Source organism: Salvelinus alpinus, chromosome 7 (genome assembly GCF_045679555.1).
Source record: "Salvelinus alpinus chromosome 7, SLU_Salpinus.1, whole genome shotgun sequence".
In the NCBI taxonomy this organism is placed as follows: Eukaryota; Metazoa; Chordata; class Actinopteri; order Salmoniformes; family Salmonidae; genus Salvelinus; species Salvelinus alpinus.
Genome location: NC_092092.1, coordinates 17,817,569 through 18,394,284, shown reverse-complemented (window position 1 = coordinate 18,394,284; position 576,716 = coordinate 17,817,569). Strand labels below are relative to the sequence as shown.

General features: G+C 44.7%; 3 protein-coding genes across 7 annotated transcripts; 2 read left to right on the top strand and 1 right to left on the bottom strand.

Moving 5' to 3' along the window:
- The first annotated feature begins 151,352 nt into the window (after positions 1 to 151,352).
- On the top strand, positions 151,353 to 161,473 carry LOC139580537 (endoplasmic reticulum lectin 1-like). Of its 2 annotated transcripts, none has more exons than XM_071409313.1 (13): positions 151,353 to 151,679; positions 152,012 to 152,116; positions 152,413 to 152,493; positions 154,077 to 154,154; positions 154,278 to 154,406; positions 154,617 to 154,840; positions 155,378 to 155,528; positions 155,698 to 155,862; positions 156,133 to 156,192; positions 157,931 to 158,055; positions 158,351 to 158,428; positions 160,261 to 160,336; positions 160,466 to 161,473. In XM_071409313.1, exons 1-13 carry the CDS (start codon positions 151,536 to 151,538, stop codon positions 160,535 to 160,537), a joined length of 1,488 nt encoding a protein of 495 aa, XP_071265414.1. In that variant the 5' UTR covers positions 151,353 to 151,535; the 3' UTR covers positions 160,538 to 161,473. The 2 variants fall into 2 exon arrangements, with proteins under 2 accessions (XP_071265414.1, XP_071265413.1); XM_071409312.1 differs by having other exon boundaries at positions 151,377 to 151,679; positions 154,275 to 154,406.
- Positions 161,474 to 172,914: 11,441 nt separating this feature from the next.
- Positions 172,915 to 257,275, bottom strand: LOC139580538 (proteasome activator complex subunit 4B-like). 4 transcript variants are annotated; one of them, XM_071409314.1, is made up of 45 exons: positions 256,321 to 257,275; positions 241,998 to 242,138; positions 241,380 to 241,496; positions 240,330 to 240,395; positions 240,174 to 240,230; positions 237,251 to 237,295; positions 228,529 to 228,678; positions 228,092 to 228,155; positions 226,096 to 226,170; positions 222,938 to 223,060; positions 219,420 to 219,512; positions 216,456 to 216,721; positions 215,853 to 216,039; positions 215,563 to 215,717; positions 211,118 to 211,268; positions 210,845 to 211,013; positions 210,556 to 210,623; positions 210,096 to 210,311; positions 200,408 to 200,565; positions 199,894 to 199,989; positions 199,716 to 199,771; positions 199,543 to 199,599; positions 198,871 to 199,025; positions 198,586 to 198,648; positions 198,357 to 198,452; positions 198,001 to 198,132; positions 197,521 to 197,730; positions 196,969 to 197,105; positions 196,683 to 196,736; positions 196,265 to 196,394; positions 195,895 to 195,976; positions 193,978 to 194,201; positions 193,525 to 193,650; positions 193,105 to 193,257; positions 191,914 to 192,018; positions 191,546 to 191,637; positions 191,084 to 191,215; positions 188,325 to 188,533; positions 187,870 to 187,955; positions 187,640 to 187,768; positions 184,862 to 185,017; positions 176,422 to 176,584; positions 175,775 to 175,908; positions 175,459 to 175,600; positions 172,915 to 174,792 (listed from the first exon to the last, which is right to left on the bottom strand). In XM_071409314.1, the coding sequence occupies exons 1-44, from the start codon at positions 256,515 to 256,517 to the stop codon at positions 175,466 to 175,468; spliced, it is 5,610 nt and encodes a 1,869-aa protein (XP_071265415.1). In that variant the 5' UTR covers positions 256,518 to 257,275; the 3' UTR covers positions 172,915 to 174,792; positions 175,459 to 175,465. The 4 variants fall into 4 exon arrangements, with proteins under 4 accessions (XP_071265415.1, XP_071265419.1, XP_071265416.1 ...); XM_071409318.1 differs by lacking the exon at positions 256,321 to 257,275 and adding an exon at positions 248,004 to 249,589; XM_071409315.1 differs by lacking the exon at positions 240,330 to 240,395.
- A 10,405-nt stretch (positions 257,276 to 267,680) lies between these two features.
- Positions 267,681 to 542,634, top strand: wdr27 (WD repeat domain 27). Its single transcript, XM_071409311.1, has 25 exons — positions 267,681 to 267,780; positions 268,137 to 268,338; positions 271,426 to 271,567; positions 271,742 to 271,866; positions 272,288 to 272,401; positions 272,657 to 272,708; positions 272,799 to 272,869; positions 273,025 to 273,151; positions 273,935 to 274,025; positions 281,241 to 281,323; positions 281,827 to 281,891; positions 287,817 to 287,938; positions 289,032 to 289,105; positions 311,389 to 311,464; positions 312,175 to 312,246; positions 312,474 to 312,583; positions 312,719 to 312,808; positions 396,606 to 396,727; positions 401,444 to 401,580; positions 427,474 to 427,571; positions 428,836 to 428,957; positions 442,838 to 442,935; positions 469,023 to 469,125; positions 483,268 to 483,366; positions 541,219 to 542,634. Exons 2-25 carry the CDS (start codon positions 268,165 to 268,167, stop codon positions 541,294 to 541,296), a joined length of 2,445 nt encoding a protein of 814 aa, XP_071265412.1. The 5' UTR covers positions 267,681 to 267,780; positions 268,137 to 268,164; the 3' UTR covers positions 541,297 to 542,634.
- The last annotated feature ends 34,082 nt before the right edge of the window (positions 542,635 to 576,716 follow it).

The window sequence follows — 576,716 nt, the reverse complement described above, 5'->3', positions numbered from 1 at the left end:
AGTATGTGGATTTCTGTCCCCAGTAGTCATTACCGGGAGTGTAAAAACAAACACAGTATGTGGATTTCTGTCCCCAGTAGTCATTACCGGGAGTGTAAAAACAAACACAGTATGTGGATTTGTGTCCCCAGTAGTCATTACCGGGAGTGTAAAAACAAACACAGTATGTGGATTTGTGTCCCCAGTAGTCATTACCGGGAGTGTAAAAACAAACACAGTATGTGGATTTCTGTCCCCAGTAGTCATTACCGGGAGTGTAAAAACAAACACAGTATGTGGATTTGTGTCCCCAGTAGTCATTACCGGGAGTGTAAAAACAAACACAGTATGTGGATTTGTGTCCCCAGTAGTCATTACCGGGAGTGTAAAAACAAACACAGTATGTGGATTTCTGTCCCCAGTAGTCATTACCGGGAGTGTAAAAACAAACACAGTATGTGGATTTGTGTCCCCAGTAGTCATTACCGGGAGTGTAAAAACAAACACAGTATGTGGATTTGTGTCCCCAGTAGTCATTACCGGGAGTGTAAAAACAAACACAGTATGTGGATTTGTGTCCCCAGTAGTCATTACCGGGAGTGTAAAAACAAACACAGTATGTGGATTTCTGTCCCCAGTAGTCATTACCGGGAGTGTAAAAACAAACACAGTATGTGGATTTGTGTCCCCAGTAGTCATTACCGGGAGTGTAAAAACAAACACAGTATGTGGATTTGTGTCCCCAGTAGTCATTACCGGGAGTGTAAAAACAAACACAGTATGTGGATTTCTGTCCCCAGTAGTCATTACCGGGAGTGTATAAACAAACACAGTATGTGGATTTGTGTCCCCAGTAGTCATTACCGGGAGTGTAAAAACAAACACAGTATGTGGATTTGTGTCCCCAGTAGTCATTACCGGGAGTGTAAAAACAAACACAGTATGTGGATTTGTGTCCCCAGTAGTCATTACCGGGAGTGTAAAAACAAACACAGTATGTGGATTTGTGTCCCCAGTAGTCATTACCGGGAGTGTAAAAACAAACACAGTATGTGGATTTGTGTCCCCAGTAGTCATTACCGGGAGTGTAAAAACAAACACAGTATGTGGATTTGTGTCCCCAGTAGTCATTACCGGGAGTGTAAAAACAAACACAGTATGTGGATTTGTGTCCCCAGTAGTCATTACCGGGAGTGTAAAAACAAACACAGTATGTGGATTTGTGTCCCCAGTAGTCATTACCGGGAGTGTAAAAACAAACACAGTATGTGGATTTGTGTCCCCAGTAGTCATTACCGGGAGTGTAAAAACAAACACAGTATGTGGATTTGTGTCCCCAGTAGTCATTACCGGGAGTGTAAAAACAAACACAGTATGTGGATTTGTGTCCCCAGTAGTCATTACCGGGAGTGTAAAAACAAACACAGTATGTGGATTTGTGTCCCCAGTAGTCATTACCGGGAGTGTAAAAACAAACACAGTATGTGGATTTGTGTCCCCAGTAGTCATTACCGGGAGTGTAAAAACAAACACAGTATGTGGATTTGTGTCCCCAGTAGTCATTACCGGGAGTGTAAAAACAAACACAGTATGTGGATTTGTGTCCCCAGTAGTCATTACCGGGAGTGTAAAAACAAACACAGTATGTGGATTTGTGTCCCCAGTAGTCATTACCGGGAGTGTAAAAACAAACACAGTATGTGGATTTGTGTCCCCAGTAGTCATTACCGGGAGTGTAAAAACAAACACACTATGTGGATTTGTGTCCCCAGTAGTCATTACCGGGAGCGTAAAAACAAACACACTATGTGGATTTGTGTCCCCAGTAGTCATTACCGGGAGCGTAAAAACAAACACACTATGTGGATTTGTGTCCCCAGTAGTCATTACCGGGAGCGTAAAAACAAACACACTATGTGGATTTGTGTCCCCAGTAGTCATTACCGGGAGCGTAAAAACAAACACACTATGTGGATTTGTGTCCCCAGTAGTCATTACCGGGAGCGTAAAAACAAACACACTATGTGGATTTGTGTCCCCAGTAGTCATTACCGGGAGCGTAAAAACAAACACACTATGTGGATTTGTGTCCCCAGTAGTCATTACCGGGAGCGTAAAAACAAACACACTATGTGGATTTGTGTCCCCAGTAGTCATTACCGGGAGCGTAAAAACAAACACAGTATGTGGATTTGTGTCCCCAGTAGTCATTACCGGGAGCGTAAAAACAAACACAGTATGTGGATTTGTGTCCCCAGTAGTCATTACCGGGAGCGTAAAAACAAACACAGTATGTGGATTTGTGTCCCCAGTAGTCATTACCGGGAGCGTAAAAACAAACACAGTATGTGGATTTGTGTCCCCAGTAGTCATTACCGGGAGCGTAAAAACAAACACAGTATGTGGATTTGTGTCCCCAGTAGTCATTACCGGGAGCGTAAAAACAAACACAGTATGTGGATTTGTGTCCCCAGTAGTCATTACCGGGAGCGTAAAAACAAACACAGTATGTGGATTTGTGTCCCCAGTAGTCATTACCGGGAGCGTAAAAACAAACACAGTATGTGGATTTGTGTCCCCAGTAGTCATTACCGGGAGCGTAAAAACAAACACAGTATGTGGATTTGTGTCCCCAGTAGTCATTACCGGGAGCGTAAAAACAAACACAGTATGTGGATTTGTGTCCCCAGTAGTCATTACCGGGAGCGTAAAAACAAACACAGTATGTGGATTTGTGTCCCCAGTAGTCATTACCGGGAGCGTAAAAACAAACACAGTATGTGGATTTGTGTCCCCAGTAGTCATTACCGGGAGCGTAAAAACAAACACAGTATGTGGATTTGTGTCCCCAGTAGTCATTACCGGGAGCGTAAAAACAAACACAGTATGTGGATTTGTGTCCCCAGTAGTCATTACCGGGAGCGTAAAAACAAACACAGTATGTGGATTTGTGTCCCCAGTAGTCATTACCGGGAGCGTAAAAACAAACACAGTATGTGGATTTGTGTCCCCAGTAGTCATTACCGGGAGCGTAAAAACAAACACAGTATGTGGATTTGTGTCCCCAGTAGTCATTACCGGGAGCGTAAAAACAAACACAGTATGTGGATTTGTGTCCCCAGTAGTCATTACCGGGAGCGTAAAAACAAACACAGTATGTGGATTTGTGTCCCCAGTAGTCATTACCGGGAGCGTAAAAACAAACACAGTATGTGGATTTGTGTCCCCAGTAGTCATTACCGGGAGCGTAAAAACAAACACAGTATGTGGATTTGTGTCCCCAGTAGTCATTACCGGGAGCGTAAAAACAAACACAGTATGTGGATTTGTGTCCCCAGTAGTCATTACCGGGAGCGTAAAAACAAACACAGTATGTGGATTTGTGTCCCCAGTAGTCATTACCGGGAGCGTAAAAACAAACACAGTATGTGGATTTGTGTCCCCAGTAGTCATTACCGGGAGCGTAAAAACAAACACAGTATGTGGATTTGTGTCCCCAGTAGTCATTACCGGGAGCGTAAAAACAAACACAGTATGTGGATTTGTGTCCCCAGTAGTCATTACCGGGAGCGTAAAAACAAACACAGTATGTGGATTTGTGTCCCCAGTAGTCATTACCGGGAGCGTAAAAACAAACACAGTATGTGGATTTGTGTCCCCAGTAGTCATTACCGGGAGCGTAAAAACAAACACAGTATGTGGATTTGTGTCCCCAGTAGTCATTACCGGGAGCGTAAAAACAAACACAGTATGTGGATTTGTGTCCCCAGTAGTCATTACCGGGAGCGTAAAAACAAACACAGTATGTGGATTTGTGTCCCCAGTAGTCATTACCGGGAGCGTAAAAACAAACACAGTATGTGGATTTGTGTCCCCAGTAGTCATTACCGGGAGCGTAAAAACAAACACAGTATGTGGATTTGTGTCCCCAGTAGTCATTACCGGGAGCGTAAAAACAAACACAGTATGTGGATTTGTGTCCCCAGTAGTCATTACCGGGAGCGTAAAAACAAACACAGTATGTGGATTTGTGTCCCCAGTAGTCATTACCGGGAGCGTAAAAACAAACACAGTATGTGGATTTGTGTCCCCAGTAGTCATTACCGGGAGCGTAAAAACAAACACAGTATGTGGATTTGTGTCCCCAGTAGTCATTACCGGGAGCGTAAAAACAAACACAGTATGTGGATTTGTGTCCCCAGTAGTCATTACCGGGAGCGTAAAAACAAACACAGTATGTGGATTTGTGTCCCCAGTAGTCATTACCGGGAGCGTAAAAACAAACACAGTATGTGGATTTGTGTCCCCAGTAGTCATTACCGGGAGCGTAAAAACAAACACAGTATGTGGATTTGTGTCCCCAGTAGTCATTACCGGGAGCGTAAAAACAAACACAGTATGTGGATTTGTGTCCCCAGTAGTCATTACCGGGAGCGTAAAAACAAACACAGTATGTGGATTTGTGTCCCCAGTAGTCATTACCGGGAGCGTAAAAACAAACACAGTATGTGGATTTGTGTCCCCAGTAGTCATTACCGGGAGCGTAAAAACAAACACAGTATGTGGATTTGTGTCCCCAGTAGTCATTACCGGGAGCGTAAAAACAAACACAGTATGTGGATTTGTGTCCCCAGTAGTCATTACCGGGAGCGTAAAAACAAACACAGTATGTGGATTTGTGTCCCCAGTAGTCATTACCGGGAGCGTAAAAACAAACACAGTATGTGGATTTGTGTCCCCAGTAGTCATTACCGGGAGCGTAAAAACAAACACAGTATGTGGATTTGTGTCCCCAGTAGTCATTACCGGGAGCGTAAAAACAAACACAGTATGTGGATTTGTGTCCCCAGTAGTCATTACCGGGAGCGTAAAAACAAACACAGTATGTGGATTTGTGTCCCCAGTAGTCATTACCGGGAGCGTAAAAACAAACACAGTATGTGGATTTGTGTCCCCAGTAGTCATTACCGGGAGCGTAAAAACAAACACAGTATGTGGATTTGTGTCCCCAGTAGTCATTACCGGGAGCGTAAAAACAAACACAGTATGTGGATTTGTGTCCCCAGTAGTCATTACCGGGAGCGTAAAAACAAACACAGTATGTGGATTTGTGTCCCCAGTAGTCATTACCGGGAGCGTAAAAACAAACACAGTATGTGGATTTGTGTCCCCAGTAGTCATTACCGGGAGCGTAAAAACAAACACAGTATGTGGATTTGTGTCCCCAGTAGTCATTACCGGGAGCGTAAAAACAAACACAGTATGTGGATTTGTGTCCCCAGTAGTCATTACCGGGAGCGTAAAAACAAACACAGTATGTGGATTTGTGTCCCCAGTAGTCATTACCGGGAGCGTAAAAACAAACACAGTATGTGGATTTGTGTCCCCAGTAGTCATTACCGGGAGCGTAAAAACAAACACAGTATGTGGATTTGTGTCCCCAGTAGTCATTACCGGGAGCGTAAAAACAAACACAGTATGTGGATTTGTGTCCCCAGTAGTCATTACCGGGAGCGTAAAAACAAACACAGTATGTGGATTTGTGTCCCCAGTAGTCATTACCGGGAGCGTAAAAACAAACACAGTATGTGGATTTGTGTCCCCAGTAGTCATTACCGGGAGCGTAAAAACAAACACAGTATGTGGATTTGTGTCCCCAGTAGTCATTACCGGGAGCGTAAAAACAAACACAGTATGTGGATTTGTGTCCCCAGTAGTCATTACCGGGAGCGTAAAAACAAACACAGTATGTGGATTTGTGTCCCCAGTAGTCATTACCGGGAGCGTAAAAACAAACACAGTATGTGGATTTGTGTCCCCAGTAGTCATTACCGGGAGCGTAAAAACAAACACAGTATGTGGATTTGTGTCCCCAGTAGTCATTACCGGGAGCGTAAAAACAAACACAGTATGTGGATTTGTGTCCCCAGTAGTCATTACCGGGAGCGTAAAAACAAACACAGTATGTGGATTTGTGTCCCCAGTAGTCATTACCGGGAGCGTAAAAACAAACACAGTATGTGGATTTGTGTCCCCAGTAGTCATTACCGGGAGCGTAAAAACAAACACAGTATGTGGATTTGTGTCCCCAGTAGTCATTACCGGGAGCGTAAAAACAAACACAGTATGTGGATTTGTGTCCCCAGTAGTCATTACCGGGAGCGTATAAACAAACACAGTATGTGGATTTGTGTCCCCAGTAGTCATTACCGGGAGCGTAAAAACAAACACAGTATGTGGATTTGTGTCCCCAGTAGTCATTACCGGGAGCGTATAAACAAACACAGTATGTGGATTTGTGTCCCCAGTAGTCATTACCGGGAGCGTAAAAACAAACACAGTATGTGGATTTGTGTCCCCAGTAGTCATTACCGGGAGCGTAAAAACAAACACAGTATGTGGATTTGTGTCCCCAGTAGTCATTACCGGGAGCGTAAAAACAAACACAGTATGTGGATTTGTGTCCCCAGTAGTCATTACCGGGAGCGTAAAAACAAACACAGTATGTGGATTTGTGTCCCCAGTAGTCATTACCGGGAGCGTAAAAACAAACACAGTATGTGGATTTGTGTCCCCAGTAGTCATTACCGGGAGCGTAAAAACAAACACAGTATGTGGATTTGTGTCCCCAGTAGTCATTACCGGGAGCGTAAAAACAAACACAGTATGTGGATTTGTGTCCCCAGTAGTCATTACCGGGAGCGTAAAAACAAACACAGTATGTGGATTTGTGTCCCCAGTAGTCATTACCGGGAGCGTAAAAACAAACACAGTATGTGGATTTGTGTCCCCAGTAGTCATTACCGGGAGCGTAAAAACAAACACAGTATGTGGATTTGTGTCCCCAGTAGTCATTACCGGGAGCGTAAAAACAAACACAGTATGTGGATTTGTGTCCCCAGTAGTCATTACCGGGAGCGTAAAAACAAACACAGTATGTGGATTTGTGTCCCCAGTAGTCATTAGCGGGAGCGTAAAAACAAACACAGTATGTGGATTTGTGTCCCCAGTAGTCATTAGCGGGAGCGTAAAAACAAACACAGTATGTGGATTTGTGTCCCCAGTAGTCATTAGCGGGAGCGTAAAAACAAACACAGTATGTGGATTTGTGTCCCCAGTAGTCATTACCGGGAGTGTAAAAACAAACACAGTATGTGGATTTGTGTCCCCAGTAGTCATTACCGGGAGCGTAAAAACAAACACACTATGTGGATTTGTGTCCCCAGTAGTCATTACCGGGAGCGTAAAAACAAACACACTATGTGGATTTGTGTCCCCAGTAGTCATTACCGGGAGCGTAAAAACAAACACACTATGTGGATTTGTGTCCCCAGTAGTCATTACCGGGAGCGTAAAAACAAACACACTATGTGGATTTGTGTCCCCAGTAGTCATTACCGGGAGCGTAAAAACAAACACAGTATGTGGATTTGTGTCCCCAGTAGTCATTACCGGGAGCGTAAAAACAAACACAGTATGTGGATTTGTGTCCCCAGTTGTCATTACCGGGAGCGTAAAAACAAACACAGTATGTGGATTTGTGTCCCCAGTAGTCATTACCGGGAGCGTAAAAACAAACACAGTATGTGGATTTGTGTCCCCAGTAGTCATTACCGGGAGCGTAAAAACAAACACAGTATGTGGATTTGTGTCCCCAGTAGTCATTACCGGGAGCGTAAAAACAAACACAGTATGTGGATTTGTGTCCCCAGTAGTCATTACCGGGAGCGTAAAAACAAACACAGTATGTGGATTTGTGTCCCCAGTAGTCATTACCGGGAGCGTAAAAACAAACACAGTATGTGGATTTGTGTCCCCAGTAGTCATTACCGGGAGCGTAAAAACAAACACAGTATGTGGATTTGTGTCCCCAGTAGTCATTACCGGGAGCGTAAAAACAAACACAGTATGTGGATTTGTGTCCCCAGTAGTCATTACCGGGAGCGTAAAAACAAACACAGTATGTGGATTTGTGTCCCCAGTAGTCATTACCGGGAGCGTAAAAACAAACACAGTATGTGGATTTGTGTCCCCAGTAGTCATTACCGGGAGCGTAAAAACAAACACAGTATGTGGATTTGTGTCCCCAGTAGTCATTACCGGGAGCGTAAAAACAAACACAGTATGTGGATTTGTGTCCCCAGTAGTCATTACCGGGAGCGTAAAAACAAACACAGTATGTGGATTTGTGTCCCCAGTAGTCATTACCGGGAGCGTAAAAACAAACACAGTATGTGGATTTGTGTCCCCAGTAGTCATTACCGGGAGCGTAAAAACAAACACAGTATGTGGATTTGTGTCCCCAGTAGTCATTACCGGGAGCGTAAAAACAAACACAGTATGTGGATTTGTGTCCCCAGTAGTCATTACCGGGAGCGTAAAAACAAACACAGTATGTGGATTTGTGTCCCCAGTAGTCATTACCGGGAGCGTAAAAACAAACACAGTATGTGGATTTGTGTCCCCAGTAGTCATTACCGGGAGCGTAAAAACAAACACAGTATGTGGATTTGTGTCCCCAGTAGTCATTACCGGGAGCGTAAAAACAAACACAGTATGTGGATTTGTGTCCCCAGTAGTCATTACCGGGAGCGTAAAAACAAACACAGTATGTGGATTTGTGTCCCCAGTAGTCATTACCGGGAGCGTAAAAACAAACACAGTATGTGGATTTGTGTCCCCAGTAGTCATTACCGGGAGCGTAAAAACAAACACAGTATGTGGATTTGTGTCCCCAGTAGTCATTACCGGGAGCGTAAAAACAAACACAGTATGTGGATTTGTGTCCCCAGTAGTCATTACCGGGAGCGTAAAAACAAACACAGTATGTGGATTTGTGTCCCCAGTAGTCATTACCGGGAGCGTAAAAACAAACACAGTATGTGGATTTGTGTCCCCAGTAGTCATTACCGGGAGCGTAAAAACAAACACAGTATGTGGATTTGTGTCCCCAGTAGTCATTACCGGGAGCGTAAAAACAAACACAGTATGTGGATTTGTGTCCCCAGTAGTCATTACCGGGAGCGTAAAAACAAACACAGTATGTGGATTTGTGTCCCCAGTAGTCATTACCGGGAGCGTAAAAACAAACACAGTATGTGGATTTGTGTCCCCAGTAGTCATTACCGGGAGCGTAAAAACAAACACAGTATGTGGATTTGTGTCCCCAGTAGTCATTACCGGGAGCGTAAAAACAAACACAGTATGTGGATTTGTGTCCCCAGTAGTCATTACCGGGAGCGTAAAAACAAACACAGTATGTGGATTTGTGTCCCCAGTAGTCATTACCGGGAGCGTAAAAACAAACACAGTATGTGGATTTGTGTCCCCAGTAGTCATTACCGGGAGCGTAAAAACAAACACAGTATGTGGATTTGTGTCCCCAGTAGTCATTACCGGGAGCGTAAAAACAAACACAGTATGTGGATTTGTGTCCCCAGTAGTCATTACCGGGAGCGTAAAAACAAACACAGTATGTGGATTTGTGTCCCCAGTAGTCATTACCGGGAGCGTAAAAACAAACACAGTATGTGGATTTGTGTCCCCAGTAGTCATTACCGGGAGCGTAAAAACAAACACAGTATGTGGATTTGTGTCCCCAGTAGTCATTACCGGGAGCGTAAAAACAAACACAGTATGTGGATTTGTGTCCCCAGTAGTCATTACCGGGAGCGTAAAAACAAACACAGTATGTGGATTTGTGTCCCCAGTAGTCATTACCGGGAGCGTAAAAACAAACACAGTATGTGGATTTGTGTCCCCAGTAGTCATTACCGGGAGCGTAAAAACAAACACAGTATGTGGATTTGTGTCCCCAGTAGTCATTACCGGGAGCGTAAAAACAAACACAGTATGTGGATTTGTGTCCCCAGTAGTCATTACCGGGAGCGTAAAAACAAACACAGTATGTGGATTTGTGTCCCCAGTAGTCATTACCGGGAGCGTAAAAACAAACACAGTATGTGGATTTGTGTCCCCAGTAGTCATTACCGGGAGCGTAAAAACAAACACAGTATGTGGATTTGTGTCCCCAGTAGTCATTACCGGGAGCGTAAAAACAAACACAGTATGTGGATTTGTGTCCCCAGTAGTCATTACCGGGAGCGTAAAAACAAACACAGTATGTGGATTTGTGTCCCCAGTAGTCATTACCGGGAGCGTAAAAACAAACACAGTATGTGGATTTGTGTCCCCAGTAGTCATTACCGGGAGTGTAAAAACAAACACAGTATGTGGATTTGTGTCCCCAGTAGTCATTACCGGGAGTGTAAAAACAAACACAGTATGTGGATTTGTGTCCCCAGTAGTCATTACCGGGAGTGTAAAAACAAACACAGTATGTGGATTTGTGTCCCCAGTAGTCATTACCGGGAGTGTAAAAACAAACACAGTATGTGGATTTGTGTCCCCAGTAGTCATTACCGGGAGTGTAAAAACAAACACAGTATGTGGATTTGTGTCCCCAGTAGTCATTACCGGGAGTGTAAAAACAAACACAGTATGTGGATTTGTGTCCCCAGTAGTCATTACCGGGAGCGTAAAAACAAACACAGTATGTGGATTTGTGTCCCCAGTAGTCATTACCGGGAGCGTAAAAACAAACACAGTATGTGGATTTGTGTCCCCAGTAGTCATTACCGGGAGCGTAAAAACAAACACAGTATGTGGATTTGTGTCCCCAGTAGTCATTACCGGGAGCGTAAAAACAAACACAGTATGTGGATTTGTGTCCCCAGTAGTCATTACCGGGAGCGTAAAAACAAACACAGTATGTGGATTTGTGTCCCCAGTAGTCATTACCGGGAGCGTAAAAACAAACACAGTATGTGGATTTGTGTCCCCAGTAGTCATTACCGGGAGCGTAAAAACAAACACAGTATGTGGATTTGTGTCCCCAGTAGTCATTACCGGGAGTGTAAAAACAAACACAGTATGTGGATTTGTGTCCCCAGTAGTCATTACCGGGAGCGTAAAAACAAACACAGTATGTGGATTTGTGTCCCCAGTAGTCATTACCGGGAGCGTAAAAACAAACACAGTATGTGGATTTGTGTCCCCAGTAGTCATTACCGGGAGCGTAAAAACAAACACAGTATGTGGATTTGTGTCCCCAGTAGTCATTACCGGGAGCGTAAAAACAAACACAGTATGTGGATTTGTGTCCCCAGTAGTCATTACCGGGAGCGTAAAAACAAACACAGTATGTGGATTTGTGTCCCCAGTAGTCATTACCGGGAGCGTAAAAACAAACACAGTATGTGGATTTGTGTCCCCAGTAGTCATTACCGGGAGCGTAAAAACAAACACAGTATGTGGATTTGTGTCCCCAGTAGTCATTACCGGGAGCGTAAAAACAAACACAGTATGTGGATTTGTGTCCCCAGTAGTCATTACCGGGAGCGTAAAAACAAACACAGTATGTGGATTTGTGTCCCCAGTAGTCATTACCGGGAGCGTAAAAACAAACACAGTATGTGGATTTGTGTCCCCAGTAGTCATTACCGGGAGCGTAAAAACAAACACAGTATGTGGATTTGTGTCCCCAGTAGTCATTACCGGGAGCGTAAAAACAAACACAGTATGTGGATTTGTGTCCCCAGTAGTCATTACCGGGAGCGTAAAAACAAACACAGTATGTGGATTTGTGTCCCCAGTAGTCATTACCGGGAGCGTAAAAACAAACACAGTATGTGGATTTGTGTCCCCAGTAGTCATTACCGGGAGCGTAAAAACAAACACAGTATGTGGATTTGTGTCCCCAGTAGTCATTACCGGGAGCGTAAAAACAAACACAGTATGTGGATTTGTGTCCCCAGTAGTCATTACCGGGAGCGTAAAAACAAACACAGTATGTGGATTTGTGTCCCCAGTAGTCATTACCGGGAGCGTAAAAACAAACACAGTATGTGGATTTGTGTCCCCAGTAGTCATTACCGGGAGCGTAAAAACAAACACAGTATGTGGATTTGTGTCCCCAGTAGTCATTACCGGGAGCGTAAAAACAAACACAGTATGTGGATTTGTGTCCCCAGTAGTCATTACCGGGAGCGTAAAAACAAACACAGTATGTGGATTTGTGTCCCCAGTAGTCATTACCGGGAGCGTAAAAACAAACACAGTATGTGGATTTGTGTCCCCAGTAGTCATTACCGGGAGCGTAAAAACAAACACAGTATGTGGATTTGTGTCCCCAGTAGTCATTACCGGGAGCGTAAAAACAAACACAGTATGTGGATTTGTGTCCCCAGTAGTCATTACCGGGAGCGTAAAAACAAACACAGTATGTGGATTTGTGTCCCCAGTAGTCATTACCGGGAGCGTAAAAACAAACACAGTATGTGGATTTGTGTCCCCAGTAGTCATTACCGGGAGCGTAAAAACAAACACAGTATGTGGATTTGTGTCCCCAGTAGTCATTACCGGGAGCGTAAAAACAAACACAGTATGTGGATTTGTGTCCCCAGTAGTCATTACCGGGAGCGTAAAAACAAACACAGTATGTGGATTTGTGTCCCCAGTAGTCATTACCGGGAGCGTAAAAACAAACACAGTATGTGGATTTGTGTCCCCAGTAGTCATTACCGGGAGCGTAAAAACAAACACAGTATGTGGATTTGTGTCCCCAGTAGTCATTACCGGGAGCGTAAAAACAAACACAGTATGTGGATTTGTGTCCCCAGTAGTCATTACCGGGAGCGTAAAAACAAACACAGTATGTGGATTTGTGTCCCCAGTAGTCATTACCGGGAGCGTAAAAACAAACACAGTATGTGGATTTGTGTCCCCAGTAGTCATTACCGGGAGCGTAAAAACAAACACAGTATGTGGATTTGTGTCCCCAGTAGTCATTACCGGGAGCGTAAAAACAAACACAGTATGTGGATTTGTGTCCCCAGTAGTCATTACCGGGAGCGTAAAAACAAACACAGTATGTGGATTTGTGTCCCCAGTAGTCATTACCGGGAGCGTAAAAACAAACACAGTATGTGGATTTGTGTCCCCAGTAGTCATTACCGGGAGCGTAAAAACAAACACAGTATGTGGATTTGTGTCCCCAGTAGTCATTACCGGGAGCGTAAAAACAAACACAGTATGTGGATTTGTGTCCCCAGTAGTCATTACCGGGAGCGTAAAAACAAACACAGTATGTGGATTTGTGTCCCCAGTAGTCATTACCGGGAGCGTAAAAACAAACACAGTATGTGGATTTGTGTCCCCAGTAGTCATTACCGGGAGCGTAAAAACAAACACAGTATGTGGATTTGTGTCCCCAGTAGTCATTACCGGGAGCGTAAAAACAAACACAGTATGTGGATTTGTGTCCCCAGTAGTCATTACCGGGAGCGTAAAAACAAACACAGTATGTGGATTTGTGTCCCCAGTAGTCATTACCGGGAGCGTAAAAACAAACACAGTATGTGGATTTGTGTCCCCAGTAGTCATTACCGGGAGCGTAAAAACAAACACAGTATGTGGATTTGTGTCCCCAGTAGTCATTACCGGGAGCGTAAAAACAAACACAGTATGTGGATTTGTGTCCCCAGTAGTCATTACCGGGAGCGTAAAAACAAACACAGTATGTGGATTTGTGTCCCCAGTAGTCATTACCGGGAGCGTAAAAACAAACACAGTATGTGGATTTGTGTCCCCAGTAGTCATTACCGGGAGCGTAAAAACAAACACAGTATGTGGATTTGTGTCCCCAGTAGTCATTACCGGGAGCGTAAAAACAAACACAGTATGTGGATTTGTGTCCCCAGTAGTCATTACCGGGAGCGTAAAAACAAACACAGTATGTGGATTTGTGTCCCCAGTAGTCATTACCGGGAGCGTAAAAACAAACACAGTATGTGGATTTGTGTCCCCAGTAGTCATTACCGGGAGCGTAAAAACAAACACAGTATGTGGATTTGTGTCCCCAGTAGTCATTACCGGGAGCGTAAAAACAAACACAGTATGTGGATTTGTGTCCCCAGTAGTCATTACCGGGAGCGTAAAAACAAACACAGTATGTGGATTTGTGTCCCCAGTAGTCATTACCGGGAGCGTAAAAACAAACACAGTATGTGGATTTGTGTCCCCAGTAGTCATTACCGGGAGCGTAAAAACAAACACAGTATGTGGATTTGTGTCCCCAGTAGTCATTACCGGGAGCGTAAAAACAAACACAGTATGTGGATTTGTGTCCCCAGTAGTCATTACCGGGAGCGTAAAAACAAACACAGTATGTGGATTTGTGTCCCCAGTAGTCATTACCGGGAGCGTAAAAACAAACACAGTATGTGGATTTGTGTCCCCAGTAGTCATTACCGGGAGCGTAAAAACAAACACAGTATGTGGATTTGTGTCCCCAGTAGTCATTACCGGGAGCGTAAAAACAAACACAGTATGTGGATTTGTGTCCCCAGTAGTCATTACCGGGAGCGTAAAAACAAACACAGTATGTGGATTTGTGTCCCCAGTAGTCATTACCGGGAGCGTAAAAACAAACACAGTATGTGGATTTGTGTCCCCAGTAGTCATTACCGGGAGCGTAAAAACAAACACAGTATGTGGATTTGTGTCCCCAGTAGTCATTACCGGGAGCGTAAAAACAAACACAGTATGTGGATTTGTGTCCCCAGTAGTCATTACCGGGAGCGTAAAAACAAACACAGTATGTGGATTTGTGTCCCCAGTAGTCATTACCGGGAGCGTAAAAACAAACACAGTATGTGGATTTGTGTCCCCAGTAGTCATTACCGGGAGCGTAAAAACAAACACAGTATGTGGATTTGTGTCCCCAGTAGTCATTACCGGGAGCGTAAAAACAAACACAGTATGTGGATTTGTGTCCCCAGTAGTCATTACCGGGAGCGTAAAAACAAACACAGTATGTGGATTTGTGTCCCCAGTAGTCATTACCGGGAGCGTAAAAACAAACACAGTATGTGGATTTGTGTCCCCAGTAGTCATTACCGGGAGCGTAAAAACAAACACAGTATGTGGATTTGTGTCCCCAGTAGTCATTACCGGGAGCGTAAAAACAAACACAGTATGTGGATTTGTGTCCCCAGTAGTCATTACCGGGAGCGTAAAAACAAACACAGTATGTGGATTTGTGTCCCCAGTAGTCATTACCGGGAGCGTAAAAACAAACACAGTATGTGGATTTGTGTCCCCAGTAGTCATTACCGGGAGCGTAAAAACAAACACAGTATGTGGATTTGTGTCCCCAGTAGTCATTACCGGGAGCGTAAAAACAAACACAGTATGTGGATTTGTGTCCCCAGTAGTCATTACCGGGAGCGTAAAAACAAACACAGTATGTGGATTTGTGTCCCCAGTAGTCATTACCGGGAGCGTAAAAACAAACACAGTATGTGGATTTGTGTCCCCAGTAGTCATTACCGGGAGCGTAAAAACAAACACAGTATGTGGATTTGTGTCCCCAGTAGTCATTACCGGGAGCGTAAAAACAAACACAGTATGTGGATTTGTGTCCCCAGTAGTCATTACCGGGAGCGTAAAAACAAACACAGTATGTGGATTTGTGTCCCCAGTAGTCATTACCGGGAGCGTAAAAACAAACACAGTATGTGGATTTGTGTCCCCAGTAGTCATTACCGGGAGCGTAAAAACAAACACAGTATGTGGATTTGTGTCCCCAGTAGTCATTACCGGGAGCGTAAAAACAAACACAGTATGTGGATTTGTGTCCCCAGTAGTCATTACCGGGAGCGTAAAAACAAACACAGTATGTGGATTTGTGTCCCCAGTAGTCATTACCGGGAGCGTAAAAACAAACACAGTATGTGGATTTGTGTCCCCAGTAGTCATTACCGGGAGCGTAAAAACAAACACAGTATGTGGATTTGTGTCCCCAGTAGTCATTACCGGGAGCGTAAAAACAAACACAGTATGTGGATTTGTGTCCCCAGTAGTCATTACCGGGAGCGTAAAAACAAACACAGTATGTGGATTTGTGTCCCCAGTAGTCATTACCGGGAGCGTAAAAACAAACACAGTATGTGGATTTGTGTCCCCAGTAGTCATTACCGGGAGCGTAAAAACAAACACAGTATGTGGATTTGTGTCCCCAGTAGTCATTACCGGGAGCGTAAAAACAAACACAGTATGTGGATTTGTGTCCCCAGTAGTCATTACCGGGAGCGTAAAAACAAACACAGTATGTGGATTTGTGTCCCCAGTAGTCATTACCGGGAGCGTAAAAACAAACACAGTATGTGGATTTGTGTCCCCAGTAGTCATTACCGGGAGCGTAAAAACAAACACAGTATGTGGATTTGTGTCCCCAGTAGTCATTACCGGGAGCGTAAAAACAAACACAGTATGTGGATTTGTGTCCCCAGTAGTCATTACCGGGAGCGTAAAAACAAACACAGTATGTGGATTTGTGTCCCCAGTAGTCATTACCGGGAGCGTAAAAACAAACACAGTATGTGGATTTGTGTCCCCAGTAGTCATTACCGGGAGCGTAAAAACAAACACAGTATGTGGATTTGTGTCCCCAGTAGTCATTACCGGGAGCGTAAAAACAAACACAGTATGTGGATTTGTGTCCCCAGTAGTCATTACCGGGAGCGTAAAAACAAACACAGTATGTGGATTTGTGTCCCCAGTAGTCATTACCGGGAGCGTAAAAACAAACACAGTATGTGGATTTGTGTCCCCAGTAGTCATTACCGGGAGCGTAAAAACAAACACAGTATGTGGATTTGTGTCCCCAGTAGTCATTACCGGGAGCGTAAAAACAAACACAGTATGTGGATTTGTGTCCCCAGTAGTCATTACCGGGAGCGTAAAAACAAACACAGTATGTGGATTTGTGTCCCCAGTAGTCATTACCGGGAGCGTAAAAACAAACACAGTATGTGGATTTGTGTCCCCAGTAGTCATTACCGGGAGCGTAAAAACAAACACAGTATGTGGATTTGTGTCCCCAGTAGTCATTACCGGGAGCGTAAAAACAAACACAGTATGTGGATTTGTGTCCCCAGTAGTCATTACCGGGAGCGTAAAAACAAACACAGTATGTGGATTTGTGTCCCCAGTAGTCATTACCGGGAGCGTAAAAACAAACACAGTATGTGGATTTGTGTCCCCAGTAGTCATTACCGGGAGCGTAAAAACAAACACAGTATGTGGATTTGTGTCCCCAGTAGTCATTACCGGGAGCGTAAAAACAAACACAGTATGTGGATTTGTGTCCCCAGTAGTCATTACCGGGAGCGTAAAAACAAACACAGTATGTGGATTTGTGTCCCCAGTAGTCATTACCGGGAGCGTAAAAACAAACACAGTATGTGGATTTGTGTCCCCAGTAGTCATTACCGGGAGCGTAAAAACAAACACAGTATGTGGATTTGTGTCCCCAGTAGTCATTACCGGGAGCGTAAAAACAAACACAGTATGTGGATTTGTGTCCCCAGTAGTCATTACCGGGAGCGTAAAAACAAACACAGTATGTGGATTTGTGTCCCCAGTAGTCATTACCGGGAGCGTAAAAACAAACACAGTATGTGGATTTGTGTCCCCAGTAGTCATTACCGGGAGCGTAAAAACAAACACAGTATGTGGATTTGTGTCCCCAGTAGTCATTACCGGGAGCGTAAAAACAAACACAGTATGTGGATTTGTGTCCCCAGTAGTCATTACCGGGAGCGTAAAAACAAACACAGTATGTGGATTTGTGTCCCCAGTAGTCATTACCGGGAGCGTAAAAACAAACACAGTATGTGGATTTGTGTCCCCAGTAGTCATTACCGGGAGCGTAAAAACAAACACAGTATGTGGATTTGTGTCCCCAGTAGTCATTACCGGGAGCGTAAAAACAAACACAGTATGTGGATTTGTGTCCCCAGTAGTCATTACCGGGAGCGTAAAAACAAACACAGTATGTGGATTTGTGTCCCCAGTAGTCATTACCGGGAGCGTAAAAACAAACACAGTATGTGGATTTGTGTCCCCAGTAGTCATTACCGGGAGCGTAAAAACAAACACAGTATGTGGATTTGTGTCCCCAGTAGTCATTACCGGGAGCGTAAAAACAAACACAGTATGTGGATTTGTGTCCCCAGTAGTCATTACCGGGAGCGTAAAAACAAACACAGTATGTGGATTTGTGTCCCCAGTAGTCATTACCGGGAGCGTAAAAACAAACACAGTATGTGGATTTGTGTCCCCAGTAGTCATTACCGGGAGCGTAAAAACAAACACAGTATGTGGATTTGTGTCCCCAGTAGTCATTACCGGGAGCGTAAAAACAAACACAGTATGTGGATTTGTGTCCCCAGTAGTCATTACCGGGAGCGTAAAAACAAACACAGTATGTGGATTTGTGTCCCCAGTAGTCATTACCGGGAGCGTAAAAACAAACACAGTATGTGGATTTGTGTCCCCAGTAGTCATTACCGGGAGCGTAAAAACAAACACAGTATGTGGATTTGTGTCCCCAGTAGTCATTACCGGGAGCGTAAAAACAAACACAGTATGTGGATTTGTGTCCCCAGTAGTCATTACCGGGAGCGTAAAAACAAACACAGTATGTGGATTTGTGTCCCCAGTAGTCATTACCGGGAGCGTAAAAACAAACACAGTATGTGGATTTGTGTCCCCAGTAGTCATTACCGGGAGTGTAAAAACAAACACAGTATGTGGATTTGTGTCCCCAGTAGTCATTACCGGGAGTGTAAAAACAAACACAGTATGTGGATTTGTGTCCCCAGTAGTCATTACCGGGAGTGTAAAAACAAACACAGTATGTGGATTTGTGTCCCCAGTAGTCATTACCGGGAGTGTAAAAACAAACACAGTATGTGGATTTGTGTCCCCAGTAGTCATTACCGGGAGTGTAAAAACAAACACAGTATGTGGATTTGTGTCCCCAGTAGTCATTACCGGGAGTGTAAAAACAAACACAGTATGTGGATTTGTGTCCCCAGTAGTCATTACCGGGAGTGTAAAAACAAACACAGTATGTGGATTTGTGTCCCCAGTAGTCATTACCGGGAGTGTAAAAACAAACACAGTATGTGGATTTGTGTCCCCAGTAGTCATTACCGGGAGTGTAAAAACAAACACAGTATGTGGATTTGTGTCCCCAGTAGTCATTACCGGGAGTGTAAAAACAAACACAGTATGTGGATTTGTGTCCCCAGTAGTCATTACCGGGAGCGTAAAAACAAACACAGTATGTGGATTTGTGTCCCCAGTAGTCATTACCGGGAGCGTAAAAACAAACACAGTATGTGGATTTGTGTCCCCAGTAGTCATTCCCGGGAGCGTAAAAACAAACACAGTATGTGGATTTGTGTCCCCAGTAGTCATTCCCGGGAGCGTAAAAACAAACACAGTATGTGGATTTGTGTCCCCAGTAGTCATTACCGGGAGCGTAAAAACAAACACAGTATGTGGATTTGTGTCCCCAGTAGTCATTACCGGGAGTGTAAAAACAAACACAGTATGTGGATTTGTGTCCCCAGTAGTCATTACTGGGAGTGTAAAAACATCTCAATTATAGCTGCTACCGCATCGTGCTGTTTGGTGAGAATTAAATATCTCTCACTCCCTCTCTCTCGCTTTCTCTCTCTCTCTCATTGCTTCAAAGCCATGTGGATACTCCATCCCTTTTCATACCTCTTCCAGTCAACAGGCTCCTCCATTTAGGGGGATCAGATGAGATTTCTGCTGGAGTAATCGGTTCCTGAGGGGTAGTGATGTCACTCTTGGTCATTCGTTGCATCCCAAATGGCATCTTATTCCCTACATAGTGCACTTCTTTTGACCATAGCCCTATGGGCCCTAGTCAAAAGTAGTGCAGTAAATAGGGAAAAGGGTGCCATTTGGAACTAATCCATTGACTCACTAAGACCATCTGGAGGCTGAGTGATTAGTGCCTAGTAACCTCAGCAATCCTTCCCATTAGGATCTGTCCAGTTTGGCCTAGTAGGCCCTCATGGGACGTGTTTAAGTCATATGATAAGCTGAGTGCCAGCTGAGACATGTAGGCTGTCAGCAATAACTTACCCACAGGAAGTCAAGTGGGTAATGTCTTTAGAAAAAGACAGTGCTCTTAACACCCTCACTCCCTTCCTTCAAGGCAGTCACCACCCACAGCCCCTTCCTTCAAGGCAGTCACCACCCACAGCCCCTTCCTTCAAGGCAGTCACCACCCACAGCCCCTTCCTTCAACGCAGTCACCACCCACAACCCCGTCCTTCAAGACAGTCACCACCTACAGCCCCTTCCTTCAAGGCAGTCACCACCCACATCCCCTTCCTTCAAGGCAGTCACCACCCACAGCCCCTTCCTTCAAGGCAGTCACCACCCACATCCCCTTCCTTCAAGGCAGTCACCACCCACAGCCCCTTCCTTCAACACAGTCACCACCCACAGCCCCTTCCTTCAAGGCAGTCACCACCCACAGCTCCTTCCTTCAAGGCAGTCACCACCCACATCCCCTTCCTTCAAGGCAGTCACCACCCACAGCCCCTTCCTTCAAGGCAGTCACCACCCACAGCCCCGTCCTTCAAGACAGTCACCACCCACATCCCCTTCCTTCAAGGCAGCCACCACCCACAGCCCCTTCCTACAAGGCAGTCACCACCCACAACCCCTTCCTTCAAGGCAGTCACCACCCACAACAACTTCTTCAAGGCAGCCACCACCCTCACCCCCTTCTCAAGACAGTCACCACCCTCACCCCCTGATCAAGACAGTCACCAACCTCACCCCCTTTTAAGACAGTCCCCACACTCACCCCCTTCTCAAGACAGTGACAACCATCACCACCTTCTCAAGACAGTCACCAAGAAACAAGTGTAAGTTTAAGATGGTTGGAATGTTGCTGATAACCAAAACAGATGGCATAAAACAAGAACAATGTTAAAATGCAATTCAGAAGACTATGAGATCAGACTGTATAATGTATAATAGGACAATCAGTACAAAAGCCTTCAACAAACACAAACATAATCTATAATTATATCTATTTTACAGAGGAATCTCAAAACTTTCTGCACTTTGAATCTGATTTTAATTCTAAGTTAAGTAAACTAATTGTTGACTTCAACAGTGTGCACAAATTGAGAGAATTAGCTGTGTTAGCTACACGTGAACTCTGCAGCAAATATTACAGCTTCAACTTTCTGATGTCAGTTACTGATGTGAACCTACTAGTCAGCTGCAACTAAAACCTGTGTTATTAACTTCAGACCATCGCTGTAGTTGCAAAGCAAATTTGAACGGTGAAACTCCTGTCTTATCAGATCATATATGTGTGATTTTGATGGTTTAGTTATGAATTTTCACAGACACCTAAAATGCCTGCAGAGGGTAATTAAAGCAACAAATTGGTTGGAACGGCCTGCAGTCCATTCCACAGTCAGAATAAATACACCATCATCCTCCTACTATCTGGCCCAGCAATTACATCTCAAATGTCAGCCTTGTAAAACATGGGAATATGTAAATAAACACCGCTATCTGGACGAACTGGGGCCCTTCTTAGCTGAGAATGTTATATGTTACAGCTATCAATGAAGCCAGAAACACATGTTCAGCCAATGTGATATGTGGTGGCACTCAACATAACAGATAACCACAAGAGGAAAAATAATATCTTGCACATACACTAGCATGTCTTCTCTGGAAAACATCCCGTTGCTTGAACATGGGAAGTTAATCATTGCTACATTATCCAAGAGTGACCCAGCAAGTCTGCCCTCTCTCTCTGCTGCTCAGACCATGAGGGAGCCTCTCCTCGCTATCTTCCAGGTGTCAAGTTCTGGTCCATTTCACCCTGCCATTATTCTCTGGTGGTGAACCATTCACTCACTTACGTATGTCCCGTGTACTGTACCAGTCAAAAGTTTTTGACACACCTACTCATTCAAGGGTTTTTCTGTATTTTTACTATTTTCTACATTGTAGAATAATAGTGAAGACATCAAAACTATATAATAACACATATGGAATCATGTAGTATCCAAAAAAGTGTTAAACAAATCAAAATACATTTTATATTTGAGATTCTTCAAAGTAGCATCCACATCGACTGGACAGCAGTGGAGGAGGTGGAAAGTTTTAGGTTCCTTGGCATACACAACACGGACAAACTGAAATGGTCCACCCACACAGACAGTGTGGTGAAAAAGGTGCAACAGTAGGCTGAAGTAGGCAGAAGAAATTTGGCTTGTCACCAAAAACCCTCACAAACTTTTACAGATGCACAATTGAGAGCATCCTGTCGGGCTGCATCACCGCCTGATACGGTAACTGCACCACCCACAACCGCAAGGCTCTCCAGAGGGTGGTGGGGTTTACAAACTACCTGCCCTCCAGGTCACCTACAGCACCCGATGTCACAGGAAGGCCAAAAAGATCATCAAGGACAAAAAACACCCGAGCCACTGCCTGTTCACCCCGCTACCATCCAGAAGGCGAGGTCAGTACAGGTGCATCAAAGCTGGGACCAAGAGACTGAAAAACAGCGTCTATCTCAAGGCCATCAGACTGTTAATTAGGTATAGGGTCTAGTTTCCTGAATTTCTGCCTGACTGACGTGCCCAAAGTAAACTGCCTGTTACTCAGGCCCAGAAGCCAGGATATGCATATAATTGGTAGCATTGGATAGAAAACACTTAGAAGTTTCTGAAACTGTTACAATAATTTCTGAAACTATAACAGAATTTATATGGCAGGTGAAAATCAGAAGAAAATCCCACCCAATTATTTTTTTTAGGTCCCAGGCTCTTATAATGCAAACCTATTGTTCCTATGAAATTCCGTCTCCCAGATTGCAATTCCTTTGGCTTCCACTAGATGTCAACAGTCTTTGTTCAAGGTTTCAGGCTTGTTTTTTGAAAAACAAGCAAGAATTTGGAGTTTTGATTAGGAGAGCACCGGAACAACATCAGTCTTTCGGCGCGTGCGCTTACTAATTTTGCTTTCCTATTGAACATACTACTTTCCGTATGAAATATTATAGTTTATTTACATTCAGGAGTACCTGAGAATTGAATAGAAACATTGTTTGCCTTGTTTGGATGAAGTTTAGCGGCAGCTTTTTGGACTCCTTTGTCTGCATGTTGAACGAGTGGATTACTGAAATCTATGGCGCCAACTAAACAGACTTTTTGGGATATAAAGAAGGATTTAATCTAACAAAACTACACTACATGTTGTAGCTGGGACCCTTGGGATTGCAAACAGAGGAAGATTTTCAAAAGTAAATGATTTATTGAATCGCTATTTGTGATTTTATGAACCCTGTGCTGGTTGAAAAATATGTTGATGTGGGGTGCCGTCCTCAGACAATCGCATGGTATGCTTTCGCGGTAAAGCCTGTTGTAAATCGGACAATGCAATTAGATTAACAAGAATGTAATCTTTTAAATGATATAAGACACTTGTATGTTCATGGATGTTTAATATTACGATTCTATATTTGAATTGCGCGCCCTCCAATTTCACCGGATGTAGTCGGCTGGTGTCCCGCTAGCTGGACGCCTATCCCTAACACAGAGAGGCTGCTGCCTACATAGACTTGAAATCATTGGCCACTTTATTAAATGGATCACTAGTCACTTTAATAATGTTTACATGCCTTGCATTACTCATCTCATATGTATATAATGTATTTTATACCATTTATTGCATCTTGCCTATGCCACTCTTTCATTGCTCATGCATATATTTATTTAACCTTTATTTAACTAGGCAAGTCAGTTAAGAACAAATTCTTATTTACAATGACAGCCTAGGAACAGTCAGTTAACTGCCTTGTTCAGGGGGAGAACAACAGATTTTTACCATGTCAGCTTGGGGATTTGATCTAGCAACCTTTCGGTTACTGGCCCAGCACTCTAACCACTTGGCTACCTGCCACCCAAGCCTACCTGCTGCTGCTATATGTATATATTATATGTTTATATTCTTAATCCATTCCTTTACTTAGATTTGTGTGTATTAGGTTATTGTTGTGGAATTGTTAGATTATATGTTGTAAGGACCGACGCTGGAGATGAGAAGCAGGTACGGGGAGTCAAACATTTAATGAGGAACAGACATGGAACAAGACAGGAACAGCATCAGCACACGGGTAACACAACGAAATACTACAATTGATGTGGAAGCTGGGAACAGAGATGGGGGACAGACAGATATATTGAAGAAAATAACACAGGTGATTGAGTCCAGGTGAGTCCAAATGATCGCTGATGCGTGTGACGAGGGAAGCAGGTGTGCGTAATGATGGTGGCAGGAGTGCGTAATGCTGGGGAGCCTGGTGCCTTTGAGCGCCAGGGAGGGGGAGCGGGAGCAGTCATGAAAGATATTATAGATATTGCTGCACTGTCGGAACTAGAAGCACAAGCATTCCGCTACACTCGCAATAGCATCTGCTAACCATGTATATGTGACCAATAAAATATTATTGGATTTGATTCAGCGCGTACCAAGACTCAAACTCAGGACCTCTGTCTCATAAACACACATGGCCCATCGTACCACTAAAGCTCAAGGGGTGACACTTCAGGCCGAGGAATGAGTTTCACAGCTTCACATCTGCTACATTGTCATTGCTGTATGACATGTCCGTATTTAGTCAATTTCAAAGACACTATAACAGAACAGGGATATTTAGTATTCTAAAATACACATTGTGATTTGAAAGTGTGTTAAGATGTGAATATGCTAGTCCTGTTGTGGTTACTTCTCCCGATGACACAGAGACAGAGAACTAACTGCTCTTAGCTCTGGTGCAAAGCTTAGTACACAACGATTTGTCTTTCCTCACCACACTACTTCCTAACTTATTCTCTTGTTGATTGCATTTGTGTTGTGCCGGACAGCAGCAGCCGGCGGTGTGGATTACCTCAACGCATGACTCATCTATCTGCAGTCCATAATTGCTCTTTATTGATGCTTTTTGTTCTCATTCCCTATTTGTTAAACCTCCAGTTTCTAGTACAGACAGAATGTGGAGGAGGTTGTGAGCCATGGTGTTTATATGAGTGTATGGATGCAGTTCTTGTGAGCAGGGCCTGCCATCTGTGCTAGTGGTAGTGAGAGTGTGTTCCAGGCGGCAGCACAGTGTCTGGGGACGTGATCCAGAGGTCTTTGATGTGGCTCTCACTACATCTACACTTTCATCTCAACTATTGATGAAAAAACAGGAAAAAAAGAAAGGAAGAAAAGCATTTTGCTCTTGATTAAAAACCCCAGGGAGCTAACGTATTAGTCACAAAAACAAAATGTACATATTGTAAATAATATATGATGCAAAGTTTCCATGATTAGTTTTAATGAGGAATTAACAGGAAAGTGGAAGCATTACAATGTGAGTTTAACTAGCTGTTTTCAGCTTTTGCAGTTAGCAAAGGTTCTGGACTATATAACATATCATCTACACACACATACCATCCTGAGCTACAAAAATAATACAATTGTTTTAAGCTAGATATTCCTTATAAATGGATAAGGGCACAGTTGAGACAATATATGGTAACATATGAGCTCCAAAAGTACTGGGACAGGGATACATTTTTTGGTGTTTTGGCTCTGTACTCCAGCACTTTGTATTTGAAATGAGGTTAAAGCACAGACTGTCAGCTTTAATTTGAGGGTATTTTCATCCATATCAGGTAAACCATTTAGATATTACATCACTTTTTTTTTACTTTGCCCCCCCCATTTTAGGGGACCTAAAGTATTGGGACCAATTCACGCATACAGTGCATTCAAAGTATTCACACCCTTTCCATTTTTCTACATTTTGTTACTTTACAGATTTATTCCAAAAAATTGATGAATTTTCTTTCCCCCCTCATCAATCTACACACAATACCCATAATGACATTTTTGCAAATGTATAAAAAATTAAAACAGAATAATGACATTTACTTAAGTATTCAGACCCTTTGCTCAGTACTTTGTTGAAGCACCTTTTGCAGCATTTACAGCTTTGAGTCTTCTTGGGTATGACGCTACAAGCTTGGCACACCTGTATTTGGGGAGTTTCTCCCATTCTTCTCTGCAGAAACTCTCATGCTCGATCAGGTTGGATGGGGAGTTTTGCTGCGTAGCTATTTTAGGTCTCTCCAGAGATGCTCGATCGGGTTCAAGTTCGGACTCTGGCTGGGCCACTCAAAGACATTCAGAGACTTGTAGTGAAGCCACTCCTACGTTGTCTTGGCTGTGTGCTTTGGGTCATTGTCCTGTTGGAAGATGAACCTTCATCTTTGCCTCGATCCGGTCTAGTCTCCCAGTCCGTGCAGTTGAAAACCATCCCCAAAGCATGATGCTGCCACCACAATGATTCACCGTAGAGATTGTGCCAGATTTCCTCCAGACATGACGCTTGGCATTCAGGCCAAAGAGTTAATTCTGGGTTTCATCATACCAGAGAGTCTTGTTTCTCATGGTCTGAGTCCTTCAGGTGCCTTTTGGCAAGCTCCGAGCGCGCTGTCATGTGCCTTTACTGAGGAATGACTTCCGTCAGTCCAATCTACCTTAAAGGCTTGATTGGTGGAGTGCTGCAGAGATTGTTGTCCTTCTGGAAGGTTCTTCCATCTCCACAGAGGAACTCTGGAGCTCTGTCAGAGTGACCATCGGGTTCTTCGTCACCTCCCTTACCAAGTCCCTTCTCCCCCGATTGCTCAGTTTTGACAGGCGGCCAGCTCTAGGAAGAGTCTTGGTGGTTCGAAACTTCTTCCATTTAAGAATGATGGAGGCCACTGTGTTCTTGGGGACCTTCAATGCTGCAGAAATATGTTGGTACCCTTCCCCAGATCTGTGGCTTGACACAATCGTGTCTCGGAGCTCTATGGACAATTCCTTCGACCACATGGCTTGGTATTTGCTCTGACATGCACTGTCAACTGTGGGACCTTATATAGACAGGTGTGTACCTTTCCAAATCATGTCTAATCAATTAAATTTACCACAGGTGGACTCCAATCAAGTTGTAGAAATATCTCAATATCTTTGTAGATTAAATAAATGTTTTTCCTCATCAATCAATTTTAGAATAAGGCTGTAACATAACAAAATGTGGAAAAAGTCAAGGGTTTTGAAAACTTTACAAATGCACTGTATGTGCATTAAAGTAGTGAAAGATTAAGTATTTGGTCCCATATTTATAGCACACAATGACTACATCAAGCTTGTGACTCTACAAATTTGTTGAAAGCATTTGCTGTTCGTTTTGGTTGTGTTTCAAATTATTTAGTGCCCAATAGAAATGAATTGTAAATAATAGAGTATGTCATTTTGGAGTCACTTTTATTGTAAATTGTAAATAAGAATAGAATATGTTTCCAAACACTTCTACATTAATGTGGATGCTACCATGATTACCGGTAACCCTGAATTAATTGGGAATAATGATGCATACTGTAAATATCATACCCCCCCCCCAAAAAAATGCTATCCTCCGCTGTTATTATAATGGTGAGAGGTTAGCATGTCTTGGGCGTATAATATTTGTGCGTCTAACTTTCTCACTCATCGTTATTCACGATTCTTCATATCAGACCTTGTTGCTTTTCATTTGCATAATGATGTTGTTGCTTTAATTAATATAACATTTGTGCAACCCAACCACCCCACTAATTCTGTCTGGCAATCCTCGTGCTAATGATGGATGTTAGGGCTAATGACACTTGTAATTTATATCGCAATCACCCATTGTCAAGTCCTTTCTAATTCTGCCTGACGACAGAAGCCGGTGTCTTTCACAACAGATTAGTAATGTGCAGAGTAATGGGCATGCATCCCAAATGGCACCCTATTCCCTATGTAGTGTACTACTTTTAAACAGAGCCCTATGGGCCTTGGTCAAAAGTAGAGCACTAAGTAAGGAATAGGGTGCCATTTGGCATGCAGCCATGGACAAGGTCATGATGTAAAATGTTTAATGGCGCTATTTTCTGTTTGGGAAAAGACGAAGGGCTTAGGGCTAAGCCTTTGAGGGCATGCAGTAGGGATCTTCAAAGTCTACTGAGATACAGAGTGGAAATTACAATTCAAACCGTGCATTATCAAAATGTGCATCATGTGGGTGATTGAATTGCAGTGGATCACCTCCCTTCAGAAGCCTTTGGAAAGTAATGCCTCCCCAATTCAAACAGCAACTGTGAGTCATTGTCTGTCATTATACCTGATACCTAACCCTAACCCCTAACCCCTAACCCCTAACCCCTAACCCTAACCCTAACCCTAACCCAAACCCTAACCCAAACCCTAACCCTAACCCTAACCCAAACCCTAACCCAAACCCTAATCAAACTTGTTTCAAGGCATTTTAGCCAAGTTTACTGGCCCAAATTCATCCTAAACTAGTGATACTTTTCACTCTTATTTTTTATTTATTTTCATTCGGATGTAGTTGTAATATTTACTCTTCCTTTTATTCTTATTTTTTTATTTAAAAAACATTTCCACACCAAATACTAACATACTGTACACATACGAACAACAACTTACAGATTCACACAAACAACGACTATATCTCATCTGCCCAGACCTGCATGCTCACACCCCCATCCCTAGTGCCTGCATTATTGTTTGCACACGGCCTTAAATTGTACCAATTAGTTTGTTTTTTTCGGCGCCCATGCTATTTCAATATTTCAATAATAAATCATTTTATTTTTCTATTGTGTTAATGATGGTAGATTGATTTCCAAGTTTTTAGTTTACATTTTTTCAAGATGAGTGATGAGAAGAGAATCGTCCAGCCCATTGGGTCCTTCACTACACCCCCATATGCCATGTCTTGAAATATTGACCGTTCCTTTTATTCTGATGTAGTTGAACTTTTTTGTATTTACTTGACATTCACCATTATTCACCAAAATGAACTGAATTTTTTTTTTGTAACTATAAATTAAATTGTTCTTAGTGCTACCAAACAGGTGTAGGTGGAATCTAATGTTAAAGTGTAACCAACAAAATGTATATCTGTTTTAGTACATTCACCGTACATTCACAGTGTGACATGGTGCCAGACTTATGGGACTTCTCTTTCAGCACTCACACTGTACTGTAGCACAGCTATGGTCTTTGTAGAACTGTGGAGAGTGTCTGTGGGACTATTTGAGAAGTTATGGAACATTGGCCTAAGAACTGTCTGCAATGCATCCCAGCCATCCTCTGAGATGCTCTCCTTTTCCCCCTGAGATATATCATGCACTTCTAAAATCTGAAGTTGATGCGTCCATTTTACTAAAAACAGCCAGCTCCATGGCTACTATAGTAGGCTAACTTGTATCTTTGTTTACAGCTAATATAAGCAGCCTTTTGAGTCTCTCTCTTTTGCCGGTAAAGTGCTAACATCAAATATACTGTATGTCAATTTTACTCAAAACAGCTCGGTGTATACTATGTAAACCTTTGTTTACAACCGATATACTGTAGAAAGGCCTTTGAATCTCTTTCTCTTTCACCCCTTCCTTGGTATAATGCCAGTACATGTTTCGAGGTTCTGCACGTGCAAAATAAGTTTATTGATACAGACCAAAACATAGAAAACATACCCGTGTTATTATTCATTGAAAGTGGGGACATTTTCATGTAGCACGTGAATCTATAATCAAGGTCTATTTTAATTCCCGTGCCAAGTCAGTCCAAGCTTGAATAGTCCCAAAATGAATAATCTCAAAATGAATAGTCCCAAAAAGACTAGTCCCAAAATGAATAACCTCAAAATGAATAGTCCCAGAAAGAATAGTCCCAAAAAGAATAGTCCCAAAATGAATCATCTAAAAATGAATAATCTCAAAAAGAATAGTCCCAAAATGAATAATCTCAAAATGAATACTCTCAAAATGAATCATCTCCTTCCCTATGCCTTAGTTGAAACTCAAGCTACTATATTTGCAGATGATACTACAATTTATGCAGCAAGTCAATCGGTTCAATCGGTACAGCAAGCTTTACAAGGAGATTTGGAGAATATCACGGAGTGGGTTTGCCAAAACAAACTTGTTTTAAACAACAAGAAAACCAAAGTTATGTTGGTCTGTTCAGCATGGGATACAATTAAGTATGGGAGGAGTACAAATTGAAGAAGTGGTAGAAACCAAACTATTGGGAGTGCAGCTAGACAACTGCTTATCATGGTCGTCTCAAATAACTAATCTATGTAAAAAATAAAATAAAAACAGCATGCATAATCAGAAGGGTAGCTAAATATTTACGAAGAAAAATTATTCAGCAAATAACACAAGCATTAATTGAGAGTCAGGTGAACTACTGTTCTGTGGTCTGGGGAAATGCATCATCAAGTGAAGTTAGGAGGCTGCAGAATGCACAGAATAAAGCAGCAAGGATTGTTTTAAGGTGGAGATATGGTTCTTCTGTTGTAGTCATGCGCAATGTTCTTGGTTGGTCATCAATCGACAAGATAATTGAAAAAAACATGCTTATTTTATTTCATAATACACACCATTTAAAACGGCCAAGTACTATTCACAACGGTATTCAGTTGGTAAGAGACAGACATTCCGTAAATACTAGGAATAGATTGTCCACCATCTATGCGTTATCCAGACAGAAAAGAGAAATTAGGTAAAAGAACATTTCGATTTAGAGCAATAAAGAAATGGAATAAATTAACTGAGCAAACTAGAAACCTTTCAATATATACATTTAAACATTAATTTAAAACAATTTAAATATAATACATAGAAATGTTTTGGGACTATAGTAGATGAAGAATCAATATTTTTTAGATTGAGTATTTATTGGGTCATTATGTTAGTATATTATGTATGTTTGTAATAGTGTGTTATATGTGAAAATGTATTTGTATTATAAATTGTATTTTAATGTTTAAGGACTCTTGGAAGATTAGTCCAAATGGGGACTAAAAGAGATACAAATCAAAATCAAATCAAATCAAAATGAATAATCTCAAAATAAATAGTCCCAAATCGAACCCTACTCATATTTCTCCAGTGCTAGCTTCTCGACACTGGCTTTCTGTTAAGGCTAGGGATCATTAAGGTTTTACAGTTAACCTACAAAGCATTACACAGACTTGTTACTACTTATCTGTCCGACTTGGTCCTGCCGTACATATTGTACCTTCACGTACACTACGGTAACAAAACGCAGGCCTCCTTATTGTTACTAGAATTTCTAAGATAACAGCTGGAGGCAGGGTTTTCTCCTATAGAGATATATTTTCATGGAATGGTCTGCCTATCCATGTGAGAGACGCAGACTTGGTCTCAACCTTTAAGTCATAAGACTCATCTCTTATATAGGTCCTATGATTGAGTGTAGTCTGGCCCAGGGGTGTGAAGGTGAACGGCAAGGCACTGGAGTGAAAAACCACCCTTGCAGTCTCTGCCTGACCGGCTCCCATCTCTCCACTGGGATTCTCGCCTCTGACCCTGTTACAGGGGCTGAGTAACTGGCCTGCGCATGCTCTCCCATGCCATCCCTAGGAGGGTGCCTCACGTCATGCCCGACTTGAGTGGGTTGAGTCAATGATGTGATCTTCCTGTCCGATTGTGTGCCTCTCGAGCTCTTGCGGTGGGGGAGATGTTTATGGGATATACTGCCTAGTCTCAGGGTAGTAAGTTAATGGTCTGTTGACATCCCTTTGGTGGTGCGGGGACTGTGCTTTGGCAAAGTGTGTGTGGTTATATTCTGCCTGGTCGCTGTCTGAGGGTAACTTTAGACAGGGCCAGAATTTCCCTCAACCCCCCCCCCCCCTCCGTTTCAGTCCCCAGAATCTATGCTGCAATAGTTTATGTGCAAGAGGGCTAGGGTCAGTGTCTCTCTTTCTCTCTAGCCCTCTCTGTCTTCCCTCCCGGAGGACCTGAGCCCTAGGACCATGCCTCAGGACCAGCTGGCCTAACGACTCCTGGCTGTCCCCGTCCCCAGTCCACCTGGCCGTGCTGCTGATCCAGTTTCTGAAGTTCTGCCTGCGACTATGGAACCCTGACCTGTTCACCAGACGTGCTACCTTGCCCTGGACCTTCTGTTTTGACACCCTCTCTCTCTCCCCCTTGGCTATATTTCTCTCTCACCTGCTATCTCATCTTCTGAACACTCAGCTATGAAAAGTCAACTGACATTAACTCCTGAGGTGCTGACCTGTTGCACTCTCTATAACCACTGTGACTATTATTTGACATTGCTAATCATCTATGACATTTTGAACATCTTGAGGAATGATCTGGCCTTAATGGCAATGTACTCTATAATCTCCACCCATCACAGCCAGAAATGGACTGGCCACCCCTCAGAGCCTGGTTCCTCTTTAGGTTTCTTCTTACAGTATGTTCCTGCTTTTCTACTGACTTTTTCCTAGCCACTGTGCTTCTACATCTGCATTGCTTGCTCTTTGGTGTTTTAAGCTGGGTATCTGTATAAGCACTTTGTGACAACTGCTGAAGGTAAAAGGGTTGATTGATTGACTACTTTGACAAGGTTTGAATGGGAATCATAAGGCTCTGGTCAAAAGAAGTGCACGGGAAAGGGAATAGGGTGCCATTTGGGACGAAGCCACGATTCATCAAGACTTCATTGCTATTCAGTAGAGTGTTCTGCAGTGAAGTGACAAGGCATAACAATGAGCACAATTAAGTAGTCCATGTTTTCTCTAATCAAAGTGAATGCTTGCTGAGAGTACAGACGTCCTCACTTGAATGTAGAGGACCTGTTGACTCCGTACACTGTTTTAGCCAGATCTCTTTGTTTAATCATATTATATTATAGCCTGTGAGGTAAAACGTTCAAAAGGCATAGATTTATCTTTTTAAAGTATTCATCATGATTTATTTTCAATAAGCCTGTAAAAAAGTTGGCACGTTAGAGCCTTTTGTTTTTGCAGGTTCAGATACTGGGATATTCCAACACAACATCGGGCCTAACACCGGGTATAACAAATAACTATATTTCAATATTTATTTTCACAAGAATCAAGTATTCAAGTGGCCTGCATCATGGTGATATAAACAAAACAAATATGCAGTACATAATTACATGTCAAATCATGTAGTATAATGAGTAGTCACAATAATTTCTCTTCTTCTAGGTCCCATGTGCAAATATACATATGCACCCATACATACGGACCCATAACAAACATATTCCTGAGATTAATATATATTATATTTATACCCTCTCAAAGACTACTAATTTATACACCCTATAAAAGTTTGTCTACAGTCAAGGTAAAAAATGCATTTATCTATTTCTCTGGAGCAGTGGTTCCCAAACTTTTACAGTCCCGTACCCCTTCAAACATTCAACCTCCAGCTGTGTACCCCCTCTAGCACCAGGGTCAGCGTACTCTCAAATGTTGTTTTTTGCCATCTTTGTAAGCCTGCCACACACACAGGACTATACGATGCATTTACTAAACATAAGAATGAGTGTACGTTTTTGTCACAACCCGGCTCATGGGGAGTGACAAAGAGGTCTTATAGGACCAAGCCACAAATAATAATATTATAATAATCAATAATTTTGCTCTTTATTTAGCCATCTTACATATAAAACTGTAGTTGTTCATCAAAATTGTGACTAGCACACAACAGGTTAATGAGAAGGGTGTGCTTGAAAGGATGCACATAACTCTGCAATGTTGGGTTGTATTGGAGAGAGACTCAGTCTTGAATCATTTTCCACACACAGTCTGTGCCTGTATTTAGATTTCATGCTAGTGAGGGCTGAGAATCCACTCTCGTATAGATACGTGGTTGCAAAGGCATCAGTGTCTTAACAGCGCGATTCGCCAAGGCAGGATACTCTGAGCGCAGCCCAATCCAGAAATCTGGCAGTGGCTTCTGATTAAATTCAATTTTCACAGAACCGCTTGTTGCAAATTCGATGAGGCTCTCTCGTTCAGATATCGGTAAGTGGACTGGAGGCAGGGCATGAAAGGGATAACGAATCCAGTTGTTTGTGTCATCCATTTCGGGAAATTACCTGCGTAATTGCACACCTAACTCACTCAGGTGCTTCGCTATATCACATTTGACATTGTCTGTAAGCTTGAGTTCATTTGCATACAAAAAAACATACAATGATGGAAAGACCTGTGTGTTGTCCTTGTTAATGGAGACAGAGAAGAGCTCCAACTTCTTAATCATAGCCTCAATTTTGTACTGCACATTGAATATAGGTGTGGAGAGTCCCTGTAATCCTAGATTCAGATCATTCAGGCAAGAAAAATAATCTTTGATCTGAAGCCATTCTTGTGATTGTTGTGTTTGTTGTGACTTTGCCATTGTGGTTGTTTGTAGGCTTGTGTGGTCTTTAGTGAGTCTATGATCGTATGCTATCCATTTGTATTTATTGTATGTTGCTCTTTCTATGCCATTTTAATATGAGAAATTAACCAATGATATTAGGCCACTCTTGGCCATGATTACAGACACCTGTGTGTCTTGACACTATATATAAACGAGTCATCCCGCAGTGTCTGTGATTGTACCCTGATGAAGACAGCTTGCCTGTCGAAACGTTGGTAAATTAAATATTTTTGCATCTGAGCTCCTAGAGTGTGCGGCTCTCTTTTATTTTCAAGTTTTCTACTCCGCTAGCCAGCACCTCGCCTAAATAGGTGTGCGTTTATTTTTCTTCAAGAAAAATAATCACCCAGATAGGGCAGTCGTGTGAGAAACGCGTCATCATGCAAGCGGTCAGACAAGTGAAAATTATGGTCAGTAAACATACCCTCGTAGTAGCAGTACTACCAGTAGAGCTGGTATGTGTCTTTATGGACCCGGGCCTTACTTTTTTTAACGATTTATCAATTTTTGAACAAACGGAATAAGCAGGAGCTACATTTGTCTACATACGGACCGTTAGTGGAATTCCCGCGAGAGGGTAACGGTTAATGTGATTGGATGTGAATTATTTGACTAAGCTACCTGTATTTGACATTGTGTTGTTATTTCGCTGAATACTAAATGGTTTAATTTTATTTTTGGCAGTGAAACGAGGCTACTCAGGTGAGAAAAAAACCTCACCCAAATGTATATCCCGTTGGAAAATATAAATGGACTATTTTAAAATGTGAAGAATTTTTTATTATTAAATAAATAAATAAACAAACATTTATATCATCACATTTTTATTTGGCGTACACCCGACGACATTGATCTTACCCCATGGGGTTACCCCAGTTTGGGAATACATGCTCTAGAGCGTAGGGAAATGGCCTAGAATTAAGAATGTTACAGTTGTGGGTGGTTAATATCACAAAGAACAAGCTTTCTACGTTGAGGAAAATTGTCCATTTATTTTCTGTTGTGGGACTTTTAATACCTTTTTAAATATAAATTTAGGTGATTAATTTAACCATGCTAATGTTATATGGTAGCTAATGTGAAGTATTTATGATCATTACTCCCCATTGATTTAACATTATTCATAGTAATGGTATGCGTGTGGAAAATAAGTCTAAAGTGAATTAAGTAAATGAATGTTCTTTACAGGTTAAGTTGAAATATTGTCAATGAAATATCACATCTATTAATTGCATAGTTTTCCAGGGAATGAAGTGATGAAAAATAAAGATATTATAATGTAACATGCATTATTAATTTCAAGCTGAATTCGTTATTTGTTGATTTGAAAGATAAACTAGCCTGGCACACCACCAGCTACCACTCTTTCTTGGGTTGTAAATGACAAATCTGGGTTCAAATACAATTTTACATCTTTCAAATACTTTCAGAATTTGCTCTAGCCTGCCTAGAATGAAAGATGGAGTTAAGTGTTAAGTGTTGGGACTATTCTGTTGGTTCCATAAAGCCAGGCAAGCTCTGTCAAGCACAGCTAAAGTATTAAGGATTTTAAATCGTTTTGGTTGTATGTGCAGCAGCAAACTGCATCCCTACTAGACTAGACCAGTCAGAGAGGCCAGGCCAAGCAGAGCACAAAGAACTCTGTGCTGTGTGTCCCAAATGACACCCTATTTCCCTATATAGTGCACTACTTTTGACCAGAGCTCTATGAGCCCTTGTCAAAAGTAGTGCACTATATACAGTATAGGGTGTCATTTGGGACGGGCCAAGGGAAATAAATGCCAGAGCTGGCAGAGCCTCTAGCTGAAGGTCACCAATCCATCATCCGCTCGTTAAATAACCAAAATGGAAATCAAAGAACAATAAAACAGGGAATCAATAGAGGCTGCAGCCGAGGGATCAGATCCAAAGCTTTTACAGGGATTAGAGCAGCCCAGCTCATTGGCTTTTAAATGGCAAGCCAGCTACCGCACCATAGCCAGCACAACATCTCTCTGTCTGGTTCTCCTTTTTGTGCTCTCTCTCGCTCTCTCTTTCTGTCAGCTAGCAGCTAGCAGGCCTGAGTTCAAATAATAAAATAATTTTAAATACTGTTTCTGTGCTTGATTGAGTTTGCCCGACTCAATGTAACCAATGGAATAGTAGCAAATATGACATACTGGCTATCTGGCACTCCAGGGCAGACAGGCTAGAGAAAACGCAAGTTATCTGAACAATTTAAAATACTAACTGAACCGAGGTCTGCTAGCAGCTGGCACACAAAAACAGCTGCTCTCTGCTTTTTCTCTCACTTCTCTTTTCTTCCTATTTCAAGAAGCATTGACCTTCACAGTGATATTTCTTCCTGTCACGCTAATAATGGAACAGGCTGACATATTTGTATTGTTGTGGTGTCTTGTGTTTTAAATCAAGGGTTACATAACGGTGTGAGTGATTGAGGGTGTGTGTGTGCATGCCTGTGTGTGTGTTCATGAAAATGAATGTGTCTGAAATTTTTCAACCCTTCCCCTCGATTTGCATTAAATACAGTATAATGGTCTCCTTCCAGGCCGACTACATTGTAGACGTTGCATTGCATTAACCAATGGTTGTGTGCCACTTCTTGCACAGTCCGGCATCAGATTGCTATATGATGCAGTTAGCTGATATGTTAAACACATATCCAAGTGTTGTGAGATAAATAAGAATGTGTTCTCACTTGCCTAGTTAAATAAAGTGTAAAAAAAAATTTTATATACATGTGATGTGTCTGTAATGTAGTCAATGCAACCAAGGTCTAAACAGCTCCCAATTGCCCTAATGTGTTCTCAGTAAATAAGTCAATTTGAGTCAGAAAAAGATAGGCACCCTCATAGATATCATCCTGACCAACCTGCCCTCTAAAAACAGCTCTGCTTTCTTCAACCAGGATCTCAGCGATCACTGCCTCATTGACTGTGTCTGTAATGGGTCCGCAGTCAAACGATCACCCCTCATCACAGTCAAACGCTCCCTAAAACACTTCAGCGAGCAGGCCTTTTCTAATCGACCAGGCTAGGATATCCTGGAAAGATATTGACCTCATTCCGTCAGTAGAGGATGCCTGGTTATTCTTTAAAAGTGCTTTCCTCACCATCTTAAATAAGCATGCCCCATTCAAAAAGTTTAGAACCAGGAACAGATATAGCCCTTGGTTCACTCCAGACCTGACTGCCCTTGACCAGCACAAAAACATCCTGGGGCGTATTGCATTAGCATCGAATAGCCCCTGTGATATGTAACTTTTCAGGGAAGTTAGGAACCAATATACACAGGCATTTAGGAAAGCCAAGGCTAGCATTTTCAAACAGAAATGTGCATCCTGTAGCAAAAACTCCAAGAAGTTCTGGGACACTGTAAAGTCCATGGAGAATAAGAGCACCTCCTCCCAGCTGACCACTGCACTGAGGCTAGGAAACAATTTCATCACCGATAAATCTACGATAATCGAGAATTTCAACAAGCATTTTTCTAAGGCTGGCCATGCTTTCCACCTGGCTACCCCTACCCCGGTCAACAGCTCTGCACCCCCCCACAGCAACTTGCCCAAGCCACCCCATTTCTCCTTCACCCAAATCCAGATAGCTGATGGTCTGAAAGAGCTGCAAAATCTGGACCCCTACAAATCAGCTGGGCTAGACAATCTGGACCCTCTCTTTCTAAAATTATCCGCAGCAATTGTTGCAACCCCTATTACTAGCCTGTTCAACCTCTCTTTCGTATCGTCTGAGATTCCCAAAGATTGGAAAGCTGCCACGGTCATCCCCCTCTTCAAAGGGGGAGACCCTCTAGACCCAAACTGTTACAGACCTATATCTATCCTACCCTGCCTTTCTAAGGTCTTCGAAAGCCAAGTTAACAAACAGATCACCTACCATTTCGAATCCCACAATACCTTCTCCGCTATGCAATCTGGTTTCAGAGCTGGTCATGGGTGCACCTCAGCCACGCTCAAGGCCACAGGGTTCAATTCTCGGGCCGACTCTTTTCTCTGTATACATCAAGGATGTCGCTCTTGCGGCTGGTGATTCTCTGATCCACCTCTACGCAGACGACACCATTCTGTATACTTCTGGACCTTCTTTGGACACTGTGTTAACTAACCTCCAGACGAGCTTCAATTCCATACAACTCTCCTTCCGTGGCCTCCAACTGCTCTTAAATGCAAGTAAAACTAAATGCATGCTCTTCAACCGATCGCTGCCCGAACCTGCCCACCCGCCTAGCATCACTACTCAGGACGGTTCTGACTTCGAATATGTGGACAACTACAAATACCTAGGTGTCTGGTTAGACTGTAAACTCTCCTTCCAGACTCATATTAAGCATCTCCAATCCAAAATTAAATCTAGAATCGGCATCCTATTTCGCAACAATTCATCCTTCACTCATGCTGCCAAACATACCCTCGTAAAACTGACTATCCTACTGATCCTTGACTTCGGGGATGTCATTTACAAAATAGCCTCCAACACTCTACTCAACAAACCGGATGCAGTCTATCATAGTGCCATCCGTTTCGTCACCAAAGCCCCGTATACTACCCACCACTGCGACCTGTATGCTCTCGTTGGCTGGCCCTCGCTTCATATTCGTCCCCAAACCCACCATCTATAAATCTTTGCTAGGTACAGCCCCGCCTTATCTCAGCTCGCTGGTCACCATAGCAGCACCCGCTCCAGCATAGTAGCACGCGCTCCAGCAGGTATATTTCACTGGTCACCCCTAATGCCAATTCCTTCTTCTGCCGCCTTTCCTTCCAGTTCTGTTTTTTTATTATTTTTATTTAACCTTTATTTAACCAGGAAGGGCTCATTGAGATTTCAAATCTCTTTTTCAAGAGTGTCCTGGCCAAGATAGGCAGCACCAAGTCATTACAAAAATTACAGACAAACAACATGAAAAACTACAAGTAATCTAGTAAAAACCATAGAATTCACAAGAGTATAACAAAATCAAAGCCCAGGCCTACCTGGTTAAATAAAGGTGAAATAAATAAAAATATATAACACCTTACAGAAAGCCTATCCACCTGACAATCTCTTATAAACTATTGTAACCAAAACTTTAAAATAACTGATATTGCCACAAAACGGAAGGAGTGTTGGAACAAAGCTAACAAAATTACAGTTAAAGAAAATGTATGCTTAATCCAGTATAAACTAATGTATAGAATGTATTATACAAGAGACAACAATCACAAATTCTGCAGCACAACGGCAATGTCATGTCTTAAGTGTAAAACGAACAATGACTGAATAATTCATGCCTTCTGGGAGTGCTATAAAGTCCACATTTTTGGGCAGATTTAGAAAGCTGGCTGTCAGAAGTTTTACAATGTAAGTTTACTTTTCATACATCTGCAGTATCGATATATTTCAACACGTGGCATGTGGTGGTCCAGTGAGATACCCAATGGGTTGGACAATATCATTTTTGTCACTTATATTGAAGAAGACGTAAATTAAATACTAGTGGTAAATTGATTCTCCAGTGTTAAGAGAATGGAAGAATCAAATGCTTAATTATAACTTTTTTAATTTGACTAAAAATCTGACAGACAGACACAATTTAAAATCATATGGGGTATGAGAAACAACATTGGGTGTAAATACAGCAGGAACACGTGGGTCTGAGCAAGTGTAATGTCATTAATGTTTGTGGAAATGTATTTACAATACCAGTTACCAGTTTTAGATTCTTCAAAGTAGCCACCCTTTGACTTGATGACAGCTTTGCACACTTGGCATTCTCTCAACCAGCTTCATGAGGTAGTCACCTGAAATGCATTTCTATTAATCAGCTTCTTGATATGCCACACCTGTCAGATGGAGGGATTATTTTGGTAAAGAGAAATTATCACCAACAAGGATGTAAAGGTATTTGTGCACCACATTTTTTGAGAAATACGTTTTTTGTGTGTATTTCAGCTCATGAAACACATTTTTGTTCAGTATGATGATATATTATATTTTTATTCTTAAAGGGCAATATTGAGAAGCATATAAGTACAAGGTACTTACTATGTAAATCCCTAGTCACCAGTGGAGGCATCTGAGGGGACGATGGCTCATAATAATGGCCGGAACGGAGTAAATGGAATGGCATCAAACACATTACCACAAGCCTGTCGTCCTCAATTAAGGTGCCACCAACCTCCTGTGTTAGTCACAATAGATGTTCATTTATTTACTACCACGTAGTAACCATATAAATAAATCAGCTGGGACCAAGAGACTGAAAAACAGCTTCTATCTCAAGGCCATCAGTCTGCTAAACAGCAATCATTAACTCAGAGAGGCTGCTGCCTACATTGGGACCCAATCACTGGCCACTTTAATAAATGGATCACTAGTCACTTTAAACAATGCAACTTTAAATAATATCACTTTAATAATGTTTACATATCTTACATTACTCATATCATATGTATATACTGTATTTTATACCATCTATTGCACCTTGCCTATGCTGCTCAGCCATCGCTCATGCATACATTTCACCCCTTTAGATTTGTGTGTATTAGGTAGTTGTTGTGGAATTGTTAGAGTACTTGTTAGATATTACTGCACTGTCGGAACTAGAAGCACAAGCATTTCGCTACACTCGCATTAACATCTGCTAACCATGTGTATGTGACCAATGAAATTTGATTTGATTTGAAAACATAGTCGGTTGTGAAATAACACCACATTGGATGACTCTGTCCAATAAAGACGACAGCAAATTTGGCTGTAATGTTACGTTGTTGTTTCATGGTACCACCTTCATACTTACAGGGTAGGTACAAGGTAAAAGGGCTGTAAAATTAAGCCGTTGCTAATACCATGTAAATATGAGATACTTGCAGATCAACTGACGCTCTTTATGATTTTGTCTAATTATTGTGTAGACATAATGTACCAAGTCATTTTTCTGTAGTTAACTAGGCATGTATGTTGTAACAAGGCTGTAAAATGAAGTGGTGTCTATTTCCAGGTAGATTCCAGGTAGATCCCATGAAGAGGACAGAAATCTGTTCTAGATCTTACACACAACCATGTGTTTCAATACTCCAGCAAAGATACGGTTTTGTCTCCTTTAAGGTGGTGGCAGCTCAGCAGTTTTAGTGTTACATAACACTTTGTTTTAAAGAATTTGATTCCATGAAGAGGACAGCAAATCTGTCCTTGATCTTACCCTGATGTTTCATGATACCAACTTCACACTTATAGGGTAGGTATGGGGTAAGAGAGCTGTAAAATTTAGCCATTGCTAGTACCATGTAAACACCAAATACTTTCAAGTTTACTGCAGTAATATAACAAAGTGATCCACTTGTCGAAGTGGAAACAAATCACAATTAAGACAAGTACACAACTCAGAGTGATTTATAAAAAAATTGATATATAAACCTGAGGTAAATAGAAGTATATTGTATTATTAGACTAGCATAACAACATTCATGAATTGACCCTTCGCTAAGCCCCGCCCAAAAATGTTGGGCTACCAATCGCAGCGCTCTAGTGGATAGCAACTGTCATCGAATCCTACGCCTCGGACAAGCTCACATTTCAAACACATGAAAGCCAGTGAGGGCAGTGGAAAAAACACTTCAAAAAGTGTATTATAAATAGCTAAATAATTTAACAGTGCACAAGGAGTACTTGTGCACTGTTATGCAGTGCTGTTATGATTCCTGAAATGCTGAGCCTGTTGGAGAATGTTTCAAATCTGAAATGTTACTTTTGTTTCATTGTTTGCTGGCTCAGCTGGTTAGCTAGACACCTCTGGCTCACTGATCACCAAACATTACTAACGCTAGCTAGCTAACCACTTAATATAACTTGTTTTCTGTCAATGTATGTTAGCTAGATAAGTTACCCATGTTATGAATATAACTCTCATCTGCTGTCGACATCAGGATACGATTTCAGAGCACTGATTAGCTCCACAAGTGGTTAGTAGCGTTGACTGCATGTTGTCACTGAATTCAGAGCCATTCAGTTGCTAGAAACACTACAATCTTCATTTTACCAAGTTCACGTGAAGCGACATACCCGAGAGTCTCCTGTTCAGGGTAGTCTGTGTTTAATTTCATTGTGTATTAAAAACACAATTTGAGATCATTGTGAGGGGATTTCACCAGTGCTTCCCGGGAAAATTGTGTCAGAGGTTGCAACAGTAACCATTGGGGGTGGGGCTTAGTGTAGTGTCAATTGCATACATTTCTGTGTGAAAAGTTTTTCACAAAATGTGTTCTTGTACATGAATATGAAGCATACAAAGAAGACTAGCATAGGCCTACATTCCAATCATGAGCTAGCATAGAAGATTGCTAGCCTTGTCTCACTTGACAACAACAAAAAATTCCACAAGCATACATGTCAAAAATGTAATTCTGACATAAATCACTGCTTCTACTAACGAAAGCATGTTGTTAACACTTGCTCCCCTCCCCTCTTATCTTGCCCTTCCTCTTCACTTTGTACCTCCAAACTGCCGGATAGTGTTAGAAACTGTTGCTGTCCTCAAACTTCCTTTTCTGCCTACTCTCTGCCTCTATAGACCTCTTGCTCCCCTTCAAACCCTTGCTTCCTTTCTCTCCTGCTTTCTTTTTCTCTTTCTTACTCCCTCCTTTATTTTTACTACTATGCTTCACTTTATTCTCCATCACTATGGAGGTAGTCTAGTGGTTAGAGTGCTGGGCAGTAACTGGAAGGTTGCTTGATCAAATCCCAGAGCTGATAAGGTAAACATCTGTTGTTCAGGCCCCTGAGCAAGGCAGCACCCACTGTACTTGCACCTCTCTGATTCAGAGTGGTTGGGTTGAATGTGGAAGACACATTCCAGTTGGACTAGATATCCACCATCTCTGGCACAGCTGTGCCAAACTGCCATCACACCAAGTAAAGTTTGATTGTTTGTTTATCGATGATTGATCGCTAGCCACAGCTTTCAGCCTCTCCCTCACTTCTCTCTGAGCTCAGGGTCAGCCATGGGAGGTGCCTGCAAACTTACCTGTTCTTTTACTTGACCATAGAGTTTACTAGAGGGCACACCTGCCACAAATGCCTTCTCTCCACCTCCTTGCCTCAGACTGGGGGAATTCTGAACAGTACAGCAGCACAATGTTGTAAGTTTACATTTTGTCTTTTGATTTGAAGGTATAAAAAAATAAAGGTGGAATTTCACAAAATCACTTTCCCCCTAATTAGGCCCTATTCAGTCTTGAGATAAGTTGATTTAACATGGACTTTAAAAAATGTAATTGAGCCCATGTTAAGTCTACATATCTCAAATCGAAATGGCCCATGTGCCCAGCGTATCAAGGGTGGTTCAGCACAACAGTTTAGTCCTGAAGACTAGCTGTGTGGACTAAGGCAGTGTTTTGACACACAGGAGACCTTGAGACCCAGGTTCAAATCCATCTTCTCACGTGAATTTTATTTTTATTTTTTATTTTATTTATCCGTTATTTTACCAGGTAAGTTGACTGAGAACACGTTCTCATTTGCAGCAACGACCTGGGGAATAGTTACAGGGGAGAGGAGGGGGATGAATGAGCCAATTGTAAACTGGGGATTATTAGGTGACCGTGATGGTTGAGGGCCAGATTGGGAATTTAGCCAGGACACCGGGGTTAACACCCCTACTCTTACGATAAGTGCCATGGGATCTTTAATGACCTCAGAGAGTCAGGACACCTGTTTAACGTCCCATCCGAAAGACGGCACCCTACACAGAGCAGTGTCCCCAATCACTGCCCTGGGGTATTGGGATCTTTGTTTAGACCAGAAGAAAGAGTGCCTCCTACTGGCCCTCCAACACCACTTCCAGCAGCATCTGGTCTCCCATCCAGGGCCTGACCAGGACCAACCCTGCTTAGCTTCAGAAGCAAGCCATCAGTGGTATGCAGGGTGGTATGCTGCTGGATAATACCAGTGATGAATGCCCACTTTATACATGTTACCTCTGCTATAACTTACATAGCCCTAAACATTTTGATTGTAACATTATTTATAATTTCACAAAGTTGCCAGACAACTGTAACCTTTAATTAGGACCAAAGTTAATTTCCCAATGTCTTCTTTAACATGTTAATGCAGAACATACAGAACATTCCATCAACATTTATAATCAATCAATATTTATACTATAAATCATTTGCAATTAAAAACCATTTGATTATATGAGAGACACAGTTTGCCAAAACATTATGTGTGTGTTTTGTTGCTGCCTTTTATATGCACTGAAACAGCAGAAAGTGTTTTCACAACACTCTGTTAATAAAAACACAATTATTTAGGCCCACAATTACTCAAACACTTTGGGTGTTTGAGTACTTCCATTCTGTTTTGAAACCAATTCAGTGTATCATAACACTTACATTCGGTTTACATTCAAACACCCTCCAAACACTAGATCTCCATTCAGGTACACTACTTTTCATTGTTTTACTACACAATGATGGTGTTTTGAGACATTCTATTTTAAAAATGCAGTGAAGAAATCTACCTGGAATGTACGTGGAAACAGACAACACTTAATTGTACAGCACTGTTACAGCATACATACCTAGTAACTGTAAGAAAATTACTTTGTACATTATGTCTTCACAATAATTAGACTAAATCATAAACAGGGTCAGTCGATCTGCACCTATCTCGTATTTACAGTTGAAGTCGGAAGTTTACATACACCTTAGCCAAATACATTTAAACTCAGTTTTTCAATTTCCTGACATTTAATCCTAGTAAAAATGCCCTGTTTTAGGTCAGTTAGGATCACCACTTAATTTTAAGAATGTGAAATGTCAGAATAATAGTAGAGAGAATTATGCACTCAATTAGTATTTGGTAGCATCACCTTTAAATTGTTTAACCTTTCTCGCCCAGGGGTTCCGCTAGCGGAACACCCACAACATTCCGCTGAAAAGGCAGCACGCGAAATTCAAAAATATTTTTTAGAAATATTTAACTTTCACACATTAACAAGTCCAATACAGCAAATGAAAGATAAACATCTTGTGAATCCAGCCAACGTGTCCGATTATTAAAATGTATTACAGCGAAAACACAACATATATTTATGTTAGCTCCACCAAATCCAAAAAAGCACAGACATTTTTTCACAGCAAATATAGCTTTCACAAAACCCACAAATAGAGATAAAATTAATCACTAACCTTTGAACATCTTCATCAGATGAGTCATATGACATCATGTTACACAATACATTTATGTTTTGTTCGATAATGTGCATATATATATATATATATATATAAAAAATCTCAGTTTACATTGGCGCGTTACGTGCAGTAATGTTTTGATTCCAAAACATCCGGTGATTTTGCAGAAATACTCATAATAAACATTGATAAAAGATGCAAGTGTTATTCACAAAATTTTAAGAGAAACTTATCCTCTATGCAACCGCTGTGTCAGATTTCAAAATAAACTTTACGGAAAAAGAATAATCTGAGAACGGCGCTCAGAGCACAATCCGGCCAAAGAAATAGTCGCCATTTTGGCGTCAACAGAAGCTACAAAAACACTATAAATATGCACTTACCTTCGAATAACTTCATCAGAAGGCACTCCCAGGATTCCCAGTTCGACAATAAATGACTGAAAAGTTCCATAAAGCCCATCATTTAGCCACTTGTTGTTAGTATGTTCAGCCCACGAATCCATTTTCATGACGCACGAGCAATCCCTCCAGACAAAAACTCAAAAAGTTCCGTTACAGGTCGTAGAAACAAGTCAAATGATGTATTCATCCATATTTAGGATGTGTTTAACATTAATCATCAATAAGGATCCAACCGGAGAATTTCATTGTCTGAAGAAAGAGCATTGGAATGAGAGCACTCTCTCTCGCTTGCGCGCAAAATGAGACTGAGATTTCTGAAGACCACTCAGTAAAATAGCTCCTATGAGCCCCTCCTTCATAGTAGAATCATATAACAAAAATCTAAAGACGGTGACATCTAGTGGAAGCCCTAGGAAGTGTTTGCTTATCCATAACTATATGGGGTATCATTTGGCACTGTTTTGAAAATCGAGTTCTCACTTCCTGTTTAGAAGTCTTCTCAGGTTTTTGTGTGCCAAATGAGTTCTGTTATACTTACAGACATAATTCAAACAGTTTTAGAAACTTGTTTTCTATACAATAGTAATAATAATATGCATGTATTACCTTCTGGGGGAGAGTAGGAGGAAATTCCGTTTGGGTACGCAATTCGTTCAAAGTGGAAACACTGCCCCCTGTCCATAACAGGTTTAACTTGGGTCAAACATTTCGGGTAGCCTTCCACAAGCTTCCCACAATAAGTTGGATGATCTTTGGCCCATTCCTCCTGACAGAGCTGGTGTAACTGAGTCAGGTTTGTAGGCCTCCTTGCTCGCACACGCTTTTCCAATTCTGCCCACAAATTTGTGGATTGAGGTCAGGGCTTTATGATGGCCACTCCAATACCTTCACTTTGGTGTCCTTAAGCCATTTTGCCACAACTTTGGAAGTATGCTTGGGGTCATTGTCCATTTGGAAGACCCATTTGCGACCAAGCTTTAACTTCCTGACTGATGTCTTGAGATGTTGCTTCAATATATCTGCATAATTTTCCATCCTCATGATGCCATCTATTTTGTGTACTGCACCAATCCCTCCTGCAGCAAAGCACCCCCACAACATGATGCTGCCACCCCATGCTTCACGGTTGGGATGGTGTTCTTCGGCTTGCAAGCATCCCCATTTTTCCTCCAAACATAACAATGGCTATTATGGCCAAACAGTTCTGTTTTTGTTTCATCAGACCAGAGGACATTTCTCCAAAAAGTACGATCTTTGTCCCCATGTGCAGTTGCAAACCGTAGTCTGGCTTTTTTATGGTGGTTTTGGAGCAGTGACTTCTTCCTTGCTGAGTGGCCTTTCAGTTTATGTCGATATAGGACTCGCTTTACTGTGGATATAGATACTTTTGTACCTGTTTCCTCCAGCATCTTCACAAGGTCCTTTGCTGTTGTTCTGGGATTGATTTGCACTTTTCACACCAAAGTACATTCATCTCCAGGAGACAGAATGCATCTGATTCCTGCGCGGTATGACGGCTGCGCGTCCCATGGTATTTATACTTGTGTACTATTGTTTGTACAGATGAACGTGGTACCTTCAGGCATTTAGAAATTGCTCCCAAGGATGAACCAGACTTGTGGAGGTCTACAATTTATTTTCTGAGGTCTTGGCTGATTTATTTTAGATTTTCCCATGATGTCAAGCAAAGAGGCGTTGAGTTTGAAGGTAGGCCTTGAAATACATCCACAGGTACACCTCCAATTGACTCAAATGTTGTCATTTAGCCTATCAGAAGCTTCTAAAGCCATGACATCATTTTATGGTATTTCTCCAAGCTGTTTAAATGCACAGTCAACTTAGTGTATGTAAACTTCTGACCCACTGGAATTGTGATACAGTGAATTATAAGTGAAATAATCTGTCTGTAAACAATTGTTGGAAAAATGACTTGTGTCATGTACAAAGTAGATGTCCTAACCGACTTGACAAAACTATAGTTTGTTAACAATACATTTGTGGAGTGGTTGAAAAAGGAGTTTTAATGACTCCATTCTAAGTGTATGTAAACTTCCGACTTCAACTGTATATGGTATTAACAACGGCTTTTTACAGCCCTCTTACCTTGTACCTACCCTGTAATTGTGAAGGTGGTAAGATCTGTGGTGGTTAATTTCTTTAGTTTCAAATGAGGAGAGTTAAATGTATCACATAAGTCAGAGTTATACTTGAACTACATTTTTTTTCACTCATTAATAAGGGAGCAGGTCAATACAACACACGTATATAAAGTGAATCGATTGAGTGCTCTACAATAATGATGGCTGGTTGACGAATCACCCTCAGATGATTCATTGAGAGCCCCGAGACAAAGATACAAAGGTATTTTATAACCAAGATACAACCCCTTCAGGCTATAAGACAAACAACAGATGTATGGAATGGGTCACAAGGTTAAGATTTGTATGAAAGATACTTATAATTCACAGCAGACAGTCTCTGCTGTAAAAACTGTTCTCATTGTGTAAAAACCATGGTCTGGCCTTGGGGTCATCTCTCCCTGGTACCATATAGAACAGAAACATTAACTCATGCTCTGGAATGTGGTCTCTTTAGGTTGTATCACCCAAAATACATCGTAAATCTCCTGTCAGTGTTAAATCTCCTAGAGGCCCACTTTCAGTTCACACAGACACATTAGAGTTATAAGAACACTCTATTCTGTTGCATAAAACAACCATTTGATGTAATAAAAGTATTATAACATAATCTTGCAATTTTGCTCTCACAGATCACAGGCAGATTTGCTGTCTTCTTTATGGGACAGTTATCTAATATAGTGGTATTTCACAATTAACTACGTTGTATCTACCTGGAAACAGACACCACTTAATTTTACAACCCTTTAATTACAAACATACTGTACATGGTAACTAAATACATACTGTAGAAACAACGTGAGAGAATAATAAAGTCAGGAGGATTGACTTACACGTATTTCTATGGTTACTACATGGTAATAAATAAATAATATCACATATATATTGTGATTAGGGATTTACATAGTAAGTACCTTGTACTTATAAGGTTCTCAATACTAACTTTGGGACAAAAAATATACTATATAATTACATTTTGTTACTTTGTAGTTGCTAAGATAGTATGTAGTACTTACTTGCTCTGTTGCTAGTAAATATGTTTGAGACTAAATAGTACCATGTATTTTTGTTACTAGGTATTTACCTAGGTATTACCTAGTAGTTACCCGGCTGTAAAATGAAGGGTTACCAGCTGGCCTATACTTTGCATTTCCTCTTTCTGACATTTTTCTCAAAACCAAGCATTACAACCTCCTTCTCAAAAAATGTCAACTCTCAAATCTCCTGAACTAAAACAAATTCCTTTTAACAATATTAATAATATACTGCCTGTGTCTCTGACTGTGTCTCAGTAAATCATGACAGAGAGCGGTGAAAAATGACTAGAGAACGCAGACATGAAAGGTTTAATAAAACAAAAGGTGATTACAGCAATTTTACGCTAGCAGCCTCCCGTTGGAGTGAGTACCCGGGGATCAAGGCCTAATCCATTAGATTGTGGGGGCATGATGGAGAAGATTAGGGCTGAGTCCCACATGGCACTCTATTCCCTTTATAGTGCACGACTTTTGACCAGTGCCTATTGAGCTCTGGTTAAAAGTTGTCTACTACATTATAGGGTGCAGGCAGACATTTGTGACACATGGTTTTGTCATTCCCATGTTTGATATTCCTTTCCTTTTAAATTTGAGATATCTTGCCTTGCAGAGTCAGCTAAATTGTTTAAGTTTTAGTTTAGCGGAGGAGGATGAGGGGGAGGAGACAAAGAAAAAGAAGAAAAAGAAGAACAAGATGTGAACAATTGTCAGATATTGTCAACCTTTAGATGGTTATAATGAAATGGGAATTTCCTGTCTTGTCTTGGCTTCATTTTTCTCTTACTGTAGTGGGCTAAGGACTTATAGTCAAAACGGTAGGCCTGTTATAGATCTCTCTAATTCTGTTTCATGTTTGTGCTGGTGTTGTCCTGCTAGATCTGTGCTTGATATTCACTTCGGAAATAACAAGTGTTATAGATGAGTTGTGGTATCATATGTTGCATACCAAATGAAACCCTATTGGGAATAGGGTGCAATTTGGGATGCAACTATACTGTCAGCCAAAATTACAAGGCTGAGGGATGGGAGACAGATCAGGGAAACAGGGAGTATCAATCATAAAGTAAACATGAAGGACTATCATTATATAAATTTAACAGAATCTTTATATACAATCACAACCTAAATTATTGTCACCTTTGATAAAGATGAGCAAAACATATTGTATAAAGTAAATAATACACATGCTTAGCTATATTGTATGCTCAAATAAATGGGACAATTATATCCTTTATACTAATAGTACTGGTCAAAGAAAAATATTTTATTTTTAAAAAATCTCAAAAAGATGTAGCTCAAAATGATTGGCACACCTGTTTTCAATACTCCGGCACCCTTCCTTTGCGAGGATAAGAACACTTAGCCTTTTTCTAACATGTTTTTATGAGATTGGAGAACACATTGGGTGGAATCTTAGACCATTCCTGATATTCTTGTCTGCGCTTACGGATTTTGTGGTCAATTAACCTTTTTTTGTGGACTTTGATGTGTGCTTGGGGTTATTCTCTTGCTGGAAGATCCACTACCGGCCAAGTTTCAGCCTCCTGGCTGAGGCTGACAGATTTTCTTGCTATAATATCCTTTTAATGGGTAAAGTTCACGATGCCGTTGACCTTAACAAGGCCCCAGGACCAGTGGAAGCAAAATAGCCACATATATCAACGATCCACCACCATATTTTACAGTAGGTATGGGGTTATTTTCTGTACATACATTGTTCTTTCGACGCCAAACCCCCCACTGGTGTGCGTGGCCAAAGAGCTCTATTTTCATGTCATCCAACAAATGTAAACGCATGGAGTTTGCTAAATGGCATTGACACTTGGATTAGAACTAATGCTATTGTCAGATGACATGAAAATATAGCTCTTTGGCCAATCACACAAGTGATTGGTTTGGCGTTGAAAGAACGGTGCATACAGTATGCAGAAAATAACCCCACACCTACTGTAAAATATGGTGGAGGATCTTTGATGTTATGAACATTGCTACTCATTCCATCATCCTCTAGTCTAGTATGTTCCATTGTTGAATCTGTCTTATTGAATTTCCTTTGATGAGACCTGGCAGCTCGAGGGGGGTGAGTGTCTGTGTCAATCTCAGGTATTTAGGGTCTGTGTGATGACTGTGCCTCGAAGCTCAAATGCTCTGTGCCTCAAAGGCTGTCTTTCATGTGTTTGGTTTTCAAAGGTGTCTCCTTCTCCTCCCTGCCAAAACTATCCCACATGGAGCCATGAGCTGGTAATGTCACATGTTTTAAACATAGACCTTTCAAATTACAAAGTCAAACCAGGTAAAGTGAGATATCGACCAGAATCAGAAAGCCTTTGGTCCTTGTGTAAAAGTGCATAGCTGGTCCCCATATCATGAAGTAGAGCAGCAATACAGGGCGGAATATCCGGATGGCCTTGAACTAAATATTGCTAACTATGGCTAATTGTGACAGCCTTGTGTCATGTCTTTTTCAGTCTTTCAAAATCTTTCCTTGTTGTGTGGCTGGATCCCTTTTTTTGTGGTCACAAATAATGTATTAATTGCCAGAAGCGACCACAAAGTGTCTGGATCCAATATGAGATTCTAGTGGAACTCCATTAGAAATCCAGGTTGTGCACTGATGGCTGATAGGACAAAGAGATTCACACCCTGAGTAAAGGTCTTTCTAAATAATAATAATACACTTAGCGGAGATGAATATGCAACTTTCTTTTTCATTCATAAGGACAAGGGGATTACAAATAAAGGTGCATGAACTATGACCTATTTATATGATTAATATATAAATATTTAGGCAAATAGCATCAAATCAGCTGATGCAATCAAATTCTATTCATCATCTTCTAAGAATTAGACAAACATTTGAATTTGCACCCTATCTTCAACCCTGTACTGTCAAATCCCTATGTTCCAGAATCCACCTCTCTGCCTCCCTTTAAGGGCATCACTGGAAATGTGCCCTGTTGCGTTTCATTACCGCATAAAAGGGAAAAAGAGACAACATAATAACCTTACCAGTAACAGATGATTGAGATGTTCAAAGGGACGTTCTGCCTCGCTGCGTTGCCTGCATGTCTGACCTGCAAAGGGAAGCTGGTCTGATCAAAGATATCTGAAACAGGATGGTGCTGGTGCAGCTCAGGTCTCATTGCCCACAGGTCAGAAAATAATATCCACATTGCTACACAAAGGTGCCACTAGCTAACTGACAGGTGGCACATCTAAAGGGGGATGCCCTTCACTCGCCCGTGATGGGACGTTGGTTGCCTACTGATCACAAATAAGCATCTGGCACTATGGGCTTGATTATGGGGCTTATTTTTTTAGGACGGGTTGTTCGGTGCACCCGCAATGTACTCACAATGCTTGAATCTGATGTACCATTGAATTGAATGACTCATCCGTCTGTCTGTTGTGTGCAAATCTCTGATGTAACAGTTGAACATATAAAGCTGTATTACACTTGGCCATGGCAGGAACACAATGCCTTGTTGTCCCAAAAGTGCAGACAGGGTCATTGTCACGTTCATCAATCCAATCCATGAGTGAAAGGATAAATATTTTGACAATACAGTTCATTTTTACTGTAATTTGATGCTAAGGGTATGTGATGGATGGACCTTTAAAGTATTCATGTGCTGCTTATTAACAATTTTGAAGTCTGAAATTACCACTTTGTAACCATAACAACAACTTATCTGTCAAACAAGGCTGTCCTTAATAGAACTCTGACATATGAAGACAAACTAATTTCAATGGTGGAGTCTTGAGTTCAAGTTCTTTCAAGTGATTTAATCATTTCCCTGATTTTTTTTTCTTAGATTAAAGCTAATCTTATTCACATCATAGACGTAGAGAATGACATCAAAGGTTGTTTTTTACTATGAACTCATCTGTCTGTCATTTACAGTGCCTTCAGAAAGTATTCATACCTGTTGACAACATTTTGTTGTGTTACATCCTGAATTAAAAATGGATTGAATAGATTTTTTCTTTCACCCGTTTACACACAATACCCCATAATGACAAAGTGAAAACATTTTTGTCGAATTTTTTTGCAAATGTATTGAAAATTAAATACAGAAATATCGAATTTACGTAAGTATTCACACACCTGAGTCAATACTTTGTAGAAGCACCTTTGTCAGCAATTACAGCTGTCAATCTTTCTGGGGAAGTTTCTAAGAGCTTTCCACACCTGGATTGTGCAACATTTGCCAATCTTTCATAGACAAACATTTTGAGGTCTTGCCATAGATTTTCAAGTAGATTTAAGTCAAAACTGTAACTAGCTCCATTCCGCCTCTTTTTTTTATCCTGAAATATATCACAGACAGTGTCACCAGTAAAGTACCCCCATACCATCACACCTCCTCCACCATGCTTCATGGACCATGATATTGTCCATTCACCTACTCCGCTTCTCACAAAGACACAGCGGTTGGAACCAAAAACCATTGCTTGTGTTTCTTGGCCCAAGCAAGTCTATTCTTCTTATTGGTGTCCTTTGCAGCAATTCGACCATGAAGGCCTGATTCACGCAGTCTCCTTTGAAAAGTTGATGTTGAGATGTGTCTGTTATTTGAACTGTGAAGCATTTATTTGCAATTTCTGAGGCTGGTAACTCTAATGAACTTATTCTCTGCAGCAGAGGTAACGCTGGGTCTTCCTTTTCTGTGGCGGGCCTCGTGAGAGCCAATTTCATCATAGCGCTTGATGGTTTTTGCGACTGCACTTTAAGAAACTTTCAAAGTTCTTTAAAAGTTCTGTATTGACTGACCTTCACATCTTAAAGAAATTATGGACTGTCGTTTCTCTTTGCTTATTTGAGCTGTTCTTGCCATAATATGGACTTGGAATTTTACCAAATAGGGCTATCTGTATACCACCCCTACCTTGTCACAACACAACTGATTGGCTCAAAGAGAAAGGGAAAGAAATTCCACAAATTAACTTTTAACAAGGTACACCTGATAATTGAAATGCATTCCAGGTGACTACCTCATGAAGCTGATTGAGAGAATTCCAAGAGTGTGCAGAGCTGTCATCAATGCAAAGGGTGGCTACTTTGAAGGATCTCAAATGTAAAATGTATTTTGATTTGTTTAACACTTTTTTGGTTGCTACATGATTCCATATGTTCATAGTTTTGATGTGTTCACTATTATTCTACAATGTAGAAAATAGTAAAAAATAAAGAAAAACCTTTGGTGTTTCCAAACTTTTAACTGGTACTATAATTCTACTTTGACGTTATGGGGGATTGTGGGTAGGCCAGTGAAACAAAACATCAATTTAATCGATTTTAAAGTAAGGCTGTAACTGTCACGCCCTGACCTTAGAGATCCTTTTAATGTCTCTATTTTGGTTTGGTCAGGGCGTGAGTTGGGGTGGGCATTCTATGTTTTGTGTTTCTATGATTTTCTATTTCTATGTTTTGGCCGGGTATGGTTCTCAATCAGGGACAGCTGTCTATCGTTGTCTCTGATTGGGAACCATACTTAGGTAGCTTTTTTCCCCACCGTTCTTGGTGGGAAGTTGACTTTGTTTAGGGCACATAGCCTTTGAGCTTCACGGTTTGCACTTCTGTTTATTTTGGTACTATTGTGCCAGACAAGATCAATGAAGCACAGCTTACGTTTTTTTAAATGATTTGAACCCAGGTCTCACAGCGGCTGGCTTTGAACATAAGACAACACAGTGGTAACAGTGACATAGCTGCCTCAGGGTTCCTACGTTGCTCCTCTTGTGTTACGTGTATTAATTCATGTGTGTGCATGTGCGTTTGTGTGTGCTTGTGTGCGTGTGTGAGTGTGTGTGTAACATGTGTTTAAAAATACATTCTATTGATTAGTGTGTGGAAGGAAGCCTCACTTGGGGTCCAAGGGTCTATGTTTTAGATGCAATAGATATAAATTCTTGAATGATATGTGTCATACCACAAATGCAGCAAGACATTGAAGTCCACTGAAAACATGGGTGTTTACTATATGTAACATCTGACACTATGTTCTTGGGGGAAATGGAGAACATTATATTGTATCTTATATTTCCATGATGTTCCAAACAAATGTAGATACAGAACATCAATCGATTCTTCACACAGTTTACCACCTCTGAAGAAACACGTTTGAGTCCATTGTAAATGTGGGCATTTATGTCACAACTGATAACATTTCCTTGGGGGGAGAAGGATAATCCTGTTAATGTAATGCAGCCTACAGGTACATTATGTTTGCATAATGTTCTGACTAACGTAGAAGCATGCAGCACTTCAAACAACTTGAAGTGTTCGATCATGATTTACTCTAGACTTGTTGTCCTCTCCATGGTGATTCTAACCATAAACAGTCTTCTCATCTCAACAAAATGTACAAGGGTCACTCATATAATTGACTCATATGCAACCTAAATGAGTTTTTGGGGTTGTTGACTTTTAATTACTTCAAAGAAGTTGGAGGTTGGTAGGGGGTATTGGTTTAAAAGTTCTTTGATCTTGAAATGAGAGAAGACCATCAGGAATCTGGTTTCCAATTGATTCCGCTCAAACACATATTTAATGATAACTAATGTATTTATAAATGAATAAATAACCATTAATAACCCTCTACAGGATCAGTGCCCCCCCGCGGGACGGTTGAGCTAACGTAGGCTAATGTGATTAGCATGAGGTTGTAAATAACAAGAACATTTCCCAGGACATAGGCATGTCTGATATGGGCAGAAAGCTTAAATTATTGTTAACCTAACTGCACTGCCTTATTTACAGTAGCTATTACACTGAAATAATACCATGCTATTGTTTGAAGAGAGTGCACAGTTACAGTGGCAAGAAAAAGTATGTGAACCCTTTTGGAATTACCTGGATTTCTGCATAAATTGGTCATCAAATTTGATCTGATCTTCATCTAAGTCACAACAATAGACAAACATGCTTGAACTAATAACACACAAATTATTGTATTTTTCTTGTCTTTATTGAATACATCATTTAAACATTCACAGTGTAGGTTGGAAAAATATGTGAACCCCTAGGCTAATGACCTCCAAAAGCTAATTGGAGTCAGGAGTCAGCTAACCTGGAGTCCAATCAATGAGACGAGATTGGAGATGTTGGTTAGAGCTGCCTTGCCTAATTCAAAACACTCACAAAATTTGAGTTTGCTATTCACAAGAAGCATTGCCTGATGTGAACCATGCCTCGAACAAAAGACATCTCAGAAGACCTAAGATTAAAAATAGCTGACTTGCATAAAGCTGGAAAGGGTTACAAAAGTATCTCTAAAAGCCTTGATGTTCATCAGTCCATGGTAAGTCAAATTGTCTATAAATGGAGAAAGTTCAGCACTGTTGCTACTCTCCCTAGGAGAGGCCGTCCTGCAAAGATGACTGCAAGAGCACAGCGCAGAATGCTGAATGAGGTTAAAAAGAATCCTAGAGTGTCAGCTAAAGACTTACAGAAATCTCAGGAACATGCTAACATCTCTGTTGAAGAGTTTACGATACGTAAAACACTAAACAAGAATGGTGTTCATGGGAGGACACCACGGAAGAAGCCACTGCTGTCCAAAAAAAACATTGCTGCACGTCTGAAGTTCGCAAAAGTGCACATGGATGTTCCACAGCTTCCTAGTAAAATATTATGTGGACAGATAAAACTACAGTTGAGTTGTTTGGAAGGAACACACAACACTATGTGTGGAGAAAAAAAGGCACAACACAGCAACATCAAACCTCATCCCAACTGTAAAGTACGGTGGAGGGAGCATCATGGTTTGGGCAGCTTTGCTGCCTCAGGGCCTGGACAGCTTGCTATCATCGACGGAAAAATGAATTCTCGAGTTTATCAAGACATTTTGCAGGAGAATGTTAGGTTATCTGTCCACCAATTGAAGCTCAACAGAAGTTTGATCTCAAGAGAGCAGTTCACACCAGACATCCCAAGAATATTGCTGAACTTAAACAGTTTTGTAAAGATGAATGATCCAAAATTCCTCCTGACCGTTGTGCAGGTCTGATCCAGAAAATGAACTACAGAAAATGTTTCGTTGAGGTTATGGCTGCCAAAGGAGGGTCAACCAGTTATTAAATCCAAGGGTTCACATACTTTTTCCACCCTGCACTGTGAATGTTTACACAATGTGTTAAATAAAAACATGAAAACATACAAGTTTTGTGTGTTATTAGTTTAAGCAGACTGTGTTTGTCTATTGTTGTGACCTAGATGAAGCTCAGATCAAATTTGATGACCAATTTATGCAGAAATGCAGGTATTTCCAAAGGGTTCTTGCCACTCTATGAACTTGAAAATGTATTAATAAACCAATTAGGAACATTGGGGCAGTCTGGATACCACATTTTGAACAAAAATGCATAGGTTCATTGGATCAGTCTAAAACTTTGCACATACACTGCTGCCATCTAGTGGCCAAAATCTAAATTGCGCTTGGGCTGGAATAATACATTATGGCCTTTCTCTTGCATTTCAAAGATGATGGTTCCATGTACAAAACGCATGTCTTTTACCAGATCTAATGTGTTATATTCTCCTACATTAATTTCACATTTCTTCAAACTTCAAAGTGTTTCCTTTTGAAATGGTATCAAGAATATGCATATCCTTGATTCAGGTCCTGAGCTACAGGCAGTTAGATTTGGGTATGTCGTTTTAGGCAAAAATAAATAAAAAAGGGTCCGACCTAATTATAAATGTGTTAAATATCCTTTATAAAGGTTTTGTATCATTTCAGTATTTTTGAAAGTAGTGCTGACGAGCCAAAACGGGTCACCGAAAATTGTGCAGAATTGTGTACAACTTCATCCATTTAGAATCATATGTTAATCCTGCAACAAAAAACAAAAATAATATCTGCAATTCATATGATATGTTACAAATTCTAATTCATACAATATATTACGAATTTGTAAGTGCTTAAGATCCTGATCAATCTCTTTAATAACCTAATTATGAACGGTAACGTTATTGTAAAGTGTTACATATTCTGTACATATGCTGCAAATTGGCCCATTTCTGGAGCTTGTATGCACCGCACTACGGTAGGTAGCATGTGTTTGTTTCTCATACACAGTGAATAATTAAGATTTTATTGTGCAAGACTGTGTGTGTGTACTGTGCTGTGCACACCCTTAATTTGATTCTGCATAACGGTATCAACTGCATCCCAAATGGTACCCTATTCCCAATAGTGCACTACTTTTCACAAGAGCCCTATGTGCCTTGTTCAAAAGCAGTGCAATATAAAGGGAATAGGGTGCCATTTGGGATGCACAGAGAAATATGCAGGCAGGACCTTTTCTTTCCCTTTTGTCTGTTTGTTGTGGAGCAGCGGTCGGCGTTAGTGTCAGACTCTGATGTTAACAACGAACCTTTAATGTCTCTGGCATGTCATTATTCCATGTGACGTCACAGCCTCCCTGCTCTCTCTTTCCTCCTCTCTCTCATCCTTTTTCTCGCTTTCTCTCTCTCCATTCTCTCTCTCTCTCTCTCTCCATTCTCTCTCTTTCTCTCTCCCTCTACATTATCACTCTCTCTCGCTCTCTCTCAATTCTCTCTCTTTCCCTCCATTCTCTCTCTCAATTCAATTCAAGGGTTTTTATTGGCATGGGAAACGTATGTTTACATTGCCAAAGCAAGTGAAATAGATAATAAACAAAAGTTAAATAAACAACAAAAAAAGGAACAGTAAACATAACACTCACAAAAGTTCCAAAAGAATAAAGACATTTCAAGTGTTATATTATGTGCAAATAGTACAAAAGGGAAAATAAATAAACATAAATATGGGTTGTATTTACAATGGTGTTTGTTCTTCACTGGTTGCCCTTTTCATGTTGCAATAGGTCACAAATCTTGCTGCTGTGATGGCACACTGTGATATTTCACACAATAGATATGGGAGTTTATCAAAATGTGATTTGTTTTTTAATTCTTTGTCGGTCTGTGTAATCTGTGGGAAATGTGTCTCTAATATGGTCATACATTTGGCAGGAGTTTAGGAAGTGCAGCACAGTTTCCACCGCATTTTGTGGCCAGTGTGCACATAGCCTGTCTTCTCTTGAGAGCCAGGTCTGCCTACAGCGGCCTTTCTCAATAGCAAGGCTATGGTCACTGAATCTGTACATAGTCAAAGCTTTCCCTAATTTTGGGTCAGTCACAGTGGTCAGGTATTCTGCCCCTGTCTACTCTCTGTTTAGGGCCAAATAGCATTATAGTTTGCTCTGTTTTTTTGTTAATTCTTTACACAATGTGTCAAGTAGTTATGTATTTGTTTTCTCCTGATATGGTTGTGTCTAATTGTGTTGCTGTCCTGGGTCTCTGTGGGGTCTGTTTGTGTTTGTGAACAGAGCCCCAGGACCAGCTTGCTTAGAGGACTCTCCTCCAGGTTAATCTCTCTGTAGTTGATGGCTTTGTTATGGAATGTTTGGGAATCGCTGCCTTTTAGGTGGTTGTAGAATTTAACGGCTCTTTTCTAGATTTTGATAATTAATGGGTATTGGCCTAATTCTGCTCTGCATGCATTATTTGACATTTTACATTGTACACAGAGGACATTTTTGCTGAATTTTGCATGCTGAGTCTCAATTTGGCGTTTGTCCCATTTTGTGAATTCTTGGTTGGTGAGTGGACCCCAGACCTCACAACCATGAAGGGAAATGGGTTCTATAACTGATTCAAGTATTTTTTGCCAGATCCTAATTGGTATGATGAATTTGATGTTCCTTTTGATGGCATAGAAGGCTCTTCTTGCCTTGTCTCTCAGATCATTCACAGCTTTGTGGAAGTTACCTGTAGTGCTGATGTTTAGGCCGAGGTATGTATAGTGTGTGTGCTATAGGACAACGGTGTCTAGATGGAATTTGTATTTGTGGTCCTGACAACTGGACCTTTTTTGGAACACCATTATTTTGGTCTTACTGAGATTTACTGTCAGGGCCCAGGTCTGACAGAATCTGTGCAGATGATCTAGGTGCTGCTGTAGGCCCTCCTTGATTGGTGACAGAAGAACCAGATCATCACCAAACAGTAGACATTTTACTTCAGATTCTAGTAGGGTGAGGCCGCGTGCTGCAGACTGTTCTAGTGCCCTCGCCAATTCTTTGATATGTATGTTGAAAAGGGTGGGGCTTAAGCTGCATCCCTGTCTCACCCCACGGCCTTGTGGAAAGAAATGTGTGTTTTTAGCCAATTTTAACTCCCCGTTACTGTTTGTGTACATGAATATCATAATTTTCCCCCGACACCACTTTCCATCAATTTGTATATCAAATGTAATGTATTTATATAGCCCTACTTACATCAGCTGATATCTCTAAGTGTTGTACAGAAACCCAGCCTAAAACCTCAAACAGCAAGCAATGCAGGTGTAGAAGCACGGTGGCTAGAAAAAACTCCCTAGAAAGGCCAAAAACCTAGGAAGAAACCTAGAGAGGAACCAGGCTATGAGGGGTGGCCAGTCCTCTTCTGGCTGTGCCGGGTGGAGATTATAACAGAACATGGCCAAGATGTTCAAATGTTCATAAATGACCAGTATGGACAAATAATAGTAATCACAGTGGTTGTCGAGGGTGCAATAGGTCAGCACGGCCAGGTGGACTGGGGACAGCAAGGAGTCATTATGCCAGGTAGTCCTGAGAAAGAGAGAATTAGAGAGAGCATACTTAAATTCACACAGGACACCGGATAAGACAAGAGAAATACTCCAGATATAACAGACTAACCCTAGCCCCCCGACACAAACTACTGCAGCATAAATACTGGAGGCTGAGACAGGAGGGGTCAGGAGACACTGTGGCCCCATCCGATGATATCCCCGGACAGGGCCAAACAGGCAGGATATAACCCCACCCACTTTGCCAAAGCACAGCCCCCACACCACTAGAGGGATATCTTCAACCACCAACTTACCATCCTGAGACAAGGCCGAGTATAGCCCACAAAGATCTCCACCACGGCAAAACCCAAGGGGGGCGCCAACCCAGACAGGGAGACCACGTCAGTGACTCAACCCACTCAAGTGACGCACCCCTCCTAGGGACGGCATGGAAGAGCACCAGTAGGCCAGTGACTCAGCCCCTGTAATACGGTCTCCCAGTGGAGAGAGGGAACCGGCCAGGCAGAGACAGCAAGGGTGGTTCGTTGCTCCAGTGCCTTTCCGTTCACCTTCACACTCCTGGGCCTGACTACACTCAATCATAGGACCTACTGAAGAGATGAGTCTTCAATAAAGACTTACGGGTTGAGACCGAGTCTGCTTCTCTCACATGGGTAGGCAGACCATTCCATAAAAATGGAGCTCTATAGGAGAAAGCCCTGCCTCCAGCTGTTTGCCTAGAATTTCTAGGGACAATTAGGAGACCTGCGTCGTGTGACCATAGCGTACGTGTAGGTATGTACGGCAGGACCAAATCGAAAAGATTGGTAGGAACAAGCCCATGTAATGCTTTGTAGGTTAGCAGTAAAACCTTGAAATCAGCCCTTGCCTTAAAAACCTGTTTGGGATATGCGTGCCGCTAGCGGGACACCTCAACAACATCCGGTGAAATTGCAGAGCGCCAAATTCAAATTCAATTACTATAAATATTTAACTTTCATAAAATCACAAGTGTAATACATCTAAATAAAGCTTAACTTTTTGTTAATCCAGCCGCCGTGTCAGATTTCAAAAAGGTTTACGACGAAAGCAAACCATGCAATTATCTGAGGACAGCGCCCTGCATACCAACACATGAAAAACATATTTCAACCAGGCAGGTGCGACACGAAAGTCAGAAATAGCGATATAAAAAATGCCTTACCTTTGATGATCTTCTTCTGTTGTAACTGGGACCTTTTGGAGTGCCATCACAAATGGTCCTTTTGTTCGATAATGTCCTTTATATCCATAAAAACTCAGTTTAGCTGGCACGCTTCAGTCAATAATCCATCCAGTTTCCCTCCATCAAACTGCATACAAAATTAATCCCAAACGTTACTAACATTACTAATAAACTTTTCCACACAAATCAAACAACGTTTATAATCAAACCTTAGGTATCCTAATACGCAAATAAACAATACAATTTATGATGGAGATTAGTATGTTCATTACCGGAGATAAATAAGAAAAAACGCACTTTCCTCCACGCACTTGGAAACACTAAAGCCAAAAAAGCATGCCCAAATTAAACTGCCTGCTTTTCGGGCCCAAACGATATGATATGCATATAACTGGTAGATTTGGATAGAAAACACTCTAAACTTTCCAAAACTGTTAAAATAGTGTCTGTGAGTATAACAGAACTGATTTGGCAGGCGAAAACCTGAGAAAAATCAAGTCGGGAAGTAGTTTTATTTTTGGTTTTGTAGTTTTCTATTCAATGCCATTACAGTATCCATTGACTTAGTACTCAAATTGCAGTTCCTATGCCTTCCACTAGATGTCAGCAGTCTTTAGAAATTGTTTCAGGCTTGTATTCTGAAAAAGGAGGAAGTAAGAGCAGTCTGAATGAGTGGACCCTAAAGTGTCACAGAGCTTTTTCATGTGCACGACCGAGAGAGTGCCTTTCTTGTTTACCTTTTATATTGACGACGTTATTGTCCGGTTGAAATATTATCGATTATTTAGGCTAAAAACAACCTGATGATTGAATATAAACATCGTTTGACATGTTTCTATGAACTTTACGGATACAATTTGGATTTTTAGCCGCGCAAACAAAACTGAGGTATTTGGATATAAAGAGATTTTATCGAACAAACGGAACATTTATTGAGTAAATGAATGTCTGCTGAGTGCAACCATATGAAGATAATCAAAGGTAAGGGATTCATTTTATCTCTATTTCTGACTTGTGTAACTCTTCTACTTGGCTGGTTACTGTTTGTAATGATTTGTCTGCTGGGCTATGTTCTCAAATAATCGTAAGGTATGCTTTCGCCGTAAAAGTGGTTGGATTCACAAGAAGTTAATCTTTAAACCTATGTAAAATATGTTTTCTGAATTTTTATAATGAGTATTTCTGTATTTGAATTTGGCGCCCAGCAGTTTCACTGGCTGTTGAAGAGGTGGGACGCTAACGTCTCACGTACACGAGAGAGGTTAAGATAGATAGGTTGGACTACCACATATCATCGTCACGGAGGCGCTCCGCACTGCTAAAGCTAACTCTCTCTCCTCTGCTCTCATCCTTCTAGACCTATCGGCTGCCTTTGATACTGTGAACCATCAGATCCTCCTCTCCACCCTCTCCGAGCTGGGCATCTCCGGCGCAGCCCTCGCTTGGATTGCGTCCTACCTGACAGGTCGCTCCTACCAGGTGGCGTGGCGAGAATCTGTCTCCGCACCACGCGCTCTCACCACTGGTGTCCCCCAGGGCTCTGTTCTAGGCCCTCTCCTATTCTCGCTATACACCAAGTCACTTGGCTCTGTCATATCCTCACATGGTCTCTCCTATCATTGCTATGCAGACGACACACAATTAATCTTCTCCTTTCCCCCCTCTGATAACCAGGTGGCGAATCGCATCTCTGCATGTCTGGCAGACATATCAGTGTGGATGACGGATCACCACCTCAAGCTGAACCTCGGCAAGACGGAGCTGCTCTTCCTCCCGGGGAAGGACTGCCCGTTCCATGATCTCGCCATCACGGTTGACAACTCCATTGTGTCCTCCTCCCAGAGTGCTAAGAACCTTGGCGTGATCCTGGACAACACCCTGTCGTTCTCAACTCACATCAAGGCGGTGACCCGTTCCTGTAGGTTCATGCTCTACAACATTCGCAGAGTATGACCCTGCCTCACACAGGAAGCGGCGCAGGTCCTAATCCAGGCACTTGTCATCTCCCGTCTGGATTACTGCAACTCGCTGTTGGCTGGGCTCCCTGCCTGTGCTATTAAACCCCTACAACTCATCCAGAACGCCGCAGCCCGTCTGGTGTTCAACCTTCCCAAGTTCTCTCACGTCACCCCGCTCCTCCGCTCTCTCCACTGGCTTCCAGTTGAAGCTCGCATCCGCTACAAGACCATGGTGCTTGCCTACGGAGCTGTGAGGGGAACGGCACCTCCGTACCTTCAGGCTCTGATCAGGCCCTACACCCAAACAAGGGCACTGCGTTCATCCACCTCTGGCCTGCTCGCCTCCCTACCTCTGAGGAAGTACAGTTCCCGCTCAGCCCAGTCAAAACTGTTCGCTGCTCTGGCACCCCAATGGTGGAACAAACTCCCTCACGACGCCAGGTCAGCGGAGTCAATCACCACCTTCCGGAGACACCTGAAACCCCACCTCTTTAAGGAATACCTAGGATAGGATAAAGTAATCCTTCTAACCCCCCCCTCCCCCTTAAAAGAGTTAGATGCACTATTGTAAAGTGGTTGTTCCACTGGATATCATAAGGTGAATGCACCAATTTGTAAGTCGCTCTGGATAAGAGCGTCTGCTAAATGACTTAAATGTAAATGTAAATGTAAATGTCATAGTAAGTACATTTTACCACAATAATGTAGCTATCAACAGAGTCATACCTAGTAAATGGAAAAAAGTCAAGTGTGATCGTTAGTTGACGAACCATCCACCATTGGATTGCCAGGACAGTGAAGAGCTTGGACTGTGCTGAACGAGAATTGCCCTCCCATAGGAGTGGGAAGGCCAAGAGACCTGAGGTGGTCTTATAGTGGATGTGAGCTTCGATGTGAACCTCGTGGAGTGTGCAGAAGAGCGGGGTGACATAGACTGCAGCATTCTGGATAAGTTGCAGGGGTTTGATGACACAGGCGGGGAACCCAGCCAACAGCGAGTTCCCACGGATGTTGTAGAGCATGAATCTGCAGAAGCAAGTCAATGCTTTGATGTTTGAAAAGAACAGGGTGATGTCTAGGGTCACGCCAAGATTCTTTGCACTCTGGAAGGAGGACACGTGGAGTTGTCAATCGTGATGAGGTCTTGGAGTGGGTAGGCCTTCCCCGGGAGGAAGAGCAGCTCCATCTTTGAGGTTGAGCTTGAGTGGGTGGAATGACATCCAAACAGATATCTGCCAGGCATGCATAGATGTGTGTTGCCACCTGAATGTCAGAAGGGCAGAAGGAGAAAAGTAGTAAAGTGTAATCTGCATAGCAATGATAGGCGAGACCATGTGAGGATATGACGGAGCCAAGTGACTTGGTGTATAGAGAGAAGAGGAGAGGGCCTAGAACCGAGCCCTGGGGGACACCAGTAGTGAGAGTATGTGGTGCAGACACAGATCCTCTCCACATCAGCTGGTAGGAGAGGCCTGCCAGGTAGGATGCAATCCAAGAGTGTGCAGAGCCTGAGATTCCCAGCCCTGAGAGGGTGGAAAGGAGGATCTGATAGATAATGGTGTCGAAGGCAGCGGATAGATCAAGGAGGATGAATGCAGAGGACAGAGAGTCAGCTTTGGCAGTGCGGAGAGCTTCTTGACACAGAGAAGAGCATTCTAGGTTGAGTGACCCATCTTGAAGCTTGACTGGTTAGGGTCGAGAAGATGGTTCTGAGAGAGATATCAAAAGAATTGGTCAGAGACAGCATGCTCAAGTGTTTCGGAAAGAAAAGGAGGGTCTGTAGTTTTTGACGTCAGGGGAGTCGAGAGTTGGTTTCTTGAGGAGGGGAGCAACCTGGGCCAATTTGAAGTCAGATGGGACACAGCCAGTAGTCAGGGATGAGTTCATGAGAGAAGTGAGAAATGGAAGAAGGTCTCTAAAGATGGTCTGGAGAATGGGGATGGGGTTGAACGGGTAGGTTGTCGGGTGGCCGACCTCACTAGTTGCAGTATTTCATCCTGAGAGAGAGTGAAGAAAGAGGTCAAGGCGTAGGGTAGTTCTGTGTGAGTGAGATTAGTGGACTCAATAGGCTGAGTGAATGAGGAGCGGATGTCGTCAACCTTCTTTTCAAAGTGGCTGACAAAGCCATCTGCAGAGAGGGAGGAGGGAGGGGTGGTGGTTTAAGGATGGAGGAGAAGGTGGAAAATAGTTTCCTAGGTGAAAATTAGAGTAATAGAAAGTGGTTTTAGCAGTGGATACAGAGAAAGATAAAGTAGAGGAGAGAGTTTAAGGATGATAGGTCCTACGAAAGTTAAGTATTCATCCGTTTTCGCTCAGCTGCCCATAGCCCTGTTCACTCAGCCACGGAGCAGGAGGGGAGGGTGGAGTCGAAGAGGCAGAATCGCGAGAGAGAGAGAGAGAGAGAGAGAGAGAGAGAGAGAGAGAGAGAGAGAGAGAGAGAGAGAGAGAGAGAGAGAGAGAGAGAGAGAGAGAGAGAGAGAGAGAGAGAGAGAGAGAGAGAGAGAGAGAGAGAGAGAGAGAGACAGAGAGACAGAGAGACAGAGAGACAGAAAAGGAAACAAAGTAGTGATCAGAGACCTGGAGGAGGGCTGCAGTGAGATTAGTAGGCGAACAGCCTCTAGTAAAGATGAGGTCAAGCGTATTACCTGCCTTGTGAGTGGGAGGGGGCTGGGAAAGGGTGAGGTCAAAAGAAGCAAGGAGGGGAAAGAAAAAGTTGTCAAGATATCGAAGGCAGACGTTGGGAGGTTGTAGTCACCAAGTAAGAAGAGCAGTGAGCCATCGTCAGGAAATTAGCTTATCATGGTGTCAAGCTCATGGAGGAACTCTAAGGAAACCTGGTGGGCAATAGATGACAACAATGTTAAGCCTGAGAGGACAAGTGACAGTAACAGCATGGAATTCAAATGAGGAGATGGACAGGTGAGTGAGAAAAAATAAAATCTCCACTACAGAAATGAGTAGCCCAGTGCCACCACCGCGATGACCAGATGCTCTCGGACTATGAGAGAATACGTAGTCAGAGGAGGAGAGAGCAGCTGGAGTAGCAGTGTTCTCTGGGGTGATCCATGTCTCCATCAGAACTCTGAGTTCTTGACTTCAGAGTGGCAGTTCCAAACACTGCCAGAGACCAGGAATTCCACATGGGTTGTGTGCGCAGGGTACACTAATTTAGAAAGGTTGCAGCCAAGGGGTGGGGTGTGTCTGTAAAGCCTACAGGGAGAGGAGAAAACAGTTATAGAAAAAACACATACAGTAGCTGCCAAAGCTACAAAAGAGCAAAATTAGATTATTTGAAAATAACTAGGTAAGATACTCACATGAGAGAGTGGTGTCGAGCCTTCCTCTCATAACACCACAGAACAACTCGGCAGAAGCGTCTTAGTTTTGTGACGAGAACATCGCTGACACGACCGCCACTGACACAGCCACCGCTGAAAAAACAGGGGAGACTGAAGTACTAACACTAATTGCTAATTGCCTTGTAGAGGTGAAGAGCACACCTCCCAGTACTAATAGCTGATTTCCTAGGAGAGGAGAAACCACTCCTCCTCCAATACAGCTCCTGATTACCAAAAACAACAACAGTCACAAATTGCTCTGCTCCTTAATCCTGGTTGATGTGTCAACAAACATCTGCAAGTTATGAGCAGTCAGCAGTTCACACACCAAGTAGGCTACTGGGAAGACAGCACTTAAAGTAGATGCCCAAGCTAGCAAAAAGACAGCACTAGACAACAACAGTTTAAGACAAAATGTATACTGGAGATATCAGGAGTCCTCTAGTTCAATGGTTACCAACCAGGAGTACTTGGCCTATCCATAGGGGGTACTTGAGAAGACTCATGAAACCATAGCCTTACTGGTAAAATGCAAATGAGGGGGTACTTCATTATTGCAATTCTTAATTGTAATAATGAAGCTGGTCAACGACCACACATCCGTATTTAACCTTTATTTAACTAGGCAAGCCAGTGAAGAACAAATTCCTATTTACAATGACGGCCTACACCGGCCAAACCCAGACGATCCTGGGCCAATTGTACACCGCCCTATGGGACTCCCAATCACGGCCGGTTGTGATACAGCCAGAATTCAAACCAGGGTGTCTGTAGTGATGCCTCTAGCACTGAGATGCAGTGCCTTAGACCACTGCGCCACTCGGGAGTCCATCGTTGAGAGCCCAACGAGCAGATTTGGGTTACAGCTCTTTATAGCCAAGTACATCCTCCTGAATGTTCATGACAAACAACAGACGTCTGGAATGGGTCAAAATGTTAGGATGTGTATGTGAGAAAGGAGTATCCCTCAGCCAGATAGCATTTGCTGTGTAGACTGTTCCAATTGTATAGAAACCAGGGTTTGGCCCCTAAGACAAGGCTCCTCCCATCAGCCGTTCACACCAGAGACATCTTCTCCCTGGTACCTCATAATGCACAACACCAACTCATTGTATGGAATGCCAGCTATAGGTTCTATCACCAAGCCATCATGAATCAATTGCCAGCGCCAAGCCCCAGAGGCCCAACTCAGTCCCACAAACACAGATGAGAGAGTACTTAGAAACCGTATTCGATGCATAAACAGTATTATAACATCATCTTGTAATTTTTCTACCATATGATACAGTAGCTGAAAAAGGTAGGAAATACTGCTCTAGCTTATTTCTACAACTAAGTCTTCTAATTCAGCATTTATTGCACAACGTTAAACTTGGTCATATTAATGTCTAATACAAAATGATTTGCATACATTTATCATCTTTCTCCCCACATACTGTACAAATGGGATCCCATTCATGGGGAACTGGATATACAGCCTCCCTGCTGATAGTGGGGAAGCCAGAGTTATGGAGTTATTTTCAACACACACACACACACACAAGAACAAGCACACGCATGCACATGCATGCGCTCCAGAGGTAGTGTGGATAGAAAGTAATTACATTGGCCCTCCCGAGAAGCTACTTCCACAATCTTCCAGGAAAGCACAAATAAAAAAATGTGAGATTCCATTTTGTTGGAATTTAATCAAATCTAATTGCTCTGTAAAATCTAAAAGACAGCCCCATACTAAAAAGGTCAGCCAGAGCAATACAAAGGTTACAGTTGTGTTAAAGTTTGCCTATGGTTTTATATTAATTGGCTTCACATCGAACTTGTCAATCAAAAATTGGCCAAGCACTAAAATTACTATGCGCAAAATCTGAACATGAGAAGCATATATGAAACATCCCACATATATTGATGTCAATGGTGAGATTGACAAGAAAAATTAAAGGTTAGAATAACTAATTGATTTACCATAGCACTTACGAAACAGACTAAACAGTTGTCCAACCAAAGCCCTTATCATGATTAATCTAGTTGGCTGCGTCTCAATCTACTTATGTGGCCCTTCTGCATCTGCGGTGGAAGGTGGCAGAGCTACAGCACTGCTTGTCAGACCAGGAGACATCCCGAAAGCGTTCTTCTCACGAAAGTGTCTGCAGTGTCTGAAAAGTTTGGGCTACAAACGAATAAAACCACTCTCACGAACTACGTTTTGCTCTACGACCCCCACAAATGTCATGGGACTCGTCTGAAGGTAACCCGGTACTGGTTTAAAAAATGAATAAATGAATAAAGGTATGGAAGTAGTTTTGTGTCAACAGAAAAAAGGATCAAATGTGTCAAATGTAAATATTTCCTGAGCTTTCCTCTATCTCCTATAAATAGGACAGACCCTTTTTTTGGACTGTCTGTTTTGCCATTAATTTGAATGTTATTCAATGCGTTTCTATGGGCTATAGCAGTAAAGGCCAAATTCAGTATTATAACAAATCATTTTTAAATAGACACAGCCTCCCTGCAGATAGTTCCTACATGGGTCCTAAAATTCTAAATCAAATAGCAAATTGATCCATGGTATGACCATTTTAAAACAATCCCTACCAAAGTCTTAGAATTAACTACCAGAGAATGCTGGCCTTGCCTTGATATTTGTTTTCAAAATGCTCTGAAACCCTGAGTCAGGCGTGCATTGAAATAGCTCCTTCAGAAAAAGACATTCTGTGGAGACTGAGACAGAATGCACCCCGGTCTGATTCTCAGACCTTTAAAGCCACCAACCTTCTCTCTCTCTTTCTGTATTTCTTTCTCTCTTTCTCTCTCTATCTCTCTCTCCCTCTCTATCTCTCTCTCTCCACTTCTCTCTACCCCCCCCCCCCCCCCCACACACACACACTCACACACATATAAGCACACACACAGAGAGAGAAAAAGAGACAGAGAGAGAGTGACATACACAGATGCCTCTCTCCTCTCTCCCAGTGCCTGTGTCCTCGCTTGGGATTTTATGACACAAATAACAAAACACAGGAACAGATTGGGGCCCTCTGAGTGCTGCACACACTCTGAGCACTGGAGCTATGGTAATTGGACAAACCCAGCTCTCCCTTCATTCACAATCGCTTTGTTTCAGATGCATGCGTTGTCTCTCTGTTGTTTCAGCTTTGTATGTGGTCTTCTTTTTTTTAAAGCTGTTTAATGTTCAGTATTTAGTGTTGTGGTTGTGTGTTATAGGTGAAGAATGTGTAGGTAGAGTGTGTGTGGGGGGGGTTGTGTGTGTGTGTGTGTGTGTGTGTGTGTGTGTATGTGTGTGTGTGTGTGTGTGTGTGTGTGTGTGTGTGTGTGTGTGTGTGTGTGTGTGTGTGTGTGTGTGTGCGTGCGTGCGTGCGTGCGTGCGTGCGTGCGTGCGTGCGTGCGTGCGTGCGTGCGTGTGTGTGTGATCAGTATGACATAAGGTTGCTTCATTTCTGCTCTGTTCCTCGATGTATTTACATGTCGTTTACATATGCACTCATATTAAGAGTAAAAATAAAATAGTGCTTGAGCACCACTGTAAAATTCAAGGCTACTCCCCCTGACACCCAGAAATAGAGGGTTTAGTTGGGTTCTGGGCTTGACACAGACATAATATGATACAACTGCCACTCTCCCTCTAATAATGACTAACATCTTGTCTGCTGTGGGATTCACTGCTGTGTTAGTTTGATGACTTTGCAGGAAACAACTGAAATAAAATGAGCAGAGAGATTGGCAGTAGTTGGTAGTTCTGTACCCTGACTTTCAGCCAACGAGGAGAATATAAATAAGATTGGTTCACTAATGAATCAGTTTAACCGCTGATGTTCCCTTGAGCAAGGAACTTAACCCCCTAAACTGCTCATTGGGCACTACAATGCAGCTACCCTCTGCTCCAACCTCTCCAACCTAATGGGTGTTGCTGTGTGTGTATGTCTGTGCATAATAGATGTTCATGAGCAGTTATTAGCTCTGTTAGCTCTATTAGCTCTATTAACTCTATAAACTCTGTTAGCTCTATTAACTCTATAAACTCTGTTAGCTCTATTAGCTCTATAAACTATATTAGCTCTACTAACTCTATAAACTCGGTTAGCTCTATTAGCTATATTAGCTATGTTAGCTATATTAGCTATATTAGCTATATTGGCTCTATAAGCTCTATTAGCTCTATTCGTTATATTAGCTCTATTAGCTCTATTAGCTATATTAGTTATATTAGCTATATTGGCTATGTTACCTCTATTAGCTCTATTAGCTCTATTAGTTATATTAGCTCTATTAGCTCTATTAGCTATATTAGTTATATTAGCTATATTAGCTCTTAGCTCTATTAGCTATATTAGTTATATTAGCTCTATTAGCTCTATTAAGCTATGTTAGCTCTATTAGTTATATTAGCTCTATTAGCTCTATTAGCTATATGAGTTAAATTAGCTCTATTAGCTCTACTAGCTCTTATGTTGTTTGGACCTGGATTTGGTCTGGAGAAGTCTGCATGCCAGTGCTAGACTATGTGGGCATTGCGTAAGATAAGGTGCATGGTCTGATACAGCACTGTGTCTCATTAGACTCCAGTGGGGAGAGATGTCTGCTGACAGGACAGGAGTCCTGAGGGGGGTGTGTGTGTGTGTGTGTGTGTGTGTGTGTGTGTGTGTGTGTGTGTGTGTGTGTGTGTGTGTGTGTGTGTGTGTGTGTGTGTGTGTGTGTGTGTGTGTGTGTGTGTGTGTGCGTGCGTGCGTGCGTGCGTGCGTGCGTGCGTGCGTGCGTGCGTGCGTGCGTGCGTGCGTGCGTGCGTGTGTGCGCGTGTGTGTGTGCGTGTGCATGCGTGGAAAAACTTGAGTAAAAGTAAGATACCTTAATCGAAAATAACTCAATTGAAAGTCACCCAGTAAAATACTACTTGAGTAACAGTCTAAAAGTATTTGGTTTTAAATATACTTAAGTATCATAAGTAAAAATGTAAATCATTTATGATTCCTAATATTAAGCAAACCAGACGGCTTCATTTTCTTATATATTTTTATTTATTTATGGATAGCCAGGGGCACACTGCAACACCCAGACATAATTTACAAACGAAGCATGTTTGCTTAGTGAGTCTGCCAGATCAGAGGCAATAGAGATGACCAGGGTTGTTCTCTTGATGAGAGTGTGAATTGGACCATTTTCCTATTCAAAATGTAAGGAGTACTTTTGGGTGTCAGGGAAAATGTATGGAGTCAAAGTAAAAGTTGTCTAAAATATAAATAGTAAAGTACAGATACCCCAAAAAACTACTTAAGTAGTACTTTAAAGTGTTTTTACTTAAGTACTTTACACCACTGTGAGTGTTGTCTCCGTTATGTATGTGGCCAGTGTAGCTGAGGCCTACCGTCCTAAATGCTCTCCTGCAGCCCCTTTCTCTGTGCATTAAGATCAACCTCACAAACCACCTCTGGGCTGGCGATGCAGAGGTTTGCCAGGTCTGTGTGTCTACTCTAGAGCACGAGAGAGTGGAGGGGGGGAAATAATGAGAGGAAGAAGAGAGAGGTTAAAGGAGGAGAGAAAACATGGGTTTTGTTTTTATCTATGTAAATAGCCTAATGCATGTCATTATCTAACAGCCCATCATTAATTGTACATTCTTCATCCCTTCCCTCCTCTTTCCTCACTTCCTCCTCTCCCTCAGTTCCCTACTCACCTCCCTCCCTTCCCTCCTTTTTCCTCTCTCCTCCTCTTCCTCTCTTCCAAACCATTTGATTCACAATAGTTCTCCTGGTGACCTGCTGATCAGGTTGAGAAAGGCCATAGCAGAAAGGTCCATATACATGCGGCTGCGTGTGGTGAGCAACAAACATTGCTGATTTTCGTCCTGATTGCCAATCAGATGTCCTTTGTGTCCTTTGGTTAAGACAGAATCTCAGTTCAGAGGTGCTTGGTTCTGCTAACCTCCCCCTGTTTTCATAGACTGTTCAGCAGTCCACAGGGGATGTATGTAATCCACTGAAAAACAATATATATATATACAGTATGTTTTTTTAATTTTATTAGTCCACTCTACAGTCACAAAAATGTTTGCATTATGATGTGGCATGCTACACTTTGCTTCTTGAAAGTGCTATATCTTTAAAACCTGGACATTTGGACTGTATCAACAGTGGACTAATTACATTTTTGGGGGGGATTATTCCTTTAAACAAAAGGAAACTTCAGCTGCTGTTAAGCAGCCCTTTGTATTCGATCATAAGGGCTTCAAGTACTTTATTTTACCATATGCTAGTGTCTCTGGTTGTCTTCCCTTTTATTGAGACACTGGGACAAGAAAAAAACTTTGACTAGGAATACTCTGTGACTGTGTGAATACAGGCCCTGGTTTTTGACTAGGTACAGGACAGGAATACTCTGTGACTGTGTGAATACAGGCCCTGGTCTTTGACTAGGTACAGGACAGGAATACTCTGTGACTGTGTGAATACAGGCCCTGGTCTTTGACTAGGTACAGGACAGGAATACTCTGTGACTGTGCGAATACAGGCCCTGGTCTTTGACTAGGTACAGGACAGGAATACTCTGTGACTGTCTGAATACAGGCCCTGGTCTTTGACTAGGTACAGGACAGGAATACTCTGTGACTGTGTGAATACAGGCCCTGGTCTTTGACTAGGTACAGGACAGGAATACTCCGTGACTGTGTGAATACAGGCCCTGGTCTTTGACTAGGTACAGGACAGGAATACTCTGTGACTGTGTGAATACAGGCCCTGGTCTTTGACTAGGTACAGGACAGGAATACTCCGTGACTGTGTGAATACAGGCCCTGGTCTTTGACTAGGTACAGGACAGGAATACTCCGTGACTGTGTGAATACAGGCCCTGGTGTAAGAGGCTGAGCAGATGCTCCATGTTGGAGTTGGGTTCACACCATTGACTCTGTTAATGTTAATGTACTCACTGTAATGTAAGTCTCTTTGGATAAAAAAATATGAACTATTTTACTAGTATTAACATAGTATTATAATAACAGTAAGGGGTGGCAGGTAGCCTAGTGGTTAAGAGTGTTGGGCCAGTAACTGGAAGGTTGCTGGTTTGAATCCCCAAGATGACTAGGTGAAGAACCTGTTGATGTCCCCTTGAGCAAGGCACTGGATCAGAGCATCTGCTAAATGACTCAAATGTAGAAGAAGCTAACACCTGTAGAGTGTGTTGTAGTAATAGGGTGCTGTCTATTAACGATGAGTGTCCAGGATCAATCAAACAGGTAGAGGTGGCCACTGGTATTCTAGGCTACATCTTCAAATAGACACTCTGAGACTCTTGGTTATTATCACTGAAGCAGGTGCATTATATTTACCATCACAGTTTATAGAATAACTGTAAGAGTTACAAACATAATCTGAACTACTGAAGTGAATAAAAAGTAGAAGCCTAATTTACTGTATTTAAAAAAAATTACAATATATATTTCCTCAAACCATCCCTCTCTGATCACGACACACGTACAAGACACCATGAAGTCAAATCAGCATGTTCTTAGTGGCCTCCTGTGCATTGAGGCCTCCTCCTGTGTGTTGAGGACTCCTCCTGTGCGTTGAGGCCTCCTCCTGTGCGTTGAGGACTCCTCCTGTGCATTGAGGCCTCCTCCTGTGCGTTGAGGCCTCCTCCTGTGCGTTGAGGCCTCCTCCTGTGCGTTGAGGACTCCTCCTGTGCGTTGAGGCCTCCTCCTGTGCGTTGAGGCCTCCTCCTGTGTGTTGAGGACTCCTCCTGTGCGTTGAGGACTCCTCCTGTGCGTTGAGGACTACTCCTGTGCGTTGAGGACTCCTCCTGTGCGTTGAGGCCTCCTCCTGTGCGTTGAGGCCTCCTCCTGTGCGTTGAGGACTCCTCCTGTGCGTTGAGGCCTCCTCCTGTGCGTTGAGGCCTCCTCCTGTGTGTTGAGGACTCCTCCTGTGCGTTGAGGACTACTCCTGTGCGTTGAGGCCTCCTCCTGTGCGTTGAGGCCTCCTCCTGTGCGTTGAGGCCTCCTCCTGTGCGTTGAGGACTCCTCCTGTGCGTTGCCCTAGGCACCAAGGCTGGATTTGACAGGGAGGTCCTGAGTTTATGCAGCGTGGCATTGGGGTTGGCACACACCATTACACACAGGCCCCGAGTCCCTGCACGCAGGAGCATCACACACACACACATAGACACACACGGACACATACACACAGAGAAACACAAACACACGTATGAAGAGGCGCATAAAAACACACACATACTGATAGCTTCCTGCATGGCCAGTGCAGCCAATGAGTTAGCTGGTTGTCCCCCTTTCCTTTCCGAACCTCATTGAGTCCGGAGGTTGGAGGCTCTCCATCAATTAAATATCTATGGGAATAGTTCAGACCTCACTGGGTCCAATCTCTGAAAGCAAAACAGCAACAGATGGTGGAAGTTCCCCTGAATGCTCTCTCTCTAGCGCTCTCTCTCTCTCTCTCTCTCTCTCTCTCTCTCTCTCTCTCTCTCTCTCTCTCTCTCTCTCTCTCTCTCTCTCTCTCTCTCTCTCTCTCTCTCTCTCTCTCTCTCTCTCTCTCTCTCTCTCTGTCTCTTTTCTCTTTCTCTTCTCTCTCTGTCTTTTCCTGCTGTAGCAAACTGTCTCAAATTAAGATCCTACATCTGTAGTAAAGAGATATGGAAGCAAGATACATTTTCTGTTTTCAATGCAGTATTTCCTGCCAATATGACACACTCATGAGTCCTATGCAGTGGCGGCCGCTGATTGGCTGAATACCCGTGGTGCGGGTGGTGGTGGTGTCACAAAGCATTATCTAACTGGCGATAGCTAACATAATGTCACAAAGCATTATCTAACTGGTGATAGCTAACATAATGTCACAAAGCATTATCCAACTGGCGATAGGTAACATAATGTCACAAAGCATTATCTAACTGGCGATAGCTAACAGCATTATCTAACTGGGGATAGCTAACATAATGTCACAAAGCCTGGTCATTCTAAGATAACGTATTATTTCCCAGTAAGTCAGATATTAGTTTAGATAGACTTGAAATTGCCATGGGAGATAACTAGTTAGCAAGCTACCAGCTAGCTACCAGCTAGCTATATCTAGCTGCTTATCAAAGGTGAAGGTCAAAGATAGCTGGTTAATTTAACCAAAAAATTTACCAAACTATTTCTCAATGTTTCTCAAAATTACTGTAACTAATTAATTTGATAATGTTTTGTGATACACGCGGTTTTATGCTGTTTTAGTCAACACAACATGTTGTCCTGTCACCTACAGTAGAACCTGATTAACACCATGGGGGGAAGCAATACAATTGGCCAGCCACAGCATTTTTGTCCGACCAGATCTACCATGACAAGGTTCTAGCTAGTGTATCCCTCTGTCCTTTGACTCTTGTTGGATGTAGATGTTTATCAGGTCCTAGGCTGCAATGACTGTTATGATTATTTAACATTTCCATTTTGCTTTAGCGCCATCTGTACCTGATAGAGCAGATCTAGTCTCACTTGTGGAAGTAAGCCGTCTGGCGCGAGAGACTCATTGGGAGAGAGACTAGAACAGACCCAGAAGCTCTGACTGAACACACCTTTGGGCACCCCAGGACAGTCCAATTATAATCTATGCTATGAAGTCTTGGGGTTCATTGGGGTAATTCACCCTCATAGCAAATAGCAGGCAAAACAATCCAAGCAATGTTCGCAAGGCCTATGCCCCCGTGGAGGAGGAGCTGCTGCTGCTGGCAGAGTAGTAAGTAACTGAACTGCTTGTTTTGAACAATATATTTTTGAAACAGGAACATGTACACATTTACCACACTTTACATAGTCCATGAATGAATGGTCCAATATTCCTATGGATCCTTTTTCAAACCTTATTGTAAACACTTTTATACATTTTTCAAACCTTATTGTAAACACTTTTATACCTTTTTCAAACCTTATTGTAAACACCTGTATACCTTTTTCAAACCTTATTGTAAACACTTTTATACATTTTTCAAACCTTATTGTAAACACTTTTATACCTTTTTCAAACCTTATTGTAAACACTTTTATACCTTTTTCAACCTTATTGTAAACACTTTTATACCTTTTTCAAACCTTATTGTAAACACTTTTATACATTTTTCTAACCTTACTGTATACACCTTTATTCCTTTTCCAAACCTTATTGTAAACACTTTTATACCTTTTTCAAACCTTATTGTAAACACTTTTATACATTTTTCAAACCTTATTGTAAACACTTTTATACATCTTTCAAACCTTATTGTAAACACTTTTATACATTTTTCAAACCTTACTGTATACACCTTTATTCCTTTTTCAAACCTTATTGTAAACCCTTTTATACATTTTTCAAATCTTACTTTATACACTTTTATACGTTTTATACATGTATATATATTGTTGTACCTTTTTCATAATTATTTTATACCTCTTTTATTCCTTTTTATACTGCTATCTACTGCAGTGATACAGGTTGTTTAAAACGGACGAACGCTGTACATACTATTGTTCAGTCTGGTTTAACCAGGCTAGCTCTGATGCAGTGCTGTAAATCATCAACCGTTGTTTTCCATCACGATAAACACTCAACACTGACATCAGCAATGTTTAGATGGTGTTAATTGCTTGACTACAAGATATAATTTAGAAAATTGAGAGGGTACCGCAATTTAGTCATTAGCGTTCCATCACACTAATTATCATGTTAGTCGTATAATCAAGATATTGACCCTGTTCTCTCAATTCAACAGTGGCTTGACAGCAGCTATGGTTTAACAACATAACCTAGCTGCTGTTGTTATCCAACCCAAAATACTGTATGTAGTTTCCCTTTATATTTCTGTTACTTTGGCTTGCTATTACTCTTTTATTACTGTGTTATTACCATATAGAACCTATTAGTGTATTATAATTCCAAATTATATGGTTATTACATTGTAATAATGATAGCTGGCTTATCAAGTCAACCTGATAACACACAGACGTAAAACGTTCTATTCCACAACATATGTCCATGTTTCCTAAGTTAAATGTCCAATGCAACTGTTTTGTCTCAATAACAAATCATTTCTGGGTAACAATTAAGTACCTTACTGTGATTGTTTTCAATCAAAATGGACAAAAATAAACAAAAATAGATTCTTAGCAAAAAGCAATGTCTCAAGCAAGAATTTTGCTAGGCCTGTATAGTGGTCTGAGTGGGGAGGGGAAAACTGAAAACTAACTGTTATTGGCAAAGAGGTTTGGAACTCTCTTTCTTATTAGTCGATGAACTAATTTACATCCTGGTGATGTCAACAGGCAGGTCAAAACCCCATCCCACCAAAACAGGCTGAAATTTCAGCCCGTCTTTTCAAAAAAGCTCTTAAACTAAAAGGGCATTATCATAATTTTCACTATTTCACAGTATTATTCCAACCTTATAGTGTGGAAATATATATAAGTCACAAGCAAATCACGCTTTTGACTGCACTGGGCCTTTAAGTCCTTGGTTGGCACCAGAAAAATGCTGATACTCTTTCTATTTGGCATAGGCATTCTCCCCACAACTAAGTGCGGATAAGTACAAAGATACAACACGACCATCAGAAAGACAGAGGAGTTGTGCCCCATTTAGCATAATAGGTAATATAAAGATGATTGCACAACATATATATACTTCCTCTCACATGATATTCTCACATGCTATTCTCACATGCTACTCTACCATAAGTACTCTTTGTTTGCATGAGTGTGTCCTACCATACAGTGTGATCTACAGTACATGGTATACAGTAACAGTCCTACCATACCGTATGATCTACAGTACATGGTATACAGTAACAGTCCTACCATACCGTATGATCTACAGTACATGGTATACAGTAACAGTCCTACCATACCGTATGATCTACAGTACATGGTATACAGTAACAGTCCTACCATACCGTATGATCTACAGTACATGGTATACAGTAACAGTCCTACCATACCGTATGATCTACAGTACATGGTATACAGTAACAGTCCTACCATACCGTGTGATCTACAGTACATGGTATACAGTAACAGTCCTACCATACCGTGAGATCTACAGTACATGGAATACAGTAACAGTCCTACCATACCGTATGATCTACAGTACATGGTATACAGTAACAGTCCTACCATACCATGTGATCTACAGTACATGGTATACAGTAACAGTCCTACCATACCGTATGATCTACAGTACATGGTATACAGTAACAGTCCTACCATACCATGTGATCTACAGTACATGGTAAACAGTAACACTCCTACCATACCGTATGATCTACAGTACATGGTATACAGTGAAAGCTGGAGCTCCATTCACTGATTCCACTGATACAGTAAAAATACACATGTATACAGAGTGATGGATTATTCATGTAACACACACACGTCTGCTCTGGGGCAATCTGTTGGAGAAAATGTCATGTTGAATTGCAGAGAGATGACACATGCATTCCCTTGGCAGATGGAGACTGCAACAGGCAATCTGGCCAAGACAGTATATTCACATATTGTAGAGCAGGTATTCCCAAACTGGGGTACGCGTACCGTCTGGGGTATGCTCGGGTACGCGTATCGCCAGGGGTACGCGCAATACCATCGGGTGTACGCCAACTAAAAATGTGATTCACATGTTAAAAAATATATATTTTTACGATTAAATATTTTTACATTTACACATTTTCAAACAGTCCATTTATATTTTCCAATGGGGCTATACATTTGGGTGAGGTTTTTTTCTCGCCTGAGTAGCCTTGAGTCACTGCCAAAAATAAAATGTATCCATCTAGTGTTCAGCGAAAGAACAACACAATGTCAAATACAGGTAGTCAAGTAATTAACATCCAATCACATTAACCGTTAAGGCCTGCGTCCATAGAGACACATACCAGCTCTACTGGTAGTACTGCTACTACCAGCAGTACTACACCTGCACCTGTCGACGACACAAGTTGTTCTGCTTCCATGAGCACATCCAATGCTAGCATCAGTAATTCTACATTTGTTGTTAGCCCAGCTAGCATGGACACTGACAGTTGTCAATCTGATGCAGCCGAAGAGCTACTGCCTCAAAGAACAGACAGGGATGTTGGACCATCGAAAAGGTGCAAATATGATGAGAACTACATTGATTTGGGGTTCTCTTACAGTGCCTTGCAAAAGCATTCACCCCCCTTGGCATTTTTTCTATTTTATTGCATTACAACCTGTAATTTAAATAGATTTTTATTTGGATTTCATGTAATGGACATACACAAAATAGTCCAAATTGGTGAAATGAAATTAAAAAAGGGAACGTGGTGTGTGCATATGTATTTACCCCCTTTACTGTGAAGCCCCTAAAGAAGATCTGGTGCTACCAATTACCTTCAGATGTCACATAATTTGTTAAATAAAGTCCACCTGTGTGCAATCTAAGTGTCACATGACCTGTCACATGATCTCAGTATATATACACCTGTTCTGAAAGGCCCAGAGTCTGCAACACCACTAAGCAAGGGGCACCATGAAGACCAAGGAGCTCTCCAAACAGGTCAGGGAAAAAGTTGTGGAGAAGTACAGATCAGGGTTGGGTTATAAAAAAATATCAGAAACATCCCACGGAGCACCATTAAATACATTATTTTCAAAAAAGAAAGAATATGGCATCACAGCAAACCTGCCAAGAGAGGGCCGCCCACCAAAACTCACGGAACAGGCTAGGAGGCCATTAATCAGAAAGGCAACAAAGAGACCAAAGATAACCCTGAAGGAGCTGCAAAGCTCCACAGCGGAGATAGGAGTATCTGTCCATAGGACCACTTTAAGCAATACACTCCACATAGCTGAGCTTTACGGAAGAGTGGACAGAAAATAAGCCATTGCTTAAAGAAAAAATTAAGCAAATACATTTGGTGTTCGCCAAAATGCATGTGGGTGACTCCCCAAACATATGGAACATACTCTGGTTTGATGAGACAAAAATGTAGCTTTCTGGCCATCAAGGCGCAAACCCAACACCTCTCATCATCCCGAGAAAACCATCCCCATGTTTTTCATCGGTAAGGACTGGGAAACTGGTCAGAATTGAAGGAATGATGGATGGCGCTAAATACAGGGAAATTCTTGAGGGAAACCTGTTTCAATCTTCAAGAGATTTGAGACTGGGACGGAGGTTCTCCTTCCAGCAGGACAATGACCCTAAGCATACTGCTAAAGCAACACTTGAGTGGTTTAAGGGGAAACATTTAAATGTTTTGGAATGGCCTAGTCAAAGCCCAGACCTCAATCCAATTGAGAATCTGTGGTATGACTTAAAGATTGCTGTAAACCAGTGGACCCCATCCAACTTGAAGGAGCTGGAGCAGTTCTGCCTTGAAGAATGGTCAACAATCCTAGTGGCTAGATGTGCCAAACTTATAGAGGCATACTCCAAGAGCCTTGTCGCTGTAATTGCTGAAAAAAGTGTTCTGTTTTTTTGTCTCATTTTTTGTTTGTTTCACAATAAAAAAATATTTTGCATCTTCAAAGTGGAAGGCATGTTGTGTAAATCAAATGATACAAACCCCCAACAAATCCATTTTAATTCCAGGTTGTAAGGCAACAAAATAGGAAAAATGCCAAGGGGGGTGAATACTTTTGCAAGCCACTCTTTACTGGGAGTATTGCCTTTCCTCGGCCACAGTGTGTTATATGTGCAAAAGTACTATCTCACAACTCGATGAAACATTCACTCTTGCACAGACATTTAGAAACAAAACATGCCAATTTGAAAAATAAGCCACGGGAGGTTTTGAGCGAGAATTAAAACAACTTTTGAGTAGTAAGACATGAATAAAAACAAAAGATACCATTCATAAGAAGAGGCTAGAAGCGTCTTATATGGTGAGATACCGAGTGGCTAGGACAGGCAAGCCCCATGCTATTATGGAGGACTTAATTCTTCCTGCTGCCGTGAATATAGCTGGGACAATACTATGGGAAAAGGCCCCAAAAACTATACAGAAAATGCCTTCATCAAACAACACTGTTTCACGACGCATCAGTGACATGGCAGGAGAAGTTTTGAAACAATTACTGCTTCGCATACAAGCCAGTGAATTCTTTGCTTTACAGCTGGATGAGTCAACAGACGTGGGGGGCCTGGCACAGCTCCTGTCCGTTATGTTTATGGGGGGTCAAAGACATCCTCTTCTGCAAACCACTGGAAACCAGGACAACAGGAGAGGATATTTTTAAAGCACTGGACAGCTTTGTGACATAAAATGGATTTTGGTGTTCAAGATGTGTTGGTATCTGTACTGATGGCGCAAAAGCCATGACAGGGAGACATAGTGGAGTGGTAACACACGTGCAAGCAGTTACTCCTCAGGCTACTTGGGTACACCGCAGCATCCACCGAGAGGCTCTTGCTGCCAAAGAAATGCCTGACAGCTTGAAAGACGTTTTGGACACTGCAGTGAACATGGTTAACTTTGTTAAAGCAAGGCCCCTGAACTCTCGTGTATTTTCTGCACTATGCAATGATATGGAAAGCAACCATGTAATGCTTTTATGTAATGTAATGTTTTTTTGATTAAGAAGTTGGAGCTGTTCTCTGTCTGCATTAACAAGGACAACACACAGGTCTTTCCATCATTGTATGATTTGTTTGTGTGCAAATGAACTCAAGCTTACGGACAATGTCAAATGTGATATAGCAAAGCACCTGAGTGAGTTGGGTGCACAATTACGCAGGTACTTTCCTGAAACGGATGACACAAACAACTAGATTCATTATCCCTTTCATGCCCTGCCTCCAGTCCACTTACCGATATCTGAACAAGAGAGCCTCATCGAAATTGCAGCAAGCGGTTCTGTGAAAATTGAATTTAATCAGAAGCCACTGCCAGATTTCCTGCCTTAGCAAATCGCACTGTTAATAAGACACTGATGCCCTTTGCAACCACGTACCTATGTGAGAGTGGATTCTCAGCCCTCACTAGCATGGAAACTAAATACAGACACAGACTGTTTGTGGAAAATTCTCCAATTCTCCAATCTCCAATACATCCCAACATTGCAGAGTTATGTCCACCCTTTCAAGCACACCCTTCACATTAACCTGTGGTGAGTTATTCACAATGAACAAGTAAAGTTGTATATGTAAGATGGCTAAATAAAGAGCACAATTATTTCTTATTATAATATTATTATTTTTGCCCTGGTCCAATAAGACCTCTTTGTCACTTCCCACGAGCTGGGTTGTGACAAAAACTTACACTCATTCTTATGTTTAGTAAATGTATCGTATAGTGTATGTGTGTGTGTGTGTGTGTGTGTGTGTAGCAGGCTTACAATGATGGCAAAAAACAACATTTGAGAGTGCGCTGACCCTGGTGCTAGAGTGGGTACGCAGCTGGAGGTTGAATGTTCGAAGGGGTACGGGACTGTAAACAGTTTGGGAACCACTGGTGTAGAGTATTCACACACAGGAACTTTTGCTCCTCTAGAAGCTGAAAGGAATAAGTCCAGTAAGTCTTATTCCTGTCATTGACGTTGCCTCGTCTTGGAGCTCCAGAATGAGAATGGAGAGTAGAGGTGTTGATAGGAGGAAGTCCCGTAGGTACCGAAGATGACTCAAGACAGTGCCATTCAGTTTATTCCAAATCTCAGAGCTCCAAACTGAGCGAAGAAGGGGTGTCGCTGGCTAGGTAGCAAGAGGACTGGTCCCCAACACAACACAAATGACTATAATTACTACAACGCCCAATGCCCCGCACACCGCAGCAATTTCACTGCAGCCTCATGGGTACCCTCAATATGGCCACCAGCCGGCCGGACCGTCACAGAACATTGACTTGAATAGGGATACTCCGGTCTAGTGATTCTATTTCTATGACCAAACATGAATCTTGATAGGAGGTTAATCTGTGGGATAACCCTGCTGCTGCCAGTCTGTCTTCTAGCTGTAGAATGCATATCAACCAGCACGACCGGATGGTTCACACACACATCACAGGAGGTTGCTGAGGGGAGGACGGCTCATAATAATGGCTGGAACTGAGCGAATGGAATGACATCAAACACATGGAAACTATGTGTTTGATGTATTTGCAACAAGCTCTCACAGTCTCACACTGCAGAATTAGACGTTCATCTACATTTTCCAAACATTGAATTTCAAAATGTTTTTATAACCCTTAACTTTATTGCAAAGTTAAGGGTTAAGTTTAGTCATTCATTCTGAATGGGTTAAGGTTTGGGATAGGGTTTAAACATTAAGTTCAGGCACTCATTCTGAATGGTTAAGGTAAGGGTTAAGGTTTGGGATAGGGTTTAAACATTAAGTTCAGGCACCCATTCTGAATGGTTATGGTAAGGGTTAAGGTTTGGGATAGGGTTTAAACATTACGTTTAGGCACTCATTCTGAATGGTTATGGTAAGGGTTAAGGTTTGGGATAGGGTTAAACATTACGTTTAGGCACTCATTCTGAATGGTTAAAGTAACGGTTAAGGTTTGGGATAGGGTTAAACATTACGTTTAGGCACTCATTCTGAATGGTTAAAGTAACGGTTAAGGTTTGGGATAGGGTTAAACATTACGTTTAGGCACTCATTCTGAATGGTTAGGGTAACAATAAAAAAACGACTGGGATTGAACCTTCTCATCCAGAGTTATGGAACTACATCCATCCACCACCCCGTCCCAAAAAACCTACCAAAACCAAAGCCTACTTAATGGTATAGTGCTCACTGTTGCCCCTAGTGGCCCGAATTCTGAAGGCATTTCCCCACGTCTTCAGGAAATGGATAGTTGTCCAATTTCGAGGTCAATCTTGAATGATCTCCCTGGTAATGGATACCATTCCTCAGATTCCGCTCCAGCCAATACCACAAGCCCATCCTCCTGACTTAAGGTACCACCAACCTCCTGTGATGCAGGGGCTCCCAAGTGGCACAGCGGTCTATGGCACTGCATCTCAGGGCTAGAGGTGTCACTACAGACCCTGGTTTGACTCCAGTCTGTTTCACAACTGGCTGTGATTGGGAGTCCCATAGGCTGGCGCACAATTGGCCCAGTGTGGTCCGGGTTAGGGTTTGGCTGGTGTACGCCGTCATTGTAAATAAGATTTTTTTCTTAACTGGTTTGACTACTTAAATAAATGTTAATGAAAGTACACTCTTGATTGAATCCCTGAGCTGACAAGGTAAAAATCTGATTTGGAGGGGTTGGGTTAAATGCAGAAGAGACATTTAAGTTAAACTAGGTATATCCCTTTCCCCAAGGTGTATTGGAGAAGAGAGAAGGCAACTTGACGGATCAAGGAGTGATTGATTGGGGGTTAATGTTGAATGGGGGTTAATGCTGGTGAAGACCAGAGGGCCCTAAAGACCAGACCCCTGCAGGCACAGAAAACTGCACCCCTTGTTCCCATGCAGAGACAAACTGCCTGTGGTTTAAAGATTTTGCTCTTATGAAGTTGACCACTTTAGTGACTGTATCCACAACATGGCTCATTTTCAGAACACATTTACAGAGCACCTCCTGATGAATAATGCAGTGCAGGAAAATCATTTTCTGATCTGGGTTCAGCTCAGCTACTTGATCTTGTATTATTTCCTACTTGATCTTGTATTTTTTACTGTCAAGTTTGGACACCCGTTAGTGGTCACACTGGATAACTTTTCAAAACTCAGTCCCAGCTTTGCCACACACGTACTTATTAACCTCCACCAATAAATCTTTCCCTGTGGTTGTGCTCTTCATTGACTGCACAGAAGCAAGCTCCTCTGTAATTTCAACGTCTGGGGTTATGCCTCGTAAGAATATCAACAACTGTGCAGTGTCACGTGCATCACCGCTCTCATCCAGGACCAAGGATAAATAGGTGAAATCCTTCACCTTGTCTTTCAACTGTTGTTCCATATTCTCTGCGATTTCCTCAACACGCCGTGTCACTGTTCGTCTTGAGAGGGAAACATTTTCAAACAGCTCTTTCTTGTCGGGGCAAAGTATTGCTGCAGAGTCAATGAAACATTCTTTAAAGAATTCGCTCTCAGTGAATGGCTTACTATGTTTAGCAATTTTGTGGGACAGTACATAGCTAGCTCTCGCAATTCTGTTGTTTTCTGAATGCAGTTTTGAGAAAGTTCCTTGCTGCTTTTGCAACTGAAAAAGCAACTCTTTCGATGTACTTTCCCTCTGCTCAGAAGACATATTCCTATATTTCTCTGCATGCTTTGTCTGGAAGTATTGGGACAAGTTGTAGTCTTTCAAGACAGCGATGCTCTCTTTACACCCTAAGCACACAGCTTTCCCTGACACCTCAGTAAAGATATATGTTGATGTCCACTCTTGCTGGAACACCCTACATTCATTGTCTACCTTCCTTTTCTTTGAAATCTTTGAAAAACACATTTTTGCACAATTTCTAGCTAGCTACTATTTGTAACTGTGACGTGTGTGTCACTGTCTGTCCTCGTGAAGTTATTTATGCGTGCCTTCAAAATAAATGTCCCACAAGCAGTGGGAGTTAAATCATTACACAAAGGCGAGTATTCATTGGGCTTTTAATTTGAATAACAAATATGTTTTTCAAAACTTTACTATCACAAATTCTTTATGTGATCTGAGCATGATTCCGCGAGCCGTATTGATTCAGGTCGCGGGCTGCATTGGGCCCGCTGGCCGGCCTTTTCCCAGGCCTGGTGTAGACTAAGGTAACTAGTTGACAAAGTCAGTTTTGATGTGACCAATGGTATGACCTGCCAAGTCTCCTACAGCATATTCACACAGAAGCCATATACTTTCTCTTCTATCTTAGTGTGTCCGTGGAGAACAGTCTTTGGTCCTGGGAGTATAAAGGAGGAAGAGGGAACAGCATGAGAAAGGATGGAACATTACCTCCTCTCCTCACCCTTGGATGGGCTAGGGAGTGGTGACAGACAGAGGGAGGTGCCCTGCCCAGAGCTCCTGCCACAGAATGGCAGGGCTGTAGCAACCCAACAGATATTTCTCCATAAGGATCAGTATCTGGCAGTGTGGCAGGGCTGTAGCATACGTACACCCTCACTGATATACGTATCTCAGTATCTGGCAGTGAGACCTTGGCCATGGCTTACCCACATGCCATATGTGTCTGGGCAGGCATGGATTCACCAGGTAGTCCCATCCAAAATATCACACGGTGTGAGTAAGATCCATATGTGCTATCAGTGTTACAGTATGTCGGTGTGGACAGACTACACCAGGGATGATTCAAAAAAATTATAAAAATGTGATTCTATGTATTTCATGGCTCTCTCTTCGCCTACAAACCCCCTCACCACTAACCCACTCCTCCTCCTCCTCCTCCTCCTCCTCCTCCTCCTCCTCCTCCTCCTCCTCCTCCTCCTCCTCCTCCTCCTGCTCCCCCTCCCCCTCTACCTCTCTCTTTCCCTCTCTCTCGACCTCTCCCTCTCTCCTTCTCCCACCCGCTCCTCTACAAAGTTCAGTCACTTCGTGTTCCATTAGCCAGTCAGACAAGACCCAGCCCTGATTGGTTCAGACAGCTTGGTGTTGGTGAAGAGGCAACCCAGCAGCATGTCTTCTACACAATCACCAGACAACACTGCCAGGGTGTGTGTGTGTGTGTGTGTGTGTGTGTGTGTGTGTGTGTGTGTGTGTGTGTGTGTGTGTGTGTGTGTGTGTGTGTGTGTGTGTGTGTGTGTGTGTGTGTGTGTGTGTGTGTGTGTGTGTGTGTGTGTGTGTGTGTGTGTGTGTGTGTGTGTGTGTGTGTGTGTGTGTGTGTGTGTGTGTGTGTGTGTGTGTGTGTGTGGTGGTAAAGAGGCAGCATGTCTTTTACACAATCACAAGACAACACTGCCAGCGTCTCCATCCCTCTCTCTCCTTTTCACTCTCATATGCTTCTTTCTCTCTGTTTGCCCTGCCTCTCTCTCTCTCAATCACCAGTAAACACTGCCAGGGTGAGAGTTCAGGGGTCTTAACTCTCTTTCTCGCTTCCTCTCCCTGCCTCTGTGTCTCTCTTGTCTGTCTCTCTCTTGTCTCTCTCTCTGTCTCTCTCGCCTCTTTGTCTCTCTCTGTCTCTCTCTTGTCTCTGTCTTGTCTCTCTCTTGTCTCTCATCTCTCTCTGTCTCTCTCGTCTCTCTCTGTCTCTCTCTTGTCTCTCTGTCTCTCTCTTGTCTCAGTCTCTCTCTTGTCTCTCTCTGTCCCTCTCTCGTCTCTCTCTGTTTCTCTCTGTTTCTCTCTTGTCTCTATCTGTCTCTCTCTCTCTGTGTGTCTGTCTCTGATCCACTCTCTTTGTCTCTGACCCTCTCTCTCTCTCTGTCTCTCTCTCTCTCTGACCATCTCTCGCTCTCTCTCTCACTCACTAACTCTCAATTCAATTTCAATTTAAGGGCTTTATTGGCATGGGAAACATGTTAACATTGCTAAAGCAAGTGAAGTAGATAATAAACAAAAGTGAAATAAACAATAACATTTAACAGTAAACATTACACTCACAAAATTTCCAAAAGAATAAAGACATTTCAAATGTCATATTATGTGCAAATAGTTCAAGTTCAAAAGGGAAAATAAATAAACAAAGATATGGGTTGTATTTACAATGGTGTTTGTTCTTCATTGGTTGCTGTGATGGCACACTGTGGTATTTCACCCAATAGATATGGGAGTTTATCAAAATTGGGTTTGTTTTCAAATTCTTTGTGGATCTGTGTAATCTGAGGGAAAAATGTGTCTCTAATATGGTCACACGTTTGGTAGGAGGTTAGGAAGTGCAGCTCAGCTTCCACCTCATTTTGTGGGCAGTGTGCGGCCTTTCTCAATAGCAAGGCTATGCTCATTGAGTCTGTACACAGACAAAGCTTTCCACTCTCTCTCCTTCTCTCCCTCCCTCTCTCCGTTTCACTCCCTCCCTCATCTCTCTTTCCCCCTCTATATTCTGGAGAGTTTATACCAGCTCTGAGCTATTGTTGTGTTTTATTTAACGTGTCCTGTTCTTACCCAGGCTCTCACTCACTCAAAGACATTGTGCTCTCATTCCAATTTAAAAAAATATCTTTATCTCTGTTTTTTTGTCTTGTTGCAGTGTATTTATTTGGCACTCTGTTCCTCTCGGAGACCTATCTAGTATGGACCCTCATCACTTGGCAGAGAAAGACTGCATCTCAAATGGCATCCTATTCCTTTTATAGTGAACTACCTTTTAGCAAGGCCAATAGGGCTCTGGTCAAAAGTAGTACACTTTTAGGGAATAGGGTGTCATTTGGGACTTAGGTAAAAAAAAAAAGAAGCCTTCGTTTTCATTTCATTCTGTTGCTTTGCTTTGAATGAACTATTTTGACCCAGTTGCTGTCTTAGGGCTGTCCTTGTTTGGTTGCTGTCTTAGGGCTGTCCGTGTTTGGTTGCTGTCTTAGGGCTGTCCTTGTTTGGTTGCTGTCTTAGGGCTGTCCTTGTTTGGTTGCTGTCTTAGGGCTGTCCTTGTTTGGTTGCTGTCTTAGGGCTGTCCTTGTTTGGTTGCTGTCTTAGGGTTGTCCTTGTTTGGTTGCTGTCTTAGCGCTGTCCTTGTTTGGTTGCTGTCTTAGGGCTGTCCTGGTTTGGTTGCTGTCTTAGGGCTGTCCTGGTTTGGTTGCTGTCTTAGGGCTGTCCTGGTTTGGTTGCTGTCTTAGGGCTGTCCTTGTTTGGTTGCTGTCTTAGGGCTGTCCTGGTTTGGTTGCTGTCTTAGGGCTGTCCTGGTTTGGTTGCTGTCTTAGGGCTGTCCTTGTTTGGTTGCTGTCTTAGGGCTGTCCTGGTTTGGTTGCTGTCTTAGGGCTGTCCTGGTTTGGTTGCTGTCTTAGCGCTGTCCTTGTTTGGTTGCTGTCTTAGGGCTGTCCTGGTTTGGTTGCTGTCTTAGGGCTGTCCTGGTTTGGTTGCTGTCTTAGGGCTGTCCTGGTTTTGTTGCTGTCTTAGGGCTGTCCTTGTTTGGTTGCTGTCTTAGCGCTGTCCTTGTTTGGTTGCTGTCTTAGGGCTGTCCTTGTTTGGTTGCTGTCTTAGGGCTGTCCTTGTTTGGTTGCTGTCTTAGGGCTGTCCTTGTTTGGTTGCTGTCTTAGCGCTGTCCTTGTTTGGTTGCTGTCTTAGGGCTGTCCTTGTTTGGTTGCTGTCTTAGGGCTGTCCTGGTTTGGTTGCTGTCTTAGGGCTGTCCTTGTTTGGTTGCTGTCTTAGGGCTGTCCTTGTTTGGTTGCTGTCTTAGGGCTGTCCTGGTTTGGTTGCTGTCTTAGGGCTGTCCTTGTTTGGTTGCTGTCTTAGGGCTGTCCTTGTTTGGTTGCTGTCTTAGGGCTGTCCTGGTTTGGTTGCTGTCTTAGGGCTGTCCTGGTTTGGTTGCTGTCTTAGGGCTGTCCTGGTTTGGTTGCTGTCTTAGGGCTGTCCTGGTTTGGTTGCTGTCTTAGGGCTGTCCTGGTTTGGTTGCTGTCTTAGGGCTGTCCTGGTTTTGTTGCTGGGTGACATGACAGTACTGCTCAACTAGGAGAGAATTCCTCTGGTAAAAAGAGGTTGGGGAATAGTGTTCATTGTACATTTTTGTAATTATTTTTTGGCTTGTTTGTTTGCTCTCAATCCACCTAATCGAACATGTCACCTTCTATGAGCAGAGGGAACACTAAAATGGTCCCTTGTGAGAAGGAACTTTACACCCACACACACACTTTTCCTACTGAAAGAGGATGCATTAGGTTACGCATCCTCCCTGGTTGTTGATAAGAATAGGATAGCGCTCTTACATTCCCTGATAGAGATGAAATGGTGAATAGATATGTGACAGGGCAGAGGCAGCCTCTCATCCTCTGTGGCACCTCGCACATCAAGAAATAGGTGACAAAGCATTTATGATAAACTTACAAGGTCTCAAAATCTCCATTGTGGATACTGGGCTATAGATGAATCTACTTTTTTCCCCCACTGCAAACACAGACACCACTTCACGTTAATAGTTTTACAACTTTATTCAGTCACCCTCAGACTTGTATAGCAGACTGAAAGTTTAACCCCCTAAATCAGTTAGAGACCCTGTTTATCCCAAATGGCACCCTATTGCGTAAATAGTGCACCACTTTTGATCAGGGCCCTATTTGGGATACGCAATAGAGACACAGGAGAGAAATGTATTTGTATGGAGAACGCAAAATGATTTACAACATCACAAACTCTCCCATGTGAATATATGGAGAGAGGAGAACAATGAGACAATGGAGATAAGACTCGCTGAGAGCAGTTTATAATAAATTGATCGCCACCCCAGGAAAGAAGAGGCAAAGTCTCAATCAGATATACAGCCATGATGCTTTCTTCACGGCCGGCTACGAGTATAAGGGATCAGGGCCAGACCCAGATGCAGACACGGGAGGCAGATGGTTTGAAATGTAATAGTTCCAAAAGGGGTAGGCAAGAAAATGGTTGTGGACATGCAAAAGGTCAAAACCAGATCAGAGTCCAGGAGGTCAGGGCAGGCAGACTGGTCAGGCAGGCAGGTACAGAATCCAGAAAACAGGCAAGGGTCAAAACTGGGAGGACTAGTAAAAGAGAGAATAGCAAAAGCATGCGCACGGTGAAAAACACACTGGTTGACTTGAAACAGACAAGACGAACTGGCACAGAGAGACAGGAAACACAGGGATAAATACACTGGGGGAAATAAGCAACACCTGGAGGGTGTTGCAAGGACAGGTGAAACAGATCAGGGCGTGACAACGAGCTTGCAGCTTGCATCAACCCAGGCACTGCTAAGGGAGGTACACCTCTACCATTATCTATTTGATCATTATACAGTATTAGCCTTGGAGTATAAGAAGTTAGGGTAGTAACAGATGTGGATTGAGAATGGGCATGATAAAAGCTAGGTAAATGAGGTTGGATTTGATATTCATCGTCATTGCAGGCAGGGAAAAATACATACTCTACTGTAGTATCTCTATGCATTTCAGATTGCAGTACAAGGGAATAACAATAATCCAAAAAACCCTCTCTCTGATTTTGATATGTTTGTTCCACCCACCTAATGCTGAGAGCGCTTTCTATACGTTTTTGAAGTGGATCGACATATTCCTTCTTTGTCTTGTAAAATAAATGTCTAAAGAAAATAATTCAAAAGAGAGCTGGGTCATTGCTGCCCCCCTAAACTCAAAGGTCACCATTTTAAAATGGAAGGCTCCAGGGTAGGCTCAATGTGCCGTTTCTCTAGTCGGCCACAGTTCTGGATGCCCCGGGCAGCTAGCTGTCATCGGCCCGACACACACACACACACACACACACACACACACACACACACACACACACACACACACACACACACACACACACACACACACACACACACACACACACACACACACACACACACACACACACACACACACCACACACACACACATCCTCTCTCTTTCTCTGCCTCTCTCTGTGTCTCGCTTCCTCTCTCACACACTCTGTGTCTCTCTCCTTCTCTAAAACTATCTCTCTCTCTATCCCCTCTTCTCGGCTTTACCTTTGTTCTTCTGTAAGGTGAATGTTACCTTGGAGGATATGAAACGGACCATATGTAAAAAGGGGCCACGCTTTTAACAATGTCTGACTCTCCGGGTGAAACTTGGGTGAACTTTGTTCATGGTGTTAATAATTTATGCTTACAGCATGTTGGTATGCAATCCAATCACACGACAAGTCTAGCACTCAACAGAATTATGTCAGAACTCTGAATAACGAATACATTTTCGGAATCCCACCTAAAAACAAAGTTAAGCAAATGAATATGGGTTTTGAGTCAAATGTGATTTTTGGCACAAAACTCCAACTTCTACTTCATGCCCGATAAGAATGTATTCACCTTCTGACTAGAGGTAGCTAAAGACCTGAGGGAACCCTGAGGGAGTGTTCCAGAATGTTGCTGATTGTTACATAACTTCAGCAGTCACTAGTCTAGGAAATGACTTGTGATAGTTGTACAGTAGAAATGTTTGGTGCCAGGATATAAACTCAGCAATAAAAGAAACGCCCCTTTTTCAGGATCCTGTCTTTCAAAGACAATTCGTAGAAATCCAAATAACTTCACAGATCTTCATTGTAAAGGGTTTAAACACTGTTTCCCAACCATAAACAATCAATGAACATGCACCTGTGGAACGGTCGTTAAGACACTAACAGCTTACAGACAGTAGGCAATAAAGGTCACAGTTATGAAAACTTAGGTCACTAAAGAGGCCTTTCTACTGACTCTGAAAAACACCAAAAGAAAGATGCCCAGGGTCCCTGCTCATTTGCGTGAACGTTCCTTAGGCATGCTGCAAGGAGGCATGAGGACTGCAGACGTGGCCAGGGCAATAAATTGCCATGTCCGTACTGTGAGATGCCTAAGACAGCGCTACAGGGAGACAGGACGGACAGCTGATCGTCCTCGCAGTGGCAGACCACGTGTAACAACACCTGCACAGGATCGGTACATCTGAACATCACACCTGCGGGACAGGTACAGGATGGCAACAACAACTGCCCGAGTTACACCAGGAATGCACAATCCCTCCATCAGTGCTCAGACTGTCCGCAATAGGCTGAGAGAGGCTGGACTGAGGGCTTGTAGGCCTGTTGTAAGGCAGGTCCTCACCAGACATCACCGGCAACAATGTTGCCTATGGGCACAAACCCACCGTTGCTGGACCAGACAGGACTGGCAAAAATTGCTCTTCACTGATGAGTCACGGTTTTGTCTCACCAGGAGTGATGGTCAGATTTGCGTTTATCGTCGAAGGAATGAGCGTTACACCGAGGCCTGTACTCTGGAGCGGGATCGATTTTGAGGTGGAGGGTCCGTCATGGTCTGGGGCGGTGTGTCACAGCATCATCGGACTGAGCTTGTTGTCATTGCAGGCAATCTCAACGCTGTGCATTACAGGGAAGACGTCCTCCTCCCTCATATGGTACCCTTCCTGCAGTCTCATCCTGACATGACCCTCCAGCATGACAATGCCACCAGCCATACTGCTCGTTCTGTGCTTGATTTCCTGCAAGACAGGAATGTCAGTGTTCTGCCATGGCCAGCGAAGAGCCCGGATCTCAATCCCATTGAGCACGTCTTGGACCTGTTGGATCGGAGGGTGAGGGCTAGGGTTATTACCCCCAGAAGTGTCAGGGAACTTGCAGGTGCCTTGGTGGAAGAGTGGGGTAACATCTCACAGCAAGAACTGGCAAATCTGGTGCAGTCCATGAGAAGGAGATGCACTGCAGTGCTTAATGCAGCTGGTGGCCACACCAGATACTGACTGTTACTTTTGATTTTGACCCCCCCCTTCCCTTTTGTTCAGGGACACATTATTCCATTTCTGCTAGTCACATGTCTGTGGAATTTGTTCAGTTTATGTCTCAGTTGTTGAATCTTGTTATGTTCATACAAATATTTACACGTTAAGTTTGCTGAAAATAAACGCATTTGACAGTGAAAGGACGTTTCTTTTTTTGCTGAGTTTATTTGGATTTAGTTTACTGGTTTGTATCAACAGGGCCCTTCCCTCCCCTTCTCCTCTCCCCTCCTCTCCCCCATCCCTTATCCCTCCATCCTTTCCTCCGTCCCCCAGCCTAGTGGGCTGGCATCCGGGCATTTGACATTTACTCTGCTACCACTTCCTAGCTTGCTGCCTTGCCCCTTCCTCCTCCATCCCTCCTCCATCCCTCCCTCCCTCCCCTCCTCCCTCCTTCACTTTTTCTCATTGAGAAGATAAATCACATATTTGGTACAGACTACTGAGTGAGCACAGACGGAGCCATTTTCAAGTAAAATAAGAGAAGTGAAGGAAAGATATTTAGGCCTAGATAGTACTAATGCAGGGTGCATAGGGAGGCAGGCAGTCCCATGCATTCTTTCCTGGAGCCTTTATACCTCTTATTTGACCTTTAATAACAGTGTTTTTTGTGTAACGGATGTGATCTTTACTCTCTCTTAAGTTGTGTAATAAAGAAAAAAAGGCCAGCCAATGGTCCCAGTTGATCTGTAGCTTATTCTGGGACAATAGACAAAGGGCAGCACATCAGATGTGCATTGCTCGATGATGTTGATGGCTGTAGATTCTAACATGGAATCAACTTTAAGCTAATGCGACCATTACAATTCGAACTTGCTCATACAGCAATAAAATACATACAAAAGCACATCACTGGAAGCCCCCAATATCTAACGGGTACCGTACACATATACACTGAGTATACAAAAAATGCTCTTTCCATGACATAGACTGACCAGGTGATTCCAGGTCAAAGCTATGATCCCCTATTGATGTCCCTTTTTAAATCCACTTCAATCAGTGTAGATGAAGGGGAGGAGACAGGCTAAAGAAGGATTTTTAAGCCTTGGGACAATTGAGACACGGATTGTATAAGACAAAAGATTTGAGTGCCTTTGAACGAGTTATGGTAGTGGGTGCCAGGCCCACCGGTTTGTGTCAAGAACTGCAACGCTCCTCCTCTTTCCCGTGTGTATTAAGAATGGTCCATCACCCAAAGAACATCGAGCCAACTTGACACAACTGCGGGAAGCATTGGAGTCAACATGGGCCAGCATCAATGTTCCCTCAAATTTTTGGGCCACTGAGCAAATTTCAGGTCTGCTGAGTGCAAACTTTCAACATGATGAAAATCCTGTGCAACTTCCAGCGCACGTTTACTGTGAATACTGAAGCTGTAATCGCTTTAAGTTACAGTTTCAGACAGTAGTCAAGTAGGCTATTGTGGCAATTTGATCATATTGTAGGTCTACCAGAGTGGCCTACCATCAAAAACAATGGAGAAATGCATCCCATAATATTTTAACATGGGACTAGCTTTACTATCATTCAGAATACAGTAGCAGCCCATGTGTGGTGTTCAACGTAGGCCTACATTCCAGAGACTTTTGGGAAAAAAACATGCAGGGCTGTTAACCTGTTTAACCACATGTTGTTCAGACAAGGAGGTGACTGAACATTTTGTTGTGTTTTTTGACACAAGAAACCACTTTACAAAATGAAATGCATTATTATTCCCATACCATTATTACAGAGAATCAGACAAATAATGCTACGCTCTGTCTATTAGCTACTTAGCTTATTCAAGCCTGTCTCAAAATACAACACTGCCCCTTTAAGACAAACAAAACTCTTTACCCAACTTACTTTTTCTAGAAATGTACACGTTTTGTGCACTTATAGAAAGAAATCACTCCCCCATTGCAGACCAAAAACTCACTAACTAGCAAAGGATATGAACGAATGTGCACATGGCTGCATGCAGCTCTCGCTTTGATCTCAAAACAAGCGCATCTACTTACTACCGTTCATGCTGTAAACACAGTCCAGTTCAAAGTAAATGGCACAGAATCATATATGGCAATGGTCTATTTGCATATAGTCCTACTGCAGTTCTGATTGGTTATGCCACACCAGTCTGTGTAGAGTACGGGCTGCGATGTGCAGGTCAATGCAACAGAATCCTACTCCGATGCGTTCTGCCTACAAAATCTTGCATAGTTTGTTTTGTTTTGGTATGTTGCATTGAAAGTGGCTAATATTGCGTTGATTTGATCACAATTCCCACAGTAAAGGGAAACATTGATTGTGTTAACTCTAGAAATTAAATCTTGTGCTTCTCTACGTGGGATGATATTTCTTCTGCAAGGCAGTCCCGGGGGAGCTGCATACCCACATTGGCCAGCATCCCTGTGGAATGGTTTTGACAGCTTGTAGAGTCCATACCCTGACAAATTGAGGCTGTTCTGAGGGAAAAGGGGGTGGGGGTGCAACTCAATATTAGGAAGGTGTTCCTAATGTTTGGTATACCCAATCTATATACACATCAGGAAATGTACATAGTGAACTCGTACACAAATACTTCATTATAACCTGGGTGGTTCGAGCCCTAAATGCTGATTGGCTGACAGCCGTGGTATATCAGACCGTATACCACAGGTATGGCGAAAGTTATTTTTACTGCTCTAATTACATTGGTAACCAGTTTATAATAGCAATAAGGCACCTCGGGGGGGTTTGGTATATGGCCAATATACCACGGCTAAGGGCTGTGTCCAGGCAGTCTGCGTTGTGTCGTGCGTAAGAACAGACCTTAGCCGTGGTATACTGGCCATATACCACACCTCCTCGGCCCTTATTTCTTAAATAGAACACATGATTTAACCTTTTACTGCAGTGGGCTAAATTATGGTCATTTACTTTGAAACAAAAGTATACACCTCACACACGGTTAAGGGCTTACATAAAAGAAGACACCTGTACCATGTCAGTTGTAGAGTTGCAATGTATTAAATTTGCATCCCAATATTACACATTATATACATCACAGAAGACTGAAATATAACAAACCTGTTTGACATAGAAACACCAAATACTAATAACATTCCACCCATGAGGCAACTAGGTCATTTGACTGCAGGAAAGGGCTACAAACGTGACCTACCGCTTGAATGTCAATATCAGACAGGGCAGAATTTACGTTTGCGATCTCCAAACGTAGCGAATTACATTACACCTTATTGACATCTGACTTGAACCAACCAATTAAAATACATAAACATTAAATACCCATTTATGCAGTGGCAAGTGGAAACATAACTAATCACGTTGCATTTGCAATACATGTGTTTGGTATTGCAGAGCTGCTATTGATGCTTGTGTCTTGGTTTCTTATTGTAAATACAGTCAAGACAGCACAGCACAGGGAGAAAGGTTTGCATACGTTCTGTTCTTGTCAAAATAATTGGCATATAATATGTAGACAACAAGAAAACAAAAGTTTCAGAATACACTTATGTGTTCCTGGCTTCTGCACATACATTTTCAAGCTGTAGAATGTGTAAACCATAGAGTTAAATATAAACTATGGAAGTTCAGTTTCTAATTAGGTTTGGCTGAGAGGCACCCCCAGAGGCAAAAGTCTGATAAGCAGTCTGATGAATATACTGTAAGGAAAAATCATTGCATCACTATAGGGCAGGTTTCCCCAACTGGCCAATTTTTTAAAACTGTATTTTTATTGTTGGACATAAAAGACTGAAAAAACACCCGGAACTCAGCTCCAAGTGACTTTAATTTTGGAAATCTGTTCCCATGTATTCCCGCGCATAATAGAGAGATGTGATCATATACAAATGTAAGCAAGGTTTGGAATTATTATGTTCTAGTTAAATGTATCTGTTTGGGCATCTTTCGGTCAATTTGCAGTCTATAAATGATTTATAATTCTGTTTCTGGCCCCCAGACCATCAGTTAAAGGAAAATTGATCAGCTGAATCTAGCTGATCATCCCTGCTATAGGGTGAATCTAGCTGATGATCCCTGCTATAGGGTGAATCTAGCTGATGATCCCTGCTATAGGGTGAATCTAGCTGATGATCCCTGCTATAGGGTGAATCTAGCTGATGATCCCTGCTATAGGGTGAATCTAGCTGATGATCCCTGCTATAGGGTGAATCTGTTGATTAACCCTGCTATAGGGTGAATCTAGCTGATGATCCCTGCTATAGGGTGAATCTAGTTGATGAACCCTGCTATAGGGTGAATCTAGTTGATGATCCCTGCTATAGGGTGAATCTAGTTGATGATCCCTGCTATAGGGTGAATCTAGTTGATGATCCCTGCTATAGGGTGAATCTAGCTGATGATCCCTGCTATAGGGTGAATCTAGCTGATGATCCCTGCTATAGGGTGAATCTAGTTGATGATCCCTGCTATAGGGTGAATCTAGTTGATGATCCCTGCTATAGGGTGAATCTAGCTGATGATCCCTGCTATAGGGTGAATCTAGCTGATGATCCCTGCTATAGGGTGAATCTAGTTGATGATCCCTGCTATAGGGTGAATCTAGTTGATGATCCCTGCTATAGACTGAATCTCCTCTGGCAGAGAGCCACACACACACACACACACACATACACACACACACACACACAGGATGCTAAATAACAGTGGCTCAAGGTGTATATTTGAGATGCCTTCACTTGGATAGCGGAGTTGTTGGATATAGGAGTTGTCAAGACAAAGGAGATGATTGTGGACTACAGGAAAAAAGAGGACCGAGCACGCCCCGATTCTCATCGACGAGTGGAGCAGGTTGAGAACTTCAAGTTCCTTGGTGTCCAACATCACCAACAAACTAACATGGTCCAAGCACACCATGACAGTCATGAAGAGGGCACGTCAAAACCTATTCCCCCTCAGGACACTGAAAAGATTTGGCATGGGTCTTCAGATCATCAAAATGTTCTACAGCTGCACCATCGAGAGCATCTTGACTGGTTGCATCACTGCCTGGTATGACAACTGCTCGGCATCCGACCGTAAGGCACTACAGAGGGTAGTGCGAACGGCCCAGTACATCACTGGGGCCAAGCTTCCTGCCATCCAGGACCCCTATACCAGGCAGCGTCAGAGGAAGGCCCTAAAAATTGTCAAAGACTCCAGCCATCCTAGTCATAGACTGTTCTCTCTGCTACCACACGGCAAACGGTACTGGAGTGCCAAGTCTAGGTCTAAGAGGGTTCTAAACAGCTTCTACCCCCAAGCCATAATCCTCCTGGTCATCTAGTCAAATGGCTACCCAGACTATTTGCATTGCCCCCCCCCCCCCCCCCTCCCCTCCACTGCCACTCTCTGTTGTTATCTATGCATAGTCACTTTAGTAACTCTACCTACATGTACATACTACCTCAACTAACCGGTGCCCCTGCACATTGACTCTGTACCGGCACCCCCCTGTATATATTGTTATTTTTTACTGCTGCTCTTTAATTACTTGTATCTCTTATTCTTAGCCGTATTTTTTGAAACTGCACTGTTGGTTAGGGGCTCGTAAGTAAGCATTTCACTGTAAGGTCTGTTGTATTCTGCGCATGTAACTAATAAAATTTGATTTGATTTGTTATTGATCTTAGCTGGACTTTGATCAATTGACTGTATTTCAGGAGAATACACACACTGTGGATTGTAGCGTAAAATATATGGTGGCTAGCCAGGTAATTCGGGTGGCTGTGATTTTAGAAGCGAAAACTATACATTTAAGGCAGCAATCTTTTCTGAGTGCCTTGCAGACTGGGTGGTGTGGTGTTGTGGAATGGAATTTAATAATGTCACATTTGGTTTTTCAAACACAAATCAGCCCAGTCAGCATTTGTGTTGAAAGTTGTTAAAAAACTGCATTTTGTTTAAATAAGGTCGTTATGTGAAAAACCAAACAAAGCGACCGCTACAGAATTAGACCATTCGCTCTAGATAGTTGGCTTTGTTTGAAGGTTTAAACATTTCCAACCTCTCACCCAGAGTTTTCAGCTAGGTGGCCCTTTTCCTTTAGATTGTCAAGTGGAGTCTGCATGTAGGTAAATTCCCCGTGGTGGTAGAGACACAACCAACTCAGCCTACTGAGGTAAATGCCACAGACAAGACCGGTTGGCATGGAAACCAAGGTGTGTGTGTGTGTGTGTGTGTGTGTGTGTGTGTGTGTGTGTGTGTGTGTGTGTGTGTGTGTGTGTGTGTGTGTGTGTGTGTGTGTGTGTGTGTGTGTGTGTGTGTGTGTGTGTGTGTGTGTGTGTGTGTGTGTGTGTGTGTGTGTGTGTGTGTGTGTGTGTGTGTCTGTGTGTGTGCCTCGTGTATCTCAGGACTGTATGATATTTTAACACCTAGTAAGGTGTGCCTTGTGTTGCCATGACCCCCTATACTTGTTATGTTAAAGGTCAAATGCAAAATTTAGAGCTTCACATTCACTTCATAAAGAGATGCTTCAATTAGATTTAACATACAGTATAGTGTAACTTCTTATGAAGATAGATCTGAAGTGCATAATCTCAAAAGCCCAAAATGTTTTTCTCCTATTAAGAGAATATGTTTTTTATAGCAACACAAGTATTTAGGTGTATGTGTGTGTATAACATGCCAGTACTGGACTTAGAGTTTGCATTATTTTATCCAGTATTTATGTTGTTTGTGTTTCTCTATATTTCAAAGCAACTGCGTGACAAATCTCTGAGTTGCATACTTCTGTCTTGACTTCAGAGTCAGTCTGCAGTTAGCGAGTGAGGTCAGAGTCTGCCTTGGGTAGCTCAGTGCCCTTGGAGACATTGGAACAGAATACAGCCAAGTGGAAACACCTTTTCTGCTAAACAACAAAAGCTCTGGAGCCAGTTTATAGTGCAATGTCATACAACTCCAGCAGAAAAGGAACATTACACAGTCAATGTCCCATATGGCACCCTATTCCTTATATACTGTAGTGCACTCTGATCAAAAGTAGTACACTACATAGGGAATAGGGTGCCATTTGGGACAAAGCCACAGATTGCACCTTGGATAACAAACATCAGGCTGCCAGTTGGCCAATCCACCGGCTATGGCGGCAAGTCTGGCAGGGCTAAATTGGACCAAGACAGATGCTGTCACTGAGCCCTGGCTGGCTGCATCCCCAACTCGCAATGTAATGGGGGCGTTCCAGGTCATCTTTTTTGCAGTCGTGCTGTGCAAGCAGAGTGGGATGTGCAGCTGAAGCGACTGTAAACGACACAACCTGGGTTGAGTTACTCTGATATGTGTGTAAGGATTCTCCTCATATCATATAGAACATGATTTATTGAAGGGATTCTCATTTCAGGAAAAAGAAGACCAGAAGAAGACCATGCAATAACTAGTTCTCACAATCTCACGTCAGAATGAGACGTTTATCCATGTTTCTCAAATGTCAAATTTCATTGTTTTTTTAAATATCACATTTTGACGTGTTTAAAGGTACGTTTAGGCATTAAATCCGATATCGTAAGGTTATGCATTCACTCTGAATTGTTACGGTAAGGGTTAAGGTTTGGGATAGGCTTAAAACAAAAATCTCAAAACTTTCTATTGCTGTATTCAAACTTTTAACCTTTGGAATCAGAGAAAGACGCTTACGGCCATCCACCATCCCCGTCCACAACACCCTAGCAAAACCAGAACCTACTTGAAGGTAACAGCACTCACTGTTGTCCCTAGTGGCCGGTTTCCACGTCATATAAGTTTAAGTTTAAGTTTAAGTCATTTAGCAGACGCTCTTATCCAGAGCGACTTACAAATTGGAAAGTTCATACATATTCATCCTGGCCCCCCCGTGGGGAATGAACCCACAACCCTGGCGTTGCAAGCGCCATGCTCTACCAACTGAGCCATCCCGATGGATGGATGGATGGATGGACGTCGAATACTGACTTGTAACACAGATGACCTGGCTGGATCACTTCCAAACCATAGAAAATCCCACCCAGTTGATCACCTCAAAATGGTGAAAGCTCTCCATGACACTGCCCCTACAATCACAGTATTTTGTGACAAGTACACCCTCTATTCATCTCTATGGATTCTCCTCACACGGGGTGCCATCTCTCCACTCATGCATTATGGATGGAACCAGAGCACAATCACCTCCTCTGGATCAAGTTGAAACGTTCCACTTGGTATCAGCAGCAGTGTCAGTGAGGATGCCACTGTTGGTCAAGTGATATTAAAGACATGCTCATGAACTCTGGCGACTACTAAGTACTTTTTTAAACCTCCCGCTTTGGGCTGGATGTGTCAATGTGTAGTTCATACATGCATAATCTATGATCACAATTACTGTTTTACCACAGTTAGCCACAAAATTCCTAGTTTGAAAGTGACTGTTTTTCTGGAAGCTGTGCTGCGTTATATTCCCAAAATGTTCCCTCACTTGGGCCAGGCCCCTAGCAATTCGAGTTTTAGCCAACAAGTTTCAGCCCCTCGCCATTTGAGTGACAGCTAGCAAAATGCACACACAGCAGAGCGAGACAGAGAGCAATGACGTGGTGCACATACCTGCACATATGTGAAGTAGTATGCAATTTCCGGGGACCACTTTTGGCTAGTAAGCGCGACTTTTAGAACTACTCGCTAAAAAGTATACAAAAGTACCAGAGAATCTCTTTAATACCGAGGTAGGCTTTACACTGAGACTCAGTATAAAGGCTAGCACATTTCCTCCGGCTCTATCCGAAATTGGCATCCTATTCCCTATATAGTGAATTACTTTTGACCAGAGCAGTGCATTATATAGGGAATAAGTTCCAATTTGGGACGCACACGTCTTTGCTTAGAACTATCGGAGGACAAGGTTTGGTCTCAGGGGGTCTGTCGAACTCTGTAGATATAAAATATTTAGGAACTCTGCAAATGACTGTGGCACAGAACAAATATAAATTTTGAGTGGGTTTTAAATAATACAGATCCTTGCTTCTTGGTTGATTTAAAATGTTAGATTTTATAACAAACACACACACACATACACACACACACACACATACACACACACACACATACACACACACACACACACACACACACACACACACACACACACACACACACACACACACACACACACACACACACACACACACACACACACACACACACACACACACATACACACACATACACACACACACACACACACACACACACACACACACACACACACACACACACACACACACACACACACACACACACACACACACACACATACACACACACCAGTGGAGGTCGGTGCCATTTAAGATGAAGAATCACAATTTTTTCATGAGCATGGCCTTATTTCTATTACAGCAGGGATCATCAACCAGATTCAACCGCGGGACGAGTTTTTCATGAGCATGGCCTTATTTCTATTACAGCAGGGATCATCAACTAGATTCAACCGCGGGACGAGTTTTTCATGAGCATGGCCTTATTTCTATTACAGCAGGGATCATCAACTAGATTCAACCGCGGGACGAGTTTTTCATGAGCATGGCCTTATTTCTATTACAGCAGGGATCATCAACTAGATTCAACCGCGGGACGAGTTTTTCATGAGCATGGCCTTATTTCTATTACAGCAGGGATCATCAACTAGATTCAACCGCCGGACGAGTTTTTCATGAGCGGATGGTCAGAACATAATTATTAAGCAATAAGGGCCAAGGCGGTGTGGTTTGTAGCCAATATACCACGGCTAAAGGCTGCTCTTATGGATACAGCCCTTAGCCATGGTATGTTGGTCATATACCACAAACCCATGAGGTGCCTTATTGCTTTTTCTAAACTGGTTACCAATGTAGTTAGAGCAGTAAAAAGAAAGGTTTTGTCATACCTGTGGTAAACGGTCTGATATACCATGGCTGTCAGCCAATCAGCATTCAGGGCTCGAACCACCTAGTTTATAATTACAAATAATTTGTAGACTGCAAATTGACTGTAAGAAGCCCAAACAGATGTAATGTTTGACTAAAACATAATAATTTCAAACCTTGCTTACATTTGTATCTCTATTATCCATGGGAATACATGGGAACACATTTCTTCAATTAAATCACTTGGAGCTGATTTCCTGATGTTTTTACAGTCTTTTATGTCCAACAATGAAAATAATAAATTTAAAATAATAATAATATGTTTTTGCTCAGAAAACTTGGGGTGGCTGCCAGTTGAGGAACCCTGTATTACAGCATATTGGATGACTGTCATTCATATTCCATTCACCAGTTCAATGTAACAGCGATAGGTTTAGGCTGCTACATGATACTCTAATTTTCCATAGACCCATCATGAGGTTGCTACAACCTAGCCCATGAATGAAAGTTTACAATGTAGGTGCACACAGGTCGAGAGAAAAATGCAAGGATGACAGATAGTGAGACATTCAATACCACCTTGCACACTCTTTCCTGCGCCGAGCTGATCTATGGTGTAATCATTAGTCCAACAGTTGTTCCTATTGGATAAATTCAGGAATGTTTATCCCCGTTTCGTTCTGTTTGCTTCCGTTCAAGAAATGGTTTTCAACAGAATCCGCAGAATGAATACACTCTTGATCACGCGTAAACACAGTTCACTTTCATAGCAGCCACATTGTATTCCTTCTTGCATCTATGCGCTCTCCTCCTCTCACCTTTTCCCTTCGCTTGTGGACTTCAATGCACAACACATCAGCTGTATGTGACAAGGTGAAAAAATCTTTCCAAGCCAAACCACTACACACAGCCTACATCGTTGTGACCATATTAGCTAAAGTATTGTCATAGTCAACATAGGTAATAAAACTAACGCGTTAGTAAACCTGCTACAATCATGCAGTAACGTTACAAGCAGTTTAGAACTTACACCGGAGGGCCCCGGTGGCAATACATTAGTAAAATTAAACGCTTACCTTGACTTGGAAGAGTTCCAGTGTTGTGTTGGATAGTCATAGCCAGCTAGCTAACTTAGTATCCCTTTCTATTTGAATAGGGTGTTTGAGTAGACTAAACTAGCTAACTGGATTTGCTAGCTAAGTAAGTGAAACTGAAAGTGAAGAAAAATTACGAAATTTCTCTCTGTCTAGCTCTCTCTTGCTTCTTCTTCATTTTGGAAGAAAAATGTGTTCGTTTAAAACTGTTCAACTATTGTATTTCTTTATTTTTGAGTCAACTACTCACCACATGTTATGCACTGCAGAGCTAGCTAGCTGTAGCTTAAGCTTTTAGTACTAGATTAATTATCTGATCCTTTGATTGGATGGACAACATTTCAGTTCATGCTGCAAGAGCTCTGATAGGTTGGAGGACGTCCTCCGGAAGTTGTCAAAATTACTGTGTAAGTCTATGTAAGGTGGTGAGAACCATGAGCCTCCTAGGTTTTGTATTGAAGTCAATGTAGCCAGAGGAGAACGAAAGCTAGCTGTCCTCCAACTACACCATGTTGCTACCCAACAGAGTGCTGCTGAGGCTATTGTAGACCTTCATTGCAAAACAGTGTGTATTTGGTGACGTGAATATAGTTTGTATAGTTTTATCTGAAAAGGATAACTTTTTTAATGTTTTACAATGTGTATTTTTATTAAATTCACTCAGGAGGATGGTCCTCCCCTTCCTCCACTGATGAGCCTCCACTGACACACACACACACACACACACACACACACACACACACACACACACACACACACACACACACACACACACACACACACACACACACACACACACACACACACACACACACACACACACACACACACACACACACACTGCACCACTCATTGAATCAAATGTACTATTAAATGGGACTATCAAGATAATTGTGTGGTAAGTTATTATTTTTCTCAAGGACCCAATTAATAAACCATCAGCCGTCCATCCACTCCGGGATGAGAGAGTGAGACATTTTGCACCACTCTCCGGCTGATGACTGGCTATTTCTGCAAGCAGTTGTTTTCAAGAGAGGCGACAAGGAGGTAGGTTACATCCCAAATGGCAGCCTATTCCCTATGTAGTGCACTACTTTTGACCAGCGTTCTATGGTTCCTGGTCAAAAGTAATGCACTACATAGGAAATAGGGTGCCATTTGGGATGTAGCCGTAGAGATGTGGGGATGAATACAAAACAATATGGGCTGGAGGACAACAGGACAGTGAACGGCCAAATCGTCTCACAGATTGCAGGGCATTGAGACATGAATGGACAAAGAGGAGGAAATAGTGAAGAATGAAATTGCACTTGACAAAAAAATCTGCAGTATACACTACAGAGCACTGCAACATGAGCTGCTATGTTTTCACCATGGATGGATGTTGTCGGCATGATACCATAGAGATATACCATTTTAATATCAGTATGAATATGGTGGCAAATGTGAAAAAGGGGTTACAGAAGGTTTATACTTCCAGGTTATATAGTATACCTAACTATGGATATATGCATTTATTGTTTACCCAAAATGGGTAATAGTCATTGTCTCATTGACTGATATTGTGTGATCTATCATCATTTTGATGCTTTGACAGATGTGTCCGCTGGCACACTCCTTCAATTAACGTTGTCTACTTCTTCATCTATCCATCACAGACTGCTTACAGGGAGCTTCCCAGAACATTTCCACTATTCTGCCACCACGTATAACTGATACCAGGCTGGCCATCACCTACAAACACTGCCTCCACAGCATTTACTTTAACATTTTTGTAATTTAGCACAGTGGCTCTCAAACCCTGGTCCTGGGGACCCAAAGGGATTCACACTTCTGTTGTTGCCCTAGCACTACATAGCTGATTCCAATGATCAACTCATCATCAAGCATTGATGATTTGAATCAGGTGTGTAGTGCTAGGGCAAAAAGAGAAGTGTGCACCCCTTTGGGTCCCCAGGACCAGGATCGACAACCACTGATTTAGCAGACGCTCTTATCCAGAGCGACTTACAATTACTGCATTCATCTTAGGATAGCTAAGTGAGACAACCACATATCACAGTCATAGCAAGTACATTTTCCGCTACATTTTCCCTCAATAAGTAGTTATCAGCAATGTCAGTGCTAGTAAGTAAAGGTAAATATATAAAGTTGCTGCATCATTGCGATGTACGACGACCATGCTTTCTTTTTATTTGCTATTTCTGTATTGAAATGGTGACAAGTTCAAAACACTAACGGGTAAAACCCTAAAGTATTTTTATCAGAGTGAACAGGAAGAGGGAAGAAAAAAGCTAAGCGTTGTATTTTTACCAGTGCTCTGACAGTATGATTAAACTCAAAGGGACTTCCATACCTCAGGCTAGTATTTAGTGAGATCCCTTCCCTCCACCACCACCTTGCTTTTGGAGGTATTAAATGGTGAATGCTAACAGAGACATTTGTCACAAAGTGATGATGGCTTTTCTTAGGGCCTCAGGGCACTGGCAGATGTTGACTGGTGTGTCTGCCATGGCAGGTACAAGAGAGGAGGAGATGAAAGAGACACACACACACAGGAACGCATGTACATATACACACTGGTGGTTCTGTAGAAGACATGCTGCCTTTTTACCATACACACACACAAACACACACACCACTGCTGTCTCATACCATGAAATTATAATGATAATACAACAACGAAGCATGCCATACTGAGAACCCGCAAATTGCAAGTGGAGTAATGAATTGTGGGTTTAAAAAAAACATTTGATCTCTCTCTGCCGCATTGTTTGTGGAAGCCTATAGATAAAGGCCTTAAATGCCAATTTCCCCTTCCTTCCTTCCTCTCTCCCTTCTCTCTCTCTCTGTCTCTCTGTCTCCCTCTCTCTTTCGTCTCTCTCTCTCTCCTTCTCTCTCTTCCTTCCCCTCTATCTCTCTCGCCCCCCCTTCTCTTTCTCTCCTCATCAGACCCTCCTGCAAATTTCACCATCACCAGGAGAAGTGTGATGAGTTCCCCCTTAAAAATATTCTGGTTTGAAGGGCACCTGAGATGATATAGTATATATGGAGAAAGTCTACTGAGAAAACAAGATAATTTATATGGAGAAAGTCTACTGAGGAAACAAGATAATAGATATGGAGAACATCTACTGAGGAAACAAGATAATATATATGGAGAAAGTCTACTGAGCAAACAAGGACATATGGAGTCTCAAGGCATAAAATTAGAGAGAATTCCTTAGAGCTTCCTGAGAGACAGAGAGAGAGAGAGAGAGATAAGGGGAAGGGTGGAGGAGAGGGAGAGTGTGGAAGAGGGGGGAGAGGGAAGGAGAGAGAGAGGGGTGGAAAAGAAGGAGAGTGGTTGGATGGGGGTGGGGGGAAGAGAGGAAGAAAGAGAAAGGGAGGGAGGAGATGGAAGAGAAGGAGTGCTCTAGGCCTGTCTGTGAAATTTACATTACAGCACAAAGAGTATTTATTATTTATCCATCTTTTAATGTCAGAGCCCAGGTTCAGTATAAAGAGGGAGGGCATTCTTGACCACTACGACCGCGTGCGGTCTCTTTGGTATCCCTTATTTATGAACGTTCCCCTGTGTTAGTCTTGGGCAAAGAGAAGAGGGAGAGTGGGAAAGGATCAGTGGGAAAGAAGGAAAGTCTTGAGAAAGAATCTAGAGAATTACCTGGGTAAGCACACCACTTCTGATTCAGCCATTGCTTTACTTTATCCCATGAAAATGAGCTATTTTGTTAACTCCGCCATATTTAAATTGGTGTTGATTAATTTGCACTGTCCCTGTCAATCTTACTTGTACAGTCTTACTCTAAGTAGGGTGATATTGTTCATATGGCAGGTATGACACACACACACACACACACACACACACACACACACACACACTGGAAAAGGTTCAACATAATCCAGGTGCGACATGAATGAATAACTGAATTCCAAGAATCGCAGTAGAGGTTGGAGAGATGGTTGCCAAGGGGGCTACAGTTTCTGTGCTTGTCTAGTCTAATAGGTGAAGAGGTTGGAGAGATGGTTGCCAAGGGGGCTACAGTTTCTGTGCTTGTCTAGTCTAATAGGTGAAGAGGTTGGAGAGATGGTTGCCAAGGGGGCTACAGTTTCTGTGCTTGTCTAGTCTAATAGGTGAAGAGGTTGACGTTGCAGCAACATGTTGAAATCTTTTATCACACACATACAGTATATTAATTGAGGAATCATTTGATGGCGCTTGCAGAGCATGGCGCTTGCAACGCTAGGATTGTGCAATCAATTCCCGGGGCCACCCATACGAAAACTGCATGCACAAATGACTGTACATTGCTTTGAATAAAAGTGTCTGCTAATTGTCATATATTATAAAACTGGAGCAGTATCCTCCAGTGATTTTTGTGTAATTAAAATGACAAATATTATAACAATTCAGGTAAGGATTTTATGTGTCTTTCATGTAGCTTTGAAATGCTGTTTCACTTGTAGTTTTTTAGTGCTTGAGAATAGTTCAAATATATTTGATTGACAATAGTTGGAATATGGCAACCTTCACTATCCCATGAAATATGTTCCCTGTTACCAAGAGGTGATGCCAGCATTGTGATAACTGTATCAGACAGACACATCTCATTCAATAGATGGTATTTCCATTGAATCTAGCTCTCAGTCACGGATGGAGGTTCTAGCCTTGACTGAATAAAGCAGACCTTTTTTCTACCACTTCTTTCAGTGTGTCCCAAATGGCACCCTATTCCCTAGTGTACTATCTTTGACCAGGACCCATAGGGCTGGTCAAAACTAGTACACTAGTAGTGTACTATATAGGGAATAGGGTTCCATTTGGGATGCAGGCTTTCTTTGAAGAACTGTAAAAATAGCTTTGTTGTGTAGTGAGGGAGTGTATAGACTTTATCAGTGACTTTCAAAATGGAGGGTACAAAAACACTCTCAAAGCTCGATATGCAGAGATATGTTTCTGACAGGCTACTGCATATCCATCAAAGGGTGACCTTTCCCTGCTTCTAATAAATTGCCTTGTCCCCTTTCCTCATCTTTGTGTTGGGGGAGCTTTCGGTCAGAGTGGATAGTGCGGTGTTTTCTTTCTTTTGGTCACCTCTAAGAAAAGTTACGGTGTTTTCGGTGGGTAACGTTAGTATATAAATATTCTAATGTGCAGGCTACCTTAGATTTCTGTGCTGTTCTCTGTCTCTTCATGACAAGTTTCAGATGGTGTTTTCTGTTTTTTTGGTCACTTTTTTCCCCCGTGTGAAGATAAGATTTCTGTTTCTTTCTGGCCCTTTGGTCACGTCTAAGGAAAGTTACGTTTTTTGGGGGTAGTAGATAAAGATTCTAGTGTGCCTCCCTGATATTTGTGCTGCTGTTTTCTGTCCCTTATCTCTTCATGACAAGTTTAGTAAATTTCCTCTGCGTCTCCTTGGTACATGAGGCTATTACACAGAGATTAGAGTGTCGGGTCACTGCAGTAAGCTGCTTTAGAGGGCAGAAAATGCTAAAATGTAGCCAACATACATTAGGTATAGAGAGTTTAAATGATTATTTGCCTACATAAGGGCTTCATAATGCATTTATAAGCCTGGCATAATGCATTTATAAGAAATTAGAGTGTCAATCACTGCAGTCAACCTTTGTAGAGGGTAGATAACTCTCTTTATCTCCTGTTTGGCTGCAGTAAAAAACATCCTCTGATTATATTTGATCAAATCAAATTTTATTTGTCACATGCACAGAATACAACAGGTGTAGACCTTACAGCGAAATGCTTACTTACAAGCCCTTAACCAACAATACAGCACAGAGTCAATGTGCGGGGGCACCGGTTAGTCGAGGTAATTTAGGTAATATGTACATGTAGGTAGAGGTAGTAAAGCGACTATGCATAGATAATAACAAAGAGTAGCAGCAGCATTCGGTGGGGGGCGGGGGGGGGCAATGCGAATAGTCTGGGTAGCCATTTGATTAGCTGTTCAGGAGTCTTATGGCTTGGAGGTAGAAGCTATTTAGGAGCCTTTTGGACCTAGACTTGGCTCTCCGGTACCTGCTTGCCGTGCGGTAGCAGAGAGAACCGTCTATGACTAGGGTGGCAGGAGTATTTGACAATTTTATGGGCCTTCCTCTGACACCGCCTGGTATAGAGATCCTGGATGGCAGGAAGCTTGGCCCGTACACACTACCCCCTGCAGTGCCTTCTGGTCGGAGGCCGAGCAGTTGCCATACCAGGCAGTGATGCAACCCGTCAGGATGCACTCGATGGTGCAGCTGTAAAACCTTTTGAAGATCTGAGGACCCATGCCAAATATTTTCAGTCTCCTGAGGGGGAATAGGTTTTGTCGTGCCCTCTTCACAACTGTCCTTGTGTGCTTGGACCATGTTTGTTTGTTGGTGATGTGGACGCCAAGGAACTCTCAACCTGCTCCACTACAGATGACAATGGGGGCATGTTCAGTTCTCCTTTTCCTGTAGTCTACAATCATCTCTTTTATCTTGATCACATTGAGGAAGAGATTGTTGTCCTAGCACCACATGGTCAGGTCTCTGACCTCCTCCCTATAGGCTGTCTCATCGTTGTTGGTGATCAGGCCTACGACTGTTGTGTCATTAGGAACAACAAGAAAATTATCTTGTTGGAGTCGTGTCTGGCCGTGCAGTCATGAGTGAACAGGAAGTACAGGAGGGGACTGAGCACGCACCCCTGTGCGGCCCCCATGTTGAGGATCAGCGTGGCGGATGTGTTGTTACCTACCCTTACCACCTGAGGGCAGCCCGTCAGGAAGTCCAGGATCCAGTTCCAGAGGGAGTTGTTTGGTCCCAGGGTCCTTAGCTTAGTGATGAGCTTTGAGGGCACTATGGTGTTGAACGTTGAGCTGTAGTTAATGAATAGCATTCTCACCTAGGTGTTCCTTTTGTCCAGATGTGAAAGGGCAGTGTGGAGTGCAATAGAGATTGCATCTGCTGTGGATCTGTTGGTGCGGTATGCAAATTGGAGTGGGTCTAGGGTTTCTGGAATAATGATGTTGATGTGAGCCATAACCAGCCTTTCAAAGCATTTCATGGCTACAGACGTGAGTGCTACGGGTCGGTAGTCATTTGGGTAGGTTACCTTAGTGTTCTTGGGTACAGTGACTATGGTGGTCTGCATCACATCGGCTGCGGAGAACATGATCACACAGTCATCCGGAACAGCTGATGCTCTGATACATGTTTCAATGTTACTTGCCTCGAAGCGAGCATAGAAGTTATTTAGCTCATCTGGTAGGCTTGTGTCACTGATCAGCTCTCGGCCGTACTTCCCTTTGTAGTCTGTAATAGTTTGCAGGCCCTGCCACATCCGACGAGCGTCGGAGCCAGTGTAGTATGATTAGATCTTAGTCCTGTATTGACACTTTGCCTGTTTGATGGTTCGTCAGAGGGCATAGCAGGATTTATTATAAACTTCCGAATTAGAGTCCCACTCCTTGAAAGCAGCAGCTCTACGCTTTAGCTCAGTGAGAATGGTTCCTATAATCCATGGCTTCTATTTGGGGTATGTACATACAGTCACTGTGGGGACGACGTCCTCGATGCAGTTATTGATAAAGCCAGTGACTGATGTGGTGTACTCAATGCCATCAGAAAAATCCCGGAACATATTCCAGTCTGTGCTAGCAAAACAGTCCTGTAGTTTAACATCTGCTTCATCTGACCACCTTTTTATAGACCGAGTCACTGGTGCTTCCTGCTTTCATTTTAGCTTGTAAGCAGGAATCGGGAGGATAGAATTCTGGTCAGATTTGCGAAGTGGAGGGCGAGGGAGAGCTTTGTACACATCTCTGTGTGTGGAGTAAAGGTGGTCTAGAATTTTTTTCCCTCTGCACATTTAACATGCTGATAGATGCTGACTCTCTAGGTAGATAATGTGATCTACAGCTTTTCATGAGATACTCTACCTCAGGCGATCAAAACCTTGAGACTTTCTTAGATATCGTGCACCAGCTGTTTATTACAAAAATGCACAGGCCCCCACCCCGTGTTTTACCTGAGGCTGCTGTTCTATCCTGCCAATAGAGTGTATAACCCGCCAGCTATACTGGCGGGTTATACACCCGCCAGTATAGTATACACCCGCTATAGTATAGCTGTAGATCACTCATCGCCTGATCCTCACAAGGCACCCTGATCTCTTTCCGCGAAATCTTGTGTTTCCTTCTCCAGCGAATAACGGGGTTCTGGGCCTGGTCGGGTGTCTGTATTATATCCCTCCCGTCCGACTCGTTGAAGAAGAACTCTTCGTCCAGTTTGAGGTGAGCAATCGCAGTTCTGATGCCCAGAAGCTCAGAACTTCGGTCATAATAGACGGTAGCAGCAACATTATGTACAGAACAAGTTACGAACAATAAAAAATATATATAATAATAGCATGGTTGGTTAAGACCCGATAAGGCATACCCTCCGGCGCCATGATGGGTACCTACTTAAGAGCTTCATAACACATTCGTAAGCCCAACTAAACCCATTCATAAGGGATTAAAGTATTGAGTCACTGCAGTGAGCTCCTTTGGACGACAGGGAGTCTTTATCAGCCATTAGGCTGCATTTCAGGGTGCAATAATGTAGTTAACATAGAGAAGGGTGCCTACATAAGGACTTCATAACACATTCAAAGGCCTGACTCTAAGCATTCAAAATCACTTCTCTTTGTCAGCTGTTTGGTGGTACATTAGGCTCCCACAAAGGATATGTCAACACACATTAGGTGGCTTAGATGATTAATCATCATTATTTAGATATTGTGGTGAAGCAAACGCTGATGCAAACATTGAGTTAATACCTTCCCCTGGGGCAACATGTTCACCTTCTGTATGTATGATCTAAACATAGACATATTCATGAATAATGGAGTACAATGGTTGTTGTTGTTGTTGTTGTTGTGCAGGAGGAAAAGCTCAATGGTATGCCTTGTCATTCAGATGGAACATATTTTATTCAGTGTCAACAAATTGTAATGTTTACAGTATTTTAGCACGCACAGCTTGAAATCTCTCTTAGAGAATCTCTCTGTGTTTGTATTCAACTCTCTGTCTCTCTGGTATTGTTCTATGGTCATTTAATTAAGCGTATTCTTTGGAGTCAGAAAACTTTGAGGTTCTTATCAACAGTCCTCTTGCAAAACGTCTCCAAAATTTAAATGAAAAATGTGTCACCTCAACAACAACAAAAAACACACCTTGAAAAACAGTTTTCATTGAGGTAGTAGAAAACTGAAATCAACAAGCCACAATGGCGTACCACAGGGGTAATTTGTAATGTCCCAATCAATCCAGTCTAGTGTAGACGCACAGAGACATAACAACTGTCAATCAATCACGCTAGCGACGGTAATAAACAACACAGTTGTCTTTCTCCTCTCTCTGTCACACACACACACAATCACACACACACACCAGTCAGTCTGTCACCTGTCTATTCCTCTGGATTGGATCTGAGTGGAGTATGGATGATCTGTCAGCCTCCGTTGATTGAAAATCTATATCATTTGCTGTTTTCCTAAACAAATCAGCCACGTCAATCAAGGGTTTTGTGCTGAAATGGGTCCTATAGTGTACTAACACAAGTTAGCTAATAGAAAACTCTGGCACTTAAGTTTGTTTTTCCTTTCACCCTTCCATAGCTATTACAAATTGTAACCCTAAAAATACATGGTACCACAAAAAGTCTTACACTGTGGACATGAGAAACACAATGTCACAGACTGACTGGTCTATGAACTTATTCATATTTTCCTCCAAACACCTCCAGGCTTCAACCACATAGCTGCTCCAACAGAATATATTTGAGGGGTGGATCGAAGAGAATAATGCCACATCACATTTTACAGCTTCAAGGAAATCTCTCTGTACAACATCATCACTTGAAGAGGGAATTTCTTTGGTTGTGCGGCCCTTATGATGCTGTCCTCCTCCTTCTTCTTGTTCTCCCCCTCCTTAAACTCAGATGCAGAACCTCTGCACACAGTGTGTTCGTCCCAAATGGCACCCTATTCATTACTTTTGACCAGCCCCCATAGGGCTCTGGTCGAAATTAGTGCACTATGCAGGGGACACAGTGACATTTGAGACTTAGACAGTTTTACATGTTAGTCATTTAGAAGACGCTCTTATCCAGAGCGACTTACAAGAGCAATTAGGGTTAAGTGCCTTGCTCAAAGGGACATCGACAGATTTGTCCCCTAGTCAGCTTGAAACCAGTGACATTTCAGTTATTGTCCCAATGCTCCTAACCAGCTAGGGTACCTGCTGACAATATTTCATCAACATTTTTCTGGTCCCTTAATTCAGTCACTGACTGTCAGTTATAACTGTGGTGTTATCTCTTAGCCTGCGTCAATACACTTTCTAAACCGACTTAAGTCATGTTTGCTTACAGCTAAGGAGCACGTCCCAAATGTTACACTATTCCCTATATAGTGCACTACTTTTGGCAAGGGCCTGTAGAGCACTATGTAGGAAATAGGGTGCCATTTGGGATAAAACATGGGCCTTTCAGACGGCATTCTGCACACACTCCCTTTAATGCAACTGAGTGGTCTAATTTTGGCTGCACTTTAGGTTGACAGGTACTCTGCAAACGCCTGACACCATGTTTTGGATGGTGATGGCACTTGACTAAGGAGGGGTTTGAACCAGGAGACTGCTAAACCGTGTACCAAATGGTACCCTATTCCCTGTATAGTGCACTACATTACCAAAATGTAGTGCACTATATAGAGAAGAGGGTGCCATTTGGAATGAAGACCATGACTGCAGCCACCTTTGGAAAATATAGGTTCTGCTTTCATAGAAGATGGAGGTCAAGTAGTGTTATTGTTGGCACTCTCTCCCGCCATCTATAATGCCTTCAGAAAGTATTCATACCCTTTGACTTATTCCACATTTTGTTATCTTACAGCCCAAATTCAAAATTGATTAAAAAAAAATAATTCTCTCACCCATCTACACACAACACCCGTAATGACAAAGCGAAAACCGTTTCTTTAAAAAAAAAAAAGCACAATAATTGAAAATTAAATACATGAATATCTCAATTGCAGAATTGAGCTAAAGTGCCTCCAATTTTCTCTGATCATCCAGGAGATGTCGCTACAACACTGCAATGGCGCCGGAGAAGATGGCTGCCATTTTATTGGCTCTTAATTAAGCATATCACTGTAAGCATTTCGCAAACCCTCCAGGTTTGGCCGAGGTAGGCCGTCATTGTAAATAAGAATTTGTTCTTAACTGACTTTCCTAGTTAAATAAAGGTTAAATAACTACAAATAAAACAAAAGCAAGGTCTACACCTGTTGTATTCGGCGCATGTGACAAATAAAATTTGATTTGATTTGAGTTCACCTGTGGCTAGGGCTGTTATGGTGACCGTATTCCCGCCACTCCAGCAGTCACAAGTCATGATGGCAGTCGAATTCCGCGTGACTGTTTAGTCATGGTAATTAGGCTTCTCCAAGCTCTGATGCTGCTGATGGTCATTAGTAGCCTACCAAACTTGCTAACTGCCTGGTACTCAGCACTCTATTGTCCCTTTAATAACTCTGAAATCAATGGAAATGTATTCAAATCTAATCAAACACTTCATGAGTGCCCATGGGCTCATGTTGCGCAGCATTTCTATAGGCTTTGCAATTTCATGAGAAAACAGAGTGATGGCTTCTATTAAAAAGAGGAGGATCCCATCAGCTTTCTATAGGCTAGGCCTACTACAGTATATTTATTTCTCAACTTTCCTAATATTAAGCACATTGCTTATCTTTACAACAGGAGTAAAGCCTACCTGTCTGGGATGAAAATAAACCACAGGGAAAAAAGCGTCCTCCATTTGCTATTTAAGCGCATAGATGACATTTTTTCCCCTTCCGCTGTTTCGAGACAGGCGCATGATAATGGTCCATTCTAAATCAAAACAAATTTCACACATATATTATTTAGTATATGTAAAGACAAGATTAAATCAAGAATAGTGTGATGGGTGACAATATTAGCCTATCACTTGAATGATGTGAATGATACCCACCCTAAGGCTTTTCTTTTGTGCGACTTTTTCAAATTATAGTGCACACCTCATGTAGACTAGCCCATAGGTTTGTATCACAACTAAAGTGTCCAAATAACTTAAAATTAAGCACATTAAATGACTTTACAGCGGGTGTAGAGCCTAACTGGCATACATATGCAGCGCGTGAGTTTCCAGTTTGGGGAAGACAGTTTTCACCATAAAAATGCACCTTTATAATAAATGCATTGCATGCATATTCACATTTGTTGTCACTTTTGAGAATGGTGTTTCCTGCTAAAGGAACATAGCGCTTATAGCCTACTGCCATGTGCGCATTGCTGCGCTTATAATGTGAAGAAATAGCCTAATAGTTTATTAACATTTTAACTAAACATTCTCATCTGTTGAGTCAGCTCATTGCTTAAAACAGGTTTTTTGATGCTAGTGGTTGTATTAATTTGGGATCTATCGCATCCCACAAATGTTTGGACCATTCATTTCTTGCACAGAATAAAATAGATACACTTTTGTACTATGGGGGATAGTAGATTGACATAGGCTAGTGGTTTTGCTGTTCATTAGGCCTACTCATCTTGTTGGCTGATGAAAAGTAAATGTGGATAGTTCTTCCAATATCTTCAATATGCGCCTCGGAATTGGATAAGGACTTGCGCAATTGCGTCCCCAATGTATCCGTCTTCACTTGTAGCCTGTGAGAAAGACCCGATCACGTGACTGAGAGTCATGTGAGTGAGAGGTGCTTTGGCATGCAGCCGGGAGAAGGGAATTATAATTATTATATTCAGCCCAAGGGTTCAACGGCCACTGGCATGAATTTTCTTTAGGGGGCATTAAGGCCACACAAAGGGGATGCAGCCAGGAAATTTAATGCATTATCCTTGTGCTTGTCAAATTGTGAATGAGAGACTGATGAAGTGTGTACAGCCTGCGCAAAAACAAAAAGCAGAGCTCAAAACATATAACCCAACATTTGTATCACAACTAAAGTGACATAAAAACTCTAAGCACGTAGGAGTACCTGTTTCTTTGTTATAGCTGTATGTGCACACTCCGTCAAATCTTTTGGATAAAACATCCATTCTATTTTATTCAGCTATGTTCAATTGTATTCTTCATACTATAAAATAATGTAAAATAATGCCACGGAATTCTAAGCAAATCTTGTCTGCTAAATGAACTAGTGTAGCCCACAGCCATATGGCATATTCAGATCAGAGCCTAACATAAGGACAACTCAGAGTATGCCATTCTTTTCTTCTGAAATAGACTACATTTTCTTCATATGCTTACAATATTTAGACCTGTTTAAAATAATTAATGTATTTATTGTGATGGTGTAGGCTATATTATACTTTTTTGAAATGTAGATGTTCCAAAGGTCTGCATCAGTGGCTTGTAGGCTGTGTGTGGAAGCCAGGAGATGATAAATGTGTTTATGTTAATTAACGGTCAATTACCATGAGACTGGCAGTTATTTACAGCCCTACCTGTGGCCAATTCAATTGTTTGTACATGATTTAGAAGGGAACACACCTGTCCATATACAGTGAGGGAAAAAAGTATTTGATCCCCTGCTGATTTTGTACGTTTGCCCACTGACAAAGAAATTATCAGTCTATAATTTTAATGGTAGGTTTATTTGAACAGTGAGAGACAGAATATCAACAAAAAAATCCAGAAAAACGCATGTCAAAAATGTTATGAATTGATTTGCATTTTAATGAGGGAAATAAGTATTTGACCCCTTCTCAATCAAAAAGATTTCTGGCTCCCAGGTGTCTTTCATACAGGTAACGAACGGAGATTAGGAGCACACTCTTAAAAGGAGTGCTCCTAATCTCAGTTTCTTACCTGTATAAAAGATACCTGTCCACAGAAGCAATCAATCAATCAGATTCCAAACTCTCCACCATGGCCAAGACCAAAGAGCTCTCCAAGGATGTCAGGGACAAGATTGTAGACCTACACAAGGCTGGAATGGGCTACAAGACCATCGCCAAGCAGCTTGGTGAGAAGGTGACAACAGTTTCTGTGATTATTCGCAAATGGAAGAAACACAAAAGAACTGTCAATCTCCCTCAGCCTGGGGCTCCATGCAAGATCTCACCTCGTGGAGTTGCAATGATCATGAGAACGGTGAGGAATCAGCCCAGAACTACACAGGAGGATCTTGTCAATGATCTCAAGGCAGCTGGGACCATAGTCATCAAGAAAACAATTGGTAACACACTATGCCGTGAAGGACTGAAATCCTGCAGCGCCCGCAAGGTCCCCCTGCTCAAGAAAGCACATATACATGCCCGTCTGAAGTTTGCCAATGAACATCTGAATGATTCAGAGGACAACTGGGTGAACGTGTTGTGGTCAGATGAGACCAACATGGAGTTCTTTGGCATCAACCCAACTTGCCGTGTTTGGAGGAGGAGGAATGCTGCCTATGACCCCAAGAAACCATCCCCACCGTCAAACATGGAGGTGGAAACATTATGCTTTGGGGGTGTTTTTCTGCTAAAGGGACAGGACAACTTCACCGCATCAAAGGGACGATGGACGGGGCCATGTACCGTCAAATGTACCGTCAAACCCTCAGCCAGGGTATTGAAAATGGGTCGTGGATGGGTATTCCAGCATGACAATGACCCAAAACACACGGCCAAGGCAACAAAGGAGTGGCTCAAGAAGAAGCACATTAAGGTCCTGGAGTGGCCTAGCCAGTCTCCAGACCTTAATCCCATAGAAAATCTGTGGAGGGAGCTGAAGGTTCGAGTTGCCAAACGTCAGCCTAGAAACCTTAATGACTTGAAGAAGATCTGCAAAGAGGAGTGGGACAAAATCCCTCCTGAGATGTGTGCAAACCTGGTGGCCAACTACAAGAAACGTCTGACCTCTGTGATTGCCAACAAGGGTTTTGCCACCAAGTACTAAGTCATGTTTTGCAGAGGGGTCAAATACTTATTTCCCTCATTAAAATGCAAATCAATTTATAACATTTTTGACATGCATTTTTCTGGATATTTTTGTTGTTATTCTGTCTCTCACTGTTCAAATAAACCTACCATTAAAATTATAGACTGATCATTTCTTTGTCAGTGGGCAAACGTACAAAATCAGCAGGGGATCAAATACTTTTTTCCCTCACTGTAAGATCCCACAGTTGACAGTGCATGTCAGAGCAGAAACTATACCATAAAGTCCAAGGAACTGTCCGTAGATCTCCTAGATAGATTTGGGATGAGGCATATTTCTGGCGAAGGTTATAAAACATATATCTGGGGAAGAGAGTGTTGAAAGTTTCCAAGACACCAGTGGTCCCCATCATTGGGAAATGAAAAAAATATGGAACTACTCAGACTCTGCCTAGAGCTGGCTGTCCGACCAAACTGAGAAACCAGGCAAGAAGGACCTTGGTCTGAGAGGTGACCAAGAACCCAATGACCACTCTCACAGAACTACAGCCAGGTGGAGATACAATATATATACAAAATCATTCGCAAGGAGATTCCTTCAAAAATATTATTTGAAGATTTGAAGATTAACCTGCTAGTAGGAACGGTCTCTACAGTACTTCACCAATCTGGGCTTTATGGGATAGTGGCCAGACCGAAGCCACTTCTGAGAAAAAGGGTGTGAATACTTGTGTAAATTAGATAATTCCATATATCAATTTCAATACATTTGATGAAGGCACTGTATGGGATCCTTTATCTAGATATTATCAATGTACCTTCTCTCCACCTCACCGGAGCCCTACAGGAGCTGGCAGACACAGCAACACTATCTGGAAGACAGGCATCAATGTTGTGATTCCACATATCAATCACAAATGAAGGAGTTTTGGTAACCATTGGCTCACCTCTCACGATAGTGCAGTATGTTGCCAGATTTCATGACAGTTGAAAATTGTCATACACAAAGCATTGTGTAAAGCTATTCTCCACTACAATGAAAAGGTAATCTAAAGTTGATCATTTATGAGGTCGGTCAAAACGTTCAATATCATTTCAAGTGAAAATGTTCATTTTAAAAGAAAAGGGTAAGGATAGCACTTTAGAGTTTGGTTAGTAGGTTCTGTAGTCTTGCCAACTCCTATGGTCATTGTAACATCAAACACAAGGCTGTACAGCAAAAACCGATCTGGGACCAGGCTAGGGTAATAGATGACAGGGGGTGGGGTTAAAGGTCAGTTCTAAAAGTATCCAGTCAGCAGGTCTTCTGTCAGGAGACAGCCAATCAGAACAGAGCCAGCTGGCGTGGTTTGGGATGCCAGAGGAACCGACAGGCAGGTTACAGGATGGTCCTCCCTCCCCCTGTGTCCGTGAGTGTGTGCATGCTTATATCAGCATATCCCACGTGTGTGTGTATGTGTTTGTGTGGATTCCCATATAGGACAATCTGGTTTATTTTGCAGTCATATCTTAAAGGAATTTTCTCCTTCTTGCTAGAGAAATTAGAAATTACAATTAGAACTAGAAGTCACTGTTAAACACCACACCTTCAAGGAACCAATGATTAAACTCTCAAAGTTGGCCTTTCTTTACATTTTCCAACTGTAGATCCACCATGCATCCATCCCCTGAATCATAACACTCTTATTCAGACTACACATTATTGTATTGTACCCTAACTTCAAAAAATTGTCACAGCATTCTAAATCTGATTGATGCTGTGTACTGGGGACTGGCAGGAGGTTTGTGTGTTTTGTTGAACTTTTTGTTTGGCCAGGCCACATTGGCCATATGGCTAATAAGGCTGAACTGGGCCAAAGGGATGGTCTCTGTGTGCATTTTGGTTGAATATGAGTTTCATAAAATGATTAACTGTGTTGAGACATTTCAGGAGGTATGGGGGCTCAGCGGGGCTGTCTGTACGTCTGGAGAGGATGAACAGTTGTAATGTGGGGCTGGAGGGTGCAGGTAGCCTAGCGGTTAGAGCAGGTAGCCTAGCGGTTAGAGCAGGTAGCCTAGCGGTTAGAGCGTTGGGCCAGTAACTGAAAGGTTGATGGTTCACATCCCTAATTGCTCCTATAAGTTGCTCTGGATAAGAGTGTCTGCTAAATGTATTGTAATGTGATTTTGTGGAGGTTGTAGTGGCATGCTATGCGTTTTGATGGGGGTGGTGGTTTTAGTGTAATGAAGATGTCTGATTAAAGTAAGACAAGAAGTCAAGTCTCTCTCTCCCTTTCTCTATGTTGTGGAGGTGAGAGTTCAGGTTGGCAACAAGCCTCCTTCTATCCCAGCTGCACTGAAATGAGGAGCCAAACGGCCCATCAGTTCAGCCACTGTGGGAGACAGAGTTAAAAACCGCGAATGCATCGTTAATTACTTGGGTTTGGTTTGTGGGTTAAAGACTTCAGAGCTCCCCTTTGTGTACCTTGTGTGTGACCTCCCTCTTCTCTCCTCCATCCTCTTTCCTCCCTGCTTCCTCCTCCATCCATCCCAACCCATCCCCATTGTGAAGAGTTCTGCAGCCAGGTGGAGGTGTGTGGGTATGGGGGAAGGAGAGAAGCATGGCTTCTGTCACTCAGACCAGACCGTGTGTGTGTGCGACCGTGTGTGTGGGTCCGGCAGGCCCCGCTAGGACCAAGTGACAGATGGCTGCTCCAGGATAATGAACCTGTGACATCTGAAGCGCCTTAGAGCCAACTTGCCAACGGCCCGACAGGCTAACAAACTCACCTGGATCCTCCGGGGAACCAGTCCACTCTTCTCCTCTCTTCTTCTCCCTCTCCTCTCTTTGCCTCCTCTCCACCTCCTCTCCTCCCCCTCCACCAGCTAAAATAACTTAAGAACTAGAAGCAGAAGTGAATTGATTCTCCTCCTCCACATGCAGGATAAGAAGTTAAAGGTCTGGAGGATAAAAGCATAGACAGAATTTAGGTGGGTGTTTTAGTGGAAGAATAGTGCTGTCTTGGATTGAATTTTCTGTCATTCACTGGAAGAGAGACAAATCAATTCTGGCGATGTCTTTATTTGTTAAGTGCTGCTGAATTGGATTAGGTTAGGTTTTTGTTTTGTGTTGGTTCATGCTATATTCGAAGTTCAGCTGCCTGCCGTAACCAATGGGCAGCATGTGAGGCAGATATAAACATATTCATGTTCATGTTTATAGCAAGTTATAAAACATGTTAACTGCAGGCTTTAAAGGGACATTCAGCAGTGGGCTACATCCACTTTTGGACTAAATTATTTATATGTACCCATTTGATTCTTGAAGAATAGACCTTGCCTCATGAGCTTAGTTTAAATGTCGTACCCCATCCGAACCCAATATATAAGTGTGTTTTACTCCAATGTTGTAAACAAAGTAAATGTAAACAAACACTGTATATCCTCAAAATATGGTCTTGCTTTAATGGCCATGTACTCTCTTAATCTCCACCCAGCACAGCCAGAAGAGGACTGGCCACCCTTCGGAGCCTGGTTCCTCTCTAGGTTTTCCCTAGGTTCCTACTGTTCTACAGAGTTTTTTCTAGCCACTGTGCTTCTATATCTACATTGCTTGCTCTTTGGCTGGATATCTGTAGAAGCACTTTGTGACAACTGCTGATGTAAGAAGGGCTTTATAAAATAAATGTGATTGATGGATTAAAGCCCCAATGCAGTCTTTGTAATGTTATTTTTAAATCATCATTGTATGGCTGATAGGATGGTTTAGAGCCCACCTCCTTACCCAGATGAACAGTCACTGGTCTATTATAATCAGATCACATTGTAAAAATAGTGATAATGCAATTTTTTCAAACAGCTCTTACACAAAAAGAGCATTATCATTATTTTCACAATTTCAGAGTGTAATTTCGACCTCATAGTGTGGAAATATCCTAAAAGAAAAAACTTTTTTTTTAGCCCTTTTTTTTGTGGTATCCAATTGGTAGTTACAGTCTTGTCTCATCGTTGCAACTCCCGTACAGACTCGGGAGAGGCGAAGGTCGAGAGCCGTGCGTCCTCCAAAACATAACCCAAACAAGCCGCACTGCTTCTTGTCACAATGCCCGCTTAACCCAAAAGCCAGCCACACCAATGTGTCGGGGGAAACACCGTACACCTGGCAACCATGTCAGCGTGTATGCGCCAGGCCCACCACAGAAGTCACTAGAGCGCGATGGGACAAAGACATCCCTGCCGGCCAAACACTCCCCTAACCCGGACGACGCTGGGCCAATTGTGCGCCGTCCCATGGCTCCCCCGGTCGCGGCCGGCTGCGACAGAGCCTGGACTCAAACCAGGATCTCTAGTGACACAGCTAGCACTGCGATCTATTTATTTATTTATTTCACCTTTATTTAACCAGGTAGGCAAATTGAGAACAAGTTCTCATTTACAATTGCGACCTGGCCAAGATAAAGCAAAGCAGTTCGACACATACAACAACACAGAGTTTCACATGGAATAAAACAAACATACAGTCAATAATACAGTAGAAAAATAAGTCTATATACAATGTGAGCAAATAAGGTGAGATAAGGGAGGTAAAGGCAAAAAAAGGCCATGGTGGCAAAGTAAATACAATATAGCAAGTAAAACACTGGAATGGTAGATTTGCAGTGGAAGAATATGCAAAGTAGAAATAGAATAATGGGGTGCAAAGGAGCAAAATAAATAAATAAATAAATACAGTAGGGGGAGAGGTAGTTGTTTGGGCTAAATTATAGACGGGCTATGTACAGGTGCAGTAATCTGTGAGCTGCTCTGACAGCTGGTGCTTAAAGCTAGTGAGGGAGTTAAGTGTTTCCAGTTTCAGAGATTTTTGTAGTTCGTTCCAGTCATTGGCAGCAGAGAACTGGAAGGAGAGGCGGCCAAAGGAAGAATTGGTTTTGGGGGTGACCAGACAGATATACCTGCTGGAGCGCGTGCTACAGGTGGGTGCTGCTATGGTGACCAGCGAGCTGAGATAAGGGGGGACTTTATCTAGCAGGGTCTTGTAGATGACCTGGAGCCAGTGGGTTTGGCAACGAGTATGAAGCGAGGTACAGCCAACGAGAGCATACCGGTCGCAGTGGTGGGTAGTATATGGGGCTTTGGTGACAAAACGGATGGCACTGTGATAGACTGCATCCAATTTATTAAGTATGGTATTGGAGGCTATTTTTTAAATCGCCGAAGTCGAGGATCGGTAGGATGGTTAGTTTTACGAGGGTATGTTTGGCAGCATGAGTGAAGGATGCTTTGTTGTGAAATAGGAAGCCAATTCTAGATTTAACTTTGGATTGGAGATGTTTGATGTGAATCTGGAAGGAGAGTTTACAGTCTAACCAGAAACCTAGGTATTTCTAGTTGTCTACATATTCTAAGTCAGAACCGTCCAGAGTAGTGATGCTGGATGGGCGGGCAGGTGCAGGCAGCGATCGGTTGAAGAGCATGCATTTAGTTTTACTTGTATTTAAGAGCAGTTGGAGGCCACGGAAGGAGAGTTGTATGGCATTGAAGCTCGTCTGGAGGGTTGTTAACACAGTGTCCAAAGAAGGGCCAGAAGTATACAGAATGGTGTCGTCTGCGTAGAGGTGGATCAGAGACTCACCAGCAGCAAGAGCGACATCATTGATGTATACAGAGAAGAGAGTCGGCCCAAGAATTGAACCCTGTGGCACCCCCATAGAGACTGCCAGAGGCCCGGACAACAGGCCCTCCGATTTGACACACTGAACTCTATCAGAGAAGTAGTTGGTGAACCAGGCGAGGCAATCATTTGAGAAACCAAGGCTATCGAGTCTGCCGATGAGGATGTGGTGATTGACAGAGTCGAAAGCCTTGGCCAGGTCAATGAATACGGCTGCACAGTATTGTTTCTTATCGATGGCGGTTAAGATATCGTTTAGGACCTTGGCTGAGGTGCACCCATGACCAGCTCTGAAACCAGATTGCATAGCGGAGAAGGTGCGGTGGGATTCGAAATGGTCGGTAATCTGTTTGTTGACTTGGCTTTCGAAGACCTGAGAAAGGCAGGGTAGGATAGATATAGGTCTGTAGCAGTTTGGGTCAAGAGTGTCTCCCCCTTTGAAGAGGGGGATGACCGCAGCTGCTTTCCAATCTTTGGGAATCTCAGACGACATGAAAGAGAGGTTGAACAGGCTAGTAATAGAGGTTGCAACAATTTCTGCAGATAGTTTTAGAAAGAAAGGGTCCAGATTGTCTAGCCCGGCTGATTTGTAGGGGTCCAGATTTTGCAGCTCTTTCAGAACATCAGCTGACTGGATTTGGGAGAAGGAGAAATGGGGAAGGCTTGGGCGAGTTGCTGTGGGGGGTGCAGTGCTGTTGACCGGGGTTGGGGTAGCCAGGTGGAAAGCATGGCCAGCCGTAGAAAAATGCTTATTGAAATTCTCAATTATAGTGGATTTATCGGTGGTGACAGAGTTTCCTATCCTCAGTGCAGTGGGCAGCTGGGAGGAGGTGTTCTTATTCTCCATGGACTTTACAGTGTCCCAGAACTTTTTTGAGTTTGTGTTACAGGAAGCAAATTTGTGCTTGAAAAAGCTAGCCTTGGCTTTTCTAACTGCCTGTGTATATTGGTTTTTAACTTCCCTGAAAAGTTACATATCACGGGGGCTGTTCGATGCTAATGCAGAATGCCATAGGATGTTTTTGTGTTGGTTAAGGGCAGTCAGGTCTGGAGAGAACCAAGGGCTATATCTGTTCCTGGTTCTACATTTCTTGAATGGGGCATGCTTATTTAAGATGGTGAGGAAGGCATTTAAAAAAATAACCAGGCATCCTCTACTTACGGGATGATGTCAATATCCTTTCAGGATACCCGGGCCAGGTGTTTCAGGGAGCGTTTGACAGTGAGTGGAGGTCGTTTGACCGCTGACCCATTACTGATGCAGGCAAAGGCAGTGATCGCTGAGATCTTGGTTGAAAACAGCAGAGGTGTATTTAGAGGGCAAGTTGGTTAGGATGATATCTATGAGGGAGCCCGTGTTTACGGCTTTGGGGTGGTACCTGGTTGGTTCATTGATAATTTGTGTGAGATTGAGGGCATCAAGCTTAGATTGTAGGACGCCTGGGGTGTTAAGCATGTCCCAGTTTAGGTCACCTAGCAGCACGAGCTCTGAAGATAGATGGGGGGCAATCAGTTCACATAGGGTGTCCAGAGCACAGCTGGTGGTAGACGGCATTCCCAGCCGCGTCCTCAGAGCATGCGCAGACCAGCTGGCTGGTGTGTTTATGGACATATTCAATCAATCCTTATCCCAGTCTGCTGTTCCCACATGCTTCAAGACGGCCACCATTGTTCCTGTTCCCAAGAAAGCTAAGGTAACTGAGCTAAACGACTACCGCCCCGTAGCACTCACTTCCGTCATCATGAAGTGCTTTGAGAGACTAGTCAAGGACCATATCACCTCCACCCTACCGGACACCCTAGACCCACTCCAATTTGCTTACCGACCCAATAGGTCCACAGACGACGCAATCGCAACCACACTGCACACTGCCCTGACCCATCTGGACAAGAGGAATACCTATGTGAGAATGCTGTTCATCGACTACAGCTCAGCATTTAACACCATAGTACCCTCCAAACTCGTCATCAAGCTCGAGACCCTGGGTCTCGACCCCGCCCTGTGCAACTGGGTCCTGGACTTCCTGACGGGCCGCCCCCAGGTGGTGAGGGTAGGTAACAACATCTCCACCCTGCTGATCCTCAACACTGGGGCCCCACAAGGGTGCGTTCTGAGCCCTCTCCTGTACTCCCTGTTCACCCACGACTGCGTGGCCATGCACGCCTCCAACTCAATCATCAAGTTTGCGGATGACACTACAGTGGTAGGCTTGATTACCACCAACACCCTCGGACTGTGGTGTCAGGAAAATAACCTCATACTCAACGTCAACAAAACAAAGGAGATGATTGTGGACTTCAGGAAACAGCAGAGGGAGCACCCCCCTATCCACATCGACGGGACAGTAGTGGAGAAGATGGAAAGTTTTAAGTTCCTCGGTGTACACATCACGGACAAACTGAATTGGTCCACCCACACAGACAGCGTTGTGAAGAAGGCGCAGCAGCGCCTCTTCAACCTCAGGAGGCTGAAGAAATTCGGCTTGTCACCAAAAGCACTCACAAACTTCTACAGATGCACAATCGAGAGCATCCTGTCGGGCTGTATCACCGCCTGGTACGGCAACTGCTCCGCCCACAACCGTAAGGCTCTCCAGAGGGTAGTGAGGTCTGCACAACGCATCACCGGGGGGCAAACTACCTGCCCTCCAGGACACCTACACCACCCGATGTCACAGGAAGGCCATAAAGATCATCAAGGATAACAACCACCCAAGCCACTGCCTGTTCACCCCGCTATCATCCAGAAGGCGAGGTCAGTACAGGTGCATCAAAGCAGGGACCAAGAGACTGAAAAACAGCTTCTATCTCAAGGCCATCAGACTGTTAAACAGCCACCACTAACATTTAGCGGCCGCTGCCAACATACTGACTCAACTCCAGCCACTTTAATAATGGGAATTGATGGAAATTATGTAAAAATGTACCACTAGCCACTTTAAACAATGCCACTTAATATAATGTTTACATACCCTACATTACTCATCTCATATGTATATGTATATACTGTACTCTATACCATCTACTGCATCTTGCCTATGCCGTTCTGTACCATCACTCATTCATATATCTTTATGTACATATTCTTTATCCCTTTACACTTGTGTGTATAAGGTAGTAGTTGTGGAATTGTTAGGTTAGATTACTTGTTGGTTATTACTGCATTGTCGGAACTAGAAGCACAAGCATTTCGCTACACTCGCATTAACATCTGCTAACCATGTGTATGTGACAAATAAAATTTGATTTGATTAGATTTTTTGATTTGATTTGAGGGTGGTCTATAGCAGGCGGCAACAGTGAGAGACTTGTTTTTAGAGAGGTGGATTTTTAAAAGTAGAAGTTCAAATTGTTTGGGTACAGACCTGGATAGTAGGACAGAACTCTGCAGGCTATATCTGCAGTAGATTGCAACACCGCCCCCTTTGGTCGTTCTATCTTGTCTGAAAATGTTGTAGTTAGGGATGGAGATTTCAGAGTTTTTGGTGGTCTTCCTAAGCCAGAATTCAGACACGGCTAGGACATCCGGGTTGGCAGAGTGTGCTAAAGCAGGGAATAAAACAAACTTAGGGAGGAGGCTTCTAATGTTAACATGCATGAAACCAAGGCTATTACGGTTACAGAAGTCATCAAAAGAGAGCGCCTGGGGAATAGGAGTGGAGCTAGGCACTGCAGGGCCTGGATTCACCTCTACATCACCAGAGGAACAGAGGAGGAGTAGGATAAGAGTACGGCTAAAAGCTATGAGAATTGGTCGTCTAGGACGTCTGGAACAGAGAGTAAAAGGAGCAGGTTTCTGGGGGCGATAAAATAGCTTCAAGGTATAATGTACAGACAAAGGTATGGTAGGATGTGAATACAGTGGAGGTAAACCTAGGCATTGAGTGATGATGAGAGAGATATTGTCTCTAGAAACATAATTGAAACCAGGTGATGGCATCGCATGTGTGGGTGGTGGAACTGAAATGTTGGATAAGGTATAATGAGCAGGGCTAGAGGCTCTACAGTGAAATAAGCCAATAAACACTAACCAGAACAGCAATGGACAAGGCATATTGACATTAAGGAGAGGCATGCTTAGTCGAGTGATCATAAGGGTCAGTGAGTAGTGAGGTTGGTTGGGGTCACGGCAATTCAGACAGCTAGCCGGGCCATGGGTAGCAAGCTGGCAGAGGATGGTCTGTTTTTAGCCACCTCGTGCGTTTCCATCGGTAGATTAGTGGGGTTCCGTGTGGTAGAGGGGACCAATCCAATTGGCAAAATAGATATAGTTATAGTGACCCAAGAAAATTGTCCGATAGACCTATTCAGATAGTAGCCGATAAGACAGCTAACGATTAGCGGGCCGCAGATGGGTGTTCAGGTTACGTCGCGACGGAGGGGCCAGTTGGATAACTCGCTCGGGCAGATAACGTCGGTAGTCCAGTCGTGAAGGCCCAGTGGGGCTCCGTATCGGCAGTAAAACGGGTCCGGATAGGTGATTGTAGCTCAGGAGTGGCTGATGGAACTCTTTCAGCTGGCTAGCTCCGGAATAATTGATGTTTGCTCCGGGACCGACGTGAGCCAATAGTCACTCGGATAGCAGCTAGCTAGCTGCAAGATCCAGGTGTAAATGTCCAGAGCTTGCGGTAGAAATCCGGGGATATGGAGAGAAAATAGGTCCGGTATGCTTTGGTCTGAGTCGCGTTGTACAAAACTGGCAACAGCTTTTCGAGCTAAAGGATAGCTGATGACCGCCAACCGTGGTTAGCTGAATACTAACGTTAGCCAGTGAACTGGCTAGCTTCTGGCTAGCTTCTGTTGTTGAATTCAGATTTGAGGTGAATAATACTTTTTTTTTATATTGGTGAGGCGGGTTGCAGGAGAGTGTTTTGAAGTTGAGTTTTTAGAAGAAAAAATATATAAATATAAAAAGATATGCGAAGAAAATATGTAAATATATATACAGTGGGGAGAACAAGTATTTGATACACTGCCGATTTTGCAGGTTTTCCTACTTACAAAGCATGTAGAGGTCTGTAATTTTTATCATAGGTACACTTCAACTATGAGAGACGGAATCTAAAACAAAAATCCAGAAAATCACATTGTATGATTTTTAAGTAATTAATTTGCATTTTATTGCATGACATAAGTATTTGATACATCAGAAAAGCAGAACTTAATATTTGGTACAGAAACCTTTGTTTGCAATTACAGAGATCATACGTTTCCTGTAGTTCTTGACTAGGTTTGCACACACTGCAGCAGGGATTTTGGCCCACTCCTCCCTACAGATCTTCTCCAGATCCTTCAGGTTTCGGGGCTGTCGCTGGGCAATACGGACTTTCAGCTCCCTCCAAAGATTTTCTATTGGGTTCAGGTCTGGAGACTGGGTAGGCCACTCCAGGACCTTGAGATGCTTCTTACGGAGCAACTCCTTAGTTGCCCTGGCTGTGTGTTTCGGGTCGTTGTCATGCTGGAAGACCCAGCCACGACCCATCTCAATGCTCTTACTGAGGGAAGGAGGTTGTTGGCCAAGATCTCGCGATACATGGCCCCATCCATCCTCCCCTCAATACAGTGCAGCCGCCCTGTGCCCTTTGCAGAAAAGCATCCCCAAAGAATGATGTTTCCACCTCCATGCCTCACGGTTGGGATGGTGTTCTTGGGGTTGTACTCATCCTTCTTCTTCCTCCAAACACGGCGAGTGGAGTTTAGACCAAAAAGCTCTATTTTTGTCACATCAAACCACATGACCTTCTCCCATTCCTCCTCTGGATCATCCAGATGGTCATTGGCAAACTTCAGATGAACCTGGACATGCGCTGGCTTGAGCAGGGGGACCTTGCGTGCGCTGCAGGATTTTAATCCATGGCGGCGTAGTGTGTTACTAATGGTTTTCTTTGAGACTGTGGTCCCAGCTCTCTTCAGGTCATTGACCAGGTCCTGCCGTGTAGTTCTGGGCTGATCCCTCACCTTCCTCATGATCATTGATTCCCCACGAGGTGAGATCTTGCATGGAGCCCCAGACCGAGGGTGATTGACCATCATCTTGAACTTCTTCCATTTTTTTATAATTGCACCAACAGCTGTTGCCTTCTCACCAAGCTGCTTGCCTATTATCCTGTAGCCCATCCCAGCCTTGTGCAGGTCTACAATTTCATCCCTGATGTCCTTACACAGCTCTCTGGTCTTGGCCATTGTGGAGAGGTTGGAGTCTGTTTGATTGAGTGTGTGGACAGGTGTCTTTTATACAGGTAACGAGTTCAAACATGTGCAGTTAATACAGGTAATGAGTGGAGAACAGGAGGGCTTCTTAAAGAAAAACTAACAGGTCTGTGAGAGCCGGAATTCTTACTGGTTGGTAGGTGATCAAATACTTATGTCATGCAATAAAATGCAAATTAATTACTTAAAAATCATACAATGTGATTTTCTGGATTTTTGTTTTAGATTCCGTCTCTCACAGTTGAAGTGTACCTATGATAAAAATGACAGACCTCTACATGCTTTGTAAGTAGGAAAACCTGCAAAATCGGCAGTGTATCAAATACTTGTTCTCCCCACTGTATACACAGGACACGACAAGACGAGGACAAAGGACGTCTGACTGCTATGCCATCTTGGAAAAGCAGTGCCTTAGACCACTGCGCCACTCGGGAGGCCAGAAATCACATTTTTAACTGCACTGCCCCTTTATCAAATCAAATGTTATTGGTCACATACACACGATTAGCAGATGATATTGTGAGTGTAGCAAAAACAGTATATCCATATGAGATGAAGAAATGCAAGATATGTAAGCATAATTATGTGAATGAGATACTGTAGAATAGTATAGAAAAGAGTATATACACATGAGATGAGTAATGCAAGATATGTAAACATTATTAAAATGACTAGTGTTCCATTCCTTAAAGTGGCCAGTGATTCCTTTAAGCCCCATCCCTCAGCTTTTGACCAAAACAGTGGCAGGAACAGAACTTTGGTATTGTTTCAACTGGTGATTGGCCCTTTAAGTAAAGCTTACCAAACTTCTTTTAGAGTTTATTTCGTGATTTATTAACCTTTATCATTGTTACAGCAACTCTGAATCATCCGAGCCATAAACTGACCCATTTTAACCAATTTTCTTATGATTTTGCTCACAGCTTGGCTTTCAATGTTGAGTTGTTTGAGAAGTGAGTGAGTTTTTAGAGGTTTTAACCTAGACTGCACTACATGGGATCTATTCCAAAAAGGGCATTCTCTGACAGCATAGGGATCATTGAAAGGGCAAACTCCCTGTCTGTGCCATTTGGAAGAGAGGCAGACCGATGCCAAACTGTCAATACCCAATCAGCTTTCCTCTTTTCAAGTTGAAACTCAATAACTCCTAAAATTATGTATGAATCTCATTTCATTTATTGAGTATTAAATTACAAAACTTTACTAGACTAGAAGAAAACAACCCTTTACGTTTCTCTCCTATCATACATTTAACATGGTGTTAAAACATTTAAACGTCAACTAACAGAGACCATAAAGACACAATCAAGGGTGCATGGTGGGATGTTTGTAGCCTAACAGACTGGAAGGGTGAGGGGAGAAGGTTCAATCATTCAATTTCCGTCAAGATGGCTTTGATTAATGTTCAATTTAAATTTGCCATGACAGGACTCCAAATTGACTGGCAAAGGTTAATTTCTATACTCACCAGTATGAAAAGATAATGAGGCAAGCCAGCTGTGAAGGAGCATCACTGTAATTTGTTTCAATGTATTTATATTGTGTTTATATATCTAGGATCCTAAAATGTCAATGTATTATCACATCCGGTTAATTTATATTTTCCAATCAGCTCAGTCTTTACCTGTTTGTTTCAATGTTAGATTGAGTGGAATGCCCCTTTAATTGTTAGAGGGCCACTTTCAAGCATTGCTAAATAGCTGATTGAACACAACTGTGGCCTTCTGCCTCAAGTGCTTCAGCTTGTTTAAAATGGAGGATGTTATTCAGTGTGTGAAGGTTACTGCTGGTATGTCATGCAAGTTTTAATAAAAATATTACCTATTTATTATGATATCACCGTCTCATCAATGTGAGATGGCATCGGCCAGCTATCTCACACCCGGCTAGCATACCGTCAGCACTGATTCTGTGGGAAGTCAGTGGAAGAGAAGACAGTCCAGAGATATAAGTTGAATGGACATTTTAATCTAGAGAGGTGGAAATCTGTTGTATTAAAACACTGAATTAGGTAAGGAGGCACTGCATCTTTTACCTAACTACTCATACCTACAGTGCATTTGGAAAGTATTCAGACCACTTGACTTTTTTCACATTTTGTTATGTTACAGCCTTATTCTAAAATGTATTAAATAGTTTTTGTCCCTCATCAATCTACACACAATACCCAATAATGACAAAGCAAAAATAGGTTTTTAGAAATTTTAGCAAATGTATCAAATAAAAAAAAATGAAATATCACATTTAAATACGTAATCAGACCCTTTACTCAGTACTTTGTTCAAGCACCTATGGCAGTAATTACAGCCTCGAGTCTTCTTGGGTATGACGCTACAAGCTTGGCACACCTGTATTTGGATAGTTTCACCCATTCTTCACTGTAGATCCTCTCAAGCTCTGTCAGGTTAGATGGGGAGCGTTGCTGCACAGCTATTTTCAGGTCTCTCCAGAGATGTTAGATCGGGTTCAAGTCCGGGCTCTGGATGGGCCACATTCAGAGACTTGTCCCGAAGCCACTCCTGCGTTGTCTTGGTTGTGTGCTTAGGGTCGTTGTCCTGTTGGAAGGTGAACCTTCACCCCAATGATCTCTCTGTACATTGCTCCGTTCATCTTTCCCGTGATCCTGACGAGTCTCCCAGTCCCTGTCACTGAAAAACATCCCCACAGCATGATGCTGCCACCACCATGCTTCACCATAGGCATGGTGCCAGGTTTCCTCCAGACGTGATGCTTGGCATTCAGGCAAAATAGTTAAATCTTGGTTTCATCAGATCAGAGAATCTTGTTTCTCATGGTCTGAGAGTCTTTAGGTGCCTTTTGGCAAACTCCAAGTGGGCAGTCATGTGCCTTTTATTGAGGAGTGGCTTCCGTCTGGCCACTCAACCATAAAGGCCTGATTGGTGGAGTGCTACAGAGATGGGAGAACCTTCCAGAAGGACAACCATCTCCACAGAGCAACTCTGGAGCTATGTCAGAGTGACCATCAGGTTCTTGATCACCTCCCTGACCAAGGCACTTCTCCCCCGATGGTTCAGTTTGGCCGGGTGGCCAGCTCTAGGAAGAGTCTTAGTGGTTCCAAACTTCATCCATTTAAGAATAATGGAGGCCACTGTGTTCTTGGGGACCTTCAATGCAGAATAAATGTTTTGATCCTGCCTCTGAGCTCTGCGGACATTTCCTTCGACCTCATGGCTTGGTTTTTGCTCTGACATGCACTGTCAACTGTGGGACCTTACATAGACAGGTGTGTGCCTTTCCAAATCATGTCCAATCAATTGAATTTGCCACAGGTGGACTCCAATCAAGTTGTAGAAACATCTCAAGAATTATCAATGGAAGTAGGTGCGGCAGGTAGCCTAGTGGTTAGCGAATTGGGCCAGTAACCGAAAGGTTGCTAGATCAAATCTCCGAGCTGACAAGGTAAACATCTGCCGTTCTACCCCTGAACAAGGCAGCTAACCCACTGTTCCTAGGCTATCATTGTAAATAAGAATTTGTTCTTAACTGACTTGCCTAGTTAAATAAATAAAAAAACAGGATGCACCTGAGCTCAATGTTGAGTCTAATAGCAAAAGGGTCTGTATACTTATGTAAGTAAGGTATTTCTGTTTTTGTTATATATATAAATTAGCAAAATGGTAAAAAAAATTTTTTCGCTTTGTCATTATGGGGTAGTGTGTAGATTAATGAGGGAAAAAAATATTTTATCAATTTTGAAATAAGGCTGTAATGTAATAAAATGTGGAAAAAGTGAAAGGTTCTGATTACTTTCCAAATGCACTGTAATTGAATATAGCCTCTGCAGTCTCATAATACTGTACGCTTTTAAATCATTTCCAAGATTACTGAGTGGCGTGAGGGATACTGTTAATGTAAATAGAAAAACTGACAACAAATCTAACCATATTGATAAGGCATTGCTGCTGATCAGTAGATAACCAGAGGCGGGCGGAGAAGAGGGGGACAACGTGGGACTACCTGGAGATGAACTGCACCTACCTGTGTAATATAAGTATTGTACATATACTTCAGTAAAGTTTCTTCTCTGCATTATACAGGCCTCTTCTTTTGTCTTCTTTGACCGCTGGAGACTTGGCTGGAGGAAAGGATCTTGGGTTGTGCCCTAGGGTGGGGGTTGAACGTGGGCATTGACCACAGGGAGAGGACAAGGCTGGAAAAAGTAGAAACATAAGCCTTGACTTAAGGCTATATGTAGGCTATATAGAAATAACGACACTTGAATTGAAATCATTAAACAAAATAATAAGGATTTATATCAGCCTAATCGAGGTGTAAATTACAACACACATTCCAACTTGTAACAATGCTGCATGGGATTATTACTAATGTGAGTCGGCGCATCCAATGGCCAGGTTCTTGATGGGTATAATGCTGGGAGACATTTACTGATTTCAAGGCTCTAACACCTCCGACGCTGTCTAAATAAAAACAATGGAACTGCTCTGCAGTTGCCGGTTATCCCCAAAGCCATTTGCTGATTTGACAGCTCTAACGCAGGTCAAATCAAACCAAATAAAATGTTATTTGTCACATGAGACGAATACAAGAGGTGTAGACTTTGTGGTGAAATGCTTACTTAGGAGCACTTTCCCAACGATGCAGAGTTAAAAAGTAATAAAAGATTAGCAAAAAAATTAATAAAATAGTAACAAGATAAAACAATAACAAGGCTATATACAAGGAGGACCGGAACCGAGTCAATGTGCAGTAGTATGAGGTAGTTGAGGTGATTGAGGTAATATGTAGATGGGGGTAACAGTCACTAGGCAATCAGGATTAACAGAGTGTGAAAGTGTGTGTGAATGTGTGTGTGACGTCAATGTGTGTGTGTGTGTGTGTGTTGGAATGTCAATGTAGTGTGTGTGAGAGTTTGGGTGAGTCCAGTGAAAGAATGTCAGTGCAAAAAAAAGGGGGGTCAATGCAAATAGCCATTTTAATGAGCTTCTGGTTATCATATATCATGTGTGTGTGTGTGTGTGTGTGTGTGTGTGTGTGTGTGTGTGTGTGTGTGTGTGTGTGTGTGTGTGTGTGTGTGTGTGTGTGTGTGTGTGTGTGTGTGTGTGTGTGTGTGTGTGTGTCAGGGCCCACTGAGATGGATACTCCCAGTCATGCCAACTAGGGCTATATGCCAATAAATAAGAGGTTTTTAGAAATATCTAATCGTTTGGGTGTTGAGTCAATTATTCTCTAATCGTACAGCAATACCAAACAGTTCTCTTCCACTATAATATCAAACTGTTCCATTAATGGTACAATCACTTTGATTCCATAGACACGTGGCTTAATTATAAAATAATTAGAAGAAAGAAATGTATATACACACAAAGGCATATAAAATAAATCTGAGATGTCATAAATGTATTGAATCTCCTTGATGCATGTACAGTATGTTTGGAGCATGTTCACATTTTCCAGATAGCACGTGTAACCCTATGGCCCCTGGTCAAATGTAGTACACTATAGTGAACAGGGTGCCATTTGAGACACAGTCGATAAGTCCACACACACACACACACACACACACACACACACACACACACACACACACACACACACACACACACACACACACACACACACACACACACACACACACACACACACACACACACACACACACACACACACACACACACACACACACACACACACACCAGTAGTTTTAATTAGGTGCAGCTTCTCAGTGAAGAAGTCATAAAGCTGTCTCGGCTTCAGTGGTGCAGAACAGACAGAACAAGAAAAAGATTCAGACTCCATTTCGACTCCCTTTTGTTCTCTGAAAACCCTTTTTTGTAGTGTTGTTACCTCGTCCACAGGTTAATTACTACCACATGTAAAGAGAGATGGTTGGTGGACAAGACTACATCTATATTCCCTAGTTAACTTATTCTCTCAGGTCCAATGTTTTACTATACTGAACAAAAATATAAAAAGCAACACGCTGTACAAGACTGTGTGTGAAGGCCCTCTGAGATGGATACTCCCAGCCACGCCAACTAGGCTTTTCTCTGAATACATTTGACTATGACCATCATGCTCTGTGTGGGTGTATGCATACAGTAAGAAGTGTTTAAAAATATCTTATTATGTGGGTGTTGTTGAGTCAATTACTCTCTATTTGTACAGCAATAACAAACCACTCGCTTCCCACTATAATATAAAACTGTTGCATTAATGATAAAATCATATTGTGATTCAAGTAAAACCATACACGTGGCTTAATTATAAAATAATTAAATAATTATACAAAAGTACAACTATACACAGGAGGCATTCTTAAGAAATCTGAGATGCAATCAAATTAATTGAATCACATTGATGTAGCCCATGAATGGATGATTCATATGTACGAAATGACACGTTTCACCCTACGCACGCACGCACAAACACACTTTTGTCTATATTTTTCTTGTCTAATTAAAAGGTATTAGTTATGCATGGTCAAAGGCAAGGAGCTCAAATCCACACACACACACACACAGCAGACTCCAGTAGTTTTAATTAGGTGCAGCTTCTCAGTGAAGAAGTCATAAAGCTGTCTCGGCTTCAGTGGTGCAGAACAGACAGAACAAGAAAAAGATTCAGACTCCATTTCGACTCCCTTTTGTTCTCTGAAAACCCTTTTTTGTAGTGTTGTTACCTCGTCCACAGGTTAATTACTACCACATGTAAAGAGAGATGGTTGGTGGACAAGACTACATCTATATTCCCTAGTTAACTTAGTTTCTCAGGTTCACTGTTTTACTATATTAATGTATCCATTTACTATATTAATGTATCCATTTACTGAACAAAAATATAAAACGCAACACGCAACAATTTCAAAGATTTTACTGAGTTACAGTTCACATCTATCAATTGAAATAACTTAATTGGGCCCTAATCTATGAATTTCACATGACTGGAAATACAGACATGCATCTGTTAGTTAATTACTACCACATATAAAGAGAGACTACATCTATATTCCCTAGATAACTTAGTTTCTCAGGTCCACTGTTTTACTATATTAATGTATCCATTTACTCTTTGTCTAGAGGTGTATTAGGTTTTTATCTTTCTCACTTTTTTATTTATTTATGTACACTTTATGGAACAAATTCACTCTACTAATGAATTGCATCCATATCATATTTATGAACGGCCGAGCCTGATGTCCTTTGCCTCACAAGTCCTCAACTGGCAGCTTCATTAAATAGTACCCGCAAAACACCAGTCTCAACGTCAACAGTGAAGAGGCGACCCCGGGATGCTGGCCTTCTGTTGTTTTTTCAGAACAAGAATAGACTGACGAGTTTCAGAAGAAAGTTATTTGTTTCTGGCCATTTTGAGCCTGTAATCGAATCCACAAATTCTGATGCTCCAGATACTCAACTAGTCTAAAGGAGGCCAGTTTTCAGCTGTGCTAACATAATTGCAAAAGGGTTTTCTAATGATCAATTAGCCTTTTAAAATTATGAAATTGCATTAGCGAACACAATGTGCCATTGGAACACAGGAGTGATGGTTGCTGATAACGGGCCTCTGTGCGCCTATGTAGATATTCCATTGTAAAAAATCAGCCGTTTCCAGCTACAATACTCATTTACAACATTAACAATGTCTACACTGTATTTCTGATCAATTTGATCTTATTTTAATGGACAAAAAATGTGCTTTTCTTTCAAAAACAAGGACATTTCTAAGTGGCCCCAAACTTTTGAACTGTAGTGTATAATGAATATAGATATTGGGGTCAATGGAGGGTGGATTAGGGGGAGCGCAGAAAGTTTACATTCTGTCAGAACATGTTATTGTTAAATCTCATGGCTCCTAATGAGAGAGGCAAAGGGCAACAGTTTGGTTTCAGTCACTGATAAGGTTGGATAGCCGTGGATTAGGCAGGAGTGAGGAATTTGGCTCGAGATCAGGTCAGATGAAGTGAGAAGGAACAGTCCTGTGACATACACACATAGGAGGCAGGGCCATGACAACACCAATGAGAGGAACCAATTAAGTTCCTGCCTAGCAACAGATATGTATTGGCTGTCTACTAGATGTGCAAGGAGGAAACTCCGCCTAGAAGGAGGGTATAGTATATGTGCTTGTGCAAACATGTCTTGTCCTCTCAGCTGTTTGACCCAGTGAATAAAGTTGTTTTGAGCTTTGACTAGTTCTCCCTTAGTTTTTCACTCTGTTTGTCAGAACCTAACATCATAAAACAAATAATCATCCTCCCTCATCATACACGGCACTGACCGCCACTGTTTTAGAAATAAGTCAAATCCCAAAGGCACTTGATGTGTCTGAGTTGAATTGAGGAGAAACCTCTCTAAAGAGAGAGAGAGTGACATTTCATTTTCCAGCATATTGGATGGTCATGGCTCTGGGTTTATAACAGCATTTAAAACTTTTTGTTCTACAATGACTTCCGCTCGCTGACATCACCACACCAATCCACACAGCACTTCTAACAATTCACTTTCTGCATTGGAAACACTGAACGACTTTCACTCTCTCTGAAAAGTCTCTCCATCCTCCCTAAGCTCTTCCAGCTTATGCACACTGCTTAGGCTGCATTTTCAAGGCGGTTAACCCACTTTCCATTCTAGTTTAAAGACAAAATGTACTTCTGGGGGTTTCAGCAATTTTTCACTCAAGTGCAGCTATTCAAGGAGTTTGTTCATAGTTCCCTGAAACAGCCTACATAGCCTCAGTGGAATGCAACATATAACCTACAACACTTATGTACCTAAATGGGCAACACATTCCAAGAGTGTGTTCTGTTCTTTATTTGAGTTCTAATTCTAACTAAATTTGTAAAACATAAGTCCTCTAGAAATGACCTGAAATGTTGAGCGTGTGAGAGCAAGATATTTATTGATGAGTGTTTTCTACCTAGTTCCGATTGTATTAAGTATCAAGGGAGGCAAGCCTGGAACCTCAGTAGTGCAGTCTGCCTAGAAAAAAAAATGAAATGCCTATAGGCCTAAAATGACCATAAGCTACTCAATTTAACATGAAATTGCAGACATAGCAACACTATATCCAAAGTGTGTGTGTCTTGATTTTCATCAAGGGTGGCCCAAATAGACTGGATGACAAAGGCAGAATTCTGGAGAAACACACACACTACTCCTCCCACTCATGTAATTATAAAGACCTTGGAGGTTTACATGGTGGGGTTGACAAGACTCAATGTCCTCACGTTGCATCATCTCCTCTGTGGGTGGTGTCTGAGTCAGTCTCAGCAGTATTGGTGTTCCCACACAGCTGACCCCCCCCTCTACTTTTTCTGGTAGGTTACTTAGGCTCTCTGTACAGAAGCAACCACTTAGCCCTGACTCACCTTCCCCTCTAGCCCCTTCCCTCCTAGCCCCTAATCCTTCCCTCCTAGCCCCTAATCCTTCCCTCCTAGCCCCTAGTCCTTCTTCCCTAGCACCTAGCCCTTCCCCCCTGGTGCCCTAGCACATAGCCCCCTATCCCTTCCTCCCTGGTGCCCTAGCACATAGCCCCCTATCCCTTCCCCCCTGGTGCCCTAGCACATAGCCCCCTATCCCTTCCTCCCTGGTGCCCTAGCACATAGCCCCCTATCCCTTCCTCCCTGGTGCCCTAGCACATAGCCCCCTATCCCTTCCTCCCTGGTGCCCTAGCACATAGCCCCCTATCCCTTCCTCCCTGGTGCCCTAGCACATAGCCCCCTATCCCTTCCTCCCTGGTGCCCTAGCACATAGCCCCCTATCCCTTCTCCCCTGGTGCCCTAGCACATAGCCCCCTAGCCCTTCCCCCCTGGTGCCCTAGCCCTTCTCCCCTGGTGCCCTAGCACATAGCCCCCTAGCCCTTCCCCCCTGGTGCCCTAGCACATAGCCCCCTATCCCTTCCTCCCTGGTGCCCTAGCCCTTCTCCCCTGGTGCCCTAGCCCTTCCTCCCTGGTGCCCTAGCCCTTCTCCCCTGGTGCCCTAGCACATAGCCCCCTAGCCCTCCCCCCTGGTGCCCTAGCACATAGCCCCCTATCCCTTCCTCCCTGGTGCCCTAGCACATAGCCCCCTATCCCTTCCTCCCTGGTGCCCTAGCACATAGCCCCCTATCCCTTCCTCCCTGGTGCCCTAGCACATAGCCCCCTATCCCTTCCTCCCTGGTGCCCTAGCCCTTCCCCCCTGGTGCCCTAGCACATAGCCCCCTATCCCTTCCTCCCTGGTGCCCTAGCCCTTCCCCCCTGGTGCCCTAGCACATAGCCCCCTAGCCCTTCCCCCCTGGTGCCCTAGCACATTACCCCCTATCCCTTCCCCTCTGGTGCCCTAGCACATAGCCCCCTATCCCTTCCCCTCTGGTGCCCTAGCACATAGCCCCCTAGCCCTTCCCCCCTGGTGCCCTATCCCTTCCTCCCTGGTGCCCTAGCACATAGCCCCCTATCCCTTCCTCCCTGGTGCCCTAGCACATAGCCCCCTATCCCTTCCCCTCTGGTGCCCTAGCACATAGCCCCCTAGCCCTTCCCCCCTGGTGCCCTAGCACATAGCCCCCTATCCCTTCCCCCCTGGTGCCCTAGCACATAGCCCCCTATCCCTTCCCCTCTGGTGCCCTAGCACATAGCCCCCTATCCCTTCCCCCCTGGTGCCCTAGCACATAGCCCCCTATCCCTTCCCCTCTGGTGCCCTAGCACATAGCCCCCTAGCCCTTCCCCTCTGGTGCCCTAGCACATAGCCCCCTAGCCCTTCCCCCCTGGTGCCCTAGCCCTTCCTCCCTGGTGCCCTAGCACATAGCCCCCTATCCCTTCCTCCCTGGTGCCCTAGCACATAGCCCCCTAGCCCTTCCCCCCTGGTGCCCTAGCACATAGCCCCCTATCCCTTCCCCTCTGGTGCCCTAGCACATAGCCCCCTATCCCTTCCCCCCTGGTGCCCTATCCCTTCCCCCCTGGTGCCCTATCCCTTCCCCCCTGGTGCCCTAGCACATAGCCCCCTATCCCTTCCCCCCTGGTGCCCTAGCACATAGCCCCCTATCCCTTCCCCCCTGGTGCCCTATCCCTTCCCCCCTGGTGCCCTATCCCTTCCCCCCTGGTGCCCTATCCCTTCCCCCCTGGTGCCCTAGCACATAGCCCCCTATCCCTTCCCCCCTGGTGCCCTATCCCTTCCCCCCTGGTGCCCTATCCCTTCCCCCCTGGTGCCCTAGCACATAGCCCCCTAGCCCTTCCCCCCTGGTGCCCTAGCACATAGCCCCCTATCCCTTCCCCCCTGGTGCCCTAGCACATAGCCCCCTAGCCCTTCCCCCCTGGTGCCCTAGCACATAGCCCCCTATCCCTTCCCCCCTGGTGCCCTAGCACATAGCCCCCTAGCCCTTCCCCCCTGGTGCCCTAGCACATAGCCCCCTAGCCCTTCCCCCCTGGTGCCCTATCCCTTCCCCCCTGGTGCCCTATCCCTTCCCCCCTGGTGCCCTAGCACATAGCCCCCTATCCCTTCCCCCCTGGTGCCCTATCCCTTCCCCCCTGGTGCCCTATCCCTTCCCCCCTGGTGCCATAGCACATAGCCCCCTATCCCTTCCCCCCTGGTGCCCTAGCACATAGCCCCCTATCCCTTCCCCCCTGGTGCCCTATCCCTTCCCCCCTGGTGCCCTATCCCTTCCCCCCTGGTGCCCTAGCACATAGCCCCCTAGCCCTTCCCCCCTGGTGCCCTAGCACATAGCCCCCTAGCCCTTCCCCCCTGGTGCCCTAGCACATAGCCCCCTAGCCCTTCCCCCCTGGTGCCCTAGCACATAGCCCCCTAGCCCTTCCCCCCTGGTGCCCTAGCACATAGCCCCCTATCCCTTCCTCCCTGGTGCCCTAGCACATAGCCCCCTATCCCTTCCCCCCTGGTGCCCTAGCACATAGCCCCCTAGCCCTTCCTCCCTGGTGCCCTAGCACATAGCCCCCTATCCCTTCCCCCCTGGTGCCCTAGCACATAGCCCCCTATCCCTTCCTCCCTGGTGCCCTAGCACATAGCCCCCTATCCCTTCCCCCCTGGTGCCCTAGCCCTTCCTCCCTGGTGCCCTAGCACATAGCCCCCTATCCCTTCCCCCCTGGTGCCCTAGCCCTTCCTCCCTGGTGCCCTAGCACATAGCCCCCTATCCCTTCCTCCCTGGTGCCCTAGCACATAGCCCCCTATCCCTTCCCCCCTGGTGCCCTAGCCCTTCCTCCCTGGTGCCCTAGCACATAGCCCCCTATCCCTTCCTCCCTGGTGCCCTAGCACATAGCCCCCTATCCCTTCCCCCCTGGTGCCCTAGCACATAGCCCCCTATCCCTTCCTCCCTGGTGCCCTAGCACATAGCCCCCTATCCCTTCCTCCCTGGTGCCCTAGCACATAGCCCCCTATCCCTTACCCCCTGGTGCCCTAGCCCTTCCTCCCTGGTGCCCTAGCACATAGCCCCCTATCCCTTCCCCCCTGGTGCCCTAGCCCTTCCTCCCTGGTGCCCTAGCACATAGCCCCCTATCCCTTCCTCCCTGGTGCCCTAGCACATAGCCCCCTATCCCTTCCCCCCTGGTGCCCTAGCACATAGCCCCCTATCCCTTCCTCCCTGGTGCCCTAGCACATAGCCCCCTATCCCTTCCTCCCTGGTGCCCTAGCACATAGCCCCCTATCCCTTCCCCCCTGGTGCCCTAGCCCTTCCTCCCTGGTGCCCTAGCACATAGCCCCCTATCCCTTCCTCCCTGGTGCCCTAGCACATAGCCCCCTAGCCCTTCCCCCCTGGTGCCCTAGCACATAGCCCCCTAGCCACGACTCTTAGATCAGTATATCAGAAAGGACAAGCGATATGCAAAATGTCTACCTTGCCTATCAGGTGACAATATCAAACTACTAGATTACTTATACCTAGGGGGAAGGGGCTAGAGATTGTTTCTGAGTCAGTTTCAGAAACAAAAGCTTTTCTCATTACTCTCTCAGTAGAGGTGTGTAAAGCCGCTACAGTACAGTATTACACACACGCACACACACACAGTAGCCTAGCTCTATCTCTGATCAGGCTGGCAAAGTTTCTCTCTGTTAAACCCTCCAGCTCTTATCGCTTTCATGTCCCACAGTTCCACTGATTGGTTTTGTTGCTTGACGTCTAATGTTGTTAAAGAATGAACTGGTTCCCTGACTTTATGTGGTTACAGACAGACTCATTTGCAATATGGTGGAGTGTGGTTAAACTAACAGGTGCTCGAGTTACGGTAACAAATGTGTAGTTTCATAGCTGTTGTTCAAGGTGCAGTGGTAAATTACACAATGAAGAAAGATTAAATTGCAATGCTGGGGATTCTCTTTCAGAATGTGGTGGTTAAGTGGAACAACAGGTGGTTGAGTTAAAGGTGTGGTTTCATAGCTTCATGACGAAAGGGTTTGTGAAAAGAGGATTTTGAGATACATGAATCGTGTAACATGACATGGTTTGTGCATCTCAGTATTCTAAGCTTGATGAAGCTTTGTAAGTGTATGCTACTGATTGCTTTGAATTAAGTGTATCTTTGTTGGCATGATGCAATTTTATATTAATTGGAAGCTAGTGGAGTGCCAGACAGCCATACAATTGATCTCAATGTTTAACTTCTAATTTATTTCCGTCTTGTGCAGGAGGGATTCAATCAGCCTATCTCTCTGAGGAACAGAAAAACATTATCCCTTTCCACCCACTTTAACTGCACACGCACACGCCTACACACACAGAGAGAGAGACACAGACACACATACACACACACACATAAACACACAGACACGCACAAATAGATACACAGAGACAGACACAGAAACACACACAGAGACATACACACTTTATCTACTCAAGAGAAAATGTGGGAACTGCCTGAGATTTCTAAACAAAATCTAATAAATGTCTGTGTTTTGAGCAGTGTGCTGGTTTCTCTTTTCTTTGAAGTAATCACATTCCCACGCACCGGAAACATGATTACTCAGATGTGCGTGTGCTTTAAAAAATTATAATTATAAACAAAATCAAGAAAATTAATTATGTGAATCTCATCACTCTGCGTGGTGGAATATGGGCACAGTTACTATGGAAACATGGAATAAGAAACATAATATAATTGCTTACTGTAAGTCTCCAAAATAAAGGAAGGTACTTGAGTATAAATAGAAGACACTAAAGCAATAAAGGTACGAAAAATAAATTATCCGGTTTCTGTTGATTGGAGTTGACGTGCTTGTGTGTGAGTGAGTGTGTGTGTGTTTGCTATACGGTTCACGACTTCAAGAAAAGAGGAAAAAGAACAGTGAACAATGTGAGTGAGACAGAAATAGAGAGGGAGCATCCAGGATGGGAGTAGGAGTGTGTGGGTGAGTAGCATGGAGACATGATACGTGTATGTGAGTATGTATGCAAGGGAGGTGTGAAAGAGGGAGGGAGGGAGGGAGGGAGGGAGGGAGGGAGGGAGAAGACTCTCTCCTGTGTTCCTCTCTCTATATGTATCCTACCCTGTTCCTCCGTATCACTTTCTCATCCTAAGCCTCTCACTCTTTGTCTCTAAATCTCTGCTGTAATCTCTCCTCCTGCCTCCTGTTCTCTCTCTTTTCCTCTTCCTCCCTTTCTCAGCCATGTCAACAGCTCCACCAAGAGGTAGAGAAAGCTTCCTCACATGCATCTCTCTCTCCATCATAACCCTCAATCTGCCCACTGACATCTCCCAACATAAAACACTGTTTCTCTAAGATACCTAATTGGGCTTTTCCCCCCATATAAATACATATACAGAATAAATCTTAAATGCATGCAAATACTATCCAATAAGTACTTTCTTCAGGTTTTAAATATATAAAATTGGTTAGCAATAGACAAACAAACAATTAAGACATACTGATGATCATGTAAGCTGTGGAAAAGTTTGTTCGACTTCCTCATCTTGTCTGTATTTACAGTATGTGTTCTGTCTTCCAGTCAATGCGTCCATTTATAGTAAATACTCCCTTTCCTGTGGTTTCGTCCCAAATGGCATCACATTCCCTACATAGTGCCCTCGTTTTGACCAGAGCACTACGGCCCTGGTCAAAAGTAGTGCACTATGTGGGGAATAGGGTGCCATTTGGGACACAATATCTGCCTCCTCCTTGGCTCATCTCTGACATTTATCTCTTGCTCTGGAAGGGCCGAGCCAGAAGATGCTGACCAAGCAGAATATGAACGACATGAATAGCTGCACAATTGAGAAAACAAGGACGGTAATAAATGCCTATAGAGACGTGAAATATGATATGATCTTACAGCAGCCATGCAGATAGTCTCTCTGTCGGTGCAGTTTTTGTGTGGCTGAGATGAGATCTTCTGTTTGTAATGATGTGTCCCAAATGGAACCCTATTCTCTATATAGTAGACTAATTTTGACCAGATCCCATACAGCTCTGGTCAAAAGTAGTGCACTAAATAGGAAATAAAGTGCCATTTGGGAAGTACTCTAAGTCGCTGCTCTGTCTGCACAATTGATATTGGCTGCAGCGCCACTCAACGCCTCAATCTGCTGTTCTAAAACATGTCCACTGGGGGCAGAGTTGAGGCATAGTCTGGCAAGGTATCGTGCCTGAAGGTGTGTCCATTCTCCACAAGACATAAATGATGCAGGACAGTCAAAAAACACCTCAAGCAGAAAGTGGACTGCACAGAATGTTTTATAAAAAAGGCAGAAGAGTAAGTATATATTTGTCTGACAAACATTCTTTCAGGGTTTTAGTAAGAAGGGTAGAATGGTATGTACAAAATATAATCTTGTCTGTAACACTGGTTTGCTGTATCTATTTTTAATAAGTTAAGTTCACTAAAAGTATTTATACTATAACTTAAGTTGAATATGATCTTATTCTTTTTTGGCCTACATTTTTTTGATAAAGCAATAGCGTAAGAGGCTGGATGGAAAATCACTAAAATAGGCCTATGTCCCACATATAGGTTATGCCTTTCCAACATCATTAAATACATCCAATGTCAAAGCAGACCAGACCAGAAAAAGTAGTTGAACAACAGCACGATTGAGGAAGTTCAGCCATTGAGAACAGCCATTTAAATGAGCCCTCACTTACCTCTACCTTCTCCTCTTCTCCCCTCTGCTCAGTCTTTATTCCAGCAGGATTTCTCAAATTACAGTAAGAGCTTGTGGAGGAGACCGACCCATTCCTCTGTGGCTGTCGTAACATGAATGTGTCCCGTCCCCTAGAGACACATACACACTCAGAGAGCGAAACACACACACTGTCCCCATCCCCCAGAGACAGGACCATCAGAGTACATCGTCTGTGTGTCTGTGGAACGGAGAACCTGCCTGCCTGCTGGGGGAAGAGGAATCCTAATGAGCACAGTGCACCTGCCTGGCTGGAGTCTCTCTCTCTCTCAGCATGAATGACAAAGCCACTGTTGCTAAAGGGAAGTGAGATAATGACTCTCTCTCTCTCTATCACTCTCTCTGTGTTTTAGAATGGAACTGACATTGCACAGATGGTTCCACCACCTTCAATTAAAATGTCTTTAATATAATGGCAGATTGTTTTTCACACATCTACACACACATATACAGTATACGTTCATGATGCTACACACACATATACAGTATACGTTCATGATGCTACACACACATATACAGTATACGTTCATGATGCTACACACACATATACAGTATACGTTCATGATGCTACACACACATATACAGTATACGTTCATGATGCTACACACACATATACAGTATACGTTCATGATGCTACACACACATATACAGTATACGTTCATGATGCTACACACACATATACAGTATACGTTCATGATGCTACACACACATATACAGTATACGTTCATGATGCTACACACACATATACAGTATACGTTCATGATGCTACACACACATATACAGTATACGTTCATGATGCTACACACACATATACAGTATACGTTCATGATGCTACACACACATATACAGTATACGTTCATGATGCTACACACACATATACAGTATACGTTCATGATGCTACACACACATATACAGTATACGTTCATGATGCTACACACACATATACAGTATACGTTCATGATGCTACACACACATATACAGTATACGTTCATGATGCTACACACACATCACAACTGCTGCTACCAGACTTGCAAAATACTGCACAATTTAAACACTTGCCCCCCAATGCCCCCTTCCCCACAACACGTGTAAATATTGGACAATAAATTGTACCTTCCTGTATTATACGTATGCTAAAAAATGTATTCTATTCTACTGAGCCATTTACTTTACGTTCGTATTTGTATATTTTATTATTTCTTATTGCTGTTGCATTTTCGAGAAGGAACCTGTAAGTAAGCATTTCATTGGACGGTGTACTGTGTGCCATGTATATCCTGTGCATATGACTAATAAAACTTGAAACAGTTTTCTGCACACCAAGTTCAAGTCAAATGCAGGTACAAAAGCATGTTATTTTTCATAAAATATTTTGGAGAAATTGTACAATTCATTACTTTTCTTCACAGTATCTAGCTTCCAAATATCAATATTTGTATTGACATTTTCCATTTTGTGAACATTAGAAAGGTTGCTAGAAAAAAGCCAGTTTAGAGAAAACCCTGAGTTTCCAAATGGTGTCACCAGGGGGCACTCTTCTGCTTGACATAGACTGACCAGGTGAATCGAGGTGAAACCTATGATCCCTTATTGATGTCACTTATTAAATCCTCTTCAATCAGTGTAGATGAAGGACAGGAGACAGGTTAAATAATGATTTTTAAGCATTGAGACATTTGGTACATGGATTGTGTATGTGTGCCATTCAGAGGTGAATTGGCAAGACAAAAGATTTAAGTGCCTTTGAACGGGGTATGGTAGTAGGTGCCAGGCGCACCGATGTGTGTCAAGAACCGCAACGCTGCTCAACAGTTTCCCGTGTGTATTAAGAATGGTCCACCACCCAAAGGACATCCAGACAATTTGACACAACTGTGGGACAATACACAACTATACATTTCTGTGTCACCAGAGGATTTTAGCTCCACAAATAAATGATTACTGTATTAGTGATTTAAATACCTGGATGGCTCACAACTTCCTCCCCCTAAATTAGGACAAGACCGAGGTACTTTATTGTTGGAGCCTAAGCACAGAGAATCTGTCCGCACATTTTAATTCAGTCAATAAAGATAAAACACCAGGTAAAAAACCTAGGTATTATTTTAGATTCTGAACTCTATTTCGAATCGCACATTAGGAATGTGACCAAAATAGCTTTTTACCACTTGAGGAACATTGCCAAGGTGCTGCTGTTTCGCTCTCAGGCTGATAAAGAGAGACTCATCCACGCTTTTATTACAAGCAGGCTTGACTGTAATGCTCTCCTGTCTGGTCGACCCAAGAAAGCCATTTGCCAACTGCAAAACATACAGAATGCTGAAGCATGCGTACTGACCAAGACCAGATGGAGAGCACACATTACACCGGTTTTAAGGTCTCTGCACTGGCTTCCTGTACGTTTAAGAATTGATTTTAAGGTTATTCTATTGGTTTTTAAATCAATCCACGAATGTGCACCCCAATACATGTCAGACATGCTTTTAACTATCCCAAAGCATAGGACCAAGAGGCATTGAGGCATCCTTTGGTTACTAGTCCCACGCTCTAACCACTAGGCTACCTCCCGCCCCAAAAATGAGATCATGGATAAAAACCAGAATATTTGTCAAACAGCAATCACCAGAATATGACCCTCGATGTTTATTGGAAAGGAGCATCACATTTATAGCGTGCGCTTTCAACACCCTGTGAAGTTAATTCATCATAATTTACTTAATATGTATCCTAAAGAACGGCATGGTTTCCCGAGTCATCGTGGGAGGAACACACACCATATTATTGCGTGACTCCAAGTTTGCTTCGATATGATTGTTATTATATCAGTATTTGCGCATAAAGGCGTTTCCACCGCCATTTATCGCATAATACATTTTACCCACATAATGTCGAATGAACAAATTATATGTCGCATGTTTTACAATTTACCGAAACTTCCTGTTTCCGTCACAACGGTCGTAACATGTTTGTATACGGTATGACTTTACACGCATGGAAACGTGGTTAGTGAAGCCGATATGTCAGATCTGCTTCAAACTGAACTATAACCAGACAACTGGGTAATATATTTTGACTTACTTTTCAGTTTCAGTAAATGCTAACACGGATGTACCGGAAATACACGTGGCAAGCGACGAGCTACTTCCTGGTTGCTGTGTTGACAAACGAAAGAGACACCCAGATGGATTCATAATTGTACAATTACCCGGAAACTAAACCAGTTTTAACTGTGGTTAGCTATCTTTGACAGGCACCATAGAAGGTAGTTAGCGAACCAGCCTTGCAGAGGCAATGGACCGGACTAGGCTGCTGTTCGTGTTGTTTGGGGGTTTGTTGGAGTTGTGTTGTCATGTGTCGGCTAACAGAGGGGGATCTCCTTCGTTTACTGATGAAATCCCATTCAAAATCAACTGGCCCGGGGACGAATTCACCTTGGTGAGTGTTGTGTGTGTGTGTGTGTGTGTGTGTGTGTGTGTGTGTTAAATCATGGCTTTTAAAAATAATATTATTTATTGACAAAGGTTTGTTGTTTTAAATGGTGATAAAGCATGTTAAGCCTACCTAGCTAGTTAGGTATTCCTTGTTATGGCTGTTGACATATGATTGTCAATGAAAAGCTGATAATACATAGTCTCTGTCATTGCCTGTTATGACTCCTGTAAAGGGTTGCACCTCCACAACATTTACAATCTGAGATGATGTAGCTAGTAAACATGCATGCTTTCAGTACAGTATTATTAACTGACCCAAAATATGTCCTTCCATAGCCAACCTCCGGTGCCCTCTACAAAGATGATGACTTTGTCATCATGACAACAACAGAGAAGGAGAAATACAAATGTCTCCTGCCTTCCTTGTCAAATGGAGACGACGTGAGTATAAAGATTAGACTAGCTAGATAAAGAATTATGTTTCGCTCCTTTTTTCAATTATTGCTTCTCACTTATCCTCCGTCTCTCACTCTCTCCCCCCTTCTCTCTCTCTCTCCCCCTTCTCTCTCTCTCCCCCCTTCTCTCTCTCTCTCTCTCTCTCTCTCTCTCTCTCTCTCTCTCTCTCTCTCGCCCTCTCTCTCTCTCTCTCTCGCCGTCTCTCCATCTCTCTCTTGCTGTCTCTCCATCTCTCTCTTTCTCCCCTCTGTCTCTCTTCTCCCTCTATTTCTATCTCTCAGGATGATGTCAAGGAGTATGCTGGTCCCACTCCAGGTGATCTACTGGACCCACTGTTCAAACAGAGCAGCTGCTCCTACAGAGTGAGAACCGTCCAGTTTCACTTCTACTTCTGTCTAAATATAGACTATCTTGAGTACCACTGCAATACTAGCAACACCAATGTCATGGGTTTAACCCCCTTAGGTAGTGTTGCACTGTACACCGGTACAATGGTAATATCACGGTACCAAAAGGTCATGATACTTATGATACCAACATTTTAGCGTACCGTTTCATATGATACTACCAAGTTTTTCGGCTGGCTCCTGTTATGAAGTGTTGTTCATAAATTCCGTTGAATTTAAGAAACAGCCATTAGTATGCACTGGTTCAATGATATCCACATCACTTTCATGTGCATATCACGCGTGGCAGCTGTAATCAACCAGCCTCATCCTCTACCAGCCCTCACTCACCTGCTTCTCTCAGCATCCTCTACCAGCCCTCACTCACCTGCTTCTCTCAATATCCCCTACCAGCCCTCACTCACCTGCTTCTCTCAACATCCCCTACCAGCCCTCACTCACCTGCTTCTCTCAACATCCCCTACCAGCCCTCACTCACCTGCTTCTCTCAACATCCCCTACCAGCCCTCACTCACCTGCTTCTCTTTGAGCAGAGCTTCACGACAGCCATGCTTGCAGCTTTACAGCAGAGAAAACGGCTTGTCTCTAGCCTAAACGGTTGAAAATACAGTATATGACCCATATTACCAATATACCTTTTTTCTTTCCATCGGGATTTGTGCTCATTTGATATAATTTCACAATCCATATCGCAGGCTGTTTTGAACTAATCCCTGGTCGCTTATTATTGGTTTGATAACAAACAACGTTGTTCAGTCATGTTACCTTGCTAGCTAACAACCCGGTAAATTGAGAGTAGGTTTAGGCAAATTCGATTGGCACAGGAAGAAAGAAAACGAGTCTGCTACTCATGAGATGTGCTTCAGAGATAGGATTCATGTAGGACTAATTGAAACCTAAACTATATCATAAATAAAATCTCTTTCTGGTGATCCTTGAATTCGGTTTGGTGCCTAACATTTTAAAAGTTGGTAGCAGTGTGTGTTTGTGGGAGAGAGAGAGGGAGTGAGAGAGAGAGAGGTGTGTGTGTGTTTGAGGGAGGGAGACAGTGTGTGTGAGGAAGGGAGGGAGGTATGTGTCTGTGTTAACTGAAGAGTAAAGGTTTCATGCAGTGTTTTCCCTTACTGCCACAATGACATGCAGATCATTATGCATGTATACTCCTTCCTCCCATTCCTCCAGCCAAATCACAGCTAGGCATTTGAAAATATGAGCAAATCGGCCCTTCTATTATACGCTGAACCGTGTGAAGTTAGTCAGTGTGTTGTATTGAGTAGAAGTGTGAATTTCAGTGACAGGTTTTTGCGTAGCACATGTGCAGAACATTTAGAAAATGGGGAAAAACGTCCGGGGTACGGGGCAAAAAGGACGCTAGGCCACTGAATTGTTTCCCCCTTGGTATCGTGATACTAGGCATCATATCGTTAGTAACGTTTTGGCATCGTGACAACACTACCCTTAATGTACTCACTGTGCTGTCAGTCACTTTGGATAGGCTAACCACTCTCTTCTGGCATGTGTTGTGGTGTTAATTGTAGATCGAGTCATACTGGACGTATGAGGTGTGTCATGGGAAGCATGTGAGACAATACCATGAAGAGAAGGAGACGGGACAGGTCAGTGGGAAATTGTTACTTTCACCATAATTAAATTGTCTACCATTTAAGTATGTTGCAACACATAGAAAAAAAGCAATCAATGTGAAAGGTGAAATAATTTATTGCTGTTTTATTTAGCAGATCAAACTTCAGGAGTACGTCTTGGGAAGCATGACCAAGAAGACTGAGTCTTCAACCACTTCAGGAACAGAGACTACAGAGGCAGAGAAAGTTGAGGAGACGAATCCTAAGTCAGAACCGGAGAAAGAGGTTTGTTGTTTGACATTGACCCAGCAGTTTGGCTCATATACATTTGAAAAAACACCTGATAAGACTTCTTTGAATCTTTTGTCTTATTTTCATTTAATTTCTCTTTCTAATCATTGGTCTCTACCTTACTTGCTGTGATCTGGTTAGTTTATCTACCTAGATTGAATACACCGATTATCTCTGTTAAAAGACACATATAAATGTCTGTAGGTTCCCACTAAGAACGTGGAGGGCCAGCTCGCTCCATACTACCCGGTGTTGATGGGCCACGGGACGGCCTGCGTCCTGAAACAGGACACGCCACGCTCCACCAACGTGCTGTATGTCTGCCACCCCGAAGCAAAGCATGAGATCCTCTCTATCGCTGAGGTCACTACCTGCGAGTACGAAGTAGTGGTGCTGACCCATCTGATCTGTGCACACCCCAAATACAGGTGTGTGTGTGTACAAGTATGAGGTGCACACCCCAAATACAGGTGTGTGTGTGTACAAGTATGAGGTGCACACCCCAAATACAGGTGTGTGTGTGTACAAGTATGAGGTGCACACCCCAAATGCAGGTAGCAGCAGATCTACCCAATCAGTTTCCCTTGTTTGATCTATTTCAGAACTAGCATAGCTGATTTAACTCATTTACAGAATGACATAGTGAATAGTCTCGTAGTTAGTATAAGTTAAGCAGTGGTATTCAAACTTTTGGGACCCCATGTTTTCCTCCAGAATTTCTGGGGAACCCATTTTTGTTTGCAATAATTTCTCAATACCCCAATATGACAACCTTAAAATCTGTATATTTATTTGCATCAACAAATAACCTAAAATTTAATGAATTTTCTTATCAAAAATGAAAATAAACCAATAAATAATTGTGCTCAATTTTTATTTTTACAATTATCTTTCTCAAAAACATTAGTATATTGTCCCGTGTTTGAGATCTATTGGAGTCATATCTTTATCCCATGGTGTGTTAGGTTCAAGTCGTCCCCAGTGAATGCCATCTTCTGCCAGGCCCTGTCTGGTTCTCCCCTGCAGCCTCACAGTCTCTCTCAGATGAACCAGGAGCAGGAACAGCTACTGAAACCTCCCTTCACTGCTCCTACTGCCCCGGAGATGGAGAGAGAGGTGAGAGGGAAGGAGAGGGAGAGATGAAACTGGTGGAAGATGGGAAGAGGCAGTGGTAGTGGAGGACTAGTAGGCCACACCATGGTAAAGCGTTTTGCATTCCTCCCTACTCTACTGAACAAGACTCAGGTTTAGAAGCCAACCACCTCCCCTCCCTTTTTTTCTCCAGGAGGAGAGTATGTCCCCGGTGAGAGAGGAGGCATTCTCCTCTACCCATAAGCCCCTGGTGGTGGGCGGGCAGACTCATATTACAGTTGGAACCACCCACATCTCCCGCCTGACGGACGAGCAGCTGATCAAAGAGTTCCTGAGTGGCTCCTACTGTCTCCATGGGGTTAGTATGAGGCATGCTGATTGGCTGGCTGTTGAAGAAGACATCCGATCATTGGCTACAGTCCCGTATTGGCTACTGCTCATTGGCTGCTGTTGTTTATTCAGTTCAATTGAATATAACATTATTGTTCCCTGATGTATTACATGTATACATACCAAAAGGGGAACTGACAGAGGAGGTTAGAAGAGGTGCTCAAGTAACACACCTCTTCCGTAGCTCATACTGTAGCATACTATAGCATCTGTCTGATGTCTGGAATCTGTGTTCCAGGGAGTGGGATGGTGGAAGTATGAGTTCTGCTATGGGAAGCATGTGCATCAGTACCATGAGGTAAGTGTTCTCTAATGTGTATCAAACTTATGGAAACAACGTGTTTGACTCCATTCCATTGATTCCATCCCAGCCCTTATAATGAGCCTGTCCTTCTATAGCCCCCCCAACAGCCTCCCCTGTTCGCTACTTAGTAGCTTGGTAATGTTAAAATGCTTAAAGCTAAATATTTCCTGTACTTTGGGTGCATCATGTATTTTTTGGTATGTTCAAAATATCTACACTGAACAAAAATAAACACAATATGCAACAATTTAAAAGATTTTACTAAGTTACAGTTCATATTAGGGCTCCCGAGTGGCACCTCAGTGCTAGAGGCGTAACTACAGACCCTGGTTCGATTCCAGGCTGTATCACAATTGACCCAGCGTCGTCCGGGTTAGGGTTTGGCCGGTGTAGGTCGTCATTGTAAATAAGAATTTGTTCTTAACTGGCTTGCCTAGTTAAATAAAGGTTAAATAAAAATAAGGAAATGGATCAGACAACCAGTCAGTATCTGGTGTGACCACCATTTGTCTAATGCATCTCCTTCACATGGAGTTGATTGTGGCCTGTGGAATGTTGTCCCACTCCTCTTCAATGGCTGTGCGATGTAGCTGGATATTGACGGGAGCTGGAACACTGTCATACACGTCGGTCCAGAGCATCCCAAACATGCTCAATGGGTGACATGTCTGGTGAGTATGCGGGCCATGGAAGAACTGGGACATTTTCAGCTTCCAGGAATTGTCTACAGATCCTTGCGACATGGGGCCGTGCATTATCATGCTGAAACATAAGGTGATGGCGGCAGATTAATGGCACGACAATGGGCATCAGGATCTCGTTACGGTATCTCTGTGCATTCAAATTGCCATCGATAAAATTCAATTGTGTTCGATGTCCATAGCTCATACCATAACCTCACAACCACCATGGGGCACTCTGTTCACAACGTTGACATCTGCAAACTGCTCGCCCACACGACGCCATCTGCCCGGTACAGTTGAAACCGGGATTCATCCATGAAGAGCACACTTCTCCAGCGTGCCAGTGGTCATCGAAGGTGAGCATTTGCCCACTGAAGTCAGTTATGACACCGAACTGCAGTCAGGTCAAGCCCCTGGTGAGGATGACGAGCATGCAGATGAGCTTCCCTGAGATGGTTTCTGACAGGTTGTGCAAACCGGGTGGCTGGTCTCAGATGATCCCGCAGGTGAAGAAGCTGGATGTTGAGGTCCTGGACTGGCGTGGTTACACGTGGTCTGTGAGGCCGGTTGGACGTAATGCCAAATTCTTTAAAAAAATTATGTTGGGGGTGGCTTATGGTAAAGAAATTAATGTTCAATTCTCTGGCAACAGCTCTGGTGGACATTCCTGCAATCAGCATGCCAACTGCACACTTCCTCAAAACTTGACACATTTGTGGCATTGTGTTGTGTGTGACAACTGCACATTTTAGTGTGGCCTTTTACTGTCCCCAGCATAAGGTGCACCTGTGTATTCATCATGCTATTTAATCAGCTTCTTGATATGCCACACCTGTCAGGTGGATGGATTATCTTGGCGAAGGAGAAATAATCACTAATAGAGATGTAAACAAATTTGTGCACATTTGAGAGAAATAAGCTTTTTGAGCTTATGGAACATTTCTGGGATCTTTTATTTCAGTTCATGAAACATGGGATTAACACTTGCATTTTATATTTTTGTTCAGTATAATATAGGACGGTTGATTGATGTATGTGTTCTCTCTCAGGATAAGGAGCAGGGGAAGAACATGGTGGTAGTGGGCAGTTGGAACACTGAGGAACACCTGGAGTGGGCCCAGAAGAACGTGGCCCGGTCCTACCAGCTCAAACACGATGGGGTGCAGAAAGTCAAGTATGTCAGCCAGCTCTACAATCAGTTTATTAAAAGATCACACTGTTCTACAGTATGTTGATAATGAATGTACCACTATTTTAGAAATAGGGCATTAGAGGCTGGTGTCCGGGACAAGGATTAAGCCTACCTCTGGACTAAAAAGCATGCTCGATGGAGAATATCCATTGAAAGGGCCTTTTAATTCAGTAATAGAATCCACCTGTTTCCAGGAAACCTAAACATGTTTAATGAGAACAACACATTTGTGATTGATAATGAGGATTTCATGGTTGTTGTACTTTCTTCTCCCCAGACTGGTGTCTCACTTCTACGGCCACGGGGATATGTGTGACATGACGGGGAAACCAAGACAGGTCATCGTCAAGCTCAAGTGGGTCATCATTAGTGTTTCCACTCTCTTCCTGAGAGAAGCGTGGTCTAGTATTGACACACTTAAAGCTGCAACATGTCATTTTTTGGGGCGACCCGACCAAATTCACATAGAAATCTAAGTTATAGATCTGTCATTCTCATTGAAAGTGGGATATTTATTCTATGTGCATATTTCTATGCTTTCCCGTCTAAAAGTGTTGTTATTGCGTCTTTTACTTTCAGCTTGGTACACCAGATTCAAACAGCTGAAAAGAAAAGATTTTTGGTTATGGAAAATATATTTCACAGCGGTTTAGATGGTACAATGATTCTCTACACTATACTTGCTTGTTTTGTCACGAACTGAAATTAGAATTTTAGCAACCAGGAAATGGCGAAGTGATTGCTGCATAGTGCATCTTCAATATACTCTACATGTATATTGTGGAGAACCTGCTCATCGAACATCTCATTCATAAGTCATGGGGATTAATATGGAGTTGGAACATTACTGCGGGGACTTGCTTCCATTCAGCCACGAGCATTAGTGAGGTCGGGCACTGATGTTGGGCAATTAGGCATGGCTCGAAGTTGGCGTTCCAATTAATCCCAAAGGTGTTCGATGGGGTTGAGATCAGGGCTCTGCAGGTCAGTCAAGTTCTTCCACACCGATCTCGGCAAACCATTTCTGTATAGACCTCGCTTTGTGCACGGGGCATTGTCATACTGAAACAGGAAAGGGCCTTCCCCAAACTGTTGCCACAACGTTGGAAGCACCGAATCGTCTAGAATATCATTGTATGCTGTAGCGTTAAGATTTCCTTTCACTGGAACTGAGGGGCCTAGCCCGAACCATGAAAAACAGGCCCAGACCATTATTCCCCCTCCACCAAACTTTAGAGTTGGCACTATGCTTTGGGCAGGTACCATTCTCCTGGCATCCACCAAACCCAGATTCGTCCGTCAGACTGCCAGATGGTGAAGTGTCATTTATCACTCCAGAGAACACGTTTCCACTGCTCCAGAGTCTAATGGCTGCGAGCTTTACACCACTCCAGCCGACGCTTGGCATTGCGATCTTAGGCTTGTGCGCGACTGCCATGGAAACCCATTTCATGAAGCTTCCAACAAACAGTTCTTGTGCTGACGTTGCTCGGTAGTGAGTGTTTTAACCGAGGACAGACTTTTGTTTTGCGTTTCAGCTGTCCCGTTCTATGAGCTAGTGTGTCCTACCACTTCTTGGCTGAGCTGTTGTTGCTCCTAGACGTTTTAATTTCATAATAACAGCACTTACAGTTGACCGGGGCAGTTCTATCAGGGTAGAAATTTGACAAACTGACTTGTTGGAAAGGTGGCATCCTATGACGATGCCACAGTGACTCACTGAGCTCTTCAGTAAGGCCATTCTACTGCCAATGTTTGTCTATGGAGATTGCATGGCTGCTTGCTCAATTTCATATCCCGGTTAGCAACGGGTGTGGCTGAAATAGCCAAATACACTAATTTGAAGGGGTGTCCATATACTTTTATATATGCCATTTAGCAGACGCTTTTATCCAAAGCAACTTAGTCATGCGTGCATGCATTTTACGTACGGTTGGTCGCGGGAATCAAACTCACTATCCTGACATTGCAAGCGCCATGCTCTACCAACTGAGCTACAGAGGACCACTTCTCCATTGGAGTGACATGCGGAGCTTATAAGCTCATCAGATAGAACTGTATGGTGTAGAACAGGGAATCTTGTCAGCTCTACTGATTCTATTTCTATCTGCAACGTTCAGAACGTTTCGCATCACTGAATACACCGCGAGTCTCTGATTCAAGTCTTTTTCCTTTCCTCTGCCTCAGGTGTAAGGAGTCTGAGTCTCCCCATGCCGTCACTGTGTACATGCTGGAGCCTCAGACCTGTCAGTACGTCCTTGGGGTAAGACTGCATACACACATCACTGTCGCATCGTCTTATGGTTCAACACTTGAACACATTGTTGCAGATTTCCAATGTATTCACTACAAATGGCAAATAAACTCAACCCTGTTATTTTTTCTCAATCAGGTTGAGTCTCCAGTCATATGTCAGATCCTGGACACAGCTGATGAGAAAGGCCTTCTATCTGTCTCCAGCTAACAGAACAGGAGGACGGAGAAGAGGAGGGATGAACAGAGGGGAATAAGAAGCGCAATAGAAAAGGACATGGATTAAGGCTGCATAAAATGGACAACTGAAGAATGGATGCACCAAGGCCCATGGCACTGCTCAGGAGGTTCAGACAGACATGGAGAAAGTGTTGATCCTGGAACGGCCCCTGGAAGCCAGGACCACAGTCCCTCGCTAATGCCCTGGCTTAGACCTCCTCTATGGACTGTACCAGACCCATTCTGCTTCAAAAGCCTTATGATAAAAGCATATGGAAATCCTATTCTAAATGGGACAGAGACTCACAGAATGTGACCCTGCTGACTCCATATCTTCCTTGTGTGCTTTATCTTCATCACATTAGTTCTAGTGTCTTCTGGCCATATGCCAGGACAGAGAACCGCCAATCATTCAGATAACCTCATCAGGAGAAGCAGCTTCCATGTTGTAGTTGGTTTTATTGTCAACATTCTAAATTATCTTCATTTATTTCAGTTTGATTTGATGCTTGTCCGTGACACTTTGGTTTTGTAGATAGTTCGTTTGAATTTTAAAATGTGCAGACAAACTAACTGTGGGGTTCTGGTGTCATGGTTGGGATCAATTCCATTTCGATTCAGGAAGTAAACTGAAATTCCAAGTGCTACAGTATTTCCTCATTCAAAAGCAATAAGTTAAATTGGGATTTGAATTTCAGTGTACTTCCTGAATTGACCCCAACCATGGTTGTTATGTTACAGGGTGAGTGAGAGTAACTTGATGTGCTGTGAATTCAAATCCCCCGATGTAATTGACGAGTTCTGATGAACATTTGTTATGTAATGCATCAGATGTTTCCTGTGGATTTCTAAATCTGGTGTGTTCTATGGTTAAAATGAGGGATACACTGAAATAAGAAATAATTCAATAAAAATATCACAAAAATGATTGATAATCATACTCTGTTGTCTGGGAGAGCTAGCCACAATATAATACAGCTCTTGTTTAACTAGCATTCAGTCTGAACCATTATACATTTAGTAAAAGGCCAACTGAACAGAAAATTCTGTTTGATACCACAGACTTAGTTAGACGACTCATCTTTGTATCTGTCCCATTATGGTCGTCTGAGAGCATGGGCAGCGCCATGAAGGCTCTCTATTTTGAAGTGGTCCAAAAACGGGTTATTTCCAAGTAGAGAGCTCTATGGATAGACACATGCACTGTGCATAACTGTCATATGACAAAAGCTTGAGATGCAGGTTGATTAGCTGACCACCAGAGGGCTCTGATATTTTCCTTCATAAAAGGTGCTGTTCACCTTTATGGATCTTCAGTTTGACCTGAAAATCAGAGGAGTAATTCCATAACTCCTGCTGCTAGTTGTCTAATCTTGAGGAATTTATATGATTATTTACGTTATACAATGTAATATAGCATCTGTACATAGAACACTATAAAATGAAGAATTTCTAATATACTGTATGTTCTTTGGCAGGAGCGCACTAGACACATTGCACTTGCAAAATATTTATTGATATCATAGAAAATGTATGAGACTCACAAATACTGTATTATTATGAAGAGAAAGACGGCATGTCAGTGTAAAAAAAAGATTCCAGTCAATTCAACAATGTCAATAACGCTTTGGGATCAGTACTGTTACGTATCTCTCTATTCTAAACGCTTTCCCCTCTGGACTAGGATACTTATCTTTATATTCCAGGGTATATTATTCTATACCTTAACTTTTTTTCCACCTCAAAAAAAACTGTTCAATACCACATGATATTCAGAAAATGAGCATCTGTTCACTCTCTGGTGTCTTGTAGTAACATTAATGGTGGTATAACAATATAGTGACCCCTTAGTATCACTGACCTATATGCCCAAACCCTCTCCAGGTTAGACTGAAGGTGCAGTAGCTGATCAATTAACCAATCAATTAATCTATACATCAAGGTGGTAAGTTAGTCTGAAGGTATGGGGATCTGATGCACTGAGGTGCTCTCAAAGTCTGGCAGAACCGCAAGAACCACTTCTAAGGGACTGTGACCAACTTTCTTTTTTTTTTAACATTAGGTTAAAAAAAAATCATTAATTTTTCAATATTAAATTATTAATCTAACATCATTAATAGAATATTTTATTTACAATGTACTAATAAAACTAACGATTTATTTTTCTTTCCTAGTTTTTGGTAAAAAGTAATCATCCAGAGAGTCTCTGTACTGAATTGGATAGAAACCACTCTGAACTTTCTAAAACTGTTTGAATGATGTCTGTGAGTATAACAGAACTCATATGCCAGGCAATAACCTGAGAAAAAATCCAACCAGGAAGTGGGAAATCTGAGGTTTGTAGTTTTTCAACTCATTCCCTATCGAATATACAGTGTCTATGGGGTCATATTGCACTTCCTAAGGCTTCCACTAGATGTCAACAGTCTTTAGAACCTTGTTTGAGGCTTCTACTGTGAAGTGGGGGCGAATGAGAGGGGATTGAGTAAGGTCTCTCCCAGAGTGCCATGAGCTGACGACGCGCGTTCAAGTGAGAGTTAGCTTGCGTTCCATTGCATTTCTAAAGACAAAGGAATTCTCCGGTTGGAACATTATTGAAGATTTATGTTTAAAAAATCCTAAAGATTGATTCTATACATCGTTTGACATGTTTCTACGGACTGTAACGGAACTTTTTGACTTTTCGTCTGCACCTAGTGATCGTGCCTCATGAATTCTGATGACTGGGCTAAACGCGCGTACAAAAGGAGGTATTTGCACATAACAATAAACAAACATTTATTGTGGAACTGGGATTCCTGGGAGTGCATTCTGATAAAGATCATCAAAGGTAAGTGAATATTTATAATGCTATTTCTGACTTCTGTTGACCACACAACATGGCGGATATCTGTATGGCTTGGTTTTGTGTCTGAGCTCTGTACTCAGATTATCGCATGGTGTGCTTTTTCCGTAAAGTTTATTTGAAATCTGACACAGCGGTTGCATTAAGGAGAAGTGGATCTAAAATTCCATGCATAACAGTTTTATCTTTTAGCAATGTTTATTATGAGTATTTCTGTAAATTGATGTGACTCTCTGCAAAATCACCGGATGTTTTGGAATTACTGAACATAACACGCCAATGTAAACTGAGATTTTTTAATATAAATATGAACTTTACCGAACAAAACAGACATGTATTGTGTAACATGAAGTCCTATGAGTGTCATCTGATGAAGATCATCAAAGGTTAGTGATTCATTTTATCTCTATTTCTGCTTTTTGTGACTCCTCTCTTTGGCTGGAAAAATGGCTGTGTTTTTCTGTGACTTGGCTCTGACCTAACATAATTGTTTGGTGTGTTTTCGTCGTAAAGCCTTTTTGAAATCGGACACTGTGGCTGGATTTAGAACAAGTGTATCTTTAAAATGGTGTAAAATACTTGTATGTTTGAGGAATTTTAATTATGCGATTTCTATTGTTTTGAATTTGGCGCCCTGCAGTTTCACTGGCTGTTGACGAGGTGGGACACTAGCGTCCCACATACCCTAGTGAGGTTAATATCTTCACAGAAAATTCAGAGTGTTTACATTTCGATCCTCTTTCAAACTTTTAGCAAGATATTCATACTAAATCAGTTGTCCCTACCCCTGCCTGGTGCCAGGCCCAACAGATGCCGCTTCAGGCTCAGCAGCCCCGTCTCCCCGTCTCCCCATCCCCATAACCCTGAACCAGCCCTTCTCCCAACTGAAGAAGGAGGTGAGCAGCATTGTGTTGAATGACATTTCAGTTGGCATAATTGCAGGTACTGCAATGCACTGAGGATAGGAAAAATCTCACTTGACACAGAGGCAACCAATATCAGAGCCTTAAAGGAAGAGATGCAGACTCTTAGAGATGGAAGTCTCTCCTGTCTGAGGCAACACTGATTGCTACACCAGCCGCCAGAGGAAAATGAAGAGATTCCATGATGAGACCTCTCAAGAGGAGACAGCTCAGGACAGTGCAGCAACGGGGTTTCGGAACACAGTGTTTTTTACTGCTATGGACAACATCATAAGTGACTTGGACACTAGGTTCCACACCACTGCAAACATTGTAGAATAATCTTCTGCTGTTCTGAAAGTTGGGCAGATTAGTGAGGATAAAGTCCCTTCTGTGTGCCAACCACTGATCATGAAGTATTCCAGAGATCTTACACCTGAGTTTCAAAATGAAGACACCTGAACACTGTATATGCTGCCACTTTCCCCCCTAACTTGTCCCCTCTTGGTCTCCAGAATGCAAATTGTAAGATGCAGCTGCAAAGCATTTTTGGAGAAGTGTGCTTTGCTTTAAGTATATTTTGCACACTGCCTGTGACTGTTGCTGGTGGCGAGAGAGCTTTCAGTAAGCTAAAACTATTTGAGGTCTGCTATGGACAGGCTTTGCAGTCTTGTCATGCTGTCCATTGAAAGTCAGTTAGCTAGAAAGCTGGACTTCAAAGACTTGATCAGTGACTTTGCTAGCAAGAAGGCTCGGCACTGGGCTCTTGGTGAGTAAGGCTGAGCAAGGGTCAGTGATAACTGTTAAATGGCAAGGCTATGGATATTGGATCACTACACACGATGCCCACAGGCTGAGAACAAGATGGAGAACAAGATATATCTCAAAGTAATGGTTGGATTGCCATAATATGTGTTGTGCACAATCAAGACCCCAAGTGGAAGAAACCTATTGATTTGGTGACCACTTGACCTTTCCTCTAGCGCCACCATCAGGCCTTTTCATTTCCATTTTGTTTTCCATTTTCCATGTCCACTTTTACAGCTGCTGATTTTCTACTTGGCATGTACAGTTGAAGTCGGAAGTTTACATACACTTAGGTTGGAGTCATTAAAACTCGTTTTTCAACCACTCCACAAATTTCTTGTTAAGAAACTATAGTTTTGGCAAGTCGGGTTAGGACATCTACTTTGTGCATAAAACAAGTAATTTTTCCAACAATTGTTTACAGACAGATTATTTCACTTGTAATTCACTGTATCACAATTCCAGTGGTTTAGAAGTTTACATACACTAAGTTCACTGTGCCTTTAAACAGCTTGGAAAATTTCAGAAAATGTAATGGCTTTAGAAGCTTCTGATAGGCTAATTGACATCATTTGAGTCAATTGTAGGTGTACCTGTGGGTGTATTTCAAGGCCTACCTTCAAACTCAGTGCCTCTTTGCTTGACATCATGGGAAAATCAAAAGAAATCAGCCAAGACCTCAGAAAACAATTGTAGACCTCCAGATGTCTGGTTCATCCTTGGGAACAATTTCCAAACGCCTGAAGGTACCACGTTCATCTGTACAAACAATAGTATGCAAGTATAAACACCATGGGACCATGCAGCAGGCTTACCTCTCAGGAAGGAGACTCGTTCTATCTCCTAGAGATGAACGTACTTTGGTGTGAGAAATGCAAATCAATCTCAGAACAACAGCAAATGACCTCGTGAAGATGCTGGAGGAAACAGGTACAAAAGTATCTATATCCACAGTAAAACGAGTCCTAACCTGAAAGGCCACTCAGCAAGGAAGAAGCCACTGCTCCAAAACCGCCATAAAAAAAGCCAGACTACGGTTTGCAACTGCACATGGGGACAAAGATCGTACTTTTTGGAGAAATGATGGTCTGATGAAACAAAAATAGAACTGTTTGGCCATAATGACCATCGTTATGTTTGGAGGAAAAAGGGGGAGGCTTGCAAGCCGAAGAACACCATCCCAACCGTGAAACACGGGGGTGGCAGCATCATGTTAATAAGTAACGTAAGTGAGTGAATTACACTCTAGTTTCATGCATAGGACTCTATGTCAGAATGCAAATGTACATTACGGCAGGCCTACTTGTAATTGCAAGGGCTTTATCATGTGAGCACTAATTTAAGCATCTTATTTATGGTAATGCTCTTTTTCTGACAGGTGAAAGGTGATGGAAATCCTTTGGAGATGTTGTTGATGATTGTCCCTATCCTATACCTGTCTTGTGAAAGTGTTTCTCCTCTATAATATCACTGAAAAAGCATGTTCAATCCTCACAGGATTTTCACAAATTCTCATGTTCTATAGTCGGTGGTATGATTCAGTGGTTAGAGCAGAAGATGCACAAAGTAAGAAGTACAAATCCTGTTGAGAATTGGAATGAGAGACTATCTGATGCATTGTTTGTTCAGCACTAGCTCACGCTGTCTTCAGGTGCCCTCAGACAGAGTATTAAAATGCATAGACAGACACCCAGCATGTTTTAAATGAAGGTGTTGTTTTAAAACAAGGGTGAAAGAAAGTTTTGTGCAGCCGTGTGGTGGACACACAGCATCACAGGGGCCCAGCTGCTATTTGAGGAATGACAATGGTGGTGAAGTATTGGGCACATATCATCCTGGTTGGTGGTCCCGTGTGGCTCAGTTGGTAGAGCATGGCGTTTGCAACGCCAGGGTTGTGGGTTCATTCCCCACGGGGGGACCAGGATGAATATGTATGAACTTTCCAATTTGTAAGTCGCTCTGGATAAGAGCGTCTGCTAAATGACTTAAATGTAAATGTAATGTTGTGAGGGTGCTTTGCTGCAGGAGGGAGTGGTGCACTTCACAAAATAGATGGCATCATGAGGATGGAAAATTATGTGGATATATTGAAGCACCATCCCAAGACATCAGTCAGGACGTTAAAGCTTGGTCACAAATGGGTCTTCCAAATGGACAATGACCCCAAGCATACTTCCAAAGTTGTGGCAAAATGGCTTAAGGACAACAAAGTCAAGGTATTGGAGTGGCCATCACAAAGCCCTGACCTCAATCTGTCAGGAGGAATGGGCCAAAATTCACCCAACTTATTGTGGGAAGCTTGTGGGAGGCTACCTGAAACGTTTGATCCAAGTTAAACAATTTAAAGGCAATGCTACCAAATACTAATTGAGTGTATGTAGACTTCTGACCCACTGGGAATGTGATGAAAGAAATAAAAGCTGAAATAAATCATTCTCTCAACTATTATTCTGACATTTCACATTCTTAAAATAAAGTGGTGATCCTAACTGACCTAAGACAGGGAATTTTTACTCTGATTAAATGTCAGGAATTGTGAAAAACTGAGTTTAAATGTAGTTGGCTAAGGTGTATGTAAACTTCTGACTTCAACTGTATACTTAGTTCAAACATCTGCTGCTGATTTTATTATTTTGTTTGTTATATCATTCTATAGATGATAATGTTCATTGATTTGAATGGAAGAGGTTAATGTTATTTTTATTTTCAGTTATTCATTAATGTTAAGATAATTTTCCATTCAAGAATTGTACCACTAAAATTACATTTAGACTGTAAAAGATGGCCTTTAGCACATTTCTTAGAGGGTATCTGTCTTGCATCAAATAATTAATTTCACTGTATGCAGAATGTTGCATGCATGTCTGCACAGTGTTATATTTTCACAGCTCACGTCAGTAAATATCGTACAGTAAATATTGGACTACAAGAGAGTTGCAAGCCTGCAAAGGTAGAGTTATTTAAAGCTTTGAATGGGTCGATTGGGTTCTGGAGGTGTGGTTACAGCAATTACGCAGGGTTGGTGTGGCCTGTGGTGGTGCGGCCCAATGTGATATCTTTTCATGGGGCCCAAAATCCCTGGCGGCACCCTGCCTACCGCATTTGCATGTATCAGTTTGTTCGTGTGAATGCTCTGTGACGTAAAAGCATTTCAATGTCAAGAGAGTAAATGGGTCATCATGGTCATTTAATTACGTATGATGAAAACCAATACAATAGCCTACTGAAGGTTTCCTCTCTCCATCCATGCCTCATCCCAGCTACAGGCATTACAAAGGAAAAAGTATTCCTTCACAGGTGATGATCAGAAGCAATAATAGACCATATAGCCTATCTATTCTGAATGCAACCTAATATTGCGGGTTACTTGAAAAAGCGCATCTAGAAAAATGATAGACATTGGCATATTGATGTGTAGGCTAGAGAAAACAATATGCGAAAATGTACATCGTCGATATATAACCCGTACATTTCCATATTTGGAATTGGAAACTTACCGTCCGCCTCCATAATAACCACACACATTTTAATTCACACTATATCATTAAAAAAATGTATGTTTCTTATCTTCTTGTTAATGTGATCCCCCAAAAATATCCTGGAGAAGACGGCGGCGCGCTGTACATCGACAAGAAGTGGGAGATGAGTGTGTGTAGTCATGGGAGATGTGCGGCACGTGAGGGTACCAGGTACCACCTCGGGATGTCCACCTCTCTAGCTTGAACGTCTCACTCTAATGCACAAATCAAAATTTACTGGGGGGAGGGTGGTGTCCTAAAAAACACCCTGTGTTTATGAACGTGAATATGGACTTAGCCAATTAGCATGCTTTTGTGGCACAGCTGATGCCAAGCAGGGCTATCTATGGGGGTTGGCTGACCACCACGAACAAGCCCACTCTCCCTGCTTGTTCCATTAGGCCTACACTATGATCATAGACAGCTGCAGACAATGATCAGCTAGGGGGGAAATCAGATTGAACATTTTGATGCTATATTTGTAAGTATATCAAATATATGCAACACATTTTCCACCAACAAGTTTCTGTGCCAATGCAACACACAACCAATAAACAAAGCATACCAACTTCAGGCACTTCAATATCATGGTTTGCGTTTTCAACACCACAATAAATAGACAATGTCAATCTCAACAAAAAGAAAATACACCCTCCCTACCTTGTAGGACTACCCAGTATGGAATCCTGGGCTTGACAATCTCCACATCATTAAACTTTTTGGTGTTTTGTAACAGATATCTTTATATCTATCAAATGTCAAATGGCCGCTGCAAAGTTTGCGATTGATTTTATTTGTCAGTTAAAAAAAATATACACACAGTACAAATATTTGTTTAAGTGACTGGGATTGGGATTGTACAATAAAGTCGAACAGACTATATATCCATTGTTGTCCCTACTTTTTACATAAATAAATATACAATTGCATAGATACAGACACATTACAGGGTTAATGTGAAATTAATATGGTTGATTTTTAAGGTTAGGGAGAAGTGCAGTGAATAGTGACACTTTTTAGGATGTCAATATAAATAAATGTATTTATGGTTGCTCGTAATTTTGTCTTGCCTTTTAATCATTATATGTGTTGTTATTATATGTTTGCAGTGGTGTGGAACCTAGTGTCCAAGTCACTTATGATGTTGTCCATAGCAGTAAAAAACACTGTGTTCCGAGACCACTTTGGAAACAAGCGTTTTAAAGAATACTTTCAAGTGATATCCTCTGGGTCCATATTTTACATTTTGTTGTATATGCCTGTTACCCAAAATAAATTCAATTCAATAGACAAAAATAGTTTTTACTGTTCACACACTAGCAATCTTTTGACATTCTTTTAAAAAGTGGTTATGGTTGCTATGGCTTTGAGTTGCTGTGGTAGTTTGTTCCACTCAACAGCACCGATATATACACATGTTCTTACCAGATAAGACTCATATTTCGAACAGTGAATATTAGAGTCTCTGGCATTATGCTGGTGGACATCTAACAAATGAAAAATATTTGGATAGATATCTGGGGGCTGAGTCTGTGATAATTCTGTGGACCAGACCTAAATTAATACTACTCTTTTTCCCCCACAGATAGCCATCCTACCTTAAAATGTTCTACCTCCAGATAAGTATGAAGGGTGAGTTTAAGTACACTTGTTACAAGCTTGTTCTGACTTACTCTTTATATGTTTGTGGCTGCTGGTGAACCATAATCTGCAGGCATAATCAAAGTAACACTGGACTAGGGCACTTGCCAGAGTCTTTAGGGTGTCTATAGCTAGGTTCCCATCCAACTGGTAAATATTTAAAAAAATCTGCATAGTGTTTCCATCAAATTGACTTGAGGATAAAAGTCTGTGATTAAATACGTAGTGCACGTCAACATAACTTTTGCGGTTAAATTCCCATGTACTGAATAAAAAATACAAGTTAAATGGGTTTCCATCACATTATCAAATCTAGGTCTACTGATGGTTCCGTCACTAGAAATGTTGATTAGGTATAGCCAATGTGCCCACTCTGGTATTGGCACATGCGCTCTAGCAAACAGCTCGCAGATACAGTGCAGGTATAGCCTATATGAGATTTTTATTTGTCAAACGGCAGCCAAGCATCGATCATCATGTCACCAGAATAAGACCCTCAATATTTATTGAAAGGAGCATCAAGTTCATCACTGTGCACTTTCACCACCCTATGAAGTTAAACATGTATTTAATCTAGCCTAATAAACTGCATTTTGTGACAATTCCATGTACAGATAAATATTTAAGCAGTTAGGTTAAACAACTCCACTGTAAGATCAATGTTTTAAAATGAAACATGTATGGAAACAGGTGAATTAACACTCAGTTAGCAGGCTCAAGCAAGCTAAAACCCACATGGTAGCAAAACCTAACTAGTAGAAATTGTTAACAAGTTAGACATGATTTAAACACTTTGCTGTAGGCTACTATTTACTAGTTAACAAAAAATAATGTGTCATATAAAATATATTCACCTCACCCAGTATTGTAATCAAAACTTACCAAAAAGCATGTAGTCCTTGGCTCAGACAGTGTAGTGGTGTGGGCTCAATAGCATCTGTGTGCAAGATCTTGAGAATCAGCTGTACATGTGATGGAAGAATGCACTGTGCATGCAGAGGGTTGCAATTCCATTGAATTGGGGATAGTTTAACCAAAATATGCCACAAGACCTTGAATTGCCTTGTGTATCCCACAAAAAGGTTCCCTTTTATAAGCTAACTTTTTTGATGAATTTAATCAAAATTCTCAGGCTTACTATTATGGAAAAATTCTGGAAATTTAGCGACCCTTTGCAACCCTAATGTCAGGCCATTTTGAGGATGCTGGAATTATATTTTGGACACACGGACGCATGCCTACAGGAGACCTTTGAAGTAGCCTAATCAGATTAAAACTATGTGACTGGTTGTGTTTATGCCACATATAAAAGTTACATTTTAAAAGTGAAATGACAAATATTTAGGCTATATTGAAGCACTAGGTTCTAGGTGCGTAAAGAATAGCTGCTCAGATTGGAGAAGAGGCAGTGCACATTAAGCTTTCCTGAATAACTGGGCCTGCCAGGAGCATGTGTGGCCACATTACTATAGGACGACTTGGGAGAATGATGATCTGCAACAGATTACGCATATCAGTTCTAGAAGTAAAAATACAGCCAGACTGGCCTGCTACTGTCCCTTTCTAAACCTTAAACTGTCGAGATGACCCACAACTGATTCAAATGGAGTGAAAAATTCAAATCAAAGGGTTTTTGCGCCATTATGTACATTAACTGCAGCTTAGAGTACAATTTTGTACTCACTTGAAAACAATACAATTGTTCATTGCATTGTGGTGTTAGTCTAGGTAGGATAATTGTATTGTCCCATAACAAGATCAATAGGGGAGCTTTTTGAGCTACGTGTCATGTCTTCACTGTTCCTTCATGAGCAATGATGAGCCTGGCCTCTCCGGTGCCTATCAGCTATTTGTATTTGTTCTTGTGGATTCAAATAGAAAATTGGTGTAGCTTTGAATGTTTGTATGTGTGGTATGATTGCTAGTTAGCCTATTGCAGATCTGACAAACGATCCACCTACCACTAATGTCACGATGAATGGTGGATAGAGGGCAGGATGGACAGACTATTTTGACCTGTGGTATTGTAAAAGTTTGCACGTGTAAAAGCGTAGTGCATAAGGGAAGTACCAAAACACCTTGATATAGAGGTGTATTCAAGCAAATTAAAACATTTGTCAAGGATGGAAGAAATTATATAGGAAAACATGCAAAATAGTGAATGTAAACCAGGGAAAAACGCACTACACTCCCCTGTACCCAATAATAACCTAACACTCCCCTATTTTGGACCCCCTCCCCCAAAGTAAATTTCCAACTGTCCCTAATGAAATCAAAAGAATAACAAACCCATTCTCATGGGAGAATAAGTCACACCATTTTAGTCGAGAAATGGGGTCCGACTCATTCTTGAATCCCCTCTGTAGGTTAGTGGCTTTGTTATATAGGCTACCACCTGTACATTGAGACCCAACTCCTAGACCTTGGTGTAAGATAAAAGGACCCTCTCGACATGGTACAGTTAAACCAGTCAAAGTGCTACTTTATATTGCACTGCATATCCAAGACGTTTCTACTTGATATGTATGGGCACTGTACCATATTTTCTAATGTCAATTGCTGCCCTATTCATGAGGATGCATATGGCCACAGCTGTGACTAACTTCAATATGAGTCATCTCAAAACCAACTGGCACAGACACACACTACAAATGTGTTACAAGCAACCCATTTATTTATTTATTTTATTTATTCTTCATTAAATATAAGCAAACAGTACATCTAAAATAAAAAAAAATCTATGCAGTTTTGGCACTACACTATACATGAGTGAAGTACTAAACTGAACCGGTGCTTCAATGAGACTAGCTTTTCAAGTCTTCATGGATGAACAAAAAATAACTCACTAGGTTTTTTTTTAAAAAAAGAATGGAGAATAATATTGTATTGTAGAGTAGAGGAAGGGGTGTGATGCTAAGGTGGTAGACAGGAGGTTTGGTTATTCCTTGGGCCTGTTTCCCGGACACAGATTTAGCCTAGTCCTGGACTTTGGCTTTTTTGTCCTGGAAAAGCCTTGTTTCAATGGAGACTCTCCAATTATCTGTGTCAAGGAATTACCAGTCCCTTGTGGTTCTGAGAGGTGTTTAGACAGATGCCATGACGATAAAACTGCACTCATCAGCTCAACACAGCACACACATAAAGCCTTGGGGAATGAACACACACAATCACTCCATCTACTGCATATATACCATTGCCAATGAGAGAGCAGGATGAAATCAAAAGCTCTGTCACTAAAAAGATGAACAACCTATTTACTCACAAACCAAAATCTTTCATTACCAGCAACTCTTAGAATAATAATATCAGCACTTCAAACCAATAAATAAATAAATACATGTTTGTGCATTTATGTTATATACATATGCTATATACACATTATAAAATATGCACATATCATATATAGATTAAACAATGTACACAAACGTCATGTACGTAAATGTGTTTGGAAGGTTCAAATCTATTCTAAGTCCCAAATGGCACCCTATTCCCTATATAGTGCACTACTTTTGACCAGAGCCCTGTGGGCCGTAGTCAAAAGTAGTGCACTAAACAAATAGGCTACCATTTGGGATACATTCTCAATCTAAATGCATACAGACTGTGGCTAAGAACACTTCACTATAGGAGAACTGGGACAGTACGGTTTCTACCCTCTACTGGGATAATACAGTTAGTTGGCTCAGAGTTGATAACATTGAGGGGATTTTGTGCTGAGAGCAATAGTACAGGGGGACAGGGACTAGCTCTGGTCCAGGGCGTAGCGTGCACTCCTCCACAAGTGGTGGTGAATTAGTGGAGGAAGGCACACTACACCTTGGACCAGAGGTAGGGTATCATCAAGCATTCCACATAAACACACGCAAGCAAATAAAGAAAATAAAAATTTAAGAAAAACTGTACAGTAGTATTACAAACCGCAGGACAATCATCCCTGCTATGGTTTATCCTTAAATATTAAGTGTAGTAAAAATGTAAATCAGCGCTAAATACACAACTTTTATTCCATCCATTCAACCATTACGCATTCGTGTTCCCCACGTCCCCCCTTTTCAGGGTCCTCAGGGTACATCATTAAAAAAAAGAGAGAAAAAAGGACCCCCCCCACAAAAAACAAGCGGTTCTTAATGGACAAGTCCCAGGTAGTTCCTCCCTGTTTTTCATTCTATTGTCTTCCGTTTGATGCCTAATGAATACGACCCAGATGTTGTCCGTTGGTCTGGCCAGAGTGCAGGGTCCTGGATGTGAGGGCTCGGTCTACCCTCATGCAGGCTGGTGTGTTCTGTTCTGGGCCTGTATTCACACAGTGTCTCAGAGTAGTGGTGCTGATCGAGAATCAGGCCACCCTGTCCATTTAATGGTATTCAATATGATCTGAAAGGCAAATCCTACTCTAAACCGCTTTTTGTTCAGTCTGAGGCCTTCCCAGTCTAATGCCAGAGTGAGGAATTGTCAAGTGGCTCAAAGAGGGCATCGAGGGTGACGTTCCTCCGTTAAGAAAACATAAAAATCTCCTGAAAGTTGCACCAGGGCCCTAAAGAGAGACAGAATGCATAGCAGAATTAATGCTTGGCCCTAAAAAGAGGCAGAATTAATGCTTGGCCCTAAAAAGAGACAGAATGCATAGTGGAATTAATGCTTGGCTCTAAAGAGACAGAATGAATAGTGGGATTAATGCTTGGCCCTAAAGAGAGACAGAATGGATAATGGGATTAATGCTTGGCCCTAAAGAGAGACAGAATGGATAATGGGATTAATGCTTGGCCCTAAAGAGAGACAGAATGGATAATGGGATTAATGCTTGGTGCCTTGTATTGTTTATAAGGTACTGTAATTTGTGTTGGGATTTTTCCACCCAAGCATACGTTTGAATTGTGTGTGTGCGTATGTACCAGGTATCTAGGTTTAGTATCAGGGAGAGACCAGCAGGTGTGTGGGTGTTACTGTTAGCTGCTGTGTGTGTACGTACCAGGGATCTAGGTTTAGTATCAGGGAGAGACCAGCAGGTGTGTGGGTGTTACTGTTAGCTGCTGTGTGTGTACGTACCAGGGATCTAGGTTTAGTATCAGGGAGAGACCAGCAGGTGTGTGGGTGTTACTGTTAGCTGCTGTGTGTGTACGTACCAGGTATCCAGGTTTAGTATCAGGGAGAGACCAGCAGGTGTGTGGGTGTTACTGTTAGCTGCTGTGTGTGTACGTACCAGGGATCTAGGCGTAATAGCAGGGAGAGACCAGCAGGTCGGTCAGAACCAGCAGCTGGTCGTCAGTGAACTGCTGTTTATGCTCCTGCCAGTTGTCATGATGAGTCCGCCTAAAGTTAGACAGGGTCTTCTTCACCGTCATCTGCAGGAGTAGACGCAAGACGCATTCAGGAACAAGATGACCGGGAATGGGGAGAGAGAGACGTGTGTTTGGGGTCCCCCTCATCTCTATAGGCTGTGTGTCGTTGAGGTGTGTGTGTTTGTGTGAGAGAGCAGTGTGTGTGTGTGTGTGTGTGTGTGTGAGAGTCCTGTTCACCTCAATGGGCTGTGTGTCATTGAGGTGGGCACTGAGGTTCATCAGTAGTTGGGGCATCCAGGTGGGAACATCGTAGGGGCTGGACAGGATACAGGCACTCAGACCTAACACTCCAGCATGACGCCGCACCAGATCTACACACACAGGGAGGAAAAGACTGAAAAGGAGCATTGAAAAGCTGAGGTATAACAGGTTTAGTAAGGTCAAGGAAACTACAATCTAGAAGACCATCTAACACAATCATGGTAACTGTGTTCCAGGTAAGGCAATGGACCGTTGCATGTTGACCAGGGTTTCCCAAACCCGGTCCTCAGGACCCCAAGGGGTGCACGTTCTGGCTTTTGCGCTAGCACTACACAGCTGATTCAAATAATCAACTATTCATCAAGCTTTGATCATTTGAATCAGATGTGTAGTGTTAAGGCAAAATCAAAGACATGTACCTCCTGGGGTCCCGAGGACCGAGTTTGGGAAACGCTGATGTAGACAGTGGTTGTTCCAATATCCACACTAGCAATAGCACTTAGAATGAAGCTATGCATTGGCCATTCTAGTGTGGATATTGGAACCGAGCCAGTATGCTTGTAGCGCTACCAGGAACAGTATGCATTCTAAGTAAAGCATTGGAAAGTTGTGTTAGTAGCTACCTCCGGAGGGGATGGTGTCCACCACGGAGCCCAGCTCCCTCTTCCTCTTCTTGGGCAGGCGGGTCTTGCAGAGGGCCTCGAAGTGGCTCTGCATGGGGCCCTCTATGGACAGGAAGTTACACTGGAGGAAACCGCTCAGCGTGGTGGCAGCCATCTCCCTCACCTGGGGGACAGAGGGAGAACAGAGGTAGAGAAGGAAAGGGGGAAAGAGTTCATTATTTACACAATGTGACAGTGTGTGTGTGTGTCCATATACAGTTGAAGTCAGAAGTTTACATACACCTTAGCCAAATACATTTAAACTCAGTTTTTCACAATTCCTGACATTTAGTAGAATGTGAAATGTCAGAATAATAGTAGAGAGAATGATTTATTTCAGCTTTTATTTCTTTCAGCACATTCAGGTCAGAAGTTTACATACACTCAATTAGTGTTTGGTAGCATTGCCTTTAAATTGTTTAACTTGGGTCAAGCATTTCAGGTAACTTCCCACAATAAGTTGGGTGAATTTTGGCCCATTCCTCCTGACAGAGCTGGTGTAACTGAGTCAGGTTAGTAGGCCTCCTTGCTCGCACACACCTTTTCAGTTCTGCACACACATTTTCTATAGGATTAAGGTCAGGGCTTTGTGATGGCCACTCCAATAACTTGACTTTGTTGTCCTTAAGCCATTTTGCCACAACTTTGAAAGTATGCTTGGGGTCATTGTCCATTTGGAAGACCCATTTGCGACCAATCTTTAACTTCCTGACTGATGTCTTGAGATGTTGCTTCCATCCTCATGATCTATTTTGTGAAGTGCACCAATCCCTCCTGCAGCAAAGCACCCGCACAACATGATGCTGCCACCCCAGTGCTTCAAGGTTGGGATGGTGTTCTTCGGCTTGCAAGCCTCCCCCTTTTTCCTCCAAACATAACGATGGTCATTATGGCCAAACAGTTCTATTTTTGTTTAATAAGACCAGAGGAGATTTCTCCAAAAAGTACGATCTTTGTGTCCATGTGCAGTTGCAAACCGTAGTCTGGCTTTTTTTATGGCGGTTTTGGAGCAGTGGCTTCTTCCTTGCTGAGCGGCCTTTCAGGTTATGTCGATATAGGACTTGTTTTACTGTGGATATAGATACTTTTGTACCCGTTTCCTCCAGCATCTTCACAGGGTCCTTTGCTGTTGTTCTGGGATTGCACTTTTCGCACGAAAGTACGTTCATCTCTAGGAGACAGAGTGCGTCTCCTTCCTGAGCGGTATGACGGCTGCGTGGTCCCATATACTTGCGTACTATTGTTTGTACAGATGAACGCGGTACCTTCAGGCATTTGGAAATTGCTCCCAAGGATGAACCAGACTTGTGGAGGTAAAAAAAATAATATTCTGAGGTCTTGGCTGATTTCTTTTGATTTTCCCATGATGTCAAGCAAAGAGGCACTGAGTTTGAAGGTAGGCCTTGAAATACATCCACAGGTACACCTCCAATTGACTCAAATTATGTCAATTAGCCTATCAGAAGCTTCTAAAGCCATTACATAATTTTCTGGAATTTTCCAAGCTGTTTAAAGGCACAGTCAACTTAGTGTATGTAAACTTCTGAACCACTGGAATTGTGATAGATTATTTCACTTATAATTCACTGTCTGTAAACAATTGTTGGAAAAATGACTTGTGTCATGCACAAAGTAGATGTCCTAACCTACTTGCCAAAACTATAGTTGGTTAACAAGAAATTTGTGGAGTGGTTGAAAAATGAGTTTTAATGACTCCAACCTAAGTGTATGTAAACTTCCGACTTCAACTGTACGGAGCTGGGTGGCTCAGTCTGTACTGACTAACTCGGCTCAACTCAGAAGCTCTATCCAAATTCTCCTCCTCGCCGCCTCCTCAAAATGCATTGGAGAAGGTCTTAGGGGGAGTGACCTTGGACCTTCAACAACACTGATGGGAAGCGAGGAATCACAGAAGGACTAATTTAGATGGAGCTAGAGAGAGAAAAGAGGAGAAAACAGAACAGAGAGACTGGAGTTCATTGAGTGATTCAGTCTCACCATTGAGCGCACAAAGGCTCAGGACTGTTTTGTAGCTAGGCTGTGTACTGTATGGTAGGCTGGTGAAGAGGTCAGAGGCTGTATACTGTACGGTGGGCTGGGGAAGAGGTCGTTAGAGGCTGTGTACTGTACGGTGGGCTGGTGAAGAGGTCGTTAGAGGCTGTGTACTGTACGGTGGGCTGGTGAAGAGGTCAGAGGCTGTATACTGTACGGTGGGCTGGGGAAGAGGTTAGAGGCTGTGTACTATACGGTGGGCTGGGGAGGAGGTCGTTAGAGGCTGTGTACTGTACGGTGGGCTGGTGAAGAGGTCGTTAGAGGCTGTGTACTGTACGGTGGGCTGGTGAAGAGGTCAGAGGCTGTGTACTGTACGGTGGGCTGGGGAAGAGGTTAGAGGCTGTGTACTATACGGTGGGCTGGGGAAGAGGTCGTTAGAGGCTGTGTACTGTACGGTAGGCTGGTGAAGAGGTTAGAGGCTGTGTACTGTACGGTGGGCTGGTGAAGAGGTCAGAGGCTGTGTACTGTACGGTGGGCTGGTGAAGAGGTTAGAGGCTGTGTACTGTACGGTGGGCTGGGGGAGAGGAGGTCAGAGACTGTGTACTGTACGGTGGGCTGGGGGAGAGGAGGTTAGAGGCTGTGTACTGTACGGTGGGCTGGGGGAGAGGTTAGAGGCTGTGTACTGTACGGTGGGCTGGGGGAGAGGTTAGAGGCTGTGTACTGTACGGTGGGCTGGGGGAGAGGAGGTTAGAGGCTGTGTACTGTACGGTGGGCTGGGGGAGAGGTTAGAGGCTGTGTACTGTACGGTGGGCTGGTGAAGAGGTCAGAGGCTGTGTACTGTACGGTGGGCTGGGGGAGAGGTTAGAGGCTGTGTACTGTACGGTGGGCTGGGGGAGAGGTTAGAGGCTGTGTACTGTACGGTGGGCTGGGGGAGAGGTTAGAGGCTGTGTACTGTACGGTGGGCTGGTGAAGAAGTCAGAGACTGTGTACTGTACGGTGGGCTGCGGGAGAGGTCGTTAGAGGCTGTGTACTGTACGGTGGGCTGGGGGAGAGGTTAGAGGCTGTGTACTATACGGTGGGCTGGGGAAGAGGTCGTTAGAGGCTGTGTACTGTACGGTGGGCTGGTGAAGAGGTCGTTAGAGGCTGTATACTGTACGGTGGGCTGGGGAAGAGGTTAGAGGCTGTGTACTATACGGTGGGCTGGGGAAGAGGTCGTTAGAGGCTGTGTACTGTACGGTGGGCTGGTGAAGAGGTCATTAGAGGCTGTGTACTGTACGGTGGGCTGGTGAAGAGGTCAGAGGCTGTATACTGTACGGTGGGCTGGGGAAGAGGTTAGAGGCTGTGTACTATACGGTGGGCTGGGGAAGAGGTCGTTAGAGGCTGTGTACTGTACGGTGGGCTGGTGAAGAGGTCGTTAGAGGCTGTGTACTGTACGGTGGGCTGGTGAAGAGGTCAGAGGCTGTGTACTGTACGGTGGGCTGGGGAAGAGGTTATAGGCTGTGTACTATACGGTGGGCTGGGGAAGAGGTCGTTAGAGGCTGTGTACTGTACGGTGGGCTGGTGAAGAGGTCGTTAGAGGCTGTGTACTGTACGGTGGGCTGGTGAAGAGGTCAGAGGCTGTATACTGTACGGTGGGCTGGGGAAGAGGTTAGAGGCTGTGTACTATACGGTGGGCTGGGGAAGAGGTCGTTAGAGGCTGTGTACTGTACGGTGGGCTGGTGAAGAGGTCGTTAGAGGCTGTGTACTGTACGGTGGGCTGGGGAAGAGGTCGTTAGAGGCTGTGTACTGTACGGTAGGCTGGTGAAGAGGTTAGAGGCTGTGTACTGTACGGTGGGCTGGTGAAGAGGTCAGAGGCTGTGTACTGTACGGTGGGCTGGTGAAGAGGTTAGAGGCTGTGTACTGTACGGTGGGCTGGGGGAGAGGAGGTCAGAGGCTGTGTACTGTACGGTGGGCTGGGGAAGAGGTTAGAGGCTGTGTACTATACGGTGGGCTGGGGAAGAGTTCGTTAGAGGCTGTGTACTGTACGGTGGGCTGGTGAAGAGGTCGTTAGAGGCTGTGTACTGTACGGTGGGCTGGTGAAGAGGTCAGAGGCTGTATACTGTACGGTGGGCTGGGGAAGAGGTTAGAGGCTGTGTACTATACGGTGGGCTGGGGAAGAGGTCGTTAGAGGCTGTGTACTGTACGGTGGGCTGGTGAAGAGGTCGTTAGAGGCTGTGTACTGTACGGTGGGCTGGTGAAGAGGTCGTTAGAGGCTGTGTACTGTACGGTGGGCTGGTGAAGAGGTCAGAGGCTGTATACTGTACGGTGGGCTGGGGAAGAGGTTAGAGGCTGTGTACTATACGGTGGGCTGGGGAAGAGGTCGTTAGAGGCTGTGTACTGTACGGTGGGCTGGTGAAGAGGTCGTTAGAGGCTGTGTACTGTACGGTGGGCTGGGGAAGAGGTCGTTAGAGGCTGTGTACTGTACGGTAGGCTGGTGAAGAGGTTAGAGGCTGTGTACTGTACGGTGGGCTGGTGAAGAGGTCAGAGGCTGTGTACTGTACGGTGGGCTGGTGAAGAGGTTAGAGGCTGTGTACTGTACGGTGGGCTGGGGGAGAGGAGGTCAGAGGCTGTGTACTGTACGGTGGGCTGGGGAAGAGGTTAGAGGCTGTGTACTATACGGTGGGCTGGGGAAGAGTTCGTTAGAGGCTGTGTACTGTACGGTGGGCTGGTGAAGAGGTCGTTAGAGGCTGTGTACTGTACGGTGGGCTGGTGAAGAGGTCAGAGGCTGTATACTGTACGGTGGGCTGGGGAAGAGGTTAGAGGCTGTGTACTATACGGTGGGCTGGGGAAGAGGTCGTTAGAGGCTGTGTACTGTACGGTGGGCTGGTGAAGAGGTCGTTAGAGGCTGTGTACTGTACGGTGGGCTGGGGAAGAGGTCGTTAGAGGCTGTGTACTGTACGGTAGGCTGGTGAAGAGGTTAGAGGCTGTGTACTGTACGGTGGGCTGGTGAAGAGGTCAGAGGCTGTGTACTGTACGGTGGGCTGGGGAAGAGGTTAGAGGCTGTGTACTATACGGTGGGCTGGGGAAGAGGTCGTTAGAGGCTGTGTACTGTACGGTAGGCTGGTGAAGAGGTTAGAGGCTGTGTACTGTACGGTGGGCTGGTGAAGAGGTCAGAGGCTGTGTACTGTACGGTGGGCTGGTGAAGAGGTTAGAGGCTGTGTACTGTACGGTGGGCTGGGGGAGAGGAGGTCAGAGGCTGTGTACTGTACGGTGGGCTGGGGGAGAGGAGGTCAGAGGCTGTGTACTGTACGGTGGGCTGGGGGAGAGGAGGTTAGAGGCTGTGTACTGTACGGTGGGCTGGGGGAGAGGTTAGAGGCTGTGTACTGTACGGTGGGCTGGGGGAGAGGAGGTTAGAGGCTGTGTACTGTACGGTGGGCTGGGGGAGAGGAGGTTAGAGGCTGTGTACTGTACGGTGGGCTGGGGGAGAGGTTAGAGGCTGTGTACTGTACGGTGGGCTGGTGAAGAGGTCAGAGGCTGTGTACTGTACGGTGGGCTGGGGGAGAGGTTAGAGGCTGTGTACTGTACGGTGGGCTGGGGGAGAGGTTAGAGGCTGTGTACTGTACGGTGGGCTGGGGGAGAGGTTAGAGGCTGTGTACTGTACGGTGGGCTGGTGAAGAGGTCAGAGACTGTGTACTGTACGGTGGGCTGGGGGAGAGGTTAGAGGCTGTGTACTATACGGTGGGCTGGGGAAGAGGTCGTTAGAGGCTGTGTACTGTACGGTGGGCTGGGGGAGAGGTTAGAGGCTGTGTACTATACGGTGGGCTGGGGAAGAGGTCGTTAGAGGCTGTGTACTGTACGGTGGGCTGGTGAAGAGGTCGTTAGAGGCTGTATACTGTACGGTGGGCTGGGGAAGAGGTTAGAGGCTGTGTACTATACGGTGGGCTGGGGAAGAGGTCGTTAGAGGCTGTGTACTGTACGGTGGGCTGGTGAAGAGGTCGTTAGAGGCTGTGTACTGTACGGTGGGCTGGTGAAGAGGTCAGAGGCTGTATACTGTACGGTGGGCTGGGGAAGAGGTTAGAGGCTGTGTACTATACGGTGGGCTGGGGAAGAGGTCGTTAGAGGCTGTGTACTGTACGGTGGGCTGGTGAAGAGGTCGTTAGAGGCTGTGTACTGTACGGTGGGCTGGTGAAGAGGTCAGAGGCTGTGTACTGTACGGTGGGCTGGTGAAGAGGTCAGAGGCTGTGTACTGTACGGTGGGCTGGGGAAGAGGTTAGAGGCTGTGTACTATACGGTGGGCTGGGGAAGAGGTCGTTAGAGGCTGTGTACTGTATGGTAGGCTGGTGAAGAGGTTAGAGGCTGTGTACTGTACGGTGGGCTGGTGAAGAGGTCAGAGGCTGTGTACTGTACGGTGGGCTGGTGAAGAGGTTAGAGGCTGTGTACTGTACGGTGGGCTGGGGGAGAGGTTAGAGGCTGTGTACTGTACGGTGGGCTGGGGGAGAGGTCAGAGGCTGTGTACTGTACGGTGGGCTGGGGGAGAGGTTAGAGGCTGTGTACTGTACGGTGGGCTGGGGGAGAGGTTAGAGGCTGTGTACTGTACGGTGGGCTGGGGGAGAGGAGGTTAGAGGCTGTGTACTGTACGGTGGGCTGGGGGAGAGGTTAGAGGCTGTGTACTGTACGGTGGGCTGGTGAAGAGGTCAGAGGCTGTGTACTGTACGGTGGGCTGGGGGAGAGGTCGTTAGAGGCTGTGTACTGTACGGTGGGCTGGGGGAGAGGTTAGAGGCTGTGTACTGTACGGTGGGCTGGGGAAGAGGTTAGAGGCTGTGTACTGTACGGTGGGCTGGGGGAGAGGTTAGAGGCTGTGTACTGTACGGTGGGCTGGGGAAGAGGTTAGAGGCTGTGTACTATACGGTGGGCTGGGGAAGAGAAATCTAGGAATCTATAGCTGCAACCAGCATCAGGCCTTTTGTGTCGCTGGACTTCTCGTTAGAAAATAATTATGAATAAATTGTATCCATGTGACTTGGCAGGTCCTGATCAGTATATGTATGTTATTAAACAGACACACACGGTCCAATGTTTACACAACAGTATTAAACCCAATCCTGTCACTGATTGAGTGAACCAATTTATGTCGCCTAGCAACGAGAGGTGTCAAGCAACCAAGGGAAGTCAATATATTAGGCTCCAGAGTAAGGCTGGTATAATTATGGACAATAACCGTGAACTCATTTTGTTGTTGTCATAATGGTCTTAATAGACTCATTTTAGGAGAAGGCTGGATTCAACTTCAATTAGATATAGTTTACCCAATAGCAGTTCTTCCGTTTTGACATTAAGTGGGTAGAGTTGGTTATCATTTTACGAGCAGAACGACACGGTCGTGAGGAGAAGGTTCATTTTCAAAAGTTCCAAGGTCAGCAAAACCATTTGTTTTTTAGACATAGTTAAATTTTCAAAGATGCATTATAAGCTCAAAACATACCATTAAAACAAACTATTACTACAATTACCATGCCTATTTGCATGACAATTAATCGTGACCTAAAATTCCATAATCGTCACAGCCCTCCCTAGAGGACAGTTGGATAGAAAGACAGAAATGGAAAAATCCATCTATTCACCCCCTCCCCCTTAATCTCCTCCACATAGCAACATAATACTCCTGCAGCCAGTGGTTCCCATAGCAACAAGTTAGAGAGGGACCAGAGGGGGAGAAAGAGGAGGTAGACAGAGGGAGGAAGAGTGCCTAATCCCTACATACACAGAACTGTAAAACAGGGAGGAAAGGGCCTGTGAGCACCCCCCCACACTGACAGATTGCTCAGCAATTACACAATGTGATCTGTAACCAATAGGCCTACCTCCCCACACTGCTGTCCTCGCTCTTTCAGCCGTGATGTTATCTGGCATTAATCAGTCTACATATCCATGTCTTTGTTCCGTATAATGATCATCCACTCATGCCTGTTCAACTCCTTTTCCACATTAATTTCCTGTGTGTCTGTACAGTACATGTCTGTGTGTGTGTGTTTGTACAGTACATGTCTGTGTGTGTGTGTGTGTGTGTGTGTGTGTGTGTGTGCGTGTACAGTACATGTCTGTGTGTGTGTGTGTGTGTGTGTGTGTGTGTGTGTGTGTGTGTGTGTGTGTACAGTATGTGTGTGTGTGTACATTTACATTTACATTTAAGTCATTTAGCAGACGCTCTTATCCAGAGCGACTTACAAATTACAGGTTAGCTGTACAAGACTGTGTGTGTGTGTTAGAGAGAGAGAGATAATCGGGGTGCACATGCGTGCATGCGTATGTGTGTGTGTGTGTGTGTGTGTGTGTGTGTGTGTGTGTGTGTGTGTGTGTGTGTGTGTGTGTGTACAGTATGTGTGTGTGTGTGTGTGCGTACAGTATACGTCTGTGTGTGTGCGTGCATTACCTCTAGCTGCTCGTCCTCCAGCAGGCGTATGACTAGTGCTCTGACGTCGTTGACGGCTCCCTGGTCGCTCAGAAAGGTGAACAGGTTGTAGAAGACCATGATCTGTAGGTACGTCAGCACCGTGTAGCGAGCATGCCACGAACTGCTGCCCGCTATCTGGAAGATAACATAGAACGTTAATTACAAAACAACAACTATGGGTGTAAAGGTTCACCAAACCCACGGTTTGGTGTGCATCTGAGGTTTTGGGGTCACGGTTCGGTTTCGGTAAAGCAGGTTCCATTTTTGGGGGTAAAACATGCAACACTAAGAAAGGAATAGATGAGCCATATAATGTAGGGCCCTATAACATGTTTAATTTACCCCCTAATTCAGTTATTACAAGTTTCAGATTTTTACCAGTTTTTCAGTCTCATAATCAAACTTCTTTAATAGAAAAACAACACAATTGGAGGTTCTAAGCCCACAACAATGCTTCAACCCCATCAGGAGACAATTGGAGGTTCTAAGCCCACAACAATGCTTCAACCCCATCAGGAGACCATTGGAGGTTCTAAGCCCACAACAATGCTTCAACCCCATCAGGAGACCATTGGAGGTTCTAAGCCCACAACAATGCTTCAACCCCATCAGGAGACAATTGGAGGTTCTAAGCCCACAACAATGCTTCAACCCCATCAGGAGACCATTGGAGGTTCTAAGCCCACAACAATGCTTCAACCCCATCAGGAGACAATTGGAGGTTCTAAGCCCACAACAATGCTTCAACCCCATCAGGAGACCATTGGAGGTTCTAAGCCCACAACAATGCTTCAACCCCATCAGGAGACAATTGGAGGTTCTAAGCCCACAACAATGCTTCAACCCCATCAGGAGACCATTGGAGGTTCTAAGCCCACAACAATGCTTCAACCCCATCAGGAGACCATTGGAGGTTCTAAGCCCACAACAATGCTTCAACCCCATCAGGAGACCATTGGAGGTTCTAAGCCCACAACAATGCTTCAACCCCATCAGGAGACAATTGGAGGTTCTAAGCCCACAACAATGCTTCAACCCCATCAGGAGACCATTGGAGGTTCTAAGCCCACAACAATGCTTCAACCCCATCAGGAGGCAATTGGAGGTTCTAAGCCCAGAACAATGCTTCAACCCCATCAGGAGACAATTGGAGGTTCTAAGCCCAGAACAATGCTTCAACCCCATCAGGAGACCATTTTGTGGTCTGGTGAAAATAAATATTCATTTTTGGGTTTAGATACCCTTGAACTTGACTGAAAACTCTTACTGACAGTTGTGGCTGCTTAACGTGATGTATTGTTGTCTCTACCTTCTTGCCCTTTGTGCGGTTGTCTGTGCTCAATAATATTTGTAGCATGTTTTGTGCTGCTACCATGTTGTTGTCATGTGTTTCTACCATGCTGTGTTGTCATGTGTTGCTGCCTTGCTATGTTGTTGTCTCAGGTTTCTCTTTATGTAGTTTTGTGTTGTCTCTCTTGTCGGGATGTGTGTTTTGTCCTATATTTATATTTAATCCCAGCCCCCATCCCCGCAGGAGGCCTTTTGGTAGGCTGTCATTGTGAATAAGAATTTGTTCTTAACGGACTTGCCTAGTTAAATAAAGCAATGTAGGTGCGCACCAGCAAGAGCATTGCTTGGTTAGCGTTGTTTCTGTAGCACACGTGATTGCAGTTTGCTGAACAAATCACCACTGAAGTGATGTAAATAATCCTGATATCATTCTGCCAGGTCAGCTTAGACTACTTTGTAGGTTTTTGGGATAGCCTTTCCATCTACCAGAAGACCGTAGTCATTAGCATAATCGCTAACGGCTACAAAGTAGCAGATGCGCACACAGACGGGGGAATTCACGCGCTGTTGCCGCTTCAGAAAGTTGAAGGAAAATTTGAATCACTTATGCATGTCTTATTATCTTGGGCAAATTAATTAAATGGTCTAATAAATACATTTAGTCGATATCCTACAAAGTTCAATACATTTTTGCTTCTATTAGAAAGCCAAAATGTTCCTACACTGGAGATCTAAACAATGATGGAGGATCCTCCAAATCTGATTTACCGACCACACCACTCGCCATCGTACCGAACTTGTTCCCGGCTGCACCTCACAAAAGAAGTTTGAAATGCACCAATTAAGATTTGGAATTTGATTAGAATGTGTGCATAGGGTCTAGTTGTTTGAATGGAATAGCATACACTGTTTTTTCCTGCTCAGATTTACTCAAGAGGCATACAACGCAGCGTAGGTATAGCCTTTAGACCTAGTGGTTTAATTACAGTGCCGTCAGGTAGCATTCAGAACCCTTGACTTTTTCCACATTTTGTTACAGCCTTATTCTAAAATAAAAAAAATCCTCAGGAATCTACACACAACACCCCATAATGACGAAGTGAAAACAGGTTAAAAACATTTTTGAAAATGTATTAAAAATGAACTTAAATACCTTATTTACATAAGTATTCAGACCCTTTGCTAAGAGACTCGAAATTGATCTCAGGTGCTTCCCGTTTCCATTGATCATCCTTGAGATGTTTCTACAACTTGATTGGAGTCCATCAGTAGTAAATTCAATTGATAGATTGCTGAGGATTTTTTATTTATTTAATCCATTTGAGAATAAGGCTGTAATGTAACAAAATGTGGAAAAAGTGTGTGTGCGTCAGAAATGAAAGGCGCATGGCCCAGTGACTCACCTCCCACACTGCGTGCACGTGTGTGTGTGGTGACCTACCACCTGCAGAGCATGCGTGTCCCTACCTCTTGCAGGGCCAGTAGGACCAGTGGTATCTGCTCTGTGTAGAGCAGTCCCTGGGACATCAGAGACAGACAGGTCTTAGCGTCCCTCTTCAGCTCATCATAACTGTCATCATTCTCCACCGGGGCGATCTACAACAGGAAGACAGAGGAGAGTGAAGAGGGATTAGGGATAGGCCTCCCCCTTTGAGTCTGGTTCCTCTCCAGGTGTCTTCCTTCCTTGACCCACCCACCTTGAACAGCAGTGGCAGCAACTGGAGCTGCTCTGGAACAGCCGTGGAAAAGGAGCGTCCAGCACTGGCCATCAGCCACTTGAGTACTGGAAACAAATAGAAAACCTTTATTACATTGTATGCTCTGACAAAGGTCATTGTAACCGAAAGGTTGACACATTAAAATGACAAATGTGCATTGATCTTAGATGTGCGGAGACTGTTTTATTTTGCTTTACAACTGGGTTTATCATCAATATGCTCTCGCTCTCCCTATCCTCTGGTCTCTTACCCGTCTTCAGTAGTTTGATGGCCTGTGTTAAGGTTAGGGGTCGTACCGGTCTTCAGTAGTTTGATGGCCTGTGTTAGGGTTAGGGGTCGTACCTGTCTTCAGTAGTTTGATGGCCTGTGTTAGGGTTAGGGGTCGTACCTGTCTTCAGTAGTTTGATGGCCTGTGTTAGGGTTAGGGGTCGTACCTGTCTTCAGTAGTTTGATGGCCTGTGTCCTCTCGTCCTGCTCCCCCACCTCGTTCTCCTCTACCACGTGGTTCTGGATCTCCTCGTCCCCCTCCGTCAGGGGTTTGAGGCGCAGCAGTACCCGCTCTGTGAACTCCTTGATGCGAGGCGAGGCTGTGGGCTGGGTGTACGGCAGGTTGACGTCTATCATGAAGATGTAGGTGAGGACGCTGGGGAGGAGAGAGAGAGAGAGGGGGGGAGGACACAGAGAGAGAGAAAGGGGGGGGAGGACAGAGAGAGAAAGGGGGGGAGGACAGAGAGAGAAAGGGGGGGATGACAGAGAAAGAAAGGGGGGGAGGACAGAGAGAGAAAGGGGGGAGGACAGAGAGAGAAAGGGGGGGAGGACAGAGAGAGAAAGGGGGAGAGGACAGAGAGAGAAAGGGGGAGAGGACAGAGAGAGAAAGGGGGAGGACAGAGAGAGAAAGGGGGAGGACAGAGAGAGAAAGGGGGAGGACAGAGAGAGAAAGGGGGAGGACAGAGAGAGAAAGGGGGAGGACAGAGAGAGAAAGGGGGAGGACAGAGAGAGAAAGGGGGAGGACAGAGAGAGAAAGGGGGAGGACAGAGAGAGAAAGGGGGAGGACAGACAGAGAGAGAGGGAGGGAGGGGAACAATAAGAGAGCATGATGGTGGGTGTGTGTAAACATCAGTGAAGAAGAAAAACAGTGGGAAGCGGTAGTCCCTTACCATCATCTTTTGGGCAGTTTCCATTACACCACCAGATTATGATTACGTGGGCTCTAGTGTTATTTTTTGGGAACTGTGTTTCCATATAGCCAGGGCTGACACTGAGTACTTGTGAAGAGCATAATTAACAACCTCTGCATCATCAAGACAGTTTGTTGTGACTAGTTGTTAACCATGGAAGGTATTCATCCATGTTCACAGTCAGCCATTAAGTAAATGCCAGATGAAAAGTACCAGAGGCCAGGGCCTTAGCTCCAAGTCAGAGCAGGAACATGGCTCAGTGAGAACCTGGGAACAGGCCGTGGAGGTGGAAACCAGTCAGAGCAGGAACATGGCTCAGTGAGAACCTGGGGTCAGGCCGTGGAGGTGGAAACAAGTCAGAGCAGGAACATGGCTCAGTGAGAACCTGGGGTCAGGCCGTGGAGGTGGAAACCAGTCAGAGCAGGAACATGGCTCAGTGAGAACCTGGGAACAGGCCGTGGAGGTGGAAACAAGTCAGAGCAGGAACATGGCTCAGTGAGAACCTGGGGTCAGGCCGTGGAGGTGGAAACAAGTCAGAGCAGGAACATGGCTCAGTGAGAACCTGGGGTCAGGCCGTGGAGGTGGAAACAAGTCAGAGCAGGAACATGGCTCAGTGAGAACCTGGGGCCAGGCCGTGGGGGTGGAAACAAGTCAGAGCAGGAACATGGCTCAGTGAGAACCTGGGGTCAGGCCGTGGAGGTGGAAACAAGTCAGAGCAGGAACATGGCTCAGTGAGAACCTGGGGTCAGGCCGTGGAGGTGGAAACAAGTCAGAGCAGGAACATGGCTCAGTGAGAACCTGGGGTCAGGCCGTGGGGGTGGAAACAAGTCAGAGCAGGAACATGGCTCAGTGAGAACCTGGGGTCAGGCCGTGGGGGTGGAAACAAGTCAGAGCAGGAACATGGCTCAGTGAGAACCTGGGGTCAGGCCGTGGAGGTGGAAACCAGTCAGAGCAGGAACATGGCTCAGTGAGAACCTGGGGTCAGGCTGTGGGGGTGGAAACAAGTCAGAGCAGGAACATGGCTCAGTGAGAACCTGGGGCCAGGCCGTGGAGGTGGAAACCAGTCAGAGCAGGAACATGGCTCAGTGAGAACCTGGGGTCAGGCCGTGGGGGTGGAAACCAGTCAGAGCAGGAACATGGCTCAGTGAGAACCTGGGGCCAGGCCGTGGAGGTAGAAACAAGTCAGAGCAGGAACATGGCTCAGTGAGAACCTGGGGTCAGGCCGTGGGGGTGGAAACAAGTCAGAGCAGGAACATGGCTCAGTGAGAACCTGGGGTCAGGCCGTGGAGGTGGAAACCAGTCAGAGCAGGAACATGGCTCAGTGAGAACCTGGGGTCAGGCCGTGGGGGTGGAAACAAGTCAGAGCAGGAACATGGCTCAGTGAGAACCTGGGGCCAGGCCGTGGAGGTGGAAACCAGTCAGAGCAGGAACATGGCTCAGTGAGAACCTGGGGTCAGGCCGTGGGGGTGGAAACCAGTCAGAGCAGGAACATGGCTCAGTGAGAACCTGGGGTCAGGCCGTGGAGGTGGAAACCAGTCAGAGCAGGAACATGGCTCAGTGAGAACCTGGGGTCAGGCCGTGGGGGTGGAAACAAGTCAGAGCAGGAACATGGCTCAGTGAGAACCTGGGGCCAGGCCGTGGAGGTGGAAACCAGTCAGAGCAGGAACATGGCTCAGTGAGAACCTGGGGTCAGGCCGTGGGGGTGGAAACCAGTCAGAGCAGGAACATGGCTCAGTGAGAACCTGGGGTCAGGCCGTGGGGGTGGAAACAAGTCAGAGCAGGAACATGGCTCAGTGAGAACCTGGGGCCAGGCCGTGGGGGTGGAAACAAGTCAGAGCAGGAACATGGCTCAGTGAGAACCTGGGGCCAGGCCGTGGGGGTGGAAACAAGTCAGCCTTTTGGGTAAAACACTGGGGTAAGTGTTAGTGGAAATACGCCATTTGAAAAGTATATCGATAGTATACTTTTAAAATACTGCATTAGTGTTCGGTCAATGGATGTAAGAGAGGTCCTACCTGCCGATGCGCTCGCGGACGTTCTTGTAGACCTGTGTGAGTTTGGGCTCTAGGTACTGCAGCAGTCTGTGGAGCAGCTCAGGGACCCTCCACTCCTGCTGAGCCAGGCCTCCCTGCAGCACATACAGACGACTGGAGAGGAGAGTTATAGACACTAACACAAAAATAAAGTGTTTCCCCTACCTACCATTGTGGGAGGTCTACACTGCCTAGCTGTGGGGGTCTACACTGCCTAGCTCCCCCCCCCCCACACACCTACAAGAGTTTGGTTTTTATTGGTTTCAATTGACAAGAGACTGAATGTTGCTTTGGGGGCCTTTGCGTGTGCATGGAACATAATCTAGGAGAAAGACCGTACAGAGATCTGCCTGTCTATCTGACAGTTCATAATCTAGGAGAAAGACCGTACAGAGATCTGCCTGTCTATCTGACAGTTCAAGGGTTGGTAAAGTTTCTCCTCACCAGGCGTCTACGAAGGATCCCCCCTCCCCGTTGACTGGAGATTCCATCAGCATCTCAAACAGCCAGTGGAGCTTCCTGGGGTCTCTGCTCTCCTGTACCACACAAAAACACAAAGGTCAAAGATGTGGATGCAGGAAAACAGAATCATGTCAGATGGGACAGTCTTTCCTCATTCCTGCATTCACTCCTCGCCTCCTTAAATGCATTGGAAGAGAAGATCCAAGGTCCTTCCCGGTCTGGCCTTCTCCTCTAATGCTTTGAGAAAGAAGTAAGGAGAGAGGATGCATTTGGGAATGGAGGAACTACTGATTGAGAAAGAAGCTGAAAGAAATGGACTGCTGATATGAGAGGGAGGGCTAGCAGCTTACACAGGCGGTGGCGATGCAGGTGCCCCAGTCAGCGTAGGTCTCTACAGTGATGTTGTTCAGTGCTGTACGGAGCAGAGGACACAGCAGCTCCCATAGACTCTCAACCTGGGAGGGGAACACAGGTCCAGAGTCAAAGGTCAAGAACTTCAAAAATATTTAACTTTTATTTATCCAGTTAAGTCAGACACACACACACGTTCTTATTTGCCTGGCAAGTGGAGAAATGTAAAGTACTGATTATGAGTCTGGTGTGTGTGCGCTTATTTGACCATGGTGTATGTATCTCTCCCCTACCTTGCCGTAGCTCCAGTGTGTGTGTGTTCGTTCCTACCTTACCGTAGATCCAGTGTGTGTGTTCGTTCCTACCTTACCGTAGATCCAGTGTGTGTGTTCGTTCCTACCTTGCCGTAGATCCAGTGTGTGTTCGTTCCTACCTTGCCGTAGATCCAGTGTGTGTTCGTTCCTACCTTGCCGTAGCTCCAGTGTGTGTGTTCGTTCCTACCTTGCCGTAGAGCCAGAGTGTGTGTTCGTTCCTACCTTGCCGTAGAGCCAGTGTGTGTGTTCGTTCCTACCTTGCCGTAGAGCCAGTGTGTGTGTTCGTTCCTACCTTGCCGTAGCTCCAGTGTGTGTGTTCGTTCCTACCTTGCCGTAGCGCCAGAGTGCGTGTGTTCGTTCCTACCTTACCGTAGATCCAGAGTGCGTGTGTTCGTTCCTACCTTGCCGTAGCGCCAGTGTGCGTGTGTTCGTTTCTACCTTGCCGTAGAGCCAGTGTGTGTGTGTTCGTTCCTACCTTGCCGTAGAGCCAGTGTGTGTGTGTTCGTTCCTACCTTGCCGTAGAGCCAGTGTGTGTGTGTTCGTTCCTACCTTGCCATAGAGCCAGTGTGTGTGTGTTCGTTCCTACCTTGCCGTAGAGCCAGTGTGTGTGTGTTCGTTCCTACCTTGCCATAGAGCCAGTGTGTGTGTGTTCGTTCCTACCTTGCCGTAGAGCCAGTGTGTGTGTGTTCGTTGCTACCTTGCCGTAGCTCGAGAGTGTGTGTGTTCGTTCCTACCTTGCCGTAGAGCCAGTGTGTGTGTTCGTTCCTACCTTGCCGTAGCTCCAGTGTGTGTGTTCGTTCCTACCTTGCCGTAGCTCCAGTGTGTGTGTTCGTTCCTACATTGCCGTAGAGCCAGTGTGTGTGTGTTCGTTCCTACCTTGCCATAGCTCCAGTGCTTGCTGCCTCTGATCAGTCCAGAAGTGATCTCTGCTACACAGCGCTGTTTGCTCTCGTGTGTGTCGGCCACCAGACGCTCCATGTGTGGTTTCAGCACGGGCAGGAAGGCATCGTTGAAGTTACGGAACAGACCCTGAAAGATAGAGGAGTGGCAATAAGACAGAGTTACGGAAGCCTAAAGATTTGGCTTACAAAAAACCCCTCCTGGGTTTATCCTTCCCTCGTTCCTTGCAGTCTCCTTTTCAAAACGTCAGACGGAAGCGAATAGACTATGAAGAGAGAACTCACGTCCTCCGATGTTTTGAACAAGAGGCGGGATAGAGAACAAGGTATTAATGAAGGTTCAGGAAATACCTCTGAGATTGGGAGGGTCTTAAATCCTGATCTCTCTCTCCCTCACCTTGAAAAGGCAGAACCTGCGGGGGCTGAACTTGTCCTTGCCCTTCCGGTCCTCCAGAGAGAGGAATTCAATCAGCTGGTTGATGAACACTGGGTCTGAAAAGTGGTCGTAGATGATCTGCTCTCGCTGGAAGGAGAGAAGAAGAAACTGTTATTACAGCGGACTGGAGATATCACATTTTACAGCAGAGGATGTTATATAGCGTTTTCAAAGAGTGAGAGACTGCATTCTGATTCTCTAACCTTCAGCCAGAAGTGTGCACTTGTTCACTCTTGCTCATACATTTGAAAGCATTGTATTGAAAGCGTACATGGCTGGAGGGAGTTTCCACCATATTCCCTACACTAATACATTCATTTCACATCAATCAGGGAGGAGTGTCCAAGTGTACACTTCGGGACAAGGGTAGCGAATTAGACTGTGGCCATTGTGTGTGCTGTGTCATCTCCTCACCTCTGTCATCTCCTCTCTGGTCAGTCCTTGTTTGGGCTGCTCCTCAGAGGGAGAGTACATCATGAGTTTCTGTGGCCAGCTGTAGTATCCCCAGTGGGTCTTCTCTACGAATGTACAGCCCTCCCAGTCCTGCTGGGTACGAGGCAGACTGCTACTGTTATACTGGAGCCACTGGTTATCAGGCCTGTCTCCTGCTATCATACCAGCCGGCTCCTTTAGACCACCTGGTAGAGGGAGAGAGGCAGTGAGAGGACCATAATGCTGGCTGGAGCCACTGGTTATCAGGCCTGTCTCCTGCTATCATACCAGCAGGAGAGGAGAGAGGTGTTGAGATACATGCTGTATAGCTGTTATAATCACACCTGGGGTCAAATAGTATTTGTTTACTTTCAAATACAGTACCAGTCAAAAGTTTTGACACACCTACTCATTCAAGGGTTTTTCTTTATTTTTACATTGTAGAATAATAGTGAAGACATCAAAACCATGAAACAACACATATGGAATCATGTAGTAACCAAAAAAGTGTTAAATCAAAATATATGTTAGATTCTTCAAGGTAGCCACTCTTGGCATTCTCTTAACCAGCCTCACCTGGAATGCTTTTCCAACAGTCTTGAAGGAGTTCCCACATATACTGAGGACTTGTTGGCTGCTTTTCCTTCACTCTGCGGTCCAACTCATCCCAAACCATCTCAATTGAGTGGAGGCCAGGTCATCTGATGCAGCACTCCATCACTCTCCTTCTTGGTCAAATAGCCCTTACACAGCCTGGAGGTATGTTGGGTCATTGTCTTGTTGAAAAACAAATGATAGTCCCACTAAGCGCAAACCAGATGCTGCAGAATGCTGTGGTAGCCATGCTGGTTAAGTGTGCCTTGAATTCTAAATAAATCACAGAGCTTGTCACAAGCAAAGCACCCCCACACCACCATCTCCATGCTTCACGGTGGGAACCACACATGAGCAGATCATCCGTTGACCTACTTTGCGTCTCACAAAGACACGGAGGTTAGAACCAAAAATCTCAAATTTAGACTCATCACACCAAAGGACAGATTTCCACCGGTTTAATGTCCATTGACGGTGTTTTTTTGGCCCAAGCAAATCTCTTCTTCTTATTGGTGTCCTTTAGTAGTTGTTTCTTTGCAACAAATCGACCATGAAGGCCTGATTCACGCAGTCTCCTCTGAACAGTTGATGTTGAGATGCTTGCTTATGTGAAGCATTTATTTGGGCTGCAATTTCTGAGGCTGGTAATTAATGAACTTATCCTCTGCAGCAGAGGTAACTCTGGGTCTTCTTTTCCTGTGGGGGTCCTCATGAGAGACAGTTTCATCATAGCACTTGATGGTTTTTACGACTGCACTTGAAGAAAAGTTATTGAAATTTTCCGGATTGACTGACCTCATGAAGCTGGTTGAGAGAATGCCAAGAGTGTGCAAAGCTGTCATCAAGGCAAAGTGTGGCTACTTTGAAGAATTTCAAATATAAAATATTTTGATTTGTTTAACACCTTTTTTGGTTACTACATGATTCCATGTGTAATTTAATAGTTTTGATGTCTTCACAATTATTGTACAATGTAAAAATAAGGAAACTTTTGACTGGTACTGCAGGTGCTTCTACATCTGCATTGCTTGCTGTTTGGGGGTTAAGGCTGGGTTTCTGCATCAGCACTTTGTGACATCTGCTGATGTAAAAAGGGCTTTATAAATACATTTGATTGAAATACTTTTATAGAGCCTACCTGAAGTGCCAGATGGAAAGGGTTTGCAATTTTGGGACTATTCCTTTGGTTCCATTGCACCAGAGCAAGCCCAATCAAGTAAAGCTTGAAACAAATATTATTTGAACACAGGTAAGGGGACTAGTGAGCGAGGAGACAGGAAGTGCAACTCGAGAGTGGTTACTTACAGAGCTCGTTGGGGCTGACTGGTACTTTTTTATGCGGCCTCTTGAGTTGCTTCATGATCCCTGCCACTGCTGATATCGCCAACTAGTGGGGGAAATAAACACAAAAAATATGTTTCTATATATTAAAATGAAACACTATAACGAGGATTATGCATACATGGCTGATGTTTGAAGATAAATGTGAATCTGTGTGTGAAACTTTACTGTAACGTTGTTGACTGCTGCCACCTTGAAGAGTTCGCATGCAAAATAGATTCTCTCAATGTAGTGAATGAAACTGAATGCATGACTGGGTCTGTCCGTTAGTGATTCTGTGTTTAGTGCATGTGTGTGTGTGTATGGATAGTGGTGGTTGTGTGGCAGCGCCCACCTTGCGGACCAGGAGGGAGTCGTGGTTGAGGCTCTTGACAAAGAACAGGACAGCAGGGGAGGGGAGAGGGTGGTCATCTCTCAGCAACAGAGACATGAATCCAATGGCATTGTGCTCAAACTTCCAGGGCCTGCAACACGCAGAGCAGCGGGTACATTTTTTTTTGAGACAGAGTGAAGGGAGGTACTACCTGGTAATAAAGTAATAAATCTTTGTACAACATGATGAAAATGGTTTCCGTTGCACAACGTTTTGCTACAGAGTGCACTGATGAATAGGAAGTTGAAAATGTTGCAGTTAGAAACGTAAAGGAACAGAGCTGACATGATTCCCTTGAATCTAGACAACAGACTATCATATTTGTTAAACACAATACATTTCTATGCTTGTTTCAGTCATTGAGACAAGGTGAACCTACATATTTCTGTCGTTGAGGCAGTCCAGAAGTTCACCAACCAGACTCTCATATTTCCTGAGGGAGACACACCAGTAATAGCTTGTAAAGTGGCTTATACTGGGGACATTATACTGTAGACATAACTGAGAAATGAGTTTAACAACAGGAACGGCAGACCTTTGCTAGACTGCAATAAGACACCAATAGGACAGTAATTTGAAGATCTTGTGTACAGTTCATCAACAGTATTGTAGTGTTTATTCATTAGCAGTGAAAGCTCTTCCTCTGGTCTTCCTCTGGTACTTACTGAACTGAGTCGAGGTTCTTCTCCTCCTGCTTCCTGAGGCCCTCTGCTTCTTCTTGGTCTGAGGGGACAGGGTTCTGAGGCAGGGGAACACCGGAGGTCTGGAGCTGCACCGCCACCGCACGGCATTCTGACGGGATCTACAGTAGAGATAAGAGTTAGGTTTAATCATAAATGTTATACAGGATATGATGGGATATATAGCTAGTGGAGGTAAAGACGGGTCATCTCAGGCCAAGCACACTAATATATAGATGACCTGTAGATTCTCAACTTCAGAGACATGTTTGAAGCCTATTCAGTCACAAAGCTTTACTCTCAAAGGCTTATGTCACACTGTACTTCTATACGCCTAACAGGCAATAGTATATACGTTTTGTCATTCATTGAAAAAAAGATTTGAGAGTAAACCCAGCAGGCAAAGTTGGTTGAAATGACATCCTTACTTTCAGTTTACAATCAGATCAAGTTGAAATTACGTCATTACAAACCATTCACAACCAGATGGTAGCAATGACAATTTCCACCAGTGGAAAAGCAGGAACGGTATCTTACAGCAAAGTCGATGCCAATGGTCTCGTATTGGCGGTGGACCTTGTCAGCGAGGTCATCGAACAGGCGGACGATGGAGGGCTTCTCCAGAGACATAGCTGAGCTGAGTCCTGAGCGGACGATGGCAGGCCAGGTCAGGGTGATGCAGTCCCAGTCGTGCAGGTTGGCCAGGCACACCCCACTGTGGTTCCCCAAGAGACAGTACAAGGCACCCTGAAGAGAGGAGAGACAGGGGGGATAAGGAAGGATGAGGAAAATAATGAAGGATGGCGAATATGAGGCCTCAAAGTTATATTCCATTTCTCTATTTACATCATCCAGTCAGTCAGTCAGTCATTTAGTCAGTCAATCAATCGATTGATCAATTATCAATCTGCAATAACCAGCCTAGACAATGTGCATGTGTGTGTGGATGAGGTAGGGGAGTGTTTATGTGTGTGCTCAAGATAAGAGAGAGACAGGACAGAGACAGGCCAGTCGTACTTTGAATTGCTGCTGTGTGACGTCGGAGCGGTCTGGCTCCAGGAACTCCAGCACACGGGGGATCAGGTCCCTGCAGCAGAAGTTATAGGTCCCCAGAGCTGTGAACAGCACACTCTGAGCCCGGCTACGCACCTGGAGGGACACACGAGGTACATACCCTCAAATATTCCTTGCATCCTGTCTCCTTGCCACCTCCTCAAAAAACATCAGTGGAGATGAATGTGTTGAGGTGGCGAGGAGAGAGGAATCAAGGAAAAGAAGCCAAGATTGATAAAACATCTCTCTCACCACAGTAATGTTTTGTTTACCTGCTGGAGCTACTAGAACAAACATGTGTGGTAGTGAACTGAGCTAACCTGACTGTAGGTGCTGGTAGAGAGCCGCAGCAGATCCCGCATCAGTTCCTGGTGGATACTCCTGTACTCACACCCCTCCACTGTTAGCTTACGCAGCTAGACAACACAAAACACAGCAGCTAGGTTACAACCTGGGGTAAACACACAGATTCTTCCATGACAGCAGCAGACACTTGAGAATGGACAGAACAGAGAGAGGGCAGAAAGAGAGGAGGGAGAGAGACCCTACCTCGTGCTGTAGCATGACTCTGTCGATTAGCAGGGCTCGGATGTGCTGCTTCCTGCCGTGAAGCTGTAGGTGTATTAGAAGACAAATGAGTAAGTGATTATGGGTCAGCACCAGAATCAATAAAAGAAATGCAAAACTCAACTCATACAAAAGATATGTCAGATAAGTATGTGTGTCCTGTAAACGACCAGCATTCATTCACTCAAGAGAAATACAACTTAATTTGGGAGTTCCACCACAATCTCAGCCATGGCTCCAGTATGGCGTTCTAGCTATATCTCTCACCCTGTTCTCCATGGACTTCTTGACCAGGTTGAAGCTCTTCCAGCGAGAGTCAAACTCTTGTTTGTGGGAGCCTTTGAAGTGCAGCAGGTCACTGATGATCTTGATGATGGAGAACAGAGACTTGGTGTCATCCTCTGAGTGCTCCAGAATGTGATCTGAGGAAATAAAACAGAACAAACCATTACATGGATATGTTTTAGAGATGGTTTATTCAATCTTAATATGTGAAGAGCGTCATAAGGTGGTGGACACAAAGCAATTTCAAAAAAACATTACACTTATAGGAAGGGAAATGATCTGGATAGGTTTACACTTTCTGTGTTAGTTAGATCTGGACATGTGCAGAAAAGCCAAGTACAGCAGAAGACAAGTTTCCATTGGACATCTGTGTACATTGGACAATAAAGTAATCTTGCCAAGACAATGATAATACCACAGTCGATGACAGGACACAGTATCTGGAAGGTAGATGTGATAAGTGTCACATGGTATAACAACAGTTGTTTGGCTGGCTGTAGTTTGATGTTGGGCGGTTGTGTTGTGGTTACAAAAACAGGAGGGGATAAGGGTTTGTTCTTGGGTGTGGTGTTGTTACAGAGGCAGAGAGGATGTGAATTTAATGTTAGGTGGGGTTGTGGTTACACCGACAGAAGGGAAGCGGACACTACTCACGTAGCAGCTGCCTCATCACTCTGCAGATAGCATCTCTGTAGTTCTCTCTGGACACATCTGCAGGGAGGGAGAGAGAGTTGAGGCATTACAACTCTGGCTAGCCACACTATGACTGCCCACACAAAGAAATCAGAGCACAGCTAACTATAAGGGTAGTTAGTAATACTCCCTACCATCGGCCATCCCTGTGAAGAGGTTAGTCTCCCCCAGATTCACCATGCTAGTCACCCTGACGGAGAAAGAGGTTTCACAGTTAAAACACACTGTTGGTAAAACACTGTGACAACAAATTACTTTATAAATACATTTGATTGATTAAGCTTGTTCGCAAATTAAATGTGTTCTACTCACAGTTCAGGGATGGGCTCTCCTTGCAGCAGGGGCAACAGGCTACCTGCTCCCAGAAGGCAGTGCTGTACAATGGACAAACTCTGTAGGACGTCATCCCTGAAAAACAGAATTAAGACAGTTACATGCAGGGTCCACATAACACTGACTACATATTATAGAGCAGAACAGGGTTGTGTTCAGCAGGGCGAAAATGTTTTGAAATGGAGGTAGCAGCTAAACTCTTCAGGACAATAGCACACTTGACCATTGCAAAACGTTTTTGCTACTGTGTGCATTACTGAAGTAGTGGTGTAGTATCCTATCCTTGCACCTCCACCTGTCTACTCCAGACTTAACCTGTCGCTGGCACACTGTTTAATGTGTCTTCAACCTGGTAAAGTCCTGGCAAAACGTGTTTCTCTAATTGGGAAAGTTTATGTAGTCCTTCTGTGTGTCTGTTTCCTTCTGTTTGATAACAGATGAATAAGACCCTTTTCTCATTATCTTTTAGTTAGTTACTTTGTTTATCCCTCACCTGGTCATGTCCCGTTCTCCCTGGGCGTATCTCTGTAGTCGGAGCAGCTCTGGCTGTAGGATCAGGTCTAGAACGTAGAACACAAAGCTGGTCTCCTCCACTCTGGGGACGTGCCACTGGATGTTCAGGTTCCACAGGTCCCCCGGACGACCCCAGTCCTGGAGACACAGAGGGAGAGAAACATGGTTTTATTCGGGATCAAAAAGGGACTTAGGTGGTGGGCGTGAGTAGAGCCCAACCCATATATCAGACGATATTGTCCTTTTACTGATACATCGGTCAATAATTCCACCGATAACCAATATTCAATAAATATGATGAAACAAACTAATCTCAATCCAATCTGAACACTTGCAGCCATTCTCATTATGTGTTATTGTAACAATGTATTAGACAATTGCTCTGTTGGATGGAAATTTGTGAGAATTCAGTGTGTAAAAATTATAATTTTAATTTCTTTGCAGTAAAACAGTATAATCAGCATCAGTAAGTTTTGTCCCCCAAAAAAACACATTGGTTGGGCTGTAGGCATGGGGTGTGGCCAGTGGTGTAGCTTCAGCCGGTGCAGTCGCACCATACATGGCCCCGGTGACGGGCCCAGATCTGTGGAGCCATGGGCCCTTTATGGAATTTGCATACCGCCCCACCATGCCCAAGTATTAATTGTTGATGCAGGTCCATCTCCTATATACGATTTGACGAGAAGATCTTTCTTTAACTTTTACTTGGTACTCATCCCGGATCCGGGAGCACCCCCCACAGTAAAAAAGCTGACTAGCATAGCCTAGCATAGCGTCACAAGTAAATACTAGCATCTAAATATCATTAAATCACAAGTCCAAGACACCAGATGAAAGATACAGATCTTGTGAATCCAGCCATCATTTCTGATTTTTAAAATGTTTTACAGGGAAGACACAATATGTAAATCTATTAGCTAACCACGATAGCAAAAGACACAACTTTTTTTTCTCCACCATTTTTTTCCTGCATGGGCAGCTATCACAATTTCGACTAAATAAAGATATATATAGCCACTAACCAAGAAACAACTTCATAAGATGACAGTCTGATAACATATTTATGGTATAGCATATGTTTTTTTAGAAAAATTTGCATATTTCAGGTATAAATCACAGTTCTACATTGCAGCTGCAATCTGAAATAGCATTGGAAGCAGCCGGAATAATTACAGAGACCGACGTCAATTACCAAAAACCTCATCCTAATACATTTCTGAAAAATACACAGCATACAGCAAATGAAAGCCCAACATCTTGTGAATCCAGCCATCATTTCTGATTTTTTAAATGTTTTACAGGGAAGACACAATATGTAAATCTATTAGCTAACCACGTTAGCAAAAGACACCACTTTTTTTACTCCACCAGTTTTTTACTCCATCAGTAGCTATCACTAATTCGACTAAATAAAGATATATATAGCCACTAACCAAGAAACAACTTCATAAGATGATAGTCTGATAACATATTTATGGTATAGCATATGTTTTTTTAGAAAAATGTGAATTTTTCAGGTATAAATCACAGTTTACCATTGCAGCCACTATCACAAAACTCACCCAAAGCGACTAGAATAACTACAGAGAGCAACGTGTATTACCTAATTACTCATCTTAAAACATTTCTGAAAAATACACAGCGTACAGCAAATGAAAGCCCAACATCTTGTGAATCCAGACAATATTTCAGATTTTCTAAGTGTTTTACAGCGAAAACACAATATATCGTTATATTAGCATACCACATGAGCTAACATCACCCCAGCATTGATTCAAAGCAAAAAGCGCGATAACGTTATCACCACCAAAATATATTAATTTTTTCACTAACCTTCTCAGAATTCTTCAGATGACAGTCCTGTAACATCATATTACACAATGCATATAGAGTTTGTTCGAAAATGTGCATATTTAGCATCACAAATCGTGGTTATGCTATGTAATCAGTCAAAACATGGCATGCATTCTGGCCGGCGCCATCTTGGAAGGGCACCTAAGTTTACGATTATTTATCGATTAGATTGACAAAAAAAATACAGGTTGGACAGCTAATGAAAGATGCATTGGTTATTAATGCAACCGCTGATTTAGATTTTTAAAATTAACGTTACTAGACATACAGTGTGCGTTGCAGCCAGACTAGTGCCGCAATAATGGCCGAAAAATGCGTTTACATTTTTCCACATAAATACGGAATAAAATCATAAATAGCTCTTACTTTTGGACGAGCTTCCATCAGAATCTTGAGCAAGGTGTCCTTTTGTCCAAAAGAATCGTTGCTTTGTTGTAAAACGTCCACTTCAACTTCGGAACTAGCAGCTAACAGTAGCTACGTGGCACACACATGTCCAAATCCTCAAACGCAATACTACGAAAATTCCGAAAATAGCAATATACTCGCATAAACTGATATAAATCGGTTTCAAATAACTTCGTTATGATGTTTCTAACACCTATACCGAATTAAATTACAGACGGACATATCTAAGGCCGATAACTGAGCGTTTCAAAATGCTATCCTGGGGTCTTGCGTTGCGTAATGGCGGAAGTCGAAAAGAGAGCGCACCTCGTTCCTTGCCCTTTTATAAGCTCTGAGAAATACGTAGAAACACCATTCCACTTCTCATTGGTTACTGACATCCAGGGGAAGGCGGGTGCAGTTCATTTCGATCCATAGGGCACACACAGAGCTTTAAACTGATCCGAGATCAGAGCCTAGTTTTCAGACCTTCGCATGTCCTGTCATGATTTTCGCTGTAGAAAGAGTTCTGGTTCACCCACAGACATAATTCAAACGGTTTTAGAAACTAGAGATTGTTTTCTATCCAATAGTAATAATAATATGCATATTGTACGAGCAAGAATTGAGTATGAGGCAGTTTAATTTGGAGACGATATTTTCCAAAGTGGAAACAGCACCCCCTGTATTGAGAAAAGGCTATATGATAAATGATCCCACTGATGGTTTCACCAACAAAATGTTTTTTGCCACTACATAAGTCAGCATGATATTTTTGTGTATTGATGACAAGAAATCAAATTAATTTGCTAAATAAATCATATTATTCAAAACCATGTTAAGATAATGTAATGCATTATGGGATTCATTGTGCAAATACTTTCCAAAGCGTTGTTGTTTCTGTCATCGTTTTAAGCAATAGTTGAGCTAGCTATCAAGAGACAACGGACGAAAAAAAGAGAAAGTTGAGTAACGTGAGTAACGCAGCAAATTTCTGCCGACAGGTGTTGGAGCGCATAGTTAATTTAACTCTCATACTTACGTCATGTAATTCGGCGTTCAGATGGCACCGTGAAAAGCTGGGGCAGGCCAACAGTGGGAATTTTCTCAGTATAATTGAACTGCTGTCATTTACGGCCCAGTTCTGAAAAACGGATCTTGCGGGGCGTTCAAAAAGTTAACTATCTCAGTCCTCAAATCCAAAATGAGCTGATTTATATCTTAGCCGAGCGAGTGAAGGTTGACATTCAGGGAGAGATGGAGGAAGCCCCATTTTTTTAATATTATTATGGACACCACACCAGATGTATCCGAAGTAGACCAGTTAAGCCCAGTTTATCGCTATGTGAGAGTGATAAGGGATGCAAATAATGTCGCCACAGATCTGTCCATCACAGAGTCGTTTTGGGGGATTTCTGGAGACTGCTGACACATCAGCAGCTGAGATTCAACATAAAATCCTGGGCAGCATAGAGGATAATGGGCTGGATATTTCAAAATGTCGTGGGCAGGGGTATGATGGAGCTGCTAACATGAGCAGAGTCTATTCGGGTGTGCTGGCCAGAATGTCCCGAAAAAGAGCAGCTTGCTGTTTATGTGCATTGTGCGCGGAGCAGTCTTAGCCTGGCTCTCAACGACTAAACAGTTTTATGATACTGTTGAACTGCTATACACCTTCTTTGGGCATAGCATAAAGAGATGGTCAATGTTGAGTGGTATATTTGATTTTGCATCAGAAAAAGAAAATTTAACTCTAAAACGACTGTGTCTCACCCGCTGGTCATCTAGATTTGAGTCCCTTGCCGCCCTGAGATACAGATATGTGGACGTAATGAAGGCCCTCACCAAGATTGTGCTGTTAAGTGACAAGAAGAACGAGAGGGATGATGCAGCAGCACTGAAAAAGAAAATGGAAAAATTAACTTTTAGTCGTTCTGAAGACTAAGGTTTAAGAAAATGTGAACGTTGTCTTCAAAATGATACAGGCCAAAGACGCAGACCTGCACAGGGAAGTCAGCCTACTCAAGGACATAGAGGTCCGGATTCCGACAGGATTTTGAGAAGGCCAAAGTCACTGCAAAGACCCTTGCCGACAAATGGGGAGCTCAGAACACATTTGAAGACACTCGGAGAAGGAAGGCGAGGCGTCATTTTGATGAGCTATGTGAGGACGAGCGACTGTCTGATGGGGAGAGTCGTTTTAGAGTCAACGTCTTTAACGCAAACCTTGACATCGTTATCCACCAGCTGTCAAACAGATTTAAAAGTCAGCGGGCAACGTCGAGTCTGTTTGACTCCATCCATCCCACTACCCTGGCCAACGCAGATGATGATGCGCTCTACGAGACCGCCAGCCGGCTGGCTGAACATTACAGCAAAGATATATCAGCAAGCTTCCCTGGCCAATTACTCTCTTTCAGGGCCTGTTTTAAGAAGGAAATAGCAAAACACAATACAGTGAGAGACCTGGCCAAGATGCTAATTTTTGATTACAATTCAGTCACTGCTACATTTGGGGAAGTTGTTACAGCGATGCTCCTTTTTGTGACTCTGCCTGTAACGGTAGCCAGTGCAGAGCGCTCCTTTTCCAAACGGAAAATAATTCAATCATAGGAGCAGCATGCTGAGGAGCAGCATGCTGAGGAGCAGCATGCTGAGGAGCAGCATGCTGAGGAGCAGCATGGGACAGGAGAGACTGAGTGGGTTGGCCATTCTGACCATTGAAAACATCAGGGCCAGGACCATGGATTTGAATGCCATAGTCAACAACTTCGCAGAGCGCAAGTCCCGTTGAATGCCAATCAAATGAGTGAGTAAGCTTATATTTCTACAGGGCAGGCTACTCAGACAGCCTATATAAATCAAGCTTAATTGAGATTAATTTACATTTCTTGTCAATCTACGACTATGCTCGATCAGTCTTTGGAAACCATGTTCTGGTGCACGGCTGCTGAGCCATTTCATTGTCATCATAACCTATACGTTTAACTAGGCTATAAGAATAATAGTAAGCACATACACATCATATACTGTTAAAAGGCATGCTGCCATTTAAGCAATCTGTTTGAATGCTCCTTTTCATCGATTTTCTGGTGTTTTTGCAATAAGCCTCTGCGGGAGGCAGATCATTTGAAATAGCGGTATGTCAGTTTCGACCCCCTGCATAACTTCAGCGAGCACGTACTGGGTCATCAGCTGTGTTCCAGTGTCTGTCAAGAGATTGATCTATATATTTATGTTTTATAATATAGGATATTTCCTATTATTTGCAGATAAAATAGGGTGTTTTTTGACCGCTTTGTGCTTTCCGTGGTGCTGATCGACTTACACGGGTTAATTTCTAACCGCCGTCCATGGTGCTGACTGTATTGGCTATAATGCGGCTTCTCTGGTAACAGCTTCAAATGTGCCCTTAGATTAGGTTCTGCTGTTACAATGCTAAGTAATATTAACACACAGCATTACCAACAAAATTATTTAAATTTTAAGGGAAATATGGGTGGTGACAGGGCCCGGTAATTGTTTTGGGCACCTGGGCCCATCATGATTAAGCTACGCTACTTGGCATGGCAATGGCCAGTCTGTCAGCACAGCTGAAATTTGTCTGACCACTAGGAAAGAACATTTGAGGCTCCCATCTTGACGGTGGAGAGAATTTTGGTGTTTTAAAGCCAATTTCCTGCATTCCACACATTTCTTCAGTAGCTTAGAGACATTTTTCAATTTAAAGCAAATTTCCTGCAATTCTACACATTTTGCCTTGGAGCTGAAATACATTTTTCCGCTTTTAAGCAAATTTCCTGTAACTTAAAGCACTTTGCCATGACTAATGCTGTGTTCTTATGCTCAAAAGTTGTTAGTTCTTAAATATTTATTATGAAAAAATATATAAGTCTATTATCTTTTCTACACTGAAAGTGTTTTTACATTACAAAAATGTATAAAAAAATATAAAAATGATTGTTTTACACTGCGGCCCACCTAAGACATTTCTATGCAGAAAGAAAACCGGATAGTTTGGGTCAATATGTAATTCTTAATAATACACTTGATTTTTAAAAGGACAAACTAAAATATCACTTTTACATAAGTATTCAGCCTTTTTACTCAGTACTTTGTTGAAGCACCTTTGGCAGCGATTACAGCCTCAAATATTCCCTTGACCATGACTAGTCTCCCAGTCCCTGCCACTGAAAAACATCCCCACAGCATGATGCTGCCACCACCATGCTTCACCGTAGGGATGGTGCCAGGTTTCCTCCAGTCATGAGGCTTGGCATTCAGGCCAAAGAGTTCAATCTTGGTTTCATCAGACCAGAGAATATTGTTTCTCGTAGTCTGAGAGTCCTTTAGGTGCCTTTTGGCAAACTCCAAGCGGCCTGACATGTGCCTTTTACTGAGGAGTGCCTTCCATCTGGCCAATCTACCATAAAGGCATGCTTGGTGGAGTGCTGCAGAGATGGTTGTCCTTCTGGAAGGTTATCCCATCTCCACAGAGGAAGTCTGGAGCTCTGTCGAGTGACCATCGGGTTCTTGGCCACCTCCCTGACCAAGTCCCTTCTCCCCTGATTGTTCAGGGGAGAAGGGAGGCCGGGAGGCCAGCGCTAGGAAGAGTCTTGGCGGTTCCAAACTTCTTCCATTTAAAAATGTTGGAGGCCACTGTGTTCCTGGGGACCGTCAGTGTTGCAGAAATGTTTTGATACCCTTCCTTCTGTGCCTCGACACAATCCTGTCTCGGAGCTCTACGGACAATTCCGTCGACCTGATGGCTTGATCTTTGCTCTGACATGCACTGTCAACTGTGGGATTTTATATAGACAGGTGTGTGCCTTTCCAAATCATGTCTAATCAATTGAAGTTACCACAGGTGGACTCCATTCAAGTTGTAGAAACATCTCAAGGATGATCAATGAAAGCAGGATACACCTGAGCTCAATGAGTCTCATAGCAAAGGGTTTCTATATTTTATAAATGTGCAACAATTTCTAAAAACTGTTTTCGCTTTGTCATTATGGGGTATTGTGTGTAGATTGATTAAATAAAAAAATGTCCAATGTTAGAATAAGGCTGTAATGTAACAAAATGTGGAAAAAGTCAAGGGGTCTGAATACTTCCCGAATGCACTGTATGTACACAATCAAAGAGGGTAACTATGGTCATGTGGATTGTGGACTGTATAGAGAACATGTCTATTCAAACCACATAGTATAATCTCAGTGGTACCTGGTCCACTAAGTCATGGCTATCAATGTATTATAATCATGTCTTGACCTATGCAGCCTTATGCCATATGTTTATAAAGGACCTATGCCATATGTTTATAAAGGACCTATGCCATATGTTTATAAAGGACCTATGCCATATGTTTATAAAAGGACCTATGCCATATGTTTATAAAAGGACCTATGCCATATGTTTATAAAAGGACCTATGCCATATGTTTATAAAAGGACCTATGCCATATGTTTATAAAAGGACCTATGCCATATGTTTATAAAAGGACCTATGCCATATGTTTATAAAAGGACCTATGCCATATGTTTATAAAAGGACCTATGCCATATGTTTATAAAAGGACCTATGCCATATGTTTATAAAAGGACCTATGCCATATGTTTATAAAAGGACCTATGCCATATGTTTATAAAAGGACCTATGCCATATGTTTATAAAAGGACCTATGCCATATGTTTATAAAAGGATCTATGTGAACTCCCCACAGCATTACTTAAAAATGTAAGATAATTCAGTTGCTAATGGCAGCCTGCAGTACACCGGTCAGCTTTCAATTGGAGTTAAGGCATCCCCATGCTTCCCAGCCGAAACAGTTTGTGCATATATTATGCCGACACTGTAAAGTTCTTGTTCGGTTTTTTGTGAGTTGTTCGGCCACACATTTTTTCTTGAGGCAAGCCCAAGTCGGTGATTGGTCAACAGTTGGAATTCTTCAGTAAGGTCTTTGTTGTCGTTCAACGAGAGAAGACAAATTTTCATGCACATTTGGTCATTTAGAAATACTGCACCAAACATCTTAGCTAGATGTACGACTAAAATCTCCTCAGCAAAAACGTCGAAATCAATGACAGATTTCTTGAGTCATCTTAGATTAATTCAGACTATTTTGAGGAAGTGTATACTGGACAAACAGTACCAATGATGTTTTTTTCTCGTTTTTCAAGCTAATGTTTTTTAAGGGAGTATGCGAGCACTCGTTCGGGTCGCCTAGCCGACCTTGGCTAGCCAAACTGAAGCATGCCGACACATTTACTCAATGAAAGGGGGTAGCACTGAGCGAGCCTGCAACATCACTTCCTGGAGTAGCTCAAACTGCGCATGTTGTGTCTCCATGAGACGCCATCTTAACCAACTTCATTTGGCCTAAATGCACTATTGAGTCTTTACATAGGAATCAATGGTTTTGTCCATTCATATATAGTCATTGACATGCACGCAAATGACACACACACACACAGACAAAACACACACACATACAAAACACACGTGCTTGTCTTGTAGTCCTGACATCAATTCTAAAAACAGCAGGCAAGACACCTTATTTGACATCTAGTGCCATACAGGCTTTAATTCATTGAGCTAGCCAACAAGCTGCCCTGGGGTGCGTCCCAATAATCTCTCCTTCCTCCTGAAGTGAACACTCGTTCACTACTACACACACATTTTAAAGCATTGGATTGTTAAAAGGCATGGCCTGGAGGGAGTTTCCATATACCAGGTATTTCCTTTCAAATCCATGAAAGTGCACACTTCGGGGAGAAAGGTTATGTCTCTACCTCTACTGGGGGTGACATAGTGAAGACATAATAGGATCACACTCCAGGCCCTTCCATAGAGATGGATAGAGGGTGCACTTGCCACAAAAGCCTTTTAGTGTGGGCTGGGATTTCACCATTGTCCTATGGGCAAAGATAGGTGTCCTCCATCCATCTCTATGGACCCTTCTCACTGACTAAGTGGACAGGGGGAGGGCTGAGGAGAGTAAATGAGGAAGGGAGGGGGGAGAAATAGAGTTAACAGGGCAGTTCCTTTGACACTTTCTTACCGAAAGGTCCAGAGTGACTGATAAATGATAAGACCAATCAAGAAGATAATGTAAAAAGTTATAAAATAACACAATTTGTGATAGAAATGGACAGAAGCGTTCAATAATCACAATTTTTCGGGGTCTTCTGGGTTATAAAAATATATTCCTACCAAAGAATATGTAGCAGAAATTTGGCAGGCAGGAATCTGAAAAAATATAAAACTAAAGTTTTGAACTTGATACCTCGATGGGTAGGTAGTCCTATATGGGCTGTTGAAAGTCACCTGGTACACTGCAGTACTCTGTGGGGTAGATAGATGTGTTACCCCTAACACCAGCCCTGCATGTACCCCTAACACTGTACTTAACCCTATACTGTACATACCTTGATGGGCAGGTAGTCCTCTGTGGGCTGCTGAAAGCCTCCAGGTACACTGCAGTACTCTGTGGGGTAGATGAGGGCTGTTGACCTCAGGATATGATGCAGCAGGTTACAGGCCAGGGTGTAGCCCTGTTTACACTTCAGATGGAGGGTCAGCTGCAGGATCTGAACCAGCTGGGTGCTGTAGGGGAGGATCTTGTCCCCGTCCACACGAGTCACCTGGGGAGAACAAGGTTAGGAGAGAAAATAGACTGCACCTGTGTTCTGTTCATTAGAGCACAACAACAAAAACGTACACAAATATTTTGCTACGGAAAACAAAGAGAAGCTTTCTTATCAGACAACATTAGGTTAGTAACTCCCGCATTTCAAAAATGTTTTCCTGTTTGGTGTCTACTGACAGTTGAAGGGAACAAGAGAGTCTCTCAGTCCAGTCGATATGAACGCAGGATGATGACCTCACCTCTGACAGTAGCTGAAGGTTCCATAGTAACTCCTTATCCAGTTCCTCCTCACTCAACACCTCTTCATCTGGAAATCATCATCATCATCAAGAACAACATGACAGAGATGGTGAGATACTCTGAGGCCAACTCAGACCCAATGATTCCCACTTCTCCCCAACTCTAAACCCTCCATAGCAAATCAGCACACAGCATCATCTTGATCAAATCATGGCTGGATTAAATCAAGATTTGGATTTATAGCCCTGCACATAAACAGAACACACTTCCTACTTAGTGAATACTTACTGACAGCGATCTGGTTTATGGCATTGCAGCAATGGGGCACAAAAAGCTTCAGAGACTGTGCCGGGTGACACTTGGAGGCTGCTCTGCACATGTCAGCCACCATCCTGCCAGCCACACGAGTCTCAAAGATGTTGGTGGTGGCAAAGTTGAAGACCTTCTCCAGAGCCACCTGAGTACAGCCAGGAGAAACAAACGGTTGAGTGTGAGTGAGTGAGTGAGTGAGTGAGTGAGTGAGTGAGTGAATGAGTGAGTGAATGAGTGAATGAGTCCTACCTTGAAGATGTCTATGGAGCACTGTGTGAGGATGGTGCTGAAGGTAGAAGATAGTCCCAGCTCCACCAGGCTCTCCAGATGGGTCATCTTCTCTGTCTCTGTCTCCTCTCTGGTCTGCTCTAGAGTACTGCTGTCTATCAGGGCAAAACACCTGGACAGACACAAACACACAGACACAGTTTAGAACTGCTATGCTGTTCCACTGATGACATGCATACATAGGAAACATAGATCACCAAAAGTATGTGGACACCTGCTCATCGAACATCTCATTCCAAAATAATGGGCATTACTATGGAGTTGGTCCCCAATTCACTGCTATTACAGACCACTCTTCTGGGAAGGCTTTCCACTAGATGTTGGAACATTGCTGCGGGGACTTGCGTCCATTCTGCCATGAGCATTAGTGAGGTCGGGCAATGATGTTGGCCGATTAGGCCTGGCTCACAGCCTGCATTCCAATTGATTCCAAAGGTGTTGATGGGATTGAGGTCGACCGATTATGATTTTTCAACGCCGGTACCAATAATTGGAGGACCAAAAAAAGCCGATACCGATTAATCGGACGATTTTTATATACTGCTCAAAAAAATAAAGGGAACACTTAAACAACACAATGTAACTCCAAGTCAATCACACTTCTGTGAAATCAAACTGTCCACTTAGGAAGCAACACTGATTGACAATAAATTTCACATGCTGTTGTGCAAATGGAATAGACAACAGGTGGAAATTATAGGCAATTAGCAAGACACCCCCAATAAAGGAGTGGTTCTGCAGGTGGTGACCACAGACCACTTCTCAGTTCCTATGCTTCCTGGCTGATGTTTTGGTCACTTTTGAATGCTGGCGGTGCTTTCACTCTGGTGGTAGCATGAGACGGAGTCTACAACCCACACAAGTGGCTCAGGTAGTGCAGCTCATCCAGGATGGCACATCAATGCGAGCTGTGGCAAGAAGGTTTGCTGTGTCTGTCAGCGTAGTGTCCAGAGCATGGAGGCGCTACCAGGAGACAGGCCAGTACATCAGGAGACATGGAGGAGGCCGTAGGAGGGCAACAACCCAGCAGCAGGACCGCTACCTCCACCTTTGTGCAAGGAGGATCAGGAGGAGCACTGCCAGAGCCCTGCAAAATGACCTCCAGCAGGCCACAAATGTGCATGTGTCTGCTCAAACGGTCAGAAACAGACTCCATGAGGGTGGTATGAGGGCCCGACGTCCACAGGTGGGGGTTGTGCTTACAGCCCAACACCGTGCAGGACGTTTGGCATTTGCCAGAGAACACCAAGAGTGGCAAATTCGCCACTGGCGCCCTGTGCTCTTCACAGATGAAAGCAGGTTCACACTGAGCACATGTGACAGACGTGACAGAGTCTGGAGACGCCGTGGAGAACGTTCTGCTGCCTGCAACATCCTCCAGCATGACCGGTTTGGCGGTGGGTCAGTCATGGTGTGGGGTGGCATTTCTTTGGGGGGGCCGCACAGCCCTCAATGTGCTCGCCAGAGGTAGCCTGACTGCCATTAGGTACCGAGATGAGATCCTCAGACCCCTTGTGAGACCAAATGCTGGTGCGGTTAGCCCTGGGTTCCTCCTAATGAAAGACAATGCTAGACCTCATGTGGCTGGAGTGTGTCAGCAGTTCCTGCAAGAGGAAGGCATTGATGCTATGGACTGGCCCGCCCGTTCCCCAGACCTGAATCCAATTGAGCACATCTGGGACATCATGTCTCGCTCCATCCACCAAAGCCACGTTGCACCACAGACTGTCGAGGAGTTGGCGGATGCTTTAGTCCAGGTCTGGGAGGAGATCCCTCAGGAGACCATCCGCCACCTCATCAGGAGCATGCCCAGGCGTTGTAGGGAGGTCATACAGGCACGTGGAGGCCACACACACTACTGAGCCTCATTTTGACTTGTTTTAAGGACATTACATCAAAGTTAGATCAGCCTGTAGTGTGGTTTTCCACTTTAATTTTGAGTGTGACTCCAAAACCAGACCTCCATGGGTTGATAAATTTGATTTCCATTGATAATTTTTGTGTGATTTTGTTGTCAGCACATTCAACTATGTAAAGAAAAAAGTATTTAATAAGAATATTTCATTCATTCAGATCTAGGATGTGTTATTTTAGTGTTCCCTTTATTTTTTTGAGCAGTGTATATATTTGTAATAATGACAATTACAACAATACTGAATGAATGAACACAGTACAAACTTGAACTTAATATAATACATTAATAAAATCAATTTAGTCTCAAATATATAATGAAACATGTTCAATTTGGTTTAAATAATGCAAAAACACAGTGTTGGAGAAGAAAGTAAAAGTGCAATATATGTTCTTGCTCAGAACATATGAAAGCTGGTGGTTCCTTTTAACATGAGTCTTCCATATTCCCAGTTAAGTTTTAGGTTGTAGTTATTATAGGACTCTCCCTCTCTCTCGCTCTCTATACCATTTGTATTTCAAATACCTTTGACTATTGGATGTTCTTATAAGCACTATAGTATTGCCAGTCTAATCTTGGGAGTTGATAGGCTGGAAGTCATAAACAGAGCTGTGCTTCAAGCATTGCGAAGAGCTGCTGGCAAACGCAGGAATGTGCTGTTTGAATGAATGCTTACGAGCCTGCTGCTACCTACCACCGCTCAGTCAGTCTGCTCTACCAAATCATAGACTTAATTATAATAACACACAGAAATACGAGCCTTAGGTCATTAATATGGTAAAATCCGGAAACTATCATCTCCAAAACAAGACGTTTATTCTTTCAGTGAAATACGGAACCGTTCCGTATTTCATCAAATGGGTGGCATCCATAAGTCTAAATATTGCTGTTACATTGCACAACCTTCAATGTTATGTCATAATTATGTTAAATTCTGACAAATTAATTGCGGTCTTTGTTAGGAAAAAATGGTCTTCACACATTTCGCAACGAGCCAGGCGGCCCAAACTGTTGCATATACCCTGACTCTGCTTGCACAGAACGCAAGAGAAGTGACACAATTTCCCTAGTTAATATTGCCTGCTAACATTAATTTCTTTCAACTAAATATGCAGGTTTAAAAAAATATAAGAAAGAAAGGCATTGATGTTTATGGTTAGGTACAAAGACAGTGCTTTTTTCGCAAATGCGCTTGTTAAATCATCACCCGTTTGGCAAAGTAGGCTGTGATTCGATGAGAAATTAACAGGCACCGCATTGATTATTTGCAATGCAGGACAAGTTAGTTAAACTAGTCATATCAACAACCATGTGTAGTTAACTAGTGATTATGTTAAGATTGATGTTTTTTATAAGATACGTTTAATGCTAGCTAGCAACTTACCATGGGTCCTTGCTGCACTCGCCTAACAGGTGGTCAGCCAGCCACGCAGTCTCCTCGTGGAGTGCAATCTAATCGGCTATAATCAGTGACCAAAAATGCCAATTACCGATTGTTATGAAAACTTGAAATCGTCCCTAATTAAATCGGTCGACCTCTAGTCAGGACTCTGTGTAGGCCAGTCAAGTTCTTCTACAGCGATCTCGACAAACCATTTCTGCACGGACCTCGCTTTGTGAACAGGGGCCTTGTCATGCTGGCCTTCTCCAAACTGTTGCCACAAAGTTGGAAGCACAAATTCATCTAGAATGTCATTGTATGCTGTAGCGTTAAGATTTCCCTTCACTGGAAGGGGCCTAGCCCGAACCATGAAAAACAGCCCCAGACCATTATTCCTTATCCACCAAACTTTACAGTAAGCACTATGCATTGGGGCAGGAAGCCCTCTCCTGGCATCCGACCAAACCCAGATTTGTCCGTCGGACTGCCAAGAGGTGAAGCGCGTTTCCACTGCTCCAGAGTCTAATGGCGGTGAACTTTACACCACTCCAGCCGACTCTTGGCATTGCACATGGTGATCTTAGACTTGTGTGCGGCTGCACGGCCATGGAAACCCATTTCATGAAGCCCCCGACGAACAGTTGGGAGCTTCATGAAGCTGACGTTGCTTCCAGAGGCAGTTTGGAACTCGGTAGTGAGGGTTGCAACAGAGGACAGAAGATTTGTACATGATTCAACACTCGCGGTCCCGTTCTGTGAGCTTGTGTGGCCTACCACTTCGCGGCTGAGCCGTTGTTGCTCCTAGACATTTCCACTTCACAATAACAGCACTTACCAGTTGACCAGGGCAGCTCTAGCAGGGCAGAAATTTGACCAACTGACTTATTACAAAGGTGGCATCCTATGACGGTGCCACGTTGAAAGTCACCGAGCTCTTCAGTAAGGCCATTCTACTGCCAATGTTTGTCTATGGCGATTGCATGGCTGTGTGCCCGATTTTATACCCCTGTCAGCAATGGGTGTGGCTGAAATAACCAAATCCACTCATTTGAAGGGGTGTCCATATACTTTTGTATATATAGTGTACATTGACTTCATTCTCCATACTCATACCTGTCCATGAACTGAAGAACAAAGTCCTCAAACTCTGCAGAGGCTGAGCACATCTCTCTCTCCACCTCTGTCAGGTCGCTCCTTTCATGAACAGCAGATGAACAGTCCACCAAAGGCACAAGAGTCGCAAACGTAGCAATGAATTGGAATGTTATCTGCAGAAAGGAGGGAGAGCAAAAGTTAGACCTGCAACACACACGCACTTCCAAATTGATGACAATCTCTGTATACAAGATAACCCAGTGTAGGCCTACGAGAGCTTCTTCTTTCCCCTGAACTCCATTACCCACCATGCACTTGCTGAAGTCGTTGGGGTCGACCCCGGGAAGGGCCCGCATGAGGAGGGGTAGCATGTGTGTGGGGCCCTCGGGGAAGCGCTGGCCACCAGACACCAGGCTGCGAGCCACGCCGATCATACAGCTCAGGGTGGCAGTCAGTTGGTGGGGCTCTGTCAGTGTTTCCATAGCAGGGTACGTTCTATAAAGAGAGGACAAGACAGAATTGAGAAACATAATGTCAAATACTGCCAAAAATATTGTGATATGATATTTTGGCTATATTGCCCAGCCCTAAGACAAATAGCTTTGTTTACTGTTTTTGTGGTATTTGTATTAGAACTTTAGTTAATCTGCCTCTTGGAATACAGAACCCCATTCCAATTCTTTCCTCTAACCTCTACCCAGTGTTTGCCATAGATTAGCCTATTTTCCAGGCGGAGCACACAAGTCCTGATTTAATATTCAGGGAGTCTAAAGCTAAATAGAAATCAACTAAAGGGTTGAAGGCTTTAGGCATTGGGGGACAACAGATGTTGTGGGGCCCGCCCCATCTATACAATGAAAGAGGAAACACTGCCCATCCACTAATCAGACAGACTGTTTGATTTGACTCACTTCTCCAGCACTGGTGGTATGACAAGTTCGGGCCTCATGAGGGCCAGGTTCTGCAAGGCCTGAGCAGCATCCAGACTACCCGTCTTACTGAACATGGCCAGCAGCACCGGCTGCATCATACTCTCCACGAACGCTGTGATGTCCGCCTCTGTCATCTTGTGGCTGTCCGGTACCGGCGTGAGCCACGTGGGTTTCCGGTAGCGCTCCCGGTGGAGCCGCCGCACCACACTGGCTGGGAGGCGCTGCAGCAGCTTCATCAACTTCATCTGGAGATAGAGAGACAGAGACAGGTGTGAGGACATGAAAACAGAGACTGGTGTGAGGACATAAAGACAGTGACAGACAGGGTTAGAGAGACACTGGCTGAGAGACTGGTGGGAGAACATAAAGACAGAGACCGGTGGGAGGACACTAGCTACACTAGTTCATTTAGCAGACAAGATCTGCTTAGAATTTCGTGGCATTATTTCATAGTATGAAGAATACAATTGAACAAAACTGAATAAAATAGAAAGGATATTTTCTCCAAATGATTTGAGGGAGTGCGCACATGTGGTTATTCTGTGTTGAGCAGTTAACATAGGAAAACCTATTTATTTATGCTCTATTTGACAAGTACTTGATAATGCCTAGAATTTCACGGTGGCATCCCGTGTGGCCGTAATGCACCCTAAACAAATCCATGCCTTTTGCGGGCAAGTGGCCATTATGCCCTTCTCCCAGAGTGCAGTGCGCTCCATCACGTGATCGGGTCTTTCTCACAGGCTACAAGTGAAGACCGAACGGGAATCAACTGCGCACATCCTTATTCAATTCAGAGGTGCATATTGAAGATATTTGAAGAACTGTCCATATTTACTTTTCGTCAGCCAACAAGATGAGTAGGCCTAACGAACAGTAAAAGCACTAGCCTACGTCAATCTACTATCCCCCATAGTACAAAAGTTGATCTATTCTATTCTGTCCGAGACATAAATATTCCAAACATAGCCTTGGACATTTGTGGGATGCGATACATCCCAAATTAATAAAACAACTAGCATCAAAAAAACTTTTTTACGCAATGTGGCTGACGCAACAGACCAGAACGTTTAGCTTAAAATGTTGATAAACTATTAGGCTATTTCTTCACATTATAAGCGCAGCAATGAGCACACAGCAGTAGGCTATAAGCGGGAATGTTCCATTAGTGGGAAAACACTTGTCAAAAATGACCAATAATGCGATTATGCACGTAATGTAAAAGGTGCATTTTTATGGTGAAAATGATCTTCCCCAAACTTGAAACTCACGCGCTGCTTATAGTTAAAGAAAGGTAAAAAGTAAAGCAGCTTAATTTTAAGTCATTTGGCCACATTAGTTGTGATGCAAACCTTATTAAAACATATAGTTCTACGGGCTAGGCTACATGAGGTGTGCGACTATGATTAGAAAAAGTTGCAAAAAAAGGCATTGTTTGTTACGCTGGGCATCATTCACAAGTGATAATATATAATTCACAAGTGATAGGCTAATATTGTCACCCATCAACCTATTCCTGATTTAATTTTGTCTTTACATATACTAAATAATATGTGTGAAATTTGGTTTGATTTAGAATGGACCATTATCATGCACCTGTCTCAAAACAGGGGCAGCGGGGAAAAAATACATGTCATTGATGCAATTAAATAGTGACACTTTTCCCTGTGGTTTATTTTCATGCCAGCCAGGTAGGCTATACTCCTGTTGTAAAGACAAGCAATGTGCTTAATATTAGGAAAGTTGAGAAATAAATATAGTAGCCCTAGCCTATAGAAAGCTGATCCTCCTCTTTTTAATAAAGGCCATCACTCTGTTTTTTCATGCAATTGCATAGCCTATAGAAATGTTGGCAACATGAGCTCATGGCCTCTCATGAAGTGTTTGATTAGATTATCGAATACATTTGCATTGATGTCATAGTGATTAGATGTACAATAGAGTGCTGAGTACCAGACAGTTAAAGTTTGGTAGGCTACTAATGACCATCAGCAGCATCAGAGCTTGGAGAAGCCTAATTACAGTGACTAAACGGTCATGTGGAATTTGACTGCCTTCATGACACATGACTGCCGGTGTGGTGGTAATACAGTCACCGCGACAGCATGGCCTTAGAACCAATAACCCGTCAGGACAGCATGGCCTTAGATTGTGCACAGTTTTATCTCTATATAAAGACCGACGGACTAAGATCTGAAATGTCTGTCACAGATCCAGCTCCATAACTGGCTGACGGAATGTCAAATGTCAGGCCAAAGTCAGTTTATTAATGCTAAACAAACCCTGTGTCTTTCTATGTCACTTCAGTGATGACCATTACATTACACAATACAACTATTGCCAAGCCAGTACACATAGTGCCCTCAAATTGGACACAGGTCCCAAGAATGTCAGGTTGTCTGTACACATTCATCTACTTGCAATAAAACGTCAACATCTGAGGGGTCAGGAGAGAATCTCACGGGTTGCTGGGATTTCCCAGCAACAAAACGGGGTCACAAACAAAACTCTCCCTCCAGACCTGGGTTCAAGAACTTTTTGAAATCTTTCAAATACTTTTAATGTTCACTTTAGCTGGAGTGCCAAATGAGCACAATGTACACTTTTATGAACATTCTATTGAGTCAGACATGCTCAAATCGAGCCCAGGTTTAGTATTTGTAATGGTATCTGAACCCAGGTCTATGTCCCTCACCCATAAATAAAGATGTGTGTATGACTGAAGACACTGCCTATAGCCAGAGGCTCTGGTCTGATGGAGGGGGGATGTTCCTAGAACAGAATGACGTGTGCCCCCGATATCAGGTTAACCGTTTATAGCACGGCTGGTTGCTGCCTCTCTCTCATATGTCATCAGGGTGTTATTTCTGAACTAGCAGTACTAACAGATCCTGAGCCTTCCAAAGAAGGCATCCACAGGAAGTGAGATTTCCAGTGACTCACCAGCCAGCGTCCATGGTTGGATGGGTGGAAGAAAGATGTGATGCTGTTGAAAAGGCCACTGAGCTGTGCCTGGGCTTGCTTACTGGGGCCTCCCTGCAATCACAGAAACAGATGCTTAACATAAAAAAAAAAAATATATATATATATATATATAAAAAAATAAACACTCAGCAAAAAAAGAAACCCTTTTTCAGGACCCTGTCTTTAAAAATCCAAATAACTTCACAGATCTTCATTGTAAAGGGTTTAAACACTGTTTCCCATGCTTGTTCAATGAACCATAAACAATTAAGGAACTTGCACCTGTGGAATGGTCGTTAAGACACTAAGATCTTACAGACGGTAGGCAATTAAGGTCACAGTTATGAAAACTTAGGACACTAAAGAGGCCTTTCTACCGACTCTGAAAAACACCAAAAGAAAGATGCCCAGGGTCCCTGCTCATATGCGTGAACGTGCCTTAGGCATGCTGCAAGGAGGCATGAGGACTGCAGATGTGGCCAGGGCAATAAATTGCAATGTCCGTACTGTGAGACGCCTAAGACAGCGCTACAGGGAGACAGGACGGACAGCTGATCGTCCTCGCAATGGCAGACCACGTGTAACACACCTGCACAGGATCGGTACATCCGAACATCACACTTGCGGGACAGGTACAGGATGGCAACAACAACTGCCTGAGTTACACCAGGAAAGCAGGTCCAGGTAAGGCAGGTCCTCACCAGACATCACCGGCAACAACATCGTCTATGGGCACAAACCCACCTTCGTTGGACCAGACAGGACTGGCAAAAAGTGTTATTCACTGACGAGTTGCGGTTTTGTCTCACCAGGTTTTGTCTTCGCGTTTATCGTCGAAGGAATGAGCGTTACACCGAGGCCTGTAATCTGGAGCGGGATCGATTTGGAGGTGGAGGGTCCGTCATGGTCTAGGGCAGTGTGTCACAGCATCATCGGACTCAGTTTGTTGTCATTGCAGGCAATCTCAACGCTGTGCGTTATGGGGAAGACATCCTCCTCCCTCATATGGTACCCTTCCTGCAGGCTCATCCTGACATGACCCTCCAGCATGACAATGCCACCAGCCATACTGCTCGTTCTGTGCGTGATTTCCTGCAAGACAGGAATGTCAGTGTTCTGCCATGGCCAGCGAAGAGCCCGGATCTCAATCCCATTGAGCACGTCTGGGACCTGTTGGATCGGAAGGTGAGGGCTAGGGCCATTACACCGCAGAAATGTCCGGGAACGTGCAGGTGCCTTGGTGAAAGAGTGGGGTAACATCTCACAACAAGAGCTGGAAATCTGGTGCAGTCCATGAGGAGGAGATGCATTGCAGTACTTAATGCAGCTGGTGGCCACACCAGATACTGACTTTTGATGTTGACCCCCTCTTTGTTCAGGAACACATTATTCCATTTCTGTTAGTCACATGTCTGTGGAACTTGTTCAGTTTATGTCTCAGTTGTTGAAACTTATGTTCATACAAATATTTACACATAAGTTTGCTGAAAATAAACGCAGTTGACAGTGAGAGGACTTTTCTATTTTTGCTGAGTTTAAATAAAATTACATTGTTCTTTTCCTTAACCTTATTTAGGGGTACTATTGCGTCTTGTTAAAGTATTTTTATGGCACGTGAACAAGTACAGTGAAATGCCTTTCTTCCAAGCTCTAAACCCAATAATGCAGTAATCAATAACAATGTAAAACTAAAAATAACTTAAGGTACAACAAAAACACATGAGGAAGTAAGTAACCATACAGGGTCAGTTTCAGTACCATATTTACAGTGTGCAGGGATACTGGAGCGATAGAGGTAGATATGTACAATATAGGGTTAAGGTGACTAGGCATCAGGATATATGATAAACAGAGTAGCAGCAGCGTATATGATGATTGTATATGAGTGGGTGTGGCTGTGTCTAGTGTCCGTATAAATGTATGTGCATATTATGTGTGTGTGTGAGCTAATGATGGAGTGTGTGTGTGTGTGTGTGTGTGTGTGTGTGTGTGTGTGTGTGTGTGTGTAGGGCCCTGTGAGTGTGCATAGACTGTGCAAAAATAAAAATATACAATGCAAGGGTCAATTCAGATAGTCCATGTAGCCATTTTGTTAGCCATCTTATGGCTTGGGAACAGAAGCTGTTCAGGAGCCTGTTGGTGTCAGAGTTGATGCACCGGTACCGCTTGCTGTGCGGAAGCAGAGAGATAGAGGTCCTGGATGGCAGAGAGCTCGGCCCCAGTGATGTATTGGGCTGTCCGCACAGCCCTCTGTAGCACCATGCGATCAAAGGCAGTGCGATTGCCATACCAAGCAGTGATGCAGCCAGTCTATATGCTCTCAATGGTTCAGCTGTAGAACCTTTTGAGGATTTTACGGCCCATGCAAAACCTTTTCAACCTCCTGAGGGGGAATAGGCACTAACTCCCCTTCTTCATGACTGTGTGCGGACCATTTTAAGTGCTCGCCTCTCGTTTCCTGTAGTCCACAATCAGCTCCTTTGCCTTGCTGACGTTGAGGGAGAGGTTGTCCAGGATCCAGTTGCAGAGGGAGGTGTTCAGTCCCAGGGTCCTTAGCTTGGTGACGACCCTGGAGGGGACAATGGTGTTGAACGCTGAGCTGTAGACAATGAACAGCATTCCAAAATAGGTATTTCTCTTATCTAGGTGGGTGAGGGCAGCGTGGAGTGCAATTGACATTGCACCGTCTATGGATCTGTTGGGCCGGAGTGGGTCTAGGGTGTCTCGGATGCTGGCGATAATGTGTGCCATAATCAGCCCCTCAAAGCACTTTGTCCATATAAATGTATCCCACAAGTTGCTACAGGCCAATAGTCATCGTGGCATGAAGCCTTAAGGGTTCTTGGGATCAGGGATGATGGTGGTCATCTTAAAACATGTGGGAATTACAGACTGGGACAAGGAGAGATCGAAAATGACTGTGAAAATGACTGTGAAAACCTTACTCACGTCGGCTTCAGAGAGCGAGATCACCCAGCCCTGTAGGTCGGTGGCGGCCCTCACAACCGGCACGATGTTATCATTGTCAAAGCGTGCATAAAAATTATTTGAGTTTATATGGTAGCGGCATCGTTGGGCAGATCACGACTGGTTCTTCCTTTGTACTCCGTAATGGACTGTAGCCCCTGCCACATGCGGCAGGTGTGAGAGCCTCTGTAGTATGATTCCACCTTATTCCTACATCATCAAATGAGCAAAAGGATGACTCTGGAGGTCACAGCGGGACTTCTTGTACTCGTTCCTGTCCTCAGCCGTAGCTTCAGGGTTGTCTACGGTATCCTTGTGTGCCGTAGCCCTGTCCTTTAGTTTAGCACCAAACTCTCTGATAAACTAGGGCTTAATGGTATTGCATTGTATGATTACAGTATTTCCCTCCCCCCCTCTAAAAATACATATACTTCATTTCTATCAGCCAATTATACATGAAAAAAACTGAAATGAACTTGGAGAAATAAAAAGGATTGATTGGGCAACACAGATTGTGTACAGTGACTGACCAGTAAAGCTGAGACCCAGAGGACCACATGCCCGACGTCGTAGGCGTTTGTCAGGTATCTGGGAACCAGCATCTGACTGGTCCCCACCGGGAGGTTCAGACTACGTAGGATTCTGGTGAAGATCTGGAATCAAAAAGGAGCAAAAAGTGTGAAACAATACATTATTGTTCTTTCATTGAATGTGTTGTCCAATGCAGTGGTTCCCAACTCCAGTCCTCGAGTACCCCCAGCAGCATACATTTTTTGTTGTATCCCCGGACAAAAAAAAACCCACCTGATTCAACTCATTGAGGTCCTGATGATTAGACAAGGTGTGCTTGTCTGGGGCTACAATAAAAATGTGAACTGATGGTGGTACACAAGGACAGGAATTGGCAACCATTGGCAAATTACATTCTGATCACAGGATACAGTGCATTCGGAAAGTATTCAGACCCCTTGACTTTCCCCACATTTTGTTACGTTACAGCCTTGTTCTAAAAATTATTCAATCGTTTTTTCCCCTCATCAATCTACACAATACCACATATTGACAAAGCAAAATCATGGTCAGATTCTTTAGGTGCCTTTTGGCAAACTCCAAGCGGGCTGTCATGTGCCTTTTACTGAGGAGTGGCTTCCGTCTGGCCACTCTACCATTAAGGCCTGATTGGTGGAGTGCTGCAGAGATGGTTGTCCTTCTGGAAGGTTCTCCCATCTCCACAGAGGAGCTCTGGAGCTCTATCAGAGTGACCATCAGGTTTTTGGTCACCTCCCTGACCAAGGCCATTCTCCCCCAATTGCTCAGTTTGGCCGGGAGGCCAGCTCTAGGAAGAGTCTTAGTGGTTCCAAACTTCTTCCATTTAAGAAATATGTTGGCCACTGTGTTCTTGGGGACCTTCAATGCTGCAGATTTTGTTTTTGGTACCCTTCCCCAGATCAGTGCCTCGACACATTCCTGTCTCAGAGCTCTACGGACATTTTCTTCGACCTCATGGCTTGGTTTTTGCTCTGACATGTACTGTCAACTGTGGGACCTTATATAGACAGCTGTGTGCCTTTCCAAATCATGTCTAATTAATTTAATTTACCACAGGTGGACTCCAATTAAGTTGTAGAAACATCTCTTTTTTTTTTTTTCTTTTTTTTTTTTTTAATTTTATCCCCTTTTCTCCCCAATTTTCGTGGTATCCAATCGCTAGTAATTACTATCTTGTCTCATCGCTACAACTCCCGTACGGGCTCGGGAGAGACGAAGGTCGAAAGTCATGCGTCCTCCGAAGCACAACCCAACCAAGCCGCACTGCTTCTTAACACAGCGCGCCTCCAACCCGGAAGCCAGCCGCACCAATGTGTCGGAGGAAACACCGTGCACCCGCCCCCCTCAGTTAGCGCGCACTGCGCCCGGCCCGCCACAGGAGTCGCTGGAGCGCGATGAGACAAGGATATCCCTACCGGCCAAACCCTCCCTAACCCGGACGACGCTAAGCCAATTGTGCGTCGCCCCACGGACCTCCCGGTCGCGGCCGGCTGCGACAGAGCCTGGGCGCGAACCCAGACTCTGGTGGCGCAGCATAGCACTGCGATGCAGTGCTCTAGACCACTGCGCCACCCGGGAGGCTATAGAAACATCTCAAGGATGATCAATGGAAACAGGATGTACCTGATCTCAATTTCAAGTCTCATAGCAAAGGGTCTGAATACTTATGTAAATAAGGTATTTCCGTTTTTTATTTTTGATAAATTAGCATTTCTAAATACCTGTTTTCGCTTTGTCATTATGGAGTAATTTGTGTAGATTGATGAGGATTTAATTATTTTTAAATCCCTTTTAGAATACGGCTGTAACGCAACAAAATGTGGAAAAAGTCAAAGGGTCTGAATACGTTCCAAATGCACTGTATATTGTTTTTAATTCATATTTTTTGGGCTACTCAAAATGAATAAAAAAAATGTTTTTTCATTCATTCCATTACATCACATTTGAGATCAGGTCCTGTTGGCATAATTAAGTCAGATAACAGTGACGTATCTGTATCAAAACACGCTAAAAGACAAGCCAGGAGGATCAACAGGGAAATGTGATACAGTAGTTAATGCCACTAACAGGTATCACTTTCAATGGCTGTCTGGTCATGTCTAGTCTGCTATAACATGCACACCAACAACCAATGGTCACAGGTCAAATGATCAGGGATAAGATCTTTGCAGAAACGACCCTTTCCCCTTCAATGTTTTGCAGATCTGAAGGGTCTGGAAAGGTTTAAGCAGTACAGTGCTGGAGCTTACACCTTATAGATCTGCAAACATGAAAGTGTTAAAGAACGACTGGCCCTAAAAAACAACTAAGCCCTTTGAAAACAGCTTATGTGGCATCGATATGAGTCAGAAATATTGATTCTAGTGTCACAATTGAGTACAAAGTGTAAATAGGATCATTTTGGTCAAAAAGTCAGTCTTGTCTAAAACAGAGTTTGGAACCCTAGTGCATCACAATGGGTAAATGAAGGTTGGGTTTGGATTACAATGTCGTCAACATGCCCCCTTTTGCCCATTAACACGTGGAGGCACCGTGTTCTCTGGGAAAAGACAACCATCAAACCTGAGACTGGTGTGTTGTTGGTAAGTAGCTATATTTAGTTTATAGCTAGCTATCTACATGTCATTAGTTGATAGGCTATGCCCCTATGATACTAGGCTATAATAATGTGATGTAACTAGCTACATATATAGCCTCTCCCTAACGTGTAACATGAGAGGAAGATTTTCATTCCTAACATTGCACCTAAAGACAGGTTTGATCCCTGCTAGCTAACGTAAGCTAGCTAGCTCATAATCAAGCAAACGTGACATGTTTGATGCAGGTTGCCAGCTTTCTTTCAATAACTCAACTGGCTAGCAACTGTCCTTGTTTGTTGTGATTGAAAGGCAAAGACACACCAAAGAAACACCCACAAACCACACCCCCAAGACAACTCTTGTTTTTATTCTGTCACTGCCAATAGCATTTCTTAGCGAGCATTGATGAAAAACGAGGCCAAATCAGGAAGTAAAGTTGACTTTAAGGCCAAGGGGAAGGGAGTGAATTGGGACCTGCTGGAAGAGACCAATGGTGTGATGGGGTAGGGTGGAATTGATGGGGTAGTTTTATAGGAACAGCTAGACAAATGTGTCCTTACCTTGGGTATATAAGGGTCCCAGTCAATGTAGCCAATGTTGTCGTTGGCCAACCGGGCAAACAGGTTGACAAGATGCTGAGGAAAACATTCATTGAGGAATAAGCTATCGAATCGTTCAACGTTTCTGTCAAAAGTAATGATGGAAACTGTACTACAATAGCCTGGTGCCAGATCTGTTTGTGCCGTCTTACCAAGACAGCACAATCAGATCGGGCATCAGGCTAATACTACCCCACACACACACACACACACACACACACACACACACACACAGGGCATCAGGCTAATACTACCACACACACACCGGGCATCAGGCTAACTCTACCACACACACACACACACAGGGCATCAGGCATCAGGCTAATACTACCACACACACACACACATACACACGGGGCATCAGGCTAATACTACCACACACACACACATACACACCGGGCATCAGGCTAATACTACCACACACACACACATACACACCGGGCATCAGGCTAATACTACCACACACACACACATACACACCGGGCATCAGGCTAATACTACCACACACACACACACACACACCGGGCATCAGGCTAATACTACCACACACACCGGGCATCAGGCTAATACTACCACACACACCGGGCATCAGGCTAATACTACCACACACACACACACACACACACACACACACCGGGCATCAGGCTAATACTACCACACACACACACACACACACACACACCGGGCATCAGGCTAATACTACCACACACACACACACCGGGCATCAGGCTCATACTACCACACACACACCGGGCATCAGGCTAACTCTACCACACACACACACACACAGGGCATCAGGCATCAGGCTAATACTACCACACACACACACATACACACGGGGCATCAGGCTAATACTACCACACACACACACATACACACCGGGCATCAGGCTAATACTACCACACACACACACATACACACCGGGCATCAGGCTAAGACTACCACACACACACACATACACACCGGGCAGCAGGCTAATACTACCACACACACACACACACACACACACCGGGCATCAGGCTAATACTACCACACACACACACAACGGGCATCAGGCTAATACTACCACACACACCGGGCATCAGGCTAATACTACCACACACACACACACACACACACACACACCGGGCATCAGGCTAATACTACCACACACACACACACACACACACCGGGCATCAGGCTAATACTACCACACACACACACACCGGGCATCAGGCTCATACTACCACACACACACACACCGGGCATCAGGCTAATACTACCACACACACACACACACCGGGCATCAGGCTAATACTACCACACACACACACACCGGGCATCAGGCTAATACTACCACACACACACACACCGGGCATCAGGCTAATACTACCACACACACACACACACACCGGGCATCAGGCTAATACTACCACACACACCGGGCATCAGGCTAATACTACCACACACACACACCGGGCATCAGGCTAATACTACCACACACACACACACACACCGGGCATCAGGCTAATACAGGCTCTGATCAGAGCCTATCCTAGGTATTCCTACTCGCTCCAACCCGGTGTGTGTGTGGTAATACTACCACACACACACACCGGGCATCAGGCTAATACTACCACACACACACACAGTGCATCAGGCTAATACTACCACACACACACACACACACACACACACACACAGGGCATCAGGCTAATACTACCACACACACACACACATACCGGGCATCAGGCTAATACTACCACACACACACACCAGGCATCAGGCTAATACTACCACACACACACAGGGCATCAGGCTAATACTACCACACACACATACACACACCGGGCATCAGGCTAATACTACCACACACACCGGGCATCAGGCTAATACTACCACACACACACCGGGCATCAGGCTGATACTACCACACACACACACACAGTGTCAATCAAGTGAGTGATGTCTAACTTACCACCTCCCAACCTGGAAGGTTCTGTACTGCCACCCACAAGCTGATGAGTTCATCAAACCATAACCTGGTGAACATCAAACAGTCTGTCAAACACCATACTAACGCTTACTGTGCTACACACACACACAACCAATGTCATACGTGTGGCAGTTACAGCATGCTCAAGATATTATCTTGCCTTTCATTAGAGAATAACAATTGTGATCATGTTTTGGGGGTAACAATGAAATGGTATTTTACAAATTGTCAAGTTTTGGGATGTCGTAGAGATGAACAATTCTGGAATCCTTCCTGTAATCATGACGGAATAAGCAGTAAGGGAATCCACCAAATGGGATTTATGAAAAACCTGGGAACTTTTGGAAATTTTCCATTAACTTTGCGACCCTATGACGTGGTGGAGATGTGTGTGCGTGCGTACGTGTGCGTGTTCTCACTTAAAGCCCTTGTGGTGCAGCTCTGGGGGTAGGGTGGTGGGGAGGAAGAGCTCAAAGTATCCTATAGCTCTCTGCATGGTCACATCAAATGGACAGAGCAGTGGACGCCACTCCTCCAACATCTCCTGGGTGGCCGACTCCGGGAAGTACCTGAAGAATAAAACACTTATATTATTTATTGGAATACAGTTTGGTGTAATGTGTATGAGCCATATGCCTACAATCTAAAGACAATTTCTATATACATTAATTTCCACTCGCCAAGGACTAACAATATGCATATGGCAATAGAATGTATATTTTCGCTGCTATGGCTTAGCATTCCATTTGTACACGGTATATTAAGCAATGGCAGTTAAGCTGGTGTTTAGTTTAGCTAATGGAATCAGATCATGAGAAGATGTGTGAACACAATGTGAACAGCACTTCAACCTCAGAAGAGATGTTATGCAGGGTTATAGCCCTCCACCTCACCTCACTCCATCTCTATTCAATTCAAAAGGCTTTATTGGCATGGGAAATACATATACATTGCCAAAGCAAGTGAAATGGATAAACAAAAGTGAAAAACAAAAAGTGACCAGGAAATATTACACAAACACACAAGCTACAAAAGAACAAAGACATTTCAAATGTCATGTTTAAATAGTGTTGTAACAATGAGCAAACAGTAAAAAAAGGGAACATAAATATGTTGTATTTACAATGGTGTTTGTTCACTGGTTGCCCTTTTCTTGTGGCAATAGGACACAAATCTTGCCGCTGTGACGGCACACTGGTGTTTCACCCAACAGATATTGGAGTTCATCAAATTCTTTTATTAATTCTTTGTGGGTCTATGTAATGAGGGAAATGTGTCTCTCTAACATCGTCATACAATTGTCAGGAGGTTAGGAAGTGCAGCTCAGTTTCCACCTCATTTTGTGGCCGGTGTGCACATACCCTGTCTTCTCGAGAGCCATGTCTGCCTACGGTAGCCTTTTTCAATAGCAAGGCTATGCTCAATTGAGTCTGTACATAGTCAAAGATTTCCTTAAGTTTGGGTCAGTCACAGTGGTCAGATATTCTGCCACTGTGTACTCTCTGTTTAGGGCCAAATAGCATTACAGTTTGCTCAGTTTTTTTGTTAATTCTTTCCAATGTGTCAAGTAATTATCTTTTTGTTTTCTCATGTGGTGGTGTCTAATTGTGTTTCTGTCCTGGGTCTCTTTGGAGTCTATTTGTGTTTGTGAACAGAGCCCCAGGACCAGCTTGCTTAGGGGACTCTTCTCCAGGTTCATCTCTCTGTAGGTGATGGCTTTGTTATGGAAGGTTTGGGAATCGCTTCCTTTTAGGTGGTTGTAAAATGTAACAGTTATTTTCTGGATTTTGATAATTAGCGGGTAACCGGAATAATTCTGCTCGGCCTGCATTATTTGGTGTTTTACGTTGTACAGAGAGTCTCAATTTGGTGTTTGTCCCATTTTGTGAATTCTTGGTTGGTGAGCGGAACCCAGACCTCACAACCAAAGGGCAATGGGTTCTAAACTCAGCAAAAAATAGAAACGTACTCTCACTGTCAACTGCATTTATTTTCAGCAAACTTAACATGTGTAAATATTTGTATGAACATAAGATTCAACAACAGACAAACTGAACAAGTTCTATAGACATGTGACTAACAGAAATGTAATAATGTGTCCCTGAACAAAGGGGGGGGGGGGTCATAATCAAAAGTAACAGTCAGTATCTGGTGTATCATTAAGGACTGCAGTGTATCTCCTCCTCATGGACTGCACCAGATTTGCTCGTTCTTGCTGTGAGATGTTACCCGACTCTTCCACCAAGGCACCTGCAAGTTCCTGGACATTTCTGGGGGGGAATGGCCCTAGCCCTCACCCTCCGATCCAACAGGTCCCGGAAGTGCTCAATGGGATTGAGATCCGGGCTCTTCGCTGGCCATGGCAGAACACTGACATTCCTGTCTTGCAGGAAACCACGCACAGAACGAGCAGTATGACTGGTGGCATTGTCATGCTGGAGGGTCATGTCAGGATGAGCCTGCAGGAAGGGTATCACATGAGGGAGGAGGATGTCTTCCCCATAACGCACATCATTGAGATTGCCTGCAATAACAACAAGCTCAGTCCGATGATGCTGTGACACACTGCCCCAGACCATGACGGACCCTCCACCTCAAAATCGATCCCGCTCCAGAGTACAGGCCTCGGTCTAAGCGCATTCCTTCGACGATAAACACGAATCCGACAATCACCCCTGGTGAGACAAAACCGCGACTTGTCAGTGAAGAGCACTTTTTGCCAGTCCTGTCTGGTCCAACGATGGCAGGTTAGTGCCCATAGGCGACGTTGTTGCCAGTGATGTCTGGGGAGGACCTGCCTTACAACAGGCCTACAAGCCCTCAGTCCAGACTCTCTAAGCCTATGGCGGACAGTCTGAGCACTGATGGTAAGATTGTGCGTTCCTGGTGTAACTCGGGCAGTTGTTGTTGCCATCCTGTACCTGTCCCGCAGGTGTGATGTTTGGATGTACCGATCCTGTGCAGGTGTTACACGTGGTCTGCCACCGCGAGGACGATCAGCTGTCCGTCCTGTCTCCCTGTAGCACTGTCTTAGGCGTCTCACAGTACAGACATTGCAATTTATTGCCCTGGCCAACATCTGCAGTCCTCATGCCTCCTTGCAGCATGCCTAAGGCACGTTCACGCAGATGAGCAGGGACCCTGGGCATCTTTCTTTTGGTGTTTTTCAGAGTCAGTAGAAAGGCCTCTTTAGTGTACTAAGTTTTCATAACTGCCTACCGACTGTAAGCTGTTAGTGTCTTAACATAAATTGTTTATGGTTCATTGAACAAGCATGGGAAACTGTGTTCAAACCCTTTACAATGAAGATCTGTGAAGTTATTTGGATTTTTACGAATAATCTTTGAAAGACAGGGTCCTGAAAAAGGGACGTTTCTTTTTTGCTGAGTTTATAACTGATTCAAATATTTTTTGCGAGATCCTAATTGGTATGTCAAATGTTCCTTTTGATGGCATAGAAGGCCCTTTTTGCCTTGTCTCTCAGATCGTTCACAGCTTTGTTGAAATTACCTGTGGCGCTGATGTTTAGGCCGAGGCATGTATAGATTTTTGTGTGCTATAGGGCAACGGTGTTTAGATGGAATTTGTATTTGTGGTCCTGACAACTGGACCTTTTTTGGAACACCATTATTTTTGTCTGCTTTAGGCCCTCCATGGTTGGGGACAGAAGTCCAGATCATCAGCAAACAGTAGACATTTTACTTCAGAAAGGGTGGGGCTTAAGCTGCAGCCCTGTCTCACCCCACAGCCCTGTGGAAAGAAATGTGTTTTTGCCCATTTTAACCGCACACTTGTTTGTGTACATGGATTTTGTCGTCTGTTTTCCCCCCAACACCACTTTCCATCAATTTGTATAGCAGACCCTCATGCCAAATTGAGTCTAAGGCTTTTTTGAAATCAACAAAGCATGAGAAGACTGCGTTTGTTTTGTTTCTTTGTCAGTTAGGGTGTGCAGGGGAATACGTGGTCTGTCATACGGTAATTTGGTAAAAAGCCAGTTTGACATTTGCCCAGTAGAAAATGTTCGAGTCTGCTGTTAATGATAATGCAGAGGATTTTCCAAAGGTTGCTGTTGACGCATATCCCACGGTAGTTATTGGTGTCAAATGTGTCTCCACTTTTGTGGATTGGAGTTATCGGTCCTTGGTTACAAATATTGGGGAAGATGTCAGAGCTAAGGATGATGTTAACGCTTAAGGATCGGACCCTTTTAAACATTTTGGCCTAAAATGTAATTCCCAAATCTAACTGCCTGTAGCTCAGGACATGAAGCAAGGATATGCATATTCTTGATACCATTTGAAAGGAAACACTTGACTTTTGTGGAAATGTGAAATGAAAATAGGAAACTATAACACAGACCTGGTAAAAAAAAGTTAATACAAAGAAAAAAACATGTTCTTTTGTACCATCATCTTTGAAATGCAAGATAAATGCCATAATGTATTATTCCAGCCCAGGTGTAATTTAGATTTTGGCCACTAGATGGCAGCAGTGTATGTGCAAAGTTTAAGACTGATCCAATTAACCATTGCATCTGTTCAAAAAATGTAGTATCAAGACTGCCCAAATGTGCCTAATTGGTTTATTAATAACTTTAAATTCACAACTATGCACTCTACTGTAAATTGGACAGTGCAGTTAGATTAACAAGAATTTAAGCTTTCTGCCAATATCAGATATGTCTATGTCCTGGGAAATGTTCTTGTTACTTACAACCTCAAGCTAATCACGTTAGCTCAACCCACTGATCCTGTAGGAGGTTAAAGAGTTTAAGTATAGCCAATTGGAATTTGTGGTCTGTAAATGTTATAATTTCTATTAGGATACCATCAACACCACAGGCCTTTTTGGGTTGGAGGGTTTGTATTTTGTCCTGTAGTTCATTCAACGTAATTGTAGAATCCAGTGTGTTCTGGTAGTCTTTAATAGTTGATTCTAAGATTTGTATTTTATCATGTATATGTTTTTGCGGTTTGTTCTTTGTTATAAATATTGGATTAGCAGTTTATTTACATTTACATTTAAGTCATTTAGCAGACGCTCTTATCCAGAGCGACTTACAAATTGGAAAGTTCATACATATTCATCCTGGTCCCCCCGTGGGGAATGAACCCACAACCCTGGCGTTGCAAGCGCCATGCTCTACCAACTGAGCCACACGGGACCGTTCATCCGTGTTTTGTATAGATAACTCTTTGTTGTTTGTTTAGCGTTTTCCAATTTCCCCAAAAGTGGTTAGATTCTATGGATTCTTCAATTACATTGAATTCAATTACATTAAATTACATATTTTTCCGTAGTGTATTTCTGTATTGTTTAGTGATTCACCATAGTGAAGGCGTAGACTCAGGTTTTCTGGGTCTCTATGCATTTGTTTCAATTTCTTTTAGGTTTTTGCATTCTTCATCAAACCATTTGGGGCCCCCGAGTGGCGCAGCGGTCTAAGGCACTGCATCTCAGTGCAAGAGGCATCACTGCACCACATCTGGCTGTGATTGGGAGTCCCATAGCGTTTGGCCGGGGTAGGCCGTCTATGTAAATAACAATTTGTTCTGAATTGCCTAGTTAAATAAAAAAATAAAAAACATTTGATAGGGAAGTTGAGGTCAAATATACTGTTTAGGCATTCTACTGCCAAGTTCACACCTTCACGATTACAGTGAAATGTTTTGTCAAGGGAAGTTGTCTAAAAGGGATTGACTGTTGTTGCCTAATTGTTCTTTGGTAGGTTTCCACACTACTTTCCTTCCTTGTGTGGCATTTATTAATATTATTCAGTTCCTTTGGCTTTGATGTCTCATGATTGAGTATTGCTCTGTTCAGGTAGACTATGATTTTGCTCTGATAGGGGTGTCAGTGGGCTGACTGAACACAGAGACTCTGAGTTGAGGTCAGTAATAAAGTAGTCTACAGTACTACTACCAAGAGATGAGTTATAGGTGTACCTACCATAGGAGTCCCCTTGAAGCCTACCACTGACTATGTACATACCCAGTGTGCGACAGAATGGCGCATTGGTCTAAGACACTGCATCTCAATGCAAGAGCAGTACCTGGTTCAAATCCAGGCTGCATCACATCTGGCCGTGATTGGGAGTTCCATAGGGCGTCGCACAATCGGCCCAGCGCCGTCCGGGTTTGGCTGGGGTAGGCCGTGATTGTAAATAAGAATTTGTTCTTAACTGACTTGCCTAGTTAAATACATTTTAAAAAAGAGCTGCAGGAGTTGTGACCTATTTTATTTGGTTATGTTGTCCTAGTTGAGCCTAGGGGAGGGAACGCTGTAACCTCCAGGTAGGTGTTTGTCCCCGTCTGTGCTGAGGGTGTCAGGTTCTTGTCCAGTTCTGGTATTTAGGTCACCAAAGACCAGTACATGTCCCTGGGCCTGGAAATGGTTGATCTCCCCTTCTAGACGCTGTCTTCATTAAAGTATGGGGATTCTAGTGTGGAGGATATGTTTCTCTGTTGAGATCATTTCCTTTAGAATTTCCAGCCAAAATGTAAATATTTCCTGTTTTGATTAATTTAAGAGCACGAGTTAGGTCTGCTCTATTCCAAAATAGAGTAACCTCTGAGCCACTTCCCTGTTTCACACCTGGTAGTTTGGTGGATGGGACTACCAGCTCTCTGTAACCTAGAGGGCAACCAGTGGGTCCACCTCCTCTATACCATGTTTCTAGTAGGATGACAATGTCTGTATTCCACCTCTCGCTCCCTCTCTTCTCTGCTCACAGTAACAGGAAACTCTCCCCAAGGCCAGAATTAGATTTAATAGGATTATTAACCAACTAGTAGGTACACTAGCAACTCAGGGACTCAGTGACTAAGCTTTTCGACACACATGCACACACAAACCTAGTCTTGCTTTGCATCCAGGGATGGAACTAGCCATTATGACGGTCACAAATTGTCAGTCAATATGCCTAAACTAAGTCCCTGAGGGAGAATGGTTCCTGACAGTTTCACAGAATGTGTCTTATTTCATCCAGAGTAGACACGTGCCTCTGTCTGCATCTCTACACTAGGTCTATCATTCAATGGCAGGAGTGCTGAAGTAAGCACAATTGGTTAACATGCCATGTGAAAGAATCAGGTATTTTGGAACAGAAGAGACTGATTTGTTGCCGTACTTCCGAGAACGAACACTTGCATCTTTTCTAGTGAGCTAGCGAGGGATGGAAAAAGACGGGAGAGGCATAGTATAGGCAGGTCGGCCACCTGGCAGGCAGACAGAAAGGCCTAGTGCATGGTTCTATCTGCAATCAAAAGCTTTATCTCGCAATGGCATGCTGTATCTCACAATTTCTTGGCTTGCAATGTCTCACAACTTCAGTAAAGCAGGGCCTATCATCAATGAAGGCTAGGATATTCTACACGCAACAGACTGAAGACTGAACACACAACCGCATCATTAGCGAAGAGAAAGAACAGGCGAGCCAGCGCGAGGCTCTATCACATTAGTGGATACCAAGATTGTTCAGGGCAGGTCTTCTGGTTTTGACAAGCAGAAGTGACTTTTCGTAGCAGGATTGTAGAATTTACACAACAGTTTAGGAGAATTAACACAGCAGGTTAGAAGAATTAAGTTTAGGTTAGGAAAGGGTTGGCAATTGTCCCAGATGACACGACTTGAACAAACCTATCTATAACCAGGCCTGCCCTGAAACGGTCTTGATTTCCACTAATGCGATGCTGCCAGGGCCAGGGAGAATGGGAGGGGGCGGGCAGAATGAACCGTGGTGCGCATATGTCTTGGTAATCTGTGTCTCGCCTTGCAATATGTTTTGTGATAATTGCACAAGTGCTGTCACGTTACCAGAGTTTGGACTTCAACACCAGGTTTAGTATCCCGATACTCTATACCAAAACGATACCACGGCAACAACAAAAAAAAAGAGCATATTAGCTAAAGTCACAGAATAAACACTGGTCTTTATTTTTTTCAACATTGAACAATATGTTGATAACTGGTAGAACTAAAATGAATAGAATATCCTCTATTCTATACTGAATAAAAATATAAATGCAACATGTAAAGGGTTGGTCCCAAGTTTCATGAGCTGAAATAAAAGATCCCAGAAATGTTTAAACACACAAAAAGCTTATGCCTCTAAAATGTTGTGCACAAATTTGTTTACATCCCTGTTAGTGAGCATTTCTATTATGCCTACATAACCCATCCACCTGACAGCTGTGGCATATCAAGAAGCTGATTAAACAGCATGATCATTGCACAGGTGCACCTTGTGCTGGAGTCAATAAAAGGCCACTAAAATGTGCAGTTGTGTCACAACGCCACAGATGTCAAGCTTTGAGGGAGAGTGTAATTGGCATGCAGGAATATCCACCAGAGTGGTTGTCAGAGAATTGAATGTTAATTTCTCTACAATAAGCCGCCAACGTCGCTTTAGAGAATTTGGCTGTACGTCCAACTGGCCTCAGTTTGCTGATGTCAACGTTGTGAACACAGTGCCCCATGGTGGTGGTGGGGTTATGGTATGTGCAAGTGTAAGCTATGAACAACAAACAATCGCAATTTATCGATGGCAATTTGAATGCACAGAGATACCGTGACGAGATCCTAAGGTCCATTGTTGTGCCATTCATCTGCTGCCATGATAATGCACAGCCCATGTCACAAGGATCTGTGCACAACTCCTGGAAGCTGAAAATGTCCCAGTTCTTCCATGGCCTGCATACTCACTAGACATGTCACCCATTGAGCATGTTTGGATGAATGCATATGACACATGTTCCAGTTGTGACCAATATCCAGCAACTTCGCACAGCCATTAAAGAAGAGTGGGACAACCTTCCATAGGCCACAATCAACAGCCTGATCAACTCTGTGCGAAGGAGATGTGCCGTGGCACATGAGGAAAATGGTGGTCACACTGCACAGTGATTTTATTTAGTGTGGGAGATTGTTTTAGGTTAGGGATCTTTAATGTTAAGATCTCAATTTCATTTAAACATTATAACGTTCACACCCCTAGACAAAATAACTCTTAAGATGGTCCTCCTACTGTGTGAGTGTTGACCACAAGTGTCCCAAGATTAGGCCTAAATGCAACCATGAGCTCAGCAACTGAATTCATGAACAAATACATAGATCATAGGGGTTTAAAAATATACTTACGGTCTGCAGCTTCTCACAAGTGTTTTCAAAACGTTTTCCACCGAGCTAAAAACAGAGAGGGAGGAGAGAAAAAGAAAGAAATGTGAGACATCAGAACAGAGACAGATGTGTCTAAGGTGACTTAAATCAAACAATGAGCACACTGAACACACCAATGCAATTAGGACAAGGATGACTGACTGACTGCAGGTACAGCTAAACCACGCATTTAAATTCTACTGATCAAGTGTCGTGGGAAAAGGCCTGGCTCTGTACTCATTTAGGGTGTGGTGATCATTTCCAGTAGTGTTCATATATTATGGTGCCTGTAATCAAGCAGTAGAGAGACAAGTGTATGTACCGGATCAACTCAAACACTGATGAAAAGTAAGGGATGTGTTGGGCAGGTGTGTACATCCACACAGCAAGGGAATCGAGGACACACAAACTGGCATAGCATGCCAAAAGGACTACAGAAACACCCGCCCCACACATCTACAGAACTAAAGTCATTGACTAGAACAATGTGACTATCCCAGGTCCGCTCAACCTTTGTCCTGGATGGCCATGGGCCAGCAGTGTAACAGCAGCACATGAATGGTACCTAATTAACAGATTTACTCTGTTCATTCACAATCATCAGAATGAAGTCTTTTATTGGGCTTGGGGAAAGGTCTTGGAGGGAAAATGACTAGGCCTGAGGCTTTATGTAAACTGTAGGACTAGCCGTTATTACTTGTAATGAATGCTGACCTTGACAGTGGAGAGAGTTGCCCTTTAGGCAGATGCCCTCGGCCATTGTCTGAGGCTTTTTATCACCTAGCCTGACTAAACAGTAAACATATCTGGGGAATGTAACGGAAAAAGTTTTCCAACAGAAAGCGGTTTGAACAAGTTCAAGTAGTCCCTTGAAATGAGCATTACTTACTGCCATTGTCCATTTTCTTCTGTTTGGTGCCTAAATAATACAACCAATACTAGGCCTACATTACAGGACTTCTGACTGCTGTGGTTTTGGTTTGGTTACTTTTATTTTGGCACAGTTACAATAGGGCCTCTGTATATAATGGCTTGTAAAGGTTAGACTCATGTGACTAAACTCAGTGTCACATAAGTGTCAAAAGATTTAGCTGAGGACCAATATAACCCCAGCCGTTACGCTCAAACACCCTCAATCCCCTGGCTTGCCCTCCACTCGTACATGCATGCTGAGCTCAAGCCATGCGTTCTAAACTGCCCCTCTGTCCCATTCAACCGCGCTCTAAGCTCTGTTTCATTTAACTATTTTTCAAATCAACCCGATTGCATTGCTTTAATTCAATAGTCTAATGGGAACGACAACATGAGCGATTTCTGCCAAGGGCTCTTGGCTTTGCATCTCAGGGCTTGAGTGAGGAGAGCCTAATCTCTCCTTTCTCCTGAAATGTGCACTTGTTCACTTCTCTTTATAGATTTCAAAGGAAATGACTGCTAGGCCTATATGGAAACTCCCTCTAGCCCATTCAAAACACAAATATAATGATTTTAAATTTGTGTGAAGCAGTGAAAGAATGCACACTTTAGGAGAAAGGAGAGATGTGTGAAGCAGTGAAAGAATGCACACTTTAGGAGAAAGGAGAGATGTGTGAAGCAGTGAAAGAATGCACACTTTAGGAGGAAGGAGAGATGTGTGTGAAGCAGTGAAAGAATGCACACTTTAGGAGAAAGGAGAGATGTGTGTGAAGCAGTGAAAGAATGCACACTAGGAGAAAGGAGAGATGTGTGTGAAGCAGTGAAAGAATGCACACTAGGAGAAAGGAGAGATGTGTGTGAAGCAGTGAAAGAATGCACACTTTAGGAGGAAGGAGAGATGTGTGGGAAGCAGTGAAAGAATGCACACTTTAGGAGGAAGGAGAGATTTGTGGGAAGCAGTGAAAGAATGCACACTAGGAGAAAGGAGAGATGTGTGTGAAGCAGTGAAAGAATGCACACTTTAGGAGAAAGGAGAGATGTGTGTGAAGCAGTGAAAGAATGCACACTTTAGGAGAAAGGAGAGATGTGTGTGATGCAGTGAAAGAATGCACACTTTAGGAGGAAGGAGAGATTTGTGGGAAGCAGTGAAAGAATGCACACTAGGAGAAAGGAGAGATTTGTGTGATGCAGTGAAAGAATGCACACTTTAGGAGGAAGGAGAGATGTGTGATGCAGTGAAAGAATGCACACTTTAGGAGGAAGGAGAGATGTGTGATGCAACCCCCAGACAGACCACACTGAAAATCACCAAAGTAATGCACCGAAATAATAATACAAAGCAGCATGACCAGAACACCATTACCAACGGCCCGACACTCAACCCACGCAATGATGATCACCCCTCTCTCATACCAGTATACCGGGGGGGGGGGGGGGCGTGATACAAGAGCTTCTACCCTTATAATGACTCTCACAGCAACATTTGTGGTGCAAAAGCGAACAGAACCGCAAAGACATAAGCTACTGTAAACTTTATTATTATCTGGCAGCATGATTAAGGCCAAAAAAACATATGCATTGAACCATATGCATTTTTTGCACAGATCTGTGCTTTTTTGTACCACAAAGATGTTATCCATCATGGCCGTTTAGAAACCGGTGACTTCAGAATGGGCTAGGCTACTCTAGTGGGTACTGCTGCAAAACCTACGTTGCTGACAGTGGGTCAATCCACCAAATCATATGGGACTTGACAAAGAAAGGGGGAGGGGGATACATAGTCCAGTTAGATGCAGTGCGACAGTGTCCAATATGAGAGAAATGTTAACATTGCTTTTTGGTTGATTTGTAGTTGATTTTATGTCAAACAAGCTGCGTGGGGGTGTCCAGTGTGCTTTTTGGTTTTCAACATGCAACATAGAAAAATTAAAACCAAAAAAAGTGCCTCAATAAAAGGATGAAATAAAAAAACACAAAAGAGCGTTGTCCTTACCACCTCTGAAACAATTTTATCATTACGTGTTTAGAGGAAGCACGAGGCCGTAGGGAACTGAATGTGAGAGGAGACAAAGGCATAAAAACACATTCAGATTCACACTATGAAAAGCCAATCCATTTCAATTAAATACATCCCAAAAAATTATAACACCTTTTTTTGTACTGCAGCAGCGCGTCGCACATTTTCTGATGTTTTTTTTTTTTCACTGCTCGTTTTCTTTAAAAACAAAGAAGGGCCAAGCGTCAGTAAACAAACAGTAGCAGCTTGCTTCCCTTGGTGAGAGAGCCGATGACTGTTATGTGCTAGCAAGGCTTTGTAGTGACACACAATGTTCCCATAGACCCATACAAGAGCACCTCGCACTGCTTGCTGGGAAAAAAGGTGTGGGAGGGGGTTTCCACTAGAATCCACAGCCAAAACTGTCTATATCGTAAAAAGCCATTAAAACAAACATTTGCTTTTTGGTCTTAATTTAAGGTTAGGGTTAAGAACAAGGTTAGCAGTGTGGTTAAGTTAGGGATATGTTTAAAATAAAATAAATGTAGAAGATAAAAATTGTAGAAATAGGCGGAGTTTCCAACTTTGTGGCTGTGGAAGCTAGTGATGACCAGGGAAGGCGGCTCTAGGGCTATATTGGGGTAGGTACAGATTTTTCCACATTCAGAAATTAGCCCAGGCAACAACTGGGGGCAGGGACAACAGAACATATGTGCATGTAAGAAAGGATGCATCAAGGGTGGGGCTGAACTGTATTAGGCAGTAGCATAGCAATAGGCAGTACCTATACAGCGCCAACAGATACCAACATTAGAGCAATGTTTTTCACAATAAACCCATTTATAACACCACTAGAGATTCAGGGGTGAGGTCCATAAAAAAATAAAAAAGGTAGACTCATTGATATAACATCATCGTGCGAAGCGGGGCACCACCACCTTCCTGCTTTTAGAATCTTCCATGCATGCCTCAAGGAAGGGCTCAAAATGGGAAGAACCAATAGCGGCAGTCTTGGATGATTTTTGGATGTCATTGTGTTGACGACTCTAATCGGGAAGTCACCCCGCAGTGTATGATGATGTCATAACACAGACTTTACCTTGAAGGTTTTACAGCTGAGTAGGTTGGTTTCAATATGCAGAGTTATTTTTTTTTTTTTAAAGGCTGTTTTAACCGTGCTGGTAAAAGAGAAGAGGGGCGTACTTGGGGAACCAGTTTAGTCCCAGGTGTTCAGTCTTTGAGTAGAGGATCCTGTCTTGCAGCTCGTACAGGGGTCTCCAAGGCAACTCAAGATCCTCCCGCGACAGCAGCTCTTTTTTCCTGTTAGAAATAAGAGCAGGTGGGGTTAAAACATGTAAAAGTACTTAATTTAAACTATGTCACTGTTGCCTCAGAGCTTCACACAATTAGGTGAGGGCAGGGCTCAATTTGCAGAGAGTATTTCAACTCCTAAATGCGAGTGACACTTGAACTTCTCACACAATGAGGAAAACAGTAGACCAGCCAGTCACTGACAAACCAATAAATAAATAAATAAAGGCTGTTTCGAGTCCTATAATGTGACATTGATTGAGGAGGATGGCAAGACCTTGCATCATACTGGTCTCAAGCTTGTTGATGTGGGTTTGTGTGTTGCTTACTTTAGGAGGTTGAGCGTGCGAGGCCCTCCACGAGCGAGCGAAGCCCATCACTGTGTGTGTAGCAGTAGCCCATGCTAACTTGAAGTTGATGAGGCGGGCCAGACCTCGCATCATGCCGATCTCCAGCATGTCAATGTGTGTGTTTGCATGCGTGACCGTGTGTTTAGCCCATGGGTCTTACTTGAGGAGGTTGATGAGTAGCCGGGCTAGGCCTTGCATCATACTGATCTCCAGCTTGTCGATGGTGATCAGCTCGTACAGCAGCTTGATGAACAGCACATGGTCCTCCTTGCTGAACTTCCTGCCGTATAATCGCATGTACCTACAAGAGAAGAACAGCTTTAGGCTACAGCCACAAAGACGCATGAACGCGGATTAAATCATATATTCATTCAACAACTGTCAGTTTTTACCAGTCAAAAGTTCAATTCAACGCAACTATTCTCAGACGAGCTGAATATCCAAAAAGGACTAAAGCCTAGTGTGTGACAGACTATCAACTCCGTTTACCAACATCCGTCAAAGGAGGACTCCCACTGGAAATATAAGGAATTTTCAGACACAAAATGTGTCCGGAGCCGTAGGGCTAGGCCTATAGCTAGCCTGAACATCCACGGTTCAAAGTGAGCTGGCCAGGGAATAATATATGCTTGACTTCTTGTATTGCGCAGAATGGACAGAAAATGAGCTTTGGGCTATCCCTATATATAAAGTTAAATATAAAGTTGCTGCTGCACAATAAATATGTGCAAACTTTCTGCCACAGAGAATCATGTTCCTGAACAACAAAAACAGCTTTATGGGTATAGCCTAGTATAGAGCAGGTGAATAAGAAATGTAGTACGAGGGTTTTTCTTTATTTTTACTCTTTTCTACATTGTAGAGTAATAGTGAAGACATCAAAACTACGAAACAATACATATGGAGTCAGGTAGTAACCAAAAAAGTATTAAACAAATAAAAATTGATTTTAGATTCTTCAAAGTAGCCACCCTTTGCATTGATGACACCATTGCACACTCTTGGCATTCTCTCAACCAGGGAACTAGGAATGATTTTCCAACAGACTTGGAGTTCCCACATATGGGATAAAGATACACTTGTTCATAAAGATACACTTGTTCTTAATGCAACCGCTGTGTCAGATTTCAAAAAGCTTTACGGCAAAACACAATATTCAATAATCTGAAAACAGCGTTCAGCCACAAAAGTAAGCCATACAGTTACCCGCCAAATTGTGCAGTCAACAAAACTCATAAAAAGCATTATAATCTTCACTTACCTTTGCTGATCTTCGTCGGAATGCACTCCCAGGACTCCCACAAGAAATGTTAGTTTTGTTCGGTAATGTCCATCATTTATGTCCAAATAGCTATTTTTGTTAGCGTGTTTGGTAAACAAATCCAACGTCAGGAAGCACGTTCACTAAAAGCTGACGAAATGTCCAAAAGTTCCGTAACAGTCTGTAGAAACATGTCAAACGATGTATTGAATCAATCTTTAGAATGTTTTTAACATAAATCTTGAATAACGTTCCAACCGGAGAATTACATTGACTTCAGATGAGCGATGGAACAGAGCTCCCTCTCATGTGAACGCGCATGGTGAAAGCATGGTCAGGTCATGGCAGACCTGACTAATACCCCTCTCATTCAGCCCCCCTTCACAGTAGAGGCATCAGACAAGGTTCTAAAGACTGTTGACATCTAGTGGAAGCCGTAGGAAGTGCAAACTCATCCATATCTCGTTGTGATTTCAATAGGATCTTGGTTGAAAATCGACCAGCCTCAGAATTTCCACTTCCTGTTTGGAATTTTTCTCAGGTTTTTGCCTGCCATATGAGTTCTGTTATACTCACAGACATAATTCAAACCGTTTTAGAAACTTCAGAGTGTTTTCTATCCAATACTAATACTAATATGCATATATTAGCAACTATGACTGAGGAGCAGGCAGTTTACTCTGGGCACCTTTCATCCAAGCTACACAATACTGCCCCTGCAGCCATAAGAAGTTAAGGTCGAGTGATTGTGGAGGCCAGGTCATCTGATGCAGCACTCCATCACTCGCCTTTACAAAGCCTGGAGGTGTGTTTTGGGTCATTGTCCTGTTGAAAAACAGATTATAGTCCCACTAAGCGCAAACCAGATGGGATGGCGTATCGCTGCAGAATGCTGTGGTAGCCTTGCTGGTTAAATGTGCCTTGAATTCTAAATAAATCACAGAGTGTCACCAGCAAAGCTCCCCCACACCATCTCCTCCATGCTTCATGGTGGGAACCACACATGCAAAGATCATTTGTTCACCTACTCTGTCTCACAAAGACCCAGCGATTGGAACCAAAAATCTCAAATTTGGACTCATCAGACCAAAGGACAGATTACCACAGGTCTAATGTCCATTGCTCATGTTTCTTGGCCCAAGCAAGTCTTCTTATTGGCGTCCTTTAGTAGTGATTTCTTTGCAGCAATTCGACCATGAAGGCCTGATTCACGCAGTCTCCTCTGAACAGTTGAAGTTGAGATGTGTCTGTTACTTGAGCTCTGTGAAGGATTTATTTGTGCTGCAATTGAGGCTGGTAACTAATGAACTTATCCTCTGCAGCAGAGGTAAACCTGGGTCATCCTTTCCTGTGTCGGTCCTCATGAGAGCCAGTTTCATCATAGCACTTGATGGGTTTTGCGACTGCAGTTGAAGAAACTTTCAAAGTTCTTGAAATTTTCCAGATTAAGACATGAAGGTCAGTCAAAGTAATGATGTACTGTCGTTTCTCTTTGCTTATTTGAGCTGTTCTTGCCATAATATGGACTTGGTCTTTTACCAAATAGCCCTATCTTCTGTATACCACCCCTACCTTGTCAAAAAACAACTGATTGGCTCAAACGCATTGGGGAAAGAAATTCCACAAATTAATTTAAGGCACACCTGTTAATTGAAAAGCATTCCAGGTGACTACCTCCTGAAGCTGGTTGAGAGAATGCCAAGTGTGTGCAAAGCTGTCAAGTCAAAGTGTGGGTATTTTGAAGAAACTCAAATATATTTTGAATTTGCTTAACACATTTTTGGTTACTACATAATTCCATATGGTGTTATTTCATAGTTGTCTATCTTCACTATTGCATAGTAAAAATAAAAGTAAATAACCCTTGAATGAGTAGGTGTCCAAACTTTTGACTGGTACTGTATGTGCAAAGCAGATCGGGAAGGAGAAGATGCTAGGCCTTTAGCTAGATTCCGTTTCAAGGAAAGAAACTCCCACACACAAAGCTTGCAAAGTAACAATATTCTATTAAACCTTGGCCTAAATTGCTAAGTCCCACCCATAGGCCATTGCAATGTACTCAGCTCCAGGCAACAACTGTACAGAGATAGGCCTGCCATGCCTGCACTGAATGCTTCTTGTTCTTGCTGAGGAGCCAAAATAATTGTGTAGCTCTAGAATCTAGATCAACTATTGAGAGCAGAATTTCCATGTCTCTGAGTCTGGGCCAGCAGTGACTCAGTCATAGCCTGGTCGGACATATGCATTGGCATGTAGGCCTAGTCCCAAATGGCACCGTATTCCCTACACAACACAGACAGAGTAACCTGATGTAATGCTACAACATTAACAAGGTGTGAAGACACTGTCTTAGTGCAGCTATTTCCATAAACCAGGATGGAGCCTATACATTTGGAACAGGTCTCTTCTGGTTTGGGGAGCTCTGACGAATGCCTTACATTCAGAACTTCTGAAATGGTTCACACAAAACTGTGCATCGATCTTTATCAATTGTATAGGCTATTCTATACTGAAGGTATACTGAAGCCTGGGGCACGTTCAGCAATAGGAAAGGAGGATACCTAGTCAGTTGTACAACTGAATGCATTCAACTGAAATGTGTACTCCACATTTAACCCAACCCCTCTGAATCAGAGAGGTGCGGAGGGCTGCCTTTATCGACATCCACGTTTTCGGCGCCGGGGAACAGTGGGTTAACTGCCTTGCTCAGGGGCAGAAAGACTGATTTTTACCTGGTCAGCTCTGGGATTTGATCTAGCAACCTTCCGGTTACTGGCCCAACACTCTAACCACTAGGCTACCTGCCGCCATACCCAACGTTCTGGAACGTTCATATAGAAATATACTACGCAGAACAAACATGCATATCTGACATGCAGAATAAGGAATCAAATCAAATGCATTTGTCACATGCACCAAATACAATAGGTGTAGACCTTACTGTGAAATGCTTACTTACAAGCCCCTAGCCAACAATGCAGTTCAAGAAAGAGTTAAGAAAATGTTTTCTAAATCATTTAAAAAGTAACAAAGAAAATTACAACAATAATGAGGCTATACACAGAGGGTACCAATACCGAGTCAATGTGCAGGGATACAGGTTAGTCGTGGTAATTTGTACATGTACACTACTGTTCAAAAGTTTGGGGTCAATTAGAAATGTCCTGGTTTTTGAAAAGGAATGAAAATAACATAAAATTAATCAGAAACACAATGTAGACATTGTTAATGTTGTAAATGACTATTGTAGCTGGATTTTTTAAAAATGGAATATCTACATAGGCGTACAGAGGTCCATTATCAGCAACCATCACTCCTGTGTTCCAATGGCACATTATGTTAGCCAATCGATCATTAGAAAACCCTTTTGCAATTATGTTAGCACAGCTGAAAACTGGCCTTCTTTAGACTAGTTGAATATCTGGAGCATCAGCATTTGTGGGTTAGAGTACAGACTTAAAATGGCCAGAAACAAAGAACTTTCCTCTGAAACGCGTCAGTCTATTCTTGTTCTGAAAAATGAAGGCTATTCCATGTGAGAAATTGCCAAGAAACTGAAGATCTCGTACAATGCTGTGTACTACTCCCTTCACAGAACAGAGCAAAATGTCTCTAACCAGAACAGAAAGAGTGGGAGGCCCCCGTGCACAACTGAGCAAGACGACGAGTACATTAGAGTGTATAGTTTGAGAAAGACACCTCAAGTCCTTAAATGCAGCTTCATTAAATAGTACCCGCAAAACACCAGTATCAACGTGAAGAGGGATAAAGTGAATATGCATAGATAATAAACAGCGAGTAGCAGCAGTGTAAAAACAAAGGGGGGGGTTTAATGTAAATAGTTCGGGGGGCAATTTGATATATTTTTATGGCTCAATGGTGTAGAAGCTGTCAAGGAGCCTTCTGGACCTAGACTTGGCGCTCCAGTACAGCTTGCCGTGCGGCAGCAGATAGAACAGTCTATGACTTGGGTAGCTGGAGGTTGACAATTTGTTGGGCCTTCCTCTGACACCGCCTAGTATATAGGTCCTGGATGGCAGGAAGCTTGGCCCCAGTGATGTACTGGGTCGTACGCACTACCCTCTGGGGACCCATGCCAAATCTTTTCAGTCTCCTGAGGGGGAAAAGGTGTTGTCATGCCCTCTTCACAACTGTATTGTTGTGTTAGGACCATGATAGTTTGTTGGTAATGTGGAGAGTTTCAAGTTCCTTGGTGTCAACTCGCTCCACTACAGCCCTGTCGATGTTAATGGGGGCCTGTTCGGCCCTCCTTTTCCTATAGTCCACAATCAGCTCCATTGTCTTGCTCACATTGAGGGAGAGGTTGTTGTCTAAGACATCATCCCTATAGGCTGTCTCATCGTTGTCGGTGATCAGGCCTACCACTGTTGTGTCATCAGCGAACTTAATGATGGTGTTGGAGTTGTGCCTGGCCGTGCAATCACGAGTGATCAGGGAGTATAGGACGGGACTAAGCACACACCCGAGGGGCCCCAGTGTTGAGGATCAGCGTGACATCTGTGTTGTTGCATACCCTTACCACCTTGTGAACACTATGGTGTTGAAAACTGAGCTGTAGTCAATGAACAGCATTCTCACACAGGTGTTCCTTTTGACCAGACGGGAAAGGGCAGTGCGGAGTGCGATTGCATCATCTGTGGATCTGTTGGGGCGGTATGCAAATTGAAGTGGGTCTAGGGTATCCGGGAGGATGCTGTTGATGTGAGCCATGACCAGCCTTTCAAAGCACTTCATGGATACCGACCTGAGTGCTACGGGGCGGTAATTATTTAGGCAGGTTACCTCCGCTTTCTTGGGCACAGGGACAATGATGGTCTGCTTGAAACATGTAGGCGTCACAGACTCGGTCAGGGAGAAGTTCAAAATGTCAGTGAAGTCACTTACCAGTTGGTCAGCACATGTTTTGAGTACACGTCCTGGTAATCCGTCTGGCCCTGCAGCTTTGTGAATGTTGACCTGTTTATAAGGTCTTGTTCACGTCAGCTACGGAGAGCGTGATCACAGTCGTCCGGAACAGCTGGTACTCTCATGCATGCTTCAGTGTTGCTCGCCTCAAAGCAAGCATAAAAAGGCATTTAGCTCATCTGGTAGGCTCACGGCTTGGTTTCCCTTTGTAGTCAGTAATATTACAAGCCCTGCCACATCCGACGAGCGTCAGAGCCGGTGTAGTAGGATTCAATCTTAGTCCTGTATTGATGCTTTTGTGTTTCTTTTTTTGTCCACCTGCCACAGATTTTTTTACTAGCCAAAATACTTTCCCTCCTAAAGTGACAACCACAAAACAAGATGAACATGCTTTGTAATGTTTTTAAAACAATACATGTATTACTATGTAGTAAAAAGTAAATGTGGTATACCGTTTAATTTAATTTTGTGACCCGAGTCTTTTAACCAAAAGACCACAGATGAGACGAACATCTACCTGCCCCTAAGGGCATGCGACTCAAGTCATGTTCGTGCCTGTGAGATTGAGTCTGACTCCTAGGTGGGTTGACCTCTTTTTCAAGTAAATTAGACCAACTTTTACACCTGTGCGAAGTAGTGATGCACCAATATGATATTTTTGGCCGATACCCAATATTTTCTGACCCCAAAAAAAAGATACCGATAAGATATTTAAAATTTTAGCGGCCTTTTAAGCATTCTCGTACAGTTAGTTAACGGAAGCAGCGGTCTAAGGCACTGCATCTCAGTGCAAGAGGCATCACTACAGCCCCTGGTTTGAATCCAGGCTGTATCACATCCGGCCGTGATACGGGAGTCCCATAGGGCGGCGCGCAATTGGCCCAGCATTATCCGGGTTTGGCCGGGGTAGGCAGTCATTGTAAATAAGAATTTGTTAACTGACTTGCCTAGTTAAAAAAAGGTCAAACACACACACACAAAAAATAGGTTGTTTTGTTGGCATTTACATATGTCCCCATTACCAGTAAAACATCATCAAAACCTATTTCTTTCACTTACTTGCTGTGCTGTTTCGTTGTTCATTTGTTCAGTCGTTTTATTCTCAACCAGGATTTCTATGGAACGCCGTTTGGATCTTTGCGTGTCAAATAAGAAAACAATGACCAGTTGATAACACTATTTGATGTGTCAAATAAGCTTGTTGACCAATCAGGACCTGAATATGACTGCACGTCACATATTTTAACGCGTTCATTCATTTTTTACGTAGTTATTACACATTGATTACACCATCACTTGTATTTGTCACAACGATTAATCGATACATATGCTATGATGCTGGTAAAGTTGTCTCGCGCATCTACAGTGCTGGTCATAAAAAATAGCTCTCTCGCTCATGGATGCAAACAATGTTCTTCCCCAAAAACATATAATGACATCTGTTTCAGTAACTATATAGCTAGGTGTCATCTAAAATAACCCTAATTTATAAGACAGTTTGTATTTCATTAAAGGTGGTCGGACCCATCTATGTGAAGCTAGACACAATAAGGATTAGCCACAGTAGTAGACTTTGTGGTTAGCCTTCAAAAAGTACAGCGTTATTCTACTATCTGTATTAATTTGCATCACTATCAATGTCATACATTTATTTTGAAGTCAAACTGCAAATTCCACTATTGTGTCTAATCCTTATTGTGGCTAGCTTCACAACATAAGCAAGTCCGGTCGAGCCTCACTAGCCAGTTGAAGCTAGCTGGCTGCCTATAATGTTATCTTTGGGCAACAGGGTTAAGTAGTTGGCTAGCTATCTATTTTCATGAACTGAAGTTCAATTTCAATAGGCAAACAACAAGTGGCAACCTAGCTAATACTTACAAGGATTCCTAAATTGCTAAGAATAATGAAAATGATTGCTGTTTCTACTGGTCATTGTTTTCAGGCTGGTTGAATTGGTGCTAGCTAAGTACCAAGCTAAAGCTAGCTACCCCAGAAGTTGCGGTCGAACTAATGATGCTTTATTACCAAAGCGGTATTGTAAACACATCGTTTGTGGCCGGTGTTTAGACTATTGTACAGCTTTGACAGTGCTACTGTATATTTGACACAAAAAAGATCCAAACGGCGTTCCATAGTATGCATGTCTTGAAGCTAATAGCAGTGACGCTATTACTGTGTAACTCCGGTAGGGCAACATCTGAAAAATAGCTCACTTGGTAGTGTGTACTGGTGCTCGACCAGTCGGTGAAAGCCAACATCACCCACGACAGAGAACGGTTGATTGTCTAGGGCAATCAATTCCATTATCTTGGCTTTAATGGATTTCACCATCTGAGTTGTCCAGCAGTCATTTGAAAGAGTAAGACATTTTCAGCGAGACTTGACTGCTTGATCCACACAGCAGACATTGTGGGATAGGTTATGAATGCTGTGTTGCACGTGTAGCGTAAAATTTTACTTGGCATCATTACAACCTGTACCTAGGTATGCACGTCAGCTTTGACATCGGTTTTGTACATCGGCGTTAAACTAGACAATCGGCCGATAACGATGTTGCCATTTTTAGCTAATATAGGCCGATTCCGATATGTTCGCCGATATATCGTGCATCCCTCGTGAGAAGCGCTTCTAAAAAGAATATTTCACTCAGCTCTTCACCTGCACACAGCCCCAAGCCAGACAGTGTTGTGGTGCGAGGTGGGATTGGCTATCACAGGTTTCGTAGTTCTTTGACTTTATCGGATTAATTTACCAATTATGAAACAAAATGGCAGAAATACATTGAAAACAGCTACTGCAGCATTAAATTTTGCTATAAATGTTATCCTGCTTTACTAATTTTAATCACAAATGCGAGTGAAATGCTCGCACTGGAGCCCTGATCACTGGCCAACGTGGCTGGTGAAATAGACATCTTTCCTGCCAATGTCAAAATCTACCCAAATTTTTCAGGTGTTAATTTTAGGCCCTGATCAGGATAGATAATAAACAGAGTAGCAGCAGAGTATGTGAAGAGTGTGAAAGTGTGTCTGTGGCTTCAACATGCTTGTGTGTGTGTGTGTGTGTGTGTGTGTGTGTGTGTGTGTGTGTGTGTGTGTGTGTGTGTGTGTGTGTGTGTAGAGTCCAGTGAGTGTGCATAGAGCCAGTACAACAACAAAGAATGGGGGTTGATGCAAATAGTGTGGGTAGCAATTTGATTAACTGTTCAGCGGTCTTATGGCTTGGGGGTAGAAGCTGTTAAGGAGCCTTTTGGTCCCAGACTTGGAGCTCCAGTACCACTTACTGTGCAGTAGCAGAGAGAAGAGTCTATGACTTGGGTGGCTGGAGTCTTTGACCATTTTTAGAGCCTTCCTCTGACAGCACCTGGTACAGAGGTCCTGGATGGCAGGGAACTCCGCCACAGTGATGTACTGGGCCAAACTCACTACTCTCAGTAACGACTTGCGATCGTATGCCAAGCATTTCCCATACCAAGCTTTGATGCAGCCAGTAAAGATGCCATCAATTGTGCAGCTGTAGAACTTTGAGGATCTGAGGGCCCATTACAAATCTTTTCAGCCTCCTGAGGAGAAGAGGTGTTGTCTGGCCCTCATCACGACTGTGTTGGCGTGTTTGGACTATTATAGGTCCTCAGTTATGTGGACGCCGAGGAACTTGAAGCTCTCGACCTGCTCCACTACAGTCCCATCGATGTGAACGGGGGCGTGCTCGGCCCTCTGTTTCCTATAGTCCGTGATCAGCTCCTGTGTCTTGCGGACGTTAAAGGAGAGGTTGTTGTCCTAGCACCACACCGCCAGGTCCCTGACCTCCTCCCTGTAGGCTGTCTTATTGTCTTCGGTGATCAGTCCTATGTTGGAGTCATTCGCAGCCACACAGTCATGGGTGAACAGGGACAACAGGAGGGGACTAAGCACGCACCCCTGAGGAAACCCTGTGTTAAGGGTCATCGTGGCAGATGTGTTGTTGCCTCCCCTCACCACCTGGGGGAGGCTCATCAGGAAGTCCAGGCCCCAGTTGCAGAGGGAGGCTTTTAATCCCTGTCTTTAGTGCCCTCAAAGCTCATCACTAAGCTATGGCGTTGAACGCTGAGCTGAACTCAATGAACAGCATTCTCACATAAGTGTTCATTTTGTCCAGGTGGGAAAGGGCAGTGTGGAGTGCAATAGAGATTGCATCATCTGTGGGTCTGTTGGGGCGGTGTGCGAATTGGAGTGGGTCCCCAGTGTCTGCATTGATGGTGTTGATGTGAGCCATGACCAGCCTTTTAAAACATTACATGTCTACAGATGCGAGTGCCATAGGATGATAGTCATTTAGACAGATTACCTGGGCATTCTTGGGAACAGGGACTATGGTGGTATGCTTGAAATAAGTAGATAAGTCAGTGAAAATGTCAGTCAAGACACTTGCCAGCTGATCAGGGCATGCTCCGAGTACGCATCCTGGTAATCCATCTGGCCCTGCGGCCTTACGAATGTTAACCTGTTTAAAGGTCTTACATTGGCTACGGAGAGAGTGATCACACAGTCCGAGAACAGCTGATGCTCTCATGAATGGTTCAGTGTTGCTTGCCTCGAAGCAAGCATAAAAAAAAGGTATTAAACTTATCTGGTAGGCCCGCGTCATTGGACTGCTTGCAGTTGTGTTTCCCTTTCTAATCTGTGATAGTTTGCAAGTCCTGCCATATCCGACGAGCGTCAGACCCTTTATTCAGTACTTTGTTGAAACCCCTTTGGCAGCGATTACAGCTCGAGTCTTCTTGGGTATGACGCTACAAGCTTGGCACACTTGTATTTGGGGAGTTTCTCCTATTCTTCTCTGCAGATCCTCTCAAGCTCTGTCAGGTTGGATGGGGAATGTCTTTGTAAAGCTATTTTCAGGTCTCGCCAGAGATGTTCGATCAGGTTCAAGTCCGGGCTCTGGCTGGGCCACTCAATGACATTCAGGGACTTGTCCTGAAGCCACTCCTGCGTTGTCTTGGCTGTGTACTTAGGGTCATTGTCCTGTTGAAAGGTGAACCTTCACCCCAGTCTGACATCCTGGGTGCTCTGGAGCAGGTTTTCATCAAGGATCTGTGTACTTTTCGCCGTTCATCTATCCCTCGATCCTGACGAGTCTCCCAGTCCCTGCCGCTGAAAAACATCCCCACAGCATGATGCTGCCACCACGCCTCACCGTAGGGATGGTGCCAGGTTTCCTCCAGACGTGATGCCTTGCATTCAGGCCAAAGCATTCAATCTTGGTTGTGTCAGACCAGAGAATCTTGTTTCTCAAGGTCTGAGGGTCTTAAGGTGCCTTTTGGCAAACTCCAAGCAGGCTGTCATGTGCCATTTACTTCCGTCTGGCCCCTCTACCATAAAGGCCTGATTGGTGGAGTGCTGCAGAGATGGGAGAACCTTCCAGATGGACAACCATCTCCACAGAGGAACTCTGGAGTTCTGTTAGAGTCACCATCGGGTTCTTGATCACCTCCCTGACCAAGGACCTTCTCCCCAAACTGCTCAGTTTGGCCAGCTCTAGAAAGAGTCTTGGTGGTTCCAGACTTCTTCTATTTAAGAATGATGGAGGCCACTGTGTTTCTGGGGACCGTCAGTGCTGCAGAAATGTTTTGGTACCTTTCCCCAGATCTGTGCCTCGACACAATCCTGTCTCGAAGCTCTACGGACAATTCCTTCAACCTCATGGCTTGGTTTCTGCTCTGACATGCACTCTCATCTATGGGACCTTATATAGACAGGTGTGTGCCTTTCCAAATCATGTCCAATCATTTGAATTTACCACAGGTGGACTCCAATCAAGTTGTAGAAACATCTCAAGGATGATCAATGAAAACAGGATGCACCTGAGCTCAATTTCAAGTGTCTTGGGCTCCGGTCCAAACACTTAAAAGACACCCTATCCTCTCAGCCCTCAAATTAAGTGGACACTTCTGATGACGTATCATGACGTCTGACAAGTATACACTTGCAGGGCGAGGGAAGGAAGAATGATTTTTAAATGGACCACCCTTGGCTGGAAATTCATCACTGGTTCATCCCGCGATGATCGTGTTTTCAGCCACCGGTAGCTTGTGGGTGCTTTATATGCGCTTCAGTCAATTATGAATGCATGTCTACTTATATTAAATATATTTTTAATATGCCTACTGTATGATAGCTAGCAAATTAATTAGCTAACTAACGTTAGCCTTCCTAGCTGGAGCTTCTTGAAGAAAAATATGTTATTTCCACAATTTCCTAAAGATAACCAAACAAAAACATGTACTTTTTAAGAGAGACGTTTGTGCCGTCATGTTCATTAGTAGCACAATTTCTAACTTATTGCATTTTTTTTTTTTTTTTTTTTACTTACTTATGTTCATTTCTCCATTGACGTTTTTAAGTTTTCACTGACTTTTCTTATCGGATGTACAATTGTCGCAAATTGAATTATGGGAAGTTTCAGGCCCGAGTGAACATAATTGTACACTCGCAACGCCGACTGAAAACGAGGGCCGAGGGGTTTATGTTGTAAACTTCCCTTGCTTGGCTAATCATTTGGATCGCCTTCCAAGATGGCGACGGGGATTCCCCCAAGGGCATAAGGTGAGAGTAAGTGGACGAGGGTGTGTCTTTTATGCGTTTGGACCCCAACCATAGCAAAGGGTCTGAATACTTATGTAAATAAGGTATTTGTTTTTTATTTTGTATAAACTTGCAAAAAAATCGGAACCTGTTATCGCTTTGTCATTACGGGGTATTGTGTGTAGATTAGCGAGATATTATATATATATTTTTTAATCAATTTTAGAATAAGGCTGTAAACTTTCAAATGCACTGTGTGCAAATACCTCAGGAAACCACACAGAATTTAAGTGTGACTGCATGTCATATAAGGACTGGCAGTGATAAAGCTATGTGTGAACAGTGAGTGTGAAAGCAAACATTGAACAATTAGTGAGCCCTGAACTAGGGACTATGGTAATTTGGGAAGCCTACTTGTGTTGTGTAGTTATGACCAGTAGCTGAATGCAATGTGACAGCAAACCTGAACTTCCTACTGGAAAATAATATTGATTATATTTAAGAATGTTTGGGGAAATTAAGAAATGCTTGTTTCACTTTGAGATTGTTTGGTTTTGTAGTCTCTAATCAATACAGCTAGCTAAATCTTGGGACGCTGATGTAAAACCATCAACACATATATACAACCTAAAGGGACGACTCAAGAAACCATTTTTATTTTTTTTATTTTTTTAACCAAGGCTGTTGTGATCACTTGCTAAGACTTCACGTGCTTCTGATACAGTCAGAGACTATGCAATAAGTGAAGGCGTGGTTTGTTAAAAGGGATTTGGGCAATAGGGTCATGTCAGTGACATTGGGCAAAATCGTTTTGCATAGCCCGGTGTTCCGGGTGGGTGGAAATGTCACTTTGGACCAATAAAGTGGTCCAAATTGAGTAAACCCCGCCTAACCGAGCAATGTAAAACAAACTCGCTCAGTGTCTCAAGTAGCTAACTAGCTGGGCCATTAGGGAACATGGAAACTTATGTTATAAATATAAAGTAATGACTCTGTGGCAAGTTACCGGTAGTACAACCAACTAGTTAAGACTACAAGCATGTTTACAAACAAGATGCTTAGGGAGTATTAGCCAAGTTAGTTAGCGCCATATTCTAATGACACAGCAATTGGTAGCATGCCGTTGCTTATGGCCACTGCTAACGTGAATCATATCGTGATTTATGACATGGCATTAGTTATGTTGCTTGCCATCTCGGGCTTGACATTTTAATGTTTACTCTCTGCTGCATGACTATGTTAGCATTCTTACACTTTTGAGCACAAAACACATCTAGCTAGCTACCTCACGTAAGAGCTTGTTTCTTGGCCTGGCTAATCCTGCTAGCTAGCTAAATCCACAACCGCCCGCCCAGTCAGTGATGCCAACACCGATCAAATAGTTATGTTAGTTAGCTAGCTAACTTAGCTACCGGTGGGCAGCCCACTTGCTCCAACGTAAAACGAGCCATAGCTAGCTATTGGCAGCTTCTAAACACTATTTGGCAAAAGCAAATGTATTATGTAGCTAGCGACCCAAATTAACTTACAGAGGTGAATGATTAACTACGTGCTTCTACATCTGCATTGCTTTCTGTTTGGGGTTTTAGGCTGGATTGCTGGATTTATGTATAATCACTTTGTGACATCTGCTGATGTAAAATGGGCTTTATAAATACATTTGATTGATTAACTAGTTATCTACAGTAGCCGTTATCTAGAAAGCCAGACAACTGAACTGGGTTAGCACTTACGTGGAAAGTTTCCTTGTCCAAAACAAGACACCCGGCCATATCTCTCGAAGCTGGACAGCCCGGCCCAAGTTTCCTTTGATTTTACCCAAAAGGTCATTGGATTCCTCGTCTAATATATCCGCGTATGGCAGAAGTCTGTTGTAGACGATGTCTTTTTGAGGGACAAATCCTAATTTTTCCGACACGTCTTCTTTCATATTACAATTTCCCAAATGTAGGTTGTGTTCTCTTCGTTGCTTGACAAGATAATGTAGTTCACTAACGTTGGCTCGTAGTATGTCAGCTAGCTTTGGATGATCAGTTTGTATCCTTCTGTGTAACTTCGTGATAACGTTAGCTTGCTAGCTACAACATCTTAATGTTTCCTTTGTAACACCATGCTAGCTAAATATCACACTTGGGCATTGATATGGCTACACAAAAATGTAAATATCCGATTCAGTCGAATATTCTTTCTTGAAATAGTGCGTTAGCACTTAAAATGGGTTCCTTCTCATTTAGCTAGCTATCCATCTGACTACTTTCAACGTTTCTTTACCAGACACCCATCCCACGCAATCGGCTCCTCCCCTACAGTCATTTTCGCAAGATACAATAATTAGATGTTTCTTCTTCGGGATTGAGTTGGCGGATCGTAAGGTGCATACACCGCCACTTACTGTACTGGAATGTGAGTCCATTCACGGTCAACCTACATTCAATTATTTGTTATTACGTCCCCATTAAAAAAAAAACTCAAGCAAAGTCGATGAAACCAATTTTTTTCTTCTTCTATGGGTTTAATGGCGAACTACACATTGACAAAAAACGAAAACTTCCATATCTCCCTTCTCAGGTTCTATGACCAAGGTCCTAGCTGGGGATGGTACGACTTGTGACAAAAATATGCAACTCCTCCACTGAGAAGTCTTTCAGTCGCAGGAACCTTAAAATACAACCAAAGATTATGGATATACTAACAAGACTCGGTACCGGTACTTCCAGTATATAGCCTCATTATTGTTATTTGATTGTGTAATTATTTTTTATTTGGTTTATTTAGTACATCTTTTTTAACTATCTTTTCTTAAAACTGCATTGTTGGTTAAGGGCTTTTAAAGTAAAGTATTAGGCGCGTGTGACAAATACAATTTGATTTAATGACTTGATATGTCACGTCAACTGCTTGTATTCAATGGAGAAAGATGCATAGGCAACTCCGATATAAACACTTTTTTCTCAAAGTTCCCGGGATGTCACGTGTCCTACTTATATTAGTACACTAATAACTTAAACATTACAAAACTTACAAAAATCGATCAAATAAACCTCCCGTAGCAAAAAAAACAACATTAATTTGTTTGTTGACCAGATTCGGCACTCTCATTGACTTCCATACAAAAACTCATTGCTTGTTGCCGAAACAACGAAAATCGCCACCTGCTGGAGGGAGACAGATTTTCTGCCGAGTTGGGCCTCTCTATTCCTCTCTGCTACGACCAAAGACAGTATAGTATGAAGATAGGCTAAAACTGCTTCTCCAATAGAAATCCCAGATCACACGTGTTAGCTAGCAAAACTCATGTGTAGAAACACGTAATCGGTTCTAATCGTCGTCTAGTGCAGAACTCCTTCGATTTAAAGTTGTTTTAGACACAATTAAATGTTTGTCAGTTTGTCACTTTCACGAGGTAAAAATAATAACATGTTCAACTACTGACGACGTTGGCTCGAATCTAGGTTGTGCCTTTAGATTTCGAGAAAAAACAAAGGAATCATTTTCACTTCCCCCAATGACTTCTCAAACCCCAGTCAGCCTTGTCTGTTTTGCAAGCAATCCGAAAGTCTCTCAATGTTGCGTCTCTGGGTTTAGAAACTCTGCTACAACTCCCATAACTACGGAAGTGCAGAGAGGACATATTAATAAAAATCCATCCTCATGTCGAGATCACAATTTATTTATCTCATGATCACAACATAACAAAAGTTGTTTTTTCGAGATCACGAGATAAATTCTATAAATAGGAGCGGTCGTATTGATACAGCGCTGCCAACTTTCACGCACTGGCCGTGAGACATGCATTTTACCCTCTTCTCACGTTCAGACGCCAGCAGTATGAGTGGGTAAAACCAATTGGGACAACAAGCCAGGCCCATTTTTTTGACAACCTATATTGTGATAATTGCGTTGTTTTCTCTATAACCCATTAAAATGCATTTATACGGCACCGTGATAGCCAATATAAGGCTGATAAGCCACAGCCTACAACGTTTACAGACAAAGTACAAACGTCACACAGTGGTGGAATAAATTCAAGTCCACAAATAAAATATTGCATGCAACAAACAGTTACATGACCTACACAGCATGGTCAAATGCAAGTTTGAAGTTAGTTGGCAAAGTTAATTTCACCATCGGTTTGCTCAAGTTATAATAACATCCTTACTAAAATGTTTTCCGAAGCAGCAAGATTAAAATAGCCTAATGGGAAATACAACAGCAATGCACTTCAACTTGGACATGTTGTAGGCTAACTATAGGGAGAAACCCCTGGAATACTGATGTTAACCTGTGGTAACCCCAATATGTGCATTAAAACAGACTCCGAGCACATTAACTATTGATTCAGGATCACAGAGAGTTTAGTTTATTCATTCGACCATTTAAAAAAACAAGCACACATAAAACTTGAAAAAACCATACATGCACACGAGTAAAATCATAGAGGATAACACACATTAAAGTCCGGGACTTATTTCCATTGTGGTCGTCTTGAGACAAGATGGCTAGGCAAGATCGAAACACGGTTGCACATGGTATAGCAGCGAGATAAAGAGTTACTGGTGCGGCCTCCGCTATCAGCACCGCCAGTTGGACAGCGCCTCTCTCAACGAGCACATTCACACTGACTCATCACAATAATATATGCAATTTAGAATAAACCTGTGCAGAATATATGCCCACAGTCCAGGCAAGATAAATAGTTAAGTATTACCATCTTGCTGCAAAGATGGAAGCAAACATGAAATAAACCGAGCTAAAACAATAAATGAACAATGAACATGGTACACAAATTGTAAGCATATATAGACATTGATCATCTTACGGCAAAGATGAAAACAGAAACCATTTAAACAACAACATCAAGTATATGCCTCGTCTATTACAATGTCAATTTAATAACGCCATGATCAATCCAGGCAAATCAATCTGTGTGTGTACAAAGAGAACAACATGTTGACTCACCCTACTTGTAGAGGAATGCCATCCTCCTCTCTTTCATGCTGGCAAAATGGTCAATGACTTTGTCATACAGTACTCCGCTGGACTTAAGTTCATGCAACACACACGTTTCCATTGCCATTTTAGCCAAATGTGTGAGTGTCTCTTGTCTCTCTTGTCCACAGCTATTGCGTAGGTAGGTTTGAATTATTTTCAGGCAGGAAAATGACCTTTCAGCAGATGTACTTGTAACAGGGATGGTGAGCATCAGTTTCAGGAGCTTGCATAACTCGGGTAAAGTGATGTACAGGTCATATTATTGCAGCAGCTCACCTGGTGGTTTGTGGAAGGAGGCATCAGCATAGGGTACCTGCAGCTATTTTTTCATCCACTGGTTGTTAAAGAAAGGGTACATCTGGAACAGCTGTGTGAGTACTTTGTCAAGAAACCCCTCTTGCTTTGAGTACTCGGAAAATGACCCATGATCAAGAACATGGAAGAAGTCGATGCTCTTCATGTCAACAAACCTCTTAACATGAACTCTTTCAGTTTCTATTTCAGAGCACTACTCTAGGCAATTGAATCTTTATCACAGTAATGATCTGATCAAAAGCAATGTCCAATAATCTCTGACCTTTGTGCACAGCATGCACTGCTCTACTTTTGAAGTTCCAAGGAGTATCACAGCCTCCCGGTACCCGAATGGTATTGTCAACCTCAGTAAGCATGACTGTGTTTTTGCATGACCGGGTAAAGAAGTTATGAAAATTGTCAATAGATGCAACAAAAAAAACAGTGCGTTTTGAATATTGTTTGTCCCCTGTGCTAAAACTAAGTTTAGTTTGTGGGCATAACAATGAATGAACAGGGCATATTAACAATGGGTTTTCACGAACGCCTTATCCCCACCTCACTGCCCACTTATGCAGCTTGCCCCATTGTAAGTCTGGCAGATGAGTTTGGCTGCTGGGTTGTATTTGCCGATAGTTTCCATTACAACAGCGCTAATCACCTCTGAGTTTTTCTCTGCGCTCATAAAAAAAAGGAATCTCTCACATATACACCCTTATCATATCTGTTATGTCATCCACCTGGACTGCTATGGAGGGTGCTGAACTGATCTCATTGTCAATTTGACTTTGTATCACATCTGCGATGCTCTGAATGATGTAATTCTGTATGGTGTTTGAAATACCTGTAAATATGGTGCTTGTCCCAAGGTGTTCAGCCATGGCTGTATCGAACTCTGCAAATGCATTGACAAGTTCCCAAACGATAGCCTTGTTGATCCGGACTCGACCAAAGAGCTTTAGTTTCAGGCTCGCCATAATGTGTTTTTATTTTATTTCATGTCGGTGAAGGGACCTACCCAGGTTAGCAAGATTTTTGCTGCACCAAGACCATTCAGAGTTGAGCTCGCTCATCTCAGCTCAATGCTGATTGGCTATTATTTTATAATTTTTTTATCAAGGGAAGCCAAACGCTAGCTGGTTTCCCTTGTGATTGAATTCAATGCCAGGGGCGACAACATCATGTTATACTCTTTTTGACCTGACAGCATCAGGTACATGGGCTACACATACACTACTGAGACAGAGAGGATCTGTTTCATTCGCTTTGACGATTTCTCGGTTGAGATATAGATTCAACCTGGTCACTTGCGAATTGAATGAAAATTATGAAACAGAGAGAGACGAAAAATAAATGATATGCTGTATATACTGAAGAAAAAAATAAACGCAACATGTAAAGTGTTGGTCCAACTGGAATAAAGATCCCAGAAATGTTCCATATCCACAAAAAGCGTATTTCTCAAAAATTCTGTGCACAAATTTGTTTACATCCCTGTTAGTGAACATTTTTCCTTTGCCAAGATAATCCATCCACCTGACAGGTGTGGCATATCAAGAAGCTGATTAAACGACATGATCATTACACAGGTGCACCTGATGCTGGGGACAATATAAGGCCACTCTAAAATGTGCAGTTTTGTCAGACAACACAATGCCACAATGTCTCAAGTTTTGAAGTAGAGTGCATGCTAACTGCAGAAATGTCCACCAGAGCTGTTACCAGATAATTTAATGTTAATTTCACTAACATAAGCCGCCTCCAATGTCTTTTTAGAGAATTTGGCAGTACATCCAACCAGCCTCACAACTGCAGACTATGTGTAACCACGCCAGCCCAGGACCTCCACATCCGATTTCTTCACCTGAGGGATTGTTTGGGGGGGGGTTCCTTATATGAGCTGTAACTCGGTAAATTTTTTGAAATTGTTGCATTTATATTTCCAAACACCCAGCACTAGGGAAAATAGATCTGGGGTGGCCAATTCAGCAAGCAGGATTTTCTTCCAGCTCTATTTTAAAGATATAGTTCACCCAAATTACAAAATAAAATGTATTTATAAAGCCCTTCTTACATCAGCTGATGTCACAAAGTGCTGTACAGAAACCCAGCCTAAAACCCCAAACAACAAGCAATGCAGATGTAGAAGCACAGTGGCAGTCCTCTTCTGGCTGTGCCAGGTGGAGATCATAACAGAACATGGCCAAGATGTTCAAATGTTCATAGATGACCAGCAGGGTCAGATAATAATAATCACAGTGGTTGTAGAGGGTGCAACAGGTAAGCGTCTCAAGAGTAAATGTCAGTTGGCTTTTCATAGCCGATCATTTAGAGTATCTCTACCGCACCTGCTGTCTCTAGAGAGTTGAAAACATCAGGTCTGGGACAAGGTAGCACGTCCGGTGAACAGGTCAGGGTTCCATAGCCACAGGCAGAACAGTTGAAACTGGAGCTGCAGCACCACCAGGTGGACTGGGGACAGCAAAGAGTCATCAGGCCAGGTAGTCCTGAGGCATGGTCCTAGGGCTCAGGTCCTCAGAGAGAGAGAGAGCAAGAGAGAGAGAGAGATTAAATTCAGACTGACCCTAGCCCCCCGACACATAAACTATTGCAGCATAAATACTGGAGGCTGAGACAGGAGGGGTCGGGAGACACTGTGGCCCCGTCCGACGATACCCTGACAGAGCCGAACAAGCAGGACATAACCCCACCCACTTTGCCAAAGCACAGCCCCCACACCACTAGAGATGTATCTTCAACCACCAACCTACTATCCTGAGACAAGGCCGAGTATAGCCCATGAAGATCTCCCCCACGGCACGAACCCCACATACACATGGTTAGCAGATGTTAATGCGAGTGTAGCGAAATGCTTGTGCTTCTAGTTCTGACAATGCAGTAATAACCAACGAGTAATCTAACCTAACAATTCCACAACTACTACCTTATACACACAAGTGTAAAGGGATAAAGAATATGTACATAAAGATATATGAATGAGTGATGGTACAGAACGGCATAGGCAAGATGCAGTAGATGGTATAGAGTACAGTATATACATATGAGATGAGTAATGTAGGGTATATAAACATAAAGTGGCATAGTTTAAAGTGGCTAGTGATACATGTATTACATAAAGATGGCAAGATGCAGTAGATGATATAGAGTACAGTATATACATATACATATGAGATGAGTAATGTAGGGTATGTAAACATTATATTAAGTGGCATTGTTTAAAGTGGCTAGTGATACATTTTTACATAATTTCCATCAATTTCCATTATTAAAGTGGCTGGAGTTGAGTCAGTATGTTGGCAGCAGCCACTCAATGTTAGTGGTGGCTGTTTAACAGTCTGATGGCCTTGAGATAGAAGCTGTTTTTCAGTCTCTCGGTCCCTGCTTTGATGCACCTGTACTGACCTCGCCTTCTGGATGATAGCGGGGTGAACAGGCAGTGGCTCGGGTGGTTGTTGTCCTTGATGATCTTTATGGCCTTCCTGTGACATCGGGTGGTGTAGGTGTCCTGGAGGGCAGGTAGTTTGCCCCCGGGTGATGCATTGTGCAGACCTCACTACCCTCTGGAGAGCCTTACGGTTGTGGGCGGAGCAGTTGCCGTACCAAGGCGGTGATACAGCCCGACAGGATGCTCTCGATTGTGCATCTGTAGAAGTTTGTGAGTGCTTTTGGTGACAAGCCGAATTTCTTCAGCCTCCTGAGGTTGAAGAGGCGCTACTGCGCCTTCTTCACAACGCTGTCTGTGTGGGTGGACCAATTCAGTTTGTCCGTGATGTGTACGCCGAGGAACTTAAAACTTACTACCCTCTCCACTACTGTCCCGTCGATGTGGATAGGAGGGTGCTCCCTCTGCTGTTTCCTGAAGTCCACAATCATCTCCTTTGTTTTGTTGATGTTGAGTGTGAGGTTATTTTCCTGACACCACACTCCGAGGGCCCTCACCTCCTCCCTGTAGGCCGTCTCGTCGTTGTTGGTAATCAAGCCTACCACTGTAGTGTCGTCCGCAAACTTGATGATTGAGTTGGAGGCGTGCATGGCCACGCAGTCGTGGGTGAACAGGGAGTACAGGAGAGGGCTCAGAACGCACCCTTGTGGGGTCCCAGTGTTGAGGATCAGTGGGGTGGAGATGTTGTTACCGACCCTCACCACCTGGTGGCGGCCCGTCAGGAAGTCCAGTACCCAGTTGCACAGGGCGGGGTTGATACCCAGGGTCTCGAGCTTGATGATGAGTTTGGAGGGTACTATGGTGTTAAATGCTGAGCTGTAGTCGATGAACAGCATTCTCACATAGGTATTCTTCTTGTCCAGATGGGTTAGGGCAGTGTGCAGTGTGATTGCGTTTGAAGCAAACTGACTGCTTTGTCAGCCTGCAAGGATCTTTAACTATGAAACAGCCTACAAGGCAGAATCCTGATTTATCAGCCTCTGAGGCTGCTAGCAAATCTGATCAAGCTCTGAGGCTGAAATTGAATCTAATCGGCTGTCAGGAATGGAGCATTAAATTTAAATCAGTGGAGGCTGCTGAGGGGAGGACTGTTCATAATAATGGCCAGAATGGAGTGAATGGAATGATATTGAACACATGGTTTCATGTGTTTGTGTTAAAGGAATTTCATTCCTATATGTTCATCAACCAATTCAATTAAAACACTCTGCCCATTCATAAGAATTTGTAAGATACTTATTTGCATAAAATGGACAGAAACCAGTCTCAAAATCAATCAATCAATAGCGTTTATTCTCGAAAGTACTGATCATAGTACAATTTACATCAGGTTATATAATAAAAATGACGTCATAGGTTTTAAAATGTCCTTCCTCCTCTCGGATACAATGGCAATATATTTCACAAGCCTTCCCACATTGTCTGCCACCTGTTAAACAATCTACTACCAGCCCAAGGTCTCTCCCCTCCCTGGGTAGAGACAGAATGTCCTGTAAGGAACACAGCATTCCAGCCGGTCTGACGATAGCTCCATTCGTTTCTAACAAGGAACAGAAAGTCCTTGTTCTAATTCTTGACTAAAACTACCCACATTATATTCAATATTATGATTATAATAAGATTCATACTGTACATCCATACAGTAACATAGTAGTATTCTGTTTAGTTATAGTTCTAAGTTAAATGTATACATAATTTAGTCATTATTCATAAAAATCCCATAACAGTTTGATACCATTCTATTCCAGCCATTACACTCCATTCCAGCCATTATTATGAGCCGTCCTCCCCTCAGCAGCCTCCACTGATTCAAATATTATCCCTTATAATTATACACATATTAGTTACAAAAGCTAACAACCAGCATAGATAACAACCTTGTTAACAAGACTACCTAGCTAGCTCACAAGAAGACAAGTTAGCTGCGTTGTCCCTTGCATGCGATTGGCTGTGGTCTTGGGGGCAGCTCACAGCCTGGGAGACAGAACTTCATGTCAGGGATCTTTCAGGGCTTAAATGTCCCACGAGCGCATTGCGATCACAGGGTTCCTTGAGGAGGTGGGTATCGTGCATCTGTACAAATGAATGGATGAAGCATGCTACTTTTGATGATCGTGATCTCGACAAAACAACTTCTGTTATGTCGTGATGAAAAGAAAATTATCTTGTGATCTCGACAAGATAAATACTTTAAAAAAAAAAAAATGTACATGTCCTTTCTGGACTTCTGTACATAACGGTATCGTATCAGTAAAATGCTTATCCTCTTTCTTGGCCTAGTTTTTTTATCCAGATAAATTCTGCTCCCTCGTCAGATGTGGTCCCTCCATGTTTTTGGATGCAGTTTTTAAGAGAAAATTTAACCAAATCCCTAACACACCACATCATATGCTACAATGAAGATCATTTTATATGATCACGACATTTGGGCGAAATGTTGTCTTTCTGCTGGGAACAATTTTTTTTACATTTTATTTTATACATTTGACACCCTTTTCTCCCCAATTTCGTGGTATCCAATTGTTAGTAATTACTATCTTGTCTCATCGCTACAACTCCCGTACGGGCTCGGGAGAGACGAAGGTCGAAAGCCGTCCTCCGAAACACAACCCAACCAAGCCGCACTGCTTCTTAACACAGCGCGCCTCCAACCCGGAAGCCAGCCGCACCAATGTGTCGGAGGAAACACCGTGCACCTGGCTACCTTGGTTAGCGCGCACTGCGCCCGGCCCGCCACAGGAGTTGCTGGAGCGTGATGAGACAAGGATATCCCTACCGGCCAAACCCTCCCTAACCCGGACGACGCTAGGCCAATTGTGCGTCGCCCCACGGACCTCCCGGGCGCGAACCCAGAGTCTCTGGTGGCACAGCGCTTTGTGCTGGGACCAATTTTAATGCGGGATCAGGATTGAGACAACACAGCATCATTTTGATTAAACATTTAAAAAAACTGGGCCCTGGACTTACAAACAGGATCACATTAAATCCACTTAAGATTTTTTCTCAAGGGATATTCCTATCACATTGGCGTGTTGCTATATTAAGGACAGGTCTCGGTCTGATTGAATGATGACATGAACACTAGGTAGCTACAACAAAAGTGTACAGTATTTTGAGCACTAGGTACAACTATGCGTACAACAAACATGTATTTTTAGGTTGTCAATTGGACTTGGTTAAAAACAGCTTGAGAATTATTATAAAAAGCAAATATCATCCATATTGTCAACTGCATCATTGACAGCTGAATATCCCCAACCTGTCCCAGCAGCGTCGTATATGGTGATTGTACCTGTGGGCATAAATATGTGTGTGTGTGTGTATATATGAGAGAGAGTGTCCGTGTAAGTGTGTGTGAATGTATGGATAGAGACCTGTGAGTGTGCATAGAGTCAGTGCAGATAGTCCATGGGTGAGGGTGGGCACTGGGCAGCCATTGATTGATTAGCTGTTCAGCAGTCTTATTGCTAGGAGATAAGCCTGTTGGTCCGAAACCTGATGCCAGACGGTAGTGAAGAGAACAGTCCATGGTTGGGGTGGCTAAAGTCTTAGGCAATTTTATGGGCCTTGCTCAGACAATGCCTGGTACAATTTTTTATTTTTAAGAACAGGGATTGTGGGTTTATTGCCAATTATCAGCTATTATCAACTGTGACCCTGGAGCAACGAGGCTTCCACTAGATAACACAGCCACAAAGTCAAAATATGTCTATATTGTAAAAAATAAGGAAATCAAAAATGAGCTTTTTTGTCTTAATTTAAGGTTAGGGTCAGGCATAGTGTTAACAGTGTGGTTAAGGATAAGGTTAACGTTAGGGTTTGATTTAAAATCAGATTTTAAGACCATACATTTTAGAAATGGGCAGGGTTTATGACTTAATTAGTGACGACTGAGCAATAGGGTTTAAGTGCCTTGGTTAAGGGCACTTCAACAGAAATTTCACTTAGTCAGCTTCGGGATTCGAACTAGCAATCATTCAGTCACTAACCAAACGCTCTAAATGCTACCTGCCACCCCACAACACCGGTCAATCGCACCTCCTTCTCCTCGTGCTTCCCGTGCGAGGACAGTTACGTTCAGATTGTGACCAATATTATACGTTATTTCTCCTCGCCCATTGAAATAATTAGAAGGTTCGGCTGTTGACGTTGCCAGTCAGCCAGCATACAACAGTTGTGACCCGGCCATTCACGATTCAAGCTCTCTGAAAACCATGCACATGACAACAGTATCACTTGGCGGTAGGTGCAAGTACTACAACACATGTGAAAGGGGAAACTTGAGCATCTGCTGTTGTTGTCCCTGGTATCCAGGCAACCCTCCAGAATACTTTTTGACCCATATTGCAGGCTGTCGGTTGGTCTAGAAGGGTGTAGTGAGGAATTTGCTATATTTAGCTAATTTAGTTAGCTAGAGATACAATTAACCTGCATTTATTTTAAGGTGGGTGACTATCTATGTTGCAGAATATATTCTACTGTTAGAATACGACTGTTGCCTAAAGTATTAGCTAACGTAAGTTAGCAAGACATGTGCTCTGTTACCCATCTAGCTAGTTTGCTAGCTTTAGCTAGCTGGGTAATCCTTACCACAGACTACATACAGCTCTTAGCTATTACCTACTAGAAAGACTGTCTGTGAGTGACAGTACACAGTGCAGTTACTGCAACAAATATAGCGATAAATAATATTTTAGCTGCTCCTATTTGGGTTATCAATATGGTTTTAGTGGGTTATTAGCCTAACTAGCTATCCATTTATTTCAATGGATTATGATTTCTTTATTTTGCTGTTTTCAGAGTAACTACATAGCTAGAAACGATCACCATGGATGGTTGTGGGGAAGGCAGAGGGACCAACAGACTGATGGTGGAAAAGCTATCCTTGTCCTGTGATAGACTGCTATCTCACCTGCAGCTGGCCTGCTGTCCCTCTCACTGTGCCTCACCACTACAAGGCAAGGACCTGTTGATACACTGTCTCCTGGACCCAGAGCTGAAGGTCAGTTACAGACAGTCCTACAGTATAAGTTGGAAACGGATGTTAGCCAAAAGGATGTTCTGTTTTATCTCCCAACCACAATCCCACACAGAGACACACAGAGACATACACACACACACACACACACACACACACACACACACACACACACCCTTACTCAAGGTCACATCAGGAGAAGATGGCATCTAAGATTTGATATTATAAAAATACCTATATGCCCTCCTCAGTAGCTTCCCACCGTTAAATACATGCTTCGGAACTTTGGCGACTACAGTGCATTCGGAAAGTATTCAGACCACTTGACTTTTTCCACATTTTGTTACGTTACTGTGTTATTTTAAAATTGATTCAATTATATTTTTTCCTCATCAATCAACACACAATACCCCATAATGATGAAGCAAAAACAGGTTTTTAGAAATACCTTATTTACATAAGTATTCAGACATTTTGCTATGAGACTCAAAATTGAGCTCAGGTGCATCCTGTTTCCATTGATCATCCTTGAGATGTTTCTACATCTTGATTGGAGTCCACCTGTGGTAAATTCAATTGATTGGACATGATTTGGAAAGGCACACACCTGTCTATATAAGGTCCCACAGTTGACAGTGCATGTCAGAGCAAAAACCAAGCCATGAGGTCAAAGGAATTGTCCGTAGAGCTCCGAGACGGGATTGTGTTGAGGCACAGATCTGGGGAAGGGTACCAAAAAAAATTATGCAGCATTGAAGGTCCCTAAGAGCACAGTGGCCTCCATCATTCTTTAATGGAAGAAGTTTGAAACCACCAAAACTCTTCCTAGAGCAGGCTGCCCGGCCAGACTGAGCAATCGGGGGAGAAGGGCCTTGGTCAGGGAGGTGACGGTAACAGAACCGTGATGGTAACTTTGACAGAGCCCCAGAGGTCCTCTGTGGAGATGGGAGAACCTTCCAGAAGCACTCCACCAATCAGGCCTTTATTGTAGAGTGGCTAGATGGAAGCCACTCCTTAGTAAAAGGCACATGACAGCCTTCTTGGAGTTTGCCAAAAGGCACCTTAAGACTCTCAGACCATGAGAGTCTTTAGGAAAATAGTTTGCAAAGCTGTCATCAAGGCAAAGGGTGGCTACTTTGAAGAATCTCAAATATACAGTGGGGAGAACAAGTATTTGATACACTGACAATTTTGCAGGTTTTCCTACTTACAAAGCATGTAGAGGTCTGTAATTTTTATCATACGTACACTTCAACTGTGAGAGAAGGAATCTAAAACAAAAATCCAGAAAATCACATTGTATGATTTTTAATTAATTAATTTGCATTTTATTGCATGACATAAGTATTTGATACATCAGAAAAGCAGAACTGAATATTTGGTACAGAAACCTTAGTTTGCAATTACAGAGATCATACGTTTCCTGTAGTTCTTGACCAGGTTTGCACACACTGCAGCAGGGATTTTGGCCCACTCCTCCATACAGACCTTCTCCAGATCCTTCAGGTTTCGGGGCTGTCGCTGGGCAATACGGACTTTCGGCTCCCTCCAAAGATTTTCTATTGGGTTCAGGTCTGGAGACTGGCTAGGCCACTCCAGGACCTTGAGATGCTTCTTACGGAGCCACTCCTTAGTTGCCCTGGCTGTGTGTTTCGGGTCGTTGTCATGCTGGAAGACCCAGCCACGACCCATCTTCAATGCTCTTACTGAGGGAAGGAGGTTGTTGGTCAAGATCTCGCGATACATGGCCCCATCCATCCTCCCTTCAATACGGTGCAGTCGTCCTGTCCCCTTTGCAGAAAAGCATCCCCAAAGAATGATGTTTCCACCTCCATGCTTCACGGTTGGGATGGTGTTCTTGGGGTTGTACTCATCCTTCTATTCCTCCAAACACGGCGAGTGGAGTTTAGAGCAAAAAGCTCTATTTTTGTCTCATCAGACCACATGACCTTCTCCCATTCCTCCTCTGGATCATCCAGATGGTCATTGGCAAACTTCAGACGGGCCTGGACATGCGCTGGCTTGAGCAGGGGGACCTTGCGTGCGCTGCAGGATTTTAATCCATGACGGCGTAGTGTGTTACTAATGGTTTTCTTTGAGACTGTGGTCCCAGCTCTCTTCAGGTCATTGACCAGGTCCTGCCGTGTAGTTCTGGGCTGATCCCTCACATTCCTCATGATCATTGATGCCCCACGAGGTGAGATCTTGCATGGAGCCCCAGACCGAGGGTGATTGACCGTCATCTTGAACTTCTTCCATTTTCTAATAATTGTGCCAACAGTTGTTGCCTTCTCACCAAGCTGCTTGGCTATTGTCCTGTAGCCCATCCCAGCCTTGTACAGGTCTACAATTTATCCCTGATGTCCTTACACAGCTCTCTGGTCTTGGCCATTGTGGAGAGGTTGGAGTCTGTTTGATTGAGTGTGTGGACAGGTGTCTTTTATACAGGTAACGAGTTCAAACAGGTGCAGTTAATACAGGTAATGAGTGGAGAACAGGAGGGCTTCTTAAAGAAAAACTAACAGGTCTGTGAGAGCCGGAATTCTTACTGGTTGGTAGGTGATCAAATACTTATGTCATGCAATAAAATGCAAATTAATTACTTAAAAATCATACAATGTGATTTTCTGGATTTTTGTTTTAGATTCCGTCTCTCACAGTTGAAGTGTACCTATGATAAAAATGACAGACCTCTACATGCTTTGTAAGTAGGAAAACCTGCAAAATCGGCAGTGTATCAAATACTTGTTCTCCCCACTGTATAATATATTTTGATTTGTTTAACACTTTTTTGGTTTCTACATTATTCCATATTTGTTATTTCAAAGTTTTGATATCTTCAATATTATTCTACAATGTAGAAAATAATAAAATAAAGAAAAACCCTAGAATGAGTGTGTAGGTGTGTCCAAACTTTTGACCGGTACTGTATGTGACGTAGTACGCAATTCTTGGGGCCCACTTTTGGCTCATGTGCGCTACTTTCAGAACTACTAGCTATAAATTATACAAAAGTACTGGAGAATTTCTTTAAGTGTAAAGAAATCTGCTTGTTCAATCATTGCATCACATGGCTCCACCACACTCCAATGCATCTCCTCCCCTCTGCAGGCCCTGCGACTGACTGGTCACCATGGAGACATCTCTGCCATGGTATTTGGGACAGGTAGAGACCCTCTCCTGCTCTGCTCTGCCTCTGCAGATTATGTCATAGTCTGGGACATCCGGCGCTGCTACAGGAGAACTAGGGAGGGTGAGGAGTTTTGCTTCATAGCTGTATGAACAGTAAGACAACAATACATTTAAATTCAGGGGCAACATTTTATATACTGGTAAGGCCTCATTTACTCACTCACTCACTCAATTAATCAATTTACAATGCTATATAGTACAATTATTGAAATACTAATAGCATAGATGTTTTCAGGGGTAGTTGCGTCTGGTACAGTTATTGGGACACTACTGGGCAAGGTAGTCCATCTGTCATTTTGTCCCTGTGATGAGCGAGTGGCTGCATGCTCAGGGGCGAAAGTATACATACTCAACTCCAATGTAAGTACAGCATGCTGAATGTGTACTCTACCCCTCAAATTCATCCTTTATAACAAGTGTTTGTGTTATGTTTTTATAATTCTTGTAAGATGATGACAAATGAATGGACAATAAAGTTGGACAATAAAGTTATCTTATCTTCTATTGCATACACTGTTTGTTTGACTGACCTCCAGATAGAGGAAGTGTTGTCTGTTTGACTGACCTCCAGATAGAGGAAGTGTTGTCTGTTTGACTGACCTCCAGATAGAGGAAGTGTTGTCTGTTTGACTGACCTCCAGATAGAGGAAGTGTTGTCTGTTTGACTGACCTCCAGATAGAGGAAGTGTTGTCTGTTTGACTGACCTCCAGATAGAGGAAGTGTTGTCTGTTTGACTGATCTCCAGATAGAGAATGTGTTGTCTATTTGACTGACCTCCAGATAGAGGAAGTGTTGTCCGTGCTGGCTGGCCACCTGGGACCTTTGACAGCAGCTGAGTTCTGTCCATGGAACAAAGACATCCTGGTGTCCATATCAGAAGACCGCACATTTAAGGTACAGTCAGGTTATTCACTAACCAGTGAAATAACTTGGCTTCAGTTGTTTTGCTTGAAGTCGTTTTTGCATCCCTTATCAAAGTGTACGCTACACTGTAGCTTTCTAAGTACAAATGAAATGACTAGCTACTAAGTCAGCTGTAGCTTGCATCATTTCACGTGTGCGATCGTCTGTTTATTGTTCCAAGAGAGACTGTTGTCCATAGGAACAGGTTTTAAACATTTACCAATTGATAATTTCTCTTTTCGAAAGGTTTGGGGATTAAAAATGGAACAGATTCTCTATCAGTCTGCTGTATTGTCAGGTATGTGAACAGTGGATACACCAGTTTACGGTACATTTGGTTTGATATTTAATCAATAATAACTCTCTGTCCACGCCCTCTGTCCTCCAGCATCTCCACTACTCAGTATGTTGTTCTTGGAGAAGAGCAGGCAGCTTGTCACTGGTTCTGCTGATGGACAGGTTGGTCTCTCTCTCTCACACACACACACACACACAGACACAGACACAGACAGACAGACAGACAGACAGACAGACAGACAGACAGACAGACAGACAGACATACAGACAGACGGACAGACAGACAGACAGACATTCATTCATTCTGTGATTTCCAGGTGTGGAGCTTCACTCTTCCTGAGGACCACAGATGTCATTTGGTGACCAAATTGGACCTTCACAAGGTGCAACAACGACACCAAAGACACCTGGACACAGTGGCCCCACAGACTGGTGGTATACTAGGTAAGAGAAGATAGTAAAGTAGTTATGGACGTGATTTGTTTGTTTCCTGTGATGTGTTTTAGCCATATGCCTGCTAGCCAAAGACACATTTTCATTTTCACATAACGTTTGGACCATGAACTTGAACTTATTTCCCACTTTTTCTCTCACATTATGAGTAAAATAAATAAAATGTAAACTTGAAAGTGTTTTTCCTAACACTAGATGGAATCAGAACACTGAGTTATGTTCTGTAGGAGGTTTGGGGTTATATAGTAATATGCTGTGTCTGACTGTCCATCCAATAACTCAATAGCATTTTTTGTCATATTTCGTAAAGACTCTATCATGGACAGTTACTGACAGTTGTGGCTGCTTTGTGTGATATATTGTTGTCTCTACCTTCTTGCCCTTTATGCTGTTGTCTGTGCTCTAATGTTGTTTGTACCATGTTTTGTGCTGCTACCATGTTGTGCTGCTGCCATGTTGTTTCTACCATGTTGTTGTCATGTTGTGTTGCTACCATGCTGTGTTGTCATGTGTTGCTGCCATGCTATGTTGTTTTCTTAGGTCTCTCTTTATGTAGTGTTGTCTTGTTTCTCTCTTCGTGATGTGTGTTTTGTCCTATATTTTTATTTTATTCGTTTTATTTTTAATTCCAGCCCCCGTCCCCACAGGAAGCCTTTTGCCTTTTGGTAGGCCGTCATTGTAAATAATAATTTGTTCTTAACTGACTTGCCTAGTTAAATAAAGGTCAAATAAAATAATAACTGACCCCAAGCCACCTCTTGTGTTTCGTTCCAGGAATCACTCCAGACCCAGTGGAGACGGCAAAGCCAGTCCTCAGAATTTGTGCTTATCACAGGCTACCTGACATTGATCATGGGAAACAGAGGTAAAATGGGTTTCTCTCCAGGGTCCATGTGCTGTAGATTAAAGGGGTTAATGCAACACATCTCTTAATTTATCACTTGACACATCACGTGTTTAACCCATTGTCACAGTCAATTTTAGCAGATGTTTGATGCCTTTGTAGTTTATATCAGTGTTTCTAAACCTTTTTCGATTACTGTAACACCAAGTACATTTTGCTCTGCCCGGACTTCCCCTGAAATACCTCTCATGTGAAGTGCCCCCTCACATCTGTAGCCATGAAATGCTTTGAAAGGCTGATCATATCTCACACCATCATCCCAGACACCCAGGACCCACTCCAATTCGCATACGGCCCCAACAAATCCACTGATGACGCAATCTCTATTGCACTCCACAATGCCCTTTCTCACCTGGACAAAAAGAACACCTACGTGAGAATGCTGTTCATTGACTACAGCTCAGCATTCAATACCATAGTGCCCTCCAAGCTCATCACCAAGCTAAGTATGCTGGTACTGAACACCTCCCTCTGCAACTGGATTCTGAACTTCCTGACGAGCCACCCCCAGGTGGTGAGGGTAGGCAACAACACATCCGCCACGCTGACCCTCAACACGAGGGCCCCTCAGGGTTGCGTGCTTAGTCCCCTCCTGTACTCCCTGTTCACCCACGACTGCGTGACCGCGCACAACTCCAACACCATCATTAATTTTGCAGACAACACGACAGTGATAGGACTGATCACCGACAACGATGAGACAGCCTACAGGGAGCAGTTCAGATCACTGCCAGGACAACAACCTCTTCCTCAACTTGAGCAAGACAAAGGAGCTGAACTACAGGAAACGTGAACTACAGGAAACAGCGGGCACCACCATCCACATCGACAGGGCTGTAGTGGAGCAGGTCACTAACAACCTATTGTGGTCCACACACACCAACACAGTTGTGAAGAGGGCACGACAACGTCTCTTCCCCATCAGGAGGCTAAAAAGATTTGGCATGGGCCCTTAGATTCTCAAAACCTTCTACAGCTGCACCATTGAGAGCATCTTGATTGGCTGCATCACCGCTTGGTATGGCATCTGATCGCAGGGCTCTACATAGGGTAATGCGTACAGTGCAGTACATCACTGGGTCCGAGCTCCCTGCCATCATGGACCTCTTTACCAGGCGGTGTCAGACGAAGGCCCTAAAAATTGTCAGCCACCCAAGTCATAGCATGTTCTCTCTGCTACCGCAAGGCAAGTCTGCAACCAACAGGACCCTGAACAGCTTCTAACCTCAAGCCATAAGACTGCTAAATAGTTAGTTAAATAGTTAACCAATTGGCCTCCCGGGTGGCGCAGTGGTCTAGGGCACTGCATCGCAGTGCTAGCTGCGCCACCAGAGTCTCTGGGTTCGCGCCCAGGCTCTGTCGCAGCCGGCCGCGACCGGGAGGTCCGTGGGGCGACGCACAATTGGCCTAGCGTCGTCCGGGTTAGGGAGGGTTTGGCCGGTAGGGATATCCTTGTCTCATCGCACTCCAGCGACTCCTGTGGCGGGCCGGGCGCAGTGCGCGCTAACTAAGGGGGCCAGGTGCACGGTGTTTCCTCCGACACATTGGTGCGGCTGGCTTCCGGGTTGGAGGCGCGCTGTGTTAAGAAGCAGTGCGGCTTGGTTGGGTTGTGCTTCGGAGGACGCATGGCTTTCGACCTTCGTCTCTCCCGAAAATTGGGGAGAAAAGGGGATAAAAAAAAACAAAAACAAAAAAAATAGTTAACCAATAACTACCTGGACCATCTGCAATGACCATTGACTCTTTTGTCTCATCACATACGCTGCTGTTACTGTTTATTATCTTTCCTGTTGCGTAGTGACTTTAGCCCTACCTATATGTACAGTACCCGTCAAAAGTTTGGACACACCTACTCATTCAAGGGTTTTTCTTTATTTTTTATATTTTCTACATTGTAAAATAATAGTGAAGACATCAACACTATGAAATAACACATGGAATCATGTAGTTACCAAAAAAGTGTTAAACAAATCAAAATAATATACATTTTATATTTGAGATTCTTCAAAGTAGCCACCCTTTGCCTTGATGACAGCTTTGCACACTTGTCATTCTCTCAACCAGCTTCATGAGTTAGTCACCTGGAATGCATTTCAATTAACAGATGTGCCTTGTTAAAAGTAAATTCGGGAATTTCTTTCCTTCTTAATGCGTTTGAGCCAATCAGTTGTTTTGTGACAAGGTAGGTTGTGGTATACAGAAGAAAGCCCTATTTAGTAAAATACCTAGTCCATATTATGGCAAGAACAGCTCAAATAATAATAACAGACTCAAGAAATGACAGTCCATCATTACTTTAAGACATGAAGGTCAGTCAATCCGGAAAATTTCAAGAACTTTGAAAGTTTCTTCAAGTGCAGTTGCAAAACCCATCAAGCGCTATGATGAAACTGGCTCTCATGAGGACCGCCACAGGAAAGGAAGACCCAGGTTTACCTCTGCTGCAGAGGACAAGTTCATTAGAGTTACCAGCCTCAGAAATTGCAGCCCAAATAAATGCTGCACAGAGTTCAAGTAACAGACACATCTCAACATCAACTGTTCAGAGGAGACTGTGTGAATCAGGCCTTCATGGTCGAATTGCTGCAAAGAAACCACTACTAAAGGACACCAATAAGAAGAGACTTGCTTGGGCCAAGAAACATGAGCAATGGACATTAGACCGGTGGAAATCTCTCCTTTGGTCTGATGAGTCCAAATTTGAGATTTTTGGTTCCAACTGCTGTGTCTTTGTGAGACGCAGAGTAGGTGAACGGATGATCTCCGCATGTGTGGTTCCCACCATGAAGCATGGAGGAGGAGGAAGTGTGATTGTGTGGGGGTGCTTTGCTGGTGACACTGTCTGTGATTTATTTTGATTTCAAGGCACACATAACCAGCATGGCTACCACAGCATTCTGCAGTGATACGCCATCCCATCTGGTTTGCGCTTAGTGGGACTATCATTTGTTTTTCAACAGGACAATGACCCAATACACACCTCCAGGCTTTGTAAGGGCTATTTGACCAAGAGTGATGGAGTGCTGCATCAGATGACCTGGCCTCCACAATCACTCGACCTCAACCCAATTGAGATGGTTTGGGATTAGTTGGACCGCAGAGTAAACTGTTGGAAAATGATTCCTCATGAAGCTGGCTGAGAGAATGCCAAGAGTGTGCAAATCTGTCATCAAGGCGAAGGGTGGCAACTTTGAAGAATCTAAAATATAAAAAATATTTTGATTTGTTTAGCACTTTTTGCTTAATACATGATTCCATTTGTGTTAATTCATAGTTTATTCTACAATATAGATAATAGTAAAAGTAAAGAAAAACCCTTGAATGAGTAGGTCTGTCCAAACTTTTGACTGGTACTGTACATATCTACCAAATTACCTCGTACCCCTGCACAATGAATCGGTTCTGGTACCTCGTGTATATAGCCAAGTTATCGTTACTCATTGTGTATTTATTCTTTGTGTTATTATTTTTCTATTACTTCTCTTTATTCCTCTTTGCATTGTTGGGAATAGCCCGTAAGCATTTCACTGTTAGTCTACAGCTGTTGTTTACGAAGCATGTGACAAATATTATTTGATTTGAGTTGATTAGACTTTACCAGTAGGCATATGGTCTAATGATTCTTCTCAAGTACCCCTGTGGATAGGCCAAGTACTCCTGGTTGGGAACCAGGAGTACTTTATTACAGCCTACTAGGCCTGTTTCCCCAGGTCATGTAGAGAGTGCTTGATTTGTCATTATTTCCACAGACCAGGAGTTTTGAGTGATCCAGGAAAATATGATATCATAAATGTAAATATATAACGTCGTCATTTACATTTCTCCAGCCTTGCAGGTGTTCATGTCTTTATTGGTAGTGACTAACTACCAATTGGGGAGTCAGAGTGGTGTTTCCACAGCGATAGCAGGACACTTCCTATTAAAGGCTAACTAAAGTGCCATTAACAGTCTCAGGCTGTCCAATCCGCACCTGTTGCCATGGTGAAGTACTGTAGACACTATGCAAAGCCTGGGATGCACAAGGGGTGCACGTGCAGCTGTAGGCCATAGGGTGACTGGCTGATTAGTATAGAATGGTCAGGACTCTCAGGGCACAAGACTCTGACTTTGATATGTCCATCACAAGGAGTCTTAGAGTAGGCATCAAAGCTATGCAGTGTGTCACAACAGAAGCCTGGTCCCAGATTGGTTTGTGCTATATAGTCAACTCAACTCAGTTTACATAACCATCTGTACAGCTAACTCATGAAGGCATGACAATGACCATAGGAGGTGACAATGCAGCACAAACAGATCTGAGACCAGGCACATCAGTATATAAAAATAAATGTTTTAGCAGTTATAGAGACACAACTTGTATCACAGACTTCTAGGCCTAGTCAATCATGGTTTGTTATTTCCTACTACTGTACAACATTTTCCTGAGTTTATTTGTAAAGTCGAGGCAAGGCATGGATTTCACTACTTAAACTAAACAGTGGACTATGTTGGACACGATCGTTGTTGGTTGAAGAGCCTCCTCTTCCTGTCTCCTCTCCTCTGCCACCCTGTCTTATTTATCCTACAGCGTGAGATGACTATAGTTCCCTGGTTTCCACCTTATGATGTACATACAGTACCTTCGGAAATATTCAGACCCCTTGACTTTTTCCACATTTTGTTACATTACAGCCTTATTCTAAAATGTATTAAATAAATAAAAAAGTTAGCAATCTACACACAATACCCCATAATAATGAAATGAAAACAGTTTATGTATAAAATGTATAAAGTATTAAAAACAGAAATACCTTATTTACATACCTATTCAGACCCTTTGCTATGAGACTCGAAATTGACCTCAGGTTCATCCTGTTTCCATTAATCATCCTTGAGATGTTTCTACAACATCATTGGAGTCCACCTGTGGTAAATTAAATTGATTGGACATGATTTGGAAAGGCACACACCTGTCTATATAAGGTCCCACAGTTGACAGTGCATGTCAGAGCAGAAACCAAGCCATGAGGTCGAGGGGATTGTCTGTAGAGCTCTGAGACACGATTGTGTCGAGGCTCCAATCTGGGGAAGGTTACTAAAAAATGTCTGCAGCATTGAAGATCCCCAAGAACACAGTGGCCTCCATCATTCTTAAATGGAAGAAGTCTGGAACCACCAAGACTCTTCCTAGAGCTAGCCGCCCGGCCAAACTGAGCAATCCGGGGAGAAGGGCCTTGTTCAGGGAGGTGACCAAGAGCCCGATGGTCACTCTGACAGAGCTCCAGAGTTCCTTACAGAAGGACAGAAGGACAACCATCTCTGCAACACTCCACCAATCAGGCCTTTATTGTAGACGGGCCAGACAGAAGCCACTCCTCAGTAAAAGGCACATGACAGCCCGCTTGGAGTTTGCCAAAAGACACCTTAAGACTCTCAGACCATGAGAAACAAAATTCTCTGGGTCGATAAAACCTGAAAATAGCAGTGCAGCAACGCTCCCCATCCAACCTGACAGAGCTTGAGAGGATCTGCAGAGAAGAATGGGGAAAAACTCCCCAAATACGGGTGTGCCAAGCTTGTAGGCATACCCAAGAAGACTCGATATGTAATCGCTGCTAAAAGTGCTTCAACAAAGTACAGAACAAACAAAGTAAAAGTTCTGAATACTTACGTAAATGTGATATCTGTTTTTTATTTGTAATAAATTTGCTAAAATGTATAAAAACATGTTTTTGCTTTGTCATTATGGGATATTGGGTGTAGTGTGATGAGGGGGGAAAATGTAATACATTTTAGAATAAGGCTGTAATGTTACAAAATGTGGAAAAAGTCAAGGGGTCTGAATATTTTCCGAAGGTACTGTATGCAGCATTAAACCAGGGGAAAATTCAACCAAACCCAATGCTCCCAGTTGGTTGTGTGTGCGTGTGCGTGCGCCTTGCCATCTCACCAGTTGGTTGTGTGTGCGTGTGCACCTTGCCATCTCACCAGTTGGTTGTGTGTGCGTGTGCGTGCACCTTGCCATCTCACCAGTTGGTTGTGTGTGCGTGTGCACCTTGCCATCTCACCAGTTGGTTGTGTGTGTGTGTGCGTGCACCTTGCCATCTCACCAGTTGGTTGTGTGTGTGTGTGCGTGCACCTTGCCATCTCACCAGTTGGTTGTGTGTGTGTGCGTGCACCTTGCCATCTCACCAGTTGGTTGTGTGTGTGTGTGCGTGCACCTTGCCATCTCACCAGTTGGTTGTGTGTGTGTGTGCGTGCACCTTGCCATCTCACCAGTTGGTTGTGTGTGTGTGTGCGTGCACCTTGCCATCTCACCAGTTGGTTGTGTGTGTGTGTGCGTGCACCTTGCCATCTCACCAGTTGGTTGTGTGTGCGTGTGCGTGCACCTTGCCATCTCACCAGTTGGTTGTGTGTGTGTGTGCGTGCACCTTGCCATCTCACCAGTTGGTTGTGTGTGTGTGCGTGCACCTTGCCATCTCACCAGTTGGTTGTGTGTGTGTGTGCGTGCACCTTGCCATCTCACCAGTTGGTTGTGTGTGTGTGTGCGTGCACCTTGCCATCTCACCAGTTGCGACAACACTGTCTTTCTTTAGTGTGAGGTTACATTGTATTCTCCTCTTTAGTGTGGGGTTACATTGTATTCTCTTTAGTGTGGGGTTACATTGTATTCTCTATAGTGTGGGGTTACATTGTATTCTCTTTAGTGTGGGGTTACATTGTATTCTCCTCTTTAGTGTGGGGTTACATTGTCTTCGCCTCTTTAGTGTGGGGTTACATTGTATTCTCCTCTTTAGTGTGGGGTTACATTGTATTCTCCTCTTTAGTGTGGGGTTACATTGTATTCTCCTCTTTAGTGTGGGGTTACATTGTATTCTCCTCTTTAGTGTGGGGTTACATTGTATTCTCCTCTTTAGTGTGGGGTTACATTGTATTCTCCTCTTTAGTGTGGGGTTACATTGTATTCTCCTCTTTAGTGTGGGGTTACATTGTATTCTCCTCTTTAGTGTGGGGTTACATTGTAATCTCCTCTTCAATCTACTGAATCAAAGGCCCTTTGATGGAATAATGTGTAACAGCTTTTCCCACATGGTTCTCTTCCTGTGCCCCTCTGCTGTGTGTGTGTGTGTGTGTATATATAAGTGTTTATCCATATGGCATAAGGTTCTCTCTCTATGCCACCTGTATTGATTACAGCTGGGTGTGGATGGGAAGCTCTGATGGCCTCTACCTGGTTGACCTGGGCACCTCTGAGCTTCACATGACACTACTTTTCAGAGGTATGCTACTGCCCTGTGTGTGTGTGTGTGTGTGTGTGTGTGTGTGTGTGTGTGTGTGTGTGTGTGTGTGTGTGTGTGTGTGTGTGTGTGTGTGTGTGTGTGTGTGTGTGTGTGTGTGTGTGTGTGTGTGTGTGTGTTTGAGAGAATGAATGATGTGTCGATCTTGTGGGGAACGGGGAAGAACAGCTTGGAAGATGAATAAGAATAACACCATGCACTGTATTCTGTACATGAGTTATGACAGTATTTGTATTTATTAGGGGATCCAGTGTAGTGTGTGTCTCACCGACATAGACCATGTGTATGATAAGAGTTAGTGGAGATAGGTAGGCGTGTGTGTGTTACCATATGCCCATGTGTATGATAGGTGTGTGTTTGTCTCACCTACATAGACCATGGTGCCAGATGAGTACCTGAGATCTATGGTTTTACCCTTCAGCAGACATTTGTATTCCACCCTTATTATTTACGTAAGCTATTATCCCACTCTGTCTCTCTTACAGACCACCCCAACTTGAGCATCACCATGGCTGGATCATGGGCCATGTCCCAAGGACTGGATAACAGTGTGAGTAAATAACCATTGAGACCTACTTCACTGTTGTCATGTGCCATATCCTAAGGACTGGATAACAGCGTGAGTAAATCACTATTGAGACCTGCTTCACTATTGTTTCACTTCACTGAATAGGAATTTAGGACAAAAGCAAGACGGAGGGGGAGGCAGACCGACACGGGTGTAATTCCCTGAAATTAGGCCTACCCTACACTGTAACACATAATTGCCTCTCATTCGAACAGAAAAACTCACTTTCCTCCTGGATGCAAACCACAGGCAAACCTTGTAAAGCCTTTACATCTCCCATAGTCCTAGTCTCGTGAAACCATAAACTGCTAATTGCATAGTTATAAAAATACTGTAGGTTCAGTGTATGTGAAGTCTCTAAGACACTCAAAATGAAGTATAGGGAACAACAGTTTGAAAACATACAGTGCATTTTTATTTAAATTATTTTTTGTATGGAGTAAAATGTCAAAATGAGCTTCCAAGAGGTGTGTAAAATACTCAGAGGTGTGGAAATTGGACAGAATGGTGGAGGAATACAACACACACGTCCTTTCATAAGATGGTGAGCAGTGTGTCTCACACCAGTGTGTCTCATACCAAAAGTATCAGGTATGACCCAGATGAAGACAATGTCAAATTAACAATGGTTTCATTTTATTTATTTTTATAACCTTTATTTAACTAGGCAAGTCAGTTAAGAACACATTTTTATTTACAATGACGGCCTAGAAACAGTGGGTTAACTGCCTTGTTCAGGGGCAGAATGGCAGATTTTTACCTTGTCAGCTCGGGGATTCGATCTATAAACCTTTCGGTTACTGGCCCAACGCTCTAACCACTAGGCTACCTGCCGCCCAAATAATCCAACAGGGGCAGGCAATAGATAATCCAACAGGGGCAGGCAATAGACAGGTCAAGGCAGGCAGGGGCAAAGGTAGCAGACGGCAGGCAGGGTCAGGGTAGGCAGAGGTCAGTAATCCAGAGTTGGGGCAAAGGTACAGGTCGGCAGGCAGGCTCAGGGGCAGGCAGAGTGGTCAAAACCAGGAGGGAGAGAAAAAGAGAGACTGAGAAAAGCAGGAGTTGAGACACAAAAACGCTGGTTGACAAACAAGACGAACTGGCAACAGACAAACAGAGAACACAGGTATAAATACACAGGAGATAATGGGGAAGATGGACGACACCTGGAGGGGGGTGGAGACAATCACAAAGACAGGTGAAACAGATCAGGGTGTGACAAAAAGATTGTCGCCTTTTTAGTGTGGATCCCAGGCTATACATCCCTGACTTGTTTGGAAATGTCCCTTCTCATACCACTTTGACTTGATTTACTACAAATATAGTAGGGATGTGACAAATATAAATCTTTTCTTAACATTTAAACTGCAGTTATTTTTTTATCTGTTTTCCGTTAAAGCGATAAGATTTAAAAAAAAAAAGAAAAAAAAAAAAAAAGAAAAAGAAAAGTGAATTCACAATACAGCTGCGTCGATGCCAGCAACAGTTTTGGTCTCACGGTACGTCCCTTTCAGATGGTTAAGCATTGCACCTGTACTACCATTACTGTACCTAAATTCCACTTCACAAAGTTTGCATTTCCTTTTCATTTAACTTCTTAAAGTATTGCCATACAGCACCTCGCTCCTGTCGCTTGCCTTTCTCTGTAATTTTTCCAACTGTTAACGACGATGACGTAGTGGTGAAGAATTGATTCCTCAACTCAAAAATACTGAATCTTAAGAGAATATTGACACTCAGAAATGGGAGTCAACTCTGGTGTCGACTCCCATTTCTGAGTGTCAATATTCTCTTAAGATTCAGTGGTTTTGGAATGAAGGATACTGATCAGTTGCCACACTTCCGAGAACACAAACACTCACATCTTTCTTTGAGAGCTAGCGAGGGATTGAAAAAGAGGGAGAGGCACAGTATAGGCAGGTCGGTCACCTGGCAGATAGTCGGAACTGTGCGCTAGGCCTTTCTATCTGCAATCAAATGCTGTATCTCACAATTTCTTGCCATGCAATGTCTCACAACTTCAGTAAAGCAGGACCTATCATCAATGAATAAGCTAGGATACTGAGATGAGCGCAATGCAACACTTCGCTCTCACACAGTCACACACAGTAGCTTGCAAACTATTATGGACTACAAAGGGAAGCACAGCCACGAGCTGCCCAGTGACACGAGCTTACCAGACGAGCTAAATAACTTCTATGTTTGCTTCGAAGCAAGCAACACTGAAGTGTGCATGAGAGCATCAGCTGTTCCGGACTACTGTGTGATTACGCTCTCCGTAGCCGATGTGAGTAAGACCTTTCAACAGGTCAACATTCACAAGGCTGCAGGGCCAGACGGATTACCAGGATGTTTACTCCGAGCATGCTCTGACCAATTGGCAAGTGTCTTCACTGACATTTTCAACCTGTCCCTGACCGAGTCTGTAATACCAACATGTTTCAAGCAGACCACCATAGTCCATGTGCATAAGAACACCAAGGTAACCTGCCTAAATGACTACCGACCCGTAGCACTCACGTCTGTAGCCATGAAGTCCTTTGAAAGGCTGGTCATGGCTCACATCAACACCATTATCCCAGAAACCCTAGACCCACTCCAATTTGCAAATGGCCCCAACAGATCCACAGATGATCTGTTGCCCTTTCCCACCTGGACAAAAGGATCACCTACGTGAGAATGCTATTTTTTTTTTTAAATATGTATTTCACCTTTATTTAACCAGGTAGGCTAGTTGAGAACAAGTTCTCATTTACAACTGCGACCTGGCCAAGATAAAGCAAAGCAGTGCGACACAAACAACAACACAGAGTTACACATGGAATAAACAAACGTACAGTCAATAATACAATAGAGAAAGTCTATATACAGTGTGTACAAATGAGGTAGGATAAGGGGGTGAGGCAATAAATAGGCCATAGTGGCGAAATTATTACAGTATGGCAAATTAAACACTGGGTTGATAGATGTGCAGAAGATGAGTGTGCAAGTCGCAATACTGGGGTGCAAAGGAGCAAAATAAATAACAATATGGTGATGAGGTAGTTGGATGGGCTATTTACAGATTGGCTATGTACAGGTGCAGTGATCTGTGAGCTGCTCTTGACAGCTGGTGCTTAAAGCTAGTGAGGGAGATATGAGTCTCCAGCTTCAGTGATTTTTGCAGTTCGTTCCAGTCATTGGCAGCAGAGAACTGGAAGGAAAGGCGGCCGAAGGAGGAATTGGCTTTGGGGGTGACCAGTGAAATATACCTGCTGGAGCGCGTGCTGCGGGTGGGTGCTGCTAGTGGGTGCTGCTATGGTGACCAGTGAGCTGAGATAAGGCGGGGCTTTACCTAGCAATGACTTATAGATGGCCTGGAGCCAGTGGGTTTGGCGACGGATATGAAGCGAGGGCCAGCCAACGAGAGCATACAGGTCGCAGTGGTGGGTAGTATATGGGGCTTTGGTGACAAAACGGATGGCACTGTGATAGACTGCATCCAATTTGCTGAGTAGAGTGTTGGAGGCTATTTTGTAAATGACATCGTCGAAGTCAAGGATCGGCAGGATAGTCAGTTTTACTAAGGTATGTTTGGCAGCATGAGTGAAGGATGCTTTGTTGTGAAATAGGAAGCCAATTCTGGATTTAATTTTGGATTGGAGATGCTTAATGCTATTCATTGACTACAGCTCAGCGTTCAACACCATAGTGCCCTCAAAGCTCATCACTAAGATAAGGACCCTGGGACTAAACATCTCCCTCTGCAACTGGATTCTGGTCTTCCTGATGGGCCGCCCCCAGGTGGTAAGTGTAGGTAACAACACATCTGCCACTGTGATCCTCAGCACAGGGGCCGCTCAGGGGTGTGTGCTCTATCCCCTCCTGTATTCCCTGTTCATCTATGATTGCATGGCCAAGCACAACTCCAACACCATCATTAAGTCTGCAGATGACACAACAGCCTGATCACAGACAAAAATGAGAGCCGATAGGGAGGTCAGAGACCTGACAGTGTGTTGCCAGGATAACGACCTCTCCCTCAACGTGATCAAGACAAACGAGATGATTGTGGACTATAGAAAAAGGAGTGCCGAGCACGCCCCCATTCTCATCGACGGGGCTGTTGTGGAGCAGGTTGAGAGCTTCAAGTTCCTTGGTGTCCACATCACCAATAAGCTATCATGGTCCAAACACACCACGACAGTCGTGAAGAGGGCACGACAACACCCATTCCCCCTCAGGAGACTGAAGAGATTTGGCATGGGTCCTCAGATCCTCAAAAAGTTCCACAGCTGCACCATCGAGAGCATCCTGACTGGTTACATCACCGCCTGGTATGGCAACTGCTTGGCCTCCGATCGCAAGGCACTACAGAGGGTAGTATGTACGGCCCAGTACGTCACTGGGGCCAAGCTTCCTGCCATCCAGGACCTCTATACCAGGCGGTGTCATAGGAAGGCCCATAAAATTGCTAAGGGCTCCAGCCACCCGAGTCATAGACTGTTCTCTCTGCTACCGCACGGCAAGCGGTACCGGAGCGCCAAGTCTAGGTCAAAAAGGCTTCTTAACAGGTTCTACCCCCAAGCCATAAGACTCGTGAACAGTTAATCAAATAGCTACCCGGACTATTTGCAGTGTCCCCACCCCACCCCCCATTTTTACACTGCAGCTACTCTCTGTTTATTGTCCATGCATAGTCACTTTACCTACATGTATAAATTACCTCGACTAACCGGTGCCCCCACATGTTGACTCTGTACCAGAACCCACTGTATATAGTCTCGCTGCTGTTATTTTATTGTTGCTCCTTAATTATTTGTTATATCAACAAACAAAAAAATCTTAAATCTGCATTGTTGGTTACGGGCTTGCTTGTAAGTAAGCATTTCACTGTAATTCCTGTTGTATTTGGCGCATGTGACAAATAACATTTGATTTGATTTGATTTTTATCTGCGCATGTGCACGTGGTAGACAGGGCACCAAAACAGCAGAGAAGTTGAGCTTCGTGCTTGAACGCTCTTAGTTGTTGTGGAAATTGACCCACTATGCTCTTTACTTTCTGCATCTACATGAAGGATTTTTCTTAACGTTAACACGGAACCCAAACCGCCTGCCGCGTGCGCCATCGTGCATCTTTTTTTTTTTTACCCCCACACCAAACACGATCACGACACGCAGGTTAAAATATCAAAACAAACTCTGAACCAATTACATTAATTTGGGGACAGGTCGAAAAGCATTAAACATTTATGGCAATTTAGCTAGCTAGCTTGCACTTGCTAGCTAATTTGTCCTATTTAGCTAGCTTGCTGTTGCTAGCTAATTTGTCCTGGGATATAAACATTGAGTTGTTATTTTACCTGAAATGCACAAGGTCCTCTATTCCCGAAAATGAATCCACACATAAAACAGTCAACCAAATCGTTTCTTTCTTGGCTTTTTCTTCTCTTGACTTTATATTGCGATTGGCAACTTTCATAAATTAGGTGCATTACCGCCACTAACCTCGTTCGTCTTTCAGTCACCCACGTGGGTATAACCAATGAGGAGATGGCACGTGGGTACCTGCTTCTATAAACCAATGAAGAGATAGGAAAGGCAGGACTTGCAGCGCGATCTGCGTCACAAATAGAACTGACTTCTATTTTAGCCCTTGGCAACGCAGATGCTCGCGAGCAGTGTGGTTGCGATAATTGAATAATATAGATTTCTAAATTTATTTTGCAACGCGAGTGGTGTGGTCAGCCTGTTAACGTTAAGGATCCTAATTTCGTTTAAGTGTTTAAACATTCACACCACTAATATATAGTACTTCTCATACAGTACATTTGTCAATGACCTATGCTCCTCACAGAGTAAAAGTGTTCAGTCACAGTACAGTACTGACATAATTTCATTTTCTCTCTCTCTCCCCCTCCTCCAGATGATCTTTGTGGTGACCTCTCTATTTGAGGCCCTGGTGTCTGTATTGGAGGTGAGACTGCTGGGGTCAGGGTCCGTGGACAACCTCTGTCAGCACCTGGAGGGGCTCTCCGTCATGCCCAGGTGTGTGTTTGTGTGTGTGTACCTCTGTTAACTTCTGGGGAAACCTTGTTTGGGGTGGAGGGTATATCTGTATAGTGGACACAGGGTTTGCACTAGGTGGTCCTTGAAAATAAATATTAGTGTGAAAAAGTACTTGGAAGTCCTTGAATTTGACTTGCCACTGTCTGTACAAACCCTGTGAACATCTCTAACAAATGAGAGTCTCTGTGCATCAAAGACCGTGTAATCTGTAATGAATAAAGTGTGAACTGTAAAGAATGTCTGAGCTCATGTTGGGCCAAGACTTTACAAAGAAAAATACGTAGTTAGACACTGTTGCACTTATGCCATACAATTAACAACCAAAGTTTTGACAGTAAACTGTCTTCAGCTTGACCTTACAGCACTGTGAAAAATAAGATGTACATTTCACAATTATGTAACCATGGTATGTATGGATGGTTTTGCAGGGTTAAACAGAAAGTTATACGGTTGGGCCCTGTACCCACATTGTTTCAAACCAATAACTTACATGCATGTGTGGTTCAAACCCCATTCACTAAACCGGTTGCTGCTTGAGGTGTGTTGGCACCATTAGATCAGTGTAATTGGACATGTTTACTCATAAAAGAGTAGCAGGATAGAGAAACAGCACTGAGGCTCGTTCTCCCTCTCACGCAGATGCATGCCAGGGCACCCGACTGGCACGCATTGTGTGAGTACGTGGGTAGGGGTACTTTACTTTACAGGGTCTCTCCATTGCCATCGTGTGTGTGTGTGTGTTCCTCTCATGCAGACGCATGCCAGGGCACCCGACTGGCACCACCCAGCCTGTGTGTGTGTTCCGGTACTTTACTTTACAGCTGACTGTGTGCCCCCCTACCCTCAACTTCCATCCCCTCCTGCTCTCTCTGCTATTACCATCTTAAAGACCTATTCTGAACCTTTTATACTGTGTCGTTTTGTGATGATTCAACAGTATCATACTGCTGAGAAAGTGGGTGGCGGGGGTTATTCATCCATAACCATCCATTGGAAAATGCAACACACACACAGCTTTTTTATTTCCAGTAGCTAAGGAGCAATTTAGTTTTTTCCCTCTTCCTCCTTTTAGTGCCCCTCTGATGCCTGAATCTCCTCTCAATGCTGAGTTGAAAAAGAAGGGTCCTAAACCTCCCACAAAAACAGGTCAGCAGCAAGTATCAACCGTCCTGACTTACCACACACACACACACACACACACACACACACACACACACACACACACACACACACACACACACACACACACACACACACACACACACACACACACACACACAAGCACCGGGCTTGCCCCTTCACACATAAACACACTAATGCACACAACCACATGTTATAGCCCACACAGTGTTACCCAAGAACCACTGTTGAATGAATGTGAGTTTGTGGTCCGGTGTTGGTCAGTTGGTAAGAGTGTAGTGCTAGCAACAGCTGGGTTTGTGGGTTTGGTTTCCATTGGGGTCACATATACTAAAATACATGTGTAAAATATGCACTCACTTGGATAAAAATGTCTACTAAATGGCATATAACAGTATTACTGTAGGCATATATATTATTAAAAGGATTTACCGGTCCGTTGTATGGTTTTCTTTTATGATTGGCATGTCCACTGCTTAGTTTGGCTACAGGTCACCTCCCTTAAACTATATCATGTTCCATAGGGGGATTCTACATCTATTATTACTAGAGATACTGTAACTTCTTCCCCTGGCTAATTGCAGCCGCATAGACTAGAGCTACTGATCATCATTATCTGAAAATATAGAGGGCAGGATGGAATTATTACATTATCTACCTCTGCATAACAGATGGGATGGTCAAACTTCTGGACAGACACGTTTTCTACCTCTGCATAACAGTGGATACCCATGAAGCATACATTATTAGATTCCTCTCAGTTCCTGTGTATTGCACATACAGAGTTTGCCTGACGACTCATCCTGAATTTAATTCCACTACTCTATTGGTTGCTGCACAGAAGAAACGTTAGTGGACGTGGTGTTTGGCTGGAGCAATGTGGATGGGTAGTCAGGCTAATACAGAATTGTACAAAAGGAATATATGTTGTGTGTTGACTGAAACTATTCTACCAGTGATGTAGATGCATTATTTTAGAAAAACTTTCCTCTCAGTTCCTCAGATTGCACACACAGAGTTGACTTCATTGATACCATTATCACTTATTATAGTTGGTAGCGACTCCTGTGTCGGGCCGGGCACAGTGCACGCTGACCAGGTCGCCAGGTGTACGCTGTTTCCTCCGACACATTGGTGTGGCTGGCTTCCGGGTTGGATGTGCATTGTGTCAAGAAGCAGTGCGGCTTGGTTGGGTTGTGCTTTGGAGGACGCATAGCTCTCGACCTTCGCCTCTCCCGAGTCCGTATGGGAGTTGCAGTGATGAGACAAGACTGTAACTACTACCAATTGGATACCACGAAATTGGGGAGAAAAAAGGGGTAAAATCATTTAATATATATTTTTTTAAATTACATCCCTGGAAAGAAAAACGTAAAAGCTGATGCTCTCTCCCGACAGTTTGACCTTCCGACCAGTAACTCAGACCCTACACCCATTCTTCCTTCCTCTTGCATTATGGGACCGGTACAGTGGGAGGTTCACTCTGCCATACAAGAAGCCCTAACCTCTGACCCGGCTCCTCCTGAGACACCAGTTGGGAAGAGTTACGTACCAGCAGCTGTTAGACCCCAACTGATGCAATAGTGTCACACGTCCTTGGGGTTAGGACATCCGGGCATTACACGAACCACCAAACCTCTATCCCGGAAGTTCTGGTGGTCCTCAATGGCATCCGACATAAGGGATTACGTACTCTCCTGTCCAGTCTGCGCCCAAACCAAAAGCCCTCGTCATCTCCCTTCGGGGAAGCTTCAACCTTTGCCAATCCCTCACAGACCTTGGTCCCACATACAGTGGGGAGAACAAGTATTTGATACACTGCCGATTTTGCAGGTTTTCCTACTTACAAAGCATGTAGAGGTCTGTAATTTTTATCATAGGTACACTTCAACTATGAGAGACGGAATCTAAAACAAAAATCCAGAAAATCACATTGTATGATTTTTAAGTAATTAATTTGCATTTTATTGCATGACATAAGTATTTGATACATCAGAAAAGCAGAACTTAATATTTGGTACAGAAACCTTTGTTTGCAATTACAGAGATCATACGTTTCCTGTAGTTCTTGACTAGGTTTGCACACACTGCAGCAGGGATTTTGGCCCACTCCTCCCTACAGATCTTCTCCAGATCCTTCAGGTTTCGTGGCTGTCGCTGGGCAATACGGACGTTCAGCTCCCTCCAAAGATTTTCTATTGGGTTCAGGTCTGGAGACTGGCTAGGCCACTCCAGGACCTTGAGATGCTTCTTACGGAGCCACTCCTTAGTTGCCATGGCTGTGTGCTTCGTGTCGTTGTCATGCTGGAAGACCCAGCCACGACCCATCTTCAATGCTCTTACTGAGGGAAGGAGGTTGTTGGCCAAGATCTCGCGATACATGGCCAAATCCATCCTCCCCTCAATACGGTGCAGTCGTCCTGTCCCCTTTGCAGAAAAGCATCCCCAAAGAATGATGTTTCCACCTCCATGCTTCACGGTTGGGATGGTGTTCTTGGGGTTGTACTCATACTTCTTCTTCCTCCAAACACGGTGAGTGGAGTTAGACCAAAAAGCTCTATTTTTGTCTCATCAGACCACATGACCTTCTCCCATTCCTCCTCTGGATCATCCAGATGGTCATTGGCAAACTTCAGACAGGCCTGGACATGCACTGGCTTAAGCAGGGGGACCTTGCGTGCGCTGCAGGATTTTAATCCATGACGGCGTAGTGTGTTACTAATGGTTTTCTTTGAGACTGTGGTCCCAGCTCTCTTCAGGTCATTGACCAGGTCCTGCCGTGTAGTTCTGGGCTGATCCCTCACCTTCCTCATGATCATTGATGCCCCACGAGGTGAAATCTTGCATGGAGCCCCAGACCGAGGGTGATTGACCGTCATCTTGAACTTCTTCCATTTTCTAATAATTGCGCCAACAGTTGTTTCCTTCTCACCAAGCTGCTTGCCTATTGTCCTGTAGCCCATCCCAGCCTTGTGCATGTCTACAATTTTATCCCTGATGTCCTTACACAGCTCTCTGGTGTTGGCCATTGTGGAGAGGTTGGAATCTGTTTGATTGTGTGTGGACAGGTGTCTTTTATACAGGTAACGAGTTCAAACAGGTGCAGTTAATACAGGTAATGAGTGGAGAACAGGAGGGCTTCTTAAAGAAAAACTAACAGGTCTGTGAGAGCCGGAATTCTTACTGGTTGGTAGGTGATCAAATACTTATGTCATGCAATAAAATGCAAATTAATTATTTAAAAATCATACAATGTGATTTTCTGGATTTTTGTTTTAGATTCCGTCTCTCACAGTTGAAGTGTACCTATGATAAAAATTACAGACCTCTACATGCTTTGTAAGTAGGAAAACCTGCAAAATCGGCAGTGTATCAAATACTTGTTCTCCCCCCTGTAGCTGTAGACTTCATCACAGACCTTCCTGAATCCTCTGGTAACACCCCCATCCTTGTCATGGTAGACTGTTTTTCAAAAATGTGTCGTCTGGTTCCTCTTCCTCATCTACCTAACGCCATGGAATTGGCGGAGTGTATGTTCCAGCAGGTGTTCCGTCTGTATGGGATTCCGGAGGACATCGTCTCTGACCGCAGGCCCCAGTTTGTCTCCCGGGGGTGGCAAGCCTTCTGTGACCGACTGGGGGTCGCCCTCAGCCTCTCCTCCAGGTACCACCCCCAGACCAACGGGCAGACGGAACGCTTGAACCAAGAAATAGGCAAGTACCTCCGCCAACAATGTTCTGCCTCTCCACACGACTGGCGTCGGTGTATGGCCTGGGCTGAATACGCTCAGAACTCACTCATGCACTCATCCCTCCACCTTACTCAGTTTCAGTGTGTCCTTGGTTACCAACCCCCCATGTTTCCCTGGGAGACGGAGCCTGGTACTGTTCCAGCTGTTGAACGACTGGTTTCGGCGTAGTGAGCGGGTATGGGAGACAGCTCACCGGCCTACGCCACTCTTTCACCCCGGACAGTGTGTGTGGCTCTCTACCAGAGACATCCGCCTTTACAGTTCACGTTCCGCCTCCCTGCAAAAAGTTCTGTCCTCGCTTCATTGGTCCCTTCAAGATAACCCATTGCATCAACCCTGTCACGTACCGCCTCCTGTTACCCCATCAGTATAAAATCTCCTCGTCCTTCCATGTGTCTCTGTTAAAACCAGTCACCTACAGTCCTCTTCATCCTCCAGTCTCAACCCGCAGTGCACCCCCAATGTTGGACGTCGGAGGGGAACCTGCCTACGCCAGAAGGGACATTCGTGATTCCAAACGCCTGAGAGGTTGCATCCACTACCTAGTGGACTGGGAAGGTTATGGGCCTGAAGACCCGAGTGCCCGACCAAAACATCCTCGACCCAGAGATGATTCAGGCATTTCACCATTACCGTCCAGATCGTCCCGCTCCCCGACCTCGGGTTCGACCCCCAAACAGACCCACTGGACATCAGCATCGACGCAGAACGTTGTGTCAGTCCACGACCTCGTCGAACCAGCCTGCCGGACCTCGCCCCCGAGGTAGGCGTCCACCTCTGCTCCCCCGCCTGCCCCTTCCACCCTCCGGTACCGTTGGGTCGTCAGGAGCCTGCCTGGTGGTGGGGGGTGGGGTGGGGGGGGGGAGGCACTGTAAGGTTTTGCTTTTCTTTTCTTAGTCAACCTTGTGTTCTTTTTCTTTGCTGAGAGTCGGGAAGCAAGTTCAGGGAGTGAGTGTTTTAATAATGAAATAAAACAATAAACACATAACACAAACAACGCACCGACATAAAAAGTCAATACCACCTGAGGAAAGAACCAAGGGGAGTGACAGATATAGAGAAGATAATCAAGGAGGTGATGGAGTCCAGGTGAGTGTCATGAGGCGAAGTTGCGTGGGACGATGGTGACAGGTGTGCGGGATAATCAGCAGCCTGATGACCTAGAGGCCGGAGAGGGAGTATCGTGACAAAAAATGTACGCATTTGTCTGTAAGTTGCTTTGAATAAAAGTGTCTGCTAAATGGAATTTGATATTATTATTATTATATTAAAAGCCTATAGTACTGTAGATGGATAGGTACTAGACTCTCTAGACCTCGTGTCAAACTCATTCCACGGAGGGCAGAGTCTCTGCAGGTTTTCGCTCCTCCTTTGTACTTGATTGATGAATTATGGTCACTAATTAGTATAGATCTCCCTTCACCTGGTTGTCTAGGTCTTAACTGAAAGGAAAAACCAAAACCTGCAGATACTAGGCCCTCCATGGAATGAGTTTGACACCCCTGTCACCCATGCTCTAAACAGACAGGGTTGCCTCCCACAATGTAATCAATAGTTGGTGAGGTCGTGTCTTGTTCAGTAGATACAGTGAGGTCGTGTCTTGTTCAGTAGATAACGTGAGGCCGTGTCTTGTTCAGTAGATAACGTGAGGTCATGTCTTGTTCAGTAGATAAAGTGAGGCCGTGCCTTGTTCAGTAGATACAGTGAGGTCATGTCTTGTTCAGTAGGTCTTGTTCAGTAGAGAAAGTGAGGCCGTGTCTTGTTCAGTAGATAACGTGAGGCCGTGTCTTGTTCAGTAGATAACGTGAGGCCGTGTCTTGTTCAGTAGATACAGTGAGGCCATGTCTTGTTCAGTAGATACAGTGAGGCCATGTCTTGTTCAGTAGATAAAGTGAGGCCATGTCTTGTTCAGTAGATGAAGTGAGGCCATGTCTTGTTAAGTGAGGCCATGTCTTGTTCAGTAGATACAGTGAGGTCATGTCTTGTTCAGTAGGTCTTGTTCAGTAGAGAAACTGAGGCCGTGTCTTGTTCAGTAGATAAAGTGAGGCCATGTCTTGTTCAGTAGATACAGTGAGGTCATGTCTTGTTCAGTAGGTCTTGTTCAGTAGATAAAGTGAGGTCTTGTCTTGTTCAGTAGATAAAGTAAGGCCATGTCTTGTTCAGTAGTTAGTGAGACCGTGTCTTGTTCAGTAGATAAAGTGAGGCCATGTCTTGTTCAGTAGATAAAGTGAGGCCATGTCTTGTTCAGTAGATACAGTGAGGTCATGTCTTGTTCAGTAGGTCTTGTTCAGTAGATAAAGTGAGGTCTTGTCTTGTTCAGTAGATAAAGTAAGGCCATGTCTTGTTCAGTAGTTAAAGTGAGACCGTGTCTTGTTCAGTAGTTAAAGTGAGGCCGTGTCTTGTTCAGTAGTTAGTGAGACCGTGTCTTGTTCAGTAGATAAAGTGAGGTCTTGTCTTGTTCAGTAGATAAAGTGAGGCCATGTCTTGTTCAGTAGATAAAGTGAGGCCATGTCTTGTTCAGTAGGTCTTGTCCAGTAGATAAAGTGAGGCCATGTCTTGTTCAGTAGATAAAGTGAGGCCATGTCTTGTTCAGTAGATAAAGTGAGGTCATGTCTTGTTCGGTAGATAAAGTGAGGTCATGTTTTGTTCAGTAGATACAGTGAGGTCATGTCTTGTTCAGTAGATAAAGTGAGGCTATGTCTTGTTCAGTAGATAGTGAGGCCATGTCTTGTTCAGTAGATACAGTGAGGCCATGTTCACTAGATACAGTGAGGCCATGTCTTGTTCAGTAGATACAGTGAGGTCATGTCTTGTTTAGTAGATGAAGGGAGGTCATGTCTTGTTCAGTAGATAAAGGGAGGTCATGTCTTGTTCAGTAGTTAAAGTGAGGCCATGTCTTGTTCAGTAGGTCTTGTTCAGTAGATAAAGGGAGGTCGTGTCTTGTTCAGTAGTTAAAGTGAGGCCATGTCTTGTTCAGTAGGTCTTGTTCAGTAGATAAAGGGAGGTCATGTCTTGTTCAGTAGATAAAGGGAGGTCATGTCTTGTTCAGTAGATAAAGCGAAGCCTTGTCTTGTTCAGTAGGTCTTGTTCAGTAGATAAAGTGAGATCATGTCTTGTTCAGTAGATAAAGTGAGGCCATGTCTTGTTCAGTAGATAAAGTGAGGCCATGTCTTGTTCAGTAGATAAAGTGAGGTCATGTCTTGTTCAGTAGATACAGTGAGGTCATGTCTTGTTCAGTAGATAAAGTGAGGTCATGTCTTGTTCAGTAGATAAAGTGAGGTCATGTCTTGTTCAGTAGATAAAGTGAGGCCATGTCTTGTTCAGTAGATAAAGTGAGGTCATGTCTTGTACGGTAGATAAAGTGAGGTCATGTTTTGTTCAGTAGATACAGTGAGGTCATGTCTTGTTCAGTAGATAAAGTGAGGCTATGTCTTGTTCAGTAGATAGTGAGGCCATGTCTTGTTCAGTAGATACAGTGAGGCCATGTTTTGTTCACTAGATACAGTGAGGCCATGTCTTGTTCAGTAGATACAGTGAGGTCATGTCTTGTTCAGTAGATAAAGGGAGGTCATGTCTTGTTCAGTAGTTAAAGTGAAGCCATGTCTTGTTCAGTAGGTCTTGTTCAGTAGATAAAGGGAGGTCATGTCTTGTTCAGTAGATAAAGTGAAGCCATGTCTTGTTCAGTAGGTCTTGTTCAGTAGATAAAGGGAGGTCATGTCTTGTTCAGTAGATAAAGGGAGGTCATGTCTTGTTCAGTAGATAAAGTGAAGCCATGTCTTGTTCAGTAGGTCTTGTTCAGTAGATAAAGTGAGATCATGTCTTGTTCAGTAGATAAAGTGAGGCCATGTCTTGTTCAGTAGATAAAGTGAGGTCATGTCTTGTTCAGTAGATAAAGTGAGGTCATGACTTGTTCAGTAGATAAAGTGAGGTCATGTCTTGTTCAGTAGATAAAGTGAGGTCATGTCTTGTTCAGTAGATAAAGTGAGGTCATGTCTTGTTCAGTAGATAAAGTGAGGCCATGTCTTGTTCAGTAGATAAAGTGAGGCCATGTCTTGTTCAGTAGATAAAGTGAGGTCATGTCTTGTTCAGTAGATAAAGTGAGGTCATGACTTGTTCAGTAGATAAAGTGAGGTCGTGTCTTGTTCAGTAGATAACGTGAGGCCGTGTCTTGTTCAGTAGATACAGTGAGGCCATGTCTTGTTCAGTAGATAACGTGAGGCCGTGTCTTGTTCAGTAGATACAGTGAGGCCATGTCTTGTTCAGTAGATACAGTGAGGCCATGTCTTGTTCAGTAGATAAAGTGAGGCCATGTCTTGTTCAGTAGATGAAGTGAGGCCATGTCTTGTTAAGTGAGGCCATGTCTTGTTCAGTAGATACAGTGAGGTCATGTCTTGTTCAGTAGGTCTTGTTCAGTAGAGAAACTGAGGCCGTGTCTTGTTCAGTAGATAAAGTGAGGCCATGTCTTGTTCAGTAGATACAGTGAGGTCATGTCTTGTTCAGTAGGTCTTGTTCAGTAGAGAAAGTGAAGCCGTGTCTTGTTCAGTAGATACAGTGAGGCCATGTCTTGTTCAGTAGGTCTTGTTCAGTAGATAAAGTGAGGCCATGTCTTGTTCAGTAGATACAGGGAGGTCATGTCTTGTTCAGTAGATACAGTGAGGTCATGTCTTGTTCAGTAGGTCTTGTTCAGTAGATAAAGTGAGGTCTTGTCTTGTTCAGTAGATAAAGTAAGGCCATGTCTTGTTCAGTAGTTAGTGAGACCGTGTCTTGTTCAGTAGATAAAGTGAGGTCTTGTCTTGTTCAGTAGATAAAGTGAGGCCATGTCTTGTTCAGTAGGTCTTGTCCAGTAGATAAAGTGAGACCATGTCTTGTTCAGTAGATAAAGTGAGGCCATGTCTTGTTCAGTAGATAAAGTGAGGTCATGTCTTGTTCGGTAGATAAAGTGAGGTCATGTTTTGTTCAGTAGATACAGTGAGGTCATGTCTTGTTCAGTAGATAAAGTGAGGCTATGTCTTGTTCAGTAGATGAAGTGAGGCCATGTCTTGTTAAGTGAGGCCATGTCTTGTTCAGTAGATACAGTGAGTTCATGTCTTGTTCAGTAGAAAAAGTGAGGCTATGTCTTGTTCAGTAGATAGTGAGGCCATGTCTTGTTCAGTAGATAAAGTGAGGCCGTGTCTTGTTCAGTAGATACAGGGAGGTCATATCTTGTTCAGTAGATACAGTGAGGTCATGTCTTGTTCAGTAGGTCTTGTTCAGTAGATAAAGTGAGGTCTTGTCTTGTTCAGTAGATAAAGTAAGGCCATGTCTTGTTCAGTAGTTAGTGAGACCGTGTCTTGTTCAGTAGATAAAGTGAGGTCTTGTCTTGTTCAGTAGATAAAGTGAGGCCATGTCTTGTTCAGTAGATAAAGTGAGGCCATGTCTTGTTCAGTAGATACAGGGAGGTCATATCTTGTTCAGTAGATACAGTGAGGTCATGTCTTGTTCAGTAGGTCTTGTTCAGTAGATAAAGTGAGGTCTTGTCTTGTTCAGTAGATAAAGTAAGGCCATGTCTTGTTCAGTAGTTAGTGAGACCGTGTCTTGTTCAGTAGATAAAGTGAGGTCTTGTCTTGTCCAGTAGATAAAGTGAGGCCATGTCTTGTTCAGTAGATAAAGTGAGGCCATGTCTTGTTCAGTAGATAAAGTGAGGTCATGTCTTGTTCGGTAGATAAAGTGAGGTCATGTTTTGTTCAGTAGATACAGTGAGGTCATGTCTTGTTCAGTAGATAAAGTGAGGCTATGTCTTGTTCAGTAGATAGTGAGGCCATGTCTTGTTTTGTTTGATTTGTTTGATCGTAGCTAGCTACATAGCTAGCTACATAGCCGTCTTTGTATCAAAGATAATTGTGTAGTCTAGAGCGATTTTCTAGGTTAGCTAGCCAGCTATTGTCGTTCTTTTAACGCAACGTAACGTAATCAACACTGCTAGCTAGCCAGCTAGCCCCCGAATAGCAGCACTGTAGATACTATTACACTCAACGGAACGACTTGATTAGTGTAGTGTCAACAACGCAGCCACTGCCAGCTAGCCTACAAAGTCAACAACTGCCAGCTAGCCTACAAAGTCAACAACGCAGCCACTGCCAGCTAGCCTACTTCAGCAGTACTGTATCATCTTAATCATTTTAGTCAATAAGATTCTTGCTACGTAAGCTTAACTTTCTGAACATTCGAGACGCGTAGTCCACTTGCCACTCCAATCTCCTTTGCATTAGCGTAGTCTCTTCTGTAGCCTGTCAACTATGTGTCTGTCTATCCCTGTTCTCTCCTCTCTGCACAGACCATACAAACGCTCCACACCGCGTGGCATCGGCCACCCTAATCTGGTGGTCCCAGCGCGCACGACCCACGTGGAGTTCCAGGTCTCCGGTAGCCTCTGGAACTGCCGATCTGCGGCCAACAAGGCAGAGTTCATCTCAGCCTATGCCTCCCTCCAGTCCCTCGACTTCCTGGCACTGACGGAAACATGGATCACCACAGATAACACTGCTACTCCTACTGCTCTCTCTTCGTCCGCCCACGTGTTCTCGCACACCCCGAGAGCTTCTGGTCAGCGGGGTGGTGGCACCGGGATCCTCATCTCTCCCAAGTGGTCATTCTCTCTTTGTCCCCTTACCCATCTGTCTATCGCCTCCTTTGAATTCCATGCTGTCACAGTTACCAGCCCTTTCAAGCTTAACATCCTTATCATTTATCGCCCTCCAGGTTCCCTCGGAGAGTTCATCAATGAGCTCGATGCCTTGATTAGCTCCTTTCCTGAGGACGGCTCACCTCTCACAGTTCTGGGCGACTTTAACCTCCCCACGTCTACCTTTGACTCATTCCTCTCTGCCTCCTTCTTTCCACTCCTCTCCTCTTTTGACCTCACCCTCTCACCTTCCCCCCCTACTCACAAGGCAGGCAATACGCTCGACCTCATCTTTACTAGATGCTGTTCTTCCACTAACCTCATTGCAACTCCCCTCCAAGTCTCCGACCACTACCTTGTATCCTTTTCCCTCTCGCTCTCATCCAACACTTCCCACACTGCCCCTACTCGGATGGTATCGCGCCGCCCCAACCTTCGCTCTCTCTCCCCCGCTACCCTCTCCTCTTCCATCCTATCATCTCTTCCCTCTGCTCAAACCTTCTCCAACCTATCTCCTGATTCTGCCTCCTCAACCCTCCTATCCTCCCTTTCTGCATCCTTTGACTCTCTATGTCCCCTATCCTCCAGGCCGGCTCGGTCCTCCCCTCCCGCTCCGTGGCTCGACGACTCATTGCGAGCTCACAGAACAGGGCTCCGGGCAGCCGAGCGGAAATGGAGGAAAACTCGCCTCCCTGCGGACCTGGCATCCTTTCACTCCCTCCTCTCTACATTTTCCTCTTCTGTCTCTGCTGCTAAAGCCACTTTCTACCACTCTAAATTCCAAGCATCTGCCTCTAACCCCAGGAAGCTCTTTGCCACCTTCTCCTCCCTCCTGAATCCTCCTCCCCCTCCCCCCCCCTCCTCCCTCTCTGCAGATGACTTCGTCAACCATTTTGAAAAGAAGGTCGACGACATCCGATCCTCGTTTGCTAAGTCAAACGACACCGCTGGTTCTGCTCACACTGCCCCACCCTGTGCTCTGACCTCTTTCTCCCCTCTCTCTCCAGATGAAATCTCGCGTCTTGTGACGGCCGGCCGCCCAACAACCTGCCCGCTTGACCCTATCCCCTCCTCTCTTCTCCAGACCATTTCCGGAGACCTTCTCCCTTACCTCACCTCGCTCATCAACTCATCCCTGACCGCTGGCTACGTCCCTTCCGTCTTCAAGAGAGCGAGAGTTGCACCCCTTCTGAAAAAACCTACACTCGATCCCTCCGATGTCAACAACTACAGACCAGTATCCCTTCTTTCTTTTCTCTCCAAAACTCTTGAACGTGCCGTCCTTGGCCAGCTCTCCCGCTATCTCTCTCAGAATGACCTTCTTGATCCAAATCAGTCAGGTTTCAAGACTAGTCATTCAACTGAGACTGCTCTTCTCTGTATCACGGAGGCGCTCCGCACTGCTAAAGCTAACTCTCTCTCCTCTGCTCTCATCCTTCTAGACCTATCGGCTGCCTTCGATACTGTGAACCATCAGATCCTCCTCTCCACCCTCTCCGAGTTGGGCATCTCCGGCGCGGCCCACGCTTGGATTGCGTCCTACCTGACAGGTCGCTCCTACCAGGTGGCGTGGCGAGAATCTGTCTCCGCACCACGTGCTCTCACCACTGGTGTCCCCCAGGGCTCTGTTCTAGGCCCTCTCCTATTCTCGCTATACACCAAGTCACTTGGCTCTGTCATAACCTCACATGGTCTCTCCTATCATTGCTATGCAGACGACACACAACTAATCTTCTCCTTTCCCCCTTCTGATGACCAGGTGGCGAATCGCATCTCTGCATGTCTGGCAGACATATCAGTGTGGATGACGGATCACCACCTCAAGCTGAACCTCGGCAAGACGGAGCTGCTCTTCCTCCCGGGGAAGGACTGCCCGTTCCATGATCTCGCCATCACGGTTGACAACTCCATTGTGTCCTCCTCCCAGAGCGCTAAGAACCTTGGCGTGATCCTGGACAACACCCTGTCGTTCTCAACCAACATCAAGGCGGTGGCCCGTTCCTGTAGGTTCATGCTCTACAACATCCGCAGAGTACGACCCTGCCTCACACAGGAAGCGGCGCAGGTCCTAATCCAGGCACTTGTCATCTCCCGTCTGGATTACTGCAACTCGCTGTTGGCTGGGCTCCCTGCCTGTGCTATTAAACCCCTACAACTCATCCAGAACGCCGCAGCCCGTCTGGTGTTCAACCTTCCCAAGTTCTCTCACGTCACCCCGCTCCTCCGCTCTCTCCACTGGCTTCCAGTTGAAGCTCGCATCCGCTACAAGACCATGGTGCTTGCCTACGGAGCTGTGAGGGGAACGGCACCTCAGTACCTCCAGGCTCTGATCAGGCCCTACACCCAAACAAGGGCACTGCGTTCATCCACCTCTGGCCTGCTCGCCTCCCTACCACTGAGGAAGTACAGTTCCCGCTCAGCCCAGTCAAAACTGTTCGCTGCTCTGGCCCCCCAATGGTGGAACAAACTCCCTCACGACGCCAGGACAGCGGAGTCAATCACCACCTTCCGGAGACACCTGAAACCCCACCTCTTTAAGGAATACCTAGGATAGGATAAAGTAATCCTTCTCACTCCCCCCCCCTTAAAAGATTTAGATGCACTATTGTAAAGTGGCCGTTCCACTGGATGTCATAAGGTGAATGCACCAATTTGTAAGTCGCTCTGGATAAGAGCGTCTGCTAAATGACTTAAATGTTCAGTAGATACAGTGAGGCCATGTTCACTAGATACAGTGAGGCCATGTCTTGTTCAGTAGATACAGTGAGGTCATGTCTTGTTTAGTAGATGAAGGTAGGTCATGTCTTGTTCAGTAGATAAAGTGAGGTCATGTCTTGTTCAGTAGATAAAGGGAGGTCATGTCTTGTTCAGTAGTTAAAGTGAGGCCATGTCTTGTTCAGTAGGTCTTGTTCAGTAGATAAAGGGAGGTTGTGTCTTGTTCAGTAGTTAAAGTGAGGCCATGTCTTGTTCAGTAGGTCTTGTTCAGTAGATAAAGTGAGATCATGTCTTGTTCAGTAGATAAAGTGAGGCCATGTCTTGTTCAGTAGATAAAGTGAGTTCATGTCTTGTTCAGTAGATAAAGTGAGGTCATGTCTTGTTCAGTAGATAAAGTGAGTCCATGTCTTGTTCAGTAGATAAAGTGAGGCCATGTCTTGTTCAGTAGATAAAGTGAGGTCATATCTTGTTCAGTAGATAAAGTGAGGCCATGTCTTGTTCAGTAGATAAAGTGAGGCCATGTCTTGTTCAGTAGATAAAGTGAGGCCATGTCTTGTTCAGTAGATAAAGTGAGGTCATGTCTTGTTCGGTAGATAAAGTGAGGTCATGTCTTGTTAAGTGAGGCCATGTCTTGTTCAGTAGATACAGTGAGGTCATGTCTTGTTCAGTAGGTCTTGTTCAGTAGAGAAACTGAGGCCGTTTCTTGTTCAGTAGATAAAGTGAGGCCATGTCTTGTTCAGTAGATACAGTGAGGTCATGTCTTGTTCAGTAGGTCTTGTTCAGTAGAGAAAGTGAAGCCGTGTCTTGTTCAGTAGATACAGTGAGGCCATGTCTTGTTCAGTAGGTCTTGTTCAGTAGATAAAGTGAGGCCGTGTCTTGTTCAGTAGATACAGGGAGGTCATATCTTGTTCAGTAGATACAGTGAGGTCATGTCTTGTTCAGTAGGTCTTGTTCAGTAGATAAAGTGAGGCCGTGTCTTGTTCAGTAGATAAAGTGAGGTCTTGTCTTGTTCAGTAGATAAAGTAAGGCCATGTCTTGTTCAGTAGATAAAGTGAGGCCATGTCTTGTTCAGTAGGTCTTGTCCAGTAGATAAAGTGAGGCCATGTCTTGTTCAGTAGATAAAGTGAGGCAATGTCTTGTTCAGTAGATAAAGTGAGGTCATGTCTTGTTCGGTAGATAAAGTGAGGTCATGTTTTGTTCAGTAGTTAGTGAGACCGTGTCTTGTTCAGTAGATAAAGTGAGGTCTTGTCTTGTTCAGTAGATAAAGTGAGGCCATGTCTTGTTCAGTAGATAAAGTGAGGCCATGTCTTGTTCAGTAGGTCTTGTCCAGTAGATAAAGTGAGGCCATGTCTTGTTCAGTAGATAAAGTGAGGCCATGTCTTGTTCAGTAGATAAAGTGAGGTCATGTCTTGTTCGGTAGATAAAGTGAGGTCATGTTTTGTTCAGTAGATACAGTGAGGTCATGTCTTGTTCAGTAGATAAAGTGAGGCTATGTCTTGTTCAGTAGATAGTGAGGCCATGTCTTGTTCAGTAGATACAGTGAGGCCATGTTCACTAGATACAGTGAGGCCATGTCTTGTTCAGTAGATACAGTGAGGTCATGTCTTGTTTAGTAGATGAAGGGAGGTCATGTCTTGTTCAGTAGATAAAGGGAGGTCATGTCTTGTTCAGTAGATAAAGGGAGGTCATGTCTTGTTCAGTAGTTAAAGTGAGGCCATGTCTTGTTCAGTAGGTCTTGTTCAGTAGATAAAGGGAGGTCGTGTCTTGTTCAGTAGTTAAAGTGAGGCCATGTCTTGTTCAGTAGGTCTTGTTCAGTAGATAAAGGGAGGTCATGTCTTGTTCAGTAGATAAAGGGAGGTCATGTCTTGTTCAGTAGATAAAGCGAAGCCTTGTCTTGTTCAGTAGGTCTTGTTCAGTAGATAAAGTGAGATCATGTCTTGTTCAGTAGATAAAGTGAGGCCATGTCTTGTTCAGTAGATAAAGTGAGGTCATGTCTTGTTCAGTAGATAAAGTGAGGTCATGTCTTGTTCAGTAGATACAGTGAGGTCATGTCTTGTTCAGTAGATAAAGTGAGGTCATGTCTTGTTCAGTAGATAAAGTGAGGCCACGTCTTGTTTAGTAGATAAAGTGAGGCCATGTCTTGTTCAGTAGATAAAGTGAGGCCATGTCTTGTTTCAGTAGATAAAGTGAGGCCATGTCTTGTTCAGTAGATAAAGTGAGGTCATGTCTTGTTCGGTAGATAAAGTGAGGTCATGTTTTGTTCAGTAGATACAGTGAGGTCATGTCTTGTTCAGTAGATAAAGTGAGGCTATGTCTTGTTCAGTAGATAGTGAGGCCATGTCTTGTTCAGTAGATACAGTGAGGCCATGTTTTGTTCACTAGATACAGTGAGGCCATGTCTTGTTCAGTAGATACAGTGAGGTCATGTCTTGTTCAGTAGATAAAGGGAGGTCATGTCTTGTTCAGTAGTTAAAGTGAGGCCATGTCTTGTTCAGTAGGTCTTGTTCAGTAGATAAAGGGAGGTCATGTCTTGTTCAGTAGTTAAAGTGAAGCCATGTCTTGTTCAGTAGGTCTTGTTCAGTAGATAAAGGGAGGTCATGTCTTGTTCAGTAGATAAAGGGAGGTCATGTCTTGTTCAGTAGATAAAGTGAAGCCATGTCTTGTTCAGTAGGTCTTGTTCAGTAGATAAAGTGAGATCATGTCTTGTTCAGTAGATAAAGTGAGGTCATGTCTTGTTCAGTAGATAAAGTGAGGTCATGTCTTGTTCAGTAGATAAAGTGAGGTCATGACTTGTTCAGTAGATAAAGTGAGGCCATGTCTTGTTCAGTAGATAAAGTGAGGCCATGTCTTGTTCAGTAGATAAAGTGACAGATCTGTGGTGTATAATTAGACCCTGGAAGCTCTGACTTTACTCTGTTGGAGACAGTAGCACAGACTGTGTTTTACACAATGCCATTACAGACAGTTAGTTCTACACACACACACACACACACACACACACACACACACACACACACACACACACACACACACACACACACACACACACACACACACACACACAGAGAGACTGTGATTTACACACAGTTAGTGCTAACAGAAATCTACTGTTAAAGAACATGGCTCCCCAGAGAGTGTGTGTGTGTGTAGCTCGGCCTACACCGTGCTCAACCCTAGTAGAAAACTTTCCTAGGATTCCCGTAATTCATGGCCATTTGCTGTTTTGATTATACACATACTATATATACCATGGAGAATACAAACACAAGGAGTTTGCGGTGAACACACGCAGGCAGACACGCAGACAGGCACGCATGCTCGCATGAAGGCATGCAGGCACATAGGCTATAATGCTGCCATTTTCCTCTGGATTCCCCGTCTAATGGGGAAGACGTGTAGAACACTGTTTCACGTCTCTCTCACACACACACACACACACACACACACACACACACACACACACACACGTACCGTTTCGGTTAATGGGGAGGACGTGTGGAACACTGTTTCACTCCATCTTTGGCATGTCAGTGAGAACCCTCCACATGTTCGGCCCAGACGGGGTTAAAAACAACAAAAAATATATTTTCCTGTTCTCTAAAGAGAGAGAGAAAGAGTTTATCAAATTAGATGAACAACATGACTGCACCTTCTTGTTTTGCAAAACGAGGCCACAAATCAATGACACGTGTGTTATTGTTATAGAATAGTTACAAATGTTTTGAGGATTTTTTGAAACCACTATCCAGTTTCTAATTTGTATCCTGTCCTGTGTGACAACATCTTCCACTCATGGGGTGTTTGTTGTTGTGGCAAGATTTATGCTCCACTGCCTTCCTATAGATTCCATACAGTATTTTGCGGGCCAGGACCTGTGCTCACTGCTTAGGGACACAGTCCAAGGGGACACTTCAGAGTTACCACACTGAGAGATGGGAGAGTAGACCGGAGAGAGGAAAGTGATAGAGGGGGAGATACATGGGAGAAAGAGCGAGGGGTTATGAGAGTGAATGAGTGGTGATGAGGCCTCTCTCCAGGCCCTTCCTGGCATGTGTGTGGACAGGAGGAAGTGTACCAACGTGCTGTCTGTCTGACTGGGGCATCAGTAGACAGACAGGACAGCAGCAGAGGAATGTGTTATTCTGACCCTCAGCTGGCGAGCTGTGTACTGTGGTCGGTTTCAGTCAGTCAATCAGTCCGTGTACTGTGTTGCAGACAGAGAGACCAAAGGACGAATGGACAGACGGGCAGACATACATAAAGAAGGACAGACAAACCAATGTACATACAGAAAGGCAGGTAGACAGGCAGGAATGAAGGCAGACAGACAGATGTGCAGACAGACAGACACATGGACAGATGGGGAGACTGACAGACAAAGGCAGACATGCAGGCAGGCAGCTATTCAGGCAGACAGACAGGCAGGTAGGTAGGTAGACATTCAGGCAGACAGGCAGATAGGCACTTACTTGTCTTTCACGTTCAGCTAGTGTTCTTCATACTAGGAGAGAACAGTAAAACAGGTAAAACGTCAGTACAGGGACAAAGTGGAGTCAATTCAATAACTCAGACATGAGACCTATGTGGCAGAGACTTCAGACAATCACAGATTGTAATTAAGGGAAAGCCAGCCACGTTGCGGACAGTGACGCCTTGCTCCTGGACAAGCTAAACACCTTCTTACCTTAAGGAAAACACAGCCCCGCTAACGCGGGCCACTGCCGCTCGCGGGGACTGTGAGCTTTCGTTCTCCATGGTACACGTAAGTAAGACATTTTAAACCTCGCAAGGCTGCCGGTCCAGACGGCATCCCTAGCCGCGTCCTCAGAGCATGCGCAGACCAGCTGTCTGTAGTGTTTACAGACATATTCAATCTCTCCCTGTCCCAGTCTGTTGTCCCCACTTGCTTCAAGATGTCTACCATTGTTCCTGTACCCAAGAAAGTGAAGGTAACTGAAAAGACTATCGCCGCATAGCACTCACTTCTGTCGTCATGAAGTGCTTTGAGTTGCTAGTTTTCATATCATCTTAATGGAGTCATTAAAATTTGTTTTTCAACCACTCCACAAATTTCTTGTTAACAAACTATAGTTTTGGCAAGTCGGTTAGGACATCTACTTTGTGCATGACACAAGTAATTTTTCCAACAATTGTTTACAGATGGATTATTTCACTTATAATTCACTATCACAATTCCAGTGGGTCAGAAGTTTACATACACTAAGTTGACTGTGCCTTTAAACAGCTTGGAAAATTCCAGAAAATTATGTCATGGCTTTAGAATCTTCTGATAGGCTAATTGACATCATTTGAGTCAATTGGAGGTGTACCTGTGGATGTATTTCAAGGCCTACTTTCAAACTCAGTGCCTCTTTGCTTGACATCATGGGAAAATCAAAATAAATCAGCCAAGACCTCAGAAAATAAATTGTAGACCTCCACAAGTCTGTTTCATCCTTGGGAGCAATTTCCAAATGCTTGAAGGTACCAAGTTCATCTGTACAAACAATAGTACGCAAGTATAAACACCATGGGACCACGCAGCCGTCATACCGCTCAGGAAGGAGATTCGCTCTGTCTCCTAGAGATTAATGTACTTTGGTGCGAGAAGTGCAAATCAATCCCAGAACAATAGCAAAGGACCTTGTGAAGATGCTGGAGGAAACAGGTACAAAAGTATCTATATCCACAGTAAAACAAGTCCTATATCGACATAACCTGAAACGCCGCTCAGCAAGGAAGAAGCCACTGCTCCAAAACCACCATAAAAAAGCCAGACTACGGTTTGCAACTGCACATGGGGACAAAGATTGTACTTTTTTGAGAAATGTCTTCTGGTCTGATGAAACAAAAATAGAACTGTTTTGCCATAATGACCATCGTTATGTTTGGATGAAAAAGGGGGAGGCTTGCAAGCCGAAGAACACCATCCCAACCGGGAAGCACGGGGGTGGCAGCATCATGTTGTGGGGGTGCTTTGCTGCAGGAGGGAGTGGTGCACTTCACAAAATCGATGGCATCATGAGGCAGGAAAATTATGTGGATATATTTAAGCAACATCTCAAGATATCAGTCAGGAAGTTAAAACTTGGTCGCAAATCGGTCTTCCAAATGGACAATGACCCCAAGCTTACTTCCAAAGTTGTGACAAAATGGCTTAAGGACAACAAAGTCAAGGTATTGGAGTGGCCATCACAACACCCTGACCTCAATCCCATAGAACATTTGTGGGCAGAACTGAAAAAGCATGTGCGAGCAAGGAGGCCTACAACCCTGACTCAGTTACACCAGCTCTGTCAGGAGGAATGGGCCAAAATTCACCCAACTTATTGTGGGAAGCTTGTGGAAGGCTACCCGAAATGTTTGACCCAAGTTAAACAATTTAAAGGCAATGCTACCAAATACTAATTGAGTGTATGTAAACTTCTGACCCACTGAGAATGTGATGAAAGAAATAAAAGCTGAAATAAATCATTCTCTCTACTATTATTCTGACTTTTCACGTTCTTAAAATAAAGTGGTGTTCCTAACTGACCTACAACAGGGAATTTTTACTAGGATTAATTGTCAGGAATTGTGAAAAACAGAGTTTAAATGTATTTGGCTAAGGTGTATGTAAACTTCCGACTTCAACTGTATGTAAGAATGCTGTTCATCGACTACAGCTCAGACTTCAACACCATAACTCGGAGCCCTGTGTCTGAACCCCGCCCTGTGAAACTTGGTCCTGGATTTCTGACGGGCCCACCCCAGGTGGTGAAGGGAGGCAACAACACCTCCCCTATGCTGATCCTCAACACAGGAGCCCCACAAGGGTGCGTGCTCGGCCCCCTCCTGTACTCCTTCACCCATGACTGCGTAGGTACACACATCTCCAACTTTATCATCAAGTTTGCAGACGACACAACAGTGTTAGGCCTGATTACCAACAACAACGAGACAGCCTACAGGGAGGAGGTGAGGGCCCTGGCGGAGTGGTGCCAGGAACATAACCTCTCCCTCAACGTCAACAAAATGAAGGAGCTGATCGTGGACTTCAGGAGACAGCAGAGAGAGCACACCCCCATCCACATCAACGGGGAGAGGGTGAAAAGCTGCAAGTTCCTCTGCGTGCACATCACTGACAACCTGAAATGGTCAATCCACACAACCTCTTCAACCTCAGGAGGCTGAAGAAATTTGGCTTGGGCCCTAAGATCCTCATGAAATTCTACAGATGCACAATTGAGAGCATCCTGTTGAGCTGTATCCCCGCCTGGTATGGCAATTGCACCATCTGCAACCACAGGGCTCTCCAGAGGGTGGTGCAGTCAGCCCACCGTGTCACCGGGGGCACACTGCAGCACCCGGCATCACAGGAAACAAAGAAGATCAGCCACCCAAGCCACGGCCAGTTCACTCTGCTACAATCTAGAAGGTGGAGACCAGACTGTTAAATAGTCACCACTAGCCGGCCTCCGCCCAGTACCCTGCCCTGAACTTAGTCACTGTTACTAGCCGGCAACCATCTGGTACTCTACCCTGCACCTTTTAGACTGCTGCCCTATGTACATAGTCATTGAACACTGGTCAATAATGTTTACATACTGTTTTACCCACTTCATATGTACTGTATATACTGTATTCTAGTCAAGGCTCATCCTATATAACTGTGTACACACCTTTTTTCATATACTGTCCATACAGTGTATACACACCATCATATGCATATATATTTATATTCCGGACTTTGACATTGCTCGTTCCGATATTTCTTAATTTCTTTATTTTTATTTTGGGGGTTTGTGTGTATTGTTAGGTATTACTGCACTGTTGGAGCTAGCAACATAAGCATTTGCTGCACCTGCGATAACATCGGCAAAATATGTGTACGCAACCAATACAATTTGATTTCTTAGATTGCCAGATCGGAATACAGTACCCCTTATATTGTGGACTCGCTCCAGCCTCCAGTCTCAATGCAGCCATACAGTCACACAGAGGCAGGCTTATGTTACGCAATAGACACTGCACCGCTACCTACCATTTTTACAATACTTGGAGGCTTGAATTGTACTCAATGCTTTTTCTTGCCCAGAGTAGGGTTGCAAAGGGAGGGTATATTATTGGACACTTTCTAAGTTTAACAGTAAACTACCAGAATTCTGGTAACTTTCAAGGAATATATTGTGGCCTTTTTGTGTATTTCAGATAATTGTAGGTGTCTAATTGTCTCTGGCCCTCTATGTGTCCTTATCATATGTAAAATATGTTTATAAAATCAAATATGATTTTTGTATAAAAATGTGAAAGACAAAGCTGTAAAACATGATCCTAAATATAAACCGTCAACTTGGTGAATACCGTAGTGTTTAATATGAGGGGTTCAGCATGAAATATCCATTATTTATTTTTTTACACACTTTTATTATTTTATGGATTCGTTGTAAATGTTTTGTTGTCAAACTGGTGGCAGTTGTGAAAAAAGTCAATAGTTGGAAGAGTTGCAGAGTTAATTGAAAATAATGCCATTGTTGATTAGATGCTTTTTTCCATTAATTAGGCTAGCTTTGCAACCTTAGTCCAGAGTTACAGTTTGCACTGTTCGGCCTTCCCTAGTTACCTTATGGCAAAAGCAGTGCGGTGCAGTTCAGCTCTTATTTTATGGAAGTGTGTCACTTTTTACAAAGACTTTTAACATTCATAAAACTGCTTTCTAGTTTTAGTTAAGAACCAAGGACTTTGTTAAAACAATCAAAGTATGCTCCAGAAAACACAAAATAACCGTCTCTCCTTTTTCAAATGTAACGTTAATATAGCTTTTCTTAGTTACGAGGCTATTTGACTTTTCCTTATTTTGCCTGCGGATGACAGGATACGTTTTTTGGGAAAACCACACACATGTTTTAATGGCTGTGGAAAAAGTGAGCTCACTCCACTCCAGAGAAGTGAAGGTTCTGACAGCAAGGAGAGGAGCAATGGGCTACGTCCCACAGACACACACACACCATCATTCCCTCCCTTACTCCACGAGGACAGAGACAGAGATGTCTGTAGGATCCTAATGATGATCATATGAGGTAGAATATAACTAGTTCATACTGTTGGTGAATGAAGGGTTCATATAAATCTCTGCATATCCTATCAATGACTACATGTCTTATCTCTCCCTCTCTGGCTCAGGGAAACGTGGTGTGAAGGAGCAGCCTCTAGTTTTCCACACACAGGTCAAGTCATCAGGATACACACAATCTCCCCGGTAGGTTGTGCATGTGTGTGAGACGGGAGTCCAACGGTTGAGGAATTGTTCCAACAGCAAGACTTTCTGTCCTTTTCTACCCATTGGAAGAGCACGTTACACATCAGAGAGCTATAATGAGACAAGGAAATAAGTCACAGAGAAAATACACACAAAACCGTACAATATTAAAACAGCCTTCATATTAGATAGATTATGTTTTTGTTACATTTCTTTCTGTCTTTTTACATAGGTGTTAACTAAGACAGTGTTATTTTTCTAAATGTTAAGTATATGCAGAATATATTTTTGGTCTTGTGGTGTGTAGTTTCTGTTCACTGTTTTAGTTTCCAGTTAATTTATTCTTTGGTCATATTTTATGTGGAAAGTTTTTTTTAAATAAAATGCTTTTCCCTCTCTTTCTTGTTTTCTTGCACAGGGGCAGACTGGGACCAGAAATCGGCCCTTGCGTTTGTAATACACCAGTAACCTTTTTTCTTTGAGGCCCCACCCCCATTATTAGCCAGATAATGATCATTTTGCATAAAAAAAATAAGTTAGATAGGCCCACTGGGCTAAAAATTCACGGGCAAATGCCAGATGGCCAGTCCGCCCCTGTTCTTGCATCAATATTAAGGCCAATGTGTTAGGGTTCAGGGTTGAAGTTATTATATTATGTTGTTAATAAAATGAAGAAAATGCAATTTTACATAAATATGTTTGCTTTTCAGAATGACAATGTTCTCACCCAAGACCAGTGTTCAGAAGAAGACCCCAGGACCTACAAAGACCAACAAGAAGATGTAAGCAGACCACCATGTCCAGATATATTTAGGGCCGGTTTCTCAGACAGATACAGTACAAATCCTAGACCTGGACTAGAAGGTAGTTTCATGGAAGATCTTCAATGAACATGCATTTTAGACCATTAGTAGGTTTAGTCTTAGTCTGGGAATCCGGCCTTTTGTTTTGTACAAAATTCTTAATGTTTTTTCATTATGAAAATCAACATAATTATGCTTTATTTTAGAGGATGTCTCGTTAGTGATTACCCAGGAGACACTGCAGCACCCAGTGTCCCACACACTAACCTCAGCACAGTCAAAACCCCTACACCAGTTTGCTGTACCCAATACTCAGGTAACTCTCTCTTTTTTTGGTCTCTTTTAATCATACTTTCATTTATTCCTTTACCAAGAATCATTAGAATCATACAAGCTAATATATATATACGTATATATTTGTTTATTTGTATTTTTTGTCTTCTCTTCCCAGGAGATGGAAAGCAGATTCTGTGTGGTCTGGGAGACAGATCTGTATTGTTGTACAAGTCCTCCCTCACTGGCACTCCAGCTGTTTACACAGGTAGTGGGGCAAGAAAAACACACACACACACACACACACACACACACTGACTAGAAACCTCAAATTCTGTTTATTTTACCTCAAGACTGTTTTGGTCCACGGTTCCCTTTTCCTCCCTGTTCCCTCCTTTTCACTCTCCTTTAAAATAAGTCTCAGTGAAAAAGAAAAGCAGTCGAAACCTTAAAACCCAAAGAACAGGACGGTGTGGTTTTTGATGACTATTTGTTTTATTATTTATTTAACCACATTTTTTGTTTATCTATCTCACCTGTCAATCATGTTGAGAATGATGTTCTAGCTCTGAGGTGAATCAAGGCAACTGTGGAGAGGATTGTTTTTCTTTTTCTCCCACTTTATTACTGAGGGTGAAACTTAGTTACAATATGGCTGAAAAATAAAGAGAGGAACTGAGTTTATAACCCTGTTTTTATAAGCCTAGTGGAATACAGACTAAATCACTACCTAGCTTATTTTCACACTGTTCTCAGCCCAAGCTATCCAAGACCCAAAGTGTCCCCTAACCGTGATGGAAATAGTAACCTGCACCAGAGTCACATTCACTTTGAAATCTTACAGGATTTTTTAGCCTTACAGGATTTTTTAGCCTTTAAAGCCTGTATGCTAGGAACTTGATGGAGTGAGTGTTGCTGGCCTTTGTCTTAATGCTTCATTACTGTTTTCATATAAAGTGTGAGTGAAGTGAATACTCTTCAGAATGCTATTTAAACTCAACTATTATCTGATATTTTCTTTACTGTTGATACCCTATGATGAGTTACTTATTTCATCTGGGATCGTAAACGATACTGGAAACAGGTCCAGAGGCTTAAGATAAAAGGCTTCAGGAGAAGATCCAAACATCCACCCATATCCTCTAACATCTAGATAAAAAAAAAAATATCCTGGTGATGGTGAAGCATTATCTGGTTCTCTGCCACGGCGTGAGCGAGAGTAAGGTGTTTGGTTAACATTGTCTTTTACATTCTCCTGAGAAAGAGTAGGACTTATTGATGGTTTGGAGAGAATGGAGAAAGCTGTGTTCTGCTCTCCTCCGCAGATGGGCACTACAACAACATGTCTCCCTAACTGCTTCTGGAGCTAATTTAAGATATTGCTCAACATCTGCACTCCATCTAACACACAGCCTCCCTCCCTCCCTCCCTCCCTCCCTCCCTCCCTCCCTCCCTCCCTCCCTCCCTCCCTCCCTCCCTCCCTCCCTCCCTCCCTCCCACACACACACACACACACACACACACACACACACACACACACACACACACACACACACACACACACACACACACACATACACACACATATCCCTGATGCTTGCTTTGATAGCAGCATTCTCTTGGAGGTGAATTGTGTTGATTTATAGAGCTTTCTACAGTCAGCAGACCACAGGATTCTAAATATCTGGCCCTGTGATCCACACACAAACACCAGTCAGTCTGTGTGGTTGGGTTCTTAACAGCTAAGACAGAGACTAGTATGGCCAGTCAGTGTGGTTGGGTTCCTAACAGCTAAGACAGAGACTAGTATGGCCAGTCAGTGTGGTTGGGTTCTTAACAGCTAAGACAGAGACTAGTATGGCCAGTCAGTGTGGTTGGGTTCTTAACAGCTATGACAGAGACTAGTATGGCCAGTCAGTGTGGTTGGGTTCTTAACAGCTAAGACAGAGACTAGTATGGCCAGTCAGTGTGGTTGGGTTCTTAACAGCTAAGACAGAGACTAGTATGGCCAGTATGTGTGGTTGGGTTCTTAACAGCTAAGACAGAGACTAGTATGGCCAGTCAGTGTGGCTGGATTCTTAACAGCTAAGACAGAGACTAGTATGGCCAGTCAGTGTGGTTGGGTTCTTAACAGCTAAGACAGAGACTAGTATGGCCAGTACGTGTGGTTGGGTTCTTAACAGCTAAGACAGAGACTAGTATGGCCAGTCAGTGTGGTTGGGTTCTTAACAGCTAAGACAGAGACTAGTATGGCCAGTCAGTGTGGTTGGGTTCTTAACTGCTAAGACAGAGACTAGTATGGCCAGTCAGTGTGGTTGGGTTCTTAACAGCTAAGACAGAGACTAGTATGGCCAGTCAGTGTGGTTGGGTTCTTAACAGCTAAGACAGAGACTAGTATGGCCAGTCAGTGTGGTTGGGTTCTTAACTGCTAAGACAGAGACTAGTATGGCCAGTCAGTGTGGTTGGGTTCTTAACAGCTAAGACAGAGACTAGTATGGCCAGTCAGTGTGGTTGGGTTCTTAACAGCTAAGACAGAGACTAGTATGGCCAGTCAGTGTGGTTGGGTTCTTAACAGCTAAGACAGAGACTAGTATGGCCAGTCAGTGTGGTTGGGTTCTTAACAGCTAAGACAGAGACTAGTATGGCCAGTCAGTGTGGTTGGGTTCTTAACAGCTAAGACAGAGACTAGTATGGCCAGTCAGTGTGGTTGGGTTCTTAACTGCTAAGACAGAGACTAGTATGGCCAGTCAGTGTGGTTGGGTTCTTAACTGCTAAGACAGAGACTAGTATGGCCAGTCAGTGTGGTTGGGTTCTTAACAGCTAAGACAGAGACTAGTATGGCCAGTCAGTGGATGTCATATATCAATGAAAGGATGAGTGGTTTGGCATATTGTAGGCCAGTGCTTGTTAGGTGCTGTTAGACTGTCTCCACTAGATGACAGTTCTGTAGGCCAAATCAAATTTGATTGGTCACATACACATGGTTAGCAGATGTTAATGCGAGTGTAGCGAAATGCTTGTGCTTCTAGTTCCGACCATGCAGTAATATCTAACAAGAAATCTTAACAATTTCACAGCAACTACCTTTTACACACACGTGTAAAGTAATGAATAAGAATATGTACATAAAAATATATGGATGAGCGATGGCCGAACGGCATAGGCAAGATGCAGTAGATGGTATAGAGTACAGTATATACATATGAGATGAGTAATATAGGGTATGTAAACATTATATAAAGTGGCATTGTTTAAAGTGACTGGTGATACATTTATTACATCCAATTTTTTATTATTAAAGTGGCTAGAGATTTGAGTCAGTATGTTGGCAGCAGCCACTCAATGTTAGTGATGGCTGTTTAACAGTCTGATGGCCTTGAGATAGAAGCTGTTTTTCAGTCTCTCGATCCCAGCTTTGATGCACCTGTACTGACCTCGCCTTCTGGATGATAGCGGGGTGAAAAGGCAGTGGCTCGGGTGGTTGTTGTCCTTGATTATCTTTTTGGCCTTCCTTTGACATCGGGTGGTGTAGGTGTCCTGGAGGGCAGGTAGTTTGCCCCCGGTGATGCGTTGTGCAGACCTCACTACCCTCTGGAGAGCCTTACGGTTTTGGGCGGAGCAGTTGCCGTACCAGGCGGTGATATAGCCCGACAGGATGCTCTCGATTGTGCATCTGTAAAAGTTTGTGAGTGTTTTTGGTGACAAGCAAAATTTCTTCAGCCTCCAGAGGTTGAAGAGCCCTCTCCTGTACTTCCTGTTCACTCATGACTGCGTGGCCATGCACGCCTCCAACTCAATCATCAAGTTTGCAGACAACACTACAGTGGTAGGCTTGATTACCAACAACGACAAGACCGCCTACAGGGAGGAGGTGAGGGCCCTCAGTGTGGTGTCAGGAAAATAACCTCACACTCAACGTCAAAAAAACAAAGGAGATGATCATGGACTTCAGGAAACAGCAGCTGGAGCACCCCCCTATCCACATCGACGGGACAGTAGTGGAGAAGGTGGAAAGTTCTTCCCCACGCTGTTTGTGTGGGTGGACCATTTTAGTTTGTCCGTGATGTGTACACCGAGGAACTTGAAACTTTCCACCTTCTCCACTACTGTCCCATCGATGTGGATAGGGGGGTGCTCCCTCTGCTGTTTCCTGAAGTCCATGATCATCTCCTTTGTTTTGTTTTGTTACCGTTGAGTGTGAGGTTATTTTCCTGACACCACACTCCGAGTGCCCTCACCTCCTCCCTGTAGGCCGTCTCGTCGTTGTTGGTAATCAAGCCTACCACTGTAGTGTCGTCTGCAAACTTGATGATTGAGTTGGAGGTGTGCATGGCCACGCAGTCATGGGTGAACAGGGAGTACAGGAGAGGGCTGAGAACGCACCCTTGTGGGGCCCTGGTGTTGAGGATCAGCAGGGTGGAGATGTTGTTTCCTACCCTCAACACCTGGGGGCTTCCGTCAGAAAGTCCAGGACCCAGCTGCACAGGGCGGGGTCGAGACCCAGGGTCTCGAGCTTAATGACGAGTTTGGAGGGTACTATGGTGTTAAATGCTGAGCTGTAGTCGATGAACAGCATTCTTACATAGGTATTCTTCTTGTCCAGATGGGTTAGGGCAGTGTGCAGTGTGATTGCGTTGTCTGTGGACCTATTGGGGCGGTAAGCAAATTGGAGTGGGTCTAGGGTGTCAGGTAGGGTGGAGGTGATATGGTCCTTGACTAGTCTCTCAAAGCACTTCATGATGACGGAAGTGAGTGCTATGGGGCGATTGTCGTTTAGCTCAGTTACCTTAGCTTTCTTGGGAACAGGAACAATGGTGGCCCTCTTGAAGCGTGTGGGAACAGCAAACAGGGATAGGGATTGATTGAATATGTCCGTAAACACACCAGCCAGCTGGTCTGCGCATGCTCTGAGGACTCGGCTAGGGATGCTGTCTGGGCCGGCAGCGTTGCGAGGGTTAACACGTTTAAATGTTTTACTCACGTTGGCTGCGGTGAAGGAGAGCACGCAGGTTTTGGTAGCGGGCCGTGTCGGTGGCACTGTATTGTCCTCAAAGTGAGCAAGGAAGTTGTTTAGTTTGTCTGGGAGCAAGACATCGGGGTCCGCGACGGGGCTGGTTTTCTTTTTGTAGTCCATGATTGACTGTAGACCCTGCCACATACCTCTCGTGTCTGAGCCGTTGAATTGCGACTCTACTTTGTCTCTGTACTGACGCTTAGCTTGTTTGATTGCCTTGCGGAGGAAATAGCTACACTGTTTGTATTCGGTCATGTTTCCGGTCGCCTTGCCCTGATTAAAAGCAGTGGTTCGCGCTTTCAGTTTTGCGCGATTGCTGCCATCACCGTATCAACATCACCGATGCACTTGCTAATAAACTCGCTCACCGAGTCAGCGTATACATCAATGTTGTTGTTTGACGCTATCCGGAACATATCCCAGTCCACGTGATCGAAGCAATCTTGAAGCGTGGAATCAGTTTCTGTCTATATGCTGGGAGCAACAAAATGGAGTCAGATTTGCCGAAAGGAGGGTGAGGGAGTGCTTTGTATGCGTCGCGGACGTTAGAGTAACAATGATCCAGAATTTTGCAAGCCCGGGTGGCGCATCCGATATGCTGATAAAATTTAGGGAGCATTGTTTTCAGATTAGCCTTGTTAAAATCCCCAGCTAAAATAAATGCAGCCTCAGGATATGTGGTTTCCAGTTTACATAGAGTCCAATGAAGTTCTTTCAGGGCCGTCGAGGTGTCTGCTTGGGGGGGATATACACGACTGATTATAATCTAAGAGAATCTTCTTGGTAGATAATGCGGTCGGCATTTGATTGTAAGGAATTCTAGGTCAGGTGAACAAAAGGACTTGAGTTCCTGTATGTTGTTATGATCACACCACGACTCGTTAATCATAAGGCATACAACCCCGCCATTCTTCGTACCAGAGATATGTTTGTTTCTGTTGGCCAGGGCTTGGTTAGGTGCTGTTAGACTGGCTCCACTAGAGGACAGTTCTGTAGGCCAGGGCTCGGTTAGGTGCTGTTAGACTGGCTCCACTAGAGGACAGTTCTGTAGGCCAGGGCTTGGTTAAGTGCTGTTAGACCATCTCTACTAGAGGACAGTTCTTTAGGCCAGGGCTTGGTTAGGTGCTGTTAGACCATTTCTACTATAGGACAGTTCTGTAGGCCAGGGCTCGGTTAGGTGTTGTTAGATTGGCTCCACTAGAGGACAGTTCAGTAGGCCAGGGCTCGGTTAGGTGCTGTTAGGCTGGCTCCACTAGAGGACAGTTCTGTAGGCCAGGGCTCGGTTAGGTGCTGTTAGATTGGCTCCACTAGAGGACAGTTCTGTAGGCCAGGGCTCGGTTAGGTGCTGTTAGACTGGCTCCACTAGAGGACAGTTCAGTAGGCCAGGGCTCGGTTAGGTGCTGTTAGACCATCTCTACTAGAGGACAGTTCTGTAGGCCAGGGCTCGGTTAGGTGCTGTTAGGCTGGCTCCACTAGAGGACAGTTCAGTAGGCCAGGGCTCAGTTAGGTGCTGTTAGACTGGCTCTGCTAGAGGACAGTTCTGTAGGCCAGGGCTCGGTTATGTGCTGTTAGACCATCTCTACTAGAGGACAGTTCAGTAGGCCAGGGCTCGGTTATGTGCTGTTAGACCATCTCTACTAGAGGACAGTTCAGTAGGCCAGGGCTCGGTTATGTGCTGTTAGACCATTTCTACTAGAGGACAGTTCTGTAGGCCAGGGCTCGGTTAGGTGCTGTTAGACTGGCTCCACTAGAGGACAGTTCTGTAGGCCAGGGCTCAGTTAGGTGCTGTTAGACTGGCTCCACTAGAGGACAGTTCTGTAGGCCAGGGCTCGGTTAGGTGCTGTTAGACCATCTCTACTAGAGGACAGTTCTGTAGGCCAGGGCTCGGTTAGGTGCTGTTAGGCTGGCTCCACTAGAGGACAGTTCAGTAGGCCAGGGCTCGGTTAGGTGCTGTTAGACTGGCTCCACTAGAGGACAGTTCTGTAGGCCAGGGCTCGGTTATGTGCTGTTAGACCATTTCCACTAGAGGACAGTTCTGTAGGCCAGGGCTCGGTTAGGTGCTGTTAGGCTGGCTCCACTAGAGGACAGTTCAGTAGGCCAGGGCTCGGTTAGGTGCTGTTAGACTGGCTCCACTAGAGGACAGTTCTGTAGGCCAGGGCTCAGTTAGGTGCTGTTAGACCATTTCCACTAGAGGACAGTTCAGTAGGCCAGGGCTCGGTTAGGTGCTGTTAGACCATTTCCACTAGAGGACAGTTCAGTAGGCCAGGGCTCGGTTAGGTGCTGTTAGACTGGCTCCACTAGAGGACAGTTCTGTAGGCCAGGGCTCGGTTATGTGCTGTTAGACCATTTCCACTAGAGGACAGTTCTGTAGGCCAGGGCTCGGTTAGGTGCTGTTAGACCATCTCTACTAGAGGACAGTTCTTTAGGCCAGGGCTTGGTTAGGTGCTGTTAGACCATTTCTACTAGAGGACAGTTCTGTAGGCCAGGGCTCGGTTAGGTGCTGTTAGACTGGTTCCACTAGAGGACAGTTCTGTAGGCCAGGGCTCGGTTAGGTGCTGTTAGACCATCTCTACTAGAGGACAGTTCAGTAGGCCAGGGCTCGGTTAGGTGCTGTTAGGCCATCTCTACTAGAGGACAGTTCTGTAGGCCAGGGCTCGGTTAGGTGCTGTTAGGCTGGCTCCACTAGAGGACAGTTCAGTAGGCCAGGGCTCGGTTAGGTGCTGTTAGACTGGCTCCACTAGAGGACAGTTCTGTAGGCCAGGGCTCGGTTAGGTGCTGTTAGACTGGCTCCGCTAGAGGACAGTTCTGTAGGCCAGGGCTCGGTTAGGTGCTGTTAGACTGGCTCCACTAGAGGACAGTTCAGTAGGCCAGGGTTTGGTTAGGTGCTGTTAGACTGGCTCCACTAGAGGACAGTTCTGTAGGCCAGGGCTCAGTTAGGTGCTGTTAGACTGGCTCCACTAGAGGACAGTTCTGTAGGCCAGGGCTCGGTTAGGTGCTGTTAGGCTGGCTCCACTAGAGGACAGTTCAGTAGGCCAGGGCTCGGTTAGGTGCTGTTAGACTGGCTCCGCTAGAGGACAGTTCTGTAGGCCAGGGCTCGGTTATGTGCTGTTAGACCATTTCCACTAGAGGACAGTTCAGTAGGCCAGGGCTCGGTTAGGTGCTGTTAGGCTGGCTCCACTAGAGGACAGTTCAGTAGGCCAGGGCTCGGTTAGGTGCTGTTAGACTGGCTCCACTAGAGGACAGTTCTGTAGGCCAGGGCTCGGTTAGGTGCTGTTAGACTGGCTCCACTAGAGGACAGTTCAGTAGGCCAGCGCTCGGTTAGGTGCTGTTAGACCATCTCTACTAGAGGACAGTTCTTTAGGCCAGGGCTCGGTTAGGTGCTGTTAGACCATCTCCACTAGAGGACAGTTCTTTTGGCCAGGGCTCGGTTAGGTGCTGTTAGACTGGCTCCACTAGAGGACAGTTCTGTAGGCCAGGGCTCAGTTAGGTGCTGTTAGACTGGCTCCACTAGAGGACAGTTCTGTAGGCCAGGGCTCGGTTAGGTGCTGTTAGGCTGGCTCCACTAGAGGACAGTTCAGTAGGCCAGGGCTCGGTTAGGTGCTGTTAGACTGGCTCCACTAGAGGACAGTTCTGTAGGCCAGGGCTCGGTTATGTGCTGTTAGACCATTTCCACTAGAGGACAGTTCTGTAGGCCAGGGCTCGGTTAGGTGCTGTTAGACTGGCTCCACTAGAGGACAGTTCTGTAGGCCAGGGCTCGGTTAGGTGCTGTTAGACTGGCTCCGCTAGAGGACAGTTCTGTAGGCCAGGGCTCGGTTAGGTGCTGTTAGACTGGCTCCACTAGAGGACAGTTCTGTAGGCCAGGGCTCAGTTAGGTGCTGTTAGACCATTTCCACTAGAGGACAGTTCAGTAGGCCAGGGCTCGGTTAGGTGCTGTTAGACCATTTCCACTAGAGGACAGTTCAGTAGGCCAGGGCTCGGTTAGGTGCTGTTAGACTGGCTCCACTAGAGGACAGTTCTGTAGGCCAGGGCTCGGTTAGGTGCTGTTAGACCATCTCTACTAGAGGACAGTTCAGTAGGCCAGGGCTCGGTTATGTGCTGTTAGACCATCTCTACTAGAGGACAGTTCTTTAGGCCAGGGCTTGGTTAGGTGCTGTTAGACCATTTCTACTAGAGGACAGTTCAGTAGGCCAGGGCTCGGTTAGGTGCTGTTAGGCTGGCTCCACTAGAGGACAGTTCAGTAGGCCAGGGCTCGGTTAGGTGCTGTTAGACTGGCTCCACTAGAGGACAGTTCTGTAGGCCAGGGCTCGGTTAGGTGCTGTTAGGCTGGCTCCACTAGAGGACAGTTCAGTAGGCCAGGGCTCGGTTAGGTGCTGTTAGGCCATCTCTACTAGAGGACAGTTCTGTAGGCCAGGGCTCGGTTAGGTGCTGTTAGACTGGCTCCACTAGAGGACAGTTCTGTAGGCCAGGGCTCGGTTAGGTGCTGTTAGGCTGGCTCCACTAGAGGACAGTTCAGTAGGCCAGGGCTCGGTTAGGTGCTGTTAGGCCATCTCTACTAGAGGACAGTTCTGTAGGCCAGGGCTCGGTTAGGTGCTGTTAGGCTGGCTCCACTAGAGGACAGTTCAGTAGGCCAGGGCTCGGTTAGGTGCTGTTAGACTGGCTCCACTAGAGGACAGTTCAGTAGGCCAGGGCTCGGTTAGGTGCTGTTAGACCATCTCTACTAGAGGACAGTTCTGTAGGCCAGTGCTCGGTTAGGTGCTGTTAGGCTGGCTCCACTAGAGGACAGTTCAGTAGGCCAGGGCTCGGTTAGGTGCTGTTAGACTGGCTCCGCTAGAGGACAGTTCTGTAGGCCAGGGCTCGGTTATGTGCTGTTAGACCATCTCTACTAGAGGACAGTTCTTTAGGCCAGGGCTTGGTTAGGTGCTGTTAGACCATTTCTACTAGAGGACAGTTCTGTAGGCCAGGGCTCGGTTAGGTGCTGTTAGACTGGCTCCACTAGAGGACAGTTCTGTAGGCCAGGGCTCGGTTAGGTGCTGTTAGACTGGCTCCGCTAGAGGACAGTTCAGTAGGCCAGGGCTCGGTTAGGTGCTGTTAGACTGGCTCCACTAGAGGACAGTTCAGTAGGCCAGGGTTTGGTTAGGTGCTGTTAGACTGGCTCCACTAGAGGACAGTTCTGTAGGCCAGGGCTCAGTTAGGTGCTGTAGGACAGTGCTGTAGGCCAGGGCTCGGTTAGGTGCTGTTAGGCTGGCTCCACTAGAGGACAGTTCAGTAGGCCAGGGCTCGGTTAGGTGCTGTTAGACTGGTTCCGCTAGAGGACAGTTCTGTAGGCCAGGGCTCGGTTATGTGCTGTTAGACCATTTCCACTAGAGGACAGTTCAGTAGGCCAGGGCTCGGTTAGGTGCTGTTAGGCTGGCTCCACTAGAGGACAGTTCAGTAGGCCAGGGCTCGGTTAGGTGCTGTTAGACTGGCTCCACTAGAGGACAGTTCTGTAGGCCAGGGCTCGGTTATGTGCTGTTAGACCATTTCCACTAGAGGACAGTTCTTTAGGCCAGGGCTCGGTTAGGTGCTGTTAGGCTGGCTCCACTAGAGGACAGTTCAGTAGGCCAGGGCTCGGTTAGGTGCTGTTAGACTGGCTCCACTAGAGGACAGTTCTGTAGGCCAGGGCTCGGTTATGTGCTGTTAGACCATTTCCACTAGAGGACAGTTCTGTAGGCCAGGGCTCGGTCAGGTGCTGTTAGGCTGGCTCCACTAGAGGACAGTTCAGTAGGCCAGGGCTCGGTTAGGTGCTGTTAGACTGGCTCCACTAGAGGACAGTTCTGTAGGCCAGGGCTCGGTTAGGTGCTGTTAGACTGGCTCCACTAGAGGACAGTTCAGTAGGCCAGCGCTCGGTTAGGTGCTGTTAGACCATCTCTACTAGAGGACAGTTCTTTAGGCCAGGGCTTGGTTAGGTGCTGTTAGACCATTTCTACTAGAGGACAGTTCTGTAGGCCAGGGCTCGGTTAGGTGCTGTTAGACTGGCTCCACTAGAGGACAGTTCTGTAGGCCAGGGCTCGGTTAGGTGCTGTTAGACTGGCTCCGCTAGAGGACAGTTCAGTAGGCCAGGGCTCGGTTAGGTGCTGTTAGACTGGCTCCACTAGAGGACAGTTCAGTAGGCCAGGGTTTGGTTAGGTGCTGTTAGACTGGCTCCACTAGAGGACAGTTCTGTAGGCCAGGGCTCAGTTAGGTGCTGTAGGACAGTTCTGTAGGCCAGGGCTCGGTTAGGTGCTGTTAGGCTGGCTCCACTAGAGGACAGTTCAGTAGGCCAGGGCTCGGTTAGGTGCTGTTAGACTGGCTCCGCTAGAGGACAGTTCTGTAGGCCAGGGCTCGGTTATGTGCTGTTAGACCATTTCCACTAGAGGACAGTTCAGTAGGCCAGGGCTCGGTTAGGTGCTGTTAGGCTGGCTCCACTAGAGGACAGTTCAGTAGGCCAGGGCTCGGTTAGGTGCTGTTAGACTGGCTCCACTAGAGGACAGTTCTGTAGGCCAGGGCTCGGTTATGTGCTGTTAGACCATTTCCACTAGAGGACAGTTCTTTAGGCCAGGGCTCGGTTAGGTGCTGTTAGGCTGGCTCCACTAGAGGACAGTTCAGTAGGCCAGGGCTCGGTTAGGTGCTGTTAGACTGGCTCCACTAGAGGACAGTTCTGTAGGCCAGGGCTCGGTTATGTGCTGTTAGACCATTTCCACTAGAGGACAGTTCTGTAGGCCAGGGCTCGGTCAGGTGCTGTTAGGCTGGCTCCACTAGAGGACAGTTCAGTAGGCCAGGGCTCGGTTAGGTGCTGTTAGACTGGCTCCACTAGAGGACAGTTCTGTAGGCCAGGGCTCGGTTAGGTGCTGTTAGACTGGCTCCACTAGAGGACAGTTCAGTAGGCCAGCGCTCGGTTAGGTGCTGTTAGACCATCTCTACTAGAGGACAGTTCTTTAGGCCAGGGCTCGGTTAGGTGCTGTTAGACCATCTCCACTAGAGGACAGTTCTTTTGGCCAGGGCTCGGTTAGGTGCTGTTAGACTGGCTCCACTAGAGGACAGTTATGTAGGCCAGGGCTCAGTTAGGTGCTGTTAGACTGGCTCCACTAGAGGACAGTTCTGTAGGCCAGGGCTCGGTTAGGTGCTGTTAGGCTGGCTCCACTAGAGGACAGTTCAGTAGGCCAGGGCTCGGTTAGGTGCTGTTAGACTGGCTCCACTAGAGGACAGTTCTGTAGGCCAGGGCTCGGTTATGTGCTGTTAGACCATTTCCACTAGAGGACAGTTCTGTAGGCCAGGGCTCGGTTAGGTGCTGTTAGGCTGGCTCCACTAGAGGACAGTTCTGTAGGCCAGGGCTCGGTTATGTGCTGTTAGACCATTTCCACTAGAGGACAGTTCTGTAGGCCAGGGCTCGGTTAGGTGCTGTTAGACCATCTCTACTAGAGGACAGTTCTTTAGGCCAGGGCTTGGTTAGGTGCTGTTAGACCATTTCTACTAGAGGACAGTTCTGTAGGCCAGGGCTCGGTTAGGTGCTGTTAGACTGGCTCCACTAGAGGACAGTTCTGTAGGCCAGGGCTCGGTTAGGTGCTGTTAGACTGGCTCCACTAGAGGACAGTTCTGTAGGCCAGGGCTCGGTTAGGTGCTGTTAGACTGGCTCCACTAGAGGACAGTTCTGTAGGCCAGGGCTCGGTTAGGTGCTGTTAGACTGGCTCCACTAGAGGACAGTTCTGTAGGCCAGGGCTTGGTTAGGTGCTGTTAGACCATTTCTACTAGAGGACATTTCTGTAGGCCAGGGCTCGGTTAGGTGCTGTTAGACTGGCTCCACTAGAGGACAGTTCTGTAGGCCAGGGCTTGGTTAGGTGCTGTTAGACCATCTCTACTAGAGGACAGTTCTGTAGGCCAGGGCTCGGTTAGGTGCTGTTAGACTGGCTCCACTAGAGGACAGTTCTGTAGGCCAGGGCTCGGTTAGGTGCTGTTAGACTGGCTCCACTAGAGGACAGTTCTGTAGGCCAGGGCTTGGTTAGGTGCTGTTAGAGCATTTCTACTAGAGGACAGTTCTGTAGGCCAGGGCTCGGTTAGGTGCTGTTAGACCATCTCTACTGGAGGACAGTTCTGTAGGCCAGGGCTCGGTTAGGTGCTGTTAGACCTGCTCCACTAGAGGACAGTTCTGTAGGCCAGGGCTTGGTTAGGTGCTGTTAGACCATCTCTACTAGAGGACAGTTCTGTAGGCCAGGGCTCGGTTAGGTGCTGTTAGACTGGCTCCACTAGAGGACAGTTCTGTAGGCCAGGGCTCGGTTAGGTTCTGTTAGACTGGCTCCACTAGAGGACAGTTCAGTAGGCCAGGGCTTGGTTAGGTGCTGTTAGAGCATTTCTACTAGAGGACAGTTCTGTAGGCCAGGGCTCGGTTAGGTGCTGTTAGACCATCTCTACTGGAGGACAGTTCTGTAGGCCAGGGCTCGGTTAGGTGCTGTTAGACTGGCTCCACTAGAGGACAGTTATGTAGGCCAGGGCTTGGTTAGGTGCTGTTAGACCATCTCTACTAGAGGACAGTTCTGTAGGCCAGGGCTCGGTTAGGTGCTGTTAGACCATTTCTACTAGAGGACAGTTCTGTAGGCCAGAGCTCGGTTAGGTGCTGTTAGACCATCTCTACTAGAGGACAGTTCAGTAGGCCAGGGCTCGGTTAGGTGCTGTTAGACCATCTCTACTAGAGGACAGTTCAGTAGGCCAGGGCTCGGTTAGGTGCTGTTAGACCATCTCTACTAGAGGACAGTTCAGTAGGCCAGAGCTCGGTTAGGTGCTGTTAGACCATCTCTACTAGAGGACAGTTCAGTAGGCCAGGGCTCGGTTAGGTGCTGTTAGACCATCTCTACTAGAGGACAGTTCAGTAGGCCAGGGCTCGGTTAGGTGCTGTTAGACCATCTCTACTAGAGGACAGTTCAGTAGTCCAGGGCTCGGTTAGGTGCTGTTAGGCTGGCTCCACTAGAGGACAGTTCAGTAGGCCAGGGCTCGGTTAGGTGCTGTTAGACTGGCTCCGCTAGAGGACAGTTCTGTAGGCCAGGGCTCGGTTAGGTGCTGTTAGACTGGCTCCACTAGAGGACAGTTCTGTAGGCCAGGGCTCAGTTAGGTGCTGTTAGACCATTTCCACTAGAGGACAGTTCAGTAGGCCAGGGCTCGGTTAGGTGCTGTTAGACCATTTCCACTAGAGGACAGTTCAGTAGGCCAGGGCTCGGTTAGGTGCTGTTAGACTGGCTCCACTAGAGGACAGTTCTGTAGGCCAGGGCTCGGTTATGTGCTGTTAGACCATTTCCACTAGAGGACAGTTCTGTAGGCCAGGGCTCGGTTAGGTGCTGTTAGACCATCTCTACTAGAGGACAGTTCTTTAGGCCAGGGCTTGGTTAGGTGCTGTTAGACCATTTCTACTAGAGGACAGTTCTGTAGGCCAGGGCTCGGTTAGGTGCTGTTAGACTGGCTCCACTAGAGGACAGTTCTGTAGGCCAGGGCTCGGTTAGGTGCTGTTAGACTGGCTCCACTAGAGGACAGTTCTGTAGGCCAGGGCTCGGTTAGGTGCTGTTAGACTGGCTCCACTAGAGGACAGTTCTGTAGACCAGGGCTCGGTTAGGTGCTGTTAGACTGGCTCCACTAGAGGACAGTTCTGTAGGCCAGGGCTTGGTTAGGTGCTGTTAGACCATTTCTACTAGAGGACATTTCTGTAGGCCAGGGCTCGGTTAGGTGCTGTTAGACTGGCTCCACTAGAGGACAGTTCTGTAGGCCAGGGCTTGGTTAGGTGCTGTTAGACCATCTCTACTAGAGGACAGTTCTGTAGGCCAGGGCTCGGTTAGGTGCTGTTAGACTGGCTCCACTAGAGGACAGTTCTGTAGGCCAGGGCTCGGTTAGGTGCTGTTAGACTGGCTCCACTAGAGGACAGTTCTGTAGGCCAGGGCTTGGTTAGGTGCTGTTAGAGCATTTCTACTAGAGGACAGTTCTGTAGGCCAGGGCTCGGTTAGGTGCTGTTAGACCATCTCTACTGGAGGACAGTTCTGTAGGCCAGGGCTCGGTTAGGTGCTGTTTGACCTGCTCCACTAGAGGACAGTTCTGTAGGCCAGGGCTTGGTTAGGTGCTGTTAGACCATCTCTACTAGAGGACAGTTCTGTAGGCCAGGGCTCGGTTAGGTGCTGTTAGACTGGCTCCACTAGAGGACAGTTCTGTAGGCCAGGGCTCGGTTAGGTGCTGTTAGACTGGCTCCACTAGAGGACAGTTCTGTAGGCCAGGGCTTGGTTAGGTGCTGTTAGAGCATTTCTACTAGAGGACAGTTCTGTAGGCCAGGGCTCGGTTAGGTGCTGTTAAACCATCTCTACTGGAGGACAGTTCTGTAGGCCAGGGCTCGGTTAGGTGCTGTTAGACTGGCTCCACTAGAGGACAGTTCTGTAGGCCAGGGCTTGGTTAGGTGCTGTTAGACCATCTCTACTAGAGGACAGTTCTGTAGGCCAGGGCTCGGTTAGGTGCTGTTAGACTGGCTCCACTAGAGGACAGTTCTGTAGGCCAGGGCTCGGTTAGGTGCTGTTAGACTGGCTCCACTAGAGGACAGTTCTGTAGGCCAGGGCTTGGTTAGGTGCTGTTAGAGCATTTCTACTAGAGGACAGTTCTGTAGGCCAGGGCTCGGTTAGGTGCTGTTAGACCATCTCTACTGGAGGACAGTTCTGTAGGCCAGGGCTCGGTTAGGTGCTGTTTGACCTGCTCCACTAGAGGACAGTTCTGTAGGCCAGGGCTTGGTTAGGTGCTGTTAGACCATCTCTACTAGAGGACAGTTCTGTAGGCCAGGGCTCGGTTAGGTGCTGTTAGACTGGCTCCACTAGAGGACAGTTCTGTAGGCCAGGGCTCGGTTAGGTGCTGTTAGACTGGCTCCACTAGAGGACAGTTCTGTAGGCCAGGGCTTGGTTAGGTGCTGTTAGAGCATTTCTACTAGAGGACAGTTCTGTAGGCCAGGGCTCGGTTAGGTGCTGTTAAACCATCTCTACTGGAGGACAGTTCTGTAGGCCAGGGCTCGGTTAGGTGCTGTTAGACTGGCTCCACTAGAGGACAGTTCTGTAGGCCAGGGCTTGGTTAGGTGCTGTTAGACTGGCTCCGCTAGAGGACAGTTCTGTAGGCCAGGGCTCGGTTATGTGCTGTTAGACCATTTCCACTAGAGGACAGTTCAGTAGGCCAGGGCTCGGTTAGGTGCTGTTAGGCTGGCTCCACTAGAGGACAGTTCAGTAGGCCAGGGCTCGGTTAGGTGCTGTTAGACTGGCTCCACTAGAGGACAGTTCTGTAGGCCAGGGCTCGGTTATGTGCTGTTAGACCATTTCCACTAGAGGACAGTTCTTTAGGCCAGGGCTCGGTTAGGTGCTGTTAGGCTGGCTCCACTAGAGGACAGTTCAGTAGGCCAGGGCTCGGTTAGGTGCTGTTAGACTGGCTCCACTAGAGGACAGTTCTGTAGGCCAGGGCTCGGTTATGTGCTGTTAGACCATTTCCACTAGAGGACAGTTCTGTAGGCCAGGGCTCGGTCAGGTGCTGTTAGGCTGGCTCCACTAGAGGACAGTTCAGTAGGCCAGGGCTCGGTTAGGTGCTGTTAGACTGGCTCCACTAGAGGACAGTTCTGTAGGCCAGGGCTCGGTTAGGTGCTGTTAGACTGGCTCCACTAGAGGACAGTTCAGTAGGCCAGCGCTCGGTTAGGTGCTGTTAGACCATCTCTACTAGAGGACAGTTCTTTAGGCCAGGGCTTGGTTAGGTGCTGTTAGACCATTTCTACTAGAGGACAGTTCTGTAGGCCAGGGCTCGGTTAGGTGCTGTTAGACTGGCTCCACTAGAGGACAGTTCTGTAGGCCAGGGCTCGGTTAGGTGCTGTTAGACTGGCTCCGCTAGAGGACAGTTCAGTAGGCCAGGGCTCGGTTAGGTGCTGTTAGACTGGCTCCACTAGAGGACAGTTCAGTAGGCCAGGGTTTGGTTAGGTGCTGTTAGACTGGCTCCACTAGAGGACAGTTCTGTAGGCCAGGGCTCAGTTAGGTGCTGTAGGACAGTTCTGTAGGCCAGGGCTCGGTTAGGTGCTGTTAGGCTGGCTCCACTAGAGGACAGTTCAGTAGGCCAGGGCTCGGTTAGGTGCTGTTAGACTGGCTCCGCTAGAGGACAGTTCTGTAGGCCAGGGCTCGGTTATGTGCTGTTAGACCATTTCCACTAGAGGACAGTTCAGTAGGCCAGGGCTCGGTTAGGTGCTGTTAGGCTGGCTCCACTAGAGGACAGTTCAGTAGGCCAGGGCTCGGTTAGGTGCTGTTAGACTGGCTCCACTAGAGGACAGTTCTGTAGGCCAGGGCTCGGTTATGTGCTGTTAGACCATTTCCACTAGAGGACAGTTCTTTAGGCCAGGGCTCGGTTAGGTGCTGTTAGGCTGGCTCCACTAGAGGACAGTTCAGTAGGCCAGGGCTCGGTTAGGTGCTGTTAGACTGGCTCCACTAGAGGACAGTTCTGTAGGCCAGGGCTCGGTTATGTGCTGTTAGACCATTTCCACTAGAGGACAGTTCTGTAGGCCAGGGCTCGGTCAGGTGCTGTTAGGCTGGCTCCACTAGAGGACAGTTCAGTAGGCCAGGGCTCGGTTAGGTGCTGTTAGACTGGCTCCACTAGAGGACAGTTCTGTAGGCCAGGGCTCGGTTAGGTGCTGTTAGACTGGCTCCACTAGAGGACAGTTCAGTAGGCCAGCGCTCGGTTAGGTGCTGTTAGACCATCTCTACTAGAGGACAGTTCTTTAGGCCAGGGCTCGGTTAGGTGCTGTTAGACCATCTCCACTAGAGGACAGTTCTTTTGGCCAGGGCTCGGTTAGGTGCTGTTAGACTGGCTCCACTAGAGGACAGTTATGTAGGCCAGGGCTCAGTTAGGTGCTGTTAGACTGGCTCCACTAGAGGACAGTTCTGTAGGCCAGGGCTCGGTTAGGTGCTGTTAGGCTGGCTCCACTAGAGGACAGTTCAGTAGGCCAGGGCTCGGTTAGGTGCTGTTAGACTGGCTCCACTAGAGGACAGTTCTGTAGGCCAGGGCTCGGTTATGTGCTGTTAGACCATTTCCACTAGAGGACAGTTCTGTAGGCCAGGGCTCGGTTAGGTGCTGTTAGGCTGGCTCCACTAGAGGACAGTTCAGTAGGCCAGGGCTCGGTTAGGTGCTGTTAGACTGGCTCCACTAGAGGACAGTTCTGTAGGCCAGGGCTCGGTTAGGTGCTGTTAGACTGGCTCCACTAGAGGACAGTTCTGTAGGCCAGGGCTCAGTTAGGTGCTGTTAGACCATTTCCACTAGAGGACAGTTCAGTAGGCCAGGGCTCGGTTAGGTGCTGTTAGACCATTTCCACTAGAGGACAGTTCAGTAGGCCAGGGCTCGGTTAGGTGCTGTTAGACTGGCTCCACTAGAGGACAGTTCTGTAGGCCAGGGCTCGGTTATGTGCTGTTAGACCATTTCCACTAGAGGACAGTTCTGTAGGCCAGGGCTCGGTTAGGTGCTGTTAGACCATCTCTACTAGAGGACAGTTCTTTAGGCCAGGGCTTGGTTAGGTGCTGTTAGACCATTTCTACTAGAGGACAGTTCTGTAGGCCAGGGCTCGGTTAGGTGCTGTTAGACTGGCTCCACTAGAGGACAGTTCTGTAGGCCAGGGCTCGGTTAGGTGCTGTTAGACTGGCTCCACTAGAGGACAGTTCTGTAGGCCAGGGCTCGGTTAGGTGCTGTTAGACTGGCTCCACTAGAGGACAGTTCTGTAGGCCAGGGCTCGGTTAGGTGCTGTTAGACTGGCTCCACTAGAGGACAGTTCTGTAGGCCAGGGCTTGGTTAGGTGCTGTTAGACCATTTCTACTAGAGGACATTTCTGTAGGCCAGGGCTCGGTTAGGTGCTGTTAGACTGGCTCCACTAGAGGACAGTTCTGTAGGCCAGGGCTTGGTTAGGTGCTGTTAGACCATCTCTACTAGAGGACAGTTCTGTAGGCCAGGGCTCGGTTAGGTGCTGTTAGACTGGCTCCACTAGAGGACAGTTCTGTAGGCCAGGGCTCGGTTAGGTGCTGTTAGACTGGCTCCACTAGAGGACAGTTCTGTAGGCCAGGGCTTGGTTAGGTGCTGTTAGAGCATTTCTACTAGAGGACAGTTCTGTAGGCCAGGGCTCGGTTAGGTGCTGTTAGACCATCTCTACTGGAGGACAGTTCTGTAGGCCAGGGCTCGGTTAGGTGCTGTTAGACCTGCTCCACTAGAGGACAGTTCTGTAGGCCAGGGCTTGGTTAGGTGCTGTTAGACCATCTCTACTAGAGGACAGTTCTGTAGGCCAGGGCTCGGTTAGGTGCTGTTAGACTGGCTCCACTAGAGGACAGTTCTGTAGGCCAGGGCTCGGTTAGGTTCTGTTAGACTGGCTCCACTAGAGGACAGTTCAGTAGGCCAGGGCTTGGTTAGGTGCTGTTAGAGCATTTCTACTAGAGGACAGTTCTGTAGGCCAGGGCTCGGTTAGGTGCTGTTAGACTGGCTCCACTAGAGGACAGTTATGTAGGCCAGGGCTTGGTTAGGTGCTGTTAGACCATCTCTACTAGAGGACAGTTCTGTAGGCCAGGGCTCGGTTAGGTGCTGTTAGACCATTTCTACTAGAGGACAGTTCTGTAGGCCAGAGCTCGGTTAGGTGCTGTTAGACCATCTCTACTAGAGGACAGTTCAGTAGGCCAGGGCTCGGTTAGGTGCTGTTAGACCATCTCTACTAGAGGACAGTTCAGTAGGCCAGGGCTCGGTTAGGTGCTGTTAGACCATCTCTACTAGAGGACAGTTCAGTAGGCCAGAGCTCGGTTAGGTGCTGTTAGACCATCTCTACTAGAGGACAGTTCAGTAGGCCAGGGCTCGGTTAGGTGCTGTTAGACCATCTCTACTAGAGGACAGTTCAGTAGGCCAGGGCTCGGTTAGGTGCTGTTAGACCATCTCTACTAGAGGACAGTTCAGTAGTCCAGGGCTCGGTTAGGTGCTGTTAGGCTGGCTCCACTAGAGGACAGTTCAGTAGGCCAGGGCTCGGTTAGGTGCTGTTAGACTGGCTCCGCTAGAGGACAGTTCTGTAGGCCAGGGCTCGGTTAGGTGCTGTTAGACTGGCTCCACTAGAGGACAGTTCTGTAGGCCAGGGCTCAGTTAGGTGCTGTTAGACCATTTCCACTAGAGGACAGTTCAGTAGGCCAGGGCTCGGTTAGGTGCTGTTAGACCATTTCCACTAGAGGACAGTTCAGTAGGCCAGGGCTCGGTTAGGTGCTGTTAGACTGGCTCCACTAGAGGACAGTTCTGTAGGCCAGGGCTCGGTTATGTGCTGTTAGACCATTTCCACTAGAGGACAGTTCTGTAGGCCAGGGCTCGGTTAGGTGCTGTTAGACCATCTCTACTAGAGGACAGTTCTTTAGGCCAGGGCTTGGTTAGGTGCTGTTAGACCATTTCTACTAGAGGACAGTTCTGTAGGCCAGGGCTCGGTTAGGTGCTGTTAGACTGGCTCCACTAGAGGACAGTTCTGTAGGCCAGGGCTCGGTTAGGTGCTGTTAGACCATCTCTACTAGAGGACAGTTCTTTAGGCCAGGGCTTGGTTAGGTGCTGTTAGACCATTTCTACTAGAGGACAGTTCTGTAGGCCAGGGCTCGGTTAGGTGCTGTTAGACTGGCTCCACTAGAGGACAGTTCTGTAGGCCAGGGCTCGGTTAGGTGCTGTTAGACTGGCTCCGCTAGAGGACAGTTCAGTAGGCCAGGGCTCGGTTAGGTGCTGTTAGACTGGCTCCACTAGAGGACAGTTCAGTAGGCCAGGGTTTGGTTAGGTGCTGTTAGACTGGCTCCACTAGAGGACAGTTCTGTAGGCCAGGGCTCAGTTAGGTGCTGTAGGACAGTTCTGTAGGCCAGGGCTCGGTTAGGTGCTGTTAGGCTGGCTCCACTAGAGGACAGTTCAGTAGGCCAGGGCTCGGTTAGGTGCTGTTAGACTGGCTCCGCTAGAGGACAGTTCTGTAGGCCAGGGCTCGGTTATGTGCTGTTAGACCATTTCCACTAGAGGACAGTTCAGTAGGCCAGGGCTCGGTTAGGTGCTGTTAGGCTGGCTCCACTAGAGGACAGTTCAGTAGGCCAGGGCTCGGTTAGGTGCTGTTAGACTGGCTCCACTAGAGGACAGTTCTGTAGGCCAGGGCTCGGTTATGTGCTGTTAGACCATTTCCACTAGAGGACAGTTCTTTAGGCCAGGGCTCGGTTAGGTGCTGTTAGGCTGGCTCCACTAGAGGACAGTTCAGTAGGCCAGGGCTCGGTTAGGTGCTGTTAGACTGGCTCCACTAGAGGACAGTTCTGTAGGCCAGGGCTCGGTTATGTGCTGTTAGACCATTTCCACTAGAGGACAGTTCTGTAGGCCAGGGCTCGGTCAGGTGCTGTTAGGCTGGCTCCACTAGAGGACAGTTCAGTAGGCCAGGGCTCGGTTAGGTGCTGTTAGACTGGCTCCACTAGAGGACAGTTCTGTAGGCCAGGGCTCGGTTAGGTGCTGTTAGACTGGCTCCACTAGAGGACAGTTCAGTAGGCCAGCGCTCGGTTAGGTGCTGTTAGACCATCTCTACTAGAGGACAGTTCTTTAGGCCAGGGCTCGGTTAGGTGCTGTTAGACCATCTCCACTAGAGGACAGTTCTTTTGGCCAGGGCTCGGTTAGGTGCTGTTAGACTGGCTCCACTAGAGGACAGTTATGTAGGCCAGGGCTCAGTTAGGTGCTGTTAGACTGGCTCCACTAGAGGACAGTTCTGTAGGCCAGGGCTCGGTTAGGTGCTGTTAGGCTGGCTCCACTAGAGGACAGTTCAGTAGGCCAGGGCTCGGTTAGGTGCTGTTAGACTGGCTCCACTAGAGGACAGTTCTGTAGGCCAGGGCTCGGTTATGTGCTGTTAGACCATTTCCACTAGAGGACAGTTCTCTAGGCCAGGGCTCGGTTAGGTGCTGTTAGGCTGGCTCCACTAGAGGACAGTTCAGTAGGCCAGGGCTCGGTTAGGTGCTGTTAGACTGGCTCCACTAGAGGACAGTTCTGTAGGCCAGGGCTCGGTTAGGTGCTGTTAGACTGGCTCCACTAGAGGACAGTTCTGTAGGCCAGGGCTCAGTTAGGTGCTGTTAGACCATTTCCACTAGAGGACAGTTCAGTAGGCCAGGGCTCGGTTAGGTGCTGTTAGACCATTTCCACTAGAGGGCAGTTCAGTAGGCCAGGGCTCGGTTAGGTGCTGTTAGACTGGCTCCACTAGAGGACAGTTCTGTAGGCCAGGGCTCGGTTATGTGCTGTTAGACCATTTCCACTAGAGGACAGTTCTGTAGGCCAGGGCTCGGTTAGGTGCTGTTAGACCATCTCTACTAGAGGACAGTTCTTTAGGCCAGGGCTTGGTTAGGTGCTGTTAGACCATTTCTACTAGAGGACAGTTCTGTAGGCCAGGGCTCGGTTAGGTGCTGTTAGACTGGCTCCACTAGAGGACAGTTCTGTAGGCCAGGGCTCGGTTAGGTGCTGTTAGACTGGCTCCACTAGAGGACAGTTCTGTAGGCCAGGGCTCGGTTAGGTGCTGTTAGACTGGCTCCACTAGAGGACAGTTCTGTAGGCCAGGGCTCGGTTAGGTGCTGTTAGACTGGCTCCACTAGAGGACAGTTCTGTAGGCCAGGGCTTGGTTAGGTGCTGTTAGACCATTTCTACTAGAGGACATTTCTGTAGGCCAGGGCTCGGTTAGGTGCTGTTAGATGGGCTCCACTAGAGGACAGTTCTGTAGGCCAGGGCTTGGTTAGGTGCTGTTAGACCATCTCTACTAGAGGACAGTTCTGTAGGCCAGGGCTCGGTTAGGTGCTGTTAGACTGGCTCCACTAGAGGACAGTTCTGTAGGCCAGGGCTCGGTTAGGTGCTGTTAGACTGGCTCCACTAGAGGACAGTTCTGTAGGCCAGGGCTTGGTTAGGTGCTGTTAGAGCATTTCTACTAGAGGACAGTTCTGTAGGCCAGGGCTCGGTTAGGTGCTGTTAGACCATCTCTACTGGAGGACAGTTCTGTAGGCCAGGGCTCGGTTAGGTGCTGTTAGACCTGCTCCACTAGAGGACAGTTCTGTAGGCCAGGGCTTGGTTAGGTGCTGTTAGACCATCTCTACTAGAGGACAGTTCTGTAGGCCAGGGCTCGGTTAGGTGCTGTTAGACTGGCTCCACTAGAGGACAGTTCTGTAGGCCAGGGCTCGGTTAGGTTCTGTTAGACTGGCTCCACTAGAGGACAGTTCAGTAGGCCAGGGCTTGGTTAGGTGCTGTTAGAGCATTTCTACTAGAGTACAGTTCTGTAGGCCAGGGCTCGGTTAGGTGCTGTTAGACCATCTCTACTGGAGGACAGTTCTGTAGGCCAGGGCTCGGTTAGGTGCTGTTAGACTGGCTCCACTAGAGGACAGTTATGTAGGCCAGGGCTTGGTTAGGTGCTGTTAGACCATCTCTACTAGAGGACAGTTCTGTAGGCCAGGGCTCGGTTAGGTGCTGTTAGACCATTTCTACTAGTGGACAGTTCTGTAGGCCAGAGCTCGGTTAGGTGCTGTTAGACCATCTCTACTAGAGGACAGTTCAGTAGGCCAGGGCTCGGTTAGGTGCTGTTAGACCATCTCTACTAGAGGACAGTTCAGTAGGCCAGGGCTCGGTTAGGTGCTGTTAGACCATCTCTACTAGAGGACAGTTCAGTAGGCCAGAGCTCGGTTAGGTGCTGTTAGACCATCTCTACTAGAGGACAGTTCAGTAGGCCAGGGCTCGGTTAGGTGCTGTTAGACCATCTCTACTAGAGGACAGTTCAGTAGGCCAGGGCTCGGTTAGGTGCTGTTAGACCATCTCTACTAGAGGACAGTTCAGTAGTCCAGGGCTCGGTTAGGTGCTGTTAGGCTGGCTCCACTAGAGGACAGTTCAGTAGGCCAGGGCTCGGTTAGGTGCTGTTAGACTGGCTCCGCTAGAGGACAGTTCTGTAGGCCAGGGCTCGGTTAGGTGCTGTTAGACTGGCTCCACTAGAGGACAGTTCTGTAGGCCAGGGCTCAGTTAGGTGCTGTTAGACCATTTCCACTAGAGGACAGTTCAGTAGGCCAGGGCTCGGTTAGGTGCTGTTAGACCATTTCCACTAGAGGACAGTTCAGTAGGCCAGGGCTCGGTTAGGTGCTGTTAGACTGGCTCCACTAGAGGACAGTTCTGTAGGCCAGGGCTCGGTTATGTGCTGTTAGACCATTTCCACTAGAGGACAGTTCTGTAGGCCAGGGCTCGGTTAGGTGCTGTTAGACCATCTCTACTAGAGGACAGTTCTTTAGGCCAGGGCTTGGTTAGGTGCTGTTAGACCATTTCTACTAGAGGACAGTTCTGTAGGCCAGGGCTCGGTTAGGTGCTGTTAGACTGGCTCCACTAGAGGACAGTTCTGTAGGCCAGGGCTCGGTTAGGTGCTGTTAGACTGGCTCCACTAGAGGACAGTTCTGTAGGCCAGGGCTCGGTTAGGTGCTGTTAGACTGGCTCCACTAGAGGACAGTTCTGTAGACCAGGGCTCGGTTAGGTGCTGTTAGACTGGCTCCACTAGAGGACAGTTCTGTAGGCCAGGGCTTGGTTAGGTGCTGTTAGACCATTTCTACTAGAGGACATTTCTGTAGGCCAGGGCTCGGTTAGGTGCCGTTAGACTGGCTCCACTAGAGGACAGTTCTGTAGGCCAGGGCTTGGTTAGGTGCTGTTAGACCATCTCTACTAGAGGACAGTTCTGTAGGCCAGGGCTCGGTTAGGTGCTGTTAGACTGGCTCCACTAGAGGACAGTTCTGTAGGCCAGGGCTCGGTTAGGTGCTGTTAGACTGGCTCCACTAGAGGACAGTTCTGTAGGCCAGGGCTTGGTTAGGTGCTGTTAGAGCATTTCTACTAGAGGACAGTTCTGTTGGCCAGGGCTCGGTTAGGTGCTGTTAGACCATCTCTACTGGAGGACAGTTCTGTAGGCCAGGGCTCGGTTAGGTGCTGTTTGACCTGCTCCACTAGAGGACAGTTCTGTAGGCCAGGGCTTGGTTAGGTGCTGTTAGACCATCTCTACTAGAGGACAGTTCTGTAGGCCAGGGCTCGGTTAGGTGCTGTTAGACTGGCTCCACTAGAGGACAGTTCTGTAGGCCAGGGCTCGGTTAGGTGCTGTTAGACTGGCTCCACTAGAGGACAGTTCTGTAGGCCAGGGCTTGGTTAGGTGCTGTTAGAGCATTTCTACTAGAGGACAGTTCTGTAGGCCAGGGCTCGGTTAGGTGCTGTTAAACCATCTCTACTGGAGGACAGTTCTGTAGGCCAGGGCTCGGTTAGGTGCTGTTAGACTGGCTCCACTAGAGGACAGTTCTGTAGGCCAGGGCTTGGTTAGGTGCTGTTAGACCATCTCTACTAGAGGACAGTTCTGTAGGCCAGGGCTCGGTTAGGTGCTGTTAGACTGGCTCCACTAGAGGACAGTTCTGTAGGCCAGGGCTCGGTTAGGTGCTGTTAGACTGGCTCCACTAGAGGACAGTTCTGTAGGCCAGGGCTTGGTTAGGTGCTGTTAGAGCATTTCTACTAGAGGACAGTTCTGTAGGCCAGGGCTCGGTTAGGTGCTGTTAGACCATCTCTACTGGAGGACAGTTCTGTAGGCCAGGGCTCGGTTAGGTGCTGTTTGACCTGCTCCACTAGAGGACAGTTCTGTAGGCCAGGGCTTGGTTAGGTGCTGTTAGACCATCTCTACTAGAGGACAGTTCTGTAGGCCAGGGCTCGGTTAGGTGCTGTTAGACTGGCTCCACTAGAGGACAGTTCTGTAGGCCAGGGCTCGGTTAGGTGCTGTTAGACTGGCTCCACTAGAGGACAGTTCTGTAGGCCAGGGCTTGGTTAGGTGCTGTTAGAGCATTTCTACTAGAGGACAGTTCTGTAGGCCAGGGCTCGGTTAGGTGCTGTTAAACCATCTCTACTGGAGGACAGTTCTGTAGGCCAGGGCTCGGTTAGGTGCTGTTAGACTGGCTCCACTAGAGGACAGTTCTGTAGGCCAGGGCTTGGTTAGGTGCTGTTAGACTGGCTCCGCTAGAGGACAGTTCTGTAGGCCAGGGCTCGGTTATGTGCTGTTAGACCATTTCCACTAGAGGACAGTTCAGTAGGCCAGGGCTCGGTTAGGTGCTGTTAGGCTGGCTCCACTAGAGGACAGTTCAGTAGGCCAGGGCTCGGTTAGGTGCTGTTAGACTGGCTCCACTAGAGGACAGTTCTGTAGGCCAGGGCTCGGTTATGTGCTGTTAGACCATTTCCACTAGAGGACAGTTCTTTAGGCCAGGGCTCGGTTAGGTGCTGTTAGGCTGGCTCCACTAGAGGACAGTTCAGTAGGCCAGGGCTCGGTTAGGTGCTGTTAGACTGGCTCCACTAGAGGACAGTTCTGTAGGCCAGGGCTCGGTTATGTGCTGTTAGACCATTTCCACTAGAGGACAGTTCTGTAGGCCAGGGCTCGGTCAGGTGCTGTTAGGCTGGCTCCACTAGAGGACAGTTCAGTAGGCCAGGGCTCGGTTAGGTGCTGTTAGACTGGCTCCACTAGAGGACAGTTCTGTAGGCCAGGGCTCGGTTAGGTGCTGTTAGACTGGCTCCACTAGAGGACAGTTCAGTAGGCCAGCGCTCGGTTAGGTGCTGTAAGACCATCTCTACTAGAGGACAGTTCTTTAGGCCAGGGCTTGGTTAGGTGCTGTTAGACCATTTCTACTAGAGGACAGTTCTGTAGGCCAGGGCTCGGTTAGGTGCTGTTAGACTGGCTCCACTAGAGGACAGTTCTGTAGGCCAGGGCTCGGTTAGGTGCTGTTAGACTGGCTCCGCTAGAGGACAGTTCAGTAGGCCAGGGCTCGGTTAGGTGCTGTTAGACTGGCTCCACTAGAGGACAGTTCAGTAGGCCAGGGTTTGGTTAGGTGCTGTTAGACTGGCTCCACTAGAGGACAGTTCTGTAGGCCAGGGCTCAGTTAGGTGCTGTAGGACAGTTCTGTAGGCCAGGGCTCGGTTAGGTGCTGTTAGGCTGGCTCCACTAGAGGACAGTTCAGTAGGCCAGGGCTCGGTTAGGTGCTGTTAGACTGGCTCCGCTAGAGGACAGTTCTGTAGGCCAGGGCTCGGTTATGTGCTGTTAGACCATTTCCACTAGAGGACAGTTCAGTAGGCCAGGGCTCGGTTAGGTGCTGTTAGGCTGGCTCCACTAGAGGACAGTTCAGTAGGCCAGGGCTCGGTTAGGTGCTGTTAGACTGGCTCCACTAGAGGACAGTTCTGTAGGCCAGGGCTCGGTTATGTGCTGTTAGACCATTTCCACTAGAGGACAGTTCTTTAGGCCAGGGCTCGGTTAGGTGCTGTTAGGCTGGCTCCACTAGAGGACAGTTCAGTAGGCCAGGGCTCGGTTAGGTGCTGTTAGACTGGCTCCACTAGAGGACAGTTCTGTAGGCCAGGGCTCGGTTATGTGCTGTTAGACCATTTCCACTAGAGGACAGTTCTGTAGGCCAGGGCTCGGTCAGGTGCTGTTAGGCTGGCTCCACTAGAGGACAGTTCAGTAGGCCAGGGCTCGGTTAGGTGCTGTTAGACTGGCTCCACTAGAGGACAGTTCTGTAGGCCAGGGCTCGGTTAGGTGCTGTTAGACTGGCTCCACTAGAGGACAGTTCAGTAGGCCAGCGCTCGGTTAGGTGCTGTTAGACCATCTCTACTAGAGGACAGTTCTTTAGGCCAGGGCTCGGTTAGGTGCTGTTAGACCATCTCCACTAGAGGACAGTTCTTTTGGCCAGGGCTCGGTTAGGTGCTGTTAGACTGGCTCCACTAGAGGACAGTTATGTAGGCCAGGGCTCAGTTAGGTGCTGTTAGACTGGCTCCACTAGAGGACAGTTCTGTAGGCCAGGGCTCGGTTAGGTGCTGTTAGGCTGGCTCCACTAGAGGACAGTTCAGTAGGCCAGGGCTCGGTTAGGTGCTGTTAGACTGGCTCCACTAGAGGATAGTTCTGTAGGCCAGGGCTCGGTTATGTGCTGTTAGACCATTTCCACTAGAGGACAGTTCTGTAGGCCAGGGCTCGGTTAGGTGCTGTTAGGCTGGCTCCACTAGAGGACAGTTCAGTAGGCCAGGGCTCGGTTAGGTGCTGTTAGACTGGCTCCACTAGAGGACAGTTCTGTAGGCCAGGGCTCGGTTAGGTGCTGTTAGACTGGCTCCACTAGAGGACAGTTCTGTAGGCCAGGGCTCAGTTAGGTGCTGTTAGACCATTTCCACTAGAGGACAGTTCAGTAGGCCAGGGCTCGGTTAGGTGCTGTTAGACCATTTCCACTAGAGGACAGTTCAGTAGGCCAGGGCTCGGTTAGGTGCTGTTAGACTGGCTCCACTAGAGGACAGTTCTGTAGGCCAGGGCTCGGTTATGTGCTGTTAGACCATTTCCACTAGAGGACAGTTCTGTAGGCCAGGGCTCGGTTAGGTGCTGTTAGACCATCTCTACTAGAGGACAGTTCTTTAGGCCAGGGCTTGGTTAGGTGCTGTTAGACCATTTCTACTAGAGGACAGTTCTGTAGGCCAGGGCTCGGTTAGGTGCTGTTAGACTGGCTCCACTAGAGGACAGTTCTGTAGGCCAGGGCTCGGTTAGGTGCTGTTAGACTGGCTCCACTAGAGGACAGTTCTGTAGGCCAGGGCTCGGTTAGGTGCTGTTAGACTGGCTCCACTAGAGGACAGTTCTGTAGGCCAGGGCTCGGTTAGGTGCTGTTAGACTGGCTCCACTAGAGGACAGTTCTGTAGGCCAGGGCTTGGTTAGGTGCTGTTAGACCATTTCTACTAGAGGACATTTCTGTAGGCCAGGGCTCGGTTAGGTGCTGTTAGACTGGCTCCACTAGAGGACAGTTCTGTAGGCCAGGGCTTGGTTAGGTGCTGTTAGACCATCTCTACTAGAGGACAGTTCTGTAGGCCAGGGCTCGGTTAGGTGCTGTTAGACTGGCTCCACTAGAGGACAGTTCTGTAGGCCAGGGCTCGGTTAGGTGCTGTTAGACTGGCTCCACTAGAGGACAGTTCTGTAGGCCAGGGCTTGGTTAGGTGCTGTTAGAGCATTTCTACTAGAGGACAGTTCTGTAGGCCAGGGCTCGGTTAGGTGCTGTTAGACCATCTCTACTGGAGGACAGTTCTGTAGGCCAGGGCTCGGTTAGGTGCTGTTAGACCTGCTCCACTAGAGGACAGTTCTGTAGGCCAGGGCTTGGTTAGGTGCTGTTAGACCATCTCTACTAGAGGACAGTTCTGTAGGCCAGGGCTCGGTTAGGTGCTGTTAGACTGGCTCCACTAGAGGACAGTTCTGTAGGCCAGGGCTCGGTTAGGTTCTGTTAGACTGGCTCCACTAGAGGACAGTTCAGTAGGCCAGGGCTTGGTTAGGTGCTGTTAGAGCATTTCTACTAGAGGACAGTTCTGTAGGCCAGGGCTCGGTTAGGTGCTGTTAGACCATCTCTACTGGAGGACAGTTCTGTAGGCCAGGGCTCGGTTAGGTGCTGTTAGACTGGCTCCACTAGAGGACAGTTATGTAGGCCAGGGCTTGGTTAGGTGCTGTTAGACCATCTCTACTAGAGGACAGTTCTGTAGGCCAGGGCTCGGTTAGGTGCTGTTAGACCATTTCTACTAGAGGACAGTTCTGTAGGCCAGAGCTCGGTTAGGTGCTGTTAGACCATCTCTACTAGAGGACAGTTCAGTAGGCCAGGGCTCGGTTAGGTGCTGTTAGACCATCTCTACTAGAGGACAGTTCAGTAGGCCAGGGCTCGGTTAGGTGCTGTTAGACCATCTCTACTAGAGGACAGTTCAGTAGGCCAGAGCTCGGTTAGGTGCTGTTAGACCATCTCTACTAGAGGACAGTTCAGTAGGCCAGGGCTCGGTTAGGTGCTGTTAGACCATCTCTACTAGAGGACAGTTCAGTAGGCCAGGGCTCGGTTAGGTGCTGTTAGACCATCTCTACTAGAGGACAGTTCAGTAGTCCAGGGCTCGGTTAGGTGCTGTTAGGCTGGCTCCACTAGAGGACAGTTCAGTAGGCCAGGGCTCGGTTAGGTGCTGTTAGACTGGCTCCGCTAGAGGACAGTTCTGTAGGCCAGGGCTCGGTTAGGTGCTGTTAGACTGGCTCCACTAGAGGACAGTTCTGTAGGCCAGGGCTCAGTTAGGTGCTGTTAGACCATTTCCACTAGAGGACAGTTCAGTAGGCCAGGGCTCGGTTAGGTGCTGTTAGACCATTTCCACTAGAGGACAGTTCAGTAGGCCAGGGCTCGGTTAGGTGCTGTTAGACTGGCTCCACTAGAGGACAGTTCTGTAGGCCAGGGCTCGGTTATGTGCTGTTAGACCATTTCCACTAGAGGACAGTTCTGTAGGCCAGGGCTCGGTTAGGTGCTGTTAGACCATCTCTACTAGAGGACAGTTCTTTAGGCCAGGGCTTGGTTAGGTGCTGTTAGACCATTTCTACTAGAGGACAGTTCTGTAGGCCAGGGCTCGGTTAGGTGCTGTTAGACTGGCTCCACTAGAGGACAGTTCTGTAGGCCAGGGCTCGGTTAGGTGCTGTTAGACTGGCTCCACTAGAGGACAGTTCTGTAGGCCAGGGCTCGGTTAGGTGCTGTTAGACTGGCTCCACTAGAGGACAGTTCTGTAGACCAGGGCTCGGTTAGGTGCTGTTAGACTGGCTCCACTAGAGGACAGTTCTGTAGGCCAGGGCTTGGTTAGGTGCTGTTAGACCATTTCTACTAGAGGACATTTCTGTAGGCCAGGGCTCGGTTAGGTGCTGTTAGACTGGCTCCACTAGAGGACAGTTCTGTAGGCCAGGGCTTGGTTAGGTGCTGTTAGACCATCTCTACTAGAGGACAGTTCTGTAGGCCAGGGCTCGGTTAGGTGCTGTTAGACTGGCTCCACTAGAGGACAGTTCTGTAGGCCAGGGCTCGGTTAGGTGCTGTTAGACTGGCTCCACTAGAGGACAGTTCTGTAGGCCAGGGCTTGGTTAGGTGCTGTTAGAGCATTTCTACTAGAGGACAGTTCTGTAGGCCAGGGCTCGGTTAGGTGCTGTTAGACTGGCTCCACTAGAGGACAGTTCTGTAGGCCAGGGCTCGGTTATGTGCTGTTAGACCATTTCCACTAGAGGACAGTTCTTTAGGCCAGGGCTCGGTTAGGTGCTGTTAGACCATCTCTACTGGAGGACAGTTCTGTAGGCCAGGGCTCGGTTAGGTGCTGTTTGACCTGCTCCACTAGAGGACAGTTCTGTAGGCCAGGGCTTGGTTAGGTGCTGTTAGACCATCTCTACTAGAGGACAGTTCTGTAGGCCAGGGCTCGGTTAGGTGCTGTTAGACTGGCTCCACTAGAGGACAGTTCTGTAGGCCAGGGCTCGGTTAGGTGCTGTTAGACTGGCTCCACTAGAGGACAGTTCTGTAGGCCAGGGCTTGGTTAGGTGCTGTTAGAGCATTTCTACTAGAGGACAGTTCTGTAGGCCAGGGCTCGGTTAGGTGCTGTTAAACCATCTCTACTGGAGGACAGTTCTGTAGGCCAGGGCTCGGTTAGGTGCTGTTAGACTGGCTCCACTAGAGGACAGTTCTGTAGGCCAGGGCTTGGTTAGGTGCTGTTAGACTGGCTCCGCTAGAGGACAGTTCTGTAGGCCAGGGCTCGGTTATGTGCTGTTAGACCATTTCCACTAGAGGACAGTTCAGTAGGCCAGGGCTCGGTTAGGTGCTGTTAGGCTGGCTCCACTAGAGGACAGTTCAGTAGGCCAGGGCTCGGTTAGGTGCTGTTAGACTGGCTCCACTAGAGGACAGTTCTGTAGGCCAGGGCTCGGTTATGTGCTGTTAGACCATTTCCACTAGAGGACAGTTCTTTAGGCCAGGGCTCGGTTAGGTGCTGTTAGGCTGGCTCCACTAGAGGACAGTTCAGTAGGCCAGGGCTCGGTTAGGTGCTGTTAGACTGGCTCCACTAGAGGACAGTTCTGTAGGCCAGGGCTCGGTTATGTGCTGTTAGACCATTTCCACTAGAGGACAGTTCTGTAGGCCAGGGCTCGGTCAGGTGCTGTTAGGCTGGCTCCACTAGAGGACAGTTCAGTAGGCCAGGGCTCGGTTAGGTGCTGTTAGACTGGCTCCACTAGAGGACAGTTCTGTAGGCCAGGGCTCGGTTAGGTGCTGTTAGACTGGCTCCACTAGAGGACAGTTCAGTAGGCCAGCGCTCGGTTAGGTGCTGTAAGACCATCTCTACTAGAGGACAGTTCTTTAGGCCAGGGCTTGGTTAGGTGCTGTTAGACCATTTCTACTAGAGGACAGTTCTGTAGGCCAGGGCTCGGTTAGGTGCTGTTAGACTGGCTCCACTAGAGGACAGTTCTGTAGGCCAGGGCTCGGTTAGGTGCTGTTAGACTGGCTCCGCTAGAGGACAGTTCAGTAGGCCAGGGCTCGGTTAGGTGCTGTTAGACTGGCTCCACTAGAGGACAGTTCAGTAGGCCAGGGTTTGGTTAGGTGCTGTTAGACTGGCTCCACTAGAGGACAGTTCTGTAGGCCAGGGCTCAGTTAGGTGCTGTAGGACAGTTCTGTAGGCCAGGGCTCGGTTAGGTGCTGTTAGGCTGGCTCCACTAGAGGACAGTTCAGTAGGCCAGGGCTCGGTTAGGTGCTGTTAGACTGGCTCCGCTAGAGGACAGTTCTGTAGGCCAGGGCTCGGTTATGTGCTGTTAGACCATTTCCACTAGAGGACAGTTCAGTAGGCCAGGGCTCGGTTAGGTGCTGTTAGGCTGGCTCCACTAGAGGACAGTTCAGTAGGCCAGGGCTCGGTTAGGTGCTGTTAGACTGGCTCCACTAGAGGACAGTTCTGTAGGCCAGGGCTCGGTTATGTGCTGTTAGACCATTTCCACTAGAGGACAGTTCTTTAGGCCAGGGCTCGGTTAGGTGCTGTTAGGCTGGCTCCACTAGAGGACAGTTCAGTAGGCCAGGGCTCGGTTAGGTGCTGTTAGACTGGCTCCACTAGAGGACAGTTCTGTAGGCCAGGGCTCGGTTATGTGCTGTTAGACCATTTCCACTAGAGGACAGTTCTGTAGGCCAGGGCTCGGTCAGGTGCTGTTAGGCTGGCTCCACTAGAGGACAGTTCAGTAGGCCAGGGCTCGGTTAGGTGCTGTTAGACTGGCTCCACTAGAGGACAGTTCTGTAGGCCAGGGCTCGGTTAGGTGCTGTTAGACTGGCTCCACTAGAGGACAGTTCAGTAGGCCAGCGCTCGGTTAGGTGCTGTTAGACCATCTCTACTAGAGGACAGTTCTTTAGGCCAGGGCTCGGTTAGGTGCTGTTAGACCATCTCCACTAGAGGACAGTTCTTTTGGCCAGGGCTCGGTTAGGTGCTGTTAGACTGGCTCCACTAGAGGACAGTTATGTAGGCCAGGGCTCAGTTAGGTGCTGTTAGACTGGCTCCACTAGAGGACAGTTCTGTAGGCCAGGGCTCGGTTAGGTGCTGTTAGGCTGGCTCCACTAGAGGACAGTTCAGTAGGCCAGGGCTCGGTTAGGTGCTGTTAGACTGGCTCCACTAGAGGACAGTTCTGTAGGCCAGGGCTCGGTTATGTGCTGTTAGACCATTTCCACTAGAGGACAGTTCTGTAGGCCAGGGCTCGGTTAGGTGCTGTTAGGCTGGCTCCACTAGAGGACAGTTCAGTAGGCCAGGGCTCGGTTAGGTGCTGTTAGACTGGCTCCACTAGAGGACAGTTCTGTAGGCCAGGGCTCGGTTAGGTGCTGTTAGACTGGCTCCACTAGAGGACAGTTCTGTAGGCCAGGGCTCAGTTAGGTGCTGTTAGACCATTTCCACTAGAGGACAGTTCAGTAGGCCAGGGCTCGGTTAGGTGCTGTTAGACCATTTCCACTAGAGGACAGTTCAGTAGGCCAGGGCTCGGTTAGGTGCTGTTAGACTGGCTCCACTAGAGGACAGTTCTGTAGGCCAGGGCTCGGTTATGTGCTGTTAGACCATTTCCACTAGAGGACAGTTCTGTAGGCCAGGGCTCGGTTAGGTGCTGTTAGACCATCTCTACTAGAGGACAGTTCTTTAGGCCAGGGCTTGGTTAGGTGCTGTTAGACCATTTCTACTAGAGGACAGTTCTGTAGGCCAGGGCTCGGTTAGGTGCTGTTAGACTGGCTCCACTAGAGGACAGTTCTGTAGGCCAGGGCTCGGTTAGGTGCTGTTAGACTGGCTCCACTAGAGGACAGTTCTGTAGGCCAGGGCTCGGTTAGGTGCTGTTAGACTGGCTCCACTAGAGGACAGTTCTGTAGGCCAGGGCTCGGTTAGGTGCTGTTAGACTGGCTCCACTAGAGGACAGTTCTGTAGGCCAGGGCTTGGTTAGGTGCTGTTAGACCATTTCTACTAGAGGACATTTCTGTAGGCCAGGGCTCGGTTAGGTGCTGTTAGACTGGCTCCACTAGAGGACAGTTCTGTAGGCCAGGGCTTGGTTAGGTGCTGTTAGACCATCTCTACTAGAGGACAGTTCTGTAGGCCAGGGCTCGGTTAGGTGCTGTTAGACTGGCTCCACTAGAGGACAGTTCTGTAGGCCAGGGCTCGGTTAGGTGCTGTTAGACTGGCTCCACTAGAGGACAGTTCTGTAGGCCAGGGCTTGGTTAGGTGCTGTTAGAGCATTTCTACTAGAGGACAGTTCTGTAGGCCAGGGCTCGGTTAGGTGCTGTTAGACCATCTCTACTGGAGGACAGTTCTGTAGGCCAGGGCTCGGTTAGGTGCTGTTAGACCTGCTCCACTAGAGGACAGTTCTGTAGGCCAGGGCTTGGTTAGGTGCTGTTAGACCATCTCTACTAGAGGACAGTTCTGTAGGCCAGGGCTCGGTTAGGTGCTGTTAGACTGGCTCCACTAGAGGACAGTTCTGTAGGCCAGGGCTCGGTTAGGTTCTGTTAGACTGGCTCCACTAGAGGACAGTTCAGTAGGCCAGGGCTTGGTTAGGTGCTGTTAGAGCATTTCTACTAGAGGACAGTTCTGTAGGCCAGGGCTCGGTTAGGTGCTGTTAGACCATCTCTACTGGAGGACAGTTCTGTAGGCCAGGGCTCGGTTAGGTGCTGTTAGACTGGCTCCACTAGAGGACAGTTATGTAGGCCAGGGCTTGGTTAGGTGCTGTTAGACCATCTCTACTAGAGGACAGTTCTGTAGGCCAGGGCTCGGTTAGGTGCTGTTAGACCATTTCTACTAGAGGACAGTTCTGTAGGCCAGAGCTCGGTTAGGTGCTGTTAGACCATCTCTACTAGAGGACAGTTCAGTAGGCCAGGGCTCGGTTAGGTGCTGTTAGACCATCTCTACTAGAGGACAGTTCAGTAGGCCAGGGCTCGGTTAGGTGCTGTTAGACCATCTCTACTAGAGGACAGTTCAGTAGGCCAGAGCTCGGTTAGGTGCTGTTAGACCATCTCTACTAGAGGACAGTTCAGTAGGCCAGGGCTCGGTTAGGTGCTGTTAGACCATCTCTACTAGAGGACAGTTCAGTAGGCCAGGGCTCGGTTAGGTGCTGTTAGACCATCTCTACTAGAGGACAGTTCAGTAGTCCAGGGCTCGGTTAGGTGTGTCGTGGAAAATCATTTTCAAATACAACGCTTACCAGAACTTTTAAAATCAAACATGCTCTTTATTACAACTGTACAGCCCACTGGCATGTCCCCGCGGAACACACCCCGCGGAACACACACCGCTTCCCAACCCCGGTTCCAACATTTATACATAAATAGCATATGGGTCCACCCCATATGCAAATAAGCATACTTCCCCTAATTCTTCCTGCCATCCTTATCTTTTTAGTTCAGGCTTCCTGCTTGTTCACGCCTACTAACGCCCATTATCTGCTTTCAGTTCAATTATAATAGTGGCCAGACCCATGCTTGTCTTAAAAATAATATATGTCCCTCTATACTCTAGGCCTATGACTCAACCCTGTATTTAATTCAATGCCCCAGCATGTTCTCTGGTATGTCCTTATTGGAATTGGCAGACTCTATGTCTCTTCTTATCATTAGTGTCCAGTTGCCTTAAGCATATTTCTCTGGTATGTGTGCTTTTAGTGGAATGTGTAGACTATAAGTCTAGTGTGTCCAATTATTTTAGGTGCCCATGTGTCTGGTCAGTCTGTCAGCACAATGGAGAAAATAAGAGGGCCAGAACGTCTCTTAGTATATCTCCATTACCACAGTCTCATGATAAATGTGAACATGTGGTTCGTTACTTTAATGTTCAGCTGTCTTATGTCTTTATATTTTATCCATGTGTTTTATGTTACTACTACAATCCCCCCTCTGGGGCTATTTAGCCACATAAATGATACAAATAAGACTTTGGGATAGTAAATTAAAATACCTATGATAAACAAGAAAATACAAAAAATAAAAACAAAGTGAAGCATATAAACCAACTAGACCAAACATCTCCAATGTGAAATAGGAGTAAAAGATCCAATCAGAAACATTAAAGAAAACCAACTAGACCAAACATCTCCAATATTCATAAGAGTAAAAGATCAAATTTGGTATAAAAATATAATTAATCCATTCTAAGTTCATATTTGGTGTTATCCACAAAAATATAGATTCAAATCCTGATTTAACCTCATCTCTGGCCTTGAAATCCCTAGGTAGACCTCTAAGCAGTCCAATTGCATTAAGGTATACCTCAGGATCCTTATCATAAGCCATTTTAACTCTAGGTTTAACATAGTCATCATGGAGTGATTCAATAATAGTAACCTATTTAATTGCTCTAACTAAGGCACAAGGACCAATCCATCCATCAGGCAATACATTCAACAGTTAGTTTTTTTCCACACATCCAGAAACTATCAGCAATACCTCTGTCTTGATTTTTCAACATAGTAAGAGATGGCGCAACCTGAGTTATGTAACTACACAACCCTTTTCTATTCATAATCAATCCTTTATCATTACTTTTACGAACTCCCGCATTCTCTAGCACCCAAATAGTATCACATTCTACAGTGGTGTTTCCTACATCAATTCCTTCAGTGTGGTGTCTGTAAAAACATTCATATTTTCCTTTAACCACAGTACTTCTGTCTAACTGGGGTCCATTTAATTCAGTTCTAATTTCATAGGCAGCACAATCATTGTCTCCCAACTTAGTCTCGTTTAACATGGCTCTGCCTCTAGTGCTCCCTTGAGCAATCCTACATTCAATGTCACACAAGGAAATAGAATACTTTCTATTGGTACAATGGTCATTTTTCCAACTTACACAGTTTTTAAATGATACTGGTTCAGAGACTATTAAAAGATCAGACAAAGGTGATTTTCTACACAAAATACAATTGTCCATTCTGTGTTTGTTTGCCATAGACTTAACCCATTTGTACCACTCGTTCTTCACTACTTCTTCTCGTGTGCTGTCCTTGAGTGGTTCTAATATATCTAATTCTGTCGCTTTTTCAATGTTCTTATCTTGAGGTAGATCATTAGAGTTTATCAGAAAGTTCCAAATGTCAGTAAAAAACTCTCCTGACTGATGTCTCAGGTTGCTTTGTTGGCACAGTGGTCTGCTTGGTAAGGGCAGTCGATGTCATCTAGTGGTAACTACTGTGGTCGTCACAGCAGCTGCCACCCTTGTTGTTGTCACAGGTTCTTCCTGTTCAGGTGCAGGGGTAGGTCTTCACCTTCCACTGGTTCAATCTTGTTCATGATGAGCACCTACTCGTCTTTTTCTTTGATTCATGTCAGGTCACATCCTTTCGGGTCCCAAACGACTTCTCCCTTTGTTTGGTGATGTGTCCATCCACAGAGTGCAATCTCCGATAAGGGTTTGATCCTTATGATTGAGATAGACTTCAGTTCTCCTGCTTCTGTTATACATTGAGGTGGAACATAGATTCTAACCTTGTCAGTCTTTTTGGATTGTTCGGCTGATTCCATTCTTCTCTTCCTGCTCCCACCATACATCTTGATTGTGCATTAGTCTGTTGTTTCTATACTAGCATTCACTGTTGCTTCTATTATGTCAATGTCATTATTCTTTTGTTGTTCTAACATCAATTATCTGTAAAGGAGGCCATTCAAAAGTTTAAAAGTCAATTGTGGGGTAATCCCCATTTTCTTCAGCTTGCGGGACTTTTCCTCCTCTTTCTTCACCTGAAGCTCCCTCCTCAGGCCGGACTTAGCTTCCATCTGGAAGGGTTTCAATTTTAGGAAAGAAACGTTCTTATTCTGTTCCTTGTGAGGCCTCTCCTCCTCTTCTGGGTGCATTAGTCGGTGCACGTGTCATATTTTGGCTTTCACTTGATTTACTGTTTTCTTGGCTCCTCCCTGGCATCTCAATCGTTTCCGCTGCTCCTGCTCCCTCCAGGCTCCCTCCTGGTGAATCAGCATCCTCAGTGTCCTCATCTCTATGTGGTTGTATCCTTCTCTCTGTTGGGACTCAGCTGCAGTGGTTCAGATGGTACCACGTCTGGCTTCTTTTCACTTGGACGGCCGTTCTTGTTGCTTTGGCCACCTCATAGGGTCCATCTCTCCTCGGTTGATCCCACTTCCTCCGGATCCCTCCAACGTGGACTAGATCTCCTGGTACCACTGAGAGAGGTCCTTCTGGTCCCCTTGGATCATCAGACGCAGAACCTCTCATCCTGGTTCAGGTTTCTGCCTACTTTCTGTGAAGCATTCATACTTAGAGACTTATGGCCTCTGTTCTAAGATTGCACCATACATCCTCTTACTTCCATCACTCATCACACAACAAACAGACATTCCAGCTGAAGCTGGCGAACCCCTCTCCTTCTGGTTTCCTAAACATAAGACTTGGAAAACAACAGACAAAACATAACAGCATTGACAATGTTATGTGTTATGCATAAATATATTCATGCAAACTGAAATCTGAGACCATGACAATTCCCACTCTCTCTTTACCTGACTCTATGCCTCCAGGATACTTTTCTGCTGGACTCCACAAAAATAAAAGCCCTAAAAAGCTTCCTCATGCTTCCACCCAGTCTTCCCCTTTCGGCCACAGGTTCTGAGAGGTGTTCCCAAATCATGTCATTTTTACTTAGTTTCCCATCTACTCCATTTCAACTGATAATCATGTGCATAACCTACAATTAACATTCTCTCTTCTTGAATTAATTCAACACTGTATATGCTTTCATATCAATCCCTTTAACATGTTTGTTTAGAGTATAATATCCTATTATCCATTCTCTTTCACATGATGTATTAAAAATAAAACAAGTAGCCTCCAAACTCAACCCAGTATGTCTATAGTGGAATCTAATCTCTCTCTCTTTCTCTCTCTGATTCCACATCCTCTGTCATGGTGTTTTCAAGCTCACCCATTATTCAGCTGGACCTTACTTCTCGTGAGACTTATGCACCCACCAAAGAGAGACATAAAGAACTTTACCACTGCAGTGTTGTAAGAAGTATACCACCAGCCTGGTGTATCTTGATGTACACTCAGTCTCCAGAATGCAGCCCAAGCCCTTCCATTTCTGGCTGTTTTTTCCTGAGGACATACACACTAACACATGGGTTATTTCCTGACAACATTAGCAAGATCACTAAATCTTAATTTTTAATAACAGCCCTATGTAACCATTCTGCCTCAAATACCTGGCCTCCTGCCACAGAAATATTCAATGATAGTCAAATGATGTTCCCTACATCAACTGCTGTACAATAACATGTAATCAGTCAAATGTCTTCCAGTTGGATTAATATCCAATCCTATCAAAACTAAGTAATAAGTTTCTTAAACTTTTGCTCTAGTGTTCAAAATGCCACCACTTATTCTTTTTACCATATCTTTAGATATGTGAATTGTTCTATTTACTTTTAGAATTGTCCCTATATTTTACACAGCCAGCTATCTTTCCTTTTCTGTGAATTATCTCTATTTTTATACATATTTCTAGAAATAACACCCCTTTACTACCATTACCTTCATTTATAAGTCCCCTAACCCATAACTGCCATTGTTTGATACATACTTAAAACATCCTTAAGTCAATTTATATATCATTTATATCAGTCCCTCCTCAGGAACATATACACAACCTTATGTTCCTCAAAACAAAAATAAATTGACCAAACGAGAAAAAGAGAAATTAAAATAAAAATAAAAAAAAATAAAATAATAATAATAATAATAATTGCACATTTGCAATATTACCACTATTTGTAATGTAATGGAAAACGTCCATCCGTTTCATTCTATGCCAATGTTATTGTTGGTCTCTTTCTTCTTCATTCATGGGTATCTTCGCACAACAGACTACCTATTTATTCAATTGAACATTACATTTTATCATCCCAATTCCAATGACATTATAAAACGAAAGAAACAAAAAACCTTTAATCTAAAATTCTGTAAGTTCTGTCAACCTCCTTGTCTCAGGATTAGTTTCCAGAGCTTCCCTAAGCCTATTAACGTTAAACAGTTCTATATCCAAATAACTAAACAGTTATATTTTTTATTTTATACATTTTCCAACCCAATATTCATGATAACAATCCTTAGTGTTTACTTTAACTCAAATTTGACCTTATCTATTCAATACACAACATCCCTTTAATAATTAACATTTATACTAAACACTTTAAATACCAGTACTATCTATTTTCCCAATAGCCCTTTTGTCTCAGTTTCTCTCATGAGTGGCCTGATAATATTATACAGTTTGAATAGAGTCTAGTGTCTTAAACATTTTATAAGTATATCCCACCTGTTCCAACAATTTCTAGTAAAAGGTGATCAGTCTTTCACAAGAAATTCCTAGGATTCAGGGCATTTTGAGACCATTAATATGTTTCCACTCCCCCTTTCTTTAGGAGCAACTTAAATACATTTTTCAAAAACATGTTCATCCTTTTGCATACCCAATTTGAAACTGAATTGGAAAAAACCCTTCCAATATATCTACTAATGCATATTCATTCCCAGTACATGGTGTACTCACTAGTGAATCATAAGCCAATAATCGCAAAGGGACTGGACTCACTCATCCAGAACTCCATGTTTTAGCCTTATCCAGATATTTTTATTTTTAAAGCGGCTGACTTTAATTAACTGCTTTCCACAGTAATGCAGTCTCCAATGACATTGTTGACCAGAGAAGATTAAAAAACCCTTCTTTTCACTTATTCTTTCTGGAAAAGAAAGTGTACATATTGTTAATATTACATTTACGTTACATTTAAGTCATTTAGCAGATGCTCTTATCCAGAGCGACTTACAAATTGGAAAGTTCATACATATTCATCCTGGTCCCCCCGTGGGAATTGAACACTCAACCCAGGCGTTTGTAAGCACCATGCTCTACCAACTGAGCCACACAGGTCCACTGCCCGTTCCATTAAGATCTCTATCTAACGTCTTACTTTTACCTTTAGTTATTTATTTTGTCTATACTTTATTTTGATACCTTTTTAGTAATTTTACTATGGTCGCTTACTACTTTATCACATCAGTGTTTTTATCCTTGCTTATAACTTATTTTACTTCGATGTTTCTTAACTTCTTTCCCTCTGCCTAATAGCAGTTAACGACACCCTTCATCAACTCTACTCTGTCACAGGAGAGCTGCGCGCTCCCTCTCCTGGACGTTCTGCCTACATACACACACAACTTGTTTTTCCTTATTGACTTAATTCACTTCCACCTACATAAGCCTAGACTTCTACAATATGACGAGACTACTGTCTAATCGGATCAGCTTGTCTTCATATTCTATTCAACCCCCAATACTTATCTTTTCTTCTATTATTAGAGTAGTATTATGGCGTGACCTACTGAATTACCAAACCCTGGTAGCTAGACAGAGCGTTTTTTTATTCGCAGGATTTCTTTTGCATTTGAACGCCGCACAATCGGGCCAACGTTTTTCCTGCACCTACTACTTCACTCATACAGTCCTCATTTCAGAGCGGAAACTATGAATATTTATTTAACTACTGATTTATGTTTTGACCGTATAAGTTACTTTTGCAGTTGAACGCCGCACAATCGGGCTAACGTTTTCCTACAACCTACTGTTTTATGCTTTGACTGTATAAGCTACTTTTGCAGTTGAACGCCGCACAATCGGGCTAACGTTTTCCTACAACCTACTGTTTTATGCTTTGACTGTATAAGCTACTTTTGCAGTTGAACGCCGCACAATCGGGCTAACGTTTTCCTACAACCTACTGTTTTATGCTTTGACTGTATAAGCTACTTTTGCAGTTGAACGCCGCACAATCGGGCTAACGTTTTCCTACAACCTACTGTTTTATGCTTTGACTGTATAAGCTACTTTTGCAGTTGAACTCCGCACAATCGGGCTAACGTTTTTCCTGCCTTCTAAATATTTCATCCGTTCAGTCCTTCTTTCAAAGCGGTAACCATGAAATATTAATTTAACTACTAAATATTCACCAACAGACCCTTCTGCCGCGCTGTGAATATCCCACCCAAGCAGACCTTTTCAAAAATGTTAACCAGCCATCTCAGCCAGATGCGCAAACAACCGCATCATTTAAGCTACACATTCGAACGGTCTGATCTGAACGAGCGCATGCATGCTCACTCTACATCTAACACAAGCAAAGTTCACAGCACCTATTCACTCAGTCTCTATACATGCGCATACATTTACATTTAATACCATTCCCCAAATTACACATACATGCAAATTCATTGAATTTAAAAGTTATTTTGTATTTACTGGTTTCATTTTAGGAAATTTGAAAGAGAGACTTACGTGGCGCTCCTCTCGCTGAGACAGTATCTCTGGAGCAATCTTACACAAACATTTCAACTATTGTAAGAACTTGCTTACCGTCTAGTTGGGCGGCCACCTCTGTTTGTTTAGATTGTCCAAAGAACCCATCATCAGCCAAGAACGTCCCAGTCCCTATCAGCTCCTGGCTAGCTCGCCAATTATGTCGTGGAAAATCATTTTCAAATACAACGCTTACCAGAACTTTTAAAATCAAACATGCTCTTTATTACAACTGTACAGCCCACTGGCATGTCCCCGCGGAACACACCCCGCGGAACACACACCGCTTCCCAACCCCGGTTCCAACATTTATACATAAATAGCATATGGGTCCACCCCATATGCAAATAAGCATACTTCCCCTAATTCTTCCTGCCATCCTTATCTTTTTAGTTCAGGCTTCCTGCTTGTTCACGCCTACTAACGCCCATTATCTGCTTTCAGTTCAATTATAATAGTGGCCAGACCCATGCTTGTCTTAAAAATAATATATGTCCCTCTATACTCTAGGCCTATGACTCAACCCTGTATTTAATTCAATGCCCCAGCATGTTCTCTGGTATGTCCTTATTGGAATTGGCAGACTCTATGTCTCTTCTTATCATTAGTGTCCAGTTGCCTTAAGCATATTTCTCTGGTATGTGTGCTTTTAGTGGAATGTGTAGACTATAAGTCTAGTGTGTCCAATTATTTTAGGTGCCCATGTGTCTGGTCAGTCTGTCAGCACAATGGAGAAAATAAGAGGGCCAGAACGTCTCTTAGTATATCTCCATTACCACAGTCTCATGATAAATGTGAACATGTGGTTCGTTACTTTAATGTTCAGCTGTCTTATGTCTTTATATTTTATCCATGTGTTTTATGTTACTACTACAGGTGCTGTTAGGCTGGCTCCACTAGAGGACAGTTCAGTAGGCCAGGGCTCGGTTAGGTGCTGTTAGACTGGCTCCGCTAGAGGACAGTTCTGTAGGCCAGGGCTCGGTTAGGTGCTGTTAGACTGGCTCCACTAGAGGACAGTTCTGTAGGCCAGGGCTCAGTTAGGTGCTGTTAGACCATTTCCACTAGAGGACAGTTCAGTAGGCCAGGGCTCGGTTAGGTGCTGTTAGACCATTTCCACTAGAGGACAGTTCAGTAGGCCAGGGCTCGGTTAGGTGCTGTTAGACTGGCTCCACTAGAGGACAGTTCTGTAGGCCAGGGCTCGGTTATGTGCTGTTAGACCATTTCCACTAGAGGACAGTTCTGTAGGCCAGGGCTCGGTTAGGTGCTGTTAGACCATCTCTACTAGAGGACAGTTCTTTAGGCCAGGGCTTGGTTAGGTGCTGTTAGACCATTTCTACTAGAGGACAGTTCTGTAGGCCAGGGCTCGGTTAGGTGCTGTTAGACTGGCTCCACTAGAGGACAGTTCTGTAGGCCAGGGCTCGGTTAGGTGCTGTTAGACTGGCTCCACTAGAGGACAGTTCTGTAGGCCAGGGCTCGGTTAGGTGCTGTTAGACTGGCTCCACTAGAGGACAGTTCTGTAGACCAGGGCTCGGTTAGGTGCTGTTAGACTGGCTCCACTAGAGGACAGTTCTGTAGGCCAGGGCTTGGTTAGGTGCTGTTAGACCATTTCTACTAGAGGACATTTCTGTAGGCCAGGGCTCGGTTAGGTGCTGTTAGACTGGCTCCACTAGAGGACAGTTCTGTAGGCCAGGGCTTGGTTAGGTGCTGTTAGACCATCTCTACTAGAGGACAGTTCTGTAGGCCAGGGCTCGGTTAGGTGCTGTTAGACTGGCTCCACTAGAGGACAGTTCTGTAGGCCAGGGCTCGGTTAGGTGCTGTTAGACTGGCTCCACTAGAGGACAGTTCTGTAGGCCAGGGCTTGGTTAGGTGCTGTTAGAGCATTTCTACTAGAGGACAGTTCTGTAGGCCAGGGCTCGGTTAGGTGCTGTTAGACCATCTCTACTGGAGGACAGTTCTGTAGGCCAGGGCTCGGTTAGGTGCTGTTTGACCTGCTCCACTAGAGGACAGTTTTGTAGGCCAGGGCTTGGTTAGGTGCTGTTAGACCATCTCTACTAGAGGACAGTTCTGTAGGCCAGGGCTCGGTTAGGTGCTGTTAGACTGGCTCCACTAGAGGACAGTTCTGTAGGCCAGGGCTCGGTTAGGTGCTGTTAGACTGGCTCCACTAGAGGACAGTTCTGTAGGCCAGGGCTTGGTTAGGTGCTGTTAGAGCATTTCTACTAGAGGACAGTTCTGTAGGCCAGGGCTCGGTTAGGTGCTGTTAAACCATCTCTACTGGAGGACAGTTCTGTAGGCCAGGGCTCGGTTAGGTGCTGTTAGACTGGCTCCACTAGAGGACAGTTCTGTAGGCCAGGGCTTGGTTAGGTGCTGTTAGACCATCTCTACTAGAGGACAGTTCTCTAGGCCAGGGCTCGGTTAGGTGCTGTTAGACCATTTCTACTAGAGGACAGTTCTGTAGGCCAGAGCTCGGTTAGGTGCTGTTAGACCATCTCTACTAGAGGACAGTTCAGTAGGCCAGGGCTCGGTTAGGTGCTGTTAGACCATCTCTACTAGAGGACAGTTCAGTAGGCCAGAGCTCGGTTAGGTGCTGTTAGACCATCTCTACTAGAGGACAGTTCAGTAGGCCAGGGCTCGGTTAGGTGCTGTTAGGCTGGCTCCACTAGAGGACAGTTCAGTAGGCCAGGGCTCGGTTAGGTGCTGTGAGACTGGCTCCGCTAGAGGACAGTTCTGTAGGCCAGAGCTCGGTTAGGTGCTGTTAGGCTGGCTCCACTAGAGGACAGTTCTGTAGGCCAGGGCTCGGTTAGGTGCTGTTAGACCATCTCTACTAGAGGACAGTTATGTAGGCCAGGGCTCGGTTAGGTGCTGTTAGACTGGCTCCACTAGAGGACAGTTCAGTAGGCCAGGGCTCGGTTAGGTGCTGTTAGACCATCTCTACTAGAGGACAGTTCTGTAGGCCAGAGCTCGGTTAGGTGCTGTTAGACTGGCTCCACTAGAGGACAGTTCAGTAGGCCAGGGCTCGGTTAGGTGCTGTTAGACCATCTCTACTAGAGGACAGTTCTGTAGGCCAGAGCTCGGTTAGGTGCTGTTGGACCATCTCTACTAGAGGACAGTTCTGTAGGCCAGGGCTCGGTTAGGTGCTGTTAGACCATCTCTACTAGAGGACAGTTCTGTAGGCCAGAGCTCGGTTAGGTGCTGTTAGACTGGCTCCACTAGAGGACAGTTCTGTAGGCCAGGGCTCGGTTAGGTGCTGTTAGACTGGCTCCACTAGAGGACAGTTCTGTAGGCCAGGGCTCGGTTAGGTGCTGTTAGACTGGCTCCACTAGAGGACAGTTCTGTAGGCCAGGGCTTGGTTAGGTGCTGTTAGACCATCTCTACTAGAGGACAGTTCTGTAGGCCAGGGCTCGGTTAGGTGCTGTTAGACTGGCTCCACTAGAGGACAGTTCTGTAGGCCAGGGCTTGGTTAGGTGCTGTTAGAGCATTTCTACTAGAGGACAGTTCTGTAGGCCAGGGCTCGGTTAGGTGCTGTTAGACCATCTCTACTGGAGGACAGTTCTGTAGGCCAGGGCTCGGTTAGGTGCTGTTTGACCTGCTCCACTAGAGGACAGTTCTGTAGGCCAGGGCTTGGTTAGGTGCTGTTAGACCATCTCTACTAGAGGACAGTTCTGTAGGCCAGGGCTCGGTTAGGTGCTGTTAGACTGGCTCCACTAGAGGACAGTTCTGTAGGCCAGGGCTCGGTTAGGTGCTGTTAGACTGGCTCCACTAGAGGACAGTTCTGTAGGCCACGGCTTGGTTAGGTGCTGTTAGAGCATTTCTACTAGAGGACAGTTCTGTAGGCCAGGGCTCGGTTAGGTGCTGTTAGACCATCTCTACTGGAGGACAGTTCAGTAGTCCAGGGCTCGGTTAGGTGCTGTTAGGCTGGCTCCACTAGAGGACAGTTCAGTAGGCCAGGGCTCGGTTAGGTGCTGTTAGACTGGCTCCGCTAGAGGACAGTTCTGTAGGCCAGGGCTCGGTTAGGTGCTGTTAGACTGGCTCCACTAGAGGACAGTTCTGTAGGCCAGGGCTCAGTTAGGTGCTGTTAGACCATTTCCACTAGAGGACAGTTCAGTAGGCCAGGGCTCGGTTAGGTGCTGTTAGACCATTTCCACTAGAGGACAGTTCAGTAGGCCAGGGCTCGGTTAGGTGCTGTTAGACTGGCTCCACTAGAGGACAGTTCTGTAGGCCAGGGCTCGGTTATGTGCTGTTAGACCATTTCCACTAGAGGACAGTTCTGTAGGCCAGGGCTCGGTTAGGTGCTGTTAGACCATCTCTACTAGAGGACAGTTCTTTAGGCCAGGGCTTGGTTAGGTGCTGTTAGACCATTTCTACTAGAGGACAGTTCTGTAGGCCAGGGCTCGGTTAGGTGCTGTTAGACTGGCTCCACTAGAGGACAGTTCTGTAGGCCAGGGCTCGGTTAGGTGCTGTTAGACTGGCTCCACTAGAGGACAGTTCTGTAGGCCAGGGCTCGGTTAGGTGCTGTTAGACTGGCTCCACTAGAGGACAGTTCTGTAGACCAGGGCTCGGTTAGGTGCTGTTAGACTGGCTCCACTAGAGGACAGTTCTGTAGGCCAGGGCTTGGTTAGGTGCTGTTAGACCATTTCTACTAGAGGACATTTCTGTAGGCCAGGGCTCGGTTAGGTGCTGTTAGACTGGCTCCACTAGAGGACAGTTCTGTAGGCCAGGGCTTGGTTAGGTGCTGTTAGACCATCTCTACTAGAGGACAGTTCTGTAGGCCAGGGCTCGGTTAGGTGCTGTTAGACTGGCTCCACTAGAGGACAGTTCTGTAGGCCAGGGCTCGGTTAGGTGCTGTTAGACTGGCTCCACTAGAGGACAGTTCTGTAGGCCAGGGCTTGGTTAGGTGCTGTTAGAGCATTTCTACTAGAGGACAGTTCTGTAGGCCAGGGCTCGGTTAGGTGCTGTTAGACCATCTCTACTGGAGGACAGTTCTGTAGGCCAGGGCTCGGTTAGGTGCTGTTTGACCTGCTCCACTAGAGGACAGTTCTGTAGGCCAGGGCTTGGTTAGGTGCTGTTAGACCATCTCTACTAGAGGACAGTTCTGTAGGCCAGGGCTCGGTTAGGTGCTGTTAGACTGGCTCCACTAGAGGACAGTTCTGTAGGCCAGGGCTCGGTTAGGTGCTGTTAGACTGGCTCCACTAGAGGACAGTTCTGTAGGCCAGGGCTTGGTTAGGTGCTGTTAGAGCATTTCTACTAGAGGACAGTTCTGTAGGCCAGGGCTCGGTTAGGTGCTGTTAAACCATCTCTACTGGAGGACAGTTCTGTAGGCCAGGGCTCGGTTAGGTGCTGTTAGACTGGCTCCACTAGAGGACAGTTCTGTAGACCAGGGCTCGGTTAGGTGCTGTTAGACTGGCTCCACTAGAGGACAGTTCTGTAGGCCAGGGCTTGGTTAGGTGCTGTTAGACCATTTCTACTAGAGGACATTTCTGTAGGCCAGGGCTCGGTTAGGTGCTGTTAGACTGGCTCCACTAGAGGACAGTTCTGTAGGCCAGGGCTTGGTTAGGTGCTGTTAGACCATCTCTACTAGAGGACAGTTCTGTAGGCCAGGGCTCGGTTAGGTGCTGTTAGACTGGCTCCACTAGAGGACAGTTCTGTAGGCCAGGGCTCGGTTAGGTGCTGTTAGACTGGCTCCACTAGAGGACAGTTCTGTAGGCCAGGGCTTGGTTAGGTGCTGTTAGAGCATTTCTACTAGAGGACAGTTCTGTAGGCCAGGGCTCGGTTAGGTGCTGTTAGACCATCTCTACTGGAGGACAGTTCTGTAGGCCAGGGCTCGGTTAGGTGCTGTTTGACCTGCTCCACTAGAGGACAGTTCTGTAGGCCAGGGCTTGGTTAGGTGCTGTTAGACCATCTCTACTAGAGGACAGTTCTGTAGGCCAGGGCTCGGTTAGGTGCTGTTAGACTGGCTCCACTAGAGGACAGTTCTGTAGGCCAGGGCTCGGTTAGGTGCTGTTAGACTGGCTCCACTAGAGGACAGTTCTGTAGGCCAGGGCTTGGTTAGGTGCTGTTAGAGCATTTCTACTAGAGGACAGTTCTGTAGGCCAGGGCTCGGTTAGGTGCTGTTAAACCATCTCTACTGGAGGACAGTTCTGTAGGCCAGGGCTCGGTTAGGTGCTGTTAGACTGGCTCCACTAGAGGACAGTTCTGTAGGCCAGGGCTTGGTTAGGTGCTGTTAGACCATCTCTACTAGAGGACAGTTCTCTAGGCCAGGGCTCGGTTAGGTGCTGTTAGACCATTTCTACTAGAGGACAGTTCTGTAGGCCAGAGCTCGGTTAGGTGCTGTTAGACCATCTCTACTAGAGGACAGTTCAGTAGGCCAGGGCTCGGTTAGGTGCTGTTAGACCATCTCTACTAGAGGACAGTTCAGTAGGCCAGAGCTCGGTTAGGTGCTGTTAGACCATCTCTACTAGAGGACAGTTCAGTAGGCCAGGGCTCGGTTAGGTGCTGTTAGGCTGGCTCCACTAGAGGACAGTTCAGTAGGCCAGGGCTCGGTTAGGTGCTGTGAGACTGGCTCCGCTAGAGGACAGTTCTGTAGGCCAGAGCTCGGTTAGGTGCTGTTAGGCTGGCTCCACTAGAGGACAGTTCTGTAGGCCAGGGCTCGGTTAGGTGCTGTTAGACCATCTCTACTAGAGGACAGTTATGTAGGCCAGGGCTCGGTTAGGTGCTGTTAGACTGGCTCCACTAGAGGACAGTTCAGTAGGCCAGGGCTCGGTTAGGTGCTGTTAGACCATCTCTACTAGAGGACAGTTCTGTAGGCCAGAGCTCGGTTAGGTGCTGTTAGACTGGCTCCACTAGAGGACAGTTCAGTAGGCCAGGGCTCGGTTAGGTGCTGTTAGACCATCTCTACTAGAGGACAGTTCTGTAGGCCAGAGCTCGGTTAGGTGCTGTTGGACCATCTCTACTAGAGGACAGTTCTGTAGGCCAGGGCTCGGTTAGGTGCTGTTAGACCATCTCTACTAGAGGACAGTTCTGTAGGCCAGAGCTCGGTTAGGTGCTGTTAGACTGGCTCCACTAGAGGACAGTTCTGTAGGCCAGGGCTCGGTTAGGTGCTGTTAGACTGGCTCCACTAGAGGACAGTTCTGTAGGCCAGGGCTCGGTTAGGTGCTGTTAGACTGGCTCCACTAGAGGACAGTTCTGTAGGCCAGGGCTTGGTTAGGTGCTGTTAGAGCATTTCTACTAGAGGACAGTTCTGTAGGCCAGGGCTCGGTTAGGTGCTGTTAGACCATCTCTACTGGAGGACAGTTCTGTAGGCCAGGGCTCGGTTAGGTGCTGTTTGACCTGCTCCACTAGAGGACAGTTCTGTAGGCCAGGGCTTGGTTAGGTGCTGTTAGACCATCTCTACTAGAGGACAGTTCTGTAGGCCAGGGCTCGGTTAGGTGCTGTTAGACTGGCTCCACTAGAGGACAGTTCTGTAGGCCAGGGCTCGGTTAGGTGCTGTTAGACTGGCTCCACTAGAGGACAGTTCTGTAGGCCAGGGCTTGGTTAGGTGCTGTTAGAGCATTTCTACTAGAGGACAGTTCTGTAGGCCAGGGCTCGGTTAGGTGCTGTTAGACCATCTCTACTGGAGGACAGTTCTGTAGGCCAGGGCTCGGTTAGGTGCTGTTAGACTGGCTCCACTAGAGGACAGTTCTGTAGGCCAGGGCTTGGTTAGGTGCTGTTAGACCATCTCTACTAGAGGACAGTTCTGTAGGCCAGGGCTCGGTTAGGTGCTGTTAGACCATTTCTACTAGAGGACAGTTCTGTAGGCCAGAGCTCGGTTAGGTGCTGTTAGACCATCTCTACTAGAGGACAGTTCAGTAGGCCAGGGCTCGGTTAGGTGCTGTTAGACCATCTCTACTAGAGGACAGTTCAGTAGGCCAGAGCTCGGTTAGGTGCTGTTAGACCATCTCTACTAGAGGACAGTTCAGTAGGCCAGGGCTCGGTTAGGTGCTGTTAGACCATCTCTACTAGAGGACAGTTCAGTAGGCCAGGGCTCGGTTAGGTGCTGTTAGACCATCTCTACTAGAGGACAGTTCAGTAGGCCAGGGCTCGGTTAGGTGCTGTTAGGCTGGCTCCACTAGAGGACAGTTCAGTAGGCCAGGGCTCGGTTAGGTGCTGTTAGACTGGCTCCGCTAGAGGACAGTTCTGTAGGCCAGAGCTCGGTTAGGTGCTGTTAGGCTGGCTCCACTAGAGGACAGTTCTGTAGGCCAGGGCTCGGTTAGGTGCTGTTAGACTGGCTCCACTAGAGGACAGTTCAGTAGGCCAGGGCTCGGTTAGGTGCTGTTAGACCATCTCTACTAGAGGACAGTTCTTTAGGCCAGGGCTCGGTTAGGTGCTGTTAGACTGGCTCCGCTAGAGGACAGTTATGTAGGCCAGAGCTCGGTTAGGTGCTGTTAGACTGGCTCCACTAGAGGACAGTTCAGTAGGCCAGGGCTCGGTTAGGTGCTGTTAGACCATCTCTACTAGAGGACAGTTCTGTAGGCCAGAGCTCGGTTAGGTGCTGTTGGACCATCTCTACTAGAGGACAGTTCAGTAGGCCAGGGCTCGGTTAGGTGCTGTTAGACTGGCTCCACTAGAGGACAGTTCTGTAGGCCAGGGCTCGGTTATGTGCTGTTAGACCATTTCCACTAGAGGACAGTTCTGTAGGCCAGGGCTCGGTCAGGTGCTGTTAGGCTGGCTCCACTAGAGGACAGTTCAGTAGGCCAGGGCTCGGTTAGGTGCTGTTAGACTGGCTCCACTAGAGGACAGTTCTGTAGGCCAGGGCTCGGTTAGGTGCTGTTAGACTGGCTCCACTAGAGGACAGTTCAGTAGGCCAGCGCTCGGTTAGGTGCTGTTAGACCATCTCTACTAGAGGACAGTTCTTTAGGCCAGGGCTCGGTTAGGTGCTGTTAGACCATCTCCACTAGAGGACAGTTCTTTTGGCCAGGGCTCGGTTAGGTGCTGTTAGACTGGCTCCACTAGAGGACAGTTATGTAGGCCAGGGCTCAGTTAGGTGCTGTTAGACTGGCTCCACTAGAGGACAGTTCTGTAGGCCAGGGCTCGGTTAGGTGCTGTTAGGCTGGCTCCACTAGAGGACAGTTCAGTAGGCCAGGGCTCGGTTAGGTGCTGTTAGACTGGCTCCACTAGAGGACAGTTCTGTAGGCCAGGGCTCGGTTATGTGCTGTTAGACCATTTCCACTAGAGGACAGTTCTGTAGGCCAGGGCTCGGTTAGGTGCTGTTAGGCTGGCTCCACTAGAGGACAGTTCAGTAGGCCAGGGCTCGGTTAGGTGCTGTTAGACTGGCTCCACTAGAGGACAGTTCTGTAGGCCAGGGCTCGGTTAGGTGCTGTTAGACTGGCTCCACTAGAGGACAGTTCTGTAGGCCAGGGCTCAGTTAGGTGCTGTTAGACCATTTCCACTAGAGGACAGTTCAGTAGGCCAGGGCTCGGTTAGGTGCTGTTAGACCATTTCCACTAGAGGACAGTTCAGTAGGCCAGGGCTCGGTTAGGTGCTGTTAGACTGGCTCCACTAGAGGACAGTTCTGTAGGCCAGGGCTCGGTTATGTGCTGTTAGACCATTTCCACTAGAGGACAGTTCTGTAGGCCAGGGCTCGGTTAGGTGCTGTTAGACCATCTCTACTAGAGGACAGTTCTTTAGGCCAGGGCTTGGTTAGGTGCTGTTAGACCATTTCTACTAGAGGACAGTTCTGTAGGCCAGGGCTCGGTTAGGTGCTGTTAGACTGGCTCCACTAGAGGACAGTTCTGTAGGCCAGGGCTCGGTTAGGTGCTGTTAGACTGGCTCCACTAGAGGACAGTTCTGTAGGCCAGGGCTCGGTTAGGTGCTGTTAGACTGGCTCCACTAGAGGACAGTTCTGTAGGCCAGGGCTCGGTTAGGTGCTGTTAGACTGGCTCCACTAGAGGACAGTTCTGTAGGCCAGGGCTTGGTTAGGTGCTGTTAGACCATTTCTACTAGAGGACATTTCTGTAGGCCAGGGCTCGGTTAGGTGCTGTTAGACTGGCTCCACTAGAGGACAGTTCTGTAGGCCAGGGCTTGGTTAGGTGCTGTTAGACCATCTCTACTAGAGGACAGTTCTGTAGGCCAGGGCTCGGTTAGGTGCTGTTAGACTGGCTCCACTAGAGGACAGTTCTGTAGGCCAGGGCTCGGTTAGGTGCTGTTAGACTGGCTCCACTAGAGGACAGTTCTGTAGGCCAGGGCTTGGTTAGGTGCTGTTAGAGCATTTCTACTAGAGGACAGTTCTGTAGGCCAGGGCTCGGTTAGGTGCTGTTAGACCATCTCTACTGGAGGACAGTTCTGTAGGCCAGGGCTCGGTTAGGTGCTGTTAGACCTGCTCCACTAGAGGACAGTTCTGTAGGCCAGGGCTTGGTTAGGTGCTGTTAGACCATCTCTACTAGAGGACAGTTCTGTAGGCCAGGGCTCGGTTAGGTGCTGTTAGACTGGCTCCACTAGAGGACAGTTCTGTAGGCCAGGGCTCGGTTAGGTTCTGTTAGACTGGCTCCACTAGAGGACAGTTCAGTAGGCCAGGGCTTGGTTAGGTGCTGTTAGAGCATTTCTACTAGAGGACAGTTCTGTAGGCCAGGGCTCGGTTAGGTGCTGTTAGACCATCTCTACTGGAGGACAGTTCTGTAGGCCAGGGCTCGGTTAGGTGCTGTTAGACTGGCTCCACTAGAGGACAGTTATGTAGGCCAGGGCTTGGTTAGGTGCTGTTAGACCATCTCTACTAGAGGACAGTTCTGTAGGCCAGGGCTCGGTTAGGTGCTGTTAGACCATTTCTACTAGAGGACAGTTCTGTAGGCCAGAGCTCGGTTAGGTGCTGTTAGACCATCTCTACTAGAGGACAGTTCAGTAGGCCAGGGCTCGGTTAGGTGCTGTTAGACCATCTCTACTAGAGGACAGTTCAGTAGGCCAGGGCTCGGTTAGGTGCTGTTAGACCATCTCTACTAGAGGACAGTTCAGTAGGCCAGAGCTCGGTTAGGTGCTGTTAGACCATCTCTACTAGAGGACAGTTCAGTAGGCCAGGGCTCGGTTAGGTGCTGTTAGACCATCTCTACTAGAGGACAGTTCAGTAGGCCAGGGCTCGGTTAGGTGCTGTTAGACCATCTCTACTAGAGGACAGTTCAGTAGTCCAGGGCTCGGTTAGGTGCTGTTAGGCTGGCTCCACTAGAGGACAGTTCTGTAGGCCAGGGCTCGGTTATGTGCTGTTAGACCATTTCCACTAGAGGACAGTTCTGTAGGCCAGGGCTCGGTTAGGTGCTGTTAGACCATCTCTACTAGAGGACAGTTCTTTAGGCCAGGGCTTGGTTAGGTGCTGTTAGACCATTTCTACTAGAGGACAGTTCTGTAGGCCAGGGCTCGGTTAGGTGCTGTTAGACTGGCTCCACTAGAGGACAGTTCTGTAGGCCAGGGCTCGGTTAGGTGCTGTTAGACTGGCTCCACTAGAGGACAGTTCTGTAGGCCAGGGCTCGGTTAGGTGCTGTTAGACTGGCTCCACTAGAGGACAGTTCTGTAGACCAGGGCTCGGTTAGGTGCTGTTAGACTGGCTCCACTAGAGGACAGTTATGTAGGCCAGGGCTTGGTTAGGTGCTGTTAGACCATTTCTACTAGAGGACATTTCTGTAGGCCAGGGCTCGGTTAGGTGCTGTTAGACTGGCTCCACTAGAGGACAGTTCTGTAGGCCAGGGCTTGGTTAGGTGCTGTTAGACCATCTCTACTAGAGGACAGTTCTGTAGGCCAGGGCTCGGTTAGGTGCTGTTAGACTGGCTCCACTAGAGGACAGTTCTGTAGGCCAGGGCTCGGTTAGGTGCTGTTAGACTGGCTCCACTAGAGGACAGTTCTGTAGGCCAGGGCTTGGTTAGGTGCTGTTAGAGCATTTCTACTAGAGGACAGTTCTGTAGGCCAGGGCTCGGTTAGGTGCTGTTAGACCATCTCTACTGGAGGACAGTTCTGTAGGCCAGGGCTCGGTTAGGTGCTGTTTGACCTGCTCCACTAGAGGACAGTTTTGTAGGCCAGGGCTTGGTTAGGTGCTGTTAGACCATCTCTACTAGAGGACAGTTCTGTAGGCCAGGGCTCGGTTAGGTGCTGTTAGACTGGCTCCACTAGAGGACAGTTCTGTAGGCCAGGGCTCGGTTAGGTGCTGTTAGACTGGCTCCACTAGAGGACAGTTCTGTAGGCCAGGGCTTGGTTAGGTGCTGTTAGAGCATTTCTACTAGAGGACAGTTCTGTAGGCCAGGGCTCGGTTAGGTGCTGTTAAACCATCTCTACTGGAGGACAGTTCTGTAGGCCAGGGCTCGGTTAGGTGCTGTTAGACTGGCTCCACTAGAGGACAGTTCTGTAGGCCAGGGCTTGGTTAGGTGCTGTTAAACCATCTCTACTGGAGGACAGTTCTGTAGGCCAGGGCTCGGTTAGGTGCTGTTAGACTGGCTCCACTAGAGGACAGTTCTGTAGGCCAGGGCTCGGTTAGGTGCTGTTAGACCATTTCTACTAGAGGACAGTTCTGTAGGCCAGAGCTCGGTTAGGTGCTGTTAGACCATCTCTACTAGAGGACAGTTCAGTAGGCCAGGGCTCGGTTAGGTGCTGTTAGACCATCTCTACTAGAGGACAGTTCAGTAGGCCAGAGCTCGGTTAGGTGCTGTTAGACCATCTCTACTAGAGGACAGTTCAGTAGGCCAGGGCTCGGTTAGGTGCTGTTAGGCTGGCTCCACTAGAGGACAGTTCAGTAGGCCAGGGCTCGGTTAGGTGCTGTGAGACTGGCTCCGCTAGAGGACAGTTCTGTAGGCCAGAGCTCGGTTAGGTGCTGTTAGGCTGGCTCCACTAGAGGACAGTTCTGTAGGCCAGGGCTCGGTTAGGTGCTGTTAGACCATCTCTACTAGAGGACAGTTATGTAGGCCAGGGCTCGGTTAGGTGCTGTTAGACTGGCTCCACTAGAGGACAGTTCAGTAGGCCAGGGCTCGGTTAGGTGCTGTTAGACCATCTCTACTAGAGGACAGTTCTGTAGGCCAGAGCTCGGTTAGGTGCTGTTAGACTGGCTCCACTAGAGGACAGTTCAGTAGGCCAGGGCTCGGTTAGGTGCTGTTAGACCATCTCTACTAGAGGACAGTTCTGTAGGCCAGAGCTCGGTTAGGTGCTGTTGGACCATCTCTACTAGAGGACAGTTCTGTAGGCCAGGGCTCGGTTAGGTGCTGTTAGACCATCTCTACTAGAGGACAGTTCTGTAGGCCAGAGCTCGGTTAGGTGCTGTTAGACTGGCTCCACTAGAGGACAGTTCTGTAGGCCAGGGCTCGGTTAGGTGCTGTTAGACTGGCTCCACTAGAGGACAGTTCTGTAGGCCAGGGCTCGGTTAGGTGCTGTTAGACTGGCTCCACTAGAGGACAGTTCTGTAGGCCAGGGCTTGGTTAGGTGCTGTTAGACCATCTCTACTAGAGGACAGTTCAGTAGGCCAGGGCTCGGTTAGGTGCTGTTAGACTGGCTCCACTAGAGGACAGTTCTGTAGGCCAGGGCTCGGTTAGGTGCTGTTAGACTGGCTCCACTAGAGGACAGTTCTGTAGGCCAGGGCTTGGTTAGGTGCTGTTAGAGCATTTCTACTAGAGGACAGTTCTGTAGGCCAGGGCTCGGTTAGGTGCTGTTAGACCATCTCTACTGGAGGACAGTTCTGTAGGCCAGGGCTCGGTTAGGTGCTGTTTGACCTGCTCCACTAGAGGACAGTTCTGTAGGCCAGGGCTTGGTTAGGTGCTGTTAGACCATCTCTACTAGAGGACAGTTCTGTAGGCCAGGGCTCGGTTAGGTGCTGTTAGACTGGCTCCACTAGAGGACAGTTCTGTAGGCCAGGGCTCGGTTAGGTGCTGTTAGACTGGCTCCACTAGAGGACAGTTCTGTAGGCCAGGGCTTGGTTAGGTGCTGTTAGAGCATTTCTACTAGAGGACAGTTCTGTAGGCCAGGGCTCGGTTAGGTGCTGTTAGACCATCTCTACTGGAGGACAGTTCAGTAGTCCAGGGCTCGGTTAGGTGCTGTTAGGCTGGCTCCACTAGAGGACAGTTCAGTAGGCCAGGGCTCGGTTAGGTGCTGTTAGACTGGCTCCGCTAGAGGACAGTTCTGTAGGCCAGGGCTCGGTTAGGTGCTGTTAGACTGGCTCCACTAGAGGACAGTTCTGTAGGCCAGGGCTCAGTTAGGTGCTGTTAGACCATTTCCACTAGAGGACAGTTCAGTAGGCCAGGGCTCGGTTAGGTGCTGTTAGACCATTTCCACTAGAGGACAGTTCAGTAGGCCAGGGCTCGGTTAGGTGCTGTTAGACTGGCTCCACTAGAGGACAGTTCTGTAGGCCAGGGCTCGGTTATGTGCTGTTAGACCATTTCCACTAGAGGACAGTTCTGTAGGCCAGGGCTCGGTTAGGTGCTGTTAGACCATCTCTACTAGAGGACAGTTCTTTAGGCCAGGGCTTGGTTAGGTGCTGTTAGACCATTTCTACTAGAGGACAGTTCTGTAGGCCAGGGCTCGGTTAGGTGCTGTTAGACTGGCTCCACTAGAGGACAGTTCTGTAGGCCAGGGCTCGGTTAGGTGCTGTTAGACTGGCTCCACTAGAGGACAGTTCTGTAGGCCAGGGCTCGGTTAGGTGCTGTTAGACTGGCTCCACTAGAGGACAGTTCTGTAGGCCAGGGCTTGGTTAGGTGCTGTTAGACCATCTCTACTAGAGGACAGTTCAGTAGGCCAGGGCTCGGTTAGGTGCTGTTAGACTGGCTCCACTAGAGGACAGTTCTGTAGGCCAGGGCTCGGTTAGGTGCTGTTAGACTGGCTCCACTAGAGGACAGTTCTGTAGGCCAGGGCTTGGTTAGGTGCTGTTAGAGCATTTCTACTAGAGGACAGTTCTGTAGGCCAGGGCTCGGTTAGGTGCTGTTAGACCATCTCTACTGGAGGACAGTTCTGTAGGCCAGGGCTCGGTTAGGTGCTGTTTGACCTGCTCCACTAGAGGACAGTTCTGTAGGCCAGGGCTTGGTTAGGTGCTGTTAGACCATCTCTACTAGAGGACAGTTCTGTAGGCCAGGGCTCGGTTAGGTGCTGTTAGACTGGCTCCACTAGAGGACAGTTCTGTAGGCCAGGGCTCGGTTAGGTGCTGTTAGACTGGCTCCACTAGAGGACAGTTCTGTAGGCCAGGGCTTGGTTAGGTGCTGTTAGAGCATTTCTACTAGAGGACAGTTCTGTAGGCCAGGGCTCGGTTAGGTGCTGTTAGACCATCTCTACTGGAGGACAGTTCAGTAGTCCAGGGCTCGGTTAGGTGCTGTTAGGCTGGCTCCACTAGAGGACAGTTCAGTAGGCCAGGGCTCGGTTAGGTGCTGTTAGACTGGCTCCGCTAGAGGACAGTTCTGTAGGCCAGGGCTCGGTTAGGTGCTGTTAGACTGGCTCCACTAGAGGACAGTTCTGTAGGCCAGGGCTCAGTTAGGTGCTGTTAGACCATTTCCACTAGAGGACAGTTCAGTAGGCCAGGGCTCGGTTAGGTGCTGTTAGACCATTTCCACTAGAGGACAGTTCAGTAGGCCAGGGCTCGGTTAGGTGCTGTTAGACTGGCTCCACTAGAGGACAGTTCTGTAGGCCAGGGCTCGGTTATGTGCTGTTAGACCATTTCCACTAGAGGACAGTTCTGTAGGCCAGGGCTCGGTTAGGTGCTGTTAGACCATCTCTACTAGAGGACAGTTCTTTAGGCCAGGGCTTGGTTAGGTGCTGTTAGACCATTTCTACTAGAGGACAGTTCTGTAGGCCAGGGCTCGGTTAGGTGCTGTTAGACTGGCTCCACTAGAGGACAGTTCTGTAGGCCAGGGCTCGGTTAGGTGCTGTTAGACTGGCTCCACTAGAGGACAGTTCTGTAGGCCAGGGCTCGGTTAGGTGCTGTTAGACTGGCTCCACTAGAGGACAGTTCTGTAGACCAGGGCTCGGTTAGGTGCTGTTAGACTGGCTCCACTAGAGGACAGTTCTGTAGGCCAGGGCTTGGTTAGGTGCTGTTAGACCATTTCTACTAGAGGACATTTCTGTAGGCCAGGGCTCGGTTAGGTGCTGTTAGACTGGCTCCACTAGAGGACAGTTCTGTAGGCCAGGGCTTGGTTAGGTGCTGTTAGACCATCTCTACTAGAGGACAGTTCTGTAGGCCAGGGCTCGGTTAGGTGCTGTTAGACTGGCTCCACTAGAGGACAGTTCTGTAGGCCAGGGCTCGGTTAGGTGCTGTTAGACTGGCTCCACTAGAGGACAGTTCTGTAGGCCAGGGCTTGGTTAGGTGCTGTTAGAGCATTTCTACTAGAGGACAGTTCTGTAGGCCAGGGCTCGGTTAGGTGCTGTTAGACCATCTCTACTGGAGGACAGTTCTGTAGGCCAGGGCTCGGTTAGGTGCTGTTTGACCTGCTCCACTAGAGGACAGTTCTGTAGGCCAGGGCTTGGTTAGGTGCTGTTAGACCATCTCTACTAGAGGACAGTTCTGTAGGCCAGGGCTCGGTTAGGTGCTGTTAGACTGGCTCCACTAGAGGACAGTTCTGTAGGCCAGGGCTCGGTTAGGTGCTGTTAGACTGGCTCCACTAGAGGACAGTTCTGTAGGCCAGGGCTTGGTTAGGTGCTGTTAGAGCATTTCTACTAGAGGACAGTTCTGTAGGCCAGGGCTCGGTTAGGTGCTGTTAAACCATCTCTACTGGAGGACAGTTCTGTAGGCCAGGGCTCGGTTAGGTGCTGTTAGACTGGCTCCACTAGAGGACAGTTCTGTAGGCCAGGGCTTGGTTAGGTGCTGTTAGACCATCTCTACTAGAGGACAGTTCTCTAGGCCAGGGCTCGGTTAGGTGCTGTTAGACCATTTCTACTAGAGGACAGTTCTGTAGGCCAGAGCTCGGTTAGGTGCTGTTAGACCATCTCTACTAGAGGACAGTTCAGTAGGCCAGGGCTCGGTTAGGTGCTGTTAGACCATCTCTACTAGAGGACAGTTCAGTAGGCCAGAGCTCGGTTAGGTGCTGTTAGACCATCTCTACTAGAGGACAGTTCAGTAGGCCAGGGCTCGGTTAGGTGCTGTTAGGCTGGCTCCACTAGAGGACAGTTCAGTAGGCCAGGGCTCGGTTAGGTGCTGTGAGACTGGCTCCGCTAGAGGACAGTTCTGTAGGCCAGAGCTCGGTTAGGTGCTGTTAGGCTGGCTCCACTAGAGGACAGTTCTGTAGGCCAGGGCTCGGTTAGGTGCTGTTAGACCATCTCTACTAGAGGACAGTTATGTAGGCCAGGGCTCGGTTAGGTGCTGTTAGACTGGCTCCACTAGAGGACAGTTCAGTAGGCCAGGGCTCGGTTAGGTGCTGTTAGACCATCTCTACTAGAGGACAGTTCTGTAGGCCAGAGCTCGGTTAGGTGCTGTTAGACTGGCTCCACTAGAGGACAGTTCAGTAGGCCAGGGCTCGGTTAGGTGCTGTTAGACCATCTCTACTAGAGGACAGTTCTGTAGGCCAGAGCTCGGTTAGGTGCTGTTGGACCATCTCTACTAGAGGACAGTTCTGTAGGCCAGGGCTCGGTTAGGTGCTGTTAGACCATCTCTACTAGAGGACAGTTCTGTAGGCCAGAGCTCGGTTAGGTGCTGTTAGACTGGCTCCACTAGAGGACAGTTCTGTAGGCCAGGGCTCGGTTAGGTGCTGTTAGACTGGCTCCACTAGAGGACAGTTCTGTAGGCCAGGGCTCGGTTAGGTGCTGTTAGACTGGCTCCACTAGAGGACAGTTCTGTAGGCCAGGGCTTGGTTAGGTGCTGTTAGACCATCTCTACTAGAGGACAGTTCTGTAGGCCAGGGCTCGGTTAGGTGCTGTTAGACTGGCTCCACTAGAGGACAGTTCTGTAGGCCAGGGCTCGGTTAGGTGCTGTTAGACTGGCTCCACTAGAGGACAGTTCTGTAGGCCAGGGCTTGGTTAGGTGCTGTTAGAGCATTTCTACTAGAGGACAGTTCTGTAGGCCAGGGCTCGGTTAGGTGCTGTTAGACCATCTCTACTGGAGGACAGTTCTGTAGGCCAGGGCTCGGTTAGGTGCTGTTTGACCTGCTCCACTAGAGGACAGTTCTGTAGGCCAGGGCTTGGTTAGGTGCTGTTAGACCATCTCTACTAGAGGACAGTTCTGTAGGCCAGGGCTCGGTTAGGTGCTGTTAGACTGGCTCCACTAGAGGACAGTTCTGTAGGCCAGGGCTCGGTTAGGTGCTGTTAGACTGGCTCCACTAGAGGACAGTTCTGTAGGCCAGGGCTTGGTTAGGTGCTGTTAGAGCATTTCTACTAGAGGACAGTTCTGTAGGCCAGGGCTCGGTTAGGTGCTGTTAGACCATCTCTACTGGAGGACAGTTCTGTAGGCCAGGGCTCGGTTAGGTGCTGTTAGACTGGCTCCACTAGAGGACAGTTCTGTAGGCCAGGGCTTGGTTAGGTGCTGTTAGACCATCTCTACTAGAGGACAGTTCTGTAGGCCAGGGCTCGGTTAGGTGCTGTTAGACCATTTCTACTAGAGGACAGTTCTGTAGGCCAGAGCTCGGTTAGGTGCTGTTAGACCATCTCTACTAGAGGACAGTTCAGTAGGCCAGGGCTCGGTTAGGTGCTGTTAGACCATCTCTACTAGAGGACAGTTCAGTAGGCCAGAGCTCGGTTAGGTGCTGTTAGACCATCTCTACTAGAGGACAGTTCAGTAGGCCAGGGCTCGGTTAGGTGCTGTTAGACCATCTCTACTAGAGGACAGTTCAGTAGGCCAGGGCTCGGTTAGGTGCTGTTAGACCATCTCTACTAGAGGACAGTTCAGTAGGCCAGGGCTCGGTTAGGTGCTGTTAGGCTGGCTCCACTAGAGGACAGTTCAGTAGGCCAGGGCTCGGTTAGGTGCTGTTAGACTGGCTCCGCTAGAGGACAGTTCTGTAGGCCAGAGCTCGGTTAGGTGCTGTTAGGCTGGCTCCACTAGAGGACAGTTCTGTAGGCCAGGGCTCGGTTAGGTGCTGTTAGACTGGCTCCACTAGAGGACAGTTCAGTAGGCCAGGGCTCGGTTAGGTGCTGTTAGACCATCTCTACTAGAGGACAGTTCTTTAGGCCAGGGCTCGGTTAGGTGCTGTTAGACTGGCTCCGCTAGAGGACAGTTATGTAGGCCAGAGCTCGGTTAGGTGCTGTTAGACTGGCTCCACTAGAGGACAGTTCAGTAGGCCAGGGCTCGGTTAGGTGCTGTTAGACCATCTCTACTAGAGGACAGTTCTGTAGGCCAGAGCTCGGTTAGGTGCTGTTGGACCATCTCTACTAGAGGACAGTTCTGTAGGCCAGGGCTCGGTTAGGTGCTGTTAGACCATCTCTACTAGAGGACAGTTCTGTAGGCCAGAGCTCGGTTAGGTGCTGTTAGACCATCTCTACTAGAGGACAGTTCAGTAGGCCAGGGCTCGGTTAGGTGCTGTTAGACTGGCTCCACTAGAGGACAGTTCTGTAGGCCAGGGCTCGGTTAGGTGCTGTTAGACTGGCTCCACTAGAGGACAGTTCTGTAGGCCAGGGCTCGGTTAGGTGCTGTTAGACTGGCTCCACTAGAGGACAGTTCTGTAGGCCAGGGCTTGGTTAGGTGCTGTTAGACCATTTCTACTAGAGGACATTTCTGTAGGCCAGGGCTCGGTTAGGTGCTGTTAGACTGGCTCCACTAGAGGACAGTTCTGTAGGCCAGGGCTTGGTTAGGTGCTGTTAGACCATCTCTACTAGAGGACAGTTCAGTAGGCCAGGGCTCGGTTAGGTGCTGTTAGACCATCTCTACTAGAGGACAGTTCAGTAGGCCAGAGCTCGGTTAGGTGCTGTTAGACCATCTCTACTAGAGGACAGTTCAGTAGGCCAGGGCTCGGTTAGGTGCTGTTAGACCATCTCTACTAGAGGACAGTTCAGTAGGCCAGGGCTCGGTTAGGTGCTGTTAGACCATCTCTACTAGAGGACAGTTCAGTAGGCCAGGGCTCGGTTAGGTGCTGTTAGGCTGGCTCCACTAGAGGACAGTTCAGTAGGCCAGGGCTCGGTTAGGTGCTGTTAGACTGGCTCCGCTAGAGGACAGTTCTGTAGGCCAGAGCTCGGTTAGGTGCTGTTAGGCTGGCTCCACTAGAGGACAGTTCTGTAGGCCAGGGCTCGGTTAGGTGCTGTTAGACTGGCTCCACTAGAGGACAGTTCAGTAGGCCAGGGCTCGGTTAGGTGCTGTTAGACCATCTCTACTAGAGGACAGTTCTTTAGGCCAGGGCTCGGTTAGGTGCTGTTAGACTGGCTCCGCTAGAGGACAGTTATGTAGGCCAGAGCTCGGTTAGGTGCTGTTAGACTGGCTCCACTAGAGGACAGTTCAGTAGGCCAGGGCTCGGTTAGGTGCTGTTAGACCATCTCTACTAGAGGACAGTTCTGTAGGCCAGAGCTCGGTTAGGTGCTGTTGGACCATCTCTACTAGAGGACAGTTCTGTAGGCCAGGGCTCGGTTAGGTGCTGTTAGACCATCTCTACTAGAGGACAGTTCTGTAGGCCAGAGCTCGGTTAGGTGCTGTTAGACCATCTCTACTAGAGGACAGTTCAGTAGGCCAGGGCTCGGTTAGGTGCTGTTAGACTGGCTCCACTAGAGGACAGTTCTGTAGGCCAGGGCTCGGTTAGGTGCTGTTAGACTGGCTCCACTAGAGGACAGTTCTGTAGGCCAGGGCTCGGTTAGGTGCTGTTAGACTGGCTCCACTAGAGGACAGTTCTGTAGGCCAGGGCTTGGTTAGGTGCTGTTAGACCATTTCTACTAGAGGACATTTCTGTAGGCCAGGGCTCGGTTAGGTGCTGTTAGACTGGCTCCACTAGAGGACAGTTCTGTAGGCCAGGGCTTGGTTAGGTGCTGTTAGACCATCTCTACTAGAGGACAGTTCTGTAGGCCAGGGCTCGGTTAGGTGCTGTTAGACTGGCTCCACTAGAGGACAGTTCTGTAGGCCAGGGCTCGGTTAGGTGCTGTTAGACTGGCTCCACTAGAGGACAGTTCTGTAGGCCAGGGCTCGGTTAGGTGCTGTTAGACTGGCTCCACTAGAGGACAGTTCTGTAGGCCAGGGCTTGGTTAGGTGCTGTTAGAGCATTTCTACTAGAGGACAGTTCTGTAGGCCAGGGCTCGGTTAGGTGCTGTTAGACCATCTCTACTGGAGGACAGTTCTGTAGGCCAGGGCTCGGTTAGGTGCTGTTAGACCTGCTCCACTAGAGGACAGTTCTGTAGGCCAGGGCTTGGTTAGGTGCTGTTAGACCATCTCTACTAGAGGACAGTTCTGTAGGCCAGGGCTCGGTTAGGTGCTGTTAGACTGGCTCCACTAGAGGACAGTTCTGTAGGCCAGGGCTCGGTTAGGTTCTGTTAGACTGGCTCCACTAGAGGACAGTTCAGTAGGCCAGGGCTTGGTTAGGTGCTGTTAGAGCATTTCTACTAGAGGACAGTTCTGTAGGCCAGGGCTCGGTTAGGTGCTGTTAGACCATCTCTACTGGAGGACAGTTCTGTAGGCCAGGGCTCGGTTAGGTGCTGTTAGACTGGCTCCACTAGAGGACAGTTATGTAGGCCAGGGCTTGGTTAGGTGCTGTTAGACCATCTCTACTAGAGGACAGTTCTGTAGGCCAGGGCTCGGTTAGGTGCTGTTAGACCATTTCTACTAGAGGACAGTTCTGTAGGCCAGAGCTCGGTTAGGTGCTGTTAGACCATCTCTACTAGAGGACAGTTCAGTAGGCCAGGGCTCGGTTAGGTGCTGTTAGACCATCTCTACTAGAGGACAGTTCAGTAGGCCAGGGCTCGGTTAGGTGCTGTTAGACCATCTCTACTAGAGGACAGTTCAGTAGGCCAGGGCTCGGTTAGGTGCTGTTAGGCTGGCTCCACTAGAGGACAGTTCAGTAGGCCAGGGCTCGGTTAGGTGCTGTTAGACTGGCTCCGCTAGAGGACAGTTCTGTAGGCCAGGGCTCGGTTAGGTGCTGTTAACCTGGCTCCACTAGAGGACAGTTCTGTAGGTCAGGGCTCAGTTAGGTGCTGTTAGACCATTTCCACTAGAGGACAGTTCAGTAGGCCAGGGCTCGGTTAGGTGCTGTTAGACCATTTCCACTAGAGGACAGTTCAGTAGGCCAGGGCTCGGTTAGGTGCTGTTAGACTGGCTCCACTAGAGGACAGTTCTGTAGGCCAGGGCTCGGTTATGTGCTGTTAGACCATTTCCACTAGAGGACAGTTCTGTAGGCCAGGGCTCGGTTAGGTGCTGTTAGACCATCTCTACTAGAGGACAGTTCTTTAGGCCAGGGCTTGGTTAGGTGCTGTTAGACCATTTCTACTAGAGGACAGTTCTGTAGGCCAGGGCTCGGTTAGGTGCTGTTAGACTGGCTCCACTAGAGGACAGTTCTGTAGGCCAGGGCTCGGTTAGGTGCTGTTAGACTGGCTCCACTAGAGGACAGTTCTGTAGGCCAGGGCTCGGTTAGGTGCTGTTAGACTGGCTCCACTAGAGGACAGTTCTGTAGGCCAGGGCTCGGTTAGGTGCTGTTAGACTGGCTCCACTAGAGGACAGTTCTGTAGGCCAGGGCTTGGTTAGGTGCTGTTAGACCATTTCTACTAGAGGACATTTCTGTAGGCCAGGGCTCGGTTAGGTGCTGTTAGACTGGCTCCACTAGAGGACAGTTCTGTAGGCCAGGGCTTGGTTAGGTGCTGTTAGACCATCTCTACTAGAGGACAGTTCTGTAGGCCAGGGCTCGGTTAGGTGCTGTTAGACTGGCTCCACTAGAGGACAGTTCTGTAGGCCAGGGCTCGGTTAGGTGCTGTTAGACTGGCTCCACTAGAGGACAGTTCTGTAGGCCAGGGCTTGGTTAGGTGCTGTTAGAGCATTTCTACTAGAGGACAGTTCTGTAGGCCAGGGCTCGGTTAGGTGCTGTTAGACCATCTCTACTGGAGGACAGTTCTGTAGGCCAGGGCTCGGTTAGGTGCTGTTTGACCTGCTCCACTAGAGGACAGTTCTGTAGGCCAGGGCTTGGTTAGGTGCTGTTAGACCATCTCTACTAGAGGACAGTTCTGTAGGCCAGGGCTCGGTTAGGTGCTGTTAGACTGGCTCCACTAGAGGACAGTTCTGTAGGCCAGGGCTCGGTTAGGTGCTGTTAGACTGGCTCCACTAGAGGACAGTTCTGTAGGCCAGGGCTTGGTTAGGTGCTGTTAGAGCATTTCTACTAGAGGACAGTTCTGTAGGCCAGGGCTCGGTTAGGTGCTGTTAGAGCATTTCTACTAGAGGACAGTTCTGTAGGCCAGGGCTCGGTTAGGTGCTGTTAGACCATTTCTACTAGAGGACAGTTCTGTAGGCCAGAGCTCGGTTAGGTGCTGTTAGACCATCTCTACTAGAGGACAGTTCAGTAGGCCAGGGCTCGGTTAGGTGCTGTTAGACCATCTCTACTAGAGGACAGTTCAGTAGGCCAGAGCTCGGTTAGGTGCTGTTAGACCATCTCTACTAGAGGACAGTTCTGTAGGCCAGAGCTCGGTTAGGTGCTGTTAGACCATCTCTACTAGAGGACAGTTCAGTAGGCCAGGGCTCGGTTAGGTGCTGTTAGACTGGCTCCACTAGAGGACAGTTCTGTAGGCCAGGGCTCGGTTAGGTGCTGTTAGACTGGCTCCACTAGAGGACAGTTCTGTAGGCCAGGGCTCGGTTAGGTGCTGTTAGACTGGCTCCACTAGAGGACAGTTCTGTAGGCCAGGGCTTGGTTAGGTGCTGTTAGACCATTTCTACTAGAGGACATTTCTGTAGGCCAGGGCTCGGTTAGGTGCTGTTAGACTGGCTCCACTAGAGGACAGTTCTGTAGGCCAGGGCTTGGTTAGGTGCTGTTAGACCATCTCTACTAGAGGACAGTTCAGTAGGCCAGGGCTCGGTTAGGTGCTGTTAGACCATCTCTACTAGAGGACAGTTCAGTAGGCCAGAGCTCGGTTAGGTGCTGTTAGACCATCTCTACTAGAGGACAGTTCAGTAGGCCAGGGCTCGGTTAGGTGCTGTTAGACCATCTCTACTAGAGGACAGTTCAGTAGGCCAGGGCTCGGTTAGGTGCTGTTAGACCATCTCTACTAGAGGACAGTTCAGTAGGCCAGGGCTCGGTTAGGTGCTGTTAGGCTGGCTCCACTAGAGGACAGTTCAGTAGGCCAGGGCTCGGTTAGGTGCTGTTAGACTGGCTCCGCTAGAGGACAGTTCTGTAGGCCAGAGCTCGGTTAGGTGCTGTTAGGCTGGCTCCACTAGAGGACAGTTCTGTAGGCCAGGGCTCGGTTAGGTGCTGTTAGACTGGCTCCACTAGAGGACAGTTCAGTAGGCCAGGGCTCGGTTAGGTGCTGTTAGACCATCTCTACTAGAGGACAGTTCTTTAGGCCAGGGCTCGGTTAGGTGCTGTTAGACTGGCTCCGCTAGAGGACAGTTATGTAGGCCAGAGCTCGGTTAGGTGCTGTTAGACTGGCTCCACTAGAGGACAGTTCAGTAGGCCAGGGCTCGGTTAGGTGCTGTTAGACCATCTCTACTAGAGGACAGTTCTGTAGGCCAGAGCTCGGTTAGGTGCTGTTGGACCATCTCTACTAGAGGACAGTTCTGTAGGCCAGGGCTCGGTTAGGTGCTGTTAGACCATCTCTACTAGAGGACAGTTCTGTAGGCCAGAGCTCGGTTAGGTGCTGTTAGACCATCTCTACTAGAGGACAGTTCAGTAGGCCAGGGCTCGGTTAGGTGCTGTTAGACTGGCTCCACTAGAGGACAGTTCTGTAGGCCAGGGCTCGGTTAGGTGCTGTTAGACTGGCTCCACTAGAGGACAGTTCTGTAGGCCAGGGCTCGGTTAGGTGCTGTTAGACTGGCTCCACTAGAGGACAGTTCTGTAGGCCAGGGCTTGGTTAGGTGCTGTTAGACCATTTCTACTAGAGGACATTTCTGTAGGCCAGGGCTCGGTTAGGTGCTGTTAGACTGGCTCCACTAGAGGACAGTTCTGTAGGCCAGGGCTTGGTTAGGTGCTGTTAGACCATCTCTACTAGAGGACAGTTCTGTAGGCCAGGGCTCGGTTAGGTGCTGTTAGACTGGCTCCACTAGAGGACAGTTCTGTAGGCCAGGGCTCGGTTAGGTGCTGTTAGACTGGCTCCACTAGAGGACAGTTCTGTAGGCCAGGGCTCGGTTAGGTGCTGTTAGACTGGCTCCACTAGAGGACAGTTCTGTAGGCCAGGGCTTGGTTAGGTGCTGTTAGAGCATTTCTACTAGAGGACAGTTCTGTAGGCCAGGGCTCGGTTAGGTGCTGTTAGACCATCTCTACTGGAGGACAGTTCTGTAGGCCAGGGCTCGGTTAGGTGCTGTTAGACCTGCTCCACTAGAGGACAGTTCTGTAGGCCAGGGCTTGGTTAGGTGCTGTTAGACCATCTCTACTAGAGGACAGTTCTGTAGGCCAGGGCTCGGTTAGGTGCTGTTAGACTGGCTCCACTAGAGGACAGTTCTGTAGGCCAGGGCTCGGTTAGGTTCTGTTAGACTGGCTCCACTAGAGGACAGTTCAGTAGGCCAGGGCTTGGTTAGGTGCTGTTAGAGCATTTCTACTAGAGGACAGTTCTGTAGGCCAGGGCTCGGTTAGGTGCTGTTAGACCATCTCTACTGGAGGACAGTTCTGTAGGCCAGGGCTCGGTTAGGTGCTGTTAGACTGGCTCCACTAGAGGACAGTTATGTAGGCCAGGGCTTGGTTAGGTGCTGTTAGACCATCTCTACTAGAGGACAGTTCTGTAGGCCAGGGCTCGGTTAGGTGCTGTTAGACCATTTCTACTAGAGGACAGTTCTGTAGGCCAGAGCTCGGTTAGGTGCTGTTAGACCATCTCTACTAGAGGACAGTTCAGTAGGCCAGGGCTCGGTTAGGTGCTGTTAGACCATCTCTACTAGAGGACAGTTCAGTAGGCCAGAGCTCGGTTAGGTGCTGTTAGACCATCTCTACTAGAGGACAGTTCAGTAGGCCAGGGCTCGGTTAGGTGCTGTTAGACCATCTCTACTAGAGGACAGTTCAGTAGGCCAGGGCTCGGTTAGGTGCTGTTAGGCTGGCTCCACTAGAGGACAGTTCAGTAGGCCAGGGCTCGGTTAGGTGCTGTTAGACTGGCTCCGCTAGAGGACAGTTCTGTAGGCCAGGGCTCGGTTAGGTGCTGTTAACCTGGCTCCACTAGAGGACAGTTCTGTAGGTCAGGGCTCAGTTAGGTGCTGTTAGACCATTTCCACTAGAGGACAGTTCAGTAGGCCAGGGCTCGGTTAGGTGCTGTTAGACCATTTCCACTAGAGGACAGTTCAGTAGGCCAGGGCTCGGTTAGGTGCTGTTAGACTGGCTCCACTAGAGGACAGTTCTGTAGGCCAGGGCTCGGTTATGTGCTGTTAGACCATTTCCACTAGAGGACAGTTCTGTAGGCCAGGGCTCGGTTAGGTGCTGTTAGACCATCTCTACTAGAGGACAGTTCTTTAGGCCAGGGCTTGGTTAGGTGCTGTTAGACCATTTCTACTAGAGGACAGTTCTGTAGGCCAGGGCTCGGTTAGGTGCTGTTAGACTGGCTCCACTAGAGGACAGTTCTGTAGGCCAGGGCTCGGTTAGGTGCTGTTAGACTGGCTCCACTAGAGGACAGTTCTGTAGGCCAGGGCTCGGTTAGGTGCTGTTAGACTGGCTCCACTAGAGGACAGTTCTGTAGGCCAGGGCTCGGTTAGGTGCTGTTAGACTGGCTCCACTAGAGGACAGTTCTGTAGGCCAGGGCTTGGTTAGGTGCTGTTAGACCATTTCTACTAGAGGACATTTCTGTAGGCCAGGGCTCGGTTAGGTGCTGTTAGACTGGCTCCACTAGAGGACAGTTCTGTAGGCCAGGGCTTGGTTAGGTGCTGTTAGACCATCTCTACTAGAGGACAGTTCTGTAGGCCAGGGCTCGGTTAGGTGCTGTTAGACTGGCTCCACTAGAGGACAGTTCTGTAGGCCAGGGCTCGGTTAGGTGCTGTTAGACTGGCTCCACTAGAGGACAGTTCTGTAGGCCAGGGCTTGGTTAGGTGCTGTTAGAGCATTTCTACTAGAGGACAGTTCTGTAGGCCAGGGCTCGGTTAGGTGCTGTTAGACCATCTCTACTGGAGGACAGTTCTGTAGGCCAGGGCTCGGTTAGGTGCTGTTTGACCTGCTCCACTAGAGGACAGTTCTGTAGGCCAGGGCTTGGTTAGGTGCTGTTAGACCATCTCTACTAGAGGACAGTTCTGTAGGCCAGGGCTCGGTTAGGTGCTGTTAGACTGGCTCCACTAGAGGACAGTTCTGTAGGCCAGGGCTCGGTTAGGTGCTGTTAGACTGGCTCCACTAGAGGACAGTTCTGTAGGCCAGGGCTTGGTTAGGTGCTGTTAGAGCATTTCTACTAGAGGACAGTTCTGTAGGCCAGGGCTCGGTTAGGTGCTGTTAGAGCATTTCTACTAGAGGACAGTTCTGTAGGCCAGGGCTCGGTTAGGTGCTGTTAGACCATTTCTACTAGAGGACAGTTCTGTAGGCCAGAGCTCGGTTAGGTGCTGTTAGACCATCTCTACTAGAGGACAGTTCAGTAGGCCAGGGCTCGGTTAGGTGCTGTTAGACCATCTCTACTAGAGGACAGTTCAGTAGGCCAGAGCTCGGTTAGGTGCTGTTAGACCATCTCTACTAGAGGACAGTTCAGTAGGCCAGGGCTCGGTTAGGTGCTGTTAGACCATCTCTACTAGAGGACAGTTCAGTAGGCCAGGGCTCGGTTAGGTGCTGTTAGACCATCTCTACTAGAGGACAGTTCAGTAGGCCAGGGCTCGGTTAGGTGCTGTTAGGCTGGCTCCACTAGAGGACAGTTCAGTAGGCCAGGGCTCGGTAAAGGTGCTGTTAGACTGGCTCCGCTAGAGGACAGTTCTGTAGGCCAGAGCTCGGTTAGGTGCTGTTAGGCTGGCTCCACTAGAGGACAGTTCTGTAGGCCAGGGCTCGGTTAGGTGCTGTTAGACCATCTCTACTAGAGGACAGTTATGTAGGCCAGGGCTCGGTTAGGTGCTGTTAGACTGGCTCCACTAGAGGACAGTTCAGTAGGCCAGGGCTCGGTTAGGTGCTGTTAGACCATCTCTACTAGAGGACAGTTCTGTAGGCCAGGGCTCGGTTAGGTGCTGTTAGACTGGCTCCGCTAGAGGACAGTTATGTAGGCCAGAGCTCGGTTAGGTGCTGTTAGACTGGCTCCACTAGAGGACAGTTCAGTAGGCCAGGGCTCGGTTAGGTGCTGTTAGACCATCTCTACTAGAGGACAGTTCTGTAGGCCAGAGCTCGGTTAGGTGCTGTTGGACCATCTCTACTAGAGGACAGTTCAGTAGGCCAGGGCTCGGTTAGGTGCTGTTAGACTGGCTCCACTAGAGGACAGTTCTGTAGGCCAGGGCTCGGTTAGGTGCTGTTAGACTGGCTCCACTAGAGGACAGTTCTGTAGGCCAGGGCTCGGTTAGGTGCTGTTAGACTGGCTCCACTAGAGGACAGTTCTGTAGGCCAGGGCTTGGTTAGGTGCTGTTAGACCATTTCTACTAGAGGACATTTCTGTAGGCCAGGGCTCGGTTAGGTGCTGTTAGACTGGCTCCACTAGAGGACAGTTCTGTAGGCCAGGGCTTGGTTAGGTGCTGTTAGACCATCTGTAGGCCAGAGCTCGGTTAGGTGCTGTTAGGCTGGCTCCACTAGAGGACAGTTCTGTAGGCCAGGGCTCGGTTAGGTGCTGTTAGACCATCTCTACTAGAGGACAGTTATGTAGGCCAGGGCTCGGTTAGGTGCTGTTAGACCATTTCCACTAGAGGACAGTTCAGTAGGCCAGGGCTCGGTTAGGTGCTGTTAGACTGGCTCCACTAGAGGACAGTTCTGTAGGCCAGGGCTCGGTTATGTGCTGTTAGACCATTTCCACTAGAGGACAGTTCTGTAGGCCAGGGCTCGGTTAGGTGCTGTTAGACCATCTCTACTAGAGGACAGTTCTTTAGGCCAGGGCTTGGTTAGGTGCTGTTAGACCATCTCTACTAGAGGACAGTTCAGTAGGCCAGAGCTCGGTTAGGTGCTGTTAGACCATCTCTACTAGAGGACAGTTCAGTAGGCCAGGGCTCGGTTAGGTGCTGTTAGACCATCTCTACTAGAGGACAGTTCAGTAGGCCAGGGCTCGGTTAGGTGCTGTTAGGCTGGCTCCACTAGAGGACAGTTCAGTAGGCCAGGGCTCGGTTAGGTGCTGTTAGACTGGCTCCGCTAGAGGACAGTTCTGTAGGCCAGGGCTCGGTTAGGTGCTGTTAACCTGGCTCCACTAGAGGACAGTTCTGTAGGTCAGGGCTCAGTTAGGTGCTGTTAGACCATTTCCACTAGAGGACAGTTCAGTAGGCCAGGGCTCGGTTAGGTGCTGTTAGACCATTTCCACTAGAGGACAGTTCAGTAGGCCAGGGCTCGGTTAGGTGCTGTTAGACTGGCTCCACTAGAGGACAGTTCTGTAGGCCAGGGCTCGGTTATGTGCTGTTAGACCATTTCCACTAGAGGACAGTTCTGTAGGCCAGGGCTCGGTTAGGTGCTGTTAGACCATCTCTACTAGAGGACAGTTCTTTAGGCCAGGGCTTGGTTAGGTGCTGTTAGACCATTTCTACTAGAGGACAGTTCTGTAGGCCAGGGCTCGGTTAGGTGCTGTTAGACTGGCTCCACTAGAGGACAGTTCTGTAGGCCAGGGTTCGGTTAGGTGCTGTTAGACTGGCTCCACTAGAGGACAGTTCTGTAGGCCAGGGCTCGGTTAGGTGCTGTTAGACTGGCTCCACTAGAGGACAGTTCTGTAGGCCAGGGCTCGGTTAGGTGCTGTTAGACTGGCTCCACTAGAGGACAGTTCTGTAGGCCAGGGCTTGGTTAGGTGCTGTTAGACCATTTCTACTAGAGGACATTTCTGTAGGCCAGGGCTCGGTTAGGTGCTGTTAGACTGGCTCCACTAGAGGACAGTTCTGTAGGCCAGGGCTTGGTTAGGTGCTGTTAGACCATCTCTACTAGAGGACAGTTCTGTAGGCCAGGGCTCGGTTAGGTGCTGTTAGACTGGCTCCACTAGAGGACAGTTCTGTAGGCCAGGGCTCGGTTAGGTGCTGTTAGACTGGCTCCACTAGAGGACAGTTCTGTAGGCCAGGGCTTGGTTAGGTGCTGTTAGAGCATTTCTACTAGAGGACAGTTCTGTAGGCCAGGGCTCGGTTAGGTGCTGTTAGACCATCTCTACTGGAGGACAGTTCTGTAGGCCAGGGCTCGGTTAGGTGCTGTTTGACCTGCTCCACTAGAGGACAGTTCTGTAGGCCAGGGCTTGGTTAGGTGCTGTTAGACCATCTCTACTAGAGGACAGTTCTGTAGGCCAGGGCTCGGTTAGGTGCTGTTAGACTGGCTCCACTAGAGGACAGTTCTGTAGGCCAGGGCTCGGTTAGGTGCTGTTAGACTGGCTCCACTAGAGGACAGTTCTGTAGGCCAGGGCTTGGTTAGGTGCTGTTAGAGCATTTCTACTAGAGGACAGTTCTGTAGGCCAGGGCTCGGTTAGGTGCTGTTAGAGCATTTCTACTAGAGGACAGTTCTGTAGGCCAGGGCTCGGTTAGGTGCTGTTAGACCATTTCTACTAGAGGACAGTTCTGTAGGCCAGAGCTCGGTTAGGTGCTGTTAGACCATCTCTACTAGAGGACAGTTCAGTAGGCCAGGGCTCGGTTAGGTGCTGTTAGACCATCTCTACTAGAGGACAGTTCAGTAGGCCAGAGCTCGGTTAGGTGCTGTTAGACCATCTCTACTAGAGGACAGTTCAGTAGGCCAGGGCTCGGTTAGGTGCTGTTAGACCATCTCTACTAGAGGACAGTTCAGTAGGCCAGGGCTCGGTTAGGTGCTGTTAGACCATCTCTACTAGAGGACAGTTCAGTAGGCCAGGGCTCGGTTAGGTGCTGTTAGGCTGGCTCCACTAGAGGACAGTTCAGTAGGCCAGGGCTCGGTTAGGTGCTGTTAGACTGGCTCCGCTAGAGGACAGTTCTGTAGGCCAGAGCTCGGTTAGGTGCTGTTAGGCTGGCTCCACTAGAGGACAGTTCTGTAGGCCAGGGCTCGGTTAGGTGCTGTTAGACCATCTCTACTAGAGGACAGTTATGTAGGCCAGGGCTCGGTTAGGTGCTGTTAGACTGGCTCCACTAGAGGACAGTTCAGTAGGCCAGGGCTCGGTTAGGTGCTGTTAGACCATCTCTACTAGAGGACAGTTCTGTAGGCCAGGGCTCGGTTAGGTGCTGTTAGACTGGCTCCGCTAGAGGACAGTTATGTAGGCCAGAGCTCGGTTAGGTGCTGTTAGACTGGCTCCACTAGAGGACAGTTCAGTAGGCCAGGGCTCGGTTAGGTGCTGTTAGACCATCTCTACTAGAGGACAGTTCTGTAGGCCAGAGCTCGGTTAGGTGCTGTTGGACCATCTCTACTAGAGGACAGTTCAGTAGGCCAGGGCTCGGTTAGGTGCTGTTAGACTGGCTCCACTAGAGGACAGTTCTGTAGGCCAGGGCTCGGTTAGGTGCTGTTAGACTGGCTCCACTAGAGGACAGTTCTGTAGGCCAGGGCTCGGTTAGGTGCTGTTAGACTGGCTCCACTAGAGGACAGTTCTGTAGGCCAGGGCTTGGTTAGGTGCTGTTAGACCATTTCTACTAGAGGACATTTCTGTAGGCCAGGGCTCGGTTAGGTGCTGTTAGACCATCTGTAGGCCAGAGCTCGGTTAGGTGCTGTTAGGCTGGCTCCACTAGAGGACAGTTCTGTAGGCCAGGGCTTGGTTAGGTGCTGTTAGACCATCTGTAGGCCAGAGCTCGGTTAGGTGCTGTTAGGCTGGCTCCACTAGAGGACAGTTCTGTAGGCCAGGGCTCGGTTAGGTGCTGTTAGACCATCTCTACTAGAGGACAGTTATGTAGGCCAGGGCTCGGTTAGGTGCTGTTAGACCATTTCCACTAGAGGACAGTTCAGTAGGCCAGGGCTCGGTTAGGTGCTGTTAGACTGGCTCCACTAGAGGACAGTTCTGTAGGCCAGGGCTCGGTTATGTGCTGTTAGACCATTTCCACTAGAGGACAGTTCTGTAGGCCAGGGCTCGGTTAGGTGCTGTTAGACCATCTCTACTAGAGGACAGTTCTTTAGGCCAGGGCTTGGTTAGGTGCTGTTAGACCATTTCTACTAGAGGACAGTTCTGTAGGCCAGGGCTCGGTTAGGTGCTGTTAGACTGGCTCCACTAGAGGACAGTTCTGTAGGCCAGGGCTCGGTTAGGTGCTGTTAGACTGGCTCCACTAGAGGACAGTTCTGTAGGCCAGGGCTCGGTTAGGTGCTGTTAGACTGGCTCCACTAGAGGACAGTTCTGTAGGCCAGGGCTCGGTTAGGTGCTGTTAGACTGGCTCCACTAGAGGACAGTTCTGTAGGCCAGGGCTTGGTTAGGTGCTGTTAGACCATTTCTACTAGAGGACATTTCTGTAGGCCAGGGCTCGGTTAGGTGCTGTTAGACTGGCTCCACTAGAGGACAGTTCTGTAGGCCAGGGCTTGGTTAGGTGCTGTTAGACCATCTCTACTAGAGGACAGTTCTGTAGGCCAGGGCTCGGTTAGGTGCTGTTAGACTGGCTCCACTAGAGGACAGTTCTGTAGGCCAGGGCTCGGTTAGGTGCTGTTAGACTGGCTCCACTAGAGGACAGTTCTGTAGGCCAGGGCTTGGTTAGGTGCTGTTAGAGCATTTCTACTAGAGGACAGTTCTGTAGGCCAGGGCTCGGTTAGGTGCTGTTAGACCATCTCTACTGGAGGACAGTTCTGTAGGCCAGGGCTCGGTTAGGTGCTGTTTGACCTGCTCCACTAGAGGACAGTTCTGTAGGCCAGGGCTTGGTTAGGTGCTGTTAGACCATCTCTACTAGAGGACAGTTCTGTAGGCCAGGGCTTGGTTAGGTGCTGTTAGACTGGCTCCACTAGAGGACAGTTCTGTAGGCCAGGGCTCGGTTAGGTGCTGTTAGACTGGCTCCACTAGAGGACAGTTCTGTAGGCCAGGGCTTGGTTAGGTGCTGTTAGAGCATTTCTACTAGAGGACAGTTCTGTAGGCCAGGGCTCGGTTAGGTGCTGTTAGAGCATTTCTACTAGAGGACAGTTCTGTAGGCCAGGGCTCGGTTAGGTGCTGTTAGACCATTTCTACTAGAGGACAGTTCTGTAGGCCAGAGCTCGGTTAGGTGCTGTTAGACCATCTCTACTAGAGGACAGTTCAGTAGGCCAGGGCTCGGTTAGGTGCTGTTAGACCATCTCTACTAGAGGACAGTTCAGTAGGCCAGAGCTCGGTTAGGTGCTGTTAGACCATCTCTACTAGAGGACAGTTCAGTAGGCCAGGGCTCGGTTAGGTGCTGTTAGACCATCTCTACTAGAGGACAGTTCAGTAGGCCAGGGCTCGGTTAGGTGCTGTTAGACCATCTCTACTAGAGGACAGTTCAGTAGGCCAGGGCTCGGTTAGGTGCTGTTAGGCTGGCTCCACTAGAGGACAGTTCAGTAGGCCAGGGCTCGGTTAGGTGCTGTTAGACTGGCTCCGCTAGAGGACAGTTCTGTAGGCCAGAGCTCGGTTAGGTGCTGTTAGGCTGGCTCCACTAGAGGACAGTTCTGTAGGCCAGGGCTCGGTTAGGTGCTGTTAGACCATCTCTACTAGAGGACAGTTATGTAGGCCAGGGCTCGGTTAGGTGCTGTTAGACTGGCTCCACTAGAGGACAGTTCAGTAGGCCAGGGCTCGGTTAGGTGCTGTTAGACCATCTCTACTAGAGGACAGTTCTGTAGGCCAGGGCTCGGTTAGGTCCTGTTAGACTGGCTCCGCTAGAGGACAGTTATGTAGGCCAGAGCTCGGTTAGGTGCTGTTAGACTGGCTCCACTAGAGGACAGTTCAGTAGGCCAGGGCTCGGTTAGGTGCTGTTAGACCATCTCTACTAGAGGACAGTTCTGTAGGCCAGAGCTCGGTTAGGTGCTGTTGGACCATCTCTACTAGAGGACAGTTCAGTAGGCCAGGGCTCGGTTAGGTGCTGTTAGACTGGCTCCACTAGAGGACAGTTCTGTAGGCCAGGGCTCGGTTAGGTGCTGTTAGACTGGCTCCACTAGAGGACAGTTCTGTAGGCCAGGGCTTGGTTAGGTGCTGTTAGACCATTTCTACTAGAGGACATTTCTGTAGGCCAGGGCTCGGTTAGGTGCTGTTAGACTGGCTCCACTAGAGGACAGTTCTGTAGGCCAGGGCTTGGTTAGGTGCTGTTAGACCATCTCTACTAGAGGACAGTTCTGTAGGCCAGGGCTCGGTTAGGTGCTGTTAGACTGGCTCCACTAGAGGACAGTTCTGTAGGCCAGGGCTCGGTTAGGTGCTGTTAGACTGGCTCCACTAGAGGACAGTTCTGTAGGCCAGGGCTTGGTTAGGTGCTGTTAGAGCATTTCTACTAGAGGACAGTTCTGTAGGCCAGGGCTCGGTTAGGTGCTGTTAGACCATCTCTACTGGAGGACAGTTCTGTAGGCCAGGGCTCGGTTAGGTGCTGTTTGACCTGCTCCACTAGAGGACAGTTCTGTAGGCCAGGGCTTGGTTAGGTGCTGTTAGACCATCTCTACTAGAGGACAGTTCTGTAGGCCAGGGCTCGGTTAGGTGCTGTTAGACTGGCTCCACTAGAGGACAGTTCTGTAGGCCAGGGCTCGGTTAGGTGCTGTTAGACTGGCTCCACTAGAGGACAGTTCTGTAGGCCAGGGCTTGGTTAGGTGCTGTTAGAGCATTTCTACTAGAGGACAGTTCTGTAGGCCAGGGCTCGGTTAGGTGCTGTTAGACCATCTCTACTGGAGGACAGTTCTGTAGGCCAGGGCTCGGTTAGGTGCTGTTAGACTGGCTCCACTAGAGGACAGTTCTGTAGGCCAGGGCTTGGTTAGGTGCTGTTAGACCATCTCTACTAGAGGACAGTTCTGTAGGCCAGGGCTCGGTTAGGTGCTGTTAGACCATTTCTACTAGAGGACAGTTCTGTAGGCCAGAGCTCGGTTAGGTGCTGTTAGACCATCTCTACTAGAGGACAGTTCAGTAGGCCAGGGCTCGGTTAGGTGCTGTTAGACCATCTCTACTAGAGGACAGTTCAGTAGGCCAGAGCTCGGTTAGGTGCTGTTAGACCATCTCTACTAGAGGACAGTTCAGTAGGCCAGGGCTCGGTTAGGTGCTCTTAGACCATCTCTACTAGAGGACAGTTCAGTAGGCCAGGGCTCGGTTAGGTGCTGTTAGACCATCTCTACTAGAGGACAGTTCAGTAGGCCAGGGCTCGGTTAGGTGCTGTTAGGCTGGCTCCACTAGAGGACAGTTCAGTAGGCCAGGGCTCGGTTAGGTGCTGTTAGACTGGCTCCGCTAGAGGACAGTTCTGTAGGCCAGAGCTCGGTTAGGTGCTGTTAGGCTGGCTCCACTAGAGGACAGTTCTGTAGGCCAGGGCTCGGTTAGGTGCTGTTAGACCATCTCTACTAGAGGACAGTTATGTAGGCCAGGGCTCGGTTAGGTGCTGTTAGACTGGCTCCACTAGAGGACAGTTCAGTAGGCCAGGGCTCGGTTAGGTGCTGTTAGACCATCTCTACTAGAGGACAGTTCTGTAGGCCAGGGCTCGGTTAGGTGCTGTTAGACTGGCTCCACTAGAGGACAGTTCTGTAGGCCAGGGCTCGGTTAGGTGCTGTTAGACTGGCTCCACTAGAGGACAGTTCTGTAGGCCAGGGCTTGGTTAGGTGCTGTTAGAGCATTTCTACTAGAGGACAGTTCTGTAGGCCAGGGCTCGGTTAGGTGCTGTTAGACTGGCTCCACTAGAGGACAGTTCTGTAGGCCAGGGCTCGGTTAGGTGCTGTTAGACTGGCTCCACTAGAGGACAGTTCTGTAGGCCAGGGCTTGGTTAGGTGCTGTTAGAGCATTTCTACTAGAGGACAGTTCTGTAGGCCAGGGCTCGGTTAGGTGCTGTTAGACCATCTCTACTGGAGGACAGTTCTGTAGGCCAGGGCTCGGTTAGGTGCTGTTAGACTGGCTCCACTAGAGGACAGTTCTGTAGGCCAGGGCTTGGTTAGGTGCTGTTAGACCATCTCTACTAGAGGACAGTTCTGTAGGCCAGGGCTCGGTTAGGTGCTGTTAGACCATTTCTACTAGAGGACAGTTCTGTAGGCCAGAGCTCGGTTAGGTGCTGTTAGACCATCTCTACTAGAGGACAGTTCAGTAGGCCAGGGCTCGGTTAGGTGCTGTTAGGCTGGCTCCACTAGAGGACAGTTCAGTAGGCCAGGGCTCGGTTAGGTGCTGTTAGACTGGCTCCGCTAGAGGACAGTTCTGTAGGCCAGAGCTCGGTTAGGTGCTGTTAGGCTGGCTCCACTAGAGGACAGTTCTGTAGGCCAGGGCTCGGTTAGGTGCTGTTAGACCATCTCTACTAGAGGACAGTTCTGTAGGCCAGGGCTCGGTTAGGTGCTGTTAGACCATTTCTACTAGAGGACAGTTCTGTAGGCCAGAGCTCGGTTAGGTGCTGTTAGACCATCTCTACTAGAGGACAGTTCAGTAGGCCAGGGCTCGGTTAGGTGCTGTTAGACCATCTCTACTAGAGGACAGTTCAGTAGGCCAGAGCTCGGTTAGGTGCTGTTAGACCATCTCTACTAGAGGACAGTTCAGTAGGCCAGGGCTCGGTTAGGTGCTCTTAGACCATCTCTACTAGAGGACAGTTCAGTAGGCCAGGGCTCGGTTAGGTGCTGTTAGACCATCTCTACTAGAGGACAGTTCAGTAGGCCAGGGCTCGGTTAGGTGCTGTTAGGCTGGCTCCACTAGAGGACAGTTCAGTAGGCCAGGGCTCGGTTAGGTGCTGTTAGACTGGCTCCGCTAGAGGACAGTTCTGTAGGCCAGAGCTCGGTTAGGTGCTGTTAGGCTGGCTCCACTAGAGGACAGTTCTGTAGGCCAGGGCTCGGTTAGGTGCTGTTAGACCATCTCTACTAGAGGACAGTTATGTAGGCCAGGGCTCGGTTAGGTGCTGTTAGACTGGCTCCACTAGAGGACAGTTCAGTAGGCCAGGGCTCGGTTAGGTGCTGTTAGACCATCTCTACTAGAGGACAGTTCTGTAGGCCAGGGCTCGGTTAGGTGCTGTTAGACTGGCTCCACTAGAGGACAGTTCTGTAGGCCAGGGCTCGGTTAGGTGCTGTTAGACTGGCTCCACTAGAGGACAGTTCTGTAGGCCAGGGCTTGGTTAGGTGCTGTTAGAGCATTTCTACTAGAGGACAGTTCTGTAGGCCAGGGCTCGGTTAGGTGCTGTTAGACTGGCTCCACTAGAGGACAGTTCTGTAGGCCAGGGCTCGGTTAGGTGCTGTTAGACTGGCTCCACTAGAGGACAGTTCTGTAGGCCAGGGCTTGGTTAGGTGCTGTTAGAGCATTTCTACTAGAGGACAGTTCTGTAGGCCAGGGCTCGGTTAGGTGCTGTTAGACCATCTCTACTGGAGGACAGTTCTGTAGGCCAGGGCTCGGTTAGGTGCTGTTAGACTGGCTCCACTAGAGGACAGTTCTGTAGGCCAGGGCTTGGTTAGGTGCTGTTAGACCATCTCTACTAGAGGACAGTTCTGTAGGCCAGGGCTCGGTTAGGTGCTGTTAGACCATTTCTACTAGAGGACAGTTCTGTAGGCCAGAGCTCGGTTAGGTGCTGTTAGACCATCTCTACTAGAGGACAGTTCAGTAGGCCAGGGCTCGGTTAGGTGCTGTTAGACCATCTCTACTAGAGGACAGTTCAGTAGGCCAGAGCTCGGTTAGGTGCTGTTAGACCATCTCTACTAGAGGACAGTTCAGTAGGCCAGGGCTCGGTTAGGTGCTGTTAGACCATCTCTACTAGAGGACAGTTCAGTAGGCCAGGGCTCGGTTAGGTGCTGTTAGACCATCTCTACTAGAGGACAGTTCAGTAGGCCAGGGCTCGGTTAGGTGCTGTTAGGCTGGCTCCACTAGAGGACAGTTCAGTAGGCCAGGGCTCGGTTAGGTGCTGTTAGACTGGCTCCGCTAGAGGACAGTTCTGTAGGCCAGAGCTCGGTTAGGTGCTGTTAGGCTGGCTCCACTAGAGGACAGTTCTGTAGGCCAGGGCTCGGTTAGGTGCTGTTAGACCATCTCTACTAGAGGACAGTTATGTAGGCCAGGGCTCGGTTAGGTGCTGTTAGACTGGCTCCGCTAGAGGACAGTTATGTAGGCCAGAGCTCGGTTAGGTGCTGTTAGACTGGCTCCACTAGAGGACAGTTCAGTAGGCTAGGGCTCGGTTAGGTGCTGTTAGACCATCTCTACTAGAGGACAGTTCTGTAGGCCAGAGCTCGGTTAGGTGCTGTTGGACCATCTCTACTAGAGGACAGTTCTGTAGGCCAGGGCTCGGTTAGGTGCTGTTAGACCATCTCTACTAGAGGACAGTTCTGTAGGCCAGAGCTCGGTTAGGTGCTGTTAGACCATCTCTACTAGAGGACAGTTCAGTAGGCCAGGGCTCGGTTAGGTGCTGTTAGACTGGCTCCACTAGAGGACAGTTCTGTAGGCCAGGGCTCGGTTAGGTGCTGTTAGACTGGCTCCACTAGAGGACAGTTCTGTAGGCCAGGGCTCAGTTAGGTGCTGTTAGACCATTTCCACTAGAGGACAGTTCAGTAGGCCAGGGCTCGGTTAGGTGCTGTTAGACCATTTCCACTAGAGGACAGTTCAGTAGGCCAGGGCTCGGTTAGGTGCTGTTAGACTGGCTCCACTAGAGGACAGTTCTGTAGGCCAGGGCTCGGTTATGTGCTGTTAGACCATTTCCACTAGAGGACAGTTCTGTAGGCCAGGGCTCGGTTAGGTGCTGTTAGACCATCTCTACTAGAGGACAGTTCTTTAGGCCAGGGCTTGGTTAGGTGCTGTTAGACCATTTCTACTAGAGGACAGTTCTGTAGGCCAGGGCTCGGTTAGGTGCTGTTAGACTGGCTCCACTAGAGGACAGTTCTGTATGCCAGGGCTCGGTTAGGTGCTGTTAGACTGGCTCCACTAGAGGACAGTTCTGTAGGCCAGGGCTCGGTTAGGTGCTGTTAGACTGGCTCCACTAGAGGACAGTTCTGTAGGCCAGGGCTCGGTTAGGTGCTGTTAGACTGGCTCCACTAGAGGACAGTTCTGTAGGCCAGGGCTTGGTTAGGTGCTGTTAGAGCATTTCTACTAGAGGACAGTTCTGTAGGCCAGGGCTCGGTTAGGTGCTGTTAGACCATCTCTACTGGAGGACAGTTCTGTAGGCCAGGGCTCGGTTAGGTGCTGTTAGACCTGCTCCACTAGAGGACAGTTCTGTAGGCCAGGGCTTGGTTAGGTGCTGTTAGACCATCTCTACTAGAGGACAGTTCTGTAGGCCAGGGCTCGGTTAGGTGCTGTTAGACTGGCTCCACTAGAGGACAGTTCTGTAGGCCAGGGCTCGGTTAGGTGCTGTTAGACTGGCTCCACTAGAGGACAGTTCTGTAGGCCAGGGCTTGGTTAGGTGCTGTTAGAGCATTTCTACTAGAGGACAGTTCTGTAGGCCAGGGCTCGGTTAGGTGCTGTTAGACCATCTCTACTGGAGGACAGTTCTGTAGGCCAGGGCTCGGTTAGGTGCTGTTAGACTGGCTCCACTAGAGGACAGTTCTGTAGGCCAGGGCATGGTTAGGTGCTGTTAGACCATCTCTACTAGAGGACAGTTCTGTAGGCCAGGGCTCGGTTAGGTGCTGTTAGACCATCTCTACTAGAGGACAGTTCTGTAGGCCAGAGCTCGGTTAGGTGCTGTTAGACCATCTCTACTAGAGGACAGTTCAGTAGGCCAGGGCTCGGTTAGGTGCTGTTAGACCATCTCTACTAGAGGACAGTTCAGTAGGCCAGGGCTCGGTTAGGTGCTGTTAGGCTGGCTCCACTAGAGGACAGTTCAGTAGGCCAGGGCTCGGTTAGGTGCTGTTAGACTGGCTCCGCTAGAGGACAGTTCTGTAGGCCAGAGCTCGGTTAGGTGCTGTTAGGCTGGCTCCACTAGAGGACAGTTCTGTAGGCCAGGGCTCGGTTAGGTGCTGTTAGACCATCTCTACTAGAGGACAGTTATGTAGGCCAGGGCTCGGTTAGGTGCTGTTAGACTGGCTCCACTAGAGGACAGTTCAGTAGGCCAGGGCTCGGTTAGGTGCTGTTAGACCATCTCTACTAGAGGACAGTTCTGTAGGCCAGGGCTCGGTTAGGTGCTGTTAGACTGGCTCCGCTAGAGGACAGTTATGTAGGCCAGAGCTCGGTTAGGTGCTGTTAGACTGGCTCCACTAGAGGACAGTTCATTAGGCCAGGGCTCGGTTAGGTGCTGTTAGACCATCTCTACTAGAGGACAGTTCTGTAGGCCAGAGCTCGGTTAGGTGCTGTTGGACCATCTCTACTAGAGGACAGTTCTGTAGGCCAGGGCTCAGTTAGGTGCTGTTAGACCATCTCTACTAGAGGACAGTTCTGTAGGCCAGAGCTCGGTTAGGTGCTGTTAGACCATCTCTACTAGAGGACAGTTCAGTAGGCCAGGGCTCGGTTAGGTGCTGTTAGACCATCTCTACTAGAGGACAGTTCAGTAGGCCAGGGCTCGGTTAGGTGCTGTTAGACCATCTCTACTAGAGGACAGTTATGTAGGCCAGGGCTCGGTTAGGTGCTGTTAGACTGGCTCCACTAGAGGACAGTTCAGTAGGCCAGGGCTCGGTTAGGTGCTGTTAGACCATCTCTACTAGAGGACAGTTATGTAGGCCAGGGCTCGGTTAGGTGCTGTTAGACTGGCTCCACTAGAGGACAGTTCTGTCTGCCAGGGCTTGGTTAGGTGCTGTTAGACTGGCTCCACTAGAGGGCAGAGGGTCATTATAATAGTTCTCTCCTGTGCCTGAGACCAAAGACATGACATTGTTCCAAGAGCAGTGGATGTATGAAAGTATATGTCAGTGTCTGTGGGGATGTTGTTGTAACCCTCACTCTGTTTAGCTGTCTAGTACTCAGGTTTCAGATTCACTACTGTGGTCTTAATTAATACCCTTTTCATAATACTAAGCCAAGCCGGCCGTAATATAGTTTCTGGAACTTTGCTGGAAAAGACAATAGCTGCGTCCAAAATGGCACCATATTCCTTATGTAGGGTACTACTTTTGTCTGTGTCGTTATGAAGCTCTGGCCAAGGGTAGGGGACTAGGGAATAGGGTGCCATTTGAGAACCTATCAGAGCCAGTACATGGCATTACAGCATGGGTTAGCACAATGAAAATGTATGTGTGTCTTTCGGAGGGGTAGGGTTAAAGATGAAGTCAAATTTCGGTTGGACTTTGTGTACATTTGACAAATGAAGTGATCTTCATCTTAAAAGGGTACCAGGTTTACTCACTACTGCTGTTTCATCAACTCCAGGCTGACTCAGCACAACTCTGGATGTGTTTGCAGGTCATGACAAGGCAGTGAGCAGTGTGGCCTGGAGTCACAGCAGACAGTGGTGGCTGAGTGCCTCAGAAGACAGGACCCTCCGCATCTGGCCCACTGGAAGTCCTGAGCCTGCCGTTACCATGGTAAACACTCAGCATACATACAGAAGACACAATTAATCCCCAAATGTGTTGTACACATAATGTACAAAACATTAGGAACCTCTGCTCTTTCCATGACATATACAGACCAGGTGAATCCAGGTGAAAGCTATGATCCCTTATTGATGTCACTTGTGAAATCCTCTTCAATCAGTGTAGATGAAGGGGAGGAGACAGGTTAAATAAGGATGTTTAAGCCTTGAGATATGTCAAATCAAATTGTATTAGTCACATGTGCCGAATACGACCTTACAGTGAAAGCCCCTAACCAACAATGCAGTTTCCAAAAAATATGGATAAGAATAAGAGATAAAAGTAACAAGTAATTAAAGAGCAGCAGTAAAATAACAATAGCGAGAATATATACAGGGGGGTACCGATACAGAGTCAATGTGCGGGGGCACCGGTTAGTTGAGGTAGTATGTACATGTAGTGTATGTGTGCCATTCATAGGGTGAATGGGCAAGACAAAACATTTAAAGTGTCTTTGAACGTGGTACGGTAGTTGGTGCCAGGCGCACCGGTATGTGTCAAGAACTGCAACGCTGCTAGTTGTTTCATGCTCAACAGTTTCCTGTGTGTATCAAGAAGGGTTCACCACCCAAAGGACATCCAGCCCACTTGACACAACTGCGGGAAGCATTTAAGTCAACATGGACCAGCATCCCTGTGGAACGCTTTCGACCCTTTGTAGAGTCCATGCCCCGACAAATTAAGGCTGTTCTGAGAGCAAAAGTGTTGTACACTCAGTGTATATAATGTAACAAAATAGTTCTATCATCATGGCATAGTAACTTTCCATCTCAGGTTTTTCCAGTGTCCATGATGTGACAAGCCTCATGGAATAGTAAAAACCTAGTTAATGAGGTTGATGACATACTGTGTCTCTTGGCCCGGCGTTGTGTGATGTTGTTAGAGGGAACATCTGCACAGAACTCTGCTCGTCTGTCTATCTGTTTGTCTGTTGGCTGTGAGCATGTGCAGATCCTCTTCACTCCTTAACTGGACACACTCTCTCCTAGAAGTCCCAGAACATTTGACTCAAATCAAAGTTTATTGGCCGTGTGAATTGCTTATAATACTGTATATGTCTTTCCTTTATATCCCCATGCTTTTCAGGGTGGGGATCAGTTCCATTTCAATTCCGTCTCAATTCAATTCCAATTTTCCCGAAGACTGCTTTAATAGTTTTGATAGAAGCTTCTGACAATTGGAGACAGGGCAACAGAGTTTGTTTGTCTCCAGAGCGGTTTAGAGCGCATTGTGACGTTTCATTTTGGCAGCATATTCTGATTCTTTTTCAAAGCAGTTTTCTCCCCTCAGCTGCTGCTAACCATCCCAGCATCTCTCTTCTAAATGAGGAGATCCTAGACTTGGCAGGAACTCTTTCAGTTTGTCTATTTGTCGTGAACTGAAGCAGTTTAAGCAAGCATCTTGGCATCAACAAAGACATGTAATTCGGGGAGGGAAACTATGCAGGGTGAAGAATTATTGCACATGGCTTTGCACAATGAAGTTGATAAGATGTCTGTGTAATGAAGATCCACTATCTATCAGGCATTGGAATTGGTTCAGGGAAAAGAACTGTGAAAGACATTGATCTCTGGTGTTCTGTAACAGAACCATTATTTTCAAATCTTGAGAACTGGTTAATAATGTTATTTTTTGTTCCAAAATTGTTCCTAATGTTTAGTATATAATTCTGTAAAGTTATAATGCTAGTAAAAGCCTAAACACATTCCAGTTCACATCATGTCATGATGTTCAGCGCTTCAAGCCAAGCCCCCTCCATGGCCACCCCTCTCTTGCTCTCTCCCCACCGGTGAAATTTCATTTGCGCCTCTTCTGACCAATCAAACATGTAAATAACTAGCTTAATTAAGTGTTCCATAGCAAGCTTCTCTTCTGTGCTAATGGGTCGAGTAAATTAATTAGCTATTTTGTAAAAAGCTATGTTGATTTCACATGTTAAAACAATACGAAAAATGACTATGAACCCTAACTTGGGTTCGAACTGGTTCAGCACTTTATTTTCAGGTTGGAACAAACTGTCATACATTCCGCATCACAGCTGGTGGTTTTCTGATTAGGGTTGCAAAATTCCAGAATCTTTCCCAGGTTTTTCAGGAATTTCTGTTACATTAGATAGGCTATATAACGTTGCAGCTCCTACAAGCCCTGGGGCTAAGCGCCTGATGAGGCATGACGGCCTTTAATCTCTTGGTTTGTCTTTTGGCACTGAAAAAAGCTTCACCCTTCCCCTCTCTTTCCCTCTATTCTCCTCTCTTTCCTTCGCTTCTCCTTTCTTCCCAACTCTTCTCTTCTCTGTCCTTTTCTTCTCCTTTCTTCCCCACTCTTCTCTTCTCTGTCCCTTTCTTCTCCTTTCTTTCCCTCTCTTCTTCTCTCTTCCCCTCTCTCTCTCTCTCTGTTAAAGAGTACCACATTATGCAGAGCCTGTTCCAGTGGTACCACACCCGGCTCCTAACATATGTCGACCAAGAAGACCACCTGCGTCTGTCTTTCCCACTGTCTCCTCTATCTATAAACCTCTTTACTTCTATACTGCCAAAATAAAAGCATCAAAGATATGAAAAGAGTGGCTTCAAAAAAGAGGACCACATAACTGCTCCACAACGAGAGCATAGCATGCTGACAAGGACACAGCCCCTCTCCCTCTGCTTCAATCCAAAGGATATTCTTTCATGAGTCTCTTTTTCCACATGGAAAATAGAAATTCCTGTGTCTTACTGACTTTGAGGCCAGGGAAAACTCCTCAAAGCGTTTTAAAGGGAGAAAGAGAGAGGGGGAAAGAGAGAGAGAGGGATTTATGAATGCAACCAACCCTATTATGAATGAAACCCATCTATTAAACCCATCTTTTTAACCCTTCTATTATACCCATCTATTAAACCCATCTATTAAAGGGTAAATCTATTTAATGCACATGTGGTATCAGGCCATGAAAGTAGAGGCTCATAGAGCAATAATTATATTCCAATAGTACATTTCAATGTTATTTGAGGCTATATACATTTTTAGGATAGGGGGCAGCATTCAGAATTTTGGATGAAAAGCGTGCCCAAAGAAAACTGCCTGCTACTCAGGCCCAGAAGCTAGGATATGCATATAATTATAGATTTGCATATAATTATAGGTAGATTTGGATAGAATACACTCTAAAGTTTCCAAAACTGTTAAAATAATGGCTGTGAATATAACAGAACTGATATGGCAGGCGAAAACCTGAGGAAAATCCATCCAGGAAGTGCCATTATTTTGAAATGGCTGTTTTTCCAATAAAGGTCTTTCCTCCATTTAAAGGGATAGGGCCCAGATTCCGTTCCCTATGGCTTCCACTAGCTGTGAACAGTCTTTAGACATTGTTTCAGGCTTTTAGTCTGAAAAATGAGGGAGAATGACCACATTGAGTGAGTGGATCCTGGGATGTCCCCAGAGCTCTTTGCTGCGCACGACTGAGAGCGCGCCTTTCTTGTTTTTCTGTTATATTGACGACGCTATTGTCCGGTTGAAATTTTATCGATTATTTAGGCTAACAACAACCTGAGGATTGATTATAAACATCGTTTGAGATGTTTCTACGAACTTTACAGATACTATTTGGAACTTTTGTCTGCCTCTTGTGACCGCATTTGAGCCATTGGATTACTGAACAAAACGCGCCAACAAAATTGAGGTTTTTGGATATAAAGAGGGACTTTATCGAACAAAACTAACATTTATTGTGTAACTGGGAGTCTTGTGAGTGCAACCATACGAAGATCATCAAAGGTAAGCGATTAATTTTATTGCTATTTCTGACTTTCGTGACTAATCTACTTGGCTGCTAACTGTTTGTAATGTTTTGTGTGCTGAGCCCTGTCCTCAGATAATCGCATGGTTTGTTTTCGTCGTCAAGCCTTTTTGAAATCTGACACGGTGTCACGATCTTCTTTGGGAGAAAGAGAGGAGGACCAAAACGCAGCGTGATGTGAATCCATTCTTCTATTTATTAAACGAAGAACACTTAAACAAACTATACAAACTAAACAAAATAACAAACGACCGTGACGCTAATGAAACCGAGTGCAGACATGCAACATCAACTAACATAGACAATCACCCACAACCCACAATGACAAAACAGGCTACCTAAATATGGTTCCCAATCAGAGACAACGACTAACACCTGCCTCTGATTGAGAACCATATCAGGCCAAACACAGAAACAGACAAACTAGACATACAACATAGAATTCCCACTCAGATCACACCCTGACCAAACAAAACATATAAACATACAAAGCAAACTATGGTCAGGGCGTGACACACGGCGGCTGGATTAACAACAAGTTAAGCTTTATTTTTATGTATTGCACTTGTGATTTCATGAAAGTTAAATATTTATAGTAATTTAATTAGAATTTGGTGCTCTGCAATTTCACCGGAAGTTGTGGAGATGGGACGCTAGCGTCCCACTGATCCATAAGAAGTTGAATAACTTCTCATAATAACCCTTATTAAACAGTCATCAAATGGTTGGCCCTCAGCTGAGACGGATGCCAGATAATTAAAGTTATTCATCAGGTAGTGATTGGTTTGGTTACACTTAACCAAACACACTTTTGGTAACATTCTGCAGATATGTTTCATAACTTGTTATAAACCATTTGTAAGCTTTTATAACTATTCTTCCTTCAGGGGGGTGATGAGAAGTTCTCCAAAACCATCCGGGGGGCTCAGTTCTACTACCTGGATAAGTTCCTGTTACTGGCATCTGGTCCCTCCCTACACCTCTACCTGTATCACCTGGACAACACACAGGACGACATTAAAAGGTAAGGATATGAAAGATAGAAAAGTATATAGATTGATAGATAGAAGTTGCCTCTGCTGACGTATGACCCCCCCTTACACCGGTATCTCTATAACCTGGCTGGATATCACACAGGATGACATTAAAAGGTAATGATAGGAACAATATTTTAATGATAGGAATCACATTTTAATTATATGAACAACACATACTCATCTGCCATTGGGCTTGCTGGTGGATAGGGCAACAAAAGGTTCCCAACTTCTGGCTGTCCTTGGTCATCTTCTCCACTGTGCCCCAGTTCTGCTGGTGTTGGAGCTCAGTCTCCATCGTTCTATTGTACATTTCAACCAAACATGTAACAAACATGTATAATAGCTCAGCTAGGAAGCACTAATCTTTGATTGCATCTGGGAGGAGGCTATTGGTACATGTTTGGATATCAACAGATTTTTATTTTATGTGTCATCCCAACAATTCATACTGAACAAAATATAAATGCAACATGTAAAGTGTTCCATAACATGTAAAGTGTTCCAGAAATGTTCCATAAGCAGAAAAAGCTTAGCTAGCTAGCTTTGTGCACAAATTTGTTTACATCCCTGATAGTGAGCATTTCTTCTTTGCCAAGAAAGTTAATCCACATGACAGGTCTGGCATATCAAGAAGATTAAACAGCATGATCATTACACAGGTGCACCTTGTGCTGGGGACAATAAAAGGCCACTCTAAAATGTGCAGTTTTGTCACACAACACAATGACACAGATGTCTGAAGTTTTGAGGGAGCGTGCAATTGGCATGCTGACTGCAGGAATGTCCACCAGAGCTGTTGGCAGAGAATTGAATGTTCATTTCTCTGCCATAAGCCGCCTCCAACATCATTTTAGAGAATTTGGCAGTATGTCCAACTGGCCTCACAACCACAGACCACATGTAACCACGCCAGTCCAGGACCTCAACATCTGGCTTCTTCACCTGTGGGATCGTCTGAGACCAGCCACCCAGACAGCTGATGAAACTGAGGAGTATTTCTGTCTGTAATAAAGCCCTTTTGTGCGGAAAAACTCATTCTGATTGGCTGGGCCTGGCTCCCAGTGGGTGGGCCTGGCTCCCGAGTCAATCAATCAATCAAATGTATTTTTACATCAGCCAATGTCACAAAGTGCTATACAGAAACCCAGCCTAAAATCCCAAACAGCAAGCACGGTGGCTAGGAAAAACTCCCTAGAAAGGCAGGAACCTATGTGGGTGGGCCTTTTCCCAGTCATGTGAAATCCATAGATTAGGGCCTAATTTACTTTTTTTCAATTGACTGATTTCCTTAAATGAACTGTAACTCAGTAAAATCATTTAAATTAGTTTACAGTCACATCACAGTCACATACTTACCTGCATTCCTGAAAATCACTTCTGAGAACACATTCTTAGGAGAGAGAGAGATGCATAGGGCAAAGGACAAGAGTTGGCTCTCTTCACTTCCTGTTTATGATCAAACCAACAAGTTTATATTCTACAGTATCATGTTAACATGTCCTGACTGGGGTATGGAATGCATGTGGGAAGATCACCAACGAGGAGATAGCCATGCCCAGCACGTTAGCCGAGAAACGCTATGCAAGGGGACATAACAACAATTATTGATTCCCATTCAAAATCCTATTTTCCCTAACCTTAACTCCTAACCCTAATTCTAACCCTAACCCTAATTCTAACCCTAAACCCTAAGCCTAAAATATACTTTTTCCTTGTGGCGACTGGCGAAATGACCCCACTTATCCGAATTTTCCTTGTTTTACTATCCTTGTGAGAACGTCTGGTCCACACAAGGGTATAAAAACTAAAACACACACACGCTGCATATGTTTTACTATCCTTTTGGGGACCTAAAATTGATTTCCATTCAAAATCCTATTTTCCCTAAGCTTAACCCTAACCTTAACCCCTAACACCTAACTGTTATTGTAATGATAACCCAAACCTAACCCCTAAGCCTAATATAACCTTTGTCCTTGTGGGGACTTTTGGGGATTTCCCACACCCACAAGGATAGTAATACAAGCACACACACACACACGCACACACGCACGCACGCACGCACGCACGCACGCACGCACGCACGCACGCACACACGCACGCACACACACACACACACACACACACACACACACACACACACACACACACACACACACCTGAGTCTCTCGCTCTACAGAGCATGCTACCTGTATTATAATTTCCTCCAGACTGAGTCTCTCTCTCTACAGAGCATGCTGCCTGTATTATAATTTCCTCCAGACTGAGTCTCGCTCTCTACAGAGCATGCTGCCTGTATTATAATTTCCTCCAGACTGAGTCTCTCTCTACAGAGCATGCTGCCTGTATTATAATTTCCTCCAGACTGAGTCTCTCTCTCTACAGAGCATGCTGCCTGTATTATAATTTCCTCCAGACTGAGTCGCTCTCTACAGAGCATGCTGCCTGTATTATAATTTCCTCCAGACTGAGTCTCTCTCTCTACAGAGCATGCTGCCTGTATTATAATTTCCTCCAGACTGAGTCTCTCTCTCTACAGAGCATGCTGCCTGTATTATAATTTCCTCCAGACTGAGTCTCTCTCTCTACAGAGCATGCTGCCTGTATTATAATTTCCTCCAGACTGAGTCTCTCTCTCTACAGAGCATGCTGCCTGTATTATAATTTCCTCCAGACTGAGTCTCTCGCTCTACAGAGCATGCTGCCTGTATTATAATTTCCTCCAGACTGAGTCTCGCTCTCTACAGAGCATGCTGCCTGTATTATAATTTCCTCCAGACTGAGTCTCTCTCTACAGAGCATGCTGCCTGTATTATAATTTCCTCCAGACTGAGTCTCTCTCTACAGAGCATGCTGCCTGTATTATAATTTCCTCCAGACTGAGTCTCTCTCTCTACAGAGCATGCTGCCTGTATTATAATTTCCTCCAGACTGAGTCGCTCTCTACAGAGCATGCTGCCTGTATTATAATTTCCTCCAGACTGAGTCTCTCGCTCTACAGAGCATGCTGCCTGTATTATAATTTCCTCCAGACTGAGTCGCTCTCTGCAGAGCATGCTGCCTGTATTATAATTTCCTCCAGACTGAGTCGCTCTCTACAGAGCATGCTGCCTGTATTATAATTTCCTCCAGACTGAGTCTCTCGCTCTACAGAGCATGCTGCCTGTATTATAATTTCCTCCAGACTGAGTCGCTCTCTACAGAGCATGCTGCCTGTATTATAATTTCCTCCAGACTGAGTCTCTCGCTCTACAGAGCATGCTGCCTGTATTATAATTTCCTCCAGACTGAGTCTCGCTCTCTACAGAGCATGCTGCCTGTATTATAATTTCCTCCAGACTGAGTCGCTCTCTACAGAGCATGCTGCCTGTATTATAATTTCCTCCAGACTGAGTCTCTCGCTCTACAGAGCATGCTGCCTGTATTATAATTTCCTCCAGACTGAGTCTCGCTCTCTACAGAGCATGCTGCCTGTATTATAATTTCCTCCAGACTGAGTCGCTCTCTACAGAGCATGCTGCCTGTATTATAATTTCCTCCAGACTGAGTCGCTCTCTACAGAGCATGCTGCCTGTATTATAATTTCCTCCAGACTGAGTCTCTCGCTCTACAGAGCATGCTGCCTGTATTATAATTTCCTCCAGACTGAGTCGCTCTCTGCAGAGCATGCTGCCTGTATTATAATTTCCTCCAGACTGAGTCGCTCTCTACAGAGCATGCTGCCTGTATTATAATTTCCTCCAGACTGAGTCTCTCGCTCTACAGAGCATGCTGCCTGTATTATAATTTCCTCCAGACTGAGTCGCTCTCTACAGAGCATGCTGCCTGTATTATAATTTCCTCCAGACTGAGTCTCTCGCTCTACAGAGCATGCTGCCTGTATTATAATTTCCTCCAGACTGAGTCTCGCTCTCTACAGAGCATGCTGCCTGTATTATAATTTCCTCCAGACTGAGTCGCTCTCTACAGAGCATGCTGCCTGTATTATAATTTCCTCCAGACTGAGTCTCTCTCTCTACAGAGCATGCTGCCTGTATTATAATTTCCTCCAGACTGAGTCGCTCTCTACAGAGCATGCTGCCTGTATTATAATTTCCTCCAGACTGAGTCTCTCGCTCTACAGAGCATGCTGCCTGTATTATAATTTCCTCCAGACTGAGTCGCTCTCTGCAGAGCATGCTGCCTGTATTATAATTTCCTCCAGACTGAGTCGCTCTCTACAGAGCATGCTGCCTGTATTATAATTTCCTCCAGACTGAGTCTCTCGCTCTACAGAGCATGCTGCCTGTATTATAATTTCCTCCAGACTGAGTCGCTCTCTACAGAGCATGCTGCCTGTATTATAATTTCCTCCAGACTGAGTCTCTCGCTCTACAGAGCATGCTGCCTGTATTATAATTTCCTCCAGACTGAGTCTCTCGCTCTACAGAGCATGCTGCCTGTATTATAATTTCCTCCAGACTGAGTCTCGCTCTCTACAGAGCATGCTGCCTGTATTATAATTTCCTCCAGACTGAGTCGCTCTCTACAGAGCATGCTGCCTGTATTATAATTTCCTCCAGACTGAGTCTCTCTCTCTACAGAGCATGCTGCCTGTATTATAATTTCCTCCAGACTGAGTCTCGCTCTCTACAGAGCATGCTGCCTGTATTATAATTTCCTCCAGACTGAGTCTCTCTCTCTACAGAGCATGCTGCCTGTATTATAATTTCCTCCAGACTGAGTCTCGCTCTCTACAGAGCATGCTGCCTGTATTATAATTTCCTCCAGACTGAGTCTCGCTCTCTACAGAACATGCTGCCTGTATTATAATTTCCTCCAGACTGAGTCTCTCTCTACAGAGCATGCTGCCTGTATTATAATTTCCTCCAGACTGAGTCTCTCGCTCTACAGAGCATGCTGCCTGTATTATAATTTCCTCCAGACTGAGTCGCTCTCTGCAGAGCATGCTGCCTGTATTATAATTTCCTCCAGACTGAGTCTCTCGCTCTACAGAGCATGCTGCCTGTATTATAATTTCCTCCAGACTGAGTCTCTCTCTCTACAGAGCATGCTGCCTGTATTATAATTTCCTCCAGACTGAGTCTCTCTCTCTACAGAGCATGCTGCCTGTATTATAATTTCCTCCAGACTGAGTCTCTCTCTCTACAGAGCATGCTGCCTGTATTATAATTTCCTCCAGACTGAGTGTCTCGCTCTACAGAGCATGCTGCATGTATTATAATTTCCTCCAGACTGAGTCTCTCGCTCTACAGAGCATGCTGCCTGTATTATAATTTCCTCCAGACTGAGTCTCTCTCTCTACAGAGCATGCTGCCTGTATTATAATTTCCTCCAGACTGAGTCGCTCTCTGCAGAGCATGCTGCCTGTATTATAATTTCCTCCAGACTGAGTCGCTCTCTACAGAGCATGCTGCCTGTATTATAATTTCCTCCAGACTGAGTCTCTCGCTCTACAGAGCATGCTGCCTGTATTATAATTTCCTCCAGACTGAGTCGCTCTCTACAGAGCATGCTGCCTGTATTATAATTTCCTCCAGACTGAGTCTCTCGCTCTACAGAGCATGCTGCCTGTATTATAATTTCCTCCAGACTGAGTCTCGCTCTCTACAGAGCATGCTGCCTGTATTATAATTTCCTCCAGACTGAGTCGCTCTCTACAGAGCATGCTGCCTGTATTATAATTTCCTCCAGACTGAGTCTCTCTCTCTACAGAGCATGCTGCCTGTATTATAATTTCCTCCAGACTGAGTCGCTCTCTACAGAGCATGCTGCCTGTATTATAATTTCCTCCAGACTGAGTCTCTCGCTCTACAGAGCATGCTGCCTGTATTATAATTTCCTCCAGACTGAGTCGCTCTCTGCAGAGCATGCTGCCTGTATTATAATTTCCTCCAGACTGAGTCGCTCTCTACAGAGCATGCTGCCTGTATTATAATTTCCTCCAGACTGAGTCTCTCGCTCTACAGAGCATGCTGCCTGTATTATAATTTCCTCCAGACTGAGTCGCTCTCTACAGAGCATGCTGCCTGTATTATAATTTCCTCCAGACTGAGTCTCTCGCTCTACAGAGCATGCTGCCTGTATTATAATTTCCTCCAGACTGAGTCTCTCGCTCTACAGAGCATGCTGCCTGTATTATAATTTCCTCCAGACTGAGTCTCGCTCTCTACAGAGCATGCTGCCTGTATTATAATTTCCTCCAGACTGAGTCGCTCTCTACAGAGCATGCTGCCTGTATTATAATTTCCTCCAGACTGAGTCTCTCTCTCTACAGAGCATGCTGCCTGTATTATAATTTCCTCCAGACTGAGTCTCGCTCTCTACAGAGCATGCTGCCTGTATTATAATTTCCTCCAGACTGAGTCTCTCTCTCTACAGAGCATGCTGCCTGTATTATAATTTCCTCCAGACTGAGTCTCGCTCTCTACAGAGCATGCTGCCTGTATTATAATTTCCTCCAGACTGAGTCTCGCTCTCTACAGAACATGCTGCCTGTATTATAATTTCCTCCAGACTGAGTCTCTCTCTACAGAGCATGCTGCCTGTATTATAATTTCCTCCAGACTGAGTCTCTCGCTCTACAGAGCATGCTGCCTGTATTATAATTTCCTCCAGACTGAGTCGCTCTCTGCAGAGCATGCTGCCTGTATTATAATTTCCTCCAGACTGAGTCTCTCGCTCTACAGAGCATGCTGCCTGTATTATAATTTCCTCCAGACTGAGTCTCTCTCTCTACAGAGCATGCTGCCTGTATTATAATTTCCTCCAGACTGAGTCTCTCTCTCTACAGAGCATGCTGCCTGTATTATAATTTCCTCCAGACTGAGTCTCTCTCTCTACAGAGCATGCTGCCTGTATTATAATTTCCTCCAGACTGAGTGTCTCGCTCTACAGAGCATGCTGCCTGTATTATAATTTCCTCCAGACTGAGTCTCTCGCTCTACAGAGCATGCTGCCTGTATTATAATTTCCTCCAGACTGAGTCTCTCTCTCTACAGAGCATGCTGCCTGTATTATAATTTCCTCCAGACTGAGTCGCTCTCTACAGAGCATGCTGCCTGTATTATAATTTCCTCCAGACTGAGTCTCTCTCTCTACAGAGCATGCTGCCTGTATTATAATTTCCTCCAGACTGAGTCTCTCTCTCTACAGAGCATGCTGCCTGTATTATAATTTCCTCCAGACTGAGTCTCTCGCTCTACAGAGCATGCTGCCTGTATTATAATTTCCTCCAGACTGAGTCTCTCTCTACAGAGCATGCTACCTGTATTATAATTTCCTCCAGACTGAGTCTCTCTCTACAGAGCATGCTGCCTGTATTATAATTTCCTCCAGACTGAGTCTCTCTCTCTACAGAGCATGCTGCCTGTATTATAATTTCCTCCAGACTGAGTCTCGCTCTCTACAGAGCATGCTGCCTGTATTATAATTTCCTCCAGACTGAGTCTCTCTCTCTACAGAGCATGCTGCCTGTATTATAATTTCCTCCAGACTGAGTCTCTCTCTCTACAGAGCATGCTGCCTGTATTATAATTTCCTCCAGACTGAGTCTCTCTCTCTACAGAGCATGCTGCCTGTATTATAATTTCCTCCAGACTGAGTCTCTCTCTCTACAGAGCATGCTGCCTGTATTATAATTTCCTCCAGACTGAGTCTCTCTCTACAGAGCATGCTGCCTGTATTATAATTTCCTCCAGACTGAGTCTCGCTCTCTACAGAGCATGCTGCCTGTATTATAATTTCCTCCAGACTGAGTCTCTCTCTCTACAGAGCATGCTGCCTGTATTATAATTTCCTCCAGACTGAGTCTCTCGCTCTACAGAGCATGCTGCCTGTATTATAATTTCCTCCAGACTGAGTCGCTCTCTACAGAGCATGCTGCCTGTATTATAATTTCCTCCAGACTGAGTCTCTCGCTCTACAGAGCATGCTGCCTGTATTATAATTTCCTCCAGACTGAGTCTCTCGCTCTACAGAGCATGCTGCCTGTATTATAATTTCCTCCAGACTGAGTCTCGCTCTCTACAGAGCATGCTGCCTGTATTATAATTTCCTCCAGACTGAGTCGCTCTCTACAGAGCATGCTGCCTGTATTATAATTTCCTCCAGACTGAGTCTCTCTCTCTACAGAGCATGCTGCCTGTATTATAATTTCCTCCAGACTGAGTCTCGCTCTCTACAGAGCATGCTGCCTGTATTATAATTTCCTCCAGACTGAGTCTCTCTCTCTACAGAGCATGCTGCCTGTATTATAATTTCCTCCAGACTGAGTCTCGCTCTCTACAGAGCATGCTGCCTGTATTATAATTTCCTCCAGACTGAGTCTCGCTCTCTACAGAACATGCTGCCTGTATTATAATTTCCTCCAGACTGAGTCTCTCTCTACAGAGCATGCTGCCTGTATTATAATTTCCTCCAGACTGAGTCTCTCGCTCTACAGAGCATGCTGCCTGTATTATAATTTCCTCCAGACTGAGTCGCTCTCTGCAGAGCATGCTGCCTGTATTATAATTTCCTCCAGACTGAGTCTCTCGCTCTACAGAGCATGCTGCCTGTATTATAATTTCCTCCAGACTGAGTCTCTCTCTCTACAGAGCATGCTGCCTGTATTATAATTTCCTCCAGACTGAGTCTCTCGCTCTACAGAGCATGCTGCCTGTATTATAATTTCCTCCAGACTGAGTCTCGCTCTCTACAGAGCATGCTGTCTGTATTATAATTTCCTCCAGACTGAGTCTCTCTCTCTACAGAGCATGCTGCCTGTATTATAATTTCCTCCAGACTGAGTCTCTCTCTCTACAGAGCATGCTGCCTGTATTATAATTTCCTCCAGACTGAGTCTCTCTCTCTACAGAGCATGCTGCCTGTATTATAATTTCCTCCAGACTGAGTGTCTCGCTCTACAGAGCATGCTGCCTGTATTATAATTTCCTCCAGACTGAGTCTCTCGCTCTACAGAGCATGCTGCCTGTATTATAATTTCCTCCAGACTGAGTCTCTCTCTCTACAGAGCATGCTGCCTGTATTATAATTTCCTCCAGACTGAGTCGCTCTCTACAGAGCATGCTGCCTGTATTATAATTTCCTCCAGACTGAGTCTCTCTCTCTACAGAGCATGCTGCCTGTATTATAATTTCCTCCAGACTGAGTCTCTCTCTCTACAGAGCATGCTGCCTGTATTATAATTTCCTCCAGACTGAGTCTCTCGCTCTACAGAGCATGCTGCCTGTATTATAATTTCCTCCAGACTGAGTCTCTCTCTACAGAGCATGCTACCTGTATTATAATTTCCTCCAGACTGAGTCTCTCTCTACAGAGCATGCTGCCTGTATTATAATTTCCTCCAGACTGAGTCTCTCTCTCTACAGAGCATGCTGCCTGTATTATAATTTCCTCCAGACTGAGTCTCGCTCTCTACAGAGCATGCTGCCTGTATTATAATTTCCTCCAGACTGAGTCTCTCTCTCTACAGAGCATGCTGCCTGTATTATAATTTCCTCCAGACTGAGTCTCTCTCTCTACAGAGCATGCTGCCTGTATTATAATTTCCTCCAGACTGAGTCTCTCTCTCTACAGAGCATGCTGCCTGTATTATAATTTCCTCCAGACTGAGTCTCTCGCTCTACAGAGCATGCTGCCTGTATTATAATTTCCTCCAGACTGAGTCTCGCTCTCTACAGAGCATGCTGCCTGTATTATAATTTCCTCCAGACTGAGTCTCTCTCTACAGAGCATGCTGCCTGTATTATAATTTCCTCCAGACTGAGTCTCTCTCTCTACAGAGCATGCTGCCTGTATTATAATTTCCTCCAGACTGAGTCGCTCTCTACAGAGCATGCTGCCTGTATTATAATTTCCTCCAGACTGAGTCTCTCTCTACAGAGCATGCTGCCTGTATTATAATTTCCTCCAGACTGAGTCTCGCTCTCTACAGAGCATGCTGCCTGTATTATAATTTCCTCCAGACTGAGTCTCTCTCTCTACAGAGCATGCTGCCTGTATTATAATTTCCTCCAGACTGAGTCTCTCTCTCTACAGAGCATGCTGCCTGTATTATAATTTCCTCCAGACTGAGTCTCTCTCTCTACAGAGCATGCTGCCTGTATTATAATTTCCTCCAGACTGAGTCTCTCTCTCTACAGAGCATGCTGCCTGTATTATAATTTCCTCCAGACTGAGTCTCTCGCTCTACAGAGCATGCTGCCTGTATTATAATTTCCTCCAGACTGAGTCTCGCTCTCTACAGAGCATGCTGCCTGTATTATAATTTCCTCCAGACTGAGTCTCTCTCTACAGAGCATGCTGCCTGTATTATAATTTCCTCCAGACTGAGTCTCTCTCTACAGAGCATGCTGCCTGTATTATAATTTCCTCCAGACTGAGTCTCTCTCTCTACAGAGCATGCTGCCTGTATTATAATTTCCTCCAGACTGAGTCGCTCTCTACAGAGCATGCTGCCTGTATTATAATTTCCTCCAGACTGAGTCTCTCGCTCTACAGAGCATGCTGCCTGTATTATAATTTCCTCCAGACTGAGTCGCTCTCTGCAGAGCATGCTGCCTGTATTATAATTTCCTCCAGACTGAGTCGCTCTCTACAGAGCATGCTGCCTGTATTATAATTTCCTCCAGACTGAGTCTCTCGCTCTACAGAGCATGCTGCCTGTATTATAATTTCCTCCAGACTGAGTCGCTCTCTACAGAGCATGCTGCCTGTATTATAATTTCCTCCAGACTGAGTCTCTCGCTCTACAGAGCATGCTGCCTGTATTATAATTTCCTCCAGACTGAGTCTCGCTCTCTACAGAGCATGCTGCCTGTATTATAATTTCCTCCAGACTGAGTCGCTCTCTACAGAGCATGCTGCCTGTATTATAATTTCCTCCAGACTGAGTCTCTCTCTCTACAGAGCATGCTGCCTGTATTATAATTTCCTCCAGACTGAGTCTCGCTCTCTACAGAGCATGCTGCCTGTATTATAATTTCCTCCAGACTGAGTCTCTCTCTCTACAGAGCATGCTGCCTGTATTATAATTTCCTCCAGACTGAGTCTCTCTCTCTACAGAGCATGCTGCCTGTATTATAATTTCCTCCAGACTGAGTCTCGCTCTCTACAGAGCATGCTGCCTGTATTATAATTTCCTCCAGACTGAGTCTCGCTCTCTACAGAACATGCTGCCTGTATTATAATTTCCTCCAGACTGAGTCTCTCTCTACAGAGCATGCTGCCTGTATTATAATTTCCTCCAGACTGAGTCTCTCGCTCTACAGAGCATGCTGCCTGTATTATAATTTCCTCCAGACTGAGTCGCTCTCTGCAGAGCATGCTGCCTGTATTATAATTTCCTCCAGACTGAGTCTCTCGCTCTACAGAGCATGCTGCCTGTATTATAATTTCCTCCAGACTGAGTCTCTCTCTCTACAGAGCATGCTGCCTGTATTATAATTTCCTCCAGACTGAGTCTCTCGCTCTACAGAGCATGCTGCCTGTATTATAATTTCCTCCAGACTGAGTCTCGCTCTCTACAGAGCATGCTGCCTGTATTATAATTTCCTCCAGACTGAGTCTCTCTCTCTACAGAGCATGCTGCCTGTATTATAATTTCCTCCAGACTGAGTCTCTCTCTCTACAGAGCATGCTGCCTGTATTATAATTTCCTCCAGACTGAGTCTCTCTCTCTACAGAGCATGCTGCCTGTATTATAATTTCCTCCAGACTGAGTGTCTCGCTCTACAGAGCATGCTGCCTGTATTATAATTTCCTCCAGACTGAGTCTCTCGCTCTACAGAGCATGCTGCCTGTATTATAATTTCCTCCAGACTGAGTCTCTCTCTCTACAGAGCATGCTGCCTGTATTATAATTTCCTCCAGACTGAGTCGCTCTCTACAGAGCATGCTGCCTGTATTATAATTTCCTCCAGACTGAGTCTCTCTCTCTACAGAGCATGCTGCCTGTATTATAATTTCCTCCAGACTGAGTCTCTCTCTCTACAGAGCATGCTGCCTGTATTATAATTTCCTCCAGACTGAGTCTCTCTCTCTACAGAGCATGCTGCCTGTATTATAATTTCCTCCAGACTGAGTCTCTCTCTCTACAGAGCATGCTGCCTGTATTATAATTTCCTCCAGACTGAGTCTCTCGCTCTACAGAGCATGCTGCCTGTATTATAATTTCCTCCAGACTGAGTCTCGCTCTCTACAGAGCATGCTGCCTGTATTATAATTTCCTCCAGACTGAGTCTCTCTCTACAGAGCATGCTGCCTGTATTATAATTTCCTCCAGACTGAGTCTCTCTCTCTACAGAGCATGCTGCCTGTATTATAATTTCCTCCAGACTGAGTCGCTCTCTACAGAGCATGCTGCCTGTATTATAATTTCCTCCAGACTGAAACTCTCTCGCTCTACAGAGCATGCTGCCTGTATTATAATTTCCTCCAGACTGAGTCGCTCTCTGCAGAGCATGCTGCCTGTATTATAATTTCCTCCAGACTGAGTCGCTCTCTACAGAGCATGCTGCCTGTATTATAATTTCCTCCAGACTGAGTCTCTCGCTCTACAGAGCATGCTGCCTGTATTATAATTTCCTCCAGACTGAGTCTCTCTCTCTACAGAGCATGCTGCCTGTATTATAATTTCCTCCAGACTGAGTCTCGCTCTCTACAGAGCATGCTGCCTGTATTATAATTTCCTCCAGACTGAGTCTCTCTCTCTACAGAGCATGCTGCCTGTATTATAATTTCCTCCAGACTGAGTCTCTCTCTCTACAGAGCATGCTGCCTGTATTATAATTTCCTCCAGACTGAGTCTCTCTCTCTACAGAGCATGCTGCCTGTATTATAATTTCCTCCAGACTGAGTCTCTCTCTACAGAGCATGCTGCCTGTATTATAATTTCCTCCAGACTGAGTCTCTCGCTCTACAGAGCATGCTGCCTGTATTATAATTTCCTCCAGACTGAGTCTCGCTCTCTACAGAGCATGCTGCCTGTATTATAATTTCCTCCAGACTGAGTCTCTCTCTACAGAGCATGCTGCCTGTATTATAATTTCCTCCAGACTGAGTCTCTCTCTACAGAGCATGCTGCCTGTATTATAATTTCCTCCAGACTGAGTCTCTCTCTCTACAGAGCATGCTGCCTGTATTATAATTTCCTCCAGACTGAGTCGCTCTCTACAGAGCATGCTGCCTGTATTATAATTTCCTCCAGACTGAGTCTCTCGCTCTACAGAGCATGCTGCCTGTATTATAATTTCCTCCAGACTGAGTCGCTCTCTGCAGAGCATGCTGCCTGTATTATAATTTCCTCCAGACTGAGTCGCTCTCTACAGAGCATGCTGCCTGTATTATAATTTCCTCCAGACTGAGTCTCTCTCTCTACAGAGCATGCTGCCTGTATTATAATTTCCTCCAGACTGAGTCGCTCTCTACAGAGCATGCTGCCTGTATTATAATTTCCTCCAGACTGAGTCTCTCGCTCTACAGAGCATGCTGCCTGTATTATAATTTCCTCCAGACTGAGTCGCTCTCTGCAGAGCATGCTGCCTGTATTATAATTTCCTCCAGACTGAGTCTCTCGCTCTACAGAGCATGCTGCCTGTATTATAATTTCCTCCAGACTGAGTCGCTCTCTACAGAGCATGCTGCCTGTATTATAATTTCCTCCAGACTGAGTCTCTCGCTCTACAGAGCATGCTGCCTGTATTATAATTTCCTCCAGACTGAGTCTCGCTCTCTACAGAGCATGCTGCCTGTATTATAATTTCCTCCAGACTGAGTCGCTCTCTACAGAGCATGCTGCCTGTATTATAATTTCCTCCAGACTGAGTCTCTCTCTCTACAGAGCATGCTGCCTGTATTATAATTTCCTCCAGACTGAGTCTCGCTCTCTACAGAGCATGCTGCCTGTATTATAATTTCCTCCAGACTGAGTCTCTCTCTCTACAGAGCATGCTGCCTGTATTATAATTTCCTCCAGACTGAGTCTCTCTCTCTACAGAGCATGCTGCCTGTATTATAATTTCCTCCAGACTGAGTCTCGCTCTCTACAGAGCATGCTGCCTGTATTATAATTTCCTCCAGACTGAGTCTCGCTCTCTACAGAACATGCTGCCTGTATTATAATTTCCTCCAGACTGAGTCTCTCTCTACAGAGCATGCTGCCTGTATTATAATTTCCTCCAGACTGAGTCTCTCTCTCTACAGAGCATGCTGCCTGTATTATAATTTCCTCCAGACTGAGTCTCTCTCTCTACAGAGCATGCTGCCTGTATTATAATTTCCTCCAGACTGAGTCTCTCTCTCTACAGAGCATGCTGCCTGTATTATAATTTCCTCCAGACTGAGTCGCTCTCTACAGAGCATGCTGCCTGTATTATAATATCCTCCAGACTGAAACTCTCTCGCTCTACAGAGCATGCTGCCTGTATTATAATTTCCTCCAGACTGAGTCTCTCTCTCTACAGAGCATGCTGCCTGTATTATAATTTCCTCCAGACTGAGTCTCTCTCTCTACAGAGCATGCTGCCTGTATTATAATTTCCTCCAGACTGAGTCTCGCTCTCTACAGAGCATGCTGCCTGTATTATAATTTCCTCCAGACTGAGTCTCTCTCTCTACAGAGCATGCTGCCTGTATTATAATTTCCTCCAGACTGAGTCTCTCTCTCTACAGAGCATGCTGCCTGTATTATAATTTCCTCCAGACTGAGTCTCTCTCTCTACAGAGCATGCTGCCTGTATTATAATTTCCTCCAGACTGAGTCTCTCTCTACAGAGCATGCTGCCTGTATTATAATTTCCTCCAGACTGAGTCTCTCGCTCTACAGAGCATGCTGCCTGTATTATAATTTCCTCCAGACTGAGTCTCGCTCTCTACAGAGCATGCTGCCTGTATTATAATTTCCTCCAGACTGAGTCTCTCTCTACAGAGCATGCTGCCTGTATTATAATTTCCTCCAGACTGAGTCTCTCTCTACAGAGCATGCTGCCTGTATTATAATTTCCTCCAGACTGAGTCTCTCTCTCTACAGAGCATGCTGCCTGTATTATAATTTCCTCCAGACTGAGTCGCTCTCTACAGAGCATGCTGCCTGTATTATAATTTCCTCCAGACTGAGTCTCTCGCTCTACAGAGCATGCTGCCTGTATTATAATTTCCTCCAGACTGAGTCGCTCTCTGCAGAGCATGCTGCCTGTATTATAATTTCCTCCAGACTGAGTCGCTCTCTACAGAGCATGCTGCCTGTATTATAATTTCCTCCAGACTGAGTCTCTCTCTCTACAGAGCATGCTGCCTGTATTATAATTTCCTCCAGACTGAGTCGCTCTCTACAGAGCATGCTGCCTGTATTATAATTTCCTCCAGACTGAGTCTCTCGCTCTACAGAGCATGCTGCCTGTATTATAATTTCCTCCAGACTGAGTCGCTCTCTGCAGAGCATGCTGCCTGTATTATAATTTCCTCCAGACTGAGTCTCTCGCTCTACAGAGCATGCTGCCTGTATTATAATTTCCTCCAGACTGAGTCGCTCTCTACAGAGCATGCTGCCTGTATTATAATTTCCTCCAGACTGAGTCTCTCGCTCTACAGAGCATGCTGCCTGTATTATAATTTCCTCCAGACTGAGTCTCGCTCTCTACAGAGCATGCTGCCTGTATTATAATTTCCTCCAGACTGAGTCGCTCTCTACAGAGCATGCTGCCTGTATTATAATTTCCTCCAGACTGAGTCTCTCTCTCTACAGAGCATGCTGCCTGTATTATAATTTCCTCCAGACTGAGTCTCGCTCTCTACAGAGCATGCTGCCTGTATTATAATTTCCTCCAGACTGAGTCTCTCTCTCTACAGAGCATGCTGCCTGTATTATAATTTCCTCCAGACTGAGTCTCTCTCTCTACAGAGCATGCTGCCTGTATTATAATTTCCTCCAGACTGAGTCTCGCTCTCTACAGAGCATGCTGCCTGTATTATAATTTCCTCCAGACTGAGTCTCGCTCTCTACAGAACATGCTGCCTGTATTATAATTTCCTCCAGACTGAGTCTCTCTCTACAGAGCATGCTGCCTGTATTATAATTTCCTCCAGACTGAGTCTCTCTCTCTACAGAGCATGCTGCCTGTATTATAATTTCCTCCAGACTGAGTCTCTCTCTCTACAGAGCATGCTGCCTGTATTATAATTTCCTCCAGACTGAGTCTCTCTCTCTACAGAGCATGCTGCCTGTATTATAATTTCCTCCAGACTGAGTCGCTCTCTACAGAGCATGCTGCCTGTATTATAATATCCTCCAGACTGAAACTCTCTCGCTCTACAGAGCATGCTGCCTGTATTATAATTTCCTCCAGACTGAGTCGCTCTCTGCAGAGCATGCTGCCTGTATTATAATTTCCTCCAGACTGAGTCGCTCTCTACAGAGCATGCTGCCTGTATTATAATTTCCTCCAGACTGAGTCTCTCGCTCTACAGAGCATGCTGCCTGTATTATAATTTCCTCCAGACTGAGTCTCTCGCTCTACAGAGCATGCTGCCTGTATTATAATTTCCTCCAGACTGAGTCTCTCTCTCTACAGAGCATGCTGCCTGTATTATAATTTCCTCCAGACTGAGTCTCGCTCTCTACAGAGCATGCTGCCTGTATTATAATTTCCTCCAGACTGAGTCTCTCTCTCTACAGAGCATGCTGCCTGTATTATAATTTCCTCCAGACTGAGTCTCTCTCTCTACAGAGCATGCTGCCTGTATTATAATTTCCTCCAGACTGAGTCTCTCTCTCTACAGAGCATGCTGCCTGTATTATAATTTCCTCCAGACTGAGTCTCTCTCTACAGAGCATGCTGCCTGTATTATAATTTCCTCCAGACTGAGTCTCTCGCTCTACAGAGCATGCTGCCTGTATTATAATTTCCTCCAGACTGAGTCTCGCTCTCTACAGAGCATGCTGCCTGTATTATAATTTCCTCCAGACTGAGTCTCTCTCTACAGAGCATGCTGCCTGTATTATAATTTCCTCCAGACTGAGTCTCTCTCTACAGAGCATGCTGCCTGTATTATAATTTCCTCCAGACTGAGTCTCTCTCTCTACAGAGCATGCTGCCTGTATTATAATTTCCTCCAGACTGAGTCTCTCTCTACAGAGCATGCTGCCTGTATTATAATTTCCTCCAGACTGAGTCTCTCTCTACAGAGCATGCTGCCTGTATTATAATTTCCTCCAGACTGAGTCTCTCTCTCTACAGAGCATGCTGCCTGTATTATAATTTCCTCCAGACTGAGTCGCTCTCTACAGAGCATGCTGCCTGTATTATAATTTCCTCCAGACTGAGTCTCTCGCTCTACAGAGCATGCTGCCTGTATTATAATTTCCTCCAGACTGAGTCGCTCTCTGCAGAGCATGCTGCCTGTATTATAATTTCCTCCAGACTGAGTCGCTCTCTACAGAGCATGCTGCCTGTATTATAATTTCCTCCAGACTGAGTCTCTCTCTCTACAGAGCATGCTGCCTGTATTATAATTTCCTCCAGACTGAGTCGCTCTCTACAGAGCATGCTGCCTGTATTATAATTTCCTCCAGACTGAGTCTCTCGCTCTACAGAGCATGCTGCCTGTATTATAATTTCCTCCAGACTGAGTCGCTCTCTGCAGAGCATGCTGCCTGTATTATAATTTCCTCCAGACTGAGTCGCTCTCTACAGAGCATGCTGCCTGTATTATAATTTCCTCCAGACTGAGTCTCTCGCTCTACAGAGCATGCTGCCTGTATTATAATTTCCTCCAGACTGAGTCGCTCTCTACAGAGCATGCTGCCTGTATTATAATTTCCTCCAGACTGAGTCTCTCGCTCTACAGAGCATGCTGCCTGTATTATAATTTCCTCCAGACTGAGTCTCGCTCTCTACAGAGCATGCTGCCTGTATTATAATTTCCTCCAGACTGAGTCGCTCTCTACAGAGCATGCTGCCTGTATTATAATTTCCTCCAGACTGAGTCTCTCTCTCTACAGAGCATGCTGCCTGTATTATAATTTCCTCCAGACTGAGTCTCGCTCTCTACAGAGCATGCTGCCTGTATTATAATTTCCTCCAGACTGAGTCTCTCTCTCTACAGAGCATGCTGCCTGTATTATAATTTCCTCCAGACTGAGTCTCTCTCTCTACAGAGCATGCTGCCTGTATTATAATTTCCTCCAGACTGAGTCTCGCTCTCTACAGAGCATGCTGCCTGTATTATAATTTCCTCCAGACTGAGTCTCGCTCTCTACAGAACATGCTGCCTGTATTATAATTTCCTCCAGACTGAGTCTCTCTCTACAGAGCATGCTGCCTGTATTATAATTTCCTCCAGACTGAGTCTCTCGCTCTACAGAGCATGCTGCCTGTATTATAATTTCCTCCAGACTGAGTCGCTCTCTGCAGAGCATGCTGCCTGTATTATAATTTCCTCCAGACTGAGTCTCTCGCTCTACAGAGCATGCTGCCTGTATTATAATTTCCTCCAGACTGAGTCTCTCTCTCTACAGAGCATGCTGCCTGTATTATAATTTCCTCCAGACTGAGTCTCTCGCTCTACAGAATATGCTGCCTGTATTATAATTTCCTCCAGACTGAGTCTCGCTCTCTACAGAGCATGCTGCCTGTATTATAATTTCCTCCAGACTGAGTCTCTCTCTCTACAGAGCATGCTGCCTGTATTATAATTTCCTCCAGACTGAGTCTCTCTCTCTACAGAGCATGCTGCCTGTATTATAATTTCCTCCAGACTGAGTCTCTCTCTCTACAGAGCATGCTGCCTGTATTATAATTTCCTCCAGACTGAGTGTCTCGCTCTACAGAGCATGCTGCCTGTATTATAATTTCCTCCAGACTGAGTCTCTCGCTCTACAGAGCATGCTGCCTGTATTATAATTTCCTCCAGACTGAGTCTCTCTCTCTACAGAGCATGCTGCCTGTATTATAATTTCCTCCAGACTGAGTCGCTCTCTACAGAGCATGCTGCCTGTATTATAATTTCCTCCAGACTGAGTCTCTCTCTCTACAGAGCATGCTGCCTGTATTATAATTTCCTCCAGACTGAGTCTCTCTCTCTACAGAGCATGCTGCCTGTATTATAATTTCCTCCAGACTGAGTCTCTCGCTCTACAGAGCATGCTGCCTGTATTATAATTTCCTCCAGACTGAGTCTCTCTCTACAGAGCATGCTACCTGTATTATAATTTCCTCCAGACTGAGTCTCTCTCTACAGAGCATGCTGCCTGTATTATAATTTCCTCCAGACTGAGTCTCTCTCTCTACAGAGCATGCTGCCTGTATTATAATTTCCTCCAGACTGAGTCTCGCTCTCTACAGAGCATGCTGCCTGTATTATAATTTCCTCCAGACTGAGTCTCTCGCTCTACAGAGCATGCTGCCTGTATTATAATTTCCTCCAGACTGAGTCTCTCTCTCTACAGAGCATGCTGCCTGTATTATAATTTCCTCCAGACTGAGTCTCGCTCTACAGAGCATGCTGCCTGTATTATAATTTCCTCCAGACTGAGTCTCGCTCTCTACAGAGCATGCTGCCTGTATTATAATTTCCTCCAGACTGAGTCTCTCTCTCTACAGAGCATGCTGCCTGTATTATAATTTCCTCCAGACTGAGTCTCTCTCTCTACAGAGCATGCTGCCTGTATTATAATTTCCTCCAGACTGAGTCTCTCTCTCTACAGAGCATGCTGCCTGTATTATAATTTCCTCCAGACTGAGTGTCTCGCTCTACAGAGCATGCTGCCTGTATTATAATTTCCTCCAGACTGAGTCTCTCGCTCTACAGAGCATGCTGCCTGTATTATAATTTCCTCCAGACTGAGTCTCTCTCTCTACAGAGCATGCTGCCTGTATTATAATTTCCTCCAGACTGAGTCGCTCTCTACAGAGCATGCTGCCTGTATTATAATTTCCTCCAGACTGAGTCTCTCTCTCTACAGAGCATGCTGCCTGTATTATAATTTCCTCCAGACTGAGTCTCTCTCTCTACAGAGCATGCTGCCTGTATTATAATTTCCTCCAGACTGAGTCTCTCGCTCTACAGAGCATGCTGCCTGTATTATAATTTCCTCCAGACTGAGTCTCTCTCTACAGAGCATGCTACCTGTATTATAATTTCCTCCAGACTGAGTCTCTCTCTACAGAGCATGCTGCCTGTATTATAATTTCCTCCAGACTGAGTCTCTCTCTCTACAGAGCATGCTGCCTGTATTATAATTTCCTCCAGACTGAGTCTCGCTCTCTACAGAGCATGCTGCCTGTATTATAATTTCCTCCAGACTGAGTCTCTCTCTCTACAGAGCATGCTGCCTGTATTATAATTTCCTCCAGACTGAGTCTCTCTCTCTACAGAGCATGCTGCCTGTATTATAATTTCCTCCAGACTGAGTCTCTCTCTCTACAGAGCATGCTGCCTGTATTATAATTTCCTCCAGACTGAGTCTCTCTCTACAGAGCATGCTGCCTGTATTATAATTTCCTCCAGACTGAGTCTCTCGCTCTACAGAGCATGCTGCCTGTATTATAATTTCCTCCAGACTGAGTCTCGCTCTCTACAGAGCATGCTGCCTGTATTATAATTTCCTCCAGACTGAGTCTCTCTCTACAGAGCATGCTGCCTGTATTATAATTTCCTCCAGACTGAGTCTCTCTCTCTACAGAGCATGCTGCCTGTATTATCATTTCCTCCAGACTGAGTCGCTCTCTACAGAGCATGCTGCCTGTATTATAATTTCCTCCAGACTGAGTCTCTCTCTCTACAGAGCATGCTGCCTGTATTATAATTTCCTCCAGACTGAGTCTCGCTCTCTACAGAGCATGCTGCCTGTATTATAATTTCCTCCAGACTGAGTCTCGCTCTCTACAGAGCATGCTGCCTGTAGTATAATTTCCTCCAGACTGAGTCTCTCTCTCTACAGAGCATGCTGCCTGTATTATAATTTCCTCCAGACTGAGTCTCTCGCTCTACAGAGCATGCTGCCTGTATTATAATTTCCTCCAGACTGAGTCTCGCTCTCTACAGAGCATGCTGCCTGTATTATAATTTCCTCCAGACTGAGTCGCTCTCTACAGAGCATGCTGCCTGTATTATAATTTCCTCCAGACTGAGTCTCTCTCTCTACAGAGCATGCTGCCTGTATTGTAATTTCCTCCAGACTGAGTCGCTCTCTACAGAGCATGCTGCCTGTATTATAATTTCCTCCAGACTGAGTCTCTCGCTCTACAGAGCATGCTGCCTGTATTATAATTTCCTCCAGACTGAGTCTCTCGCTCTACAGAGCATGCTGCCTGTATTATAATTTCCTCCAGACTGAGTCGCTCTCTACAGAGCATGCTGCCTGTATTATAATTTCCTCCAGACTGAGTCTCTCGCTCTACAGAGCATGCTGCCTGTATTATAATTTCCTCCAGACTGAGTCGCTCTCTACAGAGCATGCTGCCTTTATTATAATTTCCTCCAGACTGAGTCTCTCGCTCTACAGAGCATGCTGCCTGTATTATAATTTCCTCCAGACTGAGTCTCTCGCTCTACAGAGCATGCTGCCTGTATTATAATTTCCTCCAGACTGAGTCTCGCTCTCTACAGAGCATGCTGCCTGTATTATAATTTCCTCCAGACTGAGTCTCTCTCTCTACAGAGCATGCTGCCTGTATTATAATTTCCTCCAGACTGAGTCTCGCTCTCTACAGAGCATGCTGCCTGTATTATAATTTCCTCCAGACTGAGTCTCTCTCTCTACAGAGCATGCTGCCTGTATTATAATTTCCTCCAGACTGAGTCTCTCTCTCTACAGAGCATGCTGCCTGTATTATAATTTCCTCCAGACTGAGTCTCTCTCTCTACAGAGCATGCTGCCTGTATTATAATTTTCTCCAGACTGAGTCTCTCTCTCTACAGAGCATGCTGCCTGTATTATAATTTCCTCCAGACTGAGTCTCTCGCTCTACAGAGCATGCTGCCTGTATTATAATTTCCTCCAGACTGAGTCTCGCTCTCTACAGAGCATGCTGCCTGTATTATAATTTCCTCCAGACTGAGTCTCTCTCTCTACAGAGCATGCTGCCTGTATTATAATTTCCTCCAGACTGAGTCTCTCTCTCTACAGAGCATGCTGCCTGTATTATAATTTCCTCCAGACTGAGTCTCGCTCTCTACAGAGCATGCTGCCTGTATTATAATTTCCTCCAGACTGAGTCTCGCTCTCTACAGAACATGCTGCCTGTATTATAATTTCCTCCAGACTGAGTCTCTCTCTACAGAGCATGCTGCCTGTATTATAATTTCCTCCAGACTGAGTCTCTCGCTCTACAGAGCATGCTGCCTGTATTATAATTTCCTCCAGACTGAGTCGCTCTCTGCAGAGCATGCTGCCTGTATTATAATTTCCTCCAGACTGAGTCTCTCGCTCTACAGAGCATGCTGCCTGTATTATAATTTCCTCCAGACTGAGTCTCTCTCTCTACAGAGCATGCTGCCTGTATTATAATTTCCTCCAGACTGAGTCGCTCTCTACAGAGCATGCTGCCTGTATTATAATTTCCTCCAGACTGAGTCTCTCGCTCTACAGAGCATGCTGCCTGTATTATAATTTCCTCCAGACTGAGTCGCTCTCTGCAGAGCATGCTGCCTGTATTATAATTTCCTCCAGACTGAGTCGCTCTCTACAGAGCATGCTGCCTGTATTATAATTTCCTCCAGACTGAGTCTCTCGCTCTACAGAGCATGCTGCCTGTATTATAATTTCCTCCAGACTGAGTCGCTCTCTACAGAGCATGCTGCCTGTATTATAATTTCCTCCAGACTGAGTCTCTCTCTCTACAGAGCATGCTGCCTGTATTATAATTTCCTCCAGACTGAGTCTCTCTCTCTACAGAGCATGCTGCCTGTATTATAATTTCCTCCAGACTGAGTCTCTCTCTCTACAGAGCATGCTGCCTGTATTATAATTTCCTCCAGACTGAGTGTCTCGCTCTACAGAGCATGCTGCCTGTATTATAATTTCCTCCAGACTGAGTCTCTCGCTCTACAGAGCATGCTGCCTGTATTATAATTTCCTCCAGACTGAGTCTCTCTCTCTACAGAGCATGCTGCCTGTATTATAATTTCCTCCAGACTGAGTCGCTCTCTACAGAGTATGCTGCCTGTATTATAATTTCCTCCAGACTGAGTCTCTCTCTCTACAGAGCATGCTGCCTGTATTATAATTTCCTCCAGACTGAGTCTCTCTCTCTACAGAGCATGCTGCCTGTATTATAATTTCCTCCAGACTGAGTCTCTCGCTCTACAGAGCATGCTGCCTGTATTATAATTTCCTCCAGACTGAGTCTCTCTCTCTACAGAGCATGCTGCCTGTATTATAATTTCCTCCAGACTGAGTCTCTCGCTCTACAGAGCATGCTGCCTGTATTATAATTTCCTCCAGACTGAGTCTCTCTCTCTACAGAGCATGCTGCCTGTATTATAATTTCCTCCAGACTGAGTCTCGCTCTCTGCAGAGCATGCTGCCTGTATTATAATTTCCTCCAGACTGAGTCTCTCGCTCTACAGAGCATGCTGCCTGTATTATAATTTCCTCCAGACTGAGTCTCGCTCTCTACAGAGCATGCTGCCTGTATTATAATTTCCTCCAGACTGAGTCTCGCTCTCTGCAGAGCATGCTGCCTGTATTATAATTTCCTCCAGACTGAGTCTCTCGCTCTACAGAGCATGCTGCCTGTATTATAATTTCCTCCAGACTGAGTCTCGCTCTCTACAGAGCATGCTGCCTGTATTATAATTTCGTCCAGACTGAGTCTCTCGCTCTACAGAGCATGCTGCCTGTATTATAATTTCCTCCAGACTGAGTCTCTCTCTCTACAGAGCATGCTGCCTGTATTATAATTTCCTCCAGACTGAGTCTCTCGCTCTACAGAGCATGCTGCCTGTATTATAATTTCCTCCAGACTGAGTCGCTCTCTACAGAGCATGCTGCCTGTATTATAATTTCCTCCAGACTGAGTCTCTCTCTCTACAGAGCATGCTGCCTGTATTATAATTTCCTCCAGACTGAGTCTCTCGCTCTACAGAGCATGCTGCCTGTATTATAATTTCCTCCAGACTGAGTCTCTCTCTACAGAGCATGCTGCCTACATGATCATTTATTCCAGACTGAGTCTCTCTCTACAGAGCATGCTGCCTACATGATCATTTATTCCAGACTGAGTCTCTCTCTACAGAGCATGCTGCCTACATGATCATTTATTCCAGACTGAGTCTCTCTACAGAGCATGCTGCCTACATGATCATTTATTCTAGACTGAGCCTCTCTCTACAGAGCATGCTGCCTACATGATCATTTATTCTAGACTGAGTCTCTCTCTACAGAGCATGCTGCCTGTATTATAATTTCCTCCAGACTGAGTCTCTCTCTCTACAGAGCATGCTGCCTGTATTATAATTTCCTCCAGACTGAGTCTCTCTCTACAGAGCATGCTGCCTGTATTATAATTTCCTCCAGACTGAGTCTCTCTCTCTACAGAGCATGCTGCCTGTATTATAATTTCCTCCAGACTGAGTCTCTCGCTCTACAGAGCATGCTGCCTGTATTATAATTTCCTCCAGACTGAGTCTCTCGCTCTACAGAGCATGCTGCCTGTATTATAATTTCCTCCAGACTGAGTCTCTCGCTCTACAGAGCATGCTGCCTGTATTATAATTTCCTCCAGACTGAGTCTCTCTCTACAGAGCATGCTGCCTACATGATCATTTATTCCAGACTGAGTCTCTCTCTACAGAGCATGCTGCCTACATGATCATTTATTCCAGACTGAGTCTCTCTCTACAGAGCATGCTGCCTACATGATCATTTATTCCAGACTGAGTCTCTCTACAGAGCATGCTGCCTACATGATCATTTATTCCAGACTGAGTCTCTCTCTACAGAGCATGCTGCCTACATGATCATTTATTCCAGACTGAGTCTCTCTACAGAGCATGCTGCCTACATGATCATTTATTCTAGACTGAGCCTCTCTCTACAGAGCATGCTGCCTACATGATCATTTATTCTAGACTGAGTCTCTCTCTACAGAGCATGCTGCCTACATGATCATTTATTCCAGACTGAGTGTCTCTCTACAGAGCATGCTGCCTACATGATCATTTATTCCAGACTGAGTCTCTCTACAGAGCATGCTGCCTACATGATCATTTATTCCAGACTGAGTGTCTCTCTACAGAGCATGCTGCCTACATGATCATTTATTCCAGACTGAGTGTCTCTCTACAGAGCATGCTGCCTACATGATCATTTATTCCAGACTGAATCTCTCTACAGAGCATGCTGCCTACATGATAATTTATTCCAGACTGAGTGTCTCTCTACAGAGCATGCTGCCTACATGATCATTTATTCCAGACTGAGTCTCTCTACAGAGCATGCTGCCTACATGATCATTTATTCCAGACTGAGTCTCTCTACAGAGCATGCTGCCTAAATGATCATTTATTCCAGACTGAGTCTCTGTACAGAGCATGCTGCCTACATTATCATTTATTCCAGACTGAGTCTCTGTACAGAGCATGCTGCCTGCAGTAGTATATAATGGCTAGCAGTCGTCAGTTCAACACCAGTTATTGGGGGTGTAGGGCAGTATTTTTAGGCCAGGGCCCGTTTTCATTCAAAGTCTCAGAGTAGGAGTGCTGAGTCAGGATCATTTTTGTTTTTTAGATCACAATGCCCAATGATTTTGAGACACTTTCTGAGTATGGGCCCGCATCTGACTTGAATTACTAAGTACCCAGACCGGAAGCTTACAGTATATATCTAGTTTCCACGATTTAACTCCAAGCACAAATCTATCTTTATTCTTGTTCAGGTACCAGCAGAGGAGTGCCATCAAACTGACAAGATGTTTAGAGACAAAGTCAGGAACAGACATCACTGCTGTGTCAGTCATCAATGACTTCTACTCCTGTATCCTTCATCACTCAATCCAGTGATCACTGTAACTGAGAAATATAGGATCAGTATCCACTCTCTCCTCATGTCTTAGATCATCGTTACCAAAAGCATTCATCTACCCTCATAGCTACTTACCATAGTAGTTTATTCTTAATATTAGTGACACTATTTGATAGTATTTATCTACAGTTAACACAATTCTACAAAGCCTTTGGTTATGGATCACAATCTGTAGAGAGTCTTTATCACTAGTGCTGATCAACAATAACCCATATCATTCACTGACTGACAGCAAGGAATCTCTTCAGAGAGCAGTCTCCATTTCTAAGCAAACTCACAAATAACACAGTAACACACAGAGAGTGGAAAATCTTACAGAATCATCGGATGTCTACTTTCCTTTCTACTTTGTCCGTTGCCAAGCACAACGCAGCTTAATACCTCAGTAAAAACGACACTCAGTCCTCCAAACATTGCTATAAATGGACTTTAGGGTTCAGAGGATTTATTAGAAAATAAATGTATTGTAAAACTCTTTAACAAGGAGACATTCGGGATGGAGACATTCCTGAAACGTTCAAGTAATTGTCAGTGTCCCAAATGGCACCCTATTCTCTTTACAGTGCCCTATTCCCTCTGGGTCCTGATCAAAAGTAGTGCACAAAATATGGAATATGTTGCTATTTGGGATGCAGACATTGTGTTGATTTAGTGCCAAGATCAACTGTGGCAGACCGGAGGCTACACGTGAGGTTTGAAGCCCTTCATGAGCAGAATAGGTTAGAGCAGCAGGACCTGGTGCTGTGGTGGATATGACACGGTTGTGTTACCAGAATGGTTTCGTAAAACATATTGAAATGAATGGTTTATTCTCGCTGAGTGGTATAACTTACTGGAGTTTCACTTGAAGGGGCAATCGGCAGTTGCTACATACATTTTTAAAAACTTATAAATTGATGATATGTACCCATTGAGTCTTGAAAAATATAACTTAGAAATGCCTCATATGCTTATTTCAACTGTTGTACCCCATAGCTTCAAAACATGGTTAAAACTGTAATTTTGATGTCATGGATGGTATCCATAGCTCTTTGAGAGTGGTTACATTGTTCCAGCCCCATACCTCAGCTTTTTACTGAAACGGGCAGGAAGGATGCTTTGTTATTGTTTCTACTCCTGATTGCCCCTTTAAGAATGATCAATGTGAGTTTCAGAGTGAAACTTAACTGCCCATTGAGTACTGTAATGGACTTTCCTTAGCAGCTGTATGTGTCAGACATAGTGCTGGTGAGTGGTGCTGACCGCTCCATCCAGGTGTTGGACATGAACACAGGGACAGTGGCCTCACAGCTCCCTGATGCCCACAGCAGAGCTGTCCATCACATCACACAGAACAAGGTAAGAAGAGAACCCTGAGCACACAACAGTCACAACACATTCAAAACCACTACATAGGCTAGCATAAACATTTACCAGGAGGAGGCTTAATCTGGGTTCAAGAAAGCAGCCCTATATGTTGTAAAATGTGTTTGAATTATGACCGTTCTAGGATGTACATGGAACAGTTCAGATGACATTGTCGGATGTTGAAGTGATTGAGGTGATGTCACTAGGGTTTTTCGTTCAGGAAAGGTCAGAGAGGGATGGAGTTAGTGATTAAAATACCACATAATGGTTGAGTCTATAAAAGCTGAAAGCTCATGGTCTGAGGTCACTTCCTTCCCTCAGTGGGGCTGTGATGGCACACTCCTCCATCTCTGGAAAGCACACTGGGTTCCTCGAAAGATGCAGCTATATAGGTCAATAAAATCACTCTGAAAATCCATTAAAGCAAACCCTTTCCTAGTAATATGCCACCATGTTTTACTGTAGATCGGAATTTGGTGCGTTTGGCTAGCAAATTTATTGCAAGTGTGTATCCTAAAAGTAGTGCATCACTAAAAGCAAGTTTACCGGAGGACAGATTGGAGTGGAAAAGTGCACAGTCGTCTTGTCTTGGTACGTCCGCAACACCCATACTGCAGTCAGACGATGTAGTCCTTGGCAGACCAGACATAGGTATTATATTATTTAAGGAGCAGTATTAGTTTACCTTAAAGCTCATAGGGATCTGGTCAAACTGTGTAGGAATAGGGTGCCTTTTGGGACTCAGCCTTTAACTCTTTCACAGTCCTCCCACGACACAGAACTTTTCTGGAGGACATAATGAAAGTGAGCTAGCTTGCCTTGGGCGGGCATGCAGTGGTACATCAGCAACACCCATCTTCCATCATACTGGACTGTCAGAGGATGTATTCCTTGGCATACCAGACATGGGTGTTGTATTATATAAGATGATAGGGTCTTAGCCTACGTTGTGTAAGAAACAAATCTCTTTCTGGGGATGAAAGTGTCAGGCTGTGGTGTGAATGAAGAAGACCGTGATGGGACAGTGGATATATCCTAAATGGCACCCTATAGGCCCTTGTTAAAAGTAGTGCACTATAAAGGGAATAGGATGCCATTTAAGACGTAATCAGTGTTTCCAAGAGTGAAGGACTCGTTGAGCCATCATCGGTATAATTAATCTCTCTAAGGAGTAAAGCCACACTCTCTCACACACACACACACACACATGCACACACACACATTGGTTAAAAGTAGTGCACTATATGGGGAATAGGTTTCCATTTGGACCGGAGCCCAAGAGTGGTCTCAGCCTCAACCAGTGCATGGAAACATATGGAAATATCCTTTGTGCAGTAAATGCATGCATGTTCAATAAATGATACAAGTGTATAGGAGGGGTGTGCATATCATTCCAGTCTTTGACATAACTGTCAAATTAATTCAACATGTTTCAGAGCTATTTCTATTTAAAATATTATATATTATGTCTCATACAAGACCAAGTTATTAATATGAAACCAAGCCAGTTTTGTAACAATAGGAATATCTATAAGTAGCCATGTTTTATGTATCTGAGATATGTCTGGAATATTTAATCGCTCACAGACACAGACAGTAGATAGGGGGACAGACAAATGGACAGACAGAAGACAGGCAGAAAGACAGAGACTGACACATGGACAGACAGAAGACAGGCAGAAAGACAGAGACTGACACATGGACAGACAGAAGACAGGCAGAAAGACAGAGACTGACACATGGACAGACAGAAGACAGGCAGAAAGACAGACTGACACATGGACAGACAAGCAAACAGACAGACAATGATCATGGGGTTGAACTGGGTAAAACTGGAACAACAGGATGGTTGCACCCATTGACCCGACTATGTTTACTGTGAAGAGGGGGCACGGATCTGCTCTCGTGTTGACCTGACCCGCCCAACACAGGCCTTTGACACACACACACACACACACACACACACACACACACACACACACACACACACACACACACACACACACGCTGCATTGTCATCACTCAGAGAACACACACACAGTCACAGAGGCAGTAGCCTGGATTAACTGGGTGAACTGCACCTAGTGGCCTGGCTTAATAACTTCTTGTCACTACAGGGGGTGCTGTTTCAACTTCGACATTTTGCGTCTCCAAATTAAACTGCCTCGTACTCAATTCTTGCTCGTACAATATGCATATTATTATCTCTACAATCTCTAGTTTCTAAAACCGTTTGAATTATGTCTGTGGGTGAACCAGAACTCTTTCTACAGCGAAAATCATGACAGGACATGCGAAGGTCTGAAAACTAGGCTCTGATCTCGGATCAGTTTAAAGCTCTGTGTGTGCCCTATGGATCGAAATGAACTGCACCCGCCTTCCCCTGGATGTCAGTAACCAATGAGAAGTGGAATGGTGTTTCTACGTATTTCTCAGAGCTTATAAAAGGGCAAGGAACGAGGTGCGCTCTCTTTTCGACTTAGAAAATCTGAAATATTGTCTGGATTCACAAGATGTTGGGCTTTCATTTGCTGTACGCTGTGTATTTTTCAGAAATGTTTTAAGATGAGTAATTAGGTAATACACGTTGCTCTCTGTAGTTATTCTAGTCGCTTTGGGTGAGTTTTGTGATAGTGGCTGCAATGGTAAACTGTGATTTATACCTGAAAAATGCAGATTTTTCTAAAAAAACATATGCTATACCATAAATATGTTATCAGACTATCATCTTATGAAGTTGTTTCTTGGTTAGTGGCTATATATATCTTTATTTAGTCGAATTAGTGATAGCTACTGATGGAGTAAAAAACTGGTGGAGTAAAAAAAGTGGTGTCTTTTGCTAACGTGGTTAGCTAATAGATTTACATATTGTGTCTTCCCTGTAAAACATTTTAAAAATCAGAAATGATGGCTGGATTCACAAGATGTTGGGCTTTCATTTGCTGTATGCTGTGTATTTTTCAGAAATGTTTTAGGATGAGTATTTTGGTAATTGACGTCGGTCTCTGTAATTATTCCGGCTGCTTCCAACGCTATTTCAGATTGCAGCTGCAATGTAGAACTGTGATTTATACCTGAAATATGCAATTTTTTCTAAAAAGACATATGCTATACCATAAATATGTTATCAGACTGTCATCTTATGAAGTTGTTTCTTGGTTAGTGGCTATATACAGTGGGGAGAACAAGTATTTGATACACTGCCGATTTTGCAGGTTTTCCTACTTACAAAGCATGTAGAGGTGTGTAATTTTTATCATAGGTACACTTCAACTGTGAGAGACGGAATCTAAAACAAAAATCCAGAAAATCACATTGTATGATTTTTAAGTAATTAATTAACATTTTATTGCATGACATAAGTATTTGATACATCAGAAAAGCAGAACTTAATATTTGGTACAGAAACCTTTGTTTGCAATTACAGAGATCAGACGTTTCCTGTAGTTCTTGACCAGGTTTGCACACACTGCAGCAGGGATTTTGGCCCACTCCTCCATACAGACCTTCTCCAGATCCTTCAGGTTTCGGGGCTGTCGCTGGGCAATACGGACTTTCAGCTCCCTCCAAAGATTTTCTATTGGGTTCAGGTCTGGAGACTGGCTAGGCCACTCCAGGACCTTGAGATGCTTCTTACGGAGCCACTCCTTAGTTGCCCTGGCTGTGTGTTTTGGGTCGTTGTCATTCTGGAAGACCCAGCCACGACCCATCTTCAATGCTCTTACTGAGGGAAGGAGGTTGTTGGCCAAGATCTCGCGATACATGGCCCCATCCATCCTCCCCTCAATACGGTGCAGTCGTCCTGTCCCCTTTGCAGAAAAGCATCCCCAAAGAATGATGTTTCCACCTCCATGCTTCACAGTTGGGATGGTGTTCTTGGGGTTGTACTCATCCTTCTTCTTCCTCCAAACACAGCGAGTGGAGTTTAGACCAAAAAGCTCTATTTTTGTCTCATCAGACCACATGACCTTCTCCCATTCCTCCTCTGGATCATCCAGATGGTCATTGGCAAACTTCAGACGGGCCTGGACATGCGCTGGCTTGAGCAGGGGGACCTTGCGTGCGCTGCAGGATTTTAATCCATGACGGCGTAGTGTGTTACTAATGGTTTTCTTTGAGACTGTGGTCCCAGCTCTCTTCAGGTCATTGACCAGGTCCTGCCGTTTAGTTCTGGGCTGATCCCTCACCTTCCTCATGATCATTGATGCCCCACGAGGTGAGATCTTGCATGGAGCCCCAGACCGAGGGTGATTGACCGTCATCTTGAACTTCTTCCATTTTCTAATAATTGCGCCAACAGTTGTTGCCTTCTCACCAAGCTGCTTGCCTATTGTCCTGTAGCCCATCCCAGCCTTGTGCAGGTCTACAATTTTATCCCTGATGTCCTTACACAGCTCTCTGGTCTTGGCCATTGTGGAGAGGTTGGAGTCTGTTTGATTGAGTGTGTGGACAGGTGTCTTTTATACAGGTAACGAGTTCAAACAGGTGCAGTTAATACAGGTAATGAGTGGAGAACAGGAGGGCGTCTTAAAGAAAAACTAACAGGTCTGTGAGAGCCGGAAATCTTACTGGTTGGTAGGTGATCAAATACTTATGTCATGCAATAAAATACAAATTAATTACTTAAAAATCATACAATGTGATTTTCTGGATTTTTGTTTTAGATTCCGTCTCTCACAGTTGAAGTGTACCTATGATAAAAATTACAGACCTCTAAATGCTTTGTAAGTAGGAAAACCTGCAAAATCGGCAGTGTATCAAATACTTGTTCTCCCCACTGTATATCTTTATTTAGTCGAAATTGTGATAGCTGCCCATGCAGGAAAAAAATGGTGGAGAAAAAAAAGTTGTGTCTTTTGCTATCGTGGTTAGCTAATAGATTTACATATTGTGTCTTCCCTGTAAAACATTTAAAAAATCGGAAATGATGGCTGGATTCACAAGATCTGTATCTTTCATTTGGTGTCTTGGACTTGTGATTTCATGAACATTTGATTATATGATATCCCTGTGGCTTTAGGCTAGGCTATGCTAGTCAGCTTTTTTGATGGGGGGGATCCCGGATCCGGGGTTATGACTCGTTATTAACTTGCATTAACCCATCCTGATCCCTCCTTCAGCTGGGAACCACTCTTCCACCGCCTGCTCTCCCACCGCCTGCTCTCTCCCACCGCCTGCTCTCTCCCACCGCCTGCTCTCTCCCACCGCCTGCTCTCCCGCACCGCCTGCTCTCTCCCACCGCCTGCTCTCTCCCACCGCCTGCTCTCTCCCACCGCCTGCTCTCTCCCACCGCTTTGTCTCTCCCACCGCCTGCTCTCTCCCACCGCCTGCTCTCTCCCATTGCCTGCTCTCCCGCACCGCCTGCTCTCTCCCACCGCCTGCTCTCTCCCACCGCCTGCTCTCTCCCACCGCCTACTCTCTCCCACCGTCTGCTCTCTCCCACCGCCTGCTCTCTCCCACCGTCTGCTCTCTCCCACCGCCTGCTCTCTCCCACCGCCTGCTCTCTCCCACCGCCTGCTCTCTCCCACCGCCTGCTCTCTCCCACCGTCTGCTCTCTCCCACCGTCTGCTCTCTCCCACCGCCTGCTCTCTCCCACCGCCTGCTCTCTCCCACCGCCTGCTCTCCCGCACCACCTGCTCTCCCACCACCTGTCTCCCTCGGCCCAAAGACGTCTGGCACCCTTCTCTTTCACGCAACATAGGATAGCATAGAATGTAGGCTGCAGCCTATCCCCTATGTAGTTCACTTCTTTTGAAGCTAGATGGCGAATCAGTAGAGTGAGAGTCAGGGTAAAGTAGTGCACTATATAGGGAATAGGGTGCCATTTGGGATGCAGACAGTGTGTTGAGTCTCTTTTCACCTTGTCTTTTCCCAGTCACGCCACCCCATTGTGTGCAGCGCATTGTGGGCCGGCTGTACCGGCCATGGCATGCTGACCTGTGTTGACTCAGGCGGAACGCTGCGTCAATGTGGGGTCATCCCTCTTTCTGGGTGCCTTAGGGCTATGGGGCCACCTGGGCGCTGCCTTGTGGTCTTAGGGACAGTGCAGGGCACAGGGGCCGGAGGGGTAATGCCTCAGGAGCATCATGGGGAATGTCTTTCTATGCCTGGAAAGACTGTGTACATAATATAGCACACACACACACACACCAGAACTCACAAATACACACACACACACTAGGGATGCGCGGATTGACTCATAACGCACAGTCCCAGCCGTTATATCTGCGGGGGTGGGTTTAGTGACATGAAATATTGTATGGATGAAGGGTGGGTTTAGTGACATGAAATATTGTGTGGATGAAGGGCGGGTTTAGTGGCATGAAATATTGTATGGATGAAGGGCGGGTTTAGTGACATGAAATATTGTATGGATGAAGTGCGGGTGGGTTTAGTGACATGAAATATTGTATGGATGAAGGGCGGGTTTAGTGGCATGAAATATTGTGTGGATGAAGGGCGGGTTTAGTGGCATGAAATATTGTATGGATGAAGGGCGGGTTTAGTGGCATGAAATATTGTATGGATGAAGGGCAGGTTGAATAAAGAGAAGACAATGCATAAAAAAATCCATGAATGTATCATTCTTGTGCAATTTATATCTATAGGCTACATTGAGGTTTTTATTTCATTATGTTAATGCTATATTGCATTAATGTGTGAGCCTAAGCTTTAGGGCCTAACTGTACGTGGGCCAAATAGCCTACACTCCAATCACCAAATACTTTTGGGGACAGGCAGAAAATGTTAACGCTGATCCACGGAGGCAAAAAGAACAATGTCAGAGTTTAATTCAGGAAGAGAAAAGCTGTGAAATGGGACAGTTGAAAAAACAGTGAAGGGAGGTCCAGAAAAGTCATGTTTGGGAAAGATTTGGTCAAGTGTTAAAGAGGAGGATAGCAGTGCCGGTTGCGATGATTATGAGGGGCTGTACAAATTCCACAGTCACAAGACGGGGACTTCAAATAGGCCTATAGCACGTCAAGGGAACTGTAGCCAACTGTTCAGTTGGGTTACATGGGAACTGTAGTCTACTGTTCAGTTGGGTTACATGGGAACTGTAGTCTACTGTTCAGTTGGGTTACATGGGAACTGTAGTCTACTGTTCAGTTGGGTTACATGGGAACTGTAGTCTACTGTTCAGTGGGGTTACATGGGAACTGTAGTCTACTGTTCAGTTGGGTTACATGGGAACTGTAGTCTACTGTTCAGTTGGGTTACATGGGAACTGTAGTCTACTGTTCAGTTGGGTTACATGGGAACGGTAGTCTACTGTTCAGTTGGGTTACATGGGAACGGTAGTCTACTGTTCAGTTGGGTTACATGGGAACGGTAGTCTACTGTTCAGTTGGGTTACATGGGAACTGTAGTCTACTGTTCAGTTGGGTTACATGGGAACTGTAGTCTACTGTTCAGTTGGGTTACATGGGAACTGTAGTCTACTGTTCAGTTGGGTTACATGGGAACTGTAGTCTACTGTTCAGTTGGGTTACATGGGAACTGTAGTCTACTGTTCAGTTGGGTTACATGGGAACTGTAGTCTACTGTTCAGTTGGGTTACATGGGAACTGTAGTCTACTGTTCAGTTGGGTTACATGGGAACTGTAGTCTACTGTTCAGTTGGGTTACATGGGAACTGTAGTCTACTGTTCAGTTGGGTTACATGGGAACTGTAGTCTACTGTTCAGTTGGGTTACATGGGAACTGTAGTCTACTGTTCAGTTGGGTTACATGGGAACTGTAGTCTACTGTTCAGTTGGGTTACATGGGAACTGTAGTCTACTGTTCAGTTGGGTTACATGGGAACTGTAGTCTACTGTTCAGTTGGGTTACATGGGAACTGTAGTCTACTGTTCAGTTGGGTTACATGGGAACTGTAGTCTACTGTTCAGTTGGGTTACATGGGAACTGTAGTCTACTGTTCAGTTGGGTTACATGGGAACTGTAGTCTACTGTTCAGTTGGGTTACATGGGAACTGTAGTCTACTGTTCAGTTGGGTTACATGGGAACTGTAGTCTACTGTTCAGTTGGGTTACATGGGAACGGTAGTCTACTGTTCAGTTGGGTTACATGGGAACTGTAGTCTACTGTTCAGTTGGGTTACATGGGAACGGTAGTCTACTGTTCAGTTGGGTTACATGGGAACGGTAGTCTACTGTTCAGTTGGGTTACATGGGAACTGTAGTCTACTGTTCAGTTGGGTTACATGGGAACTGTAGTCTATTGTTCAGTTGGGTTACATGGGAACTGAAATCTGGACACTGACTGTCGGTCTATAACCTCTCACAAAGCAGTAAAATGATACACCAACATTTTTACTCAGGAACAGGAGTGGAGAAATATGATTTATTTCTTTCAGCATCTTGAGAAAATGCAAATGAAAAGTTAGATACCGTCTGTAGAGGTGCTGTCTTTATCAGCATAATTGAAGCTGATAGTATTTCAACCACAAAATATGCACCCAAGCTGCACTGAAATCTGATCAGAAACATGTTGGGTCGTTTTCACAGCTTTCTATTTCTTTACAACCAGTCAAACTGAGGTCATTTGGACATTTTGCACCGAAAATCGTTCCTGTTTTTTTTTGGTTATTGCATTTTCTTCCCGGTTCCTAAATGTCTTTGCTCAGCAAAAAAGGCAGAGATAACAGAGAGAACTTTACCGATGTGAACTAGGTTGATAATTATTTCTGTCGATTTATGACATTCTGGTGAGGAAGGGTTAATTTAGTCTTCTAGGGCAACATAATGACAGAAGAGGAGCTACATGTATCTAATTATAGACAAGTTGACTAACAAATAGCCAACAAAATGTTGGAAATTATAAGCAGAAACAAATCTAAATCAGGCAAAAACAATTCTGTACCCCTTGTAAAAAATTATTTCCGCTCTTTTCTATATTTGCGAGTTAGGGTCAGGTGAGGGCCTCAGATTTTCACTCATAGTCGGGCGGTTGTTGATGGGTTATTGGTAATTGCGGGCGGGCGAACAAAAAGCAGACACACACACACACACACACACACACACACACACACACACACACACACACACACACACACACACAGACACAGACACACACACACAAAGCGTACATAACATAGATAACATCCCCCCTCTCCTCACCTAATCTCCTCCCCTCACTTTCTCCGACCTTATCCCTGGGATGGCTTGGGTTCTTGCACCAAGCAAAGTTTTTTAATAAAGGTACATCAATGTAAATAAAGCTGTTTTATAAGATGTGTTGCTTACCCCCAAAAAAGTATTGCAGAGTTCAACGTAGAGGGATTTGTGTGTGCACCATATCTCTGTATATTGACCGGACATGTGGCTCAGACATTGTGAACTGAAGCAGCTTCTTCAGCACTGCTTAAACTTTCCATCTTTTCCTTTCTCTGCAAAGATCACCTGGAAATCATCAGAGCCGAGGCACTTCTCAGAAACTACAACTTGAAATGCCCTCTCAGACTCACTTTCCCACATTCTTACTGGAAACCTAACCTAAACAAAACAAACCTCCTCTCCTTCATTATGTGCATCATCAAAGAATCTGGTGTAAAAGTCATAAATTGACCCTATGAATATCCCTAAAGGGCAAGATGATAAAAAGTTTGTTTGTTTTAGTGAGTGAAGAAACAGCCTCAGTCCAAGGGTGTCTCCAAAATGACACCATATCCCCTATATAGTACACTACTCTTGATCAGCTCTGGTCAAAAGTAGTTCACTATATAGGGAATAGAGTACCATTTGGGGGACAGACAAAGTCTCTTATCCCATCTCGGTGGGTTGTGGTGGTGGGGGAAGATGAAAAGAATGACACATTTGTTTCCATTCCAGCATTCAGCATAGTAATGCAGCTACGGTTCTCAGCACCCTATTCAGGTGTTACCTCTACTCTGTCTCCATCTGACTCTACTCTGTCTCCATCTGACTCTACTCTGTCTCCATCTGACTCGACTCTCTGTCTCCACCTGACTCTACTCTCTGTCTCCACCTGACTCTACTCTGGTCCACCTGACTCTACTCTGTCTCCATCTGACTCTACTCTGTCTCCACCTGACTCTACTCTGTCTCCACCTGACTCTACTCTCTGTCTCCACCTGACTCTACTCTCAGTCTCCACCTGACTCTACTCTCTGTCTCCACCTGACTCTACTCTGTCTCCACCTGACTCTACTCTGTCTCCACCTGACTCTACTCTCTGTCTCCACCTGACTCTACTCTCTGTCTCCACCTGACTCTACTCTCTGTCTCTCTCTGACTCTACTCTCTGTCTCTCTCTGACTCTTTAACATTCAGGGGTTACCTCTACTCTCTCTCTGACTCTAATCTGTCTCTCTCTGACTCTTTAACATTCAGGGGTTACCTCTACTCTCTCTCTGACTCTACTCTGTCTCCACCTGACTCTACTCTCTGTCTCCACCTGACTCTACTCTCTGTCTCCATCTGACTCTACTCTCTTTCTCCACCTGACTCTACTCTGTCTCCACCTGACTCTACTCTCTGTCTCCACCTGACTCTACTCTCTGTCTCTCTCTGACTCTTTAACATTCAGGGGTTACCTCTACTCTCGCTCTGACTCTAATCTGTCTCTCTCTGACTACTCTGTCTCTCTCTGACTATTTAACATTCAGGGGTTACCTCTACTCTGTCTCTCTCTGACTCTTTAACATGCAGGGGATAACTCTATTCTGTCTCTCTCTGACTCTTTAACATTCAGGTGTTACCTCTACTCTGTCTCTCTCTGACTATTTAACATTCAGGGGTTACCTCTACTCCCTCTCTCTGACTCTACGCTGTATCTCTCTGACTCTCTCACATTCAGGGGTTACCTCTACTCTGTCTTTCTCTGACTCTACTCTGTCTCTCTCACATTCAGGGGTTACCTCTACTCTCTCTCTCTGACTCTACTCTGTCTCTCTCTCTGACTCTTTAACATTCAGGGGTTACCTCTACTCTCTCTCTGACTCTAATCTGTCTCTCTCTGACTCTTTAACATTCAGGGGTTACCTCTACTCTCTCTCTGACTCTACTCTGTCTCCACCTGACTCTACTCTCTGTCTCCACCTGACTCTACTCTCTGTATCCTACTGACTCTACTCTCTGTCTCTCTCTGACTCTACTCTGTCTCTCTCTGACTCTACTCTGTCTCTCTCTGACTACTCTATCTCTCTCTGACTCTTTAACATTCAGGGGTTACCTCTACTCTGTCTCCCTCTGACTCTTTAACATTCAGGAGTTACCTCTACTCTATTTCTCTCTGACTCTACTCTGTCTCTCTCTGACTCTTTAACATTCAGGGGTTACCTCTACTCTCTCTGACTCTCGCACATTCAGGGGTTACCTCTACTCTCTCTCTCTCTGATTCTAATCTGTCTCTCTCTGACTCTACGCTGTCTCTCTCTGACTCTTTAACATTCAGGGGTTACCTCTACTCTCTCTCTCTCTGACTCTACTCTGTCTCTCTTTGACTACTCTGTCTCTCTCTGACTCTTTAACATGCAGGGGTTACCTCTACCCTGTCTCTCTCTGACTCTACTCTGTCTCTCTCTGACTCTACTCTGTCTCTCTCTGACTACTCTGTCTCTCTCTGACTCTTTAACATTCAGGGGTTACTTCTACTCTCTCTCTGACTCTAATCTGTCTCTCTCTGTCTCTACTCTGTCTCTCTCTGACTCTTTCACATTCAGGGGTTACCTCTACTCTGTCTTTCTCTGACTCTATTCTGTCTCTTTCTGACTCTTTAACATTCAAGGGTTACCTCTACTCTGTCTCTATCTGACTCTCTCACATTCAGGGGTTACCTCTACTGTCTCTCTCTGACTCTACTCTGTCTCTCTGACTCTACTCTCTCTTTCTGACTCTTTAACATTCAGGGGTTACCTCTACTCTCTCTTTGACTCTACTCTGTCTCTCTCTGACTCTCTCATATTCAGGGGTTACCTCTATTCTCTCTCTCTGACTCTACTCTGTCTCTCTCTGACTCTACTCTGTCTCTCTCTGACTCTACTCTATCTCTTTCTGACTCTTTAACAGTCAGGGGTTACCTCAACTCTCTCTCTCTGATTCTACTCTGTCTCTCTCTGACTCTTTAACATTCAGGGGTTACCTCTACTCTGTCTCCCTCTGACTCTTTAACATTCAGGAGTTACCTCTACTCTATTTCTCTCTGACTCTACTATGTCTCTCTCTGACTCTACTCTGTCTCTCTCTGACTCTACTCTGTTTTTCTCTGACTATTTAACATTCAGGGGTTACCTCTACTCTGTCTCTCTCTGACTACTCTGTCTCTCTCTGACTCTCGCACATTGAGGGGTTATCTCTACTGTCACTCTCTGACTCTCTCACATTCAGGGGTTACCTCTACTCTGCCTCTCTGACTCTCTCACATTCCGGAGTTATCTACTGTCTCGGACTCTCTCACAGTCAGTGTTTATCTCTACTGTCTCTCTCTGACGCTCTCACATTCAGAGGTTATCTCAACGGCCTTTCTTGGACTCTCTCACAGTCAGGGTTTATCTCTACTGTCTTTCTCTGACTCTCTCACATTCAGGGGTTATCTCTACTGTCTCTCTGACTCTCTCACATTCAGAGGTTATGTCAACGGCCTCTCTTGGACTCTCTCACATTCAGGGGTTATCTCTACTGTCTCTGACTCTCTCACAGTCAGGGTTTATCTCTACTGTCTCTCTCTGACTCTCTCACATTCAGGGGTTATCTCTACTGTCTTTCTGACTCTCTCACATTCAGGGGTTATCTCTACTGTCTCTCTGACTCTCTTACAGTCAGGGTTTATCTCTACTGTCGCTCTCTGACTCTCTCACATTCAGGGGTTATCTCTACTGTCTCTGACTCTCTCACAGTCAGGGTTTATCTCTACTGTCTCTCTCTGACTCTCTCACATTCAGGGGTTATCTCTACTGTCTTTCTGACTCTCTCACATTCAGGGGTTATCTCTACTGTCTCTCTGACTCTCTTACAGTCAGGGTTTATCTCTACTGTCGCTCTCTGACTCTCTCACAGTCAGGGTTTATCTCTACTGTCTTTCTCTGACTCTCTCACATTCAGGGGTTATCTACTGTCTCGGACTCTTTCACATTCAGGGATTATCTCTACTGTCTCTGCCTCTCTCACAGTCAGGGTTTATCTCTACTGTCTCTCTCTGACTCTCTCACATTCAGAGGTTATCTCAATGGCCTCTCTTGGACTCTCTCACATTCAGGGGTCATCTACTGTCTCGGACTCTCACATCCAGGGGTTATCTCTACTCTGCCTCTCTCTGACTCTTTCACATTCAGGGGTTATCTACTGTCTCGGACTCTCACATGCAGGGATTATCTCTACTCTGCCTCTCTCTGCCTCTCTCACATTCAGGGGTGGTAAATTACCCAGCGATAATTCTGTGCAGTCTTATGTATATGAATATGAATAATATATGTATTATAGAACTGTTTTTCCAGATGGACACACCGAGGCAAAACATTTTGCATTCTGTGTTCTTCGGACACGTTTGGGTAGTACCTCGCTGTTTCACCCTGTTTAAAACGTGTTCTTTCTTCTTAACTTGACCTAGAATTATTTTATATTAATCACATTCAATTTAACATTAAAGATTAAATCTGCAGTAGGGGGAAACAGCAGCACTGGCTGCCCCATCACCACTGTTATTGTTTTTCTTGCCGAGCAGGGAAAGCGTTGCGCAGCATGTAAAGAAAAAAGTGCAATCTATATTGTGCTCTTCTATCGTGCGTGCAATGTTGGGGGAAACACAGTGTTTGTTGTTTGCAGAAGCTTCTTTGTTGTTCTTTAACAGACGTGTCACCATTAAGGATTCCAGCCTTAATATCTTATTTATTTATTTGTTTATCCTCTAGGGCTCTATGTTCAGTAGCCAGACTCCAGACTCCTACAACCTCTTCCTGACCAGCGCAGTGACCGACGGAGTTAAGCTGTGGGACCTGAGGACACTCAGGTTGGTTGGTCAAACTCTACTGGTTCTTACAACTGGTTCTCATAACCACTGTCACCCTATTCTCCTCTACTGAGACTCACTGTTACCCTATTCTCCTCTACTGAGACTCACTGTTACCCTATTCTCCTATACTGAGACTCACTGTTACCCTATTCTCCTCTACTGAGACTCACTGTTACCCTATTCTCCTCTACTGAGACTCACTGTTACCCCATTCTCCTCTACTGAGACTCACTGTTACCATATTCTCCTCTACTGAGACTCACTGTTACCCTATTCTCCTCTACTGAGGTTCACTGTTACCCTATTCTCCTCTACTGAGACTCACTGTTACCCTATTCTCCTCTACTGAGACTCACTGTTACCCTATTCTCCTCTACTGAGACTCACTGTTGCCCTATTCTCCTCTACTGAGACTCACTGTTACCCTATTCTCCTCAACTGAGACTCACTGTTACCCTATTCTCCTCTACTGAGACTCACTGTTACCCTATTCTCCTCTACTGAGACTCACTGTTACCCTATTCTCCTCTACTGAGACTCACTGTTACCCTATTCTCCTCAACTGAGACTCACTGTTACCCTATTCTCCTCTACTGAGTCTCACTGTTACCCTATTCTCCTCTACTGAGACTCACTGTTACCCTATTCTCCTCAACTGAGACTCACTGTTACCCTATTCTCCTCAACTGAGACTCACTGTTACCCTATTCTCCTCTACTGAGACTCACTGTGGCAGCATTCACTCTCTACCACTGCTGACTCTCATCCTCAACTGACTCACCCTCAACTGACTCACCCTCAACTGACGCTCACTCTGGCACTCCGCACCATGATTTCCCTATTTCTTATGCAGTTGGAATCGCTAATCCTTTTCACTCACACACACTTGATTTTTCACATTTTTGAGACTTTGATTACTGATTAACTGCACATTGACAGACCAAGAACTTCAAACCAACTGCCATCCGGAACCATTCAAAATCTGCGGGCTATATAAAATAAGTACTTTTAAATATTTGATAGCTAAAGCAGGAATTGACTCCACATGTGGTTTAAAAGCATTTTATTTATTTCCATTTCCTCTTGCTACAGGGAACCTGAAACATGTCCTCCACTGAGAGCTGGTGAGACTTTTCACACTTTCAGAGAGAGAGAGAGAGAGAGATATTTGGCAGCTTTTTTCCTCCCTGCTCTTGCAAAAAAACAAACAAAAAAAACATTTTTCCACCTCATGCAGTTTCAGTGTGGTGGTAGAAGCTTTGGGGGATAGTTGCAAAGGCACAAGTTGCTTTTGGCTAAATTGATAAGAGCGTGGCACTATCAATGCCAAGATTGTGGTTTCAATTCCTGCAGGCATCACATACAAAAAAATTACAATATGTACTGTAAGTCTATTTGGAGAAAAGTGTTATATAGTTGCTAAACTCAATTCTGAACTATGTGCTGTGTAGTTGTTAAACACAGGTCTGAGATAAGTGCTGTGTAGTTGTTAAACACAGGTCTGCGATAAGTGCTGTGTAGTTGTTAAACACAGGTCTGAGATAAGTGCTGTGTAGTTGTTAAACACAGGTCTGAGATAAGTGCTGTGTAGTTGTTAAACCCAGGTCTGAGATAAGTGCTGTGTAGTTGTTAAACCCAGGTCTGCGATAAGTGCTGTGTAGTTGTTAAACACAGGTCTGAGATAAGTGCTGTGTAGTTGTTAAACACAGGTCTGAGATAAGTGCTGTGTAGTTGTTAAACCCAGGTATGAGATAAGTGCTGTGTAGTTGTTAAACCCAGGTCTGAACTAAGTGCTGTGTAGTTGTTAAACCCAGGTCTGAACTAAGTGCTGTGTAGTTGTTAAACCCAGGTCTGTGATAAGTGCTGTGTAGTTGTTAAACCCAGGTCTGCGATAAGTGCTGTGTAGTTGTTAAACCCAGGTCTGAGATAAGTGCTGTGTAGTTGTTAAACACAGGTCTGAGATAAGTGCTGTGTAGTTGTTAAACCCAGGTCTGAGATAAGTGCTGTGTAGTTGTTAAACACAGGTCTGAACTAAGTGCTGTGTAGTTGTTAAACCCAGGTCTGAGATAAGTGCTGTGTAGTTGTTAAACCCAGGTCTGAACTAAGTGCTGTGTAGTTGTTAAACCCAGGTCTGAACTAAGTGCTGTGTAGTTGTTAAACCCAGGTCTGCGATAAGTGCTGTGTAGTTGTTAAACCCAGGTCTGAACTAAGTGCTGTGTAGTTGTTAAACACAGGTCTGAACTAAGTGCTGTGTAGTTGTTAAACCCAGGTCTGAGATAAGTGCTGTGTAGTTGTTAAACCCAGGTCTGCGATAAGTGCTGTGTAGTTGTTAAACCCAGGTCTGAGATAAGTGCTGTGTAGTTGTTAAACCCAGGTCTGAACTAAGTGCTGTGTAGTTGTTAAACACAGGTCTGAGATAAGTGCTGTGTAGTTGTTAAACCCAGGTCTGAACTAAGTGCTGTGTAGTTGTTAAACCCAGGTCTGAGATAAGTGCTGTGTAGTTGTTAAACCCAGGTCTGAACTAAGTGCTGTGTTGTTGTTAAACCCAGGTCTGAGATAAGTGCTGTGTAGTTGTTAAACCCAGGTCTGAACTAAGTGCTGTGTAGTTGTTAAACCCAGGTCTGAGATAAGTGCTGTGTAGTTGTTAAACCCAGGTCTGAACTAAGTGCTGTGTAGTTGTTAAACCCAGGTCTGAGATAAGTGCTGTGTAGTTGTTAAACCCAGGTCTGAACTAAGTGCTGTGTAGTTGTTAAACCCAGGTCTGAGATAAGTGCTGTGTAGTTGTTAAACACAGGTCTGAGATAAGTGCTGTGTAGTTGTTAAACCCAGGTCTGAACTAAGTGCTGTGTAGTTGTTAAACCCAGGTCTGAGATAAGTGCTGTGTAGTTGTTAAACCCAGGTCTGAGCTAAGTGCTGTGTAGTTGTTAAACCCAGGTCTGAACTAAGTGCTGTGTTGTTGTTAAACCCAGGTCTGAGATAAGTGCTGTGTAGTTGTTAAACCCAGGTCTGAACTAAGTGCTGTGTAGTTGTTAAACCCAGGTCTGAACTAAGTGCTGTGTAGTTGTTAAACCCAGGTCTGAGATAAGTGCTGTGTAGTTGTTAAACCCAGGTCTGAACTAAGTGCTGTGTAGTTGTTAAACCCAGGTCTGAGATAAGTGCTGTGTAGTTGTTAAACCCAGGTCTGAGATAAGTGCTGTGTAGTTGTTAAACCCAGGTCTGAGATAAGTGCTGTGTAGTTGTTAAACCCAGGTCTGAACTAAGTGCTGTGTAGTTGTTAAACCCAGGTCTGAGATAAGTGCTGTGTAGTTGTTAAACCCAGGTCTGAGATAAGTGCTGTGTAGTTGTTAAACCCAGGTCTGAGATAAGTGCTGTGTAGTTGTTAAACCCAGGTCTGAGATAAGTGCTGTGTAGTTGTTAAACCCCTGTCTGAGATAAGTGCTGTGTAGTTGTTAAACCCAGGTCTGAGCAACTGTAAAATCTGAGCTCTTCTCCACTGATGGTACAGTGCTTACCAGCACTCCATTGTCTTTGCCCCATGATGTAACCAATCTGGTCCGGGTTTGTTTTAGCTGTCTTGCCAACTCCTATGGTCATTGTCAACAAGACAGCACAAACAGATCTGGGACCGGTCTATATTTGAACTACAGGACATCTGACAACAATCAGTATCCCAAATAGTTTGTCTTATGCATTGTTAAGGATGAGCCTTAAAGTATTAGCACTAATTCAACGTAAATCATGACAAAGCTTTTGGCTGAGTGCCAGCTGGCCTAGGTGTTAGTAATGTACTTTAGAGCAGGTGTACTCCTCTTGCTGACCCTCGCATATTCAAAGTATTGCTCGATTTCATAAAAAATTCTATGACGAGTATTTTAACAAAAATATCATACAAAAATGTTTAGCTGCCCCTTTATGGTTACCTTGGTAACATGGCCACTCGAGTCATCAAGTGTGCCTGTGAGAATATCACTAGCGAAGGCCAACGATGTCTCTTTTTGCTAGCAGTGGGAGCAAACTCAAACAACGAAAAGCAACCTAGCTTGTGAACAAAACAATGTAAATAGCTAAGAAACACAAGGACAAAGTCTCACTTTAGTAGACTTTCGATTAAATTAGACCAACTTTTATGCCTGTGCTCATTGCTTATAAAAACAAATATTGCAAGACTCATAGCCCCCCAGACAGGCAGTGTTGCTGCGCGAGGTGGGATAGCTATAACATTAGGATTCAGATTTCTTTGTGCATTACCAGATAAGAAACAAAATGGCAGAAATACTTTTGAAAACAGCTACTGGAGTATTTATTTTGCTATAAATCACAACTCGCACCTGTTCCCATACTTGACTATCTTTATTAAATGCTCACACCTTAGAGCCCGGAGTGTTACCACGCGCCAATGTGGCTGGTGAATTAGACATTCTTTCCCACCAATGCCAAAATCGGCAGGTGGCGGGTGTTAATTTTAAGCCCTGTTAACGATTACATGCATACTCATAACATGATGCAGGCGCCGCTATGCTTGAAAATATGGAGAGTGGTACTCAGTAATGTGTTGCAATGGATTTCACCCAGACATAACAGTTTGTATTTAGGACAAAAAAATGTATTGCCTTGCCACAATATTTTCAGTATTACTTTAGTTCCTTGTAGCAAACAGGATGCATGTTTTGGAATATTTTTATTCTGTACAGGGTTCCTTTTCACTCTGTCCACCATCTCTGCAGCACTCCACCAATACGGCCTTTATGGTAGAATGTCCAGACGGAAGCCAGTGGAGTAACTACAATGTTGTTTTCTCCTATCACAGCCATTAAACTCTGTGACTGTTTTAAAGTCATCATTGGCATCATGGTGATATCCCAGAGCGGTTTCCTTCCTCTCCGGCAACTGAGTTAGGAAAGACACCTGTGTCTTTGTAGGGACTAGGTGAATTGATACACCATCCAAAGTGTAATTAATAACTACTCCATGCTCAAAGGGATATTCAATATCTTTTTTTTTTTACCTATCTACCAATAGGTGCCATTCTTTGCGAGGCATTAGAAAACCTCCCTGGTCTTTGTGGTTGAATCTGTGTTTGAATTTCACTGCTCGACTGAGGGACCTTAAAGATCATTTTAAGTGTGGAGTACAGAGATGAAGTACTCATTAAAGAATCACGTTAAACACTATTGCACTCGGTGGGTCCTTGCAACTTATTTTGTGACTTGTTAAGCACATTTTTACTCCTGACCTTATTTAGGCTTGCCATAACAAAGGGGTTGAATGTATTTACTCGACATTTCAGCTTTTCATTTTTAATTAACTTGTAAAAATGTCGCAAAAATGTATTCCACTTTGCCAATGACAAAAAAATCTATATTTGATCAGAACAATTTGGAAAAAGTCAAGGGGTGTGAATACTTTCTGAAGGCACTATAAATGCTTTTTTTGTGCATTTGGGTATTTTAATTCGAATAGTATTCAGACCCCTTGACTTTTTCCACATTTCGATACGTTACAGCCTTATTCAAAAATGTATTAAATACAAAATGTTCCTCATCAATCTACGCACAATACCCATAATGATAAAGCGAAAACAGGTTTTTAGAAATGTTTGCAAATGTATTAAAAATAGAAAATAGAATATTACATAAATATTCAGACACTTTGCTATGAGACTTGAAATTGAGGTCAGATGCATCCTGTTTCCATTGATCTTCATAGAGATGTTTCTACAAGTTGATTGGAGTACACCTGTGGTAAATTCAATTGATTGGACATGATTTGGAAAGGCACACAGCTGTCTATATAAGGTCCCACAGTTGACAGTAAATGTCAGAGCAAAAATCAAGATTCTCTGGTCTGATGAAACCAAGATTGAACTCTTTGGCCTGAATGCCAAGCGTCACATCTGGAGGAAACCTGGCACCATCCCTATGGTGAAGCGTGGTGGCAGCATCATGGGAATTTTTTTCAGCTGTAGTTACTGGGAGACTAGTCAGGGTCGAGGGAAAGATGAACGGAGCAAAGTACAGAGAGATCCTTGATGAAAACCTGCTCCAGAGCGCTCAGGACCTCAGACTGGGGCAAAGGTACACCTTCCAACAGGACAACAACCCTAAGCACACAGCCAAGACAATGCAGGAGTGACTTCGGGATAAGTCTCTCAATGTCCTTGAGTTGCCCAGCCAGAGCCTGGACTTGTACCTGATCGAACATCTCTGGAGAGACCTGAAAATAGCTGTGCAGCGAAGCTCCCCATCCAACCTGACAGAGCTTGAGAGGATCCGCAGAGAAGAATGGGAGAAACTCCCCAAATACAGGTGTGCCAAGCTTGTAGCGCCATACCCAAGAAGACTCGAGGCTGTAATCGCTGCCATATGTACTTCAACAAAGTACTGAGTAAAGGGTCTGTTTAATTACGTAAATGTGATATTTCAGTTCGTTTAAAAAAAAATTGGGTTAAAAATGTTACGTTTGTTTTTGCTTTGTCATTATGGGGTATTGTGTGTAGATTGATGAGGGGGAAAAAACAGTTTAATCAATTTTAGAATAAGACTGTAATGTAACAGAATGTGGAAAATGTCAAGGGGTCTGAGTACTTTCTGAATGCACTGTCTTTGAGTATTTGAATGGTAATTTGTAAAAAGAAAATAGTTGACCAAATTGTATTTGAAAGTAAAATATGTTTTTTAAATACTATTTTGGGATAACTGAGTTCAGTACATGGGAGTTTATTTGCATCAGTGTTTTTGAGTATTTTGAAATATTTTCCAAGTGTATTTCCAAATATATTCCAATATTTAACTACTTGTTTTTTCAAATAAAGGTTATCTGAATAGTTGTTTTGAAATGTATTGAAAAGTAATTCTACCCAGTACAGCCAGAGGAGGATAGGACTCCCCTAGGATTCTGGTTCCTCTCAAGGTTTCTTCCTTCTAGGGAGTTGTTCCTTGCCACTTTGCCCCTGCTTGCTCTTTGGGATCTTGGCCGGGTTACTATAAAGCACTTTGTGATTGATAAATTGCTTCTCTCAATGAGGATTCCATTCTCTCTTATGAAAGGACTTTCATTCTTCAACACTAAATCCTTCTCAGCAGGATCTGAATGTTCACAATAACATTTGTAGAACACCCTATGTTTGGGATATAGGTCCCATTTCTGTCTATTCAAATACACATACATTATAATTTAATTAAATGTCTAAAATTTCAAATGTGAACATTCCAAATAAGTTGTGGCCTGTCGTGGTCTAGCTGTTTAAGCCGCTACCTCTGGAGCACATGTACTATGTACCGCTGCCAGCATGGGTTCAAATTTGACCCACTGATTTTTCAGCACTCTCTCGCCTACCTTTCTCCTCTGTCTCTCTCTACCCAATAAACATACAAAATATTTTTAAAAATGTATAATTCCAAAGTTGATTAGTATGGTATCTCCTTGACAAATGAATTTGAACCAAGTTTTGTACATTTTGTTTTCCACCCTGTCCCACCCTGTTGATAGATATCCACAACCTGCATGTATGCAGGTTATTGAGGGGTAGGTCTAGGCTAGAGTCATTGACTTTGAGTAAGCCTATCCTATGTGGCTATCAATGCCAATTGATGTCGAACTCCACTTTGCTTTGGAATTTGAACACATCCTGTGTCTCATTCTTTTGTGTCTGAGCTGAGTGAGACTGCTTACATGCCATGTGTTCCATCCAGCCCTGGGTTCAAACACTATTTCAAATATTTTTAAAATACCCTTACCGTTTGATTTTGTCTGCCTGGAGTGCCAGGTTATGTGGGGTTTGCACTTTTGGGACTATTCTATTGGTTCCATTGCACCAGGTAAGCTCAATCAAAATTATTTCAAATTGTTTTTTGAACCCCGTTCTGGTCCTATCCAAGGGCCAGACAGAGTCTGTCAAAGCCTGATTCCGTTTAGATAAATATTTGTGCCCCGTTTCCAGGTCATGTTCTGGTCAGGGTCTTGTTCTACGGCCTGTCATATAGTGGCCCAATCCTGTCTCTGTGTGTGTGTGTGTGTGATTGTCTCTTAGAGGAAACCACATGGTGGATGTGATATTGAAATATGTGTGAGGGCTTCATACATCTCTCTTGTCATTTCCTTCGGTCTCAATCCTTGACGATATCATTGCTCAATTTAAGAATCTGCACTGCGTCTCAGCAAAGCCAAACATAGTTTACATTTACTTGGTAGAAGTGGTTGGACAAGTTAAGGATAACTTGACCTTTTTCTTTTGTGGTGTGGCCTTGATGCTACATTATAGAGGCTACACACCCTTGCACCCTACTCATCATGATCATTGTTCAGCGACAAAGACAAATCTTTGTCTCCCTCCTCCACTCCATTTCACTTGTCTTCTTCTTCTTCCTGAAGATACGTATCAGGTTTGGGTTTGTTCTTCAAAAGTCTGGTTCCTGTCAAGATGTCTTCCTGTACTCACAACCTATCACCTGACAGATATTTTATTTACCTCTGCCCCTAAGCCTAGGGTTAAAGGTCAATGTAGAAGCCTCCAAGGAATATCTCATATTGATGATGTCAGACTATTTAATCATGCAGGTGCACGCACACATGTGACAGGCAGCTGGTCATAACATTGGCCTGTGTCAGTTCATTAGTTATTAGTGGATATTTCCCTGAGCACTCTAATATTGTATTTATAACCAAACTGAGTTATTTTCCATTGTCTCAGGGACTGTCCCAAATAACACCCTATTCCAGATAGTGCACTACTTTTGACCAGGGCCCATATGGATCTGGCCAAAAGTAGTGCACTATATAGGAGATAGGAAGCCATTTGGGTCATATTCATTGCCTTGCTATGACCATGTGTTGACATCACGTACCTGAAAGGATTTGGTACCAAAACCCAAAGAGCTCGGAAAAGCTTACATTTTTTTCCAAGCTTCATTAAAAAATAAAGTGACATCATCTCAGTGAAAAGAAAGAGAAATGTGAAAATGAAACATTTTGGCCATCAGTCATATACCTTTTCAGACAGATGGAAGTATATTTGCTTGCGTTGTGTCCCAAATGGTGCAAAACTGCCTATAGTGCATTACTTCTGACCAGATCCTTATTGCCCCCTTCGGCCCTGGTCAACAGTAGTGTACTGCCCTTTCAGAAAAGTCACCTAATTTCACAACTCACATGAGTTGGAACACTTCACATGTGATCACATGTAGTTTCAAGTAATCAAGTGTTGCTTTACATGTCACCTGTTTACCACATTAACTTTACATAAAATGGCGTGATTATATGAAAATGTGTTTTGTGTTCACATATGAAATTCATGTTTTTTTTTCACAAGGGTGAATAGAGGAAAGGGTGCCAATTGGGACGAAGCCTTGGTCTATTTGCTAAGGATTTGTTCTATATAGACATTGGCCTCATTACAAGTGACCTGTAATGTCCCAACCTCATCCAACTCTTTAAACTGCTCCCTAATGGGTCACAAACCTGAAGTGAGTATTGTGGCTCAGTAGAGGAGGATGTGTGTGTGTGTGTGTGTGTGTGTGTGTGTGTGTGTGTGTGTGTGTGTGTGTGTGTGTGTGTGTGTGTGTGTGTGTGTGTGTGTGTGTGTGTGTGTGTGTGTGTGTGTGTGTGTGTGTGTGTGTGTGTGTGTGTGTGTGTGTGTGTGTCACTGGCGTAGCATTATTTGAGCTTAACATTTACATTTACGGGTATTTCACAAGTGGAAAATATATACACGACCGTTCAAGAGTGTGGGGTCACTTAGAAATGTCCTTGTTTTTGAAAGAAAAGCACATGTTGTCCATTAAAATAACATCAAATTGATCAGAAACACAATGTAGACATTGTTAATGTTGTAAATGAGTATTGTAGCTGGAAACGGCTGTTTTTAATGGAATATCTACATAGGTGTACAGAGGTCCATTATCAGCAACCATCATTCCTGTGTTCCAATGGCACGTTGTGTTAGCTAATCCAAGTTTATCATTTTAAATGGCTAATTGATAATTAGAAAACCCTTTTGCAATTATTTTAGCACAGCTGAAAACTGTTGTGCTAATTAAAGAAGCAATAAAACTGACCTTTAGACTAGTTGAGTATCTGGAGCATCAGCATTTGTGGGTTTGATTACAGGCTCAAAATGGCCAGAAACAAAGGACTTTCTTCTGAAACTCGTCAGTCTATTCTTGTTCTGAGAAATTAAGGCTATTCTGTGCTAGAAATTGTCAAGAAACTGAAGATCTCGTTCAACGCTGTGTACTAATGAAAACCAGTCAGTACACATCAGCGCTACATATCTCCTTCGCACAGAGTTGATCAGGCTGTTGATTATGGCCTGTGGAATGCTGTCCCACTCATTTTCAATGGCTGTGCGAAGTTGCTGGATAATGGAGGGAACTGGAAAACGCTGTCATACAGGTCGATCCAGAGCATCCCAAACATGCTCAATAGGTGACATGCCTGGTGAGTATGCAGGACATGGAGGAACTGGGACATTTTCCAGCTTCCAGAAATTGTGTACAGATCCTAGCGAAATGGGGCCGTGCATTATCATGCTGAAACATGAAGTGATGGTGGCGGATGAATGACACGATAATGGGCCTCAAGATCTCGTCACGGTATCTCTGTGCATTCAAATTGCCATCGATAAAATGCAATTATGTTTGTTGTCCGTAGCTTATGTCTACCTATACTATAACCCCACCGCCACCATGGGGGACTCTGTTCACAACGTTGACATCAGCAAACCATTCGCCCACACGACGCCATGCAAATGGTCTGCAGTTGTGAGGCCGGTTGGACAAATTCTCTAAAACCACGTTGGAGGTTGCTTATGGTAGAGAAATGAACATTACATTACCTGGCAACAGCTCTGGTGGACATTCCTACATTCAGCATTCCAATTGCATGCTCCATCAAAACTTGAGATATCTGTGGCATTGTGTTGTGTGACAAAACTACACATTTTAAAGTGGCCTTTTATTGTCCCCAGCACAAGGTGCAACTGTGTAATGATCATGCTGTTTAATCAGTTTCTTGATATGCCACACCTGTCAGGTGGATGGAGAAATGCTCACTTAACAGGGATGCAAAAAAAATTATACGCACAATTTTTGAGAAATATGCTTTTTGTGTGTATGGAATGTTTCTGTGAACTTCAGCTCATGAAACATGCGACCAACACTTTACATGTTGCGCTTATATTTGTTTTCAGTGTATTTTCTTGCAATAGCCCTCTTTGAGTTTGAAGAATATTTCTCTCAAAACTGTGAGTTCTAAAAGATGTCTGGAGATTACGTGAACTCTGTCAGATTGGTCTAAAATTCTAAATGAATCGGGAATGAGCATGGTCAGCTATTCCAGAAGTACCCCTTCATGTCCTCATTACATGTAGTGCAACAAGACCACTCATGGTCTATAAAGTTCTCTACTTTTGATAGATTTAAACAAACAATTGGAATCACCAAGGTTTCCGGCGCCGAAAAGAGATGGCTGCCTCGCATCGTGTTCCTTGGAAAATATGCAGTATTTTGTTTTTTTACGTGTTATTTCTTACATCGGTACCCCGGGTAATCTTAGGTTTCATTACATACAGTCGGGAGGAACTACTGAATATACGATTAACGTCAACTCATCATCGTTCCTACCAGGAATATGACTTTCCCGAAACGGATCCAGTGTTTTGCCTTCCACACAATACAACGGATCTGATCCCAGCCGGCGACCCTGTGCGACGCCGAAAAAGGGGAAAACGTGGCGGTCTCGTGGTCAGGCTTCGGAGACGGGCACATCGCGCTCCACTCCCTAGCATACTACTCGCCAATGTCCAGTCTCTTGACAATAAGGTTGATGAAATCCGAGCACGGGTAGCATTCCAGAGAGACATCAGGGATTGCAACGTGCTCTGCTTCACGGAAACATGGCTAACTCAAGGGACGCTAACGGAGTCGGTGCAGCCAGCTGGTTTCTTCATGTATCGCGCCGACAGAAACAAACATCTTTCCGGTAAGAAGAGGGGCGGGGGGGTATGCCTTATGATTAACGAGAAGTGGTGTGATCATCATAACAACACACAAGAACTCAAGTCGTTCTGTTCACCTGATCTAGAACTCCTCACAATCAAATGTCGACCGCATTATCTACCAAGGGAATTCTCGTCAATCATAATCACAGCCGTATACATTCCCCCCCAAGCAGACACATCGATGGCCCTGAACGAACTTTATCTGACTCTTTGTAAACTGGAAACCACACACCCTGAGGCTGCATTCATCGTAGCTGGGGATTTTAACAAGGCTAATCTAAAAACAAAACTCCCTAAATTCTATCAGCATATCGATTGTGCTACCAGGGCTGGAAAAACACTAGACCATTGTTATACTAATTTCCGCGACGCTTATAAGGCCCTCCCCCGCCCCCCTTTCGGAAAAGCTGACCACGACTCCATTTTGTTGATTCCAGCCTACAAACAAAAACTCAAACAACAAGCTCCCGCGCTCAGGTCTGTTCAACGCTGGTCCGACCAATCTGAATCCACGCTCCAAGACTGCTTCGATCACGCAGATTGGAATATGTTCCGCATCGCGTCCAACAACAATATTGACGAATATGCTGATTCGGTGAGCGAGTTCATTAGGAAGTGCATTGACGATGTCGTACCCACAGCAACGATAAAAACATTCCCAAACCAGAAACCGTGGATTGACGGCAGCATTCGCGTGAAACTGAAAGCGCGAACCACTGCTTTTAACCAGGGCAAGGTGACCGGAAGCATGACCGAATACAAACAGTGTAGCTATTCTCTCCGCAAGGCAATCAAACAGGCCAAGTCTCAGTACAGAGACAAAATCGAGTCGAAATTCAACAGCTCAGACACAAGAGGTATGTGGCAGGGTCTACAGTCAATCACGGATTACAAAAAGAAAACCAGCCCCGTCGAGGACCAGGATGTCTTGCTCCCAGACAGGCTAAACAACTTTTTTGCCCGCTTTGAGGACAATACAGTGCCACTGACACGGCCCCCTACCAAAACCTGCGGGCTCTCCTTCACTGCAGCCGAGGTGAGTAAAACATTTAAACGTGTTAACCCTCGCAAGGCTGCAGGCCCAGACGGCATTCCCAGCCGCGTCCTCAGAGCATGCGCAGACCAGCTGGCTGGTGTGTTTACGGACATATTCAATCAATCCTTATCCCAGTCTGCTGTTCCCACATGCTTCAAGAGGGCCACCATTGTTCCTGTTCCCAAGAAAGCTAAGGTAACTGAGCTAAACGACTACCGCCCCGTAGCACTCACTTCCGTCATCATGAAGTGCTTTGAGAGACTAGTCAAGGACCATATCACCTCCACCCTACCGGACACCCTAGACCCACTCCAATTTGCTTACCGACCCAATAGGTCCACAGACGACGCAATCGCAACCACACTGCACACTGCCCTAACCCATCTGGACAAGAGGAATACCCATGTGAGAATGCTGTTCATCGATTACAGCTCAGCATTTAACACCATAGTACCCTCCAAACTCGTCATCAAGCTCGAGACCCTGGGTCTCGACCCCGCCCTGTGCAACTGGGTCCTGGACTTCCTGACGGGCCGCCCCCAGGTGGTGAGGGTAGGTAACAACATCTCCACCCCGCTGATCCTCAACACTGGGGCCCCACAAGGGTGCGTTCTGAGCCCTCTCCTGTACTCCCTGTTCACCCACGACTGCGTGGCCATGCACGCCTCCAACTCAATCATCAAGTTTGCGGATGACACTACAGTGGTAGGCTTGATCACCAACAACGACGAGACGGCCTACAGGGAGGAGGTGAGGGCCCTCGGAGTGTGGTGTCAGGAAAATAACCTCATACTCAACGTCAACAAAACAAAGGAGATGATTGTGGACTTCAGGAAACAGCAGAGGGAGCACCCCCCTATCCACATCGACGGGTCAGTAGTGGAGAAGGTGGAAAGTTTTAAGTTCCTCGGTGTACACATCACGGACAAACTGAACTGGTCCACCCACACAGACAGCGTTGTGAAGAAGGCGCAGCAGCGCCTCTTCAACCTCAGGAGGCTGAAGAAATTCGGCTTGTCACCAAAAGCACTCACAAACTTCTACAGATGCACAATCGAGAGCATCCTGTCGGGCTGTATCACCGCCTGGTACGGCAACTGCTCCGCCCACAACCGTAAGGCTCTCCAGAGGGTAGTGAGGTCTGCAGAACGCATCACCAGGGGCAAACTACCTGCCCTCCAGGACACCTACACCACCCGATGTCACAGGAAGGCCATAAAGATCATCAAGGACAACAACCACCCAAGCCACTGCCTGTTCACCCCGCTATCATCCAGAAGGCGAGGTCAGTACAGGTGCATCAAAGCAGGGACCGAGAGACTGAAAAACAGCTTCTATCTCAAGGCCATCAGACTGTTAAACAGCCACCACTAACATTTAGCGGCCGCTGCCAACATACTGACTCAACTCCAGCCACTTTAAAAATGGGAATTGATGGGAATTATGTAAAAATGTACCACTAGCCACTTTAAGCAATGCCACTTAATACAATGTCTACATACCCTACATTACCCATCTCATATGTATATATACTGTACTCTATATCATCTACTGCATCTTGCCATCTTTATGCAATACATGTACCACTAGCCACTTTAAACTATGCCACTTTATGTTTACATACCCTACAGTACTCATCTCATATGTATATACCGTACTCTATACCATCTACTGCATCTGCCATGCCGTTCTGTACCACCACTCATCCATATATCTTTATGTACATATTCTTTATCCCTTTACACTTGTGTGTGTGTGTAAGGTAGTAGTGTGGAATTGTTAGGTTAGATTACTGTTGGTTATTACTGCATTGTCGGAACTAGAAGCACAAGCATTTCGCTACACTCGCATTAACATCTGCTAACCATGTGTATGTGACTAATAAAATTTGATTTGATTTGATTTGATTTGGTCACTAACAAACTGTCAACTCCATCTGCCTGATAGAAGAGGAATTTTGTTTCAAATATGTTAAATTTAATGAGGTTTTAGTGTCATAAAGCAACAGAGGAAAAGCTAAATTGCTACTGTGCATACCACTTGAATGAAGATTTTTTTTTTTGTTTTTTTGTCTAACATCAACTCAATTCCGTCAGAGCTGAAAGAGCCGATTGAATGGTTATGTTTTTATTTGGGATTTTCAAATGAATCATATTTTATAAATGTTTGAATTGAACTTGTATTTTGTATCGCAAAATTATGTCTGTTTTGAGTATCTGTTGTCAGCTCCGTCGCTGATTTCTAACCCCCTTAAGATCATATTTTTTGTCAATATTCAGAAAAAAATATTTTAATCGCTGCAACATATGCTTTAACAATTGACGTATTTGCTGTTGAAGACCTACTGTTTGCTTTATGACCCAGAAGAATCTTAAGCCCTGAGGGGGTTCTACTAATCTATATGGAATTGTTTTAACAAGGTTATACCAAGGATAATTTTGCTACTTTGATTTTGAATTTTAAGATACCTTGAAGTATAAAATAAATATATATCAAAAATATTTGCTGAAAATTATTAGCCCATACAACATATTGAATAACAGATTCACTACATAGAACAACAGATGGTACCCCAAGAATTCAAAAGGAAGTTTGTTCTGAAGTGTCAGTCCTATGTCTGAGAGACATAAGAAAGATCACAAAACATTTGTAAAAAAAATAATAATAATAATTTTTAAATAAAAAAAAAAAAATGTTATACATATATTTAACACCTTATTTTTGGCATTAAATAGTCTCCATATATACCTCCATACATTTGTTCAACTGGTACCGGGGGACCTTCAGACAAGTCTTCTGAGGCCTGTCGGCGTCCTAGAGCAAAAACAACATGTTCGTAAGAGTCACCTTTCCACAGAGGGGTCATAATAGTGTGCATCCCAAACTGTTTGGATGCTACAGATGATTTTGTGAGAAGACCGGTTTTCGGGATGCCTCATAGTCTGACAAACACCGCTCTAGCTCTGTCACGACATAGGCAGATGCGGTGGATTGTGATGCATCCAATGCAACAAAAAAAACAGATACCTTGATTTTTATGGGGATTTTTGTATTATGCTAAATAGATTTCCACGTGGGCGCTGACATCGACCTCGGGCCTTGCGGGGGGACTGACTCATTGGGTCAATGAAGTCAACACATACATTTACATTTTAGTCATTTAGCAGACGCTTTTACCACAAGCGATTTACAGGCACAATTAGTGTTAAGTGCCTTGCTCAAGGGCTCATTGACAGATTTTTCACCTAGCCGGGTCTGGGATTGGAAATAGTGACCTTTCGGTTACTGGCCCAACGCAATTAACTACTACCGTCTATAGAAAATGACTGGTCGTCCTTCTAAACAAGATGGTTGCTATGCATGATGGATAACGTTCTTGTCACTTGCTAGCTAGCTAGCCAACTTCAGCAAACTCCGTCACCCATTAGCCAGCATCCCACTGTTATTCTTCTAATATAGTATGAACAGGAGTCATAGGAGAGCTAGGCTCCACTGGTAGGAGTCCAGCTAGAGACAGTTTCTTGGACACAGATTAAGTCTAGTCTGGACTCAAAAACCTAGTTTAATGGAGATTCTCCATAGAGCATAGTTTTATTCCAGGACTAGGCTTAATCTGTGTCCAGGAAATCAGCTCCTATTGTTACACAGCTCTGTTATTAATTTAGTTGGTTCGGCTCTTCTCTAAATATGTTATATTGTTTTTCCCAAAAATGAAATGTTTGCAAACATCTTCCTAGCGCTCCCAGGGTTGATGACACAGGGTCCAGAATGCACTGCAGGGCGGCCAGGCACACACGCACCCACCCACCCACCAGGCACCACCAGTCTGTTGCACCAGGCAATCTGTTGTTTGGTTCTGGTCCACTGATTGAAATATGAGGGATTTTTTTTTAAATATAGTTGTTGATCTTAGTTGTCGTAATCTTTAATTCTAACGAGAACCAGGCAGACCCAACCTGGATTGTGAAGAGAAAATGAACAAAAGGCACAATATTAACATTGCTGGGTTCAAATACTATTTGAAATAATTTCAAATACTTCAGCTGGGCTTGGTTGAGCTTGTGTGTTTCAATGGAACCAGTATATTTTTTCCAAAAGTGCAAACCCTGCCCACTGTTGTACTGTACTCCAGGAAGGTTGAAGCAGAATGCTGAACTTATTTTAAGAGATTTCAAATAGTATTTGAGCCCAGGTCTGAAAGTTCTTAGTAATGTTGCCTGGCAGGCGAAGTAGGAACATTAAAGGGGAATTAAAAAAAAAAAAAAAATCGGAATAAAAAGAAGGCAGGCGGTCGGTTTGGGAAGGATAAACACATGCATGCACAAACATGCACAAACACACACAAACCCAGACAGACAGACACACGGACACACACACCCAAGGTGTTTGGTTCTCACACACAGGATGAGAGCATTTGAATTAGCGTTCCTTTTTATTATGACCTTTACGTTAATAGATGCCTTTGCGTCCCAAATGGTACTTCTGACCAGAGTAGTGCCCTAGATAGTGAATAGGGTGCCATTTGGGACTCTGATTAAGCTTTTCAGGGTAGGTTAAGCACCAAGGGTAATATTCCCTGCGTGTTGTTTAAATTTAACTGTTGTGTAGATCTACCAGGAAATACACACACACTCTTTCTCCCACTGGCACCGCAGCTACCACTGAAACTTCAATGTTTCTGTACTGTGGCTTCTCCTATTTGAATAGTTGCCTCAGTTGGGAGAAACTGGCTTTATAAGCCATGTAAACCACTGGACTGACCAGCGTTTATTATTACTCAGCAATGTGTTATCCCTACACACGTCATAGTGTGTGCAGTTGTGGCCTCCAGCACATTTCCAAACAATGAGACAACAGCCCAGATGCAGAAAAAAAAAACATTCCCCATCATTATGTGCTGGGTAACCAGTGTTCTAAGATTCTGTGCCTGTAGTCAGAAGCCTCTCAGAGTAGCAGTGCTAATCTAGGATCAGGTGGGTCTGCCTTATTATGCATTTTGATTTAAATGCTAAACTGATCCTAGATCAGCACTCCTATTCTGAGATGCTTTGGGAATACATGCCCTGAACATCACATCAGCATGCTTCCTGTTTCTGAGATGAAAGTGAATATCTAGCGGTCTGTTTCTGCTTAGTTCAGAAATATCTTCAACTCCAAATCTGCTGGAAACCCCCACTGTTAAATCCATACTGTAATCTAGCATTATACGCTGGAACTTTAAAAAAAGAAGGATGAATAGAGAATAAAACTAATTTTGGCCCAACTGCTTCCTTGTTAAATGTGGTTGCATTACTTGACTGTCTCTTACAGGGATGACATCATGCAGTCTAGTTTCAAGAAAGGGAAGAAATAATAAAATCAAGCAAAAAAAGTAACTTTTTACATATTTTATCTTTAGAGTGGTCTGCAAATTCAATTATGGTGGCTACAAAAACCTCTTATGGGAAAATGACTATGATATTATTCACCTAGCCTTTGAGGAGACAGTGATTGAAGTGGAATCTAGCATTAGCCATTTAGTAGCCAGATGATTTCTATGATTAGCTTGTTGATTACATTGACGAGTGACTCAGAGGACCAAGGTGGATTTAGTAACGTCGTCGGCTCGGATCCAAGGGGAACAGACCTTCCTATCCCTGTCTGGGTTAGTCATCAGCAGCATGTCGCATTGTCATCACTCACTCACTCACACACACGATGCATTGTTATCACTCAGAGAACGCTGGGATGGTGTGTTGGACCAAAGTGTGTTGGACCAAACTCTGTTTCCTCCTCTTCCTCTTCCTCTCTGTGCTGTCATTAATCAGGAAAAATATTATCCCCACACACTCTTCCTTCTCCTTTCCCTCCTCCTCCTCCTCCCTTCTCCTCCTCCTCCTTCCTTTACCTCCCCCTCCTCCTTCCTTCTCCTTTCCCTCCTCCCTTCTCATTTCCCTCCTTCATTCTCCTTTCCCTCCTGCCTTCTCATTTCCCTCCTCCTTCATTCTCCTTTCCCTCCTCCCTTCTCATTTCCCTCCTCCTTCATTCTCCTTTCCCTCCTCCCTTCTCATTTCCCTCCTCCTCCTCCTCCTCTTCTTCCTTCTCCTTTCCCTCCTCCTCCTCCCTTCTCCTTTCCTTCCTTCTCCTTTACCTCCTCCTTCCTTCTCCTTTCCCTCCTCCTTCCTTCTCCTTTCCCTCCTCCCTTCTCATTTCCCTCCTTCATTCTCCTTTCCCTCCTCCTTTCTCATTTCCCTCCTTTTCCTCCTTCCTCCTCCTCTTCCTTCTCATTTCCCTCCTCCTCCTTCATTCTCCTTTCCCTCCTCCCTTCTCATTTCCCTCATCCTTCATTCTCCTTTCCCTCCTCCCTTCTCTTTCTCCTTTCCCTCCTCCCTTCTCCTCCTCTTTCTCCTTTCCCTCCTCCCTTCTCCTCCTCTTTCTCCTTTCCCTCCTTCTCCTTCATTCTCCTTTCCCTCCTCCTCCTTCATTCTCCTTTCCCTCCTCCTTCATTCTCCTTTCCCTCCTTCATTCTCCTTTCCCTCCTCCTCTCCATCCTCCTCCTTCTTTCTCCTTTCCATCCTCCTCCTCCTACTGCTCAGTCACAGTGAGACAAAAAAGCATTAGGTCGTCTGTCTGTTATCAATCAAATGTATTTATAAAGCACTTTTTACATCAGCGGATGTCACAAAGTGCTTATACAGAAACCCAGCCTAAAACCCCAAACAGCAAGCAATGCAGATGTAGAAGCACTGTGGCTAGGAAAAACTCCCTAGAAAGGCAGGAACCTAGGAAGAAACCAGGCTCTGAGGGGTGGCCAGTCCTCTTCTGGCTGTGCGCGGTAGAGATTATAAGAGTACATGGCCATTAAGACCAGATTGTTCTTCAAGATGTTCAAACGCTCATAGATGACCAGCAGGGTCAACTAATAATCACAGTGGTTATAGAGGGTGCAACAGGTCAGCACCTCAGGAGTAAATGTCAGTTGGCTTTTCATTGCCGTGCATTCAGAGGTCGAGTGAGAGAGGTCGCGTGAGAGACTCAAAACAGCAGGTCTGGGATAAGGTAGCACATCCAGTAAACAGGTCAGGGTTCCATAGCTGCAGGCTGAACAGTTGAAACTGGAGCAACAGCATGACAAGGTAGCACATCTGGTGAACAGGTCAGGGTTCCATAGCTGCAGGCAGAACAGCAGAAACTGGATCAGCAGCACAACCAGGTGGACTGGGGATGGGGACAGCCAAAGTTCATCAGGCCAAGTAGTCCTGAGGCAGGGTCCTATCGCTCAGGTCCTCCGAGAAGGGGAGAGAGAGAAAGCGAGAGAGAGATTGGAGAATTAGAGGGAGCATACTTAAGATCACACAGGACACCAGATAAGACAGGAGAATTACACCAGATTGGACAGACTGACCCTAGCTCCCTGGCACATAGACTATTGCAGCATAGATACTGGAGACTGAGACAGGAGGGGTCGGGGGGACGCTGTGGCCCTGCCCGACAATACCCCTGGACAGGGTCAACCAGGAAGGATATAACCCTACCCACTTTGCCAAAGCACAGCCCCACACCACCAGATGAATATCAACAGACCACCAACTTACTACCCTGAGACAAGGCCGAGTATAGCCCACAAAGATCTCCCCCACCGCACAAACCCGAGGGGGTGCAAATCCGGACAGGAAGATCACGTCATTGACTCAACCCACTCAAGTCGAGTATAGCGAAAAAAAGCCTGGCAAGACATTATGCATCCCTCTCAGAGACGGCATGGGAGAACGCTAGCAAGCCTGTGACTCAGCCCCCAGAGGCAGAGAATGCCAGTGGACAGAGGGGAGCCGGCCAGGCAGAGACAGCAAGGGTGGTTCGTCACTCCAGTACCTTGCCATTCACCTTCACACCCCTGGGCCAGACTACACTCAATCATAGGACCTACATAAGAGATGAGTCTTCAGTAAAGACTTAAAGGTTGAGACCGAGTCTGCGTCTCTGACATGGATCGGCAGACCATTCCATAAAAATGGAGCTCTATAGGAGAAGCCCACAGCTGTTTGCTTAGAAATTCTAGGAACAATAAGGAGGCATGCATCTTGTGACCGTAGAGTACGTGTAGGTATGTTCCAGTGGAGGCTGGTGGGAGGAGCTATAGGAGGACAGGCTCATTGTAATGGCTGGAATGGAATCAATAGAATTGTACCAAACACATCAAACACATGGAAACAACATGTTTGACTCCGTTCCATTGATTCCATTCCAGCCATTAGAATGAGCCTGTCCTCTTATAGCTCCTCCCACCAGACTCGTCTGATACCAGTCTCTTACGGCAGGGCCAAATCGGAGATAGAGGTACGAGCAAGTCCATGTAATGCTTTGTAGGTTAGCAGTAAAACCTTGAAATCAGCCCTATCCTTAACAGGAAGCCAGTGTAGAGATGCAAGCACTGGAGTAATATGATAAAGTTTTGGGATTCTAGTCAAGATTCTAGCAGCCATATTTAGCACTAGCTGAAGTTTATTTAGTGCCTTATCCGGGTTGCCGGAGAGTAGAGCATTGCAGTAGTCTAATCTTGAAGTGAAAAAGCATGGATTTGCTTCTTTGCATAATATTTAGACTAAAGGTTTCTGATTTTTGCAATGTTACAAAGATAGAAAAAAGCTGCTTTTGAAATGTTTTTGACAATTTTGTCAAAAGAGACATCAGGGTCCAGACTAATGCTGAGGTCCTTCACAGTTTTATTTGAGACGACTGCAACCATTGAGATAAATTGTTAGATCAAACAGCAGATCTCTTTGTTTCTTGGGACCTAGAACTAGCACCTCTGTTTGGTCCGAGTTTAAAAGTAAAACATTTGCGGCCATCCACTTCCTTGTGTCTGAAACACAGGTTTCCAGGGTAGGCAATTTTGGGGCTTCACCATGTTTCATCATCAGTGTGACTGTAGATAGCGGTTAAGAGCGTTGGGCCAGTAACCGAAAGGTCGCTGGTTTTAATCTCAGAGTCAGCAACGTGGAAAAATCTACCATTCTGCCACTTGTTTGGCTGGAATTGAAAGCTTCATGACCTTTGACTTTGTAATGCCATCTTATTTTGTTTTGGCAACAAAGTTTCACTACGGCGGCAGAGCTTGCTAGTGTCTGTCAGCCTGTCTGTCTGGCTCACTGTCTGTATGTCTGTTCATCTGTCTACCTGTCTCTGTATCTGTATGTCTGTCTGTCTGTATGTTAACATTCCCGTTAACATTGACATTCACCTATTGGTGGTTTACACAATGTAAAATAAGGTGTTCACCCCACCACCATCCACATCTGTTATGGGCCCCTATGAGGACACCAGTCATTAGGTTTTACCTAGTTTTTGGTCTGATGAGATTATAATGTGAAAGTCCAGGACACACACACACACAACATCCAACATTGTTCATTAGCAGAGAGCAAGGCTCAGCTCAGTTTGTTAGCCTGTAATGCAGTAGAATTAATCCAGGGCTGCGGTCCAAACACTTAAAAGACACACCCTATCCCCTCAGCCCTCAAATTAAGTGGACACTTCTGATGACGTATCATGACGTCTGATGAGTATACTCTTGCAGGGCAAGGGGCGAGGGAGGAAGGAATGATTTTTAAATGGACCGGAAATTCATCACTCGTTCATCCCGCGATTATTGTGTTTTCAGCCACCGGTAGCTTGTGGGTGCTTTAAATGCGCTACAGTCAATTATGCATGTCTACTTATATTAAGTATCTAATTATTAATATGCGCCTACTTTATGATAGCTAGCAAATGATTTAGCTAACTAACGTTAGCCTGCGTAGCTGGAACTTCTGAAGAAGGAAATGCTTTTATTTCTACAATTTCCAAAAGACAACCAAACAAAAACATATTTACTTTTTACGAGACGTGTTTGTGGTGCCGTCATGTGCAATAGTAGCAACATTTCTGACTTATTTGCATTCGTTTTTACTTACACTTGTATGTTGACTTCTCCTTTTGATGTTGTTTTAAAGTTTTTGCTGACTTTTCTTAGCGGATGTACAATCGTTGCAAATTTAATTATGGGGAGTTTCAGGCCCCGGAGTGAACATAATTGTACACTCGCAAACTCGACTAAAAACGAGGGCTGAGGGGCTTACGTTGCAAACTTCTCTTGCTTGGCTAATCATTTGGCCTGCCCTCCAAGATGGCGACGGGGATTCCCCCAAGGGCATAAGGCGAGGGTAAGTGGACGAGGGTGTGTCTTTTAAGTGTTTGGACGGCAGACCTGGTGAATCCAGGTGAAAGCTATGATCCCTTATTGATGTCACCTGTTAAATCCACTTCAATCATTGAAAATTAAGGGGAGGAGGCAGGTTAAAGAAGGATGTTTAAGCCTTGAGACAACTGAGACATGGATTGTGTATGTGTGCCATTCAGATGGAAAATATTGAAGTGCCATTGAATGGGGTATGGTAGTGAGTGTGTAAAGAACTGCAACGCTGCTGGGTTTTTCACGCTCAACAATTTACCATGTATATCAAGAATGGTTCACCACCCAATGGACATCCAGCCAACTTGGCACAGCTGTGGGAAGCATTGGAGTCCACATGGGCAAGCATCCATGTGGAACGCTTTCCACACCTTGTAGAGTCCATGCCCCGATGAATAAAGGCTGTTCTGAGGACAAAAGGGGGGTGCGGTGCAACATAATATTAGGTAGGTGTTCCTAATGTTTTGTATACTCAGTGTATATGTGTAAGGCAGTAGTTACAGTACATTCGGAAAGTATTCAGGCCCCTTGACTTTTTCCACTTTTTGCTCCATTACAGCCTTATAAATATATATATTTTTTTTCATCAATCTACACACAATACACCATAATGACAAAGCAAGAACAGGTTTTTAGAGTTTTGCAAATATATTAAAAATAAAAACAGATATCACATTTACATAAGTATTCAGACCCTTTACTCAGTACTTTGTTGAAGCAGCGATTACAGCCTCGAGTCTTCTTGGATATGACGCTACAAGCTTGGTACACCTGTATTTGGGTAGTTTCTCCCATTCTTCTCTGCAAATCCTCTCAAGCTCTGTCAGGTTGGATGGGGAGCTTCGCTGCACAGGTCTCTCCAGAGATGTTCGATCGGGTTCAAGTCCGGGCTCTGGATGGATCATTCAAGGACATTGAGACTTGTCCCGAAGCCATTCCTGTGTTGTCTTGGTTGTGTGCTTAGGGTTGTCCTGTTGGAAGGTGAACCCTCACCCCAGTCTGAGGTCCTGAGCGCTCTGGAGCAGGTTTTCATCAAGGATCTCTCTGTACTTTACTCCATTTATCTTTCCCTCGATCCTGACTAGTCTCCCAGTCCCTGCCGCTGAAAAACATTCCCACAGCATGACGCTGCCACCACCATGCTTCACCATAAGGATGGTGCCAGGTTTCCTCCAGACGTGACGCTTGGCATTCAGGCCAAAGGGTTCAATCTTGGGATGCCGTTAGGCTAACTCCAAGTGGGCTGTCATGTGCCTTTTACTGAGGAGTGGTTTCCTTCAGGCCATTCTACCATACAGGCCTGATTGGTGGAGTGCTGCAGAGATTGTTGTCCTTCTGGAAGTTTCTCCCATCGCCACAGAGGAACTCTGGAGGTCTGTCAGATTGACCATCAGGTTCTTGGTCACCTCCCTGACCAAGGCCCTTCTCCCCTGATTGCTCAGTTTGGCTGGGCGGCCAGCTCTAGGATGAGTCTTGGTGGTTCCAGACTTCTTCCATTTAAGAATGAGCCACTGTGTTCTTCAATGCTGCAGAATGTTTTTGGTACCCTTCCCCAGATCTGTGCTTCGACACAATCCTGTGTCAGAGCTCTACGGAAAACTCCTTCGACCTCATGGCTTGATTTTTGCTCTGACATTCACTGTCAACTGTGGGACCTTATATAGACAGGTGTGTGCCTTTCCAAATCATGTCCAATCAATCAAAACTTGTTTTCGCTTTGTCATTATGGGTTATTGTGTCTAGATTGATGATGCTAATTTTTTATTGAATCCATATTAGAAAAAGGCTCTAACGAAACTAAATGTGAAAAAAAGGAAGGGGCCTGAATACTTTCCAAATGCACTGTACATAGGATGTCCCTTGACTATAATACAGTATTATACATACTGTATGTACAGTCCCTTCAGAAGCATTGGAGTCAACATGGGCCATCATCCCTGTGGAACCCTTTCGTCACCTTGTGGAGTCGATGCCCCGATGAATTGAGGGTGTTTTGAGGGCAACGTGTTCCTAATGTTTGGTGTACTCAGTGTATGTTTATATTTTACGGTCTCTGACATCGCTCGTTCTGATATTTCACATTTTTTCTGGATTATGTGTGTATAGTTTTTTATTCGATTTTTATTGCTAGGTATTACTGCACTGATGGAGCTAGAAACACAATCATTTCACTGCACCAGCGATAACATCTATAAATCTGTGTACACGACCAAAAAAATTGGATTTTATTTGGTACTGTAACTCATTGGGCACCACTCCCACGTTGACACCTGGGAACCCTGTTTTATTTTGTGCTGAAAGGAGCTTGCTCTGGGGTGCAGTGGCACTTTGCTGCTAGACTAGGTTCGTTCCTAGTCCCTAAGGGTAGCAGAATAAATGTGATATTTGATACTGCTTCTCTTTGAGATCTCAATAGTGAGATGTTTGACATTTTACATTCTCGTAAATCAGTATGTTTGTGTGTTGTGTGTGTGTGTTCTGAACAAGGCATTTTTGCAACTAGTGGAAATATTTGGCATCCTGGGTAACCACACAAACACAACCACCCAATAAGAACGACTGTGGATACCAGGACTGAGGCCATCGTTTGCAAATGTATTGAGAAATCTGTTGTAAAATGTATTTTAATGTTTCAAAATTGTATTTTATTGTATGTTACTGCCTTAATTGTTGCTGGACCCCAGGAAGAGTAATGGGGATCCATAATAACTGAAATACAACACATCTAAATAAATCTAAGCAGAATCATGAAATGTCACTACTGATTTACCCTTTCAAATAGAGCAGCAATAGTAGTTTTCATTGTCATTCTTTAAATCTCCCACTCTGTTGTCTCTCCATAGGTGTGTGCGGCGGTATGAGAACCACTTGAATCGCTGTCATCCCTGCACCGCAGCCTTTTCACCCTGTGGACGATTCATTGCTTCTGGCTCTGAAGACAACTGTGTGAGTGGTGGTTCCTTCCTACTTGTCCTCCCTATTCTCCTCCTCCTCTTCCTTTCCCTCCCTCTCCTCCTCCTCCTCTTCTGTCTTCTTCCTCCACCCCCCCTTCCTCATCTTCCTCCTTACTATGGAAAAGTGTGACCTGGTATGGAAGTTAAAAGGTAGGGGTTGAAATACAGGTGGTGAGTCAGAGGTTCATGTTACTGGATTTCACAGGCTTCGTCCTCTCCCCTGCACTAATCATTTTTGACACCATCTAAAATACCTTCAATACCTGTAATAAGTCTGAAATATCTTCACCTAGAGTTGTTTAATGTTAAAGTGACACATGACACATCAGGAAATGTCATGGAAAGCATCTATGATGTGGTGTCAATGGCCCTGGTCTGGATAAAGCGCTGTAATACGCTGTAATACGTCTTAAATACCTTTAACTGGAGTCTGTACTGTATGGTGTCACAGGCCATCACCCTACATTGTAATAGCTGTAGTAAATCATGCACTGTAAAGGGGTTGCCATGAATTTGACAGTAACTTAAAGGGAGCAAGGTGGCAAGTACAATTCTGTATTTCATATTACAGTGTACAGTAGGTGCATTTGTTTTATGTTACAGTGACACATGATACATAGTAATTTATTTTATGTAAATAATTTTCCCGTGTCCCACAGAGAATAGGAAGCACTACCATTTTACACAACATTAAAGACATGCTCCGGAACTTTTGAAACTTCCCGCTTTGGGCTGGATGTGTCAATGTGTAGTTCATACATGCATAATCTATGAGCAGAATTACTGTTTTACCTCAATTAGCCACAAAATCCCTAGTTTGAAAGCAACTGTTATTCTGGAAGCTGTGCTGCGCCATTTTCCCTACATTTCCTCCCATGTGGGCCAACTCCCTAGCAATTTGAGTTCTAGCCAATGATCTTCAGCCCCTCACCATTTGAGTGACAACTAACAAGATGCACACACATCAGCAAAGCGAGAGAGAGCAATGACGTGGTGCAAATATCTGCACATAGGTGATGTAGTACACAATTTCCAGCTCATGAGCACTACTTTCACTATTGGCTAAAACGTATACAAAAGTACCGGAGAATCACTTTAAATACGGCCAATGACCTGTTTTATGTCTTTAGTACATTCACCTAGAGTTGTTTGATGTTAATTTGACAATGGAATGACGTGACTCATGCTTTTTCCAAGACAGTCCCACAGAGAATAGGAAGCAAGGGGAATGCCTGTCATGGCAAGCGCATCACTGGTAAATCAATGCATGCGTGTGTGTGTGTGCGTATGTGTGTGCATGCATGCATGCACACATACTCTAGCCTTTTGGGGTCCAAAGCTAAATTTTGTTAGGGGCCCCCAGACCTCATGGGCAAAACATTTTAGTGGCCCCCCTCTTGACGGCAGAGACAAAATATATAATTGTAGAGTCAATTTCCTGCAATTCTACACATTTTGCCACGGGACTTGAAAATGTTGCAGTTTTAAAGCAAGTTTGCTGCAGTTTTACTCATTTTGTCATGGGGCAAAGAGAAAAATTTGCAGTTTTACAGTTAATTTCCTGCAATTCTACACATTTTGCCATGACTTATACCATGTTATTATGACATCTGAGTGAGAGTGACTAACAAAATCCCCACGTGCCCGGTTGGTAATTCAACCATGATTACTACAAGTTTAGACAGCTGACTAGACTAATTTACCAATCTAAGAACATTTAGCTGACATGGAATGGCAGTGTTAATTTCATCAACAATAACTATGAGGGAAAGTACTCATCAACGACTTATTCCTGAATAAAACTATGACGATAGCTAGAAGAGATGCCCTGGAAAAAAACGCAAACTATTACAAATTACTTTTCATTTTAGTTGATGAAAATGGGACGAGACAAGAATTCCATGTGAGACTAATGGGCATTTAATTTGACATGAAACTCCTTTTCATCTGTTTTGTCCTATCATAAACCAGCATACATGCATAATATTTCAGGCAGTTGTGACTAGACTTGTAACTAACCTCAACTAGAAACAATGTTTTCTTTGATCACGACAGAAGCTCTGTTTTCCCATGTGTGCTGTTATTCATTAGTCTGTGTTGACACACTCGCATTGTAGTCCACAAATGCGAGTTGTGGTTGATTTTTGTTGAATTTTAGGAGTACAGTAATAATTCTGGCCTCAAATTCTCTCCTGTTATTTACTCCCTTGACAGTTATGACTGTGAGATTTTAGTCATTTAGCAGACTCTCTAATCCAGAGCTATTTACAGTTAGTGAGTGCATACATTTTAATACTGGTCCCCTGTGGGAATTGAACCCACAACTCTGGCATTGCAAGCACCATGCTCTACCAACTGAGCCAAAGGTGACCTGTTTGACAAAAACGAGACTAAAATACTCCAGTTTTAGTCGACTAATAATAATTAAAACTAACTATGGATGAAATTACAAACATTTTACTAAGACTAAAAGTTATTTTAAGACTAAAACTAAAATAGCTGCCAAAATTAACACTGACATGGGCTATTTGAGTCTCTGTCAGTGACTGACATAAAAAGAGAAAAACTGCTGATCCAGAGTCCCCCAATTTTATATTATTGTCAAAGAATGGGTGGGTGCCCCCTAGCAGCCGTGGGGCTCAAAGCGGTCGCTTATGTTGCTTATGCCTGGAACCGGCCCTGCATGTCTGTATGCTTGTGCTTGTATGTGATTTCCAGGCAGTTCATTCCAGTGTATGTGTGTTTGTCGTTAATTTGTTTGCGCGTGTTTGTGCGTGCATGCATGTGTGTGTGAGAGGGCATCTAGACAGAGCAGTCCAGATTTACTGCAGTACAATGCCTTCTTTTCCTTTTATCTCCTGATAGAGATGGATTTGCAGAAGAATGCTTTCTGTTCTGGGTGTATAATTTATACGCTGGCATCCAGTTCGAGTTATAGGTTCAAATTGAGTTATAACGCTATTATGGGTAACTTCTAAAGCTCCGACTTTACTTTATCGACAAGCCGTGTGCGCCATCTGGGCTGCAGTAACTGCAGAATGCATAAGATTATGGACAGGGGCACACTCAACTACTGTAACTATAGCGCTCAGGTGAAAAGGTTGATGCACTGTAGTGCATATTTTGTCTTGAGTGGATGGTCGGGGGGCCAGAACATAATTACTAATAATTTGTTGACTACAAATTGACTACAATAATTTATTGACTACAGATATAATATTTGATTAAAACATAATCATTTCAAACCTTGCTTACATTTGTATACGATCACATATCTCTCTATTATGCATGGGATTACGTTGGAACAGATTTCCAAAATTAAAATCCCTTGGAGCAGATTTGCTGGTGTTTATTTTCAGTATTTTTTGTCCAAAGAAATATATAATAATAATACCCTGTTTCGTATTTGCTCAGGAAACAAGTTAAAATCACGGTCCGCCAGTTGGGCTGTAGCCTTAGTTGCCTGCCTATGAAACAACACAACGTGCTGCTGGTGGGTTAGGTGTATGTAGTTGTACAATACATGATTTAAACATGGTACATGGTAAACATGGCAAAGTACAGGCCATACTATTCTGTTATTTCCATGACTGACACCTTTTAAACCTGCTACAGAATAGGTCTTCCCTCTTCTTGCTGTACAAAACATTGTCTGCGTCCCAATTCTCCACCCTTCTCCCCGTCATGGATTTAAAAATGGTGGAAACCCAAAGCCAGTGCTTACCCCAATCCAATGCTTTCGAATTCATGACGGGGAATGTGAGAGACAAAGACTGTCATGGAATTGGATCTTCAAAGGCCAAAAAACACATACTCACCTCAGATTTTTACCACATGGCAAAGCGAAAGGTCTCATTCCTGAACGATGTGTAGAGGTCACAAATCCACATTCATTGTCACATTTTATTTGCTCTCTCTTCCCTCTTTCTTCACAGTTTTTTTTCTTCCAATCGTGTCTGTCTTTCCTCTGGACTTCTGAGTAAATCTCATCTCTGGTCTTTTATTGAGCAGCTGCTTTGTGTTTAGTGTTCCCTTACGGAAAAAACACATGAATTTCACGTGAATACATGTGAAGTGTTCCAAAAACACATGTTTTTATGTGATCACGTGATCATATGTGATCTTATGTGAAGTTAATGTGATAACAGGTGACAACCACAGGAGGTTGGTGGCATCTTAATTGGGGGGGACGGGCTTGTGATAATGGCTGGAACAGAATGGGCGGAATGGTATCAAACACATTGTTTCCATGTGTTTGATGCCATTCCAATCTCTCCGTTCCAGCCATTATTATGAGCCGTTCTCCCCTCAGCAGCCTCCACTGGTGAGAACATGTAAAGCAATACGTGATAACATGTGATCACGTGTGAAGTGTACCTAAAACACATGGTTTCACGTTATCACCTTTTGCTTTACATGTTCTCACCAGTGGAGGCTGCTTCACGGCATAATAATGGCTGGAACATGTAAAAACTTAATTATGTGTAAAGTGTTCCTAAAACACATGTTTTCACATGATTTAACATGTGAAATTTCATGTGAAATTATGTGATTTTCAACGTGAAATCATGTGGTTTTTCTGTAAGGGTTGATCCTCTCTATGACTGGTGCCAAACCAGCGCCAGAACTGTCTAAACAATTCATCCCTCCCAACCAAGACAACAGTCAGTGGAACTTCTTACATGAAGTCATCGTGTTGAGCTGGGGAGTTATGTTAACCTTCTAAACAGGCCACTGAACAGTAAAACAGAACACTGGAACATCATTTTGAAATAGTACACTACCGATGTCACAAGAATTCATTCTTCTGAAGATTAGTCAGTGGAACTTGGAACTTCTTCCATGGTTGTCCAGTGTTGTCATTGTGTTGAGACACAAAGTAGAGCTCGGGAGTTCTGTTTACCTTTGCTGGGCCACTAAACAGTCCATTAGAACACTGAATAGATCAAGAGATCAAGATCAGTTTATCCGTCCAATTGTACACAAGGTCCAATGAAAATGTAACTTCCACTTTATCCCAACGCTTACGAAAGACACACATATGCATATACATACAGGTTGGAGCAGGAGGCTGCCATACTACAGTGCCCCTGGAGCAGTTTGTGTGGGAGTTTAAGTGCCTTGCTCCAGAACTGATGAGTATATCCGTCACAACAATTCATCCCTCCCAACCAAGACAACAGTCAGTGGAACTTCTATTCCATGGCTGTCCACTAGCACAGTTGTGTTGAGACACAGAGTTGTTGGGAAGTTCTGTTCAATTGGCTTCAGGGCCACTAAACAGTAAAACAGCACAGTCGATTGAACATTGAACTGAATAAACCACTAGAGTAGACCACTAGAGTAGATCACTTCAATAGACCACTAGAGTAGATCACTTCAATAGACCACTAGAGTAGATCACTAGAGTAGATCACTTCAATAGACCACTAGAGTAGACCACTAGAGTAGATCACTTCAATAGACCACTAGAGTAGACCACTAGAGTAGACCACTAGAGTAGATCACTTCAATAGACCACTAGAGTAGACCACTAGAGTAGATCACTTCAATAGACCACTAGAGTAGACCACTAGAGTAGATCACTAGAGTAGACCACTAGAGTAAACAACGGAACCAATGATGCGTTTAACCTTCAAACATTTATCTTTAAAGCTAGAGCACTGAATAGAACATTGAACCCTTGGGTATAGGCCTATAACTTGTAACTTTTAAGTCAAGTACTTTCTTGTTCTACAAAGAACTTGAACACAGTTATCGTGTTTTGGTGTACAGATAAAATATATGAATGCATGTAGTAGCTATTTAGGTGGCCTGGTGAGTCCAATTCCTTGAAGAAGACTGTTCAATTTAGTATTTAAAGAGTTGGCTCAACATAGCTTCTTGCCATGTGTGGACCAGACTCAGTAAGAGATTTAATTTGTATAAAAGAGTTGTTAGTGAAAGCGTCCACTTGCCATCCAACATTTAGCTGGTTAGGACAATGTACTAAAATGTGATGGATTGCTTCCACCAATCTGAATTAGTCAGGTAGGTGAGAGGGTCAAGCACACTCAACTTGAGCTCTGTAACTCAAATGTTAGTTACAGAGAAAGTACAAGGCCCTGGGAACCATCACAACCTAAGAGGCCTACCACTCAGTCCAGTCATTAAGCTTATTTTAGATGGCTGAGCAAAGACAGTGAATAGCACCCTGGTGGTTTGGTAATAAGAAACCCAGACCTTAAACTATGTGGTTTGAATGCTTCTTTCGCCAGGTATAAATCTTGCCCTGGTTTTGGAGGTCAAAGCGAATACATTTTCCCCTCCCTTTACTTAGTGATATATATCTGTAATATAACCGAGCATGTTCTTCAGCCAAATCTTTGTGCCAGATGACTCGATCAACTGTCTTGATTGATGTTTTGTCTTGTATCTTTATCCCAATGGTGTTCGTTTACTTATGAACTCATGATTGTTTGTTATTTACAGTGCATGATGTACAGTACATCTAACAACAAATGTAGAGATGTTTGTAGAAAGATGAGAGGCTGGTTACACAGTTTAGATGTTTGTAGAAAGATGAAAGGCTGGTTAAACAGTTTAGATGTTTGTAGAAAGATGAAAGGCTGGTTACACAGTTTAGATGTTTGTAGAAAGATGAAAGGCTGGTTATACAGTTTAGATGTTTGTAGAAAGATGAAAGGCTGGTTAAACAGTTTAGATATTTGTAGAAAGATGAAAGGCTGGTTAAACAGTTTAGATGTTTGTAGAAAGATGAAAGGCTGGTTAAACAGTTTAGATGTTTGTAGAAAGATGAAAGGCTGGTTAAACAGTTTAGATGTTTGTAGAAAGATGAAAGGCTGGTTAAACAGTTTAGATGTTTGTAGAAAGATGAAAGGCTGGTTAAACAGTTTAGATGTTTGTAGAAAGATGAAAGGCTGGTTAAACAGTTTAGATGTTTGTAGAAAGATGAAAGGCTGGTTAAACAGTTTAGATGTTTGTAGAAAGATGAAAGGCTGGTTAAACAGTTTAGATGTTTGTAGAAAGATGAAAGGCTGGTTATACAGTTTAGATGTTTGTAGAAAGATGAAAGGCTGGTTAAACAGTTTAGATGTTTGTAGAAAGATGAAAGGCTGGTTAAACAGTTTAGATGTTTGTAGAAAGATGAAAGGCTGGTTAAACAGTTTAGATGTTTGTAGAAAGATGAAAGGCTGGTTAAACAGTTTAGATGTTTGTAGAAAGATGAAAGGCTGGTTAAACAGTTTAGATGTTTGTAGAAAGATGAAAGGCTGGTTAAACAGTTTAGATGTTTGTAGAAAGATGAAAGGCTGGTTAAACAGTTTAGATGTTTGTAGAAAGATGAAAGGCTGGTTAAACAGTTTAGATGTTTGTAGAAAGATGAAAGGCTGGTTAAACAGTTTAGATGTTTGTAGAAAGATGAAAGGCTGGTTATACGGTTTAGATGTTTGTGGAAAGATGAAAGGCTGGTTATACAGTTGAGTCAGGGGTTTTTCGGTCTGATGACCTGACAAGGCTCAGGTATAAAACATGGGGGTCATTCCATGTCAATTCAACGAAACCATGGCCTCCACCTATCTCAGATCGTGAAACTTCAAATGATGATAATCAGAATCAGATAAAACAAAGATACAGGCGTCCTTCCTAACTCAGTTGCTGGAGAGGAAGGAAACCGCTCAGGGATTTCACCATGAGAACAATGGTGATTTTAAAACAGTTACAGAGTTTAATGGCTGTGATAGGAGAACTGAGGATGGATCAACAACATTGTAGTTATCCACAATACTAACCTAAATGACAGAGTGGAAATAAGGAAGCCTGTACAGAATTTAAAAAAATCTAAAACATGCATCCTGTTTGCAACCAGGCACTAAAGTAATACTGCAAAATATTTGGCAAAGCAATTCACTTTTTGTCCTGAATACAAAGTGTTATGTCTGGGGCAAATCCATTACAACGCATTACTGAGTACCACTCTCCATATTTTCAAGCATGGTGGTGGCTGCATCATGTTATGGGTATGCTTGTAATCGTTAAGGACTTGGTAGTTTTTCAAAATAAAAAATAAACAGAATGGAGCTAAGCACAGGAAAAATCCTAGCGGAAAACCTGGTTCAATCTGCTTTCCACCAGACATTGTGTAACGAACGTCGTAATCCTCCTCGTCTGAGGAGGAGCAAGGATCGGACCAAAACGCAGCGTGGTATGTATCCATATTTATTAGAATACTTTTCTAGACGAACAAAACAATAAACAAAACGAAACCAACGACGCTACAGTCCTGAACAAGTGAACAATGAAAAAACAATGAACGCACGAACAGGAACAATCACCCACAAACAAACAGTGAGAACAGCCTACCTAAATATGGTTCCCAATCAGAGACAACGTAAAACACCTGCCTCTGATTGAGAACCATATCAGGCTAGTAGACAACCCTAAACCAAACATAGAAACACATAACATAGAATGCCCACCCAGCTCACGTCCTGACCAACTAAACAAATACTAAACAAAGGTAATAAGGTCAGGAAGGAACGTGACACATTGGGAGATGAAGTCACCTTTCAGCAGAACAATAACCTTAAACACAAGGCCAAATCTACACGGGAGTTGCTTACCAAGAAGACAGTGAATGTTCCTGTGTGGCTGAGTTACAGTTTTTACTTAAATCTACTTAAAAATGCATTCCCTCCTTCAACCCATTTGTTTTTGAGGGAGCATATGACATATTATGTCCCTATAGCGCCTCTCATGGTATTTTTCCAATGCAACATTTTTGTTGAGGCAGAGTGGTTTTAATTACTTTTCCAGACTAGTGAGTATCAAACTGTGTCTGTAAGACATCCAAGATTTTTCTGAAGAATCCCTTCTTCTCCCTAGCCGACTTTACCTTCCTTTTTTTCTTCTGTGTGTTTGGTGAAAGCAGTGGAATAATATATGAATGCTGATGGTTGTCGGATTATTAATCGCAGGGACTTGTCTTCTCTCGATGAAGCAACAAAAGTTTGAGAGCATCTCCTTTGAGAGTGGACGCTTCCAGGCATTTCTTGGCAGCCGGTGGGGCTTGGTGAAGTGTGTACGGTAGTGAGCTACACCATACCTTATTTGTGACCGCCCTGAGAGTGGCGTGAGCCAGAGGCATTTATATTTGTCTTCATATTCAACAAGACAATCATGGAAAAAGAACTCTCAAAAAAGAACTGAACACCCCCCAAAAAGACTCCCTAAAAATGTAAATTGTGTAAGGGCCTATATCACATGACACAGTTTCCACACACTCAAATAAGAACAGAATGTACGCAAGTACACTAGAACAAAGCTGTTATCAGAAGGCTTCGTGATTCAGTGTGTATGCCTGGACTTTAACTGTAAAGTTAAATGTTCAGCTTACACAACTCCCAGTGTTGAGGGAAAACTATCTCTAAACCTGCAAGCTTTTAGAGCTTAGTTTGTCCTCCCATTTTTAGTAAACTCATCACCACCAATGTGTCACTGTCCCAACACCCTCAGTACCCCATAATGTCAAAGTGGAATTAAAAATCAAAAGCTGAAATGTCTTGAGTCAATAAGTATTCAACACCTTTGTTATGGCAAGCCTAAATAAGTTCAGGAGTAAAAATGTGCTTAAAGGAACACTCCACCCAAAACCGTATGCATCATACAGGGATGATTTCTGTATTTTGTAAGTTAAATATCTTGAAAACTTGCTGACAAGCAAAACATACTGGGACTTTGTCAACAACTTACTAATGAAACAAACACCCAGAGATTGTTTTTTGATGGAGTTTTCCTTTAACTAGTCACATAATAAGTTGCATGGACTCGCTCTGTGTGCAATAATAGTGTCTAACATGATTTTTGAATAACTCTCATCTCTGTACCCCACATACAGTTAAAGTTGGAAGTTTATACACATTTAGGTTGGAGTAATTAAAACTTGTTTTTCAACCACTCCACAAGTTTCTTGTTTACAAACTATAGTTTTGTCAATTCGGTTAGGACATCTACTTTGTGCATGACACAAGTTATTTTTCCAACAATTGTTTATTTCACTTATAATTCACTGTATCACAATTCCAGTGGGTCGGAAGTTTACATACACTAAGTTGACTGTGCCTTTAAACAGCTTGGAAAATTCCAGAAAATGATGTCATGGCTTTAGAAGCTTCTGATAAGCTAATTGACATAATTTGAGTTAATTGGAGGTGCACCCTTGGATGTATTTCAAGGCCTACCTTCAAACTACTTGACATCATGGGAAAATCAAAAGAAATCAGCCAAGACCTCAGAAAAACAATTGTAGACCTCCACAAGTCTGGTTCATCCTTGGGAGCAATTTCCTAACGCCTGAAGGTACCACGTTCATCTGTACAAGCAATAGTATGCAAGTATAAACACCATGGGACCACGCAGTCGTCATACCGCTCAGGAAGGAGACACGTTCTGTCTCCTAGAAATTAACGTACTTTGGTGCAAAAAGTGCAAATCAATCCCAGAAAAACAGCAAAGGTGCTGGAGGAAACAGGTACAAAAGTATCTATATCCACAGTAAAACAAGTCCTATATCGACATAACCTGAAAGGCCGCTCAGCAAGGAAGAAGTCACTGCTTGCAAAACCGCCATAAAAAAGCCAGACTACGGTTTGCAAATGCACATGGGTACAAAGATCGTACTTTTTGGAGAAATGTCCTCTGGTTTGATTAAACAAAAATAGAACTGTTTGGCCATAATGACCGTTATGTTTGGAGGAAAAAGGGGGAGGCTTGCAAGCCAAAGAACACAATCCCAACAGTGAAGCACAGGGGTGGCAGCATCATGTTGTGGGTGTGCTTTGCTGCAGGAGGGAGTGGTGCAATTCACAAAATAGATGGCGTCATGAGGAATGAAAATGATGTGGATATATTGAAGCAACATCTCAAGACATCAGTCAGGAAGTTATAGCTTGGTGACAAATAGTTATTCCAAATGGACAATGACCCCAAGCATACTTCCAAAGTTGTGGCAAAATGGCTTAAGGACAACAAAGTCAAGGTATTGGAGTGGCCATCACAAAGCCCTGACCTCAATCCCATAGAACATTTGTGAGCAGAACTGAAAAGGCGTGTGCGAACAAGGAGGCCTACAAAACTGACTCGGTTACACCAGCTCTGTCAGGAGGAATGGGCCAAAATTCACCCAACATATTGTGGGAAGCTTGTGGAAGGCTACCTGAAATGTTTGACCCAAGTTAAACAATTTAAAGGCAATTCTACCAAACACTAATTGAGTGTATATGTACATTTCTGAACCACTGAAGATGTGATGAAAGAAATAAAAGCTGAATTAAATCATTCTCTCTACTATTATTCTGACATTTCACATTCTTAAAATAAAGTGGTGATCCTAACCTCCCTTGGACAGGGAATCTTTACGATGATTAAATGTCAGGAATTGTGAAAAACTGAGTTTAAATGTATTTGGCTAAGGTGTAAGGAGTGCGCACTGGTGGCAGAGAAGTCAGGCGCAGGAGAGCAAAGACTGTGTTCCAACGGCGCAGTTTAATAATAAAAATCACCATGAACAAATACACAACATGTAATTATGGAATTGGAACCAGGTGTGTGGGAAGACAAGACAAAGCAAATGGAAAATGAAAGGTGGATCGGCGATGGCTAGAAGGCCGGCAACGCCGACCGCCGCCCGAACAAGGAGAGGGACCGACTTCGGCGGAAGTCGTGACATTATGTAAACTTCCGACTTCAACTGCATACAATTATCTGTTAAGTCGTCAGTCGTGTAGTGAATTTCAAACACAGATTCGACCACAAAGACCAGGGAGGTTTTCCAATGCCTCGCAAAGAAGGACACCTATTGGTGATATTTTATTTTTAAACAGACATTGAATATCCCTTTGAGCATGGTAAAGGTATTAATTACACTTTAGATGGTATATCAATAGACCCAGTCAGGACAATAACCTAAAACACAAGGCCAAATCTACACGGGAGTTGCTTACCAAGATGACAGTGAATGTTCTTGAGTGGCCGAGTTACAGTTTTGACTTAAATCTACTTAAAATCTATGGCAAGACCTGAAAATTGTTGTCTAGCAATGATCAACAACGAATATGTCAGAGTTTGAAGAATTTTGAAAAAGATAATGGTCAAATGTTGAACAATCCAGGTATGGAAAGCTCCTAGAGACTTACACATACAGACTCACAGCTGTAATCACAGCTGTAGGTGCTTTTACAAAGTATTGACCTAGGGGTGTTTGCAACATTTCAAAAAACATGTTTTCATTTGTCCTTATGGGGTATTGTATGTTGATGGGTGATATTTTTTTTTGTTTAATACATTTTGAATTCAGGCTGTAACACAACAAAATTAGGAATAATACTTGCTGAAGGCACTGTACATATACACTGAGTGTACAAAACACTACATGACACAGACTGACCAGGTGAATCCAGGTGAAAGCTATGATCCCTTATTGATGTCACCTGTTAAATCCACTTCAATCATTGTAAATTAAAGGGAGAAGGCAGATTAAAGAAGGATTTTTAAGCCTTGACACAATTGAGACATGGATTGTGTATGTGTGCCATTCAAAGGGTGAATGGGCAAGACAAAGTATTTAGGTGCCATTGAACGGGGTATGGTAGTAGGTGCCAGGTGCACCAGTTTGAGTGTGTCAAGAACTGCAACGCTGCTGTGTTTTTCACGCTCAACAATTTCCCATGTGTATCAAGAATGGTCCACCACCCAATGGACATCCAGCCAACTTGGCACAGCTGTGGAAATGTCCACATGGGCAAGCATCCCTGTGGAACGCTTTCGACACCTTGTAGATTCCATGCCCCGATGAATTGAGGCTGTTCTGAGGATTAAAGGAGCTGTAACTCAATATTAGGAAGGTGTTCCTAATGTTTTGTGCACTGAGTGTAAGTAAACAGTTATCACTATAGGCTAGTAGACCCTACTGAGTCATAGTGTTGTCACACATTAGGATCATCATCATAACCATGCATGACCTCATCACTCTACGCGGACCTTATTCACTAAATTCGCCGCACTAAAATAAATGTAGGAGTACAATGAAAACTATTTGACATTTTAAAGCTAGAATCCTTTATTTTTCTAGGCACTCTGGTGGTCCTACAAACATTCCAGGTCGCACAAGAAAATATTTAGGTGCATATGCTAGTAAAATGGTCACACTGTAGAGCCCTGGACCATCCGCCGATTTTAAAATGAATCACCCTACGGCATGTTGTCCGTCTTTTTTGATTTAATCTTCATTTAACCAATCCCATTGATGTCAGAAGACCTCTGTCCCAAGGGAGACCTGGTCATTATTGCCATAGATTATGAGACTGTAGGCCCTGATGTTAGGCTTCAGAGGTGTGTTCCGTTACCCCCTACCTTTCTTACTCTACAGCTGTTGTGGAGATCTATAGGGGGCCTCAGGCTGGAATGAGGCAAGGCTTGCAGGGCCAGATGACCTCTGTGGTGAGGTAGCAGGACTGGACCCCTCATTGAGGATTCCTTCCTGTTCCAACTGCCTGATGTGATGCCCTGGCCTTACAAACCCCATCAGAGTGCATCAATAAGAATGTACATTCTAGTAATTATATTTCTATGGTTGTATCTGTAGCTCTGTATCTCTACCATGCTATGGGCCCTTCTAGGGAGCACTATCCCCATGCCTTTTTCAGGGAAGCCTAATAAAAAGCAGCTGCAGGAATCTGATGAGTCGTCGTCTGGTAACAAACATCCCCACATCTGGTTTTATCTGTGTTCATGGCTTATGGTCCCCCGTCCTCATCCCTCCTTTCCCTCCTCCTCTTCCTCCTCCTCTTCTTCCTCCTCTCCAACTATCTTTCACTCACTGTTCTTTCTTATTTTTTACACACTGTGAAAAGTCTCTTTACTTTGGTTTGTAAGTTTGTTCGTGGAGAAGAGATTGGAGTAGAAACTTCCAAATTGTACAAAATAATCAAATACCTACAGACTTTATTATGTTGGTCCTCTTCTGCAGTATCCAGACTTTCTTTGAAGGTTTATAAGTTACAGATTGACTACCTTATACTTTACGTTTTGACATCAGCAGCCAAAATATTTTGATGTACCCCCTTTCTGCTCTCTGCAGGCCTATGTGTATGACATCCGCAGCAGCAGCTACCTCCACAAGCTCGAGAGACACTCTGACACCATCCTCAATGTGACCTTTAACCCTGCTACACCTGAGGTGAGGACTGGCCGATCACCTCTTAAAATTACACCCTCTCTCCTCCGCATTCTATTGTCTTCTTCTCTGGTCTGTCTTTCACATATACAGTGCCTTTGGAAAGTGTTCAGACCCCTTTACTTTTTCCACATTTTGTCACATCTTATTCTAAAATTGATTAAATAAAATGCATTCCTCAGCAATCAACACACAATAACCCATAATGACAAAGCAGAAACAGGTTTTTAGACATTTTTGCGAATCTATTAAAAATAAAAAACAGATACCTTATTTACATAAGTATTCACACCCTTTGCTATGAGTCTCGAAATTGAGCTCAGGTGCATCCTGTTTCCAATGATCATCCTTGAGATTTTTCTACAACTTGATTGGAGTCCACCTGTGGTAAATTCAATTGATTGGACATGATTTAGAAATACACACAGCTGTCTATATAAGGTCCCACAGTTGACAGTGAATGTCAGAACAAAAACCAAGCCATGAGGTCAAAATAAATTGTCCGTAGAGCTTCGAGACAGGATTGTGTCATGGCACAGATCTGGGGAGGGGTACAAAAAAATGTCCGCAGCATTGAAGGTCCCCAAGAACATAGTGGCATCCATCATTCTTAAATAAAATACGTTTGGAACCACCAAGACTCTTCCTAGGGCTAGCCATCCGGCCAAACTGAGCAATCGGGGGAGAAGGGCCTTGGTCAGGGAGGTGACCAATAACCCGATGGTCACTGACAGAGCTCTGTGGAGCCTTCCAGAAGGACAACCATCATTGCAGCTCTCCACCACTCAGGCCTTTATAGTAGGGTGGCCAGACGGAAGCCACTCCTCAGTAAAAGGCACATGGCAGCCCGCTTGGAGTTTGCCAAAAGGCACCTAAAGAATCTCAGATCATAAGAAACAAGATTCTCTGGTCTGATGAAACCAAGATTGAACTATTTTGCCTGAATGCCAAGTGTCACGTCTGGAGGAAACCTGGCACCATCCCTACGGTGAAGCATGGTGGTGGCAGCATCGTGCTGTGGGGTTTTTCAGCTTGAGAGCATCTGCAGAGAAGAAAGGGAGAATACAGGTGTGCCAAGCTTATAGCGTCATACCCCAGAAGACTCGATGCTGTAATTGCTGCCAAAGATGCTTCAACAAAGTACTGAGTAAAGGGTCTGAATACTTATGTAAATGTGATATTTCATATTTTTTTTTTTTATAAATTAGCAGACATTTCTCAACCTGATTTTGCTTTGTCATTATGAGGTATTGTGTGTAGATTGATGAGGGGAAAAACCATTTGATACATTTTAGAATGAGGCTGTAACGTAACAAATTGTGGAACAATCAAATGGGTCTGAATACTTTCTGAAGGCACTGTATACTGTATATAACAAATTATGTGTACACCCCTTCAAATTAGTGGATTCGAGTATTTCAGCCACCCCCGTTGCTGACAGGTGTATAAAATCGCAATGCCAAGCGTCGGCTGGAGTGGTGTAAAGCTCGCCACTATTGGACTTTGGAGCAGTGGAAACGTGTTCTCTGGGGTGATGAATCACGCTTCACCATCTGGCAGTCCGATGGACGAATCTGGGTTTGGCAGATGCCAGGAGAACATTACCTGCCCCAATGCATAGTGCCAACTGTAAAGTTTGGTGGAGGAGGAATAATGGTCTGGTGCTGTTTTTCATGGTTCAGGCTAGGCCCCTTAGTTCCAATAAAGGGAAATCTTACTGCTACAGCATACATTGACATTCTAGACACTTCTGTGCTTCCAACTTTGTGGCAACAGTTTGGAGAAGGCCCTTTCCTGTTTCAGCATGACAATGCCCCCTTGCACAAAGCGAGGTCCATAGCGAAATGGTTTGTCGAGATTGGTGTGGAAGAACTTGACTCGCATGAATTGGAACACCGACTGCGAGCCTGGCCTAATCGCCCAACATCAGTGCCCGACCTAACTAATACTCTTGTGGCTGAATGGAAGCAAGTCCCCGCAGCAATGTTCCAACATCTAGTAGAAAGCCTTGCCAGAAGAGTGGAGGCTGTTATAGTTCAAAGGGGGGACTAACTCCATATTAATGCCCTTGATTTTGGAATGATATGTTTGTCAAGCAGGTGTCCACATACTGTTGTAGTATACTAGTCATGTACTATACTTCCTCCAACTCACCTCGCTCCCTCTCTTGTTAACTTATTGTGAAAGAAATATCCGTACAGACTCAAGTCAGTCTGAGCATGGTGGTAATTCATTAACCAGACATAGAATAAGGCTTCTGGTTTATTTTGTTGTCCTGCTCCCCTTGGACTTCCTTTCCTATCAATCGGATATTGGACACAGCTTCAGAGGGAGGCCCAGCATACAAAAACACACTGTGATTTCTGCTGCTGTGTTGGATTCCATGGAGAACCCCTGGGATTACAGACCTGGGTTCAAATGATGGTATGTGTTTGTTTTTTCAAATACTTTGAGTGTTTGCTTGAGTCTGCCCTGGGTGCCATATGGGTGGGGTTAGCAATTTTGGGACTATACCATTGGTAATATTGTGCCAGGCAAGCTCTATCAAATTAATTGAAAGGATTTCGAAAAATATTTGAACCCATGTCTGGTAATGTCTGCTGTGTGGATTCCATGGAAAGGAAAACCCCCAGGATTATTAGATTAGTTGAATCCCACTTTGTACTAAAGGTCTGCCAGGTTCATTAAATAGTACCCGCAAAACACGAGTCTCAACGTCAACAGTGAAGAGGCGACTCCGGGATACTGGCTTTCTAGGCAGAGTTCCTCTGTCCAGTGTCTGTGTTCTTTTACCCATCTTAAACTTTTCTTTTTATTGGCCAGTCTGAGATATGGATTTTTCTTTGCAACTCTGCCTAGAAGTCCAGCATCCCAGAGTCGCCACTTCACTGTTGACGTTGAGACTGGCGTTTTGTGGGTACTATTTAATGAAGCTGCCAGTTGAGGACTTGTGAGGCATCTGTTTCTCAAACTAGACACTCTAATGTACTTGTCCACTTGCTCAGTTGTGCACCGAGGCCTCTCACTCCTCTTTCTATTTTGGTTAGAGCCAGTTTGCGCTGTTCTGTGAAGGGAGTAGTACACAGCGTTGTACGAGATCTTCAGTTTCTTGGCAATTTCTCTCATGGAATAGCCTTCATTTCTCAGAACAAGAATAAACTGAGAAGTTTCAGAAGAAAGTTATTTGTTTCTGGCAATTTTGAGCCTGTAATCGAACCCACTAATGATGCTCCAGATACTCAACTAGCCTAAAGAAGGCCAGTTTTATTGCTTATTTAATCAGAACAACAATTTTCAGCTGTGCTAACATAATTGCAAAAGGGTTTTCTAATGATCATTTAGCCTTTTAAAATGATCAACTTGGATTAGCAAACACAACGTGCCATTGGAACACAGGAGTGATGGTTGCTGATAGTGGCCCTCTGTACGCCTATGTAGATATTCCATTCAGAATCAGCAATTTCCAGCTACAGTAGTCGTTTACAATATTAACAATGTCTACACTGTATTTCTGATCAATTTGATCAAGTCTACTGTATTTAAATGCCACTTTAAACGTGTTCATGATTCTGCAACAAAAAAGTCCGTAACGTAAAGTAAACGCGCTGAACGAACAGCAGTCGAATTGCAGACGAAAGTGCATATCGATATTCAGTGCCCTTAGTCACCCTCCATGAACTCCCAGTCTCATCTCATTGTGGATGAATATATATTTTTCAACATACTGAACTCAATGTGTCAGATTTAAAGTTGCAGTGTGGTTTATAGTTCTTTAGCTCTCCTCCTGAATCTGGAGTCATCAAGACAGGATGACAGAGGCACTCAATCCGTTTTACAACTCTCACCTCGCATGGTGATGGAAAGGAACACTTTGGCCTAACATCCAGTCAAGTCAAGTGGGGTTAACAGGGGCCTCTAGGGCACTGCTTCTTTCTTCAAAATAGCAGTGACGTTAATCAACACACAACTAAATAATTAAACTGGCTACCAGTATTTCTAAAAGTAGCCTAGTTCTGTCTCTGTTTAGGGTCTAACACAACTCAGTGTACTGTAACTCAAACTTTCATCACTTCAAACACCATGAAGATGAAGGATGTTTTTTGATACCAGCACTAGGATTGAACTGAACCATGAAACCCTGAAATCCGAGGTAGAAATTATAAATATCTCTGATGGACTAAACAGAGACAGGAGTGAAAGTGGAGCTGGAAGGAAGCAGAGTAGTTGGAGAGCATGTTGATTTACAGGTAAGAATGGCTTGTGCTATGGCGCTGAGTGTTCTCTGGACACACTGCTTAGTGGGGTATTAAACATCCCCAGTGGGGTATTTAGCATGCAGGCACACACGTATGAAAACACACACTTGCACACACTCTTGGAAGATGGAGCTGCATTGGATAGCAGCAGCCTTACGGGCTCCTGACCAATTCTGCTATTTTGTCAATTTTTTTACTCTGATCTTGTTTTTTGGGCAAATAATGTTTCTGCCATCATTTCCTATAACCAAAAACAGCTTCTGGACATCAGAACAGCGATCCCTAACCTTGGTTTGGATGAAAGAAATGTATTCAACGAGTAAGCAGGCCTTTCATTTATTTATTTGTACCTTTATTTTAACAAATGTGCCCTGTATATACAACATAAATATACACTTTATACCCAAACATACAGAGTTTAGAGTTGTGTTATTTGTCACATACTCCGAATACAGACCTTACCGTGAAATACTTACTTACAAGCCCTTAACCAACAATGCAGTTCAAGATGAGTTAAGAAAAATTACCAAATAATCAAAATGTAAAATGATAAAAAGTAACACAATAAAATAACAATTATGAGGCTATATACTGGGTGACCGAGTCAGTATGCGGGGATACAGGTTAGTTGAGGTAATTTGTACATGTGGGTAGGGGTGAAGTTACTATGCATAGATAAAAAACAGAGAGTAGCAGCAGTGTACAAAACCAATGGAGGGGTGGGGGGCAGTCCAATGTAAATAGTCCGGTTAATTGTTCAGCAGTCTTATGGATTGAGGGTAGCTGTTAAGGTGCTTTTTGGTCTTAGACTTAGCGCTCCGGTACCGCTTGCCATGCGGTAGCAGAGAAAACAGTCTATGACTTGGGTGACTGGAGTCTCTGACAATTTTATGGGCTTTCCTATGACACCACCTATTATATAGGTCCTGGATGGCAGGAAGCTTGGCCCCAGTGATGTACTGTGCCGTACGCACTACCTTCTGTAGCGCTTTACGGTCAGATGCCGAGCAGTTGCCATACCAGGCGGTGATGCAACCGGTCAGCAACCGATCAGGATGCTCTCGATAGTGCAGCTGTAGAACCTTTTGAGGATCTGGGGACCCATGCTAAATCTTTTCAGTCTCCTGAGGGGGAAAAGGTTTTGTCTTGCCCTCTTCATGACTGTCTTGGTGTGTTTGGACCATGATAGTTTGTTGGTGATGTGGACACCAAGGAACTTGAAACTCTCGACCCGCTCCACTGCAGCCCCGTCGATGTTAATGGAGGCCTGTTCGGCCCGCCTTTTCCTGTAGTCCACAATCAGCTCTTTTGTCTTGCTCACATTGAGGGAGAGGTTGTTGTCCTGGCACAACACTGCCAGGTCTCTGACCTCCTCCCTATAGGCTGTCTCATCGTTGTTGGTGATCAGGCCTACCACTGTTGTGTCGTCAGCAAACATAATGATGGTGTTGGAGTCGTGTTTGGCCACACAGTCGTGGGTGAACAGCGAGTAAAGGACGGGACTAAGGATCAGCGTGGCAGACGTTTTGTTTCATAACGTTACCACCTGGGGGCGGCCCGTCAGGAAGTTCAGGATCCAGTTGCAGAGGGAGGTGTTTAGTCCCAGGGTCCTTAGCTTAGTGATGAGCTGCGTGGGCAGTATGATGTTGAACACTGAGCTGTAGTCAATGAACAGCATTCTCACATACAGTGGTTCCTCTTTTTAAAAGTTGCGTCATACTGCGGCACACCTTGTGGCACACCTTGAATAGTCTATTGTTCAGCTAATAGCCCATCCTGCTACGCTTGTGAAAAACTAATAATACTTTTTCCCCTTTACTCATGTTCAAGATTCCAATTTATGAAGTGTTTTTAGCCACAATCGGCCCCAACCCCAATTAATACATTTGGGCACAGTCAATAGCGTGCTGGACTTCGGGCTAGAATGTTGAGGGTTCGATACCTGCTCCCTGCTTGTTTCATTATATTATTATGCCGGTCTCAGAGCAAATAGCCTGGATTGTTACTGCCATCTCGTTTTTTATTCTGTATATATGAATTACAAATCAGCCTTTACTTAAATCATGTTTCTAGTCTATTGCATAGTTAGAATATATAAACATTGATGTCCCAGGAGCAGGAGTGGTAAACACTGTTGAAGTGTATAATTGTAATGCATTCATGCAGACACAGCATCATTCAAAGAATGGAGTTTGATACACCTGGTATTGGATATGACTGAATAAAAACTTGCTAAATATTTTCGTAAATTAACTTTATGACAAAAAAATATGCACAATCTGTAACGGCAGCCTTCCTCCTCTTCGTCTGAAGAGGAGGTGTAGCAGGGATCGGACCAAGACGCAGCGTAGTTTGTGCTCAACATGATTTAATCAAGACGAATAACGTGAACACTTACAAAATACAAAAATAACAAACGTGGCAAACCGAAACGGTCCTCTCTGGTGAAACGAACACAAAGACAAGAAACAACCACCCACAAACCCCAATACAAAACAAGCCACCTAAATATGATTCCCAATCAGAGACAACACAAAACACCTGCCTCTGATTGAGAACCATATTAGGCCAAACATAGAAACAGAGAAACTAGACACAACAGAATGCCCACCCAGATCACGTCCTGACCAACACTAAAACAAGTAAAACACACAAAAACTATGGTCAGAACGTGACACAATCGTTTCTCTACATTAACTAACGTATTCCTCTCAATTGTACATTCTTCTCTTGACTCGTTATTACGTTATAATTACTTAAATTAGCTTCCGCGGTAATGTTTTGTCAGCCATCTTTGCTGAAGAAAGTCACCAGGGACGGGTGGCTCGCATCAAATTCATCATTGGAACCACTCGATATGATTGGTCATATAAAAATCTTGGGACCTAAATGCATAATGAGTGCTCTAACACCACCTTGCAGTGGTCTCGAGCATTGAAGCCGCGACCCTGGGTACCTCTAAGTCCCCCTGGTGGTGGTCTGGAGCATTGAAGCCGCGACCCTGGGTACCTCTAAGTCCCCCTGGTGGTGGTCTGGAGCATTGAAGCCGCGACCCTGGGTACCTCTAAGTCCCCCTGGTGGTGGTCTGGAGCATTGAAGCCGCGACCTTGGGTACCTCTAAGTCCCCCTGGTGGTGGTCTGGAGCATTGAAGCCGCGACCCTGGGTACCTCTAAGTCCCCCTGGTGGTGGTCTGGAGCATTGAAGCCGCGACCCTGGGTACCTCTAAGTCCCCCTGGTGGTGGTCTGGAGCATTGAAGCCGCGACCCTTGGTACCTCTAAGTCCCCCTGGTGGTGGTCTGGAGCATTGAAGCCGCGACCCTGGGTACCTCTAAGTCCCCCTGGTGGTGGTCTGGAGCATTGAAGCCGCGACCCTGGGTACCTCTAAGTCCCCCTGGTGGTGGTCTGGAGCATTGAAGCCGCAACCCTGGGTACCTCTAAGTCCCCCTGGTGGTGGTCTGGAGCATTGAAGCCGCGACCCTGGGTACCTCTAAGTCCCGCAGCGTAAGCTCTCAACTTTTAAAGGAGGAACCAATGTAGTTGTTCCTTTTGTCCAGGTGGGAATGGGCAGTGTGGAGTGCGATTGAGATTGTGTCATCTGTGGATCTGTTGGGGCGGTATGCGAATTGGAGTGGGTCTAGGGTATCCGGGAGGATGCTGTTGATGTGAGCCATGACCAGCCATTCAAAGCACTTCATGGCTACCGACGTCAGTGCTACGGGGCGGTAATCATTTAGGCAGGTTACCTTCGCTTCCTTGGGCACAGGAACTATGGTGGTCTGCTTGAAACATGTATGTATTACAGACTAGGTCAGGGAGAGGTTGAAAATGTCAGTGAAGACACTTGCCAGTTGGTCCGCGCATGCTTTGAGTACACGTCATGGTAATCCGTCTGGCCCCGCGGCTTTGTGAATGTTGACCTGTTTAAAGGTCTTGCTCACATCGGCTACCGAGAGCTTTGCCACACAGTCATCTAGAACAGCTGGTGCTCTCCAATGCATTTCCTTATAAACTCACTCTCCGAATCAGCTTATAAATCGCTATTATTATCTGAGGCTACCTGGAACATATTCCAGCCCGCGTGATCAAAACAATCTTGAAGCGTGGATTCCGATTGGTCAGACCAGCATTGACTAGTTATTGTCACAGGTACATACAGTTCGAGATTCTGCCTATTGGACGGGAGGAGCAAAATGGAATCATGGTCAGATTGGCCAAAAGGAGGGCGGGGGAGAGCCTTGTATGCATCGTGGAGTTAGAGTAGGAGTGATCCAGAGTATTGCCCGCATGAGTGCTACAATCAGTATGCTGATAGAATTTAGGTAGCCTTGTTCTCGAATGTGCTTTATTAAAACCCCCAGCTACAATAAATGCAGCCTCAGGATATATGGTTTCCAGTTTGCATAGAGTCCAGTGAAGTTCCCTCGAGAGGGAATATACACGGCTGTGACACTAACCGATGAGAATTCTCTTGGGAGATAATATGGTCGGCATTTGATTGTGAGGAATTCTAGGTCAGGTGAACAAATTGACTTGAGTTCCTGTATGTTGTTACGATTACACCATGAGCCGTTAATCATGAGGCATACACCCCCGCCCTTCTTCTTCCCAGAGAGATGTTTATTTCTGTCGGCGTGACGCATAAAGCATCCCGGTGGCTGTACTGACTTCGACAACATATCCCGAGAGAGACAGGTTTCCGTGAAACAGAGTATGTTACAATCCCTGATGTCTCTCTGGAAAGCAACCCATGCCCTAATTTTGTCAACCTTGTTATCCAGAGACTGGACATTGGCGAGTAATATACTCCGAAGCGATGGGTGGTGTGCACGCCTCCGAAGTCTGACCAGAGGGCCGCTCCGTCTACCTCTTCTGCCGGCGACGTTGCTTTGGGCCGGCCTCTGGAATCAGATTAAATGCCCTGGGTGGTGGTGCGAACAAAGGATCCACTTCGGGGAAAGTCGTATTCCTAGTCGTAATGTTGGTAACTTGACGTTGCTCTCATATCCAATAGTTCTGTATGTAATAACACTTAAGATTTTCTGGGCTAACAATGTAAGAAATTATACATAAAAAAAAAGATACTGCATAGTTTCCTAAGGACTAGAAGCGAGGCTACCCTCTCTGTCGGCGCCATCTTGCCACACTCTACAATCTCTATGTTCTGACCTTTGATAGATGTTGCAGAGGTGGGTGTTGTTCACTTCCTGAAGTCTATGCACATCTCTTTGATCTTTTTAGTATTGAGGACCAAGTGTGATTCATCACACCACTCTACAAAGTTAAAGGACCACCGGCTGATGGACGTCTGACTGCCGACATTTTCGCCCGCTTTGCACTCGGTTTGCAAATTGCGACTCTCGGCCGGCAAGCGCTACCGGTGTTTCAGAGCCTTTACGGAGATTAGGATACTTATAGTGGATAGAGATAAACTGATTGATAGACTGTAATAGACTGATGTCATAGAGGGACAAACTACTTTAGGATTATCTTAATGGATGGCAATGTAAACTTTAGAAATGTATTTATGTCAGATTTACAGTGTAGTAAAATGTATTCCATTCTTTTAGTGTTCCAAGGAAAAACAATGATTAATGCTTTGCAGATGTGTGAGAAGGCTTTTGTCATCAAAGGCTTTGATATTATTGATAGTGCTCTAAAATGTGCAATATGCAGAAATATGATTGGTGGGTCTGTGTGGGAGGAAGGAGCCTGCACAGATCAACTCCCAGTCTGATGTGGTTTGGATGTGGATTGCTGTCCATAATATGGTATGAAATAAATATAGAGTACACTCAGCACCTGAGGTAAAGCGATGTATGTTGTATGACCACCACACATATTTAATCAAATAATAATTTGGGTGCTTGTATTTGTTCTGTTTCACACATGTACAAGTGTTTATTAATATGCCTGTGTGATTTGGAAATGTGTTTTTTGCATGGCCCAACTCTGCTTGAGACACCCTCAGAACAATTTGGGGTTAGTGCCTTGCTCAAAGGCACATTGACACATTTCCAGGTTGTCGGCTTGGGGATTCAAACTATATTTGGGGCCACAGATATCATAAACTGTCAAATCGATTAAAGTGTCAGTGAGTGTTCCATTCGTATTTATATCAGTTTCCTTTACTGCTCTAATAATTTGCTGTTTTATAACCTTCCTAATATTGAGTTTCACCCCCCCACAAGGTGTCGGAACATTCCACAGGGATGCTGGCCCATGTTGACTCCAATGCTTCCCACAGTTGTGTCAAGTTGGCTGGATGTCCTTTGGGTGGTGGACCATTATTGATACACACGGTAATGTGTTGAGCATGGAAAAATCGCCTGGAACCTACTACCATACCCTGTTCAAAGGCACTTACATGTTTTGTCTTGCCCATTCACCCTCTGAATGGCACACATACACAATCCATGTCTCAATTGTCTCAAGGCTTAAAAATCCTTATTTAACCTGTCTCCTCCCCTTCATCTACACTGATTGAAGTGGATTCAACAAGTGACATCAATAAGGGATCATAGCTTTCACCTGGATCTACCTGGTCAGTCTGTCATGGAAAGATCAGGTGTTCTTAAAGTTTTGTATACTCAGTGTATATTTTGTACCTCGTCTGAAGTGGTTGATACAGAACATTTCCTTGATCAAGTTGCTTAATATGCTTTGTTCCTATGAGATCCCCTGATATTGCAAGTTTTCTTGTTGGGAGAATATGGAAGCCCTCTAGGATCAGTAAAGATCAGGACTTGGTCCAAAAGCCTGGAGTGGAGACTTAGTCAGTGTTTAAATCACATAAAGGTTGTATAACTCACTTCCACGTGTTCAACAGTACTCAGAGGGAAAGTTGAAAAGTTGAAGAGATGATGGTATCCAGGTTGACTTGGCTTGGTTTTATTATGTGTTCAGGATTGGTTGCTTTTAGAATAGAATAGGCTACTGATAGACTTTGTCAACAGCCAGTACCAATTAGGCTACTCAACAACTTTTGATGGAGAATTATAGGGAGCCTCAGTGTCTAAGGGAATATCAGTCATGTGTTCATAGTCCTTTTTGGGACAAAATGGAGAGAAAGATTTCAACTTTTTTCTGGAAACGAGTCTCCTCTTTCCATGCTGACTCTGTGTAAGTTTTTCACTTAATACTCACCTTTCCTTCTATCACTGCTTGGCTCTTCAACACCTTTCTGAGAGGAAAGCTATGTATGTGTTCCAAATGGCACCGTATTCCCTATATAGTGCACTATATAGGGAATAGGGTGCCATTTGGGACGCACTGCCTATGTTTCTTAATGACTTCATATGGCGTCAGCTGTCAGCAGTCAGCAGTCAGCAGTCAGCACTACTCCTCTCTCTGGCCCACGGAGCAGCTGCAGAAGCCATGCCTCACTCCTCGGAATCTGTTTAAGGGTTATTTCCATTCTTGATATTTACCCTTTGATTCTTGTCTAATATAACTCATGCATTGTCATGAGCTTAGCACAACTGTCTTACTTTATCACAACTCCATTCCTTAGCTGTATTACAAAACAAGTGGCGGGGCTGTCGTTTAGCTGAAAAACAAATCCCAGACTGTAGCTTTAAAGATGGGACGCTCAGCCTCAGACAGACTACTGCTGTATTCCAGGAAAGGTTGGTGTGCCAAGACCTTTTCACCGTAACTCATCTATCTGCTGAAGAGATTGTCTGCATTCTTTATCAGGACAAAAAAGCCATTTGCTTCCACCTTAGCTGTATACCAAAACAAGTGACGGCACTGTCGGGGGGGGGGGGGGGGGGGGTTATTGTCCTGATAAAGAATGTGGAGAGCAGACAATCTCTTCAGCAGATAGATGAGTTACTGTTGATTCTTGAAGAATATAACTTATAAATCATCATGAGCTTAGCACAACTGTCTTACTTCATCACAACTCCATCCCTTAGCTGTATTACTTAACAAGTTTAGCTGAAATACCTCTGCTGAAAAGATTTTCTGCTCTCTGCATTCTTTATCATGACACCCCCCCCCCCCCCCCACTTTAAAACAACAGTCAAGCCCATAAAACTCTGGATGATATGATGGTTACTGCTTTTCAGTAGTTAGATGAGGTTACAACGCTACCTAGTCGTTTGTTTGAGTAATGTGTCTTGAATGGAAACTGTTGTTTACATTGTGAATTGTGATAGATGAAATACTGTATACTAATACTGCCCTAGCCTCTCATACCTACTCCCTCCCTCATCTGTACATTTACATTTTAGCCATTTAGCAGACGCTCTTATGCAGAGGTAATGATCTTAAGGTAGCCAGATAAGACAACCAGTCATAGTAAGTAAAACTTTTTCTCACTAAATATCCCTGTCCATTTGCTTATAAGTAGTTCAGTCCTCTTCTTAGCTTCCAAACATCCTGAACAGTGCTGATAAGATAAGTGACATGTTTTACAATTGAAGCTGCTTCACTTCAGCAGTTTTGGGGAGACTAGTAAAATACAATTTGTTCTTGTCCTTAATAGTATATTTATGAAACGTTCAAAGTCTTACTTCATAGGTATTCATAGATTTATGTTTGTTTTCAGGTCAGTTGATTGGAGATATTAACGTCTGTTCTGCCTGCAAAATATATTAGTCTTGAGCTCTTTGTGATATGTTACCAACAAACATGAAAAACTGAAAAATATTTGTTTCTGGCTCAAATCTCAATGTTTCCAATGTGTTGTATCAGAGGATTTATTATTAGTGATTTAAAAGTTTGTTTTTATGGGAGTTCCATAACGTTTAGTCCCCAGCAGTGTAGTCAGTCACTGTTAAATCCATTAGTTAACAGGTAACTGGAAGAGGTTGGGCTCAAAGGGGAAGATGACTGACTCACAGGAGATAGGGGAGGAAGAGATTGATCAACTATATTTCATAAAGTCTCCTCAACATAATGCCAGGAAAGCAGGCCCTAATATGCAACTCCACCATGATATTATTTAGTGGGGTATGTTTGAGATGAATGTGAAAACATGGAATTTTTGTTGGAGAGAATATGGACTTCGTTGATTGTTGATGAAAACCACAGTTGGCCATTTGTGGATTTGATCTCTGCGGACATCGTGGAAATGGCCTCCGTTGGATTGAATCCAGGCCTTATTTAGTTTACAAAACAAATCCTTTCAAGGAGGGCCCAGGTCAAAATCTCAAAGTGGAAGCATCCCTAGTCTCAAACTATTCCCGAGGGCTCTTCTTCTTCCACATCAAATGTTTGGTACGTTGCCTCTGTGTGGCATATGCCTGTAAGGAAACTCCCTACACCTGTGTAGTATTACTATAGTCTCAGACCCAGGCTAATGTTTCTCTTCATTTTTAGGGTGGCAGGTAGCCTAGAGGTTAAGAGCGTTGAGCTAGTAACTGAAACGTCACTGGTTCGAATTCCCGTGCCAACTAGGTGAGAAAGCTGTCGATGTGCCCTTGAGCAAGGCAAGGCTCCTGTAAATCGCTCTGGATAAGAGCGTCTGCTAAATGATAATCCGGCCACGCCGGATTAAGCCTCTGAGGTAGGATGTGTCTTTTTTAACGTTGTTTTTATGACACCCTATAAAAAGACTGGTAGCCTTCACGTGTGAAGCTTGTTTATGTTGGACAATCAAAGCTGCAAAGAGGCTTAATGTATAGCAAGTGGAGTGAGAGTTCACTAAATGCAATGCAAGATGGAATACAATTATGGAATTAAAAGTTAGTGAAATGAGAACCAGGCTACAACGAGCAACCAACAAGTAGGCTGGTGTGTTATCTGAATGTGGTTGGGGAGAAAGCGCATCATGTGTTCTCAACAATTAGCCTAGCTAGCTATAGCTGGCTAGCTTCTCTAGGCTACTCCTGTCAAGACAGGCACTCTTATATGGGATGATAAATAACATTGTGACTACTAGAAGTTGGCTAGTCTTGACTGTAGCCGAGTTGCCTTGGTTACTGGTCTCTCTCTCACTCCGTCTGCTCACTTCCATCTCACCTGCCCCTCAGCAGCTGCAGCAATAGAGCGCCAGCCTCTCGCGCAACAGTGCAGGTAACAGGTAAAAATAAGACATCTATTTAGAATATCTGGATATCCAACTAAAGTTCATGATACTATTAGAATATTAAAATTATTTTAAACCCCCACTCCTAATACAGGTTGAGGTTAACAAGTTCATCCTGCCAGTCAGTCAAGGCTTCAGATGAATTAATCCATAGGGCGTTCAAGGTGGTTACCACATTCCTTCACATCCAGAACTACTTTTCAGGACTTTCCAGCTAGGCTTGTTGTTCAGTGCTAGTTTTCCGAACTTTTGCAGACTACTTCTGGACTAAAAAAGCACTTTCAAAGGAGATTCTCCATTGAGCGTTGTTTTTAGTCCATTAATTGGCTATTATTACAGAAACTTCTCAATGGCATGTACAGTATGGTAAAAATGAAAAGCAACAGTGCTACTACTAGTGCTCAGAGCCGTGACAATGACTAGGCCAACACATGCCTGCATGGAGGCCTCTACTACATCCTCAGAGAAACTTTTGCAGAATGAAACACAATGTCGTCTGGTAAAAGACGCCTCTGACTGATGATTCAAACTGGAATCAGAAAATAGGTCATAATATGCAACTCCGCCATGCTCTTATTTAGTGGGGTATGTGTCAGATGAATGTGAAAATATGGCATTTTTGTTGGAGAGAATATGAACTTTGTTAATTATTGATGATTGTAGAGATAAACTACAGTTGGCCATTTGTGGACGTGATCTCTGCAGACATTGTGGAAATTGCCTTTAAAGGTCTATCGCTGTGTGCTGTGTTGGATTGATTCCCAGCCTTATTTTGCTTAAAAACAAATCCTTTTAAGGAGGGCCCAGGCCAAAACCTCAAAGTGGAAGCATCCCTAGTCTTATTCCATTCCGAGGGCTCTTCTTGTTCAACATCAAATGTTTGGTACGTTGCTGCTGTGTGACATATGCCTCTAAGAAGATACCCTAGACCTGAAGACAAGATGGTGCCGATAGACATGGTCGCCCATTTCCTAGCTCCCAGCCAACTTTGCAGTATTTTTTTGTGTGTGTTTTATTTGCTGACATTATATGCTCAAAACGTGTCTTGCATTATTACCTACAGACAGAAATAACTTTTGGATATTAGATCGCCGGTCACTCACCACCATTTCGACTAGAAATGTAACTTTCCTGATTTAGATCATTTGTTCGTACCCTCGAGGCATTTCCACTCATCCCAAGGGTTCCTTCATGATTCGGCGACCGAGAGGAGGAATACGGAGTGGGCTTTTAGTCCGACTCAGGACACGTGCATACCATCCACTGCTTCCGAGTATATTACTCGCTAATGTTCAGTCCTTGGTCAATAAAGTAGACAGAATCATGGCTCTCTCCAGATATACTGTCCCCATCCAGACAGCCAGCAAGGTTCTCTGTATATCGCGCAGACAGGAAAAATAACTCTCTGGGAAAAAAGAAAGGTGGTGGTGTATGTTTCATGATTAACTACTCATGGTGTGATTGTGGTAACATACAGGAACTCAAGTCCCTTTGTTCTCCTGGTCTTGAATACTTCACTATCAAATGCTGACCGCATTACCTCCTAAGAGAATTATCTTCGGTCATCTCAAGGCCATGTATATTTCTCATCAAGCCAACACCGGGACAGCTCTCAAGGAACTAAACTGGAAACCGCATATCCTGAGGCCGCATTTATTGTAGCTGGGGACTTTAATAAAACAAATCTGAGGAAAAAGCTACTGAAGTTTTATCAACACATTGTTTTCGCTACTCGCTCATCAAGAATTCTTGACGATTACTAATCGCCCTTCTGGGAAGGCTACAAGGTCCTCCCCCGCCCTCCCTTTGGCAAATCAGATCACTCCTCCATTCTGCACCTCCCTGCCCATAAGCAGAAACTTAAACAGGAAGTACCCGTGGTAAGGACTGTTCAATGTTGGTCTAACCAATCGGAATCTAAGCTTCAAGATTGTTTTGATCAACTGGACTGGGATATGTTCCAGGTTGCCTCTGAGAATAACATTGACGTATACGCTGACTCTGAGTTCATCAGGAAGTGCATAGAGGATGTTGTTCCCACTGAGACGATTAGAACTTATCCAAACCAAAAACCGTGGATAGATGGAAACATCTGCGCCAAACTGAAAGCGTGAACCAATGCATTTTAAGGTGACTGGGAACATGGATGAGTACAAACAGGGCCAGCGCCAGAACAAATCAGTTGAACGGGCCTTCAATTTCCATAGAGGGGCGCATTTTTTTGCGGGACCTCCTATGTGTGCACAAGCTTGCGTGTTCACAATTTTTTTATGAGTGTAATAGTAAAGACCATAGGTACCTTGTTAGTTTCAAGATTGGCTTACAATTTATCCTACTATTTCTACCGATCTGCATGCCAGTTATGATTATTTTTATATGCGCATTTTCGTGGAACAGTTTAATTTCAATAATAACTTTTCTCGAAATCATTGTCACGTGGTTAATTATAAAAATCTGAAGTAAAAAGATAAAAATCTAAATGTTAAAATGTAACTATGGTGAGAGGACCAGCCTCTGCCATATGGACACATTGATACACTGTGATCCATAGGAGGTTAATGAAATGAGAGTATAGAATTCAGAGATAGCCTGTAGGCCAATGCTGCAGTTGGCCTACAACTTCCATCGTCAGCTAAGTAAAATACATACAGTAGCCCTAAAGTCGACAAAATAAAACAGTAGAAAATATCCTGATAAATTCTGGTTCTTTCAATCACATGTATTTCTCTACTCCACCTGTTTGCCTCCCTTTCTATCTGTCTTGACTTGTGCAACATTGTATCAAATCATCACTGGGTCTGGCTAAAGCTTTTGCTAGCGAACTTGCAACATTGTATCAACTACCCTATTCCCGGGCCCTCAAGAGTTTCCTGCGCCAGTTAAGCTCGGGACAGACAGCTGTTTTTTATTACGTTTCCACTGGATATATGGGATCATCAGATCATAATATTTTGCTCTTTCACACCGAGGCTTGGTGATTATCGAGGCCGGGAGTGTTGGAAAGATTTTTCAAAACATTCGCAATGGATGTTTAAAAAAACATGGTGTACGTGGTTATTTATGACAATCAGAAATAAGACATTGCCAAATGGGCACTTTCCTACATATGCATGCTTCTAGGGAGAGACGCACCATATCTTCGCCACATACCCCTCCCCTTCTTCTTCATGCAACATTTTCAAGTATACTCAAGACACATTGTCTTCACACACATTTTAGATGCTTTTCACTGACAACCGCAACTCAATCAGCTAGACCTATTGACACGCGCACTACCCCAAATTGCGGGCTTCCCAAATAGGCATGCCTACACACTTGTGATTTGAAACAAGCCGCAGCTATTTTTTTTAAAGAAGCTAAGGATCCTCTGTGGCTAAGTCAAGCTCCCTGGTGAAGTATTTTGAATGATTTTATTTAGACAGGAGTAATCATATAATTATCCATTTACTTCAGGGCAATCCAGCATCTTAACAGTGCACTGTGCACCCGCCTCTTTCTCTCTGCTGAAACTATATCACCGAAGAAAGCGTGTGTCTCAGTCAAGTAAGTTATCAATATTTCAATATTTTATTTGGACTGGCAAGGAGGTACTGTATTTAACGCCGGCCCTGTACATTTAGGCAGACAGCCATTCATTCTCGTGATTAGAGTCTCTTGAATTATCATTATGGAGGAAATAAAAATGAAAAGCAACAGTGCTACTACTAGTGCTCAGAGCCGTGACAATGACTAGGCCAACACATGCCTGCATGGAGGCCTTTACTACATCCTCAGAGAAACTTTTGCAGAATGAAACATTGTCTGATAAAAGACCCTGAGTTCTGCGAGTGCCATCGGTAGTCTGCGAAGAACCCCTTTACAAAGCTCTCAACATTGATCGATCACTTCTGTTGCTTGTATCATGGGACCTTCTTCTTTTCTTCATTTACTTGCTTTGGATGGGAAAGTCGATTTGGACACGTGTTTTGAAGACGCATGCATGGCCTACTTCTGTTCTTCTATTCCCTTGTCTCTTCTCTTCAACCCTTCACACTGATACGTTGAGATTCTCTGTTGAAAGTGGAAACATTGAACCGTGGATAGTTTACTGGCCTGATTACTGTGGAGTTTAAAGACACTTCATCAGTCTCTCGCTCTCTATTTTTCTCTCTAACTTTCACTCAGTCAGAGCGTGCTTCACTTTCTCAGACTCAGCCCCTCTGTAGCCCAGTCTGCTGCCTGGAGTGGACAGATAGGACATACATGTGGTCAAAGCATGGGCTTCACTCTAGGGTTGGGCGGTATCCAGATTTTCATATTGTCATACCGTCCTTCTCTCATTCCAGGATTTACGGTATTACCGGCTTAGTACATAAGGGGGTGCCAAAAAAATGGAGTCTGCTTGCTAAATATGTTAACGAGCGCAAACAACAATAAATTAATTGCAAAGACAGGCAATTCAGCTCATGAAGGTGTGTGTATATATACAGTGCATTCGGAAAGTATTCAGACCCCTTGGCTTTTTACACATTTTGTAACATTACAGCCTTATTCTAAAATGACTTTAAAAAAATATATATGTCCCTCATCAATCTACACACAATACCCCATAATGACAAAAAAATATGTTTTCCGATAATTTAGCAAAACAATGTACATTATGTACATAATTATTCAGACCCATTGCTATGAGACTCGAAATTGAACTCAGGTGCATCCTGTTTCCATTGATCATCCTTGAGATGTTTCTAGAACTTGATTGGAATCCACCTATGGTAAATTCAATTGATTATACATGATTTGGAAAGGCACACCCCTGTCTATATAAGGTCCCACAGTTGACAGAGCATTTCAGAGCAAAAACCAAGCCATGAATTGTCCGTAGAGCTCCGAGACAGGATTGTGTCGAAGCACAGATCTGGGGAAGCGTACCAAAAAATGTCTGCAGCATTGAATGTACCCAAGAACACAGTGGCCTCCATCATTCTTAAATGGAAGAAGTTTAGAACCACCAAGACTTTTCCTAGAGCTGGCCGCCCGGCCAAACTGAGCAATCGGGGGAGAAGAGCCTTGGTCAGAGAGTTGACCAAGAGCCCGATGGTCACTCTGACAGAGCTTCAGAGTTCCTCTGTGGAGATGGGAGAACCTTCCAGAAGGACAACCATCTCTGCAGCATTAAACCAATCAGGCCTTTATGGTAGAGTGGCCAGACGGAAGCCACTCCTCAGTAAAAGGCACATGACAGCCCGCTTGGAGTTAGCCAAAAGGCACCTAAAGGACTCTCAGACCATGAGAAACAAGATTCTCTAGTCTGATGAAACCGAGATTGAACTCTTTTGCCTGAATACCAAGCGTCACATCTGGAGGAAACCTGGCACCATCCCTACGGTGAAGCATGGTGGTGGCAGCATCATGCTGTGGGGTTTTTCAGCGGCAGGGACTGGGAGACTAGTCAGGATCGAGGGAAAGATGAACGGAGCAAAGTACAGAGAGATCCTTGATGAGAACCTGCTCCAGAGTGCTCAGGACCTCAGACTGAGGCGAAGGTTCACAACAACCCTAAGCACACAGCCAAGACAACGCAGGAGAAATAAGGTATGTTGCTCTCAGTCACTTATGTACAATGTGTAGAGATACAGAAATCCAGAAAATTTCCAAGACTTCGAAATGGTATATCATACACCGTAGTTGGAGGAAACATGGGTAAATTATGCTGCTTTGAAAGTTGATAAACTTGTTTTCCCACTTAGGAGACAAGGAGGAGAAAAATGCCATTTAAAAGATTTAGCTGAGATTTTTTTATACTTGCTCGTGAGCTCTTCTTTGTTTATGCCCATTCAGCATCTTTCACACCCTCTTAAGCCTTAGCCCCATCCATATATTTTTTAATTCACATCCTAAACACATGGCCAACCGTCAGCATGGTCAACCCCTCCATTATCTCAGCTTTTAAAGTGATGATGGGGAGTGTGCTTGTTCATCCTTTGGGAAAAGTATGTAGAATCAGCAAAGCCCATTTTGATCTTGATGACTTACAACACGTTTTGTCTGTTCCTATCACCACACATGCTGTTCTCAGCCTCATGGTTTGCGTAGATGGAGATGGAACAACATTTTGGAATTCCTCAGCTTCCAGCTACCTGTATTTGGCCTCAGATGCACTGCATAGTTTCCTTGTTTTGGCCTTTAGGATGGTCAGGTGTGACCAATAACGAAGTGAACTGAGTGTGCTCTGCAAAAGTGCTTATGTTTAGTTTTTGACAGGACTTGGTCTTCTTTCTCTGTCTGTATCTCTAATTCTCTCTATCTATCTATCTATCTATCTATCTATCTATCTATCTATCTATCTATCTATCTATCTATCTATCTATCTCTCTCTCTCTCTCTCTCTCTCTCTCTCTCTCTCTCTCTCTCTCTCTCTCTCTCTCTCTCTCTCTCTCTCTCTCTCTCTCTCTCTCTCTCTCTCTCTCTCTCTCTCTCTCTCTCGAACTGTGTGTACTGGCAAACATTGTTGAGTATCAACGTTCTGACACAATTCATCATTGTGTCAGAATGCCTGCAGGACAATAAATATCAAAACAACATGTTGCAAAATGGATTTAAATAATGAAGACATGGTGGTTGTTGTTGAAGTGCATTTTGAGGGAGAAACATACAGTACATGCAATTGTTAGGGTTAAGTTCAATATTCACATTCATCACACAAGCATCCACACAACATACACAAGTCCCACACAACATACACAAGTCCCACACAACATACACAAGTCCCACACAACATACACAAGTCCCACACAACATACACAAGTCCCACACAACATACACAAGCATCCACACAACATACACAAGTCCCACACAACATACACAAGTCCCACACAACATACACAAGTCCCACACAACATACACAAGCTCCACACAACATACACAAGCAATAATGTGAAAGGGAAATGTACGTTTAGATATAGTTTAGATATAGTTCATATCCCAAATATCAAAAGAGCAACAACAAAAAACAAGAGTGATGCTCTTACGTTGATGTGGACATACTCGGTATTCATATCCCGAAATAAATGATCTCATTACAATACATTTTAATGGAAAGTATATAGATAAGCTCTTGCTCCCATGGAAAGGGAAATACCTGTCTATTTGTGGAAAAATCCCCCTGATTAACTCGTTAGTCATATCCCAGTTTACCTGTTTGCTTATGGCGTTGCCTACACCCAGCAACCTTTTTTTTTCATTATATGAGAAAAAAATATTCCATTATATTAGGAACAGCAAGCCAGACAAAATTAAACGGGCATATTTATATAATGGATATGAATTCTGATGGCAGAAATGATTAAATATTAAAGCATTAGACCTCTTACTAAAGGCTTCAGTCATACAAAAGGTATACTTAATAAACCCGAACTGGTGCTCTAGCAGATTAGTAAGAATATCTGTCCCCGTGTTCAAGAATGGCCTTTTCCCCTTTATTCAGGTTACGACGTCTCACTATCGGGTATTTGAAAATGAAATAATCTCCAAAATATTGCTATTTTTAAAACAAACCATAGAAAGTTGGTTGCAATTGCTGTTTAATCCACTGGAAAAGACAGAACAAATAATACAACAAATATTATGGTTAAGCTCAAATATATTAATTGATTTAAAAAATCATTATATTATTATTATTATTTTTTAAGTATAATCTTTGTAAATTATATCATAAATAGGACTGGTGAAGTTATGTCACACATGCAGCTAACAAAAATATATGGAAATGTCTGCTCTATCCAAAATTACAACAAACAAATTGCGGCAGTACCACAAAAATGGAAGAGGCAAGTGGAAGGGTGTCACGAATTCCGCCGAAGTCGGTCCCTCTCCTTGTTCGGGCGGTGTTCGGTGGTCGAAGTCATCGATCTTCTAGCCATCACTGATCCATTTTTCATTTTCCATTGGTTTGTCTTGTCTTCCTTCACACCTGGTTCCAATCCCATCAATTACATGTTGTGTATTTAACCCTCTCTTTCCCATCATGTTCTTGTCGGAGATTGTTTGTTTGTATGTTCGTGTAATATGTATTGGTGCGCGACGGGTTCTTGTACCCACTTTTATTTATGTTGTATTTTGGTTTTGGAGTTTTTGTTAAGTTTAAATTCGATTCTCCTGCGCCTGACTTCCCTGCCACCTACACACACGTTGTTACAGAATCTCCGACCACCTATGGAGTCAGCAGGAGAGGATACCCCGGCCATGGGGTTGGAGGAGCACGTCCAGGATCATGCGGTAAAGCTTTACCATCTGGCCGCCGCCATGGATCGCGTTGTCCAGACTATGGACCGCTGGGAGAGACAGGGAGTTCTTCCAGCGCCTCTACCAGCACAACCGGGGTCTCTCTTGAGCGCCCCTTTCCCGCCTGAACCCAGTGGGATCCGTCTCTCCTTGCCACAGGAGTACGACGGGAGTGCTGCCTACTGCCAGGGTTTCCTCGCTCCATCGGACCGTGAGAAGGTGTCCGCCCTCGTCTCGTGCCTCACCGGGAAAGCCCTGGAGTGGGCCAATGCCGTGTGGAGAGAGGGAGATGCGGCGTTGGACCATTTTGAGGAGTTCACCCGCCGTTTCCGGGCAGTCTTCGACCACCCACCCGAGGGCAGAGCGGCGGGTGAGCGCCTCTACCATCTGAGGCAGGAGACGAGGAGCGCACAGGAGTTTGCCCTGGAGTTTAGGACCCTGGCTGCCGGCGTGGGATGGAACAACAGGGCCCTGATCGACCACTACCGCTGCAGTCTGCGCGAGGACGTCCGTCGGGAGCTGGCCTGCAGAGACACCACCCTCACTTTCAACCAGCTGGTGGACCTGTCCATCCAGCTGGACAACCTGCTGGCTAATCGTGGCCGACCAGATCGGGGTCTGGTGGTTCCATCCTCCCGCACCCCCTCTCCGATACCCATGGAGCTGGGAGGGGCGGTGCGCAGGGAGACCGGAGGGGGTTTCGCTCGTGCACCATCTGTGGCCGCAGAGGGCACTGCCGGTGGGGCCGGGTTGGTTCCTCTGGGTATCGAGGCAGCAGGCAGGGCGCTCTGGCGTCACCCCAGGTGAGCTGGCACCATTGTCACCCAGAGTCCTCTGTTGCACACATGTTTGTGTCTGTTTTCCCCGCATTCCCAGCATAAGGCGCTCGTAGATTCAGGTGCAGCTGGGATTTTCATTGATAGAGTGTTAGCTCATAGTTTAGGGACCCCCATTGTTCCCGTGGATGTGCCCTTCCCCGGTCACGCCTTAGATAGTCGGCCATTAGGGTCAGGGTTAATTAGGGAGGTCACTTCTCCTTTGGGTATGGTGACGCAGGGGGGTCACACAGAGAAAATTTTTATTTTCCTTATTGACTCCTGTGTTTCCCGTGGTGCTGGGCCTACCCTGGCTAGCTTGTCATAACCCCACTGTTTCATGGCCACACAGGACTCTCATGGGGTGGTCGCGAGAGTGCTCAGGTAGGTGTTTAGGGGTTTCCATTGGTGCTACTACGGTGGAGAGTCCAGACCAGGTCTCCACCATGCGCATTCCCCCTGAGTATGCTGATTTGGCTCTCACCTTCTCTAAAAAGAAGGCAACTCAATTACCACCTCATCGACGGGGCGATTGTGAGATAGATCTCCTGGTAGACGCTGCACTTCCCAGGAGTCACGTGTATCCCCTCTCACAGGCGGAGACGGAGGCTATGGAAACATATGTCTCCGAATCCCTGCGTCAGGGGTACATTCGGTCCTCCACTTCACCCGTCTCCTCGAGTTTCTTTTTTGTGAAGAAGAAGGAGGAAGGTCTGCGTCCGTGTATTGACTACCGGGGTCTAAATCAGTTCACGGTGAGGTATAGTTACCCGCTACCGCTCATAGCCACAGCGATTGAGTCAATGCACGTGGTGCACTTCTTCACCAAACTAGATCTCAGGAGCGCTTACAATCTGGTGCGTATCCGAGAGGGAGATGAGTGGAAGACAGCTTTCAGTACCACCTCTGGGCACTATGAGTACCTCATCATGCCATACGGGTTGATGAATACGCCATCAGTCTTCCAAGCTTTTGTAGACGAGATTTTCAGGGACCTGCACGGGCAGGGTGTAGTGGTGTATATTGATGACATTTTGATATACTCCGCGACACGCGCCGAGCATGTGTCCCTGGTGCGCAGGGTGCTTGGTCGCCTGTTGGAGCATGACCTGTACGTCAAGGCTGAGAAATGCCTGTTTTTCCAACAGTCAGTCTCCTTCCTAGGGTATCGCATTTCCACGTCAGGGGTGGAGATGAACAGTGACCGCATTGCAGCCATGCGTAATTGGCCGACTCCCACCACGGTAAAGGAGGTGCAGCGATTCTTAGGGTTTGCCAACTACTACCGGAGGTTTATCCGGGGTTTTGGTCAGGTAGCGGCTCCCATTACTTCACTGCTGAAGGGGGGCCCGGTGCGCTTGCAGTGGACAGCTGAGGCGGACAGGGCTTTCAGTCACCTGAGGGCTTTGTTTACCTCGGCTCCCGTGCTGGCCCATACGGATCCCTCTTTAGCGTTCATAGTGGAAGTGGACGCGTCCGAGGCTGGGATAGGAGCTGTGCTCTCTCATCGCTCGGGTACGCCACCGAAACTCCGTTCTTGTGCTTTCTTCTCGTAGAAGCTCAGCCCGGCGATAAACAATAAACAGCAAGCGAAACGTGCAGCAAATGCAGTGCTCCCAGGCAACTACACAAAAACAAGATCCCACAAAAACCAGTGGAGAAATGGCTGCCTAAATATGATCCCCAATCAGAGACAATGATAAACAGCTGCCTCTGATTGGGAACCATACCAGGCTAACATAGAAATAAATGCACTAGATCACCCACCCTAGTCACACCCCGACCTAACCAAAATAGAGAATATAAAGGCTCTCTAAGGTCAGGGCGTGACAGCTCAAAATTGCCAGAAACAAATAACTTTCTTCTGAACCTTGTCAGTCTATTCTTGTTCTGAGAAATGAAGGCTATTCCATGCAAGAAATTACCAAGAAGCTGATCTCGTACAACGCTGTGTACTACTCCCTTCACAGAACAGCGCAAACTGGCTCTAACCAGAATAGAAAGAGGAGTGAGAGGCCCTTGTGCACAACTGAGTAAGTGGACAAGTACATTAGAGTGTCTAGTTTGAGAAACAGATGCCTCACAAGTCTTCAACTGGCAGCTTTTTAAATAGTATCCGCAAAACATCAGTCTCAATGTCAACAGTGAAGAGGCGACTCCGGGATGCAAAGTTGCAAAGAAAAATCCATATCTCAGACTGGCCAATAAAAATGTAAAGATTAAGATGGGCAAAAGAACACAGACACTGGGCAGAGGAAGATTGGAAAAAAATGTTATGGACATATAAATCTAAGTTTGAGGTGTTCGGATCACAAAGACAGAACATTCGTGAGATGCAGAAAAAATGAAAAGATGCTGGAGGAGTGCTTCATATCACGTGTCAAGGACGGTGGAGGCAATGTGATGGTCTGGGGGTGCTTTGGTGGTGGTAAAGTGGGATATTTGTACAGGGTAAAAGGGATCTTGAAGAAGGAAGGCTATCACTCCATGTTGCATCGCCATGCCATACCCTGTGGACGGCGCTTAATTGGAGCTAATTTCCTCCTACAACAGGACAATGACCCAAAACACAGCTCCAAACTATGCAATAACTATTTAGGGAAGAAGCAGTCAGCTGGTATTCTGTCTATAATGGAGTGGCTGGCACTGTCAACGGATCTCAACCCTATTGAGCTGTTGTGGGAGCAGCTTGACCAAATGGTACGTAAGAAGTGCCCATCAAGCCAATACAATTTGTGGGAGGTGCTTCAGAAAGAATGGGGTGAAATCTCTTCAGATTACCTCAACAAATTGACAACTGGAATGCCAAAGGTCTGTAAGGCTGTAATTGCTGCAATTGGAGGATTCTTTGACGAAAGCAAAGTTTGAAGACACAATTATTATTTCAATGAAAAATCATTATTTATAACCTTGTCGACGTCTTGACTATATTTCCTATTCATTTTGCAAATCATTTAATTTATGTTTTCACGGAAAACAAGTACATTTCTAAGTGACCCCAAACTTTTGAACGGTAGTGTATGGCAAATAGAAACTGAATGGTCTTCAGCGATAGATGGGAGGGGTTGAGGGTAGCTAAAGGATGGGTTTAAAAACATGTGTCCGTAAAATGTATATGGTATGTATAATCCTAAATGTTGTTGTCCATTAGTTTACTTCAATTGAGGGAGGGGTGGTAGGGTTAGGGGAAAATAATAAAGGAACATATATTTTTTAAAGATATATACTATATCTGAAACAGTGAGGTCATCAGCATTATGTGTATCTGAAACAGTGAGGTCATTGCATTTTGCAGAGGCTCTTATCCAAAGCGACTTATAGTAGCAATTAGTGTTAAATGTCTTGCTCAAGGGCACATTGACAGATTCTTAACCTCGTCTGCCTCGTCGAACCAGCGACCATTTGGTTACCGACCCAACTCTCTTAACCGCTAGGCTACCTGGCACCCTCATCACCATTATGTGTATCTCAGGCAATGGTTTGGGGTTGACTGTTTTGGAAGGGATTGGTAATAATTAAATTAGTAGATAATTTAAATAAAATTATGCCACTGACACAGAGAGCTTAGTGAATGTGATTAATAATTCTCTTAGTTAGTAGGTCATCATCTCACTGTGTATCTGAATCAGTGGCTCAGGCTTGACTGTGTGTGGATAAGGAGTAAAGTGCCAAGCCTTACATCATAAGGAGGCTAAAAGCAGGAATGTGGGATTGGTTTAGATAGCCGGGATGAAATGAAATTACACAGAGAAACCAAATGGAGCATACATTGCAGACTAGCCTATATGGGCTAAAGTTGGCATAGTGTTGGCATCTAAATCGGAGCCAATAGATCAGAGAAAAGTTGGTCTTGGAAAGGTTGACATTCTAAAGTTTTCTCCCCTGGGCTCCAGTCAGAGTATGTGGTTGGTACAACGTAGAACTGTTGCAATTTTAGTGTAGACCGGTTGAAAATGATGCTAGATGTTACTAGATCATGGCAAACCAGGACTGTTAAAGAACATCTGCAAAACGTTGCACTCAATTCAACTACAGGAGCTTTTTTTGTGTCCTGCATCTGAAAGTCGCTGAATGTGAACTGGGGCTTTGGACTCCACAGTCATTTTGTGAGATGAGAGATTGATGATTGTGAATCTTCTGATTCATCACTCTTGGCCTTATGCTGGCTATGATGCTATAACTGCAGAGAGAGAACCTTTTTGTTCTGGACGTTCACCGTTGTGTGGTGACACAATTCAAATCAAATCAAGCTTTATTTATACAGCACATTTCAGACATGGATTGCAACGCAATGTGCTTCACAGGGGGGAAAAAATAATAAAAACAATGAAAATAAAAACTGAAATATTTACTACAAACAAAAGAATAACAATAAAAACGAAATGACTAAAAAGCACCCTAAAGAAATGCAAAGCAAAAAATAAAGCACAAAAGCTAAAAAGGTGTGTTTTAAGATGTCTTTTAAAAATGTCCACAGTTTCAGCCCCTCTCAGGTTCTCTGGCAGGCTATTCCAGAGGCTGGGGGGATAGTAACTAAAAGCTGCCTCTCCATGTCTCTTGGTCCTAGGCTTTGGCATAGTAAAAAGGCCAGTGCCAGAGGACCTGAGGGACCTACTGTGTACATAACTTAAAAGCATGTCTGGCATGTATTGGTGTGTACAATCGTGGATTGATTTAAAAACCAAAAGAAGAATCTTAAAATAATTCTAAAACTCACAGGCAGCCAGTTCAGAGACCTTAAAACCGGTGTAATGTGTGCTCTCTGTCTGGTCTTGGTCACTACCCGTGCTGCAGCTTTCTGTATGTTTTGCAGTTGACCAATGGCTTTCTAGGGTCGACCAGACAGGAGAGCATTACAGTAGTCAAGCCTGCTTAATAAAATCATGGATGAGTCTCTCTGTGTCAGCCTGAGAGAGAAACGTCTGCACCTTGGCAATGTTCCTCAAGTGATAAAAAGCTATTTTGGTCACATTCCTAATGTGTGATTCGAAATTAAGTTCTGAATCTAAAATTACATCTAGGTTTTTTACCTTGTGTTTTATCTTTATTGCCAATTAATTCAAATGTGCGGCCAGATTCTCTCTCTCTGCTTTGGCTCCAACAATAAAGTACCTCGGTCTTGTCCTAATTTAGGAGGGTGCCACTGGGTGGTGCCGGCTGTTAGTATGCACCCAGGATCCGTGCTGACTCCCGGGGCTAGTAGGTCCGTCTCAAGCTGGGCAAAGCTGTTTGATAGCTGGATCGGATTTTCTCGAATAGATGGGTGGCCAGACAAATCCCTGTCCATTTTCCAGTTCCACCTTATCTTCATCTTGTGATTGTGTGGAAATAATCTCACACCAGAAGCATTTGTACCCAGCCGTGGATAGGAACACCGGTGGGCTATCACTGCTAGCATTAGCCAGCTCCATTTTTTTGACAGTTCAAGCCCTAGTTCAGGCAGATGGGAAAGGCATCCTGTCCTGGGGGATTTGTGAGTCTTTCAGTCAGGACCCTGGAGGGTTTAAGTCAGTTCTGTATCCAGAAACAGCTGCTTCCTCTTGTCTTCGCTTTTCTCCTCTCTTATCTTCTCTGTTCTCTTCTCCTTGATTCTCTTCTCCTCTCTTCGCTTCTCTTCTCTTCTCCTCTATTCTGTTTTCCTCTATTCTGTTCTCCTCTATTCTCTTCTTCTCTTCTCCTCTCTTCTCCGCTCTTCTCTTCTCCTCTATTCTCCTCTCCGCTCTTCTCTTCTCCACTCTTCTCTTCTCCTCTATTCTGTTTTCCTCTATTCTCTTCTTCTCTTCTCCGCTCTTCTCTTCTCCGCTCTTCTCTTCTCCTCTATTCTCCTCTCCTCTCTTCTCCTCTCATCCCTTTCCTCTTTTCTTCTAAATGTTTCCCCTCTTCTTTCTCTCTATCTCTGTCTCGTGTTGATCCTATCCACCAAAATGCTGTGATGTGCTGAGTGCCTTGGCCGATCTGGACCAGGCTGCTTCTGATTAACTTAGGATTTCTGTTGATCTAATGTTTGGCCAGAGTGGGTGGATTTCCTTTGTTGCTTCTCTCTTGTATGGGGCCGACAACCAGAATTGTAAATAACAGAGAGATTACAGGATTAAGTTGGATGCAGAAACAAAGACGACCCCCTTCTGTTGAAAGGGTTTGACTCAGGAGAGAGCAAGACAAAGCTTGTGGTTGAATTAACCCTGACACTTGAGTCTATCCTAGTTCCATATCAATGTGAATCAATACTGTCAATCCTCCAACACCCATGTACTGTAGGCCTACAGTATTCACAGTTTCACATGGTACCTAAAGTATATTAGCTGACAAATGCTAATATGGGTACCATAACTTGCAATGGATTTGTGCCACACATGCTAAAACATTAGCATTTGAAAACAGTGCCAGGGAAACAAAACCAAAGCTAGGATTGCTGTCATACCTTGTCCATAGACTGCTCACAGGGTAAGGAAACCAACATGTAATTTTGTCATTTGCTTGAACTATCCCTTTAACAATGTTTCCGCTCGCGGGGTGTGGGTGTGAAACATCTTTATGCAAACATTACAGATGCACTCCGGGACCTTAAGCACAAGACATTTGTAACATATTGCACAAATTGGATGATGTAGAACACAAAAAACAGGGACCTGTTTTGGCTCATTAGCACCACTTTCCAAACTACTGGCTGAAATTATACAAATATTTGAGGGTGCGGCTTTAAGTGAATACCATGAGTAAGGAGAAACTGTAACAAATCACCACATACTGTAGTTGCGTACTTCAAAAAGCACTACCCTCTTAATATATGTTAAACTCCATCTGCTCTCCAGGCAAGTCAGTTAAGAACAAATTCTTATTTTCAATGACGGCCTAGTGGGTTAACTGCCTGTTCAGGGGTAGAACAACACCTTGTCAGCTCGGGGATTTGAACTCGCAACCTTTCGGTTACTAGTCCAACGCTCTAACCACTAGGCTACCCTGCCTCCCCTGTATTTACACAATAATGACAGATCCCAGCGCTCAGCTTTACTGTTATTCCCCCTGGCCTTCTTCGTCTTGTAAACTCCTGTGGGTTTTCATAGGGGCATACCTCTGTAAACCTTTAATAGGTCTCCTGTGTAGGATCTAAATCGGCTACCATAAAAGTCCCCTTACCTCGCAAGTGCTTGTCTAAGTACTTTCACACTTGTAACAGCCAGGGATGATGCCTTGTTGCAACTATTTCTACATGTGCCGTGTTTATAAAAGAGGATAGCATGACTTTACTTTATTAAAACTTCTTGTTTGAACAATACAGGTGTTGCATTGAAGGCTGGTGCATCAATGCAATGCAAGTTTGTGCTTGTGTGTTGAATAGCTATACAATATAGCTCAGTATAGGGTCTTATTTTCTGCTTATGCATCCTTATTTCGACACCAAACATCCACTGGTGTGCATGGCCAAAGAGCTCTATTTTCATGTCATCTGACCGTAGCACCGTGCATTTACATTTGCTGGACTCCATGCATTTACATTTGCTGGATGACATGAAAATAGAGCTCTTTGGCCACGCACACCACAGGTGGGGTTTGGCGTTGAAATAAGAATGTATGAGCAGAAATAACCCCATACCTACTGTAAAATATGGTGGTGGATCTTTGATGTTATGGGGCTAATTTGCTTCCACTGGTCCTGGAGCCCTTGTTAATGATGCCATGTACTGTATCTACTTCCCCAGAGTCAGATGAACTTGTGGATACCAAATTTATGTTCCTGTGTCCAGTATGAAGGAAGTTAGAGGTAGTTTCGTGAGCCAATGCTAAATAGCGTTGGTGCAATGACTAGAAGTCTATGGGGAAGTAGACAAAGGACCTCAGTGCCAAAATCCTGAAGTACCAGGACATTTTTGCCAAAAAACTGGTTGCCTCTGCCATGAAACTTCGCCGCAAGTGTATCCTCCAGCAAGACAATAACCTCAAGAACACATCAAAATCCACAAAGAAATGGTGAATTGACCACAAAATCTACATTTTGCAATGGTATTCTCTGTCTCCGGACTTGAACCCCATTGAAAACCTATGGTTTGAATTGAAGAGGGACGTTCATAAGCGCAGACAAAAGATATCAAAGATCTGGAAATATTCTGTATGGAGGAATGGTCTAAGATCCCTCACAATGTGTTCTCTAATTTCATAAAACATGTTATATTATTAGCCTCAGTGCCATTTACCTTGCAAGGTGCGGTATTGAAAGGTTTTCAAATCAAAGTTTATTGGTCGCTTACACAGATTTGCGGATGTTATCGCAGGTGTAGTGAAATGCTTGTATTCTGAATGCTCAGCTATGAAAAGCCAATTGACATTTATTCCTGAGGTACTGACTTGTTGCACACTCTATAACCACTGTGATTATTATTTGACCCTGCTGGTCATCTCTGAACACTTGAACATCTTGACGAACAGTCTGGCCTTAATGGCCATGTACTCTTATAATCTCCACCCGGCACAGCCAGAAGAGGACTGGCCACCCCTCATAGCCTGGTTCCTCTCTAGGTTTCTTCCTAGGTTCCTGTCTTTCTAGGGAGTTTTCTATATTGCTTGTTGTTTTAGGTTTTAGGCTGGGTTTCTGTATAAGCACTTTGTGATATCTACTGATGTAAAAAGCGCTTTTTTAAATACATTTTATTTTATTTGATTGAAAACAGGGGTGCCAATAATTTTGATCCCTAACTTTTTGAGAGAAAAAAGTATAACTTTCGGCGAGCAATTGAATTAGTATAAAATAATATAGTTGTCCCATTTTTTTTGTTATGTACAATATAGCTCAGTATTTGTATTATTTATTTTATACAGTCTTTTTTGCTCATCTAATTTTGCCCTGTCAGGATGACAGTTAAGTAGAGCATTAGAGTGTTTCCCTCCACAACGCTCCACTCCACAGACAGCTACTGGTTTCAGAGAGCTATCACACTCCTCCACTAACTTCCACACATCCTCTCAAATACACCTGTACTCGACCTATCTCTCTCTCTCTCCTTCAATCTCTGTGTTTCCTTCTTTCTCACTCTGTCACGTCCTCATCTCTATATCTCTCTCTCCCTTTCTCTCTGAAGTTCAGTTAACTGACTAAACTGACAGTGTGCATATGTAAGAGTCAGGGAGTCAAGATTGTGTCATGGTGGTGGTGGTGAGGGTGGTTTGGTCATGATGGTGGTGTGTCATGGTGGAGTTTCGTAGTGGTGGTGGTGTGTCATGGTAGTGGTGGTGGGGGTATGTCATGGTAGTGGTGGTGTGTCATGGTATTGATTGTGGTGGTGGTGTGTCATGGTTGTGGTGGTGTGTCATGGTGGTGGTTGTGTGTCATGGTGGTGGTGGTAGTGGTGGTGTGTCATGGTATTGATTGTGGTGGTGGTGTGTCATGGTAGTGGTGGTGGTGGTGTGTGTCATAATGGGGTCTTTTGAGAAAGTCACATATCAGGTTTCCAGGATATGGAAGTCAGAACCACAAGTCATTCACGTAGAGCATTTGATTTGTTTCTTCCCCCCATGCCTTTTACTATGATCTTCAAAATTCAAACTTCTTCTATGATCTTAATTTTCAGTTGATGCTCAATCAAAGAAGAGTTACACCTAGTTTTGGCTTATTTACAGCAATATTCTAGGTTTCATTGGATGCTGGAAGCTTGTAAATGTTCATGCCCATCATATGGAGCATGTACCATCTGGTCAAAGACATGGATGCCTTGTGATTAATCTTGATGCTAACATCACAAGACATCAAATCAAAGTTTATTGGTCACAGGTGTAAACGGTACAGTGAAATGCTTTCTTGTTGACTCTCCTCAACAATGCAATACAATATCAATATCAATCAAGAATCCTCATGACTGTACTTAACATGAACAGATACACAGTAGTCTGACACTAACTTATTCCTTTTAGCTCCAAGTGGAGCAAATGGCCTATATATTGGGCCTACAGTTTGATAAATCTCCTTTCTGTAAGCTACTCCTTGACGGTAATTTGTGTCCTGTCATCAACAAAATGGTTCATAACATTGGTAATTTCTACTGCACTAGAATCCAGGTCATTGGGATTAATAATTGACAGTTGTCAACAGAAGAGCTACATACAGTCAGGTCCAAAATGTTTGGCACCCTTGATAAAGATGAGCAAAAAAACATTTGGTACCCTTCCCCAGATCTGTGCCTCGACACAATCCTGTCTCTGAGCTCTACAGAGAATTCCTTCAACATCATGGCTTTTTTTGCTCTGACATTCACTGTCAACTGTGGGACCCTATATTTCTGAATACTAATTAGTGGAAAAAAGATCAGAATTGGGGATCGATAAGCAGCCATGGACACTGACTTAAACCTACAGAAAACCTACAAATGTTTCTGCAGCATTGAAGGTCCCCAAGAACACAGTGGCCTCCATCATTCTTAAATGGAAGAAGTTTAGAACCACCAAGACTTCCTAGAGCTGGCCGCCCGGCCAAGGAATCAACCTGAGCAATCGGGGGAAAAGGGCCTTGGTCAGGGAGGTGACCATGAACCCGATGGTCACTCTGACAGAGCTCCAGAGTCTCTCTGTGGAGATGGGAGAACCTTCCAGAAGAACAGCCATCTTTGCAGCACTCCACCAATCAGGTCTTTATGGTTGAGTGGCCAGACGGAAGCCACTCCTCAGTAAAAGGCACATGACGGCCTGCTTGGTGTTTGCCAAAAGACACCTACAAGACTCTCAGACCATGAGAAACAAGATTCTCTGGTCTGATGAAACTAAGATTGAACTCTTTGGCCTGAATGCCAAGCGTCACGTCTGGAGGAAACCTGGCACCATCCCTATGTGAAGCATGGTGGTGACAGCATCATGTTGTGGGGATGTTTTTCAGCGGCAGGGACTGGGAGACTAGTCAGGATCAAGGGAAAGATGAACAGAGCAAAGTACAGAGAGATCCTTGATTAGAACCTGCTCCAGAGCGCTCAGGGCCTTAGACTGGGGGCAAAGGTTAACCTTCCAACAGGACAACGACCCTAAGCACACAGCCAAGACAACGCAGGAGTGGCTTCAGAACAAGTCTCTGAATATCCTTGAGTGGCCCAGCCAGAGCTCGGACTTGAACCCCATCGAAAATCTCTGGAGAGACATAAAAACAGCTGTGCAGCAACACTCCCCATCCAACCTGACAGATGGTCCTTTCTTTACAATAATGACCCCCCCACTCACTGTGTGGCTCCTCTCCTGTGGCCTAAGCTCCTTAAATAGCTCCTCAAACCTTAAAAAGGTCAAAGACTACATCCTCAGATTCCTAATAACACCCAGCAAAGATTAACAAAGACATTCTGTCCTTTTGTAAAGCCATCCAAACACATTGGATGATTGACAAAAAGTTAGCACGATCAAAACTGTTTTATTGAGCTAGCCATATTCTCAATGTGATATGCAATACGGAATATATATATATATACACAGAGGCCCCAGAGGATCAACAGTAACCACATAACATATTAGAAATGTCCTTGTTTTTGAAAGAAAAGCATTTTTTTTTGTCCATTAAAATAACATCAAATTGATCAGAAATACAGTGTAGACATTGTTAATGTTGTAAATGATTATTGTAGCTGGAAACAGCAGATTTTTTACGGAATATCTACATAGGTGTACAGAGGCCCATTATCAGCAACCAATGGCACGTTGTGTTAGCTATTCCAAGTTTATAATTTTTAAAGGCGAATTGATCAAAGACGTGGAAGGTTTTAGACATCTCCCCACAACCACTCTACATTATTAGACACGTGATAAAGAGAGTGGGAGCTCTTGTAGTTTTTAACATCTCTCCTCCACCTAGACATTGGATAGAGACAAGGAGAGGGAGTGAGTTGAGGTTGCTGCCTTACCAGGGCTAGTTTCATTACATATTTATGAGAAACACATCACACGCAGCACGCCATTATCTTGAAAGTTCACTTTCAGTCTCCTTCGATCCGTTTGACGGATATGCTGGGCATGAATGTTCATGACACTTAGGGTATCACGCTAAGGAAACATGCTTGTAGTGTTTGGGATCGGCTACTGTGCAGAATCACTGATCAATGAACTGATCTTTCACCTTGTATTCCCAAATAACTCTTAACTATAACATAATTTCTGTGTCCGATGATGTATGTCGATGGTCCCGCTTTGCTCAAAATGATTCCTTCAATGAGAAACATATTAGGCTGTGCACAGATTATCCACCCTTCTTCCGAAGTGTGCACTTGAACACTTTCTGTAATGGATATACTATGGTGGAAACTCCCTCCAGACCCAATGCACCAATCTTATGCTTTAAAATCAATGAGAGAAGGGTGGAGAATCACGATGCAACCTTGACTGGTTATGATTGGTTATAATGTGTGGATGACCTTCAGGGTCACATGCACACACACATGCTGAGCTTCAAGTTCACGTCAGCATTCCAGTTCTTTCCCCCTGCTCTCTGTATTGAGTTATGTTGTTTGTTCCCCTGTTCCCCTTCTGAGAAAAGCTTTAGAAAGCTGGAGTAATGTGTTGACCGCTCACTGCAGGCCAGGGGTGCTTTAAAACTTTCAACTAACCACTTCAAACTTTCAACTAACCATTTATGACTTTCCTTCAACTATTCAAATAGATCATGTATTTATTTGATTCGAACCCACAACCCTGGCGTTGCAAGTCTTCAGACAAATGATATGAACCAACATGGAAGTATTTCATATAGGGCCTCCCTAGATGTATTTTATTAATCATTCTTTATCATCTTTTAGCTATCTGTATCTGGTTGATGGATCTTGTAGCTCAACCTAAAAAAACGTGTTCTTAGCTTCAGTTACATAATGTGAGTGTGTGTGTGTGTGTGTGTGTTGTGTGTGTCTGTAATGTGAGTTATTGCTAGGCTAAGCTAGCTGGCTCAATGCGATGGATGGAAGAGGCACAAATCAACAGTTCAAAGTAGGGTTGAATGGCAGGAACCCGGTTAGATTTACCACCCAAAACCACTCCCATTTCCCAGGATAAATAACTGCGAGAAACCGGTAAATTATAATAAATTATTTATATGAGCAGCATGGCGTGAAATGGAACTGTTAAATGATATGCAATGTCTAAATCTGGCTTCTCTATGGCCTCTTGCATGATGAATCAACGCTCAGGGTGGGGACAGACAGCCCATCTCAGTATGGAGCACAGTTCACAGTGCATGTAGACCTTTCATCTCATCATGGTAACGTTTTTTCTTGTGACCAGTGGTGGAAAGGTACCCAATTGTCATACTTGAGTAAAAGTAAAGATACCTTGATAGAAAATGACACCCAGTAAAATTCTACTTGAGTAAAAGTAAAGATACCTTGACAGAAAATGACTCAAGTAAAAGCGAGTCACCCAGTAAAATACTACTTGAGTAAAAGTCAAAAAAGATTTGATTTTAAATATATTTAAGTTTTAAAAGGAAATGTAATTTTAAGAATATACTTAAATATCTAAAGTAAAAGTATAAATAATTTAGAAATTCCTTATATCAGGCAAACCAGATGACAAGATATTCTTGTTTTTTAAATTGAAACAACATGGGTGTAATTTGGAAGGTGTCCTGTCCCGCTGAGACAGAACCGCTCCCACGCCGTCCTCAGATGCATCCACCTCCAGAACAAAAGGAAGGGTAGGATCTGGCTGCCTAAGGAAGGGTGCAGAGGTGAAGAGGCGTTTCAAGGTCTCAAATGCAGTAAGGGCGGTGTCGGTCCATTGGAGGGTACTGGTGAAGGCTGAGAGAGTTGCGGTTGTGCTGCTGCAGTTTCGGATTAACTGGCGGAAGTAGTTGGAGAATCTTTGGAAATGTTGTAGTTCCTTTACAGTGGTAGGTTTGGGCCAGTTAAGCACGGCCGTGACTTTGCCTTCGTCCATTTTGGTGTCACTACGAACCCTAGGAAAGTTACCATAGTAACGTGAAAGGCGCTCTTCTCAGCCTTGACATAAAGATGGTGGTCCTGTAGCCGTTGGAGGACCTGTTGTACATGCTGTATGTTTTCTGCAAGGGAGTGAGAGTACATCAAGATATCGTCAATGTACACGATGTGGAACTGGTTGATCTTGTCCTGGAAAACTTAATTCATGAAGGACTGGAAGACTGTGGGAGCATTGGTGAGACCGTAGGGCATAACCAGGTATTCCTAATGACCCCTAGCGGTGATGAATGCCGTCTTCCACTCATCCCCACTTTGGATACGGACCAGGTTGTAAGCACTACTTAGGTCCAGTTTGGAATAGATGGTAGCCTGTCCAACTTGTCCGTGGCCGGAATCAGAGGAAGAGGGAAGCGATTCTTGATGTTAAGGTCATTGAGGGGTCGGTAATCTATGCAGGGACGGAGACTACCATCCTTTTCTTCTTTTTTTACAAATGAGAAACTCATTTGTCTGGGATGGACAAGGGGTAGATCCAACACATAGGGGGCGATGCCCCAGGAAGGTCGATCGCGCAGTCCTCAGGGCGATGAGGTGGCAGAATGGACGCCTTTTTCTTGATGAAGACACTCAGGAACTGGGCATATACAGGTGGGATGTGGGTTGGAATGGCAGACTCCGATCTTTCTATAGAGGTAGCGCGAAAGGGTAGACTGAAGCAGTTCTTAAAACAGGCGGGAGACCATGACAGTAGTTCCCCTTGCCGCCAGGAGGTGGCATTGTCATGAAGGCTAGCCAGGGGTGACCGAGGATGAGGTGAAGACAACAACATTAACTGAATGACCGAGTGAAGGAGGCCAATCTGAAGGGTGATCCTTTCGGTCATGCGAGTCACAAGACCAGTTCCGAGAGGTTGTCCGTCCAGCGCATTGATCCTAAGGGGAGGATTAACAGGGATTAGTTTGATCCTTAACTGTTGTGCCAATTGTTCGTCAATTACATTTCCTGCAGCCCCGAGTCCTCTAGTCCCTCCACAAACTGAGTGACCCCATTAGCAGAAAGAAGAGCCGGGATCCCAAACTTCCTTTTGATAAGGTAAAAAAAAAAGTAAAGGTGCTTACCCGGGTGGAAGTGGAGGGGTTGTGGTCACCCCGTCGTGGGGTGGCGAATGGGACAGCTATTGAGTAGGTGGTTACTCTCTCCACAATGAGAGGGGCGCGGACGAGTTGCATGGGTTCCGGGCTATTGGACCGTGATGGACGAAAGAAGGGCGTGAAAGACTCGCAGGCCATGGGCGACTATATAGGTCTGCGGTCCACCAGTAGGGTGCCAATGGATATGGACATGCGGATGTATTGGTTTAGGTCCGTTAAATCTCCTCTGCAGGCCAGTTCGGTCTGTAACTCTCGATTAAGACTGTAATGGGAGCTGGTTCACTCCATCCACTGCCGGCAGCCATGGTACGGAACTCAAGGGCATGCTCAGTGGTGGAGATACGGCCCTGTCGCAGCTCACATAACAGGTGTGTGACGACCTGAAACTGAATGGTCGAACACCTCCTTGAAGAGGGTATTGAAACGTGATTCAGAGGACATATCAGAACTTTGAGTGGCCCACAGGGCTGTGACCCAATCCAGAGCTTTGCCTGTGAGTAGGGAGATGACGAAGTCCACCCTGTCTTTGTCAGAGGTGAAGTCGCGGGTTGAGGGTCTATGTACAGGTTACACTGCATGAGAAATCCTTGACATTTCCCTGGAGAGCCGTCGTATTTATTAGGCATGTATATAGGGGGAGATGAACGAGAGGAGGCTGTGGCACCTGATATCGGTGAAGCAGAAATGTACTGGCGAAGGAGGTCGCAGAGTTCATCGATTCGTTCCTCCTGTCGCGCCAGACGTAGCTGCAGCTCCGCCGAAGTCTGTCATTTTTGGTGAGGTATTCTGTAATGAACACGAGGGGGGACAGAGAGCTGGTTTCAAGTGCAGGGCGCAGCAGGTGTTTATTTCAATGGACCACAGGAGGAGGCAGGTAGCTGGGTCCAGGGGCAGGCAGAAGGTCATACACAGGAGGAGGCAGGTAGCTGGGTCCAGGGGCAGGCAGAAGGTCATACACAGGGGTCCAAAAGGGCAACAGTACAGGCAGGGAAAAGGCTAGTAACGTAGTCCGGGAGATCAGGCAATAGGTAGATAACAGGAAATCCGATAGACTAAAGTACAGGCAGGGAATAGGCAAAAGGCGTCGTTAGTGAGGCAGGCAAAAACTATCATACACGGGAGGAGTAATTCACAGGGAAACCCAGCGCTCTGAAAGACGTGTGTCAAAACAAACAATACCTCACAGTGATGGGGTACAAAGAACTGAACTAAATAGTGTGTGATAATGACATACAGGTGTGTGAACAGGTGATTAGAAGTCAGGTGATTGGGATCTGGAGAGTGAGCTGCGTTCAGGGGATCTAGGTGTTTGAGGGTGTGAGTTGGAAGCAGACGTTACAGATACAGAATTAATATACCATTTATTTTGGTTTTCCCTCAGGTAGCCTGTTTCTGGTCTCAGGTTCAAGAATGGCTGAAAATGCATAACATTGATCTAAAATTTACCCTAGAAATAGTACTGTTAGGAGATCTGGAGAGACCGCGTCAGTCAATTACTAATATACTAATAGTCTTAGTAGAAGTATTTATCTTCAACTCACAATCTGTGGATTCTATTCGATTAGATAGATTGAAATTGTATGTTAAACATGACAGCATAGTTGAAAGATATATGGTGCATAGAAATCTGAAGAGGGTGACCAGCAGAGATGGGTGGGATGGGCTGAGGGTTGGGATCTGGAATTTGAGACAAGTGGGAGTGGAGTTGCTGGGCACTGAAGGGCAATGTTTTTACAGCTAATGCCGGTTTGCCTGAGGCTGATGCCGTGCAGGTGTTAGTACACATGCATATACACACACTCTCAGTCAAATGTACACATGTGCACATACATAAACGCACACACGTAAATAGTGAAATGCATGCACTCAAACATATTCAGTTGGCCTTGCTGTTATGATTTTAGTTGTCCTTGATGTCTTGTTTTTTGCATTGTTGTTTTCTGTTTTCATTTGTCTTTCTCTTTTGTTCATTTTGTTGGTTGTTGGTGCATTAAGGGGGGTCTTGGGGGTGGGGAATGGAAATATTATTATTATTTATTTATTTTTCTGTGGGGCGGGTCTTGGATGGTTGAGGGGCAGCTTTTGGTGAACTGTGGGGGGATCTTGGAGGGCTGGTGGCCTGGCGGTTGGAAGCTTGGGCCGGTGACTGATGGATCGCTGGTTCAGGTCCCCGTTTTTGACCTTGTGGGAGATCTGTCGACGTGCCCTTGAGCAGGGCGTTGACCCTGGTTGCTTCTGTCTGTCGCTCTGGATGGGAGTCTGTTAGATGACTAATGTGATGTAGTTGTTGAGCGTCTTCACTGCAAGTATATTGTATGTTTTAAATATTCAATAATAAAAAATAAAAAAGTAGATTATGGCGATTCCATCATTCTCTTTTACAATAATGTCTGAGCCAGACAAGGATCTTAACCTCCCTAAGCACAACATTTATCAGAGTTACAGACCAGAGCAGGCTATTCCCTACCGTAGAGCTAGGATCCCAGATGACACACACATCAGTGTGGGATGTTCCATACTGTAATATGTGCTAGAGATGAGATGAGGTAGCAGGGAGATGAGATGGGGGAGTTGAAGAGAGGGAACAGGGGAGGATGGAAGAGACACTAAGGTCAAGCAGTCAACCACTCAGCCTCTGTTCCAAGAACACACACACACACACACACACACACACACACACACACACACACATACACACAGAGACACCTGGGTTGTCTGCAGGGAGGATTAACCGATCCCAAACCAAGGGGAGGTGATGTGGAAATGTATTGTGTGTTGCTATGGGTGATTGATATTCTTGGGCTGCATGCATCCCAAATGGCACCTTAGTCCCTATATAGTGCACTACTTTTGACCAGAGCCCTATGGGCCTATTTCCTACATGGTGCACTACTTTTGACAAAAGTTTGGCCGGGGTAGGCCGTCATTGTAAATAAGAATTTGTTCTTAACTGACTTGCCTAGTAAAATAAATGAAAAATAATGAAAGAGATTTGTGATCCTAGATGATATTTATGGAGACATAATACTCTGAATGTAACAATACAGTAGAAAAGGTCCTGGTGTACATTTAACATTTTAGTCATTTAGCAGATGCTCTTATCCAGAGCGAATTACAGGAGCAATTAGGGTTAAGTACTGGCCCAACGCTCATAACTGCTAGACTACCTGGGTTCCTATTGAGACCAAAACCCATTAATTTCTGTCTAAATACGTATGTACTGTATTTCCATTGTCTCACGTCAGATATTTTCAGGAATCAAATTTCATGGAAAGAGTAATGTCATAACTACTTAACGAGACTACTCAATTGACCATTTGATTTGGCGATCAGTTCTACTCTGTTTGCTAATAGCCAGTATGTAGTGGCCATAGCCAGGATGTAGTAATAAGGATGTAGTTAACCCCTATGATAAGACCAGCCAACCATGAGTACGACGTCTGTCCGTCCATCCTTCAGTCAGTCAGACAGACAGGCAGTGTCAGTGTGTAGTTGGAACCTTCTCAGTCGGGGTCCTGTCCTGGGGTAAGCTAGACCATCTGGGGTAAGCTAGACCATCTGGGGTAAGCTAGACCATCTGGGGTAAGCTAGACCATCTGTGGTAAGCTCAACCATCTGTGGTAAGCTCAACCATCTGGGGTAAGCTCAACCATCTGGGGTAAGCTCAACCATCTGGGGTAAGCTCAACCATCTGGGGTAAGCTCAACCATCTGTGGTAAGCTCAACCATCTGGGGTAAGCTCAACCATCTGGGGTAAGCTCAACCATCTGGGGTAAGCTCAACCATCTGGGGTAAGCTCAACCATCTGGGGTAAGCTCAACCATCTGTGGTAAGCTCAACCATCTGGGGTAAGCTCAACCATCTGGGGTAAGCTCAACCATATGTGGTAAGCTCAACCATCTGTGGTAAGCTCAACCATCTGGGGTAAGCTCATCCATCTGGGGTAAGCTCAACCATCTGGGGTAAGCTCATCCATCTGGGGTAAGCTCAACCATCTGTGGTAAGCTCAACCATCTGGGGTAAGCTCAACCATCTGGGGTAAGCTAGACCATCTGGGGTAAGCTAGACCATCTGGGGTAAGCTCAACCATCTGGGGTAAGCTCAACCATCTGGGGTAAGCTCAACCATCTGGGGTAAGCTCAACCATCTGTGGTAAGCTCAACCATCTGGGGTAAGCTCAACCATCTGTGGTAAGCTCAACCATCTGGGGTAAGCTAGACCATCTGGGGTAAGCTAGACCATCTGTGGTAAGCTCAACCATCTGGGGTAAGCTAGACCATCTGGGGTAAGCTAGACCATCTGGGGTAAGCTCAACCATCTGGGGTAAGCTCAACCATCTGGGGTAAGCTAGACCATCTGGGGTAAGCTAGACCATCTGGGGTAAGCTCAACCATCTGGGGTAAGCTAGACCATCTGGGGTAAGCTCAACCATCTGGGGTAAGCTAGACCATCTGGACTGAAGAGCAATGTTGACCCTGTCACTCTTCCATATGTCAGTCTTCCATATGTCTGTCTGCTCTGGCTGTCTCTGTACTGCCTGGGAATGCCTGGGAATGTTAAAGCAGCAATCTGCAGTTCAAACAATATCAAATGGGTCACCGATTTGTTTAAATAGCTGAGGGATGCGGCTAGAGAGATAACCACTCTCAAATTCATAGACAGGACTATGGATGCAAGGACTGACCATCCATGTGATCAAAATGATAGTTTTAACCATGTTTTGAAGCTATAAAAAGCTGATGGATGGGGCTGGAGAAATGTAACCATTCTCAAATTCATAGACTATGGATGAAAGGTCTGACGATCCATGAAATCAAAATTATCGTTTTAACCATATGTTGAAGCAATACAGTCTTTGTTTATAATTACATTGTTTACAATCAATCAAAGGACTAAAACAAGCTTATTTTGGGGGGGTTCTGATGGGGCTAGATATTTGAACTAAGCTCATGAGGCATTTATAAGTTATATTCTTCAAGAATCGATGTGTATATCATTAATTTATAAGCCCACTAATGGATGTAGAAACTGTAGATTGCCCATTAAAAGGCCCACCTCAGACAGACATAAAGACATGGAATGCCCTGTACTAAGCGGATGGGGGAACAATCAGCAAGTTGATGCAATTACTATGTACTATTATACCTACGGTTGCAAAGGGAGAGTATATTACTGGAAACTTTCTAAGTTTACCAGTAAACTACCAGAATTTTGGTATTTTTCAAGGATTTCATGTAATCTATCACAAGACATCTAGTGGCTCTTCAGATTTTTACAGGTGTCTGTAATGATCTCTGACTTTGTGGCCATGTGAAATATATGAAATTATGATTTTAAAATAAAAATGTAAGGACAAAGCTGTAAAACATGATCTGAAATATAAACCATCAATTTAGTGAATACCATTGGTGTTTAATATGAGGGTTTCAGCATGAAATATCCTTTATATATTTTTACACACATGTATTTATTTATTTTACTATGTCAGTATGTTTTTGCTGTAAATGTTTGGTGGCAGTTGTGAAAAACATCAATAGTTGGAAGAGTTGCAGTTAATTGAAAATAATGCCATTGTTCGTTAGATTATTTTGTCATTATTTCTACAAGAAACTCATGGACAATATGGACACAGATACAGTGGCGTGAAAAAGTTTTTGCCCTCTTTCTGATTTTCTCTATGTTTGCATATTTTTGATACTGAATGTTATTAGAACTTCAATCAAAACCTGATATTAGATAAAGGGAACCTGAGTTTACAAATAACAAAAAGTTGTGGAATGCAGTGTTTGGTTTTCGACAGACATAATGGGACAGTAAGAACCTTATACCGACGGTCATGAATGGTGGTGGTAGTGTGATGGTTTGGGGATGCCTTGCTTCCTCAGGACCTGGACGACTTGCCTTAATAGAAGGAACCATAAATTCTACTCTGTATCAGAGAATTCTACAGGAGAATGTCAGGCCATCTGTCTGTGAGCTGAAGCTGAAGCGCAGCTGGGTCATGAAGCAAGACAATCATGTTGTAGCAAGACTTGAAATGAACAGTTCATATTTGAAAACCCACAAATGTCACTGAGTTAAAGCAGTTCTGCATGGAAGAGTGGGGCAAAATTCCTCTACAGCGACATGAGACTGATCAGCAACTATAGGAAGTGTTTGGTTGGAGTCATTGCAACTGAAGGTGGCACAACCCGTTACTGAGTGGAAGAGTGCAATTGCTTTTTCACACAGGGGCATTGGGTGTTGCAAATCTTTGTTTATGAAATAAATTGGAGTATGTAATTGTTGTGTTATTCGTTGACTCAGGTTCCCTTTATCTAATGTTAGGTTTTGGTTGAAGATCTGATAACATTCTGTATTGAAAATATTTAAAAGTAGGGCCTCCTGAGTGGCGTAGCGGTCTAAGGCACTGCATCGCAGTGCTAGAGGCATCACTACATACCCTGGTTTGATCCAGCGACTTCGGTCGCCAGTTGTACAGCGTTTCCTCCGATACATTGGTGCGGCTGGTTTCCGGGTTAAGTGAGCAGTGCGGATTGGCAGGGTTGTGTTACGGAGGACGCATGGCTCTCAACCTTCACCTCTCCTGAGTCTGTACGGGAGTTGCAGCGATGGGACAAGACTATAACTACCAATTCGATATCACGAAAAAGTACATGTAATTTTATTTTTCAAAAGTAGAGAAAATTAGAAAGGGGCAAATACTTTTTCACAGCACTGTATATAAAATGAATACTATATATGATTTTTTTTAATTTTTTTAAGTTATTCAAGTAAAAATGACCAAAGTTCTGATAGATAGCCATAGATTTTCTGTTAATTACCAAAACGACTGAAAATTCTGGTAACTTTGGGAAACTACCGGTTGCTTTGCTACCCTAATTTTATCTACCAACCAATATGTATGAGTGTGTTGTTTTTTCCCTTCAGTCAGGTCATAATTATCATGGCATCAAATCATAAACACACTCCCTAGGAAGCCAACATCATATTTCTCATTACAAGACACGTCTTACATACAGTGGGGAGAACAAGTATTTGATACACTGCCGATATTGCAGATTTTCCTACTTACAAAGCATGTAGAGGTCTGTAATTTTTTATCATAGGTACACTTCAACTGTGAGAGACAGAATCTAAAACAAAAATCCAGAAAATCACATTGTATGATTTTTAAGTAATTAATTTGCATATTATTGCATGACATAAGTATTTGATACATCAGAAAAGCAGAGCTTAATATTTGGTACAGAAACTTTGTTTGCAATTACAGAGATCTTACGTTTCCTGTAGTTCTTGACCAGGTTTGCACACACTGCAGCGGGGATTTTGGCCCACTCCTCCATACAGACCTTCTCCAGATCCTTCAGGTTTTGTGGCTGTCGCTGGGCAATACGGACTTTTAGCTCCCTCCAAAGATTTTCTATTGGGTTCAGGTCTGGAGACTGGCTAGGCCACTCCAGGACCTTGAGATGCTTCTTACGGAGCCCCTCCTTAGTTGCCCTGGCTGTGTGTTTCGGGTCGTTGTCATGCTGGAAGACCCAGCCACAACCCATCTTCAATGCTCTTACTGAGGGAAGGAGGTTGTTGGCCAAGATCTCGCGATACATGGCCCCATCCATCCTCCCCTCAATACGGTGCAGTCGTCCTGTCCCCTTTGCAGAAAAGCATCCCCAAAGAATGATGTTTCCACCTCCATGCTTCACGGTTGGGATGGTGTTCTTGGGGTTGTACTCATCCTTCTTCTTCCTCCAAACACTGCGAGTGGAGTTTTGACCAAAAAGCTCTATTTTTGTCTCATCAGACCACATGACCTTCTCCCATTCCTCCTCTGGATCATCCAGATGGTCATTGGCTAACTTCAGACGGGCCTGGACATGCGCTGGCTTGAGCAGGGGGACCTTGCGTGCGCTGCAGTATTTTAATCCATGACGGCGTAGTGTGTTAAATGGTTTTCTTTGAGACTGTGGTCCCATTTCTCTTCAGGTTATTGACCAGGTCCTGTCGTGTAGTTCTGGGCTGATCCCTCACCTTCCTCATGATCATTGATGCCCCACGAGGTGAGATCTTGCAGACCGAGGGTGATTGACCGTCATCTTGAACTTCTTCCATTTTCTAATAATTGCGCCAACAGTTGTTGCCTTCTCACCAAGCTGCTTGCCTATTGTCTTGTAGCCCATCCCAGCCTTGTGCAGGTCTACAATTTTATCCCTGATGTCCTTACACAGCTCTCTGGTCTTGGCCATTGTGGAGAGGTTGGAGTCTGTTTGATAGAGTGTGTGGACAGGTGTCTTTTATACAGGTAACGAGTTCAAACAGGTGCAGTTAATACAGATAATGAGTGGAGAACAGGAGGCCTTCTTAAAGAAAAACTAACAGGTCTGTGAGAGCCGGAATTCTTACTGGTTGGTAGGTGATCAAATACTTATGTCATGCAATAAAATGCAAATTAATTACTTAAAAATCATACAATATGTTTTTCTGGATTTTTGTTTTAGATTCCGTCTCTCACAGTTGAAGTGTAACTAAGATAAAAATGACAGACCTCTACATGCTTTTTAAGTAGGAAAACCTGCAAAATCGGCAGTGTATCAAATACTTGTTCTCCCCACTGTACATGCATGATTATCTGAGTTATTATGATTCACCAAATGTGTACACTTATTGTATTGCATGACTTCATTTAAACTCACACAGCTGAAGTTATAATTATTTTGAGTTCCAGTAGGAACTTAATAGGAGGGTTAGCTAGATTGTTATGGGTATTGGAAGGGTTAGCTAAACAGTTAGGGCCTGTAGGAGGGTTAGCTCGATGGTTAGGGCTAATAGGAGGGTTAGATAGATGGTTAGGGTTATTTAATAGGAGGGTTAGCTAGATGGTTAGGGCCATTTAAAAAAAGGGTTAGCTACATTACATAGTTAGGGGTAATGGGAGGGTTAGCTAGATGGTTAGAGATAATGGGAGGGTTAGCTAGAAGGTTGGGGTTATTTAATAGGAGGGTTAGATAGATGGTTAGGGTTATTTAATAGGAGGGTTAGCTAGATGGTTAGGGCCATTTAAAAAAAGGGTTAGCTACATTACATAGTTAGGGGTAATGGGAGGGTTAGCTAGATGGTTAGAGATAATGGGAGGGTTAGCTAGAAGGTTGGGGTTATTTAATAGGAGGGTTAGCTAGATGGTTAGGGCCATTTAAAAAAAGGGTTAGCTACATTACATAGTTAGGGGTAATGGGAGGGTTAGCTAGATGGTTAGAGATAATGGGAGGGTTAGCTAGAAGGTTGGGGTTATTTAATAGGAGGGTTAGATAGATGGTTAGGGTTATTTAATAGGAGGGTTAGCTAGATGGTTAGGGCCATTTAAAAAAAGGGTTAGCTACATTACATAGTTAGGGGTAATGGGAGGGTTAGCTAGATGGTTAGAGATAATGGGAGGGTTAGCTAGAAGGTTGGGGTTATTTAATAGGAGGGTTAGCTAGATGGTTAGGGCCATTTAATAGGAGGGTTAGCTAGATGGTTAGGGCTAATGGGAGGGTTAGGGCCATTTAATAGGAGGGTTAGCTAGATGGTTAGGGGTAATGGGAGGGTTAGCTAGATGGTTAGGGCCATTTAATAGGAGGGTTAGCTAGATGGTTAGGGCTAATGGGAGGGTTAGCTGGATGGTTAGGGCCATTTAATAGGAGGGTTAGCTAGATGGTTAGGGGTAATGGGAGGATTAGCTAGATGGTTAGGGGTAATGGGAGGGTTAGCTAGATGGTTAGGGCCATTTAATAGGAGGGTTAGCTAGATGGTTAGGGGTAATGGGAAGGTTAGCTAGATGGTTAGGGGTAATAGGAGGGTTAGCTAGATGGTTAGGGGTAATGGGAGGGTTAGCTAGATGGTTAGGGCCATTTAATGGGAGTGTTAGCTAGATGGTTAGGGGTAATGGGAGGGTTAGCTAGATGGTTAGGGGTAATAGGAGGGTTAGCTAGATGGTTAGGGGTAATGGGAGGGTTAGCTAGATGGTTAGGGGTAATGGGAGGGTTAGCTAGATGGTTAGGGGTAATGGGAGGGTTAGCTAGATGGTTAGGGCCATTTAATAGGAGGGTTAGCTAGATGGTTAGGGGTAATGGGAGGGTTAGGGCCATTTAATAGGAGGGTTAGCTAGATGGTTAGGGGTAATGGGAGGGTTAGCTAGATGGTTAGGGCCATTTAATAGGAGGGTTAGCTAGATGGTTAGGGCTAATGGGAGGGTTAGCTGGATGGTTAGGGCCATTTAATAGGAGGGTTAGCTAGATGGTTAGGGGTAATGGGAGGATTAGCTAGATGGTTAGGGGTAATGGGAGGGTTAGCTAGATGGTTAGGGCCATTTAATAGGAGGGTTAGCTAGATGGTTAGGGGTAATGGGAAGGTTAGCTAGATGGTTAGGGGTAATAGGAGGGTTAGCTAGATGGTTAGGGGTAATGGGAGGGTTAGCTAGATGGTTAGGGCCATTTAATGGGAGTGTTAGCTAGATGGTTAGGGGTAATGGGAGGGTTAGCTAGATGGTTAGGGGTAATAGGAGGGTTAGCTAGATGGTTAGGGGTAATGGGAGGGTTAGCTAGATGGTTAGGGGTAATGGGAGGGTTAGCTAGATGGTTAGGGCCATTTAATAGGAGGGTTAGCTAGATGGTTAGGGGTAATGGGAGGGTTAGCTAGATGGTTAGGGCCATTTAATAGGAGGGTTAGCTAGATGGTTAGGGCTAATGGGAGGGTTAGCTAGATGGTTAGGGGTAATGGGAGGGATAGCTAGATGGTTAGGGCCATTTAATAGGAGGGTTAGCTAGATGGTTAGGGCTAATGGGAGGGTTAGCTGGATGGTTAGGGCCATTTAATAGGAGGGTTAGCTAGATGGTTAGGGGTAATGGGAGGATTAGCTAGATGGTTAGGGGTAATGGGAGGGTTAGCTAGATGGTTAGGGCCATTTAATAGGAGGGTTAGCTAGATGGTTAGGGGTAATGGGAGGGTTAGCTAGATGGTTAGGGCCATTTAATAGGAGGGTTAGCTAGATGGTTAGGGGTATTGGGAGGGTTAGCTAGATGGTTAGGGGAAATATGAGGGTTAGATAGATAGGGGTAATAGGAGGGTTAGCTAGATGGTTAGGGGTAATATGAAGGTTAGCTAGATGGTTAGGGGTAATGGGAGGGTTAGCTAGATGGTTAGGGGTAATGGGAGGGTTAGGGCCATTTAATAGGAGGGTTAGCTAGATGGTTAGGGGTAATGGGAGGGTTAGCTAGATGGTTAGGGCCATTTAATAGGAGGGTTAGCTAGATGGTTAGGGCTAATGGGAGGGTTAGCTGGATGGTTAGGGCCATTTAATAGGAGGGTTAGCTAGATGGTTAGGGGTAATGGGAGGATTAGCTAGATGGTTAGGGGTAATGGGAGGGTTAGCTAGATGGTTAGGGCCATTTAATAGGAGGGTTAGCTAGATGGTTAGGGGTAATGGGAAGGTTAGCTAGATGGTTAGGGGTAATAGGAGGGTTAGCTAGATGGTTAGGGGTAATGGGAGGGTTAGCTAGATGGTTAGGGCCATTTAATGGGAGTGTTAGCTAGATGGTTAGGGGTAATGGGAGGGTTAGCTAGATGGTTAGGGGTAATAGGAGGGTTAGCTAGATGGTTAGGGGTAATGGGAGGGTTAGCTAGATGGTTAGGGGTAATGGGAGGGTTAGCTAGATGGTTAGGGCCATTTAATAGGAGGGTTAGCTAGATGGTTAGGGGTAATGGGAGGGTTAGCTAGATGGTTAGGGCCATTTAATAGGAGGGTTAGCTAGATGGTTAGGGCTAATGGGAGGGTTAGCTAGATGGTTAGGGGTAATGGGAGGGATAGCTAGATGGTTAGGGCCATTTAATAGGAGGGTTAGCTAGATGGTTAGGGCTAATGGGAGGGTTAGCTGGATGGTTAGGGCCATTTAATAGGAGGGTTAGCTAGATGGTTAGGGGTAATGGGAGGATTAGCTAGATGGTTAGGGGTAATGGGAGGGTTAGCTAGATGGTTAGGGCCATTTAATAGGAGGGTTAGCTAGATGGTTAGGGGTAATGGGAGGGTTAGCTAGATGGTTAGGGCCATTTAATAGGAGGGTTAGCTAGATGGTTAGGGGTATTGGGAGGGTTAGCTAGATGGTTAGGGGAAATATGAGGGTTAGATAGATAGGGGTAATAGGAGGGTTAGCTAGATGGTTAGGGGTAATATGAAGGTTAGCTAGATGGTTAGGGGTAATGGGAGGGTTAGCTAGATGGTTAGGGGTAATGGGAGGGTTAGCTAGATGACATGGGGTAATATGATGGTTACCTAGATGGTTAGGGCCATTTAATAGGAGGGTTAGCTAGATGGTTAGGGGTAATGGGAGGGTTAGCTAGATCGTTAGGGGTAATGGGAAGGTTAGCTATATGGTTAGGGGTAATAGGAGGGTTAGCTAGATGGTTAGGGGTAATGGGAGGGTTAGCTAGATGGTTAGGGGTAATAGGAGGGTTAGCTAGATGGTTAGGGGTAATGGGAGGGTTAGCTAGATGGTTAGGGGTAATGGGAAGGTTAGCTAGATGGTTAGGGGTAATAGGAGGGTTAGCTAGATGGTTAGGGGTAATAGGAGGGTTAGCTAGATGGTTAGGGGTAATGGGAAGGTTAGCTATATGGTTAGGGGTAATGGGAGGGTTAGCTAGATGGTTAGGGGTAATAGGAGGGTTAGCTAGATGGTTAGGGGTAATAGGAGGGTTAGCTAGATGGTTAGGGGTAATGGGAAGGTTAGCTAGATGGTTAGGGGTAATAGGAGGTTTAGATAGATAGGGGTAATATGAAGGTTAGCTAGATGGTTAGGGGTAATAGGAGGGTTGGCTAGATGGTTAGGGGTAATATGAAGGTTAGCTAGATGGTTAGGGGTAATGGGAGGGTTAGCTAGATGGTTAGGGGTAATGGGAGGGTTAGCTAGATGACTAGGGGTAATATGATGGTTACCTAGATGGTTAGGGCCATTTAATAGGAGGGTTAGCTAGATGGTTAGGGGTAATGGGAGGGTTAGCTAGATGGTTAGGGGTAATGGGAAGGTTAGCTATATGGTTAGGGGTAATAGGAGGGTTAGCTAGATGGTTAGGGGTAATGGGAGGGTTAGCTAGATGGTTAGGGGTAATAGGAGGGTTAGCTAGATGGTTAGGGGTAATGGGAGGGTTAGCTAGATGGTTAGGGGTAATGGGAAGGTTAGCTAGATGGTTAGGGGTAATAGGAGGGTTAGCTAGATGGTTAGGGGTAATAGGAGGGTTAGCTAGATGGTTAGGGGTAATGGGAAGGTTAGCTAGATGGTTAGGGGTAATAGGAGGTTTAGATAGATAGGGGTAATATGAAGGTTAGCTAGATGGTTAGGGGTAATAGGAGGGTTAGCTAGATGGTTAGGGGTAATATGAAGGTTAGCTAGATGGTTAGGGGTAATGGGAGGGTTAGCTAGATGGTTAGGGGTAATGGGAGGGTTAGCTAGATGACTAGGGGTAATATGATGGTTACCTAGATGGTTAGGGCCATTTAATAGGAGGGTTAGCTAGATGGTTAGGGGTAATGGGAGGGTTAGCTAGATGGTTAGGGGTAATGGGAAGGTTAGCTATATGGTTAGGGGTAATAGGAGGGTTAGCTAGATGGTTAGGGGTAATGGGAGGGTTAGCTAGATGGTTAGGGGTAATAGGAGGGTTAGCTAGATGGTTAGGGGTAATGGGAGGGTTAGCTAGATGGTTAGGGGTAATGGGAAGGTTAGCTAGATGGTTAGGGGTAATAGGAGGGTTAGCTAGATGGTTAGGGGTAATAGGAGGGTTAGCTAGATGGTTAGGGGTAATGGGAAGGTTAGCTATATGGTTAGGGGTAATGGGAGGGTTAGCTAGATGGTTAGGGGTAATAGGAGGGTTAGCTAGATGGTTAGGGGTAATAGGAGGGTTAGCTAGATGGTTAGGGGTAATAGGAGGGTTAGATAGATAGGGGTAATATGAAGGTTAGCTAGATGGTTAGGGGTAATAGGAGGGTTAGCTAGATGGTTAGGGGTAATAGGAGGGTTAGCTAGAGGGTTAGGGGTAATAGGAGGGTTAGCTAGATGGTTAGGGGTAATAGGAGGGTTAGCTAGATGGTTAGGGGTAATAGGAGGGTTAGCTAGATGGTTAGGGGTAATATGAGGGTTAGCTAGAGGGTTAGGGGTAATAGGAGGGTTAGCTAGAGGGTTAGGGGTAATGGGAGGGTTAGCTAGATGGTTAGGGGTAATGGGAGGGTTAGCTAGATGGTTAGGGGTAATAGGAGGGTTAGCTAGATGGTTAGGGGTAATAGGAGGGTTAGCTAGATGGTTAGGGGTAATAGGAGGGTTAGCTAGAGGGTTAGGGGTATTTTTAGGTTCAGCCTCCCTTTCTCACTTTCACACATTAAATGGACAGCAGACTGTGTTCATTTAATGTTTTACTGCCAGAAGAAAAGTAAACAAGGAAAATTCTCCTTCATGGGGTCATTTCCCACGTCCCCATAAGGACAAAGGCTATTTTAAGTTTAGGGGTTAGGTTTAGGGTTAAGGTTAGGGTTAGGATAAGGTTTAGGGTTAGGGTTAGGTTTAGGGAAAATGGAAATTTTTGAATGGAAATACATTTTAGGTCCCCACAAGAATATAAGAACAAAATGTGTGTGTGTGTGTGTGTGTGTGTGTGTGTGTGTGTGTGTGTGTGTGTGTGTGTGTGTGTGTGTGTGTGTGTGTGTGTGTGTGTGTGTGTGTGTGTGTGTGTGTGTGTGTGTGTGTGTGTGTGTGTGTGTGTGTGTGTGTGTGTGTGCACGTATCCATGTGTATGTGTACATGGGTGGGGTGACTGACTTCCTGCAGAGCATGTGAGTGAGAGAGACACAAACAGACAGTCAGCGTGTGTGCAGGGCCTGCTCCAGGCAAAAGCGGTCGCTTAGGGCCCCGTCCTTTAGGGGGCCACCATAAAGCATTCATATAGGCTTCATAAGCACTACATAAATGGGTCACAAATAATCTATAACTGTATTTCATGCTCTAATAAATGTGAATAAATACATTGATGGTTATGTCACACACTTATGCCACATTATGAATCTTAATAGCGCATGACATACGGTTATATATGATTTGTGAAGCATCTATGTAGTGCTTATGAAGCCTGTATGAAGATGCACTCCAAATAAAGCAGGACCAGCAGTTTTTCTCTTGTTATGTGAGGAACTGAGAGTCTCTCAATTAGCCATGTCAGCTAGCAATGTTTAGATTGTTAGTTAATCCAGCCAGCTATAAAAATAAAAAAAAACCTGCACAGGGCCCTGACCTCCAGGAGGCCACCATTGATTTTGTTAGTCTTTCTCACTCAGATATCATATTAACATGGCATAAGTCATGGAAAAATGTGTAGAATTGCAGGAAATTAGCTTTAAAACTGCTAAAATTTATTTCCACCACATGATAAAATGGATAGAATTGCAGGAAATTAGCTGTAAAATTGAAGAAAAAAATTCCCTCTGCCTCAAGCCAAAATAATTAGAATAGAATGATTGCTACATTTATTAAAATGATTTGCGGCAAGGTGGGGGGGCCCCCAACCAAATCTTGCATAAGGCCCCCAAAAGGTTAGAGCCAGCCCTGCGTGTGTGTGTCAGTGAACTCTCCTCTCCTAGCGTTCCACACACAGCTGGGTATTGTCCCTGTGTCTCCAGTAAGGAGGATCTGCTACAGCATCAACATCCAAACCAGAAGAGATTAAATAAATAAACCCTGATAGATATAGGGCTAGACAGTGTGTGTGTGCGTACGTTTGTGGGCGTGCGCGTGTGTGTGATTAAATAAATAAACCCTGATAGAAACTAGTCAGCCCTACTGGTGTTTGACTCATCTTCATTCCAAACACTTCAGACTCTTCTGACTCTTTCCCAACAGGGGCGTATTCACTCATCAATCGTCAGAAAGTTTAGCTGAAGTGCATGGTTAGGGCTCAGCAGACTACCTGTGTTTGACTGATCTTCTGACTCTTTCCTGTCATATCAGGGTGTTGACTGCATATGGGCCTATTCACTCATTTAGCTGATGTCCTGGTCTCTCGTTGATATCAGACCTGGCTCCAATCATATTTAATATATTTTAAATACTTGTGCTTCAATGAGCTTGCCTGGCACAATGAAACCAATGGAATAGTCCCTGTCATTTTTTGCACCTGTGCAGATCTTTTGTGTGATGAAATACAGATTATTTTTGGGGTGTATGTTAACCTGAGGTCACAGACTAGCACAGTACAGTGTTGACTAATGTCTCGGAGTGCCATCAATTTCCACAGCTCTCATAAGCCATTATGAATGAGTACCATGAGTCTCACTATGAACCCCAAATGGAAGGTTTATCAGGATGCGTCCCAAATGGCACCGTATTCCCTTTATAGTGCACTACTTTTGACCAGAGCGCTATGGGTCCGGGTCAAAAGTAGTACACTTAATAGGTAATGGAGTGCTGTTGAGGACACAGACTCTTTCACACAGGACAGAATCTCACTATGAACTCTAAATGGAAGGTTTCCCAGGTTGCATTGGAGCCTGTAGATTGGCTGCCGTAGTGGTGAGGTAATGTTGCTCTGGCCTGGGTCACTGGCTGATTGGCCGACAGGGGATAGCTGAGATCATGGTCCCTCCTCTTTGAGAGAGATATGCTGCTGAGGACAAGGGGATACGTGTGTGGGGGAGAGTTGTGTGTGATCTGTGTGCACGTGCATACGTGTGTGTGTGTGTGTGTGTGTGTGTGTGTGTGTGTGTGTGTGTGTGTGTGTGTGTGTGTGTGTGTGTGTGTGTGTGTGTGTGTGTGTGTGTGCGTGCGTGAGTGTCTACGTCCGTGAATGCGTGTGTCTGTATCCATGAGTGTGTGGGTCAGGCTGCTTGGCTTAATATCTTTTTTACACACAATAACCCATAATGCCAGTGAAAACATATTTTTTTGAAATGTTTCCATGTGAAAATGAAATACAGAAATATCTAATTTACATAAGTATTCACACCCGTTACTCAATACATGTTAGAATCTCCTTTGGCAGCTATTACAGCTTTGCACACCTGGATTGTACAATATTTTTTGCACATTATTTTCAAAATTCTTCAAGCTCTGTCAAGTTGATTGTTGATAATTGCTTGACAGCCATTTTCAAGTCTTGACATAGATGTTCAAGCTGATTTAAGTCAAAACTGTAACTAGGCCACTCAAGAACATTCCATCTGTAACGGTTTTCTTCCATAGGTGAAGGAGAGGACCAAAATGCAGCGCGGCTAGTGTTCAACATGTTTAATAACGAACAAGTGAACACTACAAACAGCAAACAAAATAACAAACCGTGAAAACCGAGACAGTCCTATCTGGTGCAGAACAAACACAGAGACAGGAAACAAACACCCACAAAATCCCAACACAAAACAAGCCTCCTATATATGATTCTCAATCAGGGACAACGATTACCATCTGCCTCTGATTGAGAACCATATTAGGCTGGACATAGAAACAGACAAACTAGACACACAACATAGAATTCCCACCCAGCTCACGTCCTGACCAACTAAACACATACAAAACAACAGAAAACAGGTCAGGAACGTGACACCATGTCATTTTGCCTGTGCTTAGCTCTATTCCGTTTCTTTTTATCCCCAAAAACTCCCTAGTCCTTGCCAATGACAAGCATACCCATAACATGATGCAGCCACCACCATGCTTGATACTCAGTGATGTGTTGTGTTGGATTTGCCCCAAACATAACGCTTTATATTCAGAACAAGTTCATTTCTTTGCCACATTATTTGCAGTTTTACTTTTGTGCCTTGTTGCAAACAGAATGTATGTTTGCAACAAGGCTTCCTACTTTTGTAGTATTGTGGAGTAACTACAATGTTGTTTATCCATCCTCAGTTTTCTCCTATCACAGCCATTAAACTCTGTAAGTGTTTTAAAGTCACCATTGGCGTCATGGTGAAATCCCTGAGCAGTTTCTTTCCTCTTTGGCAACTGAGTTAGTAAGGACACCTGTACCTTTGTAGTGACTGGCTGTATTGATACACCATCCAAAGTGTAATTAATAAATTCACCATACTAAAAGGGGTATTCAATGTCTGCTTTTTTCATTTTTACTCATCTACCAATAGGTGTCCTTTTTTGCGAGGCATTGGGAAACCTCCCAGGTCTTTGTGTTTGAATCTGTGTTTGAAATTCACTGCTCCACTGAGGGACCTTACAGATAATTGTATGTGTGGGGTACAGAGATGAGGTAGTAATTAAAAAATCATGTTAATTATTGCATACAGAGTCCATGCAACTTATGTAGAACTATGTAGAACCTAAAAGGGTTATTCCGCTGTCCGCAAGGAGAACCCTTTAAATAACCCTTTTTGGTTCCAAGTGGAACCCTTTTGGTTCCAGGTAGAAATAACCCTTTTGAGTTCCATGTAGAACCCTTTCCACAGAGGGTAATACGTTCTACCGGGATCAAAAAAGGCTTATACCTGGAACCAAAAAAGGTTATTCTATGCGAACAGCCGAATAACCTTTTTTTCTGAGCATGTAGGTTATAGGGTGCTATTTGGGCCACAGTGTGGACAGTTTGATAATTGCTATGAGATATTATAAACCTGGGATTTAACTGCTGCAAAGTTCTTAGTTTAGCTTTGTTGTAGAGATCAGTGCTGTTATGCAATATTGCATGGCTTTCCCCAATTAGAAGTTTGGATCATGCTGAGTTAAATGCAACAGTATGATAGAGGGAATAGCCTACTAGCCTGGTCCCAGATATTTCTCTACTGTCTTTTGTGCTCCTATGGTCGTTGTCATGAGAAAACTGCCAACTGCTACGGTCGTTTTCATGCCAGTTGATATTTATAGGACTTAGCAAGACAGCACAAACAGATCTGGGATCAGACTATAGGATCATGTAGAAAGGCACCCTAAAGAGTTTAGCGTGATAGGTATGGATACTTGCCTGGCTACCCAAACGCCTTGCTCCAGCCAAACGCTACGCCACACCCACAGCGCTACTTTCTTCTCTTCAACGAGTCTCCATCTGAGTAACTCCCTGACCATTTCTAGAACGCAAACACATTCTAACCGTTCTGATTTGTCCCAGAAACCGATGGATTGGGCCAGAGACAAAAAACATGGTTAATGCGGCATTTAGAACATTTCGTAGTTGGCTTTGCTACTCTGTTTAGTTACAGATACAATCGCTAAAGACTTTGTTTTGTACAGAACCCCTCATTTTGACGTCCCCAGAAACGACTTCAACGGTGCCAGTCTCAGACTGAAGTATGTAGCGAACATACTGTAGAGCAGCGGAAGATCTCAGTTTAAGTCGTCAGGAAAAGGGAATACAGTCAGTCTCTGTTTATAATCACCCTCATGTGATCAGTCAAAGGGTAGCGTGATGATGTCATTCTTATTCTCTGTCTCTCTCCTTCCCAGCTGCTGACCGGGACTCTGGACGGGAGGCTGAGTCTGTTCCGCCCTGGCAACGCCGCCATCAGGGTCGCCCTGTCATGACAACAGGGGCTGGTTCCCATTACGACAGGCAAGCGCATTCAAACATTTGAAAGAAAGCAAATGATATATGAACCCAGGTCTGGACCTGACGATGACGCTTGTGTTATTTACACCATACTGTAATGGGGACCAACGGGCCTCGTTAGCTAGAGAGCTTCCTTTTATCCCATTGGCTGTGATCTCACAGTGAGGCTTTACAGAGGGATGGATGCCAGGGCCTGGAGAGTTACAGCAGCATTACTGAGACCCAGGGGCCACAGTGACATCACCATCTGACTGCACCGCTCAGCAGCCTGCGAGTCTGACACGCAGACGTTACTACATACTAACACACCCATCCACATGTACAGATGTATTTACATTAGAATGGAGACACACACATACACACACACACACACACACACACACACGCACTCAGACCTAGACAGAAAGAAAAGACTGGTATGTTCAGTACAGTACCATATATCACCTATATCCCAACAGTACAGTAGGTGAAATTGGAATATTCAAGATTAAACTGATTTGAATGCATACAGAATGCTTAACTGTTTTTGTGCTTCTTACTGTCCTTCTCCGTTCCACACTAGCAGTAGCTGTACGATGATTTCTTCCATAGTTCTGGCAATTAGGCCTACTGCTCAGATAACATATTTCTCCCTCCCTCTCCCTGTTGCTGATGGTTTGAACATAAGCTTAGTGTATAAAACATTAGGAATGTCTTTCCATGACATAGACTTACCAGGTGAATCCAGGTGAAAGATATGATCCCTTATCGATGTCACTTGCAACTCAATATAAGGAAGGTGTTCATAATGTTTGGTATACTCAGTGTATGGGGAATGTACTGTTCTGTTCTGTACTGTCTGGATGGAACAATATGTATGGTGGAGACAGTCAGGGTACTGTAGACCAGAGGACATCCGCTAGTGTTCTTGGCCACTAAGAGGGAACCAATATGGCATCTCAGTTTTTTTATAGACTTTTTAAGGATTAGGCAAAAGATCAATAGTCGGGTCTCGGTTCCTGTCACGCCAAGTTAGTTTCAGTAACTTGTAGGGAAAGGAGAAGTGGTGGTGGAACTCAATATCGATGTGAGGATAACAGTTGAAGAGGTAGGAAACATCTGGGAAGGGAGCCAGAGGGGCCCACCTCAACGAAGCACTAACTGTAGCATTATCTCCCACACACACACATACCCACACACAAAGGTTCTGGACTCAAGCTGGGCCATGACAATCACAACGAAGAGGAACAGACCTAGTTTCTGCCCAGCAACAAAAACTGACTGATTGTTTATCTTAACATACAAGGAGAGGATCTCTGCCTAGTCGAGGGGTGTAAATACAGTGGGGAGAACAAGTATTTGATACACTGCCAATTTTGCAGGTTTTCCTACTTACAAAACATGTAGAGGTCTGTAATTTTTATCATAGGTACACTTCAACTGTGAGAGACGGAATCTAAAACAAAAATCCAGAAAATCACATTGTATGATTTTTAAATAATTCATTTGCATTTTATTGCATGACATAAGTATTTGATCACCTACCAACCAGTAAGAATTCCGGCTCTCACAGACCTGTTAGTTTTTCTTTAAGAAGCCCTCCTGTTCTCCACTCATTACCTGTATTAACTGCACCTGTTTGAACTCGTTACCTGTATAAAAGACACCTGTCCACACACTCAATCAAACAGACTCCAACCTCTCCACAATGGCCAAGACCAGAGAGCTGTGTAAGGACATCAGGGATAAAATTGTAGACCTGCACAAGGCTGGGATGGGCTACAGGACAATAGGCAAGCAGCTTGGTGAGAAGGCAACAACTGTTGGCGCAATTATTAGAAAATGGAAGAAGTTCAAGATGACGGTCAATCACCCTCGGTCTGGGGCTCCATGCAAGATCTCACCTCGTGGGGCATCAATGATCATGAGGAAGGTGAGGGATTAGCCCAGAACTACACGGCAGGACCTGGTCAATGACCTGAAGAGAGCTGGGACCACAGTCTCAAAGTAAACCATTAGTAACACACTACGCCGTCATAGATTAAAATCCTGCAGTGCACGCAAGGTCCCCCTGCTCAAGCCAGCGCATGTCCAGGCCCGTCTGAAAATTGCCAATGACCATCTGGATGATCCAGAGGAGGAATGGGAGAAGGTCATGTGGTCTGATGAGACAAAAATAGAGCTTTTTGGTCTAAACTCCACTCGCCGTGTTTGGAGGAAGAAGAAGGATGAGTACAACCCCAAGAACACCATCCCAACCGTGAAGCCTGGACGTGGAAACATCATTCTTTGGGGATGCTTTTCTGCAAAGGGGACAAGACGACTGCACCGTATTGAGGGGAGGATGGATGGGGCCATGTATCGCGAGATCTTGGCCAACAACCTCCTTCCCTCAGTAAAAGCATTGAAGATGGGTCGTGGCTGGGTCTTCCAGCATGACAACAACCCGAAACACACAGCCAGGGCAACTAAGGAGTGGCTCCGTAAGAAGCATCTCAAGGTCCTGGAGTGGCCTAGCCAGTCTCCAGACCTGAACCCAATAGAAGATCTTTGGAGGGAGCTGAAAGTCCGTATTGCCCAGCGACAGCCCCAAAACCTGAAGGATCTGGAGAAGATCTGAATGGAGGAGTGGGCCAAAATCCTTGCTGCAGTGTGTGCAAACCTGGTCAAGAACTACAGGAAACGTATGATCTCTGTAATTGCAAACAAAGGCTTCTGTACCAAATATTAAGTTCTGCTTTTCGGATGTATCAAATACTTATGTCATGCAATAAAATGCAAATTAATTACTTAAAAATCATACAATGTGATTTTCTGGATTTTTGTTTTAGATTCCTTCTCTCACAGTTGAAGTGTACCTATGATAAAAATTACAGACCTCTACATGCTTTGTAAGTAGGAAAACCTGCAAAATTGTCAGTGTATCAAATACTTGTTCTCCCCACTGTATATGCTGTGTGACTTGTATGTTATGTTATGCATTCAGTCTGGGTAAATAAATCTAGTCTAAGCTTCCTTTGGTGTCCGACTGGATTTGTACCAGAACTTAGAACCTAACAGAACAGATAGAAAAGTCTAGAAAGTGCTAACCCTGCCCAACTGGCACTCTTGGCATTTTAACACAAATGCTTAAAGTATTTGAAAGATTTCGAATTGTATTTCAACCCAAGTCTGTTCTCAATGCAATGCATATACTGACTGTTCCTAATCAAGACCTGAACTATCTATGGCACTCAACCCCTTTACTTGGCATGAGGCAGAGTCAGCGTTTACTCTTGATACTCTTTGTTTTCAGTTTTATAGTGAGACAATAACGTACCAGTGTCCATCTTTTCAGACTTTATAGCCATCTGTAGTTCATAGTGAAAATGCCATAATGGGATGACGAGTGATCATATTCATGCTTTTACTTGATGCCCCATGCAAAGACACTCCGGGGTAACACAGTGCTTTATTCATCTGAAGTATCTTTATAAGTATGTTTTGTAAATACAGTTTATAAGTTCTGTAAGGTTCACAAGCATCCTAAACTTGTTATACGCACTCTATCTTGGCTACATCTATAAATACAACATTTACTGGGAATTTACGGGGGAACGGTAAATGGGATGGTTTGGATATTGTTATTGTAAATAGCTTACGGTATGCCGTTGGATATATATTTAAACAATACAGTAAGTAGTGTCTTAATCATGTTGCTATCACTTTCAAGCACGGAACATGGCCAGTAAACAACATTATACTGGATGTACAGTTGAAGTCGGAAGTTTACATACACCTTAGCCAAATACATTTACACTCAGTTTTTTCACAATTTCTGACATTTAATCATAGTAAGAATTCCCTGTCGTAGTTCAATTAATATCACCACTTGATTTTAAGAATGTGAAATGTCAGAATAATAGTAGACAATTATTTATTTCAGCTTTTATTTCTTTCATCACATTCCCAGTGGGTCAGAAATGTACATACACTCAATTAGTATTTGATAGCATTGCCTTTAAATTGTTTAACTTGGGTCAAACGTTTCGGGTAGCCTTCCACAAGCTTCCCACAATAAGTTGGATGAATTTTGGCCCATTCCTCCTGACAGAGCTGGTGTAACTGGGTCAAGTTTGTAGGCCTCTTTGCTCGCACACGCTTTTTAATCTCTAGGAGACAGAACGCGTCTCCTTCCTGAGCGGTATGACGGCTGCGTGGTCCCATGGTGTTTATACTTGCGTACTATTGTTTGTACAGATGAACGTGGTACCTTCATGTGTTTGGAAATTGCTCCCAAGGATGAACCAGACTTGTGGATTTTTTTTCTGGGGTCTTGGCTGATTTCTTTTGATTTTCCCATGATGTCAAGCAAAGAGGCGTTGAGTTTGAAGGTAGGCCTTGAAATACATCCACAGATACACCTCCAATTGACTCAAATTATGTCAATTAGCCTATCAGAAGCTTCTAAAGCCGTTACATAATTTTCTGGAATTTTCCAAGCTGTTTAAAGGCACAGTCAACTTAGTGTATGTAAACTTCTGACCCACTGGAATTGTGATACAGTGAATTATAAGTGAAATCATCTGTCTGTAAACAACTGTTGAAAAAATTACTTGTGATATTCACATAGTAGATGTCCTAACCAACTTGCCAAAACTATAGTTTGTTAACAAGAAATTTGTGGAGTGGTTGAAAAATGAGTTTTAATGACTCCAACCTAAGTGTAAGTAAACTTCCGACTTCAACTGTAGCACAGGTAGTCTTTGGCACCTTAATTGGGTAGGACGGGCTTACAGAAGTTGCTGGAATGGAATCAATGGAATGGTATCAAAAACATGGTTTCCATGTGTTTGATACCATTCAATTCTGGTTTCTGTGTGTATGATACCATTTCATTCTGGTTTCCATATGTTTGATCCCTTTCCATTCACTCCATTCCCGTCATTATTATGAGCCATCCTCCCCTCAGCAGCCTCCTGTGGTATGTAGCTAATGTTCTGTTTTATTGTACCTTTTTTGTGAAGAAAATGTTTGTGGTAAATGTAAATTGCAGCTGTTTCTGCTTTGATCTAGAATGCAGTAGCACATTATTTTATAATAGCCCTATAAAATTAACAGGGATTACATAACACATCACTTTGGTTCTTACAGTTTATTTTTCTTTCACCCTTTAAGTACATGGAAAACCAGACGTAAACGTATGTGTCTCAGTGGAATGAAACACTCAAAGTCTGGCTGCCATGAGCCCCCGAACTTCATTATGTTCATGGCCGTTTGGCACATTCTCTTTTTTTACTCTCATGTTTGTCCTCAAAGGCAGTTACACTATGTCAGATAATTATACCAAGATTGAGACATTCAAGTAGATAAATTGCAGTTTTTCATTTTTGGTTCTGGGCACAGAGAGTTTCATACTGCTACTGTCATCTAATTTCTGTTGCCATCCTGCTATATTACTAGCCTAGAGCCAGATCTGTTTGTGATGTCTTGCCTACTCCTATGGTCATTGTCATACCAAGTTTGGCTGCCAAATCCCAAAAGAACAGGAGATGTAGAGAATCGGTTTATAAAAAAAGAAAAAGGTTTTCCACAGCAATTTAGTAAGGGGGGGTAGTAAGGGGGGGCAAATTAAGTCTAAAAAAGGAAGAAGTATGTCTGCAAAAGGACAGCAGCAGAAACTTGAGTGTGCATCTGGAGAGGAAAATGATCTGACTAATATTTAACACAGCATGCCATTTACTGGCAAACACAGAAGGATCGTCTTTAGGTCACTCTCAAAAAGGCTATCTAAAGGCTGTCTTTGCCTTGGTGCATATACCTTTTCCCAAATTCAACATTTGCACAATACCTTGCAGCTGCCAGAACATCCTTCCATTTATTTTTCAAGTTTCTTCATAGCATGAGAACTTGTGAATGAATAGCTCTTCTCTGATTCTCTAGACTTAACTGTTTCGTGTTTCATACACCTGGCTGGCTTGTACAGGTCACACACACACACACACACACACACACACAGCTGAATAGGTGAACAATCTGCCGATGTGCCCTTGAGCAAGGTACTTAATCCTATTTGCTCCTGTAAGTCGATCTGGATAAGAGCGTCTGCTAAATGACTAAAATATTAAAATATAAAATACACACCCACACACACTCCCTATACTACCCATCTACAGATGGACATTCACTTTAAACTCCTCACCAAGGGCTCTACAGTAATGTAAACCTTTCCAGAGACTTGAGGCAGTTTACATTCAAGCCACTTGTTGATTTACATTGGTAATGAACCTATTTCTCTATATCCACCAGGGGGTCTCCTGTATCCTGCCTCTAGCTGTGTCAGGGAGCTGGTGTCAGTTGACATGACTCACTCTTCTCAGGGACTGAATAAGGGTCATGGTGTTATTTGTGTATGTGGGAGTAGATTCTCTGATATGTAGCAGGATGTACAGTTGTTGGAAGAATTCAGGTTCATATTGTTTAATAGTCACATGTACAGGTTGCAGGGGTAATGACAGGGTACAGTGACAATCTTAGGCTTCGAGCGCCAACGTGCAGGACTAGTGAAATACAATAATGAGGGGGTGGGGAGCAGCAGGAAAAAGTAGCTTGGGGGAGCAGGTAGCTGACTAGTAGTGGCTATTCGGCAGCCTGATGGTCTGAGGGTAGAAGCTATTGGCCAGTCTTTCAGTTTTTGCCATGATGCTCTTGTACTGCCCGCGTCTAAGTGATTGAAGTGGGGAGAACAGGGCATGGCTTGGGTGGCTGGGGTCCCTTATGATCTTCTTGGCCTTCCTGCGACAACTGGTGTTGTAGGTGTCCTGTAGGGCAGGCAGTGTGCACCCAATCACCCTCTGAAGAGCCTTGCGGTCCGTGGAGGCGGAGTTGCCGTACCAGGCTGTGATGCAGCCCAACAGTGTGCTCTCTATGCTGCTCCTGTAGAACACTTTAAGGTCCCTCGGGGACAGGCCAACTTTCTTCAGCATCCTGAGGTTGACGAGTCAGTGGTTAGACCATTTCAGCTTCTCTGACCATCTCCACAGCGGCCCTCTTGATGAGAATGGGGGCGTGTCCAGCCTGGTTCCTCCTGAAGTCCATAATCAACTCCTTTGCTGTTCTAATGTTTAGGGAGAGGTTTTTCAGCTGGCAACACGCCATCAGAGTGCCTACCTCCTCCCTGTAGTCTATCTCGACGTTGTTGGTGATCAGGCCTACTACTGTCGGGTCGTCAGCGAACTTGATGATGGAGTTGGAACTGTGTGAGGCCACGCAGTCGTGAGTATACAGAGAAAACAGGAGTGGACTGAGGACGCAAGCTTGTGGGGACCCTGTGTTGAGGATCAGTGTTGACGGGTTAATGTTGCCTACCTTCACCACCTGGGGATGGTCCGTCAGGAAATCCAGGACCCATTTACGTAGAGAGGAGTTCAGACCCAGGGCCGTGAGCTTTGTAATGAGCTTATAGGGCATTATGGTATTGAAGACAGAGCTGTAGTCAATGAACAGCATCCTCACAGATGCATTTATTTTGTCCAGGTGGGAAAGGGCAGTGTGTAGTGCAATGGCGATTGCGTCGTCCATGGATCTGTCAGGATCTGTCTGTTCTTATAAAAAGAAGTGATGGAGTCAGTCTCTCATCAACAGACTTCTTACGTCGCGACGTCCCTCTAAGGCCCTTCTGCTAGCCCCGGCCCGCTAGCTGTCTGAAACTATGATCACTCGGCTACGCATGCCTTTCCCTAATGTCAATATACCTTGTTCATTGCTGTTTTGGTTAGTGATTATTGCCTTATTTCACTGTAGAGCCTCCAGCACTGCTCAATATGCCTCAGCTCACCCTCTTGGCCTACCTCCCACACATCATCACTCAATGCCTAGGTTTACCTCCACTGTATTCACATCTTACCATACCTTTGTCTGTACATTATGCATTGAATCTATTCTACCGTGCCAAGTGTCATGACGTTGGCCTGTTGGGGGAGGTTTATGACCCCCATAAATACCTTTCCCCTTTTTCCTCTCTACTCTACCGATGTGACTATTGAAAATCCCTTCGTTAACATAGAGAGTCTGGGAGTCTGGGAAACGGAACCCTGATTAGCTTAATCAGGTAATATTAATTACAGAGAAATGATTTTATAGAATAGCATGTCATATCACTTAATCCGGCATAGCCAAAGACACGACACCAGAAACCTACTTCTTTTACTCTCTGCTCCGAACGTACTAGACGACTAGTTCTTATAGCCCTTAGCCGTACCCTTATCCTACTCCTCCTCTGCTCCGCTGGTGATGTAGAGGTTAATCCAGGCCCTGCAGTGCCTAGCTCCACTCCCATTCCCCAGGTGCCCTCATTTGTTGACTTCTGTAACCAAAAAAAGCCTTGGTTTCATGCATGTTAACATTAGAAGCCTCCTCCCTTAGTTTGTTCTATTCACTGCTTTGGCACACTCTGCCAACCGGGATGTCCTAGCCGTGTCTGAATCCTGGCTTAGGAAGACCACCAAAACCCCTGAAATTTCCATCCCTAACTATTACATTTTCCGACAAGATAGAACTGCCAAAGGGGGCGGAGTTGCAATCTACTGCAGAGATAGCCTGCAGAGTTCTGTCTTCCTATCCAGGTCTGTGCCCAAACAATTTGAGCTTCTACTTTTAAAAATCCAGCTTTCCAGAAACAAGTCTCTCACTGTTGCCTCTTGCTATAGACCACCTTCAGACCTGACTGCCCTTGACCAGCACAAAAACATCCTGTGGCGTAGCATCGAATAGCCCCCGCGATATGCAACTTTTCAGGGAAGTTAGGAACCAATATACACAGGCAGTTAGGAAAGCAAAGGCTAGCTTTTTCAAACAGAAATTTGCATCCTGCAGCACAAACTCCCAAAAGTTCTGGGACACTGTAAAGTCCATGGACAATAAGAGCACCTCCTCCCAGCTGCCCACTGCACTGAGGCTAGGAAACACTGTCACCAATGATAAATCCACAATGATTGAGAATTTCAATAAGCATTTTCTACGGCTGGCCATGCTTTCCACCTGGCCACCCCTACCCTGGTCAACAGCCCTGCACCCCCCACAGCAACTTGCCCAAGCTTCCTCCATTTTTCCTTCACCCAAATCCAGATAGCTGATGTTCTGAAAGAGCTGCAAAATCTGGACCCCTACAAATCAGCAGGGCTAGACAATCTGGACCCTCTCTTTCTAAAATGATCAGCTGAAATTGTTGCAACTCCTATTACTAGCCTGTTCAACCTCTCTTTCGTATCGTCTGAGATCCCCAAAGATTGGAAAGCTGCCGCGGTCATCCCCCTCTTCAAAGGGGGAGACACTCTAGACCTTAACTGCTACAGACCTATATCTATCCTACCCTGCCTTTCTAAGGTCTTTGAAAGCCAAGTTAACAAACAGATCACTGACCATTGCGAATCCCACCGTACGTTCTCCGCAATGCCATCTGGTTTCCGAGCTGGTCATGGGTGCACCTCAGCCACGCTCAAGGTCCTAAACGATATCATAACCGCCATCGATAAGAGACAATACTGTGCAGCTGTATTCAGCGACCTGGCCAAGGCTTTCGACTCTGTCAACCACCACATTCTTGTCATACGCAGACGACACCATTCTGTATACTTCTGGCCCTTCTTTGTGTTAACTAACCTCCAGACTAGCTTCAATGCCATATAACTCTCCTTCCGTGGCCTCCAACTGCTCTTAAATGCAAGTAAAACGAAATGCATGCTCTTCAACCGATCGCTGACTGCACCTGCCTGCTTGTCCAGCATCACTACTCTGGACGGCTCTGACTTAGAATATGTGGACAACTACAAATACCTCGGTGTCTGGTTAGACTGTAAACTCTCCTTCCAGACTCGCATTAAGCATCTCCAATCCTAAATTAAATCTAGAATCAGCTTCCTATTTCGCAACAAAGCATCCTTCACTCATGCTGCCAAACATACCCTTGTAAAACTGTCTATCCTGCCGATCCTTACATTTTACATTTTACATTTTAGTCATTTAGCAGACGCGCCTATCCAGAGCGACTTACAGTAGAGTGCATACATTTTATTATATATATATATATATATTTTTTTTTATATATTTATTTTTATTTTTATTTTTTTTACATACTGAGACAAGGATATCCCTACCGGCCAAGAGCAGACGCTCTTATCCAGAGCGACTTACAGTAGAGTGCATACATTTTATTACATTTTTACATACTGAGACAAGGATATCCCTACCGGCCAAACCCTCCCTACCGGCCTAACCCGGACGACGCTATGCCAATTGTGCGTCGCCCCACGGATCTCCCGGTTGCGGCCGGCTGCGACAGAGCCTGGGCGCGAACCCAGCCCAGCCTGGGCGCGAACCCAGAGACTCTGATCCTTGACTTTGGCGATGTCATTTACAAAATAGCCTCCAACACTCTACTCAGCAAATTGGATGCAGTCTATCACAGTGCCATCCGTTTTGTCACCAAAGCCCCATATACTACCCACCACTGCGACCTGTATGCTCTCGTTGGCTGGCCCTCGCTTCATATTCGTCGCCAAACCCACTGGCTCCGGGTCATCTATAAGTCTTTGCTAGGTAAAGCCCCGCCTTATCTCAGCTCACTGGTCACCATAGCAGCACCCACCCGCAGCACGTGCTCCAGCAGGTATATTTCACTGGTCACCCCCAAAGCCAATTCCTCCTTTGGCCGCCTTTCCTTCCAGTTCTCTGCTGCCAATGACTAGAACGAATTGCAAAAATCGCTGAAGCTGGAGACTCATATCTCCCTCACTAAATTTAAGCACCAGCTGTCAGAGCAGCTCACAAATCACTGCCCCTGTACATAGCCCATCTGTAAATAGCCCATCCAACTACCTCATCCCCATACTGTTATTTATTTTTGCTCCTTTGCACCCCAGTATCTCTGCTTGCACATTCATCTTCTGCACATCTATCACTCCAGTGTTTAATTGCTAAATTGTAATTATTTCGCCACTATGGCCTATTTATTGCCTTACCTCCCTTATCTTACCTCATTTGCACACACTGTATATATACTTTTTTTCTATTGTGTTATTGACTGTTTGTTTGTTTATTCCATGTGTAACTCTGTGTTGTTGTTTGTGTCTCACTGCTTTGCTTTATCTTGGCCAGTTGTAAATGAGAACTTGTTCTCAACTAGCCTACCTGGTTAAATAAAGGTGAAATAAAATAAAAAAATATTTGCCAAGAGAGACTGGCATGCATAGTATTTATATCAGCCATCTGATTACAATGAAGAGCAAGATGTGCCGCTCTGTTTTGGGCCAGCAGGAGCTTAACTAGGTCTTTCTTTGCAGAACCCACCACACGACTGGACAATAATCAAGATAAGACAAAGCTAGAGCCTGCAGAACTTGCTTTTTGGAGTGGGGTGTCAAAAAAGCAGAGCGTCTCTTTAGACAGTCGATGTGGTAATAATTATTTTTGTCCCTGACAACAACAAGAAAAAGAGATTGGAGTCATTGTATAGTTATTATTTTGTATACTTTGTGTGAGGAGTCCTTAATATTGAGAAGAATGTACAGTATAGTTGTACTGGGACCCTGTGGTACTGTGTCAATACTACTCGCCAACGTGCAATCATTGGACAATAAACTAGACGAGGTACGATCACGAATATCTTACCAACGGGACATCAAAAACTGTAATATCTTATGTTTCACAGAATCGTGGCTGAATGACGACATGGATATTCAGCTAGCGGGATATACACTGCACCGGCAAGATAGAACAGCACACTCCGGTAAGACGAGGGGGGTGATCTGTGCATATTTGTAAACAACAGCTGGTGCACGAAATATAAGGAAGTCTCTAGATTTTGCTCGCCTGAAGTAGAGTATATTGTGATAAATTGCAGGCCACTACTTGCCTAGAGAGTTTTCAGCTATACTTTTCGTGGCAGTTTATTTACCACCACAGACAGATGCTGGCACTAAGACCGCACTCAGTCAACTGTATAAGGAAATAAGCAAACAGGAAACCACTCACCCAGAGGAGGCGCTCCTAGTGGCCGGAGACTTTAATGCAGGGAAACTTAAATCAGTTCTACCAAATTTCCATCAACATGTTAAATGTGCAACCAGAGGGAAAACAATTATAGATCACCTGTACTACACACAAAGACACGTAGAAAGCTCTCCTTCGCCCTCCATTTGGTAAATCCAACCACAACTCTATCCTCCTGATTCCTGCTTACAAGCAAAAATTAAAGCAGGAAGCACCAGTGACTCGGTCTATAAAAAATTGGTCAGATGAAGCAGATGCTAAACGACAGAACTGTTTTTCTATCACAGACTGGAACATGTTCTGGGATTCTTCCGATGGCATTGAGAAGTACACCACATCAGTCACTGGCTTTATCAATAAGTGCATCGAGGACGTCGTCCCCACAGTGACTGTACGTACATACCCCAACCAGAAGCCATGGATTACAGGCAACATTCGCACTGAGCTAAAGGGTAGAGCTGCCGCTTTCAAGGTGCGGGACTCTAACCCGGAAGCTTACAAGAAATCCTGCTATGCCCTGCGACGAACCATCAAACAGGCAAAGCGTCAATACAGGGCTAAGATTGAATCATACTACACCGGCTCTGACGCTCGTCTTATATGTCAGAGCTTGCAAACTATTACAGACTACAAAGGGAAGCACAGCCGCGAGCTGCCCAGTGACACGAGCCTACCAGACGAGCTAAATCACTTCTATGCTCGCTTCGAGGCAAGCAACACTGAGGCATGCATGAGAGCATCAGCTGTTCCGGACAACTGTGTGATCACGCTCTCCATAGCCGACATGAGTAAAACCATTAAACAGGTCAACATACACAAGGCTGCCGGGCCAGACGGAATACCAGGACGTGTGCTCCGGGCATGTGCTGACAAACTGGCAGGTGCCTTCACTGACATTTTCAACATGTCCCTGATTGAGTCTGTAATACCAACATGTTTCAAGCAGACCACCATAGTCCCTGTGCCCAAGAACACCATGGCAACCTGCCTAAATGACTACAGACCCATAGCACTCACATCCATAGCCATGAAGTGCTTTGGAAGGTTGGTAATGGCTCATATCAACACCATTATACCAGAAACCCTAGACCCACTCCAATTTGCATATCGCCCAAACAGATCCACAGATGATGCAATCTCTATTGCACTCCACACTGCCCTTTCCCACCTGGACAAAAGCAACACTTATGTGAGAATGCTATTCATTGACTAGAGCTCAGCGTTCAACACCATAGTACCCTCAAAGCTCATCACTAAGCTAAGGATCCTGGGACTAAACATCTCCCTCTGCAACTGGATCCTGGACTTCCTGACGGGCCGCCCCCAGGTGGTGAGGGTAGGTAGCAACACATCTGCCACGCCTGACTAACCGGTGTCTGTATGTAGCCTCGCTACTTTTATAGCCTCGCTACTGTATATAGCCTGTCTTTTTACTGTTGTTTTATTTCTTTACTTACCTATTGTTCACATAATATATTTTTTGCACTATTGGTTAGAGCCTGTTAGTAAGCATTTCACTGTAAGGTCTACTACACCTGTTGTATTCGGCGCACGTGACAAATAATCTCTGATTTGATTTTGTTAGTGTTTTCTATGTGGGAGGGGTTTCCTTGATATTGAGAAAGCTGTACAGTATAGTTGGACTGGGCCCTGTGCTACTGTATTTTGTTAGTGTTTTCTATATGTGGTAATGGTTTGCTTTATATTGAGAAGGTTGTACAGTAGTCAAAGTACAGTAGCAGTACTGCAGGGACCTTAATCTGACCTCTCTACCTTTGTGTGTATGTCTGTGTCAGTGCGTGCGTGTGTGTGTCTGAATACCTTATCAAAAAAGAAAATGGACATTATCTGTGTAGGAAGAGAGTACAGTAGATCAGATGAACAGTATTATTATTAATTGACCGGTCTGACAGTGTAACCAGGTCAACCAGTCTCAGGGTTCCAGGAGATTAGTGGAAGATGGTTCAGGTTGTCAGCAGCTCCCACAGAGTGAGATGAATGGAAGATGCTTCAGGTTTCTTATTTTAGCAGGAGAAGAACGTTTTGGATCCTCATCCAACCCTTCTCCATTCTTCTCTCTTCTCATCCAACCCTTCTCCATTCTTTTCTCTTCTCATCCAACCCTTCTCCATTCTTTTCTCTTCTCGATCAACCCTTCTCCATTCTTTTCTCATCCAACCCTTCTGCATTCTCCTCTATTCACATCCAACCCTTCTCCATTCTTTTCTCTTCTCATCCAACCCTTCTCCAATATTTTCTCTTCTCATCCAACCCTTCTCCATTGTTCTCTGTTCCCTTCTCATATCTGATTTTAATACCTCGTTTAATTGATACACTCAGAGTGTGATTCTCTGTGAAGGCTTTATCCCAAATGATCCCCTATTTCCTTTAGTGCACTACTTTTGACCAGGGCCCACTATATACTGTCAGGTCCAGAATTATTGGCACCCTTGATAAACATGAGCAAAAAATAAATAAATAATTAATATACTGAGCTATTGTATATTGTAGGCTCAAAACAATGTGAAATTTGTATTATTGTATACTAATACAATTGCTCAGATAAATATATTTAGTTTAACAAGTAGCATATTATTCTCTCGGGGTCAAAATTATTGGCACCCCTGTTTTCAATACCTCACCTTGTGAGCATAACGTTACTGAGCCTTTTTCTAAAATGTTTTATGAGATTGGAGAACACATTGGGAGGGATCTTAGACCATTTTTCCAAGCGCATTGCTAATTAAGCTAAGGACCCTGGGATTAAACACTTCCCTCTGCAGCTGGATCTTGCACTTCCTGATGGGCCGCCCCCAGGTGGTGAGGGTAGGCAACAACGCGTCCTCCACGCTGGCTCCTCAGGGATGCGTGCTTAGTTCCCTCCAGTACTCCCTGTTACCCACAACTGCGTGGCCATGCACGACTCCAACACCATCATTAAGTTTGCCAACGACGCGACGGTGGTAGGCCTCATCACCGACGACAATGAGACAGCCTACAAGGAGGAGGTCAGAGACCTGGTGGTGTGGTGCTAGGACAACAACGCCTCTTCTCAGTCAGGAGGCTGAAAAAAATGTGTCATGGCTTCTCAGATCCTCAAAACATTCTACAGCTACACCATTGAGAGCATCTTGACTGGATGTATCACCTCTTGGTATGGCAACTGTTTGGCATCAGACCGCAAGGTGCTACAGAGGGTAGGTCGTACAGCCCAGTACATTACCGCGGCCGGGACCTCTATACCAGGCGGTATCAGAGGAAGGGCCTAAAAATTGTCAAAGTCTCCAGCCGAGTCATAGACTGTTCTCTCTGCTACCGCACGGTAAGTATTACCAGAGCATCAGCTCTTGGACCAAAAGGTTCCTGAACAGCTTCTACCCCCAAGCCATTAGACTACTGAACAGTTCATCAAATGGCTACCTGGACTATTTGCATTGACTCCCTTTTTTTGCACGGACTCCTGCACTGGCTCTATGCACACTCACTGGACTCTAACCACACACTCACACATACTACACTGACACTCCAACACACACACACTTGTCGCTTTTACCCCTACCTACATGTACATGTTACCTCAACTGCCTCGTACCCCTGCACATTGACTTGGTACTGGTGCTCCTTGTACAGTATATAGCCTCGTTATTGTTATTTTATTGTGTTACTATTTTCATTTTATTAGGGCAAATTTGTCTTACTTTTTATCTCTGCATTGATGGGATAGGGCTCATAAGTAAGCATTTCACGGTAAAGTCTACACCTGTTGTATTCGGCGCATGTGGCAAATCAATTCGTTTTTTATTTGATATGAAGGTGGGTGTATTGAAAGGTATCATTTTGAGGGAGAAATATACTGCTTGTTAAACAAAATCTCTGTGTCTGAGCAATTGCATTAGTATAAAATAATGTAATTGTCAAAAATATTACCATGTAGTATAGCTCAGTATTTGTATTATTTATCTCATAGTCTTTTTTGCTCATCTTTATCAAGGGTGCCAATCATTCTGGAACTTACTGTACTGTAGGTTATAGGGTGGGACGCAGACTCAGACTCTGTTCATCATCAGCTATCACTAGGATTGCCACATAGGTCAGCCCAAACACATCTGTGTTTTTTCAAGAAATACATGCACTGCCAAAGATCACAGGAACTGAATGTAGTGCAAAGAAGAGGAGATTGAACTCTTTAATCAAATGAAAAAATGGTGTGTGTGGATATTTCTCATAGAGAGAGAGAGAGATGGAGAGTGTGTGTGTGTATGTATGTGTGTGTGTGTGTGTGTGTGTGTATGTATGTGTGTGTGTGTGTGTGTGTGTGTGTGTGTGTGTGTGTGTGTGTGTGTGTGTGTGTGTGTGTGTGTGTGTGTGTGTGTGTGTGTGTGTGTGTGTGTGTGTGTGTGCACGCACGCACGCACGCACGCGTTTTGCTATAGACAATAGAGATGTCTGTGTTGTCATTGTGAGCTTTAGTGTTCTTGAGCCAGAGACATTCAACTGGAATAAATAAATTGTCTCTGTGTCGAGTTCGTTTATCTAGTCATCTTTTTTCTCCAATTTCTTGTGATTGAATTGAATAAACTTTATTTATCAAAACAGCATTATTTCAGGGTTGTTCTTGAAAGGAAGAATGTATTGTTCATTTATCTCCAAATGTATTTCTTTGTAGTTATCTGTACGAACAAAATAAACATTTTATGAATAAGTTGAGCTGGTCTTTCGACCTGAACACTGCTTAGAAACTTAGAACACTGCTTAGAAACTTAGAACACTGCTTAGAAACTTAGAACACTGCTTAGAAAGAAGTAAAACACTCTAGGAAGGCTTTTGGATTGTGAAATTGAATCATTGCTATCTTGCTCACATCCACTCCCCAAACAAATCCATCCAGTTGGAGCAACATAGAACAACATAGAACAACATAGAACCACATAGAACCACAACACGCTCTCTGTAAGGAAACAGGAGAAAAAGTGGTGCCAGTTGCTACGTCTAATATTTATGGACCGAAAAAAGTGTTTTTGCTTTGCTTCTTTGGTGTCACTTTCTACACTGACCTCATCATAGAGGAATGAGGTGAATAAACACACACATTAAACCATTTCAGGGATTCAGGGTTTCTTCCCTTCCTCCTGTGTCCAGATTCATGATGTTCTGACTGGGAAAAACAGTAGGATATGGCCAAGCTGTACATACTCGTCTGTCTCACCACAGGCTGCTGTGGAGCAGGATTTAATCGTTGTTGAGCTCTTTACTGCTTGAGCACTTCTGTTGACCCTTCCTCCTGTGTCCAGATTCATGATGTTCTGACTGGGAAAAACAGTAGGATATGGCCAAGCTGTACGTACTCGTCTGTCTGTCCGTTCAGGAAGGAAGGAAGGAAGGGTTGGGAGACTATTGATTGTTCTATTGAGGTTCCACAGTTGTCTTCTATGGGATGTATGTGTATATATATATATATATATCTCGCTCTCGCTCGCTCTCTCTCTCGTTGCTGCTGCTTGTTGGACAGAGAGGCCCATTTCCCTACTCTCATAGATTATGTTACTTGTGTGTGAAAACACAGAGACCGCTCAACCAAACCCACATGATTTACAGTATGGAAGTCCTGTTTGAAGTGATATTTTATCTAACTAGCAAGTGTTGTGTAAAACAACAAATTACATTGATTTGCAACAATGTAGGGAGAGAAGTTTAAAGGCCTTTCATAGCATAAGACATAATACTGTGCATTCATGAAAAAAATATACAGTAACTACTCATTCAAGGGTTTTTCTTCATTTTTACTATTTTCTTTTTACTATTTTCTACATTGTATGATAATAGTGAATACATCAAAACTATGAAATAACACATATGGAATCATGTAGAAACCAAAAAAGTGTTAAACAAATCAAAATATATTTTATATTTGAGATTCTTCAAATAGCCACCCTTTGCCTTGATGTTAGCTTGGCACACTCTTGGCATTCTCTCAACCAGCTTCATGAGGCAGTTACCTGGAATGCATTTCAATGAACAGGTGTGCCTTGTTAAAAGTTAATTTGTTGAATTTCTTTCCTTCTTAATGCATTTGAGCAAATCAGTTGTGTTGTGGCAAGGTAGGGGTTGTATACAGAAGACATCCCTATTTGGTAAAAGACCAAGTCCATATTATGGCAAGAACAGCTCAAATAAGCAAAGAGAAATGACAGTCCATCATTACTTTAAGACATGAAGGTCAGTCAATCTGGAAAATGTCAAGAACTTTGAAAGTTTCTTCAAGTGCAGTCTCATTAACCCTCAAGCGCTATGATGAAACTGGCTCTCATGAGGACCGCCACAGGAAAGGAAGACCCAGAGTTACCTCTGCTGCAGAGGATACGTTCATTAGAGTTACCAGCCTCAGATTGCTGCCCAAATAAATGCTTCACAGAGTTCAAGTAATAGACACATCTCAACTTCAACTGTTCAGAGGAGACTGCGTGACTCAGGCCTTCATGGTCGAATTGCTGCAAAGAAACCACTACTGAAGGACACCAATAAGAAGAAGAGACTTGCTTGGGCAAAGAAACATGAGCAATGGACATTAGACTGGTAGAAATCTGTCCTTTGGTCTGATGAGTCCAAATTTTAGATTTTTTGTTCCAACCGCTGTGTCGTTGTGAGACGCAGAGTAGGTGAACGGATTATCTCCATGTGTGTTCCCACCGTGAAGCATGGAGGAGGAGGTGTGATGGTGTGGGGGTGCTTTGCTGGTGACACTGTCTGTGATTTATTTAGAATTCAAGGCACACTTAACCAGCATGGCTACCACAGCATTTGGAAGCGATATGCCATCCCATCTGGTTTGCGTTTAGTGGGACTATCATTTGTTTTTCAACAGGACAATGACCCAAAACACACCTCCAGACTGTGTAAGGGTGATTTGACCAAGAAGGAGAGGGATTGTGCTGCATCAGATGACCTGACCTCCACAATCACCCGACCTCAACCCAATTGAGATGGTTTGGGATGAGTTGGACTGCAGAGTGAAGAAAAAGCAGCCAACAAGTCCTCAAGATATGTGGGAACTCCTTCAAAACTGTTGGGAAAGCATTCCTCATAAAGCTTGTTGAGAGAATGCCAAGAGTGTGCAAAGCTGTCATCAAGGCAAAGGGTGGCTTCTTTGAAGAATCATAAATATATTTTGAATTTTTTAACACTTTTTTGGTTACTCCATGATTCCATATGTGTTATTTCATAGTTTTGATGTATTCACTATTATTCTACAATGTAGAAAATAGTAAAAAAAAAAAAAACTTTGAATGAGTAGGTGTGTCCAAACTTTTGACTGATACTTTACTGTACATACCCACACACTGCTGAATTCACCTGCAGTGTTACTGAGTAACGTTTCGACACAGAGGTCCCCACTGGGCACAGACGTAAACTCAACGTCTATTCCACGTTGGTTTAATGTAGTTTAATTGAAGTGACGTGGAAACAACGTTGATTCAACCATTGTGTGCCCTTTTGGTAATGACTTTACTTGTTGTACCCTGCACCTGTAAGTTATTGGACGGGCGTTCTGTACACTAGCTCCAAACTAATACTGTACACTGTATCCTGACAGACAGAACCTGACAGTCCACGTATTCAGTTGGAGTTTCCCAAGACCCCATCCTGGCTCAGAGTCAACTTGGCTGTGGTCTGACTGTATGTGGAGCATTGCCTCTATCAGACCCCCATCTAGTACAGGGGCTCTCTCTAAGGCTTTCCCAGCAGTACTCCACCCCCCTGTTCTGATAGGAAACCCCAAGCGGAGAACCCTGGAGGGGGCCCAGGATAATGAGGCAAGCACCATCTTCTTGGCTAACGTGTGAGGCAATTCAAAGGTGGCATGTGTGTGTGTGTGTGTGCATGTCTCAAAGAGTTGTGAAGATTTTTAGCCATGTTGTCATTTAGTGGAACTCAAAGAGGTAAAAGTGTGGATTCGTTGGTTTCCCTCACTGCTTTGACTTTAATATAAGAAAATCTGATTTTACACCGTCACACAGGGGATAACATCGTATGAGTTGCCACTGTAAGTGAGTTAGAGAAAAGGAGTGTGTGTGTGTGTGTGTGTGTGTGTGTGTGTGTGTGTGTGTGCGTGCGTGCCTGCCTGCCTGCCTGCCTGCGTGCGTGCGTGTATGTGTTTGGTGATAAAACTGCAATGGGTAAATTGCTGAAAGACTCATACAATCACAGCCATCTCTCTCTATTCTATATTCCCCATCTCTCTTCTCCCTCCCTCCTTCCCTCCTCTTTACCTCTCTTTGTCTCCCTCTGTCTCTCTCTCTACCTACTCTTTATCCCCCCACCTTCTCTTCTCTCCCGCTCCCCCTTCTTTCACCCCTCTCTCTGTCTCTCTCTCCCCTCTCTTCTATCTCTCTATTTCTCCCTCCTCTCTCAATACCTTGACCCCTATCTTTTTGTAAAAGCGTACGTACCAGACTGATGCTTATCAGTTAAACCAGGCTGGCAGAGCTAAAGCACACAGACACACATAGGTGAACAGAACAGTTGCATCCAACATGTTTCCAGTCAGCTCAACAGACTACATCTGCACTGGGGAAATACACCTGCATAGCATTCAGAGACGGGAACACATCTTACCCACAAAGCACCCTGCATGTGATGTATTTATTTGAACTCTTTCCTCAACATATTTGATGTTATTATTCATATATTTTATGGGAACGTTAGGCCAATGGGCCAGTGGTCTTTTCCATGAAAGAAAGCTGCTATAAAAAATAAGGACTTCTGGGTTTTGTTTAGTCATGTGACCTTTTGACTTCAACTGTCTTTGCTGATAGTGTATTGCCATTGTATTTTGTCTCCTTTTTGAATGTTGGGTGTGTTGTATGAAAATCGATCAGAAATACTTTACTATTAAAGGCTAAGTATTTGGAGTATTTCTATCTGTCAAGTTCTCTGTAAACTACCACAGTCAAGTGTCACATATTTAATGTACTCAAGACTGTAAAGGGCAGAACATCATATTGAAATTCATTACCATTTGGAATTCATCTTAATAGCATTACAAATACAAAGAAATGTTTCGCTTAGTGGAAAGGGTCACAAGAAGGGAAGATACTGCTCTTATAACTAGCATCACATCAATGATAAAATACGATATAAAACCCAATATTTAATGATGAATGAACATTCTAATTGTTTTGGCATGGTTCCTACCTTGATCTTGAAAGGGCACCACTTGTGGCTAATCCCTATTGCCAATTTACTGTGATGGCAAAACAGCTTTTATTTAATTAAGCTAAGACAAGTTAGGAATGACTTTGTTAAAGGTGTGAAGAATTGCCATGGGATATCCACACATCCAAACATGGAAGTTTCATTTATGTTTTCATTGTTGTGGTTGGAGCTCCCTTGCAAAAGAGATTCTTATAATACAGTAATATTCACACCCCTTGATTTATTCCACATTTTGTTGTGTTACAGCCTGAATTGAAAATATATATATATTTTTTTATCATTCTCAGCCATCTTCACACAATAATGACAAAGTGAAAACTTGTTTTTAGAAATGTTTGCAAATGTATTGAAAATGTTATACAGAAATATCACATTTACATAAATATTCACACCCCTTGGCTATGACACTCCAAATTGAGCTCATGTACATCCAATTTTCTTTGATCATCCTTGAGATGTCAAAGAGTTGTCCAAAAGTAGAGACAGTATCCAGAAGGAGCCACCTCCACCACTTTTCACACTAGGGACAGCAGAGCTAGACAATGATATCAAAGCCACAGTATGTAGATGTGCCTTGGCCCTGCTTTCTGCTCTCAGCTGATGGAGGCGATATCTAACACCCACTAGGCTGGACCCAGATTAAGCCTGTTCACAGTTTAAGGGGACAGCCAGCCAGCCAATGATATCAAACCCCCAGTATGTGGGCCCACTGACTGAGCTGCACATCTGGGCCCATATTCACAGTCTCAGAGTAAGAGAGCTTTGCACACCTGGATTGTAAAATATTTGCCCATTATTATTTTTTTAATTATTCAGGCTCTGTCAAGTTTATTGTTGATCATTGTGTTCGAACTGTGTGCCAACTGCTTGAACCGGGAGATCGGTACCTTCAACACCTTGCACAAAGACCAATAGTGATGCAGTCAATCTCTCCCCCACTTTGAGCCAGGAGAGATTGACATGCATGTTATTGACATTTTCTCTCCGTGTACATCTAAGTACAGTCCGTGCTGCTCTGTTTGGACCACCGCACTCAACCGTTACACCGCACTCAACCGAATTTGCTTTAGAGAGGCTTCCATTAAAGAAAACCCTTTGCATTTTATTGGATAGGTCACTGTCAATCCATGATAAAGGCAGAGGATGTTCATCAATAACATCTACGTTTTTCCAGCAATATGTTATGATCAATGATATCAAAGGCTGCACTGAAGTCTAACAAAACAACTCCCACAATCTTTTTATTATCAATTTCTTTTAGCCAATCATCAGTAATTTGTGCCCTTGGCAATCCTGTCTCTTCTGTAGATGTTATAACTATATATTTCTACCAATGTATCATCAAAGGAATTATCTAAGTGCGTTTCATAGATAGCCAGTATACGAATGCTTTCTATTGCTAGCAAGTTATCAATTTCATCAACCTTGTTTCTTAGGCTACCTATGTTAATGTTAGCTATTTTTGTTTTTGTATTTTAACCCCTTTTTCTCCCCAATTTCGATCTTGTTTTATCGCTGCAACTCCCCAATGGGCTAGGGAGGCGAAGGTCGAGTCATGCGTCTTATGAAACATAACCCGCCAAACCACGCTTCTTAACAACAGTCCGTTTAACCAGGAAGCCAGCCGCACCAATGTGTCGGAGGAAACACCGTTCAACCGACGACGAGGTCAGCCTGCAGGTGCCCGGCCCGCCACAAGGAGTCACTAGAGCGCGAATGAGCCATGTAAAGCTCCGCCCCCACCGCCCCGGCCAAAACCTCCCCTAACCCGGGACGATGCTGGGCCAATTGTGGACTGCCCTATGGGGACTGCCGATCACGGCCGGTTGTGATACAGACCGGGATCGAACCCAGATCTGTAGTGACGCCTATGCATCACTCGGGAGGCCCTAATGTTGGCTTTTTCCAATGCTTTTCTGGGATTCATGATTGTTTTTATTGCTTTACTGGGAGGCTTATCAGAGGTTAATATGACATGATATTTATATTTGAGCTGATGGGCTTCTCACAGTGGGCTTCCTCTTAGGACAAAACATCTCAGTGCTAACAGTATACCTCAGGTTCATATGCACATGATTACTGCTGACAATAGCTGTCGGATTGACAGAGGCAAATAGAGGAACATAAATTAGGTTACTTACATTATGACTGCCAACACTCCTGGGAAAATGTACGTCATCAGCAGCAGTACAACAGCTCAGCGACACAAATGGTAAAGATTATCTGAGCAGGGCTTGGGTCACTGATAATTAATTGTCTCAACGCAGCTTTGAAATGTGAGGAGAGGGTCCTGGCACCAAAATCATTTGGATGGACTCCATCATTCCTGTAGAGCAGTGGTTCCCAAACGTCTTATAGTCCCGTACCCCTTCAAACATTCAACCTCCAGCTGCGTACCGCCTCTAGCACAAGGGTCAGCCACACACACACCATACGAAACATTTATTAAACATAAGACTGAGTGTGAATTTTTGTCACAACCCGGCTCGTGGAAAGTGACAAAGAGCTCTTATTGGACCAGGGCACACATAATAATAATAATCAATAATTTAGCTCTTTATTTAGACATCTTACATATAAAAGCTAATTTGTTCATCAAAAAATGTGAATAACTCACCACAGGTTAATGGTGAAAAAATATATTTTTTCAAACTTTGTGCTTGAAAAGATGCACATACATAACACATACATAATGTTTGGTTGTATTGGAGAGAGTCTCAGTCTTAAATCATTTTCCACACACAGTCTGTGCCTGTATTTAGTTTTCATGCTAGTGAGGGCCAAGAATCCACTCTCACATAGGTATGTGGTTGCAAAGGGTCTTAACAGTGTCTTATCAGTGTCTTAACAGCGCGATTTGCCAAAGCAAGAAACTCTGAGCACAGCCCTATCCAGAAATCTGGCAGTGGCTTCTGATTAAATTAAATTTTCACAGAACCACTTGTTGCAATTCCGATGAGGCTATCTTGTTCAGATATCGGTAAGTGGACTGGAGGCAGGGCATGAAAGGGATAACGAATCCAGTTGTTTGTGTCATCCGTTTCAGGAAAGTACCTGCGTAATTGCGCACCCAGCTCACTCAGGTGCTTCGCTATATCACATTTGACATTGTCCGTAAGCTTGAGTTAATTTGCACACAAAAAGTCATACAATGATGGAAAGACCTGTGTGTTGTCCTTGTTAATGCAGACAGAAAAGAGCTACAACTTCTTAATCATGGCCTCAATTTTGTCCCGCACATTAAATATAGTTGCGGAGAGTCCCGGTAATCCTAGATTCATATCATTCAGGCGAGAAAAAACATCACTCAGATATGCCAGTCGTGTGAGAAACTCGTCATCATGCAAGCAGTCAGCCAAGTGAAAATTATGATCAGTAAAGAACACTTTAAGCTTGTCTCAATGTTAAGCTCAAATTTTTTTTTAAACGTGTCAATACCTTGCTCCTTGATAACCAGCGGGCTTCTGTATGTTGTAAAAGCGTTACATGGTCGCTGTCCATATCATTGCATAATGCAGAAAATACAGAAGAGTTCAGGGGCCTTGCTTTAACAAAATGTAACATTTTCACTGTAGTGTCCAAAACCTCTTTCAAGCTGTCAGGCATTCCCTTGGCAGCACAGGCTCTCGGTGGATGCTGCAGTGTACCCAAGTGGCGTCGGGAGCAACTGCTTGAATGGGCGTTACCACTACACTATGTCTCTCTGTCATGGCTTTTGTGCCGTCAGTACAGATACCAACACATCTTGACCACCAAAGTCTATTTGATGTCACAAAGCTGTCCAGTACTTTAAAATATCCTCTCATGTTGTCCTGGTTTCCAGTGGTTTGCAAAAGAGGATGTCTTCCTTAATTGACCCCCCCATAAACGTAACGAACATATACCAGGAGCTGTGCCAGGCCCGCCACGTCTCTTGACTCATCCAGCTTGACTCAACTTGAGAGAAATAATATTTTTGTGCGTATGGAACATTTCTGGGATCTTTTTTTTTTTTTCAGCTCATGAAACATGGGACCAACACTTTTTACATGTTGTGTTTTTATATTTTGTATAGCTTGTATGTGAAGCTTGTGTATAGCTTGTATGTGAAGCAGTAACTGTTTCAAAACATCTCCTGCGTCATTGTTTCATTGTTTCTCCTGCGCCGTGAAACAGTGTTGTTTGATGAAGTAATTGTCTGTACAGTTTTTTGGGCCTTTTCCCCAAAGCATTGTCCCAGCCATATCTGCGGCAGCAGGAAGTATTAAGTCCTCCACAATAGTATGGGACTTTCCTGTCCTAGCCACTCAGTAGCTCACCATATAAGACACTTCTAGCCCCTTCTTATTAATGTTGTCTGTTGCTTTTATATGTCTTACTACTCAAAAGTCTTGTCATATTTTGTTTCTAAATGTCTGTGCAAGAGTGAAGGTTTCCTGCGAGAGAGTAACGGTTAATGTGATTGGATGTTAATTATTTGACTAGGCTACCTATATTTGACATTGTGTTGTTATTTCGCTGAACACCAGATGGTTTGATTTTATTTTTGGCAGTGAAACAAGGCTACTCAGGCGAGAGAAAAAACTCACTCAAATGTATAGCCCAGTTGGAAAATATAAATGTACTGTTTGAAAATGTGATGAAAAATATATACAGTGGGGAGAACAAGTATTTGATACACTGACAATTTTGCAGGTTTTCCTACTTACAAAGCATGTAGAGGTCTGTAATTTTTATCATAGGTACACTTCAACTGTGAGAGACAGAATCTAAAACAAAAATCCAGAAAATCACATTGTATGATTTTTAATTAATTAATTTGCATTTTATTGCATGACATAAGTATTTGATACATCAGAAAAGCAGAACTGAATATTTGGTACAGAAACCTTAGTTTGCAATTACAGAGATCATACGTTTCCTGTAGTTCTTGACCAGGTTTGCACACACTGCAGCAGGGATTTTGGCCCACTCCTCCATACAGACCTTCTCCAGATCCTTCAGGTTTCGGGGCTGTCGCTGGGCAATACGGACTTTCGGCTCCCTCCAAAGATTTTCTATTGGGTTCAGGTCTGGAGACTGGCTAGGCCACTCCAGGACCTTGAGATGCTTCTTACGGAGCCACTCCTTAGTTGCCCTGGCTGTGTGTTTCGGGTCGTTGTCATGCTGGAAGACCCAGCCACGACCCATCTTCAATGCTCTTACTGAGGGAAGGAGGTTGTTGGTCAAGATCTCGCGATACATGGCCCCATCCATCCTCCCTTCAATACGGTGCAGTCGTCCTGTCCCCTTTGCAGAAAAGCATCCCCAAAGAATGATGTTTCCACCTCCATGCTTCACGGTTGGGATGGTGTTCTTGGGGTTGTACTCATCCTTCTATTCCTCCAAACACGGCGAGTGGAGTTTAGAGCAAAAAGCTCTATTTTTGTCTCATCAGACCACATGACCTTCTCCCATTCCTCCTCTGGATCATCCAGATGGTCATTGGCAAACTTCAGACGGGCCTGGACATGCGCTGGCTTGAGCAGGGGGACCTTGCGTGCGCTGCAGGATTTTAATCCATGACGGCGTAGTGTGTTACTAATGGTTTTCTTTGAGACTGTGGTCCCAGCTCTCTTCAGGTCATTGACCAGGTCCTGCCGTGTAGTTCTGGGCTGATCCCTCACATTCCTCATGATCATTGATGCCCCACGAGGTGAGATCTTGCATGGAGCCCCAGACCGAGGGTGATTGACCGTCATCTTGAACTTCTTCCATTTTCTAATAATTGTGCCAACAGTTGTTGCCTTCTCACCAAGCTGCTTGGCTATTGTCCTGTAGCCCATCCCAGCCTTGTACAGGTCTACAATTTATCCCTGATGTCCTTACACAGCTCTCTGGTCTTGGCCATTGTGGAGAGGTTGGAGTCTGTTTGATTGAGTGTGTGGACAGGTGTCTTTTATACAGGTAACGAGTTCAAACAGGTGCAGTTAATACAGGTAATGAGTGGAGAACAGGAGGGCTTCTTAAAGAAAAACTAACAGGTCTGTGAGAGCCGGAATTCTTACTGGTTGGTAGGTGATCAAATACTTATGTCATGCAATAAAATGCAAATTAATTACTTAAAAATCATACAATGTGATTTTCTGGATTTTTGTTTTAGATTCCGTCTCTCACAGTTGAAGTGTACCTATGATAAAAATGACAGACCTCTACATGCTTTGTAAGTAGGAAAACCTGCAAAATCGGCAGTGTATCAAATACTTGTTCTCCCCACTGTATATACATTTTTATTTTGCGTACACCTGACGGCATTGCGTGTACCCCCAGTTTGGGAATACCTGCTGTAAAGAATCCTCTGTTTCCAAAAGGCGTCAAAGTTTTGCGGGTACTATTTAATGAAGCTGCCAGTTGAGGACTTGTGAGGCGTCTGTTTCTCAAATTAGACACTCTAATGTACTTGTCCTCTTGCTCAGTTGTGCACTGGGGCCTCCCACTCCTCTTTCTATTCTGGTTAGAGCCAGTATGCGCTGTTCTGTGAAGGGAGTAGCACACATCGTTGTACGAGATCTTCAGTTTCTTGGCAATTTATCGCATGGAATAGCCTTCATTTCTCAGAACAAGAATAGACTGACGAGGTTCAGAAGAAAGTTATTTGTTTCTGGCCATTTTGAGCCTGTAATCGAACCCACAAATGCACAATTTTTGAACGGTAGTGTGATGACGTTAAATCAGTGTGGAATTTGGTTTGCAAAAAGTAATCAACGTAATAGAATTTTGCCTTTTTAAATCCAATGATATGGTGACTTTTTTTGTTGATATCACGTTTAATTTAAGATAGTTGACAACTCAGATGTTGAACTGACATCTGTGCCCAGTTGGAAGAGATTGGCCATTTTTTGTTTGATTCTTTACATCCACTGGGTTTCACAAGATGACAGCCTGGTTTTCTGGTTTGCTCAGGAGTCCATAACACATTAAACAACACAAATTACAATTCATGCAAATATCAAACGCCCATATAGCAAGCTGAATGTATAGCTCGTTGGCTACTGTCAGCTAGCTTGTTAAATAGCAATTTTCGCAAATTAACTCTATATGGCCAAAAATATGCCTAATCGTTAATCTACATTAACTAACTTATTCATGTTAACTGTTATAAGTTATAATTACTTACATTTGCTTCCATCCTAGTACTTTTGTCAGCTATCTTCCTTAAGCAACTTTAGAGCCTTAAGGGTCGCAGAGCTTCTTCTTCTTCGTGTGGTCTTCCGGCAGACTAGATGATTTGCTGTGTAATTCGGAAAGTGCATTGCACATTTGTTGACAAAAAAAGGAAATTGCACCACTATCTAACCTTATATACAGTATACTGTATATACCACTATCCCCGACACCCCCCACCACCCCTTCCCACTACTTTGGCCCTAACAGATCCTACAGGGAGGCTGGAACCCCTTCTCTCAAAACCCCCTGTAGTTCTTCTGCATTAAAATCTCTGACACCCAAAACTTGTCTGCTGCTTCTACTACCAATTCAATCTTCTGGGAATTCCTTCCCATCTGTGCGGTACAATTAATGACCATAGCAAGAAACGCTGAGAAGCCAACCTTACTAAAGCAGAAACTGTTTGGGTCACTCTGTACTGGCCTACTACTCATAGGCTCCCTCACCCTTTGCCCACCATCCTCTACTTTCCTCAGTGCCTCAGCATATGACACTTTCTGCACTGCTCTCACCATGGAAACTTCAACCTGTCTCACTCGCACAGGTCATTTCTGATACCCAGCAACATGGCCAACCCCACAATTGAAACACACACGCTTTTTCCACAGAAACTATACACTCCTTTGTTCCATGCCATCCTGCACACTTCTCACACCTCACGATCTCCCTGAATCACAGACACCGGGGAACCTCAACTTTAGTTGATCCACCTCAATACTCAACACCCCCCCAGTTGTAACTCCTTTCAGCGGTGCTCTGCTCCAGAGAGCAAAGCAGGACACAGCTCTCGTCTCGAGTCGCGAAACATGTAGTTTCCTTTCCATCTGGGAAGCAGGCACACAAAAAAATCAACACAAGTCCACTTCTGGATACTTTGACCGAATTGACAGACCCCAAATCCTTCACCCAGCCTGAGTGGTATTGGGATTGAGCCCAAGGCTAAGAGCACTTAAATAGGTCAAGGGGTGTGCATATGTAAGAATAAAGACTAAAGAATAATGGTTGAGGGAGATGGTGGTATCATGTATGTAAGACAGGTCGCTCCTACCAGGTGGTGAATCGCATCTCTGCATGTCTGGCAGACATATCAGTGTGGATGACGGATCACCACCTCAAGCTGAACCTCGGCAAGACGGAGCTGCTCTTCCTCCCGGGGAAGGACTGCCCGTTCCATGATCTCGCCATCACGGTTGACAACTCCATTGTGTCCTCCTCCCAGAGTGCTAAGAACCTTGGCGTGATCCTGGACAACACCCTGTCGTTCTCAACTAACATCAAGGCGGTGACCCGTTCCTGTAGGTTCATGCTCTACAACATTCGCAGAGTACGACCCTGCCTCACGCAGGAAGCGGCGCAGGTCCTAATCCAGGCACTTGTCATCTCCCGTCTGGATTACTGCAACTCGCTGTTGGCTGGGCTCCCTGCCTGTGCCATTAAACCCCTACAACTCATCCAGAACGCCGCAGCCCGTCTGGTGTTGAACTTTCCCAAGTTCTCTCACGTCACCCCGCTCCTCCGCTCTCTCCACTGGCTTCCAGTTGAAGCTCGCATCCGCTACAAGACCATGGTGCTTGCCTACGGAGCTGTGAGGGGAACGGCACCTCCGTACCTTCAGGCTCTGATCAGGCCCTACACCCAAACAAGGGCACTGCGTTCATCCACCTCTGGCCTGCTCGCCTCCCTACCTCTGAGGAAGTACAGTTCCCGCTCAGCCCAGTCAAAACTGTTCGCTGCTCTGGCACCCCAATGGTGGAACAAACTCCCTCACGACGCCAGGTCAGCGGAGTCAATCACCACCTTCCGGAGATACCTGAAACCCCACCTCTTTAAGGAATACCTAGGATAGGATAAAGTAATCCTTCTAACCCCCCCCCCCCCCCCTTAAAAGAGTTAGATGCACTATTGTAAAGTGGTTGTTCCACTGGATATCATAAGGTGAATGCACCAATTTGTAAGTCGCTCTGGATAAGAGCGTCTGCTAAATGACTTAAATGTAAATGTATCTATTTATCCAACCCACTATCACAGGCTATTGTGAAAGAGACACACATTACTTATTGGAAATTCATTTTTTTTGTGTACAGTACACAATTTTGTATACAGAGCATTTCACAGATAAAGACAGTAGGCTAATTAAGATTGAAACGGTAGTAGGGAGGTTTGTCAAGGGGGATGCATGGGCCAGGGGTTGGAACCAAAATTATTTTACAATCGTTTCATTCTGAACAGAATCTTTTTTTTCTCTTTTCGTTCCAATGTCCGACCACCAAAATACATTTCAAAACCAGTTTGAACCCCTAAAAATGTACGGGTTATATAATTTCTTTCTGTTTCTTTTTTACATTAGCTCTACATTAAATTACTTCACCAATCAGTGCAGGCAGGCAAACTAGGGTTGTTTACATGCGCGATGGACAGCCAATTGTAGGGTGCGAAATGTGACTGAAATTTTGCGGGGGGGGAGCTTGGATTGAAGCACTGTGCATTTTGGGAGAGAGCTTGGATTTAAGCACTGTGCATCATGTTATGACATGCATTATCTGAATTAGGCCCACAGAATTATACCCATAGAAGGGCAGCTTCTATGGAGGAACTTTGAATGTCTTTGAACTTCCAAGTTGGGAGTTAGGGGGGTTAGGTTGCCTAAACATGCACACACACTGGCAAAGATTTTCAGTTGGCAGGCAGACACTGGAATAAGTTTCTGAGTAACAGAGTGAGGGCTTTGCATAGGCACCTTGTTGCATTTTTGTGGGACTGAAAAAAATGCCCAGAACATAAAATAACATAAAATAACCAGTTCCCATGCTTTTAAAATAATGGTTCTGTTCCGGATCAGTATAGATCCCTTTTGTTCCCAATTCTGATTCTGTTCCTCGAAAAATGTGGTTATTTTCCAGTTGTTGGTTCTGTTCCCTGTTCCAACCCTTGCTAATAATGCAAAGATCTAGCAACCCAAACATTGCATGTTCGAATAACATCATGGACAACTTTAGCATTTTAGCTTATTAGCAACTTTGCAACTACTCACTACTTGTTAACTACTTAGCTAGCATGTTACTTAACCATAACCCTTAACCCTAACCCCTAACCTTAACCCCTAGCCTAGATAATGTTAGCTACCTAGTTAACCTAGCTAACAACAATTTGAAATTTATAAGAAAATTGTGTAATCGTGTACATTACACAATCACCTGTCACAAATTTGGAATAAGTCATTTGTGTCTATTCCACAGTAAGCAGTGCTAGTGTATTCATTTATCCAGGTATGCTGGGTAATAGCTAGAATTAAAGGGATACTGCGAGATTCTGTTAAGAATACGCTAGCGTACCTGTACACTTCCAGTCATTGCGCTAAAGCTAGTTAGCATTGGCTCACGAAACTAGCTCTAACTTCCTTCATACAGCAGGCAGATACAAAAAAAAAATGATATCCACGAGTTCATTAACTGCCAAAATCTTGCAGTATCTCTTTAAACTAATAGGGATCAGATTCTCTGACGATACTCATTATGGTCATTAAAATACAAACCACACCATGAATATTATGGCAGTTGGAAATGTTACATAAACTTGCTATGCTTTGCTTTAGTCAAATCAGATACACCAGTGGTTTCCTTTAGTTTCATAACACAACATTCAGTTTTGGCAATTCAGTTACTTGATTTGTGGCTGTTGTTGTTTTGTTATTGTTGTTTCGTTGCTTTTACTAAATACTTGAGGAAGGCAGCTGTTTCATATCTTTGTCTGAAGTTAAACAAATGTAAATGTCTGGGCAGATTGAATTGAATAATGACGAAGCTGGTATGCGGGCATGTCTTTAGTTTGGTAGGCCATGGTGATATAATTGCACCGGTACCCATGATTTTGATGATGAGCGCCCCTTCAGAAATGTTTGGTGCATCCTTTTGAGACACTCAACACATTGTTAGCATTACACATTGAGTGACCATAACAAATGGCAGCATATTCCAATATCATTTCTACAACCAATTCTCCACTAATTTGCTAACATGGCAACTTAAATGAGACCTTTACCCTGAATGGCCTATACAGATGGAACATACCTCAGACTTATATCGTCAGGCAGCGTACAGACAGACTCAGTGTGCCAGCCCTGAAACCTGGACCCAATAATGAGCAGCAAATTCTATTCTGGGATCTCAGGAATCCAGGAATCTTCAGCCTCTGTCAGAGTTCCAAATGGAACCCTATTCCCTATATACTCCACTACTCTTGACCAGAGCCCTGTATTGGCTATGTAGGGAATAGGGTGCCATTTGGGACTCAGCCCAAGAATCTTCATCCCCTCCTACTAGATCATTCCTGCAAGGAGGGCGCAGACTGGAGTGGTGGGACATGTGTGTGTCCCAAATGGCACCCTATTACCTATGTAGTGCACTACTCTTGACTAAAAGTGGTACACTATATAGGGAATAGGGTGCTATTTGGCTCTGTTCAAAAGCAGTACATTATAGGGAATAGGTTGGCATTGGGGATGAAGCCATCTTATTTTTTCCTTGAAACATGCGTGACTCCTGATAATCTTTTCTGTGTCTGGGACGAGTCTCTTTTTCTTTCTTCCTCTTTACGTGTCCAACAGCAATATATTTTACCACTTTGGATCATTTGAAGATCCGGAATATCAATCTCCTATGTGTGATAGATTGTTGACACTTTATTTGCATCCCAAATGGCACCATATTCGCTATATAGTGCACTACTCTTGACCAAGGTCCATAGGGCTCTTACCCGAAGTAATGCACTATATAGGGAATAAGATGCCATTTGGGAAACAGCCTTTAACTTTGATGTAGAGATACAGTGCCTTCAGAAAGTAATGTTTTTGGTCACAGGTCCAGGAATGGCTGAAGAATTGCAGTATTTACCTGGAACGAACCCTGCAGATAGCACTACTGGGCGATCTGAGAAGTCATAGTCAATCGATCAATAATATAATAATACTTTCAGCAAACATGTCTATTTTCAATTTACAGTCTGTAGGAACAATGAGAATAGAAAGGTTCAGAACTTTTTTGAAACATCACAGCACAGTTGAAAAATATATGGCAAATAGAAATCCAATAGGGATGGTGTTAAGATATAGATGGGAGGGGTTGAATGGAGCTGAAAGTTGGGACTAATAACAACAAGATAACTAATGTAAAACATATTGTGCCTGTAAAACGTATATAGGTATATAGGTTAAGAACTTTTTTTGAGGAAGGACAAGAGTTAAAAACAAACAAAATAAAACTATTGTAAAATAGACTGTGTCCATAAAATGTATATAGTATGAATAAGCTGGAAATACAGGCCTAAGCGCTGTTGTTCACTAGCTTGCTCCAATTGAGGGAGGGGTGGTAGGGTTGGAGGGTAATAAAGGAAATACATTAGTATACACTACCGGTCAAAGTTTTAGAACATCTACTCATTCAAGGGTTTTTCTTTATTTGTACTATTTTCTACATTGTAAAATAATAGTGAAGACATCAATACTATGGAATAACACATATGGAATCATGTAGTAACCAAAAAAGTGTTAAACAAATATACATTTATTTTATATTTGAAATTCTTCAAAGTAGCCACCCTTGGCCTTGATGACAGCTTTGCACACTCTTGACATTCTCTCAACCAGCTTCACCTGGAATGCTTTTCCAACAGTCTTGAAGGAGTTCCCATATATGCTGAGCACTTGTTGGCTTCTTTTCCTTCACTCTGCAGTCCGACTCATCCCAAACCATTTCAATTTGGTTGAGGCTGGGGGATTGTGGAGGCCAGGTCATCTGATGCAGCACTCCATCACTCTCCTCCTTGGTAAAAAAGCTCTTACCCAGCCTGACGGTGTGTTGAGTCATTGTCCTGTTGAAAAACAAATGATAGTCCCACTAAGCCCAAACCAGATGGGAAAGCATATCACTGGAGAATGCTGTGGTTAAGTGTGCCTTGAATTCTAAATAAATCAAAGACACTGTCACCAGCAAAGCACCCCCACACCATCACACCTCCTCCTCCATGCTTCACTGTGGGAAATACACATGCGGAGATCATCCGTTCACCCACACTGTGTCTCACAAAGACACAGCGGTTGGAACCAAAAATCTCAAATTTGGACTCCAGACCAAAGTACAAATTTCCAACAGTCTAATGTCCAATCAATCAATCAACCAAATGTATTTATAAAGCCCTTCTTACATCAGCTGATGTCACAAAGTGCTGTACAGAAACCCAGCCTAAAATCCCAAACAGCAAGCAATGCAGGTGTAGAAGCACGGTGGCTAGGAAAAACTCCCTAGAAAGGCCAGAACTCAGGAGGAAACCTAGAGAGGAACCAGGCTATGAGGGGTGGCCAGTCCTCTTCTGGCTGTGCCGGGTGGAGATCATAACAGAACATGGCCAAGATGTTCAAATGTTCATAGATGACCAGCAGGGTCAAATAATAATAATCACAGTGGTTGTCGAGGGTGCAACAGGTCAGCACCTCAGGAGTAAATGTCAGTTGGCTTTTCATAGCCGATCATTCAGAGTATCTCTACCGCTCCTGCTGTATCTAGAGAGTTGAAAACAGCAGGTCTGGGACAGGTAGCACGTCCGGTGAACAGGTCAGGGTTACATAGCCGCAGACAGTCCATTGCTCATGTTTCTTGGCCCAAGCAAGTCTCTTCTTCTTATTGGTGTCCTTTAGTAGTGGTTTCTTTGCAACAATTCGACCATGAAGGCCTGATTAACACAGTCTCCTCCAAACAGTTGATGTTGAGATGTGTTTGTTACTTGAACTCCATTAAGCATTTATTTGGGCTGCAATTTCTGAGGCTGGTAACTCTAATGAACTTATCCTCTGGGTCTTCCATTTCTGTGGCGGTTCTCATGAGAGCCAGTTTCATCATAGCGCTTGATGTTTTTTGCGACTGCACTTTCAAAGATCTTGAAATTGTTCATATTGACTGACCTTCATGTCTTTAAGTAATGATGGACTGTAAATCCTCTT

What these genes read in the sequence shown, in the direction of transcription:
- wdr27 (XM_071409311.1), top strand. Translation starts at nt 268,165, where the DNA reads ATGGATGGTTGTGGGGAAGGCAGAGGGACCAACAGACTGATGGTGGAA. An exon ending in ATTGATCATGGGAAACAGAG is followed by an intron (nt 274,026 to 281,240) that starts GTAAAATGGGTT and finishes TATTGATTACAG; the next exon opens with CTGGGTGTGGATGGGAAGCT. An exon ending in CACTCCAGCTGTTTACACAG is followed by an intron (nt 312,809 to 396,605) that starts GTAGTGGGGCAA and finishes ATGTGTTTGCAG; the next exon opens with GTCATGACAAGGCAGTGAGC.
- LOC139580538 (XM_071409314.1), bottom strand. Translation starts at nt 256,517, where the DNA reads ATGAAAGAAGACGTGTCGGAAAAATTAGGATTTGTCCCTCAAAAAGAC. An exon ending in CCAGAGAGGAGATGACAGAG is followed by an intron (nt 193,651 to 193,977) that starts GTGAGGAGATGA and finishes CTCTCCTTCCAG; the next exon opens with CGAGAGCAGATCATCTACGA. An exon ending in ATGACACACAGCCCATTGAG is followed by an intron (nt 175,601 to 175,774) that starts GTGAACAGGACT and finishes CTACTCCTGCAG; the next exon opens with ATGACGGTGAAGAAGACCCT.
- LOC139580537 (XM_071409312.1), top strand. Translation starts at nt 151,536, where the DNA reads ATGGACCGGACTAGGCTGCTGTTCGTGTTGTTTGGGGGTTTGTTGGAG. An exon ending in AGTCAGAACCGGAGAAAGAG is followed by an intron (nt 154,407 to 154,616) that starts GTTTGTTGTTTG and finishes AAATGTCTGTAG; the next exon opens with GTTCCCACTAAGAACGTGGA. An exon ending in GCTCCTACTGTCTCCATGGG is followed by an intron (nt 155,863 to 156,132) that starts GTTAGTATGAGG and finishes TCTGTGTTCCAG; the next exon opens with GGAGTGGGATGGTGGAAGTA.